Here is a 445,198-nt window from a genome sequence, read left to right as displayed (position 1 = left end):
TTAGGTATATATTTTTAAAAAATACCTGCAAAAAGTACCTAAATGTCCCTAAACATCGAACTAGAAAAAAGTTTTTTTCTACTTGGATGTTCCTAAGTATAAAAATTTATTAACACACTATTATGTAATAAAGAAATAATTTTATTGTATAAGTACAGATACTTACTGGCGATATAGGTAAGTGACAACCCTATCAGTCCCTATCCCTATCCGTGCTTTAGTGTCCCTTTTCATACAACTACGTCCCTAGTTTATGGGACTCTTGTCCCAATTCACCCCACAGTCGTCTCAATGATATCCTGTAGGCGTCTCTATTACCCCCATTTTTAGAGAAATTTACCAGGTCTTATTAATTTTCAATTTAAACTAAAATTAATAAATAAAATCGCAGTAACTTATTTAAATTGGATAGAAAACAAAATTACTTTTCTAATTTAGTACGATTTATCCAATAAAAATAACATTTAACGTCTCTTTTTCCAAAGTTTCTGAGGAACAAAATTTCGACCTTGTGAATGGCGAACTTCAGATGTATTTTTTTCTCACTTGTAACCATCTTCACGTCAAAAAAGTGTTACTATCAACAAAAATCAATTTTCTACTTTAAAAATCATAAAAAATCTGACCATTATCATTTAATTTTATAGTAGATTTTCTGCTTCAATTTCGTTCATCGATAATATCCCTATTGACCCCTGAATTCCTATTCACCCCGTTTTACGGTACCCTTTTTGCAACACCCTGTATAGACTTCATTAAAATATCAAACACCTCTGGGTTGCCTATCTAAATAACACCTCTGTGCAGCAGATCAAGACCACTGAACAAGTGCCGTTCTCATTGTTTCTTGCCCTAGCAACATCTAGTTTAGTAGGTAACTCTGCTCCCGCGGCATGGCATCTTTATATCGTCTAAAGATTAACTGAAGTATGTCGCAGATCCCACCAGTCATATCACTGTGTTTAATGGGAACAGTAACGTTATCTAACGTCGATAATAAAATCCCACATCGCGGGATCATTGAAATCCTATTACTACCTACCTATTTTATAGTAATATTTTGGAAAGTTGATGAACAATGAAACAAGAAATAGCGTACACAAGGTTTATTCATGTACTGGGTTTTCTTTTTTTGTAATTACACTTATAAACAAGACCACTTCCCAGCAGCAGGTCACTGAAACAATACAAATAGCAACATTAATTAGATCCTTTCTAAAGAAAATCGTTAAATGTTCCTAAGAACTAATCAGAACAAGTTTTACCTCATGGCAATCAGTAGTAGCAAATACATAAATTCTTAACATCATTTAATTATATTGGAATGCCAAATAACAATGAAGTAAGTAAAAATAATTGGTGAAGTAAATTAATCATCCTTACCTATCACAGTGTATGGTTCCTATGATCGTGGCCTCTCCTTCTTTTCCTTGTACAGAGCCAAAAGAGAAACGTTGGCGACCTTGACAACCTGAGGACAAAATTTAAATGTTTAGAAACAAATTAGGGACATTAGAATATAAATGGGAGGTGTTGTGATTAATCCCTGGAAATGCCACCCACAATGGGGTTGCACCCACTCAATATCATTACTCCCTAGATTCAATAAAATTGACCATGCTGGTCCACATCTGCTAACTTAACCTGTCTGCAAATGAATAATACCACGCCTCTAAAGCAAAAAAAACTAAAATGGCGAGTGTTGATTACTGTAAAATCCATGAAAAATTAATTTAAATGTAAGTGTATTTTTTTATTACTGGATCATCATGAACATAAAAAATTGTAATCTCACCTTGAATCGGACTCCGGGAATGTCACCGACGGCGTGGCCCTTACGACCGAATCCCGCCACTAGCACTTCGTCGTTCTCTTCAATGTGGTTGAGGCAACCGTCACGGGGCACGAACGCTGTCACCTTCTTACCGTTCTTGATCAGTTGGACCCTCACGCACTTGCGGATGGCAGAGTTGGGCTGCTTAGCCTCAACACCACTGTTGACAAAAAATACAGAAATTTAATTTAAATGAAATTATAAATTTTATTTATATTTAACTAGCACTGGGTTAAATTATCAATTACAGTTGCATACATAGAAAATTAGAAACCCAGAAACATAACCTATAGACATGATGACATGTGGATGAGAGCATGCAAGTGTGAATGCTATAGAATAATCTCTAGATTATGACAAGATCAATACAAACAAAAACTAGATAAATAAGTAGATATAATGCCTGCTAAAATGTAAACAAAGGAGCTGACAGGCATTGAATATTCAGTCATGTGTATATTTGCATGTATATTTGTTCAAACTATTATTAAGCGGCTTGCCTCGCTTTTCTATCATGATAAATATTCATTTGCAACAGCTAGAAGTAAATTTCATTACATTATTTCATAGAATCAATGATCCAGCAGCTTTCAGGTGGCAAATAACATTTCTTGATCTACTATTTAAATCTAAGGTGAGCCACCTGCTAGTGCAACGGTTGGTGCATCTGGGCATCACAAACATATTTAATATAGCAGATGGTGTGATGGACCTGCTTTTATAAATGATTCTAGATAACTTTTTACCAACAGGAAGACAAAAATAATTTATTCAAGGATGACTTGTTAAGCTGTAAATATTGAATGGCAAAGATAAGAAATAAGACCGTTCATAGAAATCCCCACGTGAATAACACGTTTATATTAAACTTAGCACAGTTCTGCCCAGAGATTCACATCAATGAATGAAGGGAGCAATAAATCAATCAATTTATACTGTCCGATGTCAAGCTCTGGGTTAAAATGCTACTATCACGGCCATTGAATGTAGTAAATACGATGTGCACTGAGGTCGCTGACCCCATAGTGCATGGAAGTCAATAAACCGTGCAATATCAACAACGCCCTCGTAACCTGTAAACACCACATGTAGCGACGTCCCGCGCTGATTCGGAGCCGCCACTCGCAGTATTATCCTGTGATTGTAGCTGAAACACATTCACTGGAATAATACTGCGCATGGAGACTTCGCTGATAACTTCCTGTAGTCCAGTAGTACTAGCTCTTCATCATCACATGTTTACCGTCTTCAAAACAACTTCCTCGCAGTGCTGTGGAGGTTATTAATTAGCATATCAAGCGTCTAACCAAAGATAGTACTTACACTTTTTCCAGGACGATGCCCTTAGCGTGAGATGCACCACCGAAGGGATTGGCCTTCCACCTCGTTCCCATGTGCGCTTTTTTGTAATCCTTGTCAGCCCATCGCTGCTCACGGCGATGGTTCACGTGTTTCCGCGCCGTGCGGATACCACGGGGTTTACCTGAAAACGTCCAAGTCGCCGGTTAACTACTATAAACACTTAGTTACCCAGAAATCATAACACTAGAGTTTTCTGGCAATCACACGAACTTGAATCATTACATCACTCTGCGTTTTTAGTGCACCGTTAACGGGATGAGAACAGATTTAGAAAACACAACGCGAAAAACATGTCTCCGCCATGGCCGACTCATGACACCGATGAGTGTCGAAGTTCGAATTCGAGTAAATTCCAGTAAACCACAATTGTAATTAGCACTTTCACACAAATAAGAAATACTTTTTCACATAGGGATATATAAAAACTTAAAACTTGGTCAATTTCAGTAAATAAAACTAATTTTACGAATTCTTACCCATTTTGGTAGCACGACACCGATCGGCTACGGATGGGAAAAGAAATCGTCAAACTACAAGTTTTTCAACCAATGGCGTGGATAACTATGTTGCCAGTACAAAAAAAAGTTTTTATTTAAAAAAATATATATGACCACTATACACGCTCGCTCTACAGGGCAGATTAAATAAATAAATATGTGGGGACATCTCACACACGGCCATCCGACCCCAAGCTAGGCAGAACCTATGTTATGGGTGTCGGACAGCTGATATATCTACACAAATACATAGATAGATGGATACTAAATATAAATATCAACACCCAAGACCCGAGTACAAATATCTGTCTTTAAACAAATACCTGCCCCAGCCGGGAATCGAACCCGGGACCATCGGCTCAGTAGTAACCTAACCACTACGCCATTCGGTCGTCAGATTGCAGCAAAGCTGCGTACAGACCGGCCCAACGAACACCAACGAACGGGTTTCGTTCGTTGTAACTATGTTGTATGTTTTTAACAGGAATAAGTAACACAATAAATAATAAATTGTTACTTATTTCTTCTTTTAATGCTAGGCAGGTGTATAACAATAGCAATATAACAAAATATAATGTAGTTTAAGAACTTAGTTGTAGGTATTTTGTTATATCTCATAGTAAAATTTTAAACAAATAAACTATGAAAGACATAACGCAACAGAAATACAAAATGGATTGAGTATCTACAACCACAGCAACAACTAAATCCACCCAGAACCAACAGTTGATTCTTAAGCTGCGTACAGATCGGCCCAACGAACGCCCAGCGATGGATATGTATCATACAATAATACAGGGCAGATTGCAGCAACGAAGGTCAACGAAACCCGTTCTTTAGCGTTCGTTTGGCCGGTCTGTACGCAGCTTTACACACTCGATGGATGAAAAAAGATTATCCCAATTTATAATAAGAATTAAAAAAAAAATGTTTTACATTACTATTATAGTGCCACAAACTTATCTGTTCCGGTGAGAGCGAACTAAATTGGTCCATATAATCTATCGGTCTTATTCATAAAAAGTTACGGGAGACCTATAGGCCTGCTATAAGCAAATGTCAAAAAAACTTTATTCATAAACGATCAATAGCGCTAAAGAACTCTCCAACTGATTCGTAAAACCTTGATATGCTAAAGTTGGCTGGACCCTACTATACACCTTCCGTAAACCTCCTCTTGTACAAAAACATGGCGGCCGGTCAACAGCTGTTCTGCTTTATTGACGATTTGACATTTGTTGAGTTAATATTTGCTGAAAATAAGTTGCCATGGTAACGTAAAAATTTAATTATTTTTTTTGTGGGTTTTGGCTTGGCCAACTGCGCCTTTAAGCCAACGTAAAGTTTTTTAAGTGCCGCGCCGTGGCTAACATAGATAATAGAGATTGATAAATGAATGAAAGTTTTCGCTATTTTTGTTTATGGTTTCGTCGGACCGGCAACTTAATAGGGTAAATGTCAAAATGTTTGGTCTGTGAAATCTATTAGCATCACTATAGTGTGACTATAGTTACTGAAGGTTTACGGAACTATTATGAATAGAGATTTTTACGAAACCTCAAATAGGCTTAATGTGTTCCGTAACTATTGAGCTCAGTAAACCTACTTTAAGGTTTTTTTATGAATAAGACCGTTAGTCAATATGAAATTCATTAGTACAGTAAGTAATGAGGTATGGACCAATTTAGTTCGCTCTCACCGGAACAGATAAGTTTGTGGCACTATACATGATAGATATTCTATTCATCAATATTCGTATAATGTTTGATGCAAGAAAGCAATTTTCGGCACATAGCTCTAACATAGGCAATGGGAAATGTCCGAAAAAATTCGACAACGCTCATAATTTTTCTGATGATAGGAATAACCCTCCGTATCATCCTAAAAAAAATCTCAGATTTTTTCTATGCGTTAGTTATTTTGGTTATTTTATAAAAATAAAAAAAATTCAAGTTTCACAATACTAGATTCTAGGGGATTCTACGGACTTTAGGACTTTTTTCCATCGTCTCAATGGGCAATAAAAAAAATATGACAGGCGTCAAATTTGCATGCATTAGCGATGCATTAGCGTTATAGTGCCACAATCTTATCTGTTCCGGTGGTCAAAATGTGCAACAACGAGACGTCATTGTCAAACGTCATTTCATACTCTGTGCGTTATTTGAGTTGTCAATTTCTGCGAAGAAGCTGATGCTACGTTATTTAATTTGTTTTGTGATTTTCTGGGTGAAATACTGCCAAAAACGCTATAATGTGATGCAAGAATAGTAGTATATTATTATATTGGCTCTTATGCAGGAAGAATATCGTATTCAGGCGCCTTTAGTTCCGTTTGAAAAATTGGAAGAACGAGTTGCAGCGGCTACAGGTTAGTGTTGCCAAATATGACGAATAATTTTACCCATATATACTCCATGTAATTTTATGAAATATTTTCCCGAGAGGCCCGTGCCCCAGCAGTGGGGACGGGATGGGTCGTGGTACTCGTGATGAAAAGTATATAATCTTTATTTTTCTTTGGTTACAGGTGTGAGGACGTGACATGATACTTTAAATCTTAGGCAATGTACCAAGAAGAATTTCGCGCACCTGCAGCGATTTTAGACGAAATAATGATGATTTATGACATGTCATTGTTTTCCCAACTTATCAAGAGTTGGCTTTTTAGCAATTAGCCTTTGGAAGGAGACCCGTGCCCCAGCAGTGGGGCGTGATGGGTCGAGATGATGATGATAATGATGAATTAGCCTTTGCACGCTGTCTGAATTTCTTTTAATTGTATGCTTTTGTTTCTTGTTACTTTAGAAAATGTAAAATAAAGTGTTCAAAAATAATACTTAATTAATAGTTTTTTTTAAGTCTATCTATCTCGTTATTCTCACGACCCACATATATTACCTATACCATTGTAATCTAGATTTAATGTCCTATATCAGAAGCAGAACATAATCAGAACTAATTTTATTTCTGTTCGCCGTGGACAAATTTTCCATACCACAAATGTCGTTTGATATATTATATCCACTTGCATTTACTATCGACCCTATATTTTGATTTATCTATGCTTATGAATGTATTAAATTTTGCCTATTTCTGGTTTCAAAAATTCAAATTCAAATGGTTTAATGACGTAAAATTTTACAATTATTTGTCGATAGTCATCTACCACCATTTCACAAAGGCCCCGTCATTGAGAAGGAAAGAAATGGCGAAAGAAACTATTCGAGCATCTTTTCAACTTTTTCCTTATAATCTATTACAATTTTTACTTATATCTAGTACCTACAATTTTACTTAAGTACCTATATCCATTTCATTTTTTCAATAGCCTTAGCTGAGGTGGACAAGACCACGCGTTTTTGTCGTTTAAATAATCATTTATACTATAGTAAGCTTTACTACATAATGTAGCTTTAACATAATTCTTAAATTTTTGCTTGTTAAAAATTATAACAATAGGTAATAGCAGAAACGCATTGTCGTTTAAACCAGAAATAGGCAAAATTTAAACGATGGCATCACTGGATTCCATGACAGCGACGTCGCCACCGGAACAGATAAGATTGTGGCACTATAGCTTTTTACATACTCTTTGGTCACACGTCTATCCATAGACTTGCCAAAGACCCATAGACCTACTATACGTCTATTGGTGCCAAGGACTTTATACAAAGTCCTTGATTGGTGCTCACATCAATATGACAGGTTACCTGTCATATTTTTTTTATTGCTTATAGAGAAGACATAGAGAAGATGGAAAAAGTCCTGACGTCCGTAGAATCCCCGCTTTGTGAAACTTTAAATGTTTTTAGTTTTATAAAATTACTAACGCATAGAAAAAATCCGAGATTTTTTAGGATGATATGGAGGGTTATTCCTATCATCAGAAAAATTATGAGCGTTGTCGATTTTTTTCGGACATTACACATTTTCTTGCCTCTTTCTTAGCTTCGCCTCTGAAGCTGCGTACACACCGCCACCGGCCCAACGAAGGCCAACGAACGGGTTTCGTTGGCCTTCGTTGGTGCAATCTGGACGGATTAGCGAATGCCAACGATCGCTCGTTGGCGTATGCCGGCGATCTGAAGCGTGGCGACACCATCAAAGAAATCGAACTATTTGAACGAACCCTGTTTGGACGGTCGCCGAAGGCCAACGAACGAACGCTTAGTTGAAGCAAGAGAGCGTAGCGTGTAGACGTCCAATTTGATAATTCTTTGAATATTTCCCGCCATTAAGATCATGCAGAAAAACAAAGAATGGAGTAACGACGACGATGTTTTCAATTATAATGATGTTGTCGTCGTCCATGATTAAATTGCGAATGAAAGAGCAAAGAACCGGAATCAAAAGCCAACGAACGTTCGTTCGAGCACTAATTGTATTTGGACGTATTTGCGAACACCAACGAGCATGCGGAGGCCAACGCTAGCGAACGATAAATATCCTTCGTTGGCCGTTCGTTGGCCCGGTCTCTACGCAGCTTGAGTCGAATTAAAGCTCAGATTCTTAGTTTTTTATTTTCTACTCTTTTTCCCTTTATTTTTCCTTTAGTAGTAAAATTTCCAAATATGGATTTAAATCTTTTCAGTCTAAATAAATAGGCATTCAACTTGCAGGGATATCGTGGTTCGATTATAGATACATATAGGTATAGAGTGGCTAAAGTGGCAACACTGACGCTACACACTGTATTCTGTGGTCATGTTTTGTGAGTGAAATATGACATTTCATAACTTTTTATATGACATGAATGACGTTCTGATGACAATTTGACAAATGACAAGAGTCAATCAATTCAAAAATTGCATTTGTTTGTTTCTCAAAATTTACGAAAGCTTCGTTTATAAATCTAAAATAAAGTTAAATAGGCAATCATATTGATTATTCTTAAAGGCGGCTAAACCGCATTCGCAATGAGTGCCGCCATCGCGAGGAAGGACGGAGGGCCGGGCTACGTGGGCATCCAGTTCTGCCAAGAATGCAACAACATGTTGTATCCTCGGGAAGACAAGAACAACAAAGTGCTCCTATACGCGTGCAGAAACTGCGACTACAAGCAACTAGCTGACTCCAACTGCGTGTACGTTAACAAGATTATGCACGAAGTGGACGAACTGACGCATATCAACCCGGACGTGGTGAGCGATCCGACTCTACCCCGGACCAAGGACCACGTCTGTCCCAAGTGCAACCACCGCGAGGCCGTCTTCTTCCAGGGCCAGACGCGCAGGGCCGAGGAGGAGATGCGCCTGTACTACGTGTGCACGAGCTGCAAGCACCGCTGGACTGAGTGAAGGTGTGATTTAGTGTTAGAGTTTAGGTTTAAGTACAATAAATGGGATGATGTGTTTATCACTTGCTGTGTATTTCTTGTGATGAATCCTTTGATTAATAAATTTTATTATTGATCACATGCTTATAATTTTTGTACAACCTAGTAATGTTAATAATTTAGCAGTTATTGCTTTTATCTGTGGACTGGAAATTTTGCTCATGATATCTTCATTTGCTCATTCGTTCATCTCTCCAACTGTTGTTACTTCTGCCAATTTGCCAGATGATGCTAAGTAGCTCTTGATTAATAAGGATTTTTAGGTAGCTTTGATGCAGCCCCCTTGTCTTATAACAACTACAGTAATTTAGTAAAGGATCAAGTAGATGTAGGGTTGTAATTAATAGCCCATGTGGAAGCAATTATGTTTATTAACAGTTTTAACAATTCACAGCCGTATAATTAATTGGATCATGCATATTTAAAAAATCAACAATATTAAAATTATAAAGGGAAATAATTAGGCTATAAAAATAAAATGCGGACAAGCTATAACAGGTGATGATAGGACTAATTTGGCACATAAAAACCTTCCACAACATCTATTCTGATGTTAAACATTCATAGAAATCACCTTTCCTCACTCAATATAAAATCTTATAGTATTGAAAAACTGAAAATATACCTACATTCAATACTGCTTGACATACTATAAATTATAGCATAATTTTGCTATGAAAACAAAAAACAATAGCATACACTATAATATTATTCTAATTCCATATATCATCAATTAAACATTGGTATAAACTACAGTAGCTTTGCAGTAGGCCATCACAATTTATAAAAAATATGGTGTTAACATAGTTTTTGTATTTTAATGTTTTTGTAATATAATATAAATATTTGTGCCTTAAAAACTTGCATATTAAAAGCCTAAAATTACTCACTAACCAATCTAAATATGTTATAATTGCAAATGGACATGTTGTGTTTTTCAAACAACCTTTCAGGTAATTATATCTCAACCCCAAACACTTCAGCAACAATGAAACAATATTGAGGAAGACAGGGTTTTAAAATTTACCACAATATTACATTACAACTTTGGGTTGTTTTAATTAAATAGATAATTGATGTCTAAATTATTTAATTTACAATATCCAAAACACTATTACTGAAGATTGAAGAACCTATAATATTAAAGCTGCTGTATCTATAAACATAATCTTAACGAATTGTGTAATTCCAAAAATATATAACATTATTATGGAGTGCTATACAATAATTATATAATATGCAGTCTTGTTACACTATTGACTTATTTGTGTTGAATTAGGCTGCATTCCCAGTAGACAAACTGCACACTTGTTACTAAACTAGGTAACTTATAGCAGGAGCAAATTAAACCTAAACACTCCGCTAACTTAGTCAGTGTGATTCAGTAGGGTAGCCTGGTAGCTATACCAAGATAGTAAAACCATAGTTGTGTCATTATCACTTATTTCATGGAGGTGGGTCTAGTAGATATAAATAAGTTACATATAGCGAGATTAAGCATATAATGTCTGAAATGGTTTAGTAAGTACCTACTCATATTATTATGTGCTCTCATATAGGCAATTACAATCTATCGTAGAAGATATTCTAGATCTTAGATGGATCAATAAAAAGCATGTTCGAAATCCTACTTTAATTTAAAACTAATGTGTGCAATAGCCGCTATTAGAAAGTTACAAATTTAGACTAAGTAGTTTCTGAAAGCACAGGATAGTGTAGTCTACAGTACCCTAACCTAGCCTATAGTATAGTACCCTTGCTGTAGGTATCTATCTCTAATTATATAATAAGCTTATATCGCTAAAACAACCTGTGGCGAAGAGGGCCACTCATGAAGCTCGCTGATCATAAGCTTCGACCTAAGCTTTAGGCGCTATTCTATTTAAAATTCATAATTTTAACTCTCTCTGGTTTACCATGTTTCTAAAATGGGTTTAGGACTGAAGGAAAAGCTTCGTAGATTCAAAAACTATCTATCTTAGCTCAAGTTTCGTCTAAACGAGTGACTAGCGAATTTTTGTTAAGATATTTGTTGTTCTTCTGGATTATACTTTTGGGACATCTTTGTATTTATCTTTAAAGTTTTGCGTAAGACATATTGAGGCTTTTCTATTGAATCATCAATCATACTCTGCCAATGCCAGAAATAATCAAATATACTACCTTAGCCCTGTCTCTGTGTGCGTAATAATATGCAGAGTAATCACGTAACGTAATCACCAACAAACCACGCTAACCCTAATACCCTTCCACCAGCCATCCTGGACCTACCCATACTTCTTCTCCACCAGTCTACTCAGACCTACCCATACTTCTTGTCAAAAGAATCGGTATTGAACTGCGAGAGGTCCGGCTTGGCTGGGCAGCGCCGGGTCACAGTGGCGTCGATCTGCAGCCGCCGCCCTCGTATGGAGACACGCTGTCAGTGTTCCGGCGGAGGGGCGTCGGGCATCGTCTCTGGGAGGGGGGGGAGCACGTTCGCTTCGAACTGACCTGATAGGTTCCCTGTAAGGATGGTGGCTTTGGTTAAGATTAAAATGGTTTAAGGACGGGAAAACGTCTGGTACTTATGTTGGAAGGTAACTTATCTTGGTTAAGTATCTACCAGGGAACATAAATTGACAGCATTTTACACATAAGTACCTATTTCGCCAATAGGCCTCCTTTATCCAGCGACCACGGCCTGTCTTTATCTAACGAGTACCATACCTTAGAACCATAAAAAGTTAGTCTTATAACTACTCGTAGTCTGGCAATATCATTTACCTGGTGGCGAGTAGTTGGCGACGACGATGACCTTGCCCGCCCGCGAGCGCGCCTTGCCCACGCCGAAGAACCGCGTCGCCACCCACACCATCTGCGTGAAGTGACCTGCAAGTGGAACACGGGCATAATTAGTTAGGTACATGATATAGACGGGGAACCAAGCAAGTGGAAGCGTTGTGTGGAATAAATTTCGGCGTACTGGAGACCATAGAAAATTAGCCGATATAGTGGCTGGATGAGAAAAGCCGAAGATAGACTTTCTTCGCGCCCCTATATATAGGGCTCTCCTACCTATGTCTAGAAGTAGAAGATTACGGACTGATTAGTGTATTAGTCTATCTATGCTATAGATAACTAACCTGCATTAACATTGGCATGAAGCACATCTGACTCCTTAAAGAAGTTGTACTGCCTCACCGCTGCATACCAGTATGATGATACTTCTTGACCTAAAACAGACACAAAGTGGTTATCAAGGCATTGGCAATGGAACAGTTCTGCCTTATAACTTTGAGCTAAAGGGATTTAAATAGGATGAGGGACCATATAATGATAGCGTACCTAAGTAACGTGAAGGGGCGTTAGAAAAATAAGTAGGTATAGCTTCTTATTATGAATGAAGGTGCAGGAAAGGCCCCTCCTCGAATGACATATCACCTGCGTATCACCCTTAAACGTATCACTCAGCGACCAACAGACTAGCTATTGCGTTTCTACGTCGCCACAATAATTACCTACCTACTGTAACAAGAAAAATATCCTGAATGTGAACTAACCGGTGGCGTCGGGCTGCAGCGCGCTGACGGGCCGCTGGTACAGGTTCTGCCCCACGTCGCGGTCGTTGCGGTAGCTGAACTTGTTGGTGTGCGCCAGGTGGTTGGCCCACGCCTGCGCGTAGTCGCACAACTGGGGGCGCAAGAGTTTCATGAGGTATTGGCATTAAGTGGGCGTTTGTGGTATGGTGGGTGTCGTTAGGAAGGAGGGGGTCTTCGGTCTTTTCCTGTACCTACCTACATAGACCATTCAATACTTCCGTTTTAGCTAAAGCACACATTGATGGAGTCTGTGAAAGAGTTGGACTTCCTCTGCCAAAATTTTTGCATATGTATACTTATAGTTAACATTATTATTGTACCCTTCAGGGTTACCCTAGCCTAACTACGTCTAGTACGCGGTAGCAGAGATACTACGCTAGCTAACTTAGCTTTTCATAAGCTAGAGTGTGCCATGTGTCTATTATTTCAGAGAAAAATTGCCCTGAGATACCTACGTAATCTTGATGAGTCTTGGTAAGACATTTTTCTTACCTCCGGCGCCATAACGAGCTGCGGCGCGCCATGCCGCTGCCGGTACACGTTGTGCCAGCAGAGGCTCTCCGTGATGAAGTCGCTGTCCTGCCACGCCGTGCGCACCTCGCTCCACTGCACCACCATGCTCACCGGCCGCTCCAGCAGCACCTGGCCACAGGGTGGAGGTTAACGACGCGTTCGATGCTTAGAATATTGAAACCTTTGTTAAGTTTGTGGTAGTCCGTGACATTGTATTATTTTTTTCTTCTTTTGGCGCTGCTTAAAAAAGGCTTCTTATACATCCTGCCGCCAACAAAGTGGTCCTTCGAGCCGGATATTAGGAAAATGTCAGCCATCCAAGTTGTTTTGCGACCACTGATCATCTGCCATCCATTTGTGGATGATTTCGTAACATCCACAAATGGACTCTAGTTGACGGGTACGGGATATCATGTGGAACTGCGCGTGAACTAAGTGTCGTGGAGTTTAACAAGTAGTCACATCCCTTTTGAAGGTGGACTCACTCTTACAGGTCGAGAGTACTTCTAGAATACAATCATAGCCATGTTATGAAAGTAATTAACCTATGTAATTTATTTTACTAATCACATTAATCTTTCAAAACAAATACCCAACGCCATTGCCACTTAAAATCATTTCCGGTGCCTGGTAGATTGGTAGACATAGTGTGGATCTAAAGAAAGGGTGTGTTTGCCATTAATGCAATATTCGCGTGCCACTTTATCGTAGCGTAGATCGCGAGTAGAAAGAATAGAAGTTACAGCGGCACGCGATTTTCGACCTTCAAGACTAGGGGGTGGAAAGTGCATAGCGCTGATAAATATAGAACCTTGGAAGAAAGTGCTAGTCACTAGCGGATAATAATAGGTAAGGCTCTTACCTTTACAAAGCTTGGACATTGATAAATGGCTTACGGAAATATTCCAGTTAGTTTCAACTTTGAATATTAGTATAGTTAAGTAGTTACCTACTTTATAGTTGAGGTACCTCTAGTAAAAAAGTTTCCTTATGAGCGGAAATACATTATAATTAATTACATTCAAATGTTTTATTACCTAAACTCCTATGTAACAGCCAGTGGCTCTCTAAAAAGTATTGTCTTTCCAACGGGTACTTAACGGTTTTATTTGGGATAAAAAGTTTGAAAACTACTTATTTACTTTATATTAGTTTACGCGTGCTTTTACGTATCATAAAATTTTAGCACGTCGCGATGACGGGATGACATGTGACAAGGCCGCATTTATTTTGGCAAGGCAAGGGAGCGATGTTCTGCTTGCCCCCACAGGTCAAGGCCGCGCCAGTTCCGGATCCGGCGGAAACTGTGGGGCTTCTCCGTTTCCGCCGCGGCCGGGAAACAGGAAACGCTGTCCGCTGACGGTTTTTGCCTAGAGCTAGTTATAAGCCGTTATATTAAAATATCTCGTAGATGTAGGTACCTACTTATATCTACTATAAGTATCTGAACTATCTGAAACCTAACTGCTGGGTATGCTTACCTTCTTTAGTAATTTAGGCCTGTTGTCGAGTTCTTCTGGTTCTTTGTCTTTAGTCGCGTGGTCAACATTCCTGTTGTATCTAGAAAATTAATGAAGTAAAGATTAGATTCGATATTCCAGCGCTAGTGTTTGTCTTCTATATAAATATATGCATTAGCAATCAACTATCCGCATCTTTTAGATCCATACAAGTTATGTTAGATTGCTGCTTCGATCATTCATTGGGCTACAAAGAAACCTGACCCAGCTTCAGTAGCAATGACACTCTAAGATCTGAACACGGTATCACAGTGACTGACCGGTGATGATGCAGGAGCGATGGAGTGAGAGATTGAGATAGTAGGTGGTTACCTATCTACCTATAGTTGCAGTAGGTAACCTAACTAACCGGTCATGATGCAGCAGCGCCGGGGACACCTTCTTGCGCAGGTTGGCGAGCGCGGCCTGCTCCTCGCGGCGGCAGGACGGCGCGGGCGCCCCGCACAGAGTCACCAGCGGGGTGGGCGCGGCCGCCTGCTGGGTCGGCTTGGAGAGCAGCCTGTGGGTGATGGACAGTGATGGTGGAGGTTAGAGGTGATGTTTGTACCTACCTAGCTAATGCAGTGTAGGTATGGGGTGGTGTGCCTTTATTATAGAGCCGGAAAATACTCATAAAAAAACATAGTGAAATTAGTTAAATTATTGTGGTTGGTAACTACCTATATAGTACCTACGTGGGTAGGTAGAAAGTACAATCATTCATGCGAGATTTAACTGCCGCTTCTGGAAAGTAGTTCGATGTTCGAGTTGTAAACAAGTTGAAACTATTATACTTGTCGTATCCGGTCAAACGGAAGTCCCGGTCGGAACGTCAAACGTGTCACGTGACAGCACAGCAGCGTCACCAGATCACGTGACTGCACTGCAGCGCCGCCGCCCCGTCACGTGGCATGTTTCGACAGAGTCTTGGTGGCGACCGGCCGCCCAGCGGAGCTCACTTCTCGTTGGAGCGCCAGTCGCGAAGCACCTTGGAACTGTCCCTCGTTCCGTACCCAGTTTGTGAAGTGTCTGTGTGTGAATATTATAGCCTAGCATTTGATTTGTACAGTGTCCGTTAAATTAAAATAAAGTGTGAAGATTAACTTTGTGTTCCTCGTTTCTTGATTACCCTACTGTCTGCCCACAATGAATAACCCGGTGCCGCCTCCTGCGACATCAGAAGTGGGATCTAATCAAGAAAACGAGAGGAATCGTGGTGAAAATAGTGATGAACAATGGCGTGGACTTTTTGAAATGCAAAATTTGCAAATGCGTGCACTAATTCAAGCGCTAAAGACCCCCAGTGTGAACAGTGCAGTGAACCTACCCAAGTTTGACCCTGACAAGCCCGACGTGGATGCAAGATCCTGGTGCGCGACGGCAGACCTGTGCTTCACCGGAAACCCTATAGAAGGCGGACAGCTCATCATGACCTTGAGCAAGGCCCTCAAAGGAGCAGCGTCAACCTGGCTGTCTCAATTAACGTACCCAGGTATGACATGGGCTGATTTCAAAGAGCTCTTCACATCAAGATTTGTGTGCGTAGAAACAAATGCGGCTACCCTCATTAACCTCAGTAATGATAAACCGCTTGAAAAAGAGACCTACGGTGCCTACGCGAGCCGCCAAATCACCGCACTCATGAGCCGCTGGAAAAATGCGAGTATTGAACAAGTTGCAGTGTCGGTTGTGCTTTCCCATCTTGCACAATTCGACAACCGTTTGAATCGTCTCGCATTCACAACAGAAATTTCCACTCGCAGTGAGTTGCAAAAAGAACTGCAGGCCTTTTCATACCTGAAGCGGAAATCCCCTACCGTGACTGAAGCAAGCAAGCCTGTAATGGACAACGCGAAACGACAAAAGTTTTCACAACCGACAACAGTGAAGTGCTTTTTGTGTGGAAAACTCGGACACAAACAAGCAGATTGTCGTCTCAAAGGATTGTATCCTAAGAAGCAGCCAGCCCCAGCGTCATCCCAAGCTAGCCACCAGCAACAGCCAGCCAGCAGCCGAGCTATCATCTGCTTTAAGTGTGGCGAACCGGGCCACATCGCGACGCGCTGCCCAGCCCCCGCGTCTACCCCCAGGCCAGAGCGACGAGTCGACCTTTGTGTGGTCGAGCCCCCAACCGGAGAGCTAAAACATCTTGGTGAGCATTTTGTTTTTCATTATGACTCTGGTGCAGAGTGTTCCCTTATTAAAGAAAAGATTGCTAATAAGTTTAGTGGAAAACGAATCAATAATGCAGTGACACTGATAGGCATAGGAAATAATAATGTTGTTAGTAGCTTGCAAATATTGAGTGAGGTAGAAATTAATGGATTCAGGATGGAGATCTTATTTCACGTTTTGCCTGATGTGTACCTACGAAGCGATATCATGCTAGGTAGAGAAATTTTGAGCAACGGTTACTCAGTTAACATGACTGCAAAGGATTTTACTCTGACAAGGTTATGTGTGGTAAATAAGTGTGATTCAGTAGCTAGTGCCCCGGCCTACGACCTAAAAAACATCAATACAGACATCCCCGATGATAAACTTTGCGAGTTGCATAGTGCGTTGGAACCTTTTGCTGATTTTTTTATCGTTGGTTTTCCAACCACCCGCGTTACAACGGGACAGCTAGAAATTAAATTAATTGACCCCAATCGTACCGTGCAGCGACGTCCGTATCGTTTATCGCCGGAAGAACGTAAAATTATGCGTGATAGAGTAGAAGAGTTGTTGCGTGCAAACATAATTAGGCCCAGTTGTTCACCGTTTGCGAGTCCTGCGCTCTTAGTAAAGAAACAAGACGGAGCTGATCGTATGTGCATTGATTATCGTGAGTTGAATAGCAACACTGTCCCCGATAATTATCCACTTCCCTTGATTGTAGACCAGATTTCTAGGCTTCATGGTGCTTATTACTTTACAAAGCTAGATTGCGCAAGTGGCTTCCATTTAATTCCTGTCAAGGACGATAAATCCATCGAACGGACCGCTTTTGTAACGGCTGAAGGCCAATATGAATTCCTTACCATGCCCTTTTGCTTGCGTAATGCAATTTCAGTTTTTCAGAGAGCTATCATAAATGCTCTAGGAGAGCTTGCTTACTCGTACGTGATTGTTTACGTTGATGACGTCCTGATAATATCAGAAAATGTAGAGCAAGGTATAGAGCGGCTGAAAACAGTATTAGATGTACTTACAAAGGCAGGGTTTTCATTAAACTTGAAGAAATGCTCTTTTCTTAAAACCCGGATAGAGTATTTAGGCTGTGAGATCGAAGCGGGTGAGATAAGGCCGAACAAACGTAAGGTAGAGTCGTTATCTGCACTGCCTCCACCCCAGTCAGTCACACAGGTGAGGCAATTTATAGGTCTAGCCTCCTACTTTAGACAGTTCGTGCCGAATTTCTCTCGCATCATGGCCCCTCTACATATCAAGAACGAAAGACATCGGACCGATGAAAATTGGTCTGTCTGTAAAGCTGCAAGGAATCGGTGTAACAAGCTGTGTAGGAACGCTAAACGCCGATATATCCTGGAACAAATCGAACTTTCTACTCCTGCAGGGATTTGGAAATTCCTCAGGACTCTTGGCGTGGGAAAACCTCCTAGTCAAGATGTTCAAATACCGTTTGATATTAATGACCTCAACCTCCATTTTACCACAGTTCCCTCACTTGATCCCCTTACTAAGAGTTTGTCATTAAATATTATCAAGAATACTATCATTCCCACGCCAGACATCGATTCCTTTGAATTTTCACCAGCATCGCGGGACGAGATCAAAAAGATTATTCTGTCACTGAAATCCAAAGCCGTCGGTCATGATAATATAGGGCGTATTATGGTAACAACACTTCTAGACATCCTTCTCCCTGCAATAACCCACATAGTCAACCACTCCCTTTCCACAGGACAATTCCCGAACCTTTGGCTTAAAGCTTACGTCCTTCCTCTTCCCAAAGTTCCAGCCCCCTCCGCTCCCAATGAGTACCGTCCTATTTCCATATTACCCTTCCTGTCAAAAATATTAGAATCTGTCGTACATCGCCAACTGACTACATTTCTTACCAAAGGCAGTCTCCTCAATCCTTTCCAGTCTGGATTTCGTTCGGGACACAGTACGACCACGGCTTTGCTTAAAGTGACAGAGGATATCAGATGTGCCATGGAGGATCGGCGGGTGACAGTTCTGGTGTTGGTCGACTTCAGTAATGCTTTTAATGCAGTCGACCATGACCTGTTACTTGCCGTTCTCGAATGTCACAAGATCTCTGTTCCCGCTATCAGCTGGTTCTCCTCTTATCTTCGAGGCCGCCAGCAAGCAATTCGTAACGGGCCTTCTGTTGTATCAGACTGGGCTGACTTGACTGCTGGTGTACCTCAAGGCGGCATTCTCTCCCCCTTACTTTTTTCTACTTTTATAAATTTCGTCACATCTAGCCTTCATTGCTCCTACCACTTGTATGCCGATGACTTGCAGATTTACAGCCATGTTAAAATTGACGATCTTGATGCTGGCATTGCGGCGGTGAATGGAGATCTCGATGAGATACTAAGGTGGTCGCAGCATTTTGGCATTTCCGTCAACCCCAAAAAGTGTCAGGCAATAATTGTAGGAAGTTCAAGACTTCTATCCTCTCTGGACTACACCACTGTTCCACCAGTTCAATTTGACGGTCGTGTGATACCTTTCTCTCCAACTGTCAATGATCTTGGTCTGATCATAGATGAGCACTTAAGTTGGGAGCAACAGTTAGACAAAGTGTCCCGCAAAATCTACGCTTCTCTCCACTCTATGCTTCGCCTTAAAAACTTTCTTCCACAACACACCAAACTAGCCTTAGTAAACTCTTTGCTTCTACCTATCTTAGACTATGCGGATGTGTGTTACTTGGATCTGACCGAAGTGCTACTCAATAAGCTTGAACGCTTATTGAATACCTGTATCCGTTTCGTTTTTGGGCTACGTAAATATGATCACGTTTCTCAGTACCGTTCACAGCTAAAATGGCTCCCCATTCGTGATCGTAGGAATCTTCGTATCCTATGTCTCCTTTTCTCCGTTCTCCACGAGCCTAATACTCCTCCCTATCTTAAATCCATGTTTGATTTTCTTTCTGACACTCATACACGTCATCTCCGTTCCTCCCATAATCATCTATTAGCACTGCCCTCTTTCCATTCCGGTTTTATGTCTAACTCCTTCGCTGTCACCGCCGTTCGCCTATGGAATAATCTTCCCGAGAATATTAGAGAAGCCCCTTCTCGCCACATCTTCAAGCGACTAACCCGCGCTCATTATCTCAGCAACTTAAATAAATAGCATTTTCGTGTACCTGTCTGGATATTATATTATTATATGTTTGTATATATTATATTTATGTATCCTAATATTATATGTATTTTATTATTATCTTTTATAAATTTATATAATTATTTGAATGTATTGTTATTATATATTAAGATAATTATTAAGTGACTATTTAGTTTTTAGTTTTTTCATCTTACATACTTTTTCGTTTTTTTTTTTTTTGCACATCTTTGTACTTGTTTTCCTGCACCTCCTGTAGGTTGGCTGGTAGAAAATGCTCTTAGCATTAAGCTCACCTTTTGTACATGTATTTTTATATTTGTGCAATAAAGAATTAAATAAATAAATAAATAAATAAATACATATCTTGACATCAGGTAAGACACAGTTTGCATGGACAGACAAACACGAAGAAGCTCGACAGAAAATTATAGAGACTCTTACCACGGAACCTGTCCTGATGATCTTTGACCCAGAGCATCCAGTGGAACTTCACACCGACGCTAGTGCCGAGGGTTATGGAGCGATTTTACTGCAAATCGTGGATGGTAAGCGAAGACCAGTAGCATATTTTAGCAAGCGCACTACGCCGGCGGAGTCCCGATACCATTCTTATGAATTGGAAACGCTCGCTGTCGTAAATGCTATCAAACATTTCCGGCAATACCTACACGGAAGGAGGTTTGTAGTGGTGACCGACTGTAATTCGCTCAAATCATCACGGAACAAAATTGATCTGACACCTAGAGTTCACAGGTGGTGGGCTTTCCTTCAGTCTTACGACTTTGAGGTGGTGTATCGAGCAGGTAAGCACATGGCACACGTAGATTTCTTCTCTAGAAATCATCTTACACCTCAATCAAAGGAGCCGGTAGTCAAATGCGCCCAGAAGATGGTTAACTTAACCGAGCTTTCTGAAAACTGGCTCTATGCAGAGCAACAGCGCGATGGAGAGATTGTGAAGCTGATAGCAGACCTCAACGATGGTGAGATGAGCGAGGATCTAGCCAAGACTTATGAGATACGTTCTGGTGTTCTCTACAGAAAGGTGCAACGACACGGTAAGACAAAATGTTTACCAATAGTTCCCCGAGCGATGAGATGGTCTGTCATAAACAACGTACATGAATCGCTGATACATCTAGGGTGGGAGAAGACCTTAGAAAAGCTCTACGACCATTATTGGTTTGAAGGTATGTGTCGCTACGTGAAGAAGTTTACTGACAATTGTGTTACATGCAAAGTTGCCAAAAAACATTCAGGCAAGGTACAGGCTGAACTTCACCCAATACCTAAGGTGACAGTCCCGTGGCACACGGTGCACATCGACGCTACCGGTAAGCTCAGTGGTAAAAACGACACCAAAGAGTGTTTTTGTGCTCATAGACGCTTTTACGAAATACGTCCTACTCTACCATACTAAGAACATTGACTCGAACAGCAGCATTCAGGCCGTGAAGGATAGTGTAGCTTTGTTTGGAGCTCCTGTACGTCTCATAGCTGACCAAGGCCGATGCTTTGCTAGCAATGATTTTAAACAGTTTTGTGAGAGCAAAAACATTGCTCTACATCTCATTGCGACTGGTTCAGCTAGAGCAAACGGGCAAGTAGAGAGGATAATGAGCGTGTTAAAGGCAATGTTGACAGCAGTAGAGTCGAGCGGTGATAGGTCATGGCAGGATGCGCTAGGAGACGTTCAATTGGCAATAAATTGCACAGTAAATAGAGTCACTAAAGCCAGTTCCCTGGAACTCATGATAGGCAAAGTTGCTCGTCCTCTAGATCTGATGGCAGATGAGGTAGAGCATACTATTGATCTCGAAGAAGTTAGGCAATCGGCGTCAGAAAGGATTGAGAAAAATGCAGTCTATGATAAGAGACGTTTTGATTCAACTAAGGCAAAACTGAATAAGTTCTCTATCGGTGATTTTGTTTTGATTGAAAATGAGGAGCGGAATCAAACAAAGTTGGACCCAAAATTCAAAGGGCCGTTTAGAATAATAGAGGTTTTAGAAGGCGATCGGTATGTTTTAAAATCGTTGAATTGTAAAAGAACGTACAAGTACGCACATGATAGGTTGCGAAAAATGCCGGAGGGTCAAATACCAATCGAAATGTCTAATGAGGAGAGTGATCTTGAGGAAGTAGAGCATGTTGATGCTGCGATGATGGAGTAAGGTGTGCTCGGTTCGGTTGGTCGGCTATACCAGAGACCATGCCGTAGTCGTAGCTCGTTAGAAGTCGGCATTTGCTTGCGGAGGGCAAACCGTGGGTACGCGATGGGCGGATGGTTCTGGCGGAGGCCGGGTCTTTGTAGAGACCAAAGAGTAATGGTTGTACTCTGCGATCCTTGGAGAGGATGCGCGTGTTGGTGAGCTCGAGTAGCTCTAGGCCACGAATGGGACACTTACTATCATCTAAGTTGCTATTGATGTGATCATTGAGATAATGTGATTTGTAGAGCTGTTGATTATTTGGTGGTATTTGATTCTTCGTGCATTGGTAATGATTCCCTGTTAATAAAATTATGATGATGATTATGATGAATGGTGTGTATTAGATCTTAGTGAATATTGTCACTTAGCTTGTAAATAGTATCAAATTTTGAAAAATTGCTTTATTTGTAAACATTTGGTAGTCATCAATGACTAACATAGGTCAGGTATGACCGAACGAATACTGTGCGAAATTCGTTTGTTTCAGAGTAAACACACGAGGACGTGTGTAGAGGCAGAATGGCCGTGTCTTATCCGGTCAAACGGAAGTCCCGGTCGGAACGTCAAACGTGTCACGTGACAGCACAGCAGCGTCACCAGATCACGTGACTGCACTGCAGCGCCGCCGCCCCGTCACGTGGCATGTTTCGACAGAGTCTTGGTGGCGACCGGCCGCCCAGCGGAGCTCACTTCTCGTTGGAGCGCCAGTCGCGAAGCACCTTGGAACTGTCCCTCGTTCCGTACCCAGTTTGTGAAGTGTCTGTGTGTGAATATTATAGCCTAGCATTTGATTTGTACAGTGTCCGTTAAATTAAAATAAAGTGTGAAGATTAACTTTGTGTTCCTCGTTTCTTGATTACCCTACTGTCTGCCCACAATGAATAACCCGGTGCCGCCTCCTGCGACATACTTATATGTAGTTATACGGGTTATACCCCTATATCTTTAACATGTGTGTAAAGGCGATTCACACACGTGTCCGCGTGGTGCACTTATACCTACATCACAAATTGTGATTCACAGTGACTAAGTACTTATACTTTTGTAGTAGGTACCTACTTGTATAGGTAGGTACATATAGGTAATTAACATAGCAATATAATTAACAATGACTTTTCTTAAAAAAAAAAACAAATAAAGCACAAGAGTGCTAGAAATAATTGGCATCTTTCGGAAAGTACCGAGATACTTAACTCCAAACTAGAGGCAGCCCTTCAGTCTAAACTTAGATGTGTAGGTAGGTAGTACTAACTACTTAGGTCTAAGTTTAGACTGAGAGCTGCATCTTGAAGTGGTAAGCAACTGCGTCATAAAGTTTTAACTCACATTTTTAAATATATGTACAAATTAAATAGGAAGATACATGGTCCGCTTTAGGTTGCTATCATGTATGAAAAAATATGATTATTATGTATTAGAACATATTAACTAACTACGTATTGAATCAAGTGCAGTAGAATAGCATCCTCATTCTATAGGCATTCATTAAGTACTATAGTTAATACACTATCAATAACCTCTCGTCATAACCGCACAAAGGTATCCATTGACAACGGAAAACATCTGAAAGCTCACCGTTTGGAGGCCGGCGTCCGCTTCGACAGCAGCGTGTAGTCATAGAGGTTGGAGCTGGAAGGGTTCTTCTGGAACACAGGCGCCGGCGGGTAGTAGTCCTCTTCATCCCTGTAGTTATTATTATTGACCAGGGCAGACTTGAGCGGTAGTAACTCGACGGTGTCGTGAGCCCGCCGCTCGTGGTGGCTCATGGCAGGCGGGACATCCTGCGCGGGCCGAGGCTCTCTGCAGACTGAGGGTTGGAGACGCACAGGCTCATCTGACAGTGAGGGGGAGGGATCTATCTCGCGAATGGGGGCGCCACTTTATATGGCCTACGTGTATTTGTACAGGCTACAGGCACTGTGTGGTTCGGTGATGTGTAGGTATCATCTTTTCAGGTCTTATAGGTCTGCAGCAAAATATGTTTGGTGTAAATAAAGTATTGATGTAGTGATAAATACAAAGGTATTAGGGATTTAACGGTTAATTTCAATTATTGCTATGCTAACAGTTTCAGGCGCAATTAAAATGACTACCTACAAACAGTGTTCTCAAAGCATCTTGAGCCCACTGCATAAATGGAATAGGAGATTGATGGGATTCATCAAAACAAATTTTCTCATAAGATCCCGATGGGCCCCTCAATGTAGTTCAAACAAAGTCCGCAGCAGTTTTCAGTGGAGGTTCAGGGTGCAGGGGCGGGGCGTCATCCGGCCGGCGGGGGCGCCCGGGGCGCATGCGCGGGCCCGCTGGCTCCGAGCCAAGTGACAGCCTCTCATGAATGGTCCCGTTTCTCGCCGAGATAATACTTGCAACTTCGGCAGATAAAACCTTGTTTACCCTATGCCATTGGATATTATGTATGTTCTTATAATTTTAAGGTGGTTTGCAAAAGATGTATATGAATGTGAATGATTTTTATTCAATGAATATAGTTACAACATTTTAATCTCATGTGATTCCTAGCAGACCGTAAATATACTTAAATAAAAATAATCTTAGGAAGCGTACCTACATTAGGCCAAATAATCACTTCTTATTATTTTATCTATCAAACAACAGCTAAGGGATTTAAGATAAACACTTTTACTGTAATTTTTAACTGGAACATTATAATACATTATAAATATTTATATTAAACAACTCATCGCATAGTATATTACACATCCTATCCTTTCTTATTATTAAAGCTATAGATATATTTGAACATCTTCTTAGTGAGATGCACGTTGTCGAGGTTCCTCCAGCCCTCGGTGTCCAGCACGGCGGGGTGGTCGCGGATGAAGCGGAACACGTTGGCCTGCAGCTGCTCCAGGTGGTACTTCTCCGACAGCACCACCACGTCCACCGCGTTGTTCACATCTATCTGCTTGTTGATCACATACTGGACTAAGTTAAACATGTTTTTAAGCTCAAATTGCTCAGCTATGCCCAATAGTTTCAGGCAATCTTGCTTGCAAACCTCCTTGATTGTGCCAGTGTAAAGGAACTCTAATAGTAACTCCAAATCCTCATTGTTTATGTCCAGTTTTAGGATGGAACTCTTTGAATCCCTGACTCGTTCACGCAAAACAGGACTGTGTGCTACCACTATGATCTTGTGCACATTGAATTTCTTGCCACTGGAAGACTCTAGAACAAAGTCAGTTTTCTCCTTATTGGAAAGGAGATTGCCAAAGTCGTGGGCCAGCTTGATCCTCCTAATGACATTTGGTTTAAGCAACACTTTGATAGTATCTGTCTGTATCTGAACATGTATTAGCAGGGTGTTCTTTAACGCATCTATATCTTTCTTTGTAAAGCAGTAAGTCTTGATATAATGGTGCTGGTCGGGTCTTGAAGAGAAGATGTTATATGATGCCAAGGTCTCTGTTAATTCAGATCTACTAGAAGTGTCACCAGGGGAGGGATTGATGTGAGTGGCTTCTGTTGACTCACTGACTTTGATGAGGCAGCTGCCTGTTTTCCTGTGACATACAAATAGGTTCAGCAGGTGTATATTGTTGGGGCAGAGTGACGTGGTGTAGTAGAACCACGTTTCCGGGCGGTATCCGGGCGCGTGTGTGCCGCCAATGTCATAATCACCCGGATGAGTAAGTTTCTGGGCAACATCATAGATGCAAAGGTATCTGGCGTCTTCAGTCAAACATCTTGCAAGACAGGACACAGTCTCACTGATTGTCTGAAACTAACAATTTTATTTTGAGATACCTTTTTAAATTTTTAGGGGTGCTATTATAATTTATTGCTGGTGTAGTGTACTTGATTATATTTTGTATTTGTTTAATTAAATACAAGTATTTGACTTGGCTGTTTATAGTGTTTATCAGTTGAATGTACTACCTTAATAAACTTGTATTTTATTTATGTAATTTTACTGTGCGGTAAATGTTCTATATGCATTTACTGTGCAGTAAGTATTAAGAATATTTGTAAATGAATCAGTGTAATTTATAATAACCTCTGCTTCCCCATTGTCTTCATCGTCGCTGCCGTCGCGGTGGCGGTAGCCCCCCAGGTCCATGGGGATGGGGTCCTCTTCATCTATCATTATCATTTTGCTGGTATTTATTTGGACAAGTGGGCTGAAATTTAAATGACTCATAAGATGTGGATTGCTTTAGATTTTGAAACTGTATAGCTGTTAGTACAATGATAAATAAATGTTCCTGAATGGTATATTCCATTCAGGAATGCTAACCTTTTAAAAGTATAAACTGGATTTTTAATAATTTAATACCTAGTTTTTAAAGTTTTGTTTTATTCCAGAAATGCAAATAATAGGTACCTATTACCTACCACTTTTTGGTCTGTGGATGAAGATGAAACTGTCAATGTAAACTGTTACACACAGACTGCATTCAGTCGGTCACTTTCAACCTCTTCTTCTTAGGTACCATCTAGCGTACCGCGTACATTTGAATTTTGAATAGAATCTATCCTTGTATTGGAAAATATGATAAACTGCAATCATTTTTCCAAATTTCTAACTCCACTCAATAAATTTTGCGAAGCCAGACTGTTATTATTCTGCGAATTCCAATACTCCCGCAACATGTTCGCCCACATTTAATCTGTGTTTTTTTTTCATAAATGAACGTAATGTTTTGTTTCGTTTTTCCTTCTATGTCTGTCCTGTTGTCAGACTTGTCAGTTTCAGATGAATTATTAGCTACGTGAACGTAGTTTGTATGTCTTCTTGTGGTTTTAGATAGCGTGGCTAATCAAGGCATCAAAAGGTAAGCTTTTTCTTATTATTTTAGTGATTATATACGATTTCTGCATTGTAAAATGATCCCTTTATCGATTCAAAAGTTAGATAACCTATAGTGCTTCGAAAATCGCGTGAATAACAGTTCTATCAATACACTCGGTTTAGCGAACATGGTGGATGAAACATTCTTAAAATTTCAAGTGAAATCTCGTTGAAGTCGTTGTTAACTACACATATTTTGTATTATTACAGAAAAATGAGTAGCTCCGAGGAGGTATCATGGATTACATGGTTTTGTGGACTGAGGGGAAATGAGTTCTTCTGTGAGGTAAGTTATTCTTGTAAAGCTTGTCTTCTGTCATTTCATCACTAATTATTCTTTTTGAATTGCTTTGAAGGCCGTTCCCTCTTATTGTTTTATTACTGTTGTAGTGACTTAGCCCACTTTTAAATCTGTTTGCAGGTGGATGAGGACTACATAAATGATAAATTCAATTTGACTGGTCTAAATGAGCAGGTGCCACACTACCGACAGGCACTCGACATGATCCTAGACTTAGAACCTGGTGAGTGTCCATTCTTAATATTTTTCTATAATATAAATAAAATGCAAATATTGATAGGTATTTACTCCACAATTTGAAAAGCTTCAAAGACTCATTTTAGAGTAACAGTAATGTACCTTGAACAGGGATGAATGTAGGAAGAAAGTCCAAAGCCATATATTATGCTGTACACATTATTTTTATACCTTTACAATGTGATGAGGAAGTAACGGTGGTTGTACATGATGGCTTCATGTTATCATTTAGGAGCTTATAAGCCTCTGCTATCTCCGATTTTAGGATAGGGACCTGGGATTTATTTGGAAATGACTTAAAAATTAGCACAATTTCTTATCATAACTTTTTATTTAATCTTCCTTTTCCCATTTTTGGTATACTTGAATTGAACATGAAATCTGTGTTTCAGATGATGATGATGACAATCCCAACCAGTCAGACCTCGTGGAGCAGGCGTCGGAGATCCTGTACGGGCTCATCCACGCCCGGTACATCCTCACCAACAGGTAAGACTTTGGTTACAGTTTAAAGAACCTAGTTATATAAAATTTGTTACATAATATGCATTCTACCCTAGTTCTCTCTAGGTTTCTGGGCTTTGAAAGGTGAAATTATTTATTTTAGTATAGCTTAGTAGCTGATAATCAGGTTTATTAGTAGTATTTTATGTACTTATCATAAATATATCTAACCATATTTAGTATGTATTAATTAGGTAATTACCTAATGATAGCAGTAGCACTAGTTTAAAAGTATATTTTAGAAAGTGTTGTAACCCATATGCTGCAATATTTCATTTCATGTTATGAATTTTGTGAAATAAATAAATAAATAAATAAATGAATTTTCAGAGGTATTGCTCAGATGCTGGAGAAATTCCAGTCTGGTGACTTTGGCCACTGCCCACGAGTCTATTGCGAATGTCAGCCCATGCTGCCTCTTGGTAAGTCATTCTGATATTACAATACTTCCTCAAGTGATGATACACAGATAATGTGAGCAATCTGCAATATATCCATTTAATATAAAAGAGACTTTATGAGTCATATTAATGGAAGTTATAAATGGATCATTGGCTAGTTATTGGCTGTATAAACAATGGAATTATGTATTTTCAACTTAATCATCAGCCCCCGATCGCCTCTATCGCGTTTAGTGCTCCATTTTTGTACCTATACTAATTTTCCGGTCCTGTGCCACTCTGCACACCCACACTGTTTCCCTTCATTTTAACACCTTGTACAAGCCAAATCCTTGTACGCCAAAGTTACATAGTTAAGCTCATACCACTATTAGCGATAAGGCCGCCTATTGTTCATTGATTCTAGTTTATAAGTATTTTTTGTATGTTTTTATAGTGACCAATAAAGATATAGAATAGAATAGAATATTGCTTTATTGAACACCACATAAATCAGACATACAAAAAAATATACTATAGACTAGAACTAATGTGCAATAGGCGGCCTTAGGGATATATCCTATTTTGTATTCCCCCTCAGGTCTGTCGGACGTGCCCGGCGAAGCCATGGTGAAGCTGTACTGCCCCAAGTGCATGGACGTGTACACGCCCAAGTCGTCGCGCCACCACCACACGGACGGCGCGTACTTCGGCACCGGGTTCCCGCACATGGTGTTCATGGTGCACCCCGAGTACCGGCCGAAGAGGGCCTCGTCGCAGTTCGTGCCGAGGTCAGTAGCGGGGATAGTTGGCCTGATGACGCCTTTAACCGCTTACGTCCTAGTGAACCATTGGTAAACCAGACACAATAGATTTTTAATTGTCTCTGATTGCTCGGGATGTGAGGGGTTAAGGTGTTTCCACCAGAGATGTGCTATGCAGTTTATGCTGTAATGATTCTCAATAAGTGCTTTGTGGACCACTGAATATGGTTGGCGATAACAAACGCATCAACAATAGTATTGCAAATCTCTGGTGGATAAGCATTATTATATGAAATAAATTTCCTATTTGCCAACTTGTAAAGGCGTATCTCCACTAAAGACTAGGTCACCATGTCAGCAGACAGTATTTACATACACCAGTTAGATATAATGTAGATATCACGATACATTATCGCGTTTTTTTCCGTAAAGGCATGAACATTTGAATGAGGCGGTGGCAAGTACCTCCGCCAGTCCAAATATATAGAAGCTTGCCTCCCACGCCGCCCCGCTTTAGAAATTCCCATTAAAACATTACCATGATAAGGTACGCCTCTAAGCTTTTGAAAGCGTAGTTTATACATACAGGAAGATGTATCCTATAGATAATTTTGTTTCTGAACTCAATTTACTAATAAATGCTATACAGAGGTGATTGGACTTATTTAATTAAGTACATAGTCTGTACATTGACCAAATCAAACATAGATAAGAAGACTAGTCATGAATTAATGCCATAATTTTAATGCCAATCTCTCTCAGGTTCTGTATTTTGATATGTTAGCTGCACACTCCATTCGACCGGTTACGACGCTGTATTCGATACTATACGCTATCTTTATCTCATTGCAGACTATACGGCTTCAAGATCCACCCGCTCGCGTACCAGATCCAGCAGCAGGCGGCCGCCAACTTCAAGGCGCCCCTCCGCGGCCTCACATACAACAACGGTAAACGCTAGGGCAGCGCCCGACACGTGACACCACAGAGTATACAGACCACCCGAGTGCCGCGCCCGTCGCCACAGAGTAGACCGCTAGAACCAACCGTTCCATAGACTATAGACACAGAGTAGAGCGGAGCCCTCAGCCCCCCGCAGCCCGCTTTGTAAATCACGCTAATACATGGTGCATTTCCCCCAACAGTATGCCATGCTTTGTACACGTTTGATCGGAACTAGACAAGCACGAACCCTTACTCGTTTTGAAGTGGTCCTGCTGAGAATGGTGTCCCTTTTTAAATTTGTTTTTTTTTACGTCATTTGTGTTCTAATATTCATGCTTTCTAATACATTAACAATGAACGGAAGGTAAGCGCTGTATTCATTCTTTCTGTTTGTCTGCTCAGTGTTTTGTTCATTCATCACATTCCCGAAGCTCCTAGAACAGTTTGTAAAACCGATGCGCAATGAAATTCGTATAAATATTTATTCATGATTAAAATGCACAAAACGGGAAGTTTGTATTTATCTTAATGATAATGGTAGGCTATTTTGTAAAGGATAATAAATTGAGTGTATGATACACAGCTGTTTGCATTGTGTTTGTCTCTGAGGTCGACATGGTTGTGTCATTCAGGGAGTGTCCTTGGTCGCGGCGCATCCACCACTCTCTAAATCGACGAACGAACAATTTTGATTCGTTCTTTCGTCGATAAGAGAGTGACCCCCCGGTACCACGTTCGGGACAACTCCAGTATTCCCGAAGCCATTGTCAATTCGTAGTACATTGATGCTTGAGCGCTGAGGCCCATGGAGGAACCAGTTTACTGCGCAGCAATGTATTATGAATTCAACATATGAGTAGGTATATTGTTGTTCCCCGAACAGGGTGTCTGGTTGTGGCCATGTCTCGCTGCTGTGATGTCCGATCTGCAATACATAAGCTGGTTCCTATAATCTTTGACCATCGACATGCATGAATGTGACATCTTTGTTTGTGACTAATATTGTGTATCAATAGCTAATTAGAATTATCTATATGCGTACTCACATAACACTAGTAACAAGTCTGAATAGAAAACGTTCACAGAGTTAAAACGCCTGTACCAGTAATATCTACATTATAAAATTAGTCTTAAACTAAATTTAGATCTCTAGAAGTCAGTGTAACAGTAAGCTTGTGTTGTAGTCTCCATTAGCTGCAATTACTTGCAATGAACATAACAGTTTTTATTTTTATATGGAGAAACCTCCGTTTGGTTGATAAGATACCGTTTGAATTATCCACAATGTTCAAGGTTCTTGTATCACTCTCAGTACTTTACTATTAATAATAAATGTTACGATAAATATTCAGTCTTTTTCTTGCTTCTCCTGCATGTTGGATGGACCCTATGCTATAACTATACAATCGAATAACCTGTTTTATATGTCGTATTTCCGAAAAGAACTTAACCATTTGATGTTGTAAAAATTGCTGTTTGGAATTATTAAGTAGTGACATGGATTGGCTAGGGCTAATTCGAGAAATGTTTTTTGCTGCAGAAACGAAGACTACAAGTAACATTCCAAAATGAGATAAAATAGTGGTGCGCGCCCGCCGCCGGCGCGCCGCCCGCCCCCGCCACCTCCCTAGACAATGTTTACCACACCTACTACTATCTCCCAATACCTGATAAGTATAATTAAATATATTTGCTAACATAAAACCACAATGATATGTTTTAACATCAAATAAAGTTTATTTTTATGTTTTTCCAATTGTTTTTTAATTCATTAACATAAACTGTAGACTTAAATGCTAATACAAATTTAATAAATTAAGCACCAAAACATAAATATAATATTGATAAACAATACATAATTAAAAACATTTAACTAGGCGCTATAAACTGGCACACCTCCCTGACTAAATCAGCATTTAGAATCTCCTTAAAAGCACTAGATTTTAGCACTTTTGGGTTTTTCTTAATGTATTTCAAAGCTGCAGTTTTGAGACTGTTAGAATTGTACATGTCTGCTACAGTTAGTGTTTCAAATGCATTCTCCAGGTTGATCTGTTCCCTGAGGGCATACTCTGCCAAGTGTCGCAGGCCAATGAGGTCATACTTGTCTGCCACCATGAGCAAGTTGATGCTGTTGCATTCCTCAATGTCCTTCACTGTTCCCGTGTAGATGAACTGCAGGATACTCTGCAGGTCCTCGGCACTCACATCTATGAGCTTCACATAGTTGTTCAAGCTCTCTGCAGTTTCCTCTTTGAGCATGGCCTTGAACACCTCGCTGTGTGCGGTAAGTAGTGCCTTGTGCACCTGGAACTTCTCTCCATCCATTGACTCTATGGTGAAATCTGATCCAATGGGATCAGACAATAGATCACCAAAGTCATAAGCTGCCTTGATGTTGTCTATGATCTCCTGGCGGAAGGTGGAGGCTAGGGGGAACTTCACTCCTATGTACAATACTTTATCCTTCATTGTCTCCACATCTACATCTGTGAAAGAGTAAGTAGTGATGTAGGTCTCGGTAAGCTCCTCAGCTTTGTGAATCTCAAACTCCTTGAGGTATGACGACAAGTATGCTATGTTATTCTTCTTGTCCAGGGTGATGTCATTGCCATCGCTCAGCATGATGAAGTATGAGGACTCCTGTCTGTTGCGGACAAACAAGTGAAGTAAGAAATTGGTGCCAACTACTTCAATTTTGCAGGTGAACCAGTAATCTGCCAGGTCCTGGATGAATGTACCGCCAATGTCGTAGAAGTTGGGGCGGTACATCTTTTCATATATCTCTTCAATGCACATCCATTGCGCTTCATTAGTCTGGCAAATGCGTCGCCCTTGTATTAGATGGTTATTTGTCTGTAATATAAAGGTATTCAAATATAATATTATGGAGGTCTATTAAGTTATTTAAATGATGATTCACACAGTGCATTACATCTACTAGTAAAGTTAATATGATGATTAACATGGTGCAATCAACCAACCAGTGGACATAAAGGTATCCCTTACCTCTTTGTAGTCTCCGGCGTCGTCAACCATCTCGAAAAACGGCTCAAATAGTATAATAGAGTATGCAAGACTTTTCTATCGTACCGTGATAATTGATTTTGAGTAACTTTTTCAAAAGATAGCCGGATGAAGAAGCGGAGTGAAATTTTGAATGAAAATAAACAATTTCTGACAGCTTTTCCTCCTGTTACTGACAGTTCTTCACTCTGTGGTATTTGTTCTGTGCTCCGCACCTATCACAGATTATTCATGTCTTTATTCTAAGCTCCGAACCTAATGAAAAGGGCAATGTCCGAAAAAATTCGACAACGCTCATAATTTTTCTGATGATAGGAATAACCCTCCGTATCATCCTAAAAAAATCTCCGATTTTTTCTTCTTTTCCATAGTTAAATTTCTTTTATGATGAGAATATACGTCATCGATGTATACTCCGTAAGGGAAGGCCCTGAAGGGTATACCAAAATGTAAAGAAACATTTACATAGTAATATCATTCCTTATACTTGTATAAATCACAGTCTAAAACAGCTAGGGCAGCTCCAACCAAGTGAAGCGATCCAGTAATTAGCACTTGCGGTAATGTATCAGATTGCTTTATATCTGTCAGAGCGTCAGCTACACACTCCATGACCGATGTTTGTGGGACGTTATCGTTGCCATGAAGATTTTTCCATGTTGTGTTATGTTTGTGGCATCTCGCTATTACTTCCTCGCGTTCTAATAGAGAGTAGTTGTCTGAAATTGTACAAAAAAAGTATATTCATATACGAAAGAGTACTCAGACAAGTGACTCAATCTGGGATCTGAGTGAAGAAACTGGTGAGTAGTTATTCGTATCACTATTTAGATAATATTCAGGTTTCATATCAATATTTTCTTTTCATATGCGACAAAGTGAACTTACCATTTTTCTCATTTATATTTTTGAAAGCAGTAGGCACAACGAAATATACTTTTTGAAACTTGATATTTGTAAGTGGGGCTAGTAGAATCTCACTATTTCGGTCACCAGTAGCGCTGAATATTAAAATTTTATCTGATCTGCAAAGAAGCAAAAGTTAAATGTTAGCTCAATGTTAGTAACAAGTTGTTTATTCTAAGTTATTTTTTACCCCACAGTATTGAAATATCTGCTCTGTGAATATCGCGTAGTGTCAACTGTCAAATATTTGTTTTTGAGGTTATGAGAACTACAATAACTCAATTTTTACGAAAAAATAAGATACACAACACCAAATAAACAATAAATATGGAATCACAAGCCCAGAAACCACGGAAAAAACCAACCAAAATCGAAGAAATGTCCAAAGAGCAGATACGCCAAGCCATTTTAAAGAAACGCGAATGCAACAACAAAGCACAGGCTATTGTTGAGAGTTTACTAGAAAAAAACATAACTGACGAGTTCTTCTTACGTTGCCTGAACGATATCAACCAAAGCCACTTGGAAGATGTGATTGAAGAGAGATCTATCATCCATTTGTGTGGTTATCCTTTGTGTACAAAACCCCTATCCGTGAAGGATATACCTAAGCAAAAATATCGAATCTCAATGAAAACCAATAAAGTGTACGACATTACCGCGAGGAAGTCTTTTTGTAGTAACAAATGCTATGAATCGGCGATGCATATAAAGAAACAAATGCTGACCAGCCCGCTGTGGTTCAGGGAGTACGAGGTGATCCCCAAGTTCCACCTGATGCCCGTGGAGACCGCCGGCAGCATGGGGCAGGAGGTGGACGTGGCGCTCATAGAGAGGGTGCAGATACAGGGTGAACAGAAACACACATTCACCTCCATCAATGACTTCACCAGCGCCAGCCTCAGTGACATGAATGAAGATAACACTAATGAGAACTCCCCTGCTATTGAAGTATCTGTGTCAGATGACATGCTTAAAAGTAAAACAGAAACCAATAAAGATCTGAATGTTACTGATAAGTCTGAAGTATCAAATGATGCTAGGAGGATTGACAATATTAATGAAGGACTGAAATCTATTAAAATTAACTCTGAAACAAAGACACCAACACCAAGTAAAAAGCCCAAGCCAAACCCATTGAACATTGTTGGAGATGTTATTGAGAAACCAGAACAAAAGATAGACCCTATACTGACTGACATTCCAGAAGCCAAACCAGTAACAAAGCCAGCTAAAAAGGTGACACAGAAGAAGCAGCCTTCAGTCACAGCAATAACTATTGAAGTTGAAAAGTCTCTTGCTGAGTGGTGCACTCTTGACACTATGCTGTTCCTATTTGGGGAAGAAAAAGTAAAAGAAATGGTGACAGATAAAGGTGAGTGTATAAAGGACTACCTAAACAACTATGCTAAGAGCATATTCTACACTTCAAACTCCTATGATCAGTACCAAGCTCTGTGCCGAAAGCTTAATGTGCTGGAGCTTGAGGATAAGAAGCTGGACAGCCAGATACTGCAGCGGGAGACCAAGCCACTGCCAGACTACTCCATTTTACAGGAAGAAAGCAAAAAACTGCAGCTGAAAGTAAAAGCTTTCTATTCTGGTGAAACTGACATCCCAGTATTAGATACAAACACAGAAAGCCCTGGCAATGTTGAGGAAGAAGATGGTTTAACTGTAATACCTCTAGTGGATAAGAATGCACAGAATGCTTTACGCAGAAAAATTGTTTGCAATCAATTGAATAAAGTGTTGCCAGACTTGCTGAGGTCCCTTGGCTTGCTTACTTTGAGTATTAGCAGTGATGTGAGACTTTTAGTGAACACTTTCAAGCTTAGGGCAGACAACATTATGTTTAAGCCGATCCAGTGGACCCTGATTGCCATTATAATCATCAAGATGCTCTCGCTCAGAGATGAGAGGTTGCGGTATCTGCTGCAGCAGCCGACGTCCTACAAGCACATGCAACTATTGCTGCTGAGCTACAAGCAGGAAGGAGGGTATTTAGATAGACTGATCTCCTGGCTGACAGATGTTGATAGATTGTTGGACACTAATGATATACAGTTGACTGTTGACCCATGATTGCATTGTGTTGTGTAATGTTACTTGACTATTTTTATTTATTGTGATATTAGATATACTTAATTTAAATAAATGATTTTATAATGAAATTATAATATGTCATTATATCATTCAATACCCCTAATACCTAACTAGTTATAGTGCATTTAAAGAACCGTCTGGGAGAAACATAATTTATATGGGAGTAGATATAGGGTCTTGTCGCCAATATTACTCCGTATAACTCAGATAAAGGTGACCCACCTGTCAGCATGTCTCTGGAACCATTCGGCGCAAATCTCCACAGACTCCTTAGTGTGCGCGCCGTCCAAATAGAACTGCGCATAGTCTGTGCGCTCGACCTGGTAGCGGCCGGGCCAGCGACACTGCTGCAGCCCCTCCACTGTAGCCTCAGGAACCTGCCTTATCAACGGCTCAGCTGAAAAACTATCACTTATACCCTCGCTCTTATGCGCATTGCCATTGGTAAGAGCGGGACGGCCTCTGAGCCGCATCCATGCATGCGCCAGTTGTATAGCGAGGGATGCGTTGGTGTAGTAAGCGTTAATGTCAACTTGTAGCTCCTTTTTCATGGTTTTCGGGAAGTGATACTCCTTGTAGTCGGGCACGACGTGAAGTGGGCACTGAAACAGATACATGAAGTTTTATTAGAAGCATAATTGACAACGAACGCTCTCGATGACTCTTGATGATTGGCCTAGGCCTACCTCAAAGTTTCTAGGATAGCGTTAACTTCAAAGCCTCGCTTCGCTTCGCTTGCGTACAGCGTTAACTTCAAACTTCGCTTCGCTTGCGTCCATAGGATCTACTTACTCTATGTATATGTATAGGTAAGTACTACCTATTGACGTAAGAACGGTTCAGTGGTAAATACGCTGAACTTAGGTTCGCATACCAACGGGACAAATATTTCAACTTCAACTTTATTTTGTGGCAATCTGTCGGTTTTGCGTGGGTTTATCAGTTATGATGTCTAGCTATAAATAGGTCATGAGTTTCAGACATATAGAACGTCAATGGCAGGTGGAACATTTTCATTGCACGGGAGTCGTGACGGTATTACGTAGTAGGTAACTATTTACACTGCCGGGCAATGAAATAGTTCCACTGATATAACATCAAATTACTCCTAAACGGAAAATGCTAGCTTAATGATGCCTTCTGCAATATTGAAGAATATTTAATTGCGCATCAGAATATTCCCATGTAAAAACTTAAATATTGTAATAAAAATTTAAATTAAAAGTTTTTCAAAAAATGGGGCATTTGGCAAATAAATCAAAATATCTAATTATGCGTTTATTAGGTGTAAACGTGGTATTTTGATAACTCAGTACTTGGTGTTTCCTCCACGTGCTCTCCATACAGCTTCTACGCGATTGGGCATGCTGAATCCCAGATTCCTCAGCATATGCTGAGGAATGTTCTCCCATTCTTTGATGAGCGCGTCTTTCAAGCCACGAAGTGTAATTGGAGGTGGAACTCGGTCTCTCACAGTTCTGTCGAGCTCGTCCCAAGCAAGCTCAATGGGATACAAACAGGGGCTCCTTGAAGGCCACTCCATTTTGTGGATTCCTACGTCATGAAGATACTCATTTACAACTTGAGCAGTGTGCGCCCGTGTATTATCGTGCATGAACATTGCATTCTCGCCCATATTGGCCAAAAACGGACCAGAATGTTCATTGAGGACCTCATTGATGTATCTCACAGTAGTTAGGTTCCCGTTCTCGATTGGAACTAACGCTGTTCGACCCTCTGCAGAGATACCCGCCCGCACGCGAAAGCTGCCTCCAACGTGTGCCACTTTTTCTTCAAAACATACTTGTGAAAAATGTTCTCCTGGTTGTCGGTATACTCTCTCCTCCCATCACGATGGTACAGCATGAATTATGACTCATCTGAGAACATCACTCTGCCCCATTCGTCCTCACCCCATTCTGTATGATTACGGGCGTATCGCAATCGGGCAACTTTATGATGCCGTTCCAGTTTTGGGCCATTTGCTGGCTTGTAATGCTTTAATCTTCTTTCGGCAAGACGTCTCCTGACTGTCCACTCGCTTATTGGCTCCCTTCGAACTTGCAGAAGTTGTTGTTGAACGGCTACTCCCGTCTGATGTCGATTTCTTAACATGATTTCCGCAGTGAATCGATCTTTTCGGACTGTTGTGCACCTTGGCTTGCCAGTACCTGGTCTTCTCAGGTTTAATCCAGTCTCCCTAAACCTTTAGATCACTCGTCGTACAGTAGTATGAGTCACGCCCATTATTCTGGCCGCATTTCTTTGGCTGGTTCCCATGTCCACCATGGTGATGATTCTCGCACAACCCTCGCGTGATACAGGCATGATTTATGGGTACGAGAGTTAGGCGTGTCGACAGTATTACATTATCAAAGATTTAATGACTTTAGAGGAAAATACACATTCAAAGGATTTAAAAAACTGATTTAGTTTTATTTAAAAAATTGAGATTAATAAGATTTTCAATAAAATAAAAGAGTAAAATACTGCAATCGGCCATTTTGACTGAAACGCCAATCACAGCGCATGACGTCATACTTATGTACGCTTCACTGTGTTTTGATTACCTTACATACTGTTTGCGCGTTACGATTGATATATATATTTGTTTTTGTGATTTATCGACTTTATAACACGAATCTATCTTTAACAATGGAACCAGGTTTTGTTAAGGCAAACAGTGCAAATTTGCCCAGGATCGATTTATTGATGTTGGACGAGTTCCTTGCAACAAATAAAGAATTTTGCTCTTCCGAATTTAGAAACGTGAAAACCTCTTTGTAAGTTTATTTTATTAGTATTTATCTTTAACTCTCTCTCTCTCTCTCAGCTTTCTGTAGTCCACTGTTGGACATAGGCCTCTCCTAACGATCGCCACCCCAAACGGTCACCCGCCATCTGCATCCAGCGGCTTCCCGCTACCTTCCACAGATCATCAGACCAACGGGTGGGGGGCGACAGACACGCCGTTTGCCGACACGGGGTCTCCACTCCAGAACCTTTGTACTCCAGCGGTCGTCGGCTCTGCGGGCTACGTGACTAGCTACGTTATCTTTAACACTAGATATAAATATGACTAAGTAGCAATCAAACTCGTTTTAAACTCGTAGAAGTTTATTTCGCCGAAGAAGTTTGTTTCGCCGTGCAAGCTTTAACCATTTATCTCTTATTATTTTCTTGTATGGGACATGTACAAACACCTTGTTGGGTGTCGTTATTGATGTATTTTTGCACTGAGGCACTGCACACCACTTATAAACTTAAGAATTCATTTTTAACACAAAAAATACGCAGTGTTTGTTTCCTTGCTGTTGTAAACAAATTTGACATACGTAAGTGTGACGTCACACACGACGCCATGACACGGCGAGCTGTTTTCGCGCAGTATTTAAAAATGATTATAAAAATGGCTTTAAATATCCAAAATCTTAAGTTTATTACCGAAATAAAGGTTTTGTTGTAAACAATAGATGGTTATCTGCATTACGGAAGAGGATTTCAAAATCTTTCGCCTTGCCTATTATTTCACAACGACAAAAAAAAAAATGAAATAAAAAGCAAAACTAAAAACGAAGCAAATGTTTTCCTAAACTTTCAAACCCGAAAATTTTGCTTCTTGTCTTTTTTTGTCCATGGCTTCGAAAATAACACTATTAAAAAGAGTTTACATTTAAAAATGTTTGCATAATAAACTATATTTCATTAAACTTTTTAATTAATGAAGCTAGGTTCTATATCTTAGGAGATATTAAGGTGTTTGTCGGCATTTTGTGGGTGGAACTATTTCATTGCCCGGCAGTGTAGTTGAACTTCGATATCGTACCTCGACAGCCCTGGCCGCATCCACCAGCACGTCCATAGCTCCGGGCGGCTGCTCCACGGTGTACGCCGCGCAGCCTCGCTTCATGACGCCGCTCTTGGCTCGAGCGATCTGCTCGATGGTGCCGCCGAGGATCGACGTGTGGTCCAGCCCGAGCGACGTCACGCCCACCACTGGCACCTTCCTGGCAAATTATTGAGGACTGTTGTACTAGATTGTAAGAACTTATATTATAACTATGTTATTAACAGTTGAGGAGTATGTTGTAGATTTTAAGAAGTTTTTGTAACTATGCTATTTGAATAGGACATGTTTCATGCAAGCATGTGTCATCATCATCAGCCTGTAACCACATGCCTCTTGGTGCAAAGTTCAGAAGTCAAGAAAAAGAAAGTCACCTCAAAACGTTGGTGTAGTCCACGACCCCGCCGATGCCCACCTCCACGATGGCGACGTCCACCTTCTCCTGCAGGAAGATGTTGTAGGCCATCACCGTCAGGAACGAGAAGTACTTGGGCATGTCGCCTTCGTGGCGCTGGAAAATAAATAACAAATAATTAGGTAGGTGTGTAAACCTTGTAATTGTGTTGTAATTATTGATACATAGTAAACTACATCTACATCCTTCAAGGAATCAAGGCTAGCATAATGGCAAAGTTGTAAAACTTTATTTAAACATAGACTAATTAAGTCTATGATTTAAATAAATTTCAACACAGTAAAATTAATAATATAAGTATCAGTTTTTTTATCATTAATTAAGAGAAGACCACAGGAATTGAACCTCAGACCTTGGTATTGAAGTCAATAGTAGTATTGCCAGTATACACCATACATAACAATCGTCAAACCAACCTTAGAGGTCTCCAAAAGCTCATAGAGGCCATGGAAGTAGTCTGCAAACTTGTCTTTGCTGATGACCTCCCCATTGAGCCGGATCCTCTCGCAGACAGACACCAGGTGGGGTGAGGAGAAGAACCCCGTGCTGTAGCCGTGGTGCCGGAGGATTGATTCACACATCGCACTTGTTGAACCCTGGGGCAAATAGATTAAACTTTTTATTGTGAATGATTAAAAAAGAACCTGTCATTTCCTGGCTGGTTATGACTGTTTTTTATTTACTTACCTTATTGGGTATGTTAACAGTATAATTGATTAGCAAAATGGAATCCTTCATAGGCTTTTCAATAAAATAAATATAAAATTGTCCACAGCCCACAGCTTTAGGTGCCCACCTATGTCCTACAGTATATTATTGTTAGCTTATTATGTGTATTTTTATTCTCACCTTCCCTTTAGTCCCAGCAATATGTATTACAGAGAGCTCGTCTAGTCTGGAGAGTGGTACACCAACTCTTGATAAATAACTTTCCATGTCTTTCAAGTTTGTACATTTCTGAAAACAAATATACATCATTTTTAGGTACTTGTGTACTAACACTAGAAAATTTACATGTTTTATCCTATGATATAACTTAAGTGCTCCAAAAACCGCTTATTCCCTCTTATAATTTTTTTCATCCTAACTATAATAATATTATACTTAAATGCGAAAGTAACTGTGTCTATCTGTCTGTTATTCTTTCACACCCAAACCACAGAATGGTTTGAATAAAACTTGGTATACAGATGTTCTAGACCCTGAGAAAGAACATAGGCTATAGCTTTTTATAGCGGAATTCCCATGGGAAAACTTTTTAAGGCGAAGAGAAGTTTGTGATGGATGATATGCATGCATTGATAAAGAATAGTTCTATGGGTAGGACCTAATGTTTCTAAAATGCAATAAACTACAGATTGTAACAAATAACGATCTAGCAATGACCATGACCTTTCCATACTGATAAGTTTATCTGTAGATGAGGTAATGCTTCTTATAAGCATAATATTCTAGTTAAGAGATGGTTATAAAAGTAAATAATGTAGTGAACATACCTCTTCCCTCTGTCCTAAGCTGATATCTCTTAGTATTTGCGCAATGGACTCCTTGTTTGACTGCAGGGAATTCAGTTTTTGGACTGCATTCTGTAATTAATAAAACAAACACAACTTAACCTGTTGTAAGAAGAATAACTCAATAAAGTTAGATTTCTAGTAAAAGCCTAGTAGGTGACAATGACAAACCATATTGGTACTTTATAAGTTTTATTTATAAACTACATTGATAGAAATAACTACAAAACTTAAAAACTCACCTCATAACTCAATGTGGAAGACATTCTTGAACAGAGCTTACTATTCACGACACTACGACATATACGGCCGATGCTAGTCATCAGACTGAGATACTATTCAATTATAGCAAATTAAATTCAAGGATAATGCACAAAACCCAGTGTGCAAAGTTTTCTAACAACGTAATTTTAGACGAATAATACAAACGATTACCGAGCTATTGAGCTACTCTTATCAACGTATAATGACATCTGACCTCGGTTGATCACCGACACCATCATCATATTTAACTGCTTATAACCAGCAGAAAAGGAAATCCAAAAGTTTCAAAACATAACCTCTGCAAAAATGTAAACAAAAAACATGTGAAAGTGACATTTTGTATTTGAATTGCATTGCGTTTTGAACCTCATAAAATAACTATTCATAAATTTAAATTTTCCGCTGTATTATTTTCCTCAGCGGTATCAATGCTCTTTTAATGAGCAATAATATATTTCCAAGTTTATATTTCTCTATTTTTATACAATACACATATATTAAAACAAATATTGATGAAAACGACATGAAAACATTTTTTTGGAGAATATTTTTGAATTTACGGAAGTTTTGGAACGGATTGACTGTCTGTGGCGGGTTGTTTTGAATTTCAATTTCAAGTGCTAAAAGAGAAAAATAATTTATAAAAGAGTATAAATTACCTAGTTGCTATTGTGTATGAAATACGTAGACGATGTCTGAAACAGATGCAACCGGCAAGTCTACAATCACTCCCCATCACTTCCTTCCATATATAGATAAACACAGACTGTACAAATTGTTTAGGGTAAGTTTCATGAGTCAAATTAACTTTGATTACGTGAGTTAATGGTTACCTACGTGCTGCTGGAACTTTAGGCAGGCAGGTTAGATCCCTGTAAGTCCTTAATAGCATTACTCTTCGTAAGCACAATCGCATCTTCATACATACATACAAAACACTAACTACATCTGCGAAACGCTGCTGCTGAGAACAAGCTGCTGAAATAATATAATGTCTTTATTGGTCACAGTAAAAGCTTCATAATGTGTCTCCACAGGACATGGTGACAGACCTGGTGATCCACCTGCCGCGGGACCACCTCAAGCACATGAAGATGTTCGTGCGGCGCCGCGCGGCCGGCCAGGGGGACCCGCACCGCATCGTCATCATCACGTCGCCAGACGTCGATATAGGTAGCCTTGGGATTTAAGTCCTTGGTAGAGTAATAATTGCTCCTTTTAGTTCGAGAAGGCCCTTGCTATCTGATAAGGAAGCCGCTGCAGCGTGCGATCAAGTAACTTATTCGGATGCTATTTCGGTGGAAATAGTGGAAAATATGATGCGTGCGATATCGGATAACGACGGCTAACCAACGGATTCGTATCCTGGTCTAACCTGTCTAATCTATCTAAGTATCATATAATTATAATGTATCGTGGGCTGTGGGACCGGGACCAAGCAAAGTATGCTCATATTGCTCATCATGTACTTAAACTCCGCTTTACGGTCGTAATCTTCATGTGGAAGCTTGAATTCGTACTTTGTACAATTAAGTAGTAAGTAACTACGGGTGCTATAGAACGAATTACGAATTACGAATTTGTTGTTTCTCTCCCAGAAATAACGAAGGTGGTGAAGGAAATGATGAAGAGTCTGCGCGTGTACATCATCACTAGGCGCTGCATATTGGACAAGAGCGAGAAGGTCGGCATTATGTTACTCTGCTATTACTTACATTGTATAGGCGCCTAGATTACCTACCTGGAAAAAAGTCATAAGTACCTACACTAAATAGACCTAATAACTTTGCTTTCACCTACCGAAACATCTCAAGCCAACAACTGAATCCACCTAGAGTGTCCTAGAGTCTTGATCTAGAGTCAAGACATCTCTTTCAACTGAGCTCTATACTGTGCCCCAGCACTTCGAGTACGACCCTCAGTGCGTGTCGCCGGAGCTGCTGGCGGAGGTGGCTAAAGACATCACCATCAAGGACCCCATTCCTCAGGCTGGATGGCTCATGTTTGGTTAGAAACAAATGTGTTTATCAACATCATACGTATGTAGAGACTAGTATGAGAGCATGTTATCTGTGTCGTGACATCTAACTAACATGTTCTCGAGACCGTATATTGTAAGGGATGGCTTAGGCGAGACAAGTGAAACACGCGACTGTCCAGTAAATACTAATTTATTTAATAATAAGTTGAGACTTATATTAACTCTGTACCCTACGTCACTACCTGAGTACATATCATCCCTACATCCCCATCGGAGGGAAAAAACAAAACATAATGATTACATATTGTTGTTTTGTTGTATAGTATTACAAATGATAAAATATAGATTAATGCGATTACATAATCGGTTACATAATGCTGAAGATTAAATGAATAACATATAAAAGTTATACATGTAGGTACCACATTACACGAGTACATATTAAAATAAACACATGTTATTTAATTGATAAAGAATAACTATACTTAATTACTAGGAAGGTAATACAATTTCGTTCTGTTTTTGTGAATAATTTCTGGTTTACCATTTTTTAATATCTCAACATTCGGTGATATATCTCTAATAACTTTATAAGGACCTAAATAGATATTCTGTAATTTATTACCTGTCTCGTTTTTTACTAAAATTAAGTCGTTTGGTTTATATTCTATTGGATTTTTGTTAGAATCATATTTCTCTTTTCTGGCTAATTTACTATTAATTAAATTTTTTCTAGCCTCGCTTTGTACCGTTTGTAACCTGAACTTTAACTCTAGAGGATATGAGTCAACATTGTACAGAGGTTCAACTGTGCCATTAGTTAAATTAGATGGCAAACTGCACTTTTTACCAAACACCAACTCGAATGGAGTAAATTTTGTTTCAAAATGTACTGAAGTATTATATGAAAAGCACCAATAAGGAAGCCACGTGCTCCATGCTTCCGGTCTGTTGTCAGTTTGTATGCGTAGATAATTTCCTAAACCTTTGTGTGTATTTTCTAACGCACCAATGCTTTGATGATGGTAGGCAGTAGAGTTTAATTTTTCTATTTTTAAAAGTTTACATACCTCCGTAAATGTTGCTGACATAAATTCGGCTCCTCTGTCGGTTCCGATGGAAATTGGCACCCCGTATTTTAGTAGGAAATTAGTAACAAAACACCTTGCAATCTCCGTCGAACTCTTAGTAATCAAGGGAAAAGCTTCCACATATTTTGTTAATTCACATTGTATGGTTAGTATATATGAATATCCATGGCAATCTTTATCGATAGGACCAACTACATCTAAATAAACTTTTTCGAATGCTGTGTTTGCAGTTGTTGTAATCTCCATAGGCTCTTTTACATAGTGATTCGAATATTTTTGTTTTTGACATTTGTCACACCTTTTTATGAAATTTTTAATATCATTTTCCATTCCTGTCCAAAAGTAATATTTTCTTATATTTTGTAACATTTTCCTTATGCCTGCGTGGCCACTCGTAGGCAGTAGGTGAAAGTCATTAAGAATTACCCTTTTATCATCTTTATCTTGTATTCTCATAATATCTTTTAATATACAAAGTCGTGGTCCGGACCATTTTTTCATACTTTTTATTTCGCGCATTAATTTTTCAACAAATATTTTATTTTCATTATTTCGTAAAAAATATATTTCTTTAATATTCAACTCATCACAAAAATTACTTAGCTCTCTCACAAAAGCGCTTGGCGTCGGTTGTGATCGAGAAGCTAGTTTTATATATATCATATTTTTACTTGAATCATAACATAAATAATTGCTCTCTTTATCTATATTTTTTCTTAATCTCAATTCTCGCAAGTAAGTATTATCTATAAATCGAAGCTCTACCGAATCCTGCGGTTTATTACACATTTCTACAACTTTCGGTTGATCAGACCGGCAGTCGGTAGGAATAGTAATATCCCGAGAATCCTGAATCGCTTTCCTGCATTGCGCACGCGTCATCACATTCATAACTTGCTCATTCAACTCTTTTAACTCTTGTGAACTCACACATATCCTGGATAATGCGTCTGCAGCCGCATTATCTGATCCTTTCACATATACTACCTCGAAATCGTACTCCTCCAAAGTAAGGCGAAACTTGGTCAACCTACTTGAAGGGTCCTTCATACCAAATAAATACACTAATGGCTTATGATCCGTAAAAATTTTAAACTTTCGCCCGTATAAATATGGCCTAAAATGTTTCACAGCCCATACAATGGCCAATAATTCCTTTTCAATAATTGGGTAATTTTTTTCCGCTTTATTTAGTCCTCTACTAGCGAAAGCTACCGGCCTATTATCTTTATTCGATAATATCGCTCCGAGAGCGTAATTTGATGCGTCAGTCTGTAGTAAGAACTCATTGTCTTGCGATAAGTCGGGATATTGAAGAATAGGGTGACCAATTATTTTTTCTTTTAACGTTTCGAAAGACTTTTGACAGTTGTCATCCCACTCGAATACGGCATTTTTCTTACACATTTTATTTAAGTGATATGCTATTTCCGCGAAATTAGGAATAAATTTTCGATAATAGTTGACGAACGCCACAAATCTCTTAACTTCATCCGTGTTTTTAGGTATTGGGTAGTTTTTTACAACTGTAATTTTATCTGGATCTGGTAAAATTCCATCAGCTGATACAACATGGCCTAAATAAAGTATCTCCTTTTTTAGAAAAGTACATTTTGATGGGTTTAATTTAAGGTTCACTTTTCGCAGTCTTTCAAAAATTGACTGTAAATTTTTATTATGGTTTTCTAAATTTTTCCCGAAACAAATTAAATCGTCCAAATATATTAGACATTTTTCGTAAGAAAGACCAGACATAGCTATAGACATCATTCTGGAAAATGAACTGGGACTTGTCTTTAGACCCATGGGCATCCTAGTCATTTGATACTGCCCAGAGTCGAATGCGGTGTACTTACGACTGTTTGGATCTAGCTCAACATTATAATAACTTTGATATAGGTCTAAATGAGAAAAGTATATACTTCCGGATAAAGAATCGAGTATTTCTACAATATTCGGAAGCGGAAATTTATCGTCTTTTATGCAGTTGTTCAATTTTCGGTAATCTGTCACCAATCTCCATTTCTTTTCACCATTGACGTCGGTTTTTTTAGGAACCAAAAGTACCGGACTTGACCACTCACTCTGACTGGGTTCAATAATCCCTTGTTTCAGCATTTCGTCAATTTGTTTTTGTTTTTCAGCTTTTTGTGAATATGGTAATCTATACGGCTTAGAATAAACGGTATCAGTGCCCGGTTTCAAGTGAATAGTATGTTTATAAATTGGAGTCGTAGTTAATTTATCGCCATTTAAAAAAAATACGTCCGAATATTTTGCACATAAATTTTCTATGGAGGCTTGTTCCTCTTTATTTAGGTAATTTAATTTTAATGATGAAAATAATTGTTTTACGCGATTTGCATCAATTTTATTTTCATTAAGAATACAAATGTCGTAATCACAAGCCTTTTGTATACGCGGTTTAATTTCATTTAAGGTCAAGTTATTTTCAGTCGTGTTTAAAATTTGGATCGGTATTTGACCGTCAATTGGGGCAACTAGAGAACTAGCAATAAACACCCCTTCCTGAATCTCACTTGCACAAACCAAGCATTCTTCGTTCATATCAATTTTAAGGAAATGTATAGATTCTGATCTCGCTGGAATATTAAAGTTATTTTGAGTTGAAGAATCATTATTCATTATAAGTGGAATGTTGAATATAGTTGAATTGTTTTGAAATGAGATGTATTTATCTTTGAAATTTAAAACAGCCTTATACTTATTCAGAAAGTCTTGTCCTATTATGCCGTTAGCCTTACAAGGCAGTGTCTCAAATACATAAAACACATGCGTCAATACTTGATCATCGATACGCAGCGGTAAGTAAATATATCCCATAGCCTGGACTTTGCCACCTACACCATTTATGACGATGCTACCTTTATGGATTGGAAGATTATGTTCTCTGACATGTTTATATTTTATTGCCGATATGGAGGCGCCTGTATCTAACAGCCAAGTATAAACATAGTTTTGGTTAGTAGATAAATTTATATGACAGTTGTCGTTGCACACATACAGGGTGACTTTTTAGTCAGTAACGAAATTGTAACATAACATTCCTGGGTTAAAAATATAACTTACGTGTATTTTCTTTCAGTACCTTTCAGTACTAAAATTATAAGATATTGGCACACAAAGTTTTCTCCAGAAAACCAAGACTCATGGTCACCGTGCGCGAGTAGCGCGAGTAGCGCGTCTGGCCACGCCCACTTGCCCGCGAATCCTAACTAAGCGAAAGTAATTGTGTCTGTCTGTCTGTTACTCTTTCACGCCCAAAACTACTGAACGGATTTGAATGAAATTTGGTATACAGATGGTCTCGTCCTTGAAAAAGAACATAGGCTACTTTTTATCGCGGAATTCCCACACGAAAACTATTTAAGGCGAAGCCAAGCTCGCGGGAACAGCTAGTTTCAAATAAATTCATAAGTTGCTCAATGATTTTCCCCATACTTTCAAGGGGTTAGAGTTAGAACCGTCAAATTGCAATAAAAAATCCAAATGCAAGGGGACCTTACCGCAACACCGTAATTAGCACACACTTCCTCAATCACTGTAAGTGATGAACAATTGATGAAGTATCAAATTGTTCGAAGTGGAGTCCCTTCTACACATCTACACAAAGTCTGGCACGTCACAACACTTTCAACTCATTGTATTTTAATTTATTTAACACCACAATGTAATTTTTCACTTCCTCGAAAGCGACAATTATCTTATTTCTGAGGTCTGCGAGATTTTGGGACTCTTCGACATACCTACTCCTACTCTTGGTTAGAATACATTTAGCACATACACACAAACACAACACAAGTCGGCCCGGGGCCGAGGTGCGCGCGCGTCGAAAGAGTAAACAGAGACACGTGTGACGCGGCGGTGCGCAGGCGACTGACGTCAGATCGATGACGCATTATCCATTAGCGGCGGCATCCTTTGCAAAATGAAGCTCCGCCCCTTTCTCACGCTAAACGAGAGTTTATTGGTTTATGGCGGCAATAAGGTCTAATTTCGGCTTTGTTTGTTTCGTGAGAAACCTATCGCTTTTAACATTTATTGCTCAGTGACTCAGTGACCATATTTTACCAATATTTCGGGATACAAAAAAAATAAATCATGAAAAATTTACCTACTAATTTTTTCATTGAAATCGACTCTATTGTACATACCTAACTCATGGAAAAAATTTCGTTAGTGACTAAAAAGTCACCCTGTATATATGGTGATTAGTCACGAAAAAACTGGTTTTCTGGAATGCATTTGGAATTGTTGTCTGACTCTAAGACATGAATCTGCTCCGGGCGGCGTCCCCTGTTAAAGTAATTATTAGAATTACCTGTGTATCTGCCTCTCCGGGGTCGCATGTAGCCTCGTCCCGATGGTTGTCCTCGCCATCCTCTGCCAGATGAGGTATTAGCATAGCCACGACCTCGATTGGAGTACGCACCTCTTTGTTGATAACTCGACGACGAGAATGGAGCACCCCTTTGGTTACGGAATGTCCTGGCTCTGAAATTACGGTTATTATTATTTCTCTGTATGGTAAAAAGTTCAGTTGCCTGTGTCGATGGTGCATCCTCATCAACTGCCGCTTGTATGGCATCCTTTAAAGATGTGTAGTTTCTAGCAGTAATAACAGTACCTAACCTGCGACTACGTAAACCTTCTGCAAATTGTTTTATTGCTTGACGTTCGTTCAGTGGTTTTAAAACATCAAAGCTGTTTGAGTTATTTTCTGATTGAGAAATTGTTAGATCTACAAACATTTCTGATAGTTTTTTACCAAACTCATCAATACTTAAATCATTTTGTTTCAAAGTCATCATTTGTTTTTGAATAGCACTTGCGGACTTCTTAGGAAGTAGCCTTTCCTTCATATCTTTCAGTAAATCGGATACAGTATCATAATTCTGTTCCAATTTTAGCTTCGCACTTTGGGAAAGTCGGCTTTTTAGTATAAAAGCAATTAAATTATTTGTCGATTCTTTTTTCAAAACAGAATTATAATATTCTACCCCGTCTATTATCTGTTTTGTGTTAGAAAGTTCGTCTGTCATAACAGGTAATAAATTCAGAGCTACCTTTAAATCAAAATCCATTTTTCCACTAGTTTCGGTTTCTTTTTTACACAATAATATAATTTCTTTATATATTTTTTCAAATTTATCAGTATCCTTATATATATTTTTTAAGGTTTCCTCATCACTTACGACATTTAAGGCACAACTTATTTCATGTAACAAAGCTTCAAACTGCAATTTTAATACATTTGCCTCAGCTAATTTTTTCTCTAAAATTTCTCCTCTCCTTCTAGTTGATCCTATCTTTATTAAATATGTTTTAACTTTTAATAATTCTTCTATGAACTGTTTAATACCTTCCATAACATAATAGTACAAAATAATAAGAATACCTTACCCTTAACAGTTACAATGATACATAGTATTGAGTAATATGATACGCGACGATAATAATTGTCCCGATAGATTTTTATTTTAACGCACTTGGTACTCACTGCACTTTAGAGGCCATAATTTTAATCACTTTTTCTCACTATATCACTGTTTTACGAAGTGCTGCCGCTTGTAGTCGTCATCATCACCAGCGCCATTGCCAGTGCTCGAAGTGGTTCGCCGCAGTCTCATGCTCTGCGCCGCCGCACGCCGCTCTATCTTCTTGTTACAGCTTATATTGATATATCGGCCCAGAAAAAATAATATCACAACAGCCAGCATCAACAGCAGCAGGAACATATACCAGTTCATGTGATTCAAGTGACCGAGAATATTATTTGATTCTTGGTTCAAAGAATTTTTCAGCCCAACTTGTGTCATGAAGTTATTATTTTCTTGGCGCGGAGGGGGCACGGAATTACACATTTTAGTAATTTTTACACAACACCAACAGTTTTAGAGGTCCTTGCGCGCGCGACACGACGATATAATATATTATGCGATGCATTTTGTCACACTTATTTTGCACGCGATACCCGAAACGCTGCCAAACATGGCAGGGTCGCCATGTAAGGGATGGCTTAGGCGAGACAAGTGAAACACGCGACTGTCCAGTAAATACTAATTTATTTAATAATAAGTTGAGACTTATATTAACTCTGTACCCTACGTCACTACCTGAGTACATATCATCCCTACAATATAAACTCGGATATTTGCCGTAGGCCGTAGACATTAACATACGGTACTAACACTAGCCATCAGATACCGCTGGTGAGTGCTTATGGACGGTCATGTGCAGAGAAACCTCACCCCCCTCTCATAGTAACAATGCTTCTGAGAGGAGTCAGGTTTCTCTGCCCCTTACTACAAAGCTGCTCAAGGCCTGACTCACCCCCTCCCCTCAGACCACCCTTGCTCGCTCCGCGAGGCGCAGTCGCTGCAGCAGGAAGGCGTGCTGCCCACAGTGACCCTGGCGCTGGGGCCGCCGCAGTCAGAATCGTGCGCTGTCGACCACCGCACGGGGGTGAAGGGGTTCTTCGACCAGGACTTTGAGGGCTTGAAGTATGCTTATAGGGCTACATTGAAGGTACGTACGTGGTAGTTGCGTAGTATTGCATGGTGCTCCTAGTGTTGTGCTTCAGTGCAATGTTTTGATTGATGATGACGAGATGATTAAGTAACGGCACGGCCACGGCACGGCAGTACTAACATATCATTTAGTTAACTACTTAATCATACAAATTATCCATTGCCATAATACTTATCTAGTTTGTATACATTTACCCTCCCTATCCTCAGAGACTCTGCCTTTAGATACCTAGTTTAATATAATGTAAGTAAGTATACCTATCTCCCTGGAGATATACCCAGTAACATTGCTCTCATGACTCTCATCAGGAAGTAGCCATAGAGCCAGGCGAGGACCCAGTAAGCGTGGCCGCGAAGTGCCTCCGAGCGATCCTGGCGGCAGCGGCAGGACTCGGGCCGGGGGGCGCGGGGGACGCGGGGGGTGCGGGTGGCGGGGGCGGCGCGGGGGCCACCATATACCGCGTGCTTCTGGTAGGGCCACGAGGTTCTGGACGCTCTGTGCACGGGAAGCTGTTGGCTCAGACTTTCGGCGTTGTTTATCGTGAGTTTGCCAAATTTTTATAGGTATATGTGCCGAACGTCCACTGCCGGCTAAACAAGTTAGTTCGCAACTTCGTTCATAGAGTCATAGTGCATAGTTAGCGGTGGACGCACATGTATGAAAAACGTTCGGCTCAAGAATAGTACTAACTAGTATACTTTAAGTAAGTAATTATAGATAAACTTTACTTATATCGACTTATATTTTTGAGAATTACTTATCTAACTTATCATATAACTATAGATGTGTCTGTATTGTACGTTACAGTGCATTTTAAGAATTTATACAAAGAAGCGCTTCTGAAGAAGGATGAAATTGGAGAAATTCTAAGGAAACACGGCCCAAACGCTAAACTGAATGCTGATATTGTCAAAAAAAGAATAGCACAGCCGGTAAGTACCAAAACCAAACATCATCGGCAGAATAATTTAGGCATAATAGGAAAGTATCATAATGTAGGTACACTACACACACCACACCGCTTGGCGAATTTTATAAAGGCTTTTGTGTGTTGCAGGATTGTATGAACAACGGCTACGTATTGTCTGGTTTCCCGAGCAACACCGCAGAGTTTGAATATCTTGACAGTTCGCCATTCCCTCCAAATCGGTATGTTTATCCTGTGAATTTCCTCCGGCCCCTGGACCGACGACCTTACATAAGTCACCGGTAGTGACTATAGGTACTAGATGGGCACTAGGTATATGTCCAATGTCCATGCTACTAGTGACTGGATGTGGAACGTTGGGACAGAAAGTTGTGGCTGTCATTGGGAGAGCTCTGGATCAGCAGCACTGAATGATTACGGACTAATGATGATGTGAAGACTGCGGCCGGTAAATCTTGTGTCATTGTTTCTTTATGTGAGCGTGTTATACCCTACTAACATAACATAATGTCTATGGTATCCGTATTTCTCATTCTACGTACCTAGTTAACAATACTGTTGCCGAGTTAATTATCGACATTAGCCTCTATCATACTATCTCCTCCAACTCCACAGTATAATATTCCTGCACATGGAGTGGTCTGTGTGCAAGCAGCGCGTGGCGGCGCGCGCCGTGGACTGGTGCACGGGGCGCCCTGCGCCCGGCGGCGAGCGGGCGAGGCGGCACCCGAGGGATGAGGACGCGGTTATTGACGCTGATGTGAGATGTTTTATCATCTAAGTAATTCTATTATTAACGTAATAAAGCGCAAAGCGCTACTGCTATTCCCAATGGCGCAAACATTGCATTCGGCAGGCGGCCTCCAATTGGAAGACGGTCGATTGGATTGATGAATATTATTGTTGCTGGAGCGAGGTTAAGCCGAATTCATAGGAGGATTGTCTCCACTTCTGGACTTTCCCAAGGAGCATCATAATAATGGAGCCAGGGTCCCTATAACCATCTTTGATATGGCAAAATAAGATTATACACAGCGTGAACATTTGCTAATTCATTTTGTTTCATAAAAAGTTCTACAATGCTCTCTTTCTCATGTCTCCAGCTGGAGTACTACTTCTCCGAGACGCTGCCGGAACTGCGCGCCGCGGCGGGGCTCACCGCCGTCACGGTCGACGCTTCAGATGCCGTCGGTAATACACTTTTACTGCTAAAGAGTTCTTGAATTTTTAATTTATAGGAACTAGCCAAAAGTAAAATCATAGATACCTGTATCGCCTACAGACGAAATTGCCGGTCTGATAGTCATTATAATATTGTAGGTAGGTACTTAATTACCTAATTTGGAGTCCAGACTAATGCTGTATTGCCCTATTCATCGGTGAATATTGTGAATAATGGAACGGCCGCCATTTTCAAATTGTCCCATTATCTGCGCGCGTTGTACGTCAACCTCTAGCCAGCCCTCTACGTATGGTACTTACTGAATGGTCGAAGGGTACTTACCTACTCTTCATTCAATTATCTGGGGTCACTCTTGGTTGCTCCTCGCAGATGCGGTGCAAGTACGCGTGCAGGCGGCGGTGGTGGCGGCGCCTGCGCTCGACATGGTACGCGGCAGATCACTAAACGAAAACGTTACAGTTGATTGATGCTATAATGGCCATAGCTTCAGCATCTTTGTGGAATGGTTAATTATAATTTTATTTATAGGTACTGATTTTACTGTTATTTAGTTTGTGGTATTTATTATATAGCTTACCTACCTAACAAAAGTGGTGTCGTTAAATAAATAAAAGCGTATTCATCTTAGAAAAATTGTTTTATTCATGTACTCCTCCGATTCTCAATTGAAAGTTATTAAATTACTATTAATTAATTCTGCTAATTAAGAGCTAACATTTGCAGTCTCACAAATAATTACAAGAACTCCGAGGCAGTCGCCGGGACCGAGACAAGTCTTCCATCGCCGGAAGACAATCAACTTGCACATTCCACATTCACACGATACTATTGAAATTCTAAATATGAACCTAGAAATGCATCAATTTTATACAATAACTGAGTACAGTACAGACATGCAGGCGTCTCTCTCGCACTCGCGCGACGCGGCGGCCCGCGATCTCATCGGGACCTCACCGGCCGCGGCCCACGTCGGCCCCAGCTAGCCCAACGCGGCTGTGACGTCAGCGCCGCGTCACGCGCCACACGCACACACTCATACAATAAATATACACAACACGACTAAAACAAAACGTATCCATGCTACCTAGTGGGGCGCGGTACGTCCCGAAGAGATCTGCTGGTTACGATCACACAGTTTTTACAGTCTGTTTGGTTACAACTCGTCCTTGAAGTCGTCGTCGGGCTCGCCGGCGGGCGGCGGCGCGCCGGGCTGCCCCTGGTACAGCTTGGCGATGATGGGCTGCACCACGTCCTCCACCGACTTCTTCTGCTTCTTGTACTCCTCGGCGTCCACGTCCTGGTTGTCCTCCAGCCACTTGATGGCGGCGTCGATGGCCTCCTCCATCTTGGTCTTCTCGTCGTCGCTGAGCTTGGCGCCGAGCTTCTCTTTGTCCTGCAGCTGGTTCTTGATGGAGTACGTGTAGCTCTCGAGCTCGTTGCGCGCCTCCACGCGCTCCTTCAGCTTCTTGTCGTCGTCGGCGAACTTCTCCGCGTCCTTGATCATGCGCTCGATGTCCTCGGGCGTGAGGCGGTTCTGGTCGTTGGTGATGACGATCTTCTCGCGGTTGCCGGTGCCCTTGTCCTCGGCCGACACCTGCAGGATGCCGTTGGCGTCGATCTCGAAGGTGACCTCGATCTGCGGGATGCCGCGCGGCGCGGGCGGGATGCCGGTCAGGTCGAACTTGCCCAGCAGGTGGTTGTCCTTGGTCATGGGCCGCTCGCCCTCGTACACCTGGATGGTGACGGTGTGCTGGTTGTCGCTGGCGGTGGAGAAGATCTGCGACTTCTTGGTGGGGATGACGGTGTTGCGCGGGATGAGCTTGGTCATGACGCCGCCGACGGTCTCGATGCCCATAGTGAGCGGGTTAACGTCCAGCAGCACGATGGCGTCCGTGTCCTGCTCGCCCGACAGCACGCCGGCCTGCACGGCCGCGCCGTACGCCACCGCCTCGTCGGGGTTGATGCCGCGCGACGGCTCCTTGCCGTTGAAGAACTCCTTCACCAGCTGCTGCACCTTGGGGATCCTGGTGGAGCCTCCCACCAGCACGATCTCGTCCACGTCCTTCTTGTTCATGTCGGCGTCCTCGAGCACCTTCTGCACAGGCTTCAGCGTGGAGCGGAACAGGTCCATGTTCAGTTCCTCGAACTTGGCCCTGGTGAGGGTCTCGGAAAAGTCATCACCCTCGAAGAACGACTCGATCTCGATCTTGACCTGGTGGCTGGAGGACAGGGCGCGCTTGGCCTTCTCGACCTCGCGACGAAGCTTCTGCACGGCGCGGTTGTCCTTGCGGATGTCCTTGCCCTTCTTCTTCTTGTACAGCTTGATGAAGTGCTCCATGACGCGCTGGTCGAAGTCCTCTCCTCCCAGGTGGGTGTCTCCGTTGGTGGCGACCACCTCAAACACTCCGTTGTCGATGGTGAGTAGCGAAACGTCGAAGGTACCGCCTCCCAAGTCGAACACGAGCACGTTCTTCTCGCCCTCCTTCTTGTCGAGTCCGTAGGCGATGGCGGCGGCGGTGGGCTCGTTGATGATCCTCATGACGTTGAGGCCGGCGATGACTCCGGCGTCCTTGGTGGCCTGACGCTGAGCGTCGTTGAAGTAGGCGGGGACCGTGACGACGGCGTGGGTGACCTTCTTGCCGAGGTAGGCCTCAGCGGTCTCCTTCATCTTGGTGAGCACCATGGCGGAGATCTCCTCGGGGGCGAACACCTTCTTGCCCTGGGCGGTCTGGACAGACACATGAGGCTTGCTGTTCTTCTCGACGACATCGAAGGGGAAGAACTTGACGTCGTGCTGCACGGTGGCGTCGCTCCACTCGCGCCCGATCAGTCGCTTGGCGTCGAACACGGTGTTCTCGGGGTTGGTGGTCAGCTGGTTCTTAGCGGCGTCTCCAATGAGTCGCTCGCCGTCAGCAGTGAAGGCCACGTATGAGGGGGTGATACGGTTTCCTTGGTCGTTGGCAATGATTTCAACTCTTCCATTTTTGTACACACCAACACTGTGGACAAACAGAAATGTATGTTTAGTACACATAGCTCATCAATCATCATAGATCCATGTAGCTTTTATAAGTTATAATATTTCAGGATTATCCTGTTATTTTTTTCAATAAGTTGACTATAAATAGCCCAGATGCATGGTGTCTGGATTAAGGATATATTACACCAGGGAAAACTGTGTAGCATACCATAAGGGCTAAACCTTATTCTGTAAAGTCTCCCATTGGTCAAGATCTTTGAAATTTTCTGGTGTATCTACTTCATTGACCTAGGGGATGCTCCGTGAGGAACTTTGTTTTTTTATATAAGTTGGCTTTTTGTGTATGATTTATATTTCAATTTACTTTTTACTTTTATGTGGTGTACTTGTTCAGCACTAAATAAATTTGTTTTCAAAAAATAACAGGATAATCCTGTTATTTTTTTCAATAAGTTGACTATAAATAGCCCAGATGCATGGTGTCTGGATTAAGGATATATTACACCAGGGAAAACTGTGTAGCATACCATAAGGGCTAAACCTTATTCTGTAAAGTCTCCCATTGGTCAAGATCTTTGAAATTTTCTGGTGTATCTACTTCATTGACCTAGGGGATGCTCCGTGAGTGAGCTAGGAACTTTGTTTTTTTATATAAGTTGGCTTTTTGAGTATGATTTATATTTCAATTTACTTTTTACTTTTATGTGGTGTACTTGTTCAGCACTAAATAGATTTGTTTTCTTTATTTATTTCATTAGCCTCATAGTATAGCTTGATATCAAAATAAATCATGCAACAGTGCGGTGAGGCATTCAAAGACATAACAAAATTAAAATTCATCAGAGACAAAATTGATTGTTCACAGGCATTGGGTGATGTTAATTATACAGAAAATTTATAAGTATTTAGAACTCTTAGCAGAAGAAAACTCTCAATTTTATAGTGTCTTAAGTATCTATAGTTGTAGTTTTAGGCTAGGGTGGCAACAAGTTTTGATAAATATTAGCACTGTTAACAACTTCTGAAAAATCTGTAGCAAATTAACTAAGTATAATAGATAGCTATGCGCCCGACCTAATCAGCGATAACGCCGCGCCGGCCGGGGCGGTAACCTAGACGCTATCCAACCTTGCACTGAAATTGAGGTTACTCTCCAAACAAAAAGTTCCAAGTTCTTACCAAGAGTAAGTGGTTCCCAAGTCGATACCGATGACGGTGCCGATGTCCTTGTCCTTTTCCTTCTTCTCGTCGGCGCACACGGCCGCGAGCACGCAAACCAGCGTCACTAGACTCCACCGCATCTTGGCTCTCATGCAGTAAGCACCTGCAAACAATTGGCTCAATAAACACACAATCCAAGCCGACTTACAATTAAAACTATAGCTTCATTCGTCTAAGTTCAATGAATGAGGCAAAGACACGTACTACTATCAGCCTACTCGAGACACGTCACCCCCCAACTGACCGGTACTTCCTATGAAAAAACCCACGTCGTCTCAAGAGAAAGTGAGTGAATGGTGTGGATGAAATGTAAACGTAACGGGACAAGATAATTTATTTCATAACGGGATCCCCAGCTATTGGTGCCGGAACGGTGAACGCCAGCCATAGCAACCATCGAGAAAATTCGGCAGATTGTACAGCTAGACGTGGCCGGTTTACAAAGATTTTCAATGAATCTTTACTCAATTTTAAGATATTTTTACTGATTATTTAGCTAATAAGTACAAATTCATTACATTTACACTTAAAAACCGAGGGAATACGAATTCTAATGGGAATTCCGATACTAGGTTAGAACAATGGAATGCGTTCATTTCTTAAAATAATTGATGAAAGGGGTAACTGGATTGATTGAATACGTACCAATTAATTACACGATCTAAGAAATCTACTCCGATTGATGAAATTCACAGCCACGTTACAATAAAGTGGAAAACACAATTTCTAATACAGACACTACACCTTCGATTTTTCAAGAATGACTGAAGTTTTGCCCGCCGCCGCTGGTATTATTTAGCGCTGGCGTAGATCGTGGGCGCTTTTGATTGGATGATAAGGTGATGACGTTTTCTGAGCGGCAATCTTATTGGTCCATGTAGAAATATTTGTCGTATCGCTATTGGCCCACGTTAATAATTGGCACATTTTGTTTTGGCGTCGAATTCAAATGAAGTTATGATTTCATTGTTCATGATGCAATTTATTTTAGATTGCCCAATAAATAAATATAATTATAAAAAATAGCTATTTTTGTTACCTACAAGTAAATTAATGAATTATGTATTAAAATATAAGTTCTCATCACTTTTTAAACCAAAATACAACTTACTTTTTAACCGGAATACCAATTACTTAACAAAAAGTTGACGTATTAAAATTATAATATACTTACTTCCGCTTTCGCTGTTACTTCCTTCAAATATTTTTTCCCAAGTAAAATAATGAATCGAACCCGGGACCGTCAGGCAATAGGAAGAGGGATAGTCAGTCACTATAGGAGGATAATGTTCTATGTGGGGTCCGAGGTCAGTCGTCAGGGGTGATGCGAGATTTCTTGCAAGTTTTAGCTTCAGTACTTAAGTATATTATTCACCTATCATACCAAAAATTCGATGGACTTATTGCAACTTTCGGTGTCTTCTCAGTGTTATAATCATTATGTCCGATGTGCCCGAATTTTCAATAAGTACCTACCTACGTACATAAGTACATTAGTAAATAAATATAACTTTTCGTCAAAATATGTGCTTAGGATTTTATTCTATCCTACTTCTCAATATGTCTCTATAGACATGCCCAGTGTACCTAATACCTATACATAGTGCATATGAACTAGGTACCTACAGTACAGTATAATTCAATGCTTAGAAGTACCAAAGTACCTATATGGATTTTGTTGCAGGGGAGTTCCTCTGTAAGTACAACGAATAAATAAGACAAGTTAAATTTTACATCTTGTTTTATTCAATCTCCTTCACCATTCATTACTTCAACAAACTAAGTAGGTAAACCATTAAAACTTATATAGGTACTTACTTATACATAGGTATATATAAACATTAACACATGATTACATTGATTGATTTAGGAAGGTATAATATATTAACAAAAGCAAATTCAATAACAAAAGTATAGCAACAATTTTTACAACTAATCCTGTACAATATATAATTTGACTAATCTAACAGTCTTAATTTATGGAACCTTAAACCATGCCGAGTAATTAGATTTTTCATAGAAATATAAATAGATCATTCTAGAAAGTTCCAGAAAACTTGGATACCTAAGTATATAATGTAACAGAATCTTGTGACGTGAGCACCAAACGAGTCAAATCATTGCCTTGTATCCTTCTCTTTACTTCTTCTCAGCAATGATGTCCAGGATCAACGGAGCGAAGTAAGTGATGATGCAGTCCGCTCCTGCAACCAAATTAATAACACTTAGCTTCGATAGTAGTTGCAGTAATGCAATGTAAAATGTAATATAATGAATTGCTTTACAATGAAAATAAGAAATATATGATCAGCTAAAGTCGGTTTTTAAAATCACATATACTAAATTTACAGATTCTGAACGGTTCATCAACAGTCGTTTGTCCCGCCAATAGAACGATAGCTCATCACTTAATCGCGGGACAATCAACGTTGATTAACCGTTCAGAATCTGTCAATTTAGTATATGTGATTTTAAAAACCGACTTTAGCTGATCATATATTTCTTATTTTCATTGTAAAGCAATTCATTATATTACATTTAGGGTTCGAAGTATCGGCGTCCGGTATCGATACCGAGTACTCATGTGGTATCGAGACGAAGGTATCGATACCGAAAAAGTATCGGTCCAAAAGTATCGATACTACTCAGTATCGACTACTTGCGAAATTGTTAATTTTTGTACCTTCACCAGCATAAAAATCTACTTTTCCATTGCATTTAAAAAAAACTAACTCTCAAGATACAGGGTTACCTAGTTTGGGAGTCAGGGTTTTTTATGTTTTATGTTTACTCTGCTTGTTTTCAATAAAGATTATTTATTATTATTATTATTATTATTATTTGGTAGAATTGGCAGAGCTGTCATCTCTCCCAACCTCTTATAACATAAGCATTAGTTCTGTCACACTGGGACGCCATGGCGACGTAGCCAGTTACATAGACCCATTGTATAATAATTTATAACCCTGACATAAGAACGAAAACGTACTGAACTGCCCTTCCTCCCTAGTTACCTCATGTAGACCCTACGGACCCCATGTATACTTATGTCCAGGACTAATGTGCAAGTACTGACCAGCTCGCCGCATGCAGGTGAGCGTCTCCATGAGCACGGAGTAGAGCTCGGCGCCGTCGCCGCTCTTGCAGATCATGGCGTACTCGCCCGACACCTGCGCAAATATTGGTATATGTTGTAGTGGAGATTATTGAAATAAATATATTGGTAATTAGTTATGGTAGATATAGCAGCGGGTGTTGTGTTTACATGGTAAATGTGGGAGGTGGAGGCAAGCTAAGATTTAGATTATAGAATTACTAACACACTCAATGGGTCGTGCATGAGCTTCACCTTGTCTTAAAAGTATTCCCGTGGGAACAAAAAGGAATCTATGCGGCTAACAGGTTTAATTGTTTCTGCCAAGGAGCAGACAGCACACACCCCACATTTATTTTCCTTCTTATCGTTTTGCTCACAAAGACTAGAGCTAGACTATGGTTTATCATTGGCCAGTCTGATAAGCCTTAGTCGCTGCCAACGTATGGTCGTGGGCAACGCATGGTGGTCCAGATGGTGCCTCATACCTGATATATGAAGAGCGGGTGCGCGGGGTAGCGGTCCTTGGTTTGGCGCACGATGTCCAGGTAGGGCAGCCCCGGCTTCACCATCAGGAAGTCGGCACCCTCCGCCACGTCACGCGCCTGGGGGATGGATAAATTTATATTATGAATCAAATTGGGGTTGTCAATTGTCACAGGTATGTATACGCCGTTCGGTTCACTGGACCGACGCGACGGCTTTAGACAAGTAGGCGGTAGTGGGATGATGACGAGTGTTGTGCGCTCCTTGAGCAGTGAATGTTTACGGGCTAGTGATGATGATGATGTTTGTTATGGGGTAACAGGGCAGGGGTGTTAATGTTCTAAATTGAAAATGTAAGTACAGGCTGTTGCTGTTGCGAAAGTGTCATAATAAAATTATAAGCCTGTATTTAAGGCATAAACGCAAACGAATACATTTTTGTTGATACCATGTTTTCCTTGTGATTATACTCAATCTCTGCAAATTCCAGAGTCAGATCCATTCTACGAGATTGTAGAACATTCCACGCCGCGAGTCTCTACGGTTCGATCGCGTTCGAATGTTTATTTTTATTTACCATTCTAGAAATTCCTCGTTATCTCAACGCCATTGTATTAATTGATAAATAAATTGTTCATATCGGTTCGGTTGCCATGTAGCCTGCGATAAACAACGTATATTTCAGTAAACTATTCGACTTTCAGATGCATAGGTACATCCAGTTAGTATTTTGTTGAAACATCATTACGAAAATCTCTCTCTATTGCTCACAACGGTATCATAGTTGTTATCTAGTTCTGTAAGTATATCTAACAATTTTAGCTTCAGTAATAAAACTAATTTATAATTCGTAATAAAAAGACAAAAGTCAACTTATCCGTTGAATAGTTTAGTGAAAGTACCGGAGCAGTTTTTGCAAGCAACTTGGTACTCGAACACTCAACTTGCATTTTCATTTCGGGTCAATGGTCATTTATTTGGAGAGTGACTCACACTTAACGACTTCAAACTGTAATGTGCCGTAAGAGTTTAGAATCAATGTAACGGTATCGTTTTTAACATTGTATTTTGGACAGCTCAAAATCTGGTTTACTACTGTTTTTTATATTATGTTTTTGCAAGCCTGTAAGATCATAATGGGGAGTAACGCGTGTGAATTTGCCGCTAGGGGCGCTGGTGTCGACTGAGGTTAAGTGACATTTTACTTTTCATATAATTTGTTTGGCGGGCTTCGTGATAAATTATATTTTCGTTCATTTCCCTGTTGAAAAGTGATCTCTTTTCGCGAAATTATCGCAAATATGGATTATTTATCGATGAATGTGCACGCTTTGAAAGCTGAATTAAGGAAAAGAGGCGCATAAATAAGCGGTCTCAAAGAGCAGCTAATTCAGAGGTTAGTTTGTTTACTGTTTACAAACTTATTTTTTACGAAATGTATGCTTGTTTGCTTAGGTAACAGCTATGTTTTTGCTTTTTACAGACACCAAGACTATGACCGTAACAGTAACTTGGTTGTTAACGTAGAGGACAGCATCATACAACAAAATGATTCAGTGTATACTGTTGAGTGGCCTTAAGAAACTTTGTATAGCAGTGTAAACACTAAAAATGAAACTCCAGATCTAGATATTGTCACCAATGAGTAACTACTTTGGAATTTATGTACAGTGTACGGTGGCCTGCGCCTAAAAGTATACAGGCGGAGTTTTTAAAATAGCGATCCCTGATGATGAAGGGACCAGCTACATCTGTTATAAATCCGGGGATGTGTTGTGTGTGATGTGTGTAGCAGTGGTGTTTATGTGGATGTGCTTGAGCAGCATGTGAGCTTGAGATCGCTATTTTAAAATCGCCGCCTGTATACCTACTTTTAGGCGCAGGCCACCGTACATACCATCGCTCTTACGGTGAATGAAAACATCGTGATAAAACCTGCATATCTAGATTTTCGAACCCACCAACCTGCAGAGGACCAGTGTGGTAGGAAATGGTCCAAGCTTAGGAGTGGAGTTTAGACCTTAAGGCGGACATGGACAAAGGCTCCATTCGAGTGAGCCAGGTGCAGGTACTGACACCCCCACAAATAATAGAATACTTAGTATACTATACTACCATTATTAAGTTTCAACTAACAACTCAACCAGCATTCATTGTGTGGATTACTAATGTGTTATATTTTTTGTATAGCAGTGTGTTTAAACGGAGAGGATAAATAAAAGTTAAATCAGTGTGTAATTCTTTTATTTTTAGTGTATTTATTAAATGCCTAATCCTTATTTACATTATATTCTTTCTGAAATTGGTTATAATGATTTTCACAAACACGAGATTATCGGATAATAATTATTTCACAAGCCACTGTTTTAGAACAGTTTTATCACTTGGTAACATATGTCCTCCTTTTCTTTCCCAATATAACGGATCTGAACAACATTGCGGCATAGTAACTCGATATGATGATAGTTATTTTATAATTAATAAGCTTATAAGATTCAAGATTTAAAAACTTTATTTGGCGCCAATTTGATAAAGTCGCCTTTGATAAATTTGACAGCTATGGTACCTCTTTACCTCAGTCGACAGTGGCGCCAACTGGTGAGCAAAAAAACGGTAGTCCCCATTGATGTCAAGAAATGAACTGTTTGTGGGATGATAATAATTAATAATGAGATTCCTGAAAACGTTTTAAGGCGAAGCACAGCTCACGGGCACTAGCTGGCAAGTCTGGCCACCAAATAGTGCTGGTACCACTTTCTGTCTCTGCGCATTTACAAGGTAATCAGTTCAGGGTAACGTTGGCTATGCTGGCTGGTATAAATTCCTGTCATTCCAAAATAAAAAACCTCAGGGTTAAATGGGCCAACACCGTCACCGCGTTCCAAAATCAAATAACTCCACATATCAATTCACAGCGGCGCTGAAAGGGGGGCAGCTGCTAGCACTTCCTGTCTCAATCTCAACTCAATCCATTACAAAATAATAACCTCAGGTTAAGATGAGCCATTACCTGCTCCAAAATTACAAAATCAAATAAATCCTCATAATATCAACTCACAGCAGCTCGCGCGGCCAGCCCAGCACTTCCCGGCGGCAGCTGGTAGCACTTCCTGTCTCCGGCCATGGGCGAACTCTTCATGGTGTCCCGGAACGGACCGTACATCGACGACGCGAACTTGCACGAGTAGGACAGCACTGACACCTGCGGGGTGAGGGGGAGGAGTAAAGACATTTTTTTGGGTGTCCTTTAAACGATCGCCAATTAAATCCGTTTTGAATTTGCTAAATAATAGGTTTGAAGGCAAAATAGTAGATTTGCCAGCAAATTTTTGCCCCCAAACAATTTGAAATCAATTCAACAATTAATCACTTAAAATTGCCGGGATTTATGATCAAGTGGCAAGTTAACATTTATGTATATATTTTAATAGGTATGTCCGCATAACTCGATGTTATGTTTAATATTTAAATGAAACAAAAAATTAAGTTTAAATCATCAATATTCTTAATTAAAAACAACATAAACAACCTTCTTCTAATTATAACTTAAACCTTAATCTTCTTCTAATCAAAAGCAATCTTATTGTAATTAAAACTTAAACTTCCTCTTTTCATCATCATCATCATCAGCCAATAATCATCCACTGATGGAGATAGATCCGCTCCCAAGGAGTGCCACAACATTCGGTCCTCTGCCTTCCTCATCCAACCACTACCGGCTATCCGCCTAAGATCGTCAGTCCAGCGGGCAGGAGGGCGTCCCACGCTCCGTTTGCCTGTTCGTGGTCTCGACTCGAGAACTCGTCTACCCCAACGGTTATCGGTTCTTCGGCAGATATGACCAGCCCACTGCCTCTTCAGCTTGCATATTTTGACAGCTAAGTATGTCGGTAACCTTGGTCCTCTGACGGATAATCTAATTTCTGATACGATCCATCAGAGAAACTCCAAGCATAGCTCTCTCCATAGCACCGTCTCCGCTAATTTGTAAACTCATGTATTAAATTGCTAACGAATTATAATGTTTTAATAACTGGACCAATCATAATGTAACTAATGCTGCTAATGCTGATAAAATATGAATTAAAAAGAAATCGCAACATGCGACCTAGAGTCAATATATTTGCTGGCAAATCTACTATTCTGCGGGCGCAGTTATTATTTGAGGAGCAAAAATAATATTCTGCATACAAAGTTTTTATTTATGTAATGAACTAAAATTTTTTGGCAATCCATCTATTATTTTAGATTTTTGTATTGATATTATTTGCTGATTCATACCAGAGGACACTTTTTATTTATTTGAGGACAAAAATATATTGTTGAGGTTGATCTATTAATTTGCTGATACAAGTTGATGACAAAAATAAACTTTGCTGGCAAGAAATATAGTTCCCATTTTTTTTTCATCTCCCATCACATCCCCACTGCTGGGGCACGGGTCTCCTTTCAATAAAGGAAGGGTAAAGGGTAAAGACTTATGGATCATTTAATAGATGTTTTGTTTTACTAGCTGGTACGAAGACCTGCAGTGTGGGGTGGTTAATTGCTAATTGCATCATTCAATAGATGGAGACTTTATTATTCTTATTAAACCTGAATACACATGAAATTTTCATTTCTCTTATTTCGAAAATTCCACAACTTAAAACACTATCAAAACATGCATTATCAACGTACATGACATTATAGTAATGAGTGAAACTTATCATAATCATAACTATTGTAGATATCTGTGATATTGATAACAAAATTACCTGATTCTGTAGTTTGTTGGCTACGAGCGCGTCTTTGATCGCCTTTATCCGGTTGTCCATCATGTCCGATGGCGCAACCACTTGGGCACCTTCGAGATAAACAGATGTTAAGTAAGAATAAGTACAGAAGATAAGGCAGGTTTAAATAAGTTCATTTGGATTTATAAGTTGTGACAATGAATAATGCAGCATTTTGCCAATGTGGTTTTACATAGGGTCAAATTCCAGAATATTTGCCCGACTGATTGATAGCGTAACGGTTTACTATGCAGAGTGTTTACTATGCAATTAGCGGCGTTACGCGCGCCTAGTAACGAGTGAGAAGTTTGCAAACTGATAATGCAGCCTAAGATAGTTTTAGTATTAGATACTTCAAGGATAAATTCAAATAAGTTACTATCTACAACACACCTGCTTTAGCATAAGTCAATGAGACTTCAGCAATTCTCTTGACGGAAGCGGCATGGTCGATGGCTCCATTAGGGCTCAGCACCCCACAGTGTCCATGCGAGGTGTACGGACAGAGGCACACGTCCACTGCAATGAGGAGGTCTGGGAAGGCTGCCCGGATCCTTGGTAGGGCCTTCACCACTGGGTTGTCTGGTGAATCTGCATTTGTGCCCTTGGGGTCCTATTGAAATAAATAGAAAATATTTAATGATAATATAGCTAGTATTCATCAGATTTATTACTTTCAAACCATCAGATTGTGTTGAAAGGCCTACCAGCAGAATGTTGGCACAAAAGTGTACACCTGGACAATAAATATGTATTAGTTGTAACAGCTTTCTATCTGGGCCTCTTTCACAATCCCACAGGTAGCCATTATCCAGATTGTATCTAGTGTAAATGTTGTCTGCATCATTATACCTTTTCCAACTTTTCAATGATGCCAAAGATGAGGATACTCTTGAGTCCCTTGGCCACCAGTTCCTTGAGGGCCACCATGAGCTGGTTGATGCCGTAGCGGTACACATTGGGCATGCTTGCCACCGGCTGCACTGCATCATCATTCTCTCTAGAGAAATTGCATAATAATTATGAATGTATTGTTAAGGTACAAGTTTTTAAATTTTGTTTGCCTAAATCTGAAACATGGATGAATTTATGTATTATTGAAACTTAAATTGAAAAAGTGTAAATTGATGCTTTAACACAGGCACAACTAGTGCAACTGAATTATTTTTTCTTCTGGAATTCATTCATTTTTACAAGTCCTTATGTGAAAGTTATAAAAACTTTATAATAAAAATTTTAGGCTGTCAGTGAAAAATGCTTATGAAAAAACAGAGTAGATTTGCAGCCAATTATCACGCTGACCTACCTGATAAAAACTGACACGAGGTCATGCCACTTCCACTGAGTTTCACCTTTGCAACAGGATAGAGATAATTTTGAGTGGACTAACCTAAGGTATTACATGCGATAATCATACTTACAGAAGGAATATGGGGTACATAAGATTGTGGGGTTCGATGCTGGTGTCGGGCTCCTGAAGCCGACGAAGTGTGGGGTGGAAATAGCCCCCCTGCAGCACATGCTCTGGACTCAAAAATAGTTGACTCATGTTAGATTTTTCTAATAGCTCGCTACGAAAATTCTCACGTATTGTTAACTAGTAAGGACACAGTAACAGCAGGAGATTTTAGGTAACAGGTTTCTGTTACAAAATGAAAGGGTTTTGATATATTTTGGAATTAATTCTTCAATCTGTTATCACGACCACTATCAAAACAACAAAAAGTGAGTACATGTAGGCGATTTACTAAACGTCCATTCTGACAGCTGGAACATAGATCTCAACTCAGAATAATAAAGTTGTTTAGTGCTACATGAACTTACATAGAACTATCATTATTTTAAGTATGAATCCTCCATAGATTGTAAATAAAGCGGTCAAGTGTAAGTCAGACACATCTATGAAGGGTTCCGTATGAAGCCACTAGATACGATATGAAATAACTGGTGAAAATATACCTCTATCAAAAGAAAATATACCCCTAAATACGTAACGTCGCAGTTGTAGCTCGTACGGCGCATGAAATAATAATAATCAATAAAATATTATTGTTAAATAGGTAATTTATTTATCAGAATGTATGTATATACCTTATGTATCTAATTATTGATTGTTATAAATAATTCTACATTTAACATAATTTAAAATTAATATTTACAATATTACAACAGTAAAATGTATATCTAATAGAACTAATTGAGTAAAAAATCTTAGGTGTAAATGATTAATTTTCTACAGTTTCCGATTTGCTTTCATCCTGCGTCACGGTCGGATACCGGCATTCGGGCTCTCCGCACTCGCACTTGAATAATTTAGACTTCACCGACCAAAACTTGTCACCATAGTCGAATCTGAAAATAAAATAATCGTTAGTAAGTTAGGCCTAATTTCACACCATTCGGTTAGGTTAAAAATACCTCGGTTTGGTTACTGTATGGACCGTTAAGGTTAGTGAGTGTCCCACCATGCAAAATCAAGGGGTTAACTCCCTTGATCGGGTGATAAACTTAATTGCTGCTGTGGGGTTCCGCTAAGACTTGGTTAAGGCCTAATTTCACACCATTCGGTTATGTTAAAAATACCTCGGTTTGGTTACATCATGGACCGTTAAGGTTAGTGAGTGTCCCACCATGCCAAATCATGGGGTTAACTCCCTTGATCGGGTAATAAACTTAATTGCTGCTGTGGGGTTCCGCTAAGACTTGGTTAAGACCGGTAACCAGGCAACGGGTTGTTGACTTTTGACACATTTGTCAAGAATTCAAGATGGAAAAATGAACAGAGCCTTTGATAAACAATATACGAACTAGATGTTGTGTGACATAAAAAATGAAGCGAAATAATGTCTGGGTTTTATATACTGTAAAACCGAGATAAAAGTTTTAATTTAATGTCCTAACCTAACTTAGAACCACAATATAGAAACACAAATTGGCCCTACCTGGAAATCGAACCCGGGATCCCTGGGTGATGAAGCTGAGCTTCTACCACTAGACCACTTAATGAGAACTATTGAATTAAGTGAAAAATCTTCTAACAAAATATTTTAGAATAAGACCTTACTTAGAAATTGAGGTGTTATTTGTTGAGTCATTTCTTTTGCACTGACACTCCATCTAGTTCGTTGTATTGTTTTTCAAAGGGCATGGCGTAATGATATTATTTTCAATGACGGATGTCAAAAAAACAACCTCGATAGAAATAGTAACCATGGCAACCTCAAAACCAAAAAGTTTGGTTGTTTGAGGTTGTTTGACATTATAGAGACATAGACACCAATTTCAATGAATATGACAGAATATTGAATGAAGTGTGAGTGAATGATTCACATAATGCTTGATTTAAGAATGGTCTATTAGATTTTCGTCATGGGACTCATCCAATTAACAAGGGTATTAATCCTTAAACGCGGCGTCAGCAAATCCGTTATTGAGACTGTATCACTGTAACTAACAGAATCATGAGAAACCAGGTCTTAGACCGGTAACCAGGCAACGGGTTGTTGACTCTTGACACATCTGTCAAGAATTCAAGATGGAAAAATGAACAGAGCCTTTGATAAACAATATACGAACTAGATGTTGTGTGACATAAAAAATGAAGCGAAATACTGTCTGGGTTTTATATACTGTCAACCGAGATAAAAGTTTAAATTTAATGTACTAACCTAACTTGGAACCGCAATATAGAAACACAAATTTATGGCCCTACCTGGAAATCGAACGCGGGATCCCTGGGTGATGAAGCTGAGCTTCTACCACTAGACCACAAAGGTAGATTCAAGAAGTTAAATCTAATGACTTAATGAGAACTATTGAATTATGTGAAAAATCTTCTAACAAAATATTTTAAAATAAGACCTTACTTAGAAATTGAGGTGTTATTTGTTGAGTCCTTTCTTTTGCACTGACACTCCATCTAGTTCGTTGTATTGTTTTTCAAAGGGCATGGCGTAATGATATTATTTTCAATGACGGATGTCAAAAAACAACCTCGATAGAAATAGTAACCATGGCAACCTCGAAACCAAAAAGTTTGGTTGTTTGAGGTTGTTTGACATTATAGAGACATAGACACCAATTTCAATGAATATGACAGAATATTGAATGAAGTGTGAGTGAATGATTCACATAATGCTTGATTTATGAATGGTCTATTAGATTTTCGTCATGGGACTCATCTAATTAACAAGGGTAATAATCCTTAAACGCGACGTCAGCAAATCCGTTTTTGAGAGTGTAACTAACAGAATCATGAGAAACCAGGTCTTAAGGTTATAGTTACGTAATTAGCATGTGTCTGATGATTATAAATTAGTTTTGTTAACGGTAATAAAGGTAAGATTTAGACCGCATCCATCCTCTTTCCCACTGGCAACTCAACCTAACCAATTTCCCCCACTGGCAACACTGCACACTCACGTGAGCTCCTCATTGGCCGCAATATCTCTGGTGGCAAAGAGCGTGATGGTCGGCAGCCGCAGGTCCCGGGTGTTGGTGAAGACCCTGACCGGCGCCAGGTTGGGGCGGCAGCTGTGGTTGATGAACCGCGCCGCGCTCCCGTACACTGCTGCGTCTACGCATAATTGCGTCTTTTCTACGCATTGCTGTGGAAGGAGGTTGGTGTTAAAGGAGGCTAAAAAAAGAATCAAATGGGAACGCAGGATAATTATTTTAAGGCTGGGCATATCAAGCTGGACTGGTCAAGCGTTTGGAGAAACCGATGCTGATGGATCCTTTCGACGGGTGAACCGATTTCGAGGAAACATAACTTACCTACATCCCAATCGGACCATATCAGAGCTACAGTGGCACAAGTAGATCACCAATCACACTATCCCCCCTAGTTTAATATCGGAATAAAAAATCTGCCTTATGATTTTTTTCCGTTTGGAATCGGTAGCAAAACATACCTCAATATGCGTAGGCTTTAAATGCAGTCCGAACATGTATTGATCCATGGTCCTGGTGTCTGCCTCATCAGCCGGCAGTAGTTCTCCAATATAGGCGGCGGCAGGGGCGCCACGGAGCAGCGCGCGCGCGGCCCGCAGGCCCCAGCCCCCGCGCCGCCGCTTGAACACCACTGTCCGCACGAATGTGGCCCCGAGGTTGGTGAGCTTGGTTATTGTCGTGTTGGTGCAGTGGCTCTGTTGGGGAGGGGTTAGGTTTTATTTTATCGGGTCATGTACTGTCATTATATCTAGAGAAAGGGCTAGGCTATAAAGGGTACTAACACTACTAACGCTACAGCGCTACCTATGGAGATTTCATTTTTTTTTTCTTTTGGTAAAGTCTCTAATTTTCTTTATATAAACTTTTAGAACTTAGCATTGGCACCATGAAAATAGTAGGTAGGTTACTACTAATTCTTAAATTATTCGCAAAAAACGAAGGCCTCAGAAAGTCGCATTCGGTCTATCCGAATCGGAAGAACTTTCTTTACTCCTCTTTTCCCACAGATGGCGTTACCCACTCCAGAACCTCTACTCACCAGGCGACACCCGCACGTGTAATTACACTCGAAGATCATGGGCGGCTCGTGGTAGGGGAAGCTCGGCAGCAGGCGCCCGCCGCCGCCGCGCCAGCGCCGCACCGACACCGCCGCGCAGGAGCAGGCTGAGGCTGAGCAGTCTGTGCCGGCGCAGTTGCAGCCCTGGGGGGGAGAAGGGTTATTGAATGCGATGGAAATGACTTGCGCTCTTTGATCGACCAATCAGAAGAGCTAGCACGGGGCGCAATGAAGATGTAACCAAAGTTTTGCATCGCGCAGCCTCAAGAGCGAGCGCGACGGAGAGAAGTTTTGTCACGTCTTCAATGCGCCCCGTGCACCGACGCAATAGCAACCTTGAACGTTAGGGAGGTTTTTTAAATGTTTTTGCAGGCAGGCTACGGCAGTCAACAACATGATGATGATTCATGGCTATCTAGCCTAGTGCACTGGCTCCCATACGCGGGCTCTGTAACATTATGAAAATATATTGTCGTTAAAGATAAGTTCCTGGCTCTATTGATGGAGCGTACTCCATGTTATCATCACAAGAATTGTATTTGTGTAGATATATCAGGTGTCCGACACCAATATCATAGGTTCTGTCTAGTTTAGTTTATTTATTTATTTATTATAAAAACAATAATGCTTAACAGCTATGGCCAACACGCGATTATTGCTAGGTAGTACAACAATTATGTATTTACAAAATAGAATCTAGCATTCAACAAATACAAGTTCCACGTATTTATACTTATTTATTTAAGACAGTGACGTAGGTGAGAATGCGTGAGTCGCGTTCGACTCACCTGCATGGTGGGCAGCGTGTTGTCCACGGCGATGCGGGTGGGCATCACGTGGCGAGTCACGTACGTGAAGGGCTCGGGCGCGGAGTCGTCGATCTCGTTCACGCACGGGATCGGGTAGGTTTCGTGGCCGTTTGATATGTCGCTGTGGACGGAGGATGCGTCGGTTAATTAAAGAAGAAACAAATACGATCCGTCTAAGCTACGATTATGTGCTGTGACCCTAAATAAGGGCGAAATCTTGGTCATTACAGTCTAGTAAGCGTCGTGTTTCATAAATTGTAGTTTTCAACTCTATTGTGGCCTATTCGAACCGCAGAATGATCCGCTACTGTCGTGTAGTGCGACCGAAGTATGTGGCAAGCGAGCGCGCACTCGCCTCCCCTTTCCGCTCCTCACTCCTTCGTAACCTAAAAATTCCCCTTCTTTTTTGCCGAGCGATCTAAACACACCGCGCGACCTGTATCTAAGTACAGACAAGCACAACTCACCTAGTGATGAGCTTGAACCGCTTGGTACAGTCGCGCACAGAGAGCGCCAGCTGCATGTTGAGCGAGATGGCGCTCTGGCAGTCCCCGCTGTGTTCTGTGTGCGTCTGTACATGTGTGTACACTCACCTAGTGATGAGCTTGAACCGCTTGGTACAGTCGCGCACAGAGAGCGCCAGCTGCATGTTGAGCGAGATGGCGCTCTGGCAGTCCCCGCGGCACACCTCCACCGGCAGCTCGCCCGCGCTGTTCTCTATGTCCGTCTGGAAAAAAATGTTTATATAGGGTGTTGCAAAAGTGGTATAGTAAAGCCAAAATGGGTAACTCTGGGGGTCGATCTATATAAATTTTATTTCACTACTACTTTAAGAAAGCGGTAAAAAAATATATGGTTTCCTACACCAAGCTCGACTAGCTAGGAGTATTGATGATAAATTAGATATATAACTCACTCTCGCTCCTCTCGCCAGTAAGATGATGACGCAGGGGTAGTGTCCCTGCCGCGCCGCTACGTGTCTGTGAAAAAAAAAGTTTCAATAAATTGTATTTGTGGAACTTTAATCGTGGTTCTACAATCACGCTAATACGGCGTTTACAGACAAAAAATTATGTAACTGAAGCAAGCGTTCCTAAGTTAGGTTAATAGTATCAGTGCTAATAAATCACACAAATTATTCAGGAGTTTCTTCTACCAAGACAAAGGGCACTTTCCAAAAAGAGAGTATTTTGGAAAATACGGACATAAAAAACTGTAACTACCATTGTGATATTTTAGGAAATTATCAAAAAGGTCCACCACACCACAACCATGAATAAAACATTTGACTTTGAACTAGTCTTGTTGAGACGGTCAGGGCTAGATCAGCGTCACTATAAAACCAGCCTACACCCTACATAGTCTACACACAGTAGAAAACTCACAGCGGCGTATCGGAGTGCACGTTGGGCGCGGACACGTCGGCCCCGGTGTCGGCCAGCAGGCGCAGCGCGGCGGCGGCGCCGGCCAGCGCGCACCAGTGCAAGCGCCGTTCATCACGAGGTCATAGGTAATACGTTTACTATACCTTTACGTTATCCTACTAATATTGTCAATGCGAAAGTTTGTGAGTATGTGTGACTGTGTGTTTGTTACTTCTTCACGTCAAAACGGCTGAACCGATTGTAACGAAATTTGGTATGTAGTTAGCCGACACCCTGGCTTAACACATAGGTTACTTTTTATCCCGGAATTCCCATTTTTATCCCGGAATTCCCACGGGAAAACTTTTTATAGCGAAGCAAAGCTCGCGGAAACCGCTAATCCAGTTATATAGCTCTGTGACACACTCACAGAGGGGTATCGGAGTGCACGTTGGGCGCGGACACGTCGGCGCCTGTGTCGGCCAGCAGGCGCAGCGCGGCGGCGGCGCCGGCCAGCGCGCACCAGTGCAGCGCGCCGTTGCCCTCCGCGTCCGCCGCGCTGGGGTCCGCGCCGGCTGATAGCAGCGTGCTGCGGGGGGAGAGAAGACGATTATTTATAATCAGACCCCTTAACATGAATTTTCATCGTGAACGTGAAGTAAAATTACTCGATGAATTTTGTAGGAAAATTTTAATTCTGCCGACCGCAAAGGGCTGCCGCTGTTCATATTTTCACACAAAATTACTCGATTAATTCTACTTTACGTTCACGATGAAAATTCATGCTAAGGGGTCAGATGAATGATTGATAGTTAACAAAGCAAATGGTTGTGAAAATGATCAAAACGCACGAAGTAAATGACTATTGATTTTCGGGGGAGAGAAGACATTATTTATAATCAGATGAATGATTGATAGTTGAGGAATGAAAAGTGTGGTGAAGATGGTCAAAATTGACGGAGTAAACTATTGATTTTAGATATACTGGGTTGGGAGTCTACTATTTACCATAAACAAATAAAAGATGGCGCCACCATAGGTCACTTTATTGACAATCATTGTAATTTGATTCTTATAGAAAGACATTGGGGCCATACATAATATTCGTAGCGGTTCTCAACAACTAATGCCAACGGCTAGTGGCGCCATCTAGCGGCAACCCTACAAACTACGCAGTACTTACGTGAGCACGGCGGGGTGGTTGTTCTCGGCGGCCCACACGAGCGGCGTCCACCCGCCGTGGTCGCGCGCGTCCACCGTGGCAGCGGCTGAACTCAAGATGGCGGCGGCGACGGCGCGCCCGCCCCATTGGGCTGCTAGGTGCAGCGCTGTCATGCCTTCTGGACCCTGGGGGAGAAAACAGTCATAATATATTATTAAGCATTATTTTTTAATCAAAGAAGAGATTTTTTTAAACGAGAACCGCTATGTAAAAGTTGGTTTTATGCTTATTTTGATAATGGAAGTTATATGTTCATTCACAGCAGTTTGTTTTACAGGTTTTTATTAATCGTATTAGCTTTTATCCGAGAGTTTGGATATGGTTTAATGTTCTCTGTGTTGCCCAATCCTAACTAATATTATAAATGCGAAAGTAACTGTGTCTGTCTGTCTGTCTGTCTGTTACTCTTTCACGCCAAAACTAATGAACGGATTTGAATGAAATTTGGTATATATACGGTTTAGACCCTGGGAACGAACATAGGCTACTTTTTATCCCGGAATTCCCACGGGAAAACTTTTTAAGGCGAAGCGAAGCGCGCGGGAACAGCTAGTAAACAATAAAACGGACTGCAGTGTGATTAGTGTGAATGTAAGATGCTTATTTTTATGCAAATTATAATTGTAATAAAAGCCATATAATACTCACAGCCACATTAACATCGCAGCCAGCGGCAATCAGATATCTGATGACCTTCATCAGGTTCTCCTCATTAGGCTTCAGGGCGTCATCGCCGTCCATCGTGCTGTCTCGCTCGCTCTCCTTGTCTTCCTTCTCCTGCGACGACACCGAGTCCGTATCTTTGTCCTTGTCTGTCGAGGCTTTAGACGATTTGTCTGTTGATTTCTTGGAAGACTTCTCGAGGAGTGCTGCAGAGAATCATGAAAATAATTTTAAGATGAAACTTGATAAAATCTCCACCTGCACTATCATATGTGTTAATCCAGGGTGTAGCCTCCCCACATACCAAATTTTATCAAACATCAAGCCATTCCCGTGAAAGGGTAACAAACATATATACATACTTACAAAAACTATAAACTTTCCTATTTATAATACTAGTGTTTAATGTGACAAAAAGGATATTCACCATAAACTACATAATATAAGCGGTATCCTCTTTCCAGCATCCGCCAATCCAAAGTATCAGGTTCTTACATACCAAATTGCATTTAAAACGATTCACCCTTACTCCCGTCATACCGTAACACATATTCACAAACCTCCGCCTTCATAATACAAGTGTGAAGTGTGTCAAAATGAATACTCACCAGAAATGGCGGTCATAAGTGGCGTCCTCAACCCTTGATCCTGTGCATTTAGGTCAGCACCAGCATACTGCAGTAAGTAAACCGCCGTAAGGTTTCCACTTTGTGCCGCCAGGTGGAGACACGAGTCTGCTAAGGAGGGCTTGCTCACGTCCACGGACACTGGGGGAGAAAGTTGTACATTTAAGGTGAGTAGAAATATAATTATGTATTGTGTGGTGCCACGGTATTCCCGTGTTATGTCTGGCACCGAACCAAAAATCTCTCAATTTTATCAATTTATTAAAATTAGTAAAAGGCATTTAAATCTTAAGCTTTTATACGTACAAATTGGGTTACGAGAATGGAATTGGAAGAGAGTGCTATAATCTACGTCTACATAGTTTACTGGCTTATGTTTATGAGCAAAACAAATACAGGAATATCCCATAATATCAAACCAAGCTTTTAACACTTACTAATCTTAGAAATCAGCTCCTCAGCGGTCTCAAAGTTTACGATAGCATCTCTCAACTTCAACTCATTCTCAGCCGTGGACACTTCCCCGTTGGTCCCAGACAGTTGAGCCTTCAGACTCTTGATGTCTATGGGGGGCTTCGGTAGTAGGTCTTCAGGGATGTAAGGCTCGTGGTCCAGTTGGGATGGGTCCAGTGTCGAGAAGCTTAGGAAGGCTGGTTGACTGTGAGTGTTAGAAAAATAAAAGAGTGATTAGAAGTTAGTTGAAAAATTTAATGGCGAATGACAAATGAAACTGGTATGCTAATCATGGAATAATCTGTACGTATAATATATTCGAAATACATTTTTATTTTTAACTACTATTTGTAATGAGATTTATAAGAGCTGTATCTGCAACATCTGCGTGCGTTACAAGACGGGCGGTTTCCAATAGTTCCATTATATAGGCTTTTTTTAACAACATGCAGATTTCATCACGCACGCGGGATGGCACGCCATTTTCCCGCGTCTCGCGTGCATGTTCCACGCGTTACAATGAATACTTGTATGAAAGCGTTTAAGGGCTATCTCCCGAGGGTGATCAAATCTGCATGCTGTTAAAAATAGCCATAAGATGCAGAAGTGTAGTGACCCACCTGGAGACGCGCTGCTCGTGCAGCAGCTGGCGGCGGCCGCTGCAGTCCATGCGCAGGCGCACGCGGCGGCACTCGCAGTTGGCGGGCCGCTGCCACTGGTAGAGCAAGCGCCGGTATAACATACTATACTCACTTGCGCCAACGAGCCGCGACGCCTCAACTGTCCTGCTTACTTATGAAATAGCCGCCATTTCTCTGTTGCTTTTTTTTATTAATCTTTATCTGCGTGTGATATAAGATAGGCGCCATTTTCCTATTCATTCCTTATCTGAGTGCGTTGTGACACGGGCGCCATTTTCTTATTAAGAAGCAAAAAGATATCAGCGCTTGCTATACATGTAGGCCTGTTTCTCCCACTTATACAACGTCCGCCATTTTAAAATAGCTTCTTTATCAGCGTGCGTTATAAGACGGGCGCCATCTTATAAAAGCTCTTTTTATCAATGTTTCAACAGCGTAATACCCACCTAGTAACGCGCTGCTCATGCAGCAGCTGGCGGCGGCCGCTGCAGTCCATGCGCAGGCGCACGCGGCGGCACTCGCAGTTGGCCGGGCGCTGCCACTGGTAGAGCTGCACCCGTACAACATACTATACTCACTCGTGCCAACGAGAGCTGCGTGTGGTGTTTGTAGAGCCCAACTGTCCTTATTAGCCGCCATTTTCATGTTGCTTTTTTATTTACGTGCGTTTTATTATTTAAGGGCTACATATTCCTATTGATTCTTTACCTGATTGCGTTATAAGTCGTCCGCCACTTTCCTATTGATTCGTTATCTGCGTGCGTTATAAGTCGTCTGCCATTTTCTTATTGCTTCTTTATCAGCGCTTGCTATATGTGGGCTTGTTTCTCCCACTTATACAACGTCCGCCATTTTAAAATAGCTTTTTAATCAGCGTGCGCAAGACGGCCGCCATTTTCCAAAACCTATTTTCATCTAAGATGCAACAGCGTAAAACTCACCTAGTAACACGCTGCTCATGCAGCAGCTGGCGGCGGCCGCTGCAGTCCATGCGCAGGCGCACGCGGCGGCACTCGCAGTTGGCCGGGCGCTGCCACTGGTAGCTCAGCAGCCCGCAGTGGGGGCAGCCCGGCGCCGCCTTGGCCGGGGCCGTCAGCCCGCAGTCTAGGTGGAAGAAGTGGCCGAGCGAGCAGCGGTAGAATATGCCCTGCGAAATTATTAAGAGGTTTTTTTTTGACTTGTCATAAAAGGGACGAATATTGATAATTGAGGAGCTATAATTTATAAATTTCACGTCCTATAATAGTACATTGTGATACGAGTGCGGAAGGTGTGGAGTACAAATGGATGGCTACGAGACTGTTATGACCCTCCTCGCTAGTATCACACGGCTATTTTCAACACCCAACACACATAGTTGTGCAGGGGGGCGCCCTAACCTCATCACTAGTAACAAAAGTAGTAGCTTTAAAGACTCACCTGAGTACAAAACAGTCCACACGTAGTACAGCACATATGCTTCCTCAACAAGCTAGTATGCAGTTCACACAGCAGTGCATACGGGGTCCTTGGCTTGGCGCGCAGTAAAGGTGCTAAGGAGCCTCTTCAAAGTAATTATATGAGTTTTGATTTCACACTTACTTGAGTACAAAACAGTCCACACGTAGTACAGCACATATGCTTCCTCAACAAGCTAGTATGCAGTTCACACAGCAGTGCATACGGGGTCCTTGGCTTGGCGCGCAGTAAAGGTGCTAAGGAGCCTCTTCAAAGTAATTATATGAGTTTTGATTTCACACTTACTTGAGTACAAAACAGTCCACACGTAGTACAACACATATGCTTCCTCAATAAGCTAGTATGCAGTTCACACAGCAGTGCATAAGGAGTCCTAGGGCCGGCGCGCAGTAATGGGGCATGGGAAGCGCCGAGGCGCCGCGCGGGGTGCGAGCAGCCGACGCGGCCTGAGGGGGAGGTCTCGATGGCTCGGCAGAATACTGGCTCTGGGGAGAGGAAGGTTTTATGTTTAGATTGGTTTTAGTGTTTAATTCAGTGCGTGCTGCCGTGATGAGTTATGGTTTAGGAGGGTCACTATGGGTTACGTAAAATTTATGATAGCTGTCACGCAATCTGACAGTAATCGCAGAAGTGCTACTAAACTTCGTTTATCTAAAGCTTCGGAGCGTTGGGCCAAACAGCCAGTAAGAACCTGAATAGTTTATTTATCTCCGCACCTCCGACATCGTGCCAGATTTTAGACTTCAAGGGAAGAAAGTACAGATTGTTAAATCCTACAAAAAGGGTCTGCAAAACATTCCATTCCAGTTATTCCGTGGCAAATATGTAGTAACACCGTACAACAAAATAGTGTTAAAAAACAACACGTTACCCGCTTTCTAAACTACTAACGAGCCGCCTACTTGATATAATTATTGTGACCTGTAGATCCCGACAACTTGGTCATAAACTACAGGCACTATACCTTCAGTCAGACGGTAGTTCAAAAACAACAGTTAAGAATACTACCTTCAAGTTCGCTAGGCGCCGCGTACACATTGCTAGGCGCCTCGCACAGACAGGCGCCCAGCACGGCCGGCCGCTCGTCCGGGCACGCCGCCTCCGACCCCTCCGAGCCCTCCGGCGGGGAACTGTGAGGGAAGGTGAGTGTAATGTTTGTAGTTATAGATTTGGAATAGTTATAGTTATTTTAAGGATGGTGAGTGTGAGTATAATTTGTGACGGTATACATTTTACATACAGTTTTATAGCTCGTACAAACAGTAAATAGTGACCCAGCCGAGTGGATGTGATGGGTTGTGATGATATGCAAATATATCTTTATTTGTCACCACAAATTAAATCATACAAAGAAAACTTATAAACCAGGAACAATAGGCAGCCTTATTGCTAAGAGCGATCTCTTACAGGCAACCTTATATTTTCTGGTGTAACTTACACTTCCTCGGGCGCCTCCTCCTCCTCGGGCTCCGAGGCGTAGGGCGAGGAGGTCTCGAACTGCGGGCGCCGCAGCCGCGACGAGCGCCGCCGCGGGGGCTCCCTGCGCACACAATAACACATCGCTTTTAATGATGCCAATAAAGTCTGAGGCTCTCTCTAGTCATTAATGTATCTAGTATTAATGTATCGTAAACAGCATTTTTTTTAAATTGTTTATCAAAGATTATAAATGCAAAAAATGTGCTTTGTTTGTTGCGGGTAACAGCGGAAACGGATTTATTTTATTTTCGTTTTGAATAGTTGCGTCTTTGGCACTATCTTATGGTGAGGCGTGTTACCTTGTTACAATGTGAACTATTCACCTACTAATTTCTAGTAATCAGCTCCTGTTTATGACATAAGTTGTATTGTGACGGGGTGCCAAGCTGCTGGTATGCTGGTGCTTGAGTCTGCACTTATTTGTTTGTATTTTTTACCTTGTGTTAAAAGAAACAGCTGCATCTGACCTAAATGTGTACTACAGTTTAAAATATAAATGCTATTAGTGACCTTATTTTAACGAGCCTATATAGCTTGTAACGCTGTTGGATTTAAATAAATTTAGCCCAAGGGGAACAGCTAATTATGTATATCCCTATAAAATGTAACTCAATATAAAATATTCTGAGTAATATTTTTTTAATTATCCAAAACCTTTTCCAGTTTTCTGAATTTTTAAAGTTTTAACTGTTAGCCAGTACTTACTTGCTGTCATCCAGACTGTCCCGATGCTGTGAGCTCTTGCTGTCGTCGTGCGCGCTGCGCAGGGAGCGGCGCGGGGTGCGCTGCTGCGCCGGGCTGAATTCCTCGTCACTGGAGTCGTCAAACTCCTCGTAGATGTTGGCCAGCTCGTCTTCTAGATCCTCATCTTCTGCATCTTGTCTGTAAAGAACAGAAAACTTAGAAGTTTATTTTTATTTTTGTCATAACTAAATTAATTTACATAACTCTGTGGCTCTCTAATGCACACTCACAGTGATGGAATGGCATAATCAAATCATATATATAAGAAAAACACTTCTCATTGATGTTAATAAACTATACATAAGCATAAACTATAACAATCCTCTTTTTTGGGTAGGGTTTAAAAAAGAATCAGCTTACCCCTCCTCATCAATTTCCTCAATATCCACATCCATGGCTTCATTCTGTGCATTGAGATGTTCAGCCACGGCCTCCGTGTTGGTAGAGTCCATGGACTGAGACTCCTCGTTGGCTTCCCGCGGCTCCCCCTCTATCGCCTGCAGGCCAAGCTTACTCAAGTGCTTCTTCTTCATCTTATTCAGCCTTACTTCTTGTTCTTTCATTGCCGGAGATATTTCTATGGCTACTTTAGGCTCAAGATCCTCTTTCTGTACCTTTCGTTTCTTCGGTGTGACCTCACCTGGTGACACCATTTTGGAACTGGGTTCTGAGACTGTGGCTTCAGGACTGCGGCGTCTTAAAGATCTCCTAGTTTGGACACCTTCTTCAGGTGACTTGTCAGTTGGCGCTGTAATGCCAAGTCTTACATTATTCTGAGTCTCCAGTCCTATACGGAGCTCCTTGTTGGCAAGTATCTTGGCTGTTGGCTTGATTCGTCGGGACAGTCTTTGCGAAGGGGCAGGGCTAGGTGTGGTCTCATTGTAAGACTTCTCTTTCCTTGCGATGGCACTTGCTATGATGTTGTCTCCGTGGTCTTTGTTTTTGTTCCGCACTGACCTCTTGGGGGTGGTGCTGGAGGTGTCGGAGGTGGCGTCGTCGCTCTCGTAGACGGAGGTCTTGCTGGTGCTGGCCTCATCCTCGTCCGCGCCGTGCGCCCTGGTCGACCTCCTCACCGTGGTCTCCTCATGTTTCTCCTCAGTAGATACAATTTTCATGTTGCTGCTCTTGATACCTGGCTTTTCTGAGCGGAAGGTGAGGACAATGCGAGGTTTAGGCTCCTCATCACTTGCCTTACTCTTGTCATGCTTTTTAGGTAATTCTTCTTTCACAGTGACGAGTTTGGGTTGGATCGGTTCACTTTTTTCACGTTTCTCTTTGGTATTTACCGCAGGGACAGGGTCCTTGGAATCCATGGCCCCGCTAAAGGCAAATTGCACAGCAGCTGTCGGTGTCGCGATGGTTCAAGCTTACAAGAGATGCAACACCGCGCACTATATTAGGGGCGTTATAGAATATAATTTAGTCTAGTAACATGATTACGAGTAAGTCCGCACTGTATGTAAAATTATTTACAGTAATTATCCTGTAAATTTCGACATTATGTACGCAAATCGGAAAATAAAACTGGAGTAAAAGAAAATAAACTGAGAAAGCAACAAAATTTACAACAAGATATCGTTCAGAATCTTTAGTTTACAATCCATTGAGTTCTGTCATTATTATTTTAGTTACGACGGCAGGATGGCAATATGAAAATATAATTTGTGCGAAAGAGATGACAACAAAAAGTTCAGAAACTTCGAAATAGAATTTTGAAAAACCATAGACAAATTTAAACATTACGTTTTTTTTATCTGCTGTCAAAGTAAGATTTTCGCACCTTGTAACACCAGTAAAAAAAAGCATTTTCAAAACAAATCTTCAACGGCTGAATGTATTTTAAACAGTGAATGTGATTATTTACAATTATTTTATTTATTCAGTGTGTATTAGACTTTAATTTAAATGTAAAAAGTGTGTTTTGTTGAACGTCATGAGTGGTCATACGGAAACCACGTCGAACAGCATGAAATTCGCACCGATGCCCATGTCGGCCTTGCTGGCTCAACTGATGCCCATTGAGAAGCCCCCTGCGAGCCCGGACCAGAGCTACGCCACCCTGGACGAGAGCGACAACTCCACCAGTGATGCCGGCTCCAAGCCTTCCTCAGTGAAACAGATTAAACACCTACAAAATGTACCAACATCGACACCGCAAAACAAACTTTCAAATGCCAATCTCAAGCAATTCATTTCAGAAAAGAAAGTGGCAAGCCATGAGGCTAATAAGGAGAACTCTAGCAATAACCAGTCCATGTGCAACAACTGGATGTATCCACGGAAAGAGATTCAGCAATCCCAGAGTGCTGTAAAGCAAGTTGTTTCGAAACCAAGTAGTAATGTAAGTTCTTTAGCACAGACTCAGCTAAACAACAATGACGTCGTGAAGCGAAGCGTCCTGACTCCACTCCATGTTGCTCCACACAAGCCTATGGATCCTCCTCCAAAGAGAACCCCAGAAATGGCCAGAATACCTCATAGTTCTCAGAAAAAGTCAGCAACTCCTAAAATAAAGTCTGGTATTCGAAGGTTTACTCCAGGTTCTGGTAGAAGAAGCAATAAAAAGACTCCTCAGAAGGTTAAAGTTCAAGCCACTGCTAAAGAGAGTGTAAGATGTAAGTAATTACTATACTAATTTATTATTGAGCCCAAGTATTTATTAAGAGTCACAAAGTATAATATTATTACCTCTTTAATTTTCAGGTCTGTTCCCTGACAATCACATGAGCTCTAGAGACGAAGCACCCTGTCCAGCCACCTGCCCAGCCCCACAACCGCCACCTCCATCCCACCCGGTACCCGAGACCCCCCTCAACAGGAAGCCTCTGCCTTCATCATATGCCGCCACACCCTCGTACCCTCAGGGCGTGGTGCGGAACCAGTCCAAGATCCTGTTCAAGACCACGGTCATCAAAGGCAAGAACTACATGTACATAAAGAAACTGGGCACCGGTGGCTCCAGTGAGGTTTATAAGGTTATTTTTTGTTTTATTTTTTTGGGTAAACTGCAATGTATGGTATGGACACTTTCAAGGCAAATAGGGTAAACAATATACCTAGTCTAAAATTGTACTGGCACTGACTTAAAAAAAAGTGTTTCATAGTTTCCTTGTTCTATCTGCAAAATTAAACATGAATAAATCCTCTACTCCAGGTATTAGAAGTGGGCACGTCCTGTGAGTATGCGGTGAAGTGTGTGAACCTCAGCACGGACCCGGAGCTGGCGCGCGGCTACGTCAACGAGGTGAAGCTGCTGCGGGAGCTGCAGAACTCAGACAGAGTCATCAGGCTTTATGACTAGTAAGTACCTGCTATGTTCATAGATATCTCTATTGTATCTCCACCACTCCTCTGTGCAGAAGTTGCATGGAGGAATATGAAACAGCTTCCCATGTCTTGTTACATTACAAAGGCGTGGAGACACTACGATCAAAAACCCTCCGATCTCCAGGGTCCCTCCAGGAAGTCATAAGCAACCTAGGTTGTCTACTGGCTTTCTGGCGTGAGCTTGGGTGGCTTAATAGCTAGTCACCCCGTAGGTATTTCACGCATAACGCCCACCTTAGAGGCTAAATGCGGAAAATCAAGTCACCATAATACATAGATAGATAGATCTCTATTGTAGATCGTCGCCAGCTATTATGACTGTAGAGTTAAATTCGATGCACCGTTAAGGGTTGCAAAGATAATGTAAATAAATAAGACTGTTCCAAAAGCATGTTATTCATTGTAACGCTATCTTCATCAAGTTACCACTGAAAACATAGATTTCCACTTCCTTTCTGTACAAATGCCATTTTGGTATTTTCCACCTCAGATTAATAAAAATTAAACACCATCTGTTAACTTCATGCACTAACAGGATTGTAATCCACAGCGAATACGACCGCGAGAACAAGTTCCTCCGTGTCGTCCTGGAGGCGGGCGAGACGGACCTGTCGTCGTTCCTGCGCGCGCGCGGCGCCGGCCTGCCGCCCGCGCTCGTGCTGCACTGCTGGGAGGAGATGCTGCACGCCGTCGCGCACATACACCAGCACGGTACTAGCACACACACACACACACACACACACAGGCCTGCCGCCCGCGCTCGTGCTGCACTGCTGGGAGGAGATGCTGCACGCCGTCGCGCACATACACCAGCACGGTACTAGCACACACACACACACACACACACACACACACACACACACAAAAGGCTTTACAAGGAATGTGAGGTGTTAACAGTACGTCAACTATTCATTCTAAACACAGTTTTATTTCAACACTCTAAAATAACATTTGATCCTCAGCTTAAAACAATCAAACGTAGGCACGATATTGTCTGTCCTACTGAATCCTTTAACACTAAGTTCATTAATCGATTCATGTGTTTTTTAGGTCCATACATCTATAACAAACTAAACTACAAACTTAGTCTATACCCAAATACGAGGAATATAGTTAAAAGATCACTTCATAAGTGGCTTTTAAATAAAACATATGATGAGACTGAGGACTTGTTGGTTGTTGTTTCATAATACATAAAAATAAACTCAAATAGTAGAATCGTATATTATTATCTGCTTTGATAAAGTAATAATATTATTGATCTTTGTTCTTTTTCTTTAAATTATTTTTTACCATTATGTCGTTATGATATTCATGAGGCTTTTATAAATTTCAAAACTTATCATCTAATATAATCAAGTGATACTAGCTCACATAATATATTTATTGTCAACACTTCATGTAACCTGACTGGACTAAAAACATATTTCCTCCTATAGTACAGGCTAGACCTAGTTTAGGGGGAATAAAAATTGTATCCAACATATTAAAAAAAACAAAAAAAAAAAAAAAAAAAAACACACACACACACACACACACACACAGGCCTGCCGCCCGCGCTCGTGCTGCACTGCTGGGAGGAAATGCTGCACGCCGTCGCGCACATACACCAGCACGGTACTAGCACACACACACACACACACACACACACACACACACACACCGGCCTGCCGCCCGCGTTCGTGCTGCACTGCTGGGAGGAGATGCTGCACGCCGTCGCGCACATACACCAGCACGGTACTAGCACACACACACACACACACACACACACACCGGCCTGCCGCCCGCGTTCGTGCTGCACTGCTGGGAGGAGATGCTGCACGCCGTCGCGCACATACACCAGCACGGTATACAATAGAATAGGAACATTTATTGGATACCAAACTACATCACAACATGAATACCTATAAAGTTATAAAGTATATTTGTGCTAGGACTAGCACACACACACATGCACCAGCACGGTAACCATAATAATGAACAAGCGAAAGGACGAAGCTCTGATAGTGCAGTTTGCCAACTGCAGGAAATATGGCGCTTCGTACCGACGACTCCACAATTATCTAATGGATAATTACAATCTTGTACAATGTACTCGATTCACATTCAACAGCACTCATTCGTCTTCATCTAACCATCCTAACATTTTCCAGGTGTGATCCACGCAGACCTAAAACCCGCGAACTTCCTCCTTGTCTGCGGGCGGCTGAAGCTCATAGACTTCGGCATCGCGTCGTCGATCTCGGCGGACGCGACGAGCGTGGTGCGCGCGCAGGCCACCGGCACGTACTCCTACATCAGCCCCGAGGCGCTCATGGGCGGCGCCGGTGGGTACGGGGGCGCGGATCGCGGGGACACACCTATTAAGGTAACTTCTTCTTTTACAGCCTATAGTAGTCTATTGCTGGTCGCAGGCCTGTCCCAGAGCACGCCACTGGTTGCGATCTACGGTAACTCTTATATCGGAAAATCTTCCTTACAGGGTTTTCCACACTATGTATAGTTGTGCTGGCATAGTGGCAATTTTATTTGTAACCAGTATTGACTAGCTCAGTGTTTTTCAACCTGTGGGTCGCGACCCCCTGGGGGGTCGCGAAGCTTCTGTAGGGGGGTCGCCAAAGGGCGAAAAAACTGGGAACTTTAGTAAAAAAAATATAAAGTCGATTAGTACAAATTTACTAAGAAATACTCATACTTTAAAAACTTTTACTTAAAATTTTCTTAAATGCGAGGGCTGAGCTTGTTTTTAATTAATTAAATTATCTCATCATGGATCTGTTTTAGTACAATATACCACATCCACACAGTAAGGCAGATTACACAGAAGAAAGAAGAGTATAATCAGCCTCTGTGTCTATCCTTTGTGGACTATGAAAACGCCATCAACTCCATCGAGACATCGGCAATTTTGGAAGCGTTGCAGAGATTTCAAATCGACTGGCGCTATATCTAGGAGTTGAGGAGTCTGTACGATGCCGCTTGACATGGCATACATATAAATGGCGAGTACATGTCACACCTCTCTGCTTCTCGGACGACATCGTTATTATGGCAGAATCTCTGAAGGAACTCAGCTGGATGATGGAAGTGGCCTAAATGCAGCTTCCCAACGTGTAGGCTTCGGGGTATAAATTTGGACAAGACGAAAGTCATATAGGTACAATGCTCACATCGAACCGGAGCCAGTGATCGTTGGTGAGGCAACAATCGAAGTTGTGCAAGATATATCTACCTCGGGGAGACTATTCGGCTAGGCAGAAAGCAACTTCGACAAGGAGGCTGCAAGGCGCATCCAACTGGGTTGGGCTGCATTCGGAAAACTACGTCAGCACATATTCTCCTTGGCCATCCCTCAGAGCCTGAAGACTAAAGACTTCAACCAGTGCATCCTGCCAGTGATGACGTATGGTGCAGAGACGTGGGCACTGACGGCAGGACTAGTTCACCGATTTAAAGTCGCTCAGCGTGGTATGGAGAGAGCTATGCTTGGTTTCTCTGATAAATCGTATCAGAAATGAGGTTTTCCGTCAGTCAAAGGATTAAGATTACTGACATAGCTGTCAAAATATGCAAGCTGAAGTGGTAGTGTGCTGGTCATACCTATCTGCCGAAGAACCGATAACCATTGGGGTAAAGGAGTTTTCGATTAGTTACAGACCACGAATAGGCAAACGTAGCGTGGGAGGCCTTCCTGCCTGGTTCAAAAACGACGACCACAAGTATTAATTTTTTAGTAAAGCCAGGTATTTTGTCTTTTTATTTTCATTTCACCCTTGAAAACTTTTATTCAAGATATTTAAATGCTCAAAAAAGTCAGATAGAAAAAGCTAATTTCGAAAAAGAAATTCCGGGTCGCAATGGTATTAGTTGTTAACATGCACATACATACATGATAAAAAACCGAAAGGGTCGAGGGGGTCGCGAAATATTTTTTTATACCAGGGGGGTCGCGTCATGAAAAAGGTTGAAAAACACTGGACTAGCTGAATTATTTTATAATTATAAAAGCGCTTAGTCAACACCCATAGACTCCTCCGATGAGTAACGGGAGAGAAGAATTCCGGAATGATTAAAAGTTTATTTAGCAAATTTTGGATCCCTATTTCATCATCAGCTTGTGTCCTTCCACTGCTGGGGGTTGGCTTTTAGAGAGTCGTCCCTATTTGGCGTCATCCAAAGTTTCGAACTGAACTCATGTATATCGCAGTGAGGGTTCCCTGTCGTTTTGGTATACTTAGCTGAGTCACCCTACTCGGGGTACTAGTTTCTGAACGGCTACAGTCTCTGCCATCGGTCGTCGATCTCTGCGGACGCGACGAGCGTGGTGCGCGCGCAGGCCACCGGCACGTACTCCTACATCAGCCCCGAGGCGCTCATGGGCGGCGCCGGCGGGTACGGGGGCGCGGATGCGGGTGGTGACTTCTTCTACTTCAGCATAGGCTGCTATAGAGCAGTCCACTGCGGACGTGGACCTAGGCGTCACAAAAAAACACGCCATTAGATGCGATCTAAGGTATCGGGAAATCTCACAGGGTTTGCTACATTACGTATATTCTTGATGGAATTTTGGCTATTAAAGCTTCTATAAAAATATTATGTAAGCTGCATTGACTAGCCTAGACGAGTGCAAGCCCCTCAGATGAGTAACGGGAAAGAAGAAGAGCGCCGATTACTATCTGGATCCCTATTCAGAGGCCATCCAACGTTCTAAATCTATACTGAAATAGTACAGCGTCCATCGAGCAATGCAAAGGAAAACTCATGTATAGCGCAGTAAGGATTCCCGGTCCTTTTGGTATACTTAGCTGAGTTACCCAGCATAGGTTACTAGTTTCTGAGTCATGAGCACAAGTTTCGATCCTCCGTTAACGTTGCGTATCGTCAACTGTCACTGTCAAAATATAAGGCAAAGTTAGTTCCAAAAGTGACATTTGTTTTTTCTATAATGTTAGGTTGAATTTCACCAAACGCTAAACTTATTTAGTAGCCTGTCATACGTCTGTCAGTTAGTACAAAATGTATTTTAAATTTGATTTAAATACGTTTAGCGTTTGGTAAAAGTGACCCTTCGTGTAGATTCGAAAATAGTATAGAATGCTATTCTCGCTGCACTGAACGGCTACAGTCTCTGCCATGGCGTCGTCGATCTCTGCGGACGCGACGAGCGTGGTGCGCGCGCAGGCCACCGGCACGTACTCCTACATCAGCCCCGAGGCGCTCATGGGCGGCGCCGGCGGGTACGGGGGCGCGGATCGCGGGGACACGCCTATTAAGGTGAGGTTTGCTATTAAACATGAAAGAAAGGAGCCTCTCCGCATGACGTATCAGTGTCCACTTCTACCGTACTACCCTCAACACAAACTTTCCAAAAGCAGCGTCACTTGCTTGTAGCAGATGCGTAGAAGTTACGTCAGATTTGACAGGATTCGGTGGTGGTTGTTTTCCCACTGTTGCACCCTAGGCAGTTAGCGACAGACCCTAATCTGTCTGGCCATACACCTCGGTGACAAACCCTATGCTATTAGTTGTGTTTTTCACCTCCTCGCTATAATATATCACTTTTGCATAAGCCTGTATTGTATACCCTATGCGTAACTACAATAATCCGTGTTCACATTGCAGATATCATTCCGGTCGGACGTGTGGTCGCTGGGCTGCATCCTTTACTCGATGGTGTACGGGCGGACGCCCTTCGGACACATCCCCAACCTGGCCAAGCTGGCCGCCATCCTCGACCCCAACCACCGCATCGACTACCCGCCTGTGGAGCGTGAGTTAACACATTATTGTTAGAGAATTATCAGTCCACTGCGAAGTATATTCAGGAGCACTGAGGAAAAAAAACACTTGTTCAGGAGCAACCATTTCTGGGCAACTTGACTAAGGTGCAGCAGACACTTTTTATAAACTTTTAACTTACCAAGGACACGTCTTAAATACTCACAATATTTACATCCAGTTACGTGGTACTGGTAGGTACGGTCAGGTGCAGAGAAACCTGACCCCCCTCTCATACTAACAATGCTTCTGAGGGGGGTCAGGTTTATCTGCCCCTTACTGTACTAGTACGATTTTATCTCGGTATAACATAAAGCCAGTTGTACAAAATAATTCACAGGCATTTCATGCTTAAAAGGTGATTCCATTTATTACTGATTAATTTGCCCAAACATTGTTAAAGAAATAAAGATTTATTTATTTAAAAAAAAAAAACGATAAGTCAATTAGGCGCTATTCAAAAGTTGCGAGTGTATCTATGACGAGTATTTAACTGATTAGTTTTCCTCTGCAGACCCATTGCTGGGCTACAAATAATATCTTACCTGTGAACGTCACAATCTTTTTTACATCACTTTTTTACTCCCTAACTAACTCAATCCAATACCCCTCCACAGACCTCCCGCCATCACTGATCGCGGCGCTCAAGTGGTGCCTCACCTACAACGCGCGCGCGCGGCCCTCAGTGGCCGAGCTGCTGGGAGTGACCTACTTGCAGCCGGCGCGCAGCCCGCTGCCCGCGCCGCTGCTCGAGAAACTGCGCCCTCTGGTGACGCATGAGGAGTTTAGAGTGCTGCAGCGAGCGCAGTTGTAGGGTTGATAGTCTTTTAATGCCAGTCTCTATATATCGATAGCTGACAGTTTCTTTCATACGATTTTGTCAGAATGTAACTTTTTATGTGTCAAAGTTGTATGCTATCGATAGAGTATAGAAACTGGCAATAATCTGCCACTGTTAGGCGTTATACAGTGATGGTTTGATATGGCTGAAGATTATTAAAATTATAGTAAAGATTTTGCAATGAAATTACAATGATATATAATATTAATTATAGCATAGCGCTTCACTAAGGAGCAGTAAATTAGACTGAGGATTCACCACAGTGATAGAGAGAATAAGCCACCGATTCAAGGCAATTAAAATTAATTACAGATTTGTCTAGACCGCCTTTATAACTGATTCTTGGTGCTTCATTTTGATTCTCTCATTCATTTAGGTTAATTTAGGAATAGAAATTATTTAGACTCAATGATATTGTAAATACTAATAATTATGTAATGAAGCAATGAATAATTAATGTAATTTAGCTTCTCGGACATGAAAGAATGGATAAATACTTAGACCTCTATTATGTTAGTCATAGTTTTTTTAACCATTTATATCTATTTACCTGTGGATCCAGGAACACATAAAATTTGTTTAGGGATCAGTACTTTTTTTGCATATGAAAACACACACAAGAGGTACAGATTAAGAATTAATTAATTTCGAAATCCAAATTTTAATACAGGAACAACGTCTGTGAAGAAACTGGATGGAAATGGCGGTAGGATGCATGCTATCTCGCCCGATTCGTAGGTCTGTCAATAGTCCTTCCTACTCCCACTTATGGACTAGGCGCCATTTTCATATTGTTTCTTTATCTGTGCGCTTTTACCTCAACTCTATTTACCAACTTGATGTGTCTAGTTACTCTAGTTTGAACTAACTGACTGTAAAATTGTAATCAAGTAAATAATAAGGTAACCATTAATGCTTATTTATCGAATGTAAATAAAAATATATCCTACTAAAAACTGTTTACTCAATTAATGAAAATCCGTATATTTTTAGGAAATATTTATTGAAGTGAAGTGATACAAAAAATAAATACATTTAGCGTGAAATTACCAAACATATTATGCGATACAATAATAATTTATGAATAACATAATCTTAGACGTAAAATACTTTTTTCTTACACAACTACGAATAATAAATGCAATGCGAAAGGCAAATACAATTTGTCGAATAAAGCTCGTGAGATAGGATTTGATCGAAGATGGTACGGATACCAGAGTCGAGGGAATTAGTCGCAGATCGGGGAGTTTCTGGTTTCTCTGCTGGAACCAGAGAAAGGAATTCGAACCCTTACTACTGCTTAGATACCAATAGGTAAAACATCGTTAAATATTGAAAATGTTTTAGGCAAATGCGGACACAGAAAGCGAATACTCCTTACGATATTGAAGGCAGGAAAACGCTCAAGTATAAGCACCGCATCAGCCAACATGGAATAGTGAAGCAGTAACACGTATGGGCAAATTCTAGTCAACTATAAACTACCACATTCGGTACGATTAATAATAATATTATAGTTATGGAATAAAATTGGTGGTTTTCAAGCTTATACGCCCGTGCGTCGACAAAGGAGGTGAGACGTCACAAGATAAATCGCAAAAACTTTTTGGAGTTAATATTTTTAATCTGGCAACACTGTTGGTAAAGCTCCAGCTGCGCGGCACACGGGCGGCGTGGGCGTTTAATTCTGGAATAAAGTGCGGGTGAAGTCCACGTAGTCCAGCGCGTTGGGGATGGGTCGCTCGGTCTTCGGGTCCACGTACTGGTTCATGCGCGCCACGCAGTAGTCCGCCATCTCCTTCGTCAGGTTCTGGAAACATTACAGTGTAATTAGAAGAGGTCAAGAAAAGCACAACAGAAAATATCAGTCCACTGTACTGTATCTACAATTATATTTTTAATAGCATCCTAATAGAAATCGGTGCTATCGATCACATTGTTTGCCACGTTTATCTTAGCCTCCAATCGAGACCTCAACGCTAAAGTAAAGTTTACTGGTTCTTCACTAGCTATAACTCAATATTCTTCTGTGAGGCGACCAACACAAGAATTACACTATTGTGTACCATCGTGGTGATGGGATTGACCAGCCAAATTAGACGAAGTCAGTTGATGACTGTCAAGCACAGGATATACTATGTCATTCGCGGCACTCCTTAGCGGCATGAATACCATTCAAACAAGAGTAAAAACCCGCTCACCGCATACAGCTCCTCCTTGGTGACATAAGCGCGGTCCTGGTGCGCGGTGATCGCGCGGAACGCGTTCTCGATCTCCTCCGAGGACTGCACGTTCTCCGTCTCCTTGCTGATCATGAACGCCATGTACTCCTGCAGCGAGACTTGGCCGTCGCGGTTCGGGTCCACGCAGTCTGTAATAAAAATGGGTTATGAATGCGTGAAATAGTGGTTCAGGGTATGTATTGGGATGTTTATGCAGAGTACACGATAAGAGAAAGTTCTGACCGAATAACTGTAACAATGACAGCTAATTAGGGTTCGAACGATACTTTCAATACCGGGTAAGTATCTATACTTAGGTACGTTCGCGATACTCGATACTGAGTATCTGAACCAGCATTAGCTGGCTCTATTTTAACAGAAGCAAACATTTTAACTTAAATATCTTTACAACGCTGTGTAAGATTTTGTCGCGACGCCCAGAGTATCTGCATACTCTTCTCGTACAAACTTCTCCTAAAGATAGGTAAACGTTTATTTAGTTATGAAAAAATCGTTAAATATAAATGTACTCACTAAGTATAGCATCGAACTCGGGGTCGGGCTGGCCGTCCTCCACCATGGGCAGGTCGTAGCCGAGCGCGCGCAGACACGACTTGAACTCGTGGTGGTTCAGCCGCCCCGACCGCTCCTTGTCGAAGTGCTTGAACATCATCGAGAACTCCTTGAGGGCGTCCTCGCTGACTCCTGTAAGGGGGGAATAATGGTTTGGTGAAAACATTCGTACACGATACAACTATCAATAGGCCGTAGGGCATTTGGATCCCACCTTGTTATGAACTTTTAGTCCTTTTGGATAGAATTTGGGGATTTGAAGGCGAGAACCAAGGAAATAATTTGAGTAGACATGGCCGATTAAGGGTTATTAATATGTAGGTGTAAACATATGTATATCCCACAGGTTGCTAGATAAAGGTTTTCAGCTACAAGTCCTTCATACAAAAATGCACCAAGAGATGGTGAAATGCGCAAGATTTGCTTTTCAGCATCTTCCATCTTACAATTTCAAATCAACAAGCCAGTCTTTAAACTTTTTCTTCATTTGCCATCGCGCGTGCGCTGGTCCCACTGAAGCTGCGTACAGACCAGCCCAACGAACGCCCAGCGTAATACAGGGCAGATTGCAGGAACGACGGTCAACGAAACCCAGCTTGATGCTCGCTTAAAGGCGAGAACCAAGGAAATAATTTGAGTAGCCATGGCCGATTAAAGGTTATTAATATAGGGTAGCAATAAAACGAGTGACTGTAAATTACAGTTCTAAGTGTCAAAATTAATTAATTTGGGTTATAGAATTACTAAGTGAGCGACTGACTGCGAGTGACGAGAAATCAACAGAACAGCAACTTACAAACATTAATTTGAGTTACTTAAAATACAAAATGAGCAGCTTCATAATATTTGAGCGACCTAATATTTGTTTGAGTGTCAACGTTACGTCCTGCATTTTTTTCAATATTTGGCAAATGTATTTTTTATACTGAGCGGCATTTTATCTTAAATGAAGTGTTTCGAATACAAAAACCACTTTGAAAAATACACTAATGAGCAGAGTATAAAAAACATACACTCACGCCTTGTACTATTGTACTCCCTTGCGGGGTAGGCAGACTGTAGTCCCGCTGTCCCCGTAATTCTTGTCCCCGTTAAGCGGGGACAACGGTACTTTCAGAAAATAAATAAAATCAGGCCCGTTGTCCCCGTTGGACGTGAGCTCCTTAACGGGGACAGCGGCACTTAATAAAAAAATAAAAAATCAGACCCGTTGTCCCCGTTCTCAAAATAAACTTTAAAAAACACAAGTAAGTATATTTTTTATTTCATGAATTTTATATAACATCTTCATATCAAATCGCTTTTTTAGCTTAGATCAATTCATAACTAACCTGGGTGATAATTTGGCAAATTTGATGAACGTGTAAATTTTAAAGGATGCGCTAACGGCACGACGAAATACTGCCGCGAAACAAAAGCACAGATAAAAAAAACACACACTCACGCCTTGTACTAATGTACTCCCTTGCGGGGTAGGCAGAGGTGCATTGCTGCACCCACTTTTCGCCAGAGTGTTATGTTAGTCCCAATGTAATACGGGGCGGGCCTATTGGCATTATACGGGCACATCCAAGACCCGAGAACAAATATCTGTGTTTAAACAAATATCTGCCCCAGCCGGGAATCGAACCCTCTCAGTAGTCAGGGTACTCACTGGTCACCACTACGCCATTCGGTCGTCTAAGATAAGTTTCATTTTATTTTGTCCTTTTCGTGCAAATAGAATTCGGAAGGGACAACGACACGTAAAATTTTGACGGCCCGTTGTCCCCGTTCAATATTGCCCGCAAAGGGGACAACGGAACGAAAATATAATGACGTCCCGTTGTCCCCGTAACGGGGACACAGTTACGGGGACAACGGGACTACAGGGTAGGCAGAGGTGCATTGCTGCACCCACTTTTCGCCAGAGCGTTATGTTAGTCCCAATGTAATAGGGGGCGGGCCTATTGCCATTTTACGGGCACATCCAAGACCCGAGAACAAATAGCCGGGTTCGATTGCCCCAGCCGGGCAATCGAACCCGGGACCATCGGCTCAGTAGTCAGGGTAAGATAAAAAATATTTATTCGGAGATCAGCACCACACACCAAAAATACACAAGGAAACAACAAATAAAACAAAAGAACTTATATGACTAAACTTATAGTATAGTTTAAATCTGTAGCATTTTCGTTGCAAAGCAAAGCAAAAAGAAGCGTATCAAAATAAAAAACATAAGCCCTCAAATAGAATATCAGTAACCAATAATCATTAATAAAGCAGCATACAAAACTTTGCTCAAAGTGAACTTTTTAGTAGTTCGCTAAGTATAACCTCACTTAGAAAAATCGAATCTATCTTAATATTGAAGTTGCCCTCTCTGTATTTCCAGTCGCTCACTTAGTAATTAAGTCGCTCGGATAAAATTTTAATATCTGAAATGGATTTATCATAATCCACTTTTTGTAAGCTCGTTTTGGATTTTATTATAAATCAATATTCGTCGTCAGTTTAGTTAATTTTTCGCTTACTAAAATTCATACCGCTCAAGTTATTAAAACAGTATGTCATCATCAGTCGCAAAGTTTTTTTTTGTTCGCTCGTTTTATAATTCCCCATTAATATATAGGTATACATTATATATCCCACAGATTGCTAGATAAAGGTTTTCAGCAACAAAAATGCACGCGATTTGCTTTTCAGCATCTTTCAGCCTTCCATCTCAAATTAACAAGCCAGTCTGAAACGTTTTCTTCATTTGCCATCGCGCGTGCGCTGGTGCCACTGACGTCTGACATACGACACGTACCCGAGTGGTTGCGCGCCTGGATCTGCTGCTCGAGGTTGTGCTGCATGCGCATGGACAGCTGGTCCAGCTGGTCCCACTGCTGTGCCAGCCCCACCGTGCTGTGCTCCGTGTAGCGGTTGTCCAGGATCAGGTGCTCTTCTAGGGCGGCGCCTGTAGGAAAAGAACGCAGGTTAGGTATGGAATAAAATAAAATGAAGGAGTGACTGATGAAGGCAAGTAAAACGGTCGAATATATTATGTAGTCAACAACAGAAACATCAGCCACCCTTGCTAACATTTGGCTTTATTTGTAGATTTCTATGTAGGTCATTATGGGTGGCATACTTTGTGTGGGTGACTAACTATTGTTTTCAGTGTGTACCACATTTTTTTGTAGTTTACTACATGTATTTATTGACTGAGATAATTTTTTGCACATAATATTATGTGTTAGATTAAGTTTTTTGTAATTTAGTCTACGTTTTTTGTGTACAAATAAAGAATATCTTATCTTACTTTAAATATGTAAAAAGGCCGCCTTTTGTGCTATTTCTTGATGTTATTTATATTGTAAGCAATAAAGTGTATCTTATATTTATCTTCATCCACTTACCCAACTCCTCAAGCCGGCGCAGGTCGGCGCGGCGCGCGCGCACCTCGCCCGCCTTCTGCCGCAGCGTCTCCAGCTGCTGCTCCAGCGAGCCCGTGCCCTCCATCATGGATGTGCTGTGGAGAGAAGCCAGGGTTAGGAAGGAGAAGGGTTTTAGAGTCGCGTTGTTAGATGTTGAGGCTGGTCTTGAAGGAACCTTGGAAGTTTAATTTTGAAGTTTTTAGCTTTTAGTTCTTGTTGCCATGGGTGGCGTTGTTTTAGACTGTATAGTGAGTTCTCAAATATCGAAAGGTAACCTCAGTCACCTCTCAATTATAGGTGTTATGTCAGAGACATGCTGTAAAAGTAGAAGAAAAAGAAACATCGATATAGGAAAAGGTGCTTAACCTTTCGTGTGAGTAATAAATAACATTTTTATCGAAGAATTTTGCCGTGATAGAACCAACACTGGGTACGACAAATATTAGTAAAACTTAAGCGAGTTTTAAAATATAGATTGTAAAATATTTACATAACTTGTTGCAATAGTCGGAAATAGTACACCGAGATATTACTGTAGACGAAACAACAACAAAAGCCAGTGTTTAGACTTCACGCAACAACCGGATACGTTACCCGTTCCAGCCTAGCAACCGGTACCTGCACACAATCACCAATTAAAATAACCTTTAACCATAAACATACATTCATCTATAATCATAAGAAAAGTAGTTTTTATTAGCGTAGAACCTTTGACATATCTCATAGTCAGTTGTTACCTACAGGAAAAAGACGTTTTGCTATTATCATATTTTTTACTGAAATACGGGGAGGAGCCTATCAGAATAAAGAAGCAACGCCTATCATCTTACCCATCTGACACAATGCCAGCCCCGTCGAATTAACATAATGGCACCGACAGTTCGGCGACTGTCACTTTAATTCCACGTCCCGTGGCAATACCCTCCGTATTGGAGGAGGCTCAAGTTACCTACCAAGTAACCTGCAGTTAATTATTATGGACTGTGTGTGTGTGTCCACCATATGTTAGAGTGAGACACACACAGCGCGCTCGGCGGGTGTGAGAGAGACGACACATACCGCGTCTCGGTGAGCCAGGTGTGGAAGGCGTTAGCGTGCTTGGCGAACTCCTTGCGCAGCTTGTCGTTCTCCTCCTGGCGCTGAGCTTCCTTCGTCAGCTCCACGTCGCGCTCCGCTGTTGGGGGGAAATAATTGATTTAATAGCAATCTTTTTTCTTTTTTAAATTTAACATATTGTTTCCCACTGCTGGGCAAAGGTCTCTCCGTGGGTCTTTCACCTATACATATCATCTAGTAATCTAATAAATGTTATAATCAACCATAGCAGCATTCATTCGTCTTCTCAGCCACAGCGCATTACAAAGAAACCCATAAAAGTCATATATAAACCAACCGAAGAGCCTCAATATTACCGTGCGATATTCATTCACGGCTGGACATAAGCCACTCTTGGCCAAGTTGGACTATGTTTTGCTTGTTCGTGGTTTGCACTCTTCTGCCACAAGGGCCATCGCTTTCACATATCCACTTCCATCTCATCCACTTTCCACCAATACAATTAACTCTCAATAAAACATGTCAACTAACCGATGATCTTGCGCAGGTTCCTCCACGTCTCCTCGAGCGCCTCCATGGTGAACCAGGTGTAGGGGTTGGCGCCCACGTTGAACGACTTGATCTGCTCGTCCAGGGCGGCCAGAGCCTCGAAGTCGCTCTGGGCTGATGATAGAGATGCCTGCGGGAAGGGATGATAGTTAATTTGTATATTGCATGAAAAGGTGGTCTGGAAGGGATCGCTGTTAGATAAGTACACTTATTATACTATCTACTATTGTCGCGTATCATCAGGCCACATAGGCCCGGGATGTTACAGTTCAGAACAGCTCTAGCGATATCAATCATATCCATCCTAATCCAAAACTAATATTATAATATTACGCGAAAGTTTGTAAGAATCACGGAATCTTTTAGGTTTCGTACGTAGGAAACTAAGAGCTTGGCTTTAAAACATAATACAGTTTTTATACCAGTTCTCCCACGGGAAACCTTTTTAATCAACAGCTAGTATGTATAAATGATCTATAGTGTACCTGGAACTGCGTGTGCGCATCGCGTAATGCCCGGATCTCCTCGATGGAGTTGCAGCGCACCGGGTCCGTGAGGTCTTCCTCAGCGTTCTCGAACCACGAGTTGAAGGCAGACGCCTGCGGGGAGAGCGGGGGTTAGGTTATGTTGTACTGAAAATACATCTTGGGGACTGATGATGACGATACATACATAGGATGTGTCATAACAATAGAAAATAATCGTGTAGATAAGATGTCACGACAATCAGATGAAACGACTTGACCATTAATTAGCTATGATGAAAGTGTACTTTATTCACGAAATCAGCGATACGATGAAAACATCATTACATAGCTGAATTCATAAAGGAAAACCTATAGCAGGCAATATTTCCGCTAACTATAAAAACTATATTTATATTCCAGTGATAAAGATATGTCGCATTTAAATTATTAAACAGTATAAGACCATCTATATACGGTACAGGCGCCTACCTTCTTAGCGAACGTGAGATACAGCTCCTCAATCTGGCGGAACTGGTCTTGCAGCTGCAGCAGGCGTTGCTTCCTCGCGGCGCTGTCGGCCAGCAGGCGTTGCCAGCGCGCGATGACGTCACCGTGGCGTTTGACGATGGCCGGTGTTTGTTCGTGGGAGGACGCGACTAGTTGTTCTTTGAGCGCGGTGATGTTCTGGATGCCTTCGTGCTCGAACGCGGCTAGGCCTGGGGGATGGAGGGTTTGTTAGAAATTTATGGAATTCCAAGACACTCATGACGACATAATCGAGAAACAGACATACTCGTAATAATTACATGTTAAAATGCAGATAACTATCGTATTCACCACCGTTAAATCAGGTTTAATATATTTTTGGCAATGCAGGTAATCCCAGGTGCGTCAGGATAGATGGATTACTTACACGCTCACACATTTGAAATTCTTGTGAGCGTAAAATCAGTGTCGCAACTTGTAAAAATGTAAAAAAGTATCCTTTATCAATTTATTTCAAAATTCACAAATATCTGAAAGCTGTACTGTTCAAAACGATTATTGAAGTGTTTTAACTATATCCTTCCCACTCACCAGCATCAAAAGTATCCTGCTTAGTCAACAGCGTCTGCACCGTGGACAGGTCCCGTCCGAACTCGTCGGACCGCACGTGCGTCTCCTTGTCCGCGATCCACGACTCCACCACGTCCGCCTTCCACAGCAGCTGGAGGTACGCCGAGTTGTCGACTAGCGCCGCCTTGCGACGGGCGGCTAGTTGGGTGAGTTTGTCGAGTTTAGCCTGTGGGGGAGGAATAGGTTAGATACAGAGAATACCTATGCGTTTATTCACTAAAGATGGATCTATAGGCAGTATTTTTTTTCTTGAATTAATAAGATTAGATTATGTAAATGTTGCGGTGTTGGACCACATGCGCTCGCACGCTTCGACGCTATGTTGCTGTTTATATAACTATCTGAGGCATGCCACACGATGCGTCGCTGTGCCGCACTGGATTTGAAATCGTCTAGACAAGGAGAAGGTATTGCATTAGGGTGACAACACACAGCCTAGCGCCACTCACCTGCAGCTGTCGCAGGCGCTGCGACAGCGCGTCGGCGTGCAGGTTGCCCTGCCGCAGCAGCGCATCGCCGGCCGCGGCCAGCTCGCGCCCCCGCTCGCCGCGCGCCGCCAGCTCCGCCTCCAGCGCCTCGTGCTTCTTCAGCAGCCCCTGCACGGCCGCCATGCTGTCGCCGCATTCGGCTACGACCACTAGCTGCTGCTTCTCGCTGCAACGTGAAGGAAGTGTGAGAGGTGGAACGATACCAATACGAAAAGATATGGCGTGGATGCCCACCTTAAACTGTTGGCATTACTTTATTTGTTTTATGTTATGAAGATACATAGGCGAATTTTATCCTTGACAAATTCTATGAATGCTAAGCAAAGTTTCTAAAACTTTATTGTCTTTAATATATCAAAACTGTAATATTTGTATTATTTCAAGTTATCGAAGACAATATCAAAAGGATCAAAATGTTTCAACCTACAAAAAGGTGTAATCTAATCCCAACTATCCTCATCGAAACAAAAACCACCACAAACTCACCTGATCCAGGCCTCTTCCTCATCAACCTTAGCCAAGAACTGTTGGTAGGCGAGCGACTGTTGCAGCTTGGCGCCTCGCTCCGCGGCCAATGTTTGCAGTTCCGACCAAGCTTGGGCCAACGCCTTGAGCCTCTGCTCGATCTCGGGCACGCCCAGGTTGGACACATCCATGAGTTTCTCTCCAGCCTCTTGCACGGCTTGGATAGCGGGCTCGTGAGACGCCAGCTCGGCTTCCAGACGCTTGTGCTTCTTCAGAAGGTTCTGGACTCCGGTGAGGTCGCGCCCGTAGTCGTCTGATGCGACCAGCAGCTTCTTCTCCCTAGAAGAGGTTAGTGTAACGTGAGATGGTGGAACACAAATGTTGGACGTACTATACTATCGTGGGAAGGGTGTCAGTTGGTGTTATTAAGTTTGTAGAAGAGTTTTGACCGTCATTGTCTCTTAAATGAGTATTGAAACCTAATGTGGTCTAAGATGATTTGGTGGTTTATTACAGTCGCTTTTGCTTTTCAATCTACTACTATATTGAGATGTGAGCAATAAGAATCCGCACTATTGACCGCCGTTCACGGAGCTCGTTTCTATTACCCACAACGTTAACCCCTCTGATGGTGTCTTGACGTTAACCCCTCGTGTGTCTCCACTCACTTGATCCACGACTCCTCGTCAGCGATGTCCCTGAAGAACTGGTGCAGCGTGTTGGCCTCGTCGAGGCGCGCGCGGCGGTGCGCGGCCAGGTTGCGCACGCGCTCGAACCGCTCGTTGATGCCGGCGCGACGCTCCGCTATACCAGCTAGAAACGGGAAACAGTTAGTAAAAAAAAAATTATGATATGTTTATTGGGCTAATAATTGTAATCGTACACTAGAATGTGAGTCTGTCGCCAAGTCGAGCAAAACATTAAGGCCTTTTTCAGCCTCTCAAACTTTCATGTTGTATATAGAACTAGAATTCTGGATTTTCAGTAAATTGGTTTTACTATTTATAGACTACAGATTTTATAGGATATTTTTACAACTTTTCGTGGGATGGAATAGGCTGAATTTTTCAGCAGGACGCAAAAAATAATTGAAAGAGATGCTGTCATCCAATAGGTACGTATTCTAATCCTGTCAAATGTAGCATGTCGTGGATGCGGTCCCCGTGCGCCGCCACTGCAATATGACCGCTATCCCGCTAGCAACAAGCACCTGCGTGGTCGAACTGGCCGCTGGACAGCAGCGCGTCCGCCTGCTGGTTCATGTCGTGGATGCGGTCCTCGTGCGCCGCCACGTCCGCCTCCACCAGCTGCTGCTTCTTCATCAGGTGCTGCACGGACGCCAGGTCCTTGCCCGAGTCCTCGGAGGTTAGGAGGCTCTCCACCTGAGAGAGGAAGAGTTGGTTATAAGGGTGTTTTTAATCGCGTGCGGATTCGATCAAGCATGCGGGATCTCACACCATTTTCTCGAATCCCGCGTGCGTATGCCACGCATTACAATAAATAGTTGCATTACAAACACCCTATACTGGACCTAGGAATGTATTGTATATGCTTTGAGTATGTATTTTTTAATAAAATCTAGGATGTGCTTTATTTGCTATCTCTTTAAATCCGAATGGAGCTGTTACATCTTGAGACCATTAAACCATCAATGTGTGTTCTCGTTCTATCATGAGGGTGATGGAACAGACTACTACACGCTTGACATAAATTTTCATTAAGTATATACATTTTTAGTAGAACCAGCTGTTCTGTTAAAATTGTGTCAGGTACATTGACATGCCTCGAGAACGTCCCCAAAAACATTCCACATTGTGCAATTACCTCTCCAAGCCAGAAGTCCAAGTCCTTCACAGCGGCGATGTAGGTGCGCTGCTTGTTGGCCTCCTTCAGCTTGAGCGACTTCTCCGTGGTCTTCTGCGTCAGGAACTCCCACTGGTCCGCGATGGACGCCAGCCGCGCCTGAAGGTGGGGATTTAGATTTAGTACATGGTAATAAGATGATAAGTTAATTGTTACATAGTAGAAAACAATCTCTTCTATAGGTATTGAACAAAAAAAGGCCACATTATAATGTCTTACAGGAGTCTCACTTTCGGTGATTCATGAGTTTAGCGAAAATCTTGTTAAATGTCGTGTCAAAGCGCTTTATACCTGAATTCAACTATTTTGAGGTAAGAAATGTAGCCGAAGAAAAAGGCCGATGACAAGGGTGTTGTATGTTCTCCTAGACAGAGTCCTATAGTCCTATGTCCCACAGTGGACAGTTACGAGCTGACGATGAAGACTATTGAAGACCCACCTGTACAGCATCCTCGCTGCCGCTGCACTGCCCGCGCTGCACGAGGTTGCCGCCCATGGCCAGCACGGACTGCATGCTGATGATGATGACTCACCTGTACAGCATCCTCGCTGCCGCTGCACTGCCCGCGCTGCACGAGGCTGCCGCCCATGGCCAGCACGGACTGGATGCTGATGATGATGACTCACCTGTACGGCATCCTCGCTGCCGCTGCACTGCCCGCGCTGCACGAGGTTGCCGCCCATGGCCAGCACGGACTGCATGCTGATGATGATGACTCACCTGTACAGCATCCTCGCTGCCGCTGCACTGCCCGCGCTGCACGAGGTTGCCGCCCATGGCCAGCACGGACTGGATGCGCTCCGCGTTGGCGGCGAGCTCGGCTTCGAAGGCCTGGTGCTTCTGGTGTTTGGACTGGATGTTGGCTGGGTCCTGTGTGGGAGGAGTGTTGGTTTAAATAGAACGTCTGTTAAAATATGGATTAAACGAAAGTAAATATCAGAGGCTCTTTCCGAACAACTTTTATTTGTATTACATTTGGCCGCCATTTTTATTTCCCCCGGCAGCGATTCCCTCTAATATGCCAACCAGAATGCTATCAAAACTGCTTCTTGTATTTTATCTCTACACATATTAAACTACAACACTGTAGAATAGAATCCCGATCACCAGATTTTCGAACCTCTGTTAACGTTGCGTATCGTCAACTGTCACTGTCAAAATGAAAGGTGTTTTTTTTTAGTTTCAAAAGTGACTACGTTGGCGCTGTTCTTTTTCCATATTAGTTTGAGTATTAACGTACAACGCTAGCGAATTGGCACGTTAGCCTGTGATAGGTCCTCTGTATGTACCTTGTAGCTCTCCTCAGTAGCGAGCTGCAGTTTCTCCGCGATCCAGTTCTCCATCTCGTCCGCGTCGCGCGAGAACTGCTGCAGCGTCTGCTCGTCGCCCAGACTGGAAACAATACACCGTTTATTTAGTGAAAATTAATATGGATTGTGGCGTATTTTGATGATGATGTTGTTCATAGGTTTTGTCAGAACGAATACTGTTTTTTTGCCATTATGCTTTGTCAAGGTTTGTCCTATATAACTGTGAGCAGGATCAATGCATGTAGATGCCAGAGGTGTTCGATCATAGCGTATTTTCAGCGCCTATTATCTTTGCAAAAGCTAAAAAGGCGATGTCAAACAGGACGCGTTACTAGCTCGCGTAAGAGCGCGCTAGCGTTGCGTTGCGTGCGGCTAGCGCTGGCGCTCTGTTTGAGGGTATTTTAAAATAGTAGTAAAACACATGTTAGCGTCATAGCGTGGCGTCCAGTTAGAAGCCTTAATACTAAATCCATGTTTGGACACGCCCTAATACTCACCGGCAGCGCTTCTCAATAAGAGCCTCCTTCAGATGGCGCCAGCGGTCCAGCACCTGGCGCCGCTTGTCGTCGACGGCGGTGTTAGAGAGAGACGGCGACACTCACCGGCAGCGCTTCTCTATGAGGGCCTCCTTCAGATGACGCCAGCGGTCCAGCACCTGCCGCCGCTTGTCGTCGCCGGCTGTGTTAGAGAGAGACGGCGACACTCACCGGCAGCGCTTCTCTATGAGCGCCTCCTTCAGATGGCGCCAGCGGTCCAGCACCTGCCGCCGCTTGTCGTCGATGGCGGGCGCCGCGTAGTGCTCCGAAGCGATCAGCTGTTCGGCCAGCGTCTGCACTTGGGCGATCTTCTCCTCCTGTGGGAATTGTGATAACGTTGAATATAATCATGTAGAATAACGGGATAAAAAGAGGCGCTAATCCACAAAAATGCGCTATGGATTCGTCAGGTAGACGAATCCATATACTCAGTCTAGGTGCGAACTGGACCACTAGCCCGAGCACTCCTATCTTGACCAGTCAACGTATAGTGAGCTACGATCATTGATCACTCCAGATACGAAACGTACGATATGACACGCTATATCGTATCGCACTATAAGTCGCAAACTCTCGCATCTCGGGCCTCTAGAGCTCCCGCGATAGAGCCAGAAAAACACAAAAGCTCCCAACTCACATGCGCATTGATCGCCTTGTCAAAGTCCTCGTGCTTCTTGATGAGCTGCTCCACGTTGTCGGGCATGGCGGCGGCGTCGGGCGCGTCTCCGGCCGCCGGCGCCAGGAACGCCTCGCGCGCCGCCATCCACCCCTCCGCCGTCGCGCAGTCGCGGTAGAACAGCTGGAGTTCCAGGTTCTGGTCGAGTTTGACACGGCGGGCTACCCACGCTCTGGGGAAGGAAGTGTGTGTTAGTGTGATGAGGTTTGTGATGAGAAGCACTTGGGGTCAAAGGGTTTCCGTTTGTTACTATCTAGCTTCGTATAGCATAAAAAACCATGCGTTGTGTTGATGGACAAACAATCACACCTTTACATACATTATGTTTGGACATAATCACAAAAAAAGAACAACCAGATTTATTGGACAGATTCTTGCGGTATTTGACAACGTCCAGAAGGGCTAGTACGGGGTGCATTTAAGACGTGATAAGAGTTTTGCATCGCGCTCACTCACATCGCGCTGCTTCAAGAGTGAGCGCGACGGAGAACTTTTGTCACGTCTTAACCTCTAGAATGCCGTGTGCCAGATCTGTCCCAACCCCCCTTGTCTGCCTAGTGACAGATCTGTCCCAAGAGCACTTCATCGCGATTTTTGTGATTTTAGTTATTAATTACCACGAAATAGAGTATGAAATCACCTGTTATTTATTCTATATGAATGAAACAACCATCGACAACATTCATTGAGTCAAAAACTTCACTTGTTTACTAGTAGCGCGAAATTCAAATTTTGGTACCTTGAACAGTCCTTGTACTCGCGACTGTTGGTAATAAAATAGTGATTTCGTATCGAAAAAACGTCACAAGGAAAGTAAATACTATGTTTTCTTGTTATTTATTCGATTTTGAAGGTATAGTGATAAATCAATATTATAAAAAATTACAAAAAATCTAGTTTTTATCGATCTAAAATTGTACCGGATTATTGCTTGAAGGGTGCGTAACTTTGTAAACTGTTTTCTAGTCTGTTATGTAAAAACATCAATAAATAATTTATTTCATTTATAAAGATAATTTTATTGATAATACATATTTATATCGGTTTTTTCAATAAATAGCCAAAATATTAGGGAATATCAATATTTATCGAGGTGCATCCAAAATTCACACACACACATACGTAAACAAAATGGCCGCCGCTCGTGTATGCACACGAAGTGCGTTGGGTTGCTATACAGCGTGTTTTATTTTTTAGGATCTTTTCTCTGCTGAAAGTGAAGTTTAGGCTCTTTAGAATGCTATCGGTGTATAAATGAGCCTGAGAGGGTGATTACCTGTCCTATTTATATAAATAAATATATGTATTTATATATGTATGTATTTATAGTATCATATTTGTTGAAAGTAGGTTAACAAATAAGTAAATATGATTCAGTAATTAACTTACGTTTAAGTTTTTATAATTTAGTATGCTAAAATACGAAACATTATAAAAATAATTATCATTCATGTTTTATTTCATCAAAAGTGAACACCCTTGATTTGGGACAGATCTGTCTCACGGCGCACTGGAGCAAGCTCTTGTCACGCACACATGCACATTAACAGAAAATGGAGTCTTTTGAAATAAAGCAAATTATAATCGGTTTTCAAAATACAAATTATGAATCTATTTCCCCTAGAGTTTATATTTTATTGATATCAGTTGATAGCTGTATAATCTCTTCAAGTAATAAATATAAAAAATGCTGGATTGAAACTAAAATTCTATTGAAAAAGACGTATTTTTCTGTGATGGGTGCAGTTTCAAGTAAAAATCTGTAATCAATGACCTACAGAAATCAAATAAAACAATTATAATCAATAAAATTCATTGTAACACGTTCATTAGCTATCTGACATTAAATTACAATCAATACATTATTGAGTACCAAACAATAATACCCAAATATTCATATAAATGTGATTCCCGCGCGGGCGCTCTCTACTGTCAAAAAGCGCCGGCAGACGGCAGTTACATGTGTGCGCGGCTGTTCGGCATAGGAAAGGTTAATAGCGCACCGTGCTACAGGGCCAGCATCTAAACTACTAGAGATGCAGGGGGTTGCAGCATGGACTACATGAGACTCACTTCTCCAGCTCCTGTCGGGCGTCGGCCATGCTGGCCAGCTTGTCCTGGATGTCGGGGCTGGCGTAGTGCCCGCCCTGCAGCAGCTGTTGCCCGAACAGCTCCAGAGCTTGGAAGGTACCGGCGCGCGCGTCCATCTCTGTTCGGTGCTCCTGGTGAGGTTATAGAGGGTTTTAGGAGGAGGTTTAAGAGGAATGTAACATGTGTAATACTTCTATTCTATTCTCTATTCTATTCTCATAGGGAGTGAAGTTCCTGTACATGGCTCTCTCGAGTGGAACCTTTGTAAATATCCCCTTGATTTCAGCTCAGCCAGCCTAGCTCCCGAGTAAACTGGAGTAGCAGACCTGGGTGTTGTAATAGCTGAGGTAGGCGCTCTGTTGGTCCAAGAATAGATAATCTTGTTTCTGTAGTAGGTGGACAAGCTAACAGAATATGTTCAACCGTCTCATCTACTTCCTTACATGTCCTACATAAGGGACTAGTTGAGTTACCTATGGTATATAAGTGTTTATTCACGCAACAATGGTACCGATTCTGAAGGGCGCACTTCCTAATTTTAAAATGAGCTAAAATCTCTAAATTTAACTGACAGCGCTAATTTTTGCTATTCTGAAGGCAACGATTTTAACGGCCAACTAAATTTAGAAGGCTCATTTGACGTCTTTAAAATGAGTGTGGCCATGTACTTAAGGATATTACAATCGAAAATATCGATTAACCTTTTTAACCTTAAAGTACCTACTCCAAATAAATTTAATTATCCTAAATAGTAGTTGAAAATAATTAAAAGGATTAAATACCCTTCATTTATATTGGTTTTGGTGATAATTTCAAATATTTATGTAACATATTCATAATTCATTATTGCAACTGGTAACTCTGGCTAGAAAATGCTTCTATGGTGTTCTATGGACATTTCCGAGTGATTTAAAAAAATATAATAGAGTAGAGATGGGGTAAGTTGATAAAATAGTGAGAATAATCGAATATAATCGATTATTTCACTAGAATATTTTAAACAATAGTTTTTCAGTAAAGTATGTAAGTAGGTACTAAGTTCTACATCTATGTGTTATCCACGATATTTAATATAAGTACTTACTTACTTACTTAAATGTTTAATAGTTGATGATGATGTTACGTTATATACTTAAGTAGATGACTGCGTAAGGGAGGATATTCATATAAGAATATGAAAAGTATCGAATACTTACAAAAGCACAAATACCTTATCAGTAGGTACTTACTTAAGTATTTCCGATGTGTACGTATTTATATTTACCAAAAACGCATATGATTATAATAAAAGTACCTACCCAGGAATCGATCCAGCATCGATTATTTTTTCATTCAAGCATAGTTCGGAAGCAAGTAACATTGCACTAGGTACATCTCTATGGCGCATGCGCGCTGGACAGCAAGAGAGGCGCGCCGCCGCGCCGGCGCGGCGCCATCACCGCCACCGCCATATTAAATTTTCCGCCGAAAAGATTGCCGCTATTTTTTTAAGTATTTTTGTTAAGTCTTTACAATACAAAAGAAACATCTATTATAAATTATTATTTTTGTTTTTTTTCTAATATGCAATTGTAAAATCGATAAGGTGCTTGTGTGCAAGTTTACGATTTATTTTAGGAAGTTACCTATACGTAAAATCTAAGGAAATATTTTTATCAGTTGGGCATCTGGTTATTAACTATCTGGTTACTTATGTTTGTGTTCTAGCGTTTTCGTTTCTAATATTTAAAGTTTCTATTATTTAAAGTTTTTGTAAATAGGTAAGTACCTATAAGGATAAGCTTATTCTGTCAACTATCCATACAACTTACCTATACTTACTTTATTTTTCAGTGACAATAACAAAGAAAATGAAAAATCAACCACACCCATAAACTAAACATGAAACGCTGGATACAAGATATTAATTCCTCTCCGGGACAACAATACTAAAACGACCATCAGACCACCTAGTTACCTACCTACTAACTAGAAGGATAATAGAAATAAGATACAGAAATGAAATCAAGCAATTGTGTTTATTGGTGTCAGAAAAATTACTCAACCAGTGTGTGTTGTGTGTGTTATTCACCCAAATAAAGTTTTACGTCCATAAAATGTATTTCTTCTTTCATAAAAAGTAATAGTATAGTAGTAAGTACCTATATAGTTTCTTAAAGTCAGGCATATTTTTCAGATAAAAGGTAACCTAGGCAGGTATAACTTGTTTTTTCCTGTAACAAAATAGGTAGTTAAATATTTGAGCTATGTAGAGACCACTTTGAGTAAAATATTCTTACAAGTTGAAAGGGGTAAGTAGAGAGTTAGATAGGTACACAGGTAGGTGAGTTAAGGTTAAGTTGTTCCTCATGTATGTAGAGCCGGTCCGTTTGGAAGAGGAAAGCCGAGGTGTTAGGGCTAGTGTAATCCTAAAATAGATCGGTAGGTGTGTTGATTATTTTTTAGACCTAGAACTATAACTTTAGTGGTTTTAAGCAACCCGGTTCATGCCTACCTTGTCAGTCATTCAGTCCAAAGATCATAAATAATAATATGACAAAACAGAGTCACTTTCACATCGTAGTTTCGCAAAAAATAATAAGTTAGCGTCGTTGCAATTATCTTTACATGCTTAAACAACACATCAGCTCTAAGTTAAATCCATATTTATGCACCTACAACAACAATTTCCCATATATTTCACGGTTTTACTTTTAGAAATTTTAGTATAATTTTAACAGGCACCTGTTTAGACCCCTTTTAAATTTAGGAAGAAAGTTGCTAATTTTAAGTTGACAGCGCTAAAAATGGCACCTTCAGAATACTAATTCGACCATCTAACCTAAGTTGAATAGTTTTAACGCTGTCATATTCAAAATTTAAAGTGACGTCTCTAATTTTGGAGATAAACGGTGCCTTCAGAATGCCAAATAAATTTAGAGAGAATGTAAGCGTTTTTTGACAGCGTTAAAATTAGAATGTGCCCTTCAGAATCGATACCAATGTCCTGTTAGTAATACTTCTAAAAATTTGTAGACTATGGGGAGCTTCTTAGACAATTGATTATCGACGTATGCCCGAAAATGATAGTATTTTTTATAATGGCTATTCAGATTGGAAATTATGTAATAGAAAAGATATGTTAGTGTCAGTACACCGAGTAAAAAAATTAAAGAATGACGTTATGTAAATAAAATATATTAAAAATATATATTATATTAGGTATAGATAAATATAAAAGGTAAAAAAACAGGTAAACAACACTCACACGACAATCATGGTTATAGTTACATATATCGGGGACAAAAAACACACAAAAACAAAGGGATGAATATTTAAAACAACTACCCATTTATATTTCAACTATGTACATATTTATATATTCTATTATGTAAATTGTGTTTCATTATGTGGTGGTTATGTTCCAAAATATAAATTAAGTATTTCTCAGATTAAATTAGAAGTAAATGTATTAGGACCCCAAATAGTTATATCACGAAGAATATAGTAACTAGACTCATTTGTTATATTAAACTAACAGTGATGTCTCACGAATTACGGTGTAGATATTCTACTCTTATTATTTAAATGTTATCAGTATTGTTCACACACCACCCAGTAGTACAGGTGTGTCGCAAACAGTAAAACAGGGAGTGTATTAGAGAAGTTTAAGCTATCGTAATCAACAATATTTAGACCCTAAAGATAAAACGGGTTTTCTCTATTGTTGAGAACGATAGGTGTGTTAGAGTGAGCACACAACATGCGTGCATTGTTGCTGTCTTTGTCTAACCTGCGGCGTTATGCCGTACCGCGCGTCTATCTCCAAGCGCTGACTCTAAAAATACATGGTTTATGAATATACAATGAGGAATAATGCGAGGAGAACTGTACACTTTTGGGTGTTTTAGGGTAGGAGCTTGAATGGGAAAACAATGGTATGAATACTACAATGGTAATAATAGAAATGAAAATACTGTATGACTGATGCAAACCCTCTTTCATGTCTTCTGTAGGTATTTACAAATAAACCCATCTCGTACTAAAGTCATTCACAGTAACAGAAACACTGTACTGTACTGTACTTACAAACATAAATACTTCCATCAACACTGTTTTCACAGTTTTCTCTCAAGAATAGACTTGGGTCTACTTAGCTCACAGTCAGTCACAGTCACAGACATCTTAGACGTCTGTGGTCACAGTGACCAATGGACAAAGTATTGGACTATAATTATGTTGTCTGATAACTGTCAATATGCAATGTTTACCTGGTGCCTCTCGAGCAACGCCTCGGCGCCGGTGACGTCATTAGCGAGCTCCTCCGAGCTCACCAGCGCCATCATCGAGTTGATCCACGCCATCAGGTCGCGGTAGTCCGACAGGAATCTGACGGGGAAATGTCATGTTTGAGTACTTTTGACATAAACATTACAACGGCACATGAATGTGGCTTCAATAATCTACCAGGGCACCATCTACATAACTACAGGAGGTCATCATCAGAGGAGGTAGAAGGACTCCTATAGCTTACCTTTCAGCGACTGCTGAAAGGCTTTATTAACAAATACCTAAAGTACCAGGGCATCATCTTTCCTCTGTAAGTCATACGATTCCAACAGGTACTATTTCAGCGCAAGTACCAGGGCAACATCGTACCTCTGCAGGCCGTACAAGCCGAGCAATTTCTCATTCCTCGCATTAGCCCTCGCCTGCAGCTGCTGCCAAGGCTCGGCTATCGTCCCTATTTTATTGGTTATTCCAGCCTCCTTTACTAGAATGCTATACATTTATCTGTCTGTATTTATATTTTATTTTTCTGAAGCTAGGACCTAACAAAATAGCTATTGTTTTGCAATCCAAAGTACCAGGGCACCATCTCACCTCTGCAGGTCGTACGAATCAAGCAGCTTCTCTTTCCTCGCGTTAGCCCGCACCTGCAGCTGTTGCCAAGCCTTGGCTATCGTCCCCTAATCTGTAGGTTACTATAGCTTCCTTTACCAGAATGCAATATACTATACTACAATATACTATACCTGTCTGTATTTATATTTTATTTTTAAACCTAGGGCCTAACAAATTAACTGCCGTCTTGCAATCAAAAGTACCAGGGCACCATCTCACCTCTGCAGGTCGTACGAGTCCAACAGCTTCTCCTTCCTCGCGTTGGCCCTTGCCTGCAGCTGCTGCCAGGCCTCGTTGATCTCGCGCTGCTTGCTGTAGGTGGCGTCGGCGGAGTCCCCGTGGGAGGACATCAGCCGGTTGGCCGTCTCGTCTAGTTGACGGATCTTGTCTCCGAGGGCGGCTAGGTCGCGCTCCAGGCCTTCGTGTTTGCCTGGTATGGAGAGTTTTAGGGTGATCAAAAGGTTCGTCTATTATGTAGTCTCATTTCATTGTAGTAGATATTTAATTAGCTTTCTTTTACAAATTTAGAATAAGGTAACGTCTTCAACTCATTACCCAAGGTTAAAAACAACTTTTTATTCTGAAAATAAGGTACTTATTAGAGATTTTATTGGCTACTTACGTTGCAACGTCTGCACGGAACGCAAGTCACGGCCCAGGTCGTCAGTAGCTAGAGCTGCCTCCTTCTCAGCGATCCAGTCCTGGTATACAAAATAGACAAAAGTATTAATATTTTCAGTGCATTTTGTTAGTACAGAACCATTAAATTGTATCAAATATTTTTGTGAGGTAAGCTTTCGCCGCCTCAATTATATCGCGTCTTTTTAGATATATTATAACACCAATCCGAATCGTAGCGCGCTAACAAGTTCGTTATGTATTCATAGAGCCGTGATAAAGAAGACAGCTTGGTCCTGCTTCCCAGCTACTGTTCTTAGCTGACATTACGAATCACTGGCCAGATCAGGCTGAAACTGTATATAAAAAACAATAGGAGTACAGAAAGAGTACTGTAGCCTCACATTGGTATCTGGCCGCTGAAGCTACAAATACATTGAGAGTACAGTAAGTAAGCCTCACCTTGGTCTCATCCACGTCGCGGTGGAAGCGCTGCACCTCGTGCGCGGAGCCGAGCTGCTGCGCGCGCTCCGCCGTCAGCTGCTGCAGCGACGACCACTTCGAGTTCAGCTCCTGCAGGGGAGAATAATAGTGTCAATGTCAAGTCGTTATAATTTACGTTCCTTACGTTGATGTATGAATACAATATGCTATGTTGGGGTGCACTAGAGTGGCCTGCCCGTATGACGTATAGTCAGTGATTAAAAACTAATCTAACCCCCTTACCGCGGTGCCAAAAGCTTCTCTACATGTAGAGTTTATCATCGACACGCTAGAGGCGGGACGGTCAGACGGTTCATTCGAGTGAACGGTTCATTTTTGTTTGCACTTTTGTTTCATTTTGAGTTCACACGTATCATTTCGAGTGAAAGATGCCGAATGAAAGACAAAAATGAATCGTCTGATACCGCCTTAAGGAACTTTTTGGGCCGTCAATAATTGCACAGTTGTATTGCAGGCCTAGGGGCCACCTTAGCAGAATAATAAAATCATTTGCACGCACCTGCATCTGCGTATTGATCTTGAGCGCGGCCTCGGTCTGCCCCACCGTCATGAGCTGCACGGCGATCTCGTTCATCTCCGCGAGCCGCACCTCGTTCGCTCGCAGGTCGTTCTGGAAGTCGTCGAACTTCTTCTGCATGACTTCGACCTGTTCCAGGTCCTCGCCCACGTCTTGCACTTGCGCGTGCATCTCCTGTGAAGAGGGAATGTGGTGAGATAATGCGGTAAAGCTGTATAATGTATTGAAGCAATGATAAACAGTTTTTCTGCCGACTGTTGTAAGTAGACATCGTGATATTGATGACCGCAAAAGTGTCACATAATGCCGGATCGATAGGTTGAATAAATAATTATAGTGGTTATAATATACATCAAACGGGTGTCCACCAACCCTCACTAGGCCAGCGTGGTGGACTACGCCTAAGCCCTTCATTTATTGGAAGAAGACCCGTGCCCCAGCAGTGGGGACGTGATGATGTGATGATTAAATGACTGTCGGGCAGTGGCGCTACAGAAGATCCGGACAGCGATGGCGGTAAAGCTTGACAGGATTTTCTGTTTTATAAACTTACAACGTCAGATCGTATAATACGTAATGCTGCCTCCCTTCCAGTCCATAGGAGAAGAGAGCACACACAACCGATTTTACGTTACGATTCGCAGTTTCATATACTTAAATGACCAATTAATACACAACACAAACGTACCTTATCCTTGATCCATGTGGCGAGCTCAGCGGCCTCGCGCACCAGTACATACGCCTTCACGGTCTCGTTGAGCTTGTTCTGTCGCTCGCGAGCCAGACCGAGCAGGTTGTCGAACTGGGACTCGATCTGTGGGGGGAGAGGGGGGTTTAGTACTTACTATTTGACTATTTTATCAACTTTATAAAGTTCATTCGAATGTGCATTGTGCACTTAACACTACCACAACCAAAATAATACCGACTATACATATAATTTACATTATACCAGACCATAATGGTGTAGAGCGCAGTAGACAAGAAAGGCCGAGATAGTTGTATGAACTATGTGAGACGAGAAGGATAATCAAAGCGTCGCACGTTTAGTGGCTAAATGATAACCTACCTCAAAATAAAAGGGTATTTGGTTATAATTCTGGAGAAAACAAATACAAGAACTTGGTCATACTCTTTCGGCTAAGGACACCGTTTTGTCTTCTAACGACCTTCATAATCTAAGTTACATACCTGGTTCTGCCTGGCGGCGATGGAGCTGGAGTCGGCCAGGTCCTGCTGCGAGGAGGAGAGGCCGGCGTCGATCTTCTTCACGTACGCGGCCGGCACGAAGCCCTGCCGGTCGTTCACCTCCACCTTCCACCAGTCCTGGGTACAGAAGAGGTGAGGTTATTGGATGTATGGGTTTGTAAAGAAACTTATATGCCGTTTTTTAAAACTCGACGGAAAAGAGGGGCATTAACTTTAAAAGTTTAACGTGTCTGTGGTAACTTTAAAACGTCTGAACCGATTTTCGTTTTGTTTTTTTGCGGTCGTAGGTGATGTTACTATACTGATAAAACAGTTCAATAGCTAAAACGTACTATTAGGTACTTTCCAATGAATAAGGGGATTAGTATATTTAAAATTTCCCAGCAAGAAAATCGTGACTCGAATTTATAAACGTCAACAAACTATAAATGATAACAATACACGAGCATGCACTCTAATCTTCTTCTAATCGTAATTTCACGACTTTTGCAGTATCATTCATATTCGAGTCTTGTAATAAGAGTGCGGTGGCGCTTTTGGTGGTTCCGGGTTCGAAACCCAGTTAGGGTAGATATTTGTTCTCGGGTCTAAAATGATCTAGATATAGTTATTTCGTTATTTGTAAAGTTAACAATACTACTTTCATAAATTGGTCTAGGTGATATAAGTATGTGATAATTGCCTACATTTCAGATTTGAATACTCGATAAAAGTCAGCTTCAATGTTCATAATGATTAAAAAACATTTTGTTACATTTTTTTCGGTTTGTTATTTCCATTGTGTTCAATCCCAGCTGTGCCTCTATTCAAATACGAAAATTGCTTACAGTGATAAACGATAGTAAGAAGATACGACGTCTATGAATAGATAAGACGGCAAATACGAGAAAAATTACACTCTCATTACTCATACCATAACCTTAAAAAAATACAACTTACATGTGATATCAACTTATCATTTTTACGTTTGTTTACAAAACTACTCTTCAGAAATATCGCTAACAACCAACTCGTCACAATCATGATAACGCTTAAATTACTTGATTAAAACTAAATTAACTATTATTATCACAGTTGAGTTATCACTTTTTAAATTTAATATTAAAGTCGTGTATTTTTTCGCTACATTTTGTTACACATTCGTTCAGTTAGAACCGCGGCGAGCGACGTACTGATAATATGAAAGATGGAGATTACATAATTTCATTCAGAATGACGAATGGTTTGCATAAATTATAAATGATTGTGGATTGAAGCAGTTTCAATAGAAAAGCTTAGCACACTGCTTGATTTGTTTATTTATGAAAGACACGTTCCAATGTTGGTGACTTTATATTAGATTTACGTATAGTGTATAATTTACGAAATGCTATTATTATTATCGGCCGCTATTCAGATTGTTTGATGGGACGCCCAAGGTTCGACCACTAGCCGGCATGATTAGATGATTATCTATTCAATGGTTGGTCGTGGAATCTTTGATTTCGTGTTTCTTGCAAAGAATCTGAATTTCAATTCTAATAATTTATTCAACAACAAGCTTAAATGGGTGGAAAATAAGATACTGAAAACGAATATTTTTCCCTTTAAAGTAGAGTGCTCAAGTTGAGCAAATCAGTGCCAACGACTCTTGTAAGTACAGACACTACAGTACATATATTGTACTGTAGTCCATCCTTGATCTGAGAATTAAAGAGTGAGCAAATCACTCATCATGGTCACCCCATGCCATTATTTGGGCCACCACCTGCGACTCTTATTGGTCATAGACATAAGGGCAAAGATTTCAAAAGGAAAGATGCGCCAGTCAGAACATTTTGCCTAAGGAATATGTCACCCGCGCGCTGGCCCCAATTCAAACAAATTATCACAGATATGTGAGATTTTAGGGCCAGCGCGAGGGTGCCATTTTTTGAGCGGTTGGGTTAATATAATAGATAAGAGCTACATAGTCCACTAACCTTCTTGTTAGAATTGAGTTAGCGTGAGCACAACACGCATCATCATATTTATTATTTATTTATTTATAGACATCAAAAGCCTACTAACCTTGTTGTTAGAGTTGAGCAGGGTGAGCACATCGCCGCGCTTCATGGACACCTCGCGTGGAGACTTCTCCGCGTAGTCGTACAGCGCCACCACGCACTCCTTGCCCGACACGTCCACCACCGGGGACTCTTGTTGCTGAGGGTAGAGAGGGCAGATTAGATTGATGAATAACTTGATTAAAATCTAAAAGTATGTTTTCTAGAGGACTTTGTTAATGCCCGGTCTACCTTAGGTCCACTCTGGGCGTCAGTTACTGATAACTAATCTGACTGGCTAATCCTTTAACTACGGTGACATATCTTAGTGCAGCTGTAGTGTTTGTGAAAAAAAGAATTAAAAAAATTGTACATGGACGAAGTGGTTAGTAGGAGCGGATAGTGAATGAATGCTTTCACATGTGTGAATTTTCTGCTAAAGACGAGAGTGTAACATGAAATATCCGACATCTAAAATGCCATTGTTTGTGATTATACTACGCGACCGGACTAATTTAATCTCCGACAAATACTTCGACTCTAAATAATTATTTCTAGAATTAATAGAAACTTACCCGACAAGAGTTAGCCTGCTCGCGCAGCGACTTAATAGTATTCCCGAAGGCTTCCAAATCCGACACCAGCGCCTCATGTTTCTTCAGCAAGGCTTCAGACGAGTCCTCGTCTTTGCCGTAGTCCTGCGTGTTGGCCATGGGCTCCTTCTCGCGCATCCACGACTCCGCCTCGTTGGCATCCGCGAAGTATTGTTGCGCTTGGAGGGAGTCCTCGAGGTCTTGTTTGCGCTGTGAGGAGAATTAGGAGGGTTAGTGGAGAGTTTTGATTGTTGGAGGGTAGAAAAAGTTAGAATAAAGTAGCAAAATCGCTTTAGTTTAATATTTTCGACAATGGTGTTAAATGAGCTTACCAACTATTACAGTAAGCACCATAAATATCTACCTATACACATTTTATATTTTACCTGCTATAAATTCAGACATGCACTGTCAATTACTTCTTTAGTTCTGGCAAGGTATGAAAGTGAACACAAATATTATGGAGTAATCTGTACCCTATACACGTCGAGATAGAAGTGATGCAGGATTCGACACTATCACGCATTATTTTCTTGCTTCTGCACCCAATATATCTATCCCTGTCTCACCTGAGCGGCCTTCTCCTGCAGCTGCGTCCACTGGTCCGTGAGCTGCTTCAACCTGGCAGTAATCTCTTCAGCTGCGAAGTGGCCGGCGTCCCTCAGCGCCTGCCCCGCAGCCCTCACCGCCTCCACCCGGGCCTCGTGTTGAGCCATCTCCCCGGTGACTGCCTGGTGCTTCTTCATGAGGTTCTGGACGCCGATCAGGTCGCGGCCTGCAAAGACGTTGGGTTAGTGACAGCAAGAGTAGGTATTTTTATGCCACTCTATTGTCTTTGGTTTTAATTCACTTTTTATTACGGGGTTTGATAAATGACGAAATTTAAGACGGTCGTACAACTCATTTTAGCTACTTGTTTAGGAGGCTTCGAAGTTTTATGTCAAAACATTGCCGGCTCTATAAGGTGAAGAGACTGCACCTGCACTACACTACTGACCTCGGTTGGTGCTGGCGATGATGGGCTCCTTCTCCCGGATCCAGGCGCTCTCGTCGTCCAAGTCGCGGAACAGCTGCTGCGCCTGCAGAGAGTCTAGGAGGCGCCGCTTGCGGATCGCCATCGGCTTGTCGAGAGCGGCGTAGCGGGCTACTAGCGCGTCCTGGCGGGAGGATGAAGAAGATTGAAAACAAGGTTTTATGATGTAGAGCGCTCCTCTTAAAAGCACGTAGGTTCTCAGATCATGACGTTTGAGCAGTAGAACCTAAAGTAAGTTGGTTTTGATTTTCTTTGCTATGTAGAAGATCTATGGACTTCGAGGTTTTAAAAAACACGCAACTTTCAAAATCTTTTACGCATAACGGCTTATCTGAAAGTGAAAAATGTGGATAGAGATTTATAGCTCAGTCAGATTTGTAATTCAGTTTTTGGCCGCTGTAAAATGACTATGCTGTATACTGTATATAATCCCTTAAACTGCCTCTGTGGTCTAGTGGTAGAAGCTTCGCTTCATGGCCCAGAGGTCCCGGGTTCGATTCCCGGGTGGGACCATCAATTTGTGTTTCTAAATTGTGGTTCTAAGTTTGGTTAGGACATAGAAGGCTGATCACCTGATGTCCGAAACAGTGAAACGATCCATGCTGTCGGATGGGCATGTAAAGCAGTCGGTCCTGCGCCTAGCTCTCTCCAGTCGTGTCGGTCAATCCGTCCCATTGGGTTATGAGAGTGATGGAACAGAGAGTGCTCCTGTGTACTGCGCACACACTTGGGCACTATAATCTACTCCTGCGTAGATGGCTGATCTCAAATGAGATTGGCCGCCGTAGTCGAAATTCGGCTAGGAGGACATTATAATCCCTTAAGGGCCCGTACAGGGTGACGTGCCGCGCCAATTTTGGGTTTTCAATGCTCTTCACACAGCACACGCAGTAACACGCACACATGTAAGTTTGCACAGTGGGTCGATAAACTTTTACTCGCCAACTTTATTGACAATTATGTTCAAGTACATTTTGGGTGATTTTAGGGTAAGTAAGTATAATTCTTACTTACACTGGTAGGCACCAGGAAAGAGTAGAAATTAATAGGGGTGCCACTTTACTCTATACTCGGAACCCGATTAGTTTTCTCAAACAAATGTGGTATTTACTTGTAGAAAGGTAACTAAAAGTATTAAAGTGTAGATAATAAGTTTCGGGCATCCTCCAGCCAACTGAACCCCGACGACAAAGCAAAGTAAATACATAGTGTCGCAAAAGGGCTATACTAAGCCAAAAGGGGATGACTCAAGGGGTCATTCTGAACAACTTTTGTTCTACGAGATTTGCAAATTCGCGAAAAAAAATATTCATTTTCCATGGTAAAAAGTCACATGTCCAACAAAGTTTCTATGAAAAAGGTTTTTTTTTGTTAATTTCCAAAACTCGTAGAGCAAAAGTTTAGAATGACCCTCTGTCTTACTCCTTTTTACCCGACTGCCGAAGGAGGAGGGTAATGTTTTTTGATTGTATGTATGTATATATGTATGTTTGTCTGTTTCTTTGTTCCCTCCTGTAGCCTAAACGGCTTGATAGATTTTGATGTATGAGGTATTGTTAGAAGCGTATTGATGGCGCGATGGCTATAGGCTATGTGTGACGTTCCATTAAAATGTACATAGCGCCCTCTTGAGGACATAACGTGATGATCGAAAAAATAATAATTCAACTTTGCCGTGTAAGGTATCAAATGAAAGGACTTGATTTTCACATTACAAAAATATGCATATTGAAGGTATTTAAATAACAACACCAAAATTATTGAAATAAAAAATGATCATGAACTACCTACCGACGTAAAATTTCATAAAATAAAAACAACTAAAAAGTTACAAATAAAAAAATACAATTATAAGAAACTAAAAACCTGACTGTACGCTAAAAACATGAAAACGAGTCCCAATGTTAATGGAAAGTATCGCAGGCGGGGACCAACTTGACCGCCACTCAAGGCCGTTTTCTAAGTAACATTCAGCTAAATGGTGAACCCTCTGCTGGTATAATTTGTTTATATACCGCTTTTTCAATACCTGTAAGTACATTTTTTGGCAGCATAATATTTTTACTTAATTTTAGGGTTTCGAACGTCAAAAGAAAAAAAGCAACCGTTATAGGATCTCTCTGTTGTCCGTCTGTCTGACTGACTGTCTGTCACCGCCCTTTTTCTCAGAAACGGGTAAAGATATCAAGCTTATATTTCGCATAGATGGGGAGTACCCCAAAGAAAATATTATGGTACTCCCTGTCCCACACAAGTAAATTGGGGCTTATATTTTTTCCAGATATTTTGATGTGTATCCTTTTTTTTTCTTTGTTGTTTTGTATACGTATGTGTTTCTTTTCTTTAAATCTGTATTTTTTTTGTTGTTGCTGTCTATGTGTCGAAAAAATGTATCTTTATCTTTAAATCACGCCATCTATCGTTTGTTTTTTTTGTGGCTACTGTCTATAGAAGAAATTCCGTCATTGACAATTTTACGTTACGAATTTATTTTTATTTATTTTATTTTTATTTTTACATTTTCGTGGAGAATCAACAGCATTTTGTTAATAAATAATTATTACTTATGAACACATAACAACTTGATGCCATTAACAGAATGAACTTAGTAAACCCAGTAAACCTAACACATCCAGAGGAAAAACAAAATCTCTTTCTCTCTCTCTGAAAAACATACTTAATAGCCCAAACTCGATGCTTTTAGCTATTAACATCTTTGAAATAAAATTGAGCCACCACCGTGTTACTGCCCTCATCAGATCCTCACGAGACCATACCTCAACCAGCACCAAGAGACTGTATTTTTGATCCCTAACCTAATGTTCGTGCGTATTGTCATCACTTAGATCCATTCGCTATATTCCTTCTCCTCATCAGACCTTTACGAGACTGTAATGTCACGAGAATATTGCACACTATCTAATTTAATTTAATGTATTGAATATACTGGAAGAATTATGCTTCCTCAATTTCAAATCAAATTATGTTGGTGTCATAAAAGAAAAGTTGAAAAAGTGCAATGACAACCAATGTGCAGTGATTTTGTATCTGTACACGATAAGATCGCGAGCTGTCAGTGCTGCCTAAACCGACGTGACCCTTCTTTGGAGGCCAGCGGCCAACTGAGTCAAACGTCACTTGTGTTTATGATTTTATAACACAGAAAGCCGCCATAGATATTTGTATGAAGATTTGAGGGAAAAAAATTGCTCAAGTTTGGGATAAATTTACACAAAATAAGTGTGTGTTTATTAAAAAACAAGGTATTTAGCGCCTAGTCCAAGCCTTTAACTTTATAATATGATAAAAATCATATGAAAATTCTTTATAATTACGACACAGTTGTTACAATACGGGAGTGTGATTGACTGGTTTTTCTTGATATTCTGAAATTAATTTACAGTTATCCATAATCATTTACTTAAATTCGAATGATTCAGCACCTAGCTAGACTCTTCAACTACCTGTGTGATTTTTTTCAAGGCTGTAGAGCATCATTTACTACATAATTCTATGACAATGCCAACCCTCGATTCCCTATTGCAGACCCTTAAGTATGAGAAATACACAACTATGCAGTCCCTTGCATACCAATGAAGCTATATGACTTTATTGATAAACACACCCGCTTAGCCTTGATGTTGTCTGCGTCGAAGTGCTCTCTCTCTATGAACTGGTCGGCCTGCTGGCGGATCGCGTCGATGCGCTCCGCGTGCGAGCCCACGTCCGCTTCCAGTAGAGCGTGCTTCTTCTGCAGGTTCTGCACTGATGTCAGGTCCTGGGGGTAGGTTGTGAGGATTAGTTACACTACAAATGAGTCAAAAATCAGGGCCCGCACACAAAACTGCGAATGGGCGGGCGCTATATTTGGAGTATTTACTGCCTCTGTGGTCTAGTGGTAGAAGCTTCGCTTCATGACCCAGAGGTCCCGGGTTCGATTCCCGGGTGGGACCATCAATTTGTGTTTCTAAATTGTGGTTCTAAGTTGATGTCCGAAACAGTGAAACGATCCATGCTGTCGGATGGGCATGTAAAGCAGTCGGTCCTGCGCCTAGCTCTCTCCAGTCGTGTCGGTCAATCCGTCCCATTGGGCTATGAGAGTGATGGAACAGAGAGTGCTCCTGTGTACTGCGCACACACTTGGGCACTATAATCTACTCCTGCGTAGATGGCTGATCTCAATTGAGATTGGCCGCCGTGGTCGAAATTCGGCTAGGAGGACATTATTATATTTGGAGTAGTTTGGACACACCTTTATGAAGACATTTACCAGAATAAAATCAGCCATAACTACAAAACTTCGGATATTTTCTCTTCTAAATACAATTTAATTTTCAAGGTAAGACGTCCGTGTTTGGATTATATTGCAGCTTTCATTCTGGGGCGTTTAAATGAAATAACGCATCACATAGATGGCAGCACTGTATAGAATATAAGAGGTATGCGAAGTACGCGACGCATCAACTAGATGGCAGCACCAAGCACTAACCTTCCCGTAGTCCTCGCTGAGCAGCTGCCCCTCCAGCTCGCCCAGCCACAGCTCCACGTCCTCCACGGCGCGGTTGTACTGCTGCTGCTGAGCAGCCTCTTGCAGCTTGGATCCTTTCAGCACGGAGGCGGTGGATAGAGCCTCCCATAGACCGGCGAGCTCGTTCAGGCGGGACTCGATTTGAGCTGTGGAGAAACGGTTCAGGGTTAGTAAAATCTTTAGATTTGGTTTTTTTAACTCTATTTGGTGAATTTATAGCTGGCAATGGTAGTGAAATGGCAGGATATTCTCGCCTAGATTTTCAGCAAGATGCATACGTGAGATGCAAGAGGCCTTTGTCTTCGAGCTTTAAGAAACGACCGCGGAAAATATAAGTGAAGAAGCTTCAAGAATGCAGCCAATCCAGTTTTATTGCCGCCTTGACGGGATTGCTTCTGTCTGCATTCATTGTAAGGAAAATATTGACATCATCATCAAATTTATTTTAATGTACCTGTAGCGAAGTGCTCCTGCTCCAACAGCTGTTTCCCCTGGGCGGCGATCTCGTCCACCCTGGGCTTGTTCGCCTGCAGCTCCTGCTCGAAGTTGCCGTGCTTCTGCACCTTTCCGTTCAAGTTGGTGGGGTCCAGGTACGAGTCGTCCGTGGCGAACTTGAGCTTCTCGTTGATCCAGCCTGGTGGGAATATGTTGAGTTAGTGTTGTGGAAATGACGTATACACGGTATACAGAGAGTAACAAAATATTTCAATTGCTAAAAGCGTATATGTAAATTGATTTTCTGTGTAAGTGGTGTATTCGTGTAGCTCTAAATAAATGTCTTTTTTTTCTTTCTAAAACGTTGAATAACTTTTTATGAATTACAGGGTTTGTCTTTGTGTCATATGTTATATGGGTTTCATATTGCAAAACATGCCGCTATATTCGTGGGAATAGAAAGGGGCATTGCGGGCATACTGATAGATACTGAGCATGTCCGTCCACAATTTTCATATTCTTTCATAGATAATGAAAGTATATGAAAACTTAACGCGCTTTACACTTCCTCCCGGGGTCTATACCCATTTCTCACCTTACCTTTTTAATTAGCAAAATAATTAGCAGTACATAAAAAGTAGTAGATATATAAACATTTACCCTTAGTCTCGTCGCAGTCCCGCTCGAACTGCTGGTACTTGTAAGCGTCTTCGAGCAGCGTGCGGCGCTCGCTCGAACTCTTGAGCAGGGCCGCGCGGCGCTCCAGCAACTAGGGGTGAAAATACTTGGTTAGAACAGAATGTGGATAATGGTTGGTTCAGAATGATAGCCTCGGAGAGCCGTTGGCAGATTACCAGTTAGATTGGCATGTGAGAGGTTGCATGGGAGAGGCTAACAGTAGCACTGAACCGAAACCGTTTGAGTACACAGGAGGTTGAGAACATAATTATGGTTTCAAGTTCACATTGCCTGGTATAACCATGAAAAAACATTTGAGGGTACTGCCATATAAAAGCTACTATGGCATGAAACCCGTGCGATGTGCGCGAACAAAAAGGAAGCAGCGACAAAATTTATCGGAAGGTCGTAAATACAACAAATTTCCTGTCAAATTAAATCTTGAAACTCCTCACACTACAATAATTATCTGTACTTATTAAATACACTTACCATCTCCCTCCTCTGAGCCACATCATCAGCGGCATAATGTTGCCCTTCAATCAGCTTGGTGGCGAACTCATCTAACGCCTTTATCTTCTCTTCCTGTGCAGCTAGAGACTTCTCGAAGTCCTCGTGCTTCTTGAGCAGAGCTTCGACCGAGTCCAGCGAGTCGCCCACGTCCTTGTTGCCGAGGAATGCCTGCGGAGTTAGAGGGGAGATTAGGAATTGGTCATGTAGAAATGAAATATAGGTTTGATCATAAGGGCAATTTGGAGAGTTCCAGCATTAATTTCGTTACTGTATAAGGTTTTCATTTTATACGCATCCACGGATAAGTTTCCAGTATCCATGAAAAGCATTTGGATATTGCTATTGATATAGACTCTTCGCCACTTTGCTTTCTGCTGTCTGAGACCTCCCTATAAGCCGCTGCTCTATCGACTATGCAGCGCTAATGGCGCTAGATCTTCAATATCATACCTCTTGCTTATGCATCCACGGGTCAGCCTGCTCCGTGTCTCCCGCTTGCAGCGTGTCGAGCGCTTGAGAGACTTCGCTATATAGCGCTAGATCTTAATGACTTACCTCTTGCTTATGCATCCAGGCGTCCGCTTGCTCAGTATCGCGGTAAAACAGTTGAAGGTCCATGCACTGCAGATACAGCACTCTTCGCTGCTCCCACAGCTGTTGCAGCGCTGAGCTCTCTCTCTGCAGCGTATCGAGTGCTTGAGAGACTTCGGCTGAGGCGCGGTGTTCGGAGTCTACGAGCTGCTGGCCGGCCGACGCGCATGCGCGGATTACGTCTTCACGCGCGTCCATCTCGCCCTGGGGGAGGAAAGTGGGGGTTAGATTTATGTCATATAAATTTTGGTTTATTTGAAGGTGAAGGCTATTATTGGTGCAGGTTCACTATTTATACATATGGATATTATATAAATCACTTAATGGCAGAATAAAAAGCCAGGTTTTATAATTGACATCAGCATGCTAAATCATATACAAATGACCAGTGCCGCTGGAACAACAACTGTGTTTTACATAAACATATTGACTTATTTACATGTAAAGCGAACGCATATGTGAAAAAGTGTAGTCTATGCAGGCGCGGATCCAGACCTCAAAATAGGTGATGGGCATTTGGGCAAGTAAAACAACCGACCAAGTGCGAGTTGGACTCGCCCACTCGGGGTTCCGTACAAGTCTACTTACCTGAGATAATTTTCTTTTTAATTTCATCATATGTGATGAAACCTACTACATCCTTTATTTTTTTCATATATTTTGGATTAACCATTTAGCCAGCAGGGGGAGGGAAGGGACACTTGAGTCTAACAAAAATTTGCCAATCACTGAATCAAAAAATGGTTTGAGCTTAGCTGACATATTTTTGAAAGATCATAAAAAAAAACAGAAAAAAATCATCCCAACTTGCGTATCCCAAAAAAAATATCGTCGGTGCCGTAAATTTGTATATTTATGCGAAATAACAGCTAGATATCTTTACCCGTGTCTGAGAAAAACTGTGGTGACAGACAGACAGACGGACAACAAAGTGATCCTATAAAAGGGTTCCTTTTTTCATTTTGAGGTACGGAACCCTAAAAAAGGTGGTTTTGCCTCGCCTTGAGGTATTGTTAGGTAGCAGATTGTGTGTATGTTGGTAGTGATCATAACGCAATTTTTCCTTTTCAAAAGCCCGAAATGCAATTTTTCCTTTTCGAAATTTTTTACCGACAAAAGTTTGTGCTACGGCAAAAGTTACTATACAACGTAGGCATACAACTAGACTAAATTCTCATTTAATAGGGAACATGCATGTATTTTTTTAATATTCGTATTCGAAAATTTTACATCACTTTATTTTAGTTTAAAAAATTCAACGCCAAAAAAAGATATTCAAGGTATTTTAAATAAAGTTAAAAAAGAGGATGGGCGTTTGTTGGGACATATGTCTGGTCCAATAAAGAAGTGTCATACATGGTTGGATAGCTTTTTTAAAGTGCGCAAAAAAATATTATGACGACAAATCTGTATAAGTTGTCCATTTTGAAATACATATATTCGTCGGAAGCAATTATTTTCAGCGACATCGCACTCTCTCTCTCCTGAGAGAAATTACTTTCAACAGGTTTTATTTACTGAGTTAATAAACAAATATAATATTATAATAAATTATGATAATTTGTTATAAAAATTAAAAATGAATGTGAAAAAATAACAAAATCATTAAAATTACAGATATAAAAACTTTCAAGGTACGATTATTCTAATTGGACAGTAAATCAGGACTAGCGCTTCCGTTATTCACATTCTGAAAAAAAATACATTTTTGCAGAATGTGAATGTGAATTTTTACCAACGACGTATCACTCATTTTTATTGGTGCCGGTCCCAACTTCCATAGATTTGTGCCCATCCTCTTTTACAACCGACACGGCCACTATAAACGCCCATCATTTCGGCGGGCTATGTGTGACGTAATTGAATCACATGCATATTCCCAATGCGGCTAATTTTATCTTTATAGGCCGAATAGTTTTATGTTACCTACAGCTATTTAAAAGTCTACTCATGAACAATGAAAAAGTTACACTTACAAAATGTCGACACCAAATTACTAATTTTTATTAAAACATTTTAGAATATGATCAAAATCTTAAAGTTTTTTATAATAACTGTATTATAAAAACTATGTGGCTTATTGAGATCAAACTAGTCTCGTTGTACTTATACGTAAATAGTGACTGCTATTAGCCGAAACTCAGTCTTGGCATGACCGAAAAAAAGGAGGGCTTTCGACGTGGAAAAAAATATTTCGCATAACCAGAAATCATCACCATTATAAAAAACAGCCATACGAAAATGATAAAATAACGAAATTATTATATTGAAATCCCGTGGTATGATATGGCAAGGCATTTAGGTGATGGGCATGCCCATCTTGCCCATATGGGTGGATCCGCGCCTGAGTCTATGAGTCAGCGCGGCTCTGCTTTAATATGACGATGACATAAACTTTCATCAGGCCATGTCACCCGCGTCTTCCTACAACTGCTACATTCTCTTGCTATAACCATCTGATCCATCATCCTCACCTTATGCTCCTGGTGCCTCTCGAGCAGCGCCTCGGCGCCGGGCACGTCCTTGGCGAGGTCGTCGGCGGCGATGAGCGCGCGGATGGCGTTGATCCACGACACCAGGTCGCTATAGCCCACCAGGAAGTAGGCTCTCAGACTGTATACAAATATAGGATAACGACTACGGCCCTAACGAGACCAATGACACAACATAGATATCTAAAAAGCGGACGCGTTAGACAAAACGTGACAACATTCTATGACGTTCACCGCGATAGGTCAAAAGAGTAAAAGCGACGTCAACTTTGTCATCCGTATCTTGCTACTGCTGCTGCTGCTTTATGTATTGTGGCGGGTCGCTTTGTCTTAACTTTAATTCCCTACTATAACCATCTGGTCTATAATCCTCACCTTATGCTCCTGGTGCCTCTCGAGCAGCGCCTCGGCGCCGGGCACGTCCTTGGCGAGGTCGTCGGCGGCGATGAGCGCGCGGATGGCGTTGATCCACGACACCAGGTCGCGGTAGTCAGCGAGGAAGCGGTGCAGAGCGTGCGAGGATTCGAGCTCCGTGCGGCGCTCCTGTTGGGAAGGAAATGAATGTTTTATGGGTTGTTAAATGGAATGATTTTAGGGAAGGTGCCTATCTATAATGAAAAGGCTCTTTTAGGCTAGGCAGAAGAATGGGGGTAAAAACTTCAGTTGTAAAATAAACATTCAGAGGTATTGCCTCCACGCCCTTCATGGTAACTTACATATTGTAATTGTAGACTAATGTATGTATGTGTGTATGTAAAATCCTGAATCTACCAATAGCAGCTCAATGGGCCAGCCGTTTCAGCGACCCCAAGATTATTATAAATTTTAAAATCAAAATGGCAGACTTTAAATTCAAAGTGGAGGTTATTTCATCTTTAAATTTCAATTTAAATTCTAAGTATATCTGCTACGCATGTGCGTGCGCACACACACATAGATATGGTTGTCCAGTGTATGTATCTTCAGTGGAATACAGAGCTTCACACAGTACGGTTGTTTCATCCATATCATCTGGCGAACGAGTTTGTGTCTACCCGCGCGTGCTAACAATGTCCGGTGCAATAGGCCACATTTCGGTTTTTGACCATAATTCAACGGATTGGCAAATTTTCCTAAGTCGTTTGAAGCAGTACCTAAAATTGAACGATATTAAGAAGGAAAACCAAAGTGCTTTATTGCTAACCAGAGTGTCCACTCAGAATGCTCCTAAAAATTCCCTGACTTTTCCCTGACTTTCCCTGACCGTTTCAGAAAATTTCCCTGACCAAATATCAACATATAAATCTAATTTAAGTAATTTGAAGACAAATTCTTGATTTCAAAGTTTTACATTCATTTGTTTGACACTTATTATAACTTGACTGCGTAAAATATGTACACAGGGTCGGCAAAAATGGTATATTAATAGGGAAGTATAGCACTTAAGACACACTAACGTTGTTCTACTTCTAAATATTATCCAATCTCCATGATTTTTAGGATATTAACGACACAATAAATTATAGTTATTTTTGTTCTCTAAATTTGCTATAGATTCAAACTTTAAACACCTCAAGCAACGCAATTTTTGTGATCAAAACTGCGCCGAATCATGCCGTTGTTAAACAAAAACAGTGTATTTTTTAAAGGCGAAACCTACCGTCTAGAATATATTATGCTGAAACGATTGACATCAAAATCAAAAAGAAATGTTGATATTTACTTGGTGAATAACGATTTCCCCTGAAATTTTATCAAGAAAAATATCTTTGTTTGTCACGAGCTACATGTATCTCTATAGCACCTGAGCCCCGGGCATGAGTGCACAAACGATAGCAAATGTTTTCCTAAATACCAATTTCTCGAGGTTCCCTCTTAAGTCTTAGGAGGTCATTCTAAACAACTTTTGCTGTGCGAGTATTGAAAATTTCCGAAAAAAATCATTATCCGCATCCGCCTTGCAGCTTCCTTAGTCCAAGTTGCTACACTGCCTAGTTTAATAGTCTGACCAAAATTAGACTGATTTCCATAAAAGTAGAAATTGAAACAGAACTAAATTTTTTTGTATGGCTCTCACCTGTCAGACAAAGTTGTTACTTAGTTGTGTTTTATGAACATTCATACATGTTTAGTAGTACAAAATAGAATAAAGTTTTGATCTGCAAAATTAGTAAAAAAAATTATTATTGATTAATAGATGTCGCGCGGAGGCAGCGTATGCGATCTCACTGACGCTGACGTATAAAATAATTAGCGAATTGAGAACCTCCTCCTTTTTTCCAAGTCAATTAATGAGCGCGTCTGCACCATAAAAATGACGTTTTTATCACAAACTTCTAAAAGTCTTTAAACTAAATTTGTTTTGAATGGTGGGATGAGTCACCCTTTTTTGCATCAACCTGTATACAGGGTGTTGCAAAAAGGGTATACTAAGCCGAAACCAGCATGTGCAGCATGGCATATCTAAACCCGAAACTGAAATCAGAAATTCAAAATTCGCGAAAAAAAATATTTCTTTTTTTATAGAAACTTAGTTGGTCACGTGACTTTACTATAGAGAATGATATTTTTTTTTCGCGCAATTTGAAATTCTGATTTCAGATTCGGGCTTAGATATAATATGCTGCACATGCTGGTTTCAGCTTAGTATACCCTTTTTGCAACACCCTGTATATACGTGCTGAGTCTGGGATCTAGCTAATCTTTTAGAATTCCTACTATTTTGTCCAACTGTCATATTTTATTAAATCACGTAGATTTAAAAAACTTAATTGTATAAGTAATTAAGATAGTATAATAGTAAGGATCAGTCAAAAATATTCCAAAACTAAACGATATTTTATTTTATGACTTATGTATTTCACGTAAAAAAGAAGTATTACTAGTAAGGGAAAGTACTAACAAATTTGCTATAAAAAGGTCATTTTTCCCTGACTTTCCAGGTGGCCCATCGATTTCACTGACTTTCCCTGACCACCTAGAGCTTCCCTGACTTTTCCCTGACTTTCCCTGACTTTCCAGATAGTGGACACCCTGCTAACACATTTGTCGGACGAAACGTACAGGTTAGCTAGGAACCTCGTGCATCCCAAGAACATCGAGGAAGTCACATTTGAGGAACTAGTTAAGGAGCTCAGCAGTCATTTCACTCCAAAAAGGTGCAACTTCGCCGACAGGGCGAGGTTCTACGAAGCGAGCAGGGCAGGTGGCGAAAGCGTGGAGGCATGGGCGGCGAGGTTAAGGGGCCTCGCTATCCTGTGCGACTTCGGCAGCGAGCTCGAGGTCCTGCTACGGGACCGGTTCGTACTCGGGATGAGTATGGGCCCGGAGCGGGACCGGCTGTTCGAGACGGACGCGGCCACGATAACCTTCAACAAGGCGTTGGAGCTGGCGCAGCAGGCGGCGTGTGCGCGACAGGCGCGCGCGGCCGCCGTGCCGCTCAAGGAGGAGCCCGTGTTCCGGGCAGGCGTGAGTCCAAGTGGCGCAGAGCCGCGCCGCTGCTCCGCCTGCGGCTTGAAGAGCCATACGGCTGATAAGTGTCGTTACAAAAAGTTTCGGTGTCAACAGTGTGGTGAGAGAGGTCACCTTAAGAAAGTGTGTTCAAATAAAAAGAACCATAGGCTTCTTAACAGTGTCAGTGTCGAAACGGGGTCGGGGTCGACATCCGCAGGGGCGCAAGTTGACGTTGAGGAGCACACTTGCCGCGAGTGTGAGCTTTACAATTTGAGGTATGTCAGTTACAAACCAATTTGTATTGAAGTTTCTGTAAATAATATAAATTTAAACATGGAATTGGATTCTGGATCTGGTGCATCTATAATTTCCGAAGAATTGTATTTAAAATATTTTAACAAATTGAAACTGCAACCTTGTAATTTGAAATTTTGTCTTTATAATGGACATAAAATTTCGCCCTTGGGATATTTTGATGCAAAAGTAGAATATGAGTCGAATTACAGGAACCTGCAGATTTTTGTTGTTGAGAATAACGGTCCGCCTTTATTAGGACGAAATTTCATGTCTGAATTCAAATTATATCTCACATCAGCTGTTAAAAACTTGAGTATCGACAAGTGCCCAGTTGAGGTTTCCCAATTATTAACAGAATATTCAGATCTTTTCAAAGATGAGCTTGGTTTGTTCAATAAATATAAAGTTAGTTTGCACCTGAAAGAAAATGTCCAACCAAAATTTTTCAAACCCCGCCCAGTGCCGTTTGCTTTAAAAAGTAAAGTAGAGGCAGAAATTGATCGACTTGTTAGTCAGGGTATTCTTGTGCCAACAACCTTTTCGGAGTATGCTACACCAATAGTGCCAGTTTTAAAAGAAGATGGCAAGGTGAAGATCGCGGGCGATTTCTCCTTAACTCTTAATCGTGATTTAAAAATTGAGAAGTATCCTTTACCTCGAGTAGAAGAAGTATTTTCTATTCTGGGGGGCGGTGAGAAATATTCAAAAATCGATTTAAGCAACGCCTATAACCAATTTTGCATATCTGACGTAGATGGTTCACAGGATTTAACTGTTATTAACACGCCAAAAGGACTCTTTAAGTACACACGACTAGTGTATGGCCTTGCTAATGCTCCTGCAATATTCCAGCGGGCTATGGAGACCTTGTTGGCAGGTATCAAGGGCGTGAGCTGTTGGTACGATGATATTTGTGTTACGGGACCTACTAAAGAAATTCATCTGCAGAGGCTGCGTGAAGTTTTAAACCGTTTAAGAAATGCTGGTCTGCGTCTTAGTAAGAACAAATGTTCTTTATTTCAAGATAGCGTAAAGTATTTGGGTTTCATAATAGATAAAACCGGTCTCAAAACATGCCCTACAAAAACGGAAGCGATAATAAAGGCTCCGATACCTACCAACGTGTTAGAGGTTAAAAGATTTTTAGGGTTAGTCAATTATTATCGGAATTTTATCCCAGGTGCATCCTCTTTACTAAGCCCATTACATGAACTCCTACGCAGTGAAGTACAATGGGAGTGGGGCGAGCGGCAACAGCGCGCTTTCGATGCCGTTAAACAGCAGCTAGCCTCGGAGCGCGTCCTGGCCCACTACGTGCCCGGCGCGCCCCTCGTGCTCACGGTGGACGCCGGTCCCGCCGGCCTCGGAGCTGTCCTGGCGCAGCGGGACCCCGAGGGGGTCGAGAGGCCGATAGCTTTCGCCTCGCGCTTACTCAGCGCAAGTGAAAAAAATTACAGCCAGGTACAGAAAGAGGCCACCGCGATTGTCTATGGTGTACAACATTTCCACCAATATTTGTATGGCTGTGATGTAGCTTTCACACTACGAACGGATCATCGGCCTTTACTAACCATTTTTGGAAAGAAAACTGGTATACCGGCTATGGCAGCATCCCGCTTACAAAGATATGCTATTATTCTTTCGGCATACAATTATACTATTGAGTATATTAGCGGGGAAAATAACATAGTGGCCGATTTCTTTTCACGAGCTACTTCCACGGAACCTTGTCAGATAGAAAGCAATGATTCATATTTGGTGAATTTTTTAGATCCCGATATCTTACCAGTTACTTTTGCTGACATTAAAAAAGCCACATGCGAAGATAAAACCTTACAAACAGTAATTGGTTACATGAATCACGGTTGGCCCCGAAAAGTTAAGTGTCACGAAATTGCACCTTATTTTCATTGTAAGCTTGATTTAGAATTAAACAATGGTTGCTTATTTCGGGGACATAGGATCATTATACCTAAAATATTCAGGGTGAAAATGTTGGACGAGTTACACACTGGCCATTTTGGCATTAATAAGACAAAGAGCTCCGCTAGGTCAAGAATGTGGTGGCCGGGAATAGATAAGGATATTGAGCGTTGGATAGGTTCTTGCGAAGCGTGTGTGAGCGTGCGGCCCGCCCCCCCGCGCGCGCCGCCCGCACCGTGGCCGCGCCCGGCCGGGCCTTGGCAACGAGTGCACTTGGACTACATGACAATAGGACAAAATACCTATCTCGTAGTGATCGATGCCTATAGTAAGTGGGTTGAATGCCTACACATGAATTGTGGAATCTCAACTCGTGCACTTATAACAAAACTGAAATATTTATTTTCTGTATTTGGAATTGCGAATTGTCTAGTTTCCGATAATGATCCTAAAATAAATTCTTTAGAATTTAGCGAATTTTGTTTAGCAAATGGAATCAAACATTTGACATCGCCGGTGTATCATCCGGCTAGTAACGGGCAAGCAGAAAATTCAGTTAAGGCATGCAAAAAAATGTTAATGTGCCTGTTCTTATCAAATTCAACCCAATCGATAGCGGCTATTCATGAAAAGCTCCTCGGTTTATTGTTTGAATACCGTAACACGGTACATTGTACGACCGGACAAACGCCTGCGATGTTGATGTTTGGACGAAATCTAAGGTCAAGGTTAGATTTGGTTTTACCTGATAAGAGCATGGATCAAGAAGTACTACAAAATAATTATACTCCAAAGTGTAATAGGCAATTTGATATTGGTGATAACATCTGGTTAAAATGGTTTGTGAATAGGAAACATGTATGGACATTAGGAAAAATTATTAAAAACATAGGTAATCGCATGTTTGATATATTTGTTCCTCAGTTTAATGTTTCTTGTATAAGGCATATAGATCAAATAACGAAATATTGTGGTGATTCGATTGTTTTTGACGAGCAATTAAGCGGAAATGCCGTTGAATCGAATTGTTCGGCCGCGGTGATATCACCAAGGCAGCCCCCGCCTCCGCCCGAACCGGTCTCCGCTTCCTCCGCGCCCCCAGCTGTTGCTGATAGTTACAGTTCTCCTGTTGCGGGACCAGTTGTTGAGGAGGAGGGAGACGAAGTATGGGAGCAGGCTCAGGCAGCGGAGGCCGGTCCGTCAGCTGATGCTCAATGTACAGAGTCCGACCTTCAAGGGCCGAGTGAGCGAACCGAGCGACCTACTTGTAATAATGATAATAATCATAATAATAATGGCGGTCAGTCGCTGGGTTCGAGCATGCAACTTAGACCTAGAACTAAGCATATTAATTATAAGCAGTGAATTTATTATTTATCTTTTGTATTCTTTGTATACCTACAGGATTTCAAAATAATGTTGGAGGAGTGCTACGCATGTGCGTGCGCACACACACATAGATATGGTTGTCCAGTGTATGTATCTTCAGTGGAATACAGAGCTTCACACAGTACGGTTGTTTCATTCATATCAATATCTCACCTGAGCCTTAGTAACAAGCGTCTGCCAGGCCTGCGCGATCTCCCCTCTCTTGGCGTGGATGGCGGGCGCGTGGTCGCCGTGGATGCCCGCCAGCCGGTCCGCGTTCGAGGGCGGCTAGAAGGGCTAGTACGGGGCGCATGTAAGACGTGACAAGAGTTTTACATCGCGGAGCCTCAAGAGCGAGCGCGACGGAGAACTTTTGTCACGTCTTAATAGCGCCCCGTGCTACAAGTAGCCCTGTCGTGGTCGCGTTATACTCTTGTTATATTTGAATTACTTATATCTCACCTGAGCCTTAGTAACGAGCGTCTGCCAGGCCTGCGCGATCTCCCCTCTCTTGGCGTGTATAGCCGGCGCGTGGTCGCCGTGGATGCCCGCCAGCCGGTCCGCCTCCGCGCCCAGGGTTGTCACCTTGTCTTCGAGGGCTGCCAGGTCGCGTTCTACCCCCTCGTGCTTGCGCTGTGGAGGGTTGTGGGGTTAGTTTATGGTGTGATAGGTGGGTAAATCATATGCTAAGTTATACTAAAATGACATAAGACCTATAGTAACTTCACACGGGGAAGCATTTTATATTATCATCATAATCATATGATTAATTAACTAAGCGGTCTGTTTTTAATCTAATGATAATTTACTGCTGGATATTAACCTCCCAATAATAATTCTAAAAAACTACATCAAGACCCATCCTCTTCAAACCCCAAAACCAGATAATGCATGTTTTGTAATAAATAAAGATGCGCTCTAATATCAATAGGCATATCGAACATCAATGTTACAGGTTAATTAAAACACACCTGCAGCGTTTGCACAGTAGCGAGATCCCTGCCATAGTCATCCGACCCGAGAATGAGGTCCTTCTCAGAGATCCAGGCGATGGTCTCGTCCGCATCTCGGTTGAACAGCTGGATCTCGTGAGCGCCGAGAAGACGCTCCTGACGGATGACTACCATCTGGCGGAGACGCTGCCATGCTTCGTTAAGTTCCTGAGGATAGATAAAGTATGGGATTAGAATGTTAATGTTACATACGTACTTCAATAATAGACACAAGCGAGGGGCTAACTTCGCCTAGTTCATAGTCATCATGCTAAGGAATGTTCAGCATTAATAACGTGGGCCGTTGGAATATAGAAACGGGATTTTGGCAAACAATAGATGTTTATGTAGGAATTTATTACATAATGTTGCCATTTATGCTCTAGGTAGTTCTTAGACATGTCCTTCTGGAACTGTCTACACACTAGACTGTCATGTACTCACGTCCTTCCTCTTGACAATAGTCTCTCTCTCCGGGTGTCCCTCCAGCACGAGTCTCTCGGCGAGGGCGTTGACCTCGGTGACGCGGTACTCCTGCGCGGACATGTCCTTCTGGAACTCGTCGAACTTGCGCTGCAGCACCTCCACGTGCTCCAGGTCCGAGCCGAACTCCTCCGCGCTCACGAACGTTTCCTGATGAGGCAAAAATATGGAATAAATGGGGGGTTTGATGGATGTTTTCAGCAGGTAGGTACCTTAAAACCCTAGTTTGGATTAAAATAAGACAGATGAGTGTTTAGCAGAACGCTTTAATGGAATGTTTTGGTATGAAACCAAAACAAACAACTATATTTATTGATTAGGAGCTCAGTAAAAACAACGAAATAAGACAGGACATTGAAATTATAGAAATTTCTACATGCTAACCCAAATCGACCCAAATTGACGATACTGCCAAAAAGTTTACCTTGTCATGAATCCAGAACATGACCTCGTCGCAGTGTCTGAGGAACTGCACGAGCACCAGCGCCTGCTGCAGCTTCATGCCCTTCTCCGCGAGCCGGGAGAGGAGCAGCTCCCACAGGCGGTGCAGCTCTTCCAGGCGACGCCTGAGGGGAATGGGAGCGTTAGAAATGTGAAGATACAGGGCGAGGCTTCATTGTTGTGTTACGTCGTCAATACCGTATTTTTTTATAGACGATGCTATGCAACCTAGCGCAATGCAATAGGGTTTTTTTTGTTTATGTGTTACTTAATACACCACTGGGACCATCTGCCAAATTCCATTATCTTATGATTATGATTTGTCTGATTCTGATTAAAGATGATGATGAATCAGCTGCCTTTATAGCAGTCCACCCCACCGTTATCAAAGAAATAAGTAGACTGTTCGAGTCTAATAATGTTACCTGATGGTCTCAGAGGCGAAGTGTCCAGCGGAGATCATCTCGGAGCCGGTGTTGTCGAGCACCACGATGGCGTTGGAGTGCGCCGCCACCTCCGCCTCGAAGGCTTGGTGCTTCTGGATCTTAGCCTGTTAGAAGATAAACTACTTTAGTAACAGGAATAAGTAAGAACATAACTCAAAATCAAATGTTTTTTTACATCGTAAAAGGGCTTTTGTCTTTGTAGAAGAACGCGGATCATTTTCAGACATGAACATTTAAATAGTATTAACTGTGCAGGCCATGTGCACAGCAGTGGGACACTGTAAATGTCTACATGCAAAAAAACTGCAATTTTAATACTATGAAATCTGCATACCAACAATAATATTAACAGTATTTCTCCATTTAAAATGTTGCCACATCCACCATAGGCAGAAAATCTTATTTTTATTCATCATACAAATATAAAATTTTCTAATGAACGTCAATTTTTCAAACTACTGACAACTTCCCACTTAAACGCACCTGCAAGTTGGTGGGGTCCCTGTAGCTCTCATCACTAGCGGCCTGCAGCTTCTCCTGGATCCAGGACTCGAGCTCGTCCGCATCACGCTTGAAGTACTGGAAGCGGCGAGAGTCTTCGAGCTTCTCTCGCTTGGCGCGGGCCTCTTGCTTGAAGTCTTCATAGCGGTTCAGCACCTGAGTGGGGAAGGCAGTGTTTTGTAGTTATGGATAAGGGTTGGGTAGTTCAACTTTAGTAATTTTTATATAGTAAAAATTTAATAGTTAATATAATTAAAATTATGGTACCTACATTGCAGCAAATTCACAATATTACAAGCAATTTTAACTTTCTGATGGGATGATGAATTAATAAATTGAAAACTGCCTTGTTGAGATAACTTTATATAGAGAAAAATTATTTACTTAATTATGGATATTATTGGAGGCTTATTTGGCTATACATATGCCTCATTTTCTGCATACCTGTTCACGGCGCTCCTGAATATCCTCAGCTGTCTCGAGGATCTTCACCTCCTTGGGAGGCGGGATCTGCTCCATGATGGATGCGTCAACTCAACTGTAACAATCATACAAATGGAGTTATTGTTATATATCTTTAAAAATAAGGTTGTTCAACTGTCGTGAAACTATTGTAACTAACTTACTAACTATTATTATCAAGGACTGTAAAGTTAGCAGCAATAAAAAATGCAAACAAAAACTAAGTAGAAAAGAGAGACCAAGTACACTGATAAAAAAGTTATAAATGATTCATCAAGTCTACTTACTAATTATGCTGTTTTGAATAGTTGTTTGTAATAGTAATGTTGTCTAGAGATAAGTACAAAAAAACAAGTAGGTATCGGTTTTTGCAATGAGTTCAGTTTTTCTAACTGCTGGTTTACCAATATCAATTATAATCCACATGTTTTTTTACAACAACCTGATTTAAAGGATCATTTTAAAAACTTTACTGCAGGATGCTGATCTATTAAGGCCAACAGTACATTAAAGTTGACACAGTACATGTGTGCTACAGTTTGGAGGCCATCAGCAGGTATGACCATCATTGCTTACATCAAGCGACCTTCATGCATGACTAATGTGACCATACGTCCCGCTTTGGGCGGGACAGTCCCGCTTTCAAGCTGTCCGTCCCGCTGTCCCCCGCGAGAGCAAAAATGTCCCGCTTTGTTAAACAGGCCAAACGATAATTTAAATTACCTACATTTTGTTACTTCATCCCATATTTTCTTTCTTTATTTTAATCACTTGAGACAACTTCTTCTTATCACTTACTCACATAGACTAAAGGGAGTAATATGAGTCTGAGTTCCACCGAGACTCCGCAAGTAACTTTGGTCAGTGACGATCATTGACTCGCTCTTGCTCTATCGTGTATGCTTATATAAATTTATCTCGCTCACCTACCGCTTCCTAACAAAGAAGAAATGTGTGGGAGTACATGTTTTCCAAAAAGTAATCTGTATTAACTTTTATGAATGTGAAAATAAGATAAGATGCACTATTGATAAGAACTTTAAATTAAACTTCTCAAATTATTGAAAAAATCAAAGTATAATGTTTAAGAATTTTGTAGCGTCTGGTATGAGAACACCCAAAAATTCCGAAAAACTTTTTTCCGTAATAGAAACACCGAATATGTACCAAATTTACAAAATATTGCAATAACGATTTTTTAAATATAGATTTATAAAAATCGAATAGATATTATAATGGCGAAGGTTTGTAATTACGATTGTTAAATACACGAACGTTAAAAAATACGATTACTTTAATATACAAAAAATAAAATACAGATTTATTATAATCACGAAAATATCAAATCCGGACGGAAAATATGATAATACGTGATTTTGTCAAAAATAAAATGAACGTACCAAAACCTAAAGATAGGTGCGACGACGATCAAAGCGAGGAGGAGCGTGTTAGGTGCACTTAGATATCGAAAAACTATGCGGAGCGTTTCAAATATAGAGTAAAAATATTCTTAAATAGAAAACTATTTGTAGTAGTTGTTGTTAAGTTACACAAGAAAGCAAAACATTTGCGCGGATTTTTACGGTGTTTAACCTTAAAAACCTTAGTTGAATACACACAACCAGATAGGTGCGACGACGAGCAAATCGAGGAGGAGCGTTTAGGTGCACATAGATGTCGAAAAACAAAGCGGAGCGCGGTGAAGCGGAGCGAAGCAAAAAAAAGTTTTTAACTAAGTTACATTCGGGGATTTGTGTTTTCGGAATATTAAAACTTCGGGATTCGTTATTTACACAATTAGATATAATAAAAAAATCGCACATTTAAAACATCGAAATTTTAACATTAGAAAAATTTACTGTAGTCATTTTTTTAATGTTTGAAATTTCGTTTATGAACTTTTAGTAATTTTTGTTATTCGGAAACTTAAAATTTACTAGAACTATAAAATTCATAATTTAAAAAAATCGTTATTTTCATATCGTAAAAAAGTAAAATATCGTAAAAAAATAATTCGGATTTCTGTAGTCTACCCGTCAGGTATATTTATAAAAACATAGTAAGTACTTAGGTATCCTTAAAAATTACAAGATTATTAGATAAATATTAAAAAAACGGTCATTCACCATTCATTTCATCTTTCACATTTCACTCTTTCATCGTAGGGATTGAACTTTCAATTGACGCACTTAGCAAACTGAGCGAAAAGATAAGAATATAAGAAAGAAAGATAACATAAGTATCTTTGAGGGATATGAAATTCCGCAGGTGTCCCGCTTTGACAAAAAAAATAAATGGTCACGTTATGCATGACTCATGTATGTGTCTGAGTTATCAATGGATGAGATAATAGTGTGTATAAGCAACTAAGTTGTATGTAGCTACAGACAGGTAAGTCTAATTTTAGATGGAAGTATTTCTAAATTACATAGATTCACATTTAGATAGATTAGAGAAGAATATTGAATTTTTGGTTACCAATAGAAGTCACATAGCTATTCACCAGTTTTGGATTATCAATTCTAACCATATTAGCTCCTGAATATATGAATCATCTAGCTACCTGTTAAGTTTGAGACCCAGTAATGAAATAGGATACCACAAGACTGTTACTTGATATGCCAGAGAAATACTACACTTTGCATTGATTACTGGGTGTGGTCATGCAATGCTAGCTTTCAAATTGCATTTATAGTTACCTACCTACATACAGCTATTGGACTCTTCAGTGGGAGTATAAAAATTCAAAACAAGTTTGGCCTTGGAATTTCCTTTATTTCTCTTGTTCTCATAATGCTAGGTTACAATTTCGGGAGACCCTTTCGGTACGACTGTTGAGAACAGAATGGCCGGCAGGCGAGTGCGTAAGCTGTTTTTATAGTTTCGCTTAGGCGGGGAGACAAGTTTCGCACACCTGCGTCGATCTAGTGTTGGCGGTTTGTAGATCGTTTTTGACATTGAATTTAAGGGGTTTTACAGCTCGGCCATCCTGCTCGCAACGAGCCCTCTCGTTGAATACCAACACTTCTTAAAATTAGGAACACTTATACTAGAAATTACTTGCTTAATTATTTCTATCTTAAGTGTAACTTATTGAATAATAATCATGGAATAGTATTACGAAGATAATTATTGATATATTGCAATAAAAATTAAATATCCTTTTTTTTTTATCTGCTTACCATGATTGAACAGTATAAAATGATAGAATAAAAGACAAGATTTTGTTTTGACTTCACTTATGCTATACTTAACACATAATACTTAATTACATTCTCTGTTATAGAGGGATTACATGTGGGCTTGTTCGGTGACTTCGACAAGCGATTTGTTTAGTAAACTTGTGCGCTATGTCGGTGACTTTGACAAGCGACTTTGTTAGTAAACTTGGCCACTCTGTCGGTGACTTTGACGAGTGACTTTGTTAGAAAGCTTGTACTCCATGTCGGTGACTTTGACAAAATTAGGTACTTGGTTAGTAAACTTGGGCACTTTGTCGGTGACTTTGACAAATTAGGTACTTGGTTAGTAAACTTGGGCACTTTGTCGGTGACTTTGACAACATACCTATATATTTATCAACTGCATTTACTCTGACATTCACAATATAAAGTAATAATTTATAGGTATCTACATAATCATCTCTAACATGAAATTACATAAACTATACACAATTAATTAGATTTATCATGGAACTTTGAGATTATCCTGTTGTTCATCGAGAGTTTGTACTCTCGCTATCATCTAGATCGGAATTGGATGTATCAGACGCTGGATCGGCAAAACTGAGCCATGGAAATATTTTGTCTACGGCTATTATGGCCTCGTACGCCTTGCCTTTTCGTGTAAGGGGTGTATCAACCACTATGTACCTATCGTTTGGTAGGACCTTTTTAATTTTATAAGGCCCTCTACACTTGGGTTCTAACTTTTTCGACTGCCCTTCTATACCCGTAGCTGCTCTTATTATTCTAACGAGATCGCCCTCCGAATATTTTGGGGCAGGTTTCCTTTTATCCCCAAACCTAGCCTTATCCTTCTCTTGTTGGGCATCTATCAAGTTTTTGGCCTTTTGTCTCAGATTTTTCAAAGAATTGTTATCGTTGTTATCTATATCGTAGAATATTTCGTTTATTATAGTATCGGAAGGATTAGTGATGAAACGTCCAAATAGAAGCTCTGAAGGAGTTTTCTTTGTGGTGGTGTTAACCATAGTGTTCAGACCTAGTTGAATGTTTGGTAGATGTTCATCCCAGTGTCCGTTTGGTTTGTCGTGATTCATCGTTCCCAACGCAGCTAAGATGGTTCTGTTGTACCGTTCGACTTGACCATTTGCCCTAGGAGTAGCTACTGCATTTAAAATGTGTTTGACTCCTACACTTTTAATATAATCTTTGAAAGCCTTGCTGGTAAAGCTTGTTCCTTGGTCGGTGATTAACCGTTTTGGAGAACCAAAGAGACTCAAATATTCGCGAAATACTCTGATGGTTGACGAGGATTTTGTGTCTCTAACACCTCTTATAAATATAAATTTGGTAAACGCGTCAATTATGACTAATATATACGCATTCCCACGTTTAGATTTGATAAACGGCCCTAAATGGTCTGCATGCAAAGTATCGAACGGCTCACCGACTTTAGGGATCGAATGTAAGTTTCCTTGTTTGGGTCCACTAGGGAGCTTATGATGTGCACATTTCACACACGCCCCGACATATTTTTTTACAAACCTCCTCATCTTCGGGAACCAATACATTGAGCGTATTCTATTCAGAGTTTTATCAAATCCCAGGTGCCCAACTTCATCATGGTTGCTTTGTAAGATTTGCCATCTTGCTCCTCTAGGCACTACCCATCTCGTAGTGGCGTGGTCTAATATTCGGAACAATTTGCCGTTCACAATCTTATAATTCTTTTTTAAATCTGCACATTCATCCGACTTAGGGTCCTTTAGGACATCGCAAATCCTTTTTATTTCTGTGTCACTTTGTTGTACAGTAACAATCCAATCTTCTGTTGTAACATTTAGTATGTCCAAAATGTGCGTCTCATCTGCATCTCCATCATCAACAGGCGCCCGACTTAATGCGTCTACGTGCGCCATTCTATCTCCTGCCCGATACTCTACCTCGCAGTCGTATTCCAAGAATTGGATCCACCAACGAGAAATTCGTGGAATCAGATCCCTCTTTGTAAAAGTTGTGCGTAGAGCACTGCAGTCAGTTATAATTTTAAATGTAATTCCTAGTAAATACACGCGAAATTTGGCGAGTGAAGATATAACCGCCAAAGTCTCTAGCTCAAAAGAATGCATTTTCTGTTCTTCAGGCGTTGTTCTTCGGCTATAATATGCTACAACCATAAAGGTTCCAGATTCATTCTTCTGCATAAGTATGCCCGCTAATCCATGCTTACTTGCGTCAGTGTGAAGTTGCGTTTCAGCTGTAGGGTTGTAGAGCATCAGAACTGGCCTCTTAGTAAGAATATTTTTCAGCTCCTGAAAAGCGTTTCCTTCTTCTTCAGTCCACTTCCAGGAGGCATCCTTCCTTAAAAGTCCGGTTAGTGGTTTGGCTATGGACGCAAACCCCTTCACGAACCTACGGAAGAATCCAGCCAAACCTAGGAATCTACGTACCTCGTGAATATTTTTTGGTGTAGGAAAATCCGCTACTGCTTTCGTTTTCGACAGTCCAGGTCTTACGCCATCTTTTCCTATTTCAAAACCTAGATACTCGATGGAATCAAAGAAAAAACGACACTTACTCATTTTGAGTGTGAACCCTCCATCGCGCAGTAGCATAAGCACTTCTTCTAATCGAGTCATTCCTTCATCGAACGATTTAGCAGGGATAAGAATGTCATCCATATATACGAGTGCGTACTTTGTTCTGGATTTTTGTAATATCTTATTTATAGTTCGTTGAAAGACTGACGGAGCGTTCACTAGACCGAAGGGCATCCTGTTGTATTCATACTGCCCATCTGGCGTCACAAATGACGTTTTATTGCGAGATTCTTCGGCGATTGGAATTTGGTAATATCCAGAAGCAAGATCGAGTGAAATAAAAACGTTATTTCCTGACAGCATGTCTAGTTGGTCCTCAATCCTTGGCAATGGGTAATGTTCGCGAACGGTCTTACGATTCAGAGCCCTATAGTCAACACACAATCTGCGCTCTCCAGTCTTTTTCCGGACTAAGACAATGGGACTCGCATACGGTGATTGAGACTCACGTACTATATCTGCTTCTAGCATTTCTTCCACCATTTCACGGACCTGCGCACGTTCCGCGTAGGACAGTCTGTACGGGCGATACACCACTGGCTCGGAGTCCTTCAGTTGAATAACCATTTCTGACTCTGTGGTGAATCCCAAGTTTTTTAACGAATCTGAGAAGCAGTCTTTATGGTCTTTTAAGAGTTCCTTTAGTTTTATAACTTGTTCCGGTGTTAAGCATTCCCCGTGTTTAATGGGCGACGCATCCTCATCTTCCCGTGATTTGATAATATTATTCACCTTCAATACGTTTTCTACTGGAACACTACGATGAATTAGCTCTCCTTCTATGAAACATATGTCACTTGAACGTATGTTTTGTATGAAAATATGCCCTAGTCCGTTTTTCATTTCGTATTCGCCTGGAAATAAATAATACTCCTTGTCTGGGCAATTTCTGACGCATCCATCTACGTATACAAAACCGGAGAAATCATCATCACCCTTCACGGGTACCGCTTGGAATTCACCTGACTTTATAATTATGCCCGCATTACACAATAATGAAATTTTCCGGTGGTTAGGCGATGATTGGCTTAGCTTTTTAACTATAACGCTAGTTGGAGTTTTTATTATCTTCACAGTTGGTCTTTCAGTGTAGGTATGACCTATTAGCAGAGGGCTGCTTATGAGATGGTCATCTACGATCAAAACTTCTACTTCATTCTCTACTACACCTTGTACTTCGATAGTTGCATGTACTAACCCTATCGGTCGGTAAGGAATATTACCGAGTCCCTTCAGTAATGGTCCATCAACGTTTTGCCATTTAATGCCGTTTTTTTTAGCGTCACTAACACGCATCAGAGTACCATCACTCCCTAGATCTACGTATGAGTGAACAACGTTACCATTCACCTTTACAGGCATTTTATATTTGAAACTAGAATCTCCTATACTTTCTATTTTCATAATGGACTTGGTTTTATCCTGTGCAGTTTTATTGGTTTTTGGGCACTCTGCAACTAGGTGGCCCAGCAAGTGACAATTACTGCAGCGAATTTTTGGTTTAGTGCACATGAAAAATGTATGTCCGACCTCTTTACAATTATGGCATTTTATGTCACTATACCGATTTGGTTGTGAAGCATTTCTATTCGCGGATGTTGAGGGTATTGAAGCAGCGTTATAATTTTTTTCTTTGTTTTTGTTTATGTCTGTAGTACGTCGTTCTTGTCCAGGCTTAATTGTTTTTAGATAATTTAATAGTTCTTCGGGTTTATTAAATTTGTTGCCCTGAGCCCCAAGTCTAACATTCCTGTCATCTATTCCAGCTATAATGCAATCTACCGCACGGCGGCCCTCGATTTCACATCGGTTTAACAAATTTATTTTGTTATAATAGTATAGATCTAACCGGTCTCCGTATTTAGCGCGTTTACTAAGCATTTCTGATAATAAATCGGCATAATTTTCGTAACTAGGGAAAGATTCTTTTAATTTTTCTTTCCATTCACTCCAAGTGAACAAAAGGCTTGGTAATCCCTGGTACCATACTTTGGCCACCCCTGACAGTTTAGGCAACGCGTAATGGATCTTATGTCGATCATCCCAACCATAAATTTGGGCACATTCCTCAATTTTACCTATCCAGGCGTCGATCGTCTGTTCCTTAGACATAGGGTCAAACTCTGGCAATACATTATTAGTTAAGGGCAACTTATCATTATTACCTATTTTTTGGAGTGACGATATCATGGTCATGAACTTATTGATAAATGCACTGTCTTCATCAGGTTGTTTCTTCTTTTTCTTCATGGAACGTGATTGTTCTCTTTCACTTGAGCTACTGGTACTGGGAGAACGATGACGCTTGCGCCTTGAGGATTTTGATGGTGACCTGGAACGGCTGGGTCGGGTTGTCGATGGGTTAGGCTCCATGGATCTGCTTGGTCTTTCCCGTGCCCTTGTTCTTTGTGCAGCTTGGCATAGTATCGGGCTACGAGAAGTCACCCTTTGTGTACTTCGTCTCGTTGGGGACGATTCTTCCATTTTATTATCGACTTTTATGGTATGCAGGCGTGGAAACAAAAACAATATATTTTTGCTGGATAATCCCGCTTCTGAAGTTATTGGACTCTTCAGTGGGAGTATAAAAATTCAAAACAAGTTTGGCCTTGGAATTTCCTTTATTTCTCTTGTTCTCATAATGCTAGGTTACAATTTCGGGAGACCCTTTCGGTACGACTGTTGAGAACAGAATGGCCGGCAGGCGAGTGCGTAAGCTGTTTTTATAGTTTCGCTTAGGCGGGGAGACAAGTTTCGCACACCTGCGTCGATCTAGTGTTGGCGGTTTGTAGATCGTTTTTGACATTGAATTTAAGGGGTTTTACACAGCAATACATCTACTATTAGAAATATAAACATAATTTAAAATCTTTGCTTGAAGAAGCTTTTTTTAAATGAATTACAATAATCAGCTGATAAGATAACAAATCAAGTGTTATCATGTTATCAAACAGGCCAAATTAAACATCATCATTAAAAAACTGCTGCATTGAAAAGAAAGCGCATACAAGTCGGAAGACGGTCCGGGAATTTCCAATGAATAGAAAGTGCAATCACAATACATGGGTGACTAGAGCCATAGTGATCTGTGTCCCAGATTCCAGTGGCGAGCACGCTCCGTCGCCTCCGCCGCTATGTAATTACAGCCGCGGCCGCCGGCACTGCGTATACCCACACCAATAACACTGCATACCATCCGCCCGACTCACAATGACGTAATGCACCAAAATAAACCTAATATGGATAACGACTCCTCCCATTTTAACTTTCCGGTAGACTATCTATGTACTTTCGGTACTTATCCTTCCATAGTAACGGGATTTAGAGGTGAATTAAACTCACAGGTGCCCTAAATTAGTGTAAAAGCGGAAAATTTGTCTGGGTGTGTCAAAGATAAGAGCTAGTCCATTGGAAAAAACTTGTAATTAAGTTATTTTGGAGTAGTTTGGCCATAATAAAATGTATTGCACTTACCTAAAATATAAATATGTCGTAGATTATCCCACAATTATCACCAATTTTGTAATATTTTCACGAAAATTCGATCGAAATAACTCGAAATGCAAAGCACACACCCGAGTCGCGTCACCGCCTCTTAGGATGTGTTCAAAATTTAACTTAGCCTCAATCTCCTCAGTCAAAGGACAACACCAAGTTCGTCACAGCAGCACGATAAGGCGAAGTAGCAAAGAAACTGATGATGCTACAGCTTGTAAAAATTTATTTATAAATTTTGGAGAAAGATCATTAAATTATTGCGATATTGAAAATCATAAATATTCAAAATAAAGTGGCGCTATCAATAAAAAAAACAATTTTGCAACTCAACTCACCGTCAGCTGTCAAGTAGTGATGTTCTACGGTATTTACCGGAAAATTACAATATATTAAAAAAAATGTTGCTTTACGTGGTTGCTTACTAATGTTAAAAGATGATAACTTACAATTTTATCTTGTAAAAGTGTATTTTATAAAATATAATAGTAAACTCATTCAGAAACTAATGTTTTCATTGATGATTTTAAATTATCCCCTCACCCCCCTCTCATCCGCCTGCCAAATATCTCCCCGCCCCCGCTGCCACCCCCCCTTCCCCTCATTCGTCCATCTCTTCTCGTCCCGTTTGCGTTTGTTGTATCAGTTTGTGTTCAATTTATCAATTACTATTTGTAATCATGGCCCTAAAGTGATTAAAAATAGTTGTCAAATCACGATCTCAATGTGCGGTGATTGATGTGAATATGGCAACTGGTGGTGAGGAACTGTGGCGCGAGTGCGCAGCCTGGCTGACGAGATGTGGGCTCCTGCACAAGGACCACAAGGCGAACTGGGAGCAGAGCACGATCCACGACCTGGCGTACACGCTGCGCGACGGCGTGCTGCTGTGCAACCTGCTGAACGCGCTGCGGCCGGGCTGCATCGACATGAAGGACGTCAACCTGCGCCCGCAGATGGCCCAGGTACGGTGATGGCCCAGGTACCACTGCTAGCTGGTACCGTTGCTGGCGACCTTCATGTTTTCGGCGTGAGCGCGCGCTCACGGCCACTGCACGCTCGTGTTTTGTAATTGTATTAAAAGCTCCAATTTAAAACTAATTGCGACATATTCCCACCAGCCTACTTATTGTCACAGTATGTGGTAAACTGTAGCTCTTTGTAACAGTCCTCTTTTAACATAACATTGGTAACAGTAGCATAGATTTATGGAGCATTACTGATAACAATATGTTTAAACAAATAAACATTCATTCATGAATTACTAAGACTGTACTATTGCTTGTTGTTATGCTTGGGCTAAGACTAGCGTTATTAAGTTAAATGGCTATTCTGCTTGTATATTATAATATCATGTTAAAGTAGGAAATACCATTTTATAAGAACCACAAACTGATTGCGAGTTAAACAACTTCATACTTCATGCCTGTTGATCATTACATTTTAGTAAATTTAAGTATATTGGTTTATGTTAATACAACTTATGTTCATGTAGTTTAAACCTTTTTATTATATTTTGAATTTGTCTTTCCTATCCAATATTCATACTTTTGTTGCCATAACACTATCCTTGCCCTTTTCCATTCTACTCTACTGTTCACAGTCCTTTTATTGTATACCAAGTCAGCGACTAAGGGCTTACAGTATCTTTCTCCACTCCGTGAGATCTTCGCACCGCATTCTGCCTCTTACAAGTCTATACAGATGCTGTGGCCTCTTGCTCTCTGCAGCAAACAATTTTCAAGCTGTAAGAGGTACATACAATGAGGACAGTTGGTTTCTTCAGAGTCATAACTTACTTAATAAGGTTGACTATGTAGACAACATACAAAACACTTTAGAGTAACTATTCCCATGATGTAGCCTATTGACGTTTGAAGGGTTAATATAAAATCTGTATCATGTACAGTCGTAGAGACATGCCAGATCAATTGAACTTTTAATTGGCTCAATGGTACATAATGAATGGTGTTTGCAATCATACACAGTTCCTCGAAGACAACTCGGGTCCTATTCATTGGTTATTAAAGTTTATTTTTCTATACAAATGCTGTTTGTGTTAAATGTGTCTTTACAAATGATACTAGTTCATGTTATCAGAGGCCATACAGTTTAATATTACAGGATGTGGAATCTTATTGCAGTTCACATGCATTTATTTAACAATTTGTGTTTATTGCCGCATTTTATTTGTTAACATTGCATTGTAATATAATTCACATAATAACATGATCCTTTCATGATGTTTTTTCATAAATCATTGCAAAAATTACCTTATTGGAAATAATGAGCTATACCATTTAAACGTCTGTAGTTAGACAAAGTTTTCACTATGTTTTTTTTAACGGAACCCTATCAAGGCTTTCAGTTCATTCAATAATTTCAATATTGTTGATTTTTCACGGAACCAATGCTGCTCTGCTGGCAAACACAACTCTTGGTAAAGGATGGTTAACAGAAAGTTTAAGACCTTTCAATGAAACAATAAATGAACTGATTTGGATCTGTAGTGCAGCAAAAAGTCATAAAACTTAGAGAGGGAGGCCTCTTTTTTGTATGTGGATTAAAAAGTTTATTTTAATGGTCATGCCCTTTCGCGACGCTCGTGCAGTGCTCTACCGGAAATAGACCTTTGATATATTATGTACTGTTATGTATGTTCTGGCATCCATACTAATGTGCCACACAAGATGCAAATATAATTAGATATTTGGTGATTTATATTGTTCTATAGAATTCTCTCATTATTCAAGTTTTTGTTTTAGGATCATTTTAACATCCCCTAGTTCAAACCATTGACTGAAAAGTATAATGTACGATATATTTGCAAGGCGAAAACATTTCCATCAGGAGCTCTTCAAAAATGCATGATTTCATTCAAAATACGAGCGATCATAATCATTAATCCAAGAGCGTTCGTAATCATTCATCTAATTCCAAACATTTCCCCCGCCAGTTCCTCTGCATGCACAACATCAAGATGTTCCTGCGCACGTGCCACGAGGTGTTCGAGCTGCGAGAGACCGACCTGTTCGACCCGTCCATGCTGTTCGACCTGTCCAACTTCCACCGGGTGCTGTGCACGCTGGCCAAGCTCAGCCAGTGTCCTGTGGCGCTGCACCATAATGTCAAGTGAGTTGGCTTTACTAATACCTTCCGTTTAGAGCGGCCGAGGCAGTATCCTCGGCCAATGAGGATAGCAATTGAACGAGTGCTCGGCCAAGGATACTGTCTCGCCACTCTACTTGGTAGGTGTAATCAGCGTATCATCAGCCCGTAATCATTTACTGCTGGACATAGGCCTCGTCCAAGAAGCGCCACAACACTGTGTCCTTGGCCTTCCTCATTCAGCCTTTAGTAGGTAGATGAGGGAGGGGCATTTCAATAGATTATATTGGATAGATAGATGTACCCATTCAAGAACCATTGCCTTAGCCCGTTATCGCACTGGGAATTTTCAGAATAGCTTTCCATCACCAATTTGCTAGAATGTCATAAATAAAACTATAATAGCACTCATAAAATCTTATCTATTCCTCTAAATGTACCAAACGGCGTGCTCTCAACACCCACCCTCGGTTCACTCGTGTTAGCCGATTAGATAAATAACAGATAATTTCTCGGAAAGATTTCGTTACATGTTGACCTATTTAGACGAAATTGGCTTATCTCAATAAGAGTTGTTCTCGATAATATTCTATGACTCTATTGTTTATTTTCAGGCCATTCTCGTCACAAAGGACTCTTTCAGAAGAAGACATCTACAAGGACTTACAGACTGTGTAAGTATATTTTTATTATAATAGGTTTTCTTAACAGTGACTTCATACCTAATTAACAGTTATTATAATGTTGTTGCCGGCCTCAGACGACAATTATGAAACGTTAATGGATTTCGTCTAGACAAGTTTCAGTAGTTTCAGTACTCAATAAATATAGGATTGCCGTACAATATGCGGTAACGTCTTACTTTTATATTCGTATTTTGTGAAAATAATGTTAGTGGAATTTCTCCTGAACTTACAACAACATATTTATTCAATTAATAAGTGTTTATAGCAGTATTGAAATACCCACTGCTAACGTCTGTTACGGCTTTCGCTAGACCGGACATCTTTCTCGTGATGGAGCCATCCGGGCGACCTCTCAACGCAGAGGATGCCCCTAAACAATCCACCAGTTTTATATAGGGTCTTCTCCACTTCTCCGATCTGAAGTCGAAAATTGAAATATAAGAAGGCCAAATTATGATTCTCCACTTTTTCCGACTATAATCGGAGAAGCTGTGTCTTAAAACAGGATCCGATATTTTTATTTTGCTTTCCGAAGTCAAAAAAAAACCCAGAGCCAGCAACCTCATTGCTGTGCCGCATCTAAACCCCCCTACACCTACCCAGTCGCTGGGTGTCCACGGAGTGCCCGCGCGAGTCGCCGCCGCCGGGCGTGGGCGCGCCGTGGGTGCAGTTCACGATCCCCTCGGCGCCGTGCGAGGACCGCGTCGTGGAGGAGATATACGAGGACCTGTGCTACGTCAAGTTCACCTCGTCCACGCCAGAGGTGGATGTTGTTGATGGGCGGGGAACGGCTGTTCTTTCAGGCTTTGGGTGGGAATTGGGGGAAAAGCGGGGTTCCGTACCGTAGTACATATTTTTTGCGGCTTTTTACTTACAGAAAGAGCGCTATAAAATTCTCATAAGACGGAATATATGTATTGGTATACATAGTAGATGATAGCTTGAATGTATCTTACTAACAAAATTCTCCAGTATCATCGTGAAATGTATTGCGATAAGATTAACCTAGACCTATCTGAAGATGAGATTTTTTCATTTCAACTAAACTCAAAAGAAAGTATTTTCTCAGTAAAAGCAGTTAAAATGTCCAATGAACTGACAATACTTGAATAAAACATCTCAAATTGCCCGCAGAGAAAGTAAATAGCGCAAAGTTAACAGTGTAGAAAGAAAGCATTTTGTTGTTATCTACATAACAGTTATATTTCACGAATTAACGCAGTTATCTCCGTGTCCAAATGTGAATGCGATCTCTTGAAATAATTAAGCCGTAAAAGTTTATACGCGATTGAAAAAGCCGTTGCATCATTCTTAATTCAAACTGAAAGCATGAAAGAACAGAATCGTTCCCCGCGCGTGAGCATTCGACCAACAACTATGTAGTGGATGTATTTATTTGCGTTTCCGCGTAGAGCAGAGAGCAGGCATGATCGGTTCTTGATATTTTCGTTCGGCAAATGTTTATTTTTTATTAGTTTTCGGTTAACGTGTTGAATGTATGTTATGTAGTGATGTAGCAATTAGCGGCTTCGAGAAAGGCTGTTTTATTAGATCTCACTGCAACATTTTCATTTATTTTATTGACTGATTTATTTATACTTTTTTTTTATTTGCATAGAGCTGAGCAATATTTTGTTTGATAGTTTTTCATGAATAGTTGTCACTGAACAAATATTGCTCGGTTTTTATCAGATACACAGGATGGGCGGGCGTGCGATATGTCTTCTAGTAATATGCAAGTGTTGGGTTTTCTTGAAGATAAGCCTATTTCCTTTATACCACAAACAATCCCCTCGTCTATCCTTACATCAGGAAACTTGCCGCCTTCCCGGTACCTACATTACAATTTCAAGCAAATTGCTATCTCATCCTGCTCTACTGAAAACCAAATCTCAAAGATTCTCAAGGAGAATCCCTTTCTTCCAATATCTATCCTACGTGTCCCCTCTCACCCTTATCGCACCACCGCCCGCCTTGCAAGGGTCACTCCAGCTTCACCAAAAACGCCCACCGAGCGCTATCACGTCACTCAACACAACAAGACAGCCATAGCGCTCGGAGGTATCATCAGTCGTGAAGCTAGACTGACCCTCGTGCCCTACAGCGGCGCGCGCGGCGAGGAGTCGGAGTACGCGTCGTACTGCGCTCGCATCCACGACGAGGAGATATACCACGACTTCTGCGCCGTGAAGCAGACGGCGCGCGAGGTGGCCGCCGCGCAGCCGCAGGCGTGCAACACCGTATGCGTTGGTTTTTTGTTTTTTTTTTTTTGCTTTGGGTGTTTGGTGGGGTTTAGTACTGGTTTTGCGTAGTCATCGGATTGTAGATCTAGTCCCGGAGATGAGAAAAGTATGCAAGGCCTCAGAGTTTTACAAAAAATGTATGCAAACAAAAGGAAAAGCGAGGATATGTTTCGTATTATTTATTTAAATTGGCAAAACCTGTGCTACGCCTACTGTTGAGGTTTGTTGGTTTGGGATTTTTAGTAAAAAAATATAAAAATCATACTTAATATGTATTTCTTTAACTAACAACGCAAGCCAACAGATTTGCCCCGAGATAATTTTTTTAATATTTTTTACCGCTAATAACTGCTGTTTAGATGTTTTTAGGCACTGGCCTTGATAATTAGTTTTTTTTACTGCACATTATGCTTCAAACGTGATTGCATTATTTATTCAATTTTATTCCCTGCAAATGCTTATTTTAAAAGGACGTAAGTACCTACTTCATAATTTTAGATTTTTACCCCGTATTTCATTTCAATAAAATTCTGACAAGCAATTAACATTTTCTTCAACCGTTTCCTCAAACCGTGATTTATATAAACACCACCCCTATTATGAAATTAAGACTAAAGATAGTTCTGGTTTAATAAAACCTTTCAGGTGCCCGATTTTATACTACTGATCGCTATGAAATCTCTGGACTATAACCAGCTCTAAACCAGAACTATCTTTAGCCTCCGTTTTATACTAAGGAGGTTATTTCTATCACATTCCCCTAACCTCTTCCTCCACTCCAGCTCGCAGCGGCCACCCACAACTACGAGAAGCGCGACTATGTGATCCGCGAGCTGCTGGACACGGAGTGCAAGTACGTGGAGCTGCTGGGCAAGCTCAGCAAGTGCTTCATGCGCCCGCTCGTGCCGCTGTTGAAGCCGCACGACGCACAAGTCATATTCTTTGGTATTCAGGTAAGTTGGAATAGAGATGTTTTGTGTGCCACATCTAGTGTCATATATGTCTGTGACGACCACGTGATCCGCGAGCTGCTGGACACGGAGTGCAAGTACGTGGAGCTGCTGGGCAAGCTCAGCAAGTGCTTCATGCGCCCGCTCGTGCCGCTGTTGAAGCCTCATGATGCACAAGTTATTTTCTTTGGGATTCAGGTGCGTTTGGGATGTTGGTTGTCTGTTAATAAGTGCAAATTGATCATAATAATAAAAATACCTGGATACGGGGCCGAAAGAAGGCTAAAAGTAGTAAAAAGTTGTTCAGAATGACGCCTTGAGTCGCCCCCATTTGACTTTTATTTTATTTTATTTATTGGGGAACAAACAGAGGCAAACACATAGTAAGATTTCTATAAATTAAATAAAATTATCTAGGCGAATTTACCTTCTAGGACCTAACCTCCTTAATGTAAAATCCTGTACATCCGCTGTTTTATCTATCTGTTTTCCTTGGACACTGAATGTCGACTGAACTGGGCTGGCTTTCATAATCATCATCAGCCAACAACCCTTCTGTTGCAAAAATCCACATTCAGTAATACATAAACAACCTTACCATCCCCTTTTTGTCCCAGGAACTGCACGAGATCCACAAAGGCCTCCTTAAACAACTCAAACTGGCCACCGAAGGGGTGGTCCCGGGGCGGTCGGCGCCGCGTCTGGCCGACGTGTTCCTCGCGTGGCGGGAGAAGCTGCTCATCTACGGGGACTACTGCTCCAACCTCACCTCCGCGCAGGACACGCTCAAGGCGCTCGAGGCCAAGGACTCCAAGTTCGCGGACCAGCTGGCGGTAAGTAGCTACAGTAGAAAAAAATATACTTTAGCTGCCCTTTGTTACATACTACTGAATACTGTTTTCCTACCTGTAGCACAGGGTGTAAGGCGGGATCGAGAAGATATGATAAATTTTATGACAAGCCCGATTTATCTTATTTTCATCTACTAATACAATCTTGAGTATGTGGGAGGAAAGGTCAGCTAAAGTAATCTTTCCTATTGAATCCATCTTTCAATCTCAGTAATTTTCAATCCTCACCATTCTGTTAAATTAGGTGTCTTCTGAAGGAAGCGATAGAAGACGTGTTTTTAAAGAGTGTAGAGCTACATATTCTAAAACGCTCATCTTTCCATTACAGAAAATCCAAAAGGAAGTGAACCAAGGCCACATCCACACGCTGCGAGACATCCTGTCAGTGCCCATGCAGCGGGTGCTCAAGTACCACCTGCTGCTGGACAAACTAGTCCATGAAACGCAACCGGTAAGGTTCATTTTCTATTGTACAATGTTTGGAGACGATCGCAATAAATGAATGAATGAATTTTGGAGATCAGTTAAGTGAAAAGGCTGACGAAATATTTTCGAACCTCTCAATAGACTTATGTAACGTCACACCAATCCTTATAGGTTATGCCACCATGGCTCTACTTTTCGAATGCAACATAAACCAAATGGGCAGCTTCTATGTCGATATTTTATCCTACTAATATACCTACTATAAACGTGAAGTTTGTAAGTATGGATAGACGTTAGTTACTCATTTACAGGAGAAAGACTAGACCAATTTTAATTAAAGGCATGCAATAAGCTGACAACCTGGATTAACACATAGGTTTCTTCCCATCCCGGAATTCCCCCCCGAAAAGCCAGTAAATAACCAGTTCTCTCACAGAATCACGAGGAGTTTCGCGGGCTGGAGCGCGCCAAGGAGGCGATGGTGGACGTGGCCCAGTACATCAACGAGGTGAAGCGCGACAGCGAGGTGCTCGTGCTGCTCAGCAAAGTACAGGTACGATACGGGTTTAGAGTGAAACTAGATGTAGGTTTAACTGATGTTTAGCGTCATAAATTTCTAGTAAATAAGTTTAAATTAGCAGACACCAGCCGTTGATCAGACAGTTTTGAAACAATTTTGATTTTGCCGTAGCTGGCGCTATTGCAGGTTAATGAAAAAAGTGCCATTTGTGTTAAACAACAGTTAAATCTGATACTTATTACGAAGTTTTATAAATACTGACTGATAGACTAGGTTCCACGTTGTAATGGCTTCGATTCCCGTCTGGAAAAGACAGATATTGAACAGGATGGTTATGCAAGAAAAAATACAACAAATGATATCAGAATAAACCGGCAGGACGCACTGATTGCAGAGCCATGGCTTAATGTTATGTAAATATTAATACGAAAGTCATTAACCTTTTCGTCTAGACAGCCTTATCTTCACCATGTGCCCCGCTATTTGTAATTAAAGAAGCAATAAACTTGTTATGGCAGAATATAAAGTTACATAACATTTCCCTTCTAATCTTATCAACATACTAAGATCATATTTACTTTCCCTTGCTCGTATTATGTTTTATCAAAAATCTTGATAAAAAATCTCATATAAGAAATCTCCGAAGTACGAGTATATCTCTAAACTGAAAGCACACAGTTTATGTAAGATCTATGTTAGTAAGTTGTATCATTTATACCAAGTTTGTACATGTCCATATTTAGTCATGATATAATGTATTACTATTGCTTTACAAAAAGAACCTTGAAGACTATAATTTGTCTACAACAACAGCGCATTTTGATCTATCTCTGTGCAAATGTGTGTTAGTACGCAAGGGCGAGACTCAAATCTCTAACTTCTATGTCCCATTTCCACCAGGAGAGCATAATAATTATATATTACTAGCTGTTCCCGCGCGCTTCGCTTCGCCTTAAAAAGTTTTCCCGAGGGAATTCCGGGATAAAAAGTAGCCTATGTTCTTTCCCAGGGTCTAGACCGTATGTATACCAAATTTCATTCAAATCCGTTCAGTAGTTTTGGCGTGAAAGAGTAACAGACAGACAGACACAGTTACTTTCGCATTTATAATATTAGTAAGGATACTAAGACATGCGAGGCGCCTCCATACTGTCAAGACATCTTACATCTTTACCATACCAGGAAATCATAATAGACTGGGACTGCTCCAGCAATAATTATCAAGTTTATCCATCTCTATTCTACCACCGGCTACAGCGATAATATTGTTAATAATTCTAACATATTTCCCTTCATTCTACCAGGAGAGCATAATAGACTGGGACGGCTACGGCTGCGGCGGCGGCTCGCTGGCCAGCTACGGGCGGCTGCTGCTCGACGGGGAGCTCAAGGTCAAGTCTCACGAGGACCAGAAGCTGAGGCCCCAGTACGTGTTCGTGTTTGACAAGCTCATGCTGCTCTGCAAGCCGGCTAAGGTTAGTTGAGACATGTGTGTTGTTTTGATTTAAATTGTCCCCACATTTGATATTCAATTTAGTTAAAACACTTGTAGGAAGAATATAAAAATGGCGAGCGGGCACATGCTATTTATTTTTCTTGGACAAAAACAAAAATACGCACTTGCGTACTTAGAATAAGCAGCTTTCATCCTCTTGAGTTCTGTGATCTGACTCCTTATTCTATGATCGCCACAAAAAGTCCAAGAAGAATGACTGAATACTCTATCTTATCTATTTCTTGGCACTTCAACATTTCTGTTTTCTCAAACGTCAAATCACTGACAGAAAAACGGTAATTTTAGCCAAAATATCCAGAAAAGCCAATTAAAATAATGATTGTACAATTGCTCGGCGAATTCAAATACAAACTCGGCCTGGTATGGAAGATCACCAAGTACCTTCTATACGCTGAAGCGGCCATCATGTGTCTACTCATCTACCTTTTTGACGATGGCGACGGCAAAATGGCAGAGTTCTTCCTTGATACGGAGTATCTGATCATGTCCAACCGGAGTGCGCTGGTCAAGGCTCTCATGTCCATGAGGCACGAAGACCCAGCTTTGTTGGCCTTCCAACAGTATTCGAATACTACGGCTCTCGCTGTTGTTCCACCGCCTTTGACGTGCTTTGTTATGTGCAAGTAGTGGTTTAGTTTGTGTTTAATGAATTGTGTGCGGTTAGGTAGTAGTTACTTAAATGTGTTGAAGGAGCTTTGTTTTATTTTCTGTTACTTAGTTATGTTGTAGGAATATAATTTACTCTAGATTAAACTCAGGTCTTTCTTTACCTCTGCTTTACAAATATCGATTCTATTACACACATGTCTAGGATCCCTTAGGATAACCTCAGCACCAGTATGTGGTATGGTAGATTATGAAACGAAATGAAAGATGATACAGAGCAAATTTTCTAGTACTGAGCATTGTTTTTTTTTCTATGAATGATTCCATATATAAACGAAATCTAAAATATATTTTTAAGACTTTGCCATGCCATCGCTATAATTCCCACGAACACATAAGGCATGGTAAGCATCACAGAACTACATATATCTCGATATAGTTCTGTGGTAAGCATCAAGCAAAGCATGGTTATACTTATAAACCTATTTGTAGTACAATGTCATGAATCTAAAACCATGAAATATCCCCTCTTCCAGAACAACCAATACTCCTTCCAAACGGGCATCCGTCTAGCCGAATACCGAGTGGAAGAGGCCAGCTCGCGGCGCACGCTCAGCAAGGACGCGCGCTGGATGTCGCACTTCTTCCTTGTACGACGGACCAAGGACCGCACGTACACGCTGTACGCTCGCACGGACGACGCCAAGACCAAGTGGGTCAACGTCATCAGGGACGCCATGTGAGTGTGATACTTGTGATAGCTGTGATCTGCTGTGTATTATAGTGGTTCAGTCAGGATGTGTGCTGGATGTCGCACTTCTTCCTCGTGCGCCTTACGAAGGACCTAAAGACACAAACAACGCTACGATAAACCAACTGAAAGTTATCAGGGATGCTTGAGTTTCAGACCAGTTTGAACTCTTGCTATATTCAGGTAAATAAGGCACCGTCTAGTCTACACTAACATTATAAAGAGCAAATATGTTATTGTTTGTTTGTATTAAACGGTCGCTGAAAGACAAAATTTCATCACTTTAATGTGACGTTATTCCATAGGCTTCTTTTTCTTCAGTAATTCCCACGGGTAACGCCATAAAACGCGAAGCGCGGAAAAGCTAGTCTGACATATTTAGTACGGGAGCGCTAATAACTATGTTCTTCTCCCCCGCAGTGAGAACCTGGAGCCGGCGGGGTGCCGCAACACCAACCACAAGTTCGTGCTGCACACGTTCGAGAAGCCCGCCACCTGCCACCACTGCTCCAAGTTCCTCAAGGGACGGATATTCCAGGTCAGTAGAGTTGACACTAATAACCAGATTTAAGGGCCCGTACAGGGTGACGTGCCGCGCCAATTTTGGGTTTTCAATGCACTTCACACAGCAGACGCAGTGACACGCACACATGTAAGTTTGCACAGTGGGTCGATAAACTTTTACTCGCCAACTTTATTGACAATTATGTTCAAGTACATTTTGGGTGATTTTAGGGTAAGTAAGTATAATTCTTACTTACACTGGTAGGCACCAGGAAAGAGTAGAAATTAATAGGGGTGCCACTTTACTCTATACTCGGAATCCGATTAGCTTTCTCAAACAAATGTGGTATTTACTTGTAGAAACTACAAGTATTAAAGTGTAGATAATAAGTTTCGGGCATCCTCCAGCCAACTGAACCCCGACGACAAAGCAAAGTAAATACATAGTGTCGCAAAAGGGCTATACTAAGCCAAAAGGGGATGACTCAAGAGCTCATTCTGAACAACTTTTGTTCTACGAGATTTGCAAATTCGCGAAAAAAAAAAAAAAAAAAAAAATTCCTTTTCCATGGTAAAAAGTCACATGTCCAACAAAGTTTCTATGAAAAAGGTTTTTTTTTTGTTAATTTCCAAAACTCGTAGAGCAAAAGTTCAGAATGACCCCCTGTCTTACTCCTTTTTACCCGACTGCCGAAGGAGGAGGGTAATGTTTTTTGATTGTATGTAAGTATGTTTGTCTGTTTCTTTGTTCCCTCCTGTAGCCTAAACGGCTTGATAGATTTTGATGTATGAGGTATTGTTAGAAGCGTATTGATGGCGCAATGGTTATAGGCGTTCCATTAAAATGTACATAGCGCCCTCTAGAGGACATAACGTGATGATCGAAAAAATAATAATTCAACTTTGCCGTGTAAGGTATCAAATGAAAAGGCTTGATTTTCACATTACAAAAATATGCATATTGAAGGTATTTAAATAACAACACCAAAATTATTGAAATAAAAAATGATCATGAACTACTGACGTAAAATTTCATAAAATAAAAACAACTAAAAAGTTACAAATAAAAAAACTTGACCGCCACTCAAGGCCGTTTTTAACCGACTTCAAAAAAAGGAGGAGGTTCTCAATTCGTCGGGATATTTTTTTTTAATATTTTTTTTATGTATGTTCACCGATAACTCCGCCGTTTATAAACCGATTTTGAAAATTCTTTTTTTGTTGTATTGGGTTGAGCTTCCAGGTGGTCCCATTTTTTTTTCAGAATTTTATCTCACCCCTAAGGGTCACCACAAATTATATGTGACAGTACAAATATACCTAAGCAGGAACTGTTCTTTTTTGAAGTTGGTGCCATATTTCTTCAGATGACTTTGTCACTGCACCAACATCAAAAAAGAACAGTTCCTGCTTAGGTATATTTGTACTGTCACATATAATTTGTGTAAACCTTAAATTATTACTTACATTTTAGTGGTTTTTTGAAGTCGGTTTTTTATTTTTTTAAATTATTATTTTATCTAAGTAACATTCAGCTAAATGGTGAACCCTCTGCTGGTCCCCGCCTACGATACTTTCCATTAACATTGGGACTTGTTTTCATCTTTTTAGCGTGCCGTCGGGTTTTTTGTTTGTTTATAATTTGTTTAGTACTATATACCGCTTTTTCAATACCTGTAAGTACATTTTTTGGTAGCAGCATAATATTTTTACTTAATTTTAGGGTTTCGAACGTCAAAAGAAAAAAAGCAACCGTTATAGGATCTCTTTGTTGTCCGTCTGTCTGACTGACTGTCTGTCACCGCCCTTTTTCTCAGAAACGGGTAAAGATATCAAGCTGATATTTCGCATAGATGGGGAGTACCCCAAAAAAAATATTATGGTACTCCCTGTCCCACACAAGTAAATTGGGGCTTATATTTTTTCCAGTTATTTTGATGTGTACCTATCCTTTTTTTTCTTTCTTGTTTTGTATAAGTATGTGTTTCTTTTCTTTAAATCTGTATTTTTTTGTTGTTGCTGTCTATGTGTCGAATAAATGTATCTTTATCTTCAAATCACGCCATCTATCGTTTGTTTTTTTTGTATAGAAGAAATTCCGTCACTGACAATTTTACGTTACGAATTTATTTTTATTTATTTTATTTTTATTTTTACATTTTCGTGGAGAACCAACAGCATTTTGTTAATAAATAATTATTACTTATGAACACATAACAACTTGATGCCATTAACAGAATGAACTTAGTAAACCCAGTAAACCTAACACATCCAGAGGAAAAATAAAATCTCTTTCTCTCTCTCTGAAAAACATACATAATATGCCAAACTCGATGCTTTTAGCTATTAACATCTTTGAAATAAAATTGAGCCACCACCGTGTTACTGCCCTCATCAGATCCTCACGAGACCATACCTCAACCAGCACCAAGAGACTGTATTTTTGATCCCTAACCTAATGTTCGTGCGTATTGTCATCACTTAGATCCATTCGCTATATTCCTGCTCCTCATCAGACCTTTACGAGACTGTAATGTCACGAGAATATTGCACACTATCTAATTTAATTTAATGTATTGAATATACTGGAAGAATTATGCTTCCTCAATTTCAAATCAAATTATGTTGGTGTCATAAAAGTTGAAAAAGTGCAATGACAACCAATGTGCAGTGATTTTGTATCTGTACACGATAAGATCGCGAGCTGTCAGTGCTGCCTAAGGCTCAGCGCACACCAAGAGCAGAGCAGAGCAGAGCATATTGTGAAATCATTGAAAAATTAATCTTATGATAATTCCATACATTTCAAAATTGAATACACGTCCCAACTTGATGCTCGACCATGCTCGAGCTTTCTAGTAAATGTTCGAGTATGCGTTCTACATGCGCTAAAAAAGTTTGCTCGACCATGCGCGAGCATTTTGCAGTTCGGTGTGCGCTGCGCCTAAACCGACGTGACCCTTCTTTGGAGGCCAGCGGCCAACTGAGCATGGGCTTTTCAGCTAATACAAAATGTCACTCTTATTTTTCAAGCTCTAATTTTTTGTTTGTGAGCACATCTATAGATGGCGCTGTAATGAGAATTATAATAATGATAATTGAGTCCAAATAATATCTGGCAACATTATTTTACTATTATTTATTTTTAATACTGGTAATTATTAAAACTCCGGCAATGGTACGTTTCTTTACAGTCAAAATATTACGTCAAATTCAACTGCTATAATAGTTATTAAATATTTTAGTATCTAGTCATTCACGAAAATTTCATAAAATAAAACATTACATATATATTTATATTACTAATACTGACATCAATATCTTTAAAAAATATAGAATTTGCATACTACAAAATATTTCATTGTGTATATGTCATTCACGCAATGTGTGCATAATACGGAACGTTATTTGTTATTACGGCCGCCATAATACAAATAACTTTTTCGGATTTTTGTTATTTTATCGACAACTCTAGCTTTTTCGTGGACTCTGATTTGCCTCCTCACCTTCTGACCTTTGCGAGTACTATAATTGACCTTGATTTGCCTTTTGATTTGGATTTTGTACTATGGCGTCGAAACATAAGTGTTTTATTCCTGGTTGTGACCAGAATGAAAAACGTAAGTACCTATATTCACTAATTAATGTTCCGACTTTGGACGAGTGTTGTGTCTACCGTCGTAAAATTAAGTTTGATGTAATCTAGCTGAAGGATTGGTGCTTAGTGGCGGCTTATCAAGCTATGTACAACTCGGTTGCCAAAAGAATGGACCTGATACCGTATTCATAGCAACTCGGCGATACCGTAATGGATTGCGTTCGTAGTTCATCGACGCTCAAGCGAAACCAAGAGTAGAAACCAGTATCCCGCGCGGCATTAAACTATGAACTCCATATCATTGGTACAGGCCAGGATTTGAACCCACAGCCTCTCGATTGAGAGGACGAGGCCTTATCCATTACGCCACCACGGCTCTCCGTCATGCTGGTTAAATATAAATGTTTTTATTGCAGGTGAAACCACCAGAACCTTACCTTACATAGGTTCCCCAATCCTGATAAGGATGCTGGAAGATTCGGAAAATGGACCAATGCTATTGGTGGAATGTTATGTGTGGAGTATTATAAAAAAAGAAATAAATGTCGAAAACCTTATCCTGATGTATTAATTTATCCCCGTTATTTTATTCACGTAGGTATTTAATAGATACAAATAGCTAGAAATAAATCAAAATACCTATGTATTACCATTAGTGCTATATATACATATATGAAATTTAGTTCCTGGGCACATCTACAGCTGGCGCTGATATCATCGTGTGACTGATAGCTCTATTCTCAGAATAATTAATGTACTCTGTGCAACTGAGTCAAACGTCACTTGTGTTTATGATTTTATAACACAGAAAGCCGCCATAGATATTTGTATGAAGATTTGAGGAAAAAAAATTGCTCAAGTTTGGAATTAATTTACACAAAATAAGTGTGTGTTTATTAAAAAACAAGGTATTTAGCGCCTAGTCCAAGCCTTTACCTTTATAATATGATAAAAATCATATGAAAATTCTTAATAATTACGAAACAGTTGTTACAATACGGGAGTGTGATTTTCTGGTTTTTCGTCATATTCTGAATTTTATTTACAGTTATCCATAACAATTTACTTAAATTCGAATCATTCAGCACCTAGCTAGACTCTTCGACTACCTGTGTGATTTTTTTCAAGGTTGTAGAGCATCGTTTACTACATAATTCTATGACAATGCCAACCCTCGATTCCCCCTTGCTGACCCTTAAACTAACTGATGGTGGCAGTAAATGCTAATCAAAAAGCACACAAGTTTACGTCCAAAACCATATTTCATTTCATTTCATATTTTATACGTATATTTGTACGTCTTCCTCATTTATTCTTTAAGCCATTCTTCCACCTAAAGTTTGCCTGGTAGAGATCACTTTTAGGGATAAGACCGCCTGTTGCGTTATATCCACTGTATAAATTGTTATTTGTGTTCTGTTTAGTCAATAAAGTAGTATTCTATTCTAAGCCGTCTACAGGCATTTTGACGTAAGCTTTGGGCGGCATGTAATTTGTAAAAATTGACGTTCATAAGAAAATTTTATATTTGTACGATGAATAAAAAAAATTGACTTTGACTTTGCATGACTAAGTTTGTTTTAGTGGACCCTCACGTACTCAATTTAAAAACGAAGCCCGCAGCTAGACTCGGCTTGCTAAGCAGCATATTGCAATAACTTTTCCTCTCACCCTCAGGGCTACCTCTGCACAGTGTGCAACGCGTGCGCTCACAAGGACTGCATCGCGCTGTCGGGGCGCTGCGGGGGGCTGTGGCCCGTCGTGCCCGCGCCCGCGCCGCCGCCCAGCAGCGACTCCCTGCACCTGTACATGTGGTGAGTGTCACTCTCAGCTCTATGTAACAAGGCCCGTTTGGACAGCTACACAAATTTGCTTTACTCTTGATTTACTTGATGAAATACATAAAAAGACACATAATCTGACTTATTATTTAACGGTCGAAAGGAAAAATAACTTTTGATGCACCAAAAGTTACTTATTATTTAGATTTTTAATTATATTGATTTGACACTAGCTGTCTTCGCGTATTCCATATCCCATCATATTCCTCCCGACTTTATCTACCTTACGCCTTACATTTACCTACAATCATCATTAACCGTTGCCTACCCTCCCAGGTAACTTTTACATAGTTACTGTAATTCATAACGTGGGGAGGCGCTTCCTCCTGAGGTACAGTTTCATACTAATCAGTCAGGAGGTAATTTTCTCAAGATATAGTATGCTCTAAATGTAACTATTATATTGTTGTACCTAATTCTATGATTCTACAAAACTTTGCCTCTTTTTTTAGGTACGTAGGCCCGATGTCCCGCGAGACGGCGGCGGCGCGGCTGGAGCGGCGCGTGGACGGCACGTTCCTGCTGCGCGTGCGCCCGCAGGCCTCGCTGCACGCGCAGACTGATACCAGCTATGCGTTGAGTTTAAAGTGAGTGTGGAGTGCAGTTTCGTTTATGTGGTAATCGTAATATTTTGTGTATATTACAAGGCAATAGCGTGCCGGGCCGTTCCGTTCGAAAAAATCACTATGCCGGGCCGATTATTTTATATAAAACATGATTGCGATGCAGCCCGGACGCGGAGCTACTGTACTAGGTGTATATTATCATATATCATACTTCGTTCACGAGCGAATGATAAGAGAGCATCCAGATTGTTGATGCGAGTACATACTCACTGTATCTATATCTATCTATATTATGGTTAGGGATTTAAGTAGGTATATAAGAAATTAGTTGTAAGATTGAATGTTTAGAGCGCGTCACGCCAACAAACTGTTGTACAGTTTGGCGTTTTTGTTTTTTGTTACCTGTGTTAGTTATACTGAATAAATAACTTAAAAAAAAGAGTGACTCATTTGATACAATACAAGACATAGCGTGCACCAAAGGCGACGCACGGTTAAAACGTATTGCATTGCGTATGCGCGGAAAAAACGGTAGCTTAACGTTATATATAAATTCCATGTGACTCTGACACTAAAGCTGCCTTCCTCCTCTATTGGATGACAGCTGCAGCATTAGTCCATTCTCATGATTTAAACCTCAACCCTATCCCCCTATTAACAAGCCTCATTCCCCCCCGCAGAACGGACAACACAGTAAAACACATGCGCGTGTGCCGCAAGTGCATCGAGCAGGCGCCGCACTACTACCTGTCCGAGTCGCGCTTCTTCCGCTCCGTCGTCGACCTCGTGTCCTACTACGAGAAGACCAGCCTGGCCGAGAACTTTGTAGGGTAAGTGGGGGAGATTTATAGGCATTATGAATAAGGATATAATCGACAATATGCATACACAAAGTGTGCCACAATATCTTGCATTTACCTTTGCATTCCTCATCCAATCACTATATAGTGACTGGCACGAATTCTGGTGATAACGTGTAAAATTACAATCCAGAAAGTCTTATACCGGCAGCAGCTAATAACTTTTTTTATTTACTTTATAACCTTTTTCTTGTAAATGTATGTGTTGTTTCTGTGTGTGTTAGAAATAAATAAATTTTCTTTCTTTCTTTCTTTCTAATTAATGCTTGTCGTGTGTCCATGCTATGGTATTCAGATACCGTAGCATGGACAAACGACAAGCATGTGCATAATGTTATACCCCAAACTACTAAACTTGATAAATTAATTAATTTAATTATGTACATTTCATAATTACGATTTTCTCTCCCCCAGTCTGGACTCGAACCTGCGCTGGCCGTTCCGGCGAGTAGTCGCCACCGTAGTGCGAGACTTCCGGCCCGCGGACAGCGGCCAGCTGGCGCTGCGGGCCGGCGCCAAGCTGCTGGTGCTCAGCAAGGAGGGCGACGCGCGCGGCTGGTGGAAGGGACGCACGCTCGACAAGGTACCACCTCTCTCACTGTACCCCTACATAGTGTAGTAGCCACGCTGCTGGTGCTCAGCAAGGAGGGCGACGCGCGCGGCTGGTGGAAGGGACGCACGCTCGACAAGGTACCACCTCTCTCACTGTACCCCTACATAGTGTAGTAGCCACGCTGCTGGTGCTCAGCAAGGAGGGCGACGCGCGCGGCTGGTGGAAGGGACGCACGCTCGACAAGGTACCACCTCTCTCACTGTACCCCTACATAGTGTAGTAGCCACGCTGCTGGTGCTCAGCAAGGAGGGCGACGCGCGCGGCTGGTGGAAGGGACGCACGCTCGACAAGGTACCACCTCTCTCACTGTACCCCTACATAGTGTAGTAGCCACGCTGCTGGTGCTCAGCAAGGAGGGCGACGCGCGCGGCTGGTGGAAGGGACGCACGCTCGACAAGGTACCACCTCTCTCACTGTACTCCTAAGTACAGGGTGTAGTAATGAGAGTCACGTCTAAAGTTATATTCATCTAGTACATAGCCGTAGTAACACAAACATGGCTGGTGGAAACCTGTTCGGATTATCAGTCCCACTGGAAATAAAACAATTTCATCCTAACATGCAGCATTCCCCTGTCCTTTTTCATTCACCCTCATAGTACCTATACCTCCAATAACAGTTATCTACGTCGTCCGCTCTATAACTCTCGCCTATTTCTCTCCAGGGCGACGACCGCACCGGCTACTTCCCCAAAGAGTACGTGCGTGAAGAACCCGAGTGCGTGGGCGCGCTGGACTGATGCCGCTCGTGCACGCGCCGCCAGCCGCCCGACGACCTGGTGTAGGCGGCTCGCGTGACATGGCGCGCGACACGTGACAATGATGCTACATTGCGCAACATCACATGTGACAATGAGCTAGCTGTCGATTGTCGAAGAGATTGCTACACGACACGTAAATACGCAGGTTTGCCAGTGACGGATAACTAGTGACACAGATTTCAAGGTAGCTGTTGATGCCACGCGTTGAGATTGCTACATAAACGTAGACATGCAGGATAACCAGTGGGGTGTCTGAACAGCTATACATTTCACTCATGATCGAGAAAATCGGCTCTCTACGCTAGAACCAGTGACACAAAGATCGCAACAGCCATCAATGCCCAGAAGTGTGATCGCTGCGTTGTTACGTGTGATAGTGGCAATAAGTGCGAGCGAGACAGATAGTCGTCAGTGTCGCGCGCCGTGCTACGTAAGCTGCTACGCTGGTTTCTTGGGATACATATATCCCAGGAAGCTGTAAGCGCGCGTGCATAAAGACAATATTAATAATAATAAGTGCGGTTCGTGAGGAGACGATGTTTGTGCTAGTTAAATGGAAGTGTTCTGTGAAGAAGACAGAAGATGGTGCTTGAGTTGGAATGCTGCATGTCAAGAGTTTTGTTTGTAAGTAACGGAAAATAATAGGGCGCCAGCGTTTGACAGCTCTCTTTTGATAGGTCGCGTGTGTAACCAATGATATATTATGTCTGGCCAGACGTTGATGGTGCGTAAGTCATAAAATACATAATGAATGGTGTACCTAATGAACTGTTGGATATGTAGGTAGGTGTGCAGTCACTTGGTCGAAGGAAAATATTGTTAATTATAAACTGTACTGTTGTCTCTGAATGTTATAGATCTACTCCATTACCTCAGGGTAGTAAATCATATAATACTCTCCGGCCTACCCTAAAATCACACAGCAAAATTCTTGTATGTTTAATGTATCAATGTTTAAGTAATTAGATATTCCCAGATTCAATTTTAGCCAACTCCTACTATTCATGAAGGATTATGTATCCTAGTGCCACTGTGATATGTGGATTTATGAGAACACAGAGCATTATGTACAATACCTACATAATAATCTCGAATATTTACCAGTATATTGATCCAGACGTAAAATTGTTTTACCTGTATTTAGGTTTAAGGAGAAACACTATTTATTAATCTTATTTTAATTTTATGTGACGAAATGATCATGACGTAGTTTTTAAGGATAATGAATACAACAATGCAATTAACGCATAATTATTAGGACAAAATGTAGTCTTTTTCCATCTCATTACATTTAAAATGCGATCGAAAAAGACACCTGCAACCAAACCGTATGGGACTTGTTTGGGAAATATTATCAATTATCACGATACATATTTTTGTAGTGAGTTAAGATGTCTACAGCTTTTATCAAACTAAACACATGTTCAAAATAAACAAAATATTCTTAAATCCCAAAACTGGTTTGTAGACCAGCACTTAATAACTAACGTTGGGATTAATAAAGAAAACGGTAAATGTAAATACTACGTAGTGAATATATAAATGTTATCAAATGTCGAAACTGTTATTCTGTCTCTACTTTTCTATTTCATACTTGAAATTTGTTAAACTGTTGAAATTTTAGCTCTCTTTCGAATTATTGCTGTATTTCAGCACAAAAGATACGGATTTCCAAAACTTTAGTGCGTTAATGCAACATGAATGTGGTTCTATATATCACGTATATATACTCAGCAGTATATAGCACAAAATACGTATATAATATGACACCTATACCATTATTAGGTACACATAAAACATCTATTATAGTAACACAAGAGTATAAAATGTGAAATTGAGTATATGAATAGTGTCAAAAAGTGCGATAGATACCACCGCAAGTGCCGGAATTATTTAGTTTTCGCTGTATCGTGTGTTCTGGGTACTTTTGGAAATGGTTTCCATTAAAATGGTGCGTAAAAATGCTTTAAAATTTAGGTTAACGAGGCGTGCATGCTTAGCTTTTGTTTCTTACTGTTGTGTTCGTTCACATGTAGTCAACTTTGTATACTTAGTACCTACATTTTCAGAATCCGTATTACATAATATATCTCTTCCACTGAAGGAAAAATAAGTTACATTTTCTACATGGACTATAGGTATTCAATTAAATGAATTTAATATTGACACTCTATAAAACACGATGCCGGACGACTAGACGTTTTGCTCTTTATTTATTTGGATACATTAAAACTATAACAATATAATATTCAATATCTATCAATATCAATATTCAACAAAAATAAGTGAGAAGTTGTGCCAAACTCAGTTAATATATTGTGGTTGTGTAAAATATGTAAAAGCAATCCGTTCAATTAATGCATAGGTACATTAAAATACGTGCAAAGAAAACGTATTGTTTTCCCTATTTTTTGCTTCCATATTTGTTCGATAATAATGTTAAGTGCAGTCAATAAAACCAGTGACCTGCAAATTGAAGTTTACATATAATACACGCTTAAAATGTATATAGTTATACCTCCAATGTGCAATGTATATCAATAATAATAAAACTATCCAATGCAAACATCATACACAAAAGTGGGGTTTCACTGGCATTAAATTTTGCAGAAGTCGACTTGTGAAATGGAAAAGAAAACTTTAGCAATTTTCAGACAACTTTTATTGCCAGTGTAGACCCCGCTCAATGCAAGCTTTAAACCACTCGTTACTTATACATACATTCCAATATATCATACGTGTAATAGCCGTGCTGCAAAATAGATAAGAAACTGTAAATCTAATGATGATAGTCCATTTTCCCCTCGTATCTTTAGTGACTTACACATTTCTATAGAGTAATAAGGAACTATGTTATTCATTCACTTATCATATCACTATTTTGAATTTTTTGTGCCAATATTTTATATTTATTTATATATTGGCTCAAAAAGAGATGTATTACCTAAATATCTTATGCAAATGAATTATTATATTTTATGATTATTTAATGTGCCACTTTTTATCCATAGAAAGTAAGCTCAAAAGCTTAGTCTCTATAATTTGGTGTTAGGTACAACAGATAATAAGCTGTAAACTATAGGATAGCATTTATTTCACATCATGCAAACACCCAAGGAGGCAGATGATGTTAACTTATCCGTAGAATAAGGAACAAAGCACAATGAATGTTGTCCTTCCATGTTTACATAATGTAGTATATTTACCTCACATGTCATATTAAAGGAGTATTCAGAATCATGCGATATTCGTACTTAGCCACTTAGGGCGCCTTCAAATTAGTCGCTAAGTGTCGCGCGGCTGCAGCGCTGCAGCCGCGCTGCTGTCAAAATCAATATAAATTTTGTAATTTAAAAGATGCGCGACTGCAGCGCCGCAGCAGCGCTGCAGTCGCGCGTTAATAATTTATATGGAATTAAGACAGCAGCGCGACTTCAGCGCTGCAGCCGCGCGACACTTAGCGACTAATTTGAAGGCGCCCTTAGGTCTTGTCGGTTTGGTAGCGGTAATCTATTATTAGGCTATCTCTGTAAAATTTGTATAGTAAAGTTTGATTCACGTAACTTGAGCCAATTTCCTAAATTTTTTAAAATTATTTTATGGTGCACATAATAAGTGGTCAGCTTATGTCTTTCAGCCAACAGCAGATCCATTGATACTTGCAACCTGAAATTGACCTTTACTGTATTTGGTTCTCAACCTGCTATTAGAATATATTGTCGGTATTTTTCTCTACATAAACGGTAAAACGAATATGGAATTTGTCTGAATAGTCCTTAATATAGACCTATTAAAGTTACATGTAGACTACAAAATATTTTGCATGTCCATGCCATGTATTGAGATGGTCATAGTTAGATATACATAGGGAAATAGTACCTATTTTGGCGATCTTGGCTGATTTGCCTATGTAATGGCATTTACAAAAGAGGTGTAATGAAATTACTATGCAATACGAAAGTGTCATGTTTTTATCAGTAGAGACATTGGGTGACCTATCGGAATATAATATGGAAAAATTATGACTTATTTTATTGTAGGGTCGATATAAGCCCACCTTGATGTAATAAGTAAATACCACCGCTTTACCCCAAGTTGTGACTTAGCAGAAAGAGTTAATTATATTTAAATATATCTATAGTAAAAACTTGTCCGTGGTGACAGGGTTTGAATATGTATAACATAAAAATGTACATAAAAATAAAATTGAAAAAATTACATATACCTATCTAGAACATAAATTATGGTTGTTGTGACATAATAAATATATATTTTTTGTATTTGATTTCAAATTTGAAGGGAAATGTACAAGCAACATGTATGAGTTGTGTTGTTGGATTGAATTTTAAGGAAGGTAGATAGGTATGTGAAGTGGAACGAATGTAGAATAATGTAATGGGATCTCACGAAGCTAAATAATACTAAACCACTGAAAAATTATGTTTATTTTTCATATTTCAGAATGCACTAGAATAAAATTAAGCGGGGTTTACCATGATTGGCAATAAAAATGCACAAGTCGAGTTCGAGTGTGTAGACAGGATAAGCATACTTCTACGAGTTTTTCCATATAATTTTAACTTGTACAGTCGACTTCTGCGTTATTGTTGCCATTGTAACCTAATTATATGAAAGATGCATCATCTGTAGGTTTAAGGGTATAGTATTATTCGGACTCGTGAGAATACCATGACTTGTGCTCGCTGGTTTTGATCGGTGCCAACACATAATACAAATATTGGGATTTCCGCCTAGTCAGAGCAGGCATAAAGAAATTCCAATATCGCGATCTCTTTTGCTCTTCTGAAGCTTAACTTTATACATGTGTTACGCTTACTTGAAGTTATGTAGCAGCGATGTGTATGTATTTTATCATTTTATGTTTTAACAAATTATATCAGCCATTGTATACGGGCATTAAGTTAAAACGCACACAAAATTATTATAACAATAGTATGTTTTTTGTAAATGTATACTTACAAACAACGCATTTAAACCCGGTTTCAGATTTGAGAAAATCATTTTAAGCAGAATTTAATCAGCCAATCATAGCGCTCAGGGCTTTGCTTGACTTGATATTTTTCAAACGAGTAACCCGTTATCGGCATCATTATGTAGGAACAGTTCCCATTTGTTGTATGTTCCTATTGGACGGTAAAATTTAACTCGAAACGTTTTTGAAGTGACGTTAGGTGGCGGTCTACATCTCTACACCAAACGCCTCTTTAGGCTGCTTATTATAGTGACCGTGATATCGCTAACAGCGCAATGCCGGACGCGACCTAGGCTCGCTGTTTGTAGTGTTAGGTCTTTCACGAGTGCCGTCGACTCTAGTCGCTAGCCCAATTCAATAGCGATTTGTATGACGTCTTGATAAGCGCCCCTGTCGGTAACGTTAGAAACTAATAAAAAGCATACTAATTCCAGTGACTATCCTATCGAATTCGTTTCGACGTAAGTCGACAACACTGGTGATCGGCCCACTGACCAACCAATCGACTAGTATCATAGAACAAATGGGAAGTACCGTGCGCTATACCTTTTTCCACGAGGAAAGACAGCTGATACAAGCAAAAACTTCCCTTATTCGAATGTAAATAAGGGTCCTGTCAGATGTCTTTCCCCGTGAAACAAGGTATAGTAGTCCACTGCAGCACTACACAGCTTACTAATACATAGTATTTTTCGGAAAGAGTCTGGTGTACGCATCGGATGATGGGTACCTAAATCTGTATTTTGATATTATTTATGTTAATGTTTGTAAATACAATTATTGGAGAAATGGCATATCTCATTGTTTTGTAGTCATAAGATACGCCTCCAAATAAATACACAGTTGGAGATTATGCTGTCGTTTTATTTACATACGCAATCTTTTTAAATTATTTTATTTACAGTTTTTAAATATCATACAACTAAATTCTGAAGAAGGTTTACGTACATAGGCACCGATATTATAGATAAAGTCATGATTATAGTACCTAATAGGTACACATTAAAATTATCAAAGTACTTACGTAAGTATCTAATTATACCTAAAGTATTTATAGTTTTCTTATTTAGGAATAGAACCTAGCTAAAGTATCTTATACTTACAAATTCAATTATAATACGTAGCTATCTTACAAATACCTATTTAAATACAAAGTACCTACATAGATAATACCGAATAGTAAAAACATTAGTCAAATAACCTCATCCCACAAACTCACTTCAAATCGGGCGTGCTACTCCCCAAATACGTCCTCAAATCAGACACCGTGGACCGTATGATCTTGGCGGGGATGGTGGGGCGGCGCAGGCGCTGGTACGCCGCGAACCGGTGGCAGCCGCCAAAGCTGTAATAGTAGTCGCCGCCGGCCGAGCCCTGGATCCACAGGATGTCTATGGGCGGGACCGTGCCGGCTTTCTCCTCGTTCTGGAAGTAAAAGCATGGGATGTTTAATGGAGAGGATAAATATGTTAATGTTCCCCTTTATAGGAATAGGTAGGTACTGTGATAGAGATGTGCACTCTTCTCTAAACCTTGATAGTAAAGGTATAAAAGCAAAAAGTACCTAGGTACAAAAATAAACCAGGAGACAAGACAACCATTCGGGTGTTCGGGGTATGCCGGGGATGGCTAATGAACACAAATAAATACTTAAGTACCTACCTACATATCATACCAATGAAAGATTGTCAGATTGACTCTACAACTACATAGGTATAAAATAAAATGGATTGATTAAGGAAACGGTGTAACCTTTCTATCTAACAAGGTGTGTAACTATGTCCTTTTTATCGCATTGTCCCACATAAGGAGCGGAGGTCAGCGAGCCGCAGCCAGCCCTTAACCGGTTCACGACGGGCTTATGGCTTCACATAAACTACTGTATGTTAATAAGCTGCTGTGGTTATTTTTAGCAAGGAGCCACTGACTCTTAAGAAGCGAGATAGCGGTTAGCTTTTCTTCCTAAGGTATAGCTACAACACCCAACTTCGGTAATGTAACAAGTCACAAAAGATACAGCAACGTTAAAAAATTACTTATAGGTACTTATCTTCCTAACCATTAGGTAATGTTGTGGGGCAGACTCTCGAAACACAACCAACAGATGACACTAGAAAGCATCTCCATAGTTGTAATGCTGGTAGTGGGGTAGCATATTTAGACAGTACATAGAGCCATCTCCCGTATTCAACTCAATAGGTACCAGCTCTGGTACGACTCTGACTGAAGGTATAGTGCCTGTAGTTTATAACCGAGTCGTCGAGAGCTACAGGTCACTATAATTATATCAAGTAGTTTTAGAAAACGGGTTAGGTAGGTACTCCTTCATCAGGTATCGACACTGACCTGTATAGTCTCCATGAGTGACTCCACCTTGCCAGGCTCCAGCTCGGGGACGAAGGGCCGCGTGATCACCGACATGGGCACCTCGTGCACCTCGCTCTTCCACGCGCTGTGCACGCTCGCCATCCTGGACGCTGGTGGCGATAGGGAATAGGGAAGATGTATCATATATAGCGGTAGTGATAATTATATGCAGTTGTAATCATGGATATAGAAAAAGAGATTTTTTTTAACTCGATCGGCTCCACTTTGGTAATTATTTTTTTGGAGGAGCTAAGTGGACAGGTAGATGTAGAAGAAACCGATCAAACTTATAATATCTCTTTTCTGCCTTGGGTCAAAAAGTAACTTAACAGACAGGTAACTAGGTACTTTGCACTTTAATATCATCAGCTCGTAATCGTCCACTGGACATTTATTTATTTATTTATTTATTTTTATTTATTTATTTACATAAGCCTCTCTCAAGGAGCGCCACAGCACTCTAAGTAGGTAGTAGAAAACATACCTGCGTGATATTTGCAGAAACAATGACAACACCGGTGCAGTACACCGGTCAATGCCAAGTGTACGCGACAACTAATTATTAAGTAGGTACCTACCTAATAGCTCCAATACTAATACAATCTATACTTCAACCAAAAATTTAACGTATAGATTCGACACGTTTTAAGATATAGAAGGAAAAGCCCGGTAAACACCTGCGTGATGTTTTGAAACATCAAATTATTTCATCATATCATAACATACTACAAAGATCATGCTAAGTAGAGCAACGTGTCAATTTGTCACTGGCGTATCGTAAACTATGCTAAATAAGATGATAATAAATGATAACTTACCTTGTATAACTTTGGCAACACGGAAATTAATAAAACTCTTTAACATAGCAGCACATTCGTTCACTATAACCGAACTCGACTGACTCAGTCCGACAACTGACGTCTATTTTATCATGACTCAGCGAACTGTTCAAGGACTTCGCATAGATTAGAAGACAAGTCAATCATTTCTACCTTTACCCTTCATTAACTTTGCGTTATCGGGTAAACAAAGTGCTGTCGAATATGGTAATCCGAAAATTTATTAGGCATTGTTTATTTATAAGTGAAATTAGTTTGTTTATAAAGTGACGCTGCAGCTGAAACATTATCAAGGTGATAAATTACTTCATTCACGTGCATTCAAATAACTATACAGAGTGCAATTTCATCAGTGATCTCCGCGAAGGTAGGGCTGTTTCCACATGGCAGTGGCTAAATTGTGTTGGGTAAATTGAACTATACTTTCATTGTTCACTGATAAAATTTGACCCTATGTATTCTTAAGGCAACTACAACCAACTGTCTTGGGTTATTATGATTTTCTAATCTGTACTTTACCCCTTATTTCGTGTGCTGGCGGTTCTGCATCTCAAACCTAATATCGGGGTCTGTTAATGAAAATAATGTTGTTACTAATGTATGGGCATGGGAAAGAGGACCCCTGGATGACTATTCCCACCACTAAAAGCTGGTTAAAAATAAAACAACACAGTTAACTACACAAAAATGTATTTAAGTCAATCTGATGGTCGCAAAACATTGAACTGTCTCGTATACATGGTTCGGCGCGCCGCGTCGGTGCGGACAATACAAACTCAACCTATTCTAAGCATATTAAAATTCACTTTTAAATATAAATACTTTATGCATGTAAAACATTAGCGTGTTTAAATGTACCTAATTAAATACAACAGCGGCGCGACCAATATCAATGTTCCACATTAAACATTTTCAATTAAATTTCTCATATTCTCGTATACTGTTTTAGATATATTGTTTTAGAACACATCAACTTAATACTAGCAAATTTTCTCATGACCTATCACTAAGTGGAGTTCAACGCAGACATTCGGAACATAGACTCTTGCATCAAACAATTGACAGAAAAAAATAACTCGGTCGCTAAATTCAGTGCAACGAACATCGCACTCAACTCACCAACGCGAGCCAAACTTATCAACATTAAATTATTAGAACTTAATGGCTAACATTAAAAATATATATTGTGCCATAAAAGTAGCACCGTATAAAAATTATATTGTTCAGATATTCACAACTCCTAAACGGCTCGAAAATGATAAAACAAAATGAACAACCAACGAAATACACAATAAGCCGCCACGTGTTCTATGTTCTAGTTTTAATTTACTTGTCTTCGCATGCGCTCCTGTGAGATCTATGCGCGCTCATCACTTTCAACTTTGTATACTGAAACTCAGCCTTTCATAAGGATTAATTTATAATTCAGAATAATTTAAGCGCTAACAAGTCAACTGGGAAGGTTTTGCTACTGGTGTAAATAGAGCCAAGTGGCATGAGAAACAATGAGCCACTGGTCTAGAGTCACAGGACACTGGAGATAGGCCGAGCCCTGCGCAGGCTATGGACACAACCGTTACAACATTACAAAATTGCACACATTCCGTGTCGGTCCCACAATTGTAGGACCCGATACCTCGGCACAACACATCTCATCACTTACATCTAACTAAACTAGGCTTTCTTACAGCTATCGTATATTTATATCCACCGTGAGGTGAAATGATTAAGTATATCGTGTTTACGTCGAGAGTTAGGCCTAGAAGGCTAAAAACATTCTTGCGTTTAGATTAGAGTAACCAGTTTAAACTGTGTATTTGTTAAAACTTCGCTATACATGCCGTATACCAAGTGCCAAAATTTATCTTAAAAATCATAATTCAATAATTAATACTTTCAAATAATAACTTTCAACGATTTTCGAATAAAATTTAAAAATAAAATTAATACTACAGAAAACTGATATTTTTTCTTCGCTCAGATTGATTTGGAAAAATATCTTCAAATTAATTATAAATACTGGGTTCCAGTCCAAATGTAGAATAATACAAAACAATCAATCGATAGTAAAAATACATTCAAGATTTCCATTTCATTAGGCCTGCTTTCGATCAGAAATATATAATAAACATAGGAAAATTAATTTAAAACTGTGATGTCAAATTGTAATACATGTTACATCTATAATGTAGGTTCAAATATTAAAAATATATTACTACGGCAATACAACATAATGCCACACTTTAAGTAACTTCATTATATAATAAGTGGCCTAATTTTTATCTCTATGTGGCTAACATCACATAGGTACAGTACAGAGATGCTTACCACAGAGTTTCCAACAGCAAATAAATTATGGCAAAAATATGGAAGCTGAACGATTTTTGCGTAACTGCCGCCCGCCATTACCTGAGAACAAAATGCACAAATAAATATCTAGAAATATGTCATATAAATTGAAAGAAGATAAATTATACTTGGTAGTTTTTTTTTGTGAAAAGTGAACCAACACGTTCTTTATCCTAACCTACTTTAGAATCATAACTCGTGCTCACTAATAAACAGGAGCGGAATAACTGGGCTCCGAGCCAAAACTGCAGCATGCATTCTATACCACACTTGCATACTTTATGAACATTAATGCAGGTATTCTCAACTCGCAGTTTCCAAAAAAGATATTCGACGAACTCAAATATCACCAAGATTGCCAATCGCGCTTTAAAGATAGGGTATTTATGTTTCACAGTGGTCATAACAAACAATAGTAACAATTTGTAAATGGCGGATGCACTCGAGTTGTATGGCTCAGTTATAGAGTATTTTATATTCTACTACTAGCTCTCTCTATACTCTACCAACTCTACTATCTATTACTAGTATACCATTTTCCCCTTATTTTTTCATCCTTCGACCCTGACATCACTCACCGCTCTACGGCGACAGATCCTGGTGCATCGGGTCGTATCCCATGGACCCATCGTACCCGGGCTGGGGCTGGTCGTAGCCGGGCGCCGGCAGCGAGTAGCCCATGGAGTCCTGCGTGGGCGCCGGCGACATCATGGGCGTGGCCGTGCCGCTCGCCGCGCCCATCGAGTACGGAGACGCGCCTGCAGCTAACGAACACGGACGGTGTGGACAAACTTGTCGTGGTAATGCAATAGTAGTGTGCCACAGATATATCTGAGCACCTTTCTTTTGAGTATTTTAATTGGCAGAAACTAGTTCATAATAGGATTTTAGATAGATCTACTCACCAAAGTGTACCTTAATCATTTTCGTGGGTTGATCAAATATCTCTGTGGCACACCCAGGGTTATAAGCTTAATAAAACTTTTTTTTACATTAGTTTTCATAAGCTTGAAAAGGTAAGAAGGCATATAGTGTTGGAACCTTAGTATGTAATGGGTGGAAATATTTAAATGCTTTTTACTGAATGATGTAATTAATGAAATTAGAAAATAGGTTAAAATAGAATCCTAGCTCAGCAATGTGATAAATAAAAAGCCAGATATCCTATTGAGCCCTATTCTCCAGGCACGAACCTAAAGTTCAGGAACATTATCAAGTTGAACCCATGAACACTTATTCTACATTGTTTTTATTTCATTTAAATTTCAGGTATTGGATTGTTGTAAATTGAAGCTTTGTGCCTAGACAATGGGGTCCATTATTACTGTATCGTGAGGCTCTGGCTGGAGGGGGGCTACTGTCGCGCCGCCCGCCGCCGATCCACGACAGGTCTGTGACGGAAACGGAAGTCAGAGCGAGCGACGAGATGGGACGGACAGACAGAGGGAAACTACACAGTTATAGCACCTTTCTAATTCAGTCGGCTTATAAGTAGTTAACCATTTCTTCATTGGAAGGAGACCCGTGCCCCAGCAGTGGGGACGTGATGGGTCGTGATGATGATAAGTAGTTGCCTATCACTCTGATGAGAACAGTAGTACAAGAGAGAGGGCACAAAATATATGACGACCGAAATAAGAAGGTGCAATAAGACGTCACGATTTATGTTCGAACCCTACAGCTAATATTTAATTCAAAGAGGAGTGTATTTAGATTATTTTTGTCGCAGCCATTTCCGTCACATCTCTGCCGCGAACGCAACGACCATTAAAACGCACGGCGTAACATGAAGGACACATTTCAACATGGTAACAAATTCACGTTACGGTAACAACTCGACGTAACAAACAAACAAAAGTGTTACCGGCTGCCTTCTTGGCGGCGTAGAGGTTGGCCTCCTCCTGCGCCTTGCCGATGTTCTTCTTGTAGCGGATGCGCTTGTTTCCGAACCAATTCGACACCTGCAAGAAGAAATGTGTTAGTACATTGTAGCGAATGTAAGGTGATGGTGAAGATACATGAGAGTATGGCATATGTGTAGATAGTGTAAGCAATGCTGGGCAGATCTAGTAGTAAAGTTTTCATCAAGTAAATTATGTTATAGCCTGCTGGCTAGATGATATTTGATTTGTTATTTATGTTCATAGATTTCTGCGTACTTCTGGACATAGATTTCTGCGTGTGTAAAAACAATACTTCTACAAATCAATATTATTGGAAAATCTTGTAGCAGTATAGTAAAAGTACACTTCCATTATTTTTATTGCCAGTGCAAACCCCAAAAGTGTACTATGCTGCACGATGATCATGATGTAGGTACCGTTCAGCTCACCCCAGTCAGTACCCTCTATCCAGCCGATACCTGCGACACGGTGATGCCGCAGCGGCGCGCCAGCTCCTCCTTCACCTCCTCGCTCGGGTAGGGGTTCGCCAGATGCGAGTAGAAGTACTCATTCAGCAGCTCCAGCGCCTGCTTGGTGAAGTTGCGCCGCCGCCGCCGGCTGTCCAGGAAGCTGCAAGACACGCCACATGCAGAAAAGGCCAAGTACCTGGGACACGGTGATGCCACACTTGCGCGCCAGTTCCTCCTTGGCCTCCTCACTGGGGTAGGGGTTCGAGAGGTGCGAGTAGAAGTACTCGTTGAGGATCTCGGACGCCTGCTTGCTAAAGTTGCGCCGCTTGCGGCGGGCGTCCAGGAAACTGCAAGCAAGGGACGGTTGAGGCGGACCAAAGTTGAGCTGGCGACGTGGCGGGCTCTTGTATGGGTCAGAGGGTTTGGATCGGTCTTGTTAAGACCGTAAATAATTGTAGAGGAAGTGGGGTGTAAATAATGGGAACGAAGAATGGTATTATCATTATTATTACCAGTGACCAGTACAAGAGCCAATTTTTGCCTAAAGCATTTCAATATGCTCCTTGTTGGTATATTTAAGAGGTGGACAACCATGTAAAAAATATTCAATGGATTAAATAAAAAACACAGCAGTCTCTTGAACTGCTTCATTCATACTGTAGATTAATTTATACTTATTCATTTATTTTGTCAAGTAACCACAGTTATGTGGAACTAGCAACCTTACAACTATGACTATAGTGAGCGCACTCACCGCGAGCGCAGGATCATGACGGCCTCGCACGTGGACTGCTTCAGCTGCATCTGGATGGAGCTGAACTTCTTGTGGATGATCTGCACCATGCGCTCAATCTCCTGCACAAATAGGTATAAAGTTTTTTTTAAACAATCCTAAAATTTATACAATGCTAAAATGAGTTTTATTGCAAGAAAAGTATGAGTGACATGAAGGCTTGACTTGAGATGTTTCCGAAGTTTCCGAAACAGTATTTTAGCTAGAATAGTTTTGCATATATGGATACCCTATTTTTACAGGAGCCCCTGACAGTTGGTTAATACGTATAAATACAAATACATGGTAATGGATTTACGTGAATGAATAGTGCACATTACCTTAGGCGTGATCGGGCGCGTGCGGCTCTGCTCGCGCAGCAAGTTCATGACGTGGGTGGTGAACTCGTTGCAGGCGTTCTCGTACTTGTCCAGCTCCTGGTGGTAGATCTGCCGGATCTGGGCCAGCTTGGCGCGGTAGTCCGAGTGCTCGATGGCGTTATCTGCTTGGGCCACAGTGCCTTAAGTTGCAGCAGGTGAGCGGGTGCGGGACAGAAATAGACACATGCATCTCCATCCCATCCGAATGCGTTAGTATTGTGTGATGTGCCAGGGTTTCCGAATAGAACAGAACTGTCTTACCAGATGGTTGTAGTAGGTGTATTTTGATAAATTCTTAAGCATCTGTATTTACAATATAAATTGACAAGAATTAAAGTCCTTTTGGAAGTCCTGGCACTTCACTTTTGGTTAGTATTAGATAGCAATTCAGAACTCTGGTCATCTAATGTTGTACTGGTTAATAGATCTTACTTGTTTCAAAGCTATTGGCTATAAATATCTACCACACCCTGACCAGATTCAACATGCATGAAAAGCTTCTAAGTTTTTAATTAAACTCAATTTATTATTGTTCATGTGATTAGACCATTTAATGCAATACATCAGACTTGTGTCTTATTTTTTTTAAGGAACTCATCATAAGATCTAATGATGCAGCAAAAACACCAATTATAAACTTAATAAGTAGCCATAAATCGTTTAGAAAGTTTTACAGAGTGCATATGAAAGAAACTCATTTTAAAATGGATCATTAATTTAGAATTCTTAATAACACTCACTAAAACATTTATGACTTTAAAATTTCACATTGAAGGCTTTCTTCTAACAAGGTTTGACGCGACCCAGCTCAGCGGCTCAGCCCAGGGGTGGCCCGGCTGGCCGGTGCGCTGCGTGGCGTCGCCTGGTGGGAAAAGTGCCTTCGTTACCCCATTCGCCAGCGGCGGCAGAGGCGGAGGCCGCGGCGCCGGCGCCCCCGCCCTTCTCCGGGCCCGCCACCCCCTCGGCGATCAGCATGTTGTCCAGCCGCATCAGCTGAGGGTCTGGGGGCTCCTCCTCTTGTGTGTTCCGGAGCGACAGAACTGCACAAAACATTGTTTATCATGAGAAACAAAGAACAAAGCTTGCTATGCTTTGGGCATTTAGGTGAGGATAGGCATATAGGTACCTGTCTTTTCTTTGATTTCACACAGCACCGAGAATAATGCAGGCTTCATTCTGTGACAGTTCAGTGTATGTTTCCTGGCTTGAGCCTCGTCCAAGCTCTGGTCCGTTATGTTCATGATTTGCTGCAAGATTTCCCCGATGTCTTGCTTGCGGGCTTCGCTCTCGCCAGTGGTCGGCGTGGAGTCTCCGCCGGGCAGGCCGTAGCCCCCGGGGCCCATGAGACCGCCGCTATGCGCCATCATTCTGTTCGGATCATCCATTTCTTTTTACACCCAACACATAAATAAATACACCGTCCGTAAACACTATTCACGTATACTGATTTGTACGTTAGTAAACTTGAATCGCAAAGTAGTAAATAAAAATAACACGTCTGTAAAAGCTTCACTACTATTGACAAAAGAAAGTGAATTTTGATGTAAATTTTATTGGAAAATGCACAGCTTCCCCAGCCATAAAATGGCCGACAATTAGAGATACCAGTTAAAAAATATTTGTATCACCCAATACTTATAGTATGAAATGTCATCAAAATTTTAGAAAAATATTATATCTAGGGGCTGAGTGGAACTTTTGGACCCTGATGCAGGAATAAATCTTGTATGATAACAAATTAATCATAAATTTAATAAAATGAAACGAAAAACACAATATATTTTACCTAGAACGGTGGGAAAGTTTAATTTACTGGCAACATTATAAAAAAAACACAAACTAGTGTTACTAGAAATAAAAATATATTATAAATGACTTCAGAAGAATGACTCACTCCGAGGTGGTCTGGTAGAGATCGCTTTTAGCGATAAGTCCGCCTATATTTTATTATGTGGTAGTAATGTACAATAAAGTTGAATAATAAAACGGTATCAGAACGTAATATTATTTATTACTTAATTATTATCAATACAAAACAACTCAATCTCCATGTCAAGTAGATGTAGTCACAGATTTAAACAACAATATTGTAATAAGGATCTTAAAAGTCTATATAACACGGACAATGAAACAAGTAGTCAACGGCTTAAGTACAACAGTATGGTGTGGAGGTTTGTTGCATGGAGAGCGGATGGAGGCGCTTGAGGCGCGGTATTATCTGTGGCGGCGGTCTCTGGAGCGCGAGCGGTGGCGGTGGCGGCCGCGGTCGGAGGAGCGGTCGCGCGCGCGGTCCGGCGAGCGGTCTCGGTGCCGGTCACGATCCTTGCGGTCGCGGTCTCGGCGTTCCCTGTCTCGATCACGATCACGGTCTCTATCGCGCTCGTCTCTTCGTGGTCGATCCTTCGAGTATCTGAAGAGATTAAATCATGTTAAGTTGTTAAGAACAGACAGCAACATTCACGATAGCTTCAAGAGGGTGAATGGGTACAGTAGGACATCTGTGTTATCGAAGAGGGCAATAGGAATCTGTCTTAACTTACGCTTACGGACCAAAAAGGTTGCACCAGCACCAGTGGTCTCATAACATAAAACATTATGATCATATAAAGTGTATTCACTAACCTGTCCTGATCTCCATAATCCCTGCGGTCACGGTCGTCATGCTCGCGGCGGTCGTCGCGCGGCGGAGGCGCGTTGCCGCCGGCGTTGTTGCGCTGGTAACTCGGAGCCGCCTGCGCCGGAGGCGCGTTCTGACGGTTGAACTCTGCTAGTCTGTAGAGATATGGCGTTTATAACTTGTGGAATAAAAAAAGGCAATCTGTGGCTTTTCGAGGGTACTGTTTATAGTTACTTCCAATTTGCTTTGATTACACTTATTAGGAAAAATATAACAACATATTTATGATTATTAGTTCCAAATAGGTAAACTCACCTTTGTTCAATCTGTTTCTGTATGGGCACTGGTATCCGGGGAAACAGTGTGCTGAACCAGTCAAGCTTGGTGAGCATCTGCCGCACCAGTGTGCCAATAGTGGTAGCATTACCACCACCAGCCCGCGGCTCTATCTCCTCTTCATCATTCAGGTAGTCCACATACCAGTCAAACAGGTCAGCTGGTGGCTGTGTGTATCTTATGTACATGAATCCTGGAACAGCATAGCAAGTTTACTGGAGTGATCTTCAAATATGCATGGATAGGTTGCAGTTTACAGTTACATACAGATATTGTACACAGATCTTGCATCTCTACAGTTAATTCTTGGTGTGATGTTAGCAGATAATCAAAAAAGCATAGCTGAATCCAGGCACTGAAAATTTAAGGCACACAGAAAAATATTGAAAGAAATAAGCATAAAAGATAGAAAAAAATATGTGGGACATATCATCATACCTACCGAGGGCTCGGATGAAGGGTGAGTCGGTGTGAGTGAGGAGGCCGTTCACCTGCTTGCGCGTCAGCCGCAGCGTGTACAGCTTGTACAGGAGACAGAAGGCTGTGGACACTATGCCACCCGCTCCCACTCCTCGGACCTGTATATTCAGTCATACATTTTTAAAATTACAATACTTATGGATTACAAATCAAACTTGAGGTGTTGGACTGTGTGAGAATAGAGTTACCCCCTTATTCATAAAAAAGTTACTGGACTTTTTTATGAATAAGGGTAAGTAGGTAAACATAATAAATACTACACAAGGTCTAGTGAAGTCTAGTCTATCATTCTTCTTACTCACATGTCTTGAGAGCATTGAAACAAAGAAATCATTGAAAGTAGTAGTATGAGAATAAACAAAGCATGGAGAGCCATACATAATGAAGTCATTTATGATTATAATTTAGCATACTGGTGAATAAAACCTCAGATATACTTTTAACATTTTCCATCACATTGCTAATATTCAATTGAAAATCTGCTGATGTTTCTGGTTTCACAGTTTGGTTTAGTACCTATAGTTTATTATGAGGTTGTTGAAATGTTGAGCTTGCCACACAGTCAACAGCAAGCTAGACACAGTAACATAACTACACATGCCGATATTAGCTGTTCAGAGTTAGCTAAGTACAACACAAGAATAGAATGTAGAATGACATACTCACGCCGCCACACATGCCCGTCTGCCCGGCGGTCTTGCGGCTGCCGCGCTCCCACGGCTCCAGGTGCTTCACCTGGTAGTAGATCTCATCCACCACCTCGTGGTATGTCTTCAACTTGAACAGGTGCACTGGACACAAACAAACAATACGTTAATTAAGACAAAAATGGGGCACGAACGAAAGGAGAACCCAAACACTTGGCACTCTCCTCCTCTGCTCCTGTACGATGCTCAGTTTGCTTACCTACCTTTGAAGTAGCTAGAACCTTGGATATTCGCTAAAATTAAAGGGTTCAGATTCATAGTTTGCTCGTTACCCCATATTGGTAATACGTTATGCTGCTTCCCAGTTTTCTGAGGCTTTTGCTGACAATCTGAAAGAGAAAACACATTAGAACAAAATGTTTCGCATAGCAAAGCTTTGTCGAATCGATGCGAGCAGTACCTTCCACATCAGCCATATTTATTATTTATCATATGAATTCTATATTATAGACTGAAGTTAACAATGAAACAAAATAATCTAGATAAAATTTGTGTGTGTATCACAATTTACAAGAGGCAAACGTAAAAGAAAAGGAGGAAATTCAACCACAAAACAACATGGCGTCAATTCAATGAATGAACGAAAGAACGAAACTATTGAAAAAAAAAGATAGTTGAATGAACGAATCTTTTACACAGAGTAAAAAGTTTAACTATTATTATTCTGAGTTTCAGAGTAAGGATACATTTTTCACATGCTATATATAGTTTACAACCAAGACTTTTATGATTATCGGGCAGCAAATCAAATGCATTGCAACTGCTATACTTCCGTGCCAAATGCAGATTCCCCATTGAACTATTCATGGATATACAATAAAACCCACTTCATTGATAAGTTGAGTAGACACTACAAGTAGGATCGTGTATAGGCATGAGCTACTTTTGACGTTCGAGTTAAAAACTATAATAACATCCGTTCGTTTTGATTCTTTTAAAATGTACTACATAAACGAAAACCTATAATGCATTTAATTCTAATTTATATGAAAGATTAATAATAAAAATCATTAAATATAATTCTTTTTACATCTATTACAGCATATTTAAATAAAAAGTACTGTCTCTTAAACGGAAATAGCTCCAAGTAACCACACGTCACTCATGTCAAATTCTGAAAGATCTTCCAAAGAAAAAGCGGCTGTATCGAGAGTGAAACTGAAATTTATTTTTGGTGCTAGTGGTTGTGATACAGCTATTCAAAAATGCAAATACCGAATGAATATGTGTCTACGGCAGAAGATATTGCAGATCAGGTACCATAATTTTTTACTAGACCCCAAAATATTTAAAAATTCTTGTTGTACTGTCACGTCACCCGGACTTGAACCCCCGAGTATTCCTCAATAATTATTGAATTAAATTTTAGAACTCGTTTCTCCACTTTAATTATGGATAAAATTCTTTAATATCAATCTAGAGATTACTTAGAATTTCCATTGGATGTGTCGTTTATTGGAATTTTTATTTTCGTTACTATTTAAGTTTTATTTATCTACATTTCACAGTTACACTTACTTAAAATAACATTAAAAGTGTATATTTCCCACCACATTACTTAACTTCATCCTTTGCCAAAATTTCGAAACTGGGCCAGTGGAGTATCAACACTAAACTTGTCCTCATAACTTTCACCTTTTTGATAATGTATTGGGTGAGGCCTCCTTGCCACCATATGGTGCTACTTGCTGAACCAAACCCTAAAGCTGGTTTATATGATTTTATAATTTTCAGAAAGAAAACACAAAGCTTATCTTTTATTTCTTAAATAAATTTCATGAAATGTTTCAAGAAGTTTAGAAATAAACTTTCAGTCAAAGTTGCTACTGGAAGTTTCAATAAAACAAAATATTTTATCATAATTATTTTGTATTTTTGTGTAAATTTATTAGCTACGCATTATGAGATAGATAAAACTATTGTTTATAATGTGATTATAAGTTTTGCTTAGTTTATTAGTTTCACTATTTTGTCTTATCAGATAACTGACTTGGTATTGAATAATCAATTTATTGCACCAGTGTCCATGTAGAACAACAGTAGAATAATACTTCCTAATGATAACTACTATTGCTATTGTAACCAGTAAAGCCATATGATAAATAAATAAATTGCTAAATCTATGTTTAAATTACCACAGTACTTACAAATGTTATGAAAAATTTGTATTGTGACCATAATGCTTGCCGTATAACTAAGACATTCTTTTTTTAAATTTTCAGGTTATTCGAAAAGGCAAAAACATATTGCCAACAGTAGCACGGCTCTGCCTCATCTCCACATTCCTGGAAGATGGACTCCGCATGTGGTTCCAATGGTCGGAGCAGAGAGACTACATGGACATGTCGTGGGGCTGCGGGAAGATCCTTGCCACATTATTTGTTGTAAGTTTTTATTAACTTTATTTATGTAAGAAAATCTAGATGTAAAACAGTCTACTTTTCTCATCTACTTTTATGACCACCTATAAACCGTAGCCTATAAAATTATTGTACTTTTTAAAATTTAATGTATTTGGTCAACAATATTTTATGGTCACCCTCTTGACTTCATCATAAACCCAGATGTCTTCAGTGGAGTAATTACAGTCATGAGCATTACTACTTATGTGATATCCTATTTTAAAATAAACAAGGAAAATCATACATAGCCATGACTAGAATGTAGAACATTTTACTTTATTTTTATTTTATTTTTACCTTTGGCCTTCAGATATTTTCCAATATAATAATTCCTATGCAATTAAGTTATTCTCTTACCATTATTATACTACTAACAAAGCGCTTGTATTCCTGCAGATAGTGAATCTGTTTGGGCAGCTGGGCGGCTGCGTGATGGTGCTGGGCAGGCTGAAGGTAGACCTCGCGTGCGGGGTGCTCTTCTTCATTGTTGTGCTACAGGTTGGTTCTAAAATAACTATTATGATATGTGAGGATTGGCAGATTCGTGTTCACTTCTAAGGCATGAGACCATGACAGATGACTGTGATAAGATATGTAGGGTTATATGAATGGATGCTCCCCATGCGATGGACCCATTGCGAAAGACCATGGTTTATGGTGCTCCACACAAGTTACTCATGTTTTGTGCATCCAATAATTGCCACCTGGCCATGTTATCCCTACCGCGACTGATTTGGCTTCGAAGTTCGAAAGGTGAAATACTACAAGTCAGCATTAATTGAATTAGGAAGGACACTTTTCGTCTTCAGTTACTACATCTTATAAATCCTACTTTAAACAATGACCCACGTCAAAAGCCACGCCTACATAAAATCTGCTCACCACGTCGATACACGCGAAATCATCTCGTCACGATGATTAGATAATATATTACATAAAAATAAATTTACGCAAAATCATTTATTACAATACCTACTTGCCATGCCACCCTAATGTTTTAGATTCCCAAAACATACAATACCTTCGATAAATAAATATAATGGCAATGGCGTGACATGTGGAATAACCATGGGTATGCCTTGCCCAGCAGTGGTACACAAATATGGCTATATTATAAAAAACATAATATAAATATTCCTTCTTCCAGACGTTCGCGTACAGCATACTCTGGGACCTGCAGTTCCTGCTGCGCAACCTGGCGCTGATCGGCGCGCTGCTCCTAGTCCTAGCCGAGGCGCGCGCGGAGGGACGCAGCCTGTTCGCCGGCGTGCCCTCGCTCGGGGAGAACAAGCCCAAGACCTACCTTCAGCTGGCCGGCAGGATATTGTTGGCGTTCATGTTTGTCACGCTGCTGCGGTTTGAGGTGTCCTTCTTGCAGGTTAGTTGGGTTTTTTATGTGCTGTGCAGGTTTTGATGCCTATAAGCTTGAAACGGCTATGAGCATTCCCTTCTTGTTCAGAAAGTGAGCATGGCCGCGTGTTTTGAAACTATACAAGGCCAGAACGCACCCATAGTGTTCTAGCACTGTATAGTTTCAAGTGAATAAAAAAAAATATTTTACTTGAAAATATACACGATTTGTGCGTACTAATCGCGTATACTTTCAAGTTGGGATTTACGGAATCGTTCTTGAAAATATACATTGCTATTACGCACATTGCTTGATTGGCGTACTTGTCGCATATAATTTATACCTACATGCTGATTCTGATTTACTTAACTATTTCGGTAAATCTACATGACTACAATTTACTTGTTCTGCCTGTGAATTAAGAGTAATACCTTCTACACTCACGAGCAGGGGGGGGAGGGGGTACGGAAAACCTCACGAAACATCACGTGGGGGGAGGGGGGGTCTCGTTAGATATCACGTGTATTAATTTTTTGCCAAAAAGCGCTAGGTATTTCTAAACAGAAATTTTGAACGGCGCAAAAATTTGAACGATTTGTAGTATTACCTTGATTGACTCGCCCGCCGTTGCGTTTCAATTCAAAACGCAATTTTCGTTATATTTTTTGTAGTCAAAAATAGCCTTTACATAGACTCCCAAAAAATACACGTGATCCAAGGGGGGGGGGGAGGGGGGGTTGGTCCCAAACCTCACCAAATATCACCAGGGGGGAGGGGGGGGGCAATAAATGAGAAAAACGACCTCATGTGATTAATGGACGGCCCCCAATGAAAAAGTTCCAGTGGCTATAGCTCCTGAATGGAAAAGACTAGCTTAATGACTCCGTCGGCAATATTAAAGTACATTTAGCAGCGCATCAAAATATTAATATTATAAACAACTAAAAACGTAAATTTTGATCAAATTCTAAATTAAATGTTTTAAAAAATTGGGGTCATTTGGTGTTGACTTTTTGCTACTTGGACTTATTCGTGATGATGATGCAATGTTTAGAAAGCAATAGACTTATTACTATTTCGAATGAAAGAAAGAGAGAGCAACAATTCAAAAGGGCCACCTGGTAACTAATCACGTATACTTTCAAGTGCTCGCATGTCCGCTTGGCACTTGAAAATATACACGATTAGTACGCAGTGGTAACTGCTGCAGTATATTTTCAAGCCATAATTTTGGCCCAACTTACTTGAAAATATACGCGATTAGTGCGTAATGGCCTTGTATACTTTCAAGTAAATCATGGCATCATTTTAATTTGAAAATATACGCGAGCAGTCCCAACCTCTGCGTTCTGGCCTTGTATAGTTTCAAAACACGCAGCATGGCCACATTTAAGTTTTATTTTGATTTTAACGGGATATAAAGGGATAAATTGTTAATACAAGTAACCCACCCATATTGACCAATTTAGGAGCTTTTTATAGCCATCACAAAAGGCATTGTTAATCAATTAACGCGTGTAGCGCTACACTGCAAAGCTCTCTCTAATCTCATCTAGTGTAACCCAATGTTTATCGGTTCTCTTTTGACACACATTATACCTACATTATGTATGAATTAACATGCTTTTAAAGTTATAAAAACCATCGGCCGTTTCTATTCTAAATAAACGGTAAAAACAGTAGGTAACTTAAAGCTCAGCTCATAATTCTGAACCATTTTAGTGCTACAACTATATAAAATTTACAAAAAAATCCCTCCCATTCCTCTCATTCACCCCTTCTAAACACCCTACACAACACCCCCTGCCCACAGATAGTGCAAGACATCCTGGGCAGCGCGCTCATGGTCCTCGTGACCGTGGGGTACCGCACCAAGCTGTCGGCGCTGATGCTGGTGCTCGTGCTGAGCGTGCTCAACCTGTACCACAACGCGTGGTGGCTCGTGCCCACCTACAAGCCGTTGAGGGACTTCTTGAAGTACGACTTCTTCCAGGTATGTTGAGCTGATTTGTAATTATTGTAGCAGTTGCCATAAAAGTATTTTTGTTTCTTTAGGTAAATTATAAAAGGAATATAAATGAAGCTATGTGTATAGTTGAACATATAGCCAGCATAGCATTTGAAGTAGCCATTTAGCAAACATCGGCCCCAGGGTTTCCAACCGCAAACTTCGAAACTAACCTTAGCACAATGCGATGTCGAATGTAGGGTTTTTTCATGAAATGCAGTTCAACCTTGTCATACATGATATAGCCTACATGGCATTTTCGTAGAGCTTGCAATGCTATTGAATCAAGATGGTGCGCTTAGTGCGCTCAAGCAGTTTTAATGCATTCTTTATATAGGCACAGATCTATTGACGAGTCTATAGACAGTTTTAATTAACCAGTATATTCGTATATTCCAGACGTTATCAGTGATCGGCGGTCTGCTGATGATCGTGTCTCTGGGCCCGGGCGGCGTCAGCATGGACGAACACAAGAAGAAGTGGTAATCAGACGAGGATAGACTACGAGGGGAGCGGTGGCTCGCGCAGACGCCTGGAGTGTATCGGGAAGTCATTTTGACGAACGAACGCAGTGATTGACATTCAAATCACTCAGTTCGTTCGTCAAAATAAAGTCAATACTTGGAAGACAGGCAGAGGGAAGTAGTTGCTCAAATATGTTGTGAAGGTTTACCCTTTTTTATAAGCAATCGATTTATGGAATACTTTTACACGTGTCATGTTGTAAGGGTAAGATTCTGACTGTCGTTTTCAAGTGTGAAATAATCATGGAATGGAGAAGGAATGCTGGCACTGCGCGAGCCAGCGGCCGCCCCATCTGTTATTGCTAAGATTGTTACAATTATGGTGCGTGAGGTAATGTTAATTGAGGGCTGTATTACTAGATAACCTAGATTTATGCTCTAACTGGAACGAGTCTAAAACTAGATTTTTGGTAATAACGCCAAATGTAATTGGCCAGTCAAAAGTGAACGATATTTGCTTAGAAACACCTATATTTTTCCAAGTTTGTAAGAGAAATCGTGAATTTTTGAGTGGTATTTCATATTTGACCCAAGGATTATGTTTTCTGATATTATCTTTTATTTTAAAACAATTCGGTCGGCGTCGGAATTAGTAGGCTAGTATTTGGGATTTGATCGTTGTGGGTTTTGTCCATTATTCCATTGGGCTTTATTCTATTAAGAGAATATAAAAACGTGACTTATCATCACTTCAACATGGTATCCGCTCCTCTAATGTGAAGTCTAGATCTAGAATATTTTTTGTTATGTTTCGTTATATTTTTAATATTATTATTTTTGTGACGCAGGATTGGTTATTTTGTATGTTGTAGCTGTTATTTGGGGTTATGAGAGCATATTATGATAGCTTATTTCGATTAATGGGTCTAATAATATTTTTTTCCCTAGGTTCCTTTAACTAGGTATGTATATCATCAATTTTTATTGTTTGCTATTCCGACGTCTCCTTATAACAATAAATACCCTGTCAAAAGTAGATACATAATTTGAAATAAGTAAATATACAGTGTGATGTAAAAAATGCACTTGGCAATTAACTTTTTACACAGTTGTCCTTAAATAAATAAATAAATAAATAAATAAATAAATAATAATAAATATGTGGGGACATCTCACACACGGCCATCCGACCCCAAGCTAGGCAGAACCTGTGTTATGGGTGCCGGACAGCTGATATATCTACACAAATACATAGATAGATAGATACTAAATATAAATATCAACACCCAAGACCCGAGTACAAATATCTGTCTTTAAACAAATATCTGCCCCAGCCGGGAATCGAACCCGGGACCTTCGGCATAGCAGTCAGGGCCATTAACCACTACGCCATTCGACCGTCAAAACATCCTTACATCTAGTCAAAGTTAAGAAGCGCGTGGAACATCAGTAACTCAAGACAATACTATTTGACAACATTCTTCCACTTCACTACTTTCATATTTTTATTTCTGTCCTTAATATTCTTCTCCAGAAGTCGCCAAGCGACGGACGATTTATCCGAAGTGAAGTCATTTTTTATGTCACATTAATAAAATCACATTTTTACTCTTTTTTCCTCGAAGTAAAGATTGTTCGTCCCAATAGTATATGATTTGTGTTTTTCTATGTAGATAGTTTATGAGTCAATGTTTGATCTTTGTACTTATTGACTGAAATATTTGCCTCGGGGATTTATGATGAGAATTTTATATGTAGTCGGATATCGGATGATCCTGGAAAGCTTAGATTAGACTCAGAGATGACTTTTTTGACCTTTGTGTTTTTTATAGATATTTTTAATGACAAACATACATATTGTGCGACATAATATCATTCACTTCCCGTTTTTGCAATGTAAAAGAGAAAACTTTTGTGATTCCTTTTAATATTAAAATGTATTTAAAAGACAGATAAGTTATTTATTTTTATATATTTTTTGTTTAAGATTGATAATCTATTTTCTTACCTGATAGACAGTAAATTTAATCCTTAGAAGATACAGAATAAAATCTGTCTGCAACAACGCTAACTAGATGTTTTATTTGTGATGTGTTATGACAAAATGATCAGAGAGCAGCATGGGAACAGTTTGCCATATCTTTCATAATATCCTATTTAAGTATTAAAAGCGCGAGGGCTTCGATGAAGAACAACTTAAAGTCTTGTAAATATAAGCTAAATTATACTTGCTTGGTTGGAATAACGATCTATCAGCCTTTACAAAAATCGTACCTACAGTTGGTACCTATACACATAAACTAATTTTCAAAAAGTGATCTTTTTTTATTAGAAGCCCTCCGGTGATTACTCTAGTAGGCAGTCCTTTTCTATTACTTTTTTATTTGTAATCTATTATATTTAATTAATAAATAACATTCAACAAACGCTGTCTTGTACATATTTATCCTTTATCTTATTGCTTTTGAATCTATTCTATGCTTGAAGTTCTGCCGTCAGTTCTAGTGTGAAGATAAACTATTCCTCGTTGAATGAATAGACACCCAAAAAACTAAAACGCAAGCTCTTACTTCAGCGGACTCAACCTTAAGCTTTAGCAAGTAGTTTTTATTACCTACTTTTGTTTAAACTTGTAGAGGCCTCACAATTATTTATTTTTTCTCTATGGGCCTAGCATGGTGCGTACGACAAGCTGTGACTAAACTTTATATCGCTATCAAGGCCGAACTGTGACAAAACTACAGAGATGCTGTATAGGTTAGGTAAAAGATAGTAAAACACAAAATAACATAATAATTTTATTGGTTTAGCAATATACAACATATCTACAAACTACAAGGCATTCACAGTTAGAACTAAAAACTAAACCGCTGGTGTTTTCAACATTGCTCGCAAATACGAGGATGTAAAAACACAAATTTGTACAAACATAATCATTATAAAACTAGTGTCAGGAATAAGTTACAACATAATAGAAAACAATTCATAAAAATATAACACTTGAAGATAACTGTAATGCATAGTTACTATGTCTGACATTGAAAAAAATGGCGAGAATACCTAATCGGATTTAAATCTCAATTCAACTTTTTGTGAGTATATAATTCCCATGATAATAATACGTTACATATCGGATTGCTATGTAAATGGCGAAAAAACTCATTTTATGGTAGAAAAAGTGCATTTATGAAATAAATAATTTATCAACATTAGAGGTATAATGCTGCGCTGTTGTTTATGAAAGCGCGAGGAAGGTTTGACTTGTAGGGTCTGAATAGCTGTATGGGTGGGATGCTTATTGAGATGCGAGGCGATATCGATCTATTTCATTAACTAGCTATAAAAGTACCTTAAAAAAAGGTCATATTTTTTTCCCACATAGATTTTAAGAATTTTAATCTACGATACTGGGGTGTTAATATCTATCGTTTGTTATACCTCTCACGTCACTTGACTGTAAGAGAGGCTTATAAAATCAACAATAATTCATAATACATAAATAAATAATCACATCCGTGCCCTCAACTTTACCTAGAGCTACAGAGGTCAACTGTTTCCTTCTCACTAAAGAGGTCTTCACTTGCGTTTCGTTCGTTCTTTTTCCCTTTCATTCATTCACTCGAGTACCTTGAAGGGCAGCGGTGATTGGTCGGCGGTTCCTGATGACGCGCTGAAGTAGGGAGATACGTCGGACAAGTAGTTTCTGGGTAAGAGACCTATGAGCAGGGCGAGCTTGGCGGCTATTGGGGCTTTCTCCGCGTCGTCTATGATGGTGTCCTGATCTGGCATTACCTGTTGTAAGTAAAAGTTGTTGATGTTGAAGTCATATAAGGACTGATAATGAAAATGGGGGTTATAATGTTGATTTTTTAAGCATGCTTTGATGCTTGCCGCATGATACCAAAATGCGACCGAGCGGCATAGGTACATAGCTTCCAACAACGGCATCGAGTGGTTCAAATCTATTCCATTCGAAGCTGCAAGGGCTATTAGGGTAATTCAAATAAATAACAAATTACCTTATCGGCCACATGCTTCTGTATAAGTCCGTCTCCGCCCACGTAGAAGGTCGAGAATCCATCGTACCACCTGTTGAACAACATACAGTTTAGGGAGTGCCCATGTATTTAGAAACAGGCTGGCGCCTCGTACTTAAATATTCAATTATTGCAATAAAAACACTAGGATTGGTTTATGAGTGCGCTTTATTAGTATTAACAGTTTTATCACTTGTCAAACCCACAAACCATTCGTGTTTGCATGAATCGGTGTATAGTTGGTTCGTGGGTATAACGAGGTACAAAAGTGCACTAGGTAATGCAGCTAACTGCCAAAAATCGTAATTATTTACACACAATGTAACTTACAGTTCTTGGTCCTTGAAGACTTGCTTCATGTCCCACAGCTTGTACTTCCAGAACGTGAAGAAGATCTTCAGCCCCGAGATGCCGCGCACTCGCCACCGCATTCTGAAAATTACATAGTTCTTCTTTATAAAAGTATTCGTAAATAGTGAAACACTAATTTTTCACGCTGCAAGAAAGGCTAACTAGCACCGCTAATTGGAAAAATAAACTAACTTATGTTTAAAAGTGTTTTTTCTAAAACTGATAGGTAACTTCATTCATCATGCTAATTAACCTCTCCCATCCCGAAAAATACGAGACAATTAAAAACCTATTGTGTCTTGGTTAGCAAAGGGTCACGGGACGTTAACGATTATTTTTTTAGAACCTATCTCCTTATACCTAGAAGGTCGAAAGTTAAATAAAAAAACACAGCAGTTTCTTCAAAATTAAATTTCATCATGCTAATAAACCTCTCACATACCGAAAAATAAGTGACAATTAAAAACCTATTGTGTCTGGGTTACAGTAGTCACCGGGACATTAATGGTTATTTTTTTAGAACATTCATGAGTTTATTAACTTCCTAGTAAAATCTACAAAAGTATATTTCGCTCACTTGATGGTGGAGTCCTCGGGGTGCGCGGTGATCTTCATGACCTCGAGCTTGACGTACGCGAAGCGCAGGTGCCCCACCGTGCGCAGCAGCGCCACCTGCTTCACGTAGTGGAACAGACCGCTGCAACACACGGGACACAGCTCTGGTTAGTATATGGTATATATTATATAATGGTCAGCTTCATAAGTAGTTATACGTAACTACTACACTTGTCAAACTAATGACCTATTCAAATCTCTACCGAATCGCCGTGGGTAGGTAAATAGATAGTACATAATTATGGCAATAGGAAATATCGTTACATAGCGCTAGTAACCTTTTGGTTTGGATAACATACCAAGACGGTTAATAAAATAGCTACTTAGGAAGCTGATTATACTTTACACTAGAGGGAGGTTGTTGGGGCCAAAAGGTCATAGGGTCATTATTTGTAGGATGTGCACAATCAGCTGATGACAGGTACAGATAGTTGGATGTCACTCCCTTCTACCTACCAAGTACCTACCCTATCCTAATGGAAACTGCGGGTGAAAAGTGACACCACAACTCCGCCGCGTACTACACTCACATAGTCTTTTTAAATGTGACTGCTAGGTAGAATATGTATAGGTAATCTGCTGCATATAGTGCTATACGAAAGTGGTCTTATTAAGTGATGTTGAGTAGAATGAATAGATTCATTTAGCGTTTGTTACAAATATGCTAACAAAAAGTAACATGAGATGATGAAGGATATTCAGGCGAGATATCTTGCCTGGCCAAAAAATATATATATGTATATGGACGAAAAATATAAAAATTACAATTCCAAAAAAATATGGGGATTCAAATCCATTTAAATGTAAAAAACCCATTACAATAGTAAAAACCGTAAAAACAATATTGCTAACTCACGTAGTAGTAATACCGCGAATGTTGTTCACAAATATCAGCTCTGGGTGGTAGATGGAGTAGTCCATGGGCTTCACAAACAGGTTCGGCATCTGGAAGATAATATCCCGGATCAGATTACATCTTACTGTTTGTAAGCAGGACCTGCTAAAAGGCTCTTTGTCGCCCACGGAACCCAATCAGTTTTTTTTTCTTTTCTTTAAACTCTCTTTATGCTGTTTATGGTGGGTGGAAGTCTTTTATACCAAAATTAAAACCTACAGGAAACATTTCCAGAAACCCTATTTTCATGTCACCTCTCTAATAACAAATGGAATGCATTTCAATCAGTCCATTAGTTTCACAACTACCAGGCAAGCAATGCACACAATATACATACTCCCTCTATTCTATTTTAATCTCTGCAAGGGTAAGTACCTGCACCTGGCTCTCTCTAATGGAATTGTGCATATTCCCAAGGTCCCCAACTCCAGGTTATTGGGGTGGTGGGTTCACATTAATATAGATATGCTAAATATACAGGTATCAGGTACCTATGCAGGTTTCCTCATCATGTATTCCAAGAAAACAAATATCTTTCTACCACTTACAGTTTCTGATAGCACCTTGTAGACATGCTGTAGCTGCTCGTTGCTGGGAGCCCCGGTGGGGGTCGGGGTGGGGGTGTTCTGCGTGGAGGATGCCAGCGCCGGGGACAGGTTACCGGGACTGCAGTACGCCACCGCATCTCGCTCAAAGTCCGACAAACAGGTTGGTTCAAATTGTTGCTGTGGAGGTTGAAAGATGAATTTAATGGCAGTTTTAGTTTTTGTGTTTGGTACATTTCATATAATTTTATTTCTTTCTTTTAATAACTAAGTTAATTGTTTACTGATAATTTATTTGATAAACACAATTAGGTCAATTTCAATTATAAATGTGACAAACCTCTGTATTAAATCTTGTGAAATCAATATCATTCATACAGACGGGGACCGCTCTCTGCTCCACATAGTCATCAGACGTGAGACTCAAGCTCTTCACTTCTATCCCATCCTCATCAATTTGTAATGGCTTCCAAGATTTTATTTGGACATTTTGCAAACTGTGTTCAGGGTGGTGCTTGTAATCATCCAGAGAGACTTCAGGGCTTCGTGGCGCCGTCTGGCAGCACGAGATCGGCCGGGTGTTCAGAAACTGCAATGTACATTGATATAACCTCTATAATCAATTAATCATGCATTAATTAACCTAAAAATATTTCTTCTAGTGCTCAATTTGTAAAACATTAAATCAAAACATATCGTATAAAATTTATTGGCTTTTAAAGCACATACATATGATGTATATTGTAATGTGTAAATTAATTATTAGCAGTTGCCAAGACCAAGGTTTCATGTCATAATCATAATACATGATAGTTTGCAGAAGAGTTGCATTAAACCAAACGACACAAGATTATTCAGCTCTTAAATAATATTATTATTGTAAGAATATAATGAATTAACAAAGAGATGACCACTTGAGCTTAATTTACTTACATCTTCTAGAAATTGCGTCCGCAGTGCAATTTTCCGGGACAGTCGGTTAGTGTGGTTTTTAGTCGATACAATACCGTGTATCGGCAAAATTTTATGGGACAGGGAACGCAAACAGATGGCCATTTTCACATAAGCGATTATATCGTACGTAGACACTGGAATTCACAAAATATTTTATATTTTGCACAATTTTCCGACATCACAATCCGCAAAACCTGTCAAAGTAAAAGAACACAAATAGACAGTTGACATTGACAGCTGATCAATAGGCTGGCAACACAGGCTCACAGAATATGTCACCAAGAATAGTAATATATTTATTGCAACCTAATAATAACAGTAAGTGCGTTTATTTCAGTCTATCAACATTGTTCTATGCCACAAATATATTCAAATAACAACATGAGCAAGGTACTATATCACAGGTTCAAGAAAAGCGGCGACGGCGCCTACGATGATAGACGTCTTCTTCTGCCTTGGTCTCAGAATAATAATCACTGGTCGCCATAGTGTCACAACTCTGTGAATTTTGACATTTACCATAACCACAGAATATAATACTTTTTTTTTCAGTGTGTAATGGTGTGTTTTCTTGAAAATCTTTGAGCATTTTTCTCAAATTTAATTTACCACTGATATTAATGAGTGCCACTCCTAAAATGAATTCCTCACAGCTTCGCAACAAAGCGAATGATTTCCTGAATTCAAAGAGACACGCCAACAACCTCGCGGATATATTAAAATTGTTTGAGGTAAGTACAAGCGCCGCCCGATTAATTACGACTTACAAGACGGCATGTTTTAATGCATTTTTTTCTTTATTTTTAGGCTGAAACTGATAATTTCTCACCTCTGCTGCTTACGATAGAGGTGATATTTACGGAGCTACTGAAAAGAGGCGATTTAGTACAGCACATCGAGCCTTTGAACCCGTCAGGTATTGGACCTTGCTATACATACTTCTACGTACTTTATATGTTATGTTTGTTTACTGCCTACTCAATGACTCCTTGTATAGACTATCATTAAGATAGTATACCTATCAATGATTGATCAATTTGATTGAGAGTGTTATGACCTAATGCAATCATGTTCATTATCAAATGAAATCTAACCTAAAAACTACACCTTATAGCCCAAGAAGCCAGCCACTGTGTTAGGATGTACCTATTTAGCAAACGGGATTAAAAAATTAATTTCCAAATCTCATAAAAACCCCACCTATGTCTACTAATTCTATTAAAATTTTATCAACAGTGAACACTCCAGAGGCGCAATATGCGAAATGGCTGAACGAGTGCTACGAGACGGCACTGAAATGCACTCTGAACTGCATCAAGATGGGCCGCATGAGCTCCCGCCTGCAGGCCCTTGTCACCGCATGCAAGCTGATGCAGGCCGAGGGGAAATATCCACTGGAAGAAAGTGTTAGCTATCAGTTTCCTGCTGTGAGACTGAAGGTATGAACAAATTTTATTTTGAAATAATTTATTAACTTATATTTTAATATAAATTGACAGGAAAGACCATCTTCCGTTCAGCCTTTAATAGTAATTTAACTAATTAATGTATTGTTATACTACCATTTGTAAATAAATAATACACCATTTATGTAAATTCCAGAACATATTCAGCATGCTACTAGACTCGGAGGTGTCAATGGCGGCTCCCATCGCTCGCTTCCAGGAGTTCAGCGAGCACCGCGACGTGCAGCAGTATGGGCTGAAGGTGTTGCCCACCATTGCTTACCGAAAGTATGTTAATAAAACCGTGTATAATATTACAATTTGCACTGTGAAAATTTACCAACACAGATTTCTAAAAACTTTTTTTAGTAAAACTATTAATATCTTGTGAACATAATTATGGAAGTTAGGAAAGTTGCATATTGCTGCTTCACTCAATGTAGTTTTTATGTAAAGGTAACTTTAATCTCACTCTTGAAAAATCTGTCCTAAAACTCATAAACTACCAACTCATCAATGATACACCTACGCCAGGAACCCCTCATCAGTGTACATGGAGAACTACCTGGAGCTGCTGGACAAGCTGCTCTCGGTGCAGATTGTCGTGGATGGAGCCGTGAAGAGACGGGCTGATGATGACGAGAAGGGGGAGAAGGTGCTTTGTGATGCTGAAGGTGAGTGTGGGATTCTATGACATAAATGATTTCCTTGAGTATAAATATATGATTAAATTGTAGTGTTTTTTGCTTCTAGAATAATCCATTTCTATATCCATTTGATTTGCTTACTAAAATAGGAAAGCGTGAAAATAGATTTTCGTTCATTTATTATGTCAGTAACATATACCAGAGCTTGAAAAGCGTTCTTGATTATGCTGAGAGAATAACCGCCCAGGGCACAGTTGATACGTCACTCAGAGAGCACCATTTTTCCCCAGTACTACCCACCTCTACATCCATCTCTCCCTCCCCAGGCAAACCCTCCTTCACCTACAACCCGGCGACCTGCCGGCGCTACGCCAACCGCTGCTGGGGCTTCGCGTGCCAGTGGGCGCTGCTGTCGGCCGCGGGGCCGCGCCGCCGCGCGCTGCTGCTGCTCGTGGAGCGACTCATGCCGCTGCTGAGTAAACCACAGCAGGCGACCGATATGCTTTGTGACTGTCTTGATGCTGGTAAGTACTTCGAACGCTTTTAAGGATCGCACGCTTTATGAAAGTTGGCAGCGCGAAAATAGCTCTACATATGTATTTTATATAGACTACCGCTTCGCATACTAATGCACCAGGTCATATTGACATAAAATACATTCGTCCGCGTTATGATGAGCGCGATCTATCTTGTGTTGGATACAAATGATTCGCCGAGACCGTAATATACCAGTATACTGCCGAGACTTGAGTAGATAAGCCCGCATTCGCAATAAAACATCATAAGGCCGGGCACTAGTGGCGCCCCCTCGCGTGCCAGTGGGCGCTGCTGTCTTGCGCTGGGCCGCAAGCGTCAAATTGGCTCGCAACGGGCCGCATTGTCATATAAAATACATACGCCCGCGTTATAATGTGAGGTATCATGCATACAAATATTTTCGACAGGACCAAAATATACTATACCTGGATCTTTTATTCGACGGAATTCTGACAGTTATCTACTTTTGACATGTCAGAGATCACAAACCTTTTTTGGCTGAGCCCTTTTTTCAATACGAGTCTGGAGGGCCACTACCAAAATCAAATGAACGAACGAACAAGAGCTCGGCTCTATCTCGTTGTATTAAGCGTGCCGATTGCGTGACAATTCTTGTTCGTTCGTTCGTCGATTTAGAGAGTGACCCCCCTGACCATCTAAGTCTAAACTACTCTATACATTTTATTTGTTAGTGAATGTACCTATCCATTTTATTAGGTGCGGCGACCCAAATTAAAAGGGGATATACCTACGGTGAGTAATAATTACGTCCCTTTACATCACAAAAATAATATACTTAATTAAAGTATAAATTAATAAATAAAGAAAAAATATAATTGATTATTAAAATATCTAATCGATTACTAAATAATAATAAGAGCGGTGGTAGCTCTGTCGGGTAAGCGCCCGCTTCTCACGCAAGAGATGCGGGTTCGAATCCCGGCACTGACATGTACCAATGAGTTCTTTTAACTTAAGGCTCCAGACTTCCTCGAATGAAAATGAGAATCTGTCAAAATTTGCGAGTTGAACTTGAGGGGCGAGGGGCGCTCCAGGAACAATGACATGAGATCGTACCTATGTATAAGCAATTTTACAGACACGGCATTTTGGTAATAAAAATGTATGACATAATTATGTGAATTTTATGAATGCGTATTTGGTGCGTCAGTCGGTGGCCATTTTAATAAAACATCAAAATTTAAAGTGAAAGTCGACAAAGTGGCCACCGAATGACAATATACAGGTGTCCAAGTTAAAGTAGGTACTTACCTATACATCCGAATCATAGTCGCACAATTCGTTATTCTAAACAACTTTTGTTCTACGATTTTTGGAAATTCGTGAAAAAATATATCTACTCTCCATAGTAAAAACTCACATTACCAACAAAGTTTCTATGAATTGGAAAAAAACAACATTCGCAAATATTCAAAAGTATTAGAACAAAATCAGTTTAGAATGACGAGTTGTATCACTATGATTCGGATGTGCACTTTAACTTGGGACAATATACACAAGTTAATGTAATCCCGTAAGGGGTGATGACTGTTGCTACATTTAATAATTATTGCAACAAGATTTTTTTTCATTCTTAACAACTTTTACTCTCAGTTTCCTCCGCCTGCTCTGGTGGTTTTGCCCATATTTTGGTGATAACTTTATCAATTTATGTTAGTTATATGGATTGTTATAAAGTTAATTTAGGTAATAATTTTTTTTATATAACAAATATCTGCCCCGACCGGTTCGATTCCAGGTCGGGGCAAATATTTGTTTAAACACAGATATTTGTTCTCGGGTCTTGGATGTGCCCGTAAAATGGAAATAGGCCCGCCCCCTATTACATTGGGACTTACACAACTCTGGCGAAAAGTGGGTGCAGTAATGCACCTCTGCCTACCCCGCAAGGGAGTACATTAGTACAAGGCGTGAGTGTGTGTTTTTTTTAAAAAAATTTATTCTAATTATTGGTTTTCAGTAAAAATAATAATATATTATGTTGAGGTATTGTGTCTAAACTAGTTTGAATAATGTTAGTACTCAAGAACTGTTTTTTTGTTTAAACATAAATTTTACCAAAAATAAAAAAAAACAATATCAAATATTTCAGAAATTTCGGATTTAAGGCATTAAAGGATTCAATCAACTGAAAATGAATACAATAAAATGAATTTAAAGGAATACATCGACTTACAAAACACCCTGTTAAAGTATTATTATATATAAAGTACATAATGTTACATGTACATAGGCCGATATAGTCCATGCTGGCCTAGTGTGCCGCTTGTTTTGGCACAAACAAGGTGGTTCTGAGAGAGTTGTTGGGTAAGTGGGCAACCCGACGCCAGATGTTCTCAAGCTGCCCGAAGGCCTCTGACTAGGCTTAATGACTGCTGCTGAAACAGCAACCGAGACCCACGGCTTAATGTGCCGTCCGAAGCACGGAAGCGTCCAGGAAACCACACTAAGTATCTCTTTTAAATGATCAAAATGATACTCCACTCATCGACTGAGACCGTAGCATAAATTTTCATCGTGAACGTGTAAAATTCATCGAGTAATTTTGTATGAAAATATGAACAGCGCCCCAGGCGGTCGGTAGCAGAACTAAAATATATACTAAGGTCTCAGTACTTTTTGCAGGTTAGATTACAAGATGGACATTTTCACAGCCTCAATACTATTGAATGTATATGTCGCAGGCATCTGGTTGAATCTCCTTTTTGATTGAATCACTAGCGCGTTCATTGGATGGCGCTACTCAATTGTATGGCTAAAGGACAACTCGTCAAGTCGTTGAATGTAACGTTCGACGTCTTGACTGAACGTTATTCAGAGAAGTCGTTGAATGGAATATAGTATAGCAACTTTGTAATGACTGGTTAGAATGAACATGACCAGAAAAGAGTCAACAAAAAGACTATGTTACAAAGCTCTCATCTCACAAATTAACTAAACAATAACAATAAACGTACCTTGATATTGTTGTTGAGAATTATCCAGTTTCGCCAAAAAAAAACTTTGAAACTATCCGCCGGCGGCGTAATAATAGGTAAATCCATGTTGTCACACTATTTTAACACAAATAACGCACTTTAAATCTAATTTATTTGCAAAAAATAACAATAAAGGTGCTTTTTGTGTCAGCTGTTAGCAGTTAGACACCAAATTTGGTTTTATTCACCACCTGTCTGATTTTAAGCCGTTAAAATTTTTAGTTTTTTCAAATCCTATTAAATCACACCGTTTCGCATTTCAAATACTAACAAGTCCATTGCGGCCGATCACAGAGCGTAATTTTTTCAACATGGCGTCAGTCTTGCTGAGAATTTCGAGGTTGTGGTTTGCGCTCTTAGTGATTTTTAACTCAAATGAATGAAAATGTGGATCAAATTGTTATTGTTGCGCTCGCAATAGAAACAGGTTGAAGACTATAGCGACTATAGCAAGGAAAACTATGGCGAAGTAAGTTTAAAACCCCTTTTTTTCCAACCCACGTAGCATCTTCGTAGTAAACACAGGGCATTATCGGGTAGAATATACAGTAGGTACTTACATTTTGGCCTGATTTTTTATTTCTACCTCTGCCACCTAATATACTTTCTATTTTGAAGGGCCTGGTGATTTTGTAAAATAAAAACTTTATAAAATATAAATCGGTATTTTTCAAACAACTATAATTCCTTAAGTGTCATATAAAAACAGCATAAGTCCTGTATGGGCATATAAACTGTTATAAGTCCAAACTGTTTTTTTAACTTTTCCGTATTTGTATGAATGTTATAGTTGTTTTGTTTATAATAATGCAATTGTAAGGTCACAAGTTAACTGATTAAATCACTGGGTAAGTACCTACAGTGACCATTAAATAATAAAGAAAACGAAAACTTCCTTTTCCCAAATTTTGTGTGGAGATGACTTATGGCAGTCGAACTAATACTAACACAAATAATTTATTTATCGACTCATTTATGGGTTCCGTTTTTACCTTTTGAGATACGGAACCCTAGAAAGGTTTCAATAGATTGCATGATTTCGGGGACTAACTCAGAATAAGAACACAGTCTATTGCATAATTGACAACATTTCAAAATTTTACACAGTTGAAATTCGAAAACCATTTAGAGATATGGCTCTAATATTCACAAAAAAAAATGTTTCGGTTTTTTCTATTGATTAATTTCAGAGAAAAACATAAAAATCTAAATTATCATTCGTGACATCACGATGTGGCATAATAATTAAACGCGCTTTTACTTTTAAAACATGAACAACAAAAAAACATGTTATGTCACTTTGACAATGACAAACATCACTCAAATGTCTGTCACTTTTATGTGTCTTGTCAATGACGAAAGTTCGTGATTGGTTCTTGCCACAAAATAAAGTTGAAGTTGAAGTTGATTGGTCCTTGTTCATGTCAAGTTAATGTCATCCAACTTTTTTTTTTTTAGGTTAGGCAGGCAACGAAAATATTTTTATCCCAAGCCTCGACGTGACGTCACTCATATTATAAATATTTTGAACTTTGAAATTAAAAAAATATATTAAAACATAGAAATATTAAGAAATAAAAAAATACGGGTCATCTAAATTTGTGATATCTCGTCGAAAATAAAATAAAATCGGTGAGCATTTTATTTGAAATGTTGTCAATTATGCCTCATGTCATTTCTTTATCTATGCCTTCATAGCTCTATAGTTCAAAATGTAAACAAACCAAATTGTATGTAACATTTCTAAGCTTTATTCATTAAAAATGACTAGTAAATAAAGTTTTCATCGCAAATATGTAAGTATAATAATATCTGTTCTCATAATTTGTTTATTTAATCAGTTTTTGTAAAATATTTTGAAAAAATAAATTGGCGTGGATTTTGCGTCTGATACCCCATTTACACTCTCGCCTCGGCCCTCGCCTCCTCGCTCGCCTCGTCACTCGTGCGGAGGCGCGAATGTAAACACCCACTCGCGTGCGACGCGAGTGGGTGTTTACACTCTCGTGCAGAGTTCAGTTGTCTTTGAGCTAGCAACGATGGAGGACGTCGAAGTTTTAGCCGCAACAATAAAGAATTTATGTATGATCACCGATTACTTCGCCGTTTATGGACCGATTTTGAAAATTCTTTTTTTTATGTATTGGGTTGAGATCCCATTTTTTTTCAAATTTTGATTCCACCTCCAAGGGTGGGTAAAGGGTTAAAAACAGGCTATGAATTTCCATTTTGGGTACCTATTAACCGATTGTAGTTAATGAAATTTAGAAAGCACATAGGTATTTTTAACATTAAAAAAATATGATGGTGACCTTGAGCTGATCTGATGATGGAAACGGAAGGTAGTCAAGGGAACTCCTCAACGGTAGGTATATAGCAACTACTTCGTGTTTACTACTGACTAGTAGGACTTATAGGTTTCTTTTGCTTCTTAATTTTGATTGTCAATTATTGCAAATAAACTAAGTATAAATAAGTAATAAAATAAAATAATGATAAAAAAACGACTTCAAAATACCACTAAAACGTAAGAAATAATTTAAGGTTTAGACATGGTTTAGACCTATTCTATGTGACAGTACTAATATATCTAAGCAGGTAAGTACTGCTTTTATTTCTTACGTTTTAGTGTTTTTTTATTTTCATTATTTTATTGAAATATTTACTTATATGAAATCAAATGTTTCGTCTTGCGATCAATCCATTATACAACTGAGGAAAAAACACTACGTTATAATTATACGACGACGAACACAACCTGCGCGGCACGATGTAGAAGCCAGAATCAAGCGGACGCGAGAGTGTAAACACCCGCTCGCGTGCGACGCGAGCTCGACGCGAGCTCCTTTGACTCGTGCCCCAAAAACCGCTCCGGACGCGAGCGCCGCGAGTGGCGAGGCGAGCGAGGAGGCGAGCCACGAGCGTCTGTTCACACTCGCGCCTCGCCCTTCGCCTTGTCGCTCGCCTCGCCACTCGTGCGAGAGTGTAAATGGGGTATGACGTGGTCGCCGCCCGGGCGACGACTGAACAAAGTCAAAAGTCTGCCGTTTTCAAAATGGCTTCCATAGTATTTTGTATGGACGCGATTTCAACTTTATAAACTCGTAAAATAAGAAAATGATAGCATTTCTTTAAAAAGTGGCTAAACTAGATTGGTCTAGAGTATATTTGAATTGGTATTATTACAATGCTTTTCTTGATTTAGTTACAGTTTCTCGTAACAAGGGGCGTCAATATGGCTCTACGCCCGTTTTTGCTAAACAGAGCCATGTTTAGCGCCTAATAAAAGTATCAAATTGAACACCAAAATGAAAAAATATATATTTATCGGGAAGCTGAAATCCTCTACTTCAAAATTAATGTAAATTGCATCTCAGTAATGCCCTTTGAATACCTATAAAATATATATTTGTTTTCTGTAAATTCAGCGGTTTGAGTGTCTGGACTCTTAAGTACAATGTATACCATCGCTCTTACGGTGAAGGAAAACATCTTAGGAAACCTGCATATCTAGATTTAGCACATCTAGATATGTGAACCCACCAACCCGCAGTGGACCAGCGTGGTGGGAAATGGTCCAAGCTTAGGAAGGCAGTTTAGACCTTGGGGATATGCAAAAAGGTTCCACTCGAGAGAGCCAGATGCAGGTACTTTCATCCCCAAAGAGAATAGAATAGAATATCTAATCATTATTAATACTAACCGATTATGATGATACTTAGACTGCTCAATGTAAGCCATTAAAAAAATGTATAGTGGCAATTGGTTCAATCTTTTCGGAGATATGCGTGGACAAACATTATAAACATACATACATCTATAAAATTTTGCAAGTATATTTGTTTGTTGTGCAGTCCCAATAATCTTACATAAGTACATACATAACAAGTATGTACCGAATAAAGAATCTTTTTTTGAAATCGATTAAAAAGGTTTACTTTCCCTGAATTTAGTAGGAATGATGCCAGCTAAAGAATAAAATAAAGTAATTAATATGAATTCCATACATAATCTGTCATTTTATTTTTTTATTTCCCAGTAATGGATCCAAATTTTTCCTTTTTTCGGTTAAGAGCTTTTTAAGTAGCATCACTTTTGAAATGTCAGAATTCCGTCGAATAAAAGATCCAGGTATAGTTTATTGCACTAATTATTTTTTTTGGTCAAACTGCATCTGAACTGCAATGTGCAGTTGAAATACAGTCTGTCTACAGCCTTACACTGTAAATATCTAGCTATGATTTTCTCCCCAGGCGGCCCAATCAGCATGCTCGCCCTGCAAGGAGTCCTGGAGCTGGTGCGGCACCACAACATCGAGTACCCGGACATCTACGACCGCCTGTACGCCATGTTCGAGCCCGCCATGTTCGCCACGCGGTACAAGCGGAGGCTGATGCATCTGGCTGACATCTTCTTGAGTTCCACGTGAGTACTGGCATGGAAAGTTATGTGATTCTGTATTTATAAAATTAGGGTTTTTTAATTTTCCTTCTACTATAGCATCGCGTATAGCACGAGTATCTGAATAATGATGACGATATTGCCATCAACCTAATCCAAGTAAAAAACCAACGGCAATGTTTAAGAATAAAGACATAACTGTAGAAAGTTTGAAAAACTGTTGAATCATAACCAACAGCCAACGGGTAGAAGTGCCTTAGCTAGTAAAGAGCGCAAACGCATAATGAAACTTATGTGGTTTAAAAAATCCACTTAATAATTTAACCATAATTTCCACAGTCACCTACACCATAATTTAGCTCAATCTCCCAACATACTAGCTAGATCAGTCACTCAACTAACCAATTCACCTTTCCATCCACCAGCCACCTCCCCGAGTCGCTAGTAGCTGCCTTCGCCAAGCGCATGTCCCGCCTGGCGCTGCTCGCCTCGCCTGAAGAAGCCGTGGCCTTAGTGGGCCTGGTGTCGTCACTGCTGCACCGCCATCCGGCCTTGAAGAGGATGATCTGCTATGAGGACACGCCTGCTATTAGTGAGTCTTTATACCAACAGTTGTGAGGCTCAATAACCTCGCTGTTGCTCTGCCAGAAGAATGATCCAATACTAGGACCGACCCTCCATCAGTGGCTATGTCTACTATCATTGCCTGCCACAGCCAACTGACTATTTCCAACCCTTCCACTATCCGTCCAATAGCAAGAATCGAATCGTATCAACAGATGGCGCCACCTCTCTTATTAAAAATGCACCCGTGTAACATCTATGCCTCCATTTTCAAAAGTAAAATCGGATTTTATCCGTAGATGGCGCCACAACTCTCATTACAAATTTAAAAAAATTTAAACCTGTGTAACATTTCCCCATCTCTCCCCCAGTGTCCAACGATCCGTACGTAATGGAAGAAACCCTAGCCCGGCGCAGCGGCGCGCTGGGCTCCTCGCTGTGGGAGCTGCGCGCGCTGCGGCGGCACCACGCGCCCGGCGTGTGCGCCGCCGCCGCCGCCGCGCTCTCCGCCGCGCCCATGCCTGAGCCTATCAGTGATGACGAGGTGAGTGAGAAAGAGAGAAATAAAACATTTTAAAGACCTCTCCCCATTTGGAAAGAAAAATGGAGCTATAAAACTAAACTGAACGGCCATAGAGACCAGGTTACTGTGTGTCATCAGCACTAGATTATTGAGCAGTCGATCGTTGCCGCCGCGCCCATGCCGGAGCCCATCAGTGATGACGAGGTGAGAAAGAAAGACGGAAATAAAACATTTTATAACCCTCACCCCATTTGGAAAGAAAAACGGAGCTATAAAACTAAACTGAGCCGTATTTGTACGGCCGTACAAAGCTGTAAATCAGCACTAGATTATTGTGCAGTTGATCGTTGCCGCAGCGCCGATGCCTGATGCTATAAGTCATAATGAAGTTAGTATACTTATAGCACAGTCATAGTGAATATACAAACAATAAAAAAGACCCTGGCGCGACGGGTATGTTTCTACTTGACCGAGTGACGGAAAACATCCGCATAAAATTTAAAAATTTAATATTTTTATTGCACCTACACTCTTGACCATAACTCGTGCACTGCTGAATAAGGGTCAGCGCACACCAAGAGCAGAGCAGAGCAGAGCATATTGTGAAATCATTGAAAAATTAATCTTATGATAATTCCATACATTTCAAAATTGAATACACGTCCCAACTTGATGCTCGACCATGCTCGAGCTTTCTAGTAAATGTTCGAGTATGCGTTCTAAAGTTTGCTCGACCATGCGCGAGCATTTTGCAGTTCGGTGTGCGCTGACGCTAAGGAACAAATAGCGCCAAATATTCCGTGCTAAGGCTTCCTCATCTAACCACTGCCGGCTATCTAAAGTCCCAAAATTTTTATCCCTATCCCCTCTCCCCACAGCTGTTCGACGCGGAGGTCAAACGCCACTTCAAGACGATCGAGCTGAACTTCCTCCGGCCGCAGGGCATGGCGCTGCCGGAGGGGGAGCGCCTGCTGCAGTACTGGGACATCATGGCCTGAGCGAGACGGAGATAGGTGGTATTGGGCAGATAGAATGAGAGAGAGTTTGAACTCGAGGTTGACCCAGAGCGTGACTCGAGAGTGATATGTCATGTAAGCAAAACAAAGAAATTACGGTATACAAAACTCTGGATTAAGCTCGAGTTAAAACATGGATTTGTGAACTCCATAGATGGTGAGAAAATATGACCTTCGGATATTCGGCCTTTGCAGTAATACCTGTCAGATCAAAATGTATGTTGAACAATACTAGACTTTGTATTCAATGGCCGTGAAATCTACATACGGCTATTATTTTTCACTTATGTATTGTTATCTATGAAATAGGGTCTATTCGTATTGTTTGATTTGATAACATGTATGATCGGTACCTCTTAGTTAAAAATGCACCAACACTAACAAATTATTATTAATTTAACTAATGTATACTTATTATTAAGGAGCCTTGAAGTTAAGAAAAGTTGCAAATGACCTAATCAGAGTTATGAATCAATTTTGACGGACTTGCTGGTTGACATTCGTGTTTTTGGAATACTTTTAAATGAATAATTGTTTGAAATCATTTGATACATAATTGAAAACTACCCCATACATATAACATGAAAATTCAAAAAGTTAACTTTAAATGCCTTTAATGTAAAAAACTACATCTACTTTTTTAAGTGCATTTCACATTTTTGGGCCAGAACACCCTGTATATCTTAATATAATAATAAAAGGATATCGTGTTATTTGTTCTTTTAGTTTTATGACTAATATATTTTATACTATTTGTAAGGAGCTAACTGGTTCAGTTTTTAGTTAAGTTTTATATTTATGCCATATATCATTGTGAGTCCATGCTGTGTCGTTTATAATTTTGAAACCTCGCAGGAACGACGCGGCTGGGGAACAGTTGTTGTGAGTCGACATAACGCATGTCCGAAACAAAACATCAGCAAAATGTTTATCTTATTTGTGATTAGTAGAATACCTAGCACGGGGCGCAAGATGTACACAACGAGACGTGGTAAAAGTTTTGCGTCACGCTCGGTCTCGAGCCCGCATGATGAGCACCTTTTGCCACGTTTTTTGGTCGTGCGCGTCTTGCATCCGGTGCTAGGTAAGCAGAATAAGAGAATATAATTGTTTAGTATTTATACAGTAAACATCACTGAATCCACAGTTAAGATTCCGGTCAGACAAGACAGATTTGATAAGTTTTCTCTTGTTTTACAGAAGTGCTCATATTTTCGGTACCGAGTCACAAGAACTGTTCCCTATCGGCTACAGATTTGTGATACTAGTTTATTGTACTAGGTTATTGTATTGGAGGGATGTTTAACATCTTTTCGTATGGAGCCGCAAAAAATGATTAGGAAGTGTATACGAAAATGAATACCTAAACCTTTTAAACGCCTAACACTTGATATAAAGACAGTAACATAAGCAGAAGAAGGTGATGTGATGGTAGGGCGGATCAGTGGTTATTTCTAATTTCAGAATAAGTTACAATATCATAATCAGTATCGAAAGATATAATTTTTTGAGTAAATTGTAAGAGCCTGTTTCACGATGACTAGATTAAAGTCGTGCTGTCATTGTCTAATAAAGTGATAGCTTGATTTTTATCGTACACATAATGATCAATTAAAAAAATCATTAAAAAGTGTGACACAATGATCGTTGTGAAGTTTATAAAAAAATGTTTTAAGGTTTTTATCACGTTTTTATATAATTTTCTCTTTATTAGACATTATATGATTCGGTCTCATGTGATTTTATCGTTTTGTTTGTCGTACACTATTATGTAAATTAAGACATTTATTTTTTAATAAACAGTGTTATAACTTCTTGAATAAAAGTATTCATAAAAATAAACTCAATTATTCTTTCACGCCCATTTCTTAAAGCTAAGGTCAAGGGTAATAAATATTTTAAAAACTATTTATAACAAAAATAGGTACATTTATTACAAATATGCAAACTTTTACATTGTATATTTTAACATATAACTAAATTTTCACTTATAATAACAAAACTAGCAGTGACAAGTATATATTTATTGAACAATTATGAAAATTACAACGTTTATAATCATACACAGGTAGAATTTAAAATAGTGGAATTCCTGTCATAGTATAGTAGCGGAAACAACTAAACTGCATGTACCGATATTTCCGCGACTGTACATGATCCTTTTCATTATACTACCTACTAAGACTTTACAAGCAATTTGTTAGTAAGTGTACATACTGAATTTAGGTATAAAATTTGTCAAAATTGTATAAAGTATCTACAGAGAAACATTGAAAAATGATCACATTTTGTCAACAAGTTTAATTGAGCTAAATAATTTAAACCATAGAAACAAAATATAAAAATAAATTCCATTCAAAAGTCTTTTGCTTTTAGCAAAGATAAAAGTTTTTTTAAGAGGGAATTTATTTACCATAAATATCATATTTTACGCGCTACCATTTCAGTCCATTTGTTTCATACAAGTTCCATTTTCTATCCTTGTTTCATATCAATTCATAACCCACTAAACCCACCCACTACACTACATAGATGTAATATTAGGCCACGCCTTCTACACCGATTGGACCAATCATCTGCTCGCTACATAACCGAGCACCAATCACACAAAGCCATACACATTCAACCCTGGAATGTAACTGAAATGGGTAGCATTTTTATATTTTTCTGGTAGTCAGTCCCTGTATATCAAAAATAGTATTGGTGAAGGAGAGTGTTGGGTGCTCAATGCGGTTCTGTTGGAGGTTGCTTCAGTTGCTTCTGCTGCTCTAGTAGACGCTCCAGTGGGGAGGGGCCAGGCCCGGACCATAAGGACTGTTGGACGGTAATTATAGTTAATAAAGTGTTGCCACCTGGTAGTCAAGACGCAACTGTCGGCACAAATGTGTATGTCGGCATAAATGTACTAATTAAAGCATGAATGTACTAGTATTGATGTGTTTAACATTTGGGAGTAATATCAAAGAAAATGAATCTAGTTATTGCGTGCGCGGATAAATAAACAGTATTAAAATACGTTACATCGTCGCTGTTATTGCAAAATGTTCTAGGTCAGCGAAAATAGATTTCAGGTTATGAACTGGAAATCGTTTCTTGAAAGTACAACAACCTTTTTCTTATTTATTTTCGATGACCTAGAACATTTTGCAATAACAGCAACGACACGACGTGTTACCTGTTGCGGCTGCGCGGCGCCCCAGGAGGGGTCTCGCGGGGCTCCGCTGAACAGAGAGTAGGTGCTGCCCGCGTCCGCGCCGCCCGCCGCCTGCTGGGAACAACAGTCTTATATAGGGTGTTGCAAAAACAAAACATTTAATTCACAAAAACACGAATGCAAAGTGCCGGAAAGCAGTGCCTAACATACTCTCATGAAAGTATTGTAGATAACATAACAAAACATGTATAAAGATGTAATAATTCGCCTTTTTTTACAGTAAAGTTGTTTACGCAATAAAGTACTCACCTCACTATGATCCCGATTCTTCGAAGCATCACCCTCCTTGAAGTTGAGCTGGTTCCTCTGCGCCATTTCTCCCATCCCCGCTCCGAACACCAGCCCCATATCCATTTCCTTCTGCTGGTACTGCGGAGCCTTGGCTCCCTGGTAGCCGAGCTTGTTGAACTGAGGGTACATAGACGAGTCATAGCTCACTGTCGGCGCGTAGCTCCCAAAATTGTTCAAAGCTGAAAAATTCGGCGACGGCAACACATTCTGCACTTGCATTTGAGGCTGTCCGACTGCCGAATGCATGTAATTTGTTGCATTATCAGGTTTGTTTTGAGCAAAGTTTTGGTTTTGATACGAAGGCATGTTTTGGAAAGGGTTAGCCATTGGGGGGTTGTAGAAGTTCGTGGGTTGGTTGATAGATGGCGATGTGTAGTTTGGCGCGAAGTTTGGTGGCGGGTTATCCGGCTGCCACCATGGAGGCGGCTGTTGGAACGGCTCTTGCTGGTTCATCATCCAATTGGGTCTGTTTTGAGGCTGGTTGTTACTGAACAGAGTATTCCCTAGGAAGTTGTCTTCCCTGAATTTGTTTTCTTGCGTGTTGTCTTGGGCTGACTGCCAGTAGCGGTACTGGTTGGCGAAGCGTGGAGGTAGATCGCTTAGGAAATTCTTCTTGTCTCCAGACATCTGGTAATTCTGGTTAAACTTGTGTTCTTGATACGGCTCCTGTCTGAGGTTCTGCTTCTGCAGCGCAGCCGTTCTGACATCTATCTCCTTAGGGTTGACGACAGGTAAGCGGATGCCCTGGTTGTTCACTGACTGCTGGTAGTTAGGGCTGTAGTTAATGCCAGTAGTTTGAAGCCCGTATGCGTTCTTATGCTGGAGGTTGAATCTAGGGGCGTCCCCGTACGCGGGCGGTCCAGTAGGGTTGCCACTCCAGTTTCCTGGACTAAGCTCTTGCTTCTTAGGTAAGGGATAGTTCTGATGCGTGTTCTGGGAGGACTGGCTGAGTTTTATCTCCTTTTTCTCGTCTTTCTCCGGTTTTTTCACCGGCGGTTCTGGATCAGTGTTGACTAGATGCGGGTACCCGGCTGACTTGTCCTTTAGGGATAGGATGCCTCCTGTCTTTCTGCCTATAGGAAGGTTTGCAAGGGACTTTATTGCCTTTGGATGAACCACTTTGGACTTCGCGTCTTTAGCAGAGGTGGAGGCGTCTGCGCTTTCAGTGATCGAATCTGGGGTTGGCGGTGGTGTCACGAATTTCACCTGAAACATAACATAATGATTAAAAACTAAAATCCGGATTCTATTAAATCCTGCTGTAAAAAGCTGCCCATCATGATCATGTGGAGGAAAGGAGGATGATGGGGAGTCCTCATATGCATTCTGACAGTGGTCTCTCTCTCTCTCTCTCTCTCTCTCTCTCTCTCTCTCACCTGCTTGTTGACCTCCTCCTGCTTGCGCATGATGGCGGCCATGGCCACGTTCATGCGCGGGCGCCGCTCCGCCCGCTTGCTGTCGTCGCTTTTACTGTCCTCCGCCTCCGCAGACACCTCCTGTAGAGATAAAAAGCTACATACAACCGGCTATACCTTGTTCTATTTCCACCACAGATGTGCTATGCACCTATCCTGAGATGATTTGAAACATATCCGTTCCCAGAAATACTACGCTACGTGGACCAATGAATATGATTGGTGGCTATCAAACGCATCCATAGAATTTTCACTTTCCTATAAGAAAAGCACCCTTACTTTTCTTCATTCACTTGGCTAACTATTTAAGGGAAAAATAGTATTCCATCTTTTACCCATAGAAAAGCTAGGGTTGTCGGACCCTACTAATGAAGCTGACCGAGTGTTGTGGCGCTCCTTGGGAGAGGCCTATGTCCAGCAGTGGATGATTATTGGCTGTTGATGATGATGTACCATCATGATAACTGAATCACTCACATCGTCATCCTGCGTGCTGGCGAGCGCGCGCTCCTCGCGGGCGCGCTCCAGCGACCCCTGCGGCTTCAGGATGCCCACGCGCTTCTCGCGCACTGAAACATATAAGGCTTTTGTTGAAGAAGTTGAAAATACTTTATCCCGTCAGATATACAGAGTGCTAGAAAAAGATTAATCATTGTACTCCCATGAAGATTTTTTTAGCCTATTTTCACATTAAAAGTTGTTAAGAAAGCTAGTACGGGGCGAATTTCAGACGTGACAAGTTTTGCATCACGCAGCCTCAAGAGCGAGCGCGACGGAGACCTTTTGTCACGTCTTAATAGCGCCTTGTGCTACAGGGCCAGAATGACCCTTTGAGTCCTTTTCTACTATACTCTTGCCACTGTATGTGTATAATCTGGCAGCTGAATAAATATAAAAAATCTAAAACTAGAAAACATACCAAATCATATTCTTAGGAAACGTGTCATCAATTTTGCTCTGTATTCTGTAAAAATCGTAGCTACATCTTTGCATATAACATTTAAATCCGTACCTTTCTCCCTAAAGCTATGCTCCGATATAATCACAGGCGCGGGCGGCGGCGGCGCATCATCATCACTGTCACTGAGCCCCTCCCCCTCCCCCTCGCCCGCCGCGTCCCCCGCCAGCGCCGCCGCCAGGGTCAGCGACCCCAGCGCGGCGGAGAGTTGGTGACCCCCAAGTGATGCCGCCGTGAATGTGGTTATGTTGTTCTCTGTGCTGTGGGGGGAATGTAGGGGTTAGTTTTAATTTGATGTGGTGTTGGGAACATAAGTGCGCTGGAAAGCCTTCAGTTGAAAGATTAAATATTTTAGCACATCACATGATGGATCAAGTAGCCTTTGTGATGTCATAAAGCAGTAAAAGTGACCATTTACAGAATTTTGACTCATGTCCCGAAAGGCCGAAAGTAGTAAATTTGAATTTGAATTGAATTTGAGACCCTGGAGTCCTATTTGTCTCTTCGCATCGACTCGTACTATTATAGCATTAAGTTTAGGATGCTGGGCCAGTATAACTAGCCCCGCCGGCAGTACCTGTAACTAAGCGTGTCGGGGGTCAAGTCAGCCAGCGCGCGCGTGAGCTGCAGCAGCCGACAGCAGCGCACTCGGTGCTGCAGCTCGGGGTCGTTGAGCAGCTGCATCTGGGCGCGCTCCGATGGGGAACTGGAAGAGAAAGGTGGAAATGTAATCCAGTTGCTAATGATTATTTATGAAATCTATTCAGTTAGGTATGCTGTTTGCTATGAACAGTTGATAATAATTAATGTCCTTCTAGCCGTGCAAAAAAGCATTCCCTATGTGTCTATTCCATCACTCTCGGACGGATGACCAACACAGCAGCTATACATACGTCATGGCCATCTAACAGTATGGACCATTTCACTTATCGAAGATCAGGTGATCGCCCTTCCATAGCTTTACTCTGGGTAAACAGCAGTTTTTTCTACAAATACATTACAGAGCCATTTTATGGAGACCAGACAGCACTACTTCTACCATAATCATCATCACTGACCTGTCGTCATCAGCATCAGCCTCCTCTATCTTCACTGCGGGTATCCTGTCTCCGAAGGTCTCCCAGGCGCTGTGCTGAGACAGCTGTAAACCAGCTAATGCCGCTTCTATTGGCACGAACCCGTGAAGCTCTCTGTCTTCAGGTAATGGCAGGGTGGCGTCTGCAAGGAAGGTAGGGTTGAAGGATCGTTTTACGGATCAAAGAAAATAGAGGGAAAGAGTGTTGTTTCAAATATCAAATTTGTACTTTAATCGTGGCTTTGAAACAACAACTAATATTAGAAATATTGTATTTTAAATCAAACAACAATAATTGATACTACTTTGATGTCGATTCTGAAGGCGGAAATTCTATTTTTAATGCTGTCAAAACCTTAAATTCTTTGTTTAAAATTCGACTCTATGACTGTTCCCTGAAATCTCATTTTATACTAGCATTTTTTTTTTGTTTGACAGCGTTAAAATTTGAATTTCTGCCTTCAGAATCGACATCAATATTTTTTTTAATCCCTTGGAGGTGAAATGATACAAAGACAAATCACTTAACGCCATTGGTGCGCGCTATGCAGCATACTGGCTTTCGATCTATTGCTCAAAGAAGTTCTTATCATTCCTTCATAAACGCTACCATTTTACCCAAGACACATTTACATTCTACCCAACAGCAGTAACTCACAGGGCTCCCCGCTGAAGTCCCCAATCTCCTCCTGCAGTTTATTCGCCGTGTGCGCGAGCGCCGGCCACAGCTGCGGCCGCGACAGGAACGCGGGGGTCGTGAGGAGCGCGGGGTTGCACGTCACCCACTGCAGCCACACTTTCACTGCGGGAGAAGGGAAATTGGGTTAATTGTGATAAAACTGAGTTCATGAGGATAATATTAATGAGAACGCTGGCATCTAAATATGAAGTCTTTGGATATAGTCAAGTTTTGGGACAAAATACATACAATCGTTACAGGACATTGCGTTATGTTTGAAGAACAAAGAGCAGTTTTCGATAGCCTTTTGAGCATATGGACTGCACTGTAATTTATACGCAAGCGAATTACAATGTACTGTTTACAACTCCTGTGCCGCGCGCTGTTTAAAGCCGAGCGCGGGATCTAACTGAAAGAAGCCTCTGAAAGAATCCTCTACAGTCTACAACATCCACTCACATGCGGGAGCGGCGGCGCGCGGCGGCGCGGGCAGCGTGTAGGCGGGCAGCAGCAGCGCCAGCGCGGCCCAGCCCGCCAGCGCCGCGCCGTGCCGCGCCGCTGTCGTCTCGCGCTCCGATAGAGAGGTCACGGGGATGGTCAGGCCCACGGTTGAACTATGTACTTAGCATCAAGTAAGTATGGTGACTATACAAGCGGGCGTAACGAGTGTTATACAGGGTGTCCCAAAAGTCAACGTCATCCCTTAAAGGGCTGATAGGTCAGCTCATGAGAGGCCAGAATATCACAATATGACCTTAGTAAAAACTGGATAATTTTCGAGATATTGACACTTTTATAAATTTGCTGAAAATCGACACCTTGGATCAGTTTTTTGCGTGCCGCCGGTACAAAAATCCATATTGTTAGAATTTGTTTGGTGTTGCATCATCCTGTATAGCCCTGCTATTGATCGCAGTCAAAAAAAAAATCGAGTAATGCTGTATGTTTAAAAAAAACACGGTTTTCAAAGTCATAAAAGGTAATCGTATTTTTTTATAAACAACTTTGACTCTACATACTGTAAAAAAAATATACATTGCAAACCTGGCACCTTATTTGAAAAGATTGCTCATTTAATGCAGTTTCCAAAATGGTATGAAACGTTGCTATTGTTTCAATTAACAAAAAAGTTATTGCTATTTTAGTACAAAACGACCTCGATGTAAAATTGTTTGAAGGAAATTTATCTGACTGAATTTATTAAGGGTAAGTCATGTTGGAATGAGTAAAAGTAAAATAGGTGGTGTGGCCGGGAGTGGGAAAAGAGAACGTTGTCACAGTTAATAAAAAAAAACTAATTTTGAGTATCTTTCTCGAAAAAAGTGGGCTATAGCAACTCCACATTCCCCATAAATGTAGCGCATGGTAACGTACATTCCTGAGTAGTGCCAATGTATGATATTGTACAAGTAAAACGCTTACACATGTACATTGTACACCCACAGTATCCAAAAAAGGGACAGATCAGTTTGTCATTAACATTACCTCTAATTACTTGTTATTTATTTTAAACTTATTGTTAAACAAAACCAAACTCTCAAAATTATTATTATGACCATTAATGAGTATTATTTTTTGCTGATTATGTACTTAATATAATAATGTGGTGTTATAATTTTGAGAAATAAAAATAAATGTCAATAAATGTTTGTTTTTTTTTAAATAAGGTGAAAAAAACTCAAAATATGTTTTATAAGAGTTTGTTAAGTTTTTTCTTAGCTATTTTTGCGTCATCTATGTTGCCACGGCTGACCCCACCACCTATTTTACTTTTACTCATTCCAACATGACTTACCCTTAATAAATTCAGTCAGATAAATTTCCTTCAAAGAATTTTACATCGAGGTCGTTTTGTACTAAAATAGCAATAACTTTTTTGTTAATTGAAACAATAGCAACGTTTTATACCATTTTGGAAACTGCATGAGCAATCTTTTCAAATAAGGTGCCGGGTTTGCGTGGTATATTTTTTTTACAGTATGTAGAGTCAAAGTTGTTTATAAAAAAATACGATTACCTTTTATGACTTTGAAAACCGTGTTTTTTTAAAACATACAGCATTACTCGATATTTTTTTTGACTGCGATCAATAGCAGGGCTATACAGGGTGATGCAACACCAAACAAATTCTAACAATATGGATTTTTGTACCGGCGGCACGCAAAAAACTGATCCAAGGTGTCGATTTTCAGCAAATTTATAAAAGTGTAAATATCTCGAAAATTATCGAGTTTTTACTAAGGTCATATTGTGATATTCTGGCTTCTCATGAGCTGACCTATCAGCCCTTTAAGGGATGACGTTGACTTTTGGGACACCCTGTATAAGGCAACAGCTTTATTAACGTATGCAACACATACAGACGTAGCTGGTCGCGAGTATGCCGCAGTTAAAAAGTTACGATTTCGGCGCCACGCCATCTAGTAGCGCGCGCGGGAACTAACTGAAAGAAGCCTGTGAAAGAATCCTCTTTCACTCACATGCGGGTGCGGCGGCGCGCGGCGGCGCGGGCAGCGAGTAGGCGGGCAGCAGCAGCGCCAGCGCGGCCCCGCCCGCCAGCGCCGCGCCGTGCCGCGTTGCTGTCGCCTCGCGCTCCGAGGAACTATGTACTTACCATTTGATGGTAAGTATGATGACCTTAAAGGTACAAGCGGGCGAAACGAGTGCAATTTGACCTTAAAAAAGGTAACAGCCTAATTAACGTACGCAACGCATACTTTAATTAGGGTGTTACCTTATTACTAATTATCTATTTATATTATACTAATTAACGACCTAGCTTACCTTCAGTGAAAAAAGTTTACTTTTTTCATTAAGATATCGGCGCCACGCCATCTAGTAGCGCGCTTGGGAACTAAACGAAAGAATCCTGTAGCACATTCACTCACATGCAGGAGCGGCGGCGCGCGGCGGCGCGGGCAGCGTGTAGGCGGGCAGCAGCAGCGCCAGCGCGGCCCCGCCCGCCAGCGCCGCGCCGTGCCGCGCTGCCATCGCCTCACGCTCTGAGAGAGAGGCCACGGGGATGCTGAGGCCCTCTACTTACTATACAGTATGGTGACTTTATAATACAAGCACGTTAACACCCACGCGCCTTTAAAAAGGTAGCAACAAGAATGCCTTGTAAGCAGGCTTGTAGCGGCTGTTCCTCAGTAAAAAAAAGTTATATTCTATTCCACCGCCACGCCGTCGTATAGAGCGCGGCAACTAACTGAAAGAAGCCTCTTAAAGAATCCTGTAGGTCCTTCACTCACATGCAGGTGCTCCGATAGAAAGGTAACGGGGATGCTGAGGCCCTTAGTGGAAGTATACGTACTTACTATACAGCATGGTGACTTTATACAGGCGGATAGAATGGGAGTTACCAATACGCATCAAACAAGGTCGCATCCAGCCCGGAATAATCACTAGTGTTACATTGAAAAGAGCTATTTCAGTTCGATGGCGCGCGCGGGTAGTCACTGAAAGTAGCGTCTGAAAGAATCCACCACAACTATCACTCACATGCGGGAGCGGCGGCGCGCGGCGGCGCGGGCAGCGTGTAGGCGGGCAGCAGCAGCGCCAGCGCGGCCCCGCCCGCCAGCGCCGCGCCGTGCCGCGCCGCCGTCGCCTCGCGCTCTGATAGAGAGGCCACGGGGATGGTCAGGCCCTCGGTGGAAGTATGTACTTACCATCAAGTATGGTGACTTTATACAAGCGGGCGTAACGAGTGCAATATGACCTTAAGGGCCCGTACAGGGTGACGTGCCGCGCCAATTTTGGGTTTTCAATGCTCTTCACACAGCACACGCAGTGACACGCACACATGTAAGTTTGCACAGTGGGTCAATAAACTTTTACTCGCCAACTTTATTGACAATTATGTTCAAGTACATTTAGGGTGATTTTAGGGTAAGTAAGTATAATTCTTACTTACACTGGTAGGCACCAGGAAAGAGTAGAAATTAATAGGGGTGCCACTTTACTCTATACTCGGAACCCGATTAGCTTTCTCAAACAAATGTGGTATTTACTTGTAGAAAGGTAACTACAAGTATTAAAGTGTAGATAATAAGTTTCGGGCATCCTCCAGCCAACTGAACCCCGACGACAAAGCAAAGTAAATACATAGTGTCGCAAAAGGGCTATACTAAACCAAAAGGGGATGACTCAAGAGGTCATTCTGAACAACTTTTGTTCTACGAGATTTGCAAATTCGCGAAAAAAAATATTCGTTTTCCATGGTAAAAAGTCACATGTCCAACAAAGTTTCTATGAAAAAGGTTTTTTTTTGTTAATTTCCAAAACTCGTAGAGCAAAAGTTCAGAATGACCCCCTATCTTACTCCTTTTTACCCGACTGCCGAAGGAGGAGGGTAATGTTTTTTGATTGTATGTATGTATGTTTGTTTGTTCCCTCCTGTAGCCTAAACGGCTTGATAGATTTTGATGTATGAGGTATTGTTAGAAGCGTATTGATGGCGCGATGGTTATAGGCTATGTGACGATCCATTAAAATGTACATAGCGCCCTCTAGAGGACATAACGTGATGATCGAAAAAATAATAATTCAACTTTGCCGCGTAAGGTATCAAATGAAAGGGCTTGATTTTCACATTACAAAAATATGCATATTGAAGGTATTTAAATAATAACACCAAAATTATTGAAATAAAAAATGATCATGAACTACTGACGTAAAATTTCATAAAATAAAAACAACTAAAAAGTTACAATTATAAACAAACGAAAAACCCGACTGTACGCTAAAAACATGAAAACAACTCCCAATGTTAATGGAAAGTATCGCAGGCGGGGACCAACTTGACCGCCACTCAAGGCCGTTTTCTAAGTAACATTCAGCTAAATGGTGAACCCTCTGCTGGTCCCCGCCTACGATACTTTCCATTAACATTGGGACTTGTTTTCATCTTTTTAGCGTGCAGTCGGGTTTTTTGTTTGTTTATAATTTGTTTAGTACTATATACCGCTTTTTCAATACCTGTAAGTACATTTTTTGGTAGCAGCATAATATTTTTACTTAATTTTAGGGTTTCGAACGTCAAAAGAAAAAAAGCAACCGTTATAGGATCTCTTTGTTGTCCGTCTGTCTGACTGACTGTCTGTCACCGCCCTTTTTCTCAGAAACGGGTAAAGATATCAAGCTGATATTTCGCATAGATGGGGAGTACCCTAAAAAAATATTATGGTACTCCCTGTCCCACACAAGTAAATTGGGGCTTATATTTTTTCCAGTTATTTTGATGTGTATCCTTTTTTTTTCTTTGTTGTTTTGTATAAGTACCTATGTGTTTCTTTTCTTTAAATCTGTATTTTTTTTGTTGTTGCTGTCTATGTGTCGAATAAATGTATCTTTATCTTCAAATCACGCCATCTATCGTTTGTTTTTTTTGTGGCTACTGTCTATAGAAAAAATTCCGTCATTGACAATTTTACGTTACGAATTTATTTTTATTTATTTTATTTTTATTTTTAAATTTTCGTGGAGAACCAACAGCATTTTGTTAATAAATAATTATTACTTATGAACACATAACAACTTGATGCCATTAACAGAATGAACTTAGTAAACCCAGTAAACCTAACACATCCAGAGGAAAAATAAAATCTCTTTCTCTCTCTCTGAAAAACATACTTAATAGCCTAAACTCGATGCTTTTAGCTATTAACATCTTTGAAATAAAATTGAGCCACCACCGTGTTATGCCCTCATCAGATCCTCACGAGACCATACCTCAACCAGCACCAAGAGACTGTATTTTTGATCCCTAACCTAATGTTCGTGCGTATTGTCATCACTTAGATCCATTCGCTATATTCCTGCTCCTCATCAGACCTTTACGAGACTGTAATGTCACGAGAATATTGCACACTATCTAATTTAATTTAATGTATTGAATATACTGGAAGAATTATGCTTCCTCAATTTCAAATCAAATTATGTTGGTGTCATAAAAGTTGAAAAAGTGCAATGACAACCAATGTGCAGTGATTTTGTATCTGTACACGATAAGATCGCGAGCTGTCAGTGCTGCCTAAACCGACGTGACCCTTCTTTGGAGGCCAGCGGCCAACTGAGTCAAACGTCACTTGTGTTTATGATTTTATAACACAGAAAGCCGCCATAGATATTTGTATGAAGATTTGAGGGAAAAAAATTGCTCAAGTTTGGGATTAATTTACACAAAATAAGTGTGTGTTTATTAAAAAACAAGGTATTTAGCGCCTAGTCCAAGCCTTTAACTTTATAATATGATAAAAATCATATGAAATTTCTTAATAATTACGACACAGTTGTTACAATACGGGAGTGAGATTTTCTGGTTATTCGTCATATTCTGAATTTTATTTACAGTTATCCATAATAATTTACTTGAATTCGAATCATTCAGCACCTAGCTAGACTCTTCGGCTACCTGTGTGATTTTTTTCAAGGTTGTAGAGCATCGTTTACTACATAATTCTATGACAATGCCAACCCTCGATTCCCCCTTGCAGACCCTTAAATAAGGCAACATTCTTATTAACGTACGCAACGCATCCAGACCTAGCTGATCGCAAGCATGCCGCAGTGAAAAAAGTTTACTTTTTTTGTTAAGATATCGGCGCCACGCCATCTAGTAGGGCGCTTGGGAACTAAATGAAAGAATTCTCTAGCAATTTTACTTACGTGCGGGAGCGGCGGCTCGCGGCGGCGCGGGCAGCGTGTAGGTGGGCAGCAGCAGCGCCAGCGCGGCCCCGCCCGCCAGCGCCGCGCCGTGCCGCGCTGCTGTCGCCTCGCGCTCCGAGAGAGAGGCCACGGGGATGGTCAGGCCTTCCGTGGAGGAGTGGACCAGCCAGATGAGGACCACTATCATCTGTGGGTGATATATAGTGTTTGGATTATACCAATATCATGGATATAAAATAAATGCTAAAAACAGAAAAAAAAACATATAAATGTACCTACATAGAATACAGCATATAGGTGAAGTGTGGGATTCCTGAACAAGGTATAAATGTAGCTAATGACTGGTTGCTAGAATATATGAGTGTACCAAGCTTGCAGGGTGGTGATGGAAATAGATGAGATAAAGCCGTTCTGAGATGGCCGATAGGCTTTATGGGCTAACGGTTCTTTATTCTTGACTAGCTGTTCCCGCGCGCTTCGCTTCGCCTTAAAAAGTTTTCCCGTGGGAATTCCGGGATAAAAAGTAGCCTATGTTCTTTCCCAGGGTCTAGACCGTATGTATACCAAATTTCATTCAAATCCGTTCAGTAGTTTTGGCGTGAAAGCGTAACAGACAGACAGACAGACACAGTTACTTTCGCATTTATAATATTAGTTAGGATTAGATACATATATTTTATTGGCTATTTCTTGGTAAGTACATAAATCTGTATTTTTTACCTTGATAAGAGTCATTGATTCGAAGCCACCCGTCGCTACTAGTGCAGTCAGAGATGAATTTAGCGTGTCCACTAATTCTCCCACAGTATCCAATCTGAAAATAATACATTTCTGTGCAATAAAAGAATATTTATAACAACTGTGTGTCTGAAGTTGGAAAATAGATCAAAATGTTCAATAAACTAAACATTAACCAATACAGCTCCAGTGAGGGTGCTGATAGTTTGCATAAACTATGAAAGATTTTATTTTCTCACATACAAAGTGGCGCCTCTATCGACAAATACTACGCAACCTTTGATACATAAAATACCTGGGCAGACAGCTACGGTCAACTTATGTTGATAATTCCTTTACCATGTTGACAAACTCTACTCCAGTTCTAGCACTGGTCACCTACACGCTAAAAAGAAATTACAAAACATCATCAACTCACTCTTCCAGCGAGTGTATCAAGTGCATGGTCCGAAGCAGCGTGTCGACGTAGGCGCGCGGGTCGAGCGGGCGCGCCGCCGCCACCGCCGGGCCCTTGCGAGCCGCATCCGTTATACCCGGCAGGACGGGGAGGTCTTTTGAGTCTCTGGGGAGAGATGAATGGTTATAGAGAAAATATTTATACAATGAGTGATTGACATAGGAGTAAGTAAGCCGTACTTGTGATTCAAGGTTGCTTTTTGTTAGCGTAAGTTCGCGCAATTCACAGGTAAAATAGTTCTTCGAGTACTAGAAATACGTTTTCGATTCGTTATCAATTCATTTATAAATTGATATGAATAGTATTATTTCAGGCTTATCCAGTAGAAATGTCGGAGAAGGAAAACAATATGGGGTCGACAATAGTGATTAGAGTTGTGTAAACTCACTAACAATACATCAATTTTCAAGCTTAATTTAACTGCGATTACTTTAGCGTTATGGCCACAGAATGCTCTATACTTAAACCTACCTATACTTAATGCTACTAATCTGCAATTTAATAAATGAATGATCCTAAATTCTCAACTAACCTGCCACCATGGCACGCGGCATGCAGCGTAGTAGCCAAGTTGTTGGGCGCGGGCGGGAACGGAGCCCTCACTAGCAGCGAGCGCACGTGCCAGTACAGCGCGGGCAGGCGGCGGCCGCGGCGCCACGCTAGCAGGGCTAGCTGGTTGTAGGGCTGGCCGGAGTGCGCCGAGACTATAAGGGCGTGTCTGTAGGGTAATAAAATAGATTTTTGAAAGAAGAAAGATTTTTGAATGGATGTTGTGAAAAGAGTGTGGGCAGGCGGCGGCCGCGGCGCCACGCCAGTAGCGCTAGCTGGTTGTAGGGCTGCCCGGAGTGCGCTGAGACTATTAGCGCGTGTCTGTAGGGGAATAAGGGTGGATATTGAATGACTATTGATGTGAAAAGACTGCGCGGGCAGGCGGCGGCCGCGGCGCCACGCCAGTAGCGCTAGCTGGTTGTAGGGCTGCCCGGAGTGCGCTGAGACGATGAGGGCGTGTCTGTAGAGGCATAAGGGTGGTTATTGAATGACTATTGATGTGTAAAGAGAGCGTAAGGTATGTGGTAGGTGGCGCCACGCTAGCAGGGCTAGCTGGTTGTAGGGCTGCCCGGAGTGCGCCGAGACTATTAGCGCGTGTGTGTAGAGGAATCAGGGTGGTTATTGAATGGATGTTGTGTAAAGATAGCGTAAGGTAGGTGGTAAGTGGCGCCACGCTAGTAGCGCTAGCTGGTTGTAGGGCTGGCCGGAGTGCGCTGAGACTATTAGCGCGTGTCTGTAGGGGAATAAGGGTGGATATTGAATGACTATTGATGTGAAAAGACTGCGCGGGCAGGCGGCGGCCGCGGCGCCACGCCAGTAGCGCTAGCTGGTTGTAGGGCTGCCCGGAGTGCGCTGAGACGATGAGGGCGTGTCTGTAGAGGCATAAGGGTGGTTATTGAATGACTATTGATGTGTAAAGAGAGCGTAAGGTATGTGGTAGGTGGCGCCACGCTAGCAGGGCTAGCTGGTTGTAGGGCTGCCCGGAGTGCGCCGAGACTATTAGCGCGTGTGTGTAGAGGAATCAGGGTGGTTATTGAATGGATGTTGTGTAAAGATAGCGTAAGGTAGGTGGTAAGTGGCGCCACGCTAGTAGCGCTAGCTGGTTGTAGGGCTGGCCGGAGTGCGCTGAGACTATTAGCGCGTGTCTGTAGGGGAATAAGGGTGGATATTGAATGACTATTGATGTGAAAAGACTGCGCGGGCAGGCGGCGGCCGCGGCGCCACGCCAGTAGCGCTAGCTGGTTGTAGGGCTGCCCGGAGTGCGCTGAGACGATGAGGGCGTGTCTGTAGAGGCATAAGGGTGGTTATTGAATGACTATTGATGTGTAAAGAGAGCGTAAGGTATGTGGTAGGTGGCGCCACGCTAGCAGGGCTAGCTGGTTGTAGGGCTGCCCGGAGTGCGCCGAGACTATTAGCGCGTGTGTGTAGAGGAATCAGGGTGGTTATTGAATGGATGTTGTGTAAAGATAGCGTAAGGTAGGTGGTAAGTGGCGCCACGCTAGTAGCGCTAGCTGGTTGTAGGGCTGGCCGGAGTGCGCTGAGACTATTAGCGCATGTCTGTAGGGCAATAAAGGTGGATATTGAATGACTATTGATGTGAAAAGACTGAGGGCAGGCGGCGGCCGCGGCGCCACGCTAGCAGGGCTAGCTGGTTGTAAGGCTGCCCGGAGTGAGATGAGACCTGCACCGCTACCGGCACCAGCTGAGAGCAGCTCATACCTGTAGAAGGTATGAGCTGCTCTCAGCTGGTGCCGGTAGCGGTGCAGGTCGCCGAGGTGCACGAGGCAGTGCTGCACACACACACACACACACACATACACACACACACACACACGTACCTGTAGAACGTGTGAGCTGCTCTCAGCTGGTGCCGGTAGCGGTGCAGGTCGCCGAGGTGCACGAGGCAGTGCTGCGCGATGTAGCGCGCGGCGGCGGGCGCGGCGGTGGTAGGCGAGACGGACCAGCCCTCCACCGCGCCCACTAACGACGCGCGGCGTCTGGAAGTTGCAAATATGTCAACTTTATTTGAACAAAAGGAAACGAAAATGTGAGGAATTCTACTATCTATAATCGTTTGCAATAGAATCCAACAATCATGTAAACAAACCAAATTGTCACGATTACTCCGTAATCACATACATTTGACGATCGCTCGTAATCTGAAGTTATCTTTTATTTTTAATTTAATAAATTATTTTAATTTAATATTATTTGAATACAATAAAAAAAAAATTTCAAGAGCTTAATATAATTAACCAAAACGAAAAAAGGAAGAGGAAGAAATGAAAAAGCTCGACGGCATTTTAGACACGGCAAGCGATGACACAGTGGTTCCATTTATAATTACGGTCACCGGCGACACTTCTGATAGTGATGATGACGAAGACGAAGATTTAAATTTGTTTTAATAAACACTTTTTATAATATAATCAGTTTTATTTTATAGTCTATGGCTTATATATTTAATCTAATTAGAACACTATGACATCACTATGGGCATAAACAATACGCTGTCAATGTCAGCCCGCCATATTTGTTTACATGATTGTTGGATTCTATTGCAAACGATTATATGGATGAAAGCATCCAAAACGGTAATGGTGAAAGAAATTAAAATTTATTTCCTAAAAAGACCTGATGCTGACAATGGAGAATGTGGAGCAACTCCATGCTTGCTTTGTTCCTGTCCTGTTTCCTTTTACAAAAAAGACTCTTTTAAATTAAAACAGTGATTTCTAAGTCTTTTAGTGCCTGACTGAAAATTATGTTTACCACACATGCATTTTTGTTTATTTTTCTGAAACCTCTAAATAGGTTGACCCATTCAATAGTCACAATTATAAGAACTAGCCATAAATAAATGAGTAAAACATTTAACACATAAGTTTTTCCAATGCTCACCTAAACGGCAGGTCAAGTTTGAAGGTGGTGCAGATCTGGTGCAGCAGACACAGGTAGAAGCCGGCGGCCGCCTGCAGCACCCACGACAGCATCGCCTGGCCCTCGCTTCGGGATGGGTTCTAGGGAATGTTCATGAGTGTTATAATCATGTGCATGATTGTATGTATGTTAGTAGGTACCTACCTACAATAATTTATTTAGAAGGAACCATAGAGTAATACTGTTACTGAAAAATTACAATAAAAATAGCCCATAAGCTAATCTGTAAATAGAAGACAAAATTTTAAATACAGTAAGTATTTTCCTTTTCTACAATCACACTACTTAAATAAATTTAAACGTATGAAAAGTATAGATTTATGGCTTTAAACTTCTAGTCTTGGAGGGTCCTCCAGTGCATTAAATATCAAATTTTGTTTCTTTGTGTTTGTACACTTTTGAACAAGTGAAGTAAGATTAGAAATGCACTGCCAACCTTTCTGTCCTTAGCGATGGCCTGCAGCGCCTCAATCTGCTGCTTGAAGCCGACATTCCACAGGTCCTGCTCCACCTTCTTGTCCAGCGCATAGTCCAGGTCCAGTACTAGGACTTTTTGATATACCTGTGAATCAAAATATTTAACTTTAACTTAAATATTTAATATCATTAAAATAGTAATGTGATCCCGAGAGGAGGGACGGGGTCTCTGTAATACAGGTCTCACTTAGCACATGACCCTGGTGCTATGTTTACTTTGTACATTGTGTATTATTCTGTTTAGGTTTTGCTTAGTGATATTATTGCATTGATATTATTATGTCCTGAATAGCTCCTGAGGGACAGTGACTGAAAGTTTGTATTAGTGAATAGAGGTCTATGTGCCAGCAGGCCAGCAGTGAATGATGTTGGGCTGATTATAATGATAACATGGTTTTACTTGTTCAGGGAATGTTAACTTTGTAAGTTATTGAATGTATCACCAGTGAATAGATGTTACCTTTTGTAGTTGTTGCTGAGTGACCCAGAGGTTTCGGTCCTGGAGCATGGATGTGCCACTTTTGAATTTCAATATTTTCTCCTTTAGCTCATCTGCCTCTCTGTAAATAATGAAGTTCTAAATATCTGTGGCCTCAAAGAGTCTCAGTTGTTACACTGCTCATGTTATTTCACATCCATTGGAAGTTGTGTGAAGGATTATCATAGTGGTGAAGGATTATCTTTGGGTTATGTCTCGGTTATGTTAAAACATTAGCAACATAGTATTTTTTTTATTAGGTGCTATCTAACAGCATTTTTTATGAATATTCATAAATTTTAATGAGGTTGTGGTTGTGACACCATGTTTACTTGCAAAAACGTTAACAATTTGCAAATTTGCTATAAGTTCTAATAATTATTATGTTTTTTTTAGATAAATTAACGGGAAATTTTGTAAACATAATGAGAGAAGCAATTAATGAATCTAAATTGCCTAAATTATGAGTAATAATACGAATGGAGAGTAAAGGGAACTAGTTTTATGTCCGATGGATAAGGTTATATAAAGTAATTTATTACCTCAGCATCTGCACAGCAGCGTTTAGAACCATTTTCATAGAGGCTTAACGCCTCGGTATTTGTCACAGCATTAGGTAATGAAAAAATCGGGAAAAAAGATAAAGGTAAAGAAAAATAAATTTCTAAAAACAATCGAATAGAGATCCATGCACGTCACCCTGACATTTTACTTTTTCTAAACCATAGAGAACCACTATCCTCTTTTTATTTTGTTGTTTATCCATTAACATTTAGAACTAATATTCTGAGTTTTATGAAAAGTAATAAGGGGTTCCCGGGGTTCCATAGCAAAATATGGAAAATCTAAGGGAATATTGGACAACCCTGAGCTGTCTGTCATTTTATTTATTCTATATCTAATTTTAGATTAGTCCACTTGTGTCTATTCTAAAACTTGGTAACCTATCTAAATCTACATGAAATAGTCCACATTACACCCTATAAATCTATAATGTTGCAGAAATTTCAATATCGTATTATCTGCAGATAAAGAAGAATTTCATGAGACCATCAGGAGACATTAGTGGGAGTAGGATGGAGAATATGACAGAAACACTAATCAAAACCAGCCGCCATTTTGATATTTTTCTTTATGTGCGGGCGTATAAGTTGATTGATCAGAGAGGAAAATAAAATAAAAGCAGTAACTAAATAATTTAGTATTTATTTTTTATTTATTATTTAAATGTTTGCTATGTATATTATAAGGTGTTACATAAAGTAAAAAAGCGTGGTATTCCAAATAATTATTTACACATTTTTCTAATCTCATTAAAATATGGTCTAGATTTAAGAAATATTTTTTAAATTTATTACATTACTGGATATTTGCTATACAATGTCATACAGGGTGTCCTAAGAACGGTATTGAAGTATCTATTTGAAAGTACAAAGCTCAGACTTACGGATTTTTTTGCTTTAGATTGCATTAAGCATATTTAGAGACACCCTGTCTTATAATTTAAATTAAATCATTCAATATAGGTAATATTTTATCAACCTTTGGACGAATTCTGGAAAGTAAAAATCGTATTCACTGTGATTAACACTCATAGCATTGATTGGTTCAACATCAATGTGTATCAAATGACTACTTAGAACGTAATTATGAAATAAAAAGTAATTGTTATTCATTATCATTCACATTAATGGAGCGTAAATAACAAAAACATGTACGTATTGTAGGTTTACAATTTGCTAATTAATTAATAGGGACTTTGTAATTGATTATTGAAATGTAAGTGGGTATAGAATACAAAAATCATATTTATACACCATTTTTATAACGGAACAAATAATTGACTAGCGAAACATACATTATGGCTGTTTGAACGGTAACAATATATTTTAAAACATTGAACTTACATGATTTCATTAAATAATTGGCACATTACATAATTTATCAAGGGTGTAAACGGACTTAAAAAAACGAAGTAGAATCTACCATCTTCCCAACATGTCAAGCACTGGATTGCATAGCATCTTTATCCACGTAGATAAACTCGTTGAGACATCCCACCAATCACATCGCCATGTTTAATGCGTATTACATATAGTTATGTCGATAAACGTGCTGTGCAACTGGGACAGTTAATAAACTTAGCCCAAAAAAGTTTTACATTATTTTCGCAATTTCTAATTATTATGCTAAATTAAATAAGAATCATGGCATTAGGTTTTCAATTTATTCGTGATATAATTCAATCAAAATATTAGCATGTCACTCAGCTAATCGTGCAATAATCTCACAAGAATTTGTGAAACTACACATACAATACCTACACAGTACTTACAAGGCCTCAGGATCACTAACATTTTTCTACACAACCAGCGGGATATGGTTAAGTTAAAACAATTATTTTTTACATTATATTACATAATTATGGTTTGTGGTGTCGACGTAATAATAAAATACAATATAGAACAGACACAAATTAAAGTTAATAAATAAAAGACAGAATATACAAAGTGCTATTAGATTTCATACCATATTTTCCAACCTGCCTGACAAATACCGAGACTATGTCTGCAACATAGCATGGGACCAACACGAGTACGCCTTAAACTTTTATCTTGTCATATCTTGCGCGTTAACCGCCACATGCTACAACCACAGAAGGCTGTTTAAATGGAGATTCAATATACCTAGTTTCTCGTAAAGAGCCCCGCTGGTGTCAACACACATCACAAATCAGTCATTTACATACAAGATTAAACGATATGTCATAAATTGCTATTTGTTCTTTACATTATACACAATGATTAAGATCAGAATTTAATTTGAGACACATAAGGAATACTTGCGGCAATATGGACAGTTTAAAATGAAAACAATTCACTTTTAACTGCAAGTCATAGTTTAAAATCTAATTAATTATAGGTAGAATACTACAAACTTATACAACAAAAATATGGTAATAATAATTCAATTACGCATCTACAGTCCACTCTAGTCCTTACAACAAGCACCATAAGGTCAGAATTGAACTAAACAGCATCCTCTGTACATACAACATTATAAATAAAACAGTATTTCTCCGCATGGCACCATGCACTTATGTTATTTCTTGTCCATTATATTTCTTTGGATTCCGAAGCAAAAAGTAATCGCTACAAAAAATTGAGCACTATTTCCAAATTGATAAAACACATAACTGGTACACACGAATTCCTACCAATGATGCTATCACAGGAGCAAAATTCATACTTCAGACTTTGCGAACTACAATAACTTGACGTTGCCTTCAGAATCACAAAGATAGTAAACTGTTCACCTCACGTTTGTCTCTCAACTGCGAAGTTGTACGAGTAATCTCTCTCCAGATCGAAGTTCGTTCGCTGCTTTATTACTGGAATCTGCATCTATAAAAGAGAATAAATATATTTCTTATAGCGCCCGCTTAATATCACTCCACAGACCAAATAGAATCATTAATTATGAATAGCTAGCTTCTCCGCGAGAGCTTTCCGTCGCTTTACGAACAATCAAATCTTTCCAGTTATGAATTTTAGTAGCTTATAAAAATAATACAAACGAACAATCAAATCTTTCCTCTATAATATAAGTATTAGTCTCTGAGTAAAGGAATTTTAAGCAAATGTCGGCATTAAATCTATCGCTTCCTTGCTTTGACCGTATACGGACAGAAAGAGACAGACATATATTCAATACCGTCATTAGCTAGTCCTTCCTGCAACTCGGCAAGAAGTATCTCTCACTCACCAACTCAGCGGCCGGCATCCCCATAAGCTTCGGATTGAGCACAAACGGCACCCCCTCCAGTGCGTTGTACCCGCCCAGGGTCAGGTAGTTGGAGGCCTGGCGCGGCAGCGGCGCCGGGCCCTTGCGGCGACCGCCCGGCGGCGTGGGAGATACTGGGCCGGGGCTACTGTTGGAGAATAAGTATTGTTAAATCAGCTGCCTTTTTTATGCCAACTCATCTAGTTTTAAGGTTTGTAAATCGAATGTTTGTTTGAAGTATATCAACGATCAGACGTTAGAAATGAAAAGAGAAATCAGTTTTCTGGCATGCTTCACTTTCTTTTACGAGTTTTTCGTCTTTTTAGCCATCTTGCTCGGATAATCCTAACCTTTGTATGGAGGTTTTCACACTTCGCATCTCGATATTCGTGACTCCATATTAAAGGTTAATTAAACCTTTTTAACTCAATGACAACAGCATTAAAACACTTACAAAAGTCCAGGAAAGCTCACAGTTAAAAATTCAATGGATAATAACAAACATACTAAAAGCGCCATCTACCGTGATCTACACTAACCTCGACAGCGCGGGCGACATAACAGGCGGCGGGCGTGGCGCCGGCCGCGACGGCTTGTTGATATTATACGAGGGACTCAGAGCCTCGTAGTCATGACTCGTCGTGAACTCATCAATGTTGGGGTACGCTGGCGCTGACTGCTTCAGGTTCAGGTTGTTCAAGTCGTTGATTAGAGGCGACAGCTTCGGCGGTCGGTCTGGTACTGCGCGCAGTCTGTGGTGGAAGAGGTTTGGTTAGTTTTATTCGGGAAAATTTAAAAAGCCACTGGTTATGAAAGAGTCAGGTGTTTAGCAGATGGCAGCCATATTTGCGGTTGTTTTAAAGTATTTATTTAACTCCGCGTTCATTTCTTACGGTGAAGGAAAACATTGTGAGGAATTCTGCTGCACATCTTCCTATGTGGAAAGGTCGGATCACCTCTGACTACCCCGTTGGGGATTACAGTCGTAAGGATTTTGCATGCATTTATAAAATCAAAACAAAAACAATGACAGATGGTTTTGACATGGGCATAGCAATGTCAAAATGCAATAGCACACACTTTTCAACAAAACGAACACAAGCCCACTCTAGCTGTACCTATCATTTCTGTGCCAACATTGTTTGAACTCTCTGTATAGTGCAGATATTGAACTGAAATAAATTAAAAATATATAAAATAATAGTAAATAAATAAGGGAGAAAATATAAGGGGAAACAAAAAAACACATAATGATATTTCATGAAACTTTCACAAAACACATAAAATACAAATCCGTAATAAATCAATTAATTTATAATGCGAACGAGCGCCATTTGATTTATTAAAAAGCTTCCTAAGAACGACCAAGAGATGGCGCCACTAACATACCTTCTATTAGCTTCGGGCGTAATATTGTTGCAAACATTCTCATAGTCGTTCTGTGTGTGCGTGGGTGACACCTCCGCGCTGCCGCCGCTCACTTTGTAGCAAACCACTTTGCCATTTATTTCACTGCGGAAAAAATTGGTTCTTGTTAGTTCATATCGACACCCAATAGAAGGCGTTAATGACGACTTATCTTATTTTTGCTGTCAAAGCACATAACTACTTGTCTAACGAGAAGGTTGTGGGTGGTTATGGTAGTTCAAATCATAGAATCATAAGAAAGTAAGTACTTATTAAACAACTGTACGCAATTCAAAGCCTTATAATATGAGAGTAGTGAACTTGACTTTTCGCGCGTGACACACAGCCGGTTTGAATGTGACGTTTACTATACCTGTCTCTTTCCCGCCCTTTTACCCCACCAGGCAGGTTACTTCTAGATTTCTTAAATGTGAGCTCGACATTGGCGTCTTGACTTCTGCGCTGCACAGTCGGTTCCACCGATCCTCCGTTGCGTCGGTCGGTGAGTTTTTAATTTTGTATTTTTTTAACGGTGCTACCGTTCGATAAAATTATTAAATATTATATTGTGACAAATAATTTATCTGATTTTCGCTTACTCGTTTATAAATTTGATATTAAAATCTACCCTCAAAAAAAAAAAACTTTTCTAAAGGAACTGTGTTTGTTAACGATTTTTCAATACGACTTTTCTTTAAATTTAGAAAACCATGGGTAGTGACAGTGATACATCGTCAGCTTCGACAACCACGAATGAATCCAAAAAGCGAAAATCAAGATCAAAACGTGAGAAGCATAGGAAATGGCGTCGTGAAGCCATCTCTTCAAGGCTTATTCAGGCCTTGTCCATGCAAGTTAATAATTTAGAGCAATTAGTGTCTCAAAATATCGGTTTACCATCTGCAATAGCTAATTCTGCGCCGCCGCAACCGTCGCCGTCAGTACAAATTGGTGTAGATGATGAGAACACGTCAAATGTTAGTGGAGAATTATATGAAGGCTTAGAGCAGGACTCCGCCCGGCAATTTTCATTCCCTTTGAACACGGAGTTGAAAGAGCCAGTACTAGTTAAATCTGATCCTGTTTTAGTAGAACGTTTAAAAAGCATACAACATTTTGATTCCACTAATTGGTGTGATGTTAGGTATTCGGAAGTGCAGAAACGTTATTGTTCAACTCCGGGCTTTACGGATCTCGAGTGTAATGATGAGCTGAAACCATTAGATAGGCTTCACAACCTGGCTTTATTAGAGCGTGGTTTTGCAGCGATGACTAAAGCGTTGATAAAACAACATGAGGTCGTAGAAAATGGGTTTAAATCACTTATTAGCTGGTTACAATCTGCTGAAGTTATCGAATTATCGGTATTTGAAGCTAAAATACATGAAATTTTCTCGGAAGGTGAGTTTCACAAAATTTCTGCAGATTTATTGCAAATGGCCTGCGGGCACCGCGCTGATTTGATACAACAGCGTAGGGACGCTATATTAAAAGCTGTAAAGGATAAATTTTTCAAAGAAACGTTAAGGAAAATACCTCCATCTTGTGAACATCTTTTCAAATCCGAAAATTTGACATCTTCTTTAGAAAAACAAGGTGGTGTTAGCAAGGCCTGTTGGCCAGTGAGACCTATAACCTCAAAATCCGGTTCCTATTCTCAGAACATCGGAAACCAAAAAAAAAATACCAAGGCTTCCTGCGCAAGGAAGGTCATTTCGTCAGCAGGGTGCTGGTCCTTCCTCAACCCGTAAACTAAACCAGGCTTCCGCGTACAGGGACCGGGCTATAAGGATGGCGGGTGGAGACGAGTAAATGAGACAACGAGAAAGGTTCGACTACGATATATTTGGATTACACGTGCGCACGATGAACTATAATAAGGATATAGATATAAGCTATAAGATATAGGTATACAACTCTACACCTCCCTCGGTAAGAGAAAAAAAATGATAATACAATTCATTTTTTTTTTAAACATTGGTTATATAAGTATGTATACTTATGAAATTTATAACTAAAGATTACATGATTATTCGGATATTAGGGACTAATATACTTCTTAGTTCTATTCTTATGGACTAAATCAATTTTTCCATTTTTATCAATTTCGACATTTGGTGGAATATCTCGTATAACCTTGTAAGGACCTGAATAAATACTGGTGAACTTATTGCCTGTTTCATTTTTTACCAATATTAAATCATTTGGATGATATACAGGGTGTTAACTTAATTGCGTTGGAGCGGGAAATGGTAGATACAGCTGATGATACTGAACACGATAAGACATTAAAAAACGTATTTTATTTGCTTTAAGCTGACCAACATAAAACAGTTTTATTTAGTACATTTTAAAATTTCATAGTCACCCTATTCAGGTTTAGGTACGTTTGACAGAATGACCATGAACTTGAAAGCCAAGATCAAGGCCAATCAATTCAAAGCCAAGGTCAATAAAAAAGTATGCGTGCATCTGCACCACACTCGTGGAGCCACATCGTCAAGGTACCTACCGAGATTTTGGGTACTCAAAGTACCCAATCCATTGTAGACATTTCATTTTACTCCATAAGTATCACTTTATTGATACACAATTATCTTTTATGAATACAGAACATTTTCATTTTATGCTTCATAACATAGGTCACACGTATTCACAGCACAGCACAACATAAAACGAAATGAGGAACAAGGCTTGGTAATCAAAAGATAGAATTGTAGGTACCTTTTCCCTTTTAGGTAATAATTGTAAAAAATGATTGTAAACAAGTAAACAACAATGACTGACTGACAGACTAGATCCACAGAGAAGGTAATGACTATCATAAATACTCGATGGTTATGATACGCGAGATTGTTATTATTCTACTGGTATTTAAAGTGAGGCCATACTTATTATGAGGATTTCCGTACTATACGTCATCAAAGACGTCTCAATCGCAAGTACACAACACAAATCGAGATGAGCGAGTGTAAGTAAACCAATTCGTCATTGAAGTAGACCCTGTTATCATCCTGTTATGCATTGTGGTCTTTTATCTTTAGCTGCATACAGACCGGCCAAACGAACGCCAACGAACGGGTTTTGTTGACCTTCGTTGCTCAATCTGCCCCTGTATTATGTATGATAAATGTCCATCGGTGGGCGTTCGTTGGGCCGGTCTGTACGCATCTTTAGGTAATAAAAGAAAAATAAAATGTGGTGAGTATCAAGGGTGAATACTAAACGCTTACCTTATTCTGAGTAAAAAAGTTTAATTATTGTTCTGAGCTCCTAGAAAGTCATAAATTATATTCTGTACGATCTATCACACTTTATGACAATCAGCTGTTTAATTGTTGATTAGTATGTCATTAATCACCATGAATAATTTCAATTTTATTTAATAATTGTTATTACCTACTGTGTAATTAATTACAATCATAGTTACATCAAATAAATTATGAAAAGTGAAGTTGATAACAAATTTACAGTGTGTGTTCTTTTGCAATCGAATGTCTCATTGGTGATTTGTTTGTGTAGGGTGACCATGTTTTTGATTAAGGTAAAACTTTCCACTTTACTTTAGACTTTAAACATAAATATTCGAGATTCTGATGTTTTTTTTCTTAGAAACGTGCTTGGTTAGACTAATACTAACCCCCATTTCCCGCTCAAACGCATTCTAGTTAACACCCTGTATAACGGGATTAGAGTTTGTATCATATGAAGCTTTTCTTATTGTTTTACTTTTAATTAAATTATCTCTAGCTTGTTTTTGAGTTATTTGTAACTGATATTTTAATTGCTGAGGATAACTTTCGTAGTTATATAGTGGGTCAACTGTATCTTTGACAAGATTAGTTGGTATATTACAAACCTTCCCAAAGACGAGTTCAAAAGGTGTGTAACCCGTTGAAGTATGCACTGACGTGTTTTGGGCAAAGCACCAAAATGGTAGCCAATTGCTCCAGTTGTCTGGATCGTTGTCTGTTTGGATTCGGAGAAAGTTACCTAAGCTTTTGTGTGCATTCTCAAGTGAACCAATTGTCTGGTGATGATATGCTGTCGAATTTAGTTGTTTAATCTGGAGTATTCTACATACCTCTTGTAATGTGCTGGATAAAAACTCAGAACCGCGATCTGTAGCGATGGTTTTAGGTATACCGTATCTTAATATGAAATTACTTACCATACTTTTCGCTACATCTATGCTACTTTTACTGGTTAGTGGATAAGCTTCTAAAAATTTGGTTAGTTCGCATTGTATTGTTAGTATGTATACATTGTTATAAATATCTTGCGGTAAAGGACCTACAATGTCCAAATATATTTTTTCAAAAGCAGTGTTGGCTGTCGTCGTAATAACCATTGGTTCCTTAATATATTTATTCGTATATTTTTGAGTTTGACATTTTGCACATTTGTTAACAAAATTTTTAACATCCTCGTATAATCCAGGCCAGAAATAATATTTCTTTATGTTATTATACATTCTCCTTATGCCAGCATGACCACTGGTTGGAAGTATATGAAAATCATTAATAATTACTCTTCTATCATCTTTATCATTTATTCTTTTAATATTATTATTATTTAACACATTTAAACGTGGATGTGGACCGGTCACATCTTTCATTTCATTCATAGTTTTCAATAATTTTTCAATAAAAATATTATTATATTTATTTTTTACAATGTATATCTCTTTAATATTAAACTCTTCGCACATTTGCACTAGTTCCCTCGCAAAGTCGACTCGCGTCCTTTGTGATTGAGAAAAAGGCTTTATGAATATTTTATTCAATTGTGGTACAAACATTAACGATTTACTTTCTTTTATTTTATTATTATCTCTTTTAATATTCCTCAATTCTTTCTCATTACTATAATTTAATTCCACATATCCTGAATTAGTTTGACTTACAACTTTGGGTTGATCAGACCCGTTGTCTGTCGTCATTTTCTTTCTTTGCGCGCGCGTCATGACGTTGATGACGTCACTCATTTCTTTTAAGTCAGTTGAAGATAGCTTTATTCGAGACAATGCATCCGCGGCAGCATTGCTTGAACCTTTTACGTATTCTACAATGAAATCGTATTCCTCAAGAACCATACGAAATTTCAAAAGTCTACTACTTGGATCTCGCATATTAAATAAATATACAAGTGGCTTATGGTCTGTTAGGATCTTAAATTTTCGTCCGTATAAATATGGGCGGAAGTGTTTAACACCCCACACTATCGCTAAAAGCTCTTTTTCAATCGTCGGATAGTTGAGCTCGTTTTTATTTAATGTACGGCTCGCATAAGCAACTGGTTTGTTATCTCCATTAGCTAAAATCGCACCAATAGCAAAACCAGATGCATCGGTTTGCAACCGGAATTCGTTGTTGTCACTAAAATCTGGATAACTTAAGAGAGGCGGCGTAATTAGACAATTTTTCAATTTATGAAACGCCTTTTGGCACTCGGAGTCCCAAATAAAAGGAACATTTTTTCTGCATAGTTTATTTAAAGGATGAGCAATTTCCGCAAAGCCATTGATAAATTTACGGTAATAATTTGCAAATGCTACAAATCTCTTAACATCATTCAAATTTTGAGGAACGGGATACTCCTGCATAATTTTTATTTTCTCTGGGTCAGGTAGAACTCCATTTTCTGTAACTATATGTCCTAGATATAATATTTCTTTACGCAAAAAGTTACACTTATTAGGATTAAGTTTTAAATTGACTTTCCTTAAGCGTTCAAAGACGTCAATTAAATTTTTATTGTGATTTTCTAAATTCCTTCCGAAAACTATTAAATCGTCTAGGTATACAAAGCATTTTTCATATGTTAAACCTGACATAGCAAGTGTTACTATTCTTGAAAATGAATTTGGACTGATTTTGAGACCTTGTGGCAGTCTTCGCATTTGGAATTGACCTGCACAATTATAATTTTCTTGTTTTCCTGACGTGTCATTTATTTGAATATTTCCCGGGCTGAAAGCTGTATATTTTCTACTATTTTCCGATAAATTTATTTGATTATATCCAGAAAAACAATCTAAGTGTGTGAAATAGATCGCACCTGCCAAAGAATCCAATATTTCAGTAATATTCGGTAATGGAAATTTATCTTCTTCTATTTTTTCGTTTAATTTCCGGTAGTCTATAACTAATCTCCATTGTTGTTCATTACTATTACTCTTTTTCGGTACTAATAAAATTGGGCTTGACCACTCACTGTTTGTCGGTTCAATTATTTCATCATCCAACATTTGTTTAATTTGTTTACTTATTTCTAACTTTTGGGAATGCGGTAACCTATAAGGCTTTGTATAGACTGGTGTGGCATTGGGTTTTAAATGTATATTTTGTGCACCTAAATTTGTAGTAGTTAATTTGTCTCCGGGCAAATGAAATATATCGGGATATTTAGCACAGATTGTCTCTATTGACTTTTTCTCCTCAGTATTCAAATGACTCAGTTTTAAAATAGAAAATAATTGTTTTACTCTATCCGAATTATTTTTACACTTGTCAAACACGCATACCTCATAGTCACTTAAGGGTTGAGTCACAATATTAAAGTTATTTAAATATACCTCTTTGTCGGTTGTATTTAAAATTTTCACCGGTATTTTACCATTCCTTGGCCTCGCTAAAGAGCTAGCCATGTAAACGCCATCGCTTAGTTCATTAGAACAAATTATGATATCATTAGTTTCGATAGTGTCAATAAAATGTATAGATTCCGATCTAGGCGGTATTGAAAGTACTTCTTTCTCATAACCGTGACGCATTGGTAATGTAATCGACTCGTTGTCTATATTAGTTATTGTTATGAAGTTCGTATTCAAATCTAAATTTGCTTTATATTTATTTAAGAAGTCATGACCTAAAATGCCGTAAGCCTTACACGGGAGTGTTTTAAAAACATAAAACACATGATCAAATACTTTGTCATAAACGGTTAATGATAAACACACGTATCCGATAGTCTCCAACACACCACCGATGCCCTTAATTAGAGTTCGCTGCTCATGTATCATCAAGTTCTGTTCAACACAATGTTTATATTTTATAGCCGAAATAGTAGCGCCGGTGTCAACTAACCAATCATAACACTGGTTATTAAGTGTTAATTGTACTGTAAGAGAATTGTCACAAGCAAACATATAATGGTTAGTCACGAAAAAACTGGTTCAAATTTTCAGGTTTTTCAGCTGTAGTAGATTGCGTGTTCTCCATGAAGTTAATATTATTCCTCCGACCTCGTCCTGTAAAATTGTTATTTGTATAATATGACTTACCTGGGTACCGGCCTCTGCCTCTGCCAGCTGCGTGGCTGGAGCGGGACGTACCTCGGTTCCAGTAATGGCCACGTGAGGATTGCTCAGGCTGCATGTGCGGCGGCCTACCACGAGAATTAAAGGAGTGGCCGCGATGAAAGCTTCTTGTGTTGTAGCTCCTGCCTTGATAATAATTACCACGGTTCCTGAAATTGTAATTTCTATGAGAATTGGTATTCATATTAAGCACTTGTCCTGAAGTAGACGAGACCTCCTCGTCGACCGCTGCCTGTATGGCGTCCTTTAATGAAGTAAAGTTCCGGGCTGCAATTATTGTACTAATCCTTCTATTTCTCAAACCATCGGCAAACTTTTTAATAGCGGTTTTTTCATTCAGAGGTTTTAACACCGAAAAGCTTTCTGAGTTACCATTGGCTTGGGAAATAGTTAGATCCACAAATAACTCCGAAAGTTCTCTCCCAAACTCACTAATAGATCTATCATCCTGCCTTATTTGTTGCATCTTTGTTTGTATGGCGGTTGCGCCCTTTTGAGCCAATAATACAGTGCGCATGTCCTGTAAGAGGCTTGCAATATTAGTATAATTATTTTGCAATTTAATTTTTGCTGACTGAGATAGTCGGCTTTTCAAGACAAAATTAATTAAGTTTTGTTGACAATCCGAATTTTTTAACAATGATCCGTAATAATCGATATTATCGATAAGTTGTTTAATACTGGTCTGGTCATCAGTCATTACTGGTAATAAGTTCAACGCAGTCTTTAAATCGAAAGTATCCATTTTTGATGATTTTTCCTGTTTACAATAAGCTTGAATCTCACTATATAAAGTTACAATTTCGTTACTTTCAATATACACCTCATCAATTATATTCTTTTTAATCAATTTTTGGCTTACTAAAGTAGTAAATTTACTTATTAATTCCTCATATTCTAAATATAATTTTTCAGCTTCAGAAAATTTTTCTTCTAAAATATTTCCTGTCCTTCTTTTTGGGCCTATTTTACAGAGATAGGTCCTTATGACTTTTAACTTGTCTTTGATAATAATATATGGTTCTGACATAACTTACCCATAACACCTAATACACAATAACACTATAATACCTATGTATCATATGAATATTTTTTTATACTTTTTTTTTTACTTAATTTAACTTAGTGTCCATACATGATTACGTTGATTTGAATATAAGTTGAATAATATATTTTAATTATTTAATTAATTAGAACACTTCACTAACACTGACAGGCCATATGGCTACCGAAGCCATTCACTTTGATCTCTTTGATATTATATTTTACACTCAATCTGCTAGGTTTTCGCCGTCATGTAGTTCCGTCGTTCCACGCGGACCCTGGGGACCTCAGACCTTGGAGACCCTCTGCATACGCAGCATCCCGGCGTCGACTCCTCTCTCCACTCTCTTATTGAAGCATTTGGCGCAATAGCGCACCACGATGACCGCAGACACCAACAAAAACATCAGCAGTGTAATCAGCATGCACCAAGATATTATGCCAATATGAATGTCCACACTATTTGTTGTTATATTATTATGATATCCGATTTGCGCCGTCACGGGGGTTTCCACTGGGGGTTTAGGGGTAGTATAGTAGTTACCCATTTTAATTTATTTTTACTGGTATATTGATCACACCACGACAATTTTTCCCGGCGAAAGTAACTTTATTACTGATTAAATCCATTTTAATATTTCGCGCAAGCAGCTACACTTTGTTTTGATTTACGGTCGCCATATAAGGATGGCGGGTGGAGACGAGTAAATGAGACAACGAGTAAGGTTCGACTACGATATATTTGGATTACACGTGCGCACGATGAACTATAATAAGGATATAGATATAAGCTATAAGATATAGGTATACAACTCTACAGGGCAAGGAAAAAGTTCTGACTTGGAATTTAAAGCGGGGCAACTCCAACATTTTTCTAAAATGTGGGAGAAGTACCTCTTAAACGACTGTAAAGATTATTCGATCAGGATATCTAATACCATTCGTAATGAGACCCCCATTAAGTATACCTGCCTTGAACAACAATTCCATTCAAACTCCATATTCAGAGGCGATGGCCTAGCAAGTTCAATTGTTAAAGAATATGGGCATGTTGGAACCGGTAAGTTTCCCCGAGATTTGTCTCAAAAATGTTCATGATTCCAAAGGACGTCGGGTCATCCCGTCCAATTTTCAACTTACAGAACCTAAACAATTTTGTTCATCAGAGCAAATTCAGGTTAATAAATTTACAGAAAGTGCCTAGTTTCTTGCAGGCCAACGACTGGCTAGCAAAAATAGATGTCCTAAACGCTTATTTTCATCTCAGTATGTCTCCTCGGCATACGAGGGCTACACCGAAAAGATCGGGAATAGAATACTTAGGAATAAATTATAGTGAAACCTTTTTGGTGTATCAAACATAATTCCATTTTCGAATTTTAAAAAAAGTAAAAAATAAAAGAGTATTGACCATTTGAATTTGACAAGTCGGTGTAAAAAATGGAGCTTACGCGGGAACATTTCCGTGCAATAATTTTTCACAACTTTCGTCGAGGTTTATCTCAAGAACAATGTCTCGCCGAGCTTGTTTCTATTTATAAACTTGAAGCACCAAGTAAAACGACTATATATCGTTGGTATTCTGAGTTTCGCCGTGGACGTTCCTCTCTTACCACAGTCCCTTCTACTGGTCGGCCAAAAACAGCGGTAACACAAGATAACATCGATGCTGTACGCCAGTTAATAAAAGAAGATAGACATGTGACATACGAGCAGATTCGGGCTTCTCTCAGCATTGGTATGACAGCCATTCAAACCATTTTACATGAAGAACTGGGTGTCAAGAAGTTAGTTTCGCGCTGGGTGCCCCACCGTTTGACCGAGGAACAAAAGTCGGCTCGTGTTAATTGGTGTCGATCTGCTCTGCAACGGTTCAATGGAGGCAGTTCAAATGCTGTCTACAATATCGTCTCTGGTGATGAATCGTGGATTTATTCATATGAGCCCGAAAGAAAACATCAATCGGCAGTTTGGGTCTTCGAAGGTGAGGTCAAGCCAACAAAAGTTATTCGCTCACGCAGCGTGTCGAAAAAAATTGTCGCTTCGTTTGTATCGAAAACTGGCCATGTGTCTACGATTCCATTACAAGAACAAAGGACGGTTACTGCTGATTGGTACACAACAGTTTGTTTGCCGGAAGTCGTAAGAGAACTTCGTAAAACTAACCCGAATCGTCGTATAATCCTTCACCACGATAATGCAAGCTCTCATACCGCTCGCAAAACAAGAACGTTTTTAAATATGGAAAACGTGGAGTTGATGGGCCATCCTCCGTATAGCCCTGATCTGAGCCCCAATGATTATTTTACATTCCCAAGAATTAAAGATATGCTACGTGGTCAACGGTTTAGCGGCCCAGAAGAGGCGGTCGAAGCTTACAAATCAGCTGTTTTGATAGTATCCACTTCAGACTGGAATTACTGTTTCAATGATTGGTTTAATCGAATGAAAAAGTGCATTAAATGTCACGGAAACTACTTTGAAAAACAATAAAAGTAAATAATATTATGATATCTTTGTACTTTTTTCTATTCCCGATCATTTCGGTATCGCCCTCGTAGACGGTTCCTTCAGTTGATTTTCAACGAAGAACTCTTGCAATTTTTCCTCTTGGCCAACCAAGATATGAGTGCTTTACAACACCACATAAACCTAACAATCAAGTCTCTGGGCTGGCATGTCAACCTTATAAAATCAAACTAAGTCCCCAGAAAGAAGTTCAATACCTGGGTATATTATGGAACCCATCGCAAAATATAAAAAAGAATCCCAAAAAAAAAAAAAAACTTCTTGTTATGAGGGAAATCATCAAAAAGATTCTGAAACGAACATTCACGAATCGAGAGGAAATCCAAAGCTTGATAGGAATGCTAAACTTCGCAAGCTTCGCAGTCCCATACGGTCAATTGAACTATCGCCAAGTTCTATCATATATTTTTTTTTCAACTCCTGCCAGACAGCGATCCCCTCAGATACCACCCCTTACCACAAGTGGTGATAGCCAACCTAACATGGTTATCATAATTAGTGTTGCAATAGAAAAAGCATAATGGTGATGATTATCATGGTGATATCATGGTGAATCTCAAAAAGAGTTCTCCGATTCACCCGCCGCTGACGTCTCATTATTTGACGACAGATGCCTCAGGCTCGGGCTGGGGCGCAATTCTAGACAGCAAAAAGCTATTGGGAACCTGGTCAGCTCAAGAAATTCCATGTCATTCGAATATGAAAGAAATGTTCGCTATCCTAGACAAGACAGTACTTTCGCAATCAGGGCAGGACCAGGACAAGTCAATTAATGGCAGTGACCTTCCAGCTTTATCAGATACTGCAAGAACACAAGATTCACTTGTCTCTGCATCACCTCCCAGGCAGGTTCAAGGTGGAAGCCGACCATTTATCCCGGAACTGCCACTGTCCAGAATGGCACTTGCTCCCAGTTTTTACCAAGATAATTTTTGCGAGATGGTGTCTTCCCATAATAGATCTTTTCGCGTCCAGGCGAGCACATGTTGTCCCCAGATATGTAACCCTAGACCAAACAGACGATCAAGCAGTGTTTGTGGACGCGTTCTCCCGGCCATGGAATTACAGCCTTGCTTGGGTTTTTCGCTCCCCCATTTCTAATGCCGAAGGTCCTGGCCATCTGAATGTCTCCAAGGGCAGAATCTTGATAGTAGCTCCCAGGTGGAAAAATATTACTGGAGAACGGACCTCAAGAACCGAGCCCTAACAGCTCCTTTCACAGTATACAACCTCAACAAAGTATTGATCAATGTTTTGACAAACCGTCCCCGTCCCAAGGTTCTGGAGCTAACATTGGAGATTTGGATTTGTGGGGCTGGCAATCAATGCTAACAGATTGGTCCCAAGATCAACTTCATTTACTGCAATCGAGCTGGCGAGATTCCACTCGTAAGTCATATGCGGCAGCATGGCGCCGCTGGTGTGTCTGGTCTAGCGAGAAAAATATTGATAAACATTGTCCATCGGGTTCTGATCTAGCACGCTTTTTGTCTGATTTTTACCAAAAATATAACCCAGCCGTACAGCACAATCCTACTTCATAAATCCGTAGTATCAACGATATGTGACCCAAATAAAGATAATCTTTCTTTCCATCCATTGGTTACCAGGATCCTCAAAGCTATAAATATGAGCTATATAGCTATTAACAAACCCAAGGCTCAAAAAGCGCTTATATGAGATGTGGATACTTTATCTTCTTGGCTGATACCTTTGACGGTGAGCATTCCTTGTACGAATGTGCTAGACGAACGGCTTACGTATTTTACTGCTTTGCTCAGGCCGTAGAATCCACGATCTGACTTTATTGTCTATACACCCCGATAATTTTACTGTATTTAATGAAAATATTAGCTTCTGGCCGTTGTTTGGCTCTAAAACTGACAGTTGGCGTTTGCTCAATAACCCTGACTGTCAAGCTTTAAATCCTGTTTATTGGGTAAAATCACTAATAAAACTATCCAAATCCAGGCGAGATGTTTGTAAACAGAGTGCCCTTTTCACGGTATGTGGGAAACCTAAACCAGCATCCCGCACTGTAATTGCTTATTGGGTGAAGTCCTTACTTCAGGAATCAGGAATAAATGCGTCAGCTGGAAGTGTAAGACCTGCTATTGCATCCATAAACTGGATTCTTAATATGGATTTAGATGATTTATTAAAGAAAGGAAACTGGAGGTCTCAAAACACATTTGCTAAGTTTTACAGTAGGGAAATACTCCCACCAGCAGTTGCTGTAGAGAAAGTAAACCCAGTACTGTCAAAATTGTTTGAAATTGTATAACTAGACTGGATTATAAATATTGTTATCCTAACTAATAAAGGCTACTTTTTATCCCGGAATTCCCACGGGAAAACTTTTTAAGGCGAAGCGAAGCGCGCGGGAACAGCTAGTATCCTAACTTCCTAACTAATATTATAAATGCGAAAGTAACTGTGTCTGTCTGTCTGTCTGTTACTCTTTCACGCCAAAACTACTGAACGGATTGGAATGAAATTTGGTATACATACGGTTTAGACCCTGGGAAAGAACATAGGCTACTTTTTATCCCGGAATTCCCACGGGAAAACTTTTTAAGGCGAAGCGAAGCGCGCGGGAACAGCTAGCTGTTGCCTGCTATATTATATGCCTTTGACAAGGAGTGCAATGCAGAGTAAATCAGAAGTAACTTTATTCTTATCTCACAGGCATGGTATACTCTGGTATGGGTCCTGATTACCGTCTGCTGGTGACATCGGCGAGGAAGATGGCCCAGCAGTACTACCTGATGTACCACGAGCCGATCCCCACGGCGCAGCTCGTGCAGCGAGTGGCGACTGTCATGCAGGAGTACACGCAGTCTGGGTGTGTAGTTGTTGTTCTTTGTAGTTAATAAATCATAGCATAAACTAATTACCCTCAGAATGCTATAACAGTCTAAATAATTTCATCACAGCATAGTCTTCTTCTTCTTTCGTGTCAGTGAAATGCGATTTTTTATATTTGTCCAGACCAAAAAGAAGCAACTTTGATAGCATTCTGGTTGGCCTCGAGTAAGTCTTCCCGTGTGCAGGTGGAAGGGCACAGGGGACAGGAGAGTAAATGCTCCATAGTCTATACAGCATAGTGAAGCCCAAGTTTGTGCCTTACATTCATTGGTGGATTAAAAATATTTTTTTGCCATTTTCTATGGATCAGTATCTAACCTAACTAAGCTACCAATAATGAACTATTTATAATTGCCCCAAATATTATAAACATGAAAGTTAGTTAGTATAATATGTATATTTGTTACTCTTTCACTGTAAAACAGATTTACCAATTTTCATAAAATTTGGCATGTAACTCCAAATTGACGCATAGGTACTTTCTATCCCAGAACTCCCATGGGAAAACCTTTTACGACCAACAAATACTTGGAGAAAAATCTAGTGTGTGAATTGGAATAAATGTGTTATTTTTATCTGTCTGCAGAGGCGTGCGCCCATTCGGCGTGTCCCTGCTGATCTGCGGGTGGGACGACGGGCGCCCGTACCTGTTCCAGTGCGACCCCTCCGGTGCCTACTTTGCGTGGAAGGCCACCGCCATGGGCAAGAACTTCAACAACGGGAAGACTTTCCTTGAGAAACGGTATGTTGAGTTTTACTACTTTTACTCTTTACAGAAACACAAAACGCAAGTTATGCATTAATAATGCGGATTAGTTTACGATAGATTGAATGAATGGTTTCATATTATGACAATAAATAAACCCACAGTTTGATTTTGACATTTGAAAAACACTTGGTAGAAACAATATTGAGTAAAAATTAGTAGTTGGCCAGTAGCTAGTAAGAAACACTTTATTTATTTTGGAGATGTGTAAGCCACCATGGCTAAGAATAAAAACAAAACAAATAAAGGTATATACGAGAGAGCCAGGTGCAGGTACTGTCACCCCCAACAGAGAATAGAATAGGTATATAATATCATATAATATCAATATCATAAGTATTGATCCTTCTACTTAGATATGTTTATCTCAATTTCACTTATTAGGTACCTGATCTGCTGGTTAAGTTGATTACTTACTTACTTATAGTCCTGTTACTCCCCTGCGGAGCTTAGGGCTACAGACATTCTTCACCAGTTGATTACTTAGGTCTATTGTTAATGAAATTGAAACTTACCTGTCTAAAAGTAATACCTAAACCACATAAAAATTCTGAGAATTAATAATGAAGTACTCTTATTACCTTAGAGTTAATAACCTAATCACCTAAATGAAAATGTAAATATGAGCAGCGGTGGTTAATTGCTTATAAAAATGTTTATTATAATACTAATTATCTTGGCTATTTTGTTATCATTACATTTGAACACAAATTATAATGTTGTACTGCAAGTATATTATCTACACCCAGAGTGGGCTTTGTTTTTGTATGCAGAAATTAAAATAAAGTATTATATTTAATAAAGCTGCCCTGAAGACCTGCAAAAGCTGATAAATTGTGTGGCATCAACCAGTGCTCGTAACGGTCTCAATATTAATATAAAAAAGACCAAGTACATGGTTGTCGGTCGTTCTCAAATATCTGCCAATCTCTCTGTCAACAACCAACCATTGGAGAGAGTTAGTTCATATAAATACCTAGGGTGTATTGTGAACGAACAAGAGGACCACAGTGTGGAAGTCAGATGTCGCATCGAGCAAGCCAGGGCTGCGTTTGTGAAAATGAGACACCTCCTTTGCAACCGAAATCTCAAACTCTCCACTAGGTGCCGCTTGGTACGGTGCTACATATTTTCCATACTTCTGTACGGAGTAGAAGCTTGGACACTGACCAAGACCTTATGTAAACGGTTAGAAGCCTTCGAAATGTGGATATATAGAAGAATGCTGAAAATATCATGGACGGATAGAGTAAAAAATGAAACGGTACTGCAAAGGATGCACAAAAGGCTAGAACTCTTAAACACAATTAAGAAAAGGAAGCTGCAATACTTAGGCCATATAATGCGCAATGAAAAATATGCCCTCCTGCAACTCATATTGCAAGGGAAAATACAGGGCAAAAGAAGACCTGGCCGTAGAAGAACCCACTGGCTACAGAACCTCGCCGAATGGTTCAATATGTCCACCATAGAGCTATTCCGAGCTGCGACTTCCCGGGCCCAAGTGGCCATAATGATAGCCGACCTACGATAGTAGATGGCACTTGAAGAAGAAGAATTTAATAATGATTTTTTAAATCTCTTATTCAAATTCTAACTACTTATCCTTATAAGTGCTTACTTACTAGGTAGAACTTCAAATATAAATAAGTTGCATTAATTTGTACTCATTAGTACTTATCTAATTATTTACCTAATTACACCTGCGTTGTTATTTGCAGCTTCATGTGTTAATTCTTTTATTTCATTCACAACTCTATTACATAAGAGTTACAGCTGTAATATTTTATGCATTACTATCACATTGGCGTCCCTTTCACCAGGCGATAACAGACATGTCTCATATTATAAGGCTTTGAATTGCGTACAGTTGTTTAATGACAGCGTTTTACCTATCAATAAAACGCTTATTAAATAACTTACCATATTCAAAGCCTTAACTTTAACTTCTGCCTGGTATATAATAATTATTATAGCAATATATAATATGAGACCCAATGTCGAGCTCACATTTAAGAAATCTAGAAGTAACCTGCCTGGTGGGGTAAAAGGGCGGGAAAGAGACAGGTATAGTAAACGTCACATTCAAACCGGCTGTGTGTCACGCGCGAAAAGTCAAGTTCACTACTCTCATATTATAAGGCTTTGAATATGGTAAGTTATTTAATAAGCGTTTTATTGGTAGGTAAAACGCTGTCATTAAATTCATGAACCATTTTTTCAGTAGATAAGTAACTTTTTATCTAAGAATTTTAAAGACATGATAAAGAAATGGTAGTAGTCGAACTGTACAAAGTTCAAAGAACTCATAACAGTAGGGCTATTTGCTTTGCGTAACAGATAAGGAATAGAACAACTGGCTCTTTCGTAACTTTATTCTAAGTATTATCTGATTGTGTGAACTAATTTTATAACAATGGTCTTGTGTACACATCATGGCAAAAGCATAGAGTCAGTAAAACACTACCTTTAGGCAAATGTTTTAATAGCCTGTGGTTTTAACATTTTTCGTGCTAAGGCAATGCTTAAGCCGCCTTTAGTCATATTTTTGTGGATGAAAAAAGTAAATTGCATTATTATGGTCAATGCCGTTAGCAGTCTTGGATAAGTCTTACATCCAACAGTGGATTGTTTACGGGCTGTGCGTGTTTAACCTTCTAAAAGCACTTAGGGTGCGTTGCACCATTTAACTTTAACTATTACAAACGTCACATCGTCTGTCAAAGCATCGGTTAAGCGAAAAATTGGTTGCACCATTCAACTATGGTTAAAATGACGTCATAACTTTAACGATAACCATAACCACCCAATGTTGGCCGGTTACTGCTTTTGTTAAAGTCAGGTAGCTGTCAAACGCATTGTATAACCTCAAAGTAACAGTATTACGTACAAATATTAATATTAAATAATTCTTATCATGTCGCTTCTACGTGAAATAGAGCTTGAAACAAGTTCCTCAGAAATTGAGATTAAGGTGGAGTAAGTACGGAACTTACGAAATATTAAGAGAAAGCTGTACTTTCAGAGAACTGATAGATTCGCAACTTGGGATGAGAACTCGTTCTTGGATAGGTTCCAGGTCTCAAAAATGTGGCTCGTGTGTTGGCTTTAAAACTAGAACCTTTCTTACTGCCTCCAACGACGAAGTAAGTACCAATGCACCTATTATTATGTTGTAGGTGTAATGATCATCTTCACCACCAAATAAGCGTCCATTTCTAGCCATGGGCTCTCCCAAGGAGCGAAACAACACTGCCCTCGGCCTTCCTTATCCAGCCACTACCAGCTACCGGCCGGCTGCCGGTCCAGCGCAGCAATCTAATATCAAAGTAACCTACGTAACTCTTTAATTGAATAACCTTGTTTTCAGAAATTTTGCAATCACTCAAATACAGCAATTTATCAATGAAAATAAGGACAGAACTAAGAAGAGTGCAGCCCATTATAGTGGCTACGCCATAGCTGCATAATACATATATTATGTAACAAAATGAGAGACCCTGTACCACCAGCTAGGTTTTTTTTATGATGATTCATCATCTGATGAAGAGGAACCTGTCTATGCAGTTAACAGGAATGTTAATAAAAATAAAATATTTCAATAGATTACATCGTTAGTTTTAATTTTGTTTAATTTCAACTTCATCATCATCATTATCATCAGCCAATAATCATCCTCTGCTGGACATAGGCCTCTCCCAAGGAGCGCCACAACACTCGGTCCTCGGCCTTCCTCATCCAACCACTACCCGCCACCCGCCTAAGGTCATCAGTCCAGCGGGGAGGAGGGCGTCCCACGCTGCGTTTACCTGCTCGTTTCAACTTGTTAAGAATTAATTAATAATAAACCTGAGTCTACTTTGTCGCGGGTTTTATTGATGATAATCTTTTGGTCAATATTTGGAGGAATAACAGACTTAGGTCCCATGACATGTTGACTTTGAGTGCTTTGACAGAGAATGACGGCTACAATGTACTCTGTGACGGCTTCAGTCCGACAGCTAGATTTGGTATTGCCCTACATAAAAACGTTTCCCACTATAACTTTGGGGATAATTATGTCTCAAACGATTAGCAACCCTAATAACATTAACAATGACCGAAGATTTGATGGTGCAACACGTTGCAGTAAAATGTTAACTATAACGACTCTGTCATTGCTAAGTTTAACCTTAACTATTACGATAACCGGGATGTTGATGCAACCCACCCTTACCCAGCCAATATAAACCCCTGCGGCGCCTGCCTCATCTTAGAGCACACAATGACGTCAGTGACGGGCGGCAATGCTTAAGCCGCCTTTAGTCATATTTTTGTGGATGAAAAAAGTAAATTGCATTATTATGGTCAATGCCGTTAGCAGTCTTGGATAAGTCTTACATCCAACAGTGGATTATTGTTTACGGGCTGTGCGTGTTTAACCTTCTAAAAGCACTTACCCAGCCAATATAAACCCCTGCGGCGCCTGTCTCATCTTGGAGCACACGATGACGTCAGTGACGGGCGGCGCGGCGGGCGCGGCGGCGAGGCGGGACACGCGCGTGCATATCCGTCTCTTTCCCGCACGCCCGCAGACGCTGTACCCCGGCGGTGCTGCCTCTCGCTCCCCCACTACTACTAGACCGTCCATTACGTAGCCGGGGACCCCTGAGGAAAGAGGATATTGAGTATTGCAGTGTATTTCAAGGTTTAACAGTGAATCGAATAAATGTTTTTGTAGATAGAAACATATGTAAATAAGATATATTTATTATTTAATTTTATAAACACAAACATTCATAAAGAGATGATGGAGTTGCTGAAGAGTAGTTTGTTTAACTATCATCATCTTTGCCATCTCGGTTGATAGATAAACATCGTTACAATTCGCTCCCTCAAATAAAAATACTTAATCGCGTAATTACGTGATAAAAAGTGCTAATTTAAAGTTATAATTGGTGACATAAACCTAAGTGACAATTATTCAGCACCTGGACTGATATAAGTGAGTAATTTGTTAACTATTACAAGCAAATTGTGATAACAAATCGCATCCGATTTAAAAAATAAGTACGGGTAGCTAGGTGCACCCCAAGCGATTCTAATACTTCGCGCGTGGACGTTCGAGTCATATCTGAGTGTGCGCTGCGCCCGCTTATCTATCGCTGACCAGCGTGACGTCACAGCGGCCGCGGTCATAGATTAGACACTCCCAGACGTAGAACAACTTTCGAGCACATACAACTTTACTCTGAGAGGCAATTAACAATGTCTATGATACAACGCTCTCCTGCAAAATCCAACCTACATTTATCAAACCCCGAGCTCGCAAGCTCGGCCGAGCAACCAAATGTAGCATTAAGAAAACGAAAACACCCGGATGGTGATCTATTCGATGCTTTTAATTCCTTCTCTGCAGAGATTAGAAACACATTAAGCGACTGGCGCCAGGACTTGTCCAGTAACATATCAAATATAAGTGCAAATATCACCAGCATTAGAAATGACCTGGATATTCTCACTGCAACCACATCCGAAATTAAAAGCGAAATTAATGATCTACGATCCAACCAAACAAAGCTGGAGAAACGTGTGCTCACATTAGAATCGAGTCAATCGGCGGTTAACAATAATCTTACGGAATTACAGACGTCGACTCAGTTTCTAGCAAGTCAATACGATGATTACACAAAGAAAGTGGCAAAATTAGAAACCGGACATATAAATGCTGATAAAACTTCGGATGCGATTGTCCTCCTGGAGTCCAAAATAGATAGTCTTGAACAGCAGGCAAGGCAGTGTAATCTAGAGTTGGGTAACGTTCCCGAAAAAAGAGGCGAAAACCTTCTTAGGTTAATTGAGTCCCTGGGCTCACTCATAAATGTACAGATAGCACAGAGTGACGTCGTCTCCGTACACCGTGTGCCGCACGCGCAGCCGGACAGCCGCCGACCGAAGAACATCATCGTCAAAGTCTCTTCGCGTATATTGCGCGACAATATTCTGAGCGCCTTCCGGTTACGGAAAGGAGTAACGGCTAATGAGCTCGGGCTGTCTAACCATGAAAAAGATAAGATATATTGTAACGAGCACCTAACCCTGAGCAGTAAGAAATTGTTTCGGGAATGTCGTGAGAAAACTAAACAATACGAGTACAAGTATGTATGGGTCAAGCACGCCACTATACTTGTCCGCGAATCCGACAACTCACCAGTCATCGCCATCAGATCGCACAAGGACCTATGCAAGATTAAACCGCGAAACAAATAAACCTAAATTACTCTTGATAAATATATTTTTTGTATACATGCATGCATACGCATCTTATATTGATTTCTTGTTTCTTATAACCATGTATCTTACGGTAGTCTATATATCACTTGTGACCTATGTCTACGCCTACAGATTAAAATGCTCAAACTTGCCTGTAACATTCCTAAAATACCTTTTTCTGATAATACATGTTTCGTTTATGCTTACCTACTTATGTATAATATTATATGATTATAGTATTAAATTCAAGTATATTGATATTGATATTACACTATGCGTCTATAACACTGTCTTTAAACCACATGACATGATATGTTTTATTCACATTTTATATGGCTGTCTCAGCAAATTATTACTTGTCAGCATTGAGTATGAAGTCCGCGTTGTTCTATGCTTGTCAGTGAAGACTAAACTTACACAATTATGCTTTACCCCATGTCAGTATAAATACCTAATACAAATGTTCGTTTTCAGTCAACAATGATTGGTAGCAATAATAATGTTAACCTTTCCATTTATTACCAAAATTGCAGGGGTATAAGGACAAAGCTGCACACACTATATATGAATATATTATCTCACTCTTATGACGTCATAGTCTTAACAGAAACATGGCTTATATCTGACATCTCTAATAAGGCCTTTATAGACGGTCGCTATGCAGTTTTTCGATGCGATCGTGATCGTCTTATATGCAAAAAGCAGGACGGAGGCGGTGTCCTGATAGCGGTGGCGCACTCGCTCGGAGCCACCCTGGCCCAGCCGCAGGCGGCGCGCGCGGCCAGCCCGCCCGGCGTCGACCACCTCGTGCTGCAGATACCCACCGCCGACCGAGCTCGTCCCCCGCATCTTATCAGTGCTGCGTACATCCCGCCCAAAATGAGTGCTGAAGTTTACGAATCGCACTTCACGTCTTTACTGCAAATGCTACAAACCGGAGACTTTGACAATTATTGTATTATAGGTGACTATAATTTACCACTACAGGAATGGCAAGATAATGATGCATATTGTACCCCTATTATGTATGCTAGTGCACCACAATGTAATCGCCATCTGCTTGAATTTATGTCAGAACTCGGCTGTCGCCAGATCAATAAACTCAGAAATATAAATCGTAGAATTTTGGATTTGGTATTGGTCCGTGAAGTCGAGTCATCCTGCTTCCCCGTCCCGGTACCACTTGTACCTCCGGATAAATTTCACCCTCCATTCTACATGTTATTTAAAATAAAAAATCTGAGTTCAATTCCTCGTCAACCAAGCTATAAGTATTGCTTTAATAAAGCGGATTATACTGTCGTTAACAAAGATATTTCTGGTATTGATTGGGCAAATCTATTACAACAACAACCTGCTGAAACAGCAGTGAATATTTTTTATGAACATATTTACAATATAATAAAAAAACATGTACCATTGAAACCGGCTAAAAATTGCACGTACCCCATTTGGTTTACTCGATCACTTATTCATATCCACAAAAACAAAACAAAAAGCTGGATCAAGTGGAAAAAATTTCAAAACCAGTCGGACTATGAGATATTTTCCTTGTATCGTAAAAGATTTAAGCATGAGTCTGAGGTATGCTATAAGAAGTACATGAATTGTGTTGAGGACAGCATTCGGGATAACGTAAAGCACTTTTGGACCTACATCTCTAACCTTAAAGGAAAATCTGATATTCCTAGCACAGTACAATACAAAGACACCCTATCTAATGAGCCTGAAAAGATATGCGAACTATTCTCCGAGTTCTTCCTCTCTGTTTTCGAGCCTTCTAGCTTGTCAGACGATTATACTATAAATAGTATAGTTGATATTGACAGGTATGATGTCAAGGACACATTAAATCAAATACACATTCCCTGTCATGATATAGTCACTCAACTAAAGCAGCTGGATTTAACTAAAGGCTCTGGTTCTGATGGAATACACCCAATATTTTTGAAACAGACCGCAGACACTATTTCCATACCCTTACATATTTTATATAATAAATGTCTGATTGAGGGTATTTTTCCAAGTATCTGGAAGGTGGCAAATATAACACCAGTTCACAAAGATGGACCAAAAGATCAAGTAGACAAGTATAGGCCTATTTCAATATTGTCTGCTCTGTCGAAGCTTTTTGAAAGGCTTGTACATAACATAATATACCCAGTTTTGCATAATAATATATTGCCTGAACAACATGGCTTTGTTCAAAAACGCTCCACTGTGACAAATCTCCTAGTTTATACCTCCTATCTATTCGAAGGTATAGATAAAAATAAACAGATCGACAGCATCTACACAGACTTTCGTAAAGCCTTCGACAGAGTGGACCATAAAATTTTACTAGATAAAATAGCCTTTAATGGCATACGAGGCAATCTCTGGAGATGGTTTAAGTCATACATTACCAATCGTTCTCAAAGAGTAGTAATTAACGGGTATGAATCAAAGCCAGTAAGGATCAGCTCAGGAGTACCGCAAGGCTCTATTTTGGGACCTCTGCTTTTTGTTTTATTCATAAACGATGTACATAAATGCTTTAAGTTCTGTAAATACTTGTTATATGCAGATGACTTAAAAATCTACCATATTGTCGAACATGATACTGATCTAGTTGCATTCCAGCAGGACTTGAACAGATTCTCTGATTACTGCCACGACAACAAACTAGAACTAAGTATAAATAAGTGTAAAGTAATCAGTTTCACCAAAAAAATTAATAAAATCAAATTCTCATACCTCTTCGGTGACACTCCCATCGCAAGGGTTGATTCAATCAGAGACCTTGGAGTCATACTGGACAGTAAACTTCACCTAGACATTCACATAGAAACAATAATAAATAAAGCCTTCAAGATGTTCGGTTTCGTCATGAGATCCAGTAAACATTTCAAAAAACCACACACATTTCTCCACTTGTACAAGTCTCTCATAAGATCACAGCTCGAATATGCAGTCGCTGTATGGAATCCTTTTTACGATAAATACAACACATCCATCGAAATGGTGCAGAAAAAGTTCCTTCGATCAATACACTATCGATGTTTTCGCTCTAAAATTTCATACTTAATGCTACTTAGTAATTACTCAATCTTATCCCTTGAGCATCGACGCACACTACTAGACGCCATGTTTCTGTATGACCTTTGTCACTCTAAATATGACTGTATTGCTCTGAACAATAAGCTCTGCTACCGCGTGCCCGGCCGTGCGACGCCCGCGCGGGCTGCACATCCCTATCAGCTTTTCGCTACGACCACAGCCCGTACTAACGCTGGCAAACGTGAGCCATTTAATCGCCTATGTAATTCGTACAATAAATTGTTTGGTGGTATCGACATCCTATCAAGTAAACCAAGTAGTTATAGGAGACATATCATTCATATTCTTGAAAATTTACCGTAATATAATTATTATTACACCGTTTATATACATACAATATACAATATTGTTTACAATACCTAGTACTTAATAATATCTAACTATCATATATTATAATTGCTTTGTATACAGGTATATATTTTTATATTTTTATATAGATTTTTACAAATATGTACTTAATAATATGTTTTATCATTGTTAGATAATTGTTTTTGTCTATTGTTTTACGTGTCCCATTTATAATTTTAAGTTAGTTTATTATTTTTATTTTTTTTAAATAAGCTAAATAATATTTGTTTAAATCATAAAATACTATTTTTGTAATCCGTGGTTAACTGTGTTGGTAGTACATTGATTTAATACCATAATATTTTAATGCCATGATTTGTAACATACACTGTACTACTGTTTGTTGATCTTAAAATAAACAAATAAATAAAAAATAAAAATCTTTAGAACAGTGACTAATGGATTATTAGTAATCTTAATCCATTCTTGGAAAACAAATGAGAGGTCTATCATTATTATTACTATTCCAATGAGTCACTTTTATGCTTATGACTGTATAATAATATCAGCAGGTTAATTTATTTTTAATGGAAATATAAAACTGGTGAATTTAATTAAACTCTGGTATTAATACTCTACTAACCTTCTGACTTTGACAAGCAAATGTAGTGACTAGGTTTTTTGCCAAAGAGTCCATTTTGCTTCAGCAGACCAGCATCAGAGTCCTCATCATAGGTCCTGTTGACCGGAAAGTACCCGGCCGGGCATTTAGCCACACTTTCCACTATCTGTATAGAGAGTAGAGGTCTCTCATCGGGCAGGGCCCCTCCGAGGGCCGTTAGAACTTTGGACATGTTGTGATGGTGTCAGTAACTGTCACATACTAGCAAATTTTCAGTCTTCTCAGTCTGTAGTTTTCTTTTTGGCACACGGGTCAGATATAAGGTTGTATCTGAAACAGATGATGTGAGGAGTTGTTGGATTATTTGTTTGGAGATGAAGATGAAGTTGGTATGCTTGAGCCTTAGTCTTGAACCAAAATATATATTCTAATATCACATTTTATTATTTTTATGATTATCATTTTTTGTATAATTTACCATTAAAATTTACGTTTAAAGTTTGTACTACTAAGTACATTTTAATGTTATATTAGTATTTCATTTTAGTTTAGGTATGACTTTATTTTTATATTATTATTATTATTTTTTTCCCTGACATGTAATGAATATTATGAATAATAAATACAAATACAATACAAAATACATCTTATTTCTAGCCTGCATGTCCCCAAGTAGACAGGCGGTGTATGAAATGACACCCTGTAATTATGGTGGTGATAATACTAATTAGTAACACAGCTGACTCTAAATACAACATGTTCCAACTATAACAGTTACTTTAATTGTCTTACAAACTGGTCATTCATGAAATAATCTATTGTTTTCAAGCTTCAAACAACAACCATTGTTATAGTAGCACAGAACTGTGCGAGAAATTGTTGACCAATACTGAACAATAACATTAGTTTAAAATGTTGCTTGCCATTACCTATACTGGATAGGAAAAGGGCTGAAACATATTGATTTAAATCATAGTTATAATTTAAAACATATTTGTTTTCAGCAATGAGTACATACTTCCGAAAGATATTCAGTAGTTACTCATTTCCTTATTACCAGAATTATTAGCTTTCACACAACCTTAAAAGGTAAACATTACTCACACCATTCAAACAAGGTTTATAACTGAGTGCTGCCCTACTTTCTTTGCTTCTACAAAACAGCTACAATAGTATAAATTGTAGTACTAATAGATAGGCAAACATGCACATATTCATGCTTGATAGTTTAAATAGGTTACTTAAACAGTCATGTTCAAGAAATTTATTAGTAAGGTATAGTTTTAAGTGGCTGTTAAGGCTGTCACTAAAGCTGGAAGAAAATCAGAATCTGTCAAATCTAGTGAGGGGGGGTTGAGGTATGCGGGGCGTTCTACGGACAATGACATGAAATTTTAACATAGTACTCGAAAACATAAAAGTGAAGACATGCCACTTTGTTAAAAATATACTAAGTAAGTAATATTGTTTTGTGATACGAAAATATTAATTTTTATTTGAAAGTATTTTTAATATTTAATAATTAATTATATATAAAGTCGTACCCGTGCCGATATTTATACAGGTTGTTGCAAAAAGGGTTTAATACTATGCCGAAACCTACGTGTGCAGCATGTTATTGATGTTATTTCTAAGCCAGGAAATGAAATCAGAATGTAAAAAAATCGCGAAAATATTATCAGAGTTTAATAGTTCAGGGTGTTGTATTAAACTCTGCCCCCGTGTAATAAAAAAAGTATAGTTAGCCGAAAGGGCGTTACTCAGGCGTCACTCTGAAAAACTTTTATCCTACGTAATTTTTTATATTCATGAAAAAAACGCTTCTTCATATAATTTTTTTTTGGTCACGTGACCTTTTCGTTAGACGACCTGTTTTTTTTTGGTGTTTCAAAAGCAGAACAGTAGTTTGCAGAACTCTGCATATACAGGGTGTCACAAAAGGTTACGTAGCTGGCAAAGGGATATGGGGAGGTCACCAGAAAAATAATAACATGTAAGTACCCCCGCAAGGGAGTACATTAGTACAAGGCGAGAGTGTGTATTTTTTTTTTAAGTACTTATGTGTATTTGGGATATGATAGAAATAATATTTTTGTTTCTTAAAAACCAAAAAATTTACACCTTGCTGCGCTCTTTTGCTCACTGTAAGTACACCTACAAATATTGCTGTATTAAAAAAAACGGTTTTGTTATAACGATTATAAAAAAAAAGTTATTTTCATGTCAAGGAGTTGTAGCGACACATGTTATAGTCACGTTTTGCAATGTCAGCTTTCTAGTAACTTCCAGTAGCGAACAATGCGCAGACGCTAGTCGTCTCGCGCCCGTCAGTTAGAACACACTTAAGAAAATGTAATTTGGTTCAGTAAATAGTTTGGCCTCATGAATCCTGCATTCGTCATTTACCACAACCCATTTTTAACCCCAAATTGGTGACCCCGACGTGATCTAGCATTTAGTGAGTGCAGAACAATATTATTTTTTGGGAATGTTGTGGGCGTTCACGCACACACACATATGTAACTAATGATGTAACGTCAGTCGGTTGTAGAGACGCACTTAGCACTCACGTGTACAAATAAATGTGATCAATAAATAAGAACACGCATTTCATTTCGGGTCACCACTCCTCCTTCTGGTAATTAGGGAAACAACCCTAAAGAGTCATTTACCTAATTACGATTTCACTCAACAGCAGGTGAACTGAAAAAATAAGTTCTAGTTCTATCATCACTTTAGATCGCAAACATTGTAACTCCACTTTTCTCGGCGAAAAGTACTCTTTGGTGTCAATAGAAACGTTTTTTGAATTCACATGTTTTCCTCTTTATTCGAAAAAAAAACTGTATTCCGCATTTTACCATTTGTTTTCCTCTAAACCCCAAACCGTGATTTTTAAACAAGAAAACTTAGTAATTATACCCTTTATTCTCATATACAACGTGCGATGTAGGCGAACGTGAACGAAAACTATGCAATAAGCCTTTGTTTTTATTACTACTTTAGTAAATTACAATAACATACTCAACAATGTTAATTTTTTTTTGCAATGTTATGTTGTTAAATTAAGATCTAATATTTTATTAACATGAAGTTACTTTCAACTTTTTTTTGCATCTATGCGTCGAATCACAGCATGACGGCTGCTGCAGCTTCCTGCTGTCCTGTCCTCCAACCAATCCCACCAGTACTGCAGGTTGCGTCGAATACGAGCCATTCTCTTCGACTTGACAAGTTTCAAGATCATAGATCGCACGGAACCCGTACCGTATAGAGGCAACGGACTCCTTTGCAACAGCCCCCCAGATTCGGAAGTAGCCCATGCACTGCATGGCGAGCACAGCTGCAGCAATTTTTTCGTAATGAATCATTGGGATGTCATCCCCGAAGGAGGCTCTCAGCCTACCTCACGACCTGTGTGACATTAGAAAAATGCACTGTGCTAACGCCGTTTGCGAGCTTGATTTGCAGGACCGCGTTGTATGCCAAGTTCCACAGCAGAGGGGTCCAAGACCTACCGCTGTGGAACTCCGCAACTGAACTTCTTCAGTGAAAACAAACCCTCTCTTTTCGCATCCTTAATGTACTTGTTAGACACGTATGACCTCTGTCAATTTTCTGCAGATAAGAAGACAAGTGATGGTATACAAGAGCCGCCCTAAAGGTTCGCCCTCTAGGGGATAGAGTTGAACGCGGTTACTATTTTTAAGCAAACAGCCAGCGCAACAACTCGCCCGTGGTTCTTATCCTGCTCCGACAGTGAACGAACGCAAAGTATTGTACCCACTATTCGAATCCGCATTTCGGATGCCAAACTGACTGTCCGAAAGGTCGAAACCGTACCACCACAGAGGTATGACTCGTTCGAAGAGCTTATCAGGCTCTTACAGCAATCAGATGTGTCGGTACACTGAAAGATAATCTACAGGCCTGCTTTATTTATTTAGGAGCACTAATGGCCTCCTTTCAGTCATTGAGTCACTGGCACTCAGGCTGCGGTTGAACAGGAAGATAGACTGTCTAAACAAATCATTTTTAGGCTAGTTAAAAAAAACTTTAGGTGGGTAGTATGCCAACTAGAACTACAAATAAAACAGTATTTTTGTCTCCTCTAAAATTTGGTCACGAGGAGTTATACGATGATTACGATCTAAGGTGACGCTGACGATATTTTATACAAGGTATTGAAAAAAGGGTATAAAGCTTAGCCAAAAGTGGATTTAGGTGCCATTCTGATCCACTTTTCTTCTACAATTTTGAAAATTCACGTAACAAAACCTTTTACATAGAAACTTATTCGATCACGTGACTTTTTACTATAGAGACCGAATTTATTTTTCGAGAATTTCCAAAACTTGGAGAACAAAAGTTGTTCAGAATAACCCCTGAGTCAAACCCTTTCGGCACAGTATACCCTTTTTGCAACATCCTGTATAGGTAATATCAGGTTTATAAAAGACCTGGGCCTGTAGAGTGAGACTCGGCATGGGGAGTCATAATTTATAGATCTTTTAGGTTGCAGTGGCGAATGGGCACTGGTAGCCCTGCCCTTTTCTATAACTATAACTATAGGTAATTTTATGGCAATTTAAAAATGGTATAACATTTATCTATTTGAAAAAATCATTAAAAATATACATTACCTATCACCCTAATTTAAAAAAAAAATTCAGCCCTTACTTTAAACTTATAACACCCCTCTATTTCCTTCAGGGGTTAAAAAACCTGTGTATTTAATATTTTCTTATGAGTTTTTTTTTAAAAACTAGGCTCTTACATAGTTGTACATAATATTATGCGGTATTTTATTCCACTTGTAACGCATAAAATTCATAGCTACAGTAAACATTTCATTTTTTTCATGGCGAGATACAGTCGCACTTAACCGCTTTTTTGCAAAGCTTGTTAAATAGATTTAAAAAATTATGTAAATTTTAGATCTTCAATTTTTAAAAATACTTACTTATTTTTAACAACCTGTAGTGTACAGACTGCCACATCTTAAAATATATATATTTTTAATTAACTACGGTTTTTGGTTTCAAATAAAACAAATTATGAACTTACTTTTCAACACCCTGTATATTGTGTAGCTTACCTACCATACACAACCGTTAAAATAAAATAAATTACCCCTCAGAATATAAACAGGCTCGCGCTTTGGCATACTGCATTGACCGTGTAGTTCTTATTCGGAGAATCTAATAAGTGTCATTATGTGCAATGTTTACCTTTATCTATGCATCTGTAACTCTATAGTAAAAAATGTAAACAAATCGAAAAGGCGAAATGTTTTCTAAGAATTTTCGGCTTTTCTGCATCTAAAATGATTAGAAAATTAACTTTCCATAGCAAATGCATATGTATTATAATACTTGTAGTCATAATTTGTTGATTTAATCAGTTTTTGTGAAATATTTGATAAAAAATAAAATGGCGTGGGTATCGCTCCTAACAGGCCGCCACCAGGGCGACGACTGAAGAAATCTGAAATCTGTCACGGTGTCATCATTTTTAAACCGGAATTTATTAGTTTTTTGCAAAAAAAGTTGACTTCTGGTCCATTAAATCCAACTCTTTAAGGTAACTTTGTTAAGAATTTAATTACCTACACATACATATAAGATTCCATGAAAATGGGCCCTCTGATTTCGAGGGTTTTTTCATAATAAGTCAAAAAATGGCAAAAGACATGGTGTGTTTGCAATTTTTTTTAACATACTTATTATAATCCTGCACCAATTTATAAGCAACTAACATGTTCAGTATACCCTCTGCTACAAAATATATTTTTATCAATGTGATAGAAGCCACCGTTTTTCCAATCTAATCAAGTATATCAAGCCGACTTTAGCATTTTAGCTTTAGGGATCCCCTTAACTTGAAAGGGATCCAAGATAAACAAACAAAACTAACATAAACACTAGGTTTTAGATAAAAGAATAGATTTTTAGACTAAGCCCGCCACTAATCTCACTATCAACAAAGACTTGAACATAAAAAAATGTAGGTATACAACAGGATATGACACTGATTATTCAATTGAACAGCAGATGCTGCACAATACTTGGCACTGTTCCATCAGCGGACAGTGTGTCGAGTCTATGAGCCGGAGACCGAGTAATTAAAATCAATTGCTGGGTCCAGACAGCTGAGACGGCGGCCGGATCGAAGTTATCTCGAGAACAATGACCCCGAGAGATGATCGGTACAATGCGATAATTAGACTTTGTTTGAAATAAAACTAACTCACCATGAATGTAGCACCACGCGAGCGCTGCACCTCAAGGCCTAGAGTAAATCTAAGCGAATGTTCGTGCCTGTTTTGTGCACTTTTCAGCTGATTGCCTTCAGAATCACCTAACGGCAAGATAAGTTTCGAAGAAATTATGCACTATTCAAAAAGTATCAAATATAAATATTTGAGTAATTGATCAGCAATTAATCTAGTTAAAGTATTTATCACTAAAAGTTGTAATTCTATTCGCTAGGACATGAAAATACGATAAAAATAACAAAAATAACACTAGACACAACACAGCTTTGTAAAGTTTAGCATAGACAAAAGAAAAAGGATGGTTGAATGAATGAAATTATAAATTGAATGAATGAAGACAAATATAAATCCATAGTACACCCCCTGCACTTCGTTTTATTAGTGTCTACATGAACGTACTGTGCCATAGATAATCAAACTTTGTGCAATCTACTATACAGTCTATACAATAAATCCGCTAATTTGACTCCCTTTGAATGTCTCCTCCCCTATGTCCTTTTTTACTCAGTTTTATTATCCTGTGCAACCTTACCCCCTTATTCATAGAAAAGTTACAATACGTTTTAACTAATAAACTGTTTTGTCCCTCTCTGTCAAAGAACAAATTGTACTTTGTCAGAGAGGGACAAAACAGTTTATTAGTTAAAACGTTCTGTAACTTCTCTGAATAAGGGGGAAGTTTTAGTAATCTCTCAAAGTGGATCACAAAATAAAAAAAAACGTTCTGCCGGCGAGTGTGTTTGTGTTGTTTGTTTGAAAATAAATTAGAGGTTTTACAATAATTTAATCCTACAAAGACCATAGTCTTTGCACATTCATACAATAATGGACGGTGATTTATATGATGAGTTCGGTAACTACATTGGACCGGACTTGGAATCGGATTCCGAGGATGAGCAGAGTGTTTACGGCCAGGGTGACGCCAGAGATGATGAGGATGCGATGGATGAGGATGAGGACGCAGAGGCGGAGGCCGAGGCCGCGCCCATGTCCGTCGTGCTGCATGAAGACAAGAGGTAAGCTTAAAAGTCTTATCATTTACATGGTCATTTTTAGGCTAACCTCAAAATAATGTTAGATACTATTACAGGTTACTTCAGGACTGGATTAGCGTTTGTTATTGTAATTCAGTAATTTTAAAACATATAGATGCTCTGTTACTGTCAATTTTACCTTTAGATATGTTTTTCCAAAATATTAATATACAAACACAAAGCCAAACAACTACTATTGTAAAGCAATATCACAAAACCTTCTGTTTACAGATATTACCCGCAAGCGGTAGAAGTATATGGTCCGGACGTAGAGACAGTGGTACAAGAAGAAGACACACAGGCGCTGGACAAGCCGCTCATTGAACCGCTGAAACAAAAGAACTTCCAAGTTCAAGAGCAACAGCTACCGGAGACCACATATAACATGGAGTACCTGGCAGACATGCTGGATAACACCAACTTGATCAGAAATGTCACACTGATGGGGCATTTGCATAATGGTAATATTTTACAGTAAAATTTTGTTGTCAGCCCGCTGTAGTTCTAGCTACAATACTCTATCTATCCATCTATCTATCCTCTGCCCTGAACATATCTCTCTACCATGGAGTGCTACAACTATGTCCAGGGTCTTCATCCTCCAGCCATTACTAGTAACCTACTGGGATTTGAAAATATATTTATTTATTGAAACTAAAATTGCACAACATTACAGTTAATACTAATACCTAACTAATGTGTTATACATTTAACCTTCAATCTTATATATGTATAAGTACTAAATTATTTTTCCATACTGACTGGGTATAAGCTAGGTCAATGCAGGTAAAACACAAAGCAGATAAAAGGGCATATTGATGTGTTATTAGTTTATAGTTAGGAAAGGATTTTGAGAGATTGAATTTAAGATATTGAATCTTAAATTCAATCTCTCAAAATCCTTTCCTTTAATACTTACTAATGTCTCACCAATATAAATATAGGCAATGCCATATAATAACCTCTCAATATATTCCAGGTAAAACCTCCTTCGTAGACTGCCTCATGCGTCAGACACACCCGAGCACCATCAACAACGACACCACCATCCCGATGCGCTACACCGACACACTGTTTGTGGAGCAGGAGCGCGGGGTGTCCATCAAGTCTATGCCTGTCACGCTACTGCTGAAGGACATCAAGGGAAAGTCCCACTTGCTGAATATCATGGACACTCCAGGGCATGTGAACTTTAGTGATGAAGTCACCGCTGCTTTGAGGATCTCTGATGGTATGATTTGTTTTTTACTACTTTATTTTTTAGTCTGCTATATTATGCTACTTCTATTAGAATAAAGCTTCTTTCTAAATTATATTCAATGATTGGACCAGTGTTCTGTATGAAAACTGATATGATGACATAAATGCAAGCACATATTTTCTTTGAAATTCCAACATGACACTCCTGGCCCCACCAAGAAGCTTTTCTCTTCTTAAACCATTTTTCTCTTCTTAAACAATTCAAACTTTTCCATAAACCACTAACCCCTCCTTCCCCCAACAGGCGCAGTCCTCTTCGTGGACGCAGCAGAGGGCATCATGTTAAACACGGAGCGCCTACTCCGACACGCCGTCCAGGAGCGGGTCCCGATCACGATCTGCATCAACAAGATCGACCGACTCATGCTGGAGCTGAAGTTGCCCCCCGCAGACGCGTATTATAAGTTGAGGCATATCATAGACGAGCTGAACTCGCTGTCGGCCACGCACCAGCCGCAGGATAACCCGGAGGAGCCGGCTACGGTGTTCTCGCCGTTGTTGGGTAAGTTTCTACTGTATGGTTAATAATGATAGATTTTATATAATTTATAGTAGTTTGTAAAAATTTACGTTCATCAGAAAATTTTATATTTTTACGATGAATAAAAAAAATTTATTTTGAGTTTATCTAGACTACCTATCGCCATCACCGAACCCTGTTTCTCTTTTGGACTCTTACTTAGGTATTAACAATTTAGCCAATCACATTTAACTCGCATGTTATATTTAAGTTCCACTTAACTTGACGTTAGTTCTGAAACTGACACGATACTATGCCCGAAAAATATCATCCTCACATCGTTCTAAAACCACCAATTCTTCCACAGGCAACGTGGCCTTCGCGTCATCTCTCTACGACGTGTGTTTCACTGTCGAGTCATTCGCGGCGATGTACGCGGCGGCGCACGAGGGCTCGGGTCTGCGCGGCGTGGACATGGCGCAGTGGCTGTGGGGGGACGTGTACTTCAACGCTAAAACTAGACGGTAAGGAGACGGGAAGATGACGTCACGCTAGCGTCAAGACCAGAACGTGAATATCAAATAAGCGATTTCAATAAGCGCTGCGTGACGGCGACGCGACGCCAGCGTGCCGCCAAGTTTGATTACATAGAATTCCCATACGTAACGGTTTACAGTGCATCGCACGCGGCGTTTTACGTTGCGTCAGTGGCGACATCTTTGTTTAGTAATATCAATAGCTTGTACAAAATCACAATCCACCGATAATGCAATCAAAAGTTGTCCGGAAGAATCTCCCTTCTGGCAGTAAGTCCGTCTACGTATGCCTCTACTGGTGGAGTCGTTGGCGGCGATGTACGCGGCGGCGCACGAGGGCACGGGTCTGCGCGGCGTGGACATGGCGCAGTGGCTGTGGGGGGACGTGTACTTCAACGCTAAGACCAGACGGTGATGATAAATATAATGCTATTTGATGTATAGGTTATTAAAGCGGCGCGTTGTGACAGCGATGGGGCGGTGACGCCTGGTTTGTTTACATGGAGTCCCATACGTAACGGTACACAGCGCATCGTGCGTGGCGTGTTACGTTGCGTCAGTGCGGTGTCAGCGAAAGCTTGGCTCGAGCCGAGACCATCTACTTCAACGTCAAGACCATGTTAAATTAGCGAATTCCTGTTCGACGTATTTTACATTTCCGTGTTGATGGTCCAAAATAGGTTGTACGCAAGGGTCTTGTGTATTTTACCTACTTGTGTCGATAAAATTTCAACAGTTCTCGACCGATCAAAGGGGGCATTAGACGTATAATTTACATTTCCTTTTGATGACACAATATGGCGTTTGGTTGTAATTAAATTAATTTGTATTGATTCTCAGGTTCACCAAAAAACAACCGCATGCGTCCGCGCAGAGGAGCTTCGTGGAGTTTATACTGGAGCCGCTGTACAAGATCTTTGCTCAGGTTTGTTATTTATTAAATATATTTATATATTTTCGTCACAATAAGCATCAATTTTAACTGGCGTCACATGTCGTTATGAATCAACTTAGGGTGGGTTGCACCATTTAACTTTAAGTATTACAGACGTCAAATCTCTTGAAGATTGATCTGTCTCGCCTAGAGATTTGACGTTTGTAATAGTTAAAGTTAAATGGTGCAACCCACCCTTAATCTGCCGTGTTAATTCCTATTTTTTATTCTTTACGACAACTTGCAATCTCTTTTTTGTGTTTATACATAAACCTCACCTTCTATCATCATCATCAGCCAATAACCATTCACTGCTGGACATAGGCCTTACCTATCATACCTTCTATGGATCTGTACATTTATTTTATCTATACAGTAATTAATAATATTAATATTAATAATAATAATAGATAAAACTGTACTGTATAGATAATATTATACATAATATTCCCCGCAGGTGGTGGGCGACGTGGACGGCTCCCTGCCCCAGGTGCTGGAGGAGCTCGGCATCAAGCTCACGAAGCAGGAGGCGCGGCTCAACATCCGCCCGCTGCTCAGGCTCGTCTGCAGCCGCTTCTTCGGGGACTTCTGGTGAGTTAGTTCAAATTGAGCGGTTTCAACTTGTGTGTTTATGTGAAAACGTAAAAAAAACCATTGTGTTTATGCTAAAACATAAAAAAAACCACTTAAAAATTAGGTGCATGCCTATTTTCCAAAATTTAGAATACTTATAAAACTACAATCAACCTTATATCCGGTTGTCTGTTAGAGAATGCTATATTTTTATTTGTAAGTTATGTTTTTTGTAATTTTTGTTCTTGGTACAAATGAAGTATATTGCATTGTATCAACCTACGCAGCATGGCATTATATCTGCGTAGATAAACATAACAACAATACAACAACATACAGTGAGGTCATAACATTATTTGCTTCATATTAGTTAACTGCAGATGTTCCCTACTGCCTTCAGTTTCACTTATAATGTATTTTATGTTACTTGGCACAGAGTTTGAGCAGTCTTGGAGGTCTTTTTATTTAAATTAATTTAAAAACTAAGTTATGAAATAAAACATAATGACAAACGAAATACTTACAAGCAAAAATGATTGATTTCGTAATTAATCCATTTATTTTGGCTATAGTTTATTTGTTTAATTAAATAGTATTTTGATTAAGAAGACAGATAAGAATGAATACAGTATACAAATCTAAACTTTGTGTATCCTATAACAACCATTAATATCTCATCCCTTCCACAGCGGTTTCGTAGAGCTAGTAGTGCGCAACATCCCGTCCCCGCTCGAGGCGGCTCCCGGCAAGGTGGCTCACTGCTACCGCGGCACGGAGGGGCCGCTAGTGGACGACATGTCCTCCTGCGACCAGGCGGGCCGGCTGGTCGCGCACACCACCAAGATGTATCCCACTGACGACTGCACGTTCTTTTTGGTTAGTAACCTACTTCCTCGGTTTTGTAGAGCTAACCTAACCGGTATTTCCCTAACCGTAAAGAGCCTTAAAAGCCATACATCTCAACCCTGCATTCCCTAAAGCTTGGAGAGCCGAGCGTAGCGAGGCAAACCTAACCTTACCGGCATTTCCGAAACCCTAAAGAGCTGAGCGAAACGAGGACATATAAACCAACCTCGCATTCCCTAAACACTTGAGAGCCGTGCGAAGCGAGGCAATACAAACCTAACTGGCATTTCCTAAACCGTAAAGAGCCGAGCGAAGCGAGGCCATACATCTCAACCCAGCTTTCCCTAAAGCCTAACCTTATCGGCATTTGTAAACCCTGAAGAGCCGAGCGAAGCGAGGTCATTCACACCGAACCCGTATTTCCTAAAACCTAGAGTGGCGAGCGAAGCGAGGCCATACATCTCACTCCTGCATACAATAAAGCTTAGAGAGCCGAGCGAAGCGAGGCAATATAAAAATAACTGGCACTTTCCAAATTACAAAGAGACAAGCAAAGCGAGGCCATACAAACTTCTTAAAATACATGTCAACTACTGTCTCTCTTTGCTCATCTATTTACATTTTAAGAAATGTGTTCGCAGGATTGAGATGTATAGCATTTCTTTTCTTGGCTCTTTACGGTTTAAGAAATGCCGTTTATTTAATGCGGCTCGGCTTTCTATAGGGCTACTGGTTTATTTGACACTTATGTAAATAAACATACATATAAACAAAACACCCTCTTTCCCAGGTGCTAGCTCGCGTGATGTCGGGCACGCTGTACGCGGGGCAGCCGGTGCGCGTGCTGGGGGAGAACTACAGCGCGCAGGACGAGGAGGACTCGCGCGTCATGAGCGTGGGCCGCCTGTGGGTCAACGAGGCAAGGTATAAGGTATGTCGACTGTCACACACAATGTATGTCGGGCACCTTATACGCGGGGCAGCCGGTGCGCGTGCTGGGGGAGAACTACAGCGCGCAGGACGAGGAGGACTCGCGCGTCATGAGCGTGGGCCGCCTGTGGGTCAACGAGGCAAGGTATAAGGTATGTCAACTGTCACACAGTGTATGTAGCTACAAGGGTTCTACCTTTTTTGGTCTATGATTTATTCGCCTAATCTCGAATTTTATAGTAACGAGGGACGGTATAAGGTATGTCGACTGTCACACAGTGTATGTAGGTACAAGATTGTGTCGGCGTGGGCCGCCTGTGGGTCAACGAGGCACGGTATAAGGTATATCGAGTAATAAGAGATAACTATCTATATACTATAACTAACCTGTAATCTGCCCTCAATTACCTTGCTTATGCCATTAACTATCTTGATATGTTGGTCCTTTCCTATTGTGTATTGAATAGTATTATTGTTGATGGAACTTTACCGCTATATACCTAACCATATCTATACAAAACGTCTACAAAAGTGCGGGTTAACTCACTCAAACCCGTTACTGTCAAACCACATATTCCTATTTCACTCTCTTATCCCCAGGTGGAACTAAACCGCGTGCCAGCTGGCTGCTGGTGCCTGGTCGAGGGCGTGGACCAGTCGGTCGTCAAGACGTGTACCCTCGTGGACGCGGCCGAGACGGAGACGCTGCACACATTCCGTCCGCTGAGGTTCAACACGCAAGCTGTTGTGAAGATAGCGGTGGAGCCGGTCAACCCGTCCGAGCTGCCGAAGATGCTGGAGGGGTTGAGGAAGGTAAACTAAATAGACTGTTATATTTAGGAATGTAGAAAGAGGAATGGCATGGGCTGTGTCAAACAACAAATAAAATCAGATTACTTAGGTCCCTGAAGCGCGTTTGGGGCTTGAGCGTAATGAGGAAGTAGTAACTAAATACACTCACGATCAATGACAAAGTTCCACCTGCCATTGACGTTCCGAAGGCGTGGACCAGTCGGTCGTCAAGACATGTACCCTGGTCGATGCGGCCGAGACGGAGACGCTGCACACATTCCGTCCGCTGAGGTTCAACACGCAAGCGGTGGTGAAGATAGCGGTGGAGCCGGTCAACCCGTCCGAGTTGCCGAAGATGCTGGAGGGGCTGAGGAAGGTAAATAGCCTGTTATATTTTAATTTGGTAGCTGTTGCCCATTTACCCCTAATATTTGCCCATAGTAGCCGCCACTAAAGGCCATTTATTTATCCATAGTTAACTCAACCATTGGTAAAAACAAGAAAATAATAGTTAAAACCAACAGACCTCAGCAAATCGTCCATTCACTTATGAACGACTGATTAGATAGCGGCCAGAGCGCGTCAAAGCTCCAATAGATCATCGGCCAATAATGCATGAATTGCGACCAAGCGGCATAGCGCGCACCGCAATGACCTCGCTCTGTCTGAACGCATTTCTTACCTCCTTATACCAAACAGTGCCATCTATACAACTTTATGTCATGGTGAGTCATGGTTAGTGCAGCTGCGGCAGCGGTCCGAAGATAAATAATAAATAAATAAATATGTGGGGACATCTCACACACGGCCATCCGACCCCAAGCTAGGCAGAACCTGTGTTATGGGTATCGGACAGCTGATATATCTACACAAATACATAGATAGATACATACTAAATATAAATATCAACACCCAAGACCCGAGTACAAACATCTTTCTTTAAAGAATCCATTCCCCCCAGTAATATTGCTATCTCTCTCTCCCTAGGTGAACAAGTCCTACCCTCTCCTCTCGACCCGGGTCGAAGAGTCCGGCGAGCACGTGATCCTGGGCACGGGCGAGCTGTTCCTCGACTGCGTCATGCACGACCTGAGGAATATGTACTCCGAGATCGATATTAAAGGTAGGTAATGTCCACGTGAAAACTATTGTAAAAGCGGCTTGAAATTGGTAGAGTCTCCACTAACACTGAAGTCTTACGGCAAAAGCGGGAACTAAAATATAATAGGCTTAAGCGCAAAAAAATGGGGCATGCTGCATTGCGTCTATTATTAGACTTCAGGGGGGGTGCTTAAGGAAAGTACGCGTATAGAGCTACGATGAAAGCAATATGGTATGAGTCTGTTTGCTATTTAGATTCTCTTTTTTCTGGCATAGCTCATATATTTAGTTATATTAAAGGAAATACCCTCCCTGGTATATAAAAGTAATACCCAATATGCAAAAAAACTGGGTGAAAACATTCCTCTTGGTAGTCACATCTCACGCTTCACCCTTACCAACTCTCCTAACCTCTCCCCCCCCAGTGGCCGACCCCGTAGTCTCCTTCTGCGAAACCGTCGTCGAAACCTCCTCGCTAAAATGCTTCGCCGAAACCCCGAACAAGCGCAACAAGCTGACGATGATCGCGGAGCCGCTGGAGCGCGGGCTGGCCGAGGACATCGAGGCGGGCGCCGTCTCCGCCGCCTGGGACCGCAAGCGACAGGGGGACTTCTTCCAGACCAAGTGAGGGTTACTTTAACACGTGTAGTGTTAAGATTACATTTAGCTAACTAGGAAGCTGACCAAAACGAGGCACTAAAATTCAGCAAAGGCTAGAGAGCGAAACACAGCAATGCAATTCAAATCCTGGCAAATAAACTACAATCTAGAAAAGGCAATAGGTAGAAGAAGTTTGGTAAAATTTCGGTTTAACTGTGTTACCATGCTTATGATCAGTAAAGCACTACTGGCTGCCGGTCGATCTGTCGGTCGAAAATCAGCGCATGATATGTTATGTTGGCTCGGAACCAAGCTGATGTTTATCAAAATTCTACTCCAGCTTCTTCTAACCGATTCAATATTCTCCCACAATATTTCACAATACGCCCTAACCCACACACATGTCAAGGATACCCTCGCAGCTTGTTCTAATTCTAAGGCCGGCTCCACACGTTGGTCCCAACGCTCGTGCCAACGTTGGACTGCAAATTGGGTGAGGCGTACATACGTTGGCTAACAAACTAGTTCTGTCCCGGCAGAGCCAACGTGAAGATGTCCGATACAGAAATCTTAACTGCTCTGAGGCGATAAATATGTGCTCATTAATGATTCCAGCTTTTTTTAAATCTTCAATTGAGAAGATCATGCCCATATTCTGTTGAATGCTGCGCCATGCATGCTAATACATTTAGATTTTTATGTTCCTTTCGAGTTGCGTCCTATATTATTGGATGTGCTTGTTGTTAAGTTCAATAAAATCTGTAACTATTTAATTTTTCCGTAAAGGTGATGATTTTGTGGATGAGAAATCCATTCTCGCTTGACGTCCGCACTCGTTGCGTGTTGCAACAGCACTGAGCAAAGCGCCAACGTGTGGGCGTGATCGCCAACGCCAGATTCCTTTAATAAAACCGACACGAGCCGGCCATCTACCAACGCTCGCCCCAACGTTGGGGCCAATGCAATTTGCTAGATCCATACGTTGGACGAGTAGCGTTGGGACCTGCGTTGGGGCCGGCGTAAAAAGTCCAATTCAAAGACTTCTTTACAATAGTTTAAACTTCAATATTCCACCACAACGCCTCAAACTCCCCGCTAACCCACAGATACGACTGGGATCTCCTGGCCGCGCGTTCCATCTGGGCGTTCGGGCCGGACGCGACGGGGCCCAACATCCTCGTGGACGACACGCTGCCGTCAGAGGTGGACAAGCATCTGCTGGCGTCGGTCAAGGATAGTATTGTGCAAGGTGAGTGGTAGTCATGTGATATGCAATGAATACTTGTGATATACTCATGTATTTCCTATTAATTAAAAAATGTATATAGTCAGTTACGCATTAATTGATGATTATTATACATACAATACCAGTAGTTACTTCTACATCTCAGCCTACCAGCAGTAACAATTTTAATTTCCATTAAAAAATATATTGTCAAGCAGATTTCAAGTATTTTTGTATGCCATTATGTGTATCGCGGCTGAACCGATTATGGTGCGGTTTTTAGTTTATAGAAAAAAAATATATAATGAGGTTTTAGTATACATAAACCGCCTCCAGAAAAGTTATCCTGTATTTTTCACGATTAGTTTTGTATGGTATACTTACTAAGAGTTTCTAAAAGGTTCTATCAAAAGTTAGTGTAATTACCAGTGTATCTTATATCTTGCTCGCAGGTTTCCAATGGGGCACGCGGGAGGGCCCTCTCTGTGAGGAGCCGATCAGGAACGTGAAGTTCAAGATCCTGGACGCCGTGATCGCGCCCGAGCCGCTGCACCGCGGCGGCGGGCAGATCATCCCTACTGCCAGACGAGTATGTGCTCATTCATTATATCACTATAGTAAATTCATGTATACTAATGTACGGTCAGCTGCATAACAAGCTATACACTTATGTACCTTGTCAAACTTCCTACATAACCAACTGTCAATGCTCGAATAGGCAGCAGTGAGTTCAGTACAGCTACTCATGCAACTGTACATAAATATCGCCATTGAGACTGAGATAACACTGCCGTAAAGTTGGCCGAGTAATATACCCCTGCCAACTCCGCATTGAAGCCGCTGTGCTGGAAGAGGAAATATGAGATAATCAGACATAGGTGATTATTGGCTGAAGATACAATACCTGTAGGTACCTAAATATGAATATATCACTTTCATCGCAAATAATTAATCCTAACTAATATTATAAATGCGAAAGTAACTGTGTCTGTCTGTCTGTCTGTCTGTCTGTCTGTTACTCTTTCACGCCAAAACTACTGAACGGATTTGAATGAAATTTGGTATGCATACGGTCTAGACCCTGGGAAAGAACATAGGCTACTTTTTATCCCGGAATTCCCACGGGCAAACTTTTTTAAGGCGAAGCGAAGCGCGCGGGAACAGCTAGTTATAGTATATTTTTTCTAACAAACGAGTGTTGCAATTGTTTTATTTCGTTGCTGTTCCACATAATTTATTACTGCGTTGCTATTCATAATTATATTTTTCCAGGTGGCGTACTCGGCGTTCCTGATGGCGACGCCGCGGCTGATGGAGCCGTACCTGTTCGTGGAGGTGCAGGCGCCCGCCGACTGCGTGTCCGCCGTCTACACCGTGCTCGCCAAGAGAAGAGGTTAGTCAACTAAATCATATGATTTTTGTATACTTAGTACAGTTACTACCCCCACTAGGCCAGCGTGGTGGACTAGGCCTAAAACCCTTACTTCATTAGAAGGAGACCCGTGCCCTAGCAGTGGGACCTCTTAAGCTGCGTACACACCGGCCCAACGAAGGCCAACGAACGGGTTTCGTTGGCCTTCGTTTCCGCAATCTGCCCTGTATTATGTATGATAAATATCCATCGTTTGGATAACCGTTGGCGTTCGTTGGGCGTTCGTTGGCCCGGTGTGTACGCAGCTTTAGAGGCTGGAAATTTAAAGAAAGAAAGAAAGAAAACGTTTATTCAGTGCACTGCACACACACATCAAATACAAACAGAAAAAAAAGTTAAAAGTACTTACACAAAAAATAAAAATAAAAACAAGGTAGGTACAGTACAAGGTCCTGAAAACGGAAGTGGATCCTAACTTTTAATTCAATTGCTACTGAGAGGGTGTCAATTTCAGGCATAAAGGTCTCGCACATTATAACAACTCACCGGCGACTCGACTCTATGCTAGACATTGATATTTAAGCCCTGTGTCATATCTTCAAGGTTTAATTTCAAAAAGCTGACCGTACACTACTTTATAATCATTTTTGATTCATGAACATATGACACAGGGCTTAAATATCAATGTCTAGCATAGAGTCGAGTCGCCGGTAAGTTGTTATAATGTGCGAAGATCTTAAGAGAGTGCGCTTGTAGTCTAGTACTAGACGAACATAAAATAAAATCACGGATGTAAAGTAAATAGTTCGCCATTCTTCGCTTTCGGTTAGAGCGCAGAATTTTACTGAAATAAAGATAAATGAAGCCCTTCACACTGCATCCTGGACGATCCAAATATTGGCTACATCGAACCACACGGCGCCACCCCATACGTAATTCAACTAATGTTTCCTTCCCCCCCCAGGTCACGTGACGCAAGACGCGCCGGTCCCCGGCTCCCCTCTCTACACGATCAAGGCGTTCGTCCCCGCCATAGACTCGTTCGGCTTCGAGACGGACCTGCGCACGCACACGCAGGGCCAGGCCTTCTGCCTGCAGGTGTTCCACCACTGGCAGATCGTGCCCGGCGACCCGCTGGATAAGACCATCACTATCAGGTTGGTTTGATGAACTGATTATTATGCAATAGATAGGGTCATAAACAAGAAGCGTTTTATGCCTGTCGGCAAGCACAGAGAAAATCGAACGTTGACCTTTGCATCTACAACCAATCATAATCTCTGCCGGCCATCAAGGTTACTGTGCGAGCGTGAGGGCACTATTACTATGCGCGTGCGACCGAGACAAATGTAAAAAGGGCAATGCCCGTTTTTCGCTATGCTTTAGCTGTGCTGGCTGGCTGGCTATGGGTTAGTGTCTATTTCGATCAGGGCCTAGATAGAGAAGCAGTAATGTTGCTATATAGACTCGTTCGGCTTCGAGACGGACCTGCGCACGCACACGCAGGGCCAGGCCTTCTGCCTGCAGGTGTTCCACCACTGGCGGATCGTGCCCGGCGACCCGCTCGACAAGACCATCAGTATCAGGTGGGTTTGGGCAGCTTATTAGTAGGTATCTGATAGGGTCTCGATACCTTAATGCAAGCCTAGCACGGAGCCCAAGATTCGAGTATGCGAAAAAGCGTTAAACGCCCGCCCCCTGCTAGCTATGTTGGTTAATGTGCTTTCATAATGATCATCCTTCCGATACCGTTTATGACATTATCTTTGGGATAGCGGACTCCTATTTTCACACTCTCTACGCCATCTCAAAACACGAGATATCTCTTTTACAATATTTTACAAACAATATTTCTTTTAGAATGCGAGATTCGTATCATGTACCTAAGCTAAAATCAAGTGCCAGATCCTAAATACTCAAAATCCATAATGTTCGAAAGTAGACCAAGATTTATTTCTCCCAGGACTAATTCATAACAATCCCGTCCGCAGGCCGCTGGAGCCGCAGCCGGCGACGCACCTGGCGCGCGAGTTCATGATCAAGACGCGGCGCCGCAAGGGGCTAAGTGAGGACGTCTCTATCAACAAGTTCTTCGACGACCCCATGTTGCTGGAGCTGGCGCGGCAGGACGTGCTGTTGAATTAGGATAGTTAATAATAAATATGTGGTTTAAGTGTATGTGAGTGTTTTATTTTGGTGAAAAGCCCTTAGGGCGCCTTCAAATTAGTCGCTAAGTGCGCTGCAGTCGCGCATCTTTTAAATTACAAAATTTATATGGATTTTGACAGCAGCGCGGCTGCAGCGCTGCAGCAGCGCTGCAGCCGCGCGACAATTAGCGACTAATTTGAAGGCGCCCTTAGATTTCGGATAGACATTATGGTGTATGGTGGTTTATAAAGAGGGACTGCGAGAGAGGAAGGCGAGACGCCGTTATTATTCTAAGCAAGAAAGTAAAAAAAGGTCGTTCACAAACCTCAGAATAAAGTGCTAGAATGGATATTGATGGCTACATGAACGCAGTAAACTCAACGTTTTTACAACAACTTGTGTCTTTATGAAAAAAAAACCTACTCAATTTCCAACGGTGAGTCAATGTTGGTAGCTTTGCATTTGATGTTCAAATGTCAAGTAGCTGTCATTGTCATGCTGCTTCGATTGTCAAAAAAGTTATACACCACGTTTGCGGCATTGTTTTGATGAAATAATAATAGAAAAGATCAGTTCAAAGAGCAATATTTTACATAAATAAATAGCTTTCTAGTAAAGGAACACGTTAAGTCCGAGAAAATGGCCCGTGGAAAGGACAAAAAGAAGTAAGTTTTGTTAAAAATAATTACACACTGTAACATAACCTTTTGTTTACATTCGAATAAATCATTTTTTTTCTTTAAAAGGCGTAAATTAGAGAAGAAACAGGAAGGTGATGATGTCCCGAAAAAGATTCCTCACACCTTGGAGTCCTTGCGAGAGAAAGACGAGACTATTGTTGCAAATGCGGAGGCTGAAGAACAAGAAGAGGTTAGTTTTTTACCTCCAACCAAAATCAACTCGTTAAAAAAGTTCCGAAATTAATAATTTTATTCTGATTGTGTTGGTAAACACAAGACAAGAGTTAAACTAGGGTTTAGGGTTGATTTCATTATTATGTACTTCATTTTGCAAAGTGTTTTTGGCAAAAACGACAAATTTACTCATTCACAGTGCAATGCATTATATTATTATGTATAACCATTATTACATGTATTATCAACATCTTTCAGGCACAAAAGGACCTCGAACTAGATGAATTATCATCATACTATCAGAACTCATATGAGCCGAAAGTGCTGATAACATACTCGGACAACCCTCACACTAAGACTAGGATATTTGGCAAAGAACTCGCTAGGTTAATCCCGAACTCTATTTCAAGATATAGACAGAGGTAAGAATAATACAGTTCTTTTAAATTATAGATTGTCATCTTATTTATAGTGGGTGTCCATGGAATGAAATCAACGAAAGTGATAGTGATTCTAATGTCGTTTCTGTTATATGATAGGTACATCACTCTATTTTGATCTATAGTTTAATTATAGTTTAAAATAACACCCCATATACATTCTTAATCACTATGTGACTCACCAATGAGGCATTGCTTTTGTGGTTCTTTGTTTTGTTCAATGAATAACAGCAGGTAAATGATTTGCATATTATATTATTACTTACAGATTATATTAGCCACAAATTACCCATTACATATTCATTACATTAAATACCACATCAATAAGTTTGCTACTTTGTATTAGCGTAAATATTATTAAGTTATTTCTATCAGTGGAAACTTGTAAAAGGCCTTTTACTGCTCATTCTATTGTTATACCTTCAAATTGTGCTGTAAGTTTTCCTAAAATAAAATAAATAAATTACAAACAAACTAACACTGAGTTACATGAAGGAACTTTAAGCCAATGTTTGCATTAAATCTGTTGCTGCCTTGCTTTGACAGTATACAGACAGAAAGAGACATACATAGATTTAATGCCGACATTAGCTTATTGCTCCTTTCTGCAACTTGGCATATAACAACCAAATCTTAATTGTAACATTTCTTACAGGTCATCAGTAAAAAAAATAGTCACCTCAGCAAAGAGAGAAGACGTGACAGATGTGATCATCATCAACGAGAACCAGAAGAACCCAAATGGCTTCCTCCTGATCCACTTGCCTGATGGACCGACGGCACACTTCCGACTGTCCAGCTGCAAGATCACACCCGAGCTGCGAAAGGACTATAAGGATATCACTATACACAGACCTGAGGTAAAAATGGCATAAAGACTTTATGTGAATGCTGATTCACAATTTTTTTTGTAAGCGATGAATATTGCTAGCTGTGTATTTCAAACATTGTTTATCCTGTTATATATAGTCACACATACACTAAGTAGTTTGCAACTGTTTTTTGTGTTTAACAAATAATATCAATAATAATAATAATAATAAATAAATAATAAATATGTGGGGACATTTCACACACGGCCATCCGACCCCAAGCTAGGCAGAACCTGTGTTATGGGTGTCGGACAGCTGATATATCTACACAAATACATAGATAGATAGATACTAAATATAAATATCAACACCCAAGACCCGAGAACAAATATCTGTGTTTAAACAAATATCTGCCCCAGCCGGGAATCGAACCCGGGACCTTCGGCTCAGTAGTCAGGGTCACTAACCACTACGCCATTCGGTCGTTTACTAAATTAATAATTATCAATAAATTAAAGTCTTCTACGGGGAATCCTTTTAAGTCAAAGCAAAGCCTTTGGGCTACAGCTAGTTTATGATATAACTTTATGGTATAACAGCAGTAGTAGACTGGCCACAAAAGTTACCTCACTTGGTTCATTCATGTTTTGCATTTCCTCATCAACTGCAAACTGTTACGGAAAGAATACTGGATACCTATAACCCAGCATCCACCCGCAGGTGATCCTCAACAACTTCAGCACGCGCCTCGGGCTGACGGTGGGCCGCATGCTCGGCGCGCTGTTCCACTACGAGCCCGAGTTCCGCGGCCGCCGCGCCGTCACCTTCCACAACCAGCGGGACTATATCTTCTTCAGGCATCATCGGTGAGTGGGGTACTTGAGAGATATGGATAGTAGGAAATCCATATTTTTTATTTGTAAAAGGGTTTTAAAGTGGATTCAAAATATTGTATTATGTACCAGTGAATAGGTTTTCCGAGGAATTGCTGGAATCAAATGAGTATTTTAATTAAAAAAACTGTCGTTTTTATTGTAACAATGCCAACATAATATATTGCATATATTCTGACCAAAACCGTGCGTATTTTATACGTTAAAACTCTTAAAACCACAGAATGACTTAAAATAATTTGCGTCACTGGCCAGTTAAATGTGCCTACATACTTATACTGAAAAATCATACCTACCAAAGGTGACCAAAAGAGTTGGAAAATACAGCACGTATGTATTATTATTTATAAGTACCTACTACTCACAAATTTGTCAATGCAACTAACCACCACCACCCCCAACAGATACGAGTTCACAAAGGACGGTCGGCGCGCCAAGCTCGCCGAGCTCGGGCCGCGGTTCACCCTGCGGCTGGTGTCGCTGCAGCAGGGCACCTTCGACTCCAAGACCGGCGACTACGAGTGGATCATCGCGGGCCGCCGGCACCAGCTCGAGACTTCTAGAAGACGGTTCTTCCTGTAATATCTTGGACTTCTTAAACTCAAGTTTCGCAGATTTTGTTGTGTAAGACGTTGTAGGAGTTAAGTTAAGACGTGTTATGTTGAAAGTGGAGTAAAAGTTTGTACGTAATCAGAGTTGCCATGTTTTATTATTATTCTTATTATTGTTTTTAAAACACTTTATTGCATACAAATAAAAACAGTATTTTACAAATTATAGGTAGGTACAGATCATTAGAGTTAACTTAACAGCCTATGTTACGAATGCGGACTTGCCTATCACCTTATTTACCAGCATCGCTTGGTTTCCTTCTCAGTTGGTAGTTTAGTATTTTCAAATTTATTATTTATATCGTTCAATCAATCTCCTGCTAAATTATTATGTAAAAAGTGGTGTAGCATAGGACCCCTTGATCAATAGTGTCCTATTTCACTAACCGACGTTATTTGGTCGGAAGTCTTAAATAACACAGGGACCAAACCGGTTTAATTCAAAGTAGGGCAAAACCTTGGATCGTAATAAAATTGAATGAATTAATTGATAAGACAAGCTGCTGCTTGTGATTGTTGTACTACTGACTACTACAATGTCATACATTTTTACTGAGAGATATACCTACTTACTAAATTGATACTTAATGATGATTAAAATGAGTTTGTTATGATAATCAATGAATAACGGCATGCGGGTATTATTACTGCCATATAGTTACATAAATATACAATGTAAAAATGTATAAGCAAATACAATGTATATTCCTAATTATATAGTATTTAAATAGGACATTGCATATTATGATGTTATGTCTAACAGAAAATCTTAAGATCATACTTAAACATTCTTTATTCTTTTGTCTCACTTAACTAACATTGACTGGCCGCGTAGATGTGTAATCGACAATTGTAAACAACCTCCACTCATTTGTTTCCATGGAAACGAATCCTACAGCTGAGTTTCCTCATATTAACTGCCCTGAGATGTCATCATCGCATCACCGCGTGCCGTTCGTTGATGACGTCACGAGCAGTAACTCTGTCAGGTAGATAGTTGAAATGAAATAATGGGGTCAGTATTGTTGTTCACGTGTCGAATGCCTCGTCGCGTCGCTCTTTGTCGCGAACAACAGAGGAGGGGGAGGGGAGGGGTCCGCGAACCAACATGGCCGACAGCGTGCAGTTACAGTGTTGCCAGACTAGACTAAAAAATATACCATTACGGTTTAAAAATATTTTTGGTAGATTTTTTAATAATTTGGAATTTCCTTCCTAAATTTATGTGCACCTTGCCAGACCAACAACATTAATTGTAACTTTTCTAAAATTGTAAAAAAAAGACTTAAAGGGTCTGATGCTGAAATAATGAAGTTTTAACCCAATAAAACCATGTAACGCTAGAAACGTTTGTAGTTGAGCTCTTGTGGCAAATTTATCTAATCTACACTTCTAATTCTTAGACCACGGCTCCTTCACTTAAAAACTAAAATGAACAAGAAATCATTTCATTATTTTGATACAGTTACTTTGTCAGGTAATTAAAGGCCTCATTTAATGGTAAAGGATATTTCGATGTGTGTTGTATCAGAAACAGACGCAGGCAGCAGACATTCTGCGATCCTACCACAACAGTAGTTTTACCGTACTGTGGCCACATTGAATGTTTGTCTGGTGCAATGAAGCAGCCCCCCGGCAGCTGGTCCCCCTCGCCGCGCCATTCTGCTAGTGACGCGCGGGCGAAGCGCACGCCCCTCGACTCGCGACCCACGCCGCGCCGCCGCGGCCTCTCTCCGCCATGTTTGACGTCTTCGGCTCCGTCAAGGGGCTCCTCAAGCTCGACTCCGTCTGCATCGACAACAATGTCTTCCGACTGCACTACAAGGCCACCGTGATCGTGCTGATCGCGTTCTCCCTGCTGGTCACCTCGCGCCAGTACATCGGCGACCCCATCGACTGCATCGTGGACGAGATCCCGCTCGCCGTCATGGACACGTACTGCTGGATCTACTCCACCTTCACCATCCCCAACCGGCTGGTGGGCAAGGTCGGCAAGGACATGGTCTCCGCGGGCGTCGTGCCGCACGTCGAGGGCCAGGACGAGGTCAAGTACCACAAGTACTACCAGTGGGTGTGTTTCGTGTTGTTTTTCCAAGCGATCCTCTTCTATGTGCCGCGATACCTGTGGAAGACGTGGGAAGGAGGACGCATCAAGATGCTGGTTCTGGACCTCAACTGCCCCGTAGTGGGCGAGGGCTGCAAGTCGGACCGCAAGAAGCTGCTCGTCGACTACTTCCACTCCAACCTACACACCCAAAACTTCTACGCGTTCCGCTTCTTCATCTGTGAAGTGCTCAACTTCATCAACGTCGTCGGACAAATCTACTTCATGGACTTCTTCCTGGACGGCGAGTTCTCAACGTACGGCAGCGACGTGGTGCGCTTCACCGAGATGGAGCCGGAGGAGCGCGAGGACCCGATGTCGCGGGTGTTCCCCAAGGTGACCAAGTGCACCTTCCACAAGTACGGTCCCTCCGGAACGGTGCAGAAGTTCGACGGCCTGTGCGTGCTGCCGCTCAACATCGTGAACGAGAAGATCTACGTGTTCCTGTGGTTCTGGTTCATCATCCTGTCGATCCTGAGCGGCATCTCGCTGCTGTACCGCGTGGCGGTGGTGGCGGGCCCGCGCGTGCGCCTGTACCTGCTGCGTGCGCGCTCGCGCCTGGCGCCGCAGGACCAGGTGGAGGCCGTCGCCCGCAAGCTGCAGATCGGGGACTGGTTCGTGCTGTACCAGCTCGGCAAGAACATCGACCCTCTCATCTACAAGGAGCTCATGGGAGAACTGGCGGAGAAGTTCGAAGGGAAGGATACTGTTTAGTTTGCCAAGTGAACTCTGAGCCGTGCAAGGAGGTGTATTTATTATCTCGGGACCGGTCCGGGCCGGCGCGACGTTGCCGGCTCGCGCTACCTGCCGCAGCGGCTCGCACAAAGAGCGCGAGCGCTGGGAGCGGCTGCACGCCGACATTCCATTTATTTAGTTCTTCGTCGCGGGGAACGACCTCGCCCGATACACACATACATATTCCAGAACCGCTTTAATACTTTTAACGCTCATATTATGTAGTCTCAAAACCTCTTCCAAGCGCAACTTTTGACTGAGACGTGCCACTTTGGGCGCGTCGGCATTTAGCCGTCTTCGGGACAAGTTTACACATAGTCGTAGATGTAGGGGATCCTTGTGCCTTCGTTGTATTTTATATATTGGTGTGTGAGTTATGCTGGATTTAAGAAGGGACGTCTCAATGTGATATATAATTATTGTAATCTAAATTTTAGTGTTTAGCGTGTACGAATGATCGGATGGACGGCTGGATTAATTGCTAAGTTTTAGTTAGTTTTTATGATGTATTTTAACGTCTTTGTTATCGAATTTACTCGATACGATATTGTATAAAGCAATAATGAACTATTGATTAGAGAGAACATTTTTTACGACAAAACTAACGACTCGATTACGACAATGACAATATTGTAATTTTTACTGTATCAAGTCTGCGGCCACTTTTATTCTGACTTGCGTCAGTCATGGTTAATATTTTCTGAATATATTTACTACCAAGAAGATTAATTTTTGTTTCATTTTCTACTTCCAATTTCTTTAACTGGTCACACTGTAGTGATTGGGTTTGTCGGTTTAGGTTGAATATTTCATGTTTTTATAGCACCTTCATCATCTTTATTTTTTTTATGCATAAAAATTGGTGGGTAGGACTGAGACAAGAGCAAATAAATTTACACCAGTCGAGTTCGATTCGTGTAATGTGCTAACTTGATCAGGCGCGGATCCACCCATATGGGCAAGGTGGGCATGCCCATCACCTAAATGACTTGCCCCATATGAAACTATGGGAATTTAATATTTATAATTTTGTTATTTATCACCTTAGAGGTGTCATTGTTTTTTAATATGTTCGTGGTGATGATTTCGGGTTATGCTAAATCAAATTTTACCACCCCGAAAGCCCTCCGGATAGTTGTTGAAGAATTCAAAAACCATTAAAATTTCAGTCATGCCAAGAGTCTGTATTACGGTTACAGCTTACAGCCAAAGCCACTATTTACGTATACATATACAACGAGACTAGTTTTATCTCGATAAGCCGAATAAGTAGTTTTTATGATAACGTTTTTTAAAATAAAGAAAACGTTATTACCTACCTAATTATTTTTTTGCATAACGGTCATTTTTTTTCTCAATTTTGTCTCTTTTTTAAAGTAAGGAAAAGATTTGCCGTATAATCACTTTACTAAATATGGAAAATGATACGAGTTATGTCTATACAGGGTTATTGGTAAGTAGACCGGATCCTTTCAGGAGGTGATAGAGGAAGACATTTCCAGTCGATTGAACCCAATAATGCATTATCCTAAACTTAACCATTTCTAAGATATTTAATATTTAAGGTATTTTTAATTTTTTGCCAAAATTTTATGCTTAATACCGAAAATAAAAAAAACTAGCCACATTTCAATAATTTTTTTGGTTGTTTTGCATAAGTAACACCATAATAAACTAATTAAAATAATCAAATGTGCACTATTCCACTTAAATTAGACAAAATACCTCAAAATAGTTAAACATTTTGAAAAAATATTCAAAACGCAAAAACAAATAAATTAAATTAAAAAAGATTTTCATATGACATTTTTTTGTGCACTTCAACTTAAAAACATGGTCAACTAATAAGCTTTCAAACAAGATAATTCAATACCAAATCGTTTAAGGTATCACCAAGATATGGCCAAAACAACCATTATAGTTCATTGGAATCAGCTGTTGTGGTATAAATAATTCCATTAAATAAGAAAAGAAAAGTGTTACCCGCATTTAATTGCTTGTGTTGGGGCCATGGTCGTTAGGGGCCGTCCATTAATCACGTGAGGCTCAAAGAGGGGGGGGAGGGGGTACGGAAAACCTCACGAAACATCACGAGGGGGGAGGGGGGGGGTCTCGTTAGACATCACGTGTATTCATTTTTTGTCAAAAACCGCTAGGTGTTTCTGAACCGAAATTTTGAACGCCGCAAAAATTTGAAAGATTTTTAATATGACCTTGATTGACTCGCACATTGTTGCTAAGCAACGACTCCCCGCGCGCCGCGAAAAACCGCCCCGAGTCGTTGCAATTTTCTTTATATTTTTTCTAGTCAAAAATTGCCTTTACATAGGCTTTCAAAAAAATACACGTGATCCATGGGGGGAGGGAGGGTTAGTCCCAAACCTCACCAAATATCACCAGGGGGGAGGGGGGGTCAAAAAATGAGAAAATCGACCTCACGTGATTAATGGACGGCCCCTTATCTAAAAACTATGAGATCTATGGCTACATATTTTGTCTCAAAATAAAGGTAATTAAATAGGCTATCTTAAAAATACTCTAGTCTAACACGAAAAATTTCAAGTTTTGAACCAAATGTCAAATGGAGGTTGCAGAAAACTGAATTTGTGTTCAGAATGTGGTACATAAATCTGTCTGCTAAGAAGAAGCCATAGATAACTTTCTACAGTGGCAATTTAAGATAAAATAAAGATTATTTTTTTAAACTGGTCTTGAAAATTTCGCAATAAAAGGTAGCCTGAATTTATGTTCAAGGTTTCAGTTTTCTACATCCGTTTTCTCGCGAAAGATTAAAAAACTAATAAACTTTTTCCTTCATAATACACTAACGAGAGTCACGAGAAATAAAAAAAGTCCCACATATACAAAATTTCAGCATTAAATCATCCAATTTTTTAAAACATTTTATTTGAATAAAATATTTTCAATTTTAGATGCTAATATTCTGATGCGCTGTTAAATTACTTTAGTATTGCAGACGCCGCGTCTAAGCTAGTCTTTTCCGTTTGTATTTGGGCCAATTTAGGAAATCTGAAACATTGATTTGTCAAGAAAAGCATTCCTTTTAAATAGCTGTAGGTATCATAAAAATGTATTTGGCCTATCGATAATTAGCCTCATTGAATGAGTATTTAGTCTAGTTGTATAGTAGTTAACTTTTTCCGTATGAACACAGACTTTTATCGATAAAAAAATTCAATGACGAAGGGCTATTTAGATGCATTTCACATACACCATGCAATCATCACACCATGCTCATTAAAAAAATCTGCTATCTGTCCCTCAAGGCAAGGCAAAATATATTTTTTTGACTTGCCCATCACCTATTTTGAGTACTGGATCCGCGCCTGAACTTGATTATTTTTCATGTGACTTTTTCTGTTTGTTTCAACCAGCAACAGATAGGTAACTACTTACATGAATAAATGTAAGTCGCATCAACATCATTAATAAAATAACTAAGTAGGTACTTAATTGTTACGTAATGAATGTTGAATCACAGGTCATTTTATAGGATATGCTCCTGCTAGGTACGGTGACGCACAACGCACATCCCTCGCAGCTCAATGTTAACAAAGAAAACTTATTACTTAATATAAAATTCGGAAATATTCCTAATGAACTCCGAAAAACGTAGGCGTCACTATTACAAAATAAATTATATTATAAGATATCCATAGATGTCCATAGTGACCCCCCTGCTATGCTGTAACCTACCGAGATTTTCGACACCGGAAATTCAATGGATGTAGGTACTACCTCTCAAATCATAAAACAACGTGGACTGGATGTGTCCATTCATAAAGAATCATGCTATTGTAAAAGTAAACCTTTGTGGGTATCAGCTAGGAAAGGAGGTACTTTTCTCCCACAAACTACAGAAATTCTTGGAAATACCTACCTGTGCCGTTGTTGTATTGACTTATCAAGGCTAACAAAACAAAAAATAAACGAAATAAAATTCTAGTGAGAAAATAAAACTACAAAATAAAAATCAAAAAGATCTCTCCGGCGGGGAATCGAACCCCGGTCTCCCGCGTGACAGGCGGGGATACTGACCACTATACTACCGAAGATGGTGACTGTTCTTGCGAAATTGTGTTATACAAGCCTCGTGCGAATATGGTGACATGACGCCTCGCTGCCCGTCCTGCAGCGAACCGCCCTGTAGCACGGGGCACTAATGACGTGACAAAAGTTCTCCGTCGCGCTCGCTCATGAGGCTGCGCGATGAGCGTGAGTAAGGCCGATGCAAAACTTTTGTCACGTCTTAAATGCGCCCCGTTCTGATAAATGTATCGCGAATGAAATGAGTTGAATTAGTTCTTCTGCATATTAAATACCTATACTTACCCATTAGGTATGGCCTTTCAATTCTGATTTCCTTCAGAGAACCCCCGAGCATAGCTTTTACCAGTGCGTGCAAGGTACCAACTTAATAAAATCGGTTGACCAGTCCAACTGGAAACATAGCTGTACTACATACATGGACAACACACTTAATTAATTCTTAGAGTAATATTATACGTTGATAAGTTCAACGGACACACAGAAAATAATAATATAATTTTACTCGTAGTTAATTTCAGCCTGCTGAACTTGTAACCCCAATCCAAATACCAATTGAACAATAATGCTACATAATTAACTCTATGTTTACAAACAGAAGAAGCCTAGGAAACATTACAATAGCCATTTGCCGTCAAGGCCACTTGTTAAATTAATTTTAAACTAATGATTTCCGTTACCGCGCCCGCTACTGGGGCTCTCGAATCGACTTTTGAAAATTAAGTTTAAGTTAGTATACTTACCACAAAGTTACTGACGTCAGTAAAGTTTATTGTTTCTATCACTGCGCCCTTCCGTACAGATAAATAAGTAGTTATTATTAATTATAAGTTTGATCCGTGTTTGTCTGTGGTAACTGGTAACATGAGTAATACGTATAGGTACCTACCTACTCATCGTAATAACTGCTGTATTAAAACAATGAATTTAATCAAGTAATTTCTTCCAGACAGCCATGGCAGAAATAAGCACTGGATCCCGCGGTAACTACTAGGTAACTTGTGGTTTTCAGAAGGTTTCGCTTTTCCAGATTTCCTGAAAATTTGTTCTGTCGTTCAAAGATTTATGATAATGAAATACAGCTAGGTTAAGTAGGTAAATAATAAGGAAGTACATAGTAGTTAAGTATAACTTTATTATTGTACATAAAATTACACAAAAAGATAACATTAACACTTAAAAAAAAAAAACTATAACAAAATACTTACCTACAATGAGGGCGGCGTTATCGCTAAGAGCTATCTCTTCCAGGCAACCTTACGACTAGTAAGGATTTCTAATAAGGATTTGTTTCATTAATTACACCTATTTGCTCTCTTGGTACAACGTAGGTACTTACAATTTGCATAAATGAACATGTGGGAACCTCTATCTGTGAATGAATAATATTTATAAAACTATCAACTAACTACCATGGTGTTGATCTCACACGCCCCGGCCCTCTGTTTATGAATCCGTCACGTCGTGTTTGATAAACAGTCTTCATTACTGATAGTTTATGCACTGCAGATGTGCAGGTGACATTTGTAATTGCATACCTATGCAATGTAGTTATTTAAAAACATTACCCTCCTCCTTCGGCAGTCGGGTAAAAAGTACTCGCATTGCTAAATGGCGATACCGAAATCAGGTTAGGTACCTAGGTAGGTACTTGACATTTTTACTGGGTGACCTGTGAGGTAACCTGGTAACCTAAGGGTTTACCACCACCGAACTAATGTTGCTAACCTCTTTTGTGAAATCTGACGATCCGACAGATGTTTGACAGTTTATTGCTAAATGTGTCGGTGGTGGTGGTACGGTAGCTGAAGTATGTAGTAAAGTAGGTACGAAGATAGTCATTTCCGGGACCATGTTATGTTAAATATAAATACCTACTCCCTATAACTGTTAGATTTAAACTAAAAGGAAACAGCTGATCATTAAGTTTTAATCGTTGTTCAGTTTACGACTTCAAATAACATTATTTCGATCGTTACGACTTTCAGGGACAGCATACAAACTCACATAAATATCGTGAAAACCTCATTATAACGTACCTAAAAAGGTGCGTATTTGGTTTTGTATTTATTCTAAGCAATTTTTGAAAGAAAGAAAGAAAGAGAAATAGTTTATTGCCACAAGCAGAAAATACAATTTGAAAGCTTTAAATACAAAGGTGGCAAAAGGACAGCCACAACGTTTTTATCTTTTAACTCCCATGAATCCCAGGATGACGAGAAAGAGGCTGTAATATTTGTTCAATATATATGGATATTTTCGTTGTGTATGAAATACTTAAATTTAAAACACGATTGGCCAAACGTGTACTTATAGTCGACTCGATAAAAGAGTCTTGATAAGTCAAGTGTTATCAACTGATTGGCACGGTAGGTGCCTATATGCCGACAATGTATCAAAGGTCATCACATCGAATCAGGTCCCGATCATCTGATATACCACGTAGGTACTTGCATACCTACATAACAGGTACATGCGGGTGTTGGTAATGGCCTGAATATTATATCTTACCTACACTGTTACTGATATGAACCTATCCATTTAGATTTCATTTCATTTCAGAAGTACCTAATAAGTGCTGGGTACCTAGTAGATCTGAAAAGGTATGTCTCATGATATTATCGGTATTGGATGAGGCATAACGAGGACATTATTAATTATGCCTTAGACCGAGCTTAGCCCTAATGGATCAGACTGAGGATAATAATTACATTTTCTGAAATTGACATTTCTCAGATGGCTGGTGTTGGTAGATTAGGTATCAAATTACGAATACGTAAAGCGTAGTATCGTGAATTCGCACATTGCAGGCATAAGATTATCTTAGAATTATTTTTTCTTATCTTAGAATTATCCTTAAATTATAGATAGAGATAGATAGAGTACTCTTTATTTGTACACCAAGAAATGATTAACAGTTTTACATAGACACTTAACTAGGGTACAAAAGGCGGTCTTATCGCTTATAGCGATCTCTTCCAGACAACCTTTGGATGGATGGACTAGAGATATAAAAGGGGTACAGTGTACTTACTCAAGGAATATAGTATAATTTAAGTTATTATTATCTACTACACACTAAATATAAGCAAAAAATAAATAAAAAATACACACAAGTACATACGCCTACTACATGTATTATAATACACAATTATATACAATATAATACATATATAAATATATACAAACACATATATACATATACATACATACATCATATACATACACATACATATCATACATATTATACCTACATACATGATTTTTAATACATATTTAATGATCTGATAACAGCTAAACAGTTGATTTAAGGTAGTGTTCCTTCACCATTCTCTTAAAGGTTTCCAGAGTTGGTGCTTGTCGGATTTTTGAAGGAAGATCATTCCACAAAGTGATAGCGCGTACTGTGTAAGAAGCACTGAAGAATTTAGTGGTATTAGGAGGGATATTAAGGCGGAGATTGTGGGTAGAGCGCAGTGTCAGGTTGTGAGATTCACAACGAAGCTGAAAGCGTTCTTTTAAGTAAGCGGGGTATGTTGGGTTAAAGAGTATGGAATATAAAAGTGAAAGAATGTGGGCATTGCGACGAAGACGAATAGGGAGCCACTTGAGTTTCGCGCGAAAGTCGGAAACATGTTCATATTTGCGTAAGCCAAATATAAACCGTATAGAAAAAATTTGGAGTCGCTCAAGCTTATTTAACTGCTCCTCAGTTAAATCTGGATAGCAAGAATCGGCATAATCTAAAATAGGTAGAAGTAAAGACTGAGAAAGCTCAATTTTGGTGGAAGTGGGCAAGAAATTCCGCAATCTGCGAAGTGAACCTGCTGAAGCAAACATCTTTCTACTAACTACTTCCAGCTGCTTTTTCCATGTCATGGATCTGTCCAGATACACCCCCAAGTTTTTAACTTCTTTACTCCACTCTATATGTACACCATCAAAAATAACTGGTGGAAGGGAATCGAAGTCAATCATGGAAATAAATCTAGGGCTGCCAAGAATGATCACCTGGGTTTTAGTCGGATTGACTCTTAGGCCGAAGTCACTGCTCCACGTCAAAATATGTTCTAGGTCAGTATTTGTTCTGTTGATTGCAACGGAGAGATCTGATAAAGGCGCATGGCTGTATATTTGTAGATCATCTGCATAAAGGTGGTAGGAAGAAGATAAGTGATTAGAAATACTGTTAATAAATATGGCAAAGAGAAGAGGGGACAACACGCTACCTTGCGGGACTCCGGCCGTTGTGCTGCACCATAGAGAGAATGACTCCTCAATACGGATTCGCTGCCGGCGCCCGTGCAAGTAACTATGAAACCAGTCAATTACCGTTGGAGATACATTAAGAGAGCGCAATATCCCCAATAGTATGTCATAATCGACTGTATTGAAGGCATTGCTAAAATCGAGTAGTGACAGCACCGTCAGCTCACCATTCTCCATACCCTGACGAACGTCGTCAGTGATTTTCACTAAGGCCGTTACAGTGCTATGTCCCGGGCGGAACCCAGATTGGTACGGATTCATTAAGTTGTTTCGCACTAGGAATGCATTCAGCTGGTAATGGACCAGACGTTCGAGTACCTTGGAAAGGAAGGGAAGGATGGAAATAGGACGGAAGTCAGCAAGAGATGGATTGGATTTCTTGGGCAAGGGAGTGACTTGAGCATCTTTCCAAGCGGATGGGAATGTTTTAGAGGAAATGGAATAGTTAAGGATGTGTGTGATTACTGGGAGGATTATGTCAAGAATAGGAAGAACCATGTTCCGACTGATACTGTCAGTACCGATCGCATTCGATGTGATATGTAGTATGCTCTTCTTAACGTCACAATCGGTAAAGTCACTGAAGTTAAATAAGGAAATGTCAGGAGTTGGTTGAGATGAAAGAAAATTCAGTGTGTTGTGTTTAGTAGCACTATTCATGGCCACAGAGGATGTGAAATGCTGGTTAAGACAGTTAATGTCTATGTCCTTGGGAATAGAATCAGAACGAGATCTACCAACTCCTAGCGACCTGAGGAAATTCCAGACTTTAGCTGGGTCACCGTTTTGAACTGATTCGTGAATATGGCGTCGTTGTGCATCCCTACACACCTTATTGCAGTGATTACGTATAGCAGTGTATTTCTGCCTATTTCTGTCAGATGAGCTACACTTAAACCTAGATTTGGCTGCAGCTTTTTGGCTAATGAGTTGCTTAATTTCATCAGTTAGCCAAGGAGCAGGAAGATGTTTAATTTTAACTGCTCTCACAGGCGCATGGATATCATACAGCTGGATGATTAATGAGTTGAAGATATTAATCTTTGCATCCATCGTATCAGCACTATAGACAGTGTCCCAAGCTAAGTTTTTCGCATCACTGCAAAGATTCTCCAGCACCATTCCACCAAAATTGCGCTGAAGAAGAGTTTTAGGTTTGGATTTGGGGGGGCGAATTTTATAGGATACGTAAATTAAATCGTGATAAGAGAATTGATCAGCCCCAAATTGACCGTGCTTAGCTACATGTTGAGGAGATGACACTAATATTAAGTCTAAGAGGGTAGGGATACAATTGGGAAAATGATGCGTGGCACCGAGGGGAAGTACGGATAAGTTGCTGGCTTTTGTAGCTGACATAAGAGAAGAGGACCGACTGTCATTCCTGAGTAAACAGGTATTGAAGTCTCCCATAACTAAAACGTGCCGAAAATCAGGAGTTAAGTCTTCTAGGAGCTTTTCGAAAGAATGGAAGAAATTGTTATGCATGGACGGATTATAATATACTCCAAGCAAGGTTTTAGTATGGGACAGAGTGACCTCAATTAAAAGATGCTCACCTGCATTGACAGGGGGGGGCTGGGTTGACATACTTACAATTGAGTAGGGAATATGAGGGCGCAGGTATATGGCAACTCCTCCACCACGAAAACCAATGCGGTCATTTCTGATAAGGATGAAGCCAGGTAAAGAATAGGAAGTAGACGGGTAACATGGTTTGAGCCAAGACTCCGAAACCAGTATCGCATGGATGTTTTTGTCGTCAAATGTAGCTAACATATCAGGATAATGACTTGGAATGCTCTGGGCGTTTATGTGTACTACATTAAAGTTATTCCTAAAATCTGTAAATGTAGATTTTAGGGTGTCTGATACTGTGGGGATACTTTGGAAGCTATCATCGGATGAGGAACAAGAATCAAACTGGAATTCACTATTACTACTACTGTCATCATCAGAAATCATTAAGTTCTAAATATAATAATATATAATATACCTAATAAAATAAATATTATAATTATAACAGCTAAATACTTTATATAATGTGTAACACAATAAATAATGTGTATGTATAATATATGTGAAGTGTTTTGGTACTGTTTGGTACTTTATTTAATTAAATACCCAACCATCTGCCAGTTTCTGAACTATACTAACTAATAAAGCAATTTTTAAACGCAGAGAAAATACAAGAAAAAGTAATAAACAGCAAAAACTAAACAATTTCTACAAACCTCAGAATAAAAATTTTAAAGTTTTCATCACAGACTACAAAAACAATTATAATTATTATCAATATAAATTCAATAAAAATAAAAGGGTGCAGCTTTTTATTCGTAGTTAAGTAATCAAATCCCTAATTTGAGGAGTGTCAATGATACTGATATGATAAGTATTATCGTTAATTAGTTATCGAAACTAACAAATACTTAATGTACAATATTGTATATACATACATATAACCTAGGTAGGTACTTATAAAATATTTTTTTTTACTCCGGATTCTTTGATTGTGCTTACAGAAACCGTGCCACACCAACCAAATAACCTTTATTTTTATTTTGATAATTCATACTTATTACATTAATAAAGAATATAACATTCTAGCTGCTCCCGAATTGGGTTCAGCCAGAATATTATACATATTAACACACTATGAAATATTATGAACTTAAGTTCCGCTTAAACTGAAGTTCTCAGTTTTGAAACCAGTAGGAGTAAGAGACCTTATATAAGTACTCACGTACCTAGATATAAAAATCCACATTTCTCTAATAGTACTAACATATAAGGTGACAATTCTTTTTATGTCGAGGTCGGTATGAGACGGCATACTTATGTTCTGATAAGACGCGAAGTTACTATTTATTTATACTGACGCAAGACAGCGGTGATTAGAGATAACAATAAATTCATATATATAATGGATTTATGAGAACACCAGCTCTCCGCTCGAGGATCCCGTGGATTGTGCGAGGCCATGAAGGCCACAAACGGCCGTTTTTAGCGTTTTTCACACCTTATAGCTTAAGGTAAAGTCATCTGCATAAGTAGCTATACACTTTTGTACCTGGTTGATCTGAAACCACCTATCAATTCATTGAAACATTGACGGTCCGTCAGTTTGACAAGTACAGCTGCTTATGACATTTCTTATGACCGTACATTCTAGACACTAGGGGCCTTACCTTACCACAAAAACTTAGACAGTATTTAACGTTAAAGTTTTTTGTGGTAGTACAGTAGGTATTGGAAGGTATAACTAGGTTCTAAAAATTGGAATTAACATGAAGAGGGCGGGCGTGAAACATGTCAGTTTTGGGTAAAACGCTTTCAAACGGAAGTTACGATTTTAGGTTGCGTTTAACCCACGTTTAACGAAAGGCTTGGGAGCTTCAGCTAGTCGAGTGTCATGTGTTGTCAAAATTGAAATATTACGCCACACGTTTTCTTCACTCCTTCTGCCACACAATAATTTCTACTCGAATAATATCGTAATAATAGTCACATGATAATGATAATATTTTTTTGGAAACTACCTTCGTCATGGTATATAGAGGATTATTTTAGGCTTATCAGCTGCTTCACAATATGTCGAATGGCAAGATGTGTATCTGACATCGATGGCTTATCGCCGATGGCATATGAGTGAATGAATATCAAACTGCCATATGTCCACCTACCCGAAAAAATGACTTTTTGATTTGGTCGTGTTCTCCGTTAAAATGTCAGTTTGCCTATGCCCTTCAAGTTCCAATAAGAGCAAGGCATCCATGAGAAAAAAGCCGTTAAAAAAGTAAGTTTTTTTCAAATCCTTTTAAGTCTAACCGTTTCGCATTACAAATTTTCACAAGTCCATTCCGGCCAATCACAGAGCGTAATTTTTTCAACATGGCGTCAGTCTTGGTGAGAATTTCGAGGCTGTGGTGTGTGCTCCCAGTGTTTTATAACGAATATGAATGAAAATGTTGAGGAAATTGTGATTGTGGACCCTGATAAAGCTCGGAAAAGAAACAGATTGAAGAGTGTAGCAAAAAAACGACAGAAAACTATGGCTAAGTAAGTTTAAAACCCCTTTTTTTCCAACCCACGTGTCAATCACAAAGCATTTTCGTAGTAAAAACAGGGCCGTATCGGGTAGAATATAATACGGTAGGTAGGTACTTTTCTACCGATAAATTTTGGTTGATTAACTTCGTTGTATTTAATAGAATATAGACTATATTAGTCTTACTGAGTCCGGTCCATGATATTAGTATTTTTCAAACAACTATAAGTCCTTATGACTCATATCAAAACAGCATAAGTCTTGTATGGGCATATCAAACTGCTATAAGTCCAAACTGTTTATTAACTTTTACGCCTTTCTATGAGTGTTATAATGGATTTGTTTATTAAAATACATTCTTAAGGTCACAAGTCAACTGATTAAATCACGGGGCAAGTTCTATGACCATTAAATAATAGAGAAAACAAAAACTTCCATTTCCCAAATTTTGCGTGGACGTGACATATGGCAGTTTGATATTCATCCACTCATATCAAGGATATAGTGGCTAGGTGTAACTACGTCTAATCTTTTAAAATACTTACTAGTTGCATCGTTTTTTAACCTAGGTAGGGTAACTACCTAGTATTATGTACTTAATTACCTTATCCTAACGTTTACGTATCTTATTAGTACATTATATTATAGCACAATCGAGTGAATCTTGTTTACAAAAAATAATATAGTCACCGACATTCTTGCCTAATTAATAATAAATTAAGTGTTAGGTACCTAATATACTTTTTACAAAATATCGGTTGACTCGTGCTGCAGGACCGGGCTCCAGTGACATTCCTCGGACTTGGTAGCGAAACCGCAACTCAATAAATATCAAGTCATCGTATTACTCAGTTCACCTTTACCACCTTTCCTAAAAGCCTAGCACGGGGCGCAAGACGCGCACGCTAAGACGTGATAAAAGTTGTTGTTTTTTATATTTAATTTTACTTATTGTACCTATCTACCTATGTCATCTTGTAGGAAATTTTTATTGAGTGATAATCGAGTGGTCTGATTTTGGTCCACTATAGTTAAGTAATTATAACTTTGAGGTTTACTACCGCTAGTGCAGGCGCAGTTCAATGCATATCACCAGTACTTACTGTACTTACCACAAGCCACAAGTGCCTACCTACTTACCTTTACATCCTATTCGTGTTCCAACGGGGACTCCAAAAACCAATGACTATTTTTTTCACGTTTTCTTTTTGAAAGGAGGCTTTGCCTTTGCCTTTGTCCACACGAGTCCGCCGCCGTGGGAATGAACTAAAGGCCTGGAGTAGTCTTAAACATACGTTAAAATCGATTGTACTCACTATCGTAATAAGGACTAATATTGGGAAGTCTTTTGAGGTATCGTATAAAAATGCCAAGCACGTACTGTGAATTTTCGTGTTAAGAGCCACGTTCGTTTTACAAAATGTATGGTTCTATAGAAAGGCTTAGTCATGTGGGCAGCAGTTAGATTCTTGGAGGTTTAACTATGTAAATTGAACTATAAGTACACACATGTATATGACAAAGCATTAACGGTATATTGTGTGATCGACATTGGACACCATCCAAGAGGAACATAATGTCCACTCCACCAGAGTGGGAAGATTCGTAGGTAAAGGTGTGACAGAGGTGTGTTGGAGACACCAACCTTTAATGGTAGATTTAACACCTTAACAAGGCATGAGAATAAGATGTACACCAGCCGGGATTTAAACACGGACCTTCAACACAAAAAACTTTTAAAGAGAGCAATTTTTTTAGTTTAAAGTGGCTCTGTTTAAGCATCAGACTCCTCGTAGGAGTGACGAAGAAGATGAAAGAGGATGTTTTGAGGTTGTAAGAAGTGGTCAGGTGAGGTGTAACTGAAACAAAAAGGAAGTCGCATTTATGGTTCATAATTTTATCCCGGAATCGCCACGGGACAACCTTTCGAGAGGAAACTAACCGAAGTTGGTGGTATTAAGATAATTTCTATTAGACCATACCATAAAGGCCAAGGTAAATTTTGGATGAGAACCGAGTGTTCTATCAGTGAGACTGAGGATCTCAGGACCGCGGCATCAGCTCAGCAATGGGAGTATAATAATAAGTATAGTAGTACCTACATACCTACTTCAGTGACTGGGGTAAGAGCTTATAGACAAGTAAACCACATATATATGCCGAGTTGCAGAAAGGAGCTTTAAGCTAATGTCGGCATTAAATCTATGTAAGTACTTATGTCTCTTTCTATCCATATACTGTTAAAGCAAGGCATCAATATATTTAAGGTGGACATTATATTAAAGTTCCTTTCTGCAACTCAGCGATAGGCTGACATATCCCTGGGTAAGAGTAATGCTTCGACCTGAAAAGTCACTTTACCCATGCGCATACGCAATGTCGTTTCCGAGAAATTGCCATGTCTTACCTTTTACTCGCAACTAAACCACTCCAAACCAATTTCATCTTTCACAACTTAGAGACAAAACTTGAATTCATACATCCGTTTCTGAGATAAAAATCACAGAAAAATCCATCTTCGGACTTCGACTTAAGACCTTACAAAGCGATATGGCTACCTCAAACAAGCGACGGCGTTAAACCAGTCATATGGGTAGAAAGGTGAGCTTTTTCACGTGCTACGACTATGCGCTTTGCGTTGTGGCATTAAGGTCTAGTATTGGATGGAGGAGGTGGTATTCCACGGAGGCAGGCTGTGCAGGTCTGGCAGGATCCGTGTTACCCGCCCCCCCCTCCCCCTCCTCCGTGCCTTAGTCCCCTCTGTTGCTGGGTGCTGCAAGTTTGCTCGCTTATGGAGATAAAGTTGAATTAAGAATGATTTTCTTTAAAGACCAATGGCTTAATTTTCTTGGTTTCGTGAAAAATCTTAGTTGATTAGTTTTACTTAGTCTCCACTGTTAGACCAATTTTGATAGATATTGGAATAAAAATGGACTGAACTACCGTCATGTCACCATTATATGCCATTTATAAGCAAATATATTATTATTTAAATGGTATTTTGATAAATGAAGCGGCATGTTACACCCACCTACTGCCTACATAGTTATCAGTATTTTTTCTATAGGTTGATTTCGACACTCAACAGGTAATTTTTATCTGACCTAAATAGGTATTTTCCATTAAAATAACTTGAACACCCACATATTTTAATGACAAGAGGAATCGTGGGAAATGTCGCAAAAATTTTACTCCGAATACTTAGTTACTGAGGGTAAACTATGCATATACTTACTTTCTTAGCTAAACCTATTTACTTCTTGAAATGTTCATATTGAGTTACTCAAATGAACATTTCATTTCATTTCATGAACATACATGATCTATGTTGTTATTTGTTCTTCCCAGTGACGATGCCGTGTCGGTTATCAGTAGTTAACCTGATTGACCTTTAGTCGAGTGGCGATCCGTGCGTGTGGCAGCTTCTTTGTTTTCGTTCCTATAGCGTGTTGATGACCAACCACTGAGCTTCTTCTTCTTTCGTGTCAGTGAACATGCGAATTTTTATATTTGTCCAGGCCACTGAGCCGGTCTAGCGTTTATCACAATGGCTAAAAGTAGGTAAGTATAGTCGTTAAATTAGAAATCAGTCGTTGACTGCCCAGGGTGCACCAGACAGTCTGTAAAGTCCGTATATTAGAATACAATACACTTTATTTACACAAAGCTTAAGAATAAAACAGTTCAAAGAGGCGGCCATATTGCTTGTAGCAATCTCTACCGGACAACCTTTAAAGATCAGCTATACCTGAAAGCTCTCAATGGAATGTCAACAACAATAGTGCCAGAGCCACTGGAGAAGCACAAAGAAGACATAAGCCCATCATCCTCATTTAAATAGACATAAATCGGTCTGTCAGCTAATGTCTAGGATATCCTATTATCGCAAGCCCGCAACACAATACCTGGCAGTCTGTTCTCATCAGGCTGATGTGCATCAATTATAACTACTCATCTAGCATTCTAGACAATATTGGATCTCAAATTTCCGTGTCAGTTCGGCACAAGACGACCTCTTCAATGGTCTGGTCATGTGTTCTATCTAATTGGCCTGGCGCCCTATTCATTTACATCTTTCACGAATGGTCTCGATCATTTATAACTTTCCTAATATTTATATTTATGTAAGTTTACCTCTATTCTATAGGTATAATACTCTATGTTTAATCACCTTCCACCAACCCACACTAGGACTGCGTGGTGGACTAGGCCTAAAACTTCATTTGATGGAGACCCATGCAGCGCCCCAGCAGTGGGGACGTGATGGGATGTGATGATGATGATGATACATCGGAATGGTGTAATGTTACGGCGTCGGACCGCAACGTAGGTATAATACCAAAACTATTAATTTAAGAAGTCACATTGAATTTACATAGTTAACTAAATTATTAATTTAGTAAATAGATACGAATATTACTTACAAACTTACTTATTGTTTTTAAATTTCTTACAGTTACGATTGCGATATCAGCAAAATGAAAGGCAATAAGGCCCTCGTGAAACACAAGTAGGCTGGAGTAGTGAAGATCACAATTATTATGGCCTTGTTGTCAGACGCCCACTCGGTGACCAGTTAGTCCCGTTTCTAATATGTTTTGTGAGACCATAGCGTTCGTTGGCACGCCACCTCTTTAACATATTCTTAGCCTAAATTATAATAGCATACTTACCTGAAGAACCATTTAACCTGTACTTTAAGGGAAATATTTAACCTCTAGTTAGAGGTCAATATTAGGAAGGTTTGGGTTTCACGAAAGGAGCCTACATCAGCGACTGATACTGATCTTATTCTTTCACCCCGGCGATTATACAGGGTGATTGGTAAGTCGATGTATTCCTTTAAATGGGTTATAAACGAAGGCATGTACAGTCGATTGAACCCCATAATGCATTATCCGAAAGTCAACCATTTCTGAGTTATTAAAGTAATAATTTTTTTAGGTTTTTGCCAAAATTTATGTTTTAAAACAATTTTTTAAAAATAATAACCATTTTTTTTATTCTTTTTTCATTGTTTTGGATTAGTAACACCTTAGTCTACTAATTATAATCATTAAATGCGCAAAATTTAACTTAATTTGTCTACAGTGCTTCAAAATAGGTGAAACATTAAGAAAATGTTACGAAAGGTGAAAACAAAAATGCTGAATTAAAAAAGAATTTCATCTGAAAAAAAATCAGGCACTACAACTTAAAAAAAATTTCAATTTATAAGCTTTAAAATGACATATACCAATCTAAAATCGATTAAGGTATGACCAAGATATAGCCAAAACAACCACATAGGCGGACAAATCTCAGTATGGAAACGAACAAGATTTGTTCCAATTTTAAGGTAAAAACTCCTGCACTGTGTCTAAATTAAGTTAAATTTTGCGCATTTAATGATTATAATTGTTGGCTAAGGTGTCACTAATCCAAAACAATCAAAAAAGTATTAAAAAAATGGTTATTATTTAAAAAAAAATGTTTTAAAACATACATTTTGGCAAAAACCTAAAAAAACTTGAAACTTAAATAACTCAGAAATGGTTGACTTTCGGATAATGCATTATGGGGTTCAATCGACTGGAAATGCATTCGTCTATAACCCATTTAAAGGAATACATCGACTTTCCAATCACCCGGTATACCCTTTCCTATAGACTAGTTCTAGTTTTTCACCGACACCGCAATAAAAAGAAGTACTTAGTAAGTACTATATAATAGATGTTGGCCCCAATACCCCCAATGTCGATAGTTACGAACAAAGCATCACAGGCAAATAAAAATAAGAGTAAAGGACTTTGGACTGCCGAGAGTCTTTGGACAATCGTAAGAAGTGGAGGTGATGGATGCCCGTGACTCATGGCGTGGGCAGGTAAAAACTAACTTAATCTCATCGCCCGGGGCTGCGGGATGGGGCGCGTTGGCGAGATTTTATCGATATCGATAAAAATGGCAATGGAAAATTTACTTTGTGTGTAACGCTTCGCCACGGTGACAAGGGCTAGTTCCGCTAGCGGGCGTCTGTAAGAAATTTATCGAAGCATCAACGTCGAATGTCTTAAATTGTGTCCATGTTACTGTTATCTACTATTCTATTCTCTATTCTATTCTGGTAGGGGGTGAAGTTCCTGTACGTGGCTCTCTCGAGTGGAACCTTTGTACATATCCCCTTGGTTTTAGCTCAGCCAGCCTAGCTCCCGAGTAAACTGGAGTAGCAAGCCTGGGTGTTGCAATAGCTGAGATAGGCGCTCTGTTGGTCCAAGAAGCTAACAGCTATCTACGTTTTCATGTACTATGAAATTCATTGATGAGACTACGATGATTTTTTATACGATTATCTAGTTACCGATACCGACATGCTAAGAAGAAGATGTCAGTGCCAGTAATTGTACAATCCTTATAGCAGTACAGTATCAATTATCTTAGTCCATCCATCCGTTTTAGGTGATAAAACCGCCTTTTGTAACCTAATTAAGTGACATTTTTTTAATTGTATTAAGTACTTAATTATTCTTGTTGTTGTACAGTACCATTTTTTTAGCAAGTAGGTACAGTATAGTTTTTTTATAAGTATCTATATTTACGTATGTAGGTATTTATTACTATTTAAAGTTGGTAAATCGCCATCTACCTGCCTACCCCACATCAGCATCATGTCACCTTGTAATTTACATCCTAGGTACATTCTTAAAATAAAATACCTTTGTTTTTTCCTTTAATAAATATAATAGATCGATTAAATACAGACTTTAACGATTAGTTAGGATCCACTTCCGTTTTCAGGACCTTGTTCTTTTATTGTACCTACCATGTTTTCACTTATATTTTTGGTGTACTTTTTATTATTTAGTGCAATGAATAAAAGTTTTCTTTCTTTCTAATATAATATAACAATCCGCCTCAACTTAAAATTACTAAAAAAAACATCGATACTCTTCACACTTCACATCACTAAACTGAGGCGTAAACGTAGTAGTCAACAAAAAACTACTTTCCTCTAACGGGTTCACTCCTCTCTTTTCTTTACACTGATTTTTGTATTCTTTCTCTTTCCTCCCATAGTTTGGTTATACAAATAGATAAGTTATGAGAGGATTAGACAAAAAGGTGGGAATGTGAACGATGGTGGAGATAAAAGGATGCTGTGGTGTTAGATTAATACATAGATATGTAAGGTAGTCGAGGGTACCTAAGAAAAACCTTTAAAGCCTGGATCCGGTTGGTAGGTACATACTTACCTAAGTATATATTATCGTGAAGTGAGGGATTTCACATTATGTAATGTTCGTAGTAGTACTTAGGCTACCTACTAAGTACCTACCTACCCACAAAATAAACCGGACCTGCCGATGACTTCACCAACCTTACCAGCAGCGCTACTGCATATTTAATTAATTGTAGTTTTTTGCGATTTGTATAAAATATTCTTTTTTATGTAACCAGTGAAGTTAGCCATACGATAAATAAATAAATAAATAGTACCTATAGTACCTACTTATATTGTAGGTAATACTTAACTAAGTATAACAAACCTATCACATTTAGGTATAAGTAAAAGTTAAGTCGCGTTATAGGTAGTGCATTAATTAGCCATTTGTTTAATTTTGGCATCTTCTATTCAATACAGTCATATGTAGCTACTAAGCCTTACCTACCTACTAAGACATACTTACAGGTAAGATTTATACTGTGCGTGATTCAAGTCACATTTAACAGTTAGATTATCTTCTGTGACTCTTGTTTATCGCGAAATTTTGCTGCAGATATGACAAACAATTGAACATGTTGAATCATCATTAAATCATTATGCATTGAATAATGATATCACCGCTAAATGTTCGTCATAATCGGTTTATTTTCCCCAAAGTTTTCCTGAAAGCTGAAAAAGGCTAAGATATACACCTACAAGGCTATGGCTGGTACAATATTCCATTATTTTCATAAACATGCTTACAAATTTGCACCTTGTCAAGCATAAATAGGTACCGAAACTTACATTACATTACATTAGTTAATGTACAGAAAGAATGAAGAGTATTAAGTTATTAAGTATTAGGCTCGGAATCTAATTCGTAAACCCTTTTGATTAAATTTACCGCTACACTCAAAAATCAAAAAACATTCGAACATAACCAATCAATTCGATATTCGAATTCAATGGTTATCAATTTATCAAGCAGCACTGCGTATCTTATCCTTATCACAACCTCCTTAGCACGAATACTCCTTTAATCTGCAGTCAGCCATTGTCAAAAGAGGTGATACTCGTTTTCAGCAAGGAGTTTGGTTAATTTTCACTTAACATGACGTCAGTGTTTTGTTTTTGACATTAGGAGATCGATCCGGTGAAATTTTAGGTGAGTAATTAAATGATTTATTTAATAAACTAAATTTGTTGATGAGTTGTCCAGGATGATTATAATGTATTGTATTACATAAAAATTTGGATAATGAATACTTAAAAACATATTCTATGGATAAAGTTAAACAGGTCTACTTCCATTAATTATTTTTTCTACTCAGTCTAATCGATTTGATTGTTTAAAATCTACGTTATAAACCGGTTGTTTATTTGATATGCATAAACGACTAAACGTGTTTCTCATATTAGGTACATATTTAAATTTAAGTAATTCTGAATTTAATGCATTCTATTAAAAATAAATGGAATCTATGGAATGCTAGAGAATCTGATAAACGATAGTTTCAGACCTCAGAACTATAAAACAGGTTGGTTATATGTATGCATAGATACAGTTACTTTCAGTAAACGAAAAACCGATGAAATAATCCATGGGTTAGACGTAGTAGACGAGTTCCCGAGTGGAGACCTGGAGTATGCAACACAAGTGTGGGTCCTCCTGCCAGCCCAAAATAACCGAGAAACATTATTTACATAGAATTAATCATAATTTTTTCGGAATTACCTTGGAGGTTTGTTTGAATTTTGGATTAAAAGGTTTAAAAAACTCAATGAACTTTATCTATGTTGACCTTATTTCTCTATGAAACAAGCTGAGAAATTTAATACGGACCTACTTACACCTAACAGCACTCTCATTGTAATGTTATCTCGGACTCAAGTATGCATTTGATAAGGTGGAGTACCTGCACTAAGTACCTATGTAGGCAGGTGCAGTTTACAAATACGCTAAAATAAATAAAAAAACACGATTTTTAAGCTGTACTCAATGAGAACCTAAGCACGCTTGTAAAGTGTGACAATCTGTATAATAATTTTATTATAAGGGCCTAACCAAACCACAACAGCACTTAATAAATGATCATTGTATGAGATGCCGAAAGGTGGCCATAAACCCCAATTTTTCATTCATTTCTCATTGCAGGTGTACCCACAGAATGATCTGAAGTTTTTTTCCGCATACAAATAGACCCAATATAACCATTCAGGATGCAGTTGTGGAAGTTTTCTATCAAGTCTGTGGGGCCGCAGCTGAAGTTTAACCCTTCGAAGCCGAGTATAGAGAACTTCGCCTTCAAACTGCATTACAGGTTGGTTCCTATCTCCTCCTCCTCTGCATCTGATTCGTATTTCAAGTTGTTGTGCTGTACAAGCTTCATTAGTAGGTTCATACAGGTGTTGCAAAAAGGGTATATATACCAAGCCGAAACCTACGCGTGCAGCTTGTTGTATCTAAACCCAGAAATGAAATACGAATGTGAAAACCATTTTTGCAACACCTGTAGGTATAGCTAGGTGTAGGTACAATTACCTTGTCAAACTCACATATATGATATTTCAGATAAATAAATATAATATATTGCCTATATTTAACATAATAACAACCAAGACCCGAGTACAAATATCTGCCCCGGCGGGGAATCGAACTCGGGACCTTCGGCATATTAGGGTCACTAGCCACTACACCATTCGGTCGTCCACTAATACTGGCAATGTGTTCTCCCAGAGCGACGGTGGTGCTGCTGCTGGCGTGCGTGGTGCTGGTCTGCGGGCGCGAGTACTTCGGGGAGCACATCCGCTGCATCAGCGACGGCGGCGTCCCGGAGCACGTCATCCAGACCTACTGCTTCTTCATGGCTACCTTTACTATTGTGAGTTCTTTATGTGTGAGGCGTGCCTTAAACCGTTTGAAGCATGCCAGCGTGTGTACTACAAAGTCTATAAACGCATACGCTCTCATGAAGGGGTCGGATATTGTTTGGGAATCGGCATTCTGGATTTTTTCGAAGCTGATGGTACATCCGCTGCATCAGCGACGGAGGGGTCCCGGAGCACGTCATATAGACCTACTGCTTCTTCATGGCCACCTTCACTTTTGTGAGTTATTTGTGTATGTGTTGTCATGTTGTGTATGTGTACTACAAAGTCTATAAACACATACGCTCGGATGAAGGGATATAGCTTGGAAATCGGACCAGAATTCTGGATTTCTCCAATGCTGTAAAAGTCTTTGTTTTGATCCATACTGTATAACCGGATTAGGTACACTTTAAATTAAGCGACTAACATAACACTCTGGCGAAAAGTGGGTGCCTACCCCGCAAGGGAGTACATTAGTAGTGTGTGTGTGTTTTTTTTGTTTAAATTAAGCGACCGTCCGGAAGAACAAAGGCTGGTTTTACAGATGAACACAATTTGTATGTATCGTCCTGAGAAATCGTCAGCGCTGCCGCTCAGCTATCAGCGTGACTCAGCAACTATACGTATATCTAGTTATTACATGTATCCAGTTTGATTTGTCAGCGCCGATGTATGCTAAAACCACGTCACTTCACACTAACCCTAATCCCCCCCAGGTCCGGCACTACAACGAGACCCTACTACAAAGCGGCTTCCTCCCACACCCGGGGGTCGGCCCGATTGCCGGCTCGGACGAGACGCTGCACCACACCTACTACCAGTGGGTGCCCTTCGTGCTGTTCCTGCAGTCCATGGCCTTCTACTTGCCGCACTCCATATGGAAGAAGAAGGAAGGTGGGTGATTGTAACTATGAAATCTTCTTTCTATTGCCATTTTGTTTATGTACTCCGGGGTGCTATTAAGACGTGAGGCTTCGCGATGTGAGTGAGCGTGATCAAAACTTTTGTCACATCTAAAATGCGCCCCGTGCTAGGCCTTCAGTTTTTATGTTGTGACTTTCGTCTTTATTGCCTGAATCGTATCCTGGGTCTCCCGCATAATAGGTACTTATTGTGATTTTTGATATCTATTTTGATAGCTCTGATCTTTCAACATCAGAACTTTATTACTCATCTTGTGCCCTAGCAGTCAAGATATGGAAGCAAAAAAGTAGATAAGTACTTGCTTTGTAAACTAGAAATTTACAATATGACTCATAATGTCTCATAAGCATTACACTTCGTGCATTGCGTCTTTTATGTGGATTAGGGTTTACTTAATCCAACGTGTAAGCTGACAGTAGGGGAAAAGTAAAACTGTGGTTATTATCTTATCTTGGTATCATACTCGTATCTTAACCGAGTTTTATTTGGGTTAATGCACTTGACGAGAATTTGAGTTGTTTGCAGTCTTGGTTTAGTCAGAAATTAAATGTCGCTGATAAAAATGTTAGCTTTGCCTTCTGAGCGACTCCGGAAATGAAGAAGTACTTACCTACTTAGAGTTTATTTTAATACTTGTACAATGTACATTACCTATTTAAGTACTTAGTTCTAAGTGCACATAAAAAATGAAATAAAAAATGGTTTCATTAACAAGCTACGTTTATAAATACCTAAGTAATAATATGCCTTAATATCTATCTAAGTAGGTATGGGAAAATATAGCAAAAGTTAACAAATTGGTAAGGGCCTCAATACCCAGTATTTCATGTAAATCATTCTGTTACCAATATTTCACGGAACCTTATGCCAAAAGATCCTCGCACTCCATCTCCATCACACCAATCCAAATTCTCATCACAGGCGGTCGAGTGAAGGCGCTCGTGGATGGACTGCAGATGGCCAGGATCGCCATCGAAGACGACGACATGCAAGTAAACGGACAGAATATTCCCTCCAGAAGTACTCTGGAGAAGCGCCTCGACATCATCAGGAAGGATATCGTGTTGAGGTGTGTATTTTAATACGCTATCGCCATATTCAATAGGCGTAGGTACTTAAAGTTATTTCGTAAACTGTATCGTATTTATAAATTAAACGTAAGTTGTAGAAGTCCTTATAAATTAGATAAAGTTATTCATTACTCGGATATCGACGCCGATAAACTAGTTTAATTGCGCGTTCCACCAATCACAGCGCTATATTTATGGCGTAAAACGATAACCAACTCGTGTAGCGGCAGCTGGTATTGTTAAATCTGGAGTGACTCAATATTATGGAACTCGCACTAAAACTCCTTGGCCACACCACCTTCCATTTTAACCACCGGTACCTTATTCGCAGGCTCCGCATCACCCGCACGTGGTCCGTGTGGCTGGTCTCCATGGAAGTCGCCAACCTGCTGAACATCATCCTGCAGATCTACTTGACAAATAAGTTTCTGAACGGACACTTCTACGTTCTCGGCCTCTCGCTGTTCAATGTCAACTGGAACACCATCGCTGATCCTCTAGAGACTGTGTTCCCCAAGGTACGTATTGTAAAACAAGTGGTCTTGGCCTGTGGGTGTTCTAAACTAAATTAGTTCATCTTCATCGGTGAACAATCGTCCATAGATCTGCCAAAGCGCGCCAGAACCGTTTGTTTTCGGCCCTCTTCAACTCTTCATCCGAGCACTATCGGCTATTACTCGATAACTAGACCAACTCAACTGTTATCTTCGGAATATAATATGTTCAAGAGGTAGACAGAGGCTTTGGCTTGAAAAAGCAGGACCTAGCTACATTTCAGCTTTCTATTACCACAAGGATCTTCCATAAACTCTTTTAAAATCCTAAAACTAAATAACACCCTGTATCCTGTAGGTGACGAAGTGCATCTTCCACAAGTACGGCCCCAGCGGCTCCATCCAGCAGCACGACGCGCTGTGCGTGATGGCGCTCAACATCATCCACGAGAAGATCTACACGCTGCTGTGGTTCTGGTTCTTCTTCCTCCTCCTCGTCTCTATCATTGGTAAGTAGTAGATATTAGTGGTTCTAAGGAGTAAAACACAGTTGATCGTTTGCATTTATTCACGACGGGCGCAACCTACCCACACTATGATCTATATATGTAGTAATACGACAGATACATCACAGTAAGTTAGAAGCTGTCAAAAACTCTGGGCGTTTCTGGGGGGTCACTCTGTATGAAGTAAAACTAAGTTAAGACGGTGGTGCATATTCTATTGGTGAGATTCTATCTCGTTGATTAAAACGTTAAAAAACGTTTTTTTTTTGGTAGGATAGCGTAACCCTTCTATAACTTGGTCACAGGTCACACCCATAGTAGTTGGTCTATCATCGGCCATTCTGTGATCACTATATAACTAGATACTTTATCCACGCTGTCCCCGTACCCATTCACTAATAAATAATAGATCCAAGGGCATACATTCAAACTTGATATCTATAAGTATGTCACTTTGATAAAGATAAGTATACATACTTAGTAGGTAGTATGTCACTTTGATAAAGATAAGTATACTTAGTACCTATCGTTTGAAGATCTTCTACAAGCGATAAAGGTAAAATCCCACTAAGATTTCTTATTTATATGGCCTTACCTACGGCACCATTAAACCATGATGGGACCCCATGTGGCTTCTAGCTACACTTCAATCTGCTTCCAATGCTCTGGATCTGGAAGAATTCTGAACTGGAACTGGAACTTTCTTCTTAAGAGTCCTTGCGTATAGTACTTACACTAAACTGCGAATCTGCGCAATCCAAACTTGCAATTTGCTTTCCCTTAGAGTGGAATTAAAACGTCGCATCTCACTTTTTTGCTCAATCCACTAACGTCTGGTCTCTCCTTGCAGCGGTGGCGTGGCGCATATCCACGTTCTACCTGTACCGGCGCTCCCCTCGGTTCAACGAGATGATGTTCAAGCAGGTCAGCTCCAGCAAGTTCGACCCATACACCGTCATCAGCGTCGTCAACGGCTGCCAGTTCGCTGACTGGCTGTTCCTCTACTACCTGGCGAAGAACATGAACGGATTTGTGTTCCAGTGAGTTTTACTTTGCTGTTTATTCTTTTGTATTTACACGTAGGTCACACGGCTGTAACAGGCGGAGTTCAATGGGGTTAATTGGTACATTTTATACAAGTCGTGGCGCGTAATTTCGTCAAGAGTAGTCCCCCGTTACTGCAATGAGCAATATTTCTTGTAATATTTCAGGGAAATTCGATAAATTATATCTGGCATCATCATCATCAGCCTATAGCAGTTTACAGCTGCACGTAGGCCTCTCCCAAAGCACGCCACTGGATGCGATCTAAAGCTTTCCGCTTATAGCAATAGGTATTGCTTATTTTTTTAACTCAGCTCACTAACTTATAAAAATACCCTACCTATAAAATCTTACATAACTACACGTAAGTATGCTTCTAGCGGCCGCCCCACCCCAAGGCAGTCTATAAATAACACCTCGTGCATCATCATCAGCCCTCCCGCAGTCTCCTGTAATTCATATGCAATCATTATGTCATGAAACACGGTAGCAGTTGTTTCCTACTATGCACATTTGTGTACTCATAACTCATAATATGTAAATTCAATTGTTTCAATATTTTGTTACCAGCTGATAAGTTATCTCGAGAACTATATAACCTGTTACCGAACCTAACTATCATCATCATCATCACGACCCATTACGTCCCCACTGCTGGGGCACGGGTCTCCTTCCAATGAAGGAAGGGTTTAGGCCTAGTCCTAACTATGTTAATACCTAATTATATGTGAACCAGATTGGTACGTTTTGCACAATGTAATGCAATATGCTCATTTGGATGTAGATGGATGATGAAGGCAGGTGTTCAAAGTGCAAGCGATGCAAAATGCACATTGAGAGTGGGATAAACGATAATCTTGAGTGGACACTTGCAAGAACGTGCCTCTGCCTAGTGATAGCTGCTAGCTTGTTACTAAATGCGCTATGCTATCTTTAAAAAATATGCGATAACCTAGTAGGTACTTACAACTTGTAGTTACAACATGTTTTTTTCAAAAGTTGTTATTAAAAAGAACACAGAACATCATTATGAAAAAATATACCTACGAATTATTTTGCATAGGTAGGTACTTAAAAGACTTTTTTTCGTCAATTTGTGTTTGTGTGTATTATATGTACCTATAGGAATAGCCTCTACTACTTAATAAGTCTAAAAAGCTGTTGCTTTAATAACCCCAACCACACATCAAACTCCCCTTTACCCCAACCTCACCCTTCCTTCCAGGGAGCTCTTCAAGCGTCTAGCCGAGGAGCTATCGACCAGAGACATGCCGTTCGACCAGGACGGCCACGAGGAGTCGGGAGCCACGCCCGTGCTGGTCGGCCGAGTGGACTACGACGACGAGACCCTGCCGCTGAAGGATGCCAAGAAGGCCAGCTAACAACGAGGCCGTTATTATTCTGAGGTCAGCTAACTACCCTGGGGTTGCTAGGTGAAGATGGCATTAGCTTATGGCCTCAGACCAACTATAGTGCCACAAACTTATCTGTTCCGGTGAGAGCGAACTAAATTGGTCCATACCTCATTACTTGCTAATGAATTTCATATTGACATAGATTATATTATGGACCAATTTAGTTCGCTCTCACCGGAACAGATAAGTTTGTGGCACTATACAAAGCTTATGGCTGATATTGTGATGCTCAAATGTTGTATGTGTGTTGGTATGTGTATGACTTGCGAAAATGTTTTTTTTTTTGTATCTAAGGTACCTATTGGTAGTTTTGTTGACTATCATGACTGTGGATAAGGATTTTGTATTGGTTCAAAGTTTGTAAATTATGTAGGTACTTATGAGGTTACCTACTTACTAATGATCGGAATCCATGTTCATTAGATAATAATGACGTTAGTTATTAAGTGGCATTAATTAAGATAATTTAATTGTTATTTACTATGTTTCTACATGTTTGTTAAGTGTTTACTTCTGTTAAGTTTTAATTTTAAATAAAAACTACCTACATTTGAAAGTATTCTAGAGATTTTTAATACTACTTAACTAGTGTAATTTTTACCTCACATGTCTTGTCGGTGACAAATCCCTGCTGGATCATGGTGAAATAATCAGCCAGGCAGCCAGATTAGTAGTCACTAGCTGACAGCCCAGGCTTCGCTGAACCTACGTACCTATATAGGATCCTTTAGTGCATCACCATCGCATCGCTGCTGCATTTCCAATACGAACTTACTCAAAAGCAAAGAATTGTTACATCATAGTAGGTTAGTACAGTAAACTTAAGATCAAGCTCAGTAACGAGCCTACAAAGATAACAATTCCTAAACAGGTCTTTTCATTTGCTTGTGAAGGGCTATCGACATTTCGTAATGAACTCACATCACTAACAAGCGCGAGATTCCTCGCTCATTTGGGCGTAGACATCAATAATGCCAGATGGAGTGACCTCTGCTCTTTCGTAACCATTTATTCGCTGACGAATTGAAGCCAATCAGTATGGAATGCCTTGGCCCTGCCGAGCTGCCTAGCGATGTAGGTACCCAGGTTTAAGACGTAGGACATGGCAATGGCAGTGATTTCAGCACGGTTGTACCTCTACTGTTGTTAAGGTAGATGTAGGTATACCAATATACCCAAGCATTATACCTACCTCCCAGTAACGCAGTAAGTACCTCAGTTGCGTAAGCATTGAAGTCGTAGGACGAAAAAAGGTTTTATTTTCATAATGATTACTCAATAATTTGGTAACTTGCATAAACTAAAAAAACTTCGACCGTAAAGTGCCTACCTACAATGAAAAAGCAGGACGGTAGAGGTACGTTGGTACCTATAATGGCATGAGTACCTATACCTAACTACTTACTTAATTACAGAGATCATCTAAAATTGTAAACCTAATTTCATCATATGCTGCAGGCATTGCGCGATTTGCGCGAGAACCGTCACCCTCTCTCTCCGTAACTTTTAAAACTTTTTCTCCGAATTTCTCCCAACCAATGTCGGTATCACCTACATACATTCGGTGAAGAATGTCGCTATCAGTTATGCTGCAGACATTTTAGCCGAGGTCTTGAGGTGACTTTCTCGTTTTAAGCCACTCGTAGCAAGTTCAGCGAAGACTATTGACCTGTGGCGGAATGCTGCGGGATGCGCGCCGCGTTAGGGCGCGTGCATGCTTGATGGAATAGATTTGATTTTTTATATGAATATTTTTAATATTTTAACTTAGCTAAAATAGGTAATAAGTAATACTTTTGAATTATCGGAAACTGTTTGGAGCTCGGAAAAGTCCTGTTGTCCGCATGTTCTGGTTAATAGGTTTATTATATTTTTATTTGAAGTATTTTTAAAGGTATTGTGTTTTCATTAAGGCCATATAGTCCAGTCAATAAATGACCCAAAATGAGGTGTAGAGTGCGTGAGCAGGTAACTAAGCGATTCCTTCAGAAGCTTTTTTAAGCTTAAAATAGCTGTAACCTTAGGCGCGTTGGACATTAACAAGAATATGTATATATATTCTAAAAGGGAATTTAAAATCTACAACTTCTTTCTCATTAATTTTTCGTTTATGAATCGGTTTAGAAAATATGATGCAATGTTTTGACTTGAATAGATTTTTCGTGTAAATTTCAACTCGAAAACGGTTAGGAATTAGAAAAATATATATGATATAAAAGTTTTAGATAATTTAAAGAACTCCATTTTATGCTTTGAAAATATTTCTCTGCGATGCACCGTTTTCGAGATATAAGAGAAAAACCAAAAATTCGGACCTTTACCCCCCTCTCCCCCTCCCCGCTCATCACCTAGGAGTCAGGACTTTTGGTATGTTAACAACCTAAGCCCCTTAAACAAGTTTCTGAAGGAATCGCTTAGTTACCTGCTCACGCACTCTACACCTCACTCCTTGACTGGACTAATAATATGCTTTTAATGATTATCATAACTTTATTAAGGTGCTACATACATACAAACGTTTAATGTTACAAAACAACAAGAAAAAATATAAAAAATTATAAGTCTCATTTTTTTGGTTTAAAACAGAAACCTTTAATTAAATAAAAAAATAAAACGTTATAATTTATATATTTTAGAAGTGGCTGAGTTTACGGTATCGGCATTATAGGGTTCAATCGATTGCAATTACATCCTGTAAAAGTAGTATAGGTGTCGCAGCCGGATCGTATAATCCGCCGTATTACATTACGGCTTGCCGCATTACAAAACAGGGCCGCTTTGTAATACGGCGTATCAACGTTTAGCCGGATTGTCATTTCGATACGTTCTTCATTACGGCGGCCCACGTTTAGCCGCATCGTACTACTACTAAATTGTAGGGAGACCATGTCCATGAAATTACTGCTGAAGGAATTTTGCGGTTTCGGTAGTTTGACAAACATTTTGTAATCATAATAGATTAAATATGCTATCATATGGACTTCCGTTAAAGTATCAAAATACTGTTCATGGGCACTACTCGGATTGTAGGATCTTCGAAATTATTATTCTTCATCATCATCATCACTTCTGGACGTAGGCCTCTCCCAAAGCACATCACTGGATGCGATCTATAGCTTTCCACATCCAATCATAACCAACCACCTTTCGTAAGTCGTCATTTCATCTAGCCGGAGGGCGTCCCACACTACGTTTGCGTAGTCGCAGTCTCTTCAAGATCAAATAATCTTTGCCGGCCACAATTATATTTTTTGACCCAGTAATACTGTGTGGAAATCCGCCGACCAGCAGAATCCATGGTCACTTTAGCTGTTTGATGTGCGTTATAACTTTTGTACGTTTTTCACTGTTCCGCATTGATCGGAATAGATATTATTTAATTTCACGTGAAAATTCTTCTTGAAGTCACTGTTTACAAATATATTTAACACGATTTCTTTGTTTTAATCATCATCAAATATCTGTATCCAACGCCATTATTGTTGTTATGTCAAGCAGCGTCACGAGTGTTCAAAAAACGAAACTAATTTTTTTTGATGCGGCGGCTAATCTCTCGCCGTATCACATAACGGCCAGCTATATTGAATGACGTATGATGTCGAATACAATCCGGCGCATTTTACTTACTATTTTCATTCAGCCATATTCAATACGGCTAAACGTTGATCCGCCGCATTACAAAGAGGCCCTGTCTTGTAATGCGGCTAGCCATAATGTAATACGGCGGATTATACGATCCGGCTGCGACATAGGCATTTAGTTTAAGCAAATAGGGTAGGACTCAGGTGGTCATCCTGCACAACATTTTTCCTACGACTATCGGAAATTCGAAAAAATGTATTGGCTTTGCAAATTTTTTTAACTCAAAGAACAAAAGTTGGTCAAAATTATTTCCGGAGTCCTAGCCCTTATGTCCTTTCGGTTTATTATACCTATAAACTTTAAAACACTCGCGAGCAACGAAAAAGTTCTAGAGACGTGGCATCAAATTACTTCTAAACAAAAAACACAAAGTAGTTAACTAATTAACAATGAAGTACTTAACCAATGTTTTTTTTATTGGGATATTGAATCGTACTGATATTGATAAACGTGACAGTTTGTAAGTATAACACCGAGCAATTTCGTTGTACTAGTGTAAAGGATTCCTAAGCGCGCGTCCCGCAGCATTCGCCTCCGATTCTTGGAATTTCGGTTACTAGCGGCCTGACTGGTTCTCCGACGGCCACCTCGACGTTGCACGCACACCGACACAGCACCGCCTGAGACAGCAAACTTGCATACAGACCGTCCAAGATAGCTCTTCTGCCTAAAAAACACTTAATTCCTCAAACATAGGGCCTGTGTTTCCTTGTCTGACCAGTCACTCATAAGTTTGTGGGCGAGTCGGGCGAGTGAGATCAATTTATTACAATATGAGTTAAGAGTCTTGTACACTTATGTAAGTAGATAGGTAGGTAGGTAACTACTTATTTTTAAAATTGTTAAATGTTGATAAAGATATAAGTGGTATAACTGATAGTAGTCAGTGATAGTTAATTGATAATATAAATTAAGCAAATAGATAAAATATTATTTTAGTCAGTCAGGTGCTATAGTATGTATTAGACAAAGGAATTAACTAGGTAAGGTATCCTTAAATCTTACCTAGCTATGTGTAAGTACTCACATTCCTAGTGTGGGTAAGTACTTGAAACTTGTGGACAAACCTCACCTATATAAACTATTGGGTAGAAAAATTGAAATTAAGATCGAAATAAATTAAGACCATGATTCTGTAAATCATACCTTCATAATGCAGTAATCAAATAAAAAAGTTATATCTAATCATAAAAAAAAACTTAAGTATTTTAATTTCTGGCAACATTTTAAAAGATGGCGTCTTCTTAACACAGAATAGAAATAATACTCTGTGCCAATGTCATCTGTCAAGCGGTAAGCGCGCTTTCCGGTAAAGTTAGAAGTGAGATAACACTAGCTGTCTCTTTTATACCAAAGGTTTATCTCTATTCGTATTTCATTCCAACAAATGCTTGCATCTCTCTCTAAATAGGCGGCTGAAGACGCGGGTTCCTCGCTTGACGTAAAATAAAAATGTAATTTTATTCTGTGATAGACTTTACAGCAAGCGAGAGCTTGTGTTTCGTGGTTTCTGTGTTTATGTGTCAATTTTAGTTGGTCAACAATCGGAATATTTGTGAAAATTTTACATTGTGAATGTATTTTGTGTGTGAACAATGCCCTAGAAAAATATCGTCTCTTTTTACATTTTTTAAGACATTGAATATTGTGTTCCTCTCGGAAATTGGTTACAAACAAATGATCTGACGAAATGTTTCGTCAATAATACTTTGGTAAGTTCATTCTATTTATTTATCCTCATAAACAGCTTCTATAATTGATTTAACAAATCTAACCACATCATATTTTTCTTACTGCTTTGATTGTCAACTTGTGCAAAGTGCATACTTTACCATTTAATAATTTAGTAACAGGTAGGTAGATGAAGGTTTCTAGCTCTATGATGTCATTAATCAGTCAGAGGGTCATTTTGATGTCTTATTTTCTTCCATAACTTAACTGAGATTTAAGCAATTTTTTGGCTAAACGGCCCAGCATAATCAAATCCTAGAACATACCTACAAGGCTACAACTTTTGCTTGGGAATCCCTATTGGGCAGAAGTATTCTCCCTATGAGTAGTCCACAATTGCCTTTACAGGCCAGGCCATGTCTAGTCAATCATTGAATCATGATAAAAAGTAGGATAGATCCTACTCAGTGAATAATTTCAGTGAGCTCAACTTAATTCATACTTGAGTAGATTTACTGAAATCCTTACTAATATTATAAATGCGAAAGTAACTGTGTCTGTCTGTCTATCTGTCTGTCTCTCTGTTACTCTTTCACACCAAAACTACTGAATGGATTTAGATGAAATTTGGTATACATACTAATATGGTCTAGACCCTGAGAAAGAACCAAAGACTACTTTTTATCCCGGAATTCCCATGGGAAAACTTTTTAAGGTGAAGCTCGCGGGCAATAGCTAGTGAAAAATAAACTTACAATTTCTAAGTGGGATTTTTAGATAGAAAAGTTGCCACATATTTGTTAAAGGCAACATAGGTTGCCAGGAGGTCTTGCTTGGCTTATAGAGACTCAGTTTAGAATTAACCTGGTAGCACACTAATGAATGATAATTTTACTTCCTCCATGTAATTTTTACAAAGAAAAAGAAAGAGAAATAGAATAAGAATAACATTTATTCAGAAAACCATAGGTCATATTTTAACAATAGGTCAATTCTTATTGCTAAAGATAGGTGAAATACTGCTCTGAACTAAAATATAACAGTTTAATAACAGTTTTCCTGTGTTATCAAAGATCCCTGTCAAACAAATAAAGGGTGTATTCAGTTTGCACTGTGTATCTGTTTGTCCAATATCACTAATTCACATTGACTGATTTGAATCTTAACTGTTGTTAACTTATGTACAGCGGCATGCATATAAACCTGACCACTCTTAGAGTGACACTGCTATAGAGAGGGGTCTGGTATCTTTGCAGCCCACTGTACACTTAAATGTTGTCCTAATTGTCTTAACTTAATCTAGGTTCAATTATTATTGATGGTATCATTTTGTTTCACCATATATTGTGTATACATGCTTACATGAGTGTGTATTTGATATTCAATATATGCAACATAATATACCTAAAAAGCAGTATAGTACATATTCGGCTCGACAATTCTTAGAAATCATTGAATTAAGAAAGTTACATAGGTAAGCTTTTTTATTTTTACTTAAAACCAGAACAGTTTTTTTTCTGCACTATTCATAAGGAAGTAATGTTATAAAGTTATTCAGTAGGTGAATGAAATAATTAATCTGTTAGATTAAAATCTGCAAGGCAAAATTATTATGGGTTAAATTGAAAATATTTAAATTAGCCAAGACATAACACACTACATAGAATACGAGTATTTTTTATGATAGAAAAGACGCACTTATTAACATCAACCACAAATTGATGTTGATGAAATACCAATCGAAATTGACATTTATTGGATGAATTGTTGCTGATGATGTAGTTCTGTACCTGCTGCCATACATATACCTACTCATATAAGAATTGTAATGAGGACGAAATCAGCATTATTTCGAACTTGGCATTCTATCAAGGTCCGACAGATGGCTGCAACGACTTAAAAATAAAACTTTAAATATTAATAAACGCATTGTGTATGCATAGAATCATTTCTTCCTTGGCTTCGCGACACAATCTTCTGACGCAGTTGAGTTCTAATCTGTAATTTGGTAAGATTGAGTCCTGCAATCAAATGCCCAAAATGTGTACCGGTCTTGGTATAATTTGTTGCATCCGCGGAGCACGCAGCATCTAATCGCCCCCTTACGAAGAGGGGTCACTCTACAAACGAGAATGGTCATGCAATCGGCATACTTTATACAACGGGATACATTCGTGGTTAGCGCTGCAGTTTAGTTTTTCCTAAACTTAGAGAGTGACCCCCCTTAGCCGGAGGCGGGACGGCGTATGATTTATTACCACGAAGTTGCCTCGTGGGCTGCGTCTGCGCAAGTCCCGCCGAATTGTACGACGGTCAGTGTCTTTTGGCCGGTAGATAGACGGAGTTTAATTTCAAGGGCGTTTTTTGTGTTGGTTTATCGAAGATATATATGATATTTGATGATCATCGACAATGACTTTGATTGTGCTTCTACGTATAGACGTAGTGGTAGCCTTATACAAGCATTAAATAATTTGACCTCTTTTTTTAACACAAACTACTCATTTAATGTTTAAAAAGTCTCCTTTGCTAGGCACGCCATTTCTTTAATTGCGACATTAAAACAATTCCATCGTCATTTGTCGTCTAACTGTAAGGAAAATTTCCCTTATTAAAACTCGTTCGCCTATTAAACCATTACGGTGATGTTTCACAAGATTATACTCGGTTCAAGTCGTAAATAGATTGTGTCGTGTCATACCATCACTAATTACTCAGGTTTCATTTCGAAGTTAACTTTAATTAAGCAGCTAACACGTAAGAATGTCGTGCGCGAAAGTCCTTTGACTTTAAACAATAATTTTACTTATTATTTCCCTAATAAATAAACTTTTCTTGGCCCTAACAAGTGCCAAGTCTGTTGTAACATTAGCTTTGTGAGACTAGAGCGCTAATTACATCGGCTTTGCTTGTGTCCATTGATGATAATACCTAGATCACAAATGTCTCAACAGTAGCTCAGTAGTAGTTAATAAGTAGGGTGACCCTTAAGTGTAAATCACACCCATGAATAAATGCCCCACTGCACCTCGCCTGCACCAGACGCTCGCCTTGACCGCGCAAACCAGTTCTCAACCAGATCCTGGCGACATTGCATCATGTGACGTAAGGTCAGAGTGACACCTATTATTTTGCGGTTCGTAGTTGGATGGTTGGCAACACTGGAATAGATCAGTTGGTAGATGACCGATGCTGAAGCCCAGGGGGTAGGGTAGCAGCTTCTAGAGCTAGGGATTGCTGCTTCGAATCCAGCCCATGTCAAAGCCGGTGCCAACTAAGATACAATGCAAGTAAAAAGTCCTGACAGTAAAGAGTGCGATTTTGCAAATACTTTTGCAAATGATTTTTTACCGATTTTGTACTTAAATAAATTAATATAAACGAACATTTAGTTAGAAATTTAGAATCCACTTCCGTTTTCAGGACTTTATAGTTGCACTCTAATAATAGTAGTAGTAGCCCCCAGATTCAATCGATTTGCATTAAAATATAAGTAATTAAATTACACACGGAAACATAGCAGAAACTCATAACTGTGTACTTAACTTTTTATCGTCCATGTTTGGGTAACTAAACAAGTAATTAGGTAGATTGTAAAGTAAATAAAATAACACAAAAAACGGAATATATTTTGCGTCATTATTTACAAATTATGTTCACAATTTTGTTCAAAGGTCACGACGATTATTTCAAGTTATTCGGTTGTAGATGTATTTAATATTATAAGCACTATCAGGGTGTCCACTTTCTGGAAAGTCAGGGATAGTCAGGGAAAAGTCAGGGAAGCTCAAGGTGGTCAGGGAAAGTCAGTGAAATTGATGAGCAATCTGGAAAGTCAGGGAAAAATGACTAGTAAAGCATTTTATTTAGCAAAATTGTAGTTCTTTCCTTTACTAGTTATAATTTTCCTTCTATTTTATACGTAAAATACATAATTAATAAAATAAAATCTCGTAAGCCAGATTCAGGACTCAGTTCATAGTTTGTTAAATAGTAAAATTATGTCCCCTTCATTCAATTTCTTTCAAAAGAGTGTGCTTCACTCAGCTTGCACTTCTAAACAACTTTTGTTTTAAGACTTTTAGAAGTTCGGGATGCAAAATAAGTGCAGCGGGAGCGCATACAGAAGCGCTGCCTCCACTCGCCACCTAATCAAAATTTTTAAGGAGTCGCGCCCATACGAAAATATTTAATTTCGGTTTTGTTTTAACTAAATATAATACGGTATTTAAAAAGCTACACACGCTTTATTTGAGTAAAATCGGTTTTGGAGGCCCTTAGATTAGGTACTGTACGATATACTACCTGCCACTAGTACAAGTTTTATTCAAAAAATTAAAGAGTTCATTTTATCTAACTGATTCCAACATTACATTTTCAAAAAAATTTAAGCGGAAGCGTATTTTTAAAGCGTCCTGACTCCTGTACTAATCCTACCATCAATAAGAGTGCTGTAAATTGTTCTAACTAACGTCTTTTGAAATAATAACCAATGGATCCCGCTTGGGTTTCCAAAATTTGGATGACTTTCTTCAAAAGTAAAATGTCATTTTGAAAACCCAAAAACATATATTAATAAATTTTGCAAATATAAAAAAGAATTACACATTATGGCAAAATAAACGTATTTAAACTTTGTTGTACAAAAAAATCAAGTAGGTACTTATGTACTTATTTAAACTTAACCTTTCCTATGCTGAATCACACAACATTCTAAAGGTTAATTATCATTGCTTTCTATACAAAATGTTGCAATAGTGGTGTACATAGCCGAAATGGGGTCTATTCTATTCTATTCTTTTTTTCTACGAGTTTTTGAAATTTGCGAATATTTACAATAAAATATTTACACCAAAGGAAATAATACAAAAAACAACTTATAAACTAAAAAAAAAACAGTTAAAAAAGGCGGCCTTATTGCTTAAAGCAATCTCTACCAGACAACCATTGGATGGAAGATTGTTATTTATTTTGTTTCTCAATATTAAAACTTCACATGGCCAACAAAGTTTGTGGATAAGCATTTTTCTTTTTCAGGAATTTTATGTTGCTCAAAATTACCTGCCCGAGTCATTCTCTTTGGCCTTAATATACACTTATTACAGCCCCTTGTATAAATATTTATGCAGTCAATGTTTTTTAATAAGTCTGAAGCAAATGAACGAAAAACTTTCAAACCAAGCTTTTGTTTATTTTGATCTCTGGTCAGGGAAATTTTCTGAAATGGTCAGGGAAAGTCAGGGAAAAGTCAGGGAATTTTTTTGAGAATTTTGAGTGGACACCCTGACTATATTTTAAAATGTCAATGAAGGCCATATGGTGCAGTTTTTATCACTCTAGGCTAGTGCCGAAGGTTCCGGGTTTGATGTGGCCGAAAGCTCGCCTCAGGTCCTAGACCTACAACTAAATCAACCCTCGGTAAACTATAATCGTAATGTACACCAGCTAACTTTAAAGGTGTAACCCGTGTATGTAATGTGATAATGTGTTACGCAGATAAAGATCTTTCTATCTGTGCGTTTTTAAATGTAGTATGGTCAATAGGATTTAAACAAAAACGCACTAACTGGCTGATCCGATGACCTCCTTTTGCCAGATAAGGATGTGAGTCTTACCTACGCTACGTGGGCATTTGATGTCAGGTCATCAGGTCAACTAGGTTTGCGATTATGACGGGCTAGTTTTTGTTCAGTTTCGATAAAAGTTAACGTAAATCATTTTAAAGCTAACCTAAGCTAATTAGTACCTATGTCAAACCGAAACCGATAATTTTTATTTATTTAAACTGGAACACCAGCAGCTTAAAGATAATAATACGATATGATATGTTAAAACGATGGGGTTCATATTTCCCGATGTGGGAATCATAATGTTTCCTCGGAATAAGTTCAGACGTATTTTAACCTAGTCTAAGTTTTAGGATATCCGATAAATCAGGTTTTAGAACATAAGTAAATGACGTGGCTTTTGCCATAATAATATGCATGTTAACAATATGACTTAGGGCTTGTTTCACAATGTCTGGTTAGTGGCTACCTGTGAGATAAAATGCATGCTGTCAGGCTGTCACTCTCTGTTATTATTTTTTTGACAGTGACAGCATGTATTTTATCTCACAAGTAGCCACTAACCAGACATTGTGAAACAGGGCCTTAATATCGTAACTATTAATATATACTTCTATAATAGTTCTATCAGCCATACCAGATGCATTGCTCATAGTTCATAATTCATTATGTATGTTTGGTTCCTGCATAATACTAAACTGATATTAATTATTTAGAGTGACTCAAGTATTTGTCATCAAAGTTGTAGAGTATAAGACCATAAATTAAGCTTTGAGGCTGTAGGGCCTGTAGGTTGGTACATTATCTTGTAAGATAAATTAAAGAAAGCACTTAAACTCCATCCATTTCATTATGATATAGTTCCATCGCAATGCCTCATAATAACACGCTTCAAATCAACCTCAAGCCATTATTTATAACTACTTAGTCTAATGACACTGATAAGCGCCGACAGTTGAGTTATGTTATGAAATATTATAAACAACGACTTGGCTGAATCTGTCCCGACAGTTACAACAATAGTAGGACAACATACAAGTAAGGTGCAACTTGTTGCGGACGACATAAGGTTGCAGTTGCAGCAGACGAAATGCCGCAACGTTACTGAAGGAAGGTATCATGAGGAAACTAAGATTTACCAAACCCAATCTTGATGTGTGAACCGACCGACTCGCAGTGGACGAGAGTGCTGGAAAATAATTTGGGTAAAAATAGAAAAAGAGTTTCGACCTTGGTGATATGCACAAAGGTTCCTTCCTTCGAGAGAGCAAGGTGCAGGCACTAGCACCCCGCAGAGAATAGAATAGAATATAAAGTCACTACAGTATGTATTTCTATGGACATTTCTCCGAGAAACATTATGGCTCGTCAAAATGAATATTATAAAATTAAAGGTGACGTTGCGGCACGTCGTCTGAAGCTACGTCCTCTCTCCCGCGCCGCGGCCAATTGGCACCTTTATAAAATATAATAAACAAGGCGGCTGAAACGATTTTGTTCCGACATCGACAGTCACAATAGTAGGCCACACAAGTGTTTAGATTTAAGCGTGCAACGTAAACAAAACAGTATTGTTTACTATGCGAATATAAATAGATCGATAGTTTTTGAATTGTCGAATGATAGATCATAATCAAAACACAACGTTACTAACGGACTTCTATTGTTTTGAGTATGCGTTATTTAAAATAGTTCTATTGTTTTAAGTTCGAGTGTGTTATTAATTTGATCAAGTATGCTATAATTACAACATTTATAACTGTTTAAGCTTTGTTTAAGACTAATATTTTTGTATCAATCAACAAGCGGTAAGACGAGTTATGATATTCTGTGCCTGTTTTCTTCTAATTTTAAACATGAATGAATAATATTGACAAAAAAACCGATTTAATGAACAACTACACTGACGGGCAATGAAAAAGTTCCATTAAGAAAATCACCAAATAACTCCTAAATGAAAAAAAACTTACTTAATGACTCCTTCTGCAATAATAAAGTACATAGAACGGTGCATCAGAATATTACCAATTAAAAACGTAAATATTTTGTTCAAATTTTGCATTAAATTTTTAAACAAATTGGGGCCATTTGGTGTCTGCATTTTGTAAGTGGAACTGTTTCTTTGCACGTGAGTGTATTATTAAACTATTACTATAAGTACATATATTAAACTATCCAAACATTTGAGTTTCGATAAAAGCTCGGGCATTTAAAATTATGTAACTATTGCCGAGTTGCAGAAAGGGACTTTAAGCTAATGTGGACATTAAATCTATGTCTGTCTCTTTCTGTCCGTATACTGTCAAAGCAAGGCAACAATACATTTAATGCCGACATTAACTTAAAGATCCTTTCTGCAACTCAGTGTAAAACAGATAGTAATAAATGGTCGTTCATATCAAGTGGCACATTTCGCGCATGAAATTCCAGCCTCTATTATGCAGCTCATTGGCCAGTGATTGCTGTCAATTGAGGGTGACACCGGGAATCGACCAATTGGGGCGCTCGCCGCGTCACAATGGGCAATGGAACGAGACCCGCTGCATAGGCACTCAATTGGGTCTACACACTGCTGCATCATCCTAATCCTGACTAATATTATAAATGCAAAAGTAACTGTGCCTGTCTGTCTGTCTGTTACTTTTTCATGCCAAAACTACTGAACGGATTTGAATGAAATTTGGTATGTATATGTCGCAGGCATCTGGTTTAATCTCCTGTTTGATTGAACCGCTAGCCCGTTCATTGGATGACGCTATTCAGTTGTATGACTAGGCCGAACGTTGATTGTACAAGCGTCACAAAACGTCCAACTAGTTAGCGGACTTAAAATCAGTCAGGTGGTGAATAAAACAAATATGGCGTCTAACAGCGAACAGCTGACACACTAAAAAGCACTTATATTGATATTTTTTGCAAATAAATTAGCTTTAAAGTGCGTTATTTATGTTAAAATGGTGTGACAACATGGATTTACCTATTATTACACCGCCGGCGGATAGTTTCAAAGAAAAAAATGTGCTGAAACTGGATAATTATGAACAACAATATCAAGGTACGTTTATTGTTATTGTTTAGTTAATTTGTGAGATGAGAGCTTTGTAACATAGTCTTTTTGTTGACTCTTGTCTGGTCATGTTCATCCTAATCAGACATTACAAAGTTGCTATACTTACCATATCCCATTTAACGACTTCGCTGAATAACGTTCAGTCAAGACGTTGGACGTTACAGTCAACCACTTGACGAGTTGTTCTTTAGTCATTCAACTGAGTAGCGTCATCCAATGAACGGGCTAGCGGTTCAATCAAACAGGAGATTAAACCAGATGCCTGGGACATATACATATGGTCTATACCCTGAGAAAAAACATAGGCTACTTTTATCCCGGAATTCACACGGGAAAACTTTTTAAGGCGAAGCTAAGCTCGCGGGAACAGCTAGTACATAATATATTGGTTAATATCCCGACTTTCAACCATGATTAGTCTGATTACACATACCGAGTAGAGTGGCCGAGACAGTATCCTCTGCCGAGCACTCGTTCATTTGATAGCCGTTCATTGGTCGAGGGTCGGCCGAGGATACTGTCTCACCACTCTACTCGGTAGGTGTAACCAGGGTATTAGAGCAAGTTTTCCTATACCTACTGAAAATTGCTACTGCCAACGGGAAGGTCACCAACCTGTATAAATGTTCCTAAAATAAATACCCAAATTCGGTATAGCTCTTCCGTGTTCATAGCCTTTTCAGATCGCGCCTTCAGCTATGACTCCTATGACACGCTATCTACAGGAGCGATTGACCCCACAGACCGAGCACTTTAAATGAATGCCACAAGAGTATCCATTACTCATTACAAATTGCCGGTAATAATTGCCATTTGACCCCGCAGGTCGCTGGCACATGTCCCCGCCAGTCTCATTGTTCTCAACTGCATTAATTACATTCGCAACCTTAGATTAACAATATGTAGACTAGATGGATTGTCAGTGTGAAGGAAACGTCTCGATTAATAACACCACAATTCCACCATTGAGCTCTTATTTTGAATTAGTTCGGTTAGAAGATTTGTGACTTTATTCATTGGTACAATGTTTGTCATTAGGTTGAACTTCAAACAGTTTCACAGTAAACCAAAATGTTTATTATGTGACACGCCATTATGTTCGTCTATTGTTAATCTAAGTTTGCAACTGGAACTGTTCTGCATGCGTCAGGCACAGGGTTGTCGGGTGAAAGAGTTTATCTTGATAGTTACTGTTGTGGAACATGCACTGCACAGCTTGGGTAGCGTTGGTTGTGGCTAGTTATTATTCTGTGGTTGTGGTTACTATTTAGAATCCTGACCTCCAAGATGTTTCCATACAGTATACACTGACACTGTATGTTAACAGCAATGCTATGAGGCCAGCCCCATACCTTTAGCATCGTCGCTCGCCTCAAACCTCTGTCAGATCCGTACAAGTAACTTCAGATTTGACAAGCGAGCGACGCTGATTTAGTGCCAATTTCACCATTCTCCGTTAGAGCATAACCAGGGAGTAATGGTTAACTTTTGACACATCTGTCATGAATTTTATATGGAGATGACGTTTAATTTATAAATCAATCCCTGTCGGTCAGATAACCGAGAATGGTGAAATTGGCATTAAGGATTGTTCATTTCTATGGTGGCCAGGATCGCACTAGGCCAGCGTGGTGGACTAGGCCTAAAACCCTTCCTTCATTGGACGGAGACACCCTTGTCCCGCAGTGGGGACGTAATGGGTCTGATGTAATGATCGGTGGTGGTATTGGCGATATCCTAGGAGAACGGCTGCGGAATAGTAAGAAATAATGACCTCGCTGTATTAATAGCAATGTGTGAACGGGTTCAATAAATCGCACTATAATTAACTTCCGATTAATGTCACTATTAGTTTAATATCAATTAGATTGTGGTCAGGTACCCGGTACTTCGAATTAGATTTAAGAACTGTAATTAGTAATTACATTTAGTAGACGGTTCCTAGTTTTTTATCGTGGGGGTTCGGGGTTTTACGTCATCAAGGACATGTCTGAATTTCTTATTCACACAATTTCTTTACATAGAATGGAATATTGTTATCAACTTTAGCGAAATACGGTCCGTGTTCGCAGACGTTCTATCATTTTCACAGCAACAGAGACAGAGCTACCGGACAGCATCGCTGCCCCTTTCTTTCTTGACAATAACTGTATATTTAGTGCACCGTGGCTAGTTATTTCGGTATTCCGGTACTTACTGCAATAGTTGAAGTTGTAGAGTGCTTATACTTAGGCGGTTCTTACACTGGTACGCGTCAAGCTGCATGTTGAGTGAATGCGTGTCTGATAGTTGCTTGTTAGTATCTCCGTTTGTATAGAAAACACGCACAGTCCAATGCTTCACACGCAACACAGAAAACGCATCTATGCGTCCATATCATACACACACTCACACCTTGTACTAATGTACTCCCTTGCGGGGTAGGCAGAGGTGCACTCCTGCACCCACTTTTCGCCAGTGTTATGTTAGTCCCAATATTACGTTAGGGGCGGGCCTATCAATCCACGCAAAACGCAGCGTGATGCGGGCAGTGTGAGAATCTCATTTATCACTGTCCTACCGAGGACTCTGATTGACTGAGGGAAAGGACATCTAGATGTATTTATAAGTAACGCAGTAGGCAGTGGTGCATTGCTGCACATTCCTCGTGCCTTGGTAGGTATAAATGTTTGTAAGTGTGATTGAGCCGAGAAAATATAAAGTGTACTTAAGTTATTTTCATAACAATTTATATTTAATGTTATTTTAATCCACCAACCGTTTATTTTATTAGATAGATAGATAGAATATTCTTTATTTGTACACATAAAAGAAACTTACAAAAACTTAAATACTAACAAATATGTACAAAAAATTATTATTGTTATTATTTGATAAGAATTAATCAATAGTGTGGTTTTTATACGATTTTACACAAATGAGAATTTATATTGGTCTCTGTACACATTATAAGTATAAACTGTTGAAATATATATCTTATTCGTATTAAATTTGATCCAGGCGAGATTGAATTCACCGGCTACCTACTCCTCTACCGTTGGGCAGATGCTTGATTAGTTAACATGGACCTCCTATAGCTCCAAAGATTGCGAATAACGATCAATACTGACGAAAATCTTATGTTGTCTGTACAGTGTACATACAATGTATTATATTCTGGCATTCTATTTTAGAGTATTTAGAGCAATCTCCAACACCTAGCGTCAGCCCGTTTGCACAGGTGCAACCCGTCTACTGCAAGCGATAATGGCCATTAGTGCATGCAAAGTTGTAACGCCGTGTTTGGCTTAACCTAATTTGTGACACGAGATAAGAGGTCATCGAACTTTGTAATGGATTTCTTCAGTATTTATTGTAAAATGTTATAGTGTTATGTTTACCTTTCGTTTTGTCTCCGTACTGTGTAGTATGCAGGTTACTCTGTGTAAATACTGTCGTGCAATCTGCACGTTGAATGAAACAAGATAGAGTCGAGGGCCGTGGCTCTCGCATCAAAGCCCCGAAACTAAATTTTTCGTCATGTCATGTGGAGTGACTCCCCAAAGCCTAGACCTTAGATATTTGAAAATTGCATCCAACTAACCGCCTTCTCTTTTGTTCCAGACGCAGATCAAATGGAATCTCGACAATAATCAAGCCTAAACATTCCCAGCGAATACACCCCAACTCAATTACCAAAAGACTGATTTTAGTAGCTAAGACAGTAGAAACGCACATTCCTTATGCCAATTTGACGGTACCTCCACCATGTTCAAGTTACTAGGAGGGCTGAGCGTGTACTTCAAGTACCAGGAGATAAGGACTGACAATGCAGTATTCCGTCTCCACAACATATTCACGACGGTGCTGCTGCTCATGTGCTCGATGATCATCACGGCGACGCAGTACGTGGGGCAGCCGATCCAGTGCATCGTGAGCGGGCTGCCAACGCACGTGGTGAATACATTCTGTTGGATCACGTCCACGTTTACGATGCCCGATGAGATCGCGAGGGAGGTGAGTTGGTGGACACTATACAATAGTAATACATATTGTACAATGTACATAGATGTAAATTTGCGAAAAAGTCCTTCTAGCAGAAATTTGACCACGGCGGCAAATCTCATTGAGGAGCCATCAGCTTGGGAATATAGTAGATACTAGCGTAGTAGATACTTGATCGAAGAGTCCTATATCCATTTTCCACGTCAGGTGGCCCAAAATAGCCAAATCAGGAAGGCTGTTTTTTTTCTATCGCTCATTTTATGACAGAAGTTGCTCTGTATATTGTACCAGGGTAACATAGCCTGCGACATCTTCGCTCATCCGTAACGTATCGTTGTGACGGTGGTTGCGTAACTGCGGTGTCATTTGCGATGTCTGCCATAAGGCACATCAAGTCACATGCACGGGGCAGGCAGGCACGTAACGTAACTGTCTATTTCCTTTCCTCGAGTATATTATGTGCGGACGTGAGGTAGTTCGCTAGCTTTGTGATAACTTTAAGTTACCAACTTTTATGTTAATATCCTAAATAACGTTAAACTCCCGACATTTAACATTAAAAGCCGCATAACATTTGAACTGCTGAACCGATTTCCATGAAACACTCGGGTTACGTTACCTAAGGCGACAAAAAACAAAACGAAAATCGGTTCAGTCGTTTGGTAGCTACGCTACGGCAGACAGATGCATAACCCTCCTCTTGCCGTCGTGGGTTAAAAAGCTTCATATGCATATTTGTCGAATACTGATAAATATTCATAGGCCGATGAAAGAGAAACTTATCGTGTGCGATTTTAGTGCGAAACAATTATGACGCGAATAAGACAATATTCGACCGAGTTCCTTTCCTGCACAAAGCTTTCATTGTTTTTATAAACTCACTCGCATCTCTCTTAGTGAAACTGAATGGACTAGAAATAAGTCTAGGCCGGCTGGAATCAGGCATTTGAATGAAACATGTGATCTAGATCTCTCTGAATTATTCTTGTTTCGAAGTGACCTACTGTTTTCGACATCTTATGGTTTAACCATCAAACTTCAGAATCTTTAAAACATAAAGATGTGGCAAATGCATAATGTATGTTTGTGCCATTACGAGTATGAAAGATACTGGGATTGTGAAACTCTCATATACCTACATATCCTATGATACGATTCTAAAATACAATAAATCAAGTATTTTTAAGAAGCTATGCTATAATAATTCACCTGTAAGACTTCTGCTAAATCAGCGTTGTAGCCTTTACATATTTGGGTATGAGCATAATATATGTATCTTAGTTCTGACATAATCTTATAGTATAAAGGTACCGTGCCCTATGCTTTATTACTAATCTGCTCATAATGCGAGAAGATAGAGCACGGAAGGAGGCAATTACCTCACTGCACCAGACGTAGCCATTAACAAGAATTATCAAACATGTGACTTCTGCACGAGTGGAGCCTGTTAGAGCCACCGAGCGTAGATTAAATATACGGACATGTTGTGTCACATACAAAAACCAACGAAAAAAAAACAAAAACTATTTTTTTTTTAGTTAAACCTAACGACAACCATTGTACCAATGAATAACGTCACAAAGCTTCTGTATAACCGAAGTATTTCTAAATAAGAGCTTAGTGGTAGAACTGCCATTCCATGTAGTTCGTATTAAAGTATCGTTGCCTTTGAGCGTTCGCATAGTGTATTCGTAATACGTGGATGCTCCAAGCATAATAAGTTGCGAAGAAAATCATAGTTACTATTAATTTCCAATCTCAGGGTTGCTCTAATTTCATTTTATTTCATATTCACATATTTTACATTCGTTGAATTTCATATTGACACATTTTACACTCATACAATATTAATGTTGACATGTTTTACACTCGTGAAAAATTTACATCGTCATGTTTTACACTCGTGTTATATTTCAGGTGGGCAGGGAGGTGGCTCACCCGGGCGTGTTCAACGAGTATGACAGCACGAGGGAGAAGAAATACCACACCTACTACCAGTGGGTGTGCTTCGTACTCTTCTTTCAAGTAAGTACTTATCTATCTTACTTCTTTTACTACGACTACCTACACTGTATTCATTCTTATTTAGCACAAAAGTTAAACAATCTTTGTGTGTCTTTTTAATCAAAATACTATTAAACAAATAAACAACAGCCAAAATAAACGGTTTAATTACGAAATCAATCATTTTTGCTTGTGAGTATTTAATTTGTCATTATGTTTTATTTTATAACTTAGTTTTTAAATTAATTCAAAATAAATAAAAAGACACTCCAAGGCTGCTCAAAATCTATGCCAAGTAATAAAAATACATTATACGATCTTGTTCGTAGATTTCTATTACACTTTATGTATGCATGGCATTGGCTTTCGCGGCATGATAGCCTTATCTAAGTTGAAAAATTACGTTGTTTTAAACAAGGATATCTACGGAGATAGACTCGTACATGCCGCGGCCTTTGGGAATCCTGAGACAAAAGAAATACATAGTTTATTTTTGCTATGACTTTAATCGAAGGACTGCAAGTTACGCAGTGGCACATTTGAATGTACCTTGACACCACAAATAGTTAACTATGACTTCACCGCTGTTTAAATAAACCAAACCCATATATGTTGCACACTTTTAATTTTGGGAATGGCTGTGTTTTATAGTAAACATTACAAAAAAGGTTGAATATAGTAATATGTAATAAAGTATGTTGTATACATGCAATATAAATATAATGTGGTAGCAAATGGTTATGTAGCATTTGCTTTATTCCCATAAGATAAGAATTGTATTGCATAAACTTATATTTTTTAAATAGTGCCAGCTGCAGCTGTTCAAACATCCGAGTCTCATACAATACGAGATTGTATTTAAATATATTATGCTCTGGTTCTCATAATTTTATTCAAATAGGTATAGATACTTTTTGCATCTTAAAATATACCTATCTAAGGTATATGTTATACCTTATTCAATCATTATATAAAGCTCTTTCTGAACCACTTTTGATTTGCATTATATGGAAATTATTGATTACTTACTATTTGAAGTTATGGTTTAAACATTACATAGATAAAATTTATGTACCTACTTAATTAAATATAGCTTAATTTCTATTAATAAATAGCTATAACTCGTTCACTTACCTTGTAACCTGTGCAATAAAGTACAACAATGGCGGCTACCGCACAGTTGACTTTTGACAAAACAATAGATGTTAAATTATGCGAAACAAGTTGTTTTAAGATGAATTTTAAATAGGAGACCTTCGTTTTCACATTACACTTGTGAAATTGCATGATTGTGACGCATCTCATCGGTAATTTGTATAGAAATTAAACTTTAAGCTTAAGTCCTTAAATGTTAATGCCGTGATTAGCTTAAAGTTCCTTTCTGCTCTGCGAAAGTATATTTTTGTATTCGTCATGTTTGGCACTCGTTCATTTTGTCTGAAATCTCAGCGTGTCAACAGTCACGTAGCTCAGATAACGGATTTTTTTCGGAACTTCCAGATTTGACGATGTAAGGAAAAGAACCTGAATATAATATCATAGTTTTCATTTAAAATACAACAGTTATGCAGGATATACAATACATACATAATAAGAATACTAGACTAGTGGTTTTTGCAACAAGTTTGTTTGATAACAGATTTTTGAAACTACTCAGTATAGCCACACTTTTTTTAAGCAACCAGCTGGTCCAGTACCATAACATCATTAACACACAGATGGAATGGAACCATTCACCAAAAAGGCCATAAACAAAGAGCTTACCGAAAGGAGGTTGACCGTCAGTCGCGGTGCGAATTAGGTCAGTTACCACGCGGTAACGGTGCTGGGAGGACGTGGATTGTGTTAATTGGCGACGCGGTAACAGGTGGTCATTGACAGCCAGACGTGACCTTAAGAATATGTTATATGCTCTACTTAGGCTCCGCTGTACAGCTGTACTCATATAAGCATGTATATTTTTCTATAGTATGTATAGGTATTATAGAAAGTTCACTAATATCATAAATTCATGCCCACATCTTCGTTAGTGTTTCGTTATTGTTGAATAAAAGTATTTGACAGGTAAGATAAGTATCTTTGACTGACCTAATACGAGTAAATAGGATTACGGCGTCGGCGCACCCTGCCGGTCAGAAACTGACTGCTAATATATCAGAGTAATCCTTTGACTAGTTGCAAATCCTGTTATTCTCACCGACACACTAACAAGAAGAAGAAGTTATATTAATTAAATTCAATCCATGTGCTAAATGAAATCACGTACTCACTTGGCACGATCAAAAACAATGATGTTGATAGTTTAATAGTTCTCTTTGATCGTCCGTCCGTTGTTTTGAATGTCTCGTTACGTCGGACTGTTACTGTAACATAACATTGAGCAGACCAGAACATTTTTAGATTACACTCCGTATAAGGAAAACAGATCTGTTAAAGCTTTAAGCAATAAAATTTTAATTACATTATTTGAAAAAGGACTGCAGTGCTACGTCCAGTTTTGACTTTTTTAATGGCATTCTTCCTGTACCTTGCTCATTCATAGTTAAGCCTACTTATTATTCTGTGGTTTAGCCTCAAAGTACTAGGAAACCATAGTTGCATAAGAAATACACTCGCTAACATCCATGTCCTCTTGCAGGCAATAATGTGCTATACACCCAAGTTCCTATGGGACGCCTTCGAGGGCGGCCTTCTTCGCACCATCGTGATGGGGCTGAATGTGGGAGCGTGTCATGTGGACGAGAGAGAGAAGAAGAAGGATGTCCTTATCGGATACCTCCTGCGGTACGCCAAGGTGAGTGACCTCTTGCGTTGTTCTGTTGCCCTGGTACTTGTAAACTTTTTGGCTAAGATGAATGTTTCGACAAAAACTACTCTGGATTTTTCTGACCTCCTGGTACTTATTATTTGAATCCGTAGTCATTCGAGATACACGTAAAAAAACTTGAGCTCTCTCTCATTATATCTAAATTAACGGCATTTTCGGTAACAACAAAAGGAACTTCACAACTACCCACCATTGGTATTATTATTTTCGAAGTCCGAATCTGGGCATTCATTCCACCATGCAATTCGAAGGGTATGCTGCTCACGCGATACGAGTCGATGCCCTGTCAAGGGGTCGCTCTCGCTTGCAAAAAACGAAGTCTCGGAGCGCTGCTGCGCTAACCACGACTTTATCACATTGCATTAAACCACCGATGGCATTAAAGCTTTCGCTAATTTCGTTAGTTGTTAAGATAGAGTAACCCTCCACGGCCGGCGGCGCACGTAATGACTCCTGCGCCCGCGCAGCGCTCTATAAGGTCTGGAAGAATCTAAGGTTCTTTAGTCATCTCCACACCACACTGGGTTGTTTCCTTGTTAGGATAGATCGTTGAACCGGGGGTTGTCATCAATTATGCTGAAAGCTAAAATTATTGTTATTAAGCTCAGCCGCATTGTAGCGTTACATGTATAATAATAATAGCATCTATGTTAAAAATATAATAAACTCTACACAAAGTACAACATTAAGCTAGATGCTTTTAGGGTTCACTTATATCGTAGTTGGTAGATGTATTCGGTATAAAAATCTGATATCGGTTATGTCACTGTCAATTATTTATTTTCTGCAATGTGATCCATATTTTTTGAATATTTAACACCCGTATGCATTACAAAACAGATAACAAGACTTGTTAACAGCAAGGTCAGAGTTCTTGCTATAAGCTGCTACTGTCATGTGAGCATAATTATAATTATTATCATTGTAACATATTATGTAATACTCTGATAATGTCTAAGATTCCCTCTTGTCCAGTGTTTTTTACGACAGACAGCCAAATTTTCTTACGATGAAAGGACTGATGTTAAATGTATTTTTATCGTGTCCAACATATTGACAGGACTTCAGTCTTCAGTCCACTTTCGACTTTCACAAAAAATGCATTCGGGAAAACCAGTCATTAGTGCACGGCCTTCGCATCACTAACAATGAAAATCAATAGTGTGGGGAAAAACTAAACTATTTTCATTAAGTAATGAAATATATGTAGAGTTTATTTTGTGTGTCCTAATTTACCATTACCTACTATGTTTAAAGTATCTTCTACGGATGTATTTAGCTTTCCATGACATAAAATCTATATTGACCATTGTGTAGATAGGTACTTAGTACAGTAGTTGTACTCTCTACAGTACCTGCCCAATACTGAAATGTACAGTAGTACAAAAACACAATGTTAAATCAAATACTCCGTATATTTCGTTTGGCCGTGACTCCGACATCGGAAGAGCGTCTATTGCAGTGACATCCTGTAGTCAGCCAGTCATCGGCGACCGACCGATACATAATAATGTACATACACGTGCTTGATCAACGATCAATGACGTTCTTGCCAATGCTAATGGAAATTATAGTACTTCAAAATCGAGTTTGAGATGTAAAATTGCAGCAACTGAATAATATTTTAATAATAATGAACACACGACTCATTTGCCTGAAGCGACGGGCGAGGGGAAAATTGGGAACGCAAAAAGTGGTCTGAATCTTGACTTGTTTCCTGCAGCCTTAATAACGACGCCACGAGCACTTTCCAAACCGGATCGGTGACTACTCAAAAACTGGCGCAAAAAACCGCAGCGAGATAATCGCACTGAATACTGTACATTCCGGGTTCCAGAGCCGGCTAGACTGTCTGCTGGAGGGCAGGAAGCAATAGATGCTGTGTAAGTGAAGTGTTACGGGTCATTACGCAATGGTCCCGGCTAGCGGACATTGACCGCCAACAAAAACCGCCGTCGGACCCGCTGTCACGGCGAGACTCGATCCAACCATTCGATTAAAACCCGATGCTCACGATTCTGCTACGCTTCGAGTAGTAGGTGTAAAGTATAACACTGTAGATTTTGGTAAAAGTCTTAATTCATTCGTGTCTTAATTCAATCGAAATTCAAATAAATCCCTTATGTGTTGCTTTTAGGGTGGCTATCATTGTGTCTGCTAAACAAAAAAAACCTAGCTGGCCAGTGCCAATATTTGAAAGTGTGAGATGGAACGTTTAAAATTGGAAGATAACTGACAGTTGATCGATGACGAGGGATGGACGCGCTAAAATATCTGCCTGTCTGTCATAAATTTGTTTCCAATTTTGCAATTGATGAATTTTTAAATATCGTACATTACCCTGGCTTCTTGATAAGATTGTTTTATTTTATCATTAACATAACATTATTATTATAACTCTTCACACCATGATTCCTATGATTGACAACAACTGACCCTTGGTTCACAATAACTGTAGATTAAACGATAAGTACTTAACTTAGCATTTAAATGCCCAACTGTATGTCCCGTAACCCTCCAACCAGTCATTTAGAGCTTGTTTCTGTTATATTTTAGTTTATTTACTTATGTTGTATTTTTATGTCTCGATGTCGTTTCCGTGAGTCACGTAAAGGGTCCCTGCTGAAAATCAGCGCTGCAGGTGCATTTATGTACTTGTAGCATATGCTGAGCTCGGGGCCTTTTTGGCGCTGCGCTGATGCACCACCAACACAGACTGGCTAGGTATTCTAGGTCCTTATTTGTTTCTTGTGTATTTTTTGTATGTATTTTAACTATTTTTTTTATTTTTTTGTTTTTTGTTTTGTGTACTATCCTGTGTTTGTGTGATTAGCGTATATGTAAATTGTTTTTCTGTGTAAGTGGTGTATTCGTGTAGCTCTAAATAAATGTCTTTTCTTTCTTTCTTTCTTTCTTTCATTTTCTCATCTACAAATTGTCCAGTGAAGCCGCTACGATCGTCAACAAAGTCACAAGGTGACATATACCTGTGTGAACGCTCCTACTTGCCCGCACTTCCTGCCATCTGGCGGATATAAGCAATATTAGCCAACAGGTGATCGACTGAACCTTTTGTAGACCCGCCTTATAGGTGAGGTGACATGCTATACTCGTCGGACTAGCCTATTTTGAGTAGACACCCTGTTAAGGTGTGCAACAGTAACGTCTAATTAGATGGGATAAACTGCTGAAGGTGTAGTTGAGGTAAACCAAATAAAAAGTAAGTTATTGATAGAATATGAAGGGTACACCCGAGTCCACGTTTCTATGGAATAAAATTTCTCGTAAAAATACTTTTAAAAGTATGGACGAAGTTTTTTTTCTTAAGAAGCCTTATTTGTCATAATCTGATTGTAGCGGAGATGTTATCAAGGAATAGATTAATAAGATCAATTTAATATTATGTACTTACTTACATACTGAACAACCGTAACACTTTACCAGATCGACACAGAATGATTGCCTTGGTAAAGAAAGAGGCCCCTGACTTTTCTAAGAATTTTAGAAGCCTGCAAATAGGCCAAAGGCGCTTTCATTTACCTCGAGTTACGGTAAAAGTGAAATAGATGTCAACGTTTTTTTACGAAATGGCTAGTATTTTGCTCAGTGGCGTGTAAAATAACTTAAAGTTGGTGTTCAATTTAGTTGCAATCTTGCAATGGTTCTTTTCTTTAACCTAATATTTTCATCATGCTATATTATTGTATGGGCTATGGATAGATTTATAAAACCACTCCATTTTTATGGTATAAGTTCCAATTATTGCATAAAAAATATAGGTACCTACTTACCAAACTCCCCATCGCTGCATAGAAAAGGACCAAAACGAGCACACTGCCGCATTTATAAAAACCATATTCTAAAGGCCTCTACACACCAAAGCCGCTGACCCGGCGGCTCAGGCCGCCGGCTCAACCCGCCGGCCTCATTTTGTACAATCATGCCTCATTTTGTACTATGTTAACCCGCCGGCACTAGGCCGCCGGGCTATGCCGCCGGGTCAGCGGCTTTGGTGTGTAGAGGCCTTAAGATTTATAAGTACTGAGTACGACAGTATGGATGGATGAGTAGGATCATGTGGTTATTCTATGCGGTGACCCGGTTTTTGTAAACGACTCCGCACGTGGCGACCAAGCACTGGGTTCCTATTCTGGCCATTCCGAAGATAATGTCCAGGGTCGAGTATTTTTTATCATATACCTCTCTGTGAACGTGTCAGTAAGAAGAAATCAATAATAAAAAATTGCGCGAGAAATCTTAATTATTCTAAAGCTACGAAGATATTACAAGGCAATCGAGATTTAAAATTCCTTCCATTCCTTCTTGCTATTGACAGCGAGATGTTTTGAAAAAATACTTGACAAAAAATCTCTGGACATAATCTCCGCTACCAGAATCGGGCCCAATCGGGCCCCTGGGCCATTGATGTCATACGACATACGTCATTTCATAAAAACATGTGTATTTGCGCGTCTGCGCAGGGGGCATTGCTAAACGCCACACATGGACTTTAGTTAACATACGACATGAATTTAGGAAGTCTTCCAAGAAAACTGAAACAAATACAAATAATATTTATATTCCTTTTGCCAAACCAATAGAGCTAGGTGGGGTGACGATTTGCAAAAGGTGGCTGGCAATGTTTGGATGCGGAAAGCTTTAGATCGCATACAGTGACGTGCTTTGGGAGAGTCCGACCTCCGGCACTGGACTGCTATAGGCTGAACAAGAATAAAGCTCAACAGAGCCAAGGCGAATAATTTTATTATTGTTCACTACAGGCATAGTACAACTCCTAGGTTTTTCGCAAGACTTACTACTCAACCGATGCAGGTAAACGATTTATTACAAAAGGCTATCTCAAATTACAAGTTCCCACATGCATAATGACACGGTGGCGGTCCGACAGTGAAGACACTGCGATGCGACGGGCGTGTGGACATACTATCATCTTAGATCGACAACATACGAACTAGATGGTGAGGCAAATACAAAATGAAACAAAAACTGTTGCATTTTGTTTACTGTCAAACCGTTTTAAGTTCAACCTAATGACAACCAGAAGGGCTAGCACAGCGAGCATTTAAGACGTGACAAAAGTTTTGCATCGCGCTCACTCACATCGCGCAGCCTCAAGAGTGAGTGCGACGGAGAAGTTTTGTCACGTGTTAATAGCGCACCGTGCTACAGGGCCTGTACCAATGAATAAAATCACAAATGACACCCCATTTGTCGAGACGTTTCTTTTGCACTGACACTCCATCTAGTTGGCATTAAAATATCGCTGTCCCAGAGTGAAGACACTGCGACAGCCAGCGGACATGTAATTATCATTATGCACGCACCACGCAGTGTTGGAGGGAATGCGTGCCGCCATCGAGGCATTGTTTTGAATGTAAATTTGATGTAAATGCTTGAATTCCTAGCTATTTTGTTGAAACGTGGAGTGCGATGTTTGACGTTATGGATTCGTGACGCGAAATCTGAGATGTTTCTTTTGTTTGGAATAAGTAATGCACGATTTTATTTTTTCGATTCGCTTAAAAAGGACTGTTCGCGGTTCAATATTACTGAAACCTAAAGTTACTACGCCCAAAGTTTACATCACACAAAAATACCAATATTATTACTATTCCTTACCAATGTTTGTTTTTATGGGGGAGGATTTACCGAGTATTTCTCGTATTTGTAATAAAGCTACCCTCATCCCCTATGGCCTATTGTGTATAGATGAAGCTGCGCGGGCGCTACGTTATACGTAGATTGTATCTCTATTTAGTCTATGGGATAAAGGGGTCCCTCTTATGAAAAAAGTTTCTCAGTACTGCTCGATAGTGGTCTTACATTAAGCATACCGATTGCATGAAAGCTCATGTTTATGGGGAGTAACCCTCCAGTAACGATGTATGCTTGATAAATTAAAAAAATTAGAAGCTTAGTAAAAAACGGAACTCATTATATCGACATTGTTATTTGCGTTCAATAACCTGCATACATTCTAGTAACATATACATGGTAGTATAATTAAAGTTTAAGTAGCTCATATTATTATAGATTGAACTGATCAATCAAGACAGCATGGCCGATGGAGAAAAAATACGGTAAAAAGTTGTGCAAAAACTCTTGCTCCAGGTCATATTCTGCTGGAATCAAATTCATTTAAAGAACTTACTTTAAAATTAAATTAAAATTAAAAATGTTTATTTTGTTAACAATAATGGTTTACACAATCTATAATCAAGTGCTGAGACCAACCTAGTAGGCTATGTAATAACCTGTGACAGAAGGCCCCGCTCTTCCATATCTCTAGTAGGTACTTAATTATATCAATAATCTAGTGTTTAATAATAATACAGTGAGTAAAAATAACTTAAAGAGCTTACTAGTATACAACACAGACAGTGATAAATTATAATAAATGCATGACTTTAAGCGAATCAATTTTAAACCTTTTGGCAGTCTGAGGTTAAAAATCAGTAATTTTTGAGTTTAGCGTTTATTAATTACAGTGAAACTATAAAGTCCTGAAATTAATGTTTGAGGAACTAAAATTTTCAGGAGCCTGGCACCATTAGAAAAGAAACATAAAAGTCATAACAATTGTTTATGGCAGTTGGCGGTTGGCTGTTTTTTCAATTTTCTTATTAATTATTAGGATAATCTAGATAAAAACAACTATTTACGCTTGTTTGCAATTAGGAAGAAGAAGAAAAATATTCGTAGTCAAGCTAGGGAAGTTATTTATCGAGTTTTTATACAATGTTTAGCGGAACATGAAGCTGGACACATTTTGTCGAATTTGGAGGATGTTTACGCTCTTACAGCGTCTATGACGGGTATGTAACATTGTACAAATTGTAATAATTCATTTTTTATCAGTACCAACGCTTCATTTATCGATAAACCTAGGTTTAGAGCCCAAGTCGAACATTGTTTACATACCGCTGGTTGTAGGTTTGAGCTGGTTTAAGTTGAGTCAAACCATAACATTTTGATACTTGAAGTTATATTTTTTGTTTACTTACTAAATTCTCATTCTGTAACTCTGTTTTTCTTAACTTAGGGTAGTTTCAAATAAGCATTTTTTATTTTATTTTATAGGAGTATCGGATAGTACCGTCTGGCATATTGCAAAAGAGGGCTCTATAATGGAATATTTCTAACTCCTGGAAGAAACAGAACAGGCCGTCTAAAAAGAGAAATTGATGATTTTACTATGTGTGCCCTTCGTCAACAAATCCGGATATTTTATACAGTTGTAATAACGTTATCTAATTAAATATTTATTGGTTTCACTATTAGCCTTCATATTAACACCTTCTAGCTTGAATAATGAGTTTTTTTGTGGATGGTATGTTGTTTTTAAATACAGAAATAGGGTAGGTAGTCACAGGCAAAATTTCAAGTATCAAAGTCAGTTTTGTTTCGCTATATAGGGTTGCTACATGAAAGATAGCTGCGCCCTCATTTAATTTCAGGACTTTATAGTTTCACTGTACTATTATTTCATGGTTCGTCTTCAGAATATAAGGTTATTTGTACTTACACATGGCCAACACGTGTGATCCAAACTTGTGTATATAAGTAAGTTCGCCACGCGAAATGCAGAGAATAATATAACCTTAAAACATTATGTTCATTTAATCTACGAAACAAGATAATGCCTTGATTTAAAAAATGCCATGTATGTAGAGTTGTAGACCTAATCATGTGAAATGAAGTAATCCGAAACCAGCAATGCTAATGTAACCATTTCACATGAAACGTACGCAAATTATGGTTGTTATTGTTTTCAATTAATGGAATTTGACCGCACGGATCGTATTTCTATTATTTACCTAGAACTTGTCAATATGAATGAAGCATAAAAATTACAAACTTTATTTCACACGAATTTTGCATATGGTTACAGTTTTATCGGTATTCTAAATTAGATACCCTTGAAGTATAATTATGTTTTCTGCAATAGGACACTGCAGTAAGTATTTTGCAACGTCGTTCTGGGATAAACACGGGCAGGTGTGCGCTGCAATCTCGTTTTGACAAGGGTGTAACATCTGCCGTTTTCACGCGACACTGCACCTTTGTCATAGTTCAACTTACCGAGGGTGGCTTGTTGATAGTTCACAGTGTTTGTCCCCTGGCCGACGGATCGGACATTGTATTCGTCATAATCTATGATCAAACTAAGTATATTAATTTTATTCCTAAATTCTTTAGTACACTTGACCCTATTTGAACATAAATATATTCTTCCACCCAAAGGTTGTCTTGAAAAACTCGCTTTTAGTGATAACACCGCCATTTTTGTACCTATGTGTTTGTATATAAGCTTTATAAAATCTGTTCTTGTGTACGAATAAATAATTTTCTATTTATATTAGTTAAGTAGGTACTGTACAGTCTGGATAAAATTCATGCGTTTAAATATAATATTCCGTGCATACACAACTCAACTTACTCTTTGGCAGGACTCACGCGGTTCTAAGCTTTAAGGTAGGCTACTGGCTGATTTCCCGATAATATATAGAAATAGGGAGTATTTCTCCGTAACTAACCGTAGTATACTATAAACTTTGTACTAAACAAATTAAATTAAAAATTACTTAGTGCAGGACATGTATTTGTAATGGTTTACTGTCTGGCATTCCAAAATGATTAAATGGCATTTAATGGTATCAAAATACCATTCCGTCGTAAACCACAACAATTATTCGGAATTCTGTTCCTAGCCAGGTGTGGTCTTATATCAGACAACCTGATACCGGTGTTGTAGACTAAACACATTAAAAACTAATTAGTTTCGAGTTAAGGCATTTTATACGACATTCATTTTGTATAATACGTATCATAAAAGCTCGACTGTCGAATACTCAAATGATATACAGGATGTTGCAAATGCAAAAGCGGTATGGTTAGCCGAAAGAGGTGAAGATGACGGTAGAAAAAAATGGTAGGTACGAATTTTCTTGTAAAACAAAAGTTGTTCAGAAAACCCCATTAAATCACCTTCTTTGTCACCTGTTTCTGTTTGTTAACTTTATTTTACTTACTATTACTGTATTTTATTTACCAATTTGGCAACAATTATTATTACACCAATTTGGCAACATCCTGTACATTTTACAAAGCATCTTTGACTCCTTATCATCGGCGGTCGGGTAACAAGTCGCCATTGTCACGAGGCCTTCGACCAGCTCGTATCATGTGGACTATAATCTGATACATATCACGATTAACTGGACAGACAGACAGTGCGACTCCTATTCAGGGTCATTCAGTAATTCCATAGCGATAGTAACTCGTGTCGTGTGTGTTCATTATCGTTTTAGGAACGCCGAAATCTTTAAATAAGGTATCTAATATAGCTGATACATCCTAGAGACCACCCGTAACTACGCATACACAAAATTTTATGTGCCGGTTTGTTTATTTGCAATCGGATAGTTTCTGAATAAATGACTTATGACTTTCTGTGAATGAAAGGATAGTGGCGCTTTGAATGTGTTTTGTAGGTCGGGCTTATACTTTGATTTACTCTTTCAAATATCACTTATTGTTAAGTTCGATTAACAACAAACAGTTTTCAAATTAAAATATCCTGATAGGTAATAAATGTGGAACAAAATAAGAACACCTGATTAACCACAGCCCCACTATTTGTATCACACATAATTAATTCTGGAATGCGAGCAAGACGTTCGATCTGACTGTAAAAACTAACGATGGCATTCCGGCGCTGGTCCTAATGGCTGGAGATGGGTCAGCGTCTGACCCCGCCCCCGCATTCCTCGGTAGGCCCATTTCGTAACCCTGGAGGGTTACTTTATCATAAGAAATAACGAAGAAACGGGAGCTGTTGCTACGAGATAGAGTCGCCGTTAACTCGTTTTTGAATGGTAGAGTGGCCTTCCTATGCCAGTTATTAAACCTTCTTTGTTGGTTTAATAAAGCTTCCTTGTTGGTTCACTTAGGGAGGTCTTGTTTGTAAATGGCACATTCACAAACGTATTCAGTGCTTTCGTCGTTGATAAGATTCTTTAAAGATCATTAAAATTTATTGTTTACAGGGGATTAATTATGTGAACAAATAAATCCATAATTCTTCGACACAGTCTGTAAAGTTATTGTATCTTTTATTAGAGGAATAATTCGAATGTTTACTAAATAATGTGATTAATTGGAAGCTCTAAACAGCCTTCCTGAGTTTGAACTATTTCCCGCCACTCTGCCGCTGGGTTACAGCCATCTCTTTCCCTCACCACACCAGCATCATACCACTGACCACCCGTCTCTTTCCCTCGCCACACCAGCATCACACCACTAACCACCCTTCTCTTTCTCTCACCACATCAGCATCACAGCACTGACCTCCATTCCATCCTCCTTTCCCTCTCTACAGTATAATCACACCACTAACCGCCCTCTCTCTTTCTCTCCAGCGCCACAAGATGTACGCGTTCCGCTACTGGGGCTGCGAGCTGCTCTGCCTGGTCAACATCGTGCTGCAGCTGCTCATGATGGACAGCTTCTTCGGGGGAGAGTTCTTCTCGTACGGGGTCAAGGTGCTGGGGTACAGCGAGGTGCCGCAGGAGCAGAGGTGAGCGATGATTGGTTGGTTATGTGGGTTACAGAATTGGTTGGAGCTTTTTGTGGTGTGTGCTTTCTGTACGACTGTAAGAGGTGTAGAAAGGAGTTTCTACGAGGGTATCAACTGCATTTTATATTCGTCTGGTGGACAATGGACTGATGACAAATCTGACTGGCCAATCCTTTTATAACGGTGACAAATCTGAGTCCAGCAGCTCTGGAGTTTGACAAAAAGATCCGGCTAATCCTCTGACTACAGTGACGAACACAAGTTCACCTTGCCAGTATTTTTTTAAAGCAATGTGTGACCCCTTTTTATTTTCCCTAATATAGATTTTAGATTTCATCGTTTATGCAAATTAAAATTATTTGTTGAATGTCAAGATTATGAGTCTACCACCATTCTTCAAGGGCTCAGTCACTGCGCAGATGAAATGACGATGGAAACTCCTCGAGCATCTTTTCAACAATCATAGCTAACCCAACCCTCAACCCCTCCGCAGAATGGACCCAATGATCTACGTGTTCCCCCGCGTCACTAAGTGCACGTTCCACAAGTACGGCGCGTCGGGCAGCATCCAGACGCACGACTCGCTCTGCATCCTGCCGCTCAACATCGTCAACGAGAAGACCTACATCTTCCTGTGGTTCTGGTACATCATACTGGCTGTGATGCTGTGTTTGCTGGTTGTTTACAGGTTTGTAGCCTTTTTGTACTTATTTTTCTTCTTCTTGTGTCCAGTCGATAGAAATACTTTTTAGGTTCGCTTTGCTGCAACCTATACTTCTGATCTGAACCAATTTAACTAAACTGTTATTCGTCTATGAATACTATGTCTCTGCATACGTGTCAGCGGTTCTGAGGCACTGATTCTTTTGTACCAGAGTGCTAGAATGAAGATTGATAGAAATCACTATGCCGTGTGTGCCTTGAATGTTCTGTCGTAATATTTTTTAATTGTTCTCCAGACTTCCTCAAGTTTCTAACTCTTTATGAATAATCGATATGATATACATAATATTACCAGCTTCTCTAACCCATCCATTTCCCTGTTACAGACTGGTAATAATCTGCGTACCATCCATCCGAGCGCGCCTGCTGCACGCCCGAGCCAGGTCCCTGGCCATGGAGACGGCGGTGGTGGTGTCCACGCGGACCGACGTGGGCGACTGGTGGATCCTGTACATGCTGGCCCGGAATATGGACCCGCTTATATACAGGTAATGGCTGATTGATAGCTTTGCGTCGAGGTTACTGTGGGATCACAATTGATGGCACTCAGTTTTGTTTTTTTGATTTACTTAGCTCCAATTTCTCCACAGTCGGTTAGATCGTAACCAGGGAATGGTTGATCAATTATACGTCATCTTATCTCCATATTAAATTCTTGACAGATGTGTCAAAAGTCAAGCAATAATCTCTGGTTATGCTCTAATCCACTATGGCGAAATTGGCACTTATCCTCGTAGCTTGATCCAATGTGAGAGATCACATTAGTTTTATAGTTTTTTCTATAGACTAATACTAAATCCTTTTATTTCCAGGGAGCTAATCTCAGAGCTGGCCAAGCGAATGGGCGAGAAGGCGGGAGCGCGCGCGTGACGTCCCGCCCCGCCGGCGGACAAGCCCCCGCCCATAGCCGTGCTCAGCGTGTGACCAGCCGACCTCCTCACCTCTATAGCCTCCTGGTACTTTTTTCCTGCGATTTAAAGTGCCACCACCAATCGACCTCTCCACTGGTATAGCTACTTGCTAGTTTACGACTGCGGAATATTGCGGTTACTGCCTTTCAAAATGTCAGCAGCCGACCTCTGCAATCCTATAGTCTCCTGGTACTTTTTGACTGCAGAATCTAGCCATATTGTGGCTAATGTCCTTCAAAGTGACAACATCAGCCGACCTCTGCAATCCTATAGTCTCCTGGTACTTCTGACGACAGAATCTAGCCATATTGTGGCTACTGTCGTTCAAAGTGACAACATCAGCCGACCTCTGCAATCCTATAGCCTCCTTGTACCCTCCGAATTTAGATTAGAATCTAGGAATCTTTCGGTATACTCCTCGACTCTTACCATTGTACTCTCCATAACCAGAATCTCAATTTCTTATTGAATTTTTCATGCGACTTACTTTTCCAATATTGTGCTGTGTTATTAATAAGTAATAATTCGTGCGCTGCGTCTTATGATCTATACAAAAATGAGGGTTAGTGAAAATAATATTCTGCTATTAGACAAGTAAGAGGTATTAAATGAGCAGCTATAAGTCGGTTATTTATAGCTGTCCGCCATAAGATATTATACTTGTAGGGCTTTTCCTAAAGTTACGTTATATTACGCGTACTTTTATAATGTGATGGTGTGTTAAACATCATTGTAGTTTGTTTTAATATTATGTATATCGTTTTTAATCTATTACATATTGAAGTCTTACATGTAAATAGTCACTGCCGTTATTATTTAAGTGACTTATCGTGTTTTGTATAATATCATAAAATCTAAGTGCATAACAATTGCAATTGGAGATGTTATAATCTCAAAATATATCATGTGAATATGATGCTTGGACTAACACCATTGGGGCTGAGTGAATTTCCTTTGACACACACACACACACGCACTCACGCCTTGTACTAATGTACTCCCTTGCGGGGTAGGCAGAGGTGCATTGCTGCACCCACTTTTCGCCAGAGTGTTATGTTAGTCCCAATGTAATAGGGGGCGGGCCTATTGCCATTTTACGGGCACATCCAAGACCTGAGAACAAATATCTGTGTTTAAACAAATATCTGCCCCAGCCGGGAATCGAACCCGGGACCATCGGCTCAGTAGTCAGGGTCACTAACCACTACGCCATTCGGTCGTCCTTTGAGTAATATTTAAATTGACACTTTTAAATCTAATATCTGTGTCCCGAAAAGACATTGCATACTTTTGCATAACTGGGTTGTATCGTGTTTATACATATACTTAGGTTTTTAACGACACGCGTAAAAGACCTGTTTCTAATAATTGGGACCTGAAGTTCTTTATCGTTATTAGCTAAAACTTAATGTGACAAAACTGACAAATTTTCGTTGTTTAATGTCTTTGTGATTTGTCCTCTAGCCTTATTGCTAGGGGCGGCAGAAAAAAGAAGAATCATACTGAATCTCTTATGTAAGATTTAAAAAAAAAATTAGGTTAAAAGTTGTGGTCTAATGAAATTTCTTGTTACTAGACGTATCTTGCAGTGATCTTTACAAGTTAAACTGGTACTGGAGGTGGTTTATGCCATTCTAATTCTTTAATTTTCCATTTATAAAATCTTATCATGAATCATCTAAGCGTATGTGCCAATTTGACTAACATGGAATGAAAAGAGAAAATGACTAAGATGTAATAGTATCCACTTTTTCATATGCAACTAACTACCAACTTGTAATGCTCATTAAAACAAAAGACCGATTTTACGATTATAATTTGCAAACTGGAAAAATCAATTTGGCACAGATTAGTACTAAACTGTATGCATCAGTGGCATTTGCTATTAAAAAGGTCTTCATGACAAATGTAATAATTTTTAATGAGGATGAGTGTACTAAAAATTTAAAGAAAATGAGATATCAGAAGTGACCTAAATAATGACTTTTTATCATACTTATGTCAAAGTACTGATTTTAAAATTGTATGGACTGTAATTAAAGCCTTATGGATAAGATCAGTGTTGTCATGTGACTAGAATTTTATGGATTTTGTACTGTCTGCTTTGGGAATAAGGTTACATTCCAAGTGTTGACTGGGCCGAAAATACCCTTACAAACAATCAGTATGTATTAACAAAAGTTGCCTTGCCAAGCTTTGAGATCAAATTTTGATGTGGTTCCAGATGAAATTGTAAAGTAAATTATTTGTATTAAGCACTTATCTATTGCACCGATGTGAGACTGCTCAGCAATATTGTAATGAACTTCTCGAGGTCTTTGGCGATAAATATTTTTAAATAGTACTGACTGGCAATGGTAAGCTCTTTTAATGTGTCTGCTCAATCAGAAAACGGTTTCAGAATCAAAAGCCAATCACGAGAAAGCTTGCAATGACAGTCGACGGTGGTGCCATCTACATTGGCATTGCGTCTTGTTCCTCAATCATTAAAAAAAAACGTAAACGGTAACCGTAAACGTGATGTTTGCTATCATAAATATTAGGGACGTATTCTACTAATGTATTCAAGGGTAGTGATTTGCTGTGTTCATTTTTATAAAATGTTCCGTTATAGGAAATGTTTGTAGCGATTTTTTCGAAGTTTTTACAATTTTACTCGAATTTAACGTTGGTGTTGTTGATGTTACGTTAAGTTTGATCACTGCGACGTCATTCTGTTGTCATGTTGTAGCGAGATCATATTCTGAAACTATGTAAAATGACCATGTATGGAGTATATTCCATTTAATCATTCCTGCTACATCGTATTCCATTAAATTACAAATAAAAAGTTTCACTCGTTAAATGAGTATTTAAATTCATGTTCACTCAATTTTAAAATGTATCAAATTAGTTAGTAGGTATTCCAATGATGTTGTTAAACTCGCTACTTAACAGTTATTAATCAACATCTCATCGACATTTTACTGTTTCTTGTGTAACTATTATATTTCACATCTTCATCAAAATTATCATCAATTATTAAATTCGTTATGACATAAACAAACTGGTAATGTCGATACTTAGATTTTAATGATATCTGACATAGTATGAAATGGTGCGTTTTGTTTGTTATGAGATTGATAGCTTGCCTTGAGAATAATTTGTCCTCAGTCTCCGCTTCACGGATCCGTTATCGACACTGATAAACTCTTCTAATGCGCGTTCAACAAATCACAGCGCCGTATTTATGGTGAATCGAGATATCAAGGACCCGTGCAGCGAGGACTGGAGTTACAAGCGTTAAAAAACTGGCTATAATTGTGTACAGCATCAAATAAACAATTTTTTTTTCATTAATCAGTCGTAGTTGTAAATACGTATCTTTTCGTCCGAATTATTTGTACTTTGTATGTATATTTTGTATTTATCACCGTGATTGGGATTGTCCCACAAGAGATTCGCTGAAGAAATCGTTCTTGATATATTCAGAAAGTGTTTGTTAAAATGAAATATGGTGTACCCGTAGGTACACCGGTAGTAGGTATACAGATGGATTTCTGAGAGTGCAGAAAACTATTGAAAGCAACTATATATCAGTAGATATTATTATTGTAATTTCAATATTTCGAAAGTCCATCCTACCTAGTTGTCTTTATTTGGACAGGAAGTATATTTTCTTTTTAAAATCAATAAATTAGGATAAAGTAATATATTTTTAATTACGATAGTTTCTCGCATTTATTTTAGATGTAGATATATTTTAAGATTACTTTCAGAAAAGTTTGTAAGCATAGGTAAAGGTAGATCTTATTTTTAAGTTTATATTCCAATGTTTGTATGCCTAGTAACGTAGGTAAGTATACCTAAATGATTTACTCCAGCAGTGAAACAATGAGTAGACAATATCCTTATTTTTACGTACCTAATTACGGATATTTATTTGGATACATATTTTTTGTTCACCAGAGCTATACTGAGGAAAAATATTTTGTGTAATTTCGCATTTTAAGTGGGTGATAAAATACATGACCGATTTTATAATTATCTGTTTGTTTTATTCAGTTATTAACCTGGGTTAGGCACCACTGTACGTCTAGTAGGTATAGGTTGTTGATAGTTGACACAACGTTTATAGTTTCAGTTTTCTTCCATACATTTACAAGCAGCGCCTCTAGCGGAAACTATCATAAATTAAAATTGGTAGTATGAGTTATTTCAAATCGTAGTTTTAAAAAACGAAATAAGTTTACGTGTAAATTATAGCTTTTTGGTAGTACGAGTTACATGTTTGACAGATCTTAGGTAGTCAGCTTCAACGAATTCGAAAACTTTCATAGTTGTTGCTCTCACTGAAAATTTGTAGGTGAGAAGCGTTTTTGTTGTAGGTTAGGATCTAGTTAGAATTTAGTTTGTGACTATCAGCGATCATATTTTGCGTGGCGAATGGCTGCAGAGGCAGAGGAAACCCTATTAACCACTAGGAACTAACACAAACTTAAGAATGCGGAGTAATGATGGCAGGAATAGTGCTTGTTATTAGAGATAGTTTATATTGGTTCAGTGACTGGACCCAGTAGAGTACTATGTTGGTACTGATCCCGCTTGGACGCTATTTTCAACCAAGTCCAATGCGACTGTGTCGTGAAATCTGCCTTACTGCGTCCAGGCACTGAACCAATGTATATCACCATTAGGGTGCTTACATAGAGATACTGGTTACCTGTATCTACCCGTACCGGTAACCTGCTGTTTATCTTTCAGCGAGTGCGCTAGAGCATTTCACGGTTTTAAATTTCTCAGTGAGCGATATTCATATTCATATTCATTTATTCAGTTTAATACATCGTCATAAATATAATAATTATTAATAATAATATAATGAAGTACATCACTTAAATTAGGCATGTCAAAAATCATATAAAAATAATGTCATATAAAGCATATAAATAAAGTAAACAAGAATACAATGTCACTTAAAAAATAATAATAATATAAAAACAATGTCAGAACATATGCGTAGCATAATATTTATTAACATTTATCATTAAGATAATCGTCTACTGAGTAGTATGCTTTCTTGCTCAAATATTTTTTTAGCTTACAATTAAAACTAAAGTAGCTTTGCGACTCCCTTATGTCATCCGGGATTTTATTGTAAATTTTAGGACCCATTATATGCACGGTTTTCTCGGTTTTAGCAAGGCGGGCTGTGTTTAGGGTCAGGTCATTCTTCCGCCTATTCTGTAGCCTCGCAGTGGTGGAGAGGGGGGTGAAGTGGGCGAGGTTCTGGCGCACGTACTTGGCCACCTCCAGCACGTACAGGCAGGGCGCGGTGAGCACGCCCAGCTGCAGGAACAGGGCGCGCGCCGGCTCGTCCGGGGCCGCCCGCATCATGCGCCTCACCATCCTCTTCTGCAGGAGAAAAGGCCGTTCTCGATCAGCGGCCAGCCCCCACAGCTCTATACCATATGTTAAAGCACTCTGGAAGTAACCATAGTATGCCTTAAGTAGGTTTTCTCTCGAGAGTGTGGGGACGAGCCGTGAGATAGCGTAGAAGGCGCCATTGAGTTTTGCACAGACACTATCAATATGATAGTGCCATTGCAGCCCAGTGTCAAAATGGAACCCCACGAACTTGGCGCAGGTGTCGTACGGCACCGCAGTGTCCTGGACGATGACCGCAGGCAAATCAGCAGCGGAGCGATGCAACGAGAAGGACAGGAGATTGGTTTTGTCGATGTTGACCTGCATGCCGTTTATTGTGAACCAATTAATCAGCGCCTCCATTGTGTACACAACATTAGCTGCGAGAGATTGGTCGGTTTCACCAGCGACTATGGCGCAGATATCATCGGCGTACATAATAAACTCCGCCTTCTCAGTCACATGAGGGAGGTCGTTCATCATCACCAGGAAGAGGACGTTACCAACATTCGAGCCTTGTGGCACTGAGCGGTCTCCTATTTCACCTGGAGACGACTGCTCACCCCCCACAACTGTGATCTGCCTGCGCCCTGACAGGAACGATGACACTAGATCATACGATGATCCACGAACCCCATAGTGCTCGAGCTTGGCGGTAATGAGCCGGTGGTCGACGAGGTCGAAGGCGCGGGACAGGTCCAGGAAGAGGGCGGCGACGCGCCTGCGCCCCTCCAGGTGCGAGGTGACGGCTCGCAGCAGCTGCCGCGCGGCGCCGCGCGTGCTGCGGCCCGGCTGGTAGGCGTGCTGCTGCGCGGAGAGCACCCCGCACCCCCCCAGGAACGACAGCAGTCGGCTGCACAGGCCCATCTCGAACACCTTGGACGGGGCAGGCACGACAGATATGGGTCGGTATTTTTTGCAATCTGCCTTACTTCCCTTACCTTTGTACACCGGGGCGACTTTTACCACTTTCAAGTCATTCGGGTAATGGCCATCTGAGACGCATTCATTTATGGGTGTCATTTAAACGATCGCCAATTAAATCCGTTTTGAATTTGCTAAATAATAGGTTTGAAGGCAAAATAGTAGATTTGCCAGCAAAATTTTTGCCCCCAAACAATTTTAAATCAATTCAACAATTAATCACTTAAAATTGCCGGGATTTATGATCAAGTGGCAAGTTAACATTTATGTATATATTTTAATAGGTATGTCCACATAACTCGATGTTATGTTTAATATTTAAATGAAACAAAAAATTAAGTTTAAATCATCAATATTCTTAATTAAAAACAACATAAACAACCTTCTTCTAATTATAACTTAAACCTTAATCTTCTTCTAATCAAAAGCAATCTTATTGTAATTAAAACTTAAACTTCCTCTTTTCATCATCATCATCATCAGCCAATAATCATCCACTGGTGGAGATAGATCCGCTCCCAAGGAGTGCCACAACATTCGGTCCTCTGCCTTCCTCATCCAACCACTACCGGCTATCCGCCTAAGATCGTCAGTCCAGCGGGCAGGAGGGCGTCCCACGCTCCGTTTGCCTGTTCGTGGTCTCGACTAGTGTTGCCCAAATTCAGTCTTGGTCTTGCAGTCTTGGTCTTGTTCTTGCGTTTTTGCAAGACCAAGACCAAGAACAAGACCGCGTATTTTTAGCAAGACCAAGACCAAGACTGACCGTGCAAGACTTGAGCAAGAACAAGACATAGCCTGCAAGACTCTTGCGTCTTGCAGAGCGCTATTTCACTGAGTAGCTAGGTGTAACAGTTCGGTGTATAGGTAAGTACGCTTAGGAATTCTATGAGATGCAAAAAACTGTATCAAAGAAAATGAAAAACTGGACCTATGCGCATTACGACTAATACCATAAACATAGCGAATAAAAAAATATCTATTAAAATCAAAAAGTAAACTTTAATAAATAGTAATAGACTAATAGGTAATTGCAAGACTTGCAAGACTCTTGCTGCAAGACCAAGACCAAGACCAAGACTGGGAGCGCAAGACCAAGACCAAGACCAAGACCAGGTGTATTGGCGCAAGACCAAGACCAAGACCAAGACCAGGTGTATTGGCGCAAGACCAAGACCAAGACTGGCTAAGTCTCGTCTTGTTCTTGCATTTGGGCAACACTAGTCTCGACTCGAGAACTCGTCTACCCCAACGGTTATCGGTTCTTCGGCAGATATGACCAGCCCACTGCCTCTTCAGCTTGCATATTTTGACAGCTAAGTATGTCGGTAACCTTGGTCCTCTGACGGATAATCTCATTTCTGATACGATCCATCAGAGAAACTCCAAGCATAGCTCTCTCCATAGCACCGTCTCCGCTAATTTGTAAACTCATGTATTAAATTGCTAACGAATTATAATGTTTTAATAACTGGACCAATCATAATGTAACTACTGCAATGCTGATAAAATATGAATTAAAAAGAAATCGCAACATGCGACCTAGAGTCAATATATTTGCTGGCAAATCTACTATTCTGCGGGCGCAGTTATTATTTGAGGAGCAAAAATAATATTCTGCATACAAAGTTTTTATTTATGTAATGAACTCAAATTTTTTGGCAATCCATCTATTATTTTAGATTTTTGTATTGATATTATTTGCTGATTCATACCAGAGGACACTTTTTATTTATTTGAGGACAAAAATATATTGTTGCGGTTGATCTATTAATTTGCTGATACAAGTTGATGACAAAAATAAACTTTGCTGGCAAGAAATATAGTTCCCTTCATTTATTAGGTGGCACAATCGTTCTATGAGGTCCATCGGCAGTAGGTGCAGTAGGTCAGTAGGCATGCCATTTATGTCCTTAGTTTTCTTCCTCTTGATGTTGTGAATTATTTTTAATACTTCTACAACACCAAAAGGTTGGAAAACCATGGAGTTACTGGTAGCAGGGATACTGGTACGGATAAACTGCATAGCCGCGGTGACGTCAGGCCGCAGCGGAGTGTCGCGCACCACCGACAGGTAGTAGGCGTTGAGGTGCTCCGCCAGCTCGCGCTCGGGGCCGCGCGGCCCGCACACGGCGGCGCGCAGCACGCTCAGCGCGGAGTCTCCGCCGATACCTAATCAAGTTACCGGTACGGGTAGATACAGGGAACCCGATTCTTTACGTAAGCACCCTTAGAAATGAAAAATAAATGTTTAAAAATAATCATTTATTACTTATATAGTTATCCATTACATAAATGGCCTAAATCCCCACGAGAGGACGATAGCGTCGCGGCGTTGACTGCCTCGGACGAATCACGCGTCGACGGGTTGTCCTAGGACTCTGCCTTGGTCTCAGTGGGGCAACAAGTATTGGGCTTCTTCCGACGACAGGGCATCTTGGGCTTCGTCCAACGACAGAGCGTCTTGGGCTCCCCACATGTGCAGAATAGGTCGTAGGAGATTCTGCACCATGTACGGACATTTATTTATGGCAGTTAACCTGCCGTGGGGTCCATCGGCAGGCTTGTTTAGGTCCCCATTCCTGTAAATAGTACGAATAGATTAGGTCTAGTAAAATATTATTTATTCCTACAATTTTACATTAAGTTATCGTAAACATAATAAGTATATAGGTAGGTAGGTACTTACCTTTCCATAAAATCTACAATTAGGTACTTCGAATTGCGATGCACTTGTGAGGATCATTCTTAATTTTATAATTTTTATAAATAAAAGCTTGTAAACCAAATTTCAGTTTGTTTTTGTTAGAGTCATTGACATTGATTGACATATATATTTTGGTTAGAGTCATTGACATATAATATACGAAAATCAAGACGCCAAAATGACATGTGTGTTTGCCCTTTCTTTTTACAAGCGCTAGAAAGAGGTAAAGTATCTAGAGTGAAGTTCGCACAATCGAGTTGTAGCATAAACGATATCGCATGAACTATAATAAAAAAATGTAACTCATACTACCAATTAACTTGGAAACTATAGTGCCACAAACTTATCTGTTCCGGTGAGAGCGAACTAAATTGGTCCATATAATCTATGTCAATATGAAATTCATTAGTACAGTAAGTAATGAGGTATGGACCAATTTAGTTCGCTCTCACCGGAACAGATAAGTTTGTGGCACTATAATAGTTTGGCGTGCTTACGATTTCTATCAACGTTGACATATATTGCAAGCCCGTACTAGACGCTCTGATCTCAGATAAAACACGAAACACGAATCATTATGACGAATTGATAGTTAAGGTCAACCGGGGCCATTGCGCCACAATACTTTGACTTTCATATTCATTTGAACATAACAAACAGACTATTCGCCCTATTAAGCTATACCTTGTGATACATATTAGGAAATTTTATCTAGTTTCATATGTTGATGCAATTTTGTCGAATTTTAAATATCTTCTATGTTTAAACGACGTTTCTACAAAAAATGGGATTTTAAGGCGCAATAACCCCTAGTGGGGCTAATGCCTCTTTCACTAGTTTTGTGTGTTTGGAAGAGCTTTTTACAAGTTTAAGTAGATATAATGTATAGATTTACTATTAACGTAGCTAATTATTAGCTTGTAAACTAAATACTGCGCTTAGTTAAGGAGAATTAGTTGATCAAAAATTTTCGGGGCTATGGCGCCTACACACCCTAATTTCTTGTAGTGGCATTTACCCCATTCAAGATTCCAGGGGTGCTCAACATTTTATTTATGAATACTTTATTGGACTTAAAAAAGTATAAATACTTAAATGACAAATACAAATAAAGTATAAAAGCATACAAGGGCATATTTTTTATAATTTGCAATCAAACCACAACTTTAAATTAGTAAGTATACCATTTTTAGAGTCTGACGGAATTTAAATCATTACAAAACTATTTAAAGTTTTAAAAACAAGTGGGATAATTCAGTTAATATTTTATTTTTTTAATTTATTATTTATTAAATGATTATTTTCTATATACCGTGTTAACAATCTTATTATGTCGACACCAAATGACGCAAATTTTTTAAAACATTTAGTTTAATTCATATTCAAATTATTTACGTTTTAGTTGGATTACCAATCTAAGAATGTTAATTCTGATACGCTGTTAAATGTTCTTCAATATTGCAGAAGGCGTCATTAACCTAGTATTTTTCGTTTAGGAGTAATTTGGTGCTAATGTCTCTGGAACTTTTTCATTGCTCGTGAGTGTTTAAAATACATTTATCATAACATAAAATATTTAGAACCTCTGGAAATGGGGCTATTGCGCCGCAATAGAGGCAATAACCCCATCAGCCCAGAGGCATTTACCCCAAAAAATAAGCTAAACCTATACATTTTTAATTGCATATTGTGTCCGAATCTTACGTTATTTCAATAAAATAATCAAAACAATATGTAAAGCAACAAAACAATAACTGTATTTACAGTTAGGAAACATAGATTCTTTTAAACAAACACACATTTGGAACGATTCAAAAAAACGTGTCAGGAAACCGAAGGTGGCCAAAAGAGGTGAAAAAATTAAAATGGCAAATTATTTAAGAAAATTGCTTCGGATACGACATCTATTGGTCACTGGTAAAAGTTTGAGTTCCAAAGATAGATAGCAGATGACTCCAGTAGTTCTAAAGTATGAGGTTCGGAAGATAAATGGATTCGAGGCATTAGCCCCGTAGGCGACTTGGCCCCGGTTGACCTTATATGAAGGAAGAAAAAACTAAAATGCAGATTGTAGGAATTTATCATGATTACATTCTAACTAGTCTAAACAAAATAACAAAGTCACATATTAAGTTCTAAGCATTTCCCTCTATAATTTCATATTGACTTGCTATTGAGCACATGTAAAGTGGTAATCTGAGTAGGTAAAGGTAGGCTGACTTGACATGTCTTGACTCGGATGGTTTTTTTCAAAACTCCTAGAACAAAAATTGTTCAGAATGAGACCCTGTCTGCGATGATGATGTATTGATCGTGATCATTGATCATCCATATGAAGCTTTTTGCTAATTCTCTAGTGTCTCACACAAGCAGCAAAAACTAACGAGAATACTCTATGCTACGACGACTAAAACGTACTAGGTACTTACATAACTGATAAAAATAGTAGGTACTTTACTTACGCTGTTCCTTAGTGCCAAAAAGTCAAGTTGCATCGAGAGCACATAGGAGAGAATGCATAATGAATGAATGAACGACCTGGACTGGCCTGCGAAACTGCAGATACAAAAATACTTACAGGCCAAATCGGTATTTACTGTATTGCTTTAACTTAATTATAGGTGTGATTATATTTATTGGACGATCGTGTCGTGTTTGTATATTCAAAAAGCAAAAATTTTAAATATTTACCTATCAAATTTTTCATTATAAATGTATACTTAGGGTAAGTACCTACCTGCCTAAGAGCCAAGGTGAAACACTATTCAGGATTAGACATTATTCCGGTACATAATCAAATAGGTAGGAACTATAATATTATTGATTTAATTGTATTTATTTTATAAACGACCATATTTTTACTACTTATTGTAGAAGTTTATCCTCTGACTATGGTGGGCAGACGATTTCCGGGCAACAGCCTGGATAAGGCAGTTCTTTGTTGGTTACCACCCTGCAGGGGGGCTGAGCATCCACTACGCCACATCTGAAAAAAAACAGTATAAATTAGGTTGAATTCACGCCATCACTGGAGTCGGATAGACGCGGCGCTGCACTCACAGGCTGTCAGGTAAGTGTCATGTCAGATCGAATGAATAAGTACTTTAGTTACCACTTTTGCCGTAAAACAGTGGTGGGGCGGAATCTAGTGGTGTGTACACAGGGTGTGTAGCTGTTTCAGATATTAGAGCTGGTGAAGGATTTGTCGCTGTTATGAAAATACTGGGCAGTCAAAGTCGCCCATAGGGGAACCCGGGGTAAGATGGGGTCGCGGGGTAAGACGGGGCCCCCCACTTATACGATAAAACTATACATCTTAGGAATCTGAGTAATGAGTCAATAGAAAGGCTTAAATGATTGACCTTTAGTGCGCCAGTGACAGCAGGTGTGAGCGCGTGCGTTTTTTGTGTAAGCTCAATTGTTTGTTTTTGCGTAATGTCCATGTTATTTTTGACCGGTAGAAACAACGTCACAACACAGTAAAACAGTGGCATTTTTGGTAATTGTGTGTTTTTATTTAAGGGTCGGCAAGGGGGAATCGAGGGTTGGCATTGTCATAGAATTATGTAGTAAACGATGCTCTACAACCTTGAAAAAAATCACACAGGTAGCCGAAGAGTCTAGCTAGGTGCTGAATGATTCGAATTTAAGTAAATGCTTATGGATAACTGTAAATAAAATTCAGAATATCACGAAAAACCACTCCCGTATTGTAACAACTGTGTCGTAATTATTAAGAATTTTCATATGATTTTTATCATATTATAAAGTTAAAGGCTTGGACTAGGCGCTAAATACCTTGTTTTTTAATAAACACACACTTATTTTGTGTAAATTAATCCCAAACTTGAGCAATTTTTTTCCCTCAAATCTTCATACAAATATCTATGGCGGCTTTCTGTGTTATAAAATCATAAACACAAGTGACGTTTGACTCAGTTGGCCGCTGGCCTCCAAAGAAGGGTCACGTCGGTTTAGGCAGCACTGACAGCTCGCGATCTTATCGTGTACAGATACAAAATCACTGCACATTGGTTGTCATTGCACTTTTTCAACTTTTATGACACCAACATAATTTGATTTGAAATTGAGGAAGCATAATTCTTCCAGTATATTCAATACATTAAATTAAATTAGATAGTGTGCAATATTCTCGTGACATAACAGTCTCGTAAAGGTCTGATGAGGAGCAGGAATATAGCGAATGGATCTAAGTGATGACAATACGCACGAACATTAGGTTAGGGATCAAAAATACAGTCTCTTGGTGCTGGTTGAGGTATGGTCTCGTGAGGATCTGATGAGGGCAGTAACACGGTGGTGGCTCAATTTTATTTCAAAGATGTTAATAGCTAAAAGCATCGAGTTTGGGCTATTAAGTATGTTTTTCAGAGAGAGAGAAAGAGATTTTATTTTTCCTCTGGATGTGTTAGGTTTACTGGGTTTACTAAGTTCATTCTGTTAATGGCATCAAGTTGTTATGTGTTCATAAGTAATAATTATTTATTAACAAAATGCTGTTGGTTCTCCACGAAAGTGTAAAAATAAAAATAAAATAAATAAAAATAAATTCGTAAATTAAAATTGTCAATGACGGAATTTCTTCTATAGACAGTAGCCACAAAAAAAACAAACGATAGATGGCGTGATTTGAAGATAAAGATACATTTATTCGACACATAGACAGCAACAACAAAAAAAATACAGATTTTAAGAAAAGAAACACATACTTATACAAAACAACAAAGAAAAAAAAAGGATACACATCAAAATAACTGGAAAAAATATAAGCCCCAATTTACTTGTGTGGGACAGGGAGTACCATAATATTTTTTTGGGGTACTCCCCATCTATGCGAAATATCAGCTTGATATCGTTACCCGTTTCTGAGAAAAAGGGCGGTGACAGACAGTCAGTCAGACAGACGGACAACAAAGAGATCCTATAACGGTTGCTTTTTTTCTTTTGACGTTCGTAACCCTAAAATTAAGTAAAAATATTATGCTGCTACCAAAAAATGTACTTACAGGTATTGAAAAAGCGGTATATAGCACTAAACAAATTATAAACAAACAAAAAACCCAGGGGACCAGCAGAGGGTTCACCATTTAGCTGAATGTTACTTAGAAAACGGCCTTGAGTGGCGGTCAAGTTGGTCCCCGCCTGCGATACTTTCCATTAACATTGGGACTTGTTTTCATGTTTTTAGCCTACAGTCGGGTTTTCCGTTTGTTTATAATTGTATTTTTTTATTTGTAACTTTTCAGTTGTTTTTATTTTATGAAATTTTACGTCAGTAGCTCATGGTCATTTTTTATTTCAATCATTTTGGTGTTGTTATTTAAATACCTTCAATATGCATATTTTTGTAATGTGAAAATCAAGCCCTTTCATTTGATACCTTACACGGCAAAGTTGAATTATTATTTTTTCGATCATCACGTTATGTCCTCTAGAGGGCGCTTTGTACATTTTAATGGAACGTCACATAACCTATAACCATCGCGCCATCAATACGCTGCTAACAATACCTCATACAACAAAATCTATCAAGCCGTCTAGGCTACAGGAGGGAACAAAGAAACAGACAAACATACATACATACAATCAAAAAACATTACCCTCCTCCTTCGGCAGTCGGGTAAAAAGGAGTAAGACAGGGGGTCATTCTTAACTTTTGCTCTACGAGTTTTGGAATTTGCATATATCGTAGAACAAAAGTTGTTAAGAATTACCCCTTGAGTCATCCCCTTTTGGCTTAGTATAGCCCTTTTGCTACACTATGTATTTACTTTGCTTTGTCGTCGGGGTTCAGTTGGCTGGAGGATGCCCGAAACTTATTATCTACACTTTAATACTTGTAGTTACCTTTCTACAAGTAAATACCACATTTGTTTGAGAAAGCTAATCGGGTTCCGAGTATAGAGTAAAGTGGCACCCCTATTAATTTCTACTCTTTCCTGGTGCCTACCAGTGTAAGTAAGAATTATACTTACTTACCCTAAAATCACCCAAAATGTACTTGAACTTAATTGTCAATAAAGTTGGCGAGTAAAAGTTTATCGACCCACTGTGCAAACTTACATGTGTGCGTGTCACTGCGTGTGCTGTGTGAAGGGCATTGAAAACCCAAAATTGGCGCGGCACGTCACTCTGTACGGGCCCTTAAGGTTTGGTACCTTTTATTGTGTGTTTTTATTTAAGCTTTGTTTAAATATGTGCAAAATCACTTTAACATTGAAAGTATTTTTTATGAATTACTTAAAAAAATATAGCGTTGGGCAAGACGGGGTATTTTTGGAGGGGCGAGATAGGGTACAGATCTTACTTTGGATAAGTTTTTTTTCTCCAACCCGATATTTGACATTGTAGAAGGCCTCTAAAAGGGCTACAGGGAAATTGGCTAAAAAGACAAAGCAGATACTGCCTACGAAGAAGAATAACAACGAAGATGACTGTGTCTACCTCTACTGTGAGGATATCTACAGTCACTACAGTACTTTAAATTTAAGGAAAACTGGGTCGGATGTCAAAGGTGCAGGCGTTGGGCTCACACTGCAGGTGCTGGTGTTGACGATAAAAACACAGAAGAAGTGTTGTTTGTCTGTTTTGTGCCCCAAATTGTATACTTACCCCATCTTACCCCGTACATGGGGCAAGATGGTTTATTTCCCATTTTTTAAATTTCTTAAAATAAGTCAATTGTAATGATTACTTTTTTTGTCAAAAGCTGTGCCAAAGTGTTCGTCATTAAGTTCCTAATGAGCCATAAATAATTCATAACGTTGTGGTTAAGTATAAATACCTGTTGTTTTTTTATTTTCCCTTAGCGACCCCGTCTTACCCCCGGTTCCCCTATGTAACGAAATTCGATTGGCGAGACATGCCTGGAATTCCTCTACTTCACTCGCGAGTAATGAAAAGAAGGACGGAGGGGATTCCCAGATGCACAAAATGTGAGTAGCATCTGTGGATCTTCACAAACGATGGTGCACCTCAAATCATTCCCCGCGTGCTATAACACCACTACACCTGCACGCGTGATGAGCAGGAGCAGGGGGCGCTGCTGAACGCTACCGGCGGCGGTTCAGTTTCGATTGGGAAAGTGTTATTTAGCGACTTTATTTTATGGTCAAAACGCTATGAAGAAAATGAAAACTTACGTTTCTCGGGTGACTTGGCTCTCGCTGCAGCGGTACTGCATACACTGTTCTTGAGAAGGTTTGCTCGAACCGAAGGGTATGACTTCATCCGTCTCTTTAATGTAGCACCCTATATCGTCTTCTGTTAATCAAAGAAGAAATATGAGTGAGATACGATATTATATTCTATCTAGATATATATATATATTTTTAATACACTGAAAACTTTCACAGAAAACAATAGAATACGAATTAATGGTAGTATTGCAGGAAAAACAAAAAAAACAAACATTCACACCTTGTACTAATGTACTCCCTTGCGGGGTAGGCAGAGGTGCATTGCTGCACCCACTTTTCGCCAGAGTATTGCAGGAGTGGCATGATAATCCGAATAGAGCAGATTTTCATTCATTATTCTATGCGTAAATAACATCTAGACTGGAAGTGTCGGTACCTAGTCGGCTACGTCGGCTTACAAGAGCCTTTTAACAAACTTACCCTAAAATTCATAGAACGTACTTACTGTAAATTTACAACAAGGTTAAAATTGTCTTACAAACACACGAGTTTCGTCTCTTTATGTCAGTCAAAAAGCTGAAACTTGTATAACACAACGTAAATTTTAAGCCTATTGTAAAGTGTCAAAAAGCTCTATGAATTTGGGGATTAGCCTTTATTTTGTATTTTAAGGGTTAAGAAATAATACGGATGGGCATGTTTTAACCATTTTCAAATTTCAAATGAAAACTGATTAGGTACTTACTGAATTTTTCAGGCTTAGGGTCCAACGGATAGATAGCTAAAGCTGCGAGTGAAACCGCCAGAACAGAGAACAACACAACCAGAGACTTCAACATTTTTAACACAAATAATGATCTCAGCCACTACCGGGTGACTTTATATGAAGATTGTTAGCACTGGTAGGTGTTAGTTTACATATTATTGGTTATGGTAATTATACTCGGTAACTAGTTAAAGTCAGCGCAAGGACATTAACAAATCTCAAAGAATTAAAATATAAAAAAAACGAAAAGTCACGTTTAACATTTATACAAAATTATGTAAGTATATGTATGAATACATACATGGATAGGTACGATAACGAAAACTCAAACAAATCGAACATAATGTCAATCCCCTCAAATTTATTACAGAAAAATGTATCTACAAAATTGTCGATATATGTTTCATTGTATTAAGGTAAATGTCCCTGTAGTTGATAGGGTCCCAGTAATTGATAGTTTCAACTTTATGGTTGAACAATAAGAAAACTAATTCAGTTTTTAAACGCACTCCTATCAATATTTGAACTTTGAAGTCTGTTAAATTGAAAACCAAAGTGTCAGTATTCTGCATCGATTCAATTTCAAGTTACAATTTTTTTCCCGTGCAGCCGTTTGCATCAACGCGTAAACTTGTGTTTCGTTAATTGAATAACTAAGCTCGGAGTGTTCGCCGGTACGATATTGCAGTTGATTTATGGAGTTTTACGGGTAAGTATTGTTTTTATTACCTTTGCATGTAAAGTAACTTCGCTGGTTCATGCTTATTTAGCCAATTTTTATTATATTTACTTGTTTGTGACGAGTATCATCTACTAGAACAAGAAAAACCCAAATACCTAGTAATTGATACCCCCTATCAAGTAATAGGTCAAAACTATTTTTTTAATTTGCTCGTAATATCAAAGGTGTAAGGGTCACAATACAATAAAATTTGTCTTTGTTTATTTCGGGGTTGAAAATATTGCACGGGTCGAGTACTTGATAGGGTATCAAGTACTAGTCATCTAGCTATCAACTATTGGTTATACACATTATTAATTACAATAAAATTTTCGTTGCTGGTACTATAATTTGATAAGATGCCACCAATTAAAGTTAAAATGCTTGCTTATAGTGAGGATTCAATGCTAAGAGCTTATGAAGAGGTAAAATCTGGCTTACCAATAGCTGCTGCAGCCCTTAAATACAATGTACTTTATATTATGCTTATAAAGTGAACGGTAAGACTCCACTTGACTGGCGTATGGGTCCAAAAACTTTTTTATCGCCAGCGCAAGAAAACTCCATAGTTAAGGAGATATTAAGCATGGCAAAGAAAAAGAAAAAAAAAATAGAACCGAAAGAAAAACGAGCTGAAGAAAGACAAAGAAAAAAGAGAAGAAGATGAAGCCATGAAGATTAAACAAGAAAAGAATTTGGCAAATAAAACTGCAGCACAACAGAATCTAGACGCCTTGCAAATGACCAAAAAAGTATTGTTTGATTCTTCAAGCGAAGATGATGTGGAAATACAGGAAGAAAATAATAAGAATGATAATGGAGAAAGACGGACGAATGAGAACGATTAAGACGAAAGAAGAAACAAGAAATGGATAAATCTAAAGCGAAGAAAACTACAGTGAAAAAGAAAACAGATATTTTCGGAAATAAGAAAAAAGTTTAATTATATTCTACATGTGAAAGTGAAGCCGAAAAGTGGGTGCCTCCTCATGATAGTACGGATGATCTCGAGAGTGATGACTATATATAATATATTTTCTAGAATTTGTTGATTTGTATAAGAAGTTGTTTTTTCCTACTAAAGATTTATACTGTTGTATAATGCTTATTTTGAATGGTGAATTTCATAGGGTCTCATTATAATAACAACGTTAATGCGTAAAATATGTTCCAAAGACGTGTAAAATGTTCAGTGTTTTTATGTATGAAAATTACTTTACTTTTGATATGACAGATTTTTAATATTTTGTAATTTTTTTTGTTGATGACTTCATATCAATTACTGGAACACAGAATGTAAAACTGCTTTGTCAATTACTAGGCGAAGTGAAAAATTTCCTATCAATTATAGGTACATTTTGAGACTGTTTGAATTTTCTTGGAAAATAGTAAAAAACGTTTAATTAGATACTTGATTGTAAGGAGATAATTTAGATAGAAGACTGATTTACCAAATTTTGTTACTTAGTTACCGCCTGATTTCGTAATAAAAGTTTTTCTCTAACAACGTTTTTGTTATTGCCACTATTGTGTCAACTACTGGGACATTTACCTTATATGTTGTAGCAAAGATGAAAGTGGTCGCAAGAAACAACATTCTTCGTCGCCTGACCGGTAGAACTTGGGGGGCTCACCCGCATGTCCTACAAACCTCAGCCCTAGCCTTAAGTTACTCCGCGGCGGAATACGCATGGAACAACTCGGCTCACGCTGGGAAGGTGGACACCGCACTTAATGAGACCTGTCGGCTGGTTACAGGCTGCTTAAAACCAACTCCGACTGATAAGCTATACCTGCTCGCTGGAATAGCACCGCCAGCGGTTCGCAGACAGGCCGCTGCGGCTAAAAAGCACTGGAAACAACTGAATGACTTGCGCAATCCTTTGTATGGTAATGTTCCAGTGCAGCAGCGCCTTAAATCACGCACAAGCTTCGTCAAAACCGAACCGCTGACTAACGAGACAGCGCAGGAGTTCAGGTTGAGCCGCTGGAGAGCCGATACTTCCCACTTGCGTCGGTTTGTCCAGCCAGCCGAGGAGCTGCCTGCTGGAGGGGGTGAAGAGTGGTCTGTATGGAAAACACTAAACCGCCTCCGGGCTGGCGTTGCCCGGACGAAGGACAATTTAAGGCGATGGGATATGCTCCTAGCCAATGCCAGCACTCTATGCAGTTGCGGAAGCCTCCAGACTACGTCACACCTTATAGAGTGTCCTAATGCCCCAAAGTGCAGTCAAGGAGACCTGATGAAGGCCAATGATCTCGCAATAAGAGTAGCACAACACTGGAGGAAGTTAGCTTAGTGCTTCTTCTATCGTGTAACGATAGAAGAAGAAGACCTACAAGAAATTGGAACTGTTAGACGGTTGTATAAAAATTTTCTAAGTGTCATTACATCGGACAAATAAACGTTGGAGAAACAATATGCCGTAGTAAGATGTTCGGTGTTAAGATGCGTCGAACAAAAAATCCTTCGAAGCAACAAGCCATCTCACTATGAAAGCTTCGGTTTAAGGTTGTAGATGTATGCATATTCGAAAAAATGAGTTTCGAAGACTCGTAGGGAACCCCATGTAAAGTGGTAATCTGGTCAATCCCTTAATATACAGGGTGATTGGAAAGTAGATGTATTCTTTCAAATGGGTTATAGACGAAAGCATTTCCAGTCGATTGAACCCCATAATGCATTATCCGAAACTCAACCATTTCTGAGTTATTTAAGTTTTAAGTTTTTTTATAATTTTGCCAAAATTTATGTTTAAAAGCCAAATATTTAAAAAACTAACCATTATATTATTACTTTATTCATTGTTTTGCATCAGTGACACTCTAGTTAACTAATTATAATCATTAAATTCGCAATATTCAACTTAATTTAGACACAGTGCTTCAAAATAATTGAAACATTAAGAAAATGATTCAAAAGGTGAAAACAAAAATGCTTAATTAAAAAAGAATTTTATCTGAAATTTTTTCAGGCACTACAGCTTAAAACATATTCAATTTATAAGCTTTAAAATGACATATTACAATCTAAAATCGATTAAGGTATGACCAAGATATAGCCAAAACAACTACATAGGCGGACAAATCTCAGTAGGGAAACTAACAAGATTGGTCCAATTTTAAGGTAAAAAGTCTTATAACTGGACTTTGTATGGCTCCGAATCGGTTCTTCCTTTTTTGGCCTAAGATTTATTTGCCTAATCTCGTATTGCATCGTTTGGTCAAAGTCTCGTTTCGCCGAAAATCGTATGGCATAAATCTCGTTTAGTAAAAAGTTATTTCGCATAATCTTGTTTAGCCTAATAATGGTATGGTCAAATCTTAAATAGCCTAATAATGCTATGGCATTATGTTATACAAAGTAATCATATTCGTTTTCCTACATAGCGTAAATTGGTGCCTTGTATTGTTTACGCTATGTGGGAAACGCTCCGCTTCGCTGCGCTCCGCTTTGGTTTTGACGAACATGTGCACCTAACCCGCTCCTCCTTGCTTTGCTCGTCGTCACACCTATCTTTAAGTTTCGATCCCATGGGGTTTAATGGCTAATGTAATATATATAATTACAATGGCCATTCTCTTTCGATATTTTGAAAATTCAATGATGTAAGAGAAAAATATCGCAATTTATATTTACTGCATAATATATTATTTATTAAGATAATATTAATAGAAACAAGATAATACCTATACGAAAACTAATTTGAGCAAACAAGACTTAGGTGATTTAAGATTATGCCAAAAGAGTTTTAGGCGAAACGAGACTTATGCCACATAAGTCTTGACGAAGTGATGATTCCGCCAAAAAAGTTTAGACCATACGAGTTATGCGAAACGAGTTTTGGGCAATAAAGTTTATGCGAGATGAGGGAAACCCCTCCGAATCGTTTTCTAATAATTATTGTTCACCTATATCGCGGTTCCTCAAAAGAACAGGTCGACGACAAGGTTGCTTCACCGAAATAATGCTTGTCCGATAACACGGTTAGCCGAAAGTACTTTTCGATGATGATAGGTTCAACGATAGAGTGCTTTTTCGACTACACAGCCTGTGAAATTGTTTAACCGACAAATTGCATCTCCTATAACACTATTCGGTGAAACTTTTCAGCAAAAACATTTCGCACAGTGTTTGAACACGGTGAAGTTAAAACAATCATTGTCGAACATTGCTATTGTCACGTGCTACTGGCAAATTATATTTTCGGCGAATTAACCGTCGTCGAACAGTAGTTTTGAGGAACCGGGTTGTGAAGAATTATTTTGTGTTACCAATCATAATTGAAAAATATTTTCGGCTAACGTGTTATCGGACAGGCATTATTTCGGTGAAGCAACCTCGTCACCGATCTGTGCATTTAAGGAACCGCTCTATCGGGGAACAATTATTAGTAAACGGTTTGGAGCTCTACAAAGTCCAGTTATAAGACAGTGAGAAAAGTTGTTCTTTTCGCTACTGAGAGTTATCCGCCTATGCAGTAGTTTTGGCTATATCTTGGTCATATCTTAATCGATTTTAGATTGTAATATGTCATTTTAAAGCTTATAAATTGATTATGTTTTTAAGTTGTAGTGCCTGAATTTTTTTCAGATAATTTTTTTTTTACTTAAGCATTTTTGTTTTCACCTTTTGAAACATTTTCTTATTGTTCCAATTATTTGAAGCACTCTGTCTCTGTTAATAAAATGGTTAGTTTTTTAAATACCTATTTGGCTTTTAAAATAAATTTTGGCAAAATTATAAAAAAAACATAAATAACTCAGAAATGGTTGACTTTCGGATAATGCATTACGGGGTTCAATCGACTGGAAATGCCTTCGACTACAACCCATTTAAAGGAATACATCGTCTTACCAATCACGCTGTATATATATACAACAAATGTTTGTATAAATTCCCATTAAATTCAAGAGATAATACTAGGTACCTACGTAGGTTTCTTACTTAGTGCAAGACGTGAGTTTCCTCCAAGAGACTGAAGGGTTTAGACATTATTCAGGTAAGAACATAAACAAATTCTAAACTGCATTTCTCGTAGGTATAATAATATATTTAATTATTTATTTTAAAAGCAACCATATTATTTGTACTATTGTAGGAGTTCATCCTCCTCTGACGTAGGTGGGCAGACGATTTTCGGGCAACAGCCTGGATAAAGCAGTTCTTTGTTGGTGACCAACGTGCAGGGGGGAGTAGCACGCGCTACGCCACATCTGAAAAAAACAAAACTTATGTAGGGGAGTGTCTGTTAGCTTGTCCACCTACTGCAGAAACAAGATTATCTTTTCTTTGACCAACAGAGCGCTTATCTCAGCTATTGCAACGTTTACTGGGGAGCTAGGCTGGCTCAGCTGAAATCAAGGGGATATCTACAAAGGTTCCACTCGAGAGAGCCACGTACAGGAACTTTGCCCCCTCTCAGAATAGAATAGAATAGGGGAGTGTGAGTTTTAACTCTAAAGTAATGGCGAGTAAACGCTACTTTGAATGGTACCACCTATACGCGCTTTACTAGATCTGCGTCATCGAAGTCTTCGATGCTCACGTCATACAAATTGGAAGTCGATTTTCACTGCTTGTTCGGTTAAGAAAAATCTACACTTGATCCTCTGGTGAGTCTGGTGTAGAGTTGGTCACTGTGGTTGTGGTGAAAGTATTGGTGAGTCATGAAAATCGTGCGTGACTGAAACACTGATTACCTTACCTTACCTAGCTTACGGTAGTCGTAGTAGCAGTTAATGGAAAATGTAGGTATACAAAATCTATTATACCTATTCATATCTTATACATATAGTTGCTTACCGCTCCGGTATAATTTAACGTTACACTTATTGATAAATCATTAATCTGTATACTTACGCCTCTGTGGTTTTCCATGGTATAAGTACACTCACGGGCACTTAAAAAGTTCCACTCACAAAATTCCGACACCAAACGACCCCAAATTTTTCAAAGATTTAATTTAAAATGTTAACAAAATATTATCGCTTTTAGTTGGTAATATCCTGATGCTCTGTTAAATATACTTTAATTTTGCAGGATGCGTTTGCCGTTTAGCAGTATATTTGTGCTTTTCTCAGTGGAACCTTTTCATTGCCCGTGAGTGTATTTTTTTGACTTACGTTGCACGGCTGACATGTTCCCTGCTGCATATGTACTCCATACACTGTTTTTTAGAAGGTTTGTCCGAACCGAAGGGTATGACTTCATCCGTCTCTTTAATGTAGCACCCTACATCGTCTTCTGTTAATCAAAGAAGAAATATGAGTGAAATACGATGTGGATTCTATCTAGATATAATTAATTGGTTTATACCCTGAAAACATTCACGGAAAACAATAATACGAATTAATTGTAGCAAGTATTGCAAGAGTAGCATGGTAATCCGAAAAGTACGGTATGTAGGTACCCACCTACCTAAATAATATCTAGGCAGGAAGTGTTAGAACCTACTTTCCATAAAGTATCATGGCCATAAAAAATATACCTACTAAAGTTAATAAATTTGTAGGCATTTTTTACTTTTGAAAAATTGGCCGCGTAGTTAGCCCTGGTAACGAACGGCGATCGACCTTAAGAAGTACTTATAATAAGGAAGGGAAACTTTCATTCATTTTCAAATTTCAAATGAAAAATAAACAGTTACTCACTGAATTTTTCAGGCTTAGGGTCCAACGGATAGAAAGCTAAAGCTGCGAGGGAAACCGCCAGAACAGAGAACAACACTACCAGAGACTTCAACATTTTGAACACAAATAATGATCTCAGCCACTACCGGGTGACTTTATATGAAGATTGTTAGCACTGGTAGGTGTTAGTTTACATATCACATGTTATGGTAATTATACTCGGTAAGTAGTTAAAGTCAGCGCAAGGACATTAAACAAATTATTTCGACTTAATGAATAAGCATATCGAACTCGGTCGATACATCTCATCTATGTCATCAAATCACGGCCTAAACACTCTCTTCTCGGCTGTAGCACATTCACAATACTCTCTTCAATTCTCGGCTTTCCATACTCACCTTACTTTACACCTGAAGGAGTGGACTACGAGTGGACACGAAGCGAAGACCTAACAGCACTCTATGGACCTTGTCGGACAGTTCTGCAGTGCAGTATATTCAGAATGGCGCCTGTGTGAGACCAGCTTTCCACTTATACATATAATCAACTTTACTGACTCGATCCCTAACACCTGACGGAAAAGATGAATCAGTAGGTAGTAGTAGGTACCTAACGCCATAGACTAATAACACACTAACGCTTAATTTATTATAGTAGTTATTGTAGTGAATAAGTTATACCGCCAAAATTGACCGTGTAACGAGCTTATCCGAGAGTAATTTTGTAATGGCGGCGGCACATCAGCTGATTAGAAAACCTTCATTTGACATATAAACACATCTGTTAAAACTTGGTTAAAACATAAACAAAAGCACGGTAAAAGGCAAATTCTCAGAATAACAACAGCGATTAAAATATTAAAACATAAACAATTTCATACTATAATAATCCATTCAAACTAAGTTGGCATGTCATTTCTTTTGCAGGCTTTAAAAACGCAGCTATTATGTAGTCTGAGCCTATCTGAAACCTAGTTAAACATTGTGAGATTTGGCGTTTCGACTTTCTCCGTGTTCGGCATCATAAGGGTCACAGTGACAGTTAAATAAAGTCCATTTTTCTCTCCACCTTTAATTTGCAAGGTGCGGGTGCCTATATAAATAGAGTGAGTCGCCCGCGCGCCTCAGTTGGTTTTTGATTTTTGAAGTGATCACTTCGGCAAAATGGCTACATGTAGCCACGGTTCTCGTCGGCTTCGCTCCGACGGTGAATAATTTATTTTGAATATGCGGAGTCCTTGTTGCTGGGAGCTGCTGCAGCGTGATGCGGAGCAGGTGGCGCGGGGCGCGGCCGCCGCGACACGTGGCGTCGGGGAGCGGGACCCGTGCTGAGGATTTCGCGGCAAAGGTTTGAGCTGTGGAGCCGTGAGTAAATTGCTATTAATTACTGCTTTTTAAAGCTCGGCCACTGATGGTCATAATGCTCCAGCGCTTGGGATTTTAACCCACGCAGGATCCGATTCAATATTTCGGTCCTAATAGTGGCGCTCTAGCTAGATACTTACATTATTACCACATTAAGCAAAGCATGTGTTATAATTTTATACAGGAGAAAATAATATTTTTTCTTTTTCTACCCTCAATTTCTAATATTTTTAGAAAACAGTTAATAAAACCTTTGCTATTACAATAGTGCACTTGCTTGTAGCTTATGCGAGGCTTAACAAACAAGAATTAGCGTAGCCAAGATAAATCGATATAAGGAACTTTGAGGTTCTTTCCAGGACCCTCATAGGATTTATTACAGGAAGCGTGGCTTCGAGTTTCAGTAAGTTGGGACATTGTGGCATGTGTGACAACAACTTTCGTAAGTAATGTGATCCGCCGGTACCTACCCGCTGAGGGTAGGCAGGCCGATTCGGTGAATCTGAATTTTCGTGTAACCTGCTGCACCTAGCCCAGTGCTCCTGCGCTGGCCGCCGTTTCGTGCAACCTGCATCGCAGCGTACACCCGGTCCTGGCTCTGGCCACCGGTTTGTGCTACCTGCACCGCTGCATATACCCGGCCATACGCTCCGGCCCTGGCCGCTGTTTTGTCCCACCTGCATCGCTGCACACACCTGACACTCCTGCTCTGGCTGCCAGATCCAAACACCCCCTGTCTGGGAAGAGATCTTATGCTCAGCGGTACCGCCTGCGCTGGCGCTAGCACGGTAGCCACCAGTGTCAGTGACTCCTTTAGAGGTTATCGGGTAACGTGCACTATTCATAAGTGCTTTTGGCATATGCGGACGAACGTTTACTGCCAAGGTTGGTCATGTTAACCACACAGGTATGCCACCAACGAAGCCTGAGTAACCATCGCCAGTCGCCGTAGCTGCATCGGCATGGATGTCAACAAATTGGGTAACGAGCACCGCTAGCACTTCAATTTGATGCCTCCGCTGAGGTAGGGTATTCTGTTAAAGCAGCTTTCTTCTGAACTGCCCAACGTGACCTTGAAACTGCTCCGGGGGATATGACTACTACTACTACTACTTATAGTCCTGTTACTCCCCTGTGGAGCTTAGGGCTACAGACATTCTTCGCCACGCTTCCCTATCTTGAGCCGCCTCCTTCACTTGGGCCCACGATAGACCTGCCCTCTTCATTTCCGCCTCCACGGACCGACTGTAACCATGCTCAAGTTGCTTTCGAGTGGCAGCCTGGTGGAAGAAGGAGACCAGGTAGACCCGTACAGAGCTGGAGAAGGATATGACTACAAACAATTTTTTATTTCGATGTCTCTGCTGAAGAAACTGTCTAGTCAACGCAGCTTTTGTCCTAAACTGCCCAAAGATAATTGGAATGCTTATGGGAATTGTGACTCACGGTAAGTACAGGAGGGTTACTCTATACTGATGAGAAACGAACGAACGAGATCTGTCGTGCAATCGGCACGTTTAATACATGCAATGAGATAGTCGCGGCTCTGAAAAATCGTTTTTCTTCATATAAAGTGACCCCCCAGACACTATATTTAAGTGTCATAGGTCATAACACATAGACCGATTCCAGCTTCGAGTCTTTTCTTTTCCCGGCTGTGAGGAAGGTGAATCCCATCGGCAAGTGGTCAACCCGAAAGCACTGAGCTAATTCGTGATTTCGTGAAAGTCGCTGTTGCTATAACATACCGCTTTACAAGTTACCGAATTTATAATGATCCTACTGTTGGTTGATTATGATCGAGGTTAGCCTGGTCTCGCTTTTAAATGCCCGTAGCGGAGTGTCATCGCGGTTTGTGGGTGGCACCATATTTGCTGACCTAAGGGTCAGCATGGTGGGACACAAGTGTCCCAGTGGGTATCCTAGCTCTTGTTGAAAAATGTGTAAATATGCGTGAACCTTCCACGCGGCAGCTGTTTACTAGTTCAACACCTTATAACACTATCTTAAAGCTACTCATTAGCAATGCGTAAGGAATAAATCGAGTGACGTGCTCTCGAATGAGACGACTACCTTTTGGTAAAATTATAACTTCCACAGCTCTGGCTCTGTGTTCAATATGCATACTGTATCACATCACTAGACGTAGTCTAGCCATAGCCCTACTCAAAGTACCGGGCTAGATAATAAACAATGGCAGTCGTCATAAAATTTCAAAAGTCATCAATTGGAGATCAATTTAAAGGGCGAAAGCCTTATTCATGCACAAACAACTTCTCTAATGAAGATGTAGTTATTTTTAATTTGATTCTGGCTTTAAAAGTTTCATAATTATTTTTCAACACTGTATCTCTGCTGAATGAAACTACCTAGAATGACTCGTGAAAATACAGATGTGCCGTTTTCACGATTCCATTTTTGAATAATATGGACCTTTCAGTTAGTTACGTAACTAGTTAACAAGTAAAAATTTACTTATGTTATGCTCGTACCCGCATCTGATCTAGGAGCTGTCTGGCCCTTAGCTGATGGCTAGGACTCTTACTTCTACCAAGCTAGTACAGAGTTATATCCGGGCAGCGCCGACGTGGTAGCGCTGATTGATTAGAGTTTGCTGAAAACTTTCTAAATAATAATTAGTACCTAATAACTCTTCGCAATTCTTACAAAATATAAAGCAATAAGTACCTACCAGAGTACCTAATTATTTTTCGTGCTGTAGCTGAAGTAGGTAACCTTTCTTAGCTGGACAACAACAACAGCCATTTTTGTCTAATATAATGTCGTAGTTATTCGCTGTTCCACTGTCATATAGGTGTCTCAGGACTTTTTCTTGAGTATAACTAACTACCTAAGTTTACCTATAGAAGCAGGCTAGCTGCTGTTGACGAACTGTCAGAAGTCTGATTGACCAGTCAGGCTCGAGGTGGCTTGTCCAACTGTCCATGTTCCCGCCACCATGCTTTTTGCTTCCACAGATTAGAGTCTATGTTGGCTGTCGTTGCATCAGGTACAACTAGCATCTTTACGTACCATCTTTATTAAATTGAGTTATTTAATTTTGTTTTGTCTTGGTTGACTTAGTTAATGGTTTTAAAATCGAACCGACCAGAAAGCTTTGTGTATTTTATACTTGACACTTCAACATTCGTAACCTACAACAATGTAAGTACGTACCTACGTACGTATGAAGTTGCAGCAAGGCGAAGCCTAGATTAAAGTTTTGACCGGGACGTGACCTTAGTGTTGACGAACATAAATGTGACCTAGTTAATGTTAAAACTTAACTTTTTACCCATCCTGGTGGTATGACTGATAATTTACTTACCCAATTAAGATATTTCAGCCGGGTTACGTTTATCAACAATTATAGTTGTGTTAATCAATCTTTATTTGTTGTCATCTACCAAGGAATGCTACCAGAGCTGATAATATTATTCCACAGAATTATACAGGATTTTAGTAGCCATCAAAAACTGTGGCAAAGGCTTATAAAATAACATTCTTTCCTAGTAGGACAGCACAGGAACTCGTAGACCGCCGAGTTAGTTAAAATACAAAATTAGACTGTGTGTTGCTAGTCAATCTAGAATATGTCTCACCAGGCACCTACATCATAAAAAACTACATTTTGAAAAACTGAATAGTTATCCGCCAGTCTTCATCTGATCTTGTACAGTAGCTGATGAGGCCGAGATAGTTAAATTATCTTCCATTCAAGTAGCACGCCTAGTTCCAAGGACAAATTTTAAACCTTTTCGTGACTAGATGCCGCGCCTGATGTTGCAGGCCGTGTACGGGGCTGACTTAAACCAGGTTTACGAGGCTCCAGGGTCGGCCGTTGCATTTCTGAGGTCAGTCCAGAATTATTAAATAACCATATTCCTAGTCAGCGTGTGCTGGCCTGAGCCCCAGCGGCCTGGACCGATATGCTACATTTTACAGATTTTAAATATTGTTGCAAAGTATTTCACTGGTTGCATTCAATCGGCTAGTGTATTTTTGAAATATTCCCTTGGCAATAACAAGATTTTGATTAATATATATATAAGTATTGCTTTTGAAGTGGCACTGTGTGTATCCATATGTATAAATACCTATATAGGTACATTCCATAACTTCTGGTAAGTCAGGAATAAAAATTGAGTACTTTAAGTCTTATCCAAACTAATGATGTTATAGTGCACACAACACAATCATGTCTACTTATACTTTTCTATTTAGTATACTATTACCCGGAGATCTATGCATTATGAATTTATAGATTCAACTATTTATCTACTGATATACTCATCAGTAGCTTATGGGTCACAGTTGGTTTTCTCTCCACCATGCGATAATAAACACATCTCACAATGTTTAACTAGGTTTCAGATAGGCTCAGACTACATAATAGACGCATTTTTCCTGAAATAAAAATGACATATTATGTATCTAGCCTATCTGAAACCTAGTCATTTCTGCATGGTGATATAACAACTGAGGCGCGCGGGCGACTCACTCTATTTATATAGGCACCCGCACCTTGCAAATTAAAGGTGGAGAGAAAAATGGACTTTATTTAACTGTCACTGTGACCCTTATGATGCCGAACACGGAGAAAGTCGAAACGCCAAATCTCACAATGTTTAACTAGGTTTCAGATAGGCTAGATACATAATATGTCATTTTTATTTCAGGAAAAATGCGTCTATTTTTATTTTAGTTGCAGTACAGTTTCGTTCCTCAATTAAACATGGTATAACTTGGTAGAATGCAAATGTACTTATCCCAGATATTTACTCACGTATAAATTTTATTCCGGTATCCTCCTGACCCCGAGAGGTATAAATGTATTCACTGTTATTAAATTTTTAAAAAAATTTAAAAAAATACTTCTGAACTGTTTTGTCACTTTGTCAAAGAACAAATTGTTTCAGGGATAGGTACTTTATAAAACTTTAAATGAATAACAGGGATACTCTATAAAACTTTTAATATAGGTATTTTTAAACTATATATTATATTTTTTTTCAATGTACTACTCATAGCACGCCAGGTGTCAGGAGGGTATAGTTATTCTCGTGTAATGTGATGTTTGGACGAATTCACCCTGACACATTTTTATAATAGGTTACCAATGCTACTTATCATTCTGAATATGTGTTATAACAAACATATTACATTCTAAATACATTTTCGTAAGCTCATGTCAATAAATGAAAGTACAGACATAGATTTTCAATCAATTTATTACCAGCTGTCCCTTGCGACCTGGTCGGTTCATATCTACATGTTCTTAATGTTTGGCACAATATTTGGCGACATGGCGGCTAGACTAGAAAAATATAAGAAAGTACGGGCTTGGCCAGATATATCAGATATCCGGTACGAATTCTGAACTAAACGGAAGCTTTCTTAGATTTTAAAAATAGGTAAAGTTTACATTAATTAAGTATGTGCATCAGTTCCAGCAGACATGATCTCTTTGAAAGGTGCCTTCTGGATAGGAACAGGTAGGTACAACCAAAATAGGATTTTGATATTATGCACATGCATAGGAATGCTTTTCGCCCTCATCAGAGTTTTAATTTAGTCTAAATGAAATATGAATCTTATTGTTGTCATACCAACAATGATTTTAATTATCATACTTTTTATTGACTTCGGTTATTAACTCGTTATATCTGGTCAAGCCCTTTACGTACGTCATCGATGCACTGTCTGAGGATAATACCTATATTTTCTATAGAAAACTGCTGCCTTGGTGTGAAGACTTGATATTTAGTTCACAATCATATGAAACAATTCTTCATCTAGCCGGTTAGTAAATAAGGCAGGATGTTTTGCATATGCTTTAGACTCCTTGGCATGATCTACAAGAGAAACAGTGTATCGATGACAAAGTTCATAAAAGAATATAAAGATTTCTATAAGCTGATATGATGTTAATACTGTATAGATACCAATACAATCAGCAAATAAACCAGTGTCAATATTAAAGTTATACAACCCAACGAGTTATATGCGACAAGTTCCAAGCTGGCATAACAATTTTGAGTAAACAATAAAGGAATATTTATTTTGCTTGAGACAAATGGAAAAGCCAGGCCGTGAAGACGAGGAAGTAAGAGAATTACTAGTGTTTTAGAATCACAATATTATTAGTCAGCTAATATTTGAACATAAAGTCTTATTCTAAGTTTATGAACTACACGAGGTAACCAATCAGGCACAGGCTACGGTCCATCATTTCCCTTGTTAATTACAAGTGTTGCTAGTTCAAACTTTTTATAGAAATTTAGCTCTAAACTGTCTTAAAGTTTCTGAAATACCAGAGCGTGGCGTAATTTGGCATTGGGGTTGATTCAGAAGCATCCAACCTTATTAACAGTTGCAAGCAAATATTGGAATGGTTCTTAGTTTTGGACTGATCCAATAAATATTCAATCTTTTTCAAATTCAGCCCTCAAATTATGTCAAATTATTACTTACCGGAAATGGTAATTCAGAAACTTCAAGAATCACAGTTCAAGCGATTTCATTCAAGGCCTTATTATATTAGATTTGGGTTTATTTTCTTATTAAAATTACTTAACAATAATTCGTATCTAGTGTAGGATGAAATCGCTTGAAATGCTTAGGTAATTTAATTCTATCATAGGTATTTTGCCACCGTGTAATATGTACTTTAACTTATTAGGTATTTTTACTTGTATGATGTCAAATTCAGTATAGTTTCACGGTTCTATGTCCATCAAATCGATTTTTAAAGGCTAAATCTTACTTTACTGAAGGGTAGGTGAGTATATTAATTTACTAAACTCTTGGAAATAAGAAATTAAGATAAGTACAATTCCAGTTCTGTCTTAAATGATAATTTCACATATATTTACAGAAACTTATTATACTTATTTACTAATTAATGTAGGCAAGAGGTAAGTAGGTATAGTTTTCTTTTTTCTCCAGAAAATTGGCATATTTTGAGACTGAATAAAATTATACCTACCTTACCAACGTATTTAAAAACAAAATTACCTGAGTAACAAACATTTAGGTAATTGCACCCATGTTATCAATTCGTTTTGGATTTTTAATTATTTACGTTACATAATTAAGTAAGTAGTTATTTCTCGATAACAATCATTAACTACTTTTATTACATTGTTTATAACAAAACTTGTAAAAACATTCACGTGAACTAACAATAACCATTAACGAAATGTGGAAAAAACTCTGTTTCCCATAAGTGTATGTCGGATCAATAGATGTGTATTTAAACGTTCAAATGTCTTTTGGCGCCGAAACACACGTCAGAGTGACAGGGGCAGCATGGCGGCCCACACCCGCGGGACATTGGCCTCGTTCCGTTCTATAATTATCTTATTGTAGACATGCAGCACTAATCCGCAGATTGGATCATTCCATATGCTCCTAATATATTATTTACTGTAAATTTCGGCAGGTGAGAAATGGTGTAGAAAAGATATCGTTGTGTGCTTTCCGTGTGCTTAGCATCGATTTAATAACTAGACTATATAAGAAGTAGCGGCTTCCCGAAACAAATGCAGCGAAATTAAATGTAAAAGTACGTCTAAAATTGAACACTAAAGTTATTAGTCTAACGGGTCACCGTCCCGGGACATTTCAAGTTAAGTAGATCGTCAAAGGCCTTCGATAGGATTCGTATTTGAGATCACGTTCTTATAGATTAAGTACAAACTATTATTGCATGTTGAGAATTGCACTGCGGTATTACACTACTAACGTATAGATAGAGCTACTCGACATAGTCTATATCAGTATTGTCCGAGAGAATCAGAGCAGGGTGCCTCAAGGCGCCGCTCTGGGGCCCTATTTGTTTCACACTCACATAGAGTTCGATTGTCCACTAACGATTGTGGCTAGGCAGCGCAGTCTAGACGGGCGGCTCCATGTCGCGCTGCAGGGACGTCAGTCAGGTGTGGAACACCCAGCCGGGCACCGGAGGTCACGCGTCCGGCATGCCGTGGATGTGGTGCTGGTAGTTGTGGTTCAGCTTGTTGGCGAACTCGTGCATGATGTCGCGGAAGATCACCGAGTCGAGGTTCTCGCCGAGGATGTACAGCAGGTACCAGTCGCCCATCTTGCTGCGGCGCACGATGGTGTCCACGTTGTCGCGGCGCACGAGGCGGAAGCGCATGCGCATCATGTACACGCGCATGCGCGGCGAGAAGATGATGACGACGCGGTACAGCAGCGTGAGGAAGGTCAGCGTGCCGAGGATCACGAACCAGAACCAGAGGAACACGTAGATCTTCTCGTTGACCACGTTGAGGGGCAGGATGCAGAGCGCGTCGTGCCGCTCCACCTCGCCCGACGACCCGAATTTGTTGAACAGCGTGCACTTCACCATCCTGGAAAAGGTGAAGCACAATATGAATACACAAACATGTATAATGAGATTGACAAATGGCTGGTAGCGGAAGTGGCCTCTTCTTGCTAGTAATAGCCTGGGCCGCATAGTTAACTGATTACACACTGTAATGACGGTCTTGACCTTGTTGCGTTGAGAGTCCATCTGTTGCTTCGTTCATGAATGAGCGAGGTGGCTGCGCCCAGTTGGCAGCGCTCGCGGGATCACTACGGTGACGAGGCGCGCGTGCCTTATTAGAGATTTTATATATCGCTGTTTAATTGACCGTTGATGCTTATACGAGATGACTCATTCAAGTTCATCGGTATTATTATAATATTCTACTAGCTTTTCAGCGCGGGCTTTGTATTGCCTTCAAAGAATTTCATGTGGGTATAGAGATAAGAAGTAGCCCTCAGTTATATCAAATTTTAGGTTCTCCTTTGAAATTATAGTTCAGGTATTTCTATTCCCTGTAAAAGGGGTCAGATTTATTGCCCAAGGCTGTACAAGGAGGGCTACACGAGTACACGGGTTCGTTATCGACGTCGATAAACTCGGTAAATACCTTCCATCAAACACAACGCCGTTTTACTACGAACCGCGACCTAGTTAGGTTTATCTACGTCGATAAGGAACCCGTGCAGCGGCAGCAGCGTTACCTGGGGAAGATGTAGATCATGGGGTCGACGCGGTCCTCCTGGTCGGACTCCATGTACGCGATCACGTCCAGCCCGAACGTCAGGAACTCGCCGTCGAAGAACATGTTCATCAGGAACATTTGCCCTGGAACAGTGCAGGAGACAATTGAGATAAGTGGCCCTCCCTTGTGCAGGTTTCATTGGTATGCGCAAAGGTTTGAATGGCTTATCCTCTCACTAAGGTTAACCCTAATTCAGTTCCAGTGTTTGTCACCGACACGCTTAGAAGAAAACGTTATCTAAAGCCTCACAGTCGTGAGTATTTTAATTACCAACGTAAAACCAAACCAATTAACGAATCTGTTTGTTTACACTACACCGGAACTGGCTACTAACTATCACTCACAAAATATTATTAAAAAGAGTTCTTAAAGAAACACCAAATGGCACCCATCCAATTAACGCAACGGTAGCTGTCACTTGTAACAGTTGTAACATAATACGCGCGCATGCCGTAACATCAGAGGGGGGGGGGGGGGTCCAAGGTTCGAGTCCGGTAAGAGGCAATTTCCGTCGGAAGCGGCGTGGAGACGGCTGAATCATTTTCTACAGTACTTGGCGGCGATTGTAGTGCGATTGTTACTGAAACCATACTTAGGTATACCTAGAAAGACATACCCCAAATTCATAGAGCTTTTTGACACTTTATAATAGGCTTAAAAATTTACGTAGTGATATACGAATTTCAACCATTTCACTGACGTAAAGAGTCGAAACTCGTGCGTTTCAAAGTCAATTTTAATCTTGTTGTAAATTTACAATACGTTCTATGCATTTGAGGGTTAAAATAAACGTATATTATTACCGCCCCCCCCCCCTTATAACTTTATCTATTGATTGAGGTTGACTCTGCTAACCTAGTGCAAACTATATGCACAAGTACCGAACAAAAACTTAAACCATAACTTAGCCTATCTGAAAACTAGCCCGCGCTTACTATTCCAAGTGTCTCTTTGTGTTCAAGATTTGGGCTTCTGTTTTAGGGCGTCCATGATTAATTCTTTAGAGAGCCGCGGCCGCCAACACATGGGGTGGCCATAAAATGCGCGTTATGTAGTTTTTTTCTTAAATTATTGTCCACCGTTTTAGAATGAAGGAGTGTTGCGACGTGACCACGGCAAGTTTTGGATTCGGGTCTATTTTAGGGATATTCTGTAGTCAAAATAGGAGACGTTTTAAATTAATGCTCGCTCCAAAAGGTCATCGTTATATCAATCAATTTAAATTTTAGCCTAGCGATAGTGAATTTCTGTCAATATACTCGATTGTACCTTTCTCAAGAAACCCACGGATAATTTAATAATACATGCCTGGGTTGATTACGGTTATGTAATGTTTTAATTGTTTTTGGTTCATCCAATAAATTGGTAGGTATACATATTAAAATTATGAGCATAATGCATTTTATACTGTAACATTGCCTAGGATTACTAACTACCTCTAATGCCTAATCTAATGAGAGTCATGAGACACACCTGTGACAGAAGTAGGACTTCTAGATTCAGATACAGCCTATAAAGTGGTCTATAAATGCCGCAGCAGTCTTTTGTTTCAGAGATTACCGTCGTCGTCGTCTCATCGGAACCATTGCTTCAACTTTATGGAAATCTACCACAACCTATGTCGGCAAAAACCCCTGACTCCATAGCCCCATGGCCCTGCGGCTGAAATCAAAGGACGACACATGCCGCGGAGCCTGCCCTGAATCCTGAACGAGGCGGCCAGCAGGCGTCGTTGTAAATCAAACTGTATTGAATTAAAATAAACATAAAAACCGATATTTTATTGCTGTAAGCATCCGTGAGACAGGCATATTGATTTCGCTATTTTTACCGCGCAAACTTTGGATGCGATGGCCTCTGAAGTTTGAGACGGAGGGTAGTTAAGTATTTATTGTGTTTCAACGTGTGTGTTTAACATTGTATTTAAAATAACTTGATTTTATCATGAGTGCAGAAAGCGTTGCCTAATGAAGAAACATAATTTTATAAGGACTTTATCTGAAATTTGTGGGTACAGTAATAAACCTGCCAGCCGAACTGCTCTATTTTACCCATTAATTTATGTTACAGAAGTCAATAGGGGCGCTTATCTTCTACCCAAAGAACCGAATACCTTAGCCAGGTGCCAATAGAGGCGTCTGCAATACGGGGGGATCGCACTGGGGTGCTTTGCCCGCTTCCAATATAAATAACCTAACCTAACCAACGTAAAATACCCGGCCTTCAGCACTAAAAGTCACATAACTTTTGAACGGCTAATCCGATTTTGATAAAACATGTCTAGGAACACTCAGAGTAACATTACCTGCGACTCAAATAAAACAAAACGAAATTCCGTTCATCCATTTGGGTGCTACACTACCACAGACAGACACAGAGACGTTTAATTTACAACACCCCTTTTTATCCAACGGGCGTTGAAAAGAACAGTCGTTTATGCAACTCACCTATAACATTGATAAGAGCGAGCCCCTCGCACAAGTAATACCGGTACGCCCACCAGTTGTGATACCGCAGGTTCTCCCACAGGTAGTCGAGGATGAGCTTCTTCTTGGTCTTCTTCTCGATCTCGGTGCACACGCCCACATCGAGATCCATCATCAGCGCGCGGATCTTGCCGCCCTCCCAGGACTTCCACAGCCAGCGCGGCGCGTAGAACAGCATCGCCTGGGGACAGAGGGGATGGTTTATTGAGGTGACATTAGATTTGTCTTCGGCTCTTCTAGCGGGGTGCCAACGCACATGAAGACAGTTTTTTCGCGTCTTTCGCGTCTTGGCGTGCACGTCTTGCACCCCGTGCTAGGCCTGCAGGAGAGTCAGGGATCACTGGGGGAGAGAAGGCAGTACCGATGGCTTCACTGAAAGGTACCGCCTATTCTAGGCACGTGTGTGTAAAGCCTAAACACTTTGTTAATAATACGATACGGTAGATTAGAGCGTACATAACTGATTATGGTTTTGTACTTTTATGAAGCATATAAAATTGATGTTATTTGTAACGATACTTATACAAATTTACGTTTATTATTTCATAAAACTTTGTTGCTAAATCTATTCAGGAAAGAAGAATATCGAAATTAAGTTTGCACTTTTTATCATCTATGATTTACCGAATTATAAAATAGTGTCAAAATCAAATCATAGTAAACCCAGCTATACAAGCGAATGCGTCATTGAGCTCCAGTTCGTGGGTACAGTCAGCAACAAGTGCAGTTATCTGTTCACACTCGAGCTGGCGAGCGTCTCGAGACTTGGCAGAGCTTACCTAACTGCAGCTTTCATTATAGCACCGGCTTTGTACTTTGTGATGGCTTTCGAATGATGGCCTCGGCTATGTTTTACGAACATCTGTAGGGTATGGAACGGAATAGAGGTATTATTCGTTTTACTATACATAATGCTGCATTAACTTTAAATCGCATTCTTAATTATAAAATAAAAATCAATTAATATTTATTGTTGTTAATTTTTATTACATTCCTTTTAAGTAAGTAGTAGTTATCACTGCTGCCAGCTTATAAAATAATGGTATAAATAAGCTCTTGCTAATGGAGTTCCATATTTTAGTTTTATTGAAAACTAGCTGTGCCCGCGAGCTTCGCTTCGCCATAAAAAGTTTTCCCGTGGGAATTCCGGGATAAAAAGTAGCCTATGTTCTTTCCCTGGGTCTATACCATATGTATACCAAATTTCATTGAAATCCGTTCAGTATTTTTGGCGTGAAAGAGTAACAGACAGACAGACAGACAGACACAGTTACTTTCGCATTTATAATATTAGTTAGGATTTCATGAAAATTATGGTCCTGTATGTATGTATGGCTGTATGCGTGTTGATCATTTGCCTAATGTATTTCGCCACTATTATTATCGGCAAACCTTTTCTTTATAATTAGTTACATTAACATCCGACGATTTATATTTAAAAAAAATACTTTAATAAGTATATAAAAATGACACCTCTTATTGGAAAACTCTTTAGATTCACTATACATACCATACAGTCACACATTATTATAATAATATTGTAAACACCTCCATAATAATATAGTACATTATATACTGGACATGCCGCCCGCCCGCCCCGCGCCGGCCGGTTGTGTCATGGTGGTGGAACACATGTGGCGGTGACATGGCTTTCCAATAAAACATCTTATATTATTCTGGTTACTAGCTCTGGGATACTGCTCTATATTTCAGGAATCATAAACTAATACAGCATAGGATTAGATTAAATACCTTATTTACGATTGAATGTACAAACTAAGTTCATACTAAAATATTGCACAAAGTTGACATCAATTACTCCGTTCGTTCGTTCGTAAAAACACCTCGTCGGATGTATATTGGATACGTCACTTGAGGAGATACACATACGTTGCCTTCGTCACACACATGCACCGCAGCGAATTATTACATTTGCTAATTTAACTAAGCACCCACAAGACAACAATAAATCTTATCAATCACACTGTAGTTATATTAATGGAGATTGTCCAGTTTATTTGCGTTGGTCGCATTGATGACCTCATCGATCAGTAAAATGCTTTACGAGCTCCTAGAGCGGCCATGGTGCCAACAGTGGCAGTTACACGCTCCTTGCTTCTGGTAATTGACGGAATGTGATTTGGCAGACATTTGGCCGATTTATCCGCTAACTAGTTCATCTAAACACGAGCGCGTAGATTTGTTACGAGACTGCTTTAGGCCGGGTCCAGACGAGTGTAACGTGAAATGTAAGATTACGTGTAATTTAGCGTAAACAGTGTGGACGGCACGCGAACACAACCAAACGAGCACTATGCGCGCTTTTGTGTTCGCGCGAAAAACCGACAGCCGATGGATCAACCGCTAGCGTTACATGTAATGCTCGGTGTGACGTCGTCGAATTCGTGTTACATTACACGTTACACTCGTCTGGACCCGGCTTTACGCCGCGACGCGGGTAGGTACGCCACACGAAAGATTACGACCCCAGGAACTTTACGTGCCATTCCAAATTTGAAATTTCCCGCATAAAAAGTTTGAATTTCGATTTCCTCATTCAAATATTAGAAAACCGCATCGCCCAGACGTTCATGTTTGAGAGCAATTTTCCAATATTGCAATAATCTATATTCAAATGCGGCCATCTCGTGCCACCAATCGTACACAAATACATTTGTTTCGGAACAAATAAAATTGTCTGTATCGGGTGGTATTTTAGCGCTGGCAATACATTATTTAAGGTGGGCACGTTACACGTTAGGCGCGGTGGACGCAGCGCGGGAGTTTTCCCGCTATTTTTTATGTCAAACCGGCATAGAGTAGTTTTTCGTTTGTCTGTTGCACATTTTAGTTTTTCAGCGGCGGTGTAAGTTATCTTGGAGCGGGATGGCTGCCAAGTGCGCGAGTCACGAACCCTTGCATTTTGCATTGCGTACAAAGACTGCAATGGCACGTGAAATTACTTAAAACTCAAATATAACCGTGTCGAGTTAAAAATTTAGTGGCTTTTTCGGTAGCGAGGTGAACTCTCGACTATTTTATTGTTGCGCCGAAAAAGGTCGCATTTCGAATCTGGTGAAATTGTTTGCAAACTCGGTGGACGCCGACCTTCACGCTTTACTATAAAAAGTTTTCACACACAAACAACATTTTGTTAATTTATGAACAAAACAACGTGAAAAGGGCGCGAGAGGCCTCCTCTATTAACTTTAGGCGCTACGCCCTCTGGTAGAGTTCAGGCGGCTTCGAGGCGGCGGCGTCGCGGTGACGTCGCATGGGACTTAAAATCTATTATATCTGATTTAAAATGCCAATCTGTCGCCTCGCCGGCACTCCGCCTCGACTTCTTCAGTAAGCAACGACCTGTCGTCGCACATAAAATGAACACCATACGTGTCACCAATATAACGTAACCAAACACCAACATCTTGACAAAGCCGGCACATCGTTGGAAAACGAAATGATAAACGTTTTTCTTTTGAAAGCGTCTCCAAACAGAGACAATGCCCCGACAGAATAAATCTGCGGCTTCCTGCGACGATCCACTTTTGTAGACGGATGTACTGCGCTGTCTGCATGATGGATGCACTCGCAAATTTATTTATTTATTTACTTCCCCAACTATTTCTCTTCGCGACTGTACCGCAGTAGATGCAGGGAGCAAATTGATTCTTGATTGACTGTTTTCGTTTGAACTTTGATTAGTTATAGTAGTAGTATAGTTAGTGAGGGTACCTACCACTTATCATTTTTAATATCCTGAATGAGTTTCGTGACATATTTTTTCAAGGAAAAAGATTATTACAACTACATACTACAATTTTATTGCAACTAGGAAAAAATGCTAATAGTAATAGTAACTTTACTTTTTAACCCTTAATAATAATAATAATAATAAATATGTGGGGACATCTCACACACGGCCATCCGACCCCAAGCTAGGCAGAACCTGTGTTATGGGTGTCGGATAGCTGATATATCTACACAAATACATAGATAGATAGATACTAAATATAAATATCAACACCCAAGACCCGAGTACAAATATCTTAAAACCTTTAAAAATAATGCAGCCGGTAAGAGATCACTTTTACCGATGATGTAGTAGGTAGTCATACTGTTTCGATTGCGTAAAATTTAAATATATAATGTACCTATGTAGGATACATTATGTATAAAAAGCATTACCTATATTGTAATGTAAAATTAATAGCAAGCTGCAACATTAAACGATATTCGGAAATTGGTTAACATTCTAATTTAAATGAGTTGAAATACAAAAGTTTACAACTTTGGCAGCCGTTCACATCGTATTTATTGGATAATTCATCATATTTTATACGACTACCTGTCAGCAGTAGTCAGCACAGTATATGCATTGAAAAATTAGGGCACTATAAATCTAAGGCCTACAGTTGGCCCAATCGACTGTAGTTTTGCGATAAAGTTGGTTCTATTATATCGCTGCCAAGCTGTCAAACTCATAGCCCGAACTCCTTTCATGCATCCCAAAGGTGGATGCTATTCACCTATTGGAAGGGGCCTCCCCCTGTGACGTCTGCTATAAGTCCGGCATCATCCTGCTAGCCTAGCACGGGGCGCAAGACGTGACAAAAGTTACCTGTGTCGCGCTTGCTCTAGTGACCGCGCAATGTGCCTGTCTTGCGTCCCGTGCTAGCCCATCTGGGCAGTTAGCGACTAACGGCTAATCTGGCTGGCTAAGTTATGATATACCTCATCTCTATAAATTAAATAAATAAATATGTGGGGACATCTCACACACGGCCATCCGACCCCAAGCTAGGCAAAACCTGTGTTATGGGTGTCGGACAGCTGATATATCTACACAAATACATAGATAGATAGATACTAAATATAAATATCAACACCCACGACCCGAGTACAAATATCTGTCTTTTAACAAATATCTGCCCCAGCCGGGAATCGAACCCGGGACCTTCGGCATAGCAGTCAGGGCCACTAACCACTACGCCATTCGACCGTCAAATTCTTGACAGATGTGTCAAAAGTCATCCACTAATCCCTGGTTATGCTCTAACCGAGTATGGTGAAATTGGGGCTAAAGCTTTTATGCTGACAAACCTTGGTCCAGATCTATTGTAGTCTAACCCCTTATTCATAAAAAAGTTAGTTTAGCTATTGAACTGATTTGTCCCTCTCTGTCAAAGAACAAATTGTTCATCATCGTCTTTATCATGATGTTGTTATTTAATTTTCACATTATTTATCTAAACACCTTTGTACTTTACCTCTACTTACAAAAAAAATATCCTTACGCTGTACCACAACAAAATAATTTGCCAGTATATTATCATGGATTAAACACAAACCTACACTACATAAAAGCCAAACACAAAACCCAAAGAAATGCATTTAGCCATCTTTAAAAAGCAACCAACAGCCCGATATCCAAACATATCGGCGGCGTGAATAAAATATGTCCATCTCTCTATTAAAACTTGGCCAGCTCAAGTCGGGAGCCACAATAATTGAGCGATTATCGAAACTGGAACAAATAACACTCGATGCAGCCCGGGTTTGAGTCCCGGAAGTGAATATTATTAGCCTAGCAATATCTACTCACGGTTCACTTTCATAATGTCCCCTGATCGCGAGCTTTCAGCCGGACCATGGTCTTAATTCCACCCGTTACCGTATGTTTTGCAACGGCTTTTGCTGGTGTTGCGGGACCGAATAAAGTGAATGGGGTACAGTCAGATCCAATATAGGTCGGTTCCCGCGGTTATTGCACAAGGAAGGGTTAATAACTTTACTGAGAAGAGGTTGGCTAGGCTCTTACTTTGTAAAGCTGAAGTTTGGTGTGTTATGTGTGCAGCTAGGATTAGGGATTTGAACACACATAGCGTACCTAAATTTAATGTTCTGTAATGATATAAGTAATCGTATATATCCGGAGGTTTCAAATCCTCGACGATAGGATGTTGTTTCCTCACAATGTTTTTCACTATCGTAAGAGTGTGAACTTCAAGTGCGCGGGGATTCGAAACCACATATTTTTGAATAAGACCAAAATTACACATTCAATATAACAGCGATTTAAAATTAACTAACTTAAATAGGTGTCTCATAATCCAGACATACCCAAATCGAGCAAATTCTCTAGAGATACAAGTAGGCATCAGTGTTTTGTTTATTTTTAACTTGCGATTGCAGAGGTGGGTTTAACCTCCAGCCCAACACTACGGGTGCTTTTCCACCAGAGATGTGCTATGCAGCTATGCTGCGAAGATGTGATATCTACGCTACGAAAATATGTGACCGTTTCCACCAATACTACGCTAGGTAGCTGTGCGAGGAAGATGCGCTACGAAGATGCGCCGCCGCAAAGTAGCTGTGCGAGAAAGATGCGCATCTCGAGCTATGCTATGTATCGATAGTAGGGAAACGACGGGGCTCTGCACATACATAGCTACACCACTCGCGATGGTCCATAGCACATATCCATAGCACGCATCCATAGCACACATCCATAGCACGCATCATTCCATACAAAAAACATATCTTAGTTGAATCCGTTTCCACCAGTGCTAAGCTATGTGCACCAATAATATGATTGGTGGATATCAAACGCATCCATAGCTTCGTAGCATAGCACATCTCTGGTGGAAAAGCACCCTACTGGTCTTATAAGTTTGGCTTGTGTATGTGTGTGTGTGTGTGTGTGAATATGATAGTCACTAAAAAGTGTGTTTCCATTGTCCAATGCCATTTTTTTAATTTTACTTTGTTGTAGGTACATAAGGTAATTTAATAGGCATAGTGATCCATCGGTTAATTAATTGTAAATAGTTAATTTAACATTTGTAGATGTACCTAAGCTTTTAAATATTATAAGTAAATAAATTTTGTGAGTGTGGTACAATAATAAGTAAATAGGTTCTGTTTTACAGTTATTCAATATGTAAACTAAATTTAGTTTCAGTTGGAATCAACCTGAAATATTTAATTGCCTTAATTGTGTCCCGATTAGTTATTCCGGGCGCCATTATTATTTGAAAATGGTAAATAATTTATTCATTTGCTCAAAGTGTGGACATTGGGCCGATTGGTAAAGATGTCATATCGGATTCCCTGTATTACTACAAATGTATTTTTATTATACACTTAGGTACATGCAATGAAAAAGATCCACTTTACAAAATGTCGACACCAAATGACGTTATTAGTTGGTAATACGTTTTTTGTTGGTAATATTCTGATGCGCTGTTGAAAGTACTTTAATATTGCAGACGGCGGCAAAAGTCTTTTCAGTTTTGGAGTAATTTGGTGCTGTTATTTTCACTGGAACTGTTTCATTGCTCGTGAGTGTATCTGGGAAATAAACATGATCAAAATTCTATCAATCCACTCTCTTTTTTCATGAACTACAAAATTCGTTGTACGATTTCAGTCATCCCTTTTTGTACTAAATCATTTTATTTCATCCATTTCACTTCCCAGTTTCGCTGACGCCACCATTGCATTAAGGCAACACGTGACCGCCGCGCATTGAACCTGGGTCCCCTGAGACACACACACACACACACACACACACCTCTGTTGGCAAATTGACCGGCTCCGCAACAAAAGATGACTTACACAGCATCAGATATCGGTGGGCCTCTATTATTTAGCCATTGTCCGCTCGCCCATAAGCTAGACTAATTTTCGGCCGGCGGATTTGTGAGGCTCCCACGTGGTTCACGGTTAAATATTCATGGGTTTAGTGTAGTGGTATTTATCTATAAGTTATTTTACATAAGCTTTAGGTTTACCGAATTAGTGATCCATCTGGTAGATGTTGAACAGAATTTTCTCGCGTGTTTCGAAGTTCGCTGTTTGAGTTTTTTTCCGTGGAAATTCTATCTTGTACCTGATTTAAAGAATCAGCAAAATAACATCAAGATAATCAAAAACTCTTCGTCCTAACTGTCACGAGTATGTTACAAGTTAGTAGTACATGCACTGCCCCGCATCACGCTGGATGTTGCGTGACTTGCACGGACGCACGTAGATCCGGCTCGAAGGACCGTGAAAAGGCTTGGTAGCCTTATGATCTGATCGCTGGTAGTAGAAGCAACGTTTATTGATATTGAACAAAGGGTTAATAATACAAGATACAACTTAATACCGCGATATAGGCTGAAGGATAGTGACATCTATTATAGCTACTTGACAACTGAACACCCTGTTCATTGAACGGTGCGTGTTTTCTGTACAAACGGCAATACTTACAAGCAACGTCCGGAAACGCATTCACTGTTGAGTGAATGCGTTTGCATGCAGCGTCATGATCATGATGGTAGTGTGAGAAACGCCTAATAAAGCAAATACGAGTTATACTAATTATTGAAGACACACAAACTCCCTCAGCAAACATTCATTCCCCCCGCTACCCGCGCCGAGTGTACAAGTAACTTCCTAACGCTCCGTTTTAAAAAATCAAAACAGAAGAATTACGCATATTTAACGCGTAAAAACAAGTGCAAACCTAAGTTTCTATCAATACGTATTAAAAGTGAACTAAAACTTACGTGAAATAGTGCTAAAATGAAGAAAATAAGCAAAGTTATTTTTAAAGAGTGAGGGTCAGTGTACAAAACGTAATACGCAAGAATAGTAACTGATTTCGAACTTGGTCACGTCTTCATATCTTATAGTTGAGAAATTCGACTTCTTCGTCAACTGTCGCAGTGGTCTAGCCGCGAACGCACCGTCCACTCAAGACGGTAACTCAGGTTCGATCCCAGGCTCGACGTTTCTTTCTTTTGTGATTTTTCTAATGCCTCTGCAGCGTTCACCACCAACAACGCCTCAACCTCAAGGTGATATGGAGTTAAACGAAAAATCAGACGAATTAAAAATTGCTAACAGCGACACGCTTGATACTGCATCAACCCCGTTTGACCAACATAACATTGCTTATAGGAATAGGATGAAGAGAAAACATGAAGATAGCCTAAATATGGAAATGGGAATGAATGCGTTCATGTCGGAAATGAGAAATCTATTTGAAGTACAAAACAATAAAATTCAATTACTACAAGAATCATTAAATACCAACTCCGCTAAACACAAGGAAGTCATAGAGGACATGCATGCAATTATAAGTGAGATCAAATCACAAAACATATTGCTTCAAAAATCTACTGATTCAATTGAAAAGTGCGTGGATAATTTATCTACTAAACTGGATGTTGTATCAATTAAAGTAAGCACACTTGAAGAGAATTGTTCTGCAAACGACAAGCAAATAAGTCTTATTGAGAGTAAAATTGAAGAACTAGACAGACAAGCCTCTCTTACGCTATTAGAAATTCGGAATGTACCTACAAAACCTAAAGAAAACCTTGATGACCTGTTGAAAATAGCAATAGACACAGCCAAAACTGCCAACGTTGAAATAAGCAATAAAGACATCAAAGACATTCGGCGCCTTCCTGGTAAACCAGAGGCGAACAAACCAATCGTCGTCAATCTTAATTCTGCTATAGACAAGAAAAACTTAATAAAAGGAATAAAGGCTTTTAACTCAAGTAATAAAAACGACAAATTTAATTCAACTCATCTTGGCTTTGAAGGGCCCTCTAAGGCGGTATATGTTGGAGAGCATTTGACAGCCAAAGCAAAAAGATTATTTTATCTCTCACGTGAATATGCAAAATCCAAAGACTACAAATACTGCTGGACATCGAGCGGAAGAGTGTTTCTCAGAAAAGATGACAATGCACCATACATATTAATCGCTAATGAGAAACAATTGGAAGATATCAATAATTTAGCACCCAATTCCAAATGACTATGCAAAAATGAATTGATTACTTGCTTGTTTTATGTAATTTTGTCTTTAATAACCTATTTTGTAAGCACGCACTACTATTGTTACACACACTCAACATCTCCATCATCCAGTACTGCTCACACAAATCATTCACACACTTTAAATCACCCACACATACTACCTTTTACACACCGTATTCTTAATATCCAATTCCAATCCAAAAAAAATTCTATGTATGTTCAACTCCAACACAGAGCACTTGCAGGGTTCAAATCTTACAAGATAACATGCTCCTGGAAACAAGTTCGTTCCAGGTTCTTTATACATCATATTAAAAATCATGATCAACCACAGGGATATAGGACCGAGCATTGACGAAGTCAATGTGTCTCGATCCTTCTACTTATCCGAACCCGAGCAGTGCAAGACATACATAAAACTTAATAATAGGACAGTTACAGCATTATCCTTAAACATTCGTAGTATTTATTGTAATAAAAATTTTGACAACTTTGTGTTACTTTTGAATCAAATAAACTCAGACTTCGATATCATTATTCTTACTGAATGCTGGCTTTCACAACAACAAAATAATCTTCCTCAAATTCCGGGATATGATATCTTTACTTCTAGCAATTACATTAACCAAAATGATGGCATCGTTATTTTTATTAAACATTCCCTACAAAATTACAAAGTCATTGAAGAGATAATTCCAAACACCAATTGCCTGGTTATCACACTTGGTAAGGAATATGCTTTCATAGCTATATATAGACCACCATTTAATAGGAAACTATCCGAATTCTGTGACGAACTGGACCTTATCCTTGATAAATACAAAATGTTTCCTAACCTATTCATTCTTGGAGACGTAAACCTGGACATAAAACATAATAACAATAATGAAATTGATGCCTCTTACTATCTGAATATGCTGGCCACGCATGGATTGCTCCCAGGTCACCAATTTCCAACTCGGGATCCTAGCAATACTTGTCTTGACCACTGCATGATCAAGTCCATGAATGAGTCTACAGTAGTAGTTCTGCCACCCTCGATTACAGACCATTCACCTGTCATCCTCTGCACTGAATCCCGCACTATATGTATTGCCCATAAAAATAAAACTAAAACAAAAATTAATTATAACGCCATCTGTCAGGAGTTGGAAACAATACAATGGGACGAGGTACTCAACTCTGAGAACGTAAATGAAATAACTGATAAATTTATAACCATCGTATCCAATTTAATAGCACACAATACTACAATAACTTCTATACCACGATCAAGGCAAAATATATCCCCATGGGTAACAGTTGGGCTAATGAAATCTATAGCTAAGCGAGATAAACTGCACAATAAAGTAAGAAATAATCCCAAAGATGCCACTCTCAGAAAAACCTATCTAGATTATAGAAATATATGCAAAGCAGCCATAAGAAAATCTAAAAACTTATACGACCAGGCCGAGTTAAAGAAACAAGGAGGTGATAGTAAAGGAGTTTGGAAACAAGTTAAGAGAATATGCAACACCAATAATAAGTCTAATAACTCTGATGGATTATTAAAAAAGGGAATGGATGTGAACGATTCACTAAACAAAACGAATGAATACTTTTCGACTATTGGATCTACATTGGCACACAACATCTTGTCCAATACAAAATGCACAGAAACTGAGTTGGCCCACAAAATTAAATCGGATGGATGTGCCTTGGACTCGTTCTTGCTCCTACCACCTGATGAATTCGAAATTAGCTCAATGATAAAATCCCTTAAGAGTGACTCGGCTCCTGGAGTGGACAGGATATCAAATAGGCTGATTAAACTTGCTCATGACTCATTGCTGATGCCTATAACTAAAATATGTACCCTCAGCATTGATACTGGAGTAGTGCCTGATGCTTTAAAGGTATCTACAATCCGTCCTATTCACAAGGGCGGGGATGGAGATGACGTATCAAACTACAGGCCTATATCTCTTTTACCGGCACTTTCTAAAATATTGGAGAAACTGGTAAATAAAAGGCTGAAAAACTTCCTGGAGTCCAGAAATATCTTATCCAACAACCAATTTGGGTTCAGGACGAAACGGTCAACTGAGGATGCAGTTACTCAACTCACCAGTTTTGTTACCAGTAAACTCGACAGGGGGGAGAGGTGTTTAGGCGTTTTCTTGGACTTTGCCAAAGCGTTTGATACCGTGTCCATCCCCATACTGTTGGCAAAACTGGAAAGTATTGGAATCCGTGGTCTGCCCTTGCTGTGGTTTCAGAGTTACCTCTCAAACAGAAAACAGAAAGTGAAGATTGGTAATGACGAGGGTGACTATGCTGTTGTTAATTTTGGAGTGCCACAGGGAAGTATACTGGGCCCCACACTGTTCCTCGTGTACATTAATGAACTGTGTAAGATGACCATCACAAATGGCCAAGTAATTACCTTTGCTGACGACACAGTTCTCTTGTTTCATGGGCCATCTTGGGCAGATGTTCAGCAACACTCTAACGAAGGTTTGCGAAAAGTTTCTGCTTGGCTCCAAGATAACTTACTGACTGCAAACACAACTAAGACAAAATACGTCACCTTTGCAATCACTGCACGTTCGCTCCCATCAAGTAACCTAGACCTGGTGTTGCACGGGTGCAGTAACACACTGAGCTGTTGTTGCCCTGTATTAGAGCGGAAATCTTCAATAAAATATCTTGGTGTCATCATCGATGAAAAACTTAACTGGTCTGAGCATATCCGAATCCTCTGTGGTAGAACTCGCAAATTGATCCGCATCTTTAAAAAGCTCAGGCATGTGGCAGATCGTGATGTATTAATGATGGTCTACTACGCTCTCGCCCAGTCCATACTTGGCTACTGCATCACAGCATGGGGTGCCGCAGCTCAGACGCATATGCTCCCGCTGGAGCGCGCTCAGCGCCTCCTTCTAAAAGTGATGTTTTTTAAACCCAGACGTTACGCCACAACTCAGCTATACAATGACTGCTCAGTGTTATCAGTTCGCCAACTGTATATAAAACATTTAATAATAAAACAACACTGTACCATTAACCTTGATGAAATAAAACTTAAAATGAATACTCAAAGAAGAACAGATCGTATCTTTATAATGCCATCGACTCACACTGTTTTTGCCCAAAAAAAACACTCCTTCCTAGGACCTTTCATTTACAACCAACTGAGTAAAACATTAAATCTATTAAATCTAACACGTACCCATTGTGCCAAACAAATCCACAACTTCCTTTCAGAAAAGAACTACCTAGAGACACAGGAATTCCTTAAAACAAGTTACTAACACGAGCCATACACGCATAGGTATACACACACACACACACACTCACACACACAACACTCACACACACACACACACACACACACACACACACACACACACACACACACACACACACACACACACACACACACACACACACACACACACACACACACACACACACACAAACACACACACACACGCACACGCACGCAAACACTCATAATATAATTACTCTCCACTCAACAATGCATGTATTTAAATTATTCTCTTTTAATATTATTTATAATTTTGTGTTCATTACTAAAATTGAATTGCATATTTTTATTTAAATTATATTAATGAATGAATGAGTGTATTTGCACAAAAAACGCATGATAAGTTTATATTCAAATTTAACATACTTACCTCTTACCTAAAAGAGCTATGTTATGATTAGAGTTATCAATGTTAACATCATTTAAGTTAATTCAGTTTATAATTAAAGTTAACTGTTACTTGTCACACCATTGTAAACCGCTGTGACCCTACAATACAGGATTACCTAGTGTAGGGAACAGAGGCGAATATAATCTATATACAGACCACATTCAATATAGCCTAATTAATATTAAAAATTTTATATTATATACTGTACCTCTGTAAATGAAAATGAAATAAAATTATGATTATGATTATGATTATAAACAACTCTTTGTCTCTAGTGGGTAAAAGCGCTAATGTGTCCGACCACCTGCGGGGCCTATCTCCACGTTAGAACGAGATCGAATGCGCCTCACAACATAATTCTAATTGCTCTAATTAAAACTACCGATTCAAGTCTAAAAGTAGAAATAGTTTAAACTCACGGAAATAGAATTCAGCCTTTCTACGGACCGGCTAAATACTATTGCAATACTATATTTTTTATTTGAAAGCTTCTTATTCGCATTTTAATGCTTCAAACGTGAAAAAACAATTTGTTAGGCCTTGGTCTCCTATTTACGCCGTAGGTCGCTTCCAGCGTCACGCCGTTGGCCGCGTCACGATGCTCACTATGTCTACGCGCCAACGTCGGCGTGTGAGGGAGACCGCATCAGTACATTTCTATAGTGTTAATCTTAGTCTTATAAATGTACTAACTCACAATGATACTCATTCCTCTTCCTTCCAAAAGCATCCATTTTAAAAATCATCGATTGTAGCCTGAACAATTAATAAAAACATGAAAACTTTATGAGATGAGATGACACTATCACACTACGATAATTATCTTACAAAACCAACTACCTAGCATACATAAATGCAAGTACGCACATATACTAACTAAATCATTATTTTAATTTTTCCTTTAGAATTCTTTAGTACACTTGACCCCTCTTTAAACAAAATATCCTTCCACCCTAAGGTTTTAAAAAAACATTACATAACATTAAAAAACAAAGTCACCTCAAAGCACAAAAAAAAACATTACTAATAATTGCAAGATTTTCACCCGTTATTAATTTCAGTGTAATTTATAATTACCTGATGTCCCACAGTTGACATTATTCATTAGTCGCAGTAAACCTTGAGACAAACGGCCGCCATTTAGCCAATACAAGTGTAAGGAGGGGCGCTGCTTGTTCTATGCTAATTCTCGAACGTCTATCGATGACTACAGAGAATGCCAGACCATAGACACATTCAGGTTTATACAGGGTGTTACCGAAAGAGGGTTAAAGTAGTGAAAAAGGGTCATTCTGAACCAATTATATAGGTACTGCAAATTTTGAAAATTTATGAAAAAATGATTTACGGCCTGTTTATTAAATAATGTTAGTGTTACACACAGGCCTGCCATGAATGGTTGAGTCCAGCGGGCCAGACCGCATGACTTATGTAGGTATATACGTATTTAAACCAAACATTGTAACGAAATAAACCAACACCAATCAATCAATCAATAAATTAAAACAACAACATAGTTACAGACCACTTGTGCTGAATTTATTGTGGCTCGCAAGTTATTCAAAGTGGGTTTAATGAGCTGTCACCATTACTGTAACGACATGTCGCTGTTCAGGCGGCCTGCCAGGGACCGCCTTCCTGTTTTCGGTGTAAACTACATGACTCAAGACACATGAGGTGGTTGCTGCCAAAAGGAAGTTAAAATATGTGGGGAATTGCTGTCGCTTATTTGTGTATATGTGATTAACATTTAAATTAAAATATAATATTACTAACAAGAAAACAAGTCATCTCGAAATACCTACAAGTTACATTAGATTTTCTTGAGAAACTGTTGCTTATGTGACTACATGTTTCACTTCCCCCATAATATGGAGTATCATTGGGTGTATCACCTATAGCAAAGCACATAGGTATAATTATGGGCTTAGCTATAGGTGATACACCCCCGAACATGACCTATAATCGTTAAGAATACGTTTATACGCCACTCCACTCGCATTACGACAACATATAAACTAAAACACGCTCGTAAAAACATGAGCAGGACCAAAAAACTCACGAAGAGTATACTTATTCAAATAAAACAGATCGTAATAGGGGGTCGCCTGTCCCGAAGTAGTAAGGAAGCTAATTTTGGCAAAAGAATACTGCTTACATTACATTACGAAGAACAAATACAGGACGCCCCGGAATCTATGCAAATTTTTATAACATGCTAATGCTAGAAAGAGCAGAGTTGTAGTTTAAGGGCCGGTTTCTTGGCGGCGATTTAAAAAAAATAAGGATTCCAAATTTGAATTTCCAGTTTTTTTTGTATGTTAAATGTATTTTTTTTAATACTACTGTGTGCAGTGGTTGGTCTGCCAAAACAAGTGTCCAAAATCAGGATTAGTAACGCTATTCGTTGTGGTTGCTAATCGTGTTTTTGTTGGCAGACTTGAGGTGTTACTTCAGATAAAACTATTCGTATATTCACGTAATTGCTAGTTTTGGTTAATTACTACTTGAGTTTTAAAGTTTATTTTGCCGTAGATTTAGTGGGCCATAATTTTAAAGTTACCAAACATTTTTTTTAAATCCAGATAACATTTATTTTGTTAAAACGTTTGTTAGTTTCCTAACAGGTTTCCGACGCACTATTCATTTGTAACCTAAATGTATTTAATGTTTGCTTAAATAAATAAATAAAAAATAAAAAAATTAAATTATTGTTTCCACATAATATCTATACCTACTGACGAAAAAATTTAACGTAGATTTTCATAAAAATCTACATGATGTAAACAACTCCACCTTAACACTAACATCATACGAATAAAAAAATTCAAACGGAGCGCTAAGAAGCTCTTATTATCTTAATATTGGTTGTCTGTTTTGCATTCGGAGGCGAGTCACCATTTTAGCGCCCCTCCCATTGTTTTCACTAACTAAATAAGGTCGAATCCTCTCTGTGACCTAATTTTAAGATAGTTTCCTCAAAAAATTGTAAGTTGCTTATGTATGTTTTATTTCGTTTATACATATAATTTGCCATAGTGTGTTGACACAGAGCTTTTGAACGAAGGTAAGTTAATTTTTTAATTAGTAACTAGTTCAATGTAACAGAGTTATTTGAATGTTGTTTCGTATGTAGATGTACATATTATATTTCAGTTTTTTTTATACGTTCCACATATATTTTTAGTTTTGAAAAAAAAAAACACGCACTCACGCCTTGTACTCCCTTGCGGGGTAGGCAGAGGTGCATTGCTGCACCCACTTTTCGCCAGAGTGTTATGTTAGTCCCAATGTAATAGGGGGCGGGCCTATTGCCATTTTACGGGCACATCCAAGACCCGAGAACAAATATCTGTGTTTAAACAAATATCTGCCCCAGCCGGGAATCGAGCCCGGGACCATCGGCTCAGTAGTCAGGGTCACTAACCACTACGCCATTCGGTCGTCTTTTAGTTTTGTTAATTCAATATGTTAACATACGACTTTTTAACACTAGGGGCGACTTGCATAAACATATTTAATCTAAACTTAGTGTGGGTTGCACCATTTAACTTTAACTATTACAAACGTCAAATCCCTTGAAGATTGATCTCTCTCGTCAAGGGATTTGACGTTTGTAATAGTTAAAGTTAAATGGTGCAACCCACCCTTAGTGCTAAATCTCAATTTCAGCCATCAATTTATATGGATTGACGTGTTTAAAATCAAAATTTGACACTAAATCTAGATTTAATATCTTTGTGCAAGTGGCCCTATAGAACAGTAAAAGACATGACTGTGAAGACTACTAGAATCGCCTATTTTTTTGTCAGTAATTTTTATGAGCACCCTGTACATGTAATAGTTATTAATACCTGCGCGTGCGCGTGTCGCAACGGCCGACTGTACTCGTAAACAGATCAACTAAAACAAAGCCGCTATTATTAGCGCCCCGTGTGTACTAGTGATGGGAAAGTTAGTCGAACAGCTTTTAAGGTTATTGCTGTTGAAAGCGGTAAAATGAGGATCTTTCACAAATTAGTAATCATTATTATGGTTAATAATATCTTCGTTTTACTTAATCTAACCAAAATCACTAAGGGCCCCTTGCACCAACATATTAAATCTAGATTTAGTGTCAAATTTCGATTTAAGAAACGTTAGTCCATATAAAATTTGACACTAAATCGAGATTTAACACTAAATCTAGATTTAATATGTTGGTGCAAGTGGCCCTAAATGAATTTATATTTGATTTAAAGATTCAGACAGCGTAAATGATGTAATATGAGCTTTTTACGCGTTGAATTCTTTTCCAAGAGCAAAGATTGGATTAAAATTATATTTTTGGTTGCCACAAAAAAAATGAAATTAGCATATTTTCATGAAATAATAATTATTATACACTTAGATTATTTATATTGATATTAAATAAGTTTATAACTTATTATTTTTTAAATAGGTAAGTATTTTTTTCAGGAAAACCATAATTTTATATTTTTGTCATAAGCTCATGACTTTTTTAAGATACATTAAAGATAAGATAATATTAATTGGCCATGCCAATAACAGCATCAGGAGATGTTTTTACCGTCAAGCCTAAGGTATTAACTTTAATTCATAATAAATATTTCTTTATCTTAATCTTATCTTAAAAATAATTTTCCAGTCCAACGGGCCTCCCATCACTAGTACATTACATACAAGCTCTGTTTACAAACGACCTGTTTCACAATTTTTATTATGTTCTTTAATGTCCTGTAAAACTAGTGTCGTTAATCAAAATGAAATTCGGAATTTTAGGTAATCAAAATATTTAGTCGACCACCGCTAATACCATCTAATATATTGTAGGTTTATTTGTTAATTTAGGTGAGAACCAAGTATGAGCTAGCCTTACCATTCATCGCCTCTGAAGTTAAATGTCTACCAGTGAGTTAAACAAAGGAACTTTAAAGTAAGGACACCTTAAATAAAGGCAGCAATAATAATACGTAGGCTTATCTCACACATCTCTCTCACACTCTTCCCCGGCCGGCCGGGAATCGATCCCGAGACCTTCGGCATGGAAGTCAGGTTAGTATCTATGCGGTCGTCAAACCCGTCTTTGTGTTTACATAAATGGATAGAAATTGACAAACACAGATTTAAAATTCCACATGACTTTAAAAAAAACGTACAACTCTGCGTATGTCTTTTCTAAGCTCCACAGTAAAGTTGTATTTTCCACACTATCAACTTATATAAACGATAAGAAGAACATCGATTAGTTAAATACCTAAGTACAGTGCCAAAAACTTATCTGTTCCGGCGACAGCTCACATGAATGTCTAATATTTCTTAATTCTATAAGATCTTAACTTTGCTCGTATTGTTAATTCGCTCTTGCGGTGTTAATAAACCCATCTAATATTAAACAATTCATTAGTAAGTAATGAGATATGGATCAATTTAGTTCGCTCTCCCCGGAACATATAAGTTTGTCGCACAGTATACATATTAATATCGATGATGATTCTACGTGAACAAGTCTCGTTGGCGAGTGTTACTAATACTAGGTAATAACTAATAAATATAATAATACTCTGCTATAATGTCATCATTCAGCACATTGTAAGAAGTATAAATTCTGAAAACTAACCGTGTCAGTGCGCACTAAAATGGAACCAGACGACGAGTGGTCCAGTACATAATAATGTTACGATATATCTGTTTAAAATAACAAACTTACAGTGCCACAAACGTATCTGTTCCGGTGATAGCTCACGTAAATGTCTAATAAGTATTTCTTGATTCTATAAGATTTCAAGTAAGCCTGTAGTGGTAATTCGCCCTTGCGCTTTTAATTAATAAACCCATCTAATCTATATGAATGTATAATTCATTGGTAAGTTATGAGATATGGATCAATTTAATTCGCTCTCACCGGAACAGATTAGTTTGTCGCACTATAGGCCTATTGAAACACATTTGTAACACGACAATCCGGGCGGTACAAGAGGATCCCTTTTGTTTGACAAAAACGGTAGCCAACAAAAATATAAATTGAAAAAAAAACAAGTCTCGTTACCTCAGTTCTACAACCGTAAAAAGTTCAGAATTAGAAGTTGGTTTGTTCAGTCCTTTAGTATCTATAGAGTATAGCAAATCTGACAACATATTTTGAGCATAATAATATTACTATACTAGAAGACGACCGAATGGCGTAGTGGTTAGTGACCCTGACTACTGAGCCGATGGTCCCGGGTTCGATTCCCGGCTGGGGCAGATATTTGTTTAAACACAAATATCTGTTCTCGGGTCTTGGATGTGCCCGTAAAATGGCAATAGGCCCGCCCCCTATTACATTGGGACTAACATAACACTCTGGCGAAAAATGAGTGCAGCAATGCACCTCTGCCTACCCCGCAAGGGAGTACATTAGTACAAGGCGTGAGTGCGTGTTTTTTTTTATACTATAAGATGGTGTTTACGTCAGGATGTTGACCCGCTCATTCCCTTGATGGTCCTCATTGAAGTTCTCACTAAGGCCCTGTTCCACAATGTCTGGTTAGTGGCTACTTGTGAGATAAAATACATGCTGTCACTGTCAAAAATATAACAACAGAGAGTGACAGCATGTATTTTATCTCACAAGTAGCCACTAACCAGACATTGTGGAACAGGGCCTAAGTATTGAGACTATTGAGAGAGTAAGTACAGAATTACTTAGATGAATGTAAGTGTGTTGTCTCGTCATTATGCACGCACACACTCGCACGTCCCGAGGCTTGAACTTCGACAGTCCAGGCGCGCGAAGTTGGCTGCAGTCACGCTGCGACTAATTAGCACCGCGGCTCACTTCGCGCCGGTGGGAATACCAAGCCTACCCCAATTTGCAGTTTTCTGGCCACAGTTCAAATGTGGGTATAATCAGGTGAATGATGCTGTTGTAGTGTAGAAAATACCATACAATTTTACGACCTTCAGGAAGTAAAAACTTTGGAACATCTCTTTGGATAGCTATCCGTCTGCTGAAGCCCAAATTGGATCGGTTTAGGAACATCACTGAAACGTGCCCTGGGGGTTACTCTCTAAATCGACGAACAACGATATAGAGTCGTGGTTAGCGCTGCAGTTTTGTTTTTCCGAAGTTTCGAAGCGATTCGGGAACCACGGCTCTGTATCGTTGTATTGAGCGTACCGTTTGCGTGTTGAATTTGGTGAAATTTTATTCGTTTGTTCGTCTATTTAGAGAGTGACCCCTCCTGAACCGCCATTCAAAGTTTTTGGCGCTAAAAACACAGACGTCGAAGCTCAAACGGGAAACAACGTATTAATTGAAAACCTATTTCGATCAGTCCGCTCCGTCGGGGTTGCATACGGAATTCTTATTCAGCGAGAATTTGATAGGTACCTATGTAAAAGTAGGTACTATTAAATTATAATGTAAAACTGAAATTTACACTGAAACATCTTGAAATTGTTTAAAAGTCTCGTGAACTGACAGTTTCACATACATTCAACTCAACAATAAAAAAAACGAGCACTCACCTGAAAAAATAGGCAAAAGCACACCCATTGGTAGTACTTGTATATCTTCCTGTCGCTCATGTCTTCCTTCCCTTTCTCCCGCGAGTTCCCGATGCCGGGGTACGGCACCTCCACCCCCACCTTCTTGTTGAAGAAGCTCTTCAGCGTGTACGTGGAGTGGATCCAGCAGTAGGTGTTCAGCACGTCCTCTGGGATGTCCTTAGTGTGGATGCAGTCGATGGGGTTGCCCACGTACTGGCGCGTCGTCACGATCAGGCTGAAGGCGATCAGCAGGATGACCGTGATGGAGTAGTGCAGCCGGAAGACTGGCGAGTCGATGTGTATGTAGTTGACCTTTATAAGATTCTTCAAGCCGCGGAACACGTCTAACATTGTAAACGCTGCGAGTGAGTGAGTTCAGTCGTCGGTTCGGTAACGCGCATATTTTTTGAATCGTTCCTTTTTTGTTCGATTTTTACTATAATTATTAACACTATTTTTTATTAAAGTTTTTTTTATTGTTTTCGAAGCACCGTCTTATTGCTTAAACAGTTCGTTGAGGTAAGGCACTTTGGTTCGGTGAACTACTGTGGCAGTGTTGAGTTCGCGGCGGGCGCCATTTTTATTCTAGAGTCGCTGGTACTTTTTTGGTATTTTTATGAATTTGAGCAGTGATACGGCCTGTGTCATGTTTTCTTCGTTTCATAGTTTGCGCAGTTTGTCTCTGGCCTCATCGGTCGCGGGTCGACATGCTAGAAGATCACAGAAGGAGCCATCAGACCGGTGTTGTGGAGCACTAGTTTGTGGCGGGTGTTATCGTGGCAATTATTTTGAACGACGTGAGAAAGTTTAATAATTTTAGTGACGAGATGAACATGTAATTGTCTGAGTGTGGGTGTGAAACGAAATATTAATAATGCCTCTAGATATAGCTAGCTAGATGACATCATCTGTTCTGGGAGTGGGTTTATGAACTTTAGTATAAAACATATATTTTTATTAAATAACTTGATGTATGGTATATAATACGAACAATATTCACTTAACGAATGCTAATTGTTAAATAAACAATAGGTATATTATGTATTAAGTATCTAAGAAATAACATTAGGTTTTCAGTTTCAGTGATGATATTTTGAGTTTCAGCAATGAGCCAACGATGAATTTCTTACAGAATAGTATTACGGGATGTTTCTATGAATCGATCTCCAATCTTTAATAGATCTGAATCTATATAAATAAGTAGGTACTTAATTGATTATGATATATTTTCCATATAAGTTATATTATTTTAAGGATTCTTGATGAATGAAAGTGTGATATCCGCTCAGCATATGTTTTTTTACATAATGCCTGAAATTTGTGAATAGTTGATATAAAAAGAAAAGTGGTACAGCAATACACGCTATCTTTAAAAAAAATATACATACATATCTATATATTTTATAAATTACAGGTGATTAATAATTTTGTCTTAATTCCAAACAAAATTATAACTTTACCACGACTTGGCAAAATATTTACTTTACAACGTATAGAGACGTCAGAATACGTTATGAAATATATTAATTTGATTTGATTTGGTGCCAATAGGCTAAGGACGCCATCACTATCATAATAGAAATAAAAACTATAAAACGTTTAAATTTTTCACACCTGAAAATTAATAATTTTACAGTTAAGTATCAAATATTTTACGGCCAATTTCAGATAATATATGAGCTGGCGGGGATATAAATTCTATCCATGATTCAAGGGCATATTTTTTATACTGGAGTTCAATTATCAACCGAATATCAATTATCAAGGAATACCTTAGTCACTAATATAATGTATTTGTGATATCCGGATCGGCTACCTACTTACTATACTTACGTACTTTTATTTAACTCTTATTATATTATGTTACGCATTTATATTTTATCTATTCTATTATTTATGGTTTATTAATATACTAGTAAGTATTTTGCGTCTTATTATTTATAAATATATATTTTTCACTTAATGTACTTAGTTACTTACTTATATCTACTTAGACACCTACCTAGCTTACTCAAATATACACACATTCCACACATACACACAACACAACACAACCGATCCTAATTATAAGTATATCTACCTCGCGTTCGTGACTGAGGTCACAACACTAAGGGCCAGCTGAAAACCAGCGCTCTGGCCACAGCACACGCTGAGCTGGTGCCTTTTTGACGCTCTGGACAGCAACCTTGTTTGTTTGTATTGTATTATTTTTTTCTTTCTTTCTTTCTAATGAAACAGTTACAGTGACGTATAGCAACAAATTTACTCTAAACGGAAAAGGCTAGCAAAGTGACGGCTTGCGCTGTCTGCAATATTGAAGTACATTTTACAGCACATCAGAATATTACAAACTAACATAGTAAATACTTATTACGTGGGTGGAACTTTTTCATTGCTTACGAGTGTACTAACCAATATGTTATACAGGGTGTTGCAAAATTGGTATACAAGCATATAAGCCCGAAACTGAAATCAGAATTTAAAAATTCGCGATTTTTTTTTTCCATAGTAAAAGTCACGTGACCAACAAAGTTTCTATGGAAAATGTTTTTTTTTTTTCGTGAATTTTCAAATTCTGATTTCAGTTTCAGGCTTAGATATACCATGCTGCACATGTAGGTTTCGGCTTAGTATACCCTTTTTGCAACACCCTGTAGAGCTAGAGTAATATTTTTTTAAAGCATAAACGCCGGTTATAATTTTGGCACTAAATGCACTTTATCATACGTAGATATTCAAGGTACATAATATACATATAGTAGGTATATGCTGAAATGCAGTCGCTTCAGGCGAGAGTACGTGCCTGGACTCGATATATCAATATTAACCGGAAGCGGAAATGTTTTAGTTCCCGTGCTAATGACAAGGCTAATTTATGGCGGCTTGTGTGACGTCCTATATCATGCTCTACATCTAATAGGTATATTACAGGTAAAATGGCGCTCTAAATAGCAAAAAATATGAACTCTAAAATGAAAGAAAATAATTATCAATGTCAGTCCGTGGGACATTCGGGATGAAAAGTATCCTAGGTGTCGGATGTATCCCATTTACCACCATAATTGTCAATTTCATCTAAATTACTGCTTCCATGAAAAATCATTCGTAAGTATGTATTTTAGAGGGGCGATTCGGACATTCTTAGTAGGTTTTAAGGTGGCAAGCAGCAACTACTTTTATAGATGTTGCTAAGTTTACTTAAATGTTTCTTTTATAAAGATCCGATCTTGTAGGCGCTCCCGCGGGATCCGATCGCGATAAACATAAAACTGTTATAAAAATACACTAAACTATCACCCTCGGGATCATGATGGTGGTAAAATTATAAATACGATGGCTAACTAACTGTATATTTAATTTTCTAGAGTCGTAGAACAAAACTTTTTTGCAATGACCCCCTACGTCACCCTTTTTGGATTAGGTACTATGCCAGGACGACCGAATGGCGTAGTGGTTAGTGACCCTGACTACTGAGCCGATGGTCCCGGGTTCGATTCCCGGCTGGGGCAGATATTTGTTTAAACACAGATATTTGTTCTCGGGTCTTGGATGTGCCCGTAAAATGGCAATAGGCCCACCCCCTATTACATTGGGACTAACATAACACTCTGGCGAAAAGTGGGTGCAGCAATGCACCTCTGCCTACCCCGCAAGGGAGTACATTAGTACTAGGCGTGAGTGCGTGTTTTTTTTTTGTACTATGCCACTTTTGTAACACCATGAATATTTTGTACAATAACATGAAATTTGCTGTTACCCAACCATTTAGCAAGTTAACTTACAAACACAAGACACACGACTATTTTTCTACAAAATCCAACGATTGTACTCTAAATAAAACTGTTGCTCATAAATCTTTCCTCTTAGTCGTTAAACAGATCTGGGTCTTTATGCATCAGAGAGGCAAATCTGTCTGTATCATCACATCACAAAAAATATGATAGATGTTATTGAGGTGTGCGTGTAGTGTGTGCTGTTGAACAACCGGATGGCCAGAGTATTTACGAAACATTAAAAATGCGTGTCAAATGATTTGTTAACTGAATTTAGATTTTGTGTTGTATATTTTTTTTCTAAACAGCTTTGATTAACAATATACGAACAAAATGATGTGACACATACAAAAACTAAACAAAAAAATTACCGCATTTTGTTCACTGTCCAACTGTTTTTAAATTACCTACCACTGTACCAATGAAGTCAAAAATTTTGTAACCGAACTTATTCAAAAGTAGCTGTTCCCGCGCGCTTCGCTTCGCCTTAAAAAGTTTTCCCGTGGGAATTCCGGGATAAAAAGTAGCCTATGTTCTTTCCCAGGGTCTAGACCGTATGTATACCAAATTTCGTTCAAATCCGTTCAGTAGTTTTGGCGTGAAAGAGTAACAAACAGACAGACAGACACAGTTACTTTCGCATTTATAATATTAGTTAGGATTAGGATAAGAGCGCAGTGGTAGAAGCAGGGTGTTATTTGTCGAGAAGTTTCTTTTGCACCGATCTAGTTCGTATTCAAATATCGTTGCCTTTTATTAAAAAATAAGCAAGATGGATGGACATCAGTAGACTACAGACAACAAAAATCAAAAGGTACTGACCATTTTGATATCGCTCTATAGGAAGGAATAAGAAACGTATACCTGCCTAAGATTTTCCGGATGTGAGGTTATAAAAAATATATAAGTTCTATTGGATTCCGTTGGTATTATATTTTAATTTCCGTATTCACTCCCAATTCCACTCCGGTTATTTCCGGTTTTTCTTGCGCGACCAAACAATGAAAATAGAAAATTTTACTACCTACCTATGTATATTATGTACCACCAGTTATATGATATTCATTCATAATATCTAAAAGTACTAACGTCCGAAGTACATACGTTACGGTTACGTTTGTATGAGATAAATTTGAGTGTGCGTTGTTAGTTAAAATAAACTGATTCTTATCAATTGATCTATATACTAAGTAATCTAATATTATAAATGGATTTGTTTTTTGATTATTTTTGCGGAAATAATGGGCAATTGACATATTTTTTTTCTAGTAAGTCTCAAGGGATATGGATTTAAAACTAGTCATCTATTTTTTTTATTAAATAGATAATAATTAAAAAAACACCAGTCCCCGCGGTACGGATTTGTTATAGGAGAAGACTTTCCACCAATTTCGGCGTCGTATTTATCGTTAATTGAGGTACAACGACGTTTATCTGTCTATACATAACAGACCCGTGCAGCGGAGACAGGGTGTCCAAGAATGACAATGTCCCAAGATGGCGGCGCGGCGGACAGATCGCGCCTCCCGTTGCACATAATTTATGACTCCTCTAAATAACTGCAGCCCGACATATTTTGCAGCTGCAATGAAAAATCACTGAAACTTTACTCTATACTGACGAAAAATGTTTGAACGAGAGCTGTCTTGCAATCGGCACGTTTCATACAACGAGATAGAGTCGGGGTTCGCGCAGCAGCGCTCCGAAACTTAGTTTTTCGTCATATAGAGTGACCCCCTGGTTCTCAGTAAACAGATATATTTGAGACAGAAACGTAGGTACTGCGGAAAAGATAATTTTGGCTTTTGTACTGCTCTTAATTTGTACAACGTAAGACTTAGAATTGACCGGCAAATATTAGATTTTAGTCGTTGGGTGGTTCTGTGCACGGTCTAATTGCTCACACATGTATGTATCATTTGTTAATGTAATGTGTTTAGTCCTGGTCTAAAGCGGCTAACAGTTTCTTAAAAATAAAGCACGTAGCAAGCAATACGTATAAGAATGTTCCGATACAAAAACTATAATATAGAATCAGTTTGCGGCAAAAAATCAGACATGGAACATCTCACACACAGCCATCCGACCCTAAACTAGGCAGAGCCTGAAATATGGGTATCGAACGGCTGATATATGTATACATGTTATTAACACCCGAGTACAAATATCTGTCTTTAAACAAATATCTGCCACAGCCGGGAGTCGAACCTTCAGCATAGCAGTCAGGGTTACTAACCACTACACCATTCGGTCGTCTAAAACATCGCCAAAAAGCTAATCAAATAATTCAACATGGTAAACAGTGGGTGAGCCACGGAAGAGGCAACGCGTGAGTATTTCCGTCTGTTTAGTCTGAGCTCGGAGGCGGAGGTCTGCACTGCACTTGCAACACAAATAGCCACAAACGTACGAGTAATATTCGCTGTTGATCCCGATAAAAGTGATTCTGGTGTGTTACATTGCATACATTACAGATTAGAGCAGTTTGTAGTACCCGCCTTAAGAGAAAAGCCTATCGTGAGCGTCAGCTGCTTGGCGAAGAACAGACTGAAGTATTCAGAGCTACAAACCCCCAGTAGGGCAGTGGCATTCGAAGAAGAAGAAAATCTTTGTGGGGGAATGTCAATGTAGGTATTTATTTTATATTTTTATTTCAGATATTGAGGATCTATTGAAGTGCCAACGATGATTTACAAAATAAAAATAACTTGGCCAACTTAAACAAAGCTAAACTCAAATAAAAAAAATAAGGGAAAGCCAAAATTTAAAGCAACTTTTACCCCACTAGAATCTAGGTCATAGGTAGCAAATAAAGCACCTAGTGCCTCATTAGTTGATCTACAAAGCTCTGAATGGGGATCTCAATCTCTTTGCTGCGACGACATCGCGGCTACCTCGTGAACGGTGCTGGATGAGCTGGCAATATTTGTGGCGCAACTTTACAGATTGATAATATTTTTGCAGCCGTTTGAACACTAAAAGTAAAAAAAAAACGTCAGGCCGCCCGTTTTTTGATCCGTAGTCAACTTTAACCATTACTCAATTCAATTGTCAAGCACGACAGCTACATATACATTTTGTTGGTTTTTAACCAATTTATCTTTATATCAGGGTTGGAAAGCCGTGTGTGAAATATCACTAACTGCCAGTTTCAATTATAATAAATAAATAAATAAACTCTATCTAACGATGACTGGTAGGTTGTTACTTTCATTCGATTTTGACAGGTTGTAACTTTTAACGTGTCAAAATAGTATGAAAGTCATTGGTAGATAGAGTTATTGAAACTGACAGTAAGTAGATATTATTATTATTATTATCAAGCACCTCATACTATACCTATTCTAGAAATCCTAATTGCACAACAAAAGTGGCCAGTCCAAATGACGCGCTGGTTTGAAAAACCGACCCAAGTGCAGTCAACATTGGCATTTTATTAGCTCAGTGAAATACAACCACCATCCGAATACTATTCGCAGTGCCTTCACCCCGAGACACCATGGATCTTATTAATGCAGCTAAGCACTGCATTATATCCTCACAATAGCGAGAACTCCTTTCGTAGCAAATGAGAGGTGAAAAATTTACCACTGGCGATCGAAAATGTAGTCATGTAAGTTCAAGCTTGTCGCGCTTGTTTGAATGTTTACTAATAAATTACTTACTAAACTACAAAGAGATTTTTTTTTGTTATTTGTGTGGCTGCGTGACCGTTTTCCCGTACCGTAGAACGTATTAATTGATATATTTAAATCGGTAATTTAATAATTTTCTGTGGAAACAAAAAACAATCTTATCTCTTGGTACAATATAATTACAGGAAGTAATATTAGTCTACTTATCGAGGGAATAAAATTATATCGATGTATTTCATGTGGTTAAGCATTTTTTTCTAATTTTATCTTTATAGAAACCGTGAGCATTAGTGAGGAACAAGTTAACCAGATGTTTAGACTTTGACAAATTGGGACATGACGGAGTATTTAAAACATCCCGCTGGTATAAGTACGCACCGTATGCAGTACTGCTATATTGTATAGCGTTTTATTTACAAGTTTGAATGTGTTCTACTACTACTTTACAGCAGACTTCATATATTGAGGGTTCAATTCAGACATGAGAATGAAAGGTATAAAACTAGGGTCAGTGAACCACATCGATATTTCTTCCAATAATTGCATGTCTAGAAACATGATAAATAAAAATACGCAACGATGGTATTAAATAGCGAACTCACTCGCATTTTATCTACGGAACACGCGTAAAACAAGAAATAAGGATCATGAAAAAGGAGAGGAAGGAAGCAGGCGGTTGCTCCTCATAGAATAATAAATACAGATAATAGAGGCATTCTAGTATTCTGTCACATCGGTGGCGTGACGCCAAGGCGGGCCGGCGGGCCCATTCGGTCGTCGCGCGCTCAAGACAGCTATTTCATAATTATCATAAAATTTGTTACCGTATTAGCATTCCCGTTTTATGTCGTAGCGCGAATAAAAAGAATTACCGGAATTTGGTCGCCTTTATGTGCCACTTTGCAATGATTTGTTATGATGTGAGGATTGACAATTTTAATCTACGCTTGGCTATCGCACTGCATTCACAGCCATCTATATTTACATATGTATAGGTACTAACAGCATAGTATTATTTCGTGAAAATTTATGTTTTGAAAACCTACGGATATCCGTATCTCGCTCATTTCCATATACCCTCATCACTTGTTTCGCGCCCTTACACAAGCCTTATACTAGCCGAATGAAATCTGACTAATTCTGATGCCCCTTTCTATTTTGTTTTGTATAAACCTGTCCGTCAAATTATAAGGAAAAATCTTGAGAAAGAAGTGACGTTACTCATGATTCGATAAAGTATTTAGAGGGTAACGAGTTTATGTAGCGTCGTAGCACCGACAATAATGTCAGTGTTATAACTGTAGCAATTACAAGGCATAAATTCATTGAAAATAATTAATTAATCATTTGTTCGCCTGAACCTCCAGATCCTGTCCACCTTTTGTTCGTTTGTTTTTATTTACATTAATTCGTGCGATATGGAATAAAAACTACGTTCCAAAAAATACATATATTATTAATATTAGTAATATGTTTATTGCAACTATGTAAGTTTTACATTGATCTTAAAATTATGTACATAATGGTCCTTAACATAGTGGCCTGTAGTTAATCTAGGTAATATTATTCTAAGTTATAGAATGGATTAATAATAATAGCTGAAGGTAGACCTCCGACGATTTGACATAACATAATATATTCAGAGTTTACCGTCAAATATTATGTTATGTCAAATCGTCGGAGGTCTACCTTCAGCTATTATTATTAATCCTCCTCGATATCAGACCGGAAGCGAGGTGCCAGCGCCGCGATGCGCGCACACTAATCCCCCAAGTATAATGTCACAGCCTTGTCGCATGCTAAGCATGTGGTAAGTAAAAGTATATAAATAATCGATACTGGAACAGGACAGTTCTATGGGTTCACGTGAGCATTAGGAAGACGGGGAACATGCAAACCAATGTAAGACGATGGAGCCCCGATCGTTGCCTTGAGTCTAGGCTGATAATTATGATGTTAGGGTGTAAATTGTATATGCTCCTGGAGCATCCCTTTTACACACTGGTATATCTACTGAATGAAGAAACTTGGCGAATTATTTTATGACAAAATTTTGAGTTTGCGAGCTAAAAAGAGGTAACCTACAATAAAATTGCTAGATACATTTGGTTAGGTATAGGGGAGGAAAACGTATATCTAACGAGTTTCAAATAACTAACTACCTACTTTACTTTAACAAAAAAAGGATCCATGACAGCAATTTAGAGAAAACTGCATAAAAGCTGCAGGTTATTTTACTTCAATTTAATGGATAAAAGGGGAACTTTTATCCACGAGAATCTAAATAACATTTAATTACATAGCATTACAATTTTTTGGATTTTGACTGATATTGGCTGTGATCTGTGATATTTCAAATGATCAGCTAGGACAGCCTTACGCCCGGGGATTGCGTAGTACCTTTGTACGACGCATATAAGATACTCACTCGATTCGGGATATGGATTTACAATGCATAGCTCTCGCGTTAGGACCGGTGTTTATCACCTGGGAATACCCAGCTGACGCCAGGATCTGTACGGAATAATTCATTGTTTCATCTGAATTATCGGTTTCTTGAACTATGTATAAGGTGTAGAATTATTATGTAGGCCTATACATAGACTACTCACAATTAATTATATACTATATTTAATTAGCTAAAAAGCCCATGAAAACCGCCGTTTATTTATTTAATTAATATTTAATTAAATTATATTATATGAACGAATATAAGCGGAAAATGGGGCAAAAGGACTACATATATACCTACATAGGTACAACATATACCAAGATAGGTACCTACATAAGACGCACACTACAAAGCAATCATCGGCCGTTAGTAAACTCAGAGATTCGTAGTAAACAGGGCCACTGATGAAAGCCATACTATTTAACTTCTAAGAAACATCTTGATTCCTTTTTGTTTACATTGATTTTTGTGTTTCTTACAATAGAATCGTTTAACTATTGAGATAACAAAGCGATGGGAGTATATAAAGCATAGCTATCGGGTTGTTAATAAATTATCCCGGTGTAAAAGTCTTGTTTCTGAAAAACTAAATTACAGAATCGTCTGCAACAATATCAACAAAATCTGTCTGATCAAGTTTAATACCTACCACTATATTTACTGCGGCGATTTCCTTGTTACTTGTATAGAATTTATGAAAAAAAAAAACACACACACACTCACGCCTTGTACTAATGTACTCCCTTGCGGGGTAGGCAGAGGTGCATTGCTGCACCCACTTTTCGCCAGTGTTATGTTTTAGTCCCAATGTAATAGGGGGGATTGCCATTTTACGGGCACATCCAAGACCCGAGAACAAATATCTGTGTTTAAACAAATATCTGCCCCAGCCGGGAATCGAACCCGGGACCTTCGGCTCAGTAGTCAGGGTCACTAACCACTACGCCATTCAGCCGTAAAATAGTAGGCTCAATGGAAGCGAAATGCTAAATTGAAAATTAAAAATTGAAAATTTCAAGGCAAATTTTTCAATAGGCAGATAAACGTTATGTGACGATTAAAATTGTTACTGTCACTGTCTAATACAAACATTCAGACGCGACATCATCAGAATTATTTCCCAGATAACTTTTGTCTGGCTATTGAAAAATCTGCTCTTATTATAGTCATGAATTATGAAAACATTCACAACAAGATTAGTCCTAGTATACTGCAGTTACTAATTGTTCGCGCTTTTGCGTACCAAATTAAAATAATGTTTAAACGTGGCCGTATGCGGTTGCTGGCACAGACGCAGTATCTTCTGCTAAAAGTATTCAAGTTACTCTGTGGTTTAAGTTATTGCTTTTCCATTAATACAGTGAACTTATTTACCTAAATGCCTGTTTCACAATGTCTGTATATTGGGTACGTGTGGAATAAAAGAAATCTAACTGTCTAAAATGCTAAATTATGCTAATCTATATTATCATTTTTAATATAAATAGTTTTTTTTATGGACGCTGGAGTCCTAACATTCCTCTAAGACAACCCATTACCGTAGCTGTACAGATTACATAGTAGCTGTATATACAGTTACTATATACGGATATCCGTATATAGTAACGTTTAAACTTCTGTTACTCATCACCGGAACAAAATAAATGCTAATTGCCAACCAAGGGCACCAGTCCATCGCCCGGAGAACCCAACATGGATTTCATCAGGAATACGGCACATAACAACAACAAACCAGATGAACCACGAATATATAATGTAAATGGCGGTACATAGGTACTCGTATATTCGTCCGTCAGTACAGTTGCCAAGTATGTGCACGTCCATCCGTCCACGTCGATCAATGACTCCGAGAGAATCGATACAAACGATGTATCGAGCAGAATCGAAAATCCTTCGCTAATTCGCGTAAATCGACCGCGATTCGTAAACCTAATGATATCAAATGTTTACACGCACTTTGCTGATGCAATGTGTACTTTGATAGACTATAATTTCAGTTTGTTTTTGAATGTTTGCGGTTAGTTTAGTTAATAAATGGTGCTTTTGAAGTTTGGACTGCAAGTTTGCGGTGTTGGGGCAGTGTGTGATGAAATAGGTTAAGCTAGGATGATGATTATTGGAAATCAGCTCTTCCTAACTTTCAAAGTGGGGGTTTAATTCTGATGTGAATCACGATTCTTGTCGGAAAGCTAATTTTCCGGGATCGGCTGATGAGTCAGTACTCAATATGTAATGTTATCTTAGCGGATTTATTCTAAGAAGTGGTTAGATACAAATTACACCCGTGTTATAAACCTTACGTTATGTATGAGTAATGCCCGGTTACTCATGTACCTTTTGAAGAGCATAAGTGGGTGGTTCTATACCCCTATCCTTTTCTTGCACTATTATTATACAGGGTGTTGCAAAATTTCAGTTTCGGGCTTAGATATAACATGCTGCACATGTAGGTTTCGGCTTAGTATACCAATTTTGCAACATCCTGTATACCGACAGTGTACATAACATGAACAAATTTTACAGTAAGTAGGTACATCACTGTCATCTAAATTACGTAGGTACTATCAGCTTTGTTTCCATATGTTTGTAACTACATAATAATAAACGCGTCTGAAAAGAGCATGCGGTTCAAAGTAAGAAAACTGTTTCTAATCTGACCGATTCCCGTCAAAGATTTTCCACCAATCACAGGCCGTGATCCAGGGCCTCCCAGCAGTAACCTGAAGGTTAGCATGGAGCGCAAGATGCTGACGTCAAGACGTGACAAAACTTTTGCGTCATTCTCACTCACATTGCGCAGCTTCGAGAGCGAGAGCGACGGAAAACTTTAGTCACGTCTTGAGCCCCATGCTAGGCCTTCTGGTCGAGTACCCGAGTGTCCCTATGACGCGCACACCGCACTGCTCTCCAGAAATAGCCGCACAAGTAGGTTAATACCCGAATCTTTTTTGCCAAACGCCAGACGCGCGCCGCGTGTGTGTGTGTGTGTCGTACTCGACGGATGATGTACTCATTGTACTCAGTGTACTCATGATGAAGGAAAGGGGAGTTGACCGAATGATAGTGAACAAGTTTAAGGGTTGACAGTAGTTGACAGAGTAGGTGCCTGAGGAGATCCTTCTATCGTCTGTACGTGCTAATCATTTGGATGAATACCAGTAGGTAAATGAATGAGATGGCAGGCATAAACAGTAATGAAAATAAATTCATCCAACAGGCACAAGTCAAAGCATAGCTACTAACCGTGTTTCAACACTACACACAATATAAATGTTACCTATAGGTACAACTACAAAATGTGTACCTGGATTCGTACAACCTTGAATATGCTGCTACGGGCGTTCCCCCGTTCAAACACAACACTCAATAAATAATAGTTATTTCATAAAAAGCCGGACTTGACCCATTTTGAGGAGTAGACATGAATAGACGGAGTCCTACGCATTAGTCTACACAAACCAAATTGGTTTCGAAACTAATACATATTTATTGCCGTAATTAACTCAGACAAAAGGAAACGTGTTAAAATAAAAATTGTTTATGATTTTTATAATATGCCACGTCGGTTTCGAAATTGCTTACAGAAATCGTCATCACTAGTTTAGTTGGACAGAGCGGGAGTATATTGATGGGCGTATTTGTGTAAGATGTGAATGAATGAATTTGTAAAATCGCATACTTTTCATATTTTGGCGTGGTTTGGCCTCATGGAAAACTCTATCTTACGACTCTAGACTGAATCCTTGTATTCAACCATATAATAACAAGTACTAGTGCTGTATTCGTTATTCTATGATTAAACATACCGATTGCACAACAGTTTTTATCAATGTAGATTAAACCTCCAGGTCACTATAATATTCCATTTGTTGGAAATAAAACTGCAAATTAATATAATGACTCGAGAACGAAAATGAATTTATTAAATTTGATGGTTTAATATTTATAAATTGTTAATTTTAAATTAAGCTCAATAACTGAATTGAAAAGCTTACGTTAAATTTGTCACGAGCAAATTAATAGTTATTATAATACATAAAGACAATAATTTAGTAGATAGTTTAACATTATGTACTCGTTTATTATTTTATTTCTGTAAAGATATAGGTACAGAGTTAGTAAAGAGTTAATTTTACGAGGACAAAAAAATGACAAAGAAACTCCTAAGTGACAATTATGTATTTTTCTACGTATTGCTTAAGAACAATTATTTGTATGTTAGTAATTAATATAAATGTAATAAAAAGTCTTAAACATCTCGATGATAATAAAGTAAACAGATGTATTTCATGTTTTCAATACTCTGCGGTTATCGTAATAAAGCTCTCATAGTCAATATAGCGGGCTTCGAATGTTATTTGAAATAACACAATGAAGTCAGTTTTTTATTAATATTTTAAGTCTAGGTATTACTAGTAAATTTATTACTTCGAGAAAATAAGAGTTCATAATGTTAGAACCAGCTCAAATACATTCTCCTTTCTAATTCAAATTAACTTGTTACGATGCGACCCTTTTTACAAATTACCTAAATAAATAAATCCGTATGTACCTACTAAAAGTAAAACATCTGATTCGTCTGTCAACTTTTACAACTAAACGACTCCTGTCACATATTCAAAGAAACAAAAAACAACTAAATATATCTTCAACAAAATCTTCGTTTTAAAAGTGTCAACAATAAATTAATGAGGAACACGAATAGGGAGGTGGACGGGAATAGCCCGGCCGTAGCGTAATCGACTCATAGATTTCTATTTAAAATTTCTCCTTTTGTCAGAGTCTGTTGATAGGTTTACTTGTGTATAACGTATAACGTAAAGAGTTGCTAAACGGACTTAAATTGAGCTTTCTTTTCTTATACTTATTTTAAGTTTGCTTTTTGTCTGTCTCTTTCTGTCCGTATACTGTCAAAGAAATGCAGGTATATATTTAAGGTCAACATTAGCTTAAAGTTCCTTTCTGCAACTCGGCGTAAGTCTAGTAAATGAGTAAGTAGGTAGTTTCAATGTAATAAAATTACGCTTCAAACAGACATTGCTTCCCAGCATTATTATGAACGAATTGTCGAATTGCTAATTACATTAACTAGGTATAACAGACTCTTAATGATCTTTTTGGCGAGTCTGGTGGAATTATAGCCGGTTCGCTAACAGTTACTGAGCAAACACTTCATAATGGTAGGTAACTAGGGGGTCACTCTAAAATACTCGACAAACGAACGAACCAAAATTTTCACACTTCGAAGTTTCGGAAAAGTTCGTTGGCCTCTATCTCATTGCTTGTGTGACAATTCTCGTTTATTTATTTATTATAGGTAGATACACCAACAGCATACATATTATTACAGTTTTTAAAGATACGTTCGTTCGTTCGTCAAATTAGAGAGTGACTATACTGTATTCAAACAATATACTATTCTTCTACAGGACCATTTTTACCGTGATCCTTGTTTATGAGTTGCCCCTTAAAAAGGTATATTTTATGTTAAAAACGTTCTTCAACGATATAAAGCATTTAATTAGTAGGTAATTGGCATTGGTAGGCATTGATCCTGAAAGTTTACCAAACAAAATACTATTTTAAAATTTATGTTATACTTTTTTTATCAGAGCCTTGTTTTAGATGCTAATCTTTGATCGCATCTCCGCTTATCTCAACGGGTCACTCAAGTGGCCCTTATTGTTTTTAAAAGGTTCCAAAATTCCCGCTCAAGTGACTATGGACTTCTCATTCACGACCAAAACGTGTCAAGTAAAGAGAAAAAATGGCAGCCAAGTGACGTCACATGGCACGCACAGCGGAGACAAAATATAAATTATAAAACATAACATTAACTTTTTAATTAATTAATCTATTAGTAATGATAAGTGTGTACGATTCAATATCGCACATTTTTATGTTGCTGACTTAGCAACCTACGTTGCCGCGACTTGCGACACACACACTTAGCCATAATTTTATATTATTATAATTAGAGTACGAACAGCTACCATAGAGAGCAGTCGCCACCTATAACATAACTTGTGTTTACGTCAATAAACGGCCATATCTGTGAATCTCGATCTTTCTACTCTCAAGCCAACTCAACTCAACTATAACTTCAAACTATCAAGCAACTTAACTTCTCAATAGTGTACAAACTGTACATTATTTTTGGTCCTTCGAAAGTGAAACTGAAACCAGTGACCGGCGATTAATTCTTCGTGAGTGAAAACACCCGTGGAGAAGAAAAGTGGTCCTGCATAACTTATCAGGTATCTTAGCGTTTATCCTATCTGGTGATAGCGGATCGGTCTGGCTGGCCTTCCACAAGCGGACCTCCCCAGTCAGATTGAGAAGTCGCACATATTGCCGGGGCGGAGACTGCGCTGAGGACCTTCAACTGACCACTTCTGAGAACTACAACGGATTCGTAACTGCGGCTGCCGTTGCTGTGAAAAATTAGAAGTAAGAAGACTGTAAACTACAGCTTCGGGTCATAACAACTTTGAACTTGAAAACTTCAACTAAGGTAACTACCTACTATCCAACTACAACTTCAACATCGCCATGTCTCAATCAACTATCTCCAATCTGAAGCTTCAAGAGGAATGCTTCGAAAAAATTAAAACTTTCTGCTCTAACTATAAAAAAGACAAGCCATCTGTGAAGAATCACGCATACCTAAAGAAACGGTTGCCGATTCTAGAAGACTACTGGAATAACTTCGCCGAGCGCCACGTCATCATCGAAAAGGAGTTTCCTGACAAAACTATCAACTATTACTCCGATGACGTGTTTAACAAAACTAAACTACTTGTTGAAACAATAAGATCTGACATGATGAAGCAACTCCAGCGCATTGAGGAAGTAAACCGAACTGTGAACTTTGATTTATCCGACATAATAACGGATGAAATGGATACCAGCATCCAGGACCTACTCACCAAACAACATTGCCAATTTCAAGCTTTGGATCGCGCGATGGCCAAAATCAATCGCGAGACCTCTACTGAAAAATGGGTTTTGGAAGATCAACTGTCTACTCTGAAGTCCAAATGGGCCCCCATCGACAAGCTACACTTAGATATTCAAGCTCAACTGAAAGGTGAGGACAGAGAATATGAAAACATGTTCTTTGATATCGAAGATAAATATGACGAAACTCGCAAAAGAATCAGCAGCAAGATCTGGACTACCACACACTATGAGAAGACGGTGCCCCGTATGGAAATCCCTGAATTCTCTGGAAACTATAGTCAGTGGGTGTCATTCAAGGATCTATACATAGAAACAGTTCACAACAACCTCGTCTAGACTCGTCCAGCACCTAACTATCAGCGCCGAGAACTACGAGTCATGCTGGGAACTCCTGCTCCAGCGCTACGACAATCTACGCTCTCAATTTACTTCATATCTCAACGCGATCACGAACTTACCTGTCATACAACAGCCGGACGCATACAATCTCAAAAGGATGCATGACGTCATACAAGAAAGCTTAAACGGACTAGCCAACATAGGCATCGATACCGTCGCCTCTGGTCCAATTATCTCCCACCTTATGTACCAAAAACTCGATGACAAAACTTTGGATGAGTACATAATGGAAATACGCGAGCCCAGACAGGTGCCCAACTTAGAAGAACTTCTTCATTTCCTGGAAATAAAATTCATGGCATACGAAACTAAGAAAAAATCTAAGAAAGAAAGCAACGTGAGCAAATCATCATCAAATAACTTCAACTTTCGTCCAAAACAATCATTCAATAAAACGTTCACTTCGAAAAAACATAACTACGAGCAACATAATACATTCTCAAACTCATATTTCACGGTTCACGGAAAGTGCCCATGCTGCGACGAAAATCACGTGCTCATGCAATGCCCCACGTTTGTCGGCGCGGACACAGCACAGCGCAACAACATTGTCGCAAAACTGCAAGTTTGTAAAAACTGTCTATTTAGCCATGGAAAATCAGAGTGCAAATCAACTAAAACTTGCAAGGAATGTAACATGAACCATCACACACTGTTGCACAATCCCAACTGGGTGAGGTCTACTCCGGTAAACAAAAATGAAAAAGGCAACTTTAACCAACAACCAAGAACTTCTGGCCAGCAGCACCACACGCGACCTTCGAGCGCCAACCACCTGTCCAGTAAAGAAGTAGAAGTACTGCTGACTACAATTCAACTTAAAGTTAAATCAGCTGACGGAAACTACGTCATACTTCGAGGTCTCCTAGACCAAGGTTCTCAAGTGAATCTTATAACTGAAAATGCTGCCCAACTTCTCAAACTACAAAGGAAAAAACTACATGCAACTGTGTCCGGAGTAGGGTCAACAACTGCTGAGGACTGTAAAGGAAGCCTACAATTATCATGCAAATCAATTCACTCCGACTATACCTTTGAGATCGATGCAATTATCTTGCGAAAACTAACTAATAACTTACCGACCGCAACATTTGAAAAACAAAACTGGCCGCACATTGAGAACCTCTGCCTGGCGGACCCCCGCTACAACATCTCCCGCCCGGTGGACCTGCTGCTGGGCGCCGGCGTGTACTCCGACATCATGATGGAGGGCATGCTGAAGGGCGGACTAACTGCACCTATTGCGCAACAAACGCAATTAGGATGGATCTTATGCGGAAAACTACAAACTCTTAACTGTCACGTGACACTCGTAAACCTAGAAGAGATAACCAAGTTCTGGGAAACTGAAAATATTCAGAATGAAAACAAAGACCTGCCGAAAGATGATCAATGCGAAATCTACTATCAACAAACTGTACAACGAGAATCAAGCGGAAAATACACCGTAAAAATGCCTCTGATCCCCGATGCTGAAGAAAAGCTCGGAAAATCTAAAGCAATAGCTACTTCTCAATTTCTACAACTGGAAAAGAAGTTAGAAAGAAACAAAAAACTCGCCATGATGTACAGAGAGTTCATCAAGGAATACATCGAACTGGGCCATATGACGTCATCAACTTACACTCCTTATAAAATGCAATGCTATCTTCCGCATCACGGCGTCCTGAAAGAACACTCAACTACCACTAAACTAAGGGTGGTGTTCAACGCTTCTCAGAAAACTTCGAGTGGCTATAGCCTAAACTGCCTACAAGAAAAAGGCCCTAACCTACAAAAAGACATTCAAGCACTGATCTTAAGATGGCGAACTTACAAATATGCTTTTACAGCAGATATCGAAAAAATGTATCGCTGTATTGGAATAGCTGAAGATCAGCAGAGTCTGCAGAAAATCATATGGCGAAACTCGCCCAATGAAAAATTCCAGGAGTTCCAGATGTGTACCGTGAGTTATGGTCAGAAGAGTGCTGCATGGCTTGCACTGAGAACCCTGAGGCAACTAGCATCCGACGATCAACACAAATTCCCGGAAGCTGCAGAGATACTACAAAACGAATTTTTCGTTGACGACCTCGTCAGCGGCCACAACTCGCTGGAACAAGCGCTGAAACTACAGCAAGACCTCATCAATCTCCTCAAGGGAGGTGGGATGAACCTCCGCAAATGGACCAGCAACCATCCTGCTCTTCTCGAGAACTTAAGCGACAACCAAAAATCAACAAAACCGATGTTCGATTTCAAAACTGAAGAATCAACAAAAACTCTCGGACTAGGCTGGAACCCAAGCGCCGATACATTCTTATTCAACTGGAACTTTCAAGAAAATAAAGATGACATAACAAAACGCTACCTACTCTCAGAAATATCGCAACTCTATGACCCGCTCGGATGGCTAGCACCGATCACTGTAACTGCAAAACTGTTATTTCAACGAGTGTGGGTGGATAAACTAAACTGGAATGATAAATTACCTACTGAAATCCAAAAAGAATGGAGAAAACTAAAAAACGAACTTCCTGAAGTCAAAAACATCAAACTAAACAGATGGATCGGCGGAACAGGAGACATTGACCTACTGGGTTTCTGCGACGCAAGCGAAAAGGCATTCGCTTGTGTCGTGTACAGTCGAGTTCAAGATGAAAACGGCCAAGCGATTATCACCCTACTCGCAGCGAAGACAAGAGTATCGCCCCTTAAGCAAAAAACCACGCTGCCGAGGCTAGAACTAAACGGCGCACTACTGCTATCTCAACTTATCGAAAAAACTATGGAATCGCTGACTAACAGAAACGTCACCGTCCAGGCGTGGTGCGACTCGCAGATCGTGTTGGCATGGATACAAGCCGACGCATCTCGCTGGGAACCCTACATAGCTAACCGAACTACAAAAATCAAGGCAATCATACCTGCTGAAAAATGGAACTACATAAAATCAGATGACAATCCAGCTGACTGCGCGTCACGAGGACTGTACCCAAGTAAACTCAAGAAACATGACCTCTGGTGGGACGGACCTCAGTTCCTGCGTGACACTGATGAATCTAATGTCCAGAAGACATTGAATTGCTTGTACACCACAGAAATGGGGCAAGTAAACACAACTGAACTCAAGACATCTCCAAAATCAGAACTAAATAATAACTTCACAAATGAGCTATTAAACAATAACAGTTCATTGGCGCATGTAACTCGAGTCACCGCGTGGGTCGCCCGCTTTAGTGCGAACGCACTTAATAAGCAGCCGCGAGCGGGCGCCTCATACCTAACTGCGGCCGAGCTTATCGCTGCAATGGAAATAATAATTAAATGCGAACAGCGCGTGGCTTTTGAAACTGAATACAAACAACTAAGTAAGAAAGAACCGATCACAAGCAAGAGCTCCATCTACAAACTGAATCCATACTTGGATGAAAAGGGAATCATTCGGGTTGGTGGAAGACTCAATAAATCCAGCCTATCACCTGAGATGAAAAATCCAGCAATACTTCCAAAAAAGGGAAGACTAACTGAACTCGTCATCGATCAAGCTCATGCTAGAACACTTCATGGAGGAGCTCGACTCACTCTAGCACATATCCGACAGAAATTCTGCATAATCAGCGGAAACAGAACTGTCAAGGCCCAACTACGTCATTGCGTACGATGCCATCGATTCAAACCAACTGAGAACGTTCAACTCATGGCTGACCTGCCTCAACAAAGAACCTCCCCGTCTCGACCCTTCACTCACACGGGTATGGACTTCACAGGTCATGTCGACGTCAAACTGAACAAGGGGAGGGGCGTGAAGACTTCAAAAGGATACATCGTTATCTTTGTGTGCATGGCAACAAAGGCCGTGCATATGGAACTGGTCTCCGACCTTACAACTGAAGCCTTCCTTGCAGCATTCCAAAGATTCTGCCACAGAAGAGGGACGCCAAAGCATTGCTATTCCGACTGTGGAACTAACTTTATCGGAGCATCAAAAAGACTGAGAACAGAGTTCAATGAATTCAAGAAAGAACTAGCTCCAGAATTCTTCACTGAGATTGGAAAAATGGAAGTGGAATGGCACTTTAACGCACCGGCCTGGCCAACAGCTGGCGGTGTGTGGGAAGCAGCTGTGAAATCTGCAAAGTACCACCTGCGGAGAGTCCTAGGAGACCAAAAGCTAACTTATGAAGAATTCCTAACATTGTTAACTCAGATCGAAGCCTGCCTAAACTCAAGGCCACTCTGCCCCTTAACTGAAGACCCTGAGGAGTTCTACAACTACCTAACACCGGGACATTTTCTAACTGGAAGTCCGACACTGTCACTACCACTATCAGACTACAGTGACGATAGAAACATGAACTTACAACGCCGATGGCAACTAACTGAACACATGGCTCAACAATTTTGGAAAAACTGGTCAACTGACTACCTACATCTTTTACAAACACGTTGTAAATGGAATAAACCAACCACTAACATCAAAGAAGGAGAGATTGTGCTTATCAAAGAAGATAACTTACCTCCTGCAAGATGGGCACTAGGCCGAGTGCTGAGAACACATCCTGGCACTGACGGCCGTGTGCGAGTAACTACTCTGAAAACCAAAAATGGGATCATGAAACGGCCGATAACAAAATTATCCCCGCTTCCGATTGAAACATCATCAGCTGAATCTGAAAACAAAACTGAAAAGAATGATCAAGGTCAAGACCAACAAATACCTCCTGAAAACTCAAAAACTAAACCAAAAACATCAAGCTCAAAGATCGGAAGGGCCTTCGTGTATTTATGTACACTATTAACATTGTGTTCCGGTACCTACGGCGAAGAAACAATAACAAGCGCTCAGATTACAAGCTTTGAATCCGACCGCCCTGTGTATTACGACACAGTTGGTAATGTCCAGATGATACATGATGAGTGGATTTTACTAATGTATTGCAACTTAAGTAACTACTGGGATGGAATGGGAAGAATTAAAACTTACTTTACCCGACTAAATGATCTATGCGAGAAAACTGACCCGAGGTACTGCACAACGACACTAAATCAACTTCAAAACGAGATGGAACTATTGGATCATTATAACAGCATCCTCCTCTCACCTAACTATCACCTCATGAAAAGGAAAAAGCGTGGCCTGATAAATGGAGTCGGCTACGTGGCGAATAGCCTGTTCGGTGTCCTTGACCAAAGGTTCGCGGACAAATATCAAGAAGATATTAAAACTATGCAAAATAACCAAAACTATCTCTTACAACTCATCAAGAACCAGACATCTATCGTAGAACTAGAAAACACTATACTGAAGAAAAGCGAAAAGAACATACAAAAGCAGTTTTCCATAATAGACGACTACATGAAACAAACTGACGAGAACATTGCTAAGATTGAAACTCAATTAGAAGAAGTGATGGCCTCGAACTACTTCAACTCAGCATCTCTAGCGGCTTTCCTACTCATGAACAGCCTACGAAGAGTACAGGAATTACTATTTGATTCCGTCACGAGCATCTACAAAGGGCATATGAACGCAGAGCTCCTCTCTCCAACTGAACTAATTAATCAACTGCACAAAATATCTGGACGCCTGCCTAAATCTCTATCACTACCGCTGGAGAACATCAACGATGATATCAAAGATTTATATCAACTACTCTACGTGAAAGCACGAATAACAAACAACTACTTTCTGTTCGAGATACACATTCCATTGATAACTGACGAAGACTTCATATTACACAGAATTATACCTATACCGATAAGAACGGAAAATGGAACGGGAATGGTGCAACTTAGCTCAAACTACATCGCTGTGGATTTAAAGAGAAATAAATTCATAAGTTTATCATCAGAAGATATGCAAAAATGTACTCAACTGAAACAAGGAACTTACACATGCGACAAAAACTTACCAGTATTAACTCTCAGCGATAACAACGCCCCGTGCGAAGCAAAACTGCTAGCGCAGCAACAGCCATCGTCATCGCCGTGCGTCACCGCCGACACGTCATGCAAAGATGCTTGGACAGAACTACACGCACCGAACAGCTGGCTCACGGTGTGCTGCGATACCTGCACTCTACGAATAATATGTAACAATGACGTCACTACACACGTCATCACTACACCAGCAATAGTATCACTAGCCCAAGACTGTGTGCTACAATCAAAGGAATTAACCATATATTCGCATAACATCTACAATACTAAAATGATTATGGGATTGAGCTTCGACCGACTGCCTACATTCAACAAATCTATTAACAAGATTGTCAACTTTCGACACGACAAGAAGTCGCTAACTGCACAGCTGCTGAATGCAGACCCGGGTGTGGAAGAAATCGACAAGCGATTGGCTTCTCAAAAGATACATGAGACTTCACTCCCAGCTTCAGTATCAAGCCACGACTTACATCAAAATGTGATAATATACACCATGATGGGTACACTGATAACTATCATTACCGTATGGACAATAAATAAACGTTGTCCCATCCGCTGCAAAAGGACCGAGCCAGAGATGACAAGAAACAATGCAGCGGACTACAACCAGGGAGACCTGGAACTCCAGCCGGCGCCCCCGCGCCCGCGCCCCCGCCGCGTGCCCCCGCACGCCGCCGCCGCCGCCGCCGCCGCCTGCAAGCAACCCGAGCCGCGGCACCCGGCCGTCTATGATAACGTCGTCTTCGATTTTGATGACTTACTTTAAATTTAATAACTTACTTATAATTTTTATACTTACGAATTCTTTGCTTTGTAATGGCACTGCTCACTATACTTTAACTTTTATTTTTAACTTAGATATTTTTCTCATCTTTTGGGGTTGCCAATATGTACGATTCAATATCGCACATTTTTATGTTGCTGACTTAGCAACCTACGTTGCCGCGACTTGCGACACACACACTTAGCCATAATTTTATATTATTATAATTAGAGTACGAACAGCTACCATAGAGAGCAGTCGCCACCTATAACATAACTTGTGTTTACGTCAATAAACGGCCATATCTGTGAATCTCGATCTTTCTACTCTCAAGCCAACTCAACTCAACTATAACTTCAAACTATCAAGCAACTTAACTTCTCAATAGTGTACAAACTGTACAAAGTGGCAAAAGTGAAAAAACTGCAATTAACTTATTAGATAGAAGAGCGGTACGTACATATATTACGTATGCAACTTAAAAGGAAGTAAGTATACTTAAATGCTTATTATGACATTACCCGCTCTACATCTCCCGTGCCATGCTACCCTGGTACATCATTCAAGACGCCTAACAGGTCTTCAGGGAGCGACTACCAGCTCTGTTGACATGCTGCCTGATGACAAAGGAGCCTCCACTACAATACACAAAACAGCAAGCCCCACGTCTGTTTAATGTAACTTAATAAACAAACACACAATAAGAAAATGTGACTTCAAATGTAGGTCAGTATTTTTTAATCTGACAAAATGTATTTATGCTGTAAACAGTGGTACCTGCTTCTGTTTGTAGTGATGTTTTGATTTATTTCGAGTGTAAAAAAGTGTTTATAGTTCATTAATATGATTCATTAAGGTCCTCCCTGCAATGTTTGTTTTGCGTGCCCTAAATAATGCCACTTGGTTCTGTGATCTCAACCTACGAATAAGTTAATGTAGTTACTATTGAGTTTAATTAACTGTATAAAATTTGTGTAAGAAACCTGAAAGTAGGAAAAGGGTACTGGCAGCCCAAGATCATTTGGTGGTAGATATAGGAAAAGTTTGGGACATCTATTGGAACTAAGATAGGAAGCCTGATTTGACAGAAGGCCGAGCACAGAATGATGTAGAGCTCCTTGGCAGAAGCCTACATAAAGTCCAGCAGAAGACAATGATTGGCTTATAAATGCAACATTGTTAATATTTTCAAAGTCAAGAAAAACTTAAAAATAACACTATATACGGCCCAAAAAGCCAAGCAATTAAAAGCGTGCGAGGCTGAAAAAAGCAGAAATGAAATCCGAGATTGCTCCGCGCTATTGTTCCTCAAAAATCTTAGGAAAGCGATCGGCATGCATGAGAACTCTACACGCCTACTGCCTGGACGTACAGTCGACAAAAAAGATCTAAACCCACCCCCAGCGCAAACAGCTTGATAGGTGGAAGGTACATGAATAAAATAACATGTAATAGCTATGCACCCATAAACAAGCTACATTGATTAATTATTTTTTTGCCATCTATATCACCCTTCGGAGCATAGAACGTGCATAGAACGGTGCGGAGTCGATGCTTCAGAGGATCTTAAAATTAAATAACGTAGCATATGTACTATATATTATCTTTTGTGTATCTAATCGAATAAAATATAAGTAGATTAGATACATATATATCTGTATTGCCTGCCTGTGGGGTAGACGAGTTCTCGAGTGGAGACCACGAACAGGCAAACGCAGCGTGGGACGCCCTCCTGCCCGCTGGACTGACGACCTTAGGCGGGTGGCGGGTAGTGGTTGGATGAGGAAGGCCGAGGACCGAGTGTTGTGGCGCTCCTTGGGAGAGGCCTATGTCCAGCAGTGGATGATTATTGGCTGATGATGATGATGATGATGTATTGCCTAAATCTATTATTTATTAAAATATCCGATTTATAAATGCTTGTACATTTATTTTGCGAGGAGAGTTCCGCGTTCGTCGATACCACATCGCCGGTCGAGTTACTTCAGAAGTTCAACTTACGTGAGTATTTATAGTTGGGCTCGTTTTACTTCTATTTACACATGCATTTCTATTTGGAACGATTAGAATCTAAAGTGAGTGTCTGCGTCGTTATATTTATCCTCAGACCAATAAAAGCAGGTGTTATAAGTAAGTAGGTACATGCATCACAGCCGCAGTAATAAAAGGGACAAGTCAAAATTGTTGTGGTTTGCAGTTTGGAACACAAAAACTCCGAAGTTTCCGATTTTTTTTGTATATTGCTAAAATAACTACTTATTGTGTATATCAGTGAGACTAGCTTTGATGCGTTTTTGTTTAATACATCTGTACTGAACTCAAAAATTTCATCAAAATCGGACAAGACGTGGCAGAGTCACAGCCAAATTGATTAATATTGAAGTTATGTTAAGATCGGTAAGGCTATTTGCTTACGAGTTTCAGTACAATGTAAACTGAAGAAAGAACTAAAGTTGGACTTACATTGACTCCAGACATGTTCAGTAAGATTCACTCTTTTTGTGACCGATCGTTATTAAAACTTCTAATAGGTACGTTTATTATTATGGCAGTAAGTACTTAATATAATTTCAGCAACAAATAACAGTTTATTATCACCATGAAGCTTTTTTCCATGAGTTGATATCGGTATGTATAATCTCCCTGGCCATAGAGGTTCGTAATTAACATAACAGCAATATCATTATATCCATCAAAGATGGCGTCCATTGACCATCAATCGGGCTGCGCGCCGAACGATGGAGTTCCAAATTTGAAAATAGCGCGGGTGAGCCGTTCGGAAATGGGGTTGGTAATGTGGCCATTTTGTCTCCCTCAATGCGTCCGAAAACGGAGACCTAATGCCTCTTTACACGCTGGCGAGGACATTTTAACGTTTAGAAACTTTTTATGCTTGTTGCCATCATTAATATCGCCAGAGCTGTGCGGTAGCGATTGATTGGCATCGTAATGTCCAGGTTATGTGTCATAAATGCGATGCGTACACAGACGCCATAAAACAGGCTGATCCCAGAAGTAAATAAAAAGATGTGTGGGAACATCCGCATGTCGTTGGAATTTGGAATACAATGAGAACTAGAATATACTTATTCAAGTTTAGAATTAAGGAAAAGCTCTACCTACGTTATATGGCAGGGTAGTGGGTCTGAAGGAGATGAAGTAGCGGGGCATGGCTACTGATAATATATACATACAGGATGTTGCAAATGTGGTATAGCCTCCTGACACCTGGCGTGCTATGAGTAGGACATTGAAAAAAAATATAGTATATAGTTTAAAAATACCTATATTAAAAGTTTTATGGAGTATCCCTGTTATTCCTTTAAAGTTTTATAAAGTACCTATCCCTTAAACAATTTGTTCTTTGACAAAGTGACAAAACAGTTCAGTTGTAAATTTTTTTATTTTTTTTATTTAATAACAGTGTTTACATTTATACCTCTCGGGGTCAGGAGGATAGGTACTAAGGCGAAAGGGGTGATTCAAGAAGTCAATCTAATCAATATTTGTTCATTTTCCACACGCTGTAGAAGCATAGAATTACAAGTACAGTAGTACTCGTTATTCTATGGTAGAAGCTATAGTATATTTCATTGAAAAAGTCATCGGTAATTATTCAATTACACTGTACAAAACAATATCTTTGTCATGTATGATTAAATTCTGCCTACGGCAACAGAGAATATTATTTATTTATTTTATACAGGATGTTGCGAAAGTGACTTTTTAAACGTAAGTATTCATTTTTAAACATGTTTCCTAAAGTTGTAGTAGGATCAGAGTGACTGATCTATGTCACCAAATTTGATGACAGTATTAACGTTGGAGGATAATATCAGACAGTAAACTTTCTTAGCAGATGCTCAAGTAATTATAGTATAATATACCTGCAATACATGCATGCCAAATTTTACTGCATATTTACTATAGACGCAGTTAGAAAATATATTTTCCGTATACAAACAAAGTATAACTCATAATTCTGAGCAACTTTGGACGCACTTTGAAATACTTTTGGAAATTCCAATTTTGCAACATCCTGTATAATGTTTGCACTGATTACTAACGACTGTTTTATATCGCCACGGGCACATAATGATAATAATCAGTGGCCGACGGGCTCGCCGGTATTGGGTCAACATTGTCCAACCGCCCGCGCGGAATACGCATCTCTGACTCACTCAAGTAATCTGTAATGTTGGGGCACACTGCTGTAAATACTATGAGAAAAGATGCTGGCCGGTTGTAAATGTACAGTTTAAAAGTAAGTTGTTTTAGTTTTTCAATTTAATCACTCTGACACTGGTACTTATAAAAACATTGGACGGAAGAGATCATAATAATATTGTAAAGTTTTCTCGAATGTGTGATAATCATATTTCAGGCAACAAATTGTGGTGCAATAAACATTTTGTTAAACTAAGAAGTACACAGTCAAGATAAGCACTGTTTTCATTGAGTCATCTCTTCAGTCACCTGAAATAATGTTGGGTTTACCGCTTATCTGTAGTTATAAAACTTACACAAAAGTTTCTAAAGCATGTCTGGATTAAAGAATGCTGGCCACTTATGTCACGTTTTGAATTTAGAATGGTCACTAAACGTGTTTGTGGAAAAAACAGAATGTTTTCACAGACTGTAATAGCATTTTTGCGGTTTACGCTCGGCTCGTTTAAAAGCTGTTAAAGAGTTTAAAGCAAGACCAGCGCGGGGCGGTATCTGCCCCTTTTTTCAGTGAGATAGGGTTAGATGAGAGGTGTGTGCGTAATGGGGTGATAATACGTGTCGTCGTCAGCTTTCGCCGAAGCTCCAATTATCCGCCGCTTTTGTCATTAACCTTCGAGGTGCTCCGGTTTCGGATCGGCAACGTTTTATTTTTGAAACACGGTTACACGCCGTCGGGATGTCGGTCCGGACGTGCCGGCCACGTCGGCCACGCTGCACACTCACTGGGGCCACTGAACACCGGTCTGATGGTGGAGGTACGTCACTGCACACGGGTTGGACGAGGATCGTGCGATGTGTCGGGATGTGGCGCGGCGGGCGCGGCGGGCGGCGGCGGCGGCGCGAGCGTGTCGACTGCCCGGCCGCACTCAAACTTTCTTACGCTAAATACATACACCCGATGTGCATTCTATTTATACGTACTAAGTTGAGCGGGCCGCACGCGCCTGCAGCTAAGGCATATCCTCCATTAATATTATAATAACAGTTATCAGGTCGACCGCCTTAATCATATTGCGGCACCGACTTGTGCCGATCTCCTGTAATAATACAACCAACAGTATTAATACACTGCTCCGTTCGCACCACGCTATCAAACAAACTTGAATTTGTTTTGTGTTTATTGAGTTTTCTGTAAAGTGTTCGTCTATGAACTAATACGTTGGAAGGGCTCCAAAAATAATAGATAATACGTTACTTTTATGATGATCTTGAGAGTTTTGACGTTGTCTTAACACTTAACACATCTATTCGGAGTTAAAAGAAATATAAGTTAATAGATTGTTTTATAAATTATATTTTGTCATAATCAATATGAAACATGCGCATTCAGTTTATTTATCGACATTTTAAATAATTTATCATAATTGAAGTTCGTAAAGAAATATAACTTATTTATTGTATGTTCCTTTACGTACAAATGATGTAAAAAATAATATTTTGTATAAAACACACAAATTATTATTATGATTTCATTGAAATAAACAACAATTATATTTAGATTAGTGTACTTAGTCTTAGGGCGTCTTGCATAACAAAGTTAATCAAAATTAAACCTATGACCTCTTGCTCTGACATTATACTGTCAGAGCAAGAGACAAACTATTTAATTTTATTTAACTTTGTTATGCAAGTCACAGTTAATGTGTGTGTTATATAATAACAAATCGTTTCCCTATAACTTCTATAATTTCAAAATTAATTTGTAAGTAGGCAACTTGCACAGGTAATTCTACGACAATGGCACAGATGTCTAGTGAAATGACACAACACTACATCAAGCGGCTCGTGGGCTCGTAGCATCATGTCTACCTACCTTTTAAAGCTGAAATGAATACAGTCTAAAGAAAAAACATTTTACAGCATAATACGTATGTACGAGTTACTTAACATGGTTTATACGAAAGCAGTACCTATGTATAATAATTATGATGTATGTATTGTACAATGTCTATACTGTATTCATTTTTATTTGGCGTAAAAGGTAAACAATATTTGTGTGTTTTTTATTTTTATAAAAATACTATTAAACAAATAAACTATAGCCAAAATAAATGGAATAATTACGAAATCAATAATTTTTGCTTGTAAGTATTTCATTTGTCATTATGTTTTATTTTATAAGTTAGTTTTCAAATTAATTCAAATAAAACGACACTCCAAGATTGCTCAAAATCTACGACAAGTAAAAAAAAAATACATTATACGTGATACGATTGTGTTAAAAGACGTTGATTATGGACAATCAGGAGAAGTAGGTCGTTTTTGTTTTATTTCATTTAATAAATAAATAAATAGGTGCCTGCCTGAAGATGACATGTTTTTATCAATAGCATCCAGTTATATGTTATTAATTACGCGATTAGACGACCGAATGGCGTAGTGGTTAGTGACCCTGGCTACTGAGCCGAAGGTCCTGGGATGGATTCCCGACTGGAGCAGATATTTGTTCTCGGGTCTTGGATGTGCCCGCAAAATGGCAATAGGCTCGCCCCCTATTATATTGGGACTAAACATAACACTGATGATGAGCTGAAACTCACGGTAGGAGCTCACTGGACAAGAGTAGCCATGGACAGGCAACAATGGAAAGAGTTGGAGGAGGCCTTTGCCGTAAGGCACACCGAAATGAGAGACATTCTGTAACTGCATGCTTGTAAATAGTAGTGTAAGTTTTTTTTTAAATAGTAGTTATAAGATTTGTAAGATTTTATTTTGTTACTAATTGTAAGTTTTCGGAAATAAAAGGCTATATTATTATTATAAACATAACACTGGCGAAAAGTGGGTGCAGCAATGCACCTCTGCCTACCCCGCAATGGAGTACATTAGTACAAGGCGTGAGTGTGTTTATGTATATGTTATTAATTATAATAATAAACTATTGCTAAAAATTAAATTAAAAACCGTGAAAACGTTCCATTTTCTAACTGAAATGGTGAAAGAATACTTATACTAACCAATTGACTTTATGGCACGCTCTACTTTGTATCTTCCTCTTTTTATGTAAGAATATTTATTGATAGTGTCAATATTTTTATGTGTAGGTACATACATAGAAGAAACCTTGCTATTCAGTAGGCAAAGTAATGATTTCAAAAGGATATACGCTAGTAATATATAATAAGTCAACGAGGCAAAGTTACTTCGAACATTTGCTGAAAAATTTTAACGTAAAATACAAGGTTAAGTGACAAATTCTTATAATAAAAAAACATTTTAAAAGAATATGACACATCTGACAGCAGCCACGCTAATCTGTGACGCAAGCCGTCACAAGCTGTCGGTTATGACAAAATGGCCGACACCCGCCAAAATATTGAGTTACATTCGAGAAAAACGAAGTTGACACGAGAGAAAAATACGTAATTCTACGTGTCGTTTGATGAATTAAGTCGTGACGCGACTCGTGAGCAGCATTAAGAAATATATTTTCTCTAAAATATTGCAGGAGTTTCAATTAATTATTTTTTTTTTTTTAAATAATACTTACCTTACAGACTGTCTTCAATTAAGCTTCCTGATTATGAAAACAGAGAATAAACAATTGATCGCAATAAGAAAGCGATCGGAACTAAACGATTAAATTAAACAACCTTTTTGATTGAACATTGATTGAATGGAAGATGGAATCCGATAATTTTTCATTGCATATAATAAATCACTGAAAGACTACGGCCATAGTAGAAATATGGAAGTAGGCCAACTGGACTGAGATTCTACTGTCTTATATTGTGATACGGCAGGAAACTTTTTTGCTTTTAGTAACTTTAAATAAGTTTAAGTTTTGGTCAAAGTCATAGACGTGTTAAGTACATTAAGAGACTGTATACATGAGGTATTCATAAAATATTTTATAATTTTGAAATTACTTCTGGCATGTAATACATTGTTATATTCTTATTAGTAGTACACACTTATTAAGTTGTTGCAAACTGAGTACAAATGCAGTGAATTACAACCTCCAGCTACAATATCGGTTGAACAGGTTACGAATAGTACTCATTAATTTGGAAAACTTTTGACAGAAGTAAAACTGCAATGCGGGTTTGAAGAAGTGAAGTTCGAACAGATTACGGATGTTCTCGAACTTTCCCCGACTATTATCCAATCAGCAGCCTTATTTTCCAATTTTGCCATCTATGTATATTATCTTCTCCTTAAGGTGCGTATACACTTCAATGAGTACAGGACCTAGTACAGTAGCGAAGATAGTGTACAGATTTGCTATTTTCATAAACTAATGAATTCTCGTCTACTTTTGTCATGCATTATCTGTCAAAAATGTTCATGGTAGTCTCCGCTAGATGAGCCACTGTGTATGCGAGAAAACGTAAATATTCATAGTTTCGACAAACTATCAAACGTGTACTAGACCTCAGGTAGGTTTTACATCGGGTTAAATTGAATTGCAACCTCAGTCACAGCCTCTCAACCTTACTATACCACTTTTCAACAGCCTGTATATTCGAAGTTACAGAGCTCTTCATTCTGAATAACTTTTGTTATAATGACCTTGGGATATAACAAAAAAAGATGCTTCCCCATACATAAATTGATTTTTTACGTGACATTGTGTATGGGGAGTAGATATTTTTTTCGGGAATATCCCATGGTCATCATAACAAAAGTTGTTCAGAATGAAAAGCTCTGTGACATACTTCCGGATGTGCATCTATGAAAGACTCACCCTGTATTTTAAATAATGATGTGATATAAGAGTTCCGGCCGCAGCATTCAAGTTTACATCATTGAATGTGATCAGGATAGGTGTAGATACAATAACGGGCTTGGTTTCTCAATGACACGGAATAATAGAACGAAGAAAATTGTGAATCAACTTCAGGATGCTACTTCGTTCGCGAAACTGTAATTAAAAACTAAATTAGAGGTATAAAACAATCACGAGAGCTTTTTAGATTGACAGCTTGATTAAAAAGCGCTACCAACTATCATAGTTAACCGTATTAATTAATAGAACTTTCAAAAGATTTGCAAGAGCTTTGTAAATCAGCGAGTTACAGACGAGTTTCGACTTTTTGTGTCAGTCAAAAAGTTGATGTTTCTTTATCACGTTGTCGCAGTGTGGATCTCTTGTAAACTGATAGTTAATTCCCTAAATATGGGGGCTAATACGTAGTATTTTTACCAGGTATTTCAAACATTGAGCCTACTTAATACAAAGACTTTGTCTTTCGGATCAACTTTGCACCAAAAAATATTTTTTTCATGTTCTACACCGCAACAAAGAGCTACAGAATAACTTCAACAAACATCCCTTACACAGGGAAAATTATAACACCAAATTTTTTCGACTGTGCCTTTGGAGATACAAAACGACTGATGAGTTCTCCAGGTGGTTCACATGTGAGACGCGAGTGGCGCGGCCATAAACCCGCACGATACACGAGGGCTACTCTACACTGACGAAAAACGAACAAACGAGAGCTCTCGCGCAATCGGCACGTTTAATAAAACGAGGTAGAGTCGTGGCTCGTGAAGCAGCGCTCTGAAACGTTTTTGTCGCATAGAGTGACCCTCCAGGTTAGGGATCGCGCAGCAGAAATATCATAAAGCTAGGGCTTCATGGGGCGCATTTGAGACGAGACAAAGGTCCTCCGTCGCGCTCGTTCTTAAGGCTGCGCATGTGTGTGAGCGCGATGCAAAACTTTTGTCACGGCTTAATTGTGCCGTGCTAGTCCTTCAGGCTGCCTGTCCACCAGAGCGGAGCGGGCTAGTGGTGCGGCATGCGAGCCCATAACCGTTCAATGAAATTGCACGAGCGGAGTTTTAATGCAAATAAGTAGTTGGTGTCAACTTGAACATTTTATTATGAAGTTGAAACTTATCACTTCGTTCGTTCTACGGTCATTTGCAGATAAACCTGACCCCCCTCTCATAGTAACAATGCTTCTGAGAGGGGTCAGATTTCTTTGCCTCATACTTCAAATCACGATAACACCCCAAAGTTAAGCGCTCGAGTTAGAACACAAATAATCGCAGCACCGTTAGTTGTTTGTCATTTTTACAGATTTTCATAAGTTTCATAATGGAGGCTGAAATGCCCACGATTGAATACCGGGGGTAAGTGATGACGTCATTAATTTTCTTAAGAGGCTGATATTACAGCCTATGGGTTTGACCCTTAACTAGAATTTCCTAAGAGGCTTGTCTCTGTGCTTCCAGTATATACGAATACAAATATATTGGTATATTTATAGGCAGTACTTACTTGTCTACTTGATAATAATAGTAATTTAGTGCCAATTTCTGCATAGCCGGTTAGAGCATAACCAGGTATTAGTGGTTGACTTTTGACACATCTGTCAAGAATTTTATATGGAGATGTCGTATAATTGATCATCCTTTCCCTGGTTACGATTTAACCGAGTATTGTGAAATTGGAGCTTAATGTAGTAGTTTTTTTATCAAAACGTTACAAACTCAGTCAAAGCCTAAAAGATTCTTAAAAAATAATAATTATTATGTGGGAAAACTTACCAACAAGCATTTTTTACGTTTTGATATACGTATTCCTACCATCGATAAATTATTTTACTATGCATCTTAGATTGATTAAATTGATCATAAGTTCTATACCACTAGTCACACAAGTAAACAATAAAATAAACACAGCT

At 39.6% G+C, this 445,198-nt stretch overlaps 30 protein-coding genes, 2 long non-coding RNA genes and 1 other non-coding gene across 54 annotated transcripts; 14 read left to right on the top strand and 19 right to left on the bottom strand.

The window, feature by feature from the left end:
• Positions 1-1,092: 1,092 nt before the first annotated feature.
• Positions 1,093-3,688, bottom strand: LOC105398643 (40S ribosomal protein S23). Its single transcript, NM_001309111.2, has 5 exons — positions 3,673-3,688; positions 3,158-3,317; positions 1,796-1,994; positions 1,384-1,471; positions 1,093-1,177 (listed from the first exon to the last, which is right to left on the bottom strand). The coding sequence occupies exons 1-4, from the start codon at positions 3,674-3,676 to the stop codon at positions 1,403-1,405; spliced, it is 432 nt and encodes a 143-aa protein (NP_001296040.2). The 5' UTR covers positions 3,677-3,688; the 3' UTR covers positions 1,093-1,177; positions 1,384-1,402.
• A 4,787-nt stretch (positions 3,689-8,475) lies between these two features.
• On the top strand, positions 8,476-9,052 carry LOC105398642 (DNA-directed RNA polymerase II subunit RPB9). The gene has a single exon (XM_011557684.3). The coding sequence runs from the start codon at positions 8,613-8,615 to the stop codon at positions 8,991-8,993; it is 381 nt and encodes a 126-aa protein (XP_011555986.1). The 5' UTR covers positions 8,476-8,612; the 3' UTR covers positions 8,994-9,052.
• Positions 9,053-9,179: 127 nt separating this feature from the next.
• On the bottom strand, positions 9,180-24,184 carry LOC105387038 (probable pathogenesis-related protein CaO19.6200). Its single transcript, XM_038108284.2, has 8 exons — positions 23,723-24,184; positions 14,995-15,144; positions 14,607-14,685; positions 13,105-13,254; positions 12,574-12,703; positions 12,157-12,246; positions 11,798-11,902; positions 9,180-11,536 (listed from the first exon to the last, which is right to left on the bottom strand). The coding sequence occupies exons 1-8, from the start codon at positions 23,911-23,913 to the stop codon at positions 11,454-11,456; spliced, it is 978 nt and encodes a 325-aa protein (XP_037964212.2). The 5' UTR covers positions 23,914-24,184; the 3' UTR covers positions 9,180-11,453.
• Positions 24,185-24,606: 422 nt separating this feature from the next.
• On the bottom strand, positions 24,607-26,519 carry LOC105387018. Its single transcript, XM_048626028.1, has 3 exons — positions 26,504-26,519; positions 26,166-26,289; positions 24,607-25,886 (listed from the first exon to the last, which is right to left on the bottom strand). The coding sequence occupies exons 2-3, from the start codon at positions 26,259-26,261 to the stop codon at positions 24,873-24,875; spliced, it is 1,110 nt and encodes a 369-aa protein (XP_048481985.1). The 5' UTR covers positions 26,262-26,289; positions 26,504-26,519; the 3' UTR covers positions 24,607-24,872.
• A 273-nt stretch (positions 26,520-26,792) lies between these two features.
• On the top strand, positions 26,793-31,842 carry LOC105398640 (casein kinase II subunit beta). Its single transcript, XM_038107950.2, has 8 exons — positions 26,793-26,943; positions 27,171-27,246; positions 27,382-27,484; positions 27,891-27,987; positions 28,333-28,424; positions 28,984-29,173; positions 29,999-30,096; positions 31,632-31,842. Exons 2-8 carry the CDS (start codon positions 27,175-27,177, stop codon positions 31,661-31,663), a joined length of 684 nt encoding a protein of 227 aa, XP_037963878.2. The 5' UTR covers positions 26,793-26,943; positions 27,171-27,174; the 3' UTR covers positions 31,664-31,842.
• LOC105398641 (speckle-type POZ protein) lies at positions 31,805-33,286 on the bottom strand. The gene is made up of 2 exons (XM_011570794.3): positions 33,101-33,286; positions 31,805-32,947 (listed from the first exon to the last, which is right to left on the bottom strand). Exons 1-2 carry the CDS (start codon positions 33,128-33,130, stop codon positions 31,961-31,963), a joined length of 1,017 nt encoding a protein of 338 aa, XP_011569096.2. The 5' UTR covers positions 33,131-33,286; the 3' UTR covers positions 31,805-31,960.
• A 298-nt stretch (positions 33,287-33,584) lies between these two features.
• On the bottom strand, positions 33,585-42,492 carry LOC105398639 (folylpolyglutamate synthase, mitochondrial). 2 transcript variants are annotated; one of them, XM_038107949.2, is made up of 9 exons: positions 42,149-42,492; positions 41,889-41,978; positions 41,242-41,349; positions 40,809-40,988; positions 40,352-40,488; positions 39,957-40,137; positions 36,353-36,732; positions 34,007-34,143; positions 33,585-33,837 (listed from the first exon to the last, which is right to left on the bottom strand). In XM_038107949.2, the coding sequence occupies exons 1-9, from the start codon at positions 42,227-42,229 to the stop codon at positions 33,593-33,595; spliced, it is 1,539 nt and encodes a 512-aa protein (XP_037963877.2). In that variant the 5' UTR covers positions 42,230-42,492; the 3' UTR covers positions 33,585-33,592. The 2 variants fall into 2 exon arrangements, with proteins under 2 accessions (XP_037963877.2, XP_048481963.1); XM_048626006.1 differs by having other exon boundaries at positions 42,385-42,471.
• On the top strand, positions 34,257-36,171 carry LOC105387022 (putative RNA polymerase II subunit B1 CTD phosphatase RPAP2). Its single transcript, XM_011557690.3, has one exon. It carries the CDS (start codon positions 34,352-34,354, stop codon positions 36,107-36,109), a length of 1,758 nt encoding a protein of 585 aa, XP_011555992.3. The 5' UTR covers positions 34,257-34,351; the 3' UTR covers positions 36,110-36,171.
• Positions 42,493-42,678: 186 nt separating the features above from the next.
• On the top strand, positions 42,679-54,461 carry LOC105398676 (adenylate kinase 8). The gene is made up of 11 exons (XM_048626007.1): positions 42,679-42,954; positions 43,208-43,343; positions 43,769-43,854; positions 44,072-44,177; positions 51,610-51,791; positions 52,103-52,334; positions 52,602-52,726; positions 52,852-52,943; positions 53,338-53,482; positions 53,826-53,913; positions 54,275-54,461. Exons 1-11 carry the CDS (start codon positions 42,862-42,864, stop codon positions 54,370-54,372), a joined length of 1,383 nt encoding a protein of 460 aa, XP_048481964.1. The 5' UTR covers positions 42,679-42,861; the 3' UTR covers positions 54,373-54,461.
• A 62-nt stretch (positions 54,462-54,523) lies between these two features.
• Positions 54,524-58,908, bottom strand: LOC119691155 (endoplasmic reticulum chaperone BiP). Its single transcript, XM_038107801.2, has 3 exons — positions 58,752-58,908; positions 58,065-58,209; positions 54,524-56,904 (listed from the first exon to the last, which is right to left on the bottom strand). The coding sequence occupies exons 2-3, from the start codon at positions 58,196-58,198 to the stop codon at positions 55,059-55,061; spliced, it is 1,980 nt and encodes a 659-aa protein (XP_037963729.1). The 5' UTR covers positions 58,199-58,209; positions 58,752-58,908; the 3' UTR covers positions 54,524-55,058.
• A 921-nt stretch (positions 58,909-59,829) lies between these two features.
• LOC105398638 (delta-aminolevulinic acid dehydratase) lies at positions 59,830-68,174 on the bottom strand. The gene is made up of 8 exons (XM_038107802.2): positions 67,883-68,174; positions 67,314-67,461; positions 66,855-67,074; positions 66,444-66,532; positions 64,745-64,888; positions 61,689-61,805; positions 61,183-61,276; positions 59,830-60,310 (listed from the first exon to the last, which is right to left on the bottom strand). Exons 1-8 carry the CDS (start codon positions 68,008-68,010, stop codon positions 60,246-60,248), a joined length of 1,005 nt encoding a protein of 334 aa, XP_037963730.2. The 5' UTR covers positions 68,011-68,174; the 3' UTR covers positions 59,830-60,245.
• A 336-nt stretch (positions 68,175-68,510) lies between these two features.
• Positions 68,511-82,867, bottom strand: LOC105398675 (histone-lysine N-methyltransferase EHMT1). Its single transcript, XM_048625656.1, is given in 18 exon segments — positions 68,511-68,813; positions 70,884-71,068; positions 71,375-71,608; positions 71,953-72,114; positions 72,759-72,900; positions 73,247-73,506; positions 73,696-73,759; positions 74,574-74,732; positions 75,327-75,490; positions 76,014-76,234; positions 76,637-76,876; positions 77,092-77,312; positions 78,690-78,895; positions 79,492-79,691; positions 80,215-80,336; positions 80,645-80,746; positions 81,391-81,567; positions 81,790-82,867. Coding segments are annotated over 18 exon segments (3,939 nt in total). The 5' UTR covers positions 82,743-82,867; the 3' UTR covers positions 68,511-68,686.
• Positions 82,868-83,252: 385 nt separating this feature from the next.
• LOC105398637 (dual specificity protein kinase Ttk) lies at positions 83,253-91,652 on the top strand. Its single transcript, XM_048626032.1, has 7 exons — positions 83,253-84,044; positions 84,133-84,404; positions 84,584-84,729; positions 85,307-85,467; positions 86,910-87,124; positions 90,379-90,526; positions 91,152-91,652. Exons 1-7 carry the CDS (start codon positions 83,363-83,365, stop codon positions 91,346-91,348), a joined length of 1,821 nt encoding a protein of 606 aa, XP_048481989.1. The 5' UTR covers positions 83,253-83,362; the 3' UTR covers positions 91,349-91,652.
• Positions 91,653-92,359: 707 nt separating this feature from the next.
• On the bottom strand, positions 92,360-148,562 carry LOC105398674 (spectrin alpha chain). 5 transcript variants are annotated; one of them, XM_048626109.1, is made up of 48 exons: positions 148,413-148,562; positions 139,136-139,229; positions 138,674-138,847; positions 138,170-138,294; positions 137,728-137,869; positions 137,265-137,453; positions 136,800-136,988; positions 136,291-136,461; positions 129,184-129,351; positions 126,281-126,520; positions 125,705-125,893; positions 125,195-125,303; positions 124,554-124,733; positions 124,061-124,245; positions 123,197-123,349; positions 119,536-119,695; positions 119,108-119,313; positions 118,521-118,748; positions 117,971-118,105; positions 115,904-116,038; positions 115,401-115,526; positions 114,695-114,886; positions 114,154-114,264; positions 113,696-113,774; positions 113,293-113,503; positions 112,440-112,557; positions 111,962-112,006; positions 108,172-108,320; positions 106,060-106,270; positions 105,594-105,739; positions 104,866-104,968; positions 104,297-104,446; positions 103,537-103,674; positions 102,923-103,094; positions 102,381-102,525; positions 101,734-102,051; positions 101,209-101,413; positions 100,721-100,925; positions 100,133-100,359; positions 99,662-99,775; positions 99,159-99,306; positions 98,631-98,745; positions 98,166-98,189; positions 97,554-97,666; positions 96,962-97,111; positions 94,132-94,302; positions 93,577-93,746; positions 92,360-93,185 (listed from the first exon to the last, which is right to left on the bottom strand). In XM_048626109.1, the coding sequence occupies exons 2-48, from the start codon at positions 139,208-139,210 to the stop codon at positions 93,057-93,059; spliced, it is 7,338 nt and encodes a 2,445-aa protein (XP_048482066.1). In that variant the 5' UTR covers positions 139,211-139,229; positions 148,413-148,562; the 3' UTR covers positions 92,360-93,056. The 5 variants fall into 5 exon arrangements, with proteins under 5 accessions (XP_048482066.1, XP_048482062.1, XP_048482065.1 ...); XM_048626105.1 differs by lacking the exons at positions 129,184-129,351; positions 136,291-136,461; positions 136,800-136,988; ... (4 more) ...; positions 139,136-139,229; positions 148,413-148,562 and adding exons at positions 126,176-126,216; positions 128,791-128,935 and having other exon boundaries at positions 126,322-126,520; XM_048626108.1 differs by lacking the exons at positions 129,184-129,351; positions 136,291-136,461; positions 136,800-136,988; ... (4 more) ...; positions 139,136-139,229; positions 148,413-148,562 and adding an exon at positions 128,791-128,961.
• A 459-nt stretch (positions 148,563-149,021) lies between these two features.
• Positions 149,022-168,933, top strand: LOC105398672 (protein vav). Of its 3 annotated transcripts, none has more exons than XM_038107793.2 (16): positions 149,022-149,398; positions 151,390-151,565; positions 152,156-152,215; positions 154,332-154,467; positions 155,253-155,423; positions 156,038-156,253; positions 156,600-156,722; positions 157,134-157,250; positions 158,522-158,692; positions 159,876-160,078; positions 160,511-160,628; positions 165,870-166,006; positions 166,486-166,620; positions 167,280-167,429; positions 167,874-168,042; positions 168,737-168,933. In XM_038107793.2, the coding sequence occupies exons 1-16, from the start codon at positions 149,180-149,182 to the stop codon at positions 168,809-168,811; spliced, it is 2,376 nt and encodes a 791-aa protein (XP_037963721.2). In that variant the 5' UTR covers positions 149,022-149,179; the 3' UTR covers positions 168,812-168,933. The 3 variants fall into 3 exon arrangements, with proteins under 3 accessions (XP_037963721.2, XP_037963720.2, XP_037963718.2); XM_038107792.2 differs by having other exon boundaries at positions 154,332-154,473; XM_038107790.2 differs by lacking the exon at positions 154,332-154,467 and adding an exon at positions 152,831-152,990.
• A 3,488-nt stretch (positions 168,934-172,421) lies between these two features.
• LOC105398636 (sulfiredoxin-1) lies at positions 172,422-177,154 on the bottom strand. 2 transcript variants are annotated; one of them, XM_011570787.3, is made up of 3 exons: positions 177,011-177,154; positions 176,172-176,302; positions 172,422-175,250 (listed from the first exon to the last, which is right to left on the bottom strand). In XM_011570787.3, the coding sequence occupies exons 1-3, from the start codon at positions 177,054-177,056 to the stop codon at positions 175,041-175,043; spliced, it is 387 nt and encodes a 128-aa protein (XP_011569089.3). In that variant the 5' UTR covers positions 177,057-177,154; the 3' UTR covers positions 172,422-175,040. The 2 variants fall into 2 exon arrangements, with proteins under 2 accessions (XP_011569089.3, XP_011569090.2); XM_011570788.3 differs by lacking the exon at positions 177,011-177,154 and adding an exon at positions 176,677-176,760.
• Positions 177,155-177,704: 550 nt separating this feature from the next.
• On the bottom strand, positions 177,705-184,497 carry LOC105398635 (homeobox protein extradenticle). 7 transcript variants are annotated; one of them, XM_038107794.2, is made up of 8 exons: positions 184,012-184,497; positions 183,773-183,925; positions 182,847-183,025; positions 182,488-182,588; positions 181,743-181,893; positions 181,245-181,341; positions 179,959-180,144; positions 177,705-179,440 (listed from the first exon to the last, which is right to left on the bottom strand). In XM_038107794.2, exons 1-7 carry the CDS (start codon positions 184,268-184,270, stop codon positions 179,963-179,965), a joined length of 1,122 nt encoding a protein of 373 aa, XP_037963722.1. In that variant the 5' UTR covers positions 184,271-184,497; the 3' UTR covers positions 177,705-179,440; positions 179,959-179,962. The 7 variants fall into 7 exon arrangements, with proteins under 7 accessions (XP_037963722.1, XP_037963724.1, XP_011569084.1 ...); XM_038107796.2 differs by having other exon boundaries at positions 179,959-180,138; XM_011570782.3 differs by lacking the exon at positions 181,743-181,893 and adding an exon at positions 181,930-182,080 and having other exon boundaries at positions 184,012-184,495.
• Positions 184,498-185,061: 564 nt separating this feature from the next.
• Positions 185,062-187,594, bottom strand: LOC105398634 (pre-mRNA-splicing factor 38B). The gene is made up of 7 exons (XM_011570781.3): positions 187,426-187,594; positions 187,229-187,354; positions 186,985-187,109; positions 186,281-186,416; positions 185,818-186,031; positions 185,508-185,657; positions 185,062-185,295 (listed from the first exon to the last, which is right to left on the bottom strand). Exons 1-7 carry the CDS (start codon positions 187,439-187,441, stop codon positions 185,100-185,102), a joined length of 963 nt encoding a protein of 320 aa, XP_011569083.3. The 5' UTR covers positions 187,442-187,594; the 3' UTR covers positions 185,062-185,099.
• Positions 187,595-188,125: 531 nt separating this feature from the next.
• LOC105398633 (surfeit locus protein 4 homolog) lies at positions 188,126-194,263 on the top strand. The gene is made up of 6 exons (XM_011570779.3): positions 188,126-188,281; positions 189,248-189,409; positions 189,824-189,925; positions 190,575-190,805; positions 192,592-192,771; positions 193,186-194,263. The coding sequence occupies exons 1-6, from the start codon at positions 188,231-188,233 to the stop codon at positions 193,270-193,272; spliced, it is 813 nt and encodes a 270-aa protein (XP_011569081.2). The 5' UTR covers positions 188,126-188,230; the 3' UTR covers positions 193,273-194,263.
• A 1,772-nt stretch (positions 194,264-196,035) lies between these two features.
• On the bottom strand, positions 196,036-200,866 carry LOC105398632 (uncharacterized protein C6orf136 homolog). The gene is made up of 8 exons (XM_038108072.2): positions 200,627-200,866; positions 200,034-200,282; positions 199,697-199,873; positions 199,110-199,198; positions 198,216-198,335; positions 197,618-197,719; positions 197,270-197,339; positions 196,036-197,042 (listed from the first exon to the last, which is right to left on the bottom strand). The coding sequence occupies exons 1-8, from the start codon at positions 200,747-200,749 to the stop codon at positions 196,866-196,868; spliced, it is 1,107 nt and encodes a 368-aa protein (XP_037964000.1). The 5' UTR covers positions 200,750-200,866; the 3' UTR covers positions 196,036-196,865.
• Positions 200,867-201,180: 314 nt separating this feature from the next.
• Positions 201,181-213,677, top strand: LOC105398631 (nucleolar complex protein 4 homolog B). Its single transcript, XM_038108494.2, has 10 exons — positions 201,181-201,378; positions 201,455-201,563; positions 201,884-202,086; positions 202,250-202,380; positions 202,627-202,766; positions 203,066-203,263; positions 210,529-210,700; positions 211,102-211,268; positions 211,612-211,784; positions 212,642-213,677. Exons 1-10 carry the CDS (start codon positions 201,268-201,270, stop codon positions 212,759-212,761), a joined length of 1,524 nt encoding a protein of 507 aa, XP_037964422.2. The 5' UTR covers positions 201,181-201,267; the 3' UTR covers positions 212,762-213,677.
• Positions 213,678-214,687: 1,010 nt separating this feature from the next.
• Positions 214,688-233,443, bottom strand: LOC105389087 (nonsense-mediated mRNA decay factor SMG7). Its single transcript, XM_048625917.1, has 18 exons — positions 233,259-233,443; positions 232,699-232,798; positions 232,198-232,323; positions 231,723-231,841; positions 230,660-230,818; positions 228,805-228,990; positions 228,234-228,377; positions 227,798-227,891; positions 227,078-227,264; positions 220,391-220,534; positions 219,716-219,875; positions 219,235-219,363; positions 218,712-218,917; positions 218,177-218,268; positions 217,661-217,780; positions 216,243-217,490; positions 215,955-216,047; positions 214,688-215,593 (listed from the first exon to the last, which is right to left on the bottom strand). The coding sequence occupies exons 1-18, from the start codon at positions 233,294-233,296 to the stop codon at positions 215,504-215,506; spliced, it is 3,435 nt and encodes a 1,144-aa protein (XP_048481874.1). The 5' UTR covers positions 233,297-233,443; the 3' UTR covers positions 214,688-215,503.
• A 1,478-nt stretch (positions 233,444-234,921) lies between these two features.
• On the bottom strand, positions 234,922-269,320 carry LOC105398629 (multivesicular body subunit 12A). 3 transcript variants are annotated; one of them, XM_048625801.1, is made up of 8 exons: positions 268,949-269,320; positions 262,717-263,025; positions 256,874-257,081; positions 237,889-238,011; positions 237,618-237,671; positions 237,039-237,251; positions 236,482-236,644; positions 234,922-236,120 (listed from the first exon to the last, which is right to left on the bottom strand). In XM_048625801.1, exons 2-8 carry the CDS (start codon positions 262,925-262,927, stop codon positions 236,034-236,036), a joined length of 1,059 nt encoding a protein of 352 aa, XP_048481758.1. In that variant the 5' UTR covers positions 262,928-263,025; positions 268,949-269,320; the 3' UTR covers positions 234,922-236,033. The 3 variants fall into 3 exon arrangements, with proteins under 3 accessions (XP_048481758.1, XP_048481757.1, XP_037964273.2); XM_048625800.1 differs by having other exon boundaries at positions 236,482-236,647; positions 268,949-269,317; XM_038108345.2 differs by lacking the exon at positions 237,618-237,671 and having other exon boundaries at positions 236,482-236,647; positions 268,949-269,299.
• On the top strand, positions 255,105-256,043 carry LOC125489590. The gene is made up of 2 exons (XR_007267076.1): positions 255,105-255,580; positions 255,805-256,043. It is a non-coding gene; the product is annotated as an uncharacterized LOC125489590 (long non-coding RNA).
• A 345-nt stretch (positions 269,321-269,665) lies between the features above and the next one.
• LOC105391865 (116 kDa U5 small nuclear ribonucleoprotein component) lies at positions 269,666-282,813 on the top strand. Its single transcript, XM_048625966.1, has 17 exons — positions 269,666-269,988; positions 270,238-270,467; positions 270,986-271,237; positions 271,511-271,768; positions 272,094-272,250; positions 273,103-273,187; positions 273,654-273,787; positions 274,459-274,645; positions 275,406-275,546; positions 276,146-276,358; positions 277,325-277,460; positions 277,864-278,062; positions 279,145-279,287; positions 279,716-279,852; positions 280,536-280,656; positions 281,600-281,792; positions 282,627-282,813. The coding sequence occupies exons 1-17, from the start codon at positions 269,798-269,800 to the stop codon at positions 282,778-282,780; spliced, it is 2,931 nt and encodes a 976-aa protein (XP_048481923.1). The 5' UTR covers positions 269,666-269,797; the 3' UTR covers positions 282,781-282,813.
• A 476-nt stretch (positions 282,814-283,289) lies between these two features.
• LOC105391853 (probable ribosome production factor 1) lies at positions 283,290-286,477 on the top strand. Its single transcript, XM_011563412.3, has 6 exons — positions 283,290-283,448; positions 283,530-283,653; positions 283,896-284,059; positions 284,733-284,937; positions 285,610-285,755; positions 286,187-286,477. Exons 1-6 carry the CDS (start codon positions 283,423-283,425, stop codon positions 286,362-286,364), a joined length of 843 nt encoding a protein of 280 aa, XP_011561714.1. The 5' UTR covers positions 283,290-283,422; the 3' UTR covers positions 286,365-286,477.
• Positions 286,478-288,040: 1,563 nt separating this feature from the next.
• LOC105391854 (innexin inx2) lies at positions 288,041-289,961 on the top strand. The gene has a single exon (XM_011563413.3). The coding sequence runs from the start codon at positions 288,132-288,134 to the stop codon at positions 289,209-289,211; it is 1,080 nt and encodes a 359-aa protein (XP_011561715.1). The 5' UTR covers positions 288,041-288,131; the 3' UTR covers positions 289,212-289,961.
• Positions 289,962-293,236: 3,275 nt separating this feature from the next.
• Positions 293,237-293,308, bottom strand: Trnad-guc. The gene has a single exon. It is a non-coding gene; the product is annotated as a tRNA-Asp (tRNA).
• A 16,504-nt stretch (positions 293,309-309,812) lies between these two features.
• Positions 309,813-317,147, top strand: LOC105391856 (innexin inx7). The gene is made up of 9 exons (XM_038107963.2): positions 309,813-309,965; positions 310,956-311,121; positions 311,538-311,682; positions 312,388-312,565; positions 313,517-313,664; positions 313,997-314,183; positions 314,518-314,668; positions 315,516-315,705; positions 316,935-317,147. Exons 2-9 carry the CDS (start codon positions 311,021-311,023, stop codon positions 317,089-317,091), a joined length of 1,257 nt encoding a protein of 418 aa, XP_037963891.2. The 5' UTR covers positions 309,813-309,965; positions 310,956-311,020; the 3' UTR covers positions 317,092-317,147.
• Positions 317,148-322,218: 5,071 nt separating this feature from the next.
• LOC105391857 (innexin inx1) lies at positions 322,219-353,073 on the top strand. The gene is made up of 8 exons (XM_038107964.2): positions 322,219-322,478; positions 334,678-335,070; positions 336,976-337,083; positions 339,701-339,856; positions 350,332-350,489; positions 350,983-351,177; positions 351,539-351,700; positions 352,025-353,073. Exons 2-8 carry the CDS (start codon positions 334,822-334,824, stop codon positions 352,080-352,082), a joined length of 1,086 nt encoding a protein of 361 aa, XP_037963892.1. The 5' UTR covers positions 322,219-322,478; positions 334,678-334,821; the 3' UTR covers positions 352,083-353,073.
• Positions 353,074-360,700: 7,627 nt separating this feature from the next.
• On the bottom strand, positions 360,701-361,480 carry LOC105397564. The gene is made up of 2 exons (XR_005254962.2): positions 361,140-361,480; positions 360,701-361,032 (listed from the first exon to the last, which is right to left on the bottom strand). It is a non-coding gene; the product is annotated as an uncharacterized LOC105397564 (long non-coding RNA).
• A 2,484-nt stretch (positions 361,481-363,964) lies between these two features.
• Positions 363,965-376,618, bottom strand: LOC105391858 (venom toxin OcyC11). 3 transcript variants are annotated; one of them, XM_048625887.1, is made up of 3 exons: positions 376,459-376,584; positions 368,321-368,441; positions 363,965-364,143 (listed from the first exon to the last, which is right to left on the bottom strand). In XM_048625887.1, the coding sequence occupies exons 1-3, from the start codon at positions 376,550-376,552 to the stop codon at positions 364,047-364,049; spliced, it is 312 nt and encodes a 103-aa protein (XP_048481844.1). In that variant the 5' UTR covers positions 376,553-376,584; the 3' UTR covers positions 363,965-364,046. The 3 variants fall into 3 exon arrangements, with proteins under 3 accessions (XP_048481844.1, XP_037963738.2, XP_048481843.1); XM_038107810.2 differs by lacking the exon at positions 376,459-376,584 and adding an exon at positions 369,063-369,220; XM_048625886.1 differs by lacking the exons at positions 363,965-364,143; positions 368,321-368,441 and adding exons at positions 374,841-375,021; positions 375,931-376,051 and having other exon boundaries at positions 376,459-376,618.
• A 6,396-nt stretch (positions 376,619-383,014) lies between these two features.
• LOC105391859 (innexin shaking-B) lies at positions 383,015-439,856 on the bottom strand. 4 transcript variants are annotated; one of them, XM_011563420.3, is made up of 5 exons: positions 439,119-439,856; positions 410,403-411,133; positions 389,326-389,545; positions 386,838-386,961; positions 383,015-386,176 (listed from the first exon to the last, which is right to left on the bottom strand). In XM_011563420.3, the coding sequence occupies exons 2-5, from the start codon at positions 410,772-410,774 to the stop codon at positions 385,771-385,773; spliced, it is 1,122 nt and encodes a 373-aa protein (XP_011561722.1). In that variant the 5' UTR covers positions 410,775-411,133; positions 439,119-439,856; the 3' UTR covers positions 383,015-385,770. The 4 variants fall into 4 exon arrangements, with proteins under 4 accessions (XP_011561722.1, XP_011561720.1, XP_011561721.1 ...); XM_011563418.3 differs by having other exon boundaries at positions 439,174-439,856; XM_011563419.3 differs by having other exon boundaries at positions 439,287-439,856.
• Between the last annotated feature and the right edge of the window lie 5,342 nt (positions 439,857-445,198).

Source organism: Plutella xylostella, chromosome 15, assembly GCF_932276165.1.
Source record: "Plutella xylostella chromosome 15, ilPluXylo3.1, whole genome shotgun sequence".
NCBI classification, from domain to species: Eukaryota; Metazoa; Arthropoda; class Insecta; order Lepidoptera; family Plutellidae; genus Plutella; species Plutella xylostella.
Note: the sequence above shows the minus strand (reverse complement) of the source record. Positions and strands in the feature narration are given on the sequence as shown.

Coding starts and splice junctions, on each gene's coding strand:
- LOC105389087 (XM_048625917.1), bottom strand. CDS start 233,296: ATGAAAATGGTTCTAAACGCTGCTGTGCAGATGCTGAG. Junction 230,819..231,722: donor AAACTTGACCTGCCGTTTAG/GTGAGCATTGGA, acceptor TGCAACTTCCAG/ACGCCGCGCGTCGTTAGTGG. Junction 218,918..219,234: donor CCCGACACGCTTAGTTACAG/GTACTGCCGGCG, acceptor TTCCCCCCACAG/CACAGAGAACAACATAACCA.
- LOC105398631 (XM_038108494.2), top strand. CDS start 201,268: ATGAGTGCCACTCCTAAAATGAATTCCTCACAGCTTCGCAACAAAGCG. Junction 201,564..201,883: donor CGAGCCTTTGAACCCGTCAG/GTATTGGACCTT, acceptor TTTTATCAACAG/TGAACACTCCAGAGGCGCAA. Junction 210,701..211,101: donor GACATCTTCTTGAGTTCCAC/GTGAGTACTGGC, acceptor TCCATCCACCAG/CCACCTCCCCGAGTCGCTAG.
- LOC105398639 (XM_038107949.2), bottom strand. CDS start 42,229: ATGACTAGCATCGGCCGTATATGTCGTAGTGTCGTGAATAGTAAGCTC. Junction 41,979..42,148: donor CTTCCACATTGAGTTATGAG/GTGAGTTTTTAA, acceptor TATTAATTACAG/AATGCAGTCCAAAAACTGAA. Junction 40,489..40,808: donor AGCTTTTGGAGACCTCTAAG/GTTGGTTTGACG, acceptor TTTATTTTCCAG/CGCCACGAAGGCGACATGCC.
- LOC105398674 (XM_048626109.1), bottom strand. CDS start 139,210: ATGGAGCAGATCCCGCCTCCCAAGGAGGTGAAGATCCTCGAGACAGCT. Junction 125,894..126,280: donor CCTGGATGCATAAGCAAGAG/GTAAGTCATTAA, acceptor CTAACTCCGCAG/GCATTCCTCGGCAACAAGGA. Junction 94,303..96,961: donor CCAGGCGCGCAACCACTCGG/GTACGTGTCGTA, acceptor CCCCCCTTACAG/GAGTCAGCGAGGACGCCCTC.
- LOC105391856 (XM_038107963.2), top strand. CDS start 311,021: ATGCAGTTGTGGAAGTTTTCTATCAAGTCTGTGGGGCCGCAGCTGAAG. Junction 311,122..311,537: donor GCCTTCAAACTGCATTACAG/GTTGGTTCCTAT, acceptor GTGTTCTCCCAG/AGCGACGGTGGTGCTGCTGC. Junction 314,669..315,515: donor CCTCCTCGTCTCTATCATTG/GTAAGTAGTAGA, acceptor CTCTCCTTGCAG/CGGTGGCGTGGCGCATATCC.
- LOC119691155 (XM_038107801.2), bottom strand. CDS start 58,198: ATGAGAGCCAAGATGCGGTGGAGTCTAGTGACGCTGGTTTGCGTGCTC. Junction 56,905..58,064: donor TTGGGAACCACTTACTCTTG/GTAAGAACTTGG, acceptor GTTTGTCCACAG/TGTTGGTGTGTACAAAAATG.
- LOC105387022 (XM_011557690.3), top strand. CDS start 34,352: ATGGAATCACAAGCCCAGAAACCACGGAAAAAACCAACCAAAATCGAA.
- LOC105398634 (XM_011570781.3), bottom strand. Junction 187,110..187,228: donor AGGTTCTAGCTACTTCAAAG/GTAGGTAAGCAA, acceptor GTTTGTGTCCAG/TGCACCTGTTCAAGTTGAAG. Junction 186,417..186,984: donor AGACGGGCATGTGTGGCGGC/GTGAGTATGTCA, acceptor CTGAATATACAG/GTCCGAGGAGTGGGAGCGGG.
- LOC105398635 (XM_038107794.2), bottom strand. CDS start 184,270: ATGGATGATCCGAACAGAATGATGGCGCATAGCGGCGGTCTCATGGGC. Junction 183,926..184,011: donor TGAAATCAAAGAAAAGACAG/GTACCTATATGC, acceptor TGTTTTGTGCAG/TTCTGTCGCTCCGGAACACA. Junction 180,145..181,244: donor CGCCGCCAAGAAGGCAGCCG/GTAACACTTTTG, acceptor CGTGTTCGTTAG/CTGCAGGCGCGTCTCCGTAC.
- LOC105391865 (XM_048625966.1), top strand. CDS start 269,798: ATGGACGGTGATTTATATGATGAGTTCGGTAACTACATTGGACCGGAC. Junction 269,989..270,237: donor GTGCTGCATGAAGACAAGAG/GTAAGCTTAAAA, acceptor TTCTGTTTACAG/ATATTACCCGCAAGCGGTAG. Junction 272,251..273,102: donor TTCAACGCTAAAACTAGACG/GTAAGGAGACGG, acceptor ATTGATTCTCAG/GTTCACCAAAAAACAACCGC.
- LOC105391859 (XM_011563420.3), bottom strand. CDS start 410,774: ATGTTAGACGTGTTCCGCGGCTTGAAGAATCTTATAAAGGTCAACTAC. Junction 389,546..410,402: donor GCTTTTGCCTATTTTTTCAG/GTGAGTGCTCGT, acceptor CTCTGTCCCCAG/GCGATGCTGTTCTACGCGCC. Junction 386,962..389,325: donor CGCTCTTATCAATGTTATAG/GTGAGTTGCATA, acceptor GCACTGTTCCAG/GGCAAATGTTCCTGATGAAC.
- LOC105398642 (XM_011557684.3), top strand. CDS start 8,613: ATGAGTGCCGCCATCGCGAGGAAGGACGGAGGGCCGGGCTACGTGGGC.
- LOC105398638 (XM_038107802.2), bottom strand. CDS start 68,010: ATGAGTCAACTATTTTTGAGTCCAGAGCATGTGCTGCAGGGGGGCTAT. Junction 67,075..67,313: donor TCATTGAAAAGTTGGAAAAG/GTATAATGATGC, acceptor TTATTTCAATAG/GACCCCAAGGGCACAAATGC. Junction 60,311..61,182: donor CACCTGCATGCGGCGAGCTG/GTCAGTACTTGC, acceptor ATTTGGTTGCAG/GAGCGGACTGCATCATCACT.
- LOC105398632 (XM_038108072.2), bottom strand. CDS start 200,749: ATGGCCATCTGTTTGCGTTCCCTGTCCCATAAAATTTTGCCGATACAC. Junction 198,336..199,109: donor ATTCGCGGTATTACTACTAC/GTGAGTTAGCAA, acceptor CGTGTGTTGCAG/CGGTCTGTTCCACTACGTGA. Junction 197,043..197,269: donor AGAAGCATGTGGCCGATAAG/GTAATTTGTTAT, acceptor TACTTACAACAG/GTAATGCCAGATCAGGACAC.
- LOC105398629 (XM_048625800.1), bottom strand. CDS start 262,927: ATGTCCAAAGTTCTAACGGCCCTCGGAGGGGCCCTGCCCGATGAGAGA. Junction 237,672..237,888: donor ACGCCCGAAGCTAATAGAAG/GTATGTTAGTGG, acceptor AATTTATTTCAG/TTCAATATCTGCACTATACA. Junction 236,648..237,038: donor ATGTCGCCCGCGCTGTCGAG/GTTAGTGTAGAT, acceptor ATTCTCCAACAG/TAGCCCCGGCCCAGTATCTC.
- LOC105391853 (XM_011563412.3), top strand. CDS start 283,423: ATGGCCCGTGGAAAGGACAAAAAGAA. Junction 284,938..285,609: donor TCACTATACACAGACCTGAG/GTAAAAATGGCA, acceptor ATCCACCCGCAG/GTGATCCTCAACAACTTCAG. Junction 285,756..286,186: donor ATCTTCTTCAGGCATCATCG/GTGAGTGGGGTA, acceptor CACCCCCAACAG/ATACGAGTTCACAAAGGACG.
- LOC105398640 (XM_038107950.2), top strand. CDS start 27,175: ATGAGTAGCTCCGAGGAGGTATCATGGATTACATGGTTTTGTGGACTG. Junction 27,247..27,381: donor GAAATGAGTTCTTCTGTGAG/GTAAGTTATTCT, acceptor ATCTGTTTGCAG/GTGGATGAGGACTACATAAA. Junction 27,485..27,890: donor GATCCTAGACTTAGAACCTG/GTGAGTGTCCAT, acceptor TCTGTGTTTCAG/ATGATGATGATGACAATCCC.
- LOC105398636 (XM_011570787.3), bottom strand. CDS start 177,056: ATGTTAAAGAGTTTTATTAATTTCCGTGTTGCCAAAGTTATACAAG. Junction 176,303..177,010: donor TGTTGCCAAAGTTATACAAG/GTAAGTTATCAT, acceptor TATCGCCACCAG/CGTCCAGGATGGCGAGCGTG. Junction 175,251..176,171: donor CACTCATGGAGACTATACAG/GTCAGTGTCGAT, acceptor TTTTACTTCCAG/AACGAGGAGAAAGCCGGCAC.
- LOC105398643 (NM_001309111.2), bottom strand. Junction 1,995..3,157: donor GGCATCGTCCTGGAAAAAGT/GTAAGTACTATC, acceptor TTTTGTCAACAG/TGGTGTTGAGGCTAAGCAGC. Junction 1,472..1,795: donor TTCCCGGAGTCCGATTCAAG/GTGAGATTACAA, acceptor TTTTGTCCTCAG/GTTGTCAAGGTCGCCAACGT.
- LOC105398672 (XM_038107790.2), top strand. CDS start 149,180: ATGGCAACTGGTGGTGAGGAACTGTGGCGCGAGTGCGCAGCCTGGCTG. Junction 160,079..160,510: donor AACGTCATCAGGGACGCCAT/GTGAGTGTGATA, acceptor TCTCCCCCGCAG/TGAGAACCTGGAGCCGGCGG. Junction 167,430..167,873: donor CTGGCCGAGAACTTTGTAGG/GTAAGTGGGGGA, acceptor TCTCTCCCCCAG/TCTGGACTCGAACCTGCGCT.
- LOC105398641 (XM_011570794.3), bottom strand. CDS start 33,130: ATGGTTGACGACGCCGGAGACTACAAAGAG. Junction 32,948..33,100: donor ACGCCGGAGACTACAAAGAG/GTAAGGGATACC, acceptor TTTATATTACAG/ACAAATAACCATCTAATACA.
- LOC105391854 (XM_011563413.3), top strand. CDS start 288,132: ATGTTTGACGTCTTCGGCTCCGTCAAGGGGCTCCTCAAGCTCGACTCC.
- LOC105391858 (XM_048625886.1), bottom strand. CDS start 376,552: ATGTTGAAGTCTCTGGTAGTGTTGTTCTCTGTTCTGGCGGTTTCCCTC. Junction 376,052..376,458: donor CCCTAAGCCTGAAAAATTCA/GTGAGTAACTGT, acceptor TTTGATTAACAG/AAGACGATGTAGGGTGCTAC. Junction 375,022..375,930: donor GAACATGTCAGCCGTGCAAC/GTAAGTCAAAAA, acceptor TGTTTTTTTCAG/ATGTGGCGTAGCGCGTGCTA.
- LOC105398676 (XM_048626007.1), top strand. CDS start 42,862: ATGTCTGAAACAGATGCAACCGGCAAGTCTACAATCACTCCCCATCAC. Junction 52,727..52,851: donor AAAAAAGAATAGCACAGCCG/GTAAGTACCAAA, acceptor TGTGTGTTGCAG/GATTGTATGAACAACGGCTA. Junction 53,483..53,825: donor ACGCGGTTATTGACGCTGAT/GTGAGATGTTTT, acceptor TCATGTCTCCAG/CTGGAGTACTACTTCTCCGA.
- LOC105398637 (XM_048626032.1), top strand. CDS start 83,363: ATGAGTGGTCATACGGAAACCACGTCGAACAGCATGAAATTCGCACCG. Junction 84,045..84,132: donor TGCTAAAGAGAGTGTAAGAT/GTAAGTAATTAC, acceptor TTTAATTTTCAG/GTCTGTTCCCTGACAATCAC. Junction 87,125..90,378: donor GCGGGGACACACCTATTAAG/GTAACTTCTTCT, acceptor TTCACATTGCAG/ATATCATTCCGGTCGGACGT.
- LOC105387018 (XM_048626028.1), bottom strand. CDS start 26,261: ATGATAATGATAGATGAAGAGGACCCCATCCCCATGGACCTGGGGGGC. Junction 25,887..26,165: donor AAGACAATGGGGAAGCAGAG/GTTATTATAAAT, acceptor TGTTAGTTTCAG/ACAATCAGTGAGACTGTGTC.
- LOC105391857 (XM_038107964.2), top strand. CDS start 334,822: ATGTTCAAGTTACTAGGAGGGCTGAGCGTGTACTTCAAGTACCAGGAG. Junction 337,084..339,700: donor GCTTCGTACTCTTCTTTCAA/GTAAGTACTTAT, acceptor GTCCTCTTGCAG/GCAATAATGTGCTATACACC. Junction 350,490..350,982: donor GAGGTGCCGCAGGAGCAGAG/GTGAGCGATGAT, acceptor ACCCCTCCGCAG/AATGGACCCAATGATCTACG.
- LOC105387038 (XM_038108284.2), bottom strand. CDS start 23,913: ATGAGCCACCACGAGCGGCGGGCTCACGACACCGTCGAGTTACTACCG. Junction 12,247..12,573: donor GCTGCAGCCCGACGCCACCG/GTTAGTTCACAT, acceptor TGTCTGTTTTAG/GTCAAGAAGTATCATCATAC. Junction 11,537..11,797: donor CGCCAACTACTCGCCACCAG/GTAAATGATATT, acceptor CCATCCTTACAG/GGAACCTATCAGGTCAGTTC.
- LOC105398633 (XM_011570779.3), top strand. CDS start 188,231: ATGCAAATACCGAATGAATATGTGTCTACGGCAGAAGATATTGCAGAT. Junction 188,282..189,247: donor CAGAAGATATTGCAGATCAG/GTACCATAATTT, acceptor TTAAATTTTCAG/GTTATTCGAAAAGGCAAAAA. Junction 189,926..190,574: donor TCTTCATTGTTGTGCTACAG/GTTGGTTCTAAA, acceptor TCCTTCTTCCAG/ACGTTCGCGTACAGCATACT.